Consider the following 576,716-nt stretch of genomic DNA (forward strand, 5'->3'; position numbering starts at 1 on the left):
CCGAGAAATACCTATGAGCTTACCCCTGTGTTTAGTGCATTTATTTTGGAGCGCTTGTAAGCCATTTATTGAATCGGTAAGTATTACAGTTTTGGGTTGTTTGCTTTTAGAGTATTGTACAGCGCGGTATAGATGGCCAACAACTCCGCAGTGAAGACTGATTGGCCATCGGGGAGTCTGTACTCCTTGTTTGTAGTTTTAGGGTTCAGGGAGTGGGTTCCTAAGTCTACTTGACCACTAGCTTGATTTTTGGACCCATCCGTGAAGATTTGGTGCCAGTCTCACCATGTTTGGTTTATGTATTGGAGGGAGATGGCCTGGTTTAAAGCTTGAAGTCCATCTTTGCTTGTGTAGTAGTTTAGCTTTGTACTTAGGGCTGGAGTTGGTAGTTTGGGTGTAAAGTGCTGCGACCGGGGATTTCCGTTTTGATGTGGCCAAGCCCTAGTTATTTTATAAAGAATGTCGCTAACACTTGGTTGTTGGCATTTGCTTACTGGGATTAGTTTTTTATATGTTGTTTTAGGTTTGAAGCATTATTCAGTAGTTGTCGCATTAGTTTTTTGAGGACGGCGCTGGACCAGTAATTTAGTGAGAGTTGGTCCCTTCGGAGCTCGAGGGGGAGCTCTCCCGTTGGTGGGAGGGACACAAGGGGAGTGCCCGTATACATATAGTAGTACCGAGTGCTATTTTGAGAGCTTGGTATTGTATTGAGTTTAGTGTTCGACTTGGCTTTTTAGAAAGATTGGTGAACACCTGCGCTCCTTAATCAAGTTTTGACCTTTTTAGTGTTTGGTAGATACCTTGGAGTTTTTTTATATGCTCCCCAAGTCGAGCACTGTGATCAGATACACGCTTCCTGACAACTAAAATCAGCCTTGTGAACACATTTTAGACAATTTATGTTTTGGCGTTTATGGAGGTATAATCCATTAACACAGTGCCATACCGCTTTTACGTTTATACCCCGTTAGACGTCGACAAATATTGAAGTCAATTCTTTATAGACATGTATATTGAATGATTATAAAGTTTTGCTATTTTCTTTAATTATTCATATCCCATGGACACTAAAAGCATATAATACTTTGTCCTAAATACTGAAAGGTAGGGAGCGGAATACAAAAGTACATTTGAAATATCAAGACTACCAGGAGATCATTGCCTTGCCGTATAAGGCGACTGCTTGTCGTATATAAGGCGACTGTGCTTGTCGTATATAAGGCGACTGTGCTTGCCGTATATAAGGCGACTGTGCTTGTCGTAAGAGGCGACTGTGCTTGTCGTATATAAGGCGACTGTGCTTGTCGTATATAAGGCGACTGTGCTTGTCGTATATAAGGCGACTGTGCTTGCCGTATATAAGGCGACTGTGCTTGTCGTAAGAGGCGACTGTGCTTGTCGTATATAAGGCGACTGTGCTTGTCGTATATAAGGCGACTGTGCTTGTCGTAAGAGGCGACTGTGCTTGTCGTATATAAGGCGACTGTGCTTGTCGTATATAAGGTGACTGTGCTTGTCGTAAGAGGCGACTGTGCTTGTCGTATATAAGGCGACTGTGCTTGTCGTAAGAGGCGACTGTGCTTGTCGTATATAAGGCGACTGTGCTTGCCGTATATAAGGCGACTGTGCTTGTCGTAAGAGGCGACTGTGCTTGTCGTATATAAGGCGACTGTGCTTGCCGTATATAAGGCGACTGTGCTTGTCGTATATAAGGCGACTGTGCTTGCCGTATATAAGGCGACTGTGCTTGTCGTATATAAGGCAACTGTGCTTGTCGTATATAAGGCGACTGTGCTTGTCGTATATAAGGCGACTGTGCTTGTCGTACATAAGGCGACTGTGCTTGTCGTATATAAGGCGACTGTGCTTGTCGTAAGAGGCGACTGTGCTTGTCGTATATAAGGCGACTATGCTTGTCGTATATAAGGCGACTGTGCTTGTCGTATATAAGGCGACTATGCTTGTCGTATATAAGGCGACTGTGCTTGTCGTATATAAGGCGACTGTGCTTGTCGTATATAAGGCGACTGTGCTTGTCGTAAGAGGCGACTGTGCTTGTCGTAAGAGGCGACTGTGCTTGTCGTATATAAGGCGACTGTGCTTGTCGTATATAAGGCGACTATGCTTGTCGTAAAAGGCGACTGTGCTTGTCGTATATAAGGCGACTGTGCTTGTCGTATATAAGGCGACTATGCTTGTCATAAAAGGCGACTGTGCTTGTCGTATATTAGGCGACTGTGCTTGCCGTATATAAGGCGACTGTGCTTGTCGTAAGAGGCGACTGTGCTTGTCGTATATAAGGCGACTGTGCTTGCCGTATATAAGGCGACTGTGCTTGTCGTAAGAGGCGACTGTGCTTGTCGTATATAAGGCGACTGTGCTTGTCGTAAGAGGCGACTGTGCTTGTCGTAAGAGGCGACAAACGGGATCGGGTGGTCAGGCTCGCTGACTTGGTTGAAGCATGTCATCGATCCCAATTGCGTGGATCGATGCTCATAATGTCAATCACTGGATTGTCTGGACCAGACTCGATTTTTTAAAGACCGCCGTCATATAGCTGGAATATTGCTGAGTGTGGCGTTAAACAACAAACAAACAAACAAACAAAACAAAACAAAAACAAAAAGGAGATGAATGCACACATTCTGGAAGAGAAATTGATAAAGTCGGAACATTTACGTTTGGCCAACTTAGATAAAGGCATATTTAGGATGTCATAAGATCATGTACGGAGGAAGGTTTAACGGACAACTTCTTTTTGTTTGTAACATCATTTCAAGGCCACTTCTTTCCCCCGAAACCTCGTGACGAACAATAAAGAATTTGTTTCCCATAAAACATTAATGCCTTCAGACCCTAATCACGCTCCTTGTGTATCGATCCGGGTCTTGCTTCTACTACCTGGACAACGCAGTGTCTGTCCAGGGTCTGCCTAGCTCACCTGGACTGACGTGTGTCACGATTCAAGTCAGATTAATGTTTCGAGTAAATCTAGGAGCCCAGCAATCAATGATCTGCCCTCATTAGCAGACAGACAGACATTTATTGAGAGTCTCACCTCAACATTGGATACACATCATTATACATATACATTCTTAAAACAGTTGAGCCATTCCATGCGGAATAACGAGAGATTTTTACGCACAAAAATTAAACAAACTATGAACTAAGGGCATTAGATAAAACTGTAAACAATTACAATAAAATATATATTACGTAGGAATATACAAATTGGAAGCACGTTTTTTTAAGATAATGTGGCAGTTTGGGCAGTTATATTGAACTTTTCAGGGTATGAGAGTATAAAACTAACATTATCCTTATCGTTAAACGACATAAAACTTTCTTCAAATTGGGTACACTTGTTAAAAAGGCCTGTTGATCTGTCAACATCATATCTCTGCTTAAGGGTTGTATTATAGCTGTACACCTCTACGAGCTGGTCACGATGAGTTTGAAAGGCGACTATGCTTGTCGTAAGAGGTGAGGTGAAATGGAGTTAAGATTATTGCACTTATATAGCGACGTGCATGTACGTGTATGTGTGTGTGTGGCTGCTTGTACTAGTCCGGACTGATGCCGATTTATAGTGCTAGCCCTCTGAGATACCATGCCGCAGTTTAACATGCATAGACCACTCAGACACAGTATACTGACCCCGAGCCGACCAGTCCTTGTTTTAGCCCCTTACTGCCGAGCGTCAGACAGGGTAACAACAAGTACCATCTTTTAACGTCTTTTGACGCGGCCGAGGATCGAACCCCGGACCTTCCGCTCTCCGGGCGGACTCTCTACCACTAGACCACGGAGGCGGTCGCTTGTCGTAATAGGCGACTAACGGGATCGGGTGGTCAGGCTCGCTGACTTGGTTGATGTATGTCATCGTATCCTAATTGCGTGGATCGATGCTCATGGTGTCAATCACTGGATTGTCTGGTCCAGACTCGATTATTCACAGGCCGCCGTCATATAGCTGGAATATTAGTGAGTGCGGCGTTAAACAACAAACAAACAAACGAACAATGAGTTTTATGCGACTTCGTGGACACCGCAAATCATTCTTATTATAAAGCAGTACATCTGAACGAGTTGTTTACCTGTATAAGCGGTATCTAAGCGGACTCTATCTTAAATAATTTGGTCAGTATTATACATTCGGAATGGATGATGAAACCATGCTTTTATCATGTTTATTGGGGGCACGGGTGGCCCAGTCGTCTAAGGCGCCGCGATTCGCTCTGCAGAGTTGCGTCCCCTGGACACGCCAGAAACCTATGATTGTGGGTTCGAATCCCGGTTCACACCGCTTATGTTTCTAGGTTTGTCAGCACCATACCCGTGCTCGTGGGTTTCACCGAAGTGGTAAACGCCTGAGACCTGCATCACTTCGGGCTTTCCTCCCACATTAAGCTGACACGCCGTGATATAACTGGAATACTGTTAAAAGCGGCGTTAAACCCAACTCACTCACTCACTATCATGTTTATTATGCTCTACTCCACTATTGACAAAGATATTCTTAAAGAGAACGACGTATCTCATAATCCCTATCAAAGGTTGAGTACTATATGGTTCATAGATTTGACAAGATTTTACTTTGAAGTGAATTTATTGAATGGTGACATTTACCGTGCTGTTTTACTGAGAATGTTTTGAATGTTTACTACTTTCTTGTCGTTATATTCACCCACCCACCCGTCCTATTCACTCACTCACTCACCCTGTGGTATAACTGACAGCAGTTTCAAGCTCCTCTCAGACGCTGACAACCACTTTGCATGTAGATGATGCTTTCCCAGTCTCTACCCAACAGCGCCGGTTGCAATCACTAAGTGAGAACATTTTGCACAGAAATCTTCAAAATAGGATAGTAAAATGGGTTTGTCAGGAAAAGACTAGATTATTTTCAGACTTCCAATATATAGCTTGAATATTGCTGACTGTGACGTCAAACAACAAACAACACTACCTTGCCAGCTGACATTGATATTTTATTATGAATTACTCCGTTTCTATGGAAACAGTGAGGTATATCTGAACACGCTTCTCGGCACTGTGAAAACCTTTATGGAGCATCACGTCTGTAGTGTTTTCATGAGTTCGCGCACACTCGAATGGGTAGGGGTGGGGGGTGTAGTAAGCGTTATAACGAGGTATTTGGGACATTCTGAGTAGACATATATGAACATGCCACTCGGTACTGTAAAACCCTTTATGGAACATCACGTCGGGATTGTTTTCTTGAGTTTGCTCACACTTGAGGGCGGGGCGGTAAGCGTTATAACGAGGTATTTGGAACAGTCTGCGAAGACATATCTGAATATGCTCCTCGGCACTGTAAAAACACTTTATGGAGCATCACGTCGGGAGTGTTTTCATGTTTTCAAGAGGACATTCTGTGGAGACCGGATGACATTAACTCTTACGCGGTGTGTGAAGTCGCAGCAGGGAGGACTCCACACGCTTCATCAGGGGGTGTGAACCTGCCCCTCTCACGGGCAGAAGATGACAGATAGCCAGACACACAGACGTACATTAAGATGACCGAACTGCCCCGTGTGCCGGCGGACACAATTGCCCGAAGTGCTCATAAAATCCCCACTCGTGCCCCGAATGTGTATAACGGAGTGATTGTACATGTATTTTACTTCACCATCGGTCAGTATTCCAACATCTCCCCGAGGCAAGAGAGTTAACTGACTATAAAAGTCCAGTTTCCACCCTTGCCGAACTAGGCTGGTATTAATGAGTTACATTTTTGCTGGGCTAACGAGTCTATGCATAGTCCAATGGAAATCGCGCAACGAAATCGAAATCCGGTTCGTAAACTGTCGTGCTGATTTCGGTCGCTTGCAGGATTTGCAAAGCATGTGCACCTTAAACTCGTTGTCAACAGATATTTTCCAAATATTTTCATGTTTTTAATCAAGGTGCTCACGTGATTTGATGCACTTCGCGATGTAAGACTCGTTTTATCACAATATAGATCTTGATTATCGACTTGATAATGCGATAGGGGCGGTCGGGTAGCCTAGTGGTTAAAGCGTTCGCTCGTCACGCCGAAGACCCGGGTTCGATCCCCGACATGGGTACAATGTGTGAAGCCCATTCTTGGTGTCCCCCGCCGTGATATTGCTGGAATATTGCCAAAAGCGGCGTAAAACCCCACTCACTCACTCACTCACTGATAATGCGATAATGACTGTGCGCCGCCATTTTATTTGAATCAAATGCAAGTGATACGCAAGGTAGAATCTGATTGGTCCATAGGAAAGGTTTAGAAGGGTCATAACTCGTAATAACAGCTGGTGGCGTAACGATCAAGCCCGGGAATTCCAGCCTAGTTCGGCAAGGGTGGAAACTGGACTTTTATAGTCAGTTAACTCTCTTGCCTCGGGAAGATGGTATTCCAACTATTCGAGTCTGGTTTTAGGCAGGCGAGTGGTTCATATATTGAACACCGTCAACGTCGTGGGGATACGATGACACAGAATAAACTTGGTCACACATTGTCACCCTACTACCGTGATAACCCGTGATCGTCCCTAAAACATCACTCACTCAAAATCGAGCACGACCCGTGAAAATCCGGGCTGGAATAGGTCTTCAGCAACCCATGCTTGCCCTAAAAGGTGACTTTGCTTGAGACGACTCAAGGGATCGGGTGGTCAGGCTCGCTGACTTGGTTGATGCATGTCATCGTATCCCAATTGTTAGGATCGATGCTCATGATGTCAATCACTTGATTGTCTGGTCCAGACTCGATTTATTTACAGATCGCCGTCACGTAGCTTGAAGAACGTTAAAGAACGACAAACAAACTAACAATCGAGCGCTCTCAGCACTTCCTTCATCCTGCTACAGGGGCAGTGTGAAAGAAATTTACTCCGCGTTACTCATGATTGAGTTGTATTTTTCGCCGCAATCAGCAATATTCCAGATAGATCACACAGGCGTGTATAAATCACGTGGAGACCAGGCAAACCAATGGTTAACAGCATGAGCATGATTGCGTAGTTGCGCCATGACTCCAAATCAGCTATACGTTGCCATCGCCTGATCCTCGTCAGTAAGTTTTCACGACACAGTCTGGAATCCCAAGACGGAGGCGAGTATCACATCTTCAACATTCAGGTCACACCTCTTGATCATACCAGGAAACACCCTCGTTGAATCAACCATTCAACGGGGCAGTGGATGATGTAGTGGTTAAAGCGTTCGCGCGTCACGCCGAAGGCCTGGGTTCGATTCCCACATGGGTACAATGTGTGAAGCCCATTCTGGTGTCCCCCGCCGTGATATTGCTGGAATATTGCTAAAAGCGGCGTAAAACCATACTCACTCAATCAACTAGTCAACGAACGACACGATTTTAAAAACAAACCAAAGAAAAGAGAGAGAATATCTGGTATTTTATTACTTTTGAAACTAATGTATAACACTGTATCTACTTGATATCTAATTCTAATCCCATACGCAGTGGAACCGCTTGACCCCGGAAACATCTACATCCGGCCAATAATATGATGACGTCTCTTTATGACTCAAGTGAATACCATGACTCGTTTATCCGGATATTGTTAGTCGGGGTTATTTCACTATCAACGAAACCGTCCGGGTAAAGGGGATTCGCCGTATTTAACATAATAATACCCTTCTTGAGTAATCATTTTTACAAATGTACACACGTTTAAAATATAACACCGAACTCTATGACACTACAATACCTGTAATCTAAGCTTGCCTGTATACCGATACCTGTAGCACCTGTCAAGTATCCTCGTGCAACAACGCTCCCGACAACAAACACTGGGTGTTTAATATAAACTCAGTATTTGTATTTGTACAGGATACATTTGAACACACAATCTACAAATATAAAGCATATATATGTCATCTATGCTACATGTAGTATTGGCAGCAGAAATAGTACTTGGTTTAATTTTATTAAACTTTCCTCAAAATTCAAATTTTAAAACAGTTTTTCCCTCTTCGCATGGGAAATTCGTTTTGAATGAGGTAAATAAACGTAATTATTTTACATGTCAGTACCACAATTAGTTTTGTTTTCCTATTTTCTTTGTCACACTTTAAAATATCGCTTGAAAAGTATGTTTGAAAAGCTATATATTTTTTGTTACTAATATTTGACTATATGGCTTCAAAAAAAAGAGAATTATTTTTTTGTGTCATCGCTGGACACCATGAAGTCGGCAGAGGGAATAATCGGCCATACCCCTAGACATTGTTATAAATGGTTTTGTTCGCATTATACTAAGAAGAAATGCTTCTCATCCAAAGTTGATTTTCAAAAATAACAATTTTCTTCTAATTAGGAAGAAAACTCATTAGCAAGCGCCAACGTCTCTGGTAAAATGCAGGCTCTCTTGATATTCATAGAATTAATATTTAAAGCGGACCATTTACCCTAGAAAATCCTTAAGATGACAGGAGTCGAAATGGGAAGACCAACAATCATTCTAAACTGTTCGTGGCCTTACTGTCCCTCTGTATTCTGACATATCTCTCAGTGATCCAAGCAAGTCACTAGGTTTACACGGTTTGCAATAGCCCGCTTAGAGCATGCATGCCACCATCCGAAAACATATCACGTGAAATCGGTATCCCACGTGCTTCTATACAAACAGTCTTATGATAACCGTTACTAATATCACGTGGGACCGAGGATCTCCGAATCATACCCGTTTCTCTCCGCCTCACCCAAATCCGTTACTTCGAAGCTTCAACAATATAATAAATACATCAATATAACATTCCACACATTTCACCGAATACCAACCTTTACTATGTAACAAATACACCTTATTTCAAACATCCAACCTGACATCATTCTAAAAATAGTCCATTATGCTGTTGGAGAACAGCTTTTATTTCTCTCACTCAAGAACAACTCCCGCCCATTTTGTTTCTACAGCATGTACCAACCCGTCAGCTTCCTCAAACGGTATCAACTCCGCCCCGAGCGGAACTAAGCGTTAGCTGGAAGCGCTCGTAAAAGCAATGGTTAATCGACCAACCAATCAAATAATTAACACGCCTACTTCCTCTCATGAATTTTCATGCCTCCACTCCCATCGCCCAACCACAATATCAGCTCCGAGTGGGAACTAAGCATTAGCTTGAAGCGGTCATAAAAGCCCAGTTAATCTGTCAGTCTGAACAATAACACACAATATATACGCCTTCTTCCTCTCACGAATGTTCGTACTTCCATCTTCATCTAATCTTCTCCCTATGTCATCACCCTCAAATAAATACAGTTCCCCCTCCCACAACCTCTTCCTCTCCTCTCCTAACTACCTAAATAAATACTGTCCCCCAGCCCTTCCTCTCCCCGTCTTCAGATTTCTGTTTCCTTCCTCTCTTCCTCCTGTTTAAGTTTCTCCAGTATCTGCAGACGTCGGAGGGCGTCGCTGACGATGCACAGATCTCCCTTCAGCTCGCTCACTACGGTTGCGATGCAGCGAGTACTGTTGAGGACGTCGACGCTGTGTGTGTATGGATTGTAACGCACGGCGAAGGGCCTTTTGATGGTGCTGGCGAACTGCCTGTAAACATTGATAATGGATGAAAATAATTTCCCATCTTCAGACGTGTTCAATGACAGGTAGACACGTCATTTGAAATAAAAAAATTAATAACGCGGTTTGTCATTTAAACACTTCAGAAATATTACAGTTCGATCTGACTTTGGCGTCTTTTCGTCAACGGATAATTGTGGGTTATGTCATTGTTGACATCGTATCTAAGTCACATTGTCGGATTAGGGGCGCAAATTTTATATTCAGTTGTCACAATAGTTTTTAATGTTCTGATGTTATAATTCTTTTTATGATTTGACCCTTCACTATTTTAGGCCTTGAACATTCTTTGCTGCGCTTAGTGTTGAGGGTTTTTTGTTTAGGAAGGTTTAGCCATCACCTTATGCATTGTGTCACGCAGGCGACGAAGGGTATGTATATTAAAGTGGTAAATTTCAACTCCCAATTTTTACAATGTTGGGTGTATCACCGCTTTGAACAATATTTAAATTATATCACGACGTAACAGCTTCACGTGCACTGATACAACAACCCGAGGATAATTATCAGTGAGAATCTGGGACTCAAATCGACAATCAGCGGATCCTATCACAGTTAAGGGACGCAACTTTGCACAGCGAATTGCGTCACATTAGACCACTCAGTCCCCGGAACCATGATAGTATCTACCACGGGTCTCATATATCTCGCTCTCGAATACACGCCCTATTAGTCCCCGTGAAGGATTCTAAAGAAATAAGGATTTGATTTTACTTTGAATTTTTACCGCAAAAACGAAAGTGATAGTGATGTACATGCGAGCTTGTGGGATAGAGGATAACATAGCGAATGACAGGCGAACTTGACGGACAGCAAGACGGATAGCAGAGTACAGGCGAAGACAGAGAAATCAAGATTGGCAGTTGCGTACAGTAGATACAGTACTGTAATAATGATAATGATAATCATAATAATTGTACACCTATTTGCATAGCCCTATAGCCACACCACAGGGGCGTGCTCACACCGCTACATTGTTATTACAATGGACCAACAATCATTCTCAGCTCCCTAGGGAGTATACAACTCAAGTTGGTTGTGAGGCGCTAGAAGATAACGACCACATTGCAATCTCTTCCTATCGGGTACCCATGCAGTGCTGGATGAACAGAGGAACATTCCATACGTCATAGTATTTGACAATAGGATGCAATGCGTTTCTATGGTAACTGGACGAACCTCATCCTCTCCTTGGCCTCCTCGAAGCTGTCGGTGTAGAAGTAGACATCTTGGAAGGTGGTGATGAGGCACTCCTGGGTGCTGGTCCGCACTGGCTCGAAGGCGATCTTCTCCGCCTTGTCCGTCAAAGCGTGCTGCAAAAGACAGACGTAGTTCACATCATTAATACCACGATATTCCGCCGTTGTTCCAGTGAACAGTATCTCAGAACAGTATTATTTCATGGCCTGACGTGTTGGTAAAATACAACCACACGTCCCGCAGGTCATAGATCTTGGCGGATTTAATGCATGCACACGCCTGATATTGTGCTGAAAGACCAAGACCATCAGACCAACCAACGTTCAGCAGATCCAGACATGGCTAAGGGAGGTAACTCTACAAAGCGACTTGCGGCGGTTTAGACCATAGCCCCTGTTTCATGTTAAACAAACCTAAAAGACTGATATCTGCCTTTTTATTACCCCGAGTTTCAAAATTTACAAAGGTTTGGAAAATATCACTGACGATAACTGACGTTGACATTATTTTTCAGCACTTGCTTCTGACAAAATTAATTATCCAAAATTGGAGAAAAGATTTTGTTTCGTAAAAATGACCAGGCCCCATATAGTTTCTACCTCTTCACTTTGGAACAGCATCACACGAGAGGCCTAGTCTAAGGAATCGTTGCCTTAAAATGTCAGAAACTGTGTAATATAGTGTGACACTTACCATTTTATTTCCCTATAAAAGGGGCGGTGGGGTAGCTTAGTGGTTCAAGCGTTCGCTCGCCACGCCGAAGGCCCGGGTTCGAATTCCCACGTGGGTACAATTTGTGAAGCCCCATTCTGGTGTTCCCCGCCGTGATATTGCTGGGATATTGCTAAAAGCGGCGTAAAACCAAACTGACTCACTCCCTATGAAAACTCACCCTCAGCTCGCCTATGGAGGACAACAGTCCAGCTCCGTACGCCCTCAGCTCGCCGTCCTGTTTGCATAGACCGAACTCGATAGTGAAGAAGTAGCACTGTAAAGAATAGAAGACAATGGTAGGCATACACAGTGCGTGAAACTCGGGCCATGGACACAACTGGAAACTCTTTCTTTGTTGAGTCTGACCTCTGAAATCACTACATGATCTGACATCTTAAATAGTTGGTGAGGCCTGAATACATTCTGGGATCCGACCCCTGAATTCGCTTTATGACCTGGGCCCACTTGCACAAAACGATCTTAGCGGTAGGTGGATCGTAACTCCCATACTTTAACACAGGCGCAAGTGTAGCGCTAAGATCGCTTTGCGCAAGAAGGCCCTGTACTAAATTCAGTTAGACTAACATCTAGTCTCTGAAATGAACATATCGTACAGAAAAAAACAGTTGTTCAGTTATCTTAATAAAAATATAATAAAAGGGAGCCCAGTGACTCTCTTCATTTTCAGATACTGCAGTAATCTAGACTTGCCAAACATTATAGACTTGCATGGGCTGTATTTGATACATATTTGTATCAGGGTCTGTAAGACAGACTATAAATTCAGTGTGCGATCTGACACCTTAAATCACTGTGCTGTTTTAACTCGCATAACATCTGATCTCATGGTCTGTTATAAACTGGTGAGTTTCCCGTTTTCCTGTTACTGAATTCAATGAACACTGTGATAAAATAGGCAAAAATGTCTCATTCGGCGTGTGACGGCAAAGTGGCTTCAAAGAGACATTTCATTTGTTTTCTAGCACACGTATTGTCACATCCACAAGAACATTCGTCCCCATTCGCGCCTGTCCGTAACCCGAATGAACATTCGTCACAACTCGCGCGTTTCCGTAATCTACAAGAAGACTCGCCCCTCTATCGATCAATGTAGGGTATGAAAACACGAAAAACCATTCAGAATGCGTGCGTTACCATGAGGACTTTGGTCAAAGAATCCGGGTTTCCCTCCACAATATATCGTGTCTAAAGGTGGGTTTACTTGTTGTTTAACGCCGCGCTCAGCAATATTCCAGCTATATGACGGCAGTCTGTAAATAATCGAGTCTGGAAAAGACAATCCAGTGATTCACACTATGAGCATCGATTAACCTAATTAGAATACGATGACATACATCAACCAAGTCAGCGAGCTTATCCGATCCCGTTAGTTGAATCTTACCACAAGCATGGGTTGCTGAAGACCTCTTCTAACCCGGATGTTCACGGGTCTTGTTGATAGGTATAATAGTTTGTACCAAAGTAACACTCGTTTCACCTGACTGCATAAAACGGGATTGTCAATGACAACCGTGTTCCATTTAGGAACTATCCATTTAACCTACAAGGCGTATGTGGTAAAAAATAACTATTGTTTTCGCTGTGTGTCCGCGAAGACGGAACCGAGAGGGGCACGAGTAGTCCTTCGGTTTGTTCCGGAAAGACACGAGTGGTCACGAATGTGACGTGATATACTCACTGTTGCTAGTTTGGACACCTCCTCATCTGATGCCCCGAGGGAGGCGAGTCCGATCTCCTGGGAGAACTGGGCGAAACTGGGGTCAGCCAGGAGGGGCATGTGGCCCATCAGCTCGTGGCAACAGTCCCTGTGGGGCAGGGAAATAGGTCAAAGGGCGCCATGTGACAGAAGTTGGCAAACAATTCTTAAAGTAACTTTTTAAAATCAATTAAAAGTGTGAAAAGCGGACATCAAATGTCTTGTGTGTTGTAGTGCGTGAGTGAGTGTGGTTTTATCCCGCTTTTAACAATATTCCAGCAATATCACGGCGGGGGACACAGAAATGGGCTTCACACATTGTACTCATGTGGGGAATCGAACCAGAGTCTTCGGCGTGACGAGCGAACGCTTTAACCACTAGGCTACCCATTGTCCCCTTGTGTGTTGTAAGTTACTCGACTCTTGCTTGTCTTAGTTAAATACAAGATTCGGTGTCATCGTCACCCATCATAGTATACGAGCTGCCAAACACGAGGAACTGATGCACAGACTTATTAAACTTACAACTTTGTCTGCGCTCAGTACTGGTATGTACACATATTGAACTTATCATTCGTAATATTTCGAATATTTAAGGGACCGGTCATTTATTATGTTGGATGGTGGTGGGGCGTTGAGATTTGGTCTTAAGACCTGTATCAAATTTTGCTCACAATCGCTAAACAAAGAGAGGACATCCCATTAGAGATCACGTCAGAACGACCTTTCACGAACTTTGACCGACCAATGGATTGATTAACAAGTAGTCGGCATAAGCCGTTAGAAAGCAGCGTCCTCGAGCTTCACGACATAAGTTTCAAACTGGCGACTTCCATTCCAGACTACCATTTAAAAAATATTTTGACAAAGTTCTTGATTCATAGTTTGAGAAAAGAAAATTCTGGAATGTCGGATAGATGATCGATGTTGTATGACAGTACTTTCCACGGGCTATGGAAAGTCTTTTCCTTTCGAAATATTTATTCCATGGAAACGAGCTATTGACAATGATTTTTTGACGGAATCAGTCGAACAGGCCGTAACTGTCATTCGGAATACCCCGAGTTAACCTTTTCAGGGTTGTATGATTAGAAAACACATTCATGAGCAGCGCCAACTCGTTGTCAACAGATATTTTCCAAATCTTTCCATGTTTTTAATCAAGGTGCGCACGTTATTTGATGCACTTCGCGATTTAAGACCCATTATATAACAATATAAATCTTGATTGTCGATCAGATCGTCTTGACGGGGCGCCGCCATTTTGTTTGAAGCAAATGCAATGGTACGAGAGGCGGAATCTGATTGGTCCAGAGAGGCATAGAAGGGACATAACTCGTAACAGCCACTGGTGGCGCTACGATCGAGCCCAGGACTTCCAGCCTAGTTGGGCAAGGGTGCAAACAGGACTTTTAATGTCAGTTAACGCTCTTGCCTCGTGAAGATGGCTTTACAGCTACCTAGTCAGAGTGTGAAGCATGGTCATATAGACGTACGGTTCTGGCGTGTAGAAGGGGTCGGAGCTATGGCGGATGTACTGGGTGCAGTGGAACATACGGAACGCCAGGCCAGCCAGGAAGTCACGTGACGAGAGATAGCCAGCCACTGGTCGAAGCTGGAAGCCTGTCCGTGCTGAAACAATACACAGATTGTCTAAAGAAGCGGTACACCACGAAATAAAACAAGCATGAAATACTCATATCCCCCGCCAATATGACATGTCTGGTTGTGTGCAATGCATTAGCTCCTGTGAACTATGTTCACTGGACCTTTTGTAAATGGCCTAATTGCAGCACTAAAAAAAGTTATTACTGGTGTTTTGCCATCTGCAGTTTATGATAGAATACGTAACTGTATTTGTAATGAGTAAGGATGAGACATATGGACGAACAACTTCTTTATTACAATTAGGATCGACGTTTCGGTGTTGGTTCTAACACCGTTATCAAGCAAGTACAGATTATGGTTGACAAGAATATATACAGGATAGGAGGCAGTGTTTATACAGTTGAGTAGGTTGAAGATCAGTTACACTGTTGTATTTTTAATGGGTCATGTTATTACTTTAACAATAACAAGTCCAACTTGTTGCAATGGAAACGTAAAAAATCAAAAAAATCTTAAATACCTAAATAGCAAAAGGCAGTTCAGTATGTGTCTGGTAAACATGCACAGTTTTGTTAGAAAGTATTGAATGGGTTTTGAGTTATGCCTCAGAAACAAACACTACCCAATAGAACCTAAGTCCAACTTGTTGCAATGGAAACGTAAAAAAATAAAAATTTATAAAATTCCCAAATAGCAATAGGCACCAGTTCGGTATGTGCCTAGTAGACATGCAAAGTTTTGTAAGAAAGTATTTAACAGTTTTTGAGTTATGCACCGGAAACGAACACCACCCTTATAGAACCTAAGTCCAAGTTGTTGCCATGGAAACGTAAAACATAAAAATTTATAAAATTCCTAAATAGCAAAAGGCACCAGTTCAGCATGAGTCTGATAGACATGCAAAATTTCGTAGAGAAATATTTGACGGTTTCTGAGTTATGCTCCGGAAACGATTTCGGGACGCACACACGCACACACGCACGCACACACGCACACACGGACGGAACCCATTTCAATATCCCCCGCCAACTTCGTTGGGGCGGGGGATAATAACATTCTGGTTTACACACTTTTAATCATATATATGGGTTATATGAACGGTAAAACGCGTATGTTGTGATTGACCACAATTGCATAAACATAAGAAGCTGATCATTTGAATTCTATAAACAAATGTTCAATGCTCCTCAATTCAATATATTCGAGTATGTTATGAAGTGAGGTCTGAAAACAAAATAACACAAAGTATTTATTGAAAGTTGGATATTTTCCCGAATACGAAAAACAGAGACCATATATATGATGATTAATGTGAGTATGTTTGATTTAACATCTCTTTTGAAATGGGGGGCACGGGTGGCCCAGGCGTCTGAGGCGCCGCGATTCGATGTGCAGAGTTGCGTCCCTTGGGCACGCCAGAAACCTATGATTGTGGGTTCGAATCAAGGTTCGCCCCGATTATGTTTCTAGGTTTGTCAGCACCATGCCCGAAGTGGCTTTCCTCCCACATTAAGCTGACACGCCGTGATATAACTTGAATACTGTTAAAAGCGGCGTTAAATCCAACTCACTCACTCACTTTTGAAAAATATTTTAGTTATATCACGAAGTGTCGCCTATTTCACTGTACAGAGTTGCGTTCCTGAGGCGTGTCACTAACCTATGCTATTGCGTGTGCCACCAACCTATGACCTTGGACGTACCACTAACCTATGACCTTGGGCGTACCACTTACCTATGATGATGGGCGTACCACTAACATATGATCATGGGTTCGAATCCCAGATCATTCGCCATCATACCCGAGCTCGTGTGTTTCACGAAAGTGTCAATTGTATAAAACTTGCATGTGCTTAATTATACCGCTCAAAGCAGCGCTAAACCCAACTCTCTTACTCTGAACGTTTCAACTTCAGACGTGCTTGTCAAGTTGCAGATCAATCGGGTGAACTATGCCATTGAATGTATGACATTAAGATGGGTAACCTGATGCGAAATTAGCCAATCTATTTCAGGGCAGTAATCACTAAAAAACTCGATCAAAAACTTGGCGACCCTTTTTCACAACAGCTGTCACAGCACAAACCCAAATCATCCATTGAAGTGAACTCCAGAACTAAATATACATCAGTTCCATAACAATGAATCCCATTTTCTGAGCAATAATATTTTCCAAATCACAAATGCAATTATTCTGCTGATGTAAGTGTATTTCTTCCTCACGACAACGAATCCGTTTCTGACACCATCTCTTCAAGATGGAGCCCGGAATATTCTGAGAGTTAAGCATTGTCTGCATGAATTTTCATGATTTGATGAAGTCTCCGATAAGACCAAAATCAATGCCCGAGATCCGAGTCTCCTCCGCGTCCCACGCACGTGAAGGAGACATTTGACTACCCCCCCCCCCCCCCCACAACGTGCGAGACACACTTCACTTGAACTTTAAGTTAAGTTCATATTAAATTCAAAACACCCCTCAAAACAAGACTTTCGAATAATTTGGTGGCCATGAAATAAAAATCAGACTTAACGATAAATGTGACCACGACTGACAAAATCCGACACTCATCCAACAGTGATGGAGTGCTAGAAGGGACATTATCGCTTTCATTAATTATGATACGTTTTGCTGGTTTTGGTCACCTTCTACAACTCCATACATAATACCAGTTAAACGCTGTAAATCTGTTTACCGGTACTTTCATATTGTTTAACAGCATGAATGAGTGAGTATGGTTTTACGCCGCTTTTAGCAATATTCCAGCAATATCACGGCTTCACGCATTGAACCCATGTGAGAATCGAAACCGGGTCTTTGGCGTGACGAGCGAACGCTTTAACCACTTGACTACCCCAGCGCCCCGTCACAGCATGATTGGGGTACATTTATAGAATGACTTAACAGTCTCCCCCTACCTTTGAGAAATCTGGACACGTCTGCGAGTTGTGGCACGTTGTCCTCTCGGTACCCACAATGCTCCACGAGAAGAGGGATGTTGCTGAGGTACTCCCGGCAGGCGTGGGTGGGGTACAACTTCATCAGCTCCGAGAACACAGTTCCCCTGGGATGGAGAAAAGATGGCGCCAGTCAGCTGTGTCATTCACCAAAGAAGAATTGCCAAACAGTACAATCCCTTTGGGAGAATCGTGAAAAACTAAACACATTGAGGAATGAGTGAGTGATTTTACGCCGCTTTTAGCAATATTCCAGCAATATCACGGCGGGGGACACCAGAAATGGGCTTCACACATTATACCCATGTCGGGGACCGAACCCGGGTCTTTGGCGTGACGAGCGAACGCTTTAACCACTAGGCTACTCCACAGCCCCGTTGAATGGTTGATTCAACGAGGTATATCCGACCGACCTTTAGGAACGATCTTTTGGGGATCTCTATTAAATGTCATAATTTTTGCTGGGCCATTAAATGACGTGTATTTTAAGAGGGGTGCTATCATAATCGTTATACATTTAGGGAATACAGCCAATAAATGTCATACACTCTGAGAGGGTGGCTATAAATTGCCTTAAAATTGGGTCGCCAAAAATACCATACATTTGGTGAAGCAGATTATACAATGCCATACATTGCGAAAGAATCGAATAAAAGACATACATAAATCCTTTATGGTGTTATGGTCGCACAAATGTTGTTTGGATTACGGGAGGGCTGTACTTTTTTGTACTTTTTATAGACGGGAGACGTCGGGGAAATGTAAGTAGAATATCACGCGCGTGTATCAGTTTACATTTATGTCTTTACAGGACAAGTTAAACGAGGGATATATGGCCGGCCCGAACATGAGCAGGGGGCGTTATATAAATGCGCCACCATGCTCAAAACATTAAGGCGGGGAAATCCTATCGGGTGCATTTAAGGCCGGGGATCGACACTGGGCGAATAGTGAGTGAGTGAGTGAGTGAGTGAGTATGGTTTTACGCCGCTTTTAACAATATTCCAGCAATATCACGGCGGGGGACACCAGAAATGGGCTTCACACATTGTACCCATGTCGGGAATCGAACCCGGGTCTTCGGTGTGACGAGCGAACGCTTTAACCACTAGGCTACCCGACCGCCCAACTAGGCGAATAAGGATGAAACCGACAATCTTATTGTATTCATTAGTTACACTGAGGGGTTTGAGATGGGTCAGCATGTAGGTCATATGCTTCATTATTCAGTGCTGATTAACTATGGGAAGACAAACATACATCCTTGATACAAAGAACCCCGTGTATCCGGACTTCTCAATAACCCACATAAGGATTTAAGGGGGCACGGATGGTCAAGTCGTCTCAGGCGCGGCAATTCGCTGTGCAGAGTTGCGTCCCTTAGGCACGACAGAAACCTATAACGTCCGAGACCTGCATCACTTCGGGCTTTCCTCCCACATTAAGCTGACACACCGTGATATAACTGGAATACTGTTAAAAGCGGCGTTACACCCAGCTCACTCACTCACTCCAATACGGATTAATTCATCATTGGGACACAGTTAGGACGGTTTAACGGGTTTGTACAGTAAGCCTTAAGAGGTGTTCGGATTAACGAGGTCTGGATTCACGGGGTTCCACTGTGGCAGGGACAACTTACCATGTCTGGATCTCCTCGTCTGTATAGTCCACTCTTGGGATGGGGTTGCCACTGGAGACAGGAAAAAAATGGTTATATTACATAATTATCCCTTTTGTTATTTTATACTTTTTCAAGAAATAGTGACTGACGCTAAAAAATCAGATTGTGAAACCCTGAGGCCTATATATGTATGTATTTTGTAGTTGATGCTTTTTGTCTGAAAGTTTGTGTTATATTTACTGGAATTGAAAAGCGCAAACTCATTAAAACTGTGTTTTACTCCACTACATATGACTCGCAGCACGTTACAACAACGTCATGGTATACATGCCTAATCATTAACGACGGGGCGGTTATCCTTTATTTCTTAACTAAAATAACGCCATGTATCAGTTTTATTAATAATGGAGATTATCATTGTTAGTGATTTCTGAATCAGGTCATAAAAAATATCCATCAAGAAGACGAAACAGGCAGCACATTCGGGGGATGGGGTAGGGGTCATTACTAACAATTTTTACTAACAATAACGAATATCATTTTGTGCTTATATGCAATGCTTATAGTGATTTAAGAGCTGAATATATTCCTCCTAAATATTTTACAACCCCTTCTAAAAATAAATTTAATGCTCTTATGTCATCCACTAACTTTAAAATCATACGAAATCTAGCAGTCTACGTTTACAAAGCTTTTCGACTTCGTTCATTGCATACAGTCTAAATATTTATTTGTATATATGCATGTGTATGTGTATGAATGCGTATGGATATGGATATATATGTAAAATAGTGGTAATTCTTTTTTCTCCCTCTCTCTGTAATAGTTCTGTGTAATAGGCCTACGGCCTAACACTTTTTGTGAATAAACAATACTGACTGACTACTAACAATTTTTACTCAATTCCCGTAAAAAAAAACTATTCTCAAAAAGTATCCATCAAACAGTTCATGACTACCCAGCAAACACACCGTGTTTCAGTTTCACACATTACGCTTCACAAGGACAAGACCTGGACTGAAAGCCAGATTTAGCTATGTTGAAGAAGGCAGCGCGACATGAACACGTTCTACCTTTGACGTAATTATAATTGACAGACTTGCAGCTGTCTATGGTTAGAGGTATGACACCAACAATGCTATTAACACTTTGCAGTGCTAATCAGCACCGCGACATTCCCATGGAGCAGTGTTTCACACTTTTTCGATCCAGCGCCACCTAGTGACGTGTAACTAATCTAACACGTGACCTTCCCCTTCAATGTCACGTCTGAAGCAAGGCCCAACCAGCGTTAATTACACATAAATAACATCGATAAATGTTACATAACACTTTCACCATTTCCTGCACAAACGGCCACCTAAGCCCCCCTTGATGTCTGCTATACATATTCATTGCTTTTAATGAGTCGTCTGTCCCGCCATTGATTTTGACGGGTACATCCAGGCGCCATGTGCGGTGTCGGAGTTTGACCTCATCACTATGGCGCCTGTGTGGAAACAGATCCATCTTTTCGACCTTCTCAACTTTGTTGGAGGAGAGAGTTTCCAATAGATGACAGGACGGATGAAAAGGGCAATTATGTTCCAAGTCGTGTTAGCATTTCCCTACAATCCACACTGTCATGGCCGACCATTTGAAACACCCCGCTGACTGTAGAACTGTAGGATGTTATTCATGATCTTTCAACATTCACGTCAAACATGGCCTCTGAACAGCGCTCTTGTCACTGCTGTGATGTCTAAATGCGAGATGACAGTCAACAGGGCGGACATAAAAACGATCCAAACACATGTTCTATAACCATTGTGGCGCGGGATCGTTTCGGCGTTAGATGAAACTCCTTTGTGACAAAAAGTTTCTTTGCATTGTTTTATCTTGCTGAAAGTAATGTGGAGATTTGAGACAAAGTATTGATTTCAACTTACTGGCTGTATTGCATCGCGAGTTCGGCGAAAAGGATTCTTCTCTTCCGATACACTTCATCTTTGAATCCCTGCGAAATGAGAGTATGATGTATGACGTCAGGATAACTTCAATTTCAGATAACGTACGCAGTGTCGGACGTCTTATCTCAGTAAATATTCATTGAAACGAAATTCAGATTCCTAGCTGAAGTGATAGAGTGAGTGAGTTGGGTTTAACGCGGCTTTTAACTGTATTCCAGTTATATCGCGCGCGTCAGCTCAATGTGGGAGGAAAGCCCGAAGTGATGCAAGTTTACCACTTAAGTGAAACCCACGAGCACAGGTATGATGCTGACAAACCTAGAAACATAATCGGGGCGAAACGGGATTCGAACCCACAATCATAGGTTTCTGGCTATCCGAGGGACGCAACTCTGCACAGCGAATCGCGGCGCCTAAGACGACTGGGCCACTTGTGCCCCCTGAAGTGAGATCAGATATCGTGGGATCTCGATAGTCCGACATGGGTACAGTGTGTGAAGTCCATTTCTGGTGTCCCCCGCCGTGATATTGCTGGAATATTGCTAAAAGCGGCGTAAAACCATACTCACTCACTCACTCACTCACTTACCGGATGGTCGGCATCAAGCTCCAGCCCGTACATCAGCACCCGGTGAGCGCACATGTCCAGGTCGCCGATTGCCCGGGGAAACCATGGCACCTGATCCATATCACCTGGAACAGTCAGACCAGAACATATATATTCAATACTTCACGCTGTGACGTCACAACGTGGGATACCTACACTTCACCGTTGATGATCCATCGTCATCTACATGTATTGTACGTGTTCCATCCTATTGTACCATGGCACCTGAACATGTATATTCATGTATATGGGGGTCACGTTTCGCAGCTCACTTCTATTTGTGTTGCACGATATGATTGAAATACTGTCGATTGACTTACATTTTAAATTCAAAACAGGTGTGTGTGTGCGTGCGTGCGTGTGTGGCCGCCGAGCGCCAGGGTAACAACAACTACCATCTTTTAACTTGTTTTGGAATGACGCGGCCAGAGATCGAATCACCGAATTTCCGCTCTTCTGGCAGACGCTGTGTCCATTTCACCACGGAGTCGGGCGAAGAAATACGAACAGCGCAAATGTACCGTGTACAGGAACAATTTCGTCTTGGTTGCGGGGAGGAAGATGCTGATGATGTTAAGGAACAGTTGTCCTATATGGTTCCATCTAGTGAAGTATTTTGTCCATTTCATATTTCGGGAACAGTATTCTAGTTATATCGCGGCGTGTCAGCTTAATGTGGGAGGAAAGCCCGGAGTGATGCAGGTCTCAGACGTTTGCCACTTCGGTGAAACCCACGAGCACGGGTATGGTGCTGACAAACCTAGAAACATAATTGAGGCGAACCGGGATTCGAACCCACAATCATAGGTTTCTGGCGTGCCCAAGTGACGCAACTCTGCACAGCGAATCGCGGCGCCTGAGACGACTGGGCCACCCGTGCCCCCTACAAATCTTTAGTGTCTGTATGGTGTTCTGGTGACAGGTCCTGTATTCAAGCAACAAATGTCACCATAAAGACTCAGCTAAGGACAAACACCCTCTTTATAATTACAGCCTGAAATGTCACGTCACTATATCATACTTCCAGTCGTTGACCCTACCAGATGGTTGTCATAAAGGCACTACGTGAAACCAAGCAGCGGTCAGCCAGAGACAAAGACTTAATTACCCAGCTACTGATAGTATGGTCTGATGAAAATCTCACAACAATCCTCCAGAATAATATCAAGTTAAGAAGACGACTAATGTCCCATGCTGTGTTTGCCGATCGATCTGACTGTGTTGAGATACGGGAGACTGGGTGATTCAAGTAAATCTAACTGTTTGCGCATATTCAAGAGCGTTTGTCAAGATCTTCGAGAGCACCATGAAAGGAAGGAGCTACACGTACAAATATAGCTGCTCCAGGAACATTCCAGACAAAGATTCCAATCTTGATTGGTCGTTTTGTATAAATGTTTGGTAAAATAGCACTTTGCTGTTTTGAAAATATGTACATATATTTTTTCAAAACAATTAGACTACAATTATTCTTTTTACGTGTTTAAGTACATTCCTATGCAATTTTCCAGCTGGTTACGTTAATGTTGTATTATAGTTACGTTTGTTATATCAAATTAAAATAACCCAGAAACTATTTGATAAAAAAATCAAATAATTAAAAAATAATATACTACATAAATATCATTCAAATACAGATCCCAGTTTTGTTTTGTTCATTGAAAGTCTTGAAAGTCATTCAAACATGAAAACAATCCAAGGTTGTTTTTTTAATTGTGTGTAAAGAAATATAGAAATATAAATGAAATAAGATAAAAAAAATAAACACAAATTGAAATGTTGATAAAGGATAGATGGTAAATAACGACTTAGAAACAACAAACTCCGACTTACACGGTGCCGTGGCGTTGGGTGGGGGCGACATGGGGATGTTGAGCTCGTTGAAGGTGATGTTGGCCACCTCCCTCTTGAGACGGTTTACCAGTTCCTCCAGTCGGATCGTGTCCGTCTCCAGGTCCACGTAGATGTCGTACTCTGCGTCTGCGCGCCGCGACTTCCGGGACTCGATGTGCACCACGTTGATATTGTTCTCCTGACGACAGTGAAGACGACAGTGAAGATGATGTAGATGACGGTCATCTTTGTTTATACTATTAATGGTGAGGTAAACAGGCAGTGGTGCACGAGGAGGTAGTTGGGACCCAAAATGACTTTCAAGTATTGGTATGACAATAATCGGATATGTTCAAATGGTTGATAACTACCGTTGTTTCCTTTGCACTTACAAGATATGGGCGCCTGACATGTTCAAGTACATAGGTATTGCTCACATAAATGAAAATCTAATAATCAGCAAATCCGTGACCAGGGTTTACTTTTTACCATATGTCTCTATTGTCTCTCCTAAAAGAATCAGTTTTGATGGAAGGCGTGCACATGTTCAGTCAGTAGAAAACCGCTTCTTGAAAACCTCCAAACTTAGTCTTGATACATCCCAGCTTGCCTTTACATTCAGTGTTGGCATACGTTCGAAACATGCACGCCTTAGCATGAGCAAAGTCTCGTTTGTATGAACACATCTGATAATTTTCATAACGATTTTCTCAAGGCTTATTCATTTCTTAAACTTAGAAAATCACGTTCACTACTGTTACATGCATGGACACGCGTGACTCAACCCGTGTGCACCTCGTTGGTCAATCGCGTGGAACCCGTCCGCCACGCGTGTGACACATAACACACATAACATGCAACAAATGAAATGTGATGTTAATGTGATGTAAATGCGATGCGATGCGATGCGATGCGGTGCGGTGCGGTGCGGTGCGGTGCGGTGCGGTGCGGTATAGTACAGTACAGTACAGTACAGTGCAGTACAGTACAGTATAGTATAGTATAGTGATTGAGTATTCTCTGACGTTGACGTTTTATATTTGATTTAAGCCACGGCATGTTATCACAATCAGACAATCTTCCAGACAAACAATCTCGTTCAGGGTTTATTATCATACAGTTTTTCAAATTGATCCACTGAAACTTTAAAATCAAGTTTTCTGTCTTCGGTGGTGATACAGTTGTTCAAATTCATGATGTTTTACTCCAACGAGGCCGTAACAATGACATCCTATAGTAGGGCTTCGTGTAAAATACTGTTGACACAAAAGCTAAAACACAATGGTCAAAGAAAATGTTAATGTACAGTGCCCGTCCTTAAGTAAAAAGCAAATAGTCTGCATGTGCTCAAAACATAAATTACCATTCTTTTTTTCAGGGATCCTAATTACACATTATGCACCAAGCACTTATGTAACAGGTTGATGTCGTCATTATCCCATTCACCTGTGTCACCCTTTCACCTGTGTAACCCATTCACCTGTGTAACCCTTTCACCTGTGTAACCCTTTCACCTGTGGGTGTCGTCATACTCCTGGGCCTACTTGCACATAGCGATCTTAGCGCTACAAATATTGTAAGCCTATGTTAAAGTATGGGAGTTACGATCATCTTAGCGCTAAGATCGCTTGGTGCAAGTAGGCCCTGGCCATCGGTGTATTGCTATTGCTAGGTGTAGGTAACTCGTGGTATCAGCCCTCAATCCTTGCCTAAAATGCATGTTTCCGGACGATAGATTCTGCTATATATAGGTTTCCGTGGTTCTCATTTGGCGTTTTCTCTTTTTGGGGGATAATTATCAAATCAACGATTGGGTTATTAAGTTAGATGTGATCATTGATCTCCTGAATAGCTTACTGCAGTGTGGTAAGATTAAACAGATTAGAATAGTTAGTTTAGTTTGTTTGTTGTTTAACGCTGTGCTCAGTAATATTCCAGCTATATGACGGCGGTCTGTAAATAATCTAGTCTGGACCAGACACTCATGTGATTGACATCATGAGCATCGATCCACGCAACTGGGATACGATGACATGCATCAACCAGGTCAGTCTGAGCGAGTCTGACCACTCGATCCATTTAGTCGCCTCCTATGATAAGCAAAGTCGCCTTTTACGGCAAGCATGGGTTGCTGAAGACCTATTCGACCCCAGAACCTGTGCATTAGGGTGTTAAGTCAACAGACCTACAGATTACGGGTTGAACATCATAAGTCTGTGTCAGGTTTCTTAATGCTTAATTATTTTTTCTGGATAATTTGTTTCTTCTACAAGCGCTAGGCAACATATCAATATCAACATATATCAATATTAACACATAAGGCGCTGAGTGTAAAGATAAATCTCTATACGTTTGACAAGGTAAAAAAAATCAACACGTTTTTACACGGTAACATTTAGATTAATTCAAACGATTGTAGCATATCACACCTGGAATTGAAAGCGATGCAAAAAGAGTATGTTTCGTATAATCGATGGTACAAAATGGCATTAAAAAAAATATTTGTCCTCTTTTGTTGTTAATATTCAAGACCTCAATTTCAGTTTCGTTTCACCTCTTAGTCTTTATATATCGCCATAAATAATTCTTATGACGTCACTCTATTGTTCCAACCGTTTAATATTTCCGACGAACAATTGTAGCCAAACACTCGTGGCTGAAACCCCATACCAACATGACGTAAACTCCGGTACGATCCCATGCAAAGACTTTATTATTTCATTATGTTGCTCCCTATTTGTTACTCCATGAAATGAACAAGCGAATCTTTTTTAATTCAATGCCTCCACGAGCATGATGCTGTCAAAACTAAAAACATTATTACTGCGGCCAGTCGACCGAGTCAAACGAACACAAGGTGCCTGTATACAGTGGAAATGTCATGGGTCGTATGACTATCACGCGCAGAACCTTGAACCTAGAACCTTGCGCATGACCATTGTCATGACATCGTCCAGTATATATGACATGATGGTTCTGTGGAAATGTAAAGTAATAAAACATAGAGTGAGTGAGTGAGGTTTTACGCCGCTTTTAGCAATATTCCAGCAATATCATGGCGGGGGACACCAGAAATGGGCTTCACACATTGTACCCATGTCGGGAATCGAACCCGGGTCTTCGGCGTGACGAGCTAACGCTTTCTGTCTCCCAATCAGCAGGAGAGAAGACCCCGATATAGAACTATGACCTGGTTGAGTGACTTCCTTCCAACAGTGTGAACGGATTTACCAACAGAACACGAAAGGACAAAGAATCCCAATTTCCTCTAATAAGACACTGTTACCGTTGGTATTCCCAAAGTAGCCATACTCAGTATGCGCATTGGGCAATTGCAAAAAACACAATCCTCAATCTGTCTACATGGTCACACCCTGTGATTGTTAAAATCACAAATTACAGTCAGACAACTTAGCAGTTTGTATTCAGTTCCAATATCCTTTTAAATTAATGGTAAATGTTAGATCCCCCTACAAAACGTCCTCTTATTAATTCTTATAGAAACAAAACAAAAAGTTGGGTGGGGGGAAATGGGGCATATAATCGCATGTACCAATAGGGCATCAGTACTGGTGAGTGCTCTATCATAGTGAGTATGGTTTTACGCCGCTTTTAGCAATATTCCAGCAATATCACGGCGGGGTACACCAGAAATTTTCTTCACACGTTGTACCCACGTGGAGAAATGAGCCCGGGTCTTCGGCGTGACGAGCGAACGCTTTAATCACTAGGCTACCCAACCACCCCTGCTCTATCATAATTATGACATCTAAAGCATACATTTGGCGAACGAACATCGTTATATTTGCGATCACTTGGAATGACTCATGTTGACAAAAAATTAAAACGAAAATATCCACAATCCACAAACACAATCACTTGATTATTTGCGAATATTTACCAACCCGCGACAATTGTTACAATGCGGGGGTTCCCGTAGAAATGAACACGTGTTCTAAATTCACTACTGTCGGCAAGTCACAATGGCTGGACTGAACCCTATTGGAATGGGTTCCCGCAGTCAAGTCGAGCAGCCGAACACTAATTAAGACGGCCGGCCATGTATTTATGGTCTGGTGAACACAGGTCAATGGCCACTCATTAACTCAAGATTCACATCTCATTGTTTTGTTTTATTTGACTATTCATTTGATTGATTTGCCATGTTCAACTGAAACCCGGTCCCGTGTTACACGCATGACGCACGCGTGGGTCACTCGTTGCACACCGGTTTTCAACGCGCTGCACATCCGTTGCACACGCGTTGACAACGTGTGCTCAACCCATGTGCAACCCGTTGAGCACCTGCGTCACATGCGTGTGTGTTAAAATTATACCAAATGATGTTGGACGAAGTGAAATATTTCATAAAATGTCCATATGCTCTACAAATTGGCTAGTCTCAACGGTCGAACAGGCACTTAAGGATCAGTTTATACAAAAGTGGAGGGAAAGTATATATATATATATTTGTTACTCAGTAACGGCAAGTACATGCCGATATCAAAATTTCGTAATTCAAATCACGACTTGCCCGTTGAGACTGGCCGATGACAGAATATACCAGGATAAGATAGACTTTGTCAACTTTGTGAATCACTTTCAGTAGGAGATGAGTTACACTATCTTTTCAGATGCGAAGCTCTTCTCCAACAAAGAATTCTGTATATTCCAACAAAATCCTACTTGTGGCCAAATATTTTTAAACTTTGTAGAACTGTATCACCCAAAATGCTAAAAGATACAAGAAATTAAGATAAATCAGTTTTGATAGTGAAGCATATTTAACGCGAATATAATACTAGTATGTAGACAAAGATGATGCAAGTATTGTATTGTATTTGAATACATTAGAGATAGAACAAAACAAAGGAAGTATTGAAAGAAAATTGATTTAAACACTAAAATAGCATTCATTGAAAGTATACCTGGAATATTCGGAGGGCGCTTGCTAGATGTCCGATTTGGTTGCGCAGAGAAAATACAACGGAAGTGGTCGTGCCGATACCTGAAGGGCTACTGATGCCATCAAGATTGCGGAGACTGTCCTGTGGGTAGAAAGAAAAAAAGAAAAAACACATTTAAAATGAATAAATTAATAAATATAGAATACGAAAATATTACTTAAGCATATCTGAATTATCTTTCATAAGACGGTGTCGTAGATCGTATGAAGTTCCGAAAACGTTTAAACTTTAAATTAGGGAATTTATTAAAACAATACATTATTATAAAAGACAAAATAACCCATTAACAGTTTGGTTTCGATGTCTTATTCCCCTTTTAAAAAATGTGTATCATAAGTAGTTTGTAATGTGGTCGCTACATATACTGTCGCTGTCACATGTACTGACTACGGACATATCACACGGGGGCATATCGAAGCCCCGCATAACCCTGTAGGATAAAATATTTATCAAACGGCTTCATTATCCCCAATGAAACAAAATTCAATTTTGTCTGTGCATCATTCTAGTTGAACGTTATTACATTGAAGCATGGTTCAGCAACACCTGTTAACTCGAACCCCATTAACCCGATCTATCGTTTAAGACGAAGAAACTGTAGGGCTCCAACACTTGTATATATCGACACATTCCTGCGTTCCCCTCGAACAACGCATAACTCACTATTTCCTGATGTTCGCTATCACCCAAGGGGTTCTCTTTGCAATATACTTAACAAAGAACCAAGTTCAATTCTGGCAAAACATTGATTTTTAACTTTGTACAGCACTGTCCCGACAAAGTTAAGGAAACACTTTCTTTCGATTGGGCTTTTGTTACTAAACGTGGTGACCACAGATATAGTTGCATCTCTATATTCAGGTTCAGAACAATTTGTCAAAAATTAAATATGTGAAATGCTGGGTTTCCTCTTTGATAACATCTATGCGAAATCTAGGAATAAGGCAATTAGGCAAGAAGCAGGCATCCCCATGGGCACCAATTGTGCTTCTCTTATAGCTGATCTGTTTCTTTATGCATATAAATAGGAATTTCTGCTCGGTTTGGCAAAATGAAAACAAGGCAATGTGGCCGAGAAGATTAACTTAAGTTTCAGGCATATCGGTGATCTGATTTCGTTCAATAACGGTCAACTAGCCAAGTCCCTCCCACTGATTCACCCACCAGAGCTAGACGTAAGAGAGACCATTAAAGCCGCCTCATCAGTTTCATATGTCGATTTATGCAATAAGATTGAGAGTGACAAAAATATGCCGAGGACTGTATGACAAGAGGGATGACTTCAACTTATCAATAATCAACTTTCCCTTCAAGTCCAGCTATATTCCAGCAGCTCCAACTTTGGTGTCTATATTTAAAAAAAAGCCGTTTGAGCAACAATCGAGCATGCCCTAACGACGAAGATTTCGAAGAGCGTTGTTTTTTTTATGAAGGGTTACTAAACAGCCAAGATCTCAGCAAAGGTTTCAGAACGTGCTATGGTAGACATATATATAGGATATTTGCAAATTTGTCGCATCAGTGACGTATTATGTCCAGTGCAATTCCCTATTTCGACTTCTTCCAGTGTTGTTTTTTCAGGTGATCAATTGATTTGCCTTTGCATGTGTTTGTGACGGATGCCACTGGTGGGTCAGACTACGCTCACCTTTTCGAACATATCATCACTATTTGAAAGTAATTCACACACACTTGTTCATTATATAGCCGGCATCGTACAATTGACTCTGATTTTAGCAGGGATTTCTTATGATTAAGGACATGGTTCTTGTCGCTTATAGTTGTAATATTGGACCAACATAGTATCCATTAACTAAATGTCAAACACTTCACCACAACCACTCATTACCGTTCATAGCTGTCAGGATAATACTTTCACATTTACTTCTTAATAAAAATTCAAGGAGGCAGATAGTGATTGGGCACTTTTAAATCACACAAGTTTGTTAATTGGGTAGGCGATTTGAATAATTATTTATATATAGTTATATATAAAGTGACTTTGGCGTGGAAATTAGATATTTTCTCAGCTACAACTGCAAAACCAAATCCTCAGGATATCAAATGATCGGCGAAGCATAGCTGCTCTGCTAAACTGCAGGGCAAACGAAAGCATTCAATTAAAAATCAAATAATTGCAAACGTTATCAAAACGTTACTAGGCCGAAAACAGTCGCCGAAACACTGCAATGCTAAGGTCCAAAACACAACTATGACACCTGTATCAATTACATCACCATCAAATAACTATTTCCTTTTTGTGTCATTTTTAGCCACCATCAAACATGGCTGTATACTTTCTTTAGAACTGAGGATCCGTCATTTATTGTGTCTGTTTCAAGAAGCAAACAGACGCAATAATTGTGCAGTTTTGATATTTTCTAGAAACAGTACTTACAACACGTATCACAAACCAATAAGTGCAAACTTTAACTTACCTCGAGAGCTCGTATCTGGCTGTCGGAGGGAGGGATTATATTTTGACATCGTCTTTTTCTATACAGTTCACTTTTGCATAAATCCCTTTTCTCAGGCGGAAAGTCCCTCTCCTCGTGGTAGTGGGTGAGGGGCGGCGGTTTTCGTATGTCCATTGGGCGCGGCCCTAACATAGGGGTCCTCTTCAGAGCCACTTTGCAGATTTCCACACAATTCCCCGTGGTTGCGGTTGGACTGAGAGCTCACAGGTAAAAAGAAGCAGGTAACCTTTGTTGGCTACCTGTAGCTTATAAACACCACCAAACTACCGCGAGAGTGCTAATATAATTAGCGACGCTGTGCTATGTATTTATACACCTTTCATGAAATTATAATTTCTGCAAGACTGTGAACACGCCAGGGGGTGGCGTGTGACGTCAATGCTATGAGCTGCTCGTCAGCGTTTTGTTCCCAACGTTACAACAAGGGGCTGCTCCCTCAGATTGCCATTCAATAGAATTTCATCAGTTTGCTTTGAATACAAATCACCGTTAAACAGAACACACTATCTCAATGACGCGCCGCGATTTCTCACGCTCCACTGATCACATGGTTGGGCCACGTGACACAATATTTGTCCAATGAGATTTGGCGTCTTCATATTGCATGATCCCGCCCTACCAGAAGCGTACGGGACGGGTTGCTACATTTACTGGAGTTATCGATGTATGGTAATAGGGGCTATTTCATCTGTCCCTCTGTTTTATCATTATGCTATCACCACCCACACCATGGATACTTCTGTGTGACCGATGTAATACGATTCAGTTATTTCATCTTCGTTTTAGCGTCGTAGGGCTGCAACGTGATCGCCTACGCATGATGTGGCAAATATATCTCAATGACGTCTGAAATGAAGAGAGGCGAAGACACAAAATCACATATCAAGTGGGACGAGAAGGTTTAAATAAAGGGGTGTTTCAACTGGAACTCTTTCTGGGGTTACGATGATAGAAGTGGAAGAGGAATTGAAAATAAGTCAGACGGGTCTGTTTTCTCTGTGAAATTCCTTTTAATAGAAATGATATGGTATGATAATTATGAAATTTCAGAGCAAATGAAAGATGTCATAGGCATTTGTTAAAGTAGAAGATAATGAAGAAAAAACACTGCGATTGTCTTAAATACTAGTTGTCAACAGGCACGTCATGTCACTGAGTCTATATTTGCTATATCTTATTTTATTTTCCCCTGGTTTGGTTTTCTTAAATACATCATTCCAAATAAAACCCCATTTTTTTATCCCTCCAACTCCCGTCATCATTAATGATCAAAATATGTGAAAATGTCGTTCTCCTCTCACTCTGAGCATGTAAGAATGAGAGAGAGTTCGGGCTAATACCGCTTAAACAGGGTTTCAGTTCGAATTGGTTTTTGGCAGCTAAATGTGGTTGTAAGGCCCATGTTGAAGCAGATCATGTAGGGTTGTTACCTCGGTGACGAGACCCACGACTAGGGACATGGTGCTAACAAGCCAAGGATGCTAATTGGAGTGAGCCTAGGTTCTGGATCCAGACACGGCTTAAGGACGCAACAGCCCAACCTTCATCATAGATGTTGAATAAGTTCTAAAAGTTCATAACTGCATTTTCAGTGTTACTGCACAACTATATTTTCAGTGTTACTGTACAGTTAAAAAGAGTTTAGAATGTAAACACATACAATACATGTTTCAATGAAAAGATGTTTAGGAATGTGTTTAAATCCAAAACGGAGTACACATTTGGTGTGTTTTTCTAAACACGCTTAGGATCTAAACCCTTGAAACGAATTTTTGTCTCACAGCATAAACACCACCTAAACTAAACATCATCATAATCTAAACATGCTTAGTATTTAAACACGTTTAAACATGTTTAATGGTTAAACATGTTCAGAATTTAAACATGTTTAGAATTTAAACACGTCCGGAATTTAAACACGTTCAGAATTTAATGGTTAAACATGTTTAGAATTTAAACACGTTTAAAAACGTTCTGAGTTTAAACACATTTAAATAAAGTGCATATCATTTTGCAATAAGTCAAATAAGGATAAGATGTTTATTATGTATTGAAATTAGATGTGTAGATCCTTTCCACAGGCACTAGCTTAACACATAAACCACCAGGATTCACAACGAATTTGGTATACTATTAACTTACGAATGTACAAATATACCAAGAGAGGTTGATGGTGACTAGGACAACAGACATCTGTGAGGACAGCAGTCTCAGCAGCACAGGTAGTAGAGCGAAGGGGGTAGAGGTTGCAGGTTTGTATCCCGCCGAGGTTTTAAACGCGTCGTGTTCATACATGTTGTTGAGATATCAATGGGTGTTTTCTGGTCTTTCCCACATTTAGATCCTAAACACGATTAGCTGTTAAACACAATTCAAAACAAGTTTAGGGGTAAAAATTTCAAAATTTGGACTAGAAACGTGGTTGAATTCTATAGGTTTTGGTTTAGTATCTGAACACATTTTTACAGTGTTGTGCTAGATTCAAACACAAGATGATAAAATCACGATAAAACGTTTTGAGAAAATTCGGGATTAAACATGATGCATTGCGACATTTTTCCGTAACGTAATTTACGTCCTTGGTATAATTAATTTCATTACCTACACCACCTGAAAATTATTCCCGATAATTGTCGAAAACCTATTCTATTTTAGGAAGATAAATACAACCGTACCCATTACCCCCAGGGCGACGTGTAGCTTACACGCTACATTTATGTTCTCTCAGGTAGCGTTTTACTGATCTATTACTGCATATAACGGACCCTCTTTAATCCAGACAGGTCAATCTAAAAAAATAATATTAATTCAATTAACCGTTTAAAACCGTCCTAAAACAGTTCAGGTTCGGTCGTAGTGATCAGTTGTACTTTCATTGTCAGCTTTCGTTTCCTGTATGAGAGAAATACTATTACTCATATTGACACAAAAAATTAATGAACAAAACACTTGTAAAATTTCGGCGGGATATGAACCTGCAACATCTTGATTTGGAGTCCTGCATGTTACCATCTTTGCTACGGAGACTGTTGTCGTCACAAATGTCAATTCCCTACTCACCATCGATTAAGCTTGGTTCATTTCTACGTATATATGTCAATATTGTACCAAGTCCTGGTGGTATATGCGTTATGCAAGTGCCCGTGAATCTGACTGCACATCTAATTTCAAGATATATTACACATCTTATCCATTTTGGACTTAATGTCCAATGGTATGCACTTTATTTAAACATGTTTAAACACGAAAAATGTGTACATTCTGAACAGGTTTAATAATGGTGATGTTGTGTTTAGTTAGTGTTTAGGCTGTGAGAGGACAGCAAATTTCATGTGTTTAGACCCTAAACGTGTTTAGATAGAAAACACCTTATGTGTATTCTGTTTAGGATTTAAACACATTCCTAAACGTGTTTAGATAGAAAACACCTAATATGTATTCTGTTTAGGATTTAAACACATTCCTAAACATGTTTAGATTTTGACATGTCTTGTATGAGTTGACATTCTAAACACAGTTTTCTACACAGGAGAGTTGTAAGAAGTGGTATTTACAGATTTTGCTATTGCCGTATTATTTTAAAGAATATAAGTGAACAAGATAAAAACAAAGTAGTGTTCTGACATTTGTTATCAACACGGTTAGTTGATAATTGGATTTGTTTTCCTGCAAACCGCTAACAAAACATCTAACACATGGACATATATTATCACCAATGTACGACCCCATGACGTATATTAAATAACTAACACATCGCTCTGAGCTGAGAGGTGGCTATTTGCACCTAGAGTAAACTAATTATAGCAGCCCAGCATATTGTGTAACATACTTGTAACCTGTGCCACACCTGTAAGACACCTGTGCTGATCCGGGGGTGATGTGGCACAACCAACAACATCTACACAACCAACAACATCTACACAACCAACACTACCAACACAACCAACAACATCATCACTACCAACACAACCAACAACACCTACACTACCAACACAACCAACAACACAAACACTTCCAACAATACCAACACAACCACCAACACCAACAATACGAACAACACCAACACCAACATCAACAATACCAACACAATCACTAACAGCAACAACACCAACACCAATACAACGCACGACGTGCAGACCTGTTACACCCCACCCCACGCCCCAACCCCCCTCCTTGCACACACACACACGCATACACACATACACACACAGACACACACACACACACATACACACACAGACAGACACATATACACACAGAGACACACACACAGACACAAACACACACACGCATACACACACACACACACACACAGACACACACATATACACACACAGACACACATACACACACACACACAGACAGACACATACACACACACATACATACACAGACACAAACACACACACGCACGCACGCACGCACGCACGCACGCACGCACACACATAAACACACACACATGCACACACACACACATACACAAACACACACACGCACGAACGCACACACACATACACACACACATAGACACACACACACAGACACGCACGCACGCACACACACATACACACACATGCACACACACATACATGCACACACACACGCACATGCACACACACATACACACACACATGCACACACATACACACACACATGCACCCACACATGCACACACACACACATGCACCCACATGCACACATGCACACACACACACACACACACACACACACACACACACACACACACACACACACACACACACACACACACACACACAAATGAACCTTTAAATCTCTCCCTTACCTAATGTTGAAAGGTTGACTCAACGCTGGAATAAGTATGTTCAGTATGCGGGGAAGGCCTACATGACACAGACTATTTGCTGTTGCCTTACATATTTAGGTACAAGACAAACAATCTAATCGCACGACAAAAATGAACATGTGTCAACACTCAACCTCTCGCATCCTGATTATCTGATTTCTACAAGGTTCGGGGAACTATTTAAATTCACGATGATCGATCAAACAAAAACTATCTGTGATAAAAGCGTCTTAGAAATGTGTTTCTATTTACCGATGAACGATATCCTTCGTCGGACCATGTTTTTCTCTGATTGTGTTTTTAGACGTATTTAGCATCTTTATTCTCGTTAATTCGATTTTGAAATCTCACACCATCCATTAACAAAGCTAAATCGAAATGTTTACAATCAATTAAACATGATCTTCTTTGATACTGGTTGTGAACATACCTGCATTTGATTTGTAAAAGTACACTTACTGCCGTGTGTTTACAGAACCCGTGGATTCCATGAAAACACCTTTCATATTCTCGGCCATGATGGTAGGTGGATCATGTACTTATATGTCCAACCTCTCCCTGACTGCAGACACATATACTGCAAAGCAGGGCTGGAGAGATGGTTTGTCTGCTTTCAGCAAGAAAACTTAGTCTGCTTATTCTGCGATTAATTTAACGAAATGTTTCAGATAGCATACATTATATTAGCTTCAAGAAATGGCACATGTAATAATACAAATAATAATAACAACCACAACCACAACCATCATCATCATCATCATAATAATAATAATAATACGCTTGCATCCCAAGTACCAAGTTTTCCGACTCCCTATTGTTCTTGGTGCCTTAGGTTTGGTACCTCCCAGTCTGTTGACTGACATTGGGAGAGTACCCAGGTTTGCTACCAGGAATACAGCCCTTCTGACAATCTGGGTAATGCAGAAGGCTGCAGTGTTGGGAAGTCTTCACATTCTCCGAAAAGTTCTTGGAGGGTTTGACTTGGCACCGCTTCCTGGGAGAAGTCCCATTCGCCGTCTGGGCTGCGTGTAGAGGGGGCAAGGGCCCTGAGCTGATAACCAAATAATATTCTACCATGAATTTGGAATTTGATCGATTCTGATTGGTCAATCAGAGGCTATTAAATCACAATACACCAACTCTGATTGAAACAGCTGGTTTGACGGCCGCATCACCGCGGAAGCTAATATTCATAGAATAATACTTTTTTTCTGTCATTGTCGGTAGGCATGTTTAAATAATTATATCCACAATTACAGGTTACAAAATGCACAGATGCGGTTACTATAATTTTCGAAGGATGTGCGGCAATACATTTCGTGCAGAAAACACGATAAAAATCTACAAAGGGAATGTATTTACGTTTTGGAGACAACAGGGAGCTTGAAAATTTGGCGCTTTTAATATATACGACTGTGACGTCATATCTTTTGCGTCACAATGACGTGCGATGTAGAGCGAAAGCCTTGCAAAGCTTGCTTTGTTTTCTTTAGGGATGCCCACCTCATGTTAGCTTACCAAGTTGCCGTGCTTATATGCTTTCAATGCCTGTCATATTTTCCAGTGAAGTATTACGGTGTAAACAAACTGCTTGAGTATATACAGCGCCATATTTTGTTCGGTGATTCCGTAATTCAGATCGATAACCCACTCAAAACACTGGACTCAACCCATGCCGCTTCACTCAGTATAATTGCTAACACCAAAGAGTTCGCGTTTTATTTAATCATGGTAGAATGGGAATAAACATACTGTGTTTTCAATGTAGAGCTTCCGGTTCCAAATTCAAATTATTATTATTATTTACAGATTAAAATAAATAATATAAGACACCGGAAATCCAACTTCTCAGGTGCGCTTAAACGTTCAGTGCATCCTGTGGATGTCATTTCACTGCGTCACCTGTACACAGGGTTTTCCTCCCACATCCAGCAGTCCTACTGAGATATCGCAGGAAACAGACAAAGTCCCAACGCCGCAGGTCCTGGATGTGTGTCCCCTTAATGAAAGCCACAAGCAGGGGCATGGTGCTGACAAACCAACATCTGTAGAAAGTTGCTTACACCAAACACCTTGTAGCATTGACCTGAATTATGATTGCTGCCTAACTGCTAATTTGAATGACTTACTAACACTAACACGCACACACGCACGCACGCTTGCACGCGCACGTAACTATACGCATATAAACAAAAGCGACAAATAACATATCCATGATCAGAAGAAATATCTGCTGAAAACAAAGACTATTGTACGATTGCGATTCTATAATACCGAATTCAACGTAATAAGCGCCCAGGGCGCTCTCAAAATTAGAAATAAGGGGCTCTTATAAGAATATAATTTTGGTGAAAGATCGTAAATTTCGTGATTTATGCTGACAGCCTGAAATGATACAAAAGCAAAGTCTGTACGTATTATACACGACATATATATTTTATCAGAATTTAATCGCCCGTAATTAAGGGTGCATATGACACACGAGTGCGTGTTATACCCGAATAATAAATCTTGTGTACATCGGAATCGGAAGGGTGCTAATTGGGATTGTTTACTAGCCAGTATAATATCGCCCTGGGCGCTTATTACGTCGAATAGGGTAAGTGTGTGTTTATGAATGACCATCAAATAGTGATGATACCAGGTGTTCGCGAAAACGTGAGCGTATTGTGTCCCATCGGTGACACCCATCACAAATACATGCAAAGGCAAGTGAAATGTTCACCCACATGGTTCAAATCAAAATAGGGAATTGCATCGGACGTCATTTTTGTCACATCCTCCACAAAACTATACATCTTTTTGAAATCCTTTCTAAGGCTATAGCTGAATATTGCTGAGTGAGTCGTTAAACAACAAACAACAAACAAACAAACAAATCTGAGTATTGTTGTCCTGATCAGACAACTATTGAGCAAGAGTCGTACGACGCTGTTTGAAATCTTCATAGAAAGAGCATTCTCAAATGCACCTTAAATGACACCAAAGGCTGGGGCTGCTGGAATATTTAAATAAACGCTATAATGTGGCAATTATTGCCAAAATAGGAAAAGACAATCCACAATAATTTATTAAACTTCAGAATTACTTGAACACTTGATTTTCTTAAAAGAATTCTTTTCAAAACCAATGTATATATTACAAGACCCCATAAGACTAAAAAAAAGAGAAAAAAAAGTACTCATGGAAATGAAAAAAAACCCTGTTTTGCTGGATATAATAATCGACACAAAGCATTACGTAGATGTAAATACGAAATAACAAAACAACTGGAAAAGTACTAGTCTGGATTTGCTAGTTTTATCTCAGTGCTCAATACAAAATGTACTTTACAGGAGGTAATTTGTAGGCACTTTCAATATTCAAAAATAAAACTAAGTCCAAATTGACATGGCAGAAACAGGCTATAGGCATTATGCAAATTAGCCTGGAAAAAAGTTATCAAAACAACAATAAAAATAACAGCTAAGACATATAAGTTGTTGTTTGAGAAGGAAATATGTTACTTTTATGTTCTGATATTTTGACGATGATTCACTATCCCACAATGCCACTGACAAATCACTAACCACTGACAAATCACATGCACATTGGTTTCAAGCACCTGTTTTCACCTGTCGTCAAGGTGTCATAGGTCACGGACATTCACCTTGATCTACTAACACCTGGTTATGCTCAGTTTCACAATAGTCTGTTTTGTTAATATTTTTACACACTTTTACGTGTAAAAAGACATAAAAACCTTTGATATGCTGTATTTGTGCCAAGGCCCAATTAGTATTAATTGAGTTGTTTGAATATTTATATATTTTGTATATTAACTGCATTTATTTAAAATCTGAGATCGAAAAAACAGGGGTTTTTTTCATTTCCGTGAGTACTTTTAATACAAGACATTCATGTACATGTGTGCGTCGGCTACTGAGTACTCAGCGTCATCGGAATGACGAAACAACTCCAATGTTCCCATTCATGCTGCCACTGTCGCACATCTCTTCTACAGCATCTGGAATCGTTGCAGAATCTCCGCCTGATCCTGAAAGTCTCTGGGATCCCTCTCCAAACTCCCCCATCTGCCGTCTGATTGCCCGCAAACCAAGTAATCTCGGGTTAATTACCCCCCGAGCCATAGGGGGATGTGGCTCTCCCGAACAATCATTTGTTTGAATGCTGATTGGGTGCTTGCGTCAGTCGCTCTTTGATTATTCCTGGAAGTGAATGCCAAACTAAGACCGTTATTTTTGTTCCAAGGTGAAGTAAGGGACACCCAGGTTTTGGGAATGTGCGCAATATCATAGCGGTTTGGTTTTTTAGGTTCCAAATGATTGATTTGAAGAATTCCAGATGATTCTCGTGTCGCGTAGGCGAGGAGAGGTTACTTTGTGTTGCAATGCAGCGTAAAGACTCCGTGGTCCTTCTGTGAAACTATCAGGATGTTGTCGATTTATGAAATGCACATGCCATGAGAACCACTGATCGCATGTCTATGCATAATATTATACGGCTCCGTAACCACGTGTAATTCTACCGCCGTGGCTCTGTCTTGTTATAATGAGATCGCATTGTTTGTGGCAACCCATGCTTGCCGTAAAAGGCGACTATGCTTGTCGTAAGAGGCAACTAAGGGGATAGGGTGGTCAGGCTCGCTGACTTGGTTGATGCATGTCATCGATCCCACTTGCGTGAATCGATGCTCATGATATCAATCACTGGATTGTCTGGTCCAGACTCTATTGTTTACAGAACACCGTCATATAGCTTGAATATTGCTGAGTGCGGCGTTAAACAACAAACCAACCAACCAACCGTAATGTTTATGAAAGGCAGCCGTGGTGCACTTTACGATACTTGTGCACAAGGGGGTTAAAGTGCAAAGACATACTCTAACTTGGTTGTTTGTTTGTTGTGTGACGACGTACTCAGCAATAGTCCAGCTCTATGACGGCGATCCGGTTAGTCGCCTCTTACGGCAAGCATGGGTTTCTGAAGATCAATTCTAACCCGGATCTTCACTCAGTCGTACAGTATATTCATAGAGTTTGCAAACATTTTGCAAACAATTTTGCATTTGTTTATCAATTGAACCAGTGGCATTGTATATGGACCGCGCGTTTTTAAACACAAGAATGTCTTGTCGGCATTGAGACGCCATTACCATGGCAACATGCGTGTTGATACGACTTACCATCAGTCGCATATTTAAATTGAAGAGATGTCACAAAAGACTCAAAATGCATGAAAGGTATGCGTGGACATTTCAGATATCTTTTATTTTCATAAAACACCTGTTGATCAAATCCTATATTTGTGGTTTCAATTGCAAACCAAACCAAACCTTGAAAGACCTTATCGTATATCACATCCATCCACACCACCTTGCCCACATTTGTAATGAAAACTGAGTGAGTCGCGAGCTACTAGTAGAGCAGAGCACCCTTTCCGCGAACACCTGGTGGTCATTTTCAGTGATCCCTTCGTATAATTGTCATCACTATTTTTCCCTTTACGCCCTCTGTTAACGACATTGGATTCAGAATATTTTGTGGTTTTGTGAGTGAGTTGGATTTGAAACCCGTTTCCAGTTCCAGTCATATTAATGTTGTAGAAAAGCCTCAAGTGAGGCAGGTCGTTGACGTTGTAGACGTTTTGATGAAGGTCATTAAGCATGGGGTGTGGTACTGACAGATATTTCATGATCAGGTCACAGGGACCAATCGTTTAAAGGTTTCCCGTACTAAATTAGCACGTTAACAGCCGCTCAAGGACCTTGTTCAATACAATTATCTTAGCGCTACGACTCTACTCCAGAGACTAAGATAGGTTCGTAAACGAGGTCCTGATATCTTTCCACATAAGCATAGCACGTCCACAGGACTACAATCATTATGTTATTCCGATCTCCCAAGGACCGCCTCCGTGGCCTAGTGGTAGAGCGTCCGCCCGGAGAGCGGAAGATTCGGGACTCGATCCATCATACCAAAAGACGGTAAAAGATGGTTCATCATGTTACCCTGCCTGGCGCTCGGCATTAAGGGAATAAAACAAGGACTGGTCGGCTCGGAGTCAGTATACTGTGTCTGAGTGGGGTATTCATGTTAAACTGCGGCATGGTATGTCAGTGTGCTAGCACTATAAAATCGGCATCAGCCCGGACTAGTACAAGCAGCCACACACACGTTGATGCACGTCGTGTTATAAGTGCAATAATGTTAGACGGTGAACCCGGTTTTACCTCACCTGACCGATCCCTAAAAAAACTATTTGTATTTCTAACAAATCCCCTCCGGGTTGCCCGGCTACCAGTGACAGAACACCAGTTTTACCTTCTATAACACCCTTACACAAACAATACAAATCAATAAAGAAATGATAAAAGAGGTCCAGAAACACCCATGTTGGTATAACATTGACTCATATGCAAAACAAACAAAACCGAAATAATTGACGGTATTGACTTTTGTTACTAAAAATAGAACAGGAATTCCCAAGTAGTGGTACCGGTATTCCCCAAACCTCAGCCAATCAGATGTCTCCGCTTGTTGGAACCCCTAACGTTATTGCACCTAATATAGTTTGATATGTTTAATCTATAGATTAAAATAATTATAGGCTTTACATTAGGTCAATTAACTGATTTTATGTATTTCGTCCGAGGTCAATATTGTTTTTTATCGGGTAATAAAACCAGGTATTGACCTTATTAAAGACTATAACTGTACACTGTCCACTCAGCGGTGCAGCGGTTGACACTACTTCCCCTTCATGGACGTAGAGTCATTTAAATCTGTAAATAATAATAATAATAATATCATCATCATCACCATCATCAAAGCCCACCATTATTACCCCCTACCCCGTAGTAGGCGTACTAGAAATGTCAAACTTCAAAAATGACCGTTTGACTTTGTTCTTTCTATATAAACATAAACCAGGCGAGGGTAAGCAGCATTGGTGGCGGAGAGTAGTTGGATGGGTGACCGTGTTCGGCAAGCTTGACCACCGAGAGCTTCTGGGGCCTCATTCCCGCCCCACACTGACATGTGCACATGTAACATTTGGTGTCTCCTTTTGCAAGCGTTTTTGTTCGCAATGCTGCCTCTGTTCATCAAGCACTGAATGGGTACCCGGTAGGATGAGATGGTAATATGACCGTTAACCTTCACAGGGACTAAGAATTCGAGTGCACACTGATCCACTGACCGGATGTATGATGGTGCGCTTTGATGATGATGATTGTTGTTATCCTGTCTGGCGCTCGGCATTAAGGGCTAAAACAAGGACTGGTCGGCTCGGAGTCAGTATACTGTGTCTGAGTGGCGGCATGGTATCTCAGTGTGCTAGCACTATAAATCGGCATCAGTCCGGACTAGTACAAGCAGACACACACACACACACACACACACACACACACACACACACACACACACACACACACGTGGTACTTGTTGTTACCCTGTCTGGCGCTCGGCATTAAGGGGCTAAAACAAGGACTGGTCGGCTCGGAGTCAGTATACTGTGTCTGAGTGGGGTATTCATGTTAAACTGTGGCATGGTATCTCAGTGAGCTAGCACTATAAATCGGCATCAGTCCTGACTAGTACAAGCAGCCATACAAACACACACACGGACATGCACGTCGCTATCACTGCAAACACGAAAACGTCGTTTTTTTCCGTATATGGTCATTGGACGGAAAAACGACTAAAAATTCATTAAAATTGATTAATTGGTCAGCGTCTAGAAAGTGTCCAGAAAAGGGTCGAGTTTTTCAAGCGTAAAATGGACGGAAAAACGATGCTTTTTGCTCCGCCTTGTACAACTGTTAACGGCCAATCAGATGGCGCTGGTCCCCCGACGCACGTGATGTCCAAGGCTTCCTTTCGGAAGCTTTAGGTTTCGTATTTCTGGCATGCCTTGCTCTAGTATCTGTCGCGCGCAGTGCAGCGAGATTTGCTGATAAGCTAGTTTTAGGATATGTTACATGTTAATGGAATTCAGACATGCGCCAAGAAGTCAAACCAAACAATGTTACTAAGTTTATTGTGGTAACGGCTATGTACAGTTACCCCTACCGCACAATGGGTTGTGTTTCATTTGGTTATAACAATAACTAAGTTTTTAATGTGAAGTTTACAAGATATACGACTTGGACGCGAGGTCGGTCACATGACGTTCTTCACGTGACTGTATTCTTGAAAAGGCGTAAACACTGACTACTTCCACATTCCTGGGGAAAACCCTTGGAATTCCCTGGTACGAATTCATACAGAAGCGTGGTTGCAAGCCCGTTTAAGTATACCCTCGCTACAACCCATCCCAGAGAGAAAAAAACACGAAAAAAAATCCAAACTGTCGCAGTGACAATTTACAGAAATCTATGAATTGACCTTAGTATCTATTTGACACATCTTCACAATCACCTTTCAATGATCGGCCAATTGATCAGTGATGCCAAAGGCTTGAAATAGCCACAGGTTAATTAACAACTTCGAAAATATCTCCCGTCACGTTTATCGTGTCGGCCATTTTGACGTATTGTACTTGATGTAAATGTATTACGACGCTGTCATTGTAATTGACTCACTGAGGTAATTCTGTAAAAGATCTTCTCATCTAATGAGGATATTGTTTGGAATATATTTCTTGTAAACATACTAAAACATATGTTCCTCGCTTTGGGGGGAACTATTTTATTCCGGGGTGGCCTATTTAATCTAGTAGTAAGTCAAGTCACCATGCGTGATCTGTTATTTTATGTGTTTAAATTACGATTTGGGGCGTTAATAAAATACACTGACGCAAGTATATTCTATTCAAATGAATTGGATAATTGAATATGCTTTCTTTTACATATTACATAACATCACTGCACAAAATATGAACAGTTGCAGTAACACACTACGGTAATCGCATTAAACATCATTTTCAACTGTACAGTATTTCAGTATTTCAGTTATATCATGGTGTATCAAACTGATGTGGGATAAAAATCCGAAGTGGTTCAGGTCATCCAATGGGTGTTCGGGAAAAGGTGAGCGTATCCTGCCACACAAGTGGCACCTGTCACAAACACATGCAAGGACAAGTCAATTGTTCACCTGAACAAAGCACGGAAACACACAATGATGCCCGTCCTCAGTTTTACCGAGCATGTAAATTATTTTGTCCGTCAAAAACATGGACGAGTATAAACAATATGTTCATTCACGTAATACATGTCATACATTTGACAAAATGTATTGACTCGGAGCATTATTGTTAATCACAGCGTATGCAGTTGAACTCATCACCCATCCCATTATTGATAACCCTTCTTGAAGATCTATGAAATCAGAAGCTGCAACACTCTATCTTTTAACTGGCATGTCAGACTTCTATTTCATTACTCAGTTTCATTTGCACGGATTACTATGGAAGGGACATTGTCTCGTTGTCGCATTGTCGCATTGACGCCTTTACAAAAACAAGCAAAACGTGTCAAAATTAACAAAAGCGCGACAATTGGCCATTTGTCGCATTGTCGCGTGTTCGCATTGTCGCTCTTTGATAATCCTTTTCTTTATTTTACAAAAGGGCGACGATGCCGTAACGCGACATTTTCAAGGTCAAAATATGTCTCGTTGTCGCATTGTCGCCCCATCACAAATGTGTATAAAAGGCGTAAAGTTCAGTTATTGTTACAGTTAGGAAGTTCAACCTGATAAATGTACGTCTTGAAATGAAAACACAAGTCCGTCCGCGAGTCCATAACCTTTTTATTGTGAGCTCTTCTCCAAAGGTGCTTAGTGTTCAACTCCCAGTTCCAAACACGTAGTACCTCCTCAATAATCCACATACCTCCAGTGCAGTGGTCTTCCGGAAGATCTTACTCTTGACCGTATTAGACAACTGACGAGTGCACGCCTGACCTATGACCTCGTTGCAACCCTCGTGATGTGTTTGCCGAAGGGAGAGGTGTAGGAAATGTGTGCTCCAGCCCAGCGCAGAGCTCGCGACACACTGTATACTGATGTATACAGTGTATTGCAGTTGATATACTGTATACTGCATGTGATATTTATTTGCGGAAATGTTACAACTTTCAAGATTCAAGATTCAATTTGCATATATTTCATATACAACAGACCGCCGTCATATATCACTGGAATACTGCTGAGAGCGGCGTTAAAACAAATTGTTTTCATAATGGAGCGCTGCAGTCATTTAAAATAGAACCATATACATATGTACAGAAAATATATTATTAACCAGGTCTTTGGGAAAAGATATCAGATTTTTATAAGCAGCCACATAGGGATGATAAAGGACCCCTCGCTGATTAGGTTCTTGTTTACTTAAGAGCAGAGTTGGCCATGTTAGATAATATAACCAAAATCCGGGAGCTCCGGCGGGGGGCAAGCTGGTCTTGTTAGTGTATGGTATGAGCTGTGACGTTGACCCAAGAGAATAATGTAAAACATGAGACCAACTCAAGTCTATAATGATTGGGAAAGTCTAGATTTCCACAGCTCTAGCCTGAAATTAAGAATTGTTCTATGCTCCATTTTAATTGTATTATTTTCATTTTGTAGACATGGATGGACCAACCAGGAAAGAAATTGATGGAATATTAATATCACATGTTACCACTGATCCAGTTAAATTCATCACACAATAATAAATTAGTATTTGACATTACGGCATTTCATTATTAGGGCATGATCATGTACATGTTCACTGTAGTAATGTACACACCAGTCAACTTGATTATAATTTTTATCAAAGTGTAGCGCGGCATCAACGATTACTTTATGATATCCTCACTTGTCATCGATGTATTGACATCGAACAATGGACGGCAATTCGAAATTCTTATGGATAGCTTCAATAGGGACAGCGCCGGTGTCAGTACAATTTTCCTAGTTAAAATAAGTATCTACAACATATAATCAGAAGCAGACAAGAACAATATTTTTTTATTAATGCTTACTTTCATGGATAGAATTAAGGCAATCTAGGCTTGCCAAGTCGTTCTAGACTTGAGCTGGATTCCTTTTAAATTTATTCTGTATGGTCTGGGAGACGAACGGGCGTCAGTATCGCATGGAGAACTGGGACAGCCTTAATCAGTGTAATCGGATATGTTGTGGAGTTTCGGTTTTGGGCTGTTTGCTGAATATATAGAATTGCGAGTTATGTATACTCTGTATTCTTTCGTCATGGTAGCATATATATTTTCTATGTTGCTTTTTGAATTATCCACAAATAATGAGAACTACAATGTAAACCTCTCTCTGGAGATATGCAATACTACTACTGAAGGGCATATCTGAAAAATGGGACTTCTCGACAAATATTTCTTTCTTAAATACTACCCGTTACAGGCATTCTGATCATTATATCATACTTTGTACAGTTTAAAAGTCAAATAATGGCAAATTGTGTATCTTTCTACATTTTGAATTAATTATATTTTCTGAAATAAAACCTTAGCATCAGATAGTGATATACACGAATATGATCTATACTATTATAAATGAATTATCAATTTCGTATTATGAATTAGATAAACAGAAATATGATAGTAAAACAAATTATTTTAATCTATTCTTATGAATAGGTAACGAGAGATCTAGGCAACGCACTAACGGAGCCATTTATGAAAAATGAAATATTAAAAGTTTAGGGGTTTGAACATGCACATTGAATGACAGGGAAGAAAGCAACGCAATAATTAAATTATGTAAATGGTATATGCATTAATTTAAATGCAAATGATTCAATGATGAGTTCTTTCACAAGTCCATATTTCAAGGCATGTATTTGATATTCATAATAACTCCACAAAAGCTACACAATGGCAACAAAACGGTACCAGCATCACAGATACCAATAATACATGAGATACATATAATTACTTTAAAGTTAAAACATGTATCTAAATAGAAAATTAGAAGGATACACTTCCGACATTTTTCGTATTTTGTTTTCGTTTGGAGAGAGAAGTTGTGATTGGTATCTGATGGGTGCAAACATGTGTTCCCTTCCGCCAAGGCCTTGCGGCAATGCTATAGCCCAAAATTAAACAAGCCTTGTTCAACAGGTTCAGACTCAAATTTCTATCCCACTTGGGCTCCTTTTAAATTTAAATATAATTTCTCGTGTCGATATGTGTCAGAAGAAATGAAATATTACAGCACTGGTGAATAGGTTATATGCGCATGTCAGCGTCGATCCTATAATATCCTTTTATGCAAAATACATATATACTGATGAATTAAGGTAGTAATACAACGCAAATATATGTCCAGATGCATACATCAGTATCATCTCGTGATCTTAATTCGTGCTTTGAGCCCATTTTCTACCGGAGATTCTGGGGTGTTACATCACACCAGAAAGCCAGGTCCAAATTCAAATCATAATTTCATGGTCCGTCTTGTATGTTGGAAATCAATATCGCAATATGGCTAAACATTGCTGAACGTGGTATTAACCCGATTACTCACATAATTATTCCATTTTCTACAGTCATCTACGAACACTGTACTATCTTTAAGGAGGTATATCTGTATCATCCAAATGTCCATACATATATGTCCACATTTATATGTATAAAGCAAGTCGTCCTGCACTCTTCCTTAAAAGATAAATGTTAAGCATTTCCTCTGTGTGGATTTATATAATGTAATATCGTTTTAATGTAATGCTGATGCAGTAAACGTACCACAGACCTGATGCTAGAATAACATCTAATTTCTGAAATGAACATATTTTACAGAAAAAACAGTTGTTTAAACAATACTTATAAAATATAAGAACAAGGAGCCAAGAGCCAAATATTGGGCTGTGTTGGACATATTTGTTTCGGGGTCTTATGACAGACAAACCTGATGCTTTTAAGTATAAAGATAAGTAAGTATAGATGTTGTACATATTCAAATATGTTCGTCATTAACCCAACCTTGAAAAATATTGAAAGATGAGTGGTAACTATTTATGCCATTATTTCAAATTAGAATGAGAGCACATCAGGAAAGCATGGTACTTTAATATACGTATCTTGTTAACCCAATATACTTTTTTAAGTAAGAGCAGCATGTATATCGAGAGTATAGGTTTGGTGCGTGACTTATCACACAGTACTTTCAGAAAGTGTGCATATTCTGTTTATCGACAATAAATAACATAAGACGATTCATACGGGTAAATACGATTTACTTCAGAACTAGTATAGATTATTTAAGGTTAGGGGGAAATGTATGTAATTAACAGAACTTTGGCCGGGTTTGAAGGATTTGGGTCCTGGCTTGGGCTTTGTGTTGGGCGTGTAGACGGCATTTCCAGGTTTGACGTGTCAGTGACAAAAATGATGTCAGATGCAATTCTCTGCCTTTTCGGGTGAACAATTGGCTTGCCTTTGGATGTGTTTGTAGCGGGTGCCACTAGTGGATCGGAATGAGCTCGCGTTTTTGCGAGCATCCAATGTCATCATTTATTATGATGAATCATGAAACATGCTCCTGATGTTGTCGCAATGGTGCAGTTGGCGCTACTTTTGGCAAGGGTTTCTCATGATAATGGAAATGCTTATGTCGCTTTTGTTTACCGATAAACATGAAAAGATATAATGTTAGTGTATATGGTCATATGGTTATTAAGAAACAAACGACGAGTGGGAGTTGTTTATTGTACGATAAACAACGACCGAGACTCGTTTATTTCTATATGAGATATCAACATTACGTACAGCCTCTTTTAAATTTCGGAAAAAATACACGCTTTACAATATTTACCCGTACTTAAATAATGATGATTCCTTGAATAGAATCCGACAGCGGCCATGCTAGATAAATCCATTTTAGGATTTGAGTTTGGTCCCGCATATTCTCACAATTTTCTCGTCAATCATCTGTACCTTTTCTCCCAATACCGATTGTCATATCACTCTCACTTTCGGATTCTCCAGCAACATTTATTGGGAACAACTCACTTGACACATACCTCTCAAAAATAAGGTCAAATTTACAAATTTTACTTTTCAAGTTGCGAGTGCATGTTCGAATCTCAATAAATGACGTCATGATAGAACAATTTTTATCGTGAAATAAATATCGCTTCCTTCTTTGTTCTTTGTTATTTATCGCGTAGCTATCTTATATCATCAAATGCCAATTTCTAATTGCTTTATCATGACGTATCGTGTCATGTAGCAATAACATACACAAATATCGTTGCCTTCGACGTTGAATAGTGTCATGAAATATGATTATCCTCTTGTGTGCAATATTTCTGGTTGATAAATCTAACATATTCTTACTTTAAGAATAGCGACTGTACATTATTATATATCCCTTATCAGGTCTCTGTAACATTTGCAAAATGATACAAATATAAAAATACAACTGAACCTAAAATGTAATGTTTTAATATCCTTACGTTGCTGAGTGCAGCATTTAACAACAAACAAACAAAACATAATATCTTTAAGAATTATGTTAACAATTCCGATGCTAAAAATAGTCTCACAATCTCCATACCTCTTTCTCTCTATGAAAACATAAAAACTTTTTTTTTTAATAATCTGAAGGAATAATAATGGCAATACTATCATAATTATCATCATTATTTATGTTACTTATCCTCAAGTGAAGTAGTCCTCCACATTATACATTCAGTGAAGAAGCCCATGAACATATGAACTATGTAACATACATTCATGGAAATTAGATGAACAGTTGAAGTTAGCAAATGATATTATTCGGTCGAACGTCTATCAGCCATCTATTCTATTCGTGAAGAACATTTCACGTGGGACCAACAGAGGGAATTATGACTATCGACTTGCTAATTATTTTTTATATTCATGCCAGCTCAAACGATCTATTGGCTTGATTTATTGTTATGGTATCCACAAAATAAGTAGGATCCGATTTTTTCCGTTTTTGTTGAAATAAAACTGAATAATATTTGCTGTTTAATATCAAAGTTTGCCAAATTGTTACAAAATGTTTGCCCACAGCAAGGCTACGTATTCCCAAAATATTGTGCTAGGAACAGTATCACTGGACTGAGGGAGGGCGGTATTCCTCCTTGTGGGTCACCTGCTTGGCAATATGGGACGGGAAAACTGCAGGGGGTGAGGGCAGTTAAGTTGATGGTACAGACAGATAAGAGAGATCATTTTACAAATGTGAAACCTCAGTCCACAAAGGAAGAGGCGAAAGCTGAAACTTGGTGAGGTTTACAGAACAAAGGCAGTTACTTCTAGTTTCTTACTGACTCTCGAAGATACTTTTAATAAAACAATTAATGCGTGTGTGTGTGTGTGTGTGTGTGTGTGTGTGTGTGTGTGTGTGTGTGTGTGTGTGTGTGTGTGTGTGTGTGTGTGTGTGTGTGTGTGTGAGAGGTAGAAGAAGAATTGTACACCATAAAAATGGCTACGTATGTAGTTGGGGTAGATATGTTGAATGCCCGGCCGGTATGAACTTTGAGTCAGTACAGTTTCAGTCATTAAAATGCGTAAAACAGTATTTGAGTGAAAGAAAACACTATAAGTGAGTGAAACAAAAGACCTCAGTACAGGCACACCCAGTCTCCCAACCCCAAGTCTGCATGTACCAATACTCATACCTGCCACATCCTCAACCACTTAAATTACTCACACATGTACAATCATCTGACAACATGTTCGCCAACCCTCGTATCACAACGCATGCGCGCATGCACGCACGCACGCACGCACGCACGCACGCACACACACACACACACACACACACACACACACACACACACACACACACATCACATTCTTCTTTCCCCACCATTATGTCTACGTCAGCCATCATGGATCCATGCGCATGCTTTCATACATAATCCATCCTCCCACCATTCCCCAACATCCATCGAACTATAACTATATCCGCCCTCATGTATCGGTATTCGTGCTTTCATACATACATACACCCCCCTACCATTCCCCTACATCCATCGCAGTATAACTATGACTATAACCGCCTTCGTGCATCCGCACTTATGTTCACATTGCATTGCATATGCATCGAATTACACGTTTAAAATATCGTAAATATTTTACAACATGTACATATTATATATCAGCAAACAGAGATTATTATAACGCAATAGATTTCATCCGTCAAAACATCACAGAAAGAGGGGCAGCCTGGAATTTTACAATGGCAGCTGAATGCACTAAGACGTTCAACTGGTCAGGAGGTGAGAGTTGCGGAAGATTACGGTAAACTTCAGTTACAGATCTCCATTACGAATATCTAAAGTATGAATAAAGATCACAGCTTGCTATGACGTGTACTTCATGCCTGCAGAATTAGCAATGTCCTTAGCTTTAAATTGTATGTCTAAATGCTTATGTAGACAAAGACCCAAATGTATATAGGCATGACCATATTATATTCTACGCAAATATCACCGCATTTAAAAACAAAGCTAGATTGAGTCTTTGAAGGGCATTAAGAACCGATACACACAAGGAAAAATATTTATGGATGTCAACGGAGGAACACTGCGTTTCGGAATATATACTTTCTCCTTCATCAGGTGCATATTATTAAATGCTATGAGGCAGAGAACATATATTTGTACCTGTAAGAACAACAAAAGTAAAAAGATAGCAAAGATGGGAACGCAACAAGGGAAGCCAACAGATAACTGGCATGGCGCTGATTACCCCGCCTCCCGTTTGCCCATTGTCCATTTCCCATTACCAATCATTCATAAGTTAAGTTTTGGCTTTAATTTGTCCATTGATAATCAACCATCAACGTCATTTATCTCCACCCTAAAAATATGTAGTTTACTCAGAAAGTGGTATCCAAATATAATGTGTGTTACTGTTGACCACTTTCTTAAAGGCATTGTTGGTTCAAAGCTTTCGGTCATAGAAACCGTGCCATTTTTCTCTTGTCAGAGGAGTACACAAAGTATACGTCATCTGGACTAACATTTTTGTTTCGGTGGCTGGGTTAGATCGCCAACATTGTGTTTTGGCGATTGGGTGCCTCACTCACAGTGTGGGTTCAAATCCCGGACGGGACTCAACCCAAGAAAGTACGAGAATCTGTACTTTACTCAGAAAGTGTTATCCCAATTATAACATTTGTTGTCAAGAAAACACAATAAATGTATATTCGGCTTTGGATGGGTAATGATATCACAGACATATACGGATATTGATGATGACTTGGAGGAGCTTCGTAACGCACGTCTTCTCATTTCAGGGATTGATAAATCCAAATATGTGTGTGCGCGTGCGTGCGTGCGTGAGTGCGTGCGTGCGTGCGTGCGTGCGTAAATGTGGGCCTGTTGGATGTTACATAAAATAATTCATCTTGAGCGGGATGGTAGTTCGAGTTGGATTAGCATGTTAACTATATGATCTTCTTTAGGCAGAGAATGCCGCGCATGAATGTATTGATGAAATTCCTAGGTACATGGGACCTTTTCGTCCCCAGGAATACCCACAGTGGAGACTTCAATAGGGATAGGGTGTACACAATGTGCTACCTGGTAGATTGTGTGTCATCAGACCGGACAACGTTGGTCTTTGACTGATTGTGGCGTAAAACACACTTATTCATTTACTCATATATTGGAAATTGAATGTTCATCTTAATTGTTATTGTTGAACATGTAATATATTTTTAAAGAAATAAAACAGTGACATAATAACTACAACTTTATGTGAGCGCGAGTAGCTTTTTTGGAATGAGATGAATAAGTCTTATAAAGTTGTAAGCTTCACAACCGTGTAAGTATGAATTGACTTTATTGGGTAATCAAAAAAGAGATAGGACCTAAAATAGCCAAATTTCATACGATTTCACTTGTCCATCATCGTGGATGCAAGGCGAAAACATTTCAGCGCGTTTGAAGCCACTGAGAATGCCCCCTGCAGAGTTGGACGGACATTCTGCGGTGGCGCGGCTGAGTTGACCAGAGGCTATCAGCAGTATTTCCTGTCCAGGTTATTTAGGTCAGTTGTTTGTGTGTGTGTGTGTGTGTGTGTGTGTGTGTGTGTGTGTGTGTGTGTGTGTGTGTGTGTGTGTGTGCGTGTGCGTGTGCGATTTAGCAACAAGTAAGTTCATCTTGAGTGGGAGGGTATTCGCCTATGGATTAGCATATGAACTATGATTCTCTTTAGGCAGAAAATGAGGATCCACGATGCTCGACCTGGTAGAAGTTTGTTATCAAACCTCACAGCATTGGCTTTTTTGACTGACTGTAGCGTCAAAACAAACTCATTCATTTACTTGAACTGAATGTTCATCTTAATTGTTATGGATAGTCACGGAGCCATGATCCAGAGTACAGGGTGTCATTAGATAGACATAAACTAAGTAATAATAGGATTACCAGAAAAACGGGGTTTTACACACAAGCCAATAAACATCGCTCATTAACACCAGAGTAAGTCAGTACAAGAATGAAAACTGCCCCATAATTATGTATGACATGCTTGTCGGGTATTGCTACATATATATGTGAAAACAAAGTTATTAAAATGAAGAGCAAAAGTGATGAAAGCTAACAATAAACGTGTATACGTGTTATATCGTCACTGCAAAAATAATGATTGTTTGTCTTTAGTGTTAACATTCAAATACGTTATATCTGTATTAGCGATATTGTCTTTGTTCCAACGGTGAGTCAGCGTTAGCCGTACTATCTCGTAGTATAATTGTATTTCTGAAGACATCAAGATACAGTTTTTTACGATGCATCACGTCTGCACTAGCGCTTGATAACAGCCTTGTGTTTGGGTGTTTCAGTGGTTTAAATCGCTGCTCTTGATATTGTTGATTAAACTTTGATACTATGAACAATATAATGTTATGTGAGAGGATGACTTTAGAACGGAAACATACTAATAGTATATAGGATGACATAAACAGAACAATGAGAAGTTCGTCCAGATTAGTGTATAGGCAACATTTAATAATTAAAATAATTACATTCAACAACTCCCCTTTTAAGTCCATTTTCCTGACTTATAAGTAAATGCAAGAACAATCGGCCGGAATACAATGTATAGTTCTTGTCCACTTCCATATGACTATATAGCATACAATAAGCTATCGGGTCCCGTTTAGATCAGTTTGGGTGGCAGCCTAGATAGCCATGGAATAGTTTCATCTTGGAATCTCCCATATCACTGGGGATACTCTTCAATTTAAATGGAGTTACTCATTACGATTCCGAACCTTCACGTGACTGTGTTTATGAACCATTGTCAAATAGTGGTGACATTAAATCTAGGAAACAATACGCGCATGCACAGAACGGAAAATTTGGTCAAGGCATTAAGTAATCCGCATGCGCAGAACGATTGATTTCAGTACTTCCGCTAAGCGCTTCGAGTGCAGCGTCAAACGCGGGCCTGTAATCTAACACGCGGGGACTGACCAATGAAAACTGAGAAGTAGAAATACCGGTAGACGCTGTTGCTTGATTGACAATGTCAATCAAGAAAGGGAGGAGCTTAACGCTATCGTTCTCTCCCAGTAAATTCCGATGTCAAATAACGACGTTATTTGGACGGAAAAACGATGGTTTGAAAACGTCCAAATAACGTCGTTTTTCCGTCCAATGACCATATACGGAAAAAAAACGACGTTTTCGTGTTTGCAGTGTATATAAGTGGAATAATCATGGACGTGACGTTAAACCCCATTTCACCTCACCTAGTAGTAGTAGTAGTAGTAGTAGTAGTAGTAGTAGTAGTAGTAGTAGTATAAATGAATGATGAAGTTCTTGGCAATGACACCAGGTGTTTACGAACTGGAGACATTTCCTGCTCGACCGATCTCCCCAGGCAAGTGTGAAGTTCCTGCCCCAAATTCACACGTTTATTTCGTGAACCTATAGGTCATTGACCATGGAAGCTGATTGCCTTGTCACAGATATGATGGAATGGACAAAACGTGAATGGGGTGAGGCGAGTCTTTCCTGAGGTCAGAATCATTCCGACTCACGCTGTTACATCTACGAGATGGAGCAACGTTCATGCACTCATAACATCCCAGTTCTCTTATTAAAATGGAACGATATTGTGAAACATTGCTGAATGCAGCACAACCCCATCCCATAGGTCATGATGATGAGATTCATGAAATGCACGTGGCGACTCGAGTTACCTACAGACGAGTACGCTTGGACATTATTCATGATGGCGTGGTGAGATCTGAACATAAACCACCCTCAAGACTGACCAGCGAGCTGCGTCCCGACCAGAGCGATGCATGAGCCCTCATCACCAACATGCTTTAGATGACACACGGAAATTGCTCTTCATTTACAGGATACCGTCATCTGGCCCTGCTATGAATATGCTAGTGAACGCTCCCATACAAAGGGACGCACTGTATTACAACTGGGGAATGCGTGGCCCGGTCGTATGAGGCGCTACAATTCGTTGTGCAGAGTTGCGTCCCTTTGGCGTGGCAGAAACCTGTGACCGTGAGTTTGAATCCCGGTTGGTTCTGATTGTTTTAAGTTATCATCATGATATCCGCGCTCGTCGGTTTCAATTAACAGTTAACGTCTAAGATTTTCTTGATTGATTATTCCTGAAAGCGGCTCTAAAATAAAAATTTAAAAAACCCTCACTCACTCATTATATTACTACAAACGCGGCGGTCAGTCGTCTCACTGTTCGTATTAATAACCTGTCCATGTTTGTGAAAATTACTCATGGTGAACTGTGTGTGAATCAATATAATGACATGTTATATAATATAAGTTCGACACAATAGACACGGAGATCGATGTTTATATGTGATATTTATTATCATCAGTATAACACGCACAAGTGATTTCACATGTATCAAGTTAATTACCCGCTAATTGTTAATTACTGAACGTCGAGGTTCATCTGTATTCAGTGTCAATCAATACATCAATAATACACCAGTAATCTCCAACTGGCAAAGTATGCATAATATATTGATCTAAAGACAACATGTAAAGTGCCTGCTAAGACTGGGGTGCGTGCTACCACCACCTTCTGGACCCGTCCGTGTATCACCGTGACGTATTGACGATTCAGTTAGAGCTGACAAGCAGCCGCCGTTCCACAAAGCCATCTTAGCGCTAAGGTGATCGTGACTACCATACTTTAACACTGGCTTACGAGAGTCGTTGCGCTAAGATTGATTTGTGGAACGGGGCCAAAGACTGGTACTTCTGGCAGCCATCGGTGGTAATCAACACTCCATCCACATTCGTCACCACTCGCCCCTTTCCGTAAACTGCAAGAAGACTCGTCCCCCTATCGATGAACGTTATGTGCGAAAATACGACAAACCAATCAGAATGCGCGTATGACTTCAAGTACTTCGGTCAAAGAATCCCTCAGGAATAATTTTTGATTTTACATATGTCTTGCATTTATAAACATACCCAAGATACAGTTAAATGTGTTTAATCATACTGTATAATACTGTAAGTTCCGATGTGTTTCAATAGCATCTGGAATATATACGACATATAGGGGAAATATACGTGAATCATTACGCAACGAGTTGTCAATTCTTTTTGCTATATATGCCCGTTTGCGGTTAGACGGAACCCAGTCGCAAAAAGCCCACGAGAGGGGTACGAGTCGCTTTTCGGCTTGTCCTGAAATAACACGAGTTAGTCACGAATGACTCCATCCAGTGAGTTTTGTTTAACGCCGCTTCCAGTCATGTCACGACAAGGGCATCAAGTATGTTTTCACACATTGTACCCTCATGGGATTCGAACCCATGTATTCGTCGTGACAAGCTACTGCCTCAGTACCACATTGTGTGACTACGCACTGAGACATAAACCACACAATGGTTATTGTACTGTTAAGTGTGTTTTTACAATTAGACTAGTCTCACTGGTACAAGATCGGGTACATATATCAATAGTATCTCCCTTCAAAAACAGAGACCTTTATTTACTGACTGATTCAACGCTTATCGGGGCGGGACTACTTTTTCTCCGCCCGGTTTTTGATGTGTCACTTTCCGGGTTTGATCCTACGACAGATGACCCCGTTGGCGGAGTGATAACCCTGTCTCCGGGTTGTCTTGTTTGGACTGCAGGCCTCGCTTTGAATGAAGATGGTCTGATGTCGGATATCGGCTCTACTTTGTTGTGCGTCTTCAACTGTCGTGACAGGTCCCAGGACGATTTGCGGCGTAGGAATACGTCTCTGACCTAAACATGTGGACACGAAGAGGATGATAAACACCCTTCCACCAACAGTGAAATTGACAACTGCATAACATGTTGTGTGAGTGAATATGGTTTTAAAATATCAGCGATATATCGCGGTGTGATGAGCTTAAAATACTTCAAACATTATTCAGGAGGAGGAATCGAACCCTGGTGTTTGTTCAGCGTGTGGTAGACCCAGGGTTTAAAGTGCCACAGTTCGTGCACGTCAGCTACAACGTTTGGTTTGGTTTGGTTTGTTGTGTAACGCCGCACTCAGCAATATTCAAGCTATATGGCGGCGGTCTGTAAATAATCGAGTCTGGACCAGACAATCCAGTGATTGACATCATAAGCATCGATCCACGCAATTGGGATCAATGACATGCATTAACTAAGTCAGCAAGCCTGACCACCCGATCCCGTTAGTCGCCTCTTACGACAAGCATGGGTTGCTGAAGACCTATTCTACCCCGTATCTTCATGGGATTATCTACAACGATCCGGTGGGTTCAAATCTCAAGTTCATCCTTCTTACGACCCTTATTTGTCTCGTAGTCTTGTTTTTAAAGCGGTGTCGCGTCACGTCGAGAACCTGTACTTGACACTCCACATGTGTGCAATATATGAAGCCCATTCTTGATGTCACGGGGGCGGTGGGGTAGCCTAGTGGTTAAAGCGTTCGCTCGTCACGCCGAAGACCCGGGTTCGATTCCCGACATGGGTACAATGTGTGAAGTCCATTTCTGGTGTCCCCCGCCGTGATATCGCTGGAATATTGCTAAAAGCGGCGTTAAAACATATTCACTCACTCACTCACTCTTGATGTCACTGCCGTGAAATAGCTGGAATCATTGCCCAAGTGATGGGCGCAGGTCATGGCGACATATTTCTGCCTCTAAATGACATTTTGGTGGTGATGCTGCCTGGTGGTTAAAGTGTCAGCTCATCACACCAAAGGGTTTGATTCCCAATATGGGTGCCAGAAGACCATTTATGGTGTCCCACGCCGTGATATGGCGGGACTATTTTTACTGCCCCAGTGATGTGCGCAGGTTATGGCGACACTTGTTGTCTCTATATGACCTGGGTGGTGAGCTAAAAGCGGCGTAAAAACTCACTCACTCACTATATGACCTTGACCTACCTCACTGTTGTAGATGCAGTGACAGATAAACAGCAGCAGACCCTGCAGGGAGTTTGTGGCCGCGAACAGATACTGGAACACCACCGTCTTCCCGGAGAAGGTAAACACCCCGAACAGCCACGTGCAGCCCAGCAGCGGCAGCAACAGCAACGACGCCTTCACCGCCGTCCTGGAATAGATGAGAAAACGCCACTGTTGGAGGATTGCACATTGAGAAATATGTCGTATGTGCTTATCATTCTGGCTTAACCAAAGAACACAGGTCAGTGCTATAACATCTAGATTCCTAATTGAGGCAAAAATGGATTCGGATCCTTGCACACAGCTAAGGGACTTAACTCTGCATCCTCTTAAAGCAAGGGCCACCGATGGTCATAAAGCATAGGAACACAGTCCTATACCTCGGGAAGCGTTATCACAAATCTGTGAGTATGTCAGCGCTTGTTGGCTCCCAACAAAACATTTATTTCAATAATGTTCTGTCAAACAGTAACAGCACCGGTGGAATGATCAATACAAAAAAAACGGCTGCCTAGTTATGGAATGGGGATTTATTATAATTACAAAACTTCTAAAAGCATCAGTTTCATGTATCACACAGGGCCATGAAAGATTCCGAGTCCACCTACTTGATGCTGCGGATCTTGTTCTCCTCCATGGCCACACTGAGGCTGAGGATGACCCGCATCACCAACATCAGGATGATCAGGTTGGTCTGCAACAGACAAACACAGGCATCGTGAGATCGTGAGTGAGTGAGTGAGTTGAGTTGAGTTTGACCCGGCTTTCAGTTATCTTTCAACGTGTGACTAAACCTAAAGCAAAGCAGACATTAGACCACGGGTATAGGTTGTTGCAATCTGTAAAATAATCAGGGCGAGTCTGGATTGGGACCTACGTTCATGGGATCCTTCCATTCCAACAGGACACACCTCATAGTGACTTGTGGCGCCTTAGACTACTGGGCCACCCTGACCATCATTATTTCCCGATAGGCCTGAAGCCATCGTGTGTGGGACAGATTCGGTGAGGTGAGGTGAAATGGAGTTTAACGTCGCGTCCAAGAGTATTGCACTTATATAGCGACGTGCATGTACGTGTGTGTGTTTGTATGGCTGCTTGTACTAGTCAGGACTGATGCCGATTTATAGTGCTAGCTCACTGAGATACCATGCCACAGTTTAACATGAAGACCCCACTCAGACACAGTATACTGACTCCGAGCCGACCAGTCCTTGTTTTAGCCCCTTAATGCCGAGCGCCAGACAGGGTAACAACAAGTACCATCTTTAAACGTCTTTAAGTATGACGCGGCCGGGGATCGAACCCCGGACCTTCCGCTCTCCGGGCGGACGCTCTACCACTAGACCACGGAGGCGGTCGGGACAGATTCGGAGCTTTGAGTAAGCGAACTTGGTTTAACGCCGCTTTAATGGCGAATCCTTCTGATACCAAAGTTCACTCCTTTGAAAACTTCGGAGTGACATTACTCAGTGTCTGTCAACGAGTATGTCTCTCAAGTGATATCCCAAATATTGTTAACTGTTGTGATTTCGAGGTCAACCCTTCACGGCAAGGAAAATCGACAGAAAAATTAAGTATGTTTTTATGTTTTTTGTTTTGGTGTCAATCTCACATTTCATTTTAGCTTTTAGTAACACCCATATTCATTTGAGCTTTTTGTGACACCCATAGTTACTTACACAGACAACAAGGACTGCAGGCACAGCGAATGCCCAGATCGAATTATCCAGGGGAGACAACCAACACCTGGCACACAGACGAACAGCCGTTACGTATAATAGAATAAGGGACACTCTGACAAGAAACCTTTCTGCTCGGGAAACAACAAACTGATTCAAACGTAAGGATACATGTTAGAATTTTAATGTGTTCGCATGGCACATTGTTACGAGGGAAATTGACAAGAACAAAAATGCTTATTTTTTGGTGTCATTAGTTAATCAAACATGGGAAGTATGTTCATTTGCTTTGTTGTCACATATAGTGTCAATGAAATAGTAAGTCGTACATGTACTTAACAAACTTCCGATTCACTTACACGCCCATCTGTCCGAGATTCTCGTGGAACACCGGGAGAAGCGCACCGGCGGCCAGGAACGGCAACCCTTAGAAGGAAATAATGAGTGTCATGTTCAACTCCCAAATTAATAATTTATAGACGTATTGGCGATTGAACATCTATTACAAAACCAGACTAGTTCTAAAAGTAGTCGAGTTTCTTTCTTCTATTCTCGAGTTCTCCTCAACTCGCATTCCGGCACTTTGGCATAGTGAGCTTGATTCCAAAAGTCGAGATCGCAAGAATGTCCCTTACAGTATTCCATACTAATGCCTCTCGGCCATTGTACCATTTTTAGCACTGTTAGTTGATGGTCGGATATGGAAGGTTCTCTCGACCGTCTGACGTCACTATGATGAGGTGACAATTTATTTTCAAAAGGATTTCGAGATGATCATCGTTTCGGTGTTTTGTCCAAAACATGAGTGAGTGAGTGAGTTGGGTTTAACGCCGCTTTTAACAGTATTCCAGTTACATCACGGGGTGTCAGTTTAATGTGGGAGGAAAGCCCGAAGTGATGCAGGTCTCAGACGTTTACCACTTCGGTGAAACCCACGAGCACGGGTATGGTGCTGAGAAACCTAGAAATATAATTGGGGTGAACCGGGATTCGAACCCACAATCATAGTTTATTGGCGTGCACAGCGAATCGTGGCGCCTTAGACGACTAAGCCACACGTGCCCCCTCCAAAACATGAATTGTGTTTTTGCCAATAAGCGTGACATAATATTTATTTGGATTTCATTAGACATGAACTGACTTCGGACAAAATTATTTATTTCATAAAACGAATTCAGCCAAATGTAAAATGGTCTGGACTCGTGGAATATCGTCTTTCGTCACCTATCGCCCTTTTCCGTAACTTCGACTTTTCTCGGAATGACACAAGTGGCTACACATTAGTGTGTGAGTAGGCATTAGAGTGAGTGTTTGTTGTTTTACGCCGCGTTATGCAATATTCCAGCAATATCACGGCGGGGCACACCCGAAATGTCCTTCACACATCGAACCCTTCGGCGAGAGGAGCGAAACCTTTAACCACCAGGCTACCCTACCGGTCCCTGTGTGGCAGCCAAAACACCCCCAACTACAGTGTATATATTTATGTTTATATTTATACTAAAAAAAAACATCAGAAGATTAAATTTGAGGTCCTTAAGAGGAATAGTTTTGCCCGTTTTGGTGACCTTGATAACTGGATTCGTGGCTACAGTGAGTAGGACAATGCGAACACACCCCATCCTATAGTGTAGAACACCTTCATCCGGCTCTCGGCGGTGAAGACGACGACAATCTGTATGAACAGCTGCACCCCCTCCACCAGCATCCAGCTGAACACCGCCATGTTGAAGTAGTAGAGTAGAACCGTCACCCCCACACACGCAGACTGGGGGCAGAAACATTTGGATCAGTGTCCACTCAAGCATCATTCTCAGCTCCCAGGGAAGTATACAACTCAAACTGCCTGTGAGGCGCTAGAAGGTTAACAAACATTGCCATCTCATCCTACCGGGTACCCATTTACTGCTGGGTGAACAGAGGCACATTTCGAACAAAGTCCCTTTCTCAAGGAGACACCACATGTGGTACATGTGCTTCAGTGTGGGGCAGGACCGAAGCCCTAGAAACTCTCAGGAGTCAAGCTGCCGAAACGGGGTCAACCATAAAAGGACTCTCCACGACCGACGTTGCTTAACTTCACCTGATTTGTGAGCTGTGCACAGGATCGCATGCCGCCACGTAGAACCGTCACCCTTACAGACCCAGAAACACCAATCATCAGTCTGCTTCAATGGTCGACTCGCAAAAATGCAAATGAGAGGATAAATGTTGTTTTAAGCCGCAGTCAACAATATTCCAGCTGCATCACGGCAATGACAAAGATTCCAGGCCAGTCAGACTACCTGATCCAGTATGTACTGGTACCCTGCAACCTATGCCAGTAAGAAATACTTTTTTATGGCTCGGGAACCCCGACGGCGTGGATCGTTGCCCATAATATCAATCACTGGACTGTCTGGCCCAGATTTGATTATTTCCAGGCCGCCCTCATTTAGCAGGAGAGCTATATTGCTGAGTGCGGCGTTAAACAAGAAAGAAACAAGCAAAAAATTGATTTTTTATGGATAAATAATTGAACATCATAAAAAATACATTGTTTTTTTATAATCTTTTTGAAGGGTGGTCAGTTTGAAGCTTTGGCTGTAAACAATGATTCCTGGCCAGACAGGCCACACAATCATTCAGGAATGATATTCAATATGCTGATACTTTGGCGATTATGCATTGGACGCTTTTGGCAAAATCCCCATTGTTCGCCCCCGCAGCTGTATTGGTTTCGTTAAAGGCGGGACAGCCTGGCTCACTGATGTAGTGCGCGGACTCACCGTTCCCCGGTCAATGGCCTCCTCCATCAGCAGCAGGATCTGGGCGCCGATGATGGACACTGCCAGATTGAGATGGATGAGAACCCGGTCTGTGTAGATCCTGCAATAAAGGGCACAGTGGGAGACTCTGAGACCCAATTGTGCTATGACGTCATACAGATGTATGACGTTAACTTAAAGATTGATATATGTGATGTCGTGTATCTCTATAGTAAATGGGGGCGGTCGGGTAGCCTAGTGGTTAAAGCATTCGCTCGTCACGCCGAAGACCCGGGTTCGATTCCCGACATGGGTACAATGTGTGAAGCCCATTTCATTTCTGGTGTCCCCCGCCGTGATATTGCTGGAATATTGCTAAAAGCGGCGTAAAACCATACTCACTCACTCACTCACTCACTCACTCACTCTATAATAAGTGTGAATTGAAGCTTGTGAATTGTATTCTTGTGTTCCGAAGATGCTGTTGTTTTTAAATATAATGAAAAGTCAAAATGTGATTTATAACCCATTTGGCCCCTTATCTCATGGTTGCTCACAAATGTTGTATGTTTTCTTATTCACTCACTAACTTCTAGAATGCCATTGAAACAAAGTAAATGTTATTCGTCGTAGTCTATTCCAAGGTCGACGGCTCGTATAAGCGAGTGGTCGGGTAGCCTAGTGGTTAAAGCATTTGCTCGCCACGCCGAAGACCCGGGTTCGATTCCCGACATGGGTACAATGTGTGAAGCCCATTTCTGGCGTTCCCCGCCGTGATATTGCTGGAATACTGCTAAAAGCGGCGTAAAACCAAACTCACTCACTCACTCAAACATATGAGTGGGATCGGCGTGTTTCATATATTGGTGTGTAATTGTTTCAACAATGTCAGCTCCGTTCGTTTAACGGATGTTTATTTGTACATGAAGTGTAGCTTTTGGTCTAATAAGTAAGTTACACTTCGTGAATACACTTTGAATTGACCTCTAATTATATCGAAATTACCGCTATTTATCAGTGAACGGACTTCTCGATGTTATTGCAATATATCTCGAGTTTTACTTGTTATTCGCCAGCCTGGTTCCCTGGGTATGCTGCGCTGCCGCTCCAGTGTAGCGCCAGCGCAGCACACGCAGAGAACCCGGCTGGATATGTCCAAGTAAGTGCGATACTTTCAAGTTGGCGCGATATCTTGGAATAGTGACGGGGCCTAGTGTCAGGAGGCAAGGATTGTCTCCACAGTCACATGGGGCGGCACATACTTGAGAAACAGGAATGTAAGGACGGTGAGTATCGCACCCAGCAGTGACAGCGTGCACCCCACAAACGTGATCACCTCCAGCGCCTGCTCGTCGACGGAGGAGAGCTGAAACAACAAGGTGGTTTATATACTCACCAACAAAAGAAACGATAATACCATATATGTTGGTTAATAGATGAAGAATTACTCGAAATATTAGATTGGTTAGATGCACAAACGAACATACTGGTATGTTGTGTGAATCGACGCTTATGAACGCATCACATGTGACGTCATAGACCGATGACTGGAGATGCACCATTTGTTTCGTGCAGGATTAGTGTGTAAAGTTTGGTAATCACATATTTGACAGCAAATCGTATTAAGAATAAAGACACTATGTGTTAACACTTAACTGATTGTTAGTTTTGTCATTGAGCGGTGCACATCGGAAACATAACTTACATACTTCTCTATATGTTTCTATGGTTCGCGTTACTTTTGGCAGTGAGTATACACAGTGATTGTCTTGGAAGGTATAGTGTTTGAGCCGCTCCCCTTTTCGCGACCCCATGGTATCATTAATTTTTGATAGTGATTCATAATCGCATGCTTATGATATAGTCGGAATCGTACACTGATTATAGAAATGATTTGTCGCTAATTTTTATAGGCAAACGTAATCAATCTGATATGACCATTAACAACCAAACAAAACAGAAACAAACAAATCATTGTTTATTTAAAATAAAATACTTTTTAGGGGTCCTTCATGGTTCCTGAAAACAACAATGACGAAAAACAATATACCTCAGTTTATTATATCATTATTTTTATTTATTCTAAAACATGTACTGCCTCCAGTATAAGTGTACATCAATTATATACTGCTCAAAATAAGGTAAGGAACACCTACTTTTTCCATGACAATTGTAAATCTGACAGATTAACTTGTCATATGAAAAATTCGCGTGTTCTTTAATCTATTTTGAGTAGTATACTTTACCAGTGTTCGTTATATTTGTACGTACAATCGCAATCTTTATCTCAATAATTTAGACCCGTGAAGATCCGGGTTAGTATAGATCTTCAGCAACCCATGCTTGCCGTAAAAGGTGACTGTGCTTGTAGAGGCGACTAATTGGATCGGGTGGTCAGAAAGTGGTAAACGACCGAGACGTGCATCACTTCGTCCTTTTCTCTCACATCAAGCTGATAATGAAACACTGTTCAAAGCGGGTTAAACCCAACTCACTCACTCACTCCCTCAGAGCGGCGTTAAACCCAACTCACTCACTCAGAGCGGCGTTAAACCCAACTCACTCACTCACTCAACGCCACGTACACCATGGTGTCCGACATACACACCTCGACAGCAACGACCTGCATCAATATGGCAAAGTTTGTCAGATGATTGCAGGAGCAGATAACTCCAGTATCCATGACAATTGTGCTGCATCCAATGTCTGACCATCTGGAATCGTCTTGGCCTCTGGAAATATGATTATCGAGATTATCACAGGAATTTCTGATTTTAGGAAACGTGTACATCCTGACACGGGTTCATAAGGTAAGTGGGATACCGATGTCCTGTGACGTCATTATTCTGACGTCATTACTCTGACGTCAAAAATCATAATAGCGACGATGCGCTTCAAGTCATTATCACACATGTGATTATTATAAACGTTAACGTCTTGAGTTTATACTATATGGATAACAAACAGATATAAGATCCATTTAACAAAATATATTGCACTTCTATCATTATATTATGAAACAAATTATCCAGTTGTTATAGTATAATCACCAATACTGTTTTATGTTTATTTGTAAACACGAAAACAGTAATGATATGCTGTTTTAAAGGAATACGAAATATATACAACCTGTCTCCAAAATCCAGGAAAACACATTTTGGGATGACAGTATAATTATGTGGTTGGGACAAGCTGAAGGTCAAGTTGATCTGTTTCTGGTCTGTCGTGTTGCTAGGATACAAGGACACGCCCACAATATGGTTGCTAATTTTTATTTCGGCACTGAAATCGGAAGAAAACATTGAATGATGGACACAGTCAAGTACGCAGCTATTGCTGTGCAACACGCATATACTTTAGATAAGTCCAGAGCTCCAGATAACATTTTGAGCAATTGAGTTTTTACTCGAAGGTTTCCATTTTAATTCGGTTATTACATTTTTCTCTAGGTAACCAATATTTTTTTCACTCATCTATTCATCACTCTATTGGGTTTTTGTTCCCGAAATGAGTAAGCATTTTGAGATTTAAAATAATGAAATAGTGTTTTAGATGTAATATAACGCTTCTTAATATAGGCTTGACTCGGAAAGCAAATTAGCTCGTAATTTTGTTTCGGAAATTAGCTCCTTTGTACGCATGCTGAAAAAAGGTTCACTGGGTGTTTACGCGCGCCGTTTTTAAACAATTGCGTTTTCCATTTAATGCATGCATTTCTGCACGCAAGTTAATTGAAAGGAATTGGGTTTTAAATAGTTTTGGGGGGGTATTTTATGCAAATACGCAGCTTATCTGTAGCTCTGATAAGTTTAAATATCGAAGCTAAGGTACGAAGTAGGTAAGGATAAGATATATGGATAAACAATTTCTATATAAAAATTGGGAGGGATGTTTCGGTGTAGGTTCTAACAACGTGAACAAGGTGTTAGAAGCTACACCGTCACGTCACATCAACTTCTAAATGCCTCTCGAAGAAGGTTTGTGGGAAGGATTTGAAAATACAGCTACCTGACGACATGTTAGCTTAAAGGCGTTAAGACTCCGTGGTCTGGTGCCTATCTGCAGTCTCACTAGTGACTTGTTGGACACTGACTTCTTGAGACATTGCCTTGACGTAACTGGAGTAATCGTTGACTGCTCGTCTGATAGCCATCATTAATGTCGAAATATTCTTTGTGTTGCCAGGTTTACGAAGTGTTGTAATGGCTTCCATCAACGAGTTAGAACCGCCAATTAGATCGAGTCTAGTGACCCTTTAAAGGGGAACTCTGCTCACACAAGTTGGCAGCCCCAGCTTACTTGATTCATGGTCTTCAAACACCATTTTGTTCATATTCGACCTCAAAGTGATATGTGTACATTGAATTTACAATCAATGGTTACCCCGATCACACAAAGACGATGTTTCACACATGGCGCTAATTACAACGTCACTGGTACTAGGCCGCTGGGAAAGTCACCCATTTAATATATGTTCTCTGCTAGTTTTACGACACTTATTAGTGAGTGAGTGAGTTGGGTTTAACGCCACCGCTATTCCAGTTCTTTTACGGTGTGTCAGCTTAATGTGGGAGGAAATCCCGAAGTGATGGAGGTCTCAGACATTAACCACTTTGGTGAAACCCACGAGCACGGGTATGGTGCTGACAAACCAAGAAACATAACGGGGCGAACTGGGATTCGAACCACAATTTCGTTTCTGTTGTGTCCAAGGGACACAACTCTGCACAGCGAATTGCGGCTCCTAAGACGACTGGGCCACCCGTGCCCCCTCGTCACATATTAATTAGTCACACAATCATGCCGTCGTTGAAGCAGCTTCGACCTACACATTTGAACTACCTATACACAAACGGGGTACAAAATGTGAGGGGAATTCGATATGCTCGACACTTGTTTTCACACCTGTACTTCCCGATATACTGCCAGGGGTACCACTATATACTGCCAGGGGTACCCCTATATACAGCCAATAACAATATCCCAAACCTCGGTAACATGTCTGAGAAATACATGTATCTACCCTGACGTATTTTCCGCCCAGGTAGCGTTGTAGTCGGTGGGGAAGATCTCGCCGATGCCCCTGAAGACGTTGCTGACGAGCGCGACGTTCCTGTCTGCCTGGGTGGACAGTACCATGGAACCCTCTGACATGAAGGTCAGGCGCTCGACCGGCTGCAGGGCGGACTTAACGGTCACTTCTGTAGGTGAGACAATAGAGATGATTTTACAGGCACTTCTATTAATAAGACACTTCTATAGATCAGACAGTAGAGTTGGTTTTACTGTCACTTCTGTAGATCAGACAAGGGAGTTGGTTTTACTGTCATTTCTATAGATAAGACATTAGAGTTGGTTTTACTGTCACTTCTATAGACAACACGATAGAGGTGATTTTATTGTAATTTCTACTGACACGATATAGTTCATAATACTGTCCCTTCTATAGATCAGACAATAGAGTTGGTTTTACTGTCACTTCTATAGATAAGACAATAGAGTTGATTTTACTGTCACTTCTATAGATCAGACAATTGAGTTGGTTTTACTGTCACTTCAATAGATCAGACAATAGAGTTGGTTTTACTGTCACTTCTATAGATAAGACAATAGAGTTGGTTTTACTGTCACTTCTATAGACAACACGATAGAGGTGATTTTATTGTAATTTCTACTGACACGATATAGTTCATAATACTGTCCCTTCTATAGATCAGACAATAGAGTTGGTTTTACTGTCACTTCCATAGATAAGACAATAGAGTTGGTTTTTCTGTCCCTTCTATAGATCAGACAATAGAGTTGGTTTTACTGTCACTTCTATAGATAAGTCAATAGAATTGGTTTTACTGTCACTTCTATAGATAAGACAATGGAGTTGGTTTTACTGTCACTTCTATAGATAACACGATAGAGGTGATTTTATTGTAATTTCTACTGACACGATATAGTTCATAATACTGTCCTTTCTATAGATCAGACAATAGAGTTGGTTTTACTGTCACTTCTATAGATCAGACAATAGAGTTGGTTTTACTGTCACTTCTATAGATCAGACAATAGAGTTGGTTTTACTGTCACTTCTATAGATAAGACAATAGAGTTGGTTTTACTGTCACTTCTATAGATGAGACAATGGAGTTGGTTTTACTGTCACTTCTATAGATAAGACAATAGAGTTGGTTTTACTGTCACTTCTATAGATCAGACAATAGAGTTGGTTTTACTGTCACTTCTATAGATAAGACAATAGAGTTGGTTTTACTGTCACTTCTATAGATCAGACAATAGAGTTGGTTTTACTGTCACTTCTATAGATACAGTTGATGTTATTTTCACTTTTATGTAGTGGTCGATAAATCTGTCACTTATATAGTGTGGTCGAAAGGCCATTTTACATAGGTGAAATATGGGACTAAGTTGACTGTCACTTCTATTGTAAGATCGATACGTCTGATTGAACTGTCACATCTGTACAGTGGTCGATAGGCCATATACATAAGGTAAGTTATAGCGCTCAGTTCACAGGCACGCCATCACCGGGGCTATATAACTGTTAACTCACTCACTCTACACGAGGAATCTTGTTATGGGCTGTTCGTCATTTTTTAGTTATCCGATACCTACGATTGTTGTAAATGTTTAAGTTATTTCTCAACCGTCAATCATACTTGTTGTATTGTCTAAAAGCAACATAACCTATTTGATTTACCTCGACTCGAATATATAGACAAGGTATATAATACAGTAAACTACGGTTATAACGAACACGCTTATAACGAACTGATGGATATAACGAATTTAATTTTTGGTCCCGGCCATTTGCTGTATATATGCTGTATATATGCTAATAACGAACTACGGTTATAACAAACTAAAATTACCGTCCCTTTGAGTTCGTTTTAACCGTAGTTTACTGTAATTATATAAAATGGCTAATATATAAAAGGAATGACGAGCTTTCCGAATATGAAATATGTTTTTAATAGGATTTCACATTTGTAGAATGTCAACTAAATACTCAGACTTTTAACAACCGTTTTTTTCCACTATGTTGCAGGTTGTCATAGCAACAAGCATGGGTGGCACTTATTATCACGTTGTTACATCTACCAGGATCAAACCAAGATTTGGGATGAGTACGTGAAGGGACATGTGAGCGAGTGATGTGGAGTTTGGATCAGTATCACAGTCACCTGACGGCGGGCAGTATTGATGGGGAAGTTTTATGAAAACATCAACGATTATCTGGCGAAACAGTTTCCATTAGGCGAAAAGGACAAACTAGTGATGAAAAGATAGTGGGGAGTGAGTGAGTAAGGTGTTACGCCACTTTTAGCAATATTCCAGCAATATCACGACCGGGGGTCATCAGAAATGGGCTTCACGCATTGTACCCATGTCGGGAATCGAACTCTGGTCTTCGGCGTGACGAGCGAACGCTTTAACCACTAGACTACCCGACCTCCCCGTGAAGGGATCACTTAACATCGATAATCGCGAAAAGGGAAACACGTCCAGGCATGCCGGTTGCAACCGTCGCTCACACAATTTGTAGAAACAAAGTAAGTGTTTGCTGCTTAACACAGCACAGCAGTACTCCAACAACAGCACAACAGTACTCCCACAACAGCACAGCAGTACTCCGACAACAGCACAGCAGTACTCCGACAACAGCACAGCAGTGCTCCTACAACAGCACAGCAGTACTCCGACAACAGCACAGCAGTACTCCCACAACAGCACAGCAGTGCTCCTACAACAGCACAGCAGTACTCCCACAACAGCACAGCAGTACTCCCACAACAGCATAGCAGTACTCCGACAACAGCACAGCAGTACTCCCAAAACAGCACAGCAGTACCCCTACAACAGCACAGCAGTACTCCTACAACAGCACAGCAGTACTCCTACAATAGCACAGCAGTACTCCTACAACAGCACAGCAGTACTCCCAAAACAGCACAGCAGTGCTCCTACAACAGCAAAGCAGTGCTCCTACAACAGCACAGCAGTACTCCCACAACAGCACAGCAGTACTCCTACAACAGCACAGCAGTACTCCTACAACAGCACAGCAGTGCTCCTACAATAGCACAACAGTGCTCCTACAACAGCACAGCAGTACTCCCACAACAGCACAACAGTGCTCCTACAACAGCACAGCAGTACTCCTACAACAGCACAGCAGTGCTCCTACAACAGCACAGCAGTGCTCCTACAACAGCACAACAGTGCTCCTACAACAGCACAACAGTGCTCCTACAACAGCACAGCAGTACTCCTACAACAGCACAACAGTACTCCTACAACAGCACAGCAGTACTCCTACAACAGCACAGCAGTGCTCCCAAAACAGCACAGCAGTACTCCTACAACAGCACAGCAGTACTCCTTCAACAGCACAGCAGTACTCCGACAACAGCGGCGACCCGTGAAGATCCGGGATAGAATTGGTCTTCGGCAACCCATGCTTGCCGTAAAGGACGACTATGCGGTCGGCGACTAACGGGATCGGGTGGTCAGGCTCGCTTGGTTGATGCATGTCAACGTATCCCAATTTCGTGGATCGATGCTCATGATGTCAATCACTGGGTGGTCTGGTCCAGACTCTATTAATCACATACCGCTGAGTGCGGCGCTAAACAACAAACAAATAAACAAAAAAAAAAGGCGGCTGCAAACAAACGAGTCTTGACCAGTCAATTCAGTGATGGACCAGACAATCCAATGACGCGATAGCGCATTAGCTGATTTTGCTGAAGCTAAAAACGGTATGCAATTGTTGAATTTCGTCTGTTGCGTACAGTATAGAAAAGGCGGTGTTAAACAGAACGTGAACAGATGTATATGCACGGTGTATATTTGTGTCTAGTGTCATGTGTGACCAGTGGGGACGACCAAGGGGGTGGGGCTGCACTCATGGTCATCATGGAAGCGAATCTAGGATTCTATCCCATGACCCGAGTTGTGTAAAATCAGATCTCAGTTCTCGCTATCGCTAAACAATCGAAACAAAGATCTGATTATGTGGACATCCCATTACGGGTCACGTCAGAACGACCTTTCATCCGACCAATCAAAGCGTCACTTACCAGATCATGAAAGTGACAATCGGAATGTGTTTTCTAATCATGCAACCTCGAAAACGTTAACACGGGGTATTCCGAACGACAGTTACGGCCCGTGCGAATGATTCCGCCAAAATTACAATCGCAACCATATATTAGACATTCCGGAATGTTCGTTTGTTCAGTTTTCACAATTTTAATCGAGAACTGCGTCAACATATTTTTCAAGCGTAGTCTGAAATGGAAGTTGCCAGGTTGAAACAAGTGCCGTAAAGCTCGAGAAAGCTGCTTTCTATAGGCTGTTGTCGACTTCTTGTTAGTCATTTCAGTGGCCGGTCAAAGTTCGCGAAACGTCGTTCTGACGTGACCCGTAATGGGCATTCGTGACCACTCGCCCCTTTCCGTAACCTGCAAGAAGACTCGTCCCCCTATCGATGAATGTTATGTGCGAAAATACGACAAACCAATCAGAATGCGCGTATGATTTCAAGTTCTTCGTCAAAGAATCCCTCAGAAATAATTTTTGATTTTACATATGTCTTGCATCTAAAAATATACCCCAGACACAGTTAAATGTGTTCAATCATATTGTATAATTCCGCATGTCCCGATATGTTTTAAATTGCATCTGAAATATATATAATATATGGGGAAATATATGTGAACCATTACACAACGATTTGACAATTGTTTTAGGTATGCCCGTTTGCGCTAAGACGGAACCCGGTCGCAGAAATGGCCATGAGAAGGGCACGAGTCGCTATTCGGCTTGTCCCGGAATAACACGAGTTAGTTACGAATGCCGTAATAGGATGTCCTCGGATCTTTGTTTAAGGGGCCATTACACCAAACGGCGATCGCTCTGCGCTCCTTCTGCGTCCTAAAATTTGACTAGAGCGCAGTGGGGTCGCTATACTCAAGAAAACTCTCTTTTGGTGTAATCGCTCCTACGACCGTTCTGCCTTCTTTCTGCGACTAAATATGTTACTTTTGTCAATGTCACTGCGTTCCCTGAACGACCTAAGCGTTCACTGTGCGATATCTCTGCGCTCCCTCTGCGTCTCCTCTGCGTTTCCTCTGCGTTCCCTCTGCCTCCCCTCTGCCTCCTTATTGCAACTAACTACCGCGCTGCCACCCCTCTACGACCAATGGCGATCGCCCAACGACCTTTCAGCGATGCCTCTGCCTCCTTTCTGCGTTCCCTCTGCCTCCGTTCTGCCTCCTTCGAGCGACTTACATCGACGGCGATCTCACTGCGACTGTTTTAAGCAGGTTCAAAACTTTTCAGCGACAGTGGCGCTCTTGGCGATGGCTGAGCGTTCCCTCTGCCTCCCTTGTGCGCTCTACGCGACCGTTCTGCGACCCCTCTGCCTTCAACGCCGACCTGGCAAAACTTAAGAACGCAGAACGGTCGCAGAAAGGTCGCCGTCCGGTGTAATGGGGGTATTAGCGGCAGCGAGAACTTGCATGTTACAGAGGATACTGTGGTATAGTGGACAAGTGGAAGCTTACCGAAGTTGTCTCTCCTGTGTTGGATGTTGATGTCGGTGTCCCCGTCGAGGAGGTGGTCGGTGATCTTCCCCAGGACATTGTCCACAGACTGCACCAGAGACGGTAGCACCCCGGGGTCCTTTTAGTAGAAACACAGTTAAACTTCCTTATTCCGGAAATTCAGTTTTCGAACATTTCTATGAGGAACATCTGTATATTTCATTGGCGTATAAACCTTCATAGAGTGAGGGCAAAACTGAATGAACGACTATTTCTAATGTATGGAAACGATTGAAGTACCACATTAATCAGAAACAAAGCTTCTGTATTTATTCGTGCTGATATTGGCGTATTTTCTAGACCAAAATAAAACATTTTAAACACATTTTTGATATGTTGATATTGTAATTAAAGTTTCATTAGAATATATCTACGGATGTAATTCTTCTTCAAATTCAACAATAACTGCTTTCACGAAAAGGGGGCAATGAAGAAACGTGTGTAGATGTTTGTGTTTATCTTCAAAAGATTAGCATTTCCTAATATTTTCAAAGGATCCGGATAAAAGACAGACGGAAGGAAATAAATAATACGCATTCAGTTGATAAAAATGAAAATACTTGAAAACATTGTTAACCACATAAGCACACATATTTAGATCATGTTTATTTAATATATATATATATATATATGTTGTCAAGGTACGTATTCACGGGTATATTAAGTGATCAATAATATTTTGAAGTATTCCTGAAACATTTTTCCTTTATTCCGTGCGGCGTTCGCTGAATAGCAGAGAATGTGTATTATTTTACACCGCTGTTATATTCCAACGCAATATATCAACAATATCACAGAAATGGTTTTCACACATTGTACCCATGTTGGGAATCAAATCCGGGTCTTCGGCTTTACGAGCGAACTCTTTAACCATTAGGCTACCCCACCGCCCCTTTGGAGAGGAATAAAGTGAGTGAGTGAGTGAGTATGGTTTTACGCCGCTTTTAGCAATATTCCAGCAATATCACGGCGGGGGACACCAGAAATGGGCTTCACACATTGTACCCATGTCGGGAATCGAACCCGGGTCTTCGGCGTGACGAGCGAACGCTTTAACCACTTGGCTACCCGACCGCCCCAGAGGAATAAAGGGTATAGGGGAATAAAGGGTATAGTAAGATTGCGTTAAGGACATACAGTTTCTGAGACATGTTCCCAGATGTCGTGGTTGTCGGGCCGCAGGAGGGTGTCGACAATGTCGCTGACGCTCTGCATTAGACAAATACATTTAAATAACAATACAGTGGAACCTCGTTTGATCGGACTCTGTTAATCCGGAAACCCCACATTCCGGACAATCTTGATAAAAAAAAGTGTTTATATCACCAATTAACATAATTCTGTTCACATGATTCATTTAGCGTCCGGATTCTCGAGGTTTCATTGTATATCATGCTGGGTGTTATTCTGCATAGCAGTCTGACCGGACCCTGTTAATCCGGAAACACCACATTCCGGAAATCTTGATTGAAAAATTTATATATCACCAATTAACATGATTCTGTTCACGTCATTTATTAAGCGTCCGGATTCACGAGGTTTCATTGTATGTCATGCTGAGAGTTATTCTACAAAGAAATCTCAGCCTAAGCCGACATTAAAATGGGAGAAAGAGGTATATTGGAACGAGACCCTCGTATTGAGGCACATTGTGTTGGGTGAGGATGGCGGATTGTCTGTATTGAAAGTATTCTGAGGCAGACATTTTGGAATTCATAATAGTCGAAATTAAATCTATTTAAAACAAGAAAACATGTAATTCATCATAAACCGTGTCATTCATCGGTCGGTGCCGCTTCAATAAAATCGTCCGGATTTATAAAGGTCTGTATTAAGGAATCAAGGGTACATCACAATATACCTTTAATTGTAGATAGCCGTTTCCATATAAATTGTTCGGTATATCATATGACAGAAGTTGTATTGTAACTTAATTTTTGATGATTTTTTAGTGGCAGCAGATTGAAGCGCTCGTAAATTTAAATGTTTGTTTGTTGTTTAACGCCGCACTCGGCTTGACACCTTCCGGGGCCTCGCCAGTTTGAAATCTAGTGCCGTGAAGCTGATTTCTGATTGGCTAATGTCGACTTCTTGTTAGTCATGTCTTTGGTCCAACAAAGTTTTCGAATTGTCGTTCTGACGTGACCTGTAATGGGATGTCCTCAGATCTTTGTTTAGTGAAACAAGATCTGATTTAAATGAGATATGGAATTTTAAGGTTAAAGTAGACCTAATACGACGGCACTACTGGTCCAAAGGAGAAGTTGAGGGCTGATCGCGTTTAACATTATGTCGGCGAAAGTCGAGGATTTCGGGGAGGTAAAGTTCATCATCATCATCTATCGTATTAATATAACAATAGTGGAGGGATGCTACACATTCCTGCAATAATCACTCCGAAAAAACGAGTTGAGTTGAACGTGTTTGATCAGTGTCCCTGTTACTTCACGGCGTGTCTGTTTAATGTGGGAGGAAAGCCCGAAGTGATGCAGATCTCAGACGTTTACCACTTTGGTGAAACCCGAGAGTACGGATATGGTGATGACAAACCTAGAAGCAAAATCAGCGAGAACTGGGATTCGAACCCACGATCACAGGTTTTCTCTGCACAGCAAAGTGCGACACCTTAGACCATTGGGCCACCAGTGTCCTCTAAATGTGTATAAAACTCAGCATGCATAGAAGAGTATTCAAAAGATGATTAGCTTAACATGTACATACATGAGGATTGTAGGAAAGTTCACATATAAACAAAGGACATTTACTCCGTAATAATGATTTCTGTAAATGCGGACAGGATTAAAATGTATGCTTAGTGTTACCGAGATCAGGTGTGCGGTGTCGTCGTTGGAGAGGGTTCCTATGAGCGATGTTGTGGACAGACTGTCGAGGATGTTGCTGACGTCCACCACGCTGCTACTGTTCAGCGTTTCCTTGACGCTGCTGCTGAACGCCAGGAACGCTGACAACGTGTCCGGGGTGTTCACGACGGCGGTGGTCACGTGATGCTACATATCGGGTCAGAAAGGGCACTATTAATGTTAAGTTTTAATGTAACGGAAAACTTTGGCTTTCTTAGCTTCATGAATATCTCTTAATAGGGGATATTTGACACATTTAGCCTTATCCTGTTCAATGTATAAACTTGTCGAAGCCGTTTACTAAAATATAAATATTTTACCTTCTTGTCTATATATCAATTTATTGCGTAAACGGGAGAGTAAATGATCCGTACGGTAGGGAATCTACAGGTAACATGTTCTACGTACACTGGCGGCCATTGTTGTAGGCTGCGGCGTACTTCCGGTACTCGTGTCCACATCTGAAACTAGAAATATTCACGCTGAGGATGACTCAGCCACATTAACAATTGTTTCCATTTATTTTTAAGAAAAAGAAATTTTAAGACCAAACTAAAATTTCACTTATTATCTTCAGCTCGTAATAAAGAGAACGCATGATATTAATCTACCGACCCATATATTATGTTAAATTTAAAAAGTCACCGCCAAATACTCTCGATGATTTAACGAAATAGATTCCACTGGATGTAAAAGGCAAAAAAGAGGTGACAATTATATGAATGGATCACTGAAAATAAGTGTACGACAAAAAGGGTAAGTGTGTCCTGCCCTGCCGGTATCACCCGTCACTCGCACAATTTGCATAATAAAGTAAACACATGCAACCTGAAGCACGATTATTCTTGTTTTGCCCTAATCGTTCATTGTTCCTAATTTACAAGTTACCTTGACAACCATGGTTCAATGCCTGGAATAAGCTAGGGGACATTCCTTATACGACAATGTTTATGTGTAAGTGTATGATGTCAAAGATGCCGTGTGACGGAGCTGACCCCTGACCCCTGACCCCTGTACCTGGGTGGCTGATCATGCGGACCTCCATCGCAGTCAGCTCCCGCCTCCACAACGCCAGCTCATCCACCTTGAGGTACTCGCCCCACTTGTCACTGGAAGACAAATCCCCACCAACCATCATTCCCTGTAGATCCACCCAACACGACGACCGACATGGGCCATGGTTTTACCTTCCCACCTTACTGCCCAATAGAACGAAATTACCATGCGATCTACCGATAGCGCGTATGATTTGTTTGTTTGTTGTTTAAAGCCACAGTCAGTATTATTCCAGCCAAATGACGGCGATCTGTAAATAATCGAGTCTGGACCAGACAACCCAGTGACTGATATCATGAGCATCGATCTACGCAATTCGGATACGATGACACGCATCAATAGCGCGTATGAGATGTGACAGTGCAAATAGGATTGCGCTCTTGGTGAGTCCTTGCAGTGTAGACCCCTTTTAAGACTAGCGCCTTCCTAATTTGAGGTATTAAGTGAATGGTGTTTTATGCCGCAATCGGCAATCAGATCTGGATCAGGCAAACCGATGGCTGAAAGCGTGAGCAAGCTAGATGACCTAGTGTACCCGGAATCCCATCTTCCCGAGGCAAGGGCGTTAATGACCAAAAAAATCCAGTTTCAACCCTTGCCGAACAAGGCTGGAATTCCGGAATTACAATTTGGCTGGACTAACGAGTCTATGCAAAGTCCAATCAAAATCGCGTAACGAACTAGACATCCGGTTCTTAAACAACATGCATTACAAAGTGCTTATTTCGGTCGACTGCAGGATTTGCAAAGCATGTGTACCGTCAACTGGGCGTCGACAGATATTTTCCAAATTTATTCATGTTTTGAGTCAAGGTGCTCAAGTGATTTAATGCATTTCGTGGGGTAAGACCGGTTTTAATAAAATACAGATCTTGATTATCGATCAGATCGTCTTGACTGGGCGCCGCAAAATTGTTTAAAGCAAATTCAAGTGATATGAGAGATGGAATCTGATTGGTCAGTAGGAAGGACATATAAGATACATAACTCGTAATAGCCACTGGTGGCGCTAAGATCGGCAAGGGTGGAAACTGGAGTTTTACAGTCAGTTAACGCCCCTGCCTCGGGAAGATGCCGGAATCCCGACCGGGGGTCAGGTATGTAAAAACCTGTCCAACTAGAGTCGACCTTTGGGACCTTATATTCGGGGACTTTACCCAGGGTACTTATCCTACTGGAATGGACGTAAAATGAAAATGGATAAACGAGGAATGATTGGGTGGTAATTGTCCGATATAAATCTACTACAAATAATCAAATGATGACATCGTATTGTACAAATTCCATTAGCTGTGCTTTGATTTGCTCAGATCCATACAGTATGTAGTCAGTCATGTTCCTAATCTGTAGGGGGCACGGGTGGCCAAGTCGTCTAGGGCGCCACGATTCGCTGTGCAGAGTTGCGACCCTTGGGCACGCCAGAAACCTATGATTGTGGGTTCGAATCCCAGATTATGTTTCTAGGTTTGTCAGTACCATGACCGTGCTCGTGGGTTTCACCGAAGTGATAAACCTCCGAGACCTGCATCACTTCGGGCTTTCCTCCCACATTAAGCTGACACGCCGTGATATAACTGGAATACTGTTAAAAGCGGCGTTAAACGCAATTCACTCACTCACTCACTCACTCCTAAGCTGTACCCTAACTCCTTGCAGCCAATCATGAGCTTGTTGTAGGAGTCGCTCATTGTCGGCTGGTTCACTGCCGTGGCGAACTTCACAGCATCTCCATCAACATACACCTTAACATCTGAAACAGAGTCAAATTACGCTATCTTAGGCAGAAGTGTTGGGAGTCTAGGAACAAAATGTTTATCACGTCCGGTAAACAGTAGAATGAATAGTTTGTTCATTTCTCGACAAATAGATATATTGCAATAATCAAATTCAACTGCAGGGACTTCCTCTGCTATTATTATTTCAACTACACGAGATGCACCCGTAGTGTCCAGGTGAAGGTCAGCGAATGTCCACCTATCTGCTGTGTCGAGGTAAGGGTCAGCGTATGTCCACCTATCTGCTGTGTCCAGGTAAGGGTCAGCGAATGTCCACCTATCTGCTGTGTCCAGGTAAGGGTCAGCGAATGTCCACCTATCTGCTGTGTCCAGGAAAGGGTCAGCGAATGTCCACCTATCTGCTGTGTCGAGGTAAGGGTCAGCGTATGTCCACCTATCTGCTGTGTCCAGGTAAGGGTCAGCGTATGTCCACCTATCTGCTGTGTCCAGGTAAGAGTCAGCGAATGTCCACCTATCTGCTGTGTCCAGGTAAGGGTAAGCGAATGTCCACCTATTTGCTGTGTCGAGGTAAGGGTCAGCGAATGTCCACCTACCTTAAGATGGACTCCAGGTAAGGGTCAGCGTATGTCCACCTATCTGCTGTGTCGAGGTAAGGGTCAGCGAATGTCCACCTATCTTCTGTGTCCAGGTAAGGGTCAGCGAATGTCCATCTATCTGCTGTGTCCAGGTGAGGGTCAGCGAATGTCCACCTATCTGCTGTGTCGAGGTAAGGGTCAGCGTATGTCCACCTATCTGCTGTGTCCAGGTAAGGGTCAGCGAATGTCCACCTACCTGAAGATGGACTCCAGGTTAGGGTCAGCGTATGTCCACCTATCTGCTGTGTCCAGGTAAGGGTCAGCGAATGTTCACCTATCTTCTGTGTCCAGGTAAGGGTCAGCGAATGTCCACCTATCTGCTGTGTCGAGGTAAGGGTCAGCGAATGTCCACCTACCTGAAGATGGACTCCAGGTAAGGGTCAGCGTATGTCCACCTATCTGCTGTGTCGAGGTAAGGGTCAGCGAATGTCCACCTATCTGCTGTGTCCAGGTGAGGGTCAGCGAATGTCCACCTATCTGCTGTGTCGAGGTAAGGGTCAGCGTATGTCCACCTATCTGCTGTGTCCAGGTAAGGGTCAGCGAATGTCCACCTATCTTCTGTGTCCAGGTAAGGGTAAGCGAATGTCCATCTATCTGCTGTGTCCAGGTAAGGGTAAGCGAATGTCCACCTATCTTCTGTGTCCAGGTAAGGGTCAGCGAATGTCCACCTACCTGAAGATGGGCTCCAGGTGAAAGCGAGGTGCACTAGCAGAGTCCGGGTAAGGTTTATGTTGTGTTCAGGAATCTGTACGCTGTATACGGCTGTGGAAGTCTTCAGCGTCATCTGGAACTCGCTGCTTGACGCGTTGTAGCCGAAGTACACCCCCCGAGACGGTCCGTGTGCCCCTTGGAATCGCATGAAGATAGAGTTCAACGTTAATTGGTAAAACTGACGCACCTACAAACGGATCTGCTGGTGTCAGCGAAACAGAAGAGCGACCTGCCCTACGAACAGCAACTTCCGGGCTTGGATGTCAAGGGCTTGGTATCATAAATATACCCACCGCCCAAGGAAAAGCGAACCATAGAAACATGTAGAGAAGTATGTAAGTTAAGAAGAGATGTTTCCACTGTTAATGACAAAACTAACAATCAGCCAAGTGTTATCAGCGCCTATCATCTGTTGGCTGCCTTTGTCAGCTTGTACCCTTTGTTATTTTCCACCTTTTGTTATCTTATTAATTTTGTTGTCCTTACATGTAAATATATATGCTCTCTGCCTCATGGCATTCATTCACCTGATGAAGGAGTAAGTATATACTTCGATACGTTGTGTTCCTCATATAAAGAAGTTGACATCCATATATTCTCTTCCTTACGTGTATCACTTCTAAATGCCTTTCAAAGACCTAACATGTATGGTATTCGCGTTTCTTTTGGCGGACAGTGGTCAGATGTAACAAATATTATGTTTGGGATAACACTTTCTTAGTAAAGTACAGATTCTAGTACTTTTGGGGTTGAGTCTCACCCGGGGATTCGAACCCACACTACCAGAGTGAGGCACCTAGTCGCCAGCACACAAAATCAGCCATCTAACCCACTCAGCCACCGAGGCTTCAGCAAAAATGAAAGTCCGACAACATGGACTTGGCAGTGTGACACTGTGAGAACTATGAAGGCAACCGGTTGATTGGTTTGTTGTTTAACGCCGTACTCAGCAGTATTCCAGCTATATGACAGCGGTCTGTAAATAATCGAGTCTGGACCAGACAATCCAGTGGTTGACATCCAAAACCCATTCTTTGTCCTATACCTACGACTGCTTCCGTGGTCAAGTGGTAGAGTGTCCGCCTGGAGAGCGGAAGGTCCAGGGTTAGATCACCGGCCGCGTCATACCAAAAGATGTTAAAAGATGGTACTTGTTGTTACCCTGTCTGGCGCTCGGCATTAACGGGCTTAAACAAGGACTGGTCGGCTCGGAGTCAGTATACTGGGGTATTCATGTTAACTGCGACATGGCATCTCGCTAGCACAATAAATCGGCTTCAGTCCGGACTAGTACAAGCAGCCACACACGAGCATGCACGTCTCTATATGAGTGCAATAATCGTGGACGCGAAGTTAAACCCCATTTCACCTCACCTCATATACCTACTGACACAATATCAATGCTTTAATTAACATATTTTACATTTACATTTTCTCAAGAACAAAAAAGTTACTCACCGGAAGTAAGGATGGTTATGTCAGAGTCCGGCGCGCGCAGCATGTTGAAGAAGAAGCCATATGTCACTCCTGATGAGCAGAGCCCTGGGTCGCTCACGCACGTCCCTTGTAGAACAATTATCGCATGAGGCACCCATTTGAGGGTGGATGTGGGGTGTATTTGTTTCTTAAGAGGAGTGGAGATTCTCTAACGACATCCAGTCTGCCCATCCTCTATACCCCAAGGGCTCGCATTTGTGTAAACCAACACAAGCCCACGTGGTTCTCAAATTACCCGCCCTTTTCATCTGCCAATGTCTAAAGAACCAATCAGAATGCGAGTTACAAACAAGCCTCAATGTTGGGTTGGTAATATCAACAAGATGGCGGCCAGTCCTATTGCTTAAGATACAGTTTGTGAGAAATTCAACATTGAAAAACTGACAGACACGCAAAAGAAAGCCCTCTTTAATCCGTTTGATTGAAAGGATGACTTCGTGAACATTAAAGCTGTCGGTGGCAATTCCTCCCGTTCCTTTACATGGTTCCCTATCTCGACGGTTGATTGGTCGGTAAAATGTCCATAAAAATCAAGTTCATGGGATGTAAGGGAATGGACCTGGGGGCTAGAGTAGGCTTACCGAAATGCGAGTCCCGGAGATATAGGGGATGCTAGCCTGTCCTGCCAACAATATATGTTTGTATATTGAGGGGTAACACTTGAGAACATTTTTTTTCTTTCCATTTTTTTCTGGAACAAATAAAGTTGTTCACAAAACCCGCATCTTAACAACACCCTACACCCCAGCCCTGACCTGCCAGAATATCAAACAGTCGGTCCCTACATAACATGTTTTTTTTAGATACATTTGATCTATTCCCAGGGAAAACATAGAGTTTGTATTTCCGCGAATACAAGATGTCTATTTTTCATGTATATGAGACATTAAAGTTTGAAGTACGTTTGCCATATACAGTGAAACCTCGATACTATGGACCCCATACGATGGAAAACCCCAGCTGCCCGGGCGAATATTGTTTGGAACGTTTGTCTAATCAAAGAGGGGCGGTCGGGTAGCCTAGTGGTTAAAGCGGTCGCTCGTCACGCCGAAGACCCGGGTTCGATTCCCGACATGGGTACAATGTGTGAAGCCCATTTCTGGTGTCCTCCGCCATGATATTACTGAAATATACTCACTCCTATCAGGAAAAAAACGGGTTCCCCTGTACCTTAAAACCCCGATAGTCCGGAACCTGCATTCTGGGTGATAATGTTGCAACACATTTATATACAAGATTTACAAAATACCCGTGGTTAGTTAATGTGTTATTCTGGACGACTTCAATGGGAGGGTTGACCGTCCAGATTAAAGAGGTTACACTGACACTTGACAAAAGTGACTCACAAAGGAGTGACTCACCAGCGAACGAGCCAATGTCCAGGCATTCAGAAGAATTGATGGACAGCATCCCGCCAGACCGCCCACTAGGGTCAACGGTCACGTGCTCACTGACCACTTCCGTTTGCCGGAGGCCCTTTGTTTGACTTTCTGAAAACTAAATTCATTCACACAATTACAAAGTCCCCGTTATCGGCTGCAGCAATACCCTTATACTTAAGAAATATCGCCTCAGCTGCTTAGGGGTGGTGGGGTAGCTCCGTGGTTAAAGCTTTCGCTCGTCTCGCCGAACGCCCAGGTTCGATTCCCCGTGTTTGTACAATAAGTGAAGTAATTGTCATCCCTGAGAGATATACAGCTGTTTGCAATGTAAATTGTGTCATGGTCAATGGGCATTACCAGTTTGTGAAGCCACCTGGGACTGCCGACTTGACGGGTGGTCAATCTGTCAGACCTTTTAGTCCATGGCTACCTTAGCACTACGACTGTCGTAGGCCTATGTTACAATCTCCTTAGCGCTGAGAGAGCTTTATGGAACAAGTACCCTACAATCATAATTATTATCAATGTTCGGTTATGCTACCGTGACTAAAATTCACTTCATGCTACCGTCACTAAAACATAGTGTATTCTACCGTGACTAAAACATGCTACCGTGACTAATTTTTACCGTATTCTACCGTGGCTAAAATATATTGTATGCTGATTGTGACACGGTAACTAACAGGTTTAGAGTTATCCGCCCTTGGTTGTATTTCAGCCCTGCATAAAGACCATTTTGCTCACTTCATCACAAAGGCCATCTCGTTCAGCTCCATGGGAGATTTGGAATCCTTAAGTTCACTCGTTCACGTGACTATTACATTACCCAATACATTCTGGTCGTTACATACATGTTGTCCGATTTGACTGTATGTATGGTATTATTACCCGCAAAAAGGGTTTCTAACAATCGGCCATCATGTTGCAGTAACTATTCGCGGAGGGATACGCCGGTGTGCGATCACTACTTCATTGCTGTCCTAGGAATGACGAAGATAACAGCCGAATTAGTGAATGAGTTGGGTTTAACGCCGCTTTGAACAGTATTCCAGTTATATCACGGCGTGTCAGCTTAATGTGGGAGGAAAGCCCGACGTCTCAGACGTTTACCACTTCGGTGAAAACCAAGAGCACGGGTATGGTGCTGAAAAACATAGAAACATAATCGGGGCGAACCGGGTTTTGAACCCACAATCATAGGTTTCTGGCGTGCCCACTCTGCACAGTGAATCGCGGCGCCTTAGACGACTGAGACAGTGCCTCTTACCACCGAATTAAATACAGACCTGACATGCAGGGCCGAACATGGAAACCAGAAACAGACTAATCACAGTAGGCATGACGGGATCTTAGTTACTTACAGCTCCAGCCTTGATCTCATCGAACGGGAAGTAGAGATTAGCTTCAGTGTACAGCTCGTGCTCTGGAAAAGGTAAAGTAGTTACATCCTCGCCACCCAGGGGAATTATGTTACCTGCCGTTCACATATAGCCTGGAGAACCGCACAGGATGTTTTTGTGCGTACATATATCGGAAGCGGGATTGGCAGGTAGCTTTTACGAAACTCATGAATATATATCAACATTTATCTTTATCTCGGTATTATATATAATTAAGGGGCTAAAACATGGACTGGTCGGCTTGGAGGCAGTATACTGTGTCTGAGTAGGGTATTCATGTTAAACTGCGACGTGGTATCTCAGTGGGCTAGAACTTTTAAATCGGCATTAGTTCAGACTAGTACAAGCAGCCACAAACACACACACACACACACACACAAACACAAACACACACACACACGCGTGCATGCATGCAAGTCGCTATATAAGTGCAATAATCTTGAACGTGCCGTAAAGCTCCATTTAAGCTCACATCACTTTTAACATATGTAGTGAGTTAGTAAATATTTTGTTCAGTAGCCACAAAATCCGATGTAAGCAAACCACTGCGATGTCACCATACACACTGATAATCAGAGAATAACAAAAATCATTAAAATACCCTTACAATCATTTATATCGGCCTTTTCATTCACCTCACACATTGCACACATGGCGCATGTGAGAATTTATTTAAAATGATTGTAGTTCTTCCGGCGCCTCATGATTTTTTTACTATTACATATCTGTTACCGGCCAATCATGTACGTCAAGGCAAAGACTCACTGCATAGGGCACACATGTAAGGACAACCGTTGATGACGAAGGAGTGGGTTCCGTCGCACCACTCCGCGTACCAGCCCTGGTCCCCCACGGCGGGGTAGCATCTGGCGTCTGTGTCACGGCATAGCCCTGCACAAACACAACATGTGTACTCTACTACTACTACTACTACTACTACTACTACTACTACTACAACTACCACTGTGTCACGGCATAATCCTGCACAAACACACCTGGCGATTACAACATCTGTACTCTACTACTACTACTACTGCTACTACAACTACCACTGTGTCACGGCATAACCCTGCACAAACACACATGGCGATTACAACATCTGTACTCTACTACTACTACTACTACTACCACTACCACTGCTACTACTATTACTACTGCTACTACTACTACTACTGCTACTACTACTACTACTACTACCACTGCTACTACTACTACTGCTACTACCACTGCTACTACTATTACTACTACTACTACTACTACTACCACTGCTACTACTATTACTACTACTACTGCTACTACTACTACTACTACTACTGCTACTATTACTACTACTACTACTGCTATTACTACTGCTACTACTACCACTACTACTGCTGCTACTACTACTACTAGTTGTACTACTACACCCACCTACCACCACTGCTACTATTGCTACTACTACTACTACTACTACTACTACTACTGCTACTACCACTGCACAAACACACATGGCTATTACAGCATCTGTACTAGCCTACTACTACTACTACTATTACTACCCTACTACCACCACTACTACTAATAATAATAATCATAATCATAATCATAATAATATAGCGCCTTTACATTACAATTATTCAGTGCTCACTCGATTTCTTTTCAATCTCAGCTCCCTGAGGGGAATACAATCCAAGCTTGGTCGGTAGGAAGATAACATTACCATGGTATCCTACTAGGTACCCATTCACTGCTGCGTGAAGAGAGGCAATCTGGACCAGACAATCCAGTGAATGACATCACGAGCATGGATCCACGCAATTGGGATACGTTGACATGCATCAACCAAGTCAGCGAGCCTGACCACCCGATCCCGTCAGTCGCCTATTCCTGCAAGCATGGGTTGCTGAAGACCTATTCTAACCCTGACTGTCACGGGTGACACCACAGGTACAACACGTGGTTCAGTGTGGGGCGGGGCTGAATCTAGACACTCCCAGGAGTCAAGCTGCCGTACGAGGTCACCCACCCACCTACTCTCCCCGACAAACGGGGCTTCACCTTACCGTGTGGGTGACGCGTACACGGGACCACGTGACGCCCTTTGTTTGGTTGAGTCAGTGAGTGACATGTAATATCATGGCCTTAGGGAGAACATCCGAAGTGATACAGATTTAGAAATTTACGACCAGGTAAATGCCAGGAGCAACAGAATGGTACTGAGAAACCATTCAGAGCTCCAGATAACTTTTTGAGCAATTGAGTTTTTACTCGAAGGTTTCTATTTAATTTGGTTATTACATTTTTCATTGGGTAACCAATATTTTGTCACTAATCTATTCATCACTCTATTGGGCACATCAAATCGTTGTTCCTTGACTCTATAGAATCTAACTCTTACCGTTTTTTCTATATCTGAACACTTATTTGAGAATCTGGTTCAAAGGATTTTACGCATAAAATGTAGTTTATATATGGCGTTTTGAGATGAGGGCAATTTTCTCATACTATGTGATCTTGTTAAGAAAACGACATATATATTTCTTGTTGTGTTTAAAATTGTTTTACTGAACTATTCTCACCTTGTGTTAATCCTCTATACTAGAAATATATAAATGTCTATGTGGTTAAGAAAACATTGCCCCGTGTTGTCAAACCATTAAAACCCCAAACATGCATGTATAGCCCAAGCCGTGCTTTACCAAACGGCTGGAAGACTTAAAGTAACACATGACCAATCAACGTCACATTGGAATTCCTTTCTGCACACGACGCCAGTTTTGTAACTGCCAGTCAGGATTGGTGTGCAGACAAACCAGAGACGCTAAAAATAGCACGGTAATGTAGGCCTCGTTCTGGGAAATTTAGAAATTAGGAAATACCACTGTAATAAATTAATTACCCCCCACCCCCCACCCCACCCCTCCCCACCCAAAAAAAAAACAACCAAAAAAAACCAAAACAAAACAACAACCCCCCAAAAAACCAAAAAACAAAACAAAACAAAACAACAACAAAAAACAATATATTTAAAGTATGTGCAAGAAATAAAGGGGAGACCCCGGGATATTGGCACTACAGCAGCTTTTGTTCAAGGTTATCATTTGAAGTGTTTATGTCGTTGATGTATATCAATAATACCCTTATTACACAAAGACAATTTAACTCAAAGAACTAATTAAATGTCTCGCCCTGGACTGGATATGGACGTCACACGTAAGTCTGGGACAGAATTCTTTTGGACTTTGATTATTCTGCATAAGTTTCCATGCACACAGAAACAATGGATAAGTAGCACCTTTTTTGATCGATCACAAAGAGCTGACATACCAAGGGTCTTCAAACTACTAAGAAAACATTTCAACTCATATCATATTTTCAATATCTATCTTCATAAATGAAGGCTATCAATCGACAATAAAAGGTTTAGTCTATGAATATAACAGTGTTGCAACACGTACCACAAACGGCGATCGGCGAGAAGAAAATCTGCAATAAAATCAGAAGAATTAAACATACAACTGTCATATATTACAGAAGCATATTCCTCAGTGAAACCTATACTCTGTTTACTTTAGTGCTTGGCCAGCGCCAACGTATTACTGGCAAGCAATGTAACTGATTAACCATACATATACTACTCAAAAGAAGTAAAAGAACACCCGATTTTTTTATACTACTACAGTTAATCTGTCGTGCCATGACAGATTGACTATGGAAAAGTAAAAGAATTGGTGTTCTTTAACTTCTTTTGAGTGGTATACGTAAGTATGTAGTGACTGAGTGAGTGAGTTTGGTTTTACGCAGCTTTTAGCAATATTCCAGCAATATCACGGCGGGGGACACCAGAAGTGGGCTTCACACATTGTACCCATGTGGGGAATCGAACCCGGTTCTTCGGCGTGACGAGCAAACGCTTTAACCACTAGGCTACCTGACCGCCCCCGTAGGTATGTAAGTATGAACACGCAGAGCTATTGCCGTATGTGTGTATACTACACAATGTATTGCCGTGTCGTGACATTTGTTTATAACCAAAATGTAGGTGAATACATAATTATGCGATTATGTTGTTGTTTGTTTGTTGTTTAACGCCGCACTCAGAAATATTCCAGCTATCTGACGGCGGTCTGTAAATAATCGAGTCTGGACCAGACAATCCAATGATTGACATCATGAGCATCGATCCACGCAATTGGGATACATGTATCAACCAAGTCAGCGAGCCTAGCCAGCCGATCCCGTTAGTCGCCTCTTACGACAAGCATAGACGCCTTTTACGGCAAGCATGGGTTGCTGAAGACCTATTCTAACCCGGATCTTCACGGGTCGCGATTATGTAACTAGTCTGTCAGTTTACTGGCCCAACTTGGAGATTCTTATGCCCATGGACTTTACTGTCTCAGGTTACATCCCTACACTTGCGGGGGCACGGGTGGACCAGTCGTCTAAGGCGCCGCGATTCGCTGTGCAGAGTTGCGTCCCTTGGACACACCAGAAACCTATGATTGTGGGTTCGAATCCCGCTTCGCCCCGATTATGCTTCAAGGTTTGTCAGCACCATACCCGTGCTCGTGGGTTTCACCGAAGTGGTAAACGTCTAAGACCTGCATCACTTCGGGCTTTCCTCCCACATTAAGCTGACACGCCGTGATATAACTGGAATACTGTAAAAAGCGGCGTGAAACCAAACCCACTCACTCACTCATTACACTTGCGATACTTTGTTTACCGTTTGTAGATTCATCACTGGAATGACCCGTACTGTGAAATGTACCCGACACCATTTTAAAGTGCATGGAATGACAATAGTAAATCCATATTAATTTCCTTGACTACCTTGAAACGACGTGGAGCCGATGTGAATATAATCTCACCTTTGGATACAAAGACAAGAAATCTATCGAGAATATAGAACATTTGATACAAACATGCATATAAAACAAACAGAAAAATAGACCTAACAAAGCTAGCGTTTCAATTTGGTATCTAACTAAACATGGATGGTTATGTGCAATACTGCCCGCGGCTGTGGAGGTATTCTGTTAAAATTAACTACGCTTTGGAATCGAGAAGGACTTCCAAATGTGTATATGAATTTTCGCCATTCTCGGCAAACAATAACGAAAAAAAATATTACCGATATTTATGACCAATGAAGCTTTAAACCCACTCGATGCTTGTGCTAGCGTTTTAAATATGCATGGATTAACTGGTCCGCATTTTTGTTTTTGCGTAGAAAATCTAGATTCCTTTTCGAAATTTTTGCGATCTGCATTCTTTGAACTTTATTTTAATGTTAAGTCCTTCAGAAATACTTGCCGATTAAATACGATCAGCTCAATTAAGCACTTGCATAATAATAGTCAAAATAAATAATCAATACAGGTAATCGTATTGGTATACTCACCAACAAAAACTTGAAACCATTCCTAAAGATATCATGATTTTCCATTAATATTTCAATATAATTCCACACATGGAAAGAACAATGCATGTTTCATGACTGCGGAGATGACCATATCGCCAGTGTTGTGTTTGCCGACGCTGTGGAGTAGCCGAGAAGACGTCAAGCACCAGCTGAGTGGATAGCGACATTGTGTGAACACCCTTGGTGCCAGGCGCCGGGCTTGTGTAGCGTGTTGACCGATAGATGGCGTGGGAAGAACGACATTGCCGAGACAACTTTATGGTAGCTCAATTCGATTGTGGTAAATCATTCTTCAACACACGTCCACCTTATAGGACCAGCGAAAAGTATTAGAACAAAGATGAGTGTCGACAACAAACATGCAAGAACGTTTATCTCTGTAATACATAACACCAAAACACATCCTATAGTTTGCACGTGCCGCACGCACTAGCGCAACACTCGTGTGTATTTCCTGTGTCATTCCAGATATGACACGTTCAAGGACGCTCGCGTTATCTCTGTGAACCATTGTTTCTGCCAATCTTATTGATTCTGTTTATCTTACAGTTGTAATTAACTTGATTGCATTCAATGTTTGTGTTTAAAACAAGCGATGCGGTGTCTGCAACGCGCGGTTGGTTGGTTGGTTGGTTGGTTGGTTAACGTCGCACTCAGCAATATTCCAGCTATATGACGGCGGTCTGTAAATAATCGAGTCTGGACAATCCAGTAAATACAGTGATTGATATCATGAGCATCGGTCCACGCAATTGGGATCGATGACATTCATCAACCAAGTCAGCGAGCCTGACCACCCGATCCCGTTAGTCGCCTCTTACGAGAAGCATAGTCGTCTTTTACGGCAAGCATGGGTTGCTGAAGACCTATTCTACCCTGGACCTTCACGTGTCGAGCGTCTGCGGAATGTTGGCATGCTGGAAACTGGCAGAAGTCAGCGTACAGTGGCCAACACGTTCAATGTTTGACAGTCTGTGATTAGCAGACTATGTAAAAGGTACCAGCAAACCAAAAATATTGACGATAGATCCTTTTCAGGGCGTCCCAGGCTAGGGCGTCCAGAGAACAGGATTGATTGCCCGAAACCAGGCTCTACGTAATTGAGCTGAAACATCAAATCAAACTGAGGCAAATTTTCATCAGAATACAGGAGTAGGAGTTACGGGTCAGGATAAGAAATCGTCTGCATGCAACTCACCTCCATACTCGACGGCCACGTGTTGTGCCGCCCCTTACAAATCGCTATTTTGCCAACAGACGTCAATGGTGTACACAACGTCGAGACTGGGGTCATCATATCGTCGCTGGTCACGTGTCATGTTGTCGGATGAGTCTCGACTTACTTCGCACTTCGTCGACAGGTGTGGTCGTGTCTCGCGACGTCGCAATGAGCGTCAAGCCAAAATCAAGCTAAGACATCACGACAGATTTGGCGGTGGTTCGGTTATGGTGTGGCATCACATGACTGGGAAAACCCCACTACATGTTGTCCAAGGAAGGCTCTGCAGTACGACACCAACATACTGAGACTCTTTGTTATCTCGTTTCTTAGGCGTGTGGGCCGACGTTTTGTCTTTCAGGACGACAACGCTCGTTCTCCCAATGCAAGAATCGTCAGTGTTCACCTCAAGCAGCACAACATCCATAGATTGCCATGGACAGCAATGAGCCCAGACCCTCCTTGATAGGGAGACGTATGCGTTAACGTCATAGGCCGCCGACCAGGTGAACTTGGCCAGGCGCTGTAAGAGGAATGGGCGAGACTCCTTGGACCCCGTTGGGAGACCCATACGCAGTATGCCTCGTCGAGTGAATGAACAATTGACAAATCGTGCTGCCATTACGCAATACTGATAAAAAATCGTTGAAATTTTTAAATTTCCCATCTTACCCCTAGCGTTAAGATCATAACATCTACTAGCATACTTCACTATCGGTTGAAATGTGTCCCCAATTCGTTCATTATTATCATACAACTATTACTAGAAACGAATATCTTTTACAATTTTAGGAAGTTTAAGTCATTTCTGAGTACCCCCTACTTTTTATTAAAAGTATATATGTAAAGTACATATCTTAGTAACGTTGATTTGTTTATCGGGAAATTCGTTAATCCGGTCGATTGTACTAAGGACGGCTTGATCCAGATTAACGAAGTTTCGTTGTGTACAATTTCTCCGCCTCGTTCAGGTGATATGCTGCTAAATGCAGGGCCCACGTTCCACAAAGTGATTTGAGTAACTCCTACTCTTTATCGCAGACAGACCCGTGAAGAATAGGTCTTCAACAGCCCATGCTTCTCGTAAGAGGCGAGTAACGGGATCGGGTGATCAGGCTCGCTGACTTGATTGATGCATGTCATCGTATCCCAACTGTGTGGATGGATGCTCATGATGTCAATCATTGCATTGTCTGGTCCAGATTCGATTATTTACAGACTGTCGTCATAAAGCTGGAATAGAGCTTTAAATAGTAAACAAGTAAATATGCAATTATCGCAGATAGTGTTACGCGTAAAATCGCTATTTGGAAAAGGCCTAATGCAAATATATTCAAGCATCGATTTGTTTCGAATTAATGATTAGATGTTCATCCCTGCCGGCCCCACTACCAATAAAACACACACCACTTCACATCATTCTGCCGCCCCAAGCACCTCGAGGCAGACATCTTCTCGTCGGGGGTTGCCTGATTTCATTACTTGCTATCGTTATATGGCAGACTGAGTGCATTTTATTGTTTAACAGTGATTTCAGCTGTGTTGCATTGTTTCTATTGAGATTCGGTAGACGCTCATTGCATTTGGACTGTGATCAGTCGCCAGGAAGTTACTATATTTCGATGCTAGATTGATGTGTAAACTTCCGGTCCGGTACACCGCGTGCGGATGTAGTCTTTATGGAAAGTTCTTTAAAATTCCTGGTGAGGGCACTGTGTGAAACTTTCTAGTGGTTGAGTACATTGTATATAAGAGGACAATAGCGTCTTTACGTATCCCTCACGCATGTTCATGACAACTGAACCAACTTTCATATGAGGATCGCTCATCATCCCTGATTCCTTACCTTGCCCATCTTGGAATCTTGACCACTGTCGCCGCTGGGTGAATGTACTATTATCACTGACTTTTGCTATCACTACAGTACTGCCTTTTGCTATCACTACAGTACTGACTTTTGCTATCACTACAGTACTGCCTTTTGCTATCACTACAGTACTGCCTTTTGCTATCACTACAGTACTGACTTTTGCTATCACTACAGTACTGACTTTTGCTATCACTACAGTACTGACTTTTGCTATCACTACAGTACTGACTTTTGCTTTCACTACAGTACTGACTTTTGCTATCACTACAGTACTGCCTTTTGCTATCACTACAGTACTGCCTTTTGCTATCACTACAGTACTGCCTTTTGCTATCACTACAGTACTGACTTTTGCTATCACTACAGTACTGACTTTTGCTATCACTACAGTACTGACTTTTGCTATCACTACAGTACTGACTTTTGCTATCACTACAGTACTGACTTTTGCTATCACTACAGTACTGCCTTTTGCTATCACTACAGTACTGACTTTTGCTATCACTACAGTACTGCCTTTTGCTATCACTACAGTACTGCCTTTTGCTATCACTACAGTACTGACTTTTGCTATCACTACAGTACTGACTTTTGCTATCACTACAGTACTGACTTTTGCTATCACTACAGTACTGACTTTTGCTATCACTACAGTACTGACCTTTGCTATCACTACAGTACTGCCTTTTGCTATCACTACAGTACTGACTTTTGCTATCACTACAGTACTGACTTTTGCTATCACTACAGTACTGACTTTTGCTATCACTACAGTACTGACTTTTGCTATCACTACAGTACTGACTTTTGCTATCACTACAGTACTGACTTTTGCTATCACTACAGTACTGACTTTTGCTATCACTACAGTACTGACTTTTGCTATCACTACAGTACTGACTTTTGCTATCACTACAGTACTGACTTTTGCTATCACTACAGTACTGACTTTTGCTATCACTACAGTACTGACTTTTGCTATCACTACAGTACTGACTTTTGCTATCACTACAGTACTGACTTTTGCTATCACTACAGTACTGCCTTTTGCTATCACTACAGTACTGACTTTTGCTATCACTACAGTACTGCCTTTTGCTATCACTACAGTACTGACTTTTGCTATCACTACAGTACTGACTTTTGCTATCACTACAGTACTGACTTTTGCTATCACTACAGTACTGACTTTTGCTATCACTACAGTACTGACATTTGCTATCACTACAGTACTGACTTTTGCTATCACTACAGTACTGCCTTTTGCTATCACTACAGTACTGCCTTTTGCTATCACTACAGTACTGCCTTTTGCTATCACTACAGTACTGCCTTTTGCTATCACTACAGTACTGCCTTTTGCTATCACTACAGTACTGCCTTTTGCTATCACTACAGTACTGCCTTTTGCTATCACTACAGTACTGCCTTTTGCTATCACTACAGTACTGACTTTTGCTATCACTACAGTACTGACTTTTGCTATCACTACAGTACTGCCTTTTGCTATCACTACAGTACTGCCTTTTGCTATCACTACAGTACTGCCTTTTGCTATCACTACAGTACTGCCTTTTGCTATCACTACAGTACTGCCTTTTGCTATCACTACAGTACTGCCTTTTGCTATCACTACAGTACTGACTTTTGCTATCACTACAGTACTGACTTTTGCTATCACTACAGTACTGACTTTTGCTATCACTACAGTACTGCCTTTTGCTATCACTACAGTACTGACTTTTGCTATCACTACAGTACTGCCTTTTGCTATCACTACAGTACTGCCTTTTGCTATCACTACAGTACTGCCTTTTGCTATCACTACAGTACTGACTTTTGCTATCACTACAGTACTGCCTTTTGCTATCACTACAGTACTGCCTTTTGCTATCACTACAGTACTGCCTTTTGCTATCACTACAGTACTGACTTTTGCTATCACTACAGTACTGCCTTTTGCTATCACTACAGTACTGCCTTTTGCTATCACTACAGTACTGCCTTTTGCTATCACTACAGTACTGACTTTTGCTATCACTACAGTACTGCCTTTTGCTATCACTACAGTACTGCCTTTTGCTATCACTACAGTACTGACTTTTGCTATCACTACAGTACTGACTTTTGCTATCACTACAGTACTGCCTTTTGCTATCACTACAGTACTGACTTTTGCTATCACTACAGTACTGACTTTTGCTATCACTACAGTACTGACTTTTGCTATCACTACAGTACTGACTTTTGCTATCACTACAGTACTGCCTTTTGCTATCACTACAGTACTGACTTTTGCTATCACTACAGTACTGACTTTTGCTATCACTACAGTACTGCCTTTTGCTATCACTACAGTACTGCCTTTTGCTATCACTACAGTACTGACTTTTGCTATCACTACAGTACTGCCTTTTGCTATCACTACAGTACTGACTTTTGCTATCACTACAGTACTGACTTTTGCTATCACTACAGTACTGCCTTTTGCTATCACTACAGTACTGCCTTTTGCTATCACTACAGTACTGACTTTTGCTATCACTACAGTACTGCCTTTTGCTATCACTACAGTACTGACTTTTGCTATCACTACAGTACTGACTTTTGCTATCACTACAGTACTGCCTTTTGCTATCACTACAGTACTGCCTTTTGCTATCACTACAGTACTGCCTTTTGCTATCACTACAGTACTGCCTTTTGCTATCACTACAGTACTGACTTTTGCTATCACTACAGTACTGACTTTTGCTATCACTACAGTACTGCCTTTTGCTATCACTACAGTACTGCCTTTTGCTATCACTACAGTACTGACTTTTGCTATCACTACAGTACTGACTTTTGCTATCACTACAGTACTGACTTTTGCTATCACTACAGTACTGACTTTTGCTATCACTACAGTACTGCCTTTTGCTATCACTACAGTACTGACTTTTGCTATCACTACAGTACTGACTTTTTCTATCACTACAGTACTGACTTTTGCTATCACTACAGTACTGACTTTTGCTATCACTACAGTACTGCCTTTTGCTATCACTACAGTACTGCCTTTTGCTATCACTACAGTACTGACTTTTGCTATCACTACAGTACTGCCTTTTGCTATCACTACAGTACTGCCTTTTGCTATCACTACAGTACTGACTTTTGCTATCACTACAGTACTGCCTTTTGCTATCACTACAGTACTGACTTTTGCTGTCACTACAGTACTGACTTTTGTGCATTTGATACTACCCACTGCCATTATATGTGATATTGTCACTGAATATCACTACCACTCTGTTACTGTGCAGACATTTGTAGTGATTTGTAAATTTAGTGAATTTTGTCATACATTTGTTGACAGAATAACATTTGTTGCTATGTTTTCTTGGTTTCACACTTGGTTCTTTTGCGTACAGATTTCTGGGTTAACTTATTGTATCAATTTGTGAATCGACGCGTAACACTGTACATTGTCCAACGAAACCAATGCTTCATGAGAATCACAAATGTCGACAGGGAATGGACACCGATGTCTTGAATAGTTTGTTTAGATAAAAACTAACAATTAGTTTGTATTGGCCTCATGTCGTGATAAATGAATACGACCAGTTGAACTCGGCATACACTATGTCCCTGCTAATTGTCCATACTTCTAGTGGTCACGTTCCCCCTCCTCCATAAAGGTTATGATTGATGTGTCGTATTAGCCATTATTGGCCGATGTGAGAAGATGTATGTTGGCCTTATCAAAGTCCCGTGTGAAGGAAGTACGACATATCACCATATCATCGATCCGCCATAGCGAGACCGCCGCCTTCCTCTCACACCACACAAGAGTAATTAGTCGTCAATAACTCCGGTCTGCAGTGTGGTCGCGACCTTTATCAACCTTCATGCCATTGTCCGAATACAAATGTTGGGGCACGGCATATTGAAGAAATGGTCAATCTGGTTATTTATTCATCAGCTGATACATAAACACTTCAATATATATAAATGGTCAGGCGTAAATATGTTGCCGCCATTACCACCCACAACGCGTGCACTTCCACAGCCTTGACCTTCAACTATCCGAAATACGATGATTATTGTTCGTAATTGCATTATAGTTACGTGACTTAAGCTTACAAACAATATTTTCGCTGTACATGTGTCGGGCCTTCTTTTCTCTGTTAATGTGTCGGGCCTCCTTTTCACTGTTTTTGTGTCGGACCTTCTTTTCTCTGTTGATGTGTCGGACCTTCTTTTCTCTGTTGATGTGTCGGACCTTCTTTTCTCTGTTCATGTGTCGGACCTTCTTTTCTCTGTTCATGTGTTAGGCCTTCTTTTCTATGTTCATGTGTCAGGCCTTCTTTCTCTGTTCATGTGTCAGGCCTTCTTTTCTTTGTTCATGTGTCGGACCTTCTTTTCTCTGTTCATGTGTTAGGCCTTCTTTTCTCTGTTCATGTGTCAGGTCTTCTTTTCTCTGTTCATGTGTCGGGCCTTCTTTTCTTTGTTCATGTGTCGGGCCTTCTTTTCTTTGTTCATGTGTCGGGCCTTTTTTTCTCTGTTCATGTGTTATGCCTTCTTTTCTCTGTTCATGTGTTAGGCCTTCTTTTCTCTGTTCATGTGTCGGACCTTCTTTTCTCTGTTCATGTGTTAGGCCTTCTTTTCTCTGTTCATGTGTTAGGCCTTCTTTTCTCTGTTCATGTGTTAGGCCTTCTTTTCTCTGTTCATGTGTTAGGCCTTCTTTTCTCTGTTCATGTGTTAGGCCTTCTTTTCTCTGTTCATGTGTTAGGCCTTCTTTTCTCTGTTCATGTGTCGGACCTTCTTTTCTCTGTTCATGTGTCAGGCCTTCCTTTCTCTGTTCATGTGTCGGGCCTTATTTTCTTCGGACTCACTCACTCACTCACTCACTCACTGTACATGTGTCGTGCCATTTCGAGAATCGTTCTTTGTAATCTTCATAATTTTTATGATCATATTTCTCCGTGTGTCATCATCCGGCATAAAGCTACACTAACGACCAAAAGAAAACAATGCCTCACCTCATATCAGGCTTGAGAAAAACAACCCAAGATGATATTCTAAATGTAGTGTTTGCAATCATAACATGTCCAATAGACAGCAATGATACACAGTTATAACGTACTGGCAGCGAAAACATATGGTCGAGATAAAGGCCTCTCTGATGGATGGAACTGAGATGACCGCATTCCCCCATTTGCTATTCGACACACCCGCAGAGCTCGTTGGAGGTCGGAATACTTTATTCGGTGCCATTCTTCACTGAGTGCCAGTATAATTAAAGAGACAAACCCTTTCCATATCCAATAGAAATCTGTGCATAAAGCAGAGTCGACTGTACGATCCGAGCATATCATGAGCATGTGTTTATGAATCACTATCAGATAGTGATGATACCAGATGTTCGCGAAAAGGAGAGCATATCCTGCCCACCGGTGGTACCCGTCATAAACACACGCAAAGGCAAGTCAACTGTTCACCTGAAAAAAACATGGAAACATATGAAACAAGTCAAAATAGGGAATGGCTTCGGACATCATTTCTGTCACGTCTGTTTAAAGGCGGGTTAGGTTGGGTTCTAATCTTACAATCAAGCTGGTCCCAGGGGTGTTCAACTGGCAACGTGTCCGGAGAGCAAGCGGGGCGAGGCAAACCGTTAATGTTATTGACCTGCAGAGAGTGGTGGACGATACGTGCTGTATGTGGTCTTGCGTTGTCGTGTTACCTCGTCAATGTAACGTTGTGCTGTGAGGGGGCGGTTGGGTAGCCTAGTGGTTAAAGCGTTCGCTCGTCACGCCGAAGACCTGGGTTCGATTCCCGACATGGGTACAATGCGTGAAGCCCATTTCTGGTGTCCCCCGCCGTGATATTGCTGGAATATTGCTAAACGCGGCGTAAAACCATACTCAGTCACTGTGCTGTGAGATTAGCCTCCAACACAAGTTCCCGGCCCTAATCATTACCTTGACATCTCCAGATGGCACAGTCTCCCGGGTACAGCAGAGAGCGGGGCGTTCTTCTCGACGACGGATACACGGGCACATCAAAGCCACAGCTAAAAGGTGTAGGCTTCCATTGTACGGAAACCTTCCGGATACCTTCCGGAAACCTTCCAAAAAAATGTCTGTTACCGGTGCGTTCATCTCGACGACGGTAGTCGTAACTATAAATATACCGTAGTATCTAATTATATCTGACGCGTCATTATCATCCTTCAATGATCACTAAAAGGTTCGTAAACAATTTCGAAAATCTCTCCTGTCGAAGTTTTTCGTGTTTTGTGTAATTACTTCATAAAGTAAAACATAAAAGAAAATCGTGGAGAAATACGTGGCACAAACACAACCAATTGTATTCGATGAAAGTGTGAGGAAGTTTAAAGTTGACTGAAAAACGTGCATTTTGCGAAAAGGTCGTCTGCTCGTAGAACGAAATGCACGTGCAAAACTCGTGTAAGAAGCTGCTGACACCACAGTAATCAAAGGTTTAACAGCAATCCAGAGTTTGTTTGTTTGTTGTTTAACGCCGCACTCAGCAATATTCCAGCTATATGACGGCGTTCTGTAAATAGGGACATAGTCGCCTTCTACGGCAAAATCGGTTTGCTGAAGACCTATTCTAACAGTGATCTTCACGGGTCTCATTTAAAAGAGTTGGTGGTCTACTATAACGGCCGTGTTCTACTGCAGAGGGGAGGGAACCACATCTAAACATGGCTACAGTCGGCGCTGGTCTCGAAACCGAACATTATCGAAAACAAATTTGACCCAGAAATGACTTGAAAAATGTAATTAGGCCTTATATTTTTTAAAAAGCCTAAAACATAACGGGTCCAATCCAGATTGAGTGATTGAGTGAGTGAATATGGTTTTACGCCGCTTTTAGCAATATTCCAGCATTATCACGGCGGGGGACACCAGAAATGGGCTTTACACATTGTACCCATGTCGGGAATCGAACCCGAGTCTTCAGCGTGACGAGCGAACGCTTTAACCACTAGGCTACCCGACCGCCCCTTAACGGGTTCAATCCAGAGAGGGAGAGCCGTTGGTATGGCAGAGGAGGGAGCCATGCAGCGTTCAGTTGCACCCGTGTAGCCTTGTTGATGCGACGAGGGTCAAGACAACAGACAGGCCAAGGAGAAACACCGCGTCACACATGCGTGAACGTCATCTCCGAAACCGCTTCATCCCCGCGACAGCAACGGCATCGACAACACAGGGATATCGTGTCAGTCGACAGACAGTGTCACGGCCATTATGGGAACATTCCGCCGTAGAATGACGTTGACGCTACATCACGTTCATAATAGGAACGGTCGGGTAGCCTAGTGGTTAAAGCGTTCGCTCGTCACGCCGAAGACCCGGGTTCGATTCCCGACATGGGTACAATGTGTGAAGCCCATTTCTGGTATCCCCCGCAGTGATATTGCTGGAATATTGCGAAAAGCGGCGTAAAACCATACTCACTCACTCACTCACTCATAACAGGTTGATTTGGGCCAGGCGGGTTCAACGTTGGCAGATTCAAGACTGGGTACGAATCCTTTCTGATGAGAGCAGGTATTGTCAGTTTCGAGCTGATGGTCGGTAGCGTGTGTTGTTATGTATCAGTGTAATTTATTGTGCAACAATGATTTATTTGTATTACATTGTTTCTGTTAAGTTTCAGTGGAAGTTCATAACATTGTATTTTAACGATTATAAGGTGTCAGGAATGTATCACTATCTAACAGAAGCAGTGGTGTGGAAGTTACTATATGTTGATGCGTTTGAGATCAAGTCTAATGTGAAATCTTCTAGAACGGCTGTAGATTAATCGAGCATGGTATGACACTTTCTTAAAGGTATTTAGACTATATCAGTGGGCAAAAACGTGCCTCTCTCATCTAACATTACATCAAGACCAGCGCTTGTGTGAAGATCGCCTTTTCAACATGAATATCTAGCCTAGGCCTATTTTGGTAGTTTGACCACTGATGCTGCTAGGTGACTATTAATGACTTATCACAGACTTTATTGCTATTACCATTGCCATTGTATTTTTTTCTACTCTATGGTGTTTTGGTTTCTTGTTTAACGCCGCACTTAGGCAATATTCCAGCTATATGACGGCGGTCTGTAAATAATCGAGTCTGGACCAGACAATCCAGTGATTAATATCATGAGCATCGATCCACGCAATTGGGATCGATGACATACATCATCCAAGACAGCGAGCCAGACCACCCGATCCCGTTAGTCGCCTTTTACGACAAGCATAGTCACCTTTTACGGCAAGCATGGGTTGCTGAAGACCTATTCTACCCCGGTAATCTTCACGGGTCTACTCTATTGTGTACTGCTATTGCTAGTTTGGACGTCGATAGGAAACAGTGTCAAGGTGAACACCTCTCACGGCAAGCATGGGTTGCTGAAGACCAATTCACTACCCGGTTACGTTGTCCTTCCATTTATCACGTGCCACATGGTATAGTCTTCCAGCGTGATAACGCTATACCCCATACAACAAGGCTGACATGGGACTTCCTCTACAACACGTTAACGTTTTGCCGTGGCCTGCATGTACAACTGACATGAACCCCTTCGGACATTTGTGGGACAGGCAAGTCAGGCAAGTCAGAAAGCCACCAGTTCCGCCAGTCAGTCAGCCCACAGGACCTGGAGCGATGTCTCATCGATACATGGCAACGGATTCCCGTCGACGTCATCGGGCGTTTGTCGGTTCGGCGACGTGTTGAGGCCTGCATTGATTCGTGAAGTTGACATACTCAATACTCAACACCCGGTGATTTATGACTTTGCAGTGACTTACAATCTGTTGCTACACATGTGTTTTAACAATGACAATGACCATATTTTAACTCCCAGTATCCTTGTGTCAATGTTACTCGTAACGATTCTGCTTTTATGGATTGACAATTTATTCACTTAAGGATTAACTGTGTATTTTTTTCGGTTCATTGAGGAATGAATCGAAAAACCGATGTGCAAACTGTATGAATCCGCACATCGGTTTTTCGATTCATACCTCATAGAACCGAAAAAAATATACAGTCAATGCTTATAATTAAATTCGACAACGTAAAACATGTTTTATCTACAATAGTTTAACCCAAAACAGTTGCATATATCAAAACAGACAAAAATGACGACATTGATAAACATTCCAGGTGTAGGAATACATACAGTGGCGTGACATGAATCAGGTGATCGTTTAATTTATACACATAACTTGACACGCCTACACAGTCAGTAGCCAATCAACGGAGAGTGGGATTAAAACACTGTTCATTGGACAAGGCAAGAGGCGAAAAGAACTGCAACAGTCAGACTGTAACGAACCGGAAGAAATATGTCCGAGAGAAGGCGGCTGTTTAAAAAAACATGGTCATTTACTAAGTGATTCAAACATTACTTCCCTGATTACGGTAAAACACAGTTGGAGAAATGCTAGTTAGAAATGAAACCCGAAGACATGAAAGTTGAACCGAGGCGAGCGCGAAAAAAACAGGCGAGCGAGCCTGCACGTTTGCTGTTTCATTCATTCTCGGACTTCGGTTTCAAAGGGTTGTATGGACAATGAATATGCATGAAAGTCGCTTAATGTCCTGTGCATGACGATACACGTGAGCAGAAAGGGAATTCCCTCGACTGTAATATTGGGATTCCCCGACATTCCGCAGTAATAAAAGTAGTGCGCCGCGGTGGGCGTGGCTTAATTCTTTACATTCATTGGGAAATAAATGCAATAACACGTGACCATTTCAGCTAATCAGAATGCAGGAATTTCCATGAACACAACGAAAATTTAATTATATGATGCTAAAACACCACTCTCATTAAATATATATATTTTTAACTCCCTACATGGTTTCGCTTTGCTTCAATCGTCTCTCAAAATCCTGGGTACCTTTTGGGACTCCAGTTTATAAGCACTGTTTGTACTATATCCTGTATAACAAGATATACACCATTGTTGTATAATTTCATAACTAGTACATTATACTATTTCTTACTGCATTATCCTTTATTCCTATGAGATTACGAGTATCCTAACTGAGTTCGAATCCGATTCGCCCTGATTAGGACCCTTGGTTATTCATTCACCCGTGATGAAAGCACACAAAAGAAATGCTACGACTGTCACAGGAGCAGAGAGAACTGTCACAGGAGCAGAGAGAGAGAGAGAAAGAGAGAGAGAGAGAGAGAGAGAGAGAGAGATGTCGGTATGGCCGAAATGAGGGCAACACAGGTCCAAATTGCCAGAAGGTTTGGTTGTACACCATTGACAGTAGTCAGTCTGATTCAACGGTACAGGCAGACAGGGAGGACACCGGACAGGCCTAGAACCGGACGACCCAGAGTGACAACAACACTGGAAGACGGTCAGACACGACTCATTCACCTGCGAAACATATTCGTGACGGCGACGGCGACGGCGACAGCAGCAACCGCGTTGGGACATCACATTAGCCAACGTACAGTACTACGACGACTTCGTGCTGCTGGAATCCGAGCGTATCGTCCTTTCCGAGGAATGGTACTGACTGCTTAACATCGACGCCTGAGACTGCGATTGGCGAGGCAGGTTCGACGCTGGCAAGTGAGAAATTTGCGTCGAGTGCTGTTTACTGATGAAAGTCGGTTTAACTTGTTTCGAAATGACGGCAGAGACGGCATGGTGGGGGCGGCATTTGCGGAGATCAGAAGACTGATTTGGTGATTATACAGGGAAACCTGAACGCTGTGCAGTACAGAGACCAAGTGTTGCAGCCAGTTGTGCTTCCGTTCTTACAAAACCAACAGGAGGGGACATTGTTTCAACACGACAATGCCAGGCCCCATACTGCAAGACTGACTCGGAACTTTCTAAACCAGCAGAACGTTGACGTTTTGCCCTGGCCTGCCCACTCACCCGATATGAATCCTATTGAACATCTGTGGGACCATCTTGACAGACAGATTAGAGCACGTCATCAACCTCCCGTCAACAGACAAGAATTGCAGCAGGCCCTGAGAGACGAGTGGCAACGGATTCCAGTCCACGTCATCAGAAGACTGACGTCATAGATAAGGCGGCGTATCACAGCATGCATTGAGGCAGCTGGACGTCATACACGCTATTGAAGGCAACGGTGTCGACAATGAACATGTAGTGTGTCTGACAATGTTTTGGTGACATTTCAGATAACTTTTGAAAATGAAATTTCTTACCCCACCATTGTTTACCTTGAGCTTACATTACCTGTGATTGCACAATTTCATTCAAACTGTGGTTGATCAATCAATCACTTGTTACCCCTCCCTAGATTATATTATAATTCACAACAAAACCTCTTCTTGTTATTTTTTTATTGATCATGGAACTCGACCTATACTTTCTTTTGCCGCCCAGTTTAGGTTTACAAATCAATTCAAATTACTGCACAGCAATTACAATGGCAGTACACAATAGGGCGGTAGTACATTATTCAATGGCAATAAATATGAAGGCAGTGGTCAGTATCAAATACCAAAATACAGTGGTGATAGCAAAAGTCAGTGATAATAATATATATTCAACCAGTGGCGACAGTGGTCAAGCTCCCAAGATGGGTTAGGCCGGGAATCAGGGATGCTTAGCGATCCTCATATGAAAGCTGGTTCCGAAGCGATGAAATGCTTGAGAGATTCGTAAACATGCTAGTGACGCCTCATACACAACCGACCCAGCCATTGGAAAGTTCCACACAGTGCCCTCACCAGTCCATCGGCAGTAGAACATTAAAGAAGTTTCCATAGTTTCCTATCACCGTCCGCAGTATACCAGACCGGAAGTTTACACACTACACTAGCATCTAAATATAGTAAATTCCTGACGACTCATCGCTGTCCGAACACAATGCAATGAGGGTCTACCGAATCTCAACAGAAATAACGCAACACAGTCACAATGATTGTTAAACAATGAAATACACTGCCATATGACAAGGTGTTGTGGAAACTGTAACGCATGACACTTACATCTGTCTCTCCCTCTCTCCATCCATCCATCCCCCCCAAACCTGCGTCAGGTCATTAACATCCACATGGCAAAGAAAGCACGAGACAAACAATAGCCATGATGTCACCAATATACCACTAAAGTTTATTCTTGAGGGGGCCACGGGTAGCCCAGTCGTCTAAGGCGCCGCGATTCGCTGTGTATTGTTGCGTCTCTTTTAGCAATATTCCAGCAATATCACGGCGGGGGACACCAGAAATGGGCTTCACACATTGTACCAATGTGGGGAATCGAACCCGGGTCTTCGGCGTGACGAGCCAACGCTTTAACCACTAGGGTACCCGACCGCCCCTTAATCGGGAGATTTTTTATTAAAGTTGAGGGCAGGGCGGTCCGGAATCTAAAGCGACTACCTTCGCTGTGCAGTTGAGTCGTACCAGAATCAAGTTATCGTTGGGTGACTCACTTACTTGGTTGATGCATGTCATTGCGTCCCAGTTGCGTAGATTGGTGCTCATGATCTCAGTCACTGGATTGTCTGGTCCAGACTCGATTATTTACAGACGGCTGTCATATAGTTGGAATATTGCTGAGTGCGGCGTTAAACAACAAACACACTGAGAACAACTTTTTTTGCTTTATGCTGATTGGCTTGTTCGTTCTTCCTTGATATTGATTCTGATTGGTTAAAAACAAGTTTCCTTTTCTACGGAAACACCTTTATATATACATAGTTCTTTTCACATAAGAAACGTGCGTATGAATACATCGATAGCCTACATATCGATTCATAAAAATGACTGCCGATCGATCACCCATACTGTTTAACGTATCGATATTTCCACTATTACACGCTGGGTTCTAATACAAGCCAGGTCTCCATTAAACGCCGAGTCAACGGCTCTCGCGAAATTAATAGATGGTCTGTCTTCTAATAGAGGAAGTACGGTAGTTTGATAAGGATGTTTGTGGCCACGACATGAAGTTCTAGGCCGTAACTCTGACTGCCTCGATGATGAGATTACACTACTGAACGAAGGCATATCTTTTGCATACAAATGATAATGTCTATGAAACTGTTTGGGACATGTTTGATGGCAACAGACTCGGAACAGGCAATTTCCTAATTGAAACAGCCGACAAGGAATGTTAAAAATAACATTATAAAACGTGTTTGAAAAAACTTTATTCATGACAACATGTTTACAAACCATTATCCATCAGAAAACAGTCCTCCCTTCGAAAGGCCACGAGAACAACGTCCCGACATCACTGAAGTTACAGCACAAGAACCTGATCATAACAACTTATCAAAGACATTCAGTTCAGAACACGCACAATTAAGCAAACGACTGTTTCTTGGCCACAGCTGTCACATCACTTTTACACACTGGCGTCTAATCCATGAAATCTGAAATTGACAGGTCAAATCAGGTTCTGGTGTGTCAAAATAGCCGGCACTTCAGCCTTAAAAAAGGAATTTGATTGGCTGATTGTGAACCCTGACCTTTACCAGACAAGATTCGCTACAGTCATTCGATCATATTTCGATCACATAGACAAGGTTTTATTTATCCTTGAATGGAACCAAGCAAAGGATGATAAAATAAAGTAAGTTTAATTTGCAATTTTATTACCAAATGATGAAGCACTTCAACAGAAAGAAAACAATATCTAATTTTAATTATTCATATGCAACCGATAGGCTATTCGGGGAGTGAACGTGTGTCAGTTCAAAGGGTGCAGGACGATTGACGAATTTGGGATGAGGCTACACAGTGGGAGTGTTTTCCTGCAACTAATATAAATTACCACAAATCACACATGACTGTTTTTGATACTATCGTATGGCGTTCGCTGCTGATTCCCGCACCCGCCGATCTCGTGTGCACGATTTTTAATGAATATTAATGAACACGGAATGTGAGACCCACGCTACCTTTACGATGTAAATTACATCGCATAATCCTTGATACATTGCTGTTTTCAGCTTCCAGACGGCAAGGTCGGCAGTGTCAGAAATTTTAAGCGTGATTTCAACTTGGCTAAATAAGACGAATAGACGAGCCTAGGTATCCGATGAAACATCCGCTAAACAGTTAGTGAAACATTCCCGATAGTGCAAATGTGAACAGACAGGTTTTTTATACTTGAAAAACTGTTTTTCATCAGACGTGACCTCTAAATGGAAGGTTAGAAGCCAAACTGGAACTCGCTGTCTGCTACATTTGCACAGTTGTCTGATCTACTACGTACTTGTACTTAGACAGTGTACCAGCTCATAGGGCGAAATTTACAACTAAGGGATTCCGATCAATTTACCTTTCTAAATGAGCTAAAGCCTTTATTTCGACTATGAAAAGACCTCACTATACTGATAAACCACGGATTTCAATTTGACCACATATCATTATGTCGTTTACTGTACTGGAGAAAACTGGAACTGAAATCTCCCGCTGTGGTTTGGTCATCAAAGGTGTAACCTTGACCTTTGTCTCAGTTGCCATATATACTGTACTGAAACTGTTTCCTCATCAAATTAATATGCGGTTAATATTAAAACAGGATTGAACTCACTTTAATACAATTTCAGACTGAAAATTTATTCACTCGGGATGAATATGAAGTGAGTGTGATATCTAATAGATATGTATCCTCGCACAGTGAGTAACAAACAAACAAAGCCATTATTTACTTATATACACGAAACGAAAATGGATCAAACATTGAAATTACAAAATTAGAATAACGTCTCTTTCTCAGATCCGTCGTAACGTTTCTAGGCGCATCGATACGACTCGTAATATGCTCACAGTTTATCGCAATACGACTTAACTGTCAACACCTTTACCTACAACTAGCATATAAAACCAATAGCATTGTGACCTATACTTTTTGTATATAATATCTGTTATAATGCCTTTTGTAGACACGAGCTTCCACATGTCAGTTTTAATTCATGCTTCCTCCTTCCAAAGATATTTAGTTTCCCGCAATATCTCGGCCAGCTGTTTGTTGAACTTAGAGTAGAACCGATCCAGTAGAACTCTGGTATCCGTTCTCATTGGTCCGGCTATTTTTTTCCTCTCGGTCACGTGCTTCCGCTCATGCTCGGCTATTTCCGTAATGGCATCGTCGGAGAGTGTGGCTATAACACAACATTGGGGATATCCTTCAGTGAAATCGTCTTTGGAAAAACACGCACAATTACTGTAAAACCTCGTTAAACCGGATATATCGAAGCAATACTGGGCCTCAAGGCCAGGACTTCGTGTTCACAGGTACCACTGTACTTCTATGTTGGATGATGATAGAGACGAATTGTAATTAATCCCATGATAAGAGATGTCTAAAAATACTATAATTGAAGAACTGTAAGCAAGTATAGCAATTGTTGAGTATACGTTGTCTAGCGCCAACTGATTTGTTTGTTGTTTAACGCTGCACTTAGCAATATTGTTGAAGCTGACCTTTGACTGATATGAAATAGCTGACCATGTTTATTGTTTGTTCAAACTCATGGTATGCTGGACAAAGACTTCTGGAAAATTTACTGATTAAATCATTCTTTGAGTTTATCGATACTATCTAAAGTGTAGCGTGAAATCGATGCTATCGAAAGTGTAGCGGGACATCGATACTACCGACATCCGGCCATACAATTGCAAGCCGACAGGTCCTTTTTTCACCTTCATGCCGAGCCGCAGGCAGGGTAACAACAAGTACCATGTCTTAAACGCATCTTTTCGTGTGACGTGGTCTAAGACCGAAACACCGACCTTCCGCTCTCCCGGCAGAAGCTCTGTCCACAAGCCCACGGAGGCGTTCAATTACGATGTTTCAATCGACGATCAATCGTTTCAGCCATACCAATACGAATTTAGGCTTGTTTGTAACCGGGACCACAGAGTCATCAGTGTCAGACCAGGGACCCGTTCCACAAAGCGATCTTAGCGCTACGACTGTCGTAAGTTAGTGTAAAAGAATGGGAGTTACGACCGACTTAGCGCTAAGATCGCTTTGTTGAACGGGGTCCTGGATGTACACTCAGCTGTTAAAGTGAAGCCCCGCTAATTCGGACGGCACTGTTCCCTTTGAAATCATCTTGATTTTATTATTTTCCGGATTAACGAATGTTACGTCCGGATAAATGCGGGCCCGATTTAACGAGGTTTTACTGTAGTGGCAAATTTATTAAGAGCGGCGTTGTCAAAGCTTCTCTCAATTTCTGACTCAATTCAAAAGAGGCTTCAGCCGAACACATACTTACTGACGTTGAGGAAGTTAAACACTTTGTATAAGTGCTCTTTGATGTTCATTTTGTAATCTTCCGTACGCAGGATGAGAAAGCTTTGTCTGTGAAAAACGGACAGCCATTCTTTCAAGAAAACAGCATAACACCCAACATGAAGCCGCGTCTAGAACAGAAATTGAAAAAAATACTTTCTTCACTATTGTAAGTCACTGCGGTAAAAGATATTTTTGAGGATAATGGCGTTTGATAAATACCATTGCATTTCATCGAGTGATAAAAACTGTCTGGAAAAAGAAATTATCCACCCACGTTTGATGGTGGCTAAACATGAAACAAACAAGAAATGGTAAATCTGGTGGTGATGTTATTGTACGGGTTTCGGCGACTGTTTTCAGCCAAGTAACGTTTCCCTAATTTTTTGCTCAGATACCATTTTAAAGTTAGCATAGACTTTCGGTTGCTTGGTTAGTTACTTAGATGTGATTACGGGGAGGTCGGGTAGCCAAGTGGTTATGGCGTTCGCTCGTCACGCCGAAGACGTTTGATTTCCCACATGGGTACAATGTGTGAAGCCCATTTCTGGTGTCCCCCGTCCTGATATTGCTGGAATATTGCTAAAAGCGGCGCAAAACCATACTCACTCACTCACTCACTCACTCACTCACTCACTCACTCACTCACTTACTAGAAGTGATTTCGCCCCCTTCCATGTTTTATGAAAAAAGAGTTATTATTCAGTGGGTGAATCCCGCTTCACGCCGCAATATTCCAGCAGTATCACGACCGAGGCCGCGAGAAATGACGAGAGAAAGAGGCTAATTCACGTCTGTTTTGTTTGTTCAATAGATGGCCGGAAAAAAGTGATGCAGTTCTTATAGAGAGCTGACGTCATCAGCTGATTCAGTCAATCAGATGCTTGACATCATGGTTCAATGTTAATGTGCTTAACCAGAAGGGTTGTGCGTGTTTCATCTAAACACATTTAAAATCTAAACACACGAAATGAGCTACGATATCACCACATACATAACATATAAGCATGTCACAAATCTAAATATGGACCTACTGGTAGCGCCAGGTTTAACTGCCGGTCAAACAGACACCATCGGACTGTTCTGTTCCTAAAGCACGTCTCGAGCAGTTCCAGCGCTTCAGTGCTGTGCTTGTGGAATGTGTCTGGCGTCAGACCGTCGCCCATGAAGATGTAATCAGAATATAACCTGAAACAAAGCCCCATAGATAGTATCAGTTCAATAAGTCACAACGTGGATGCTGGGGTACTGGTTGCAGGTTATAACAGACGCCGGTATAGAAGACCCAACTCAATACCCGGCCCAAGTCACTCTAGCATGACTTGGGACTAGGCTGAGATCACTCTGGAGTGATTTGGGACTAGGCTGAGATCACCCTAGAATGATTTGGGACTAGGCTGAGATCACGCTGGTGTGATGTGGGCCTTGGCTGAGATCACGCTGGTGTGATGTGGGTCTGGGATGAGATCACTCTGGAGTGATGTGGGCCTTGGATGAGATCACTCTGGAGTGAGGTGGGCCTTGGATGAGATCACTCTGGAGTGATGTGGGCCTTGGCTGAGATCATTCTGGAGTGATGTTGGCCTTGGCTGAGATCACTCTGGAGTGATTTGGGTCTGGGATGAGATCAGTCTGGAGTGATGTGGGCCTTGGATGAGATCACTCTGGAGTGATGTGGGCCTTGGATGAGATCACCCTAGAATGATGTGGGCCTTGGATGAGATCAGTCTGGGGTGATTTGGGCCTAGGCTGAGATCACGCTGGTGTGATTTGGGTCTGGGATGAGATCAGTCTGGAGTGATGTGGGCCTTGGCTGGGATCACGCTGGTGTGATGTGGGCCTTGGCTGAGGTCAGTCTGGAGTGATGTGGGCCTTGGATGAGATCAGTCTGGAGTGATGTGGGCCTTGGCTGAGATCACTCTGGAGTGATGTGGGCCTTGGCTGAGATCACTCTGGGGTGATGTGGGCCTTGGAAGAGATCGCTCTGGAGTGATGTGGGCCTTGGCTGAGATCAGTCTGGAGTGATGTGGGCCTTGGCTGAGATCACGCTGGTGTGATGTGGGCCTTGGCTGAGATCACGCTGGTGTGATGTGGGCCTTGGCTGAGATCAGTCTGGAGTGATGTGGGCCTTGGATGAGATCACTCTGGAGTGATGTGGGCCTTGGATGAGATCACTCTGGAGTGATGTGGGCCTTGGATGAGATCACTCTGGAGTGATGTGGGCCTTGGATGAGATCACTCTGGAGTGATGTGGGCCTTGGATGAGATCACTCTGGAGTGATGTGGGCCTTGGCTGAGATCACTCTGGAGTGATGTGGGCCTTGGCTGAGATCACGCTGGTGTGATGTTGGCCTTGGCTGAGATCACTCTGGAGTGATTTGGGTCTGGGATGAGATCACTCTGGAGTGATGTGAGCCTAGGCTGAGATCACCTTAGAATGATTTGGGCCTAGGCTGAGATCACGCTAGAGTGTTTTGGGCCTTGGCTGAGATCAGTCTGGAGTGATTTGGGCCTAGGCTCAGAGCACTCCGCCCTCGTAGGCCCAAACGACTCCCCGGGTACTATTTCAAATGTCCATGTTTTATTGTATTTTCTCGTATGTTAGTGTTGCTGGATGTGCGTGTTGAATGACAAATGTGCCCCCTCGTCGCTATCGCAGACTTATGCGTCCTGAAACGCCCTGTAAACGTGGTAATAAATTCGAGAATCTGTATCAATACATACTTTTTTTTGTCTACTATTACAAATTTACGCAAAAAATAGTTTTACACTAGAACTATCTCAAATCGGACTAATGAAACCTATTTGAAAGTGATTCATAGACACATGCTTTTGATATAGTCGCACCTGGACAATAGATTCTACATTTCGCAGAGATTTCTTATGTTTATGGAAAAAGTATCTGTCGTTTATATTTCAGAAATTGTGAAAAACCTATTGAACCATTTTTGTTTTTGTGTGTTTCGTCAATGATTATAGATTATTTTATTTATATTTACTTCTACATGGATATGATGTATGGTATCTTGCCGCGTGTGTATATTTTGGGTTCATAGTAGTCCGTAAAGGTGCATGTACCCTTCAAAAAAACACAGGTACGATTTAAAAAATAAATAATCTTACATGTAATGAGTATAATTTGAATCCCAAATGTCTACACCGTGCGCGGACACCGTTCCAGACAGCAATAGTCTCTGTTAATGCGTGCTCCATGTATATTCATGTTACACAGAGGATATTGACCACAAGGCACCAGCTTGCAGAAAAGCATTCTAGGAGCTCGCGCTTTCGGCATAATTTTGAAACCACATCAGAGACAAAGACTTCCTCTTTTTGCGAAAACACCTGGTGTGATCCATTCAAATAATTCTTTACCGCTATTTTGCTTTTTACCAAATGAATCTGTTTTCGTTCTCTAGCATTGACGTTCCTGGTGTGATCCATTCAAATAATTCTTTACCGCTATTTTGCATTTTACCGCCAAATGAATCTGTTTTCGTTTTCTAGCATTGACGGGTTTTTTTACTTCTATAATAATTGTTATTTACAACATGAGTATTGGTTGATAACAACACCTGGTGTTAAACAATACCAAATATTGTTTTGATATGACTGTAACGCCTGGGTTTTGTTTTATAGGCTTTGATATTGATATTGACACTAATGGCTACATCTGAAAATTTTATATTTCATATTATTTTTTAATCTTGTAAACAGACACATATCGACAATCAATCAACAGAACATATGTGACAAGGGGGTCAGTAAAACTGAAACTGCAATTCGGTAAACACCCTCTCGTTCCTGGTATTATGAAGTCCTAACCAGACATAACAAGGAGCAGGTAGAAGAAACCAAACTAATATATATATTTTATAATTCTATATTCATTTAGATAGCTTGGCTACTGAGACTTGGTGTAGTTGTCTGTTTGTTGTTTAACGTCCTCTCAGCAATATTCCAGCTATATGACCGCTGTACGTAAATAATTGAGACACAATAAAGAATTATTATTGTTAATGTTTGTTGTTTAAACTCAGTCATATTCCAGGTGTAAGACGACGGCCTGTTAATAATCGAGTATGGACTAGACAATCCATTGATTGATATCACGAACATCGGTCCACGCAATTGGGATACGATGACATGCATCAACCAAGTCACCGAGCCTGACCACCCGATCCCTTTAGTCGCCTTTTACGACAAGCATAGTCACCTTTTACGGCAAGCATGGGTTGCTGAAGATCTATTCTACCCCGGAATCTTCACGGGTCTGCGATCGTTAAAAGCTCTGTAGTTGTAAGCAGTGAAGATAGTCTCAGTCACAACCTATATTGTTGTTTTGTTAGTTTTATTTTTTTTATTACTTTTTTTTTTCATTATTTTTTATTTCATGTTTATACGATTAGGCGCCATTTGACACACCTAAATATAGGCAACACAACACTTTCCGTGTCCATAAGAAATCTCTGCTAAAAGCAGAGTATTATTGCATTTAAAACATGCTCACAATTTGTGTATATACAATACATGTACATTATAGGATCACGTATGATGAACGCTGGCGAATGGAGCATACGTGATCAGGTATTTATTAGTTTTGAAATACAATATTTCAGCGTATATTTCTTTTGCTCAGTTGCGTCTGTGTGTCACGGAAGTAACAGTACGGGATCATTGAGCGTACAACTGAACTTTCTGTACCGGGAGACTAAAGATCGATAAACTGACGTGACAAACAACAGGCAGCTCAGTATAATCATACATTTATATTTGTGCTGATGCAAAGTACAGTCCTCGTGTTTGTGTTCCGTTATCTTCCGCAGTACGTTTTACATAGTATTAAACCATGGCTACTTTGTCTTTGATCGTGGTCTAACTAACTAACACCACTTGGCAATGATGGAACTTCTTTTTTCCCCTGTCATCTATCTTGATGATAGAACAATTTCATGAAACATGTTGTCGCCAGCGGGATTCGAACCCGCGAATTCCGCACTGAAGGCTAACGAATTGTGTCTTCTGCCACGTCGACAAAGGAGAAATGGTATGAAATTAACAACTAAATATTTACTTACATCAGGAATAATTGCTTTTCCGTTCATGAACCTGTACTTCAATTTCAGAGACTGACCTGTATTGTACACCAATGTAGATTTATAAAGCTATCTACAAGAATTGCACATTGCCGGTCAAAAATGGTCTGAGTAATGATAGACAAAAATGCATAGAAATAGCCTCGTGTTTTTATTCTAATATAAGTTGTATGAATGAAGGGTGGGTGATCGAAGCGTTAGTAAAGTGTCGAGGGCTGGCGTTGCCAGATTTTACCGTCAGCAGATGGCAGCGAGCGATTTATAATAATCCTGCTTTGTTTAAACGTTATACATGGCAGGCTTGATCTTTCGGGAAGTTTCGGGAAGTTTCTAGAAGGATGGTGGTACCTATAAAAGATCGAGAAGAAGGCAATTCGATTCCTTTATCGACCTGACTTGTGTTTTATCTGCTTGCCAAGGGCCGATTGGATTCCTATCGGAAAATTCCTACCAGCTTGCAACTCTTTTCCTGATTCAAGACCAGAGACAGTAACACTAACTTTAAATCCTGTACATTCGTGAGCGCAATAGCACATAACATAGGGCCAGTTACCCTTTACCGCTGCCACTTATGTCAGCCCTAAAACTGTGTGTTTCAAAATAATCTATGGATTATACATTGATCTTGCGTGGTCGTTTCCTGTTTTCTTCATTTCAATTTAGATCAGTACATGTCGTTTTCCGGGATACTTTAATCATATCCTCCGACTGACAATTACTAAATATGTATTAAACTAAAACTACTTAACAAACCATATATAGTACTTAAAAATATGACACTATCGTCAGCAAAGAGTAACATGATCATATAAATATCTGAACAGTTTAGACATCACAGTTACGTTTAGTAGCAGTGATACGGTAATTTCTGTGATGTGCCAAATATTTCTAAAACGTAAAAAATTACTCTAAAACACCTCGACGATTGGTTTTGCTTGGCGCGGATTTTGGTCCCCAGCGAGTAGGACACAATGCACTAGAACATAGTGCAGGAAACGACACTGGTGGGACTTTATTTCCTAGCTTAGTGTTCCCTTAGGGAGTAGTGATCCGGGGGCATTGTTACCTTCAACTGTGTGTCCCGGGACATTGGAAACAGCTTATCATTGTCTGGGGCGACTCATCTCCCCGAGGCAAGAGAGTTAACTGACTTTAAAAGTCCAGTTTCCACCCTTGCCGAACTAGGCTGGAATTCCTGGGCTCGATCGTAGCGCCACCAGTGGCTGTTACGAGTTATGTCCTTTCTATGCCTCTCCTATTGACCAATCAGATTCAACATCTCGTATCACTTGCATTTGCTTCAAGCAAAACGGTGGCGCCGAGTCAAGACGATCTGATCGATAATCAAGATCTATATTGTGATCAAACGAGTCTTACATGGCGAAGTGCATCAAATCACGTTAGCACCTTGATTAAAAACATGAAAAGATTTAGAAAATATCTGTTGATAACGAGTTAGCGGTGCACATGCTTGAAATCCTGCAGTCCACCGAAATCTGCATGACACTTTACGAACCGGATTTCGATTTCGGTGCGCGATTTTGATTGGACTATGCATAGACTCGTTAGTCCAGCCAAAATGTAACTCCATAATACCAGCCTAGTTCGGCAAGGGTGGAAACTGGACTTTTATAGTCAGTTAACTCAGTTGCCTCTGGAAAATGGGGGCGACTGTTCACATGATACACTTACTGGGGGACAATTCACTCGCCGAAAGAAGAGTGAGTGAGTATGGTTTTACGCCACTTTTAGCAATATTCCACCAGTATCACGTTGGGGGCACACCAGTATGGGCTTCACACATTGTACCCATGTCGGGAATCGAACCCGTGTAATCAGTGTGACAGGCGAACGCTTTAACCACTAGCCTACTTGACCGCCCCTTGCTGAAAGAAGAAAGGCGTCGATAGTACTTAGTCCTACCATTTATCCTACACTTTAAGACACAAGCGTCCTCGTGCTTAATCTATTTTAACTATACTTTATTACACCACACATGGGATAGAGCAAAGTTTATTTCTTAAATAGAGGCCCGGGTCATTTGGTTTATGATATACAGTTATATTGGTCGTGTAGATGGCATTCACAAGCCGTGGTACTGACTCTGTGTATATGAACCACATCAGATATTCTTAATCTGCTGTGTATCAAGTGGAGTGCTTTATATAAGCCAATTAAATAAATATTCTTACATACATGCCGAATTGCAGTGATATAGAACAACCTATCAGAAAACAACACCTGAAATAAACTAGCCAGATACAAGTAGTTACCTTTCGGTTGGGTTCCTCAACAAAATAATAAACTTTGGGTCCCTGTAGAGGTGACGCATCAAGTGGGGGGTTAGCACTTCCGGTTCTTCCAAACCTTCATTCTGGGGAATATTTGTCCAGCCCCGAAAATCCCAGAAATCAAGAGGCGTTCCATCTCCTGGAGTGAAAGTTATTCAGACGTCAGTAAATTAGTATGTTGGTACTTGCTACGATATGTGCTACAATGATTTGTATGTATGACTATTGCCTCTTCAAGTAGATCGGAGTTATCTGCCCTTTAGTTATTCCCCTTGAGTCACGGCAAATCTGGAGTGTACAGTTGTGAGTTTTATAATGGGGGTCTCGTTTCTCCAGTGATTGGACCTAGATCTAGCTTAAAGTGTTAATTACCAAAATAGACAGAATTTGTCCTTGTCCTGAATTATACTTCCGATGTACCACGCTAGAGTACTGAAAATTTCTGACAAACGAAAAGCAATGGAGATGTAAACATACTCGCTGCCTTAAATCTATATTTTCACAATTCGTTTTTTATCAAATAATGTTTTTATGGTGTTTGTTTGCACGAAGTACGACATTCCCACTGAGCGAGCGTCAAGTGACTGACGGTCAAGTGACGACATATTTTGATGTTCAAACTTTATTTAGGTGTCTGGGCACGGTTCCACAAAGCGATCGTAGCGCTATGACTGTCGTAAGTCCATAATAAAGTATGGGAGCTACGATCACCCAAGCGCTACGCTGACTTTGTTGAACGCGGCCCTGTATATCGTAGAAATGACACACCGACAGACTACTTCTACATTTCTGGGGAAACTCAAGGGAATTCCCAAGCATGAATAAATACAGAAGCATTCTTTCTGATCGTTTGGTCTTGTAGTCAGGACTTTTTAGTACACTGACAAAGTCGCTACGAACCATCTTATGACACATAACGAATGCTCACCAAAACTATCGGCACCTAGCCTGACAGTTAGCAGTATTCTGCAATATAGGAATTTACTTCTTACCTATTCGACACATCTAAAAACTCGCCTTTAAATAATCGGCCAACTCAGCATTGGTGACTAACATCTGATCGCGACACGTTTAATACGTTCGCACGTTCGAAATACAGATGGTGTTACTGTGTAGCATTTCAAACAAACACACGCTCATGAATATCTCGTTTAGACCTATACGACGAGTATAATCGCGCGCTAAAATCGATACATGCATATTGCGATTGACCGTGAGTGTATAGTGCATGTATCATATACACAGCGAAAAAGTCCATCTAAATTGGAATGTTGCACAAATTGCAGCGCCGTCAGGCGTTCTTTGTTGTGAATGTTGTTCTTTTGCGTTCTTTGTGCCCTGTGCGTACTGGCGTTTCTCTGTTTCATACGGCGTCTTTCCCTTGCTACCGATGGGATAAATCAAGGCTGTTCATTGATATTTATTGTGTTATTTTGCTTTATTATTTTTCATATTCATACGCCGAACATAACCTCTATCAGTTACATTTAGGACTTCACTTTTCGTAACTTTTGAATATTATTTCGCACTGTTGACCTGTTTTTCAATTGATGTTTATTTGGACAGAATGGCCACCCAAAGTAATAATAAACTTTAAAAGCTAAGTAAGCCGACAATCAAGAGGATTGACAATGACTGAAACCATATTAGCTAGAAAAGCCTTGATGTGAAAGTAGAGAGTTTACCAAATATATGATCGTGATATCCATTTGTTGTTGTCTTTCTTATAACTTCTTTGGCTTTCTTCATCCGGTAGATATAACTTTCCACTGTTTCTTTAGAATCCACGTTCCAGGCTCTAATACCACAACCTGCAAAATATTCATGCATGTGTGTAACCTGCAATATATACATCCATGTGTGTAACCTGCAAAATATTCATACATGTGTGCAAACTGCAATATATACATCCATGTGTGTAAACTGCAATATATACATCCATGTGTGTAACCTGCAAATATATACATCCGTGTGTGTAACCTGCAATATATACATCCATGTGTGTAACCTGCAATATATACATCCATGTGTGTAACCTGCAAAATATACATCCATGTGTGTAACCTGCAATATATACATCGGTTTGTGTAAACTGCAATATATACATCCGTTTGTGTAACCTGCAATATATACATCCATGTGTGTAACCTGCAATATATACATCCACGTGTGTAACCTGCAATATATACATCCACGTGTGTAACCTGCAATATATACATCCATGTGTGTAACCTGCAATATATACATCCATGTGTGTAACCTGTACTATATACATCCACGTGTGTAACCTGCAATATATACATCCATGTGTGTAACCTGCAATATATACATCCATGTGTGTAACCTGTACTATATACATCCATGTGTGTAACCTGCAATATATACATCCATGTGTGTAACCTGCAATATATACATCCACGTGTGTAACCTGCAATATATACATCCATGTGTGTAACCTGCAATATATACATCCATGTGTGTAACCTGTACTATATACATCCATGTGTGTAACCTGCAATATATACATCCATGTGTGTAACCTGCAATATATACATCCATGTGTGTAACCTGCAATATATACATCCATGTGTGTAACCTGTACTATATACATCCATGTGTGTAACCTGCAATATATACATCCATGTGTGTAACCTGTACTATATACATCCATGTGTGTAACCTGCAATATATACATCCATGTGTGTAACCTGCAATATATACATCCATGTGTGTAACCTGTACTATATACATCCATGTGTGTAACCTGCAATATATACATCCATGTGTGTAACCTGCAATATATACATCCATGTGTGTAACCTGCAATATATACATCCATGTGTGTAACCTGTACTATATACATCCATGTGTGTAACCTGCAATATATACATCCATGTGTGTAACCTGCAATATATACATCCATGTGTGTAACCTGCAATATATACATCCATGTGTGTAACCTGCAATATATACATCCATGTGTGTAACCTGTAATATATACATCCCTTCTTGGATGAAGATTAAGCACACAACAATAACAGTGAGTGAGTGAGTGAATTGGGTTTAACGCCGTCATGAACAGTATACCAGTTACACGGTTATGTCATGAGGAAACTCCAAACTAATGCAGGTCCCACACGCGAAACCCAAGAGCACGGGTGTGGTCTTGACGAACCCCCAAACCATTCGAACCCTACATCATAAGTTTGTAGCGTGCCCAAGGGATGCAACTCAGCATAGTGAGTTGTGGCGCCTCAGACGACTGGGCCACCCTTGCCCGTCATAACAATGAGTATACTGGCGTCATGTCTAACAAGGATTGCGTCACATTAGATCAATATACAAGTAGGTACAGACATAAACAAAATGAAACAAACCCAAATAACAAGACACAACAAATATCTGAACTGGAAGCGTAGGGGTACCCAGACAGCCTACCATATCTATGCATGCTCCAGTAGAACATCTCCTTTCCGCTCACGCCATCGTGAGCTGCTACTTCCGGGTGGGCCAAGATCCGGTCGAAGAGATCCGTGGTGCCACACTTGTCTACTCCAAGCAAGTGGAAGTAGGGTAAGCAGAGGACGTTCATGCGGCCATTCCTCGTTCTTTGGTGAAAACAGGGGTTCTTGTACTCTTTTAGGAAAGAGAGTCTCCTCTGTTAAAAGAGAGAAATTGTGTTTGAAATATGTAGGACTGCATTAGAGTGGTACGGGCGACCCTTAAGTCTGACAATTCTTACGATCGTCTATAAAAAATATTATTGTAAATGTTTGTTGTATAAACTCCGCACTCAGCCATATTCCAGGTGTAAGACGACGGCCTGTTAATAATCGAAGCTGGACCAGATAATCCAGTGATTGACATCATGAACATCGATCTACGCATTTGGGATACGATGACATGCATTAACCAAGTCAGCGAGCCTGACCACCCGATCCCGCAAGTCGCCTTTTACGACAAGCATAGTCACCTTTTACGGCAAGCATGGATCGTATGATTGGTCATGTTTCTGGCACGCCCACGGGACGCAACTCTGCACAGCGACTGAGCCATCCGTAACTTTCAAATATAACTATGCGCCTTGTGACTAACGTTGACCTCTGACCTAAATAATTAGTGAGTGAGTGAGTTGTGATTAACCTTGCTTTTAACAGTATTCCAGTTATATCACGGCGTGTCAGCTTAATGTGGGAGGAAAGCCCAAAGTGATGCAGGTCTCAGACGTTTACCACTTCGGTAAAACCCACGAGCACGGGTATTGCGCTGAGAAACCTAGAAACACAATCGGGGCGACCCAGGATTTGAACTCACAATCATAGGTTTCTGACGTGCCCAAGGGACGCAACTCTGCAAAGCGAATCGCGAAACCTTAGACGACTGGGCCACCTGTGACCCCCATAGATATTGAGCACGATGGAATATTCCTATCATTATAGTAGAGATACTCTGAATGAAGTGTCGACAACGACGATGAAATCCAAGCCATGAGCGTATCAGCTGTTGATGCAGTCAGCGACCAGGCAGCAATAAAAACCGAAAACGGGTTTCTCCTAACTCCAGATGTAACAGTTAGGACTGCACATAAAGATGGTTATAACAATGGAAGTCGATACACCTGACATGTAAATGAAGACAGATCTGACATGATGTAAACATCCAGCCCAACGGGACATCCATGACAACAGTTTAGGAGTCTACGGAAAGAGTGTGTTTTGTGGACAAGCAATCAAAGGATATGTAGCTCACCTTCTTGGAAGCTGTGTTGTGGAAAATATAATTGTAGAGACCCTGCAGAGATATGACCATAGCGGTCGATAGTTGGTCATGGTGTTGATATAAGACTACATCGTCGATATCAGACCAAAGCGCCGATATTAGACCAAGGGGTATTTATACTTGACCTTGGCAATGAGTGGATAATAAAACATCTTGGTTAATATCAAACCCAATGTCGATATCAGACCATAGTGCCTATATTAGATGAAAATGCCACAGGGCCCATATTACACTGTTTTAAAGCACATTTTGACTCTGGTTTGAGAAGGACGCATATGTCATCGACGAAGACATTAGAGGGGAAAATGTTAAGAAAATCCCGAATACTTTTTGAAAGCTCAAGGTCAAAATACAATGTTCAATTCAAAGTCAATGCTAACATCAATATACATAATGAGCCAAAATCCAAACATTGCATATAGCGCACTTCATATCGTTATTATCCAATTAGGCCCGTGTAATGTCATAAATGTTTGGTCTCAATACTGATGTTGTCTTGCGTACAATTGTAGGAAAAACAAAGAGGCGGCTTCGCCACCGCCGGCGATGGCAAAGACGTCGATGGAAAGAGGACGGCGGACAACCAGCTCATAACATAATCTCACTTGAACTTGCCTAGGCTGGGAACATCAGTTTGCGGATACACATGTCAGGCTATAGCGTTTGTCATTCTTAATGATTATTGTATGTTGCATACTTTCGTGCATCTTCCCGAGGCAAGAGAGTTAACTGACTATAAAAGTCCAGTTTCCATCCACCCTTGCCGACCTAGGCTGGTATTATGCAGTTACATTTTGGCTGGACTAACGAGTCTATGCATAGTCCAATCATAATCGCGCACCGAAATCGAAATCCGGTTCGTAAAGTGTCATGCAGATTTCGGTCGACTGCAGGATTTGCAAAGCATGTGTACTGCTAACTCGTTGTCAACAGATATTTTCCATATCTTTTCATGTTTTTAATCAAGGTGCTCACGTGATTTGATGCACTTCGCGATGTAAGACTCGTTTGATCACAATATAGATCTTGATTATCGATCAGATCGTCTTGACTGGGCGCCACCGTTTTGTTTGAAGCAAATGCAAGTGATACGAGAGGTTGAATCTGATTGGTCAATAGGAGAGGCATAGAAAGGACATTACTCGTAATAGCCGCTGGTGGCTCTACGATCGAGCCCAGGAATTCCAGCCTAATTCGGCAAGGGTGGAAACTGGACTTTTAAAGTCAGTTAACTCCCTTGCCTCAGGAAGATGACTTTCGTGATCAGTGCAGGAAACGTACACGGTTATTTGTGGTTTTCAACGTGTGTATCCTAAAGCGGCTTTAGGTGAAAGATGACGCCTACAAACTACTTTGTTTATACATTTCCGTACTTCGAACCTACTAGGGAAGTGTTACGACGTGGTGCAGTCGGACATAAATTTCAGTACGTGTGCACACCGACCGGGTCGACTTCTCTTTAGAGGCATGATGTGTACAGCTCGGAGCCCTGAACTTGAATGAAGACTGACTACAACGCGCTCGGTATCCATAGGAGTCGGGCCAGGACGCGAATACACACGCTCTTGGGACGAGATGAGGACGTACTGCGAACGAGTTGATCGGGTTAAGAATTAGTTAGAACTGGCTTGGACGTATTGTGAACGGGGTAGAATGAGGTTGAACGGGTTCAGAACGGGTTCAGAACGGCTACGGACGTGCTCGAACTGCTTCGAAACGTTGTCGGGATGATCTGAACGGGCTTTCTTACACGATCTGAACTGGATACAATCGGACTGCAGACTGGCTAAGAACGCGATAGACGTATTGAGGACTGCTTATGAACCAACTAGCATCGTATTTGATGCCAAACTACGCGTTCTACCGCGATCACAGCCCTTTCTAGTATTTTGTTTAGAACGGGGTAGAACGGGATAGAACTACTTTGGCGTGATGGTAGCATAACGTACATCATTTGCCCGATGTTTATGTATGTGTACCACTTTGAGGATGAGGAAGGTGATCATGATGTTTGCCAGTTGTGTTATGCGGTAGTCAGCAAGCGATATTCCACTATATCGGCAGCTATATTACGTCGGCCTTTAAATAATAGAGTTTGGGCAATAATAATAATGATAGAAAAAATCACAGAGGTCCATCCGTGGTACGACCCGGAATATGTAGAGGGCGTCATGGAAAATGATAAATACAAAATTCTTTGGAATAGGCTCGTATACACCCTCAGACCTATCAAGGCCAAAAAAAACCCTGATCTTGTCCATTTTGATAAATCCAATGAAATAATTTATATTATTGAATTTTCTGTCCCTTTTGACACTAATGTGATTGACAAGATTCAGGAAAAACATGGCAAATATGCGGACCTCGTTTTCGAAATGTCACGCTTGCATCCCAAGTACCATGTTGTCCGACTCCCCATTGTTCTCGGTGTCTTAGGTTTGAAACCTCCCAATCTATTGACTGACATTGGGAGAGTACCCGGGCTTGCTACCAGGAATACAGCCCTTCTGACAATCTGGGTAATGCAGAAGGCTGCAGTGTTGGGGAGTCTTCACATTCTCCGAAAAGTTCTGGGTGGGTTTGACTAGACAGCGCTTCCTGGGAGAAGTCCCATTCGCTGTCTGGGCATGCGTGTAGAGGGGGCAAGGGCCCAGATCTGATGATGAACCTAACAAGCCTGACTTTGTCAGGATCACGAAAACCCTCTTTGCTGCATTGTTAATTTTAATCTGTAAACAAGAACAAGAAGAAGAGGAAGCCAAATCTTACCCATAAAACATCTTTACAGATAAAAAAATATATATATTCACCAAACAGAAGATATCCTCCGCTTGCCACAAGTGTCTCCTTCCCCGACATCTAAAGGAAGTATTTCCTGGACTTGTCCCATATCCTTCACCACCACTTGACAATGTGGAATGTTGGGAATCAAAGACCAGGGGATGCCGAACGCCCTGTCGTAGAAGTTCTCCCTGGATTCTACTGGTCTGAAATGACCTCTCGTGGACACTGAGCCAGATGCCCATCACCACCAGACCCTGACACAGACAGAGTAGCCCAAGCGTGACCCTGGACAGAACAACCTTCCTCATGTCCATCCTGGCCGCTGGTTATGTAACAGAGATGTACCTGGTGGGTGATAGATGAGTAAAATTACTTGTCAATAAAACGTGTGATGTTTTACTTGAACTTAAGTAGCGTTAATGATCAGTATGTCCTAACATTATTCATTGTCAGCATTGATAATCAGGCACATATATGTCAGGTAAGTGACAAATGTTCACGAGTTTACATACTAGAAATGAGTTATGGTAAGGCATGTCCCAGTTGTGGATATGCAGTATGAAATGGTTCTTCGTCCGGTTAAACTGTTTTTGTTGAGCTTGGTTGAGCACGTGGTTCTCATTGGGACAGAAAAGCATGGTGTGACTGGAGATATTCATTCTGTTGATTGCATCGCGGACAGAGGTCTATTTTGCACGAGCCATACTTACAGCAACAGATGTTGTTGTTTTTTCCACTAGCCATGCTAACAGCAACTGACGTCTATTTTCCACAAGACATGTTTACAGCAACTGAGATCTATTTTACACCAGACATGTTTACAGCAACTGAGGTCAATTTTACACAGGACATGTTTACAGAAACTGAGGTCTATTTCACACAGGAGTTGTTTACAGCAACTGAGGTCAATTTTACACATGAAATGTTTACAGCAACTGACGTCTATTTTACACCAGACATGTTTACAGAAACTGAGGTCTATTTTACACCAGAGTTGTTTACAGAAACTGAGGTCAATTTTACACATGAAATGTTTACAGCAACTGAGGTCTATTTTACACAAGCCATACTTACAGCAACTGAGGTCTATTTTACACCAGACATGTTTACAGCAACTGAGGTGTATTTTACACAAGAGTTGTTTACAGCAACTGAGGTCTATTTTACACAAGAGTTGTTTACAGCAACTGAGGTCTATTTTACACTAGAGTTGTTTACAGCAACTGAGGTCTATTTTACACAAGAGTTGTTTACAGCAACTGAGGTCTATTTTACACTAGAGTTGTTTACAGAAACTGAGGTCTATTTTACACAAGCCATACTTACAGCAACTGAGGTCTATTTTACACTAGAGTTGTTTACAGAAACTGAGGTCTATTTTACACTAGAGTTGTTTACAGAAACTGAGGTCTATTTTACACTAGAGTTGTTTACAGAAACTGAGGTCTATTTTACACTAGAGTTGTTTACAGAAACTGAGGTCTATTTTACACCAGAGTTGTTTACAGCAACTGAGGTCTATTTTACACAAGACATGTTTACAGCAACTGAGGTCTATTTTACACAAGACATGTTTACAGCAACTGAGGTCTATTTTACACTAGAGTTGTTTACAGCAACTGAGGTCTATTTTACACAAGAGTTGTTTACAGCAACTGAGGTCTATTTTACACTAGAGTTGTTTACAGAAACTGAGGTCTATTTTACACTAGAGTTGTTTACAGAAACTGAGGTCTATTTTACACAAGCCATACTTACAGCAACTGAGGTCTATTTTACACTAGAGTTGTTTACAGAAACTGAGGTCTATTTTACACTAGAGTTGTTTACAGAAACTGAGGTCTATTTTACACTAGAGTTGTTTACAGAAACTGAGGTCTATTTTACACTAGAGTTGTTTACAGAAACTGAGGTCTATTTTACACAAGCCATACTTACAGCAACTGAGGTCTATTTTACACTAGAGTTGTTTACAGAAACTGAGGTCTATTTTACACTAGAGTTGTTTACAGAAACTGAGGTCTATTTTACACTAGAGTTGTTTACAGAAACTGAGGTCTATTTTACACTAGAGTTGTTTACAGAAACTGAGGTCTATTTTACACTAGAGTTGTTTACAGAAACTGAGGTCTATTTTACACAAGCCATACTTACAGCAACTGAGGTCTATTTTACACTAGAGTTGTTTACAGAAACTGAGGTCTATTTTACACTAGAGTTGTTTACAGAAACTGAGGTCTATTTTACACAAGAGTTGTTTACAGGAACTGAGGTCTATTTTACACTAGAGTTGTTTACAGAAACTGAGGTCTATTTTACACAAGCCATACTTACAGCAACTGAGGTCTATTTTACACTAGAGTTGTTTACAGAAACTGAGGTCTATTTTACACTAGAGTTGTTTACAGAAACTGAGGTCTATTTTACACTAGAGTTGTTTACAGAAACTGAGGTCTATTTTACACTAGAGTTGTTTACAGAAACTGAGGTCTATTTTACACCAGAGTTGTTTACAGCAACTGAGGTCTATTTTACACAAGACATGTTTACAGCAACTGAGGTCTATTTTACACAAGACATGTTTACAGCAACTGAGGTCTATTTTACACTAGAGTTGTTTACAGAAACTGAGGTCTGTTTTACACCAGACATGTTTACAGAAACTGAGGTCAATTTTACACATGAAATGTTTACAGCAACTGAGGTCTATTTTACACAAGAAATGTTTACAGCAACTGAGGTCTATTTTACACAAGAGTTGTTTACAGCAACTGGGGTCTATTTCACACGAGCCATGCTTAGAGCAAGTGAGGGCTATTTTACATTGTGGCCCGTTATTTAACGATGTTACGCTCAGTCATTAAGTCTCAAGCATAGGTTGCTGGGGACCAGTTCGAACCCGGAATCACCATGGATGGTAAATTTGGAAAAGGTACTTTGCACACATGTGGACTTATTTGACATTGAGTTATCAGTATTAGAGTTTTATTGTTGAAGGTGGCAGTACTCACAGTGTCAAACAATTAACGAGGCCATGTCGCCGTGCGATCCTCCTTCCGCTACAGATAGACGCCTGCCAGTGTGTAGCAGCTGTGAAGATAAAGCTTACCCTGTTAGATCCGTATCTGTCGTAATTCTCCTCAAGCCAGAGGATGCAATACCGAAGGCCAAACTAACTCTGCATCTGCTAGATGGTCAGCTACTCGAACGTATACAAACAGATCACCCAAAGAAATTCTATTAATTTCAAAAAATCAAAAACGAAATCATATAAAAACAAAACAAAAATCGTATCAATACAAAAACAGAAACTTGATCAATACTGAAACTCACAATAGACTTGTGTACTCTACTCACACATGAGTCCCAAAGAGGAACAGGTCAGACGAAAATGCTAAGGCAAAGACGACCTCTTAAACACTAAAAGCGACAGCAACATATTCCCCGTGATGTCGGTGTCTGTCAAGCCTTGACGATGCCCCACAACGCTGGTATGAAAAGGTTAGTGAAACAGAAGACATTGTACACTTGTACTGATACCCATGTAATTAGTGAGTGAGTGAGTATGGTTTTTACGCCGCTTTTGGCAATATTCCAGCAATATCACGGCGGGGGACACAAGAAATGGGCTTCACACATTGTACCCATGTCGGGAATCGAACCCGGGTCTTCGGCGTGACGAGCGAACGCTTTAACCACTACGCTACCCGACCGCCCCCCATGTAATTAAGTGACATTACCCAATACGACACCATTCGGAAACCTTGTTCACTCACCAATTCTTTATGTCCCATCCTAAATTCATTCCTTAACATCTACGTCTTTTTCGATAAAAATTCGAATTTATAAAACATTTACATTTATCATGTTACATTCGACCCTTGTTGTATGATAATAAATCTTAATGGTCGAATCTTCGAGAACTGAGTCTATCCAATCTCAGATATTTCCGGAATTTAAGCCTACAAATCCAACAATAGAGAACACAATATAAATAATATATATAGATACACGTTTCGGTGAAGGTTCTAACACTGTTACCAATTACGCCAACACCTGCTTGGTGACGGTGTTAGAACCTGCGTTGACGGTGTGAGGCGTCTAAGGCGCCGCGATTCGCTGTGCAGAGTTGCCTCCCTTGGGCACGCCAGAATCCTATGATTGTGGGTTCGAATCTCTGTTCGCTCCAATTATGTTTCTAGGATTGTCAGCACCATACCCGTGCTCGTGGGTTTCACCGACACGGCTGACACGCCGTGATACAACTAGAATACTGTTAAAAGCGGCTTTAAACATAACTCACTCTCTCACGCCTAAGGTGCTGTCGGATCAAGGATTAGGATCATTGTGAACACAACTAAGGAGCGCAACTCTGCACAGCGAATTGGACTGCCTTCGACATGTCGCAGTGCCCCTTAGTAATGTGTATTAACTTTACTAGCAACAGCTTCATCCAGCTGATACAGTTATTAGAAATAGATCATCAAGTAGCAATGATCCACATCGACGTATCGATTACATTACAGTGAACAAAGGGCTGAAGGCTATAGTGTCTGAAGCCGTTTCCTTTTGTCCGGGGATAATAAGACTTGCTGAGTTTTGCATTATGGGAGTGGGTGGTTTCCGGAACATCTGTCGCCTTGCCCGATTAAAACACGGCGTTTTATTTGTCACCTCCCGTGACACTCTCGTTGTTGATTGGATAGAGTCGCGTCTGTCTAACTACTGGTAGGCTGCAACAATTACAAGACTTGGGCTATGGTGCTTCAGCACAAGGTTAGACACAAGATAGATTCACTACCTCTAACATCCATTCCAAGACATAGTCAGTAAACCTACATAGCACTGATGTATATTTCCTAGCTAGCTGTAGTTTTTTACTTACAGCGAAGAAAAGTATATCTTGTTATAATTACACTGTGAAAGCCACAAATAGACATTATTATATAAGTACATCTGCATATAATTAACGTTTATACGTATATGCTGCATAGTGTGTGTCTCGTAGGCCGTAATATCAGATATAACCTATTTTTATTAATTATTTACAATATGATATTTGAATTATATACAACATGCGACGCAATAATTATATATGTTTCTTCTTCGTATTCCTGTTTTCAAGCAACACCTCGTGCTTGGATGCACGTTCAGCGTACGGTAAGCGAGTGACTGGGGTCCGTTTGATCGTAAATAATTAATGGCGATGCTAATCGTTCAGCATTCTTTTCGTTCTTTTACATACATAATCTGCGGGACAAGAGACAATATACGCCCGTGTTTGATGGTGGCTAAAAATTAAAAACAAACAAGTACAAATGGTATATCGATGTTGAAGTATTTGAAACGGGTATCATAGGCGATATTACATGCATCATGTCAATGAGTATCTTACTCCAGGTCAATCCAGAAGCATTCTGATAGCGTCCGTAACCTTGGGTCAAATCCAATTTTCAAGTGTATAATTTCTTTCCCCCGGCAGTTTATAATTTATAAGCTGCTTATTGACAGGGAGGACGTGTTTTTAGGGCGTGAGTACAGATTTTTTGTGATCAATTCATGTGTTTTTCATCACTCTGTAGTCTAAGGCAGAGTTAGTCAGTGTTGTGCAGAGTTGCGTCCCTTGGGCACGCCAGAAACCTATGATTGTGAGTTCGAATCCTGGTTCGCCCCGATTATGTTTCTTGGTTTGTCAGCACCATACCCGTGCTTGTGGGTTTCCCCAAAGTGGTATTAAATGTCTTAGACCTGCATCACCTCGGGCTTTCCTCCAACATTAAGCTGACACGCCGCGATATAACTGGAATTATGTTAAAAGCGACGTTAAACCCAACTCACTCACTCACTCACTTTGTAAGTATAGTATTATTTCCGTATCAGTGTAGAGTTAACTCTTTGTAAGTATAGTATTATTTCTCGAACCTGTTTTAAATATACTTCTGTGTTTTGTTTCTGGCTATTTTACTGTCCTTTGTGGATATCATTGTATTTTAATAACTAAAGTTTGTAAGCGCTCATAATATGGCTGAAATACTGCCTATGTCAGTAAACATGTAATCTCACTCACTCACTCACACACTCAATCATACAATTAGCCCTTTATCAATCAGTGCTATTACATATATGTTGTAATCACCTCATAAGTATAGAGTTAACCCTTTATTAGTCAACAGTGTTTACTTTGATACTTGTTTGAACACGTAAACAAAACCTAATTCCTGTTAACAGCGTGTCGCATACGTAACTACCGCTGTTTGTTGTTTAACGACGCACTCAGAAATACTCCTTCTGTACGATAGACAATCGAGTCTGGACTATACAATCCATTGATTAATAATATGACCAAAGATCCACACTACCATGTCACGCAATCAACCCAGTCAGTGAGCCTAACCACCCGATCCACTAAGTCACCTCTTCCGGTCAGAGGACCAAGTCTAACCCGACGTCTCCACGGGGTAACTTTCGGTCTATATTAAATTTCCGGTAATTTAATTCCTCTACATACGTATTTTGACTGAGGCTATGTAAGGTACGACGATTTTGAAACATTCTACAACTAAAACGTGACGCACTACATTACTGCGTATATTTATTTCTCCACGTTTCTCCTTGGTTCTCAAAACGTCAAAGCCTGAGAACAACTGCTGAAATAGATTTCATAGGGAGCAAAACGTAAACTAGTGATGACAAGTATATGAATGGACCCCAGTGATGAAATCAGGTGTTCGCGAAAGGTGTAAGCATGCCCTGCTCTAATGGTATATAGCACCCGAAGCTCCCATAATTTTCATTACAGAGACCGCCTCCGTGGTCTTGTGGTAGAGCGTCCGCCCGGAGAGCGGAAGGTCCAGGGTTCGATCCCGGGCCGCGTCATACAAAAAGACGTTAAAAGATTGTACTTGTTGTTACCCTGTCTGGCGCTCGGCATTAAGGGGCTAAAACAAGGACTGGTCGGCTCGGAGTCAGTATACTGTGTCTGAGTGAGGTATTCATGTTAAACTGCGGCATGGTATCTCAGTGAGCTAGCACTATAAATCGGCATCAGTCCGGACTAGTACAAGCAGCCACACACACACATACACGTGCATGCACGTCGCTATATAAGTGCAATAATCTTGGACGCGACGTTAAACCCAATTTCACCTCACCTCACCTTCATTACAGAAGTAAGTGCCAGGGAGCACAGAGCGTAAAAACTGACAACATTATGCTGGCAAGTAGCACGTCATACTTAGTTATGAAATGAAAACAAATGAAATAGGAAATTCATTAACAAACAGAAGGTGACTTCTGAGTACTTACAAAGTCTGGTCTGTCAGCTGGCATTGACGGAAATAAACATCTGTACATTCTTCACGCAGCATGTCCCGGCCTTTCTCCACAGCTGTTTGGAATCGATAATAGCATATTTAAATCGCCCTTGATCGATTCATACGTGCCTTCGGGGCGATCGATTATGTCACATGATGTACAAAATGTTGATGGGCATGGAATGATAATACTTTGTAAATGTTTATATGAGGTGAGGTGAAATTGGGTTTAACGTCGCGTCCAAGATTATTGCACTTATATAGCGACGTGCATGTACGTGTGTGTGTTTGTGTGGCTGCTTGTACTAGTCCGGACTGATGCCGGGACCGGGGCCATTTGGTTTCTTGTCTTCCCATGTTAGTGTTTCGATAATATAGCTTTATGCTTTAGACACATTAATTAGTTTCCGTATTGTTGATCAGCCGGAGAAGAATAAAAGAATAGATCACCGCTGCTTTATGCATGTCGTTTAAGGGATCGGTCATTTATTACAAGGAGGTGGGGGTGGGTCATTTTATATAATGCCCCTCCCCTTGTACAATGTACAATGCCATTTGGAAAGTGGTCAATTACAACAAGTGTTTTATTTGGGAAAACACTTTCTTCGTAAAGTCCTAGTTCTTATGGGGGTTGAGTGAGTGAGTGAGTTGGGTTTTACGCCGCTTTTAACATTATTCCAGTTATATCACGGCGTGCCAGCTTAATGTGGGAGGAAAGCCCGAAGTGATGCAGGTCTCAGACGTTTACCACTTCGGTGAAACCCAGGAGCACGGGTATGGTGCTGACAAACCTAGAAACATAATCGGGGCGAACCGGGATTCGAACCCACAATCATAGGTTTCTGGCGTGCCCAAGGGACGCAACTGTGCAGTGAGAATCGCGGCGCCTTAGACGACTGGGCCACCCGTGCAGAGTCTGTAGACACATTAAGAGAAACATTGGTCGTGAAATGGTTAACTTCCTTTGAGAAAATATTCGAAAACGTGGAACTTGGTTTCTTTTACGTTTGTTTATAAAGCCTTCCATAAGCCGGCCCTGCTCAGATTTCAGAATAGCCGCGTGTGTTTACAACAGAGAAAAAGTCCGGACTGATAATGTTTCTATTCTACAATGTCAAAATACATTTTGTTTTAAGATTTCTGGGCATCAAGTACTTAAAAACGCATAATGTTCACCTTCTACGTATTCCCCTATTGTAGCTACGTGATCAGGATTTGCGTCCCAAGACATACCCTTTGTGTGAGTTAAACAGCCCTCTTGGTACCTTGGATGTCAAACACCAAGTGTACAGAGCATTATGATCTTCATCCCAGTCTCTGATGTCGTACGGGGCGGTGGGGTAGCCTAGTGGTTAAACACCCCGGGTTCAATTCCCCACATGGGTACAATGTGTGAAGCCCATGCCTGGTGTCCCCCGCCGTGATATTGCTGGAATGTCGCTGAAAGCGGCTTAAAACCATACTTACTCGCTCTAGTGTCGTGCTGCATACTTGTATAGACTGTGTGTCATGGCAATTTGACATTGCAGATTGTCATTTTGTATATGATGCTGGGCCTAGATTTTCGAAACGATCTTAACACCTTACGATCAAAGATAAGATATCTTCGATACTATCTGAACCTGTCTTATATCGTACAAAGATACGATACTTATCGTAACTCTGAGAGAGAACTCATTTATGTTGGGGACTGAAAAAGCGTGGTGTTTACCAATGACAGCACGGGGATTTCCCAGCCACAAACAATAGCACGGAGAAATAACTCGGAATAAATTTGTTGTCAAATTGTTCTACACGCATCAATTTCCGTTCTTCCCGGTGACATAAAATGTTGTGTGGCTCCCACAATACCACTCAATATGTCAGTTTGCAACGTTTACCGATTATGTAGGTTTTGCTTTATTGTATACAACAATTAGTTTGCGAATATTCGGGTTAGACAAGGCCAAAGAATAGATCAGAAACGCGGAAATACACGAGCAGCTCTGTGCATTTATGAGACGTGTCGTCAATAAGTAGTTGCCTATAACACTATTGCGGCAAATACAATATGACAATAACAACTGTATGTAATTCGTTTGTAGTGAACTCGTTCACATGGACAGCCGTACACACCAACCTCTCCACAAAAGATATATTTATTAAGCATCCACTGTAAAACAGATGTGCATTTATGCATGTTAGCTACATTTATCACACCTTTCTGAATGTTTGCATGCTACAGTCACATTCATAAGTCAACGTATCAGGAATGCAGGTGAGAATAAATGCACATCTAGCTAGATTCTACTCGTTGATGGGGTGGTGGGGTAGCTAGTGGATAAAGCGTTCGCCCGTCACGACGAAGACCCGTGTTTGAATCTCCACATGAGTACAATGTGTGAAGCCCATTCCGGCTGTCCCCCGCCCTGATATTGCTGGAATATTGCTATAAGCGGCGTAAAACCATACTCACTCACTCTCGCCGTTGATGCTTTTCTTTGTAGCATATGTGTGTCATGTAAAGACATTTTGCGAAAAGAAAAAATGTAAAATATAGTGTTACTACACTATAGCTATTAAAATTAAAATGATGTGAGAAAAGATACTTTACTATTCTTGCTTGAAACGGTCTTCTCGCGAATGCGTCGTTGCGTAAAAACATGGCGTAAAAAGTCAAGGAGGAAAGTAAGGGCAGTTATTCTACCTGACAATGATGAAACCTTTGATCGAACAGCAGACATTCAGCATTATTCAAGTATGATGTATACTGGGTCAGTTTGACAATGCTGCATATGCTTTTGTTCATGACCAAAGTCACGTTACTGGCGAAAACCCCAACATTACACCTTGAAACACACAGAAAACAGCGCACACTTGCACTTATCATAATGTCAAGCGGGTTAATTTTGTTTGGTTTATGTCTCCAATGTATTTCATGAATAATCAACGGAGACAATTTTCACATCAAGCTGTTTGTGTGAACTCGAAACCTAATTGGCCAGGTCCGTGCTGAAGAAATATTGTTCTATAGGGTATATCTGTAACCTGTTACTTTCAGCAGGAAAGGATCGCCACAGATATAAGTAGCTAAAAGCAGTAGTGTACAGGGTAAGAGTAGGTTATTAAAGATCGTGTAAATGGAGAATGAATTCACAGGCCTTCAAGTGTTGCTCTTGTATTGTGAGTATTTCACTTCGGTGGACACCAATAATGGGATTCACACGTTGAACCTACATGGTACTTCCAGTCAGCCAGGAATGATTAAATCACACCATGTATCATTATGAATCTGAATGATGTATGGTCAGCAGCTACACAGATTTCGTGGCGAAATGGCCAAAGGTGCCACAATTTACAACGTAAATGTCAGATCCTTTCTTTTGCTGCTGGGTTTCAGCAAAGAATTAAAACACTAGACATCTACCTCCTGCGTTTCATGTACAGTGTTGAACCCAACTCACCAACTGTATCTGTGAAAAAAGACACTGTGATACAAACACACAAAAATTTCAACCAATACATTGTTACATAATATTTGAGCCACAAGAACTTTCATCAACATATTGTTACAGACTATGCTATTCAAATTGAGTTCAACTGATATTGTGAAAGTATATTTGATACAAACGAATCGAACCTTCACACCGTCCGGGATTCCAGACGGACCCAAAGTTTCGAGGTAAGATTCAGGATCACCATGGTGGAAAAGGTCAACAATGTCTGGCATCTTTGCTGACAGGTCGTGTGCTCAGTGGGATCTTCTGTATTTAGGAGACCGCCTCCGTTGTCTAGTGGAAGAGCGTGCTCCAGGAGATTGGAAGGTTCGGGTTTCGATACCCGGCTGCGTCATAAAGAAAGATGGTACCTGTTGTTACCCTGCCTGGTGCTCTGCATTAAAGGGCTAAAACAAGGAGTGGTCGGCTCGGAGTCAGTAAAATGTGTCTTAATTTGGTATTCTTGTTGAACTGCGGTATGGTATCTCAGCGGGCTAGCACAATAAAGTCGCATTTAGTCCGGACTAGTACAAGCAGTCACACACATTGTCATTGTATGACTGTCATTTTAATGGTTGATTTCGTTGAGATTTTGATCTTTTCAATACATTATACTTCATGCATCTATCTTTTGTGGATTTATAAACAAGAGTGATTTAAAACTATGGTAGGGTTTCTTTTGGCCGTCTGTTTATGTAATAGACGTGCAAAACTCCACTTCTCGTGTAATTAGCTTATTATGTAAGTCACATATACGGGGTGAAACTTTATAGACAAAGTCAATCTTACAATCTGTTCCATGAAGCACGCTATATATAATACCTTTCTGGAGACTCATCGCCGATATCTTTTATATGAAAATTGTCATACTGAAGACGAAAGCACAGTCCATTTTCGGAAGAAGCGGTCGTAAAATCGCGTAAACATGGTGCTGAAAGCACGATCAGAATTTCACACGCTTTGGACCTCGTTCTTGAGAGTGAGTGAGTGAGTGAGTATGGTTTTAGCAATATTCCAGCAATATCACGGCGGGGGACACCAGAAATGGGCTTCACACATTGTACCTATGTCGGGATTCGAACCCGGGTCTTCGGTGTGACGAGCGAACGCTTTAACCACTAGGCTACCCGACCGCCCCTGCAAAGCAAAGCACATGGGGTCAACTGAAACTGGCTTTTACATATCTGTACGGTGAATAGGGCCCCCCCCCAAATTTGCAAGTTTTAACAAATACCATAAACAACAACCTGGAGATCATACATATCAAGGATTTAACAAATGTCAATCTTGGAAAATGGTAATTTGAGGTTGAAGCGTGTCACAGCTGGCTTCGTTTAAAATCCGGAAAAAGTGTGATTAATGGATAATCTGGTCCAGACATTATATAGCTGGAATGCTGATGTGCGGCGTTGTAGAACAACCAAAACACAAAATGTGTAGTGGCTAATTGTATTCAGATATATAGGGTGAGTTAATGGATTGTCGATTTTGTGTTTGGTGTTGAAATCCGCACTCCGCACTCAGCAATATCCCAGCCAGTCTGGACTAGACAATGCAGTGATTGACATCATGAGCATCGATCTAGTCAGTTACGATGACATGAGTCAAACCCACTCAGCGAGCCTGACTTCCCGATCCCGTTCGTCGCCTCTTTCGACAAGCTGAAGCTGAAGACGGGATTTTCACGTGTCTCGATATGCAAGTGCCTGTGTGATGTGCGTATGTGCGTATGTGCTGGTGCAACACATTTGTCTATTCAGTATTTTAATCAACAGTAAAACACACACTTCTGGTGAAGATCCAGGTTAGATTACGTCTTCAGCAGCCCATGCTTACCGTAATAGGAGACTATGCTTGTCGTAAGAGGCAACTAACGGGATCGGGTGGTCAGGCTCGCTGACTTGGTTGATGCATGTCATCGTATCCCAATTGCGAGGATCGATGCTCATGACGTCAAACACTGGATTGTCTGGCCCAGACTCGATTATTTACAGACCACTGGAATATTGGCGAGTGCGGCGTTAAATAACAAACAAAGTAAAACACACACCAGATCATGCAGATTTTATTGGCAATGTGGACGTACGCTGATGCAATCTAAGTTAGAGACAGCTTTTCACCCATTCCTCTTCACACCAGGCCTTGGGTGTCTCCCTGTAATGATTCACGCCAAAGTTGTGCGCAGCCTTATAGTACAGGACTGCTGTCTCCTCGCAGGTATCGGCGAACAACAACCCGGGACAAGTCTTCATCATGTTTTTCTTAAAGACATCGTCGCACCAAAGTCTGGATTTACCGAACTTCGCACCCTGAAACAAATACGCCTGATTGTTTACCGCTAATTATATATAGCAAATATATATAATAAATCGCAAAAGGAACGTCACTTCACCATTGCCGATACCCTACTGGAATTAATAACCCCCCAGAGAAGGCCTTAGTCCTGTTTGTCTTGAAGATAACACACCATAGTCTGGATTTACCAAACTTTACAACCTGAAGCAAATACAACAGATTGTTTACCCTTAACAAAATCATTCAATATAACAATGATTGTTGCACATTTATGAAATGCTACTTCATTTTTTGAAAGGTTATTAGTTTGTGTGTTTGTTGTTTAATTCCGCATTCAGCAATATTGCAGCTATATGACGGCGGTCTGTAAATAATCGATTCTGGACCAGACAATCCAGTGATTGTGCATCGATCCACACATTTAGATACGATGACAAGTATCAAGTCAGGGATCCTGTAAGTGTCCTCTTACAAGTATAGTCGCCTTTTAAGGCAAGCATGGGTTGATGAAGACCTATTGAAGATCCGGGGTAGAATAGGTCTTCAGCAACCCACGCTTGCCGCAAAGGGCAACTACGCTTGTCGTAAGAGGATTGTCTGGTCTAGATTCGATTATTTACAGACCGCCGTCACATTGCTGCAATATTGCTGAGTGCGGCGTTAAACAACAAATAAACCTATTCTAAAATGTTATTAATTTATATTTCTTCAGATATAAGGGTATTCATATACGTTTCAATCATCCGTCAAAAGCGGTCACAGATTCACTCCGGAAACATATCTCCAGCCGTCCATATGTACAGTGAGTGAGTGAGTGAGTTTGTTTTACAACGTTTTGAACAGTATTTCAGTTATATAGTTATTCAGCATTATGATGGATAACAGCCCAAACTCTTGAAATTTACCTCTTTGGTGAGACTCAAGTGCATGGGTAGGGCGCTGACAAACAGATATTATATTCAGGTCGACTGATGGATTCCAACCGACGATAAGAGAAACCTATGCATTTGTTTATATAAATAGATAGGTGTGTTTCTCATTGGCTTTGAATGAAAATCACTCACACATCCGTAGCAAATGTCGTGCCTGTTGCAGGAAGGTGTGAATCTATCCTTGAATGGAACCCATTCTACAACTGTAGTACAGCCGTCCACGTGTTCTCCAGTACAGTCGTTAGCGACGACCTCGCCTACCACCAACGTCAATGCCAAGGTCAACGCATACAACAGCATTGTCATCTGAATTAATGAAGAATTAGTGCTATATAAAGGTATTGTAAATCCAAACATCAATTTGGTTTATACCACTCTTGTTAAATGTATTATACTGCCATTTAAACTGAAACAGTAGTTGCTTCAATTGCAAATATTGCCTAGATCCCTATGTTATGGTGCACGAATAAATGATGAAAACATGAATGTAACTACTGACAGACCCGTGAAGATCCGGGGTAGAATGGGTCTTCAGCAACCCATGTTTGCCGTGAAAGGCGACTATGCTTGTCGTAAGAGGCGACTAACATGATCGGGTGATCAGACTCGCTGACTTTGTTGATGCATGTCATCGATCCCAATTACGTGGATCGATGCTCATGATGTCAATCACTTGATTGTCTGGCGTAGACTTGATTATTTACAGAACGCCGTCATATAACTGGACTATTGCTGAATGCGGCGTTTAACAAATAAAAACAAAAAAAACAACATAACTACTGACATTAAACCTGATATGCCAGATGAGCTTGAGGATTTCTTTCCCACTAACGCTGCTTGAAATTTGGACATAATAATATTAAGCTATTCCTTCTTCGAATAACAAGAGAGCTTAAAATGAACACATACCTGTATCGACGAAACAATGTGTGCACATGAGAGACATCCACGTCAGCTTTTATATCCAGATACTAAACACACGCCCGACTTGATTATTACCCACATCGTGCCAGGTGTTCAGATGGTATTGTAAGTACTTTCAAAGGTGGGGCTGTCTAGTTTAAACATGCAGAGATTCGTCATGATTATGGAGAGGATTGTGTCTCTTATTATTTTTATTTTTATTTTGTTGTACAGATTAAAACATATAATGCAGCAAAGAGGATCTGGGTGGTCCTGGCACAGTCAGGCTGGTTAGGTTCATCATCAGCTCAGGGCCCTTGCAATCCAGTGATTGACATCATGAGCATCGATCCACCCAATTGGGATACGATGACATGCATCAACCAAATAAATTCTGCATGGTCTGGTGTGTGTTTTACTGTGTTGTTTAACGCCGCACTCACCAATATTCCAGCTGTATGTCGGCGGTCTGGACCAGACAATACAGTGATTGACGTCATGAGCATCGATCCTCGCAACGTGGATACGATGACATACATCAACCAAATCAGCAAACCTGACCACCCGATCCCGTTAATCGCCTCTTACGACAAGCATAGTCGCCTTTTACGGCAAGCATGGGTTGCTGAAGACCTATTATACCCCGGTTCTTGAAGGATCTTATAGATATGGAAAGGGTTTTGTGACTTTGGTCGTATATAAGTCAATAAAGCCAAATCCGCTGGTGGTAAATGATTTATTCAAAAAGGACAATACCCTCCTAATTGACTGTGCTGTTGCTATAAATGATTTCTTACTTCTAAGACCGTGACCGGATGCATCGTTCAGAGGTAGAGAAATAATGATAGCTTTGGTGTCATCCTCATGACATTGTATTTCGTGATATAATTCGTGAATAATACAAAACACACATTCTACGATGAAACCTGGAAAATCCTCGAGTTCGATTGGTCAATCACAGGTTTCAAATCTTGATAGCCACTTTGACTGCTAATTTGACTGCTGCAGCGTATCTAGAACCCTGCATTAATGATCAAATGGCAGTCAGTTCATCATTTAGACATTGAGGTCAAACATATGATCTCACTTAAGTATATTAATACAAATGTGTGTCTTCTGAACCAAACGTATAAAGTGACACACGCATGTAGTGCTCAATATGTATCTAAACTTTACTCCTCTATGACTTGAATACTACAAAATCAGACAAAATCAGATTTCTCTAATCACTAATTATACCTTACAGTCACAATGTTCAAGAGTGAACAATAACATAAATTTGGTTATAGTGAGTGAGTGAGTTGGGTTTAACGCCGTTTTTAACATTATTCCAGTTATATCACGGCGTGTCAGCTTAATGTGGGAGGAAAGCCCGAAGTGATGCAGGTCCCAGACGTTTACCACTTCGGTGAAACCCACGAGCACGGGTAAGGTGTTGACAAACCTAGAAACGTAATCGGGGCGAACCGGGATTCCAACCCACAATGATAGGTTTCTGGCGTGCCGAAGGGACGCAACTCTGTACAGCGAATCGCGGCGCCTTAGACCACTGGGCCCCCGGTGCCCCCCGTGCCCCCTAAATTTGGTTATAAATGACACTGAATCCAATAATGTCACACACTCAGTTTGATTATAATCTTTAGTATGCGTTGTTATAGCGCAGTGGGTTAATAACTTTTGACAGATCGATATTTTGAATATTTAGTACGTGTTGCGAAGATTTAATGGAGGATTTAGGTGAGCATAATATACACCTGTTGACGTGACGGTGCGTATTCTGACTGACAAGGTAAGAACTGTTTCTGTGCTATGTCGAAGAATAAGGATGTGGGTTAGGTCTAACGCCGCTTAAGAGAATTTATATGTTATAGCTGGGAGTGGTGGGGTGGGGTGGGGGTGGGGGGTGGGGGTGGGGCGGGATGGGGGGGGGGGGGGTAGGGAGGGGGAGTACAAAAGCCATGCAGGTGTTATACACGAGCACGGGCGATGTGCTGACAACCCATGGTGAATCTAGGATACGTTTCCAATGGCCGCAACTCTGGGGTGACTAGGGCACCCGTGAACCTCTCTTTGGTTCAAACAGTGTTTTCACGTGTTGGTCTGAATTCAGTTTTCATTTGGATCAATATCGATAACTCAACCCGATATTTCCAGGGTAAGGGTTAAATATATACGATGGCTCATACTAAATTGGACAACCTCAACTGATCGAACAAGAGGCCAACGTTAAGCTTATTGTATGTCACATTTCTCTTAATGGTCAGGGAGCGGTCAGGTAGCCTAGTGGTTAAGGCGTTCGCTCGTCACGCCGAAGACCCGGGTTCGAATCCCGACATGGGTACAATGTGTGAAGCCCATTTCTGGTGTCCCCCGCCGTGATATTGCTGGAATATTGCTAAAAGCGGCGTAAAACCAAACTCACTCACTCACTTAATGGTCAGAGCTGATTTCAATGTTGGCACGACAAGAACACAACAATTTTATAAACATTCAGGAATTAAGAAGTAACTAATTGGTGTTGTTCACGTTTTGTCAATCCTACATGTAATTACACTGTAATACTTTGTTAAAATTGTTATCGTTCATTCTTTGTGAAATAGGGGGCGGTTGGGTGGCCTAGTGGTTAAAGCGTTCGCTCGGCACGCCGAAGACCAGGGTTCGATTCCCGACATGTGTGAAGCCCATTTCTCTGGTGTCCCCCGCCGTGATATTGCTGGAATACTGCTAAAGGCGGTGCAAAACCATACTCATTCACTCTTTGTGAAATACATCAATTTTTCAATGTGTCATCGCATCCACGTGTTGTGTTCTTAATTTCTCGTATTTGCAATCGTATTACTATGGATATATAATATTGTTACGTCATCTTTCGTCCAGGGTAGAACAGGTCTTCAGCAACCTGGGGCGGTCGGGTAGCCTAGTAGTTAAGCGTTCGCTCGTCACGCCGAAGACCCGGGTTCGATTCCCGATTCTCTGTTTACAATGTGTGAAGCCCATTTCTGGTGCCCCCCCCCCCCCCCCCCCCGTGATATTGCTGGAATATTGCTAAAAGCGGCGTAAAACCATACTCACTCACTCTTCAGCAACCCATACTTGCCGTAAAAAGGCGAATACGCATGTAAGTGGTGACTAACGCGATCGGGTGGTCAGGCTCGCTACAGACTAATTACAATATTGCTGAGTGTTGATTTTATTGATAACGTACATGTACATAGTTGCCTTCTAGGTTAGAGGCAGCCTTTGACCCATGGCTCTCCACACCAATAATGTGGCTTCGTGCGGTAACGGTCTTTGCCAGCGAGGCGGACAGCCGTGTAGTAGACGTTAGCCGATACCCTGCAGGGAGCGATGTGCCACCATCCACAAGATCTTATCATGTTTGTCCTGAACACATTGTCGCACCAGAGTCTGGATTTACCGAACTGAACGCCCTGAAACAAATATACCAGATTGTCTAGATAACCAAGATGGTTTATTAATCAATATTTTCTGTACATATTCGTATTCCATGTCCACTCGTGAACAGCCGCCCGCGAGTGAAGAGCCGCAAGGTTACAGATTACATACATTGTCACACCATCGTGCAAATACTGATTTATTTAGACTAAAAGCTATATGTCTATATCAAGTACGGATCCAGCATTTTTAACATGGAGGGGTAAAAAATACCACACACACACACACACACACTCGCATACACACACACACTCACTACACACACACACTCGCATACACACACAAACTCACTACACACACTCGCATACACACACACTCAAAAACTCAAATACACATACACTCACATACATACATACACACACACACACACTCACACACACTCGCATACACACACACACTCACATACACACTCACTACACACACACTTGCATACACACACTCACATACACACACACACACTCAAATACTCACATACACACACACTCACATACACACTCACTACACACACACACACACTCGCATACAATACTCACATACACACACACACACTCAAATACTCACATACACACACACTCACATACACAAACACACTCGCATAGACACACTCACATACACACACTCACTCACATACACACACACACACACACACACAATCACATACACACACATTCGCATACACACACACACTCACATACACACACACTCGCATACACACACACACACACACACACAATCACATACACACTCACATACACACATACTCACAACCACATACACACACACACACACACAATCAATCACATACACACACACACTCACACACACACATTCGCATACACTCACACACACTCACATACACACACACACAATCACATACACACTCGCATACATACACACTCACATACACACACACTCACAATCACATACTCACAACCACATACACACACTCGCACACACACAATCACATACACACATTCGCATACACTCACACACACACTGACATACACTCACATACACACACACACTCACATACACACACACTCACATACACTAACACACACACACACACACACACACACACACACACACACACACACACACACACACAAACCTCACTCTGGATGCGCCTCTGTATTGAGCTTATGGTGAAACTCGGGGATTTGATTCCACCAGCAGAAACATGGATCCTGTTCAAGTAAATATAAAACGTCATCGCCTGACAATAACCAGCCTCGATTATACGACGAAAGTGATTGTATTGGGCGTAAAAGGCATAATAAAATGAAAGGACCAGTGAAAATCAGTGAGGACACCAGGACTTCGTAAGCATGTTGTAAGAAACGACTACGTTTGAACCTCTCATGGGTAGAACTGGCCCAAAGCGGTCTATGCTGGTGGTAACAGGCGACTTAATGCCTGGGGGGGGGGGGGGGGGGGGGGGGGGGGGTCAGGCTCGCTGACGTGGTTGATGTGGCTGACGTGGTTGATGTGGCTGACGTGGTTGATGGCCTGTCAACGTAACCAGACGGCGTCATCGTTCGTTGCTCATAATATCAATCACAGGAATATCTGCAGTGTGTCTCCCAGACCCATGAGATTATATTAAAAAAGGAGTCCAACTCAAGTCTAGAATGATTTCGCAAGACAAGGTTGCCTCAGCCCGAAATTTATCATTTTCTATTTTGTAGATATATACTCTTCAAAAAAAGGAACTTGACACTGACTTTCAAAATGTGATATAATGCGATTGTTTCAAAATAGGACACAGAAACCATAATTGAAACACTGTTTGAAGATCAATGTATACAATGTTCAAAACATTAATCGTGTCACCTAGACAGACAAACGTACACGATACACGACATGTCACAGGGGTACAGAAAATGTCAGTATCGGTTGTGCCCACCACGTGCATCAATCACCGCTTGATACCGACGACCCATAGATGCAATCAAGTTGTCAATAACACGCTGTTGGATGTGCTGCCATTCATGCTGAAGTGCATCAAGAAGCGCCGGAAGTGTTTGGGGCGGGGGATTCCTTCTGCGAGCGCGTCGATCCAACTCGTCCCACAGATGCTCAATCGGGGACAAATCTGGTGACCGGACTGGCCAAGGTAATGCCCGGATGTTGCTGTGCTGTAAGAAGTTCTGACAAACACATGCAATATGCGGTCCTGTGTTGTCCTGCTGGAACTGTCCGCCATGAACGTTGACGTGAGGAAGAACGTAAGGCTGTAGGATCAAGTCTCTGTAACGCACACCTGTCAGTGCACCTGCCACATGCACGAGAGGCGTTCTACCACCGTGATGAATTCCGGCCCATACCATGACACTCCCGCCGCCAAATGGAACAACCTGCTGCACACAGTTGGGGGCGTAACGTTCACCCCGACGTCTGTAGATACGTGCGCGCCCATTAGCACGTGTGAGTAGGAAACGGGACTCGTCAGTAAACAGTACATTTCTCCACCTTGCACGTGCCCATCTAACCCTCTGTTGGCCCGAAAGGAGACGGTCCGCTAGATGACGTGGGGTCAATACATGACGTCGAACAGGTCTTCGTGCAAAAAGTCCAGCCTCCCTCAGTCTGTTGCGTACCGTTTGATCTGATATTCTGCGTACCCCAGGAATCTGTGTGGTTGTAGACGTGGCTGTGGTAGTGCCGTCTCGGCGGTGTCGCAGCCGGATGTATCGATCTTGTGCTTGGGTTGTCACCTTTGGTCTTCCTGACCTTGGTCTGTCGTCAACTCTGTTGGTGTTGTTGTATCGGGTCCACAGTGCGGATATTGTCTGTCTGGATACGCCAAAGTGCCTGGCCACTTCTTGCTGAGTTGCTCCAGCTTGTAATCTCCCAATGGCGTTGTTCCGTTGAGCTGCATTCAGTCTTGGCATTCTGTCACCGCCTCTACTGCCATTTTTAGGACTGAATGAACAGCCGTTGATGTGGATTTGTATACCCATTCAGCAGGGGGGCATGCATGCCTAAATGCAGGATCCTGTGCTGCACGTTTTTTACAGGCGGTTGCGTTTGGATGAAGCTGTAAAATTGATCCCCAAACGCTACGTTTATGTGCTTTGCATGTGTTTTCGCAAATTATAGACACATAATCTTTCTGTTTGACTTATTTGGTTCTCATTTAATGTAATTATTTTAGATATTTGGCAAAAAGTGGTTTTACTTCTATGTCAAGTTTCATTTTTTGAAGAGTATATATAACGTCCATGTCTACCGCAGTCGGCTAAAGCTGCACTACTCGATACATGTTTACCAACACCCAATACATATTTACAAAAAATATATGAAATCTATTAATAACAGCTCTTTCTTGGAAGCCCCACACCTCCACCCCATATAACAAAATGGTCTTATTTTACATGCAAAAAGGGGCGGTCGGGTAGCCTAGTGGTTAAAGCGTTCGCTCGTCACGCCGAAGGCTCGGGTTCGAATCCCGACATGGGTACAATGTGTGAAGCCCATTTCTGGTGTCCCCCGCCGTGATATTGCTGGAATATTGTTAAAAGCGGCGTAAAACCAAACTCACTCACTCACTACATGCAAACAACTTTAATAACATATTCATAACAAACAGAGCTTTACTGGCTTTTGTAACAAGGGTATTTGTACACACTCTCCATTACAACCTAGGAGTAAACAAAATACCTAAATAAATATAAATAAATGTTTGTTAGTTGTTTAACGCCGCACTCAGAAATATTCCCGCTATATGACAGCGGTCTGTAAATAATCGAGTCTGGACCAGACAATTCAGTGATTGACATCATAAACATTGATCAACGCAATTGGGATGCGATAACATGCATCAACCAAGTCAGCGAGCCTGACCACCCGATCCCGTTAGTCGCCTTTTACGACAAGCATGGGTTGCTGAAGACCTATTCTACCCCGGACCTTCACGGGTCTTCCGTGTTAGAATATGTCCCCAGTTACCTATGGTGGTCGACAAGCATAAGAACCATTATGTACGGCATTGGTCAAAGCTTCAACAGCTAAATCAACATTCAAAGACAATAAATGAATAAACCCATCCATGTGAAGTGCAGGCAATGACAAACATTATTTCGTAAGGCATCACATTTTTAATTTCTCCATGTATATCTAGGAAATATAATAACAGAATTTCTACATTAACATTATCTACCTGTCTGTCTGTCACATCCATGGAGGGTAAGTGTCATAGGAAAGTGATTTGATTCACAGCGAGTACATCTGCTAAAGTCGGAAATGTTATCAATTAAACTAGTAGAGCATCGTACATAGTCAACCAAACTAGCGCCACCCTCCTTAAAACAACTAAGTGATCCGTCCTTATCCCCAGCAAATCCTCCCTTTTATAATATGGACAGAAAACGTACAACACAAATTCGACCAGATCCCTCCCGTATTCATCACACACATCATCTCTGGTACTGCGGGGCACGTGAAATACATCCGATACATCCTCAATGTCGTCTAAACATGGTATAAATCTGTTTTCGTCGATAATAAAATCTTTCATATCACCACACCGTATATAATAGTCGCCAGGAAGAATAACTCCGCAGTCTGGGTATTCGTGTCACACAGCAGACAAACCTTTATCTAAGTACTCTATACCCTTGTGGATTCTATGATGCTATTGTATATTGTCTTAGAAATCACTCACACATCCGTAGCAAACGTCGTGCCTGTTACAGGAAGGTGTGAATCTTTTCTTGAATGGAACCCATGGTAAAACTGTGCTGCAGCCGTTCACGGTTCCTCCAGTACAACTGGTAGCGACGACCTCGCCTACCACCAACGTCAACGTCAACACCAACGTATACACCAGCATCGTCATCCTGAATGAAGAAACAGTGCCATGTCAAGGACATGTTTTATGTGTTTGTTGTTTAACTCCGCTTTCGGTAATATTTCAGCCATATGACGGCGGTCAGTAATAAATCGAGTCTGGACTAGACAATACGGTGATATCATGAGCATAGCTCCACGCAATTTGGATACGATGACATGCATGAATAAAGTCAGGGAGCCTGACCACCCGATCCTGTTAGTCGCCTGTTACAAGAAGTATAGTCGCCTTTTACGGCAAGCATGGGTTACTGAAGACCTATTCTTCTCCGAATCTTCTCGAGTGACATGCACATCTACATCTAAACATCAGTAGGGTGCCTTCATCCTTTGTAATGTTAAGATATAATGTTGGCATTATATACTTGAAAAATTACTTGCTTCAACAAATAGCTTGATGACAAGCTCAAAGAAATGTAAGATTACATCAATGTAACATCGGTCTTAAACCTGTAAGATGGAAGATCAGCGTGTACAGTCCTTGCAGAAAATATGACGTTAATCTGTCTATGAATACAACAGAGCATAAACTGAACACATACCTGTAGCGAACGCAAGACCTTCATACACGGGAGCCAGGCAACTCACCTTTTAATAGTTTCATAGTTTTTGTTTTATAGTTTTATGGTTTTATGGTGTTATATTTTGAACATGAACACCACCAGATGTTTAGATTGTAAGTACAGTGGGGGGCATTGACAAACAAAAACTTTCACGCTGATTTGACGAACTCTCGCGAACAGTACGAATGTTTGAAATTTAAGAAATGATTGAAATTTATCTACGAACACGAAAATTTTCCTATTCGGGGTGATTCGGGATATTCGTGGTCGTAGTGAAATGGGGGCGTAAGAGGATGGTGGCACCTCTATTACCTCTTTTATTCCCCGATTGCTGAACACCAATTCTAGCCCGGATCTTCACGTGACAGATGTGGTATCAAGGAAGACTGGGTTGGCTTATGGCTTATGGATATGGAGTTTAATGCCATAAGTTTTCGGTGCCACTTGCGAAACGTCGCATGGAGAGAAATAGTAGGTGAAATACCTATTTTCCCATTCATCGACAAGCATGGCTTGCTGAAGACCAATTCAGACCTGATCTTCGCGGGGGTCAACTTCTGTCGCAGTGCTGCTTCGAAAACAATCAATATTTGACGAATTAAACATTTCTTACCATATGTCATTGTGAGAAGACAACTGGACAGGACTCAAGTCGTGTAACTGCAAGAGCCTGGTCATAGGTTGGTCTACTATATAGGGTTCAACGTCGCAGTTGCGGTAGTTCATCAAGTCACACAACCGGCAACAGTTTTTCAACTGACTTTCTTGGTAAGTCACTCCTTGAAGGAAAAATAAGTGACGCTATAGAGTCTCCCTACTGTCTTCAATCACTGAGTCAACTCTGGACTTGGAGACGAGGTGAAATGGGGGTTAACGTCGTCTCCAAGATTATTGCATTTACATACCGGCGTGTGTGTGTGTGTGTGTGTGTGTGTGTGTGTGTGTGTGCAGAGTTGCGTCCCTTGGGCAAGCCAGAAACCTATGATTGTAGGTTCAAATCCCGGTTCGACCGATTATGTTTCTAGGTTTGTCAGCACCATACCCGGGTTTCACCGAAGCGGTAAACGTCTGAGACCTGCATCACTTCGGGCTTTCCTCCCACATTAAGCTGACATTTCCGCGATATAACTGGAATACTGTTAAAAGCTCACACACTCACAAATGTATTCACCTATGTTGGATGGTAGCAAATGAAACTTACAAGAAAAGGTTGTGCATTGGTGATGTATTTGATACGAGTATCATAGTTGTGTTTTGTTTGGGGACTGTTTCAGCCTAGTAACGTTTTGATAACGTTTGTAAATTTGGTCTTATCCAATTTTCAAGTGTTTGCTTTTCTTTTTTACGGCAGATTGATATAAAACAGCCAGTGAAGTGTCGGTGTTTAAGGTTACATGTAGTAATATCTCAACGATAACGCAGTAGTCAGCACATAATCTGAGAAATTTGCCTTTAATGACTTATAGCATTGCGTAGAGTCCGCAACAGTCACGGAATTCATCACATGAAAACCTGATTACTTTTTATATCCTGCACACAAAATGAATGGTCGGTGCCAACTTGAAATAGAAGAATAGTGTTACACGTTCACAAGCCGAATGGGATGGACTCCATTTCCTGTAGGTATAAAGTTATGTCTTAAAAGGTAGACCGCCTCCGTGGTCTTGTGGTAGAGCGTCTGCCCGGGGCGTCATACCAAAAGACGTTCAAATATGGTACTTGTTGTTACCCTGTCTGGCGCTCGACATTAAGGGGCTGAGTGGGGTATTCATGTTAAACTGCGGCATGGTATCTCAGTGAGCTAGCACTATAAATCGGCATCAGTACAAGCAGCCACAAACACACACACACACACACGTGCATGCACGTCGCTATATAAGTGCAATAATCTTTGACGCGATGTTAAACCCAATTTCACCTCACCTCACCTTAAAAGGTAGGTCTCCTATCTCAAGTCAAACCCATAATGGCGGCAGGGCCTCTTTGATTCGGTGGTTTAACACCGCACTCAGCAATATTCCAGCTATGTGACGGTTGTCTGTAAATAGTAAAATCTGGACTAGACAATCCAGTGATTGATGTCATGAGCATCGATCTAGGCAATTGGGATACGATGACATGCATTTACCAAGTCTGCGAGCTTGACCACTCGATCCCGTTCGGCGCCTTTTACGGCATACAAGGTGTCCGATTATGAAGCCTCGCACAAATGTTTCTTTCGTAACACACTGACACTGTGATACTTTAACATAAAATATTCATAAAATATAATTGTAAACCACTGAGAACATGTACATATAAAACGATACCCCCATGTAATCACTGAACTATGCGACCCCTGCAGGCATATTTTGTCACCTCACAGATAATACCCAGTAAGTCAGGTGAGCTACACTGTCATTGGGCTACATGAATGGGTTTTTTTATATTTACAATAGGAAATGACAGTGTCGACTGCATGGATAGGTCGATTTACGGTTGCATTATGAGGCCCTACTGATGAGCCTGTAAACGTTTTATAGCCTCCACAATACTTCCTACTCCACAAGGATATATCACGTTCAGGTAGAATAAAACCGTCGGGGCTGATGTGTAACGTTACTGGGAATTACTGACACGTTGTATAACGTGCACACTTGAGAGGGGCAACATATAACAAAACGTAACATCTGGCTGTAAGAAAACAGATGGAGTGAAAAGGGTGGCCATGACTCGTCCTGCAACGTCCATGAAGACAACAGCATCCCTTAACACAAGTCCATCAAATACCCTCAATTGGGGGATGTTTGTTTTTGTTTGTTGTTTAACGCCGCACTCAGAAATATTCCAGATATATGACGGCGGTCTGTCAATAATCGAGTCTGGACCTGACAATCCAGTGATTGACATCATGAGCATCGATCTACGCAATTGGGATACGATGACACCTATCAACCAAGTCAGCGAGCCTGACCACCAGATCCCGTTAGTCGCCTTTTACAAGCATGGGTTGCTGAAGACTAGTTCTAACCCGGATCGTCACGTTTACCTGTTCTATATTTGTGTGAGTGCCTGGTTCTGTCCGAATCAATTCTACCCCGGATCTTCACGGGTCTGAATTGGGAGAGTGTACACATGGATGTGTAATGGCAGGCAAGAAACAACGAAGCTATTATACCAGGGAGTGCATTTGGCGACCACAGGTGTGAGGGCGGACGCTCTACCACTATACCACGTTTTTCGACAAGTGGGGCAAGACGAAATGGGGTTTAACATTGCGCTGTGCGTGCGTGCGTGTGTGAGTGCGTGAGTGCGTGAGTGCGTGCGTGTCTCTCCCCGGACTGATGCCGGTTTTATAGTGCTAGCTCACTGAGATACCATGCCGCAGTTTAACATGAGTACCCCACTCAGACACAGTATACTGACTCCGAGCCGACCAGTCTTTGCTTTACCCTCCTGTTGCCGAGCGCCGGGCAGGGTAACAACATCTTTTTATGTCTTTTAGTTTGACGCGGCCGGGGATCGAACCACCGATCTTTCGCGATCCGGTCAGACGCTCTGTCCACTGGACCACGGCGGCGGTCTCGATGTAACAGTGGGTGAGTGAAAGAGTGAGTTGTTTTTTACCAGCGTGTGACGGTTTTCCAGGTACACAACGGCCGCTGTGGGTTTAAAGCCTGAAGTGATGCAGGTCTCAGACGTTTACCACTTTGGTGAAACCAATGATAATGGGTATGGTGAAATCGAGAGTTGGTTGGTTGGTGTGTTGTTTAACGCCGCACTCAGCAATATTCTAGCTATATGACGGCGGTCTATAAAATAATCGAGTCTGGACCAGACAATCCAGTGATTGATATAATGAGCATCGATCCACACAATTGGGATACGATGATATGCACCAACCAAGTCAGCGAACCTGACCACCCGATCCCGTTAGTCGCCTCTTACGACAAGCATGGGTTGCTGAAGACCAACAAACCTAGGGACATAATCGGGATGAACCGAGATTCGAACCCCACGATCATAGGTTTCTGGCGTGCCAAAGAGACGCAACTCTGCACAGCGAATTGTGGCGCCTCAGACCTCTGAGCCACACGTGGCCCCTGCTGGTGAAATACGATACAACTGGCCAAACACAGTGTTGGTCGACAGGACACGATGCAAACAAGAGAGAAAGGTAAAGGCGAGGTCAGGCACAGGCCAGTGTAAGAGACAGGCCAGCGGGATATGACACAGATCTTAGTTCTCGCTACCGCTAAACAAAGATCTGAGGACATCCCACATTAACCTTTCGGTAACCTTGACCTACCAATGAAATGAATAACGAGAAGTCTACATTAGCCCATCATTTCTTGAGCAATACGGCACTAGTTTCAAACTGGCGACTTCCATTTCAACTCTTTGAAAATATTTTGACAAAGATTACGATTCAAAAGTTTGAAAACTGAAGACAAGAACATTCCGGAATGTCTAATAGATGGCCGATGTTGTATGACAGTACTTCTCAAGGGCTATGCTAAATACCTTACGTAAAAATGTTTATCCCATTGAAGAGAGAGATTTTGACGAAATCAGTCAATACCTTGTGGTAACATATTCGGAAATATGATTAACATGATCAGAAAAAGCATTCCGACTGAGGCATTTTTTTTATCTGGTAAACGACCTTAAACGACCGGTAAACGTCGTTCTGGCGGGACCCGACATGGGATGTCCTAAGATCTTCGTTTGGCGGAGTCAGAGAACATAGGGGTGGACAGGACAGCGGGATGTGACAGGAGACAAAGGGGAGGACCGACGACAGGACAGCGGGATATGACGGGAGACATAGGAGAGAACTGACGATAGGGCAGCGGGATATGACGTGAGACATAGGAGAGAACTGACGATAGGACGGCGGGATATGACGGGAGACATAGGAGAGAACTGACGATAGGGCAGCGGGATATGACGTGAGACATAGGAGAGAACTGACGATAGGACGGCGGGATATGATGGGAGACATAGGAGAGAACTGACGATAGGGCAGCGGGATATGACGTGAGACATAGGGGAGAACTGACGATAGGACGGCGGGATATGACGTGAGACAAAGGAGAGGACCGACGATAGGACAGCGGGATATGACGTGAGACATAGGAGAGGACCGACGATAGGGCAGCGGGATATGACGTGAGACATAGGAGAGGACCGACGATAGGACAGCGGGAGACAAAGGGGAGGACCGACGATAGGGCAGCGGGATATGACGGGAGACAAAGGAGAGGACCGACGATAGGACAGCGGGATATGACGGGAGACATACGGGAGGACTGACGATAGGACAGCGGGATATGACGGGAGAAATAGGGGAGAACTGACGATATGACAGCGAGACAAGAGACTGAGGACATAAGTGAGGACTGAAGACAAGATAATATGATGTCAGAGGACAACGAGACGTGAAAAAGAGGACAGAGTAGGGTGATAAAAATGTGTTTTCCAAAACCGATTACCCTCAATTTTGCATGCCGCCGACGTGACATTGGTATTGACTTTGACAGAGCTCGGCTACCTCACTGACCGTCAACACTGTGATAACAAGTAACACTGAGGCACTACAGCAGCACATGGAACTGTCCACACGTACACCGAGAAAAACACCATGACTGGGACATGACACGCATAAGAATTATTTATTGTGCATTCATATACAAGGCTCGATCCAGGAATCGTCACACCATTTTACTGGACTGTCATTGTAAAATAAGGCACCGAACACCAGAACCGCCATAAAGTAGCAGTGCGCATGTCCATGACACATGACGTCCCAAGTGCTGCACGTGCTCAACATGTTTTCCAGGAACTTCCAGTCGCACCATGATCGGGATTTGCCGAACTTTGAACCCTATTGCAAAAAAAGAACTGGTTAGAAATTTGATACAAAACAATGTTTTACATGACCACCCCACCCGTGAATATCCGGGGTAGAAGGCATGCTTGATGTAAAAGGCGATTTTTTTATGCTTGTCGCAAAAGGCGACTAACGGGATCGGGTAGTCAAGGTCACTGACTTGGGTGATGCATGTCATTGTATCCCAATTGCGTGGATCGATGCTCATGATGTAAATCACTGGATTGTCTGGTTCAGACTCGATTATTTAGACCGCCGTCATAAAGCTGGAATATTGGTGAGTGCGGCGTTTAACAACAAACAAACAAAACAAAAACAAACATCCGGCATTTTAGTATTGCTGGTCATATGGTTAACTACATTACCGACCGAACGGCGCTTTCAACTAATCGTTTAGTTCACTATAGTTCATCAAACTTCAGATATTGTTTGATGACACTCAATTTTGTGTATTGGTGTATTTGTGGTGTGTAATTTTGAGCATACCATCGAGTGTATTGGTACATGCTTGACATTGCACGGTCGTAAAACATCAAATGACGAGCGCGTTTCCTTGACAAGGGCATCCATACCTACCGAGGCGGCGTTAACGCTGTCCAGTTTTCGGGTCTCAGGTATAACTGAGACTTTGTAGGGTTTTTTAGACCCTCGTAATTTCAAATGTAAGGACACACAATGCAAATGGGTAAAAAAAAAGCTAACCCGAGTAAGTGAGTGTATTTGGTGTGGGAAGGGTGTCTGATGGGAAGCTGATCTTTACCACTTTGGTGAAATATTAAGAACATATTAATTGCGGATGGGCCTATATTTCATGAGAAAGAAGGGGCGGTCGGGTAGCCTTGTGGTTAAAGCGTTCGCTCGTCACGCCGAAGGCTCGGTTTCGATTCCCGACATGGGTACAATGTGTGAAGCCCATTTCTGGTGTACCCCGCCGTGATATTGCTGAAATATTGCCAAAAGCGGCGTAAAACCAACCTCGCTCACACTCACTCATGAGACAAAAGCAATTTAGTTAAATAAACAAAGACCACAACACCCATTCTCTGAGGGTATTTGTAAAAGCCGGTTTTCGATTTGAACCCATCCTCGATTATCCAGTGTATAATATCTCCAGTTATATAAGAATGCATGGGATAACCAAGGATGGCCCGATGACAAACGTGAACGTTTACAGAAACAATTTTAACCGAAACGTGTATTTTCAGCCTAATAGACCTTTGATAAGATTCCTGTATAAATAGAGCGCGTTCACTGCCATCACCCTGAGATAACATCAATCTATAAAATATAAAGAATAAAATCCAAATGGAGCCCAGGACAATCCTTAATTTCAGAGTTAATGCAATCTAGACTTGGGATGGACTCCTTTTTAATTATTTTCTCTCGGGTCTGGGAGATGAATTGATTCGTTGGCAGCACCTTATATCTTTGTCACTCGTCCCGTAACTGGTACATAGATACTGATGTATCACGCAGGTGGCACACCCATTCGTATCATTATTTTATAGATTGATGTTTTTAAATAAGATAAGTTTATTTCTTGGACTAAATGTCAGTCTACAATCGAATCCAACACAAGACGTAACAGTCCTTTGGTGCCGATGATATAGTGGTTTCCAGTTCTGTACTAATGAACAACAAGTATCAGATCAATTCCATTAAACGAACAGGGCCTAGTTTCAAAAAATGATCTTGGACAAAACTGTCGCGAGTATCTGTAAAAGTATAGTGTTACGATCGACGATGCGTTACGATCGCTTTGTGAAACAGTGTTTGTTGTTTACATACTCAGCCAAATTCCAGCTACACGACGGCGACCTTGAAATAATCGAGTCTGGACCAGAGAAACCAACAACTGAGGTTAAGATCAACGTACAACGCCGTCGGTTACCATGACACACAATCAACCAAGTCCTCTAGCCTGACCCCCCAAACCACATTCCATGTGCGATAGGTTGCTGGGGACTTATTCTAACCAGGAAGACCTATGAGTACAACATACATATCCATGTAGGACGTCCTCCCGGAGAGCGGAAGGTCCGGGGTTCGATCCCCAGCAGTCATACAAAAAGACGCTAAAAGATGGTATTTGTTGTTACCCTGTCTGGCGCTCGGCGTTAAGGGGCTAAAACAAGGACTGGTCGGCTCGGAGTCAGTATACTGTGTCTGAGTGGGGTATTCATGTTAAACTGCGGCATGGTATCTCAGTGTGCTAGCACTTTAACTCGGCATCAATCCGGACTAGTAAAAGCAGCCACACACACACGTGCATTCACGTCGCTCTATGAGTGCAATAATCTTGGACGGGACGTTAAACCCAATTTCACCTCACCTCGTATACCTCACTCTTCTGATCTATGATTGCTCAAGGGAGTTCTGCTCTGATTTATTTACGAGGAAATGGTGTATAATCTTTCAACTTCAACTTTGACTGATCAAAACGTTTATTCATTAACATTTATAAGTATAAAACATTTGATTCTATTCATCCAGTTTGTTTGTTTAACGCCGCACCTAGCAATATTCTTACTATATGACGGCGGTCAGTAATTAATCAAGTCTGGACCAGACAATCCAGTGATTGATATCATGAGCATCGATTCACGCAATTTGGGCTACGATGGCATGCATCAGTTAAGTCAGCGAGCCTGGCCACCCGATCACGTCAGTCGCCCTCTACGACAAGCATAGTCGTCTTTTAAGGTAAGCATGTTGCTGAAGATCTATTCTACCCGGGTAAAATACTTCGTTGGAATCATCAATTTGACAATTCCTACTTGCACCGTCAGGAAAGGCTGGTATTGTTTATTTCATAACAAAACATACTCTGGGTCGGACATTTTTGGCCTACAGAGTTAAAAACATTTTAAAAATCCACAACACATTGTCATTATAATATAGCTAGTTACATTAATATCAGCGTTAACCTTTCAATTAATATACCTTACATAACATTTTATCAAAACCGATTCTGGTAGTTAATTCAATGAATCTTATCCTAAAACTATGTAATTTACGAATGCAAAAGGTTTTTTCACCTCTGTCGTACTGTTCATAATAATTGAAGCGCATGATTGATAAAATCTCACTCGATGAAACGGGGTTACCTCCCTTGGCTTCACGCACCAATGGCTTTACGGGTCAATCACACGAACAGTCTCTTACCCGGAAAGTAATCAAAAATGGGAGAAATAAGTTGCGAGGGATACTAACGATCGATAACTGGACTTAGGATTAAACACTGAACAACCAACACCACTTTGACCAATCACCAGCGCCGCGCCACCTAGGGGGCAAATTCGAAACAACTAACGATCCCGTTTCAAGCTATTGACTATTTCAGCTTGAAAAGATCAATGGTCGAAGCCACGTGCACTAGAATCCTACATATACACGCTATGTTCACACATAACACGCACACACGCAAAGAAAGAGTGTATAAATAAGTACTTGTACCTGCACACACACACATACACACGGAGCGTATATAAAAGTACCTACACACATATAGCAAACATCGTGTTTGTTGCAGGACGGGGTAAAACTCTTCTTGTACAGTCCAAGGGGGAGATTTACAGTACAGCCGTTCACGTCGCCACCGGTACAGACGTTGCTGACAACGTCTTCAACAACGTGCAGCACCAACAACGCCGGAATGCAGACCCCTGCCACACGCGGCATCTTCCTGTCTCATCTACACAACAACAACTCTACGCGCGTGCCTCCTCGGCTCTCGGCTCCCGGAGAACAATAACTTGCAGTTCGACCCAGTTCACGGCTGGCACAGGGGTCACCTCGCGGGGCTCGGGCTTTGGCCGATCTCGCCAGGTCAGGCTCAGCGGCCGGGCACTTGCTGAGAGCTTTATCACTACGTGAAGTGGGTGTGGTGTCAAATGATCTTTGAAGGTCGTGCATTGTGCAGCAGGGAAGGACATAATCGATGATTTGTTTTTGCGATCTTTTCGCGATGTTTGAGACGAAAAACTAGTTTTGTTGTCGGTTATGTAGTTACGTTTTCCCTTGATCGAAGGTATAAGCTCATAAACGTAAATGGACCACCATAGACTAACACTTAGTCTGTGAAAATATTTCTTTAAAATAATTGTATTTTTCTTTTTTTAAAAGAACCTTCCCTCTTCTGCTGTTTCAAGGAAACTGGACTTGGTTTAGCATGCATGCACACACACACACACACACACACACACACACACACACACATATTCAACAGTCATGGCAGGACTAAGACTACCAATAATAGTATTGATTTTACATTTCGGTTCATATTATTTATGGGCCTCAGCAGGAAGTTAATATAACCTTACATTTCAAAAGCATAACCCCAACCCCAACCCCCAAAGATAATATAAATACACATACATATTGTTGGGAAGGAATGTGGTTAAACGTCGCGTTTGATATGATTAAATATTGCACTTATATAGCGACATGCATGCACACGTGTTTGTCGTAGTCTGTCTTACAGACCCTGATACAAATATATAACAAATACAGCCCATGCAAGTCTATAATGTTTGGCAAGTCTAGATTACTGCAGTATCAGACTGCAAATGAAGAGTGTCACTGGGCTCCCTTTTATTATATTTTTATTAAGATAACTGAACAACTGTTTTTTTCTGTACGATATGTTCATTTCAGAGAGTAGATGTTGGTCTCGTGTTTGTCGCTGCTTGTATTAGTCCGGACTAACGACGGTTTTTAGCGCTAGCCCACTGAGTAACAACAAATACCATGTTTTGACGTCTTCTGGTATGACGCGGCCGGGTATCGAACACCTGACCTTCCGCTCTTCGGGTTGACACTGTATCCACTAGACCATAGTCTGTCTTACAGACCCTGATACAAATATATATCAAATACAGCCCATGCAAGTCTATAATGTTCGTCAAGTCTAGATTACTGCAGTATCTGAAAATGAAGAGAGTTACTGGGCTCCCTTTTATTATATTTTTATTAAGATAACTGAACAACTGGTTTTTTTCTGTACGATATGTTCATTTCAGAGACTAGATGTAAGTCTAACTAGACCACGGAGGCGGTCGCTGTGGGGGGAAGGTGATATCGGTCACTAAACTTGGTTTGCATTAGCACGAGCTTGTTTCATAACAATAACATACCGTTATATCATGTATATGAACATAATCGGATCACAAATATTAATCAAGTCAGAAAATGATCTGCCTCGAGCTTATTTCGAGCACTTTGATCCCTCCTTGAGCCAAGTATACGTAAAGGTCAAGGTTGGTTTGGTTGGTTGGTTGGTTTGTTGTTTTACGCCGCACTCAGCAATATTCCAGCTATAGGACGGCGGTCTGTAAATAATCGAGTCTGGACCAGACGATCCAGTGATTTATATCATGAGCATCGATCCACGCAATTGGGATCGATGACATGTATCAACCAAGTCAGCGAGCCTGACCACCCGATCCCGTTAATCGGCTTTTACGACAAGCATAGTCGCCTTTTACGGCAAGCATGGGTTGCTGAAGACCTATTCTACCCCGGATCTTCACAGGTTCATGTTTTGTAAAACTGTAAGTCCTACAACTGCGTTCCACAAACTAATCGTACAGTGAGAGGTGTTGGATGAAAAATATTGACATTAACTGGAGAGAGGGAGTTGTTTAACGCGACTGTGAACAGTATTCCAGTATTAATACGCCGTGTCAATTTGAAGTGTTGAATAAAAAATATTGACATAAACTGGAGAGAGTGAGTTGTTTACGCGACTGTGAACAGTATTCCAGTATTAATACGCCGTGTCAATTTGAAGTGGGAGGAAAGCCCAGCAAGCCGGCAAGCCTGTCGGACGCAACTCTGCATCGTCAGTTGTTGCACATGAGACGACCGTGCTCCCTTTCCCCATATATATATGATCATACGTTGAGAGTATTCATACGGCCAAGCACTTAATATGTACTTTTATATTATAAAGCGTCGAAGCGCTAAATTGCCCGTGACTAGATTCACCGAGTTCTAGGTGCCGACAGCTGGTTGACTTATCAATGGTCGATCAGGTCATCGATGGGTCAGCTGTGGTCACGCATGCCAAACACTTAGATATACGTGTTTACACGTGGCGTTACAAACTGTACGGCCACGTGCTTTCGGTGTACACACGACGTTCGTGAACAGCGTCCTGGGAGTGTGGGTTCGAATCCCGAAAGGGTCTCAACCCCAAAAGGTTATAGAATATGTACTTAACTGAGAAAGTGTTATCCCAAATATAACATTTGTTACACATGACCACTTTCTCAAAGGCTTTGTGTATTCATATCGTACAGCGTATTGTTGAAGGGGGCACGGGTGGCCCAGTCGTCTAAGGCGCCGCGATTCGCAATGCATAGTTGCGTCCCTTGGTCACGCCAAAAACCTAAGATTGTGGGTTCGAATCCCGGTTCGCCCCGATTATGTTTCTAGGTTTGTCAGCACCATACCCATGCTCATGGGTTTCACCAAAGTGGTAAACGTCTGAGACCTGCATCACTTCGGGCTTTCCTCCCACATTAAGCTGACACGCTGTGATATAACTGGAATACTGTTAAAAGCGGCGTTAAACCCAACTCACTCACTCACGTATTGTTGAAGAGAGGTACAACATGGCGTCTTGTCCAGTCGAGACAGGAACGACGGTTTATTCCAAAGTGTGTCCCTTCCCAGTGTGACCACCGTGTTTAAATTGTTACGGCGAAAATTCCCACTCTCCATTTATCTATTCCCACTGTGACCACACATCGTTAATTGGGATCTTTACCTTTAAAAAATGAAACAAAACAAAGTATTCACATTATGCATTTATTTACCGTTAGCGCTGAACGGGTTTTCTACAGCTCCACGGCACTGCGCTGTTCTTGTTGTCCTTCCGTTTCCATCAAGCAGGATGTCTCTCTCACCCGTGATGTTTACCGGCTACAATGTCACCTCGAGCATCCAAAGTGAACTGTAAACCAGTGGTGATGAGGATGAGGAAGAGTTGGGGATTTTACGTGCGCTTTCCGACTTAATGCGTTAACATGTCGCACATGGGAGACCATGCAGTGGACATGCATGGTGCATTTATTACAGACTAATTTCCTGCTCAAAAAAAAAAAAAAAAAAAAATCTTAATCTTAATTTCTTTAATTTACTGCTCACATGTGCAGAGTAGATTCTACAAACCGCAATACTTTAAAATGTTTTAAAAACATCTCTGATCAGGACAGAATTTGTCTTTATCAGTACAGTGTTAGTTGCTAATCCCCCCTTACTCAATTACTTAATTAATTGCGATCAGTGTGGCCACTGTGACTTCCTCCCATTGCTAGTGTGAACACTGTGCTCAGTGAGGCTCAGGCAGATCGGTGGCCACACTGGGAGGTTACCGAAACGACGGATTGAGTGAGTGAGTTGGGTTGAATGCCTCCTTGAGAACAGCGGAAGATGGTCACCCATTATCTCCCCATCCCCTTGTGGTGGCGTAGGCGACGGTTGCAAACTTGAGGTTGTAGCATGAGTGTAAAATGAGTTCTAAAATGGCGGGCAAAAGAAAGTATACACTTGAAAACTGGATGTCTTTCTCTGCCTGGCAGTTAAGTTGTAGTAGTATAGTGGTAGTTTGTTTGTTTGTTTGTTGTTTAACGCCGAAATCAGAAATATTCCATCTATATGACGGCGGTCTGTAAATAATCGAGTCTGGACCAGACAATCCAGTGATTGACACCATGAGCATCGATCTACGGAATTGGGATACGATGACACGCATCAACCAAGTCAGCGAGCCTGACCACCCGATCCCGTAGTAGTAGTAGTAGTAGTAGTAGTAGTAGTAGTAGTAGTAGTAGTGGTGTAGCACTAATAGTGGCAGTAGTAGTAGTAGCAGTTGTTGTTAACACGCTTTAATTCACACAATGCAAGGTCGAGTTCGTTCGTTATAACACACAACAAAAAACATGTCTTGGACTCGCATCAAAGTTACATGAAAACACACAGAAGTGGGAATATTTTAATCATGCACATGAACAAGCAATTCATTATATTATAGTTGTAACGTGCACTTTGTCTACTGCGGACACTACAGTGTGCGCTGCACGTGCAGACAGTGCAAAACATGACATTTATCTGTGATTCAGGCAGGTCGTGACAGGACATCCTCGTACACCCCGAAATTTAACCCACCATCTTCAGCTATATTTAAGATAGCTTCGCGATAAATCGAAAAAAACAATGAAGAACGAAGCGTGGTTTATTTCACGGTAAAACATTGTTCTATCATGACGTCATTTCTAGAGATTCGAACATGCGCTCGCAAGTTGATGAGGTCGTATATATGATGACCTTATTTTTTAGAGGGAAGCGTCTATTGAGTTGTTCCCTGTAGATGTTGTTGGATAGCGCTGATGAACGCAATGGCCGAACGATTACACCCAAACGTGGGAGAGATACGACAATCAGTATTGAGTGAGTGAGAGAGTTGGGTTTAACGCCGCTTTTAACAGTATTCCAGTTATATCGCGGCGTGTCAGCTGAATGTGGGAGGAAAGCCCGAAGTGATGCAGGTCTCAGACGTTTACCACTTCGGTGAAACCCACGAGCACGGGTAAGGTGCTGACAAACCTAGAAACATAATCGGGGCGAACCGGGATTCGAACCCACAATCATAGGTTTCTGGCGTGCCCAAGGGACGCAACTCTGCACAGCGAATCGCGGCGCCTTAGACGACTGGGCCACCCGTGCCCCCTCACAATCAGTATTGGGAGAAATGGTGCAGATAATCCAGATAATCCTGGTTCCGGCGAGTGGGAAGGCTGCCAGTGTTCAGACTATGAACGCTCAGTTTACATCGTATTAACGACAGGATTTCGTGATATCGTGCAGAATAGCCTTTTTGTATCGGCTCTAAACTGTTTTAATGTCACGCCATGTGAGGGTTGGCACAGAGTTCGTGCAGGGAGTAAGATTAATTTGACATCCGTGAGAAAAACAGGCCTCATTTCATTAGGTGACAAAAGACCCGTGAAGAACCGGGTTAGGATAGGTCTTTAAAAACCCATGCTTGCCGTAAAAGGCGACTACGCTTGTCGTAAGAGGCGACTAAAGGGATCGGATGGTCAGGCTCGCTGACTTGGTTAATGCATATCATCGTATCCCAATTGCTTTAGATCGATGCTCATGATGTCAATCATTGGATTGTCCTGCTCCAGACTAGATTATTTTTACGACCAGCGTTACAACTAGGATATTTCTGAGTGCGGCGTTAAACAACAAACAAACAAAAACAAAAGGCTGACATAAAATACACACTAGAAAAAAAAAGTACTCACGGATATGAAAAAAAAACTGTTTTTTCGACCTCAGATTTTATATAAATGCAGTTAATATACAAAATATATAAATATTCAAACAACTCAATTAGTACTAATGAGGCCTTGGCACAAATACAGCGTATCAAAGGTTTTTATGTCTTTTTACACGTAAAAGTGTGTAAAAATATGAACAAAACAGACTATTGTGAAACTGAGCATAACCAGGTGTTAGTAGATCAAGGTGAAAGTCCATGACCTATGACACTTTGACGACAGGTGAAAACAGGTTCTTGAAACCCACGTGCATGTCATTTGTCAGTGGTTAGTGATTTGTGAGTGGCATTGTGGGATAGTGAATCATCGTCAAAATATCAGAACGTAAAAGTAACATATTCCCTTCTCAAACAACAACTTACATGTCATTATTATTATGTACATAAACATAGCTGTTATTTTTATTGTTGTTTTGATGACTTTTTTCCAGGCTAATTTGCATAATGCCTATAGCCTGTTTCTGCCATGTCAATTTGGACTTAGTTTTATTTTTGAATATTGAAAGTGCCTACAAATTACCTCCTGTAAAGTACATTTTGTATTGAGCACTGAGATAAAACTAGCAAATCCAGACTGGTACTTTTCCAGTTGTTTTGTTATTTCGTATTTACATCTACGTAATGCTTTGTGTCGATTATTAAATCCAGCAAAACAGTGTTTTTTTTCATTTCCATGAGTACTTTAGTCACGGCTACACGGCACAAGGGCCGTGTTTACAAACCTGTCATGTACTGACGAAGTTAGCCTCTGGGCTGCATTTAACTTATACCTTCTTTGCGAATTGTACACTAATCTCAGATCTCCTGCCCAGGAATGTTTCAAAACCGCTTGTTCTTTAAGGGAGGTGGGCTCGGTACAATTGTCCTAACAAGTTTGACTCTTGTCACCTAAACCCCACTTAGAGAAACTATCAGGGCGAATTTGAACCCACAATCACGGGCTTCTGGACCACCTAAGGGACGCAACTCTGCGCAGCAACTCCGGCGCCTTTGACGACTTTGCCTCTGAAACTTGAGGACCGCATGAAGACTTTACCGACTTGGCCGGAAGAGAGATCTGCATGTTACTTGACAGTGTACACTAAGCTGATCTCATTCCTGTACAGCACAATTGTGTAGGACTGCCTGGAGCGGTTTCCCTACGTCCATCATCACAAGATGGAGCTCTACTCAGAAGATCAACTCCCTGATTTAGACTCTCACGTTTCTCCGAACAGATGGCATGAATGGATCATTTCCCGGCCGTATAGATTTAACGCGGACCGCGATACCTCTGTTATACTGATGAGTTTGGATTACTAGTGTAAATGAATTCACTTGCTGTCAAGGTTGGTTGTTTGCTCTCCCAGTGGTTAAGTCAGAACGTAATGAGAGTTTTATGAAATAATTCTGGCATTCACGCCATACGCTGGACTGAATGTCTGCCGAATGTTTGGCCGTCGTTTTTCGAAAGCCAAAGTAAGAATGTTCATGACTCGTCTTCAGAATAACAGGTTCCTGTCTCTTAGCATGGTGACCGCCCCCTTGCCGATGTAGATGCCCTCGTGTGTTTTGTCCATGGAAAACTTCCTTAGTCTGAAATACGTGTAATCACAGTCGTCACAATATTTAACAAATTTCTATTTGAGATTTCATTGTGTTGATCTTAAGGACCAGTCATTTATGATAGTGGTGTGTGGTCAGAGAGAAATAATGTGAGGTGAGGTGAAATGGGGTTTATTGCACTTATACAGCGACGTGCATGCGCGCGTGCGTGCGTGCGTGTGTGCGTGCGTGCGTGCGTGCGTGCGTGTGTTTTTGGCTGCTTGTACTAGTCCGGACTGATGCCGATTTATAGTGCTAGCACTCACTCTATGCCGCAGTTCAACATGAATACCCCACTCAGACACAGTATACTGACTCCGAGCCGACCAGTCCTTGTTTTAGTTCCTTAATACCGAGCGCCAGACAGGGTAACAACAAGTACCATCTTTTAAGTCTTTTGGTATGACGCGGCCGGGGATCGAATCCCGGACCTTCTGCTCTCCGGGCGGACGCTCTACCACCAGACCACGGTGGCGGTCCCAGAGAGAAATAAATTAAAATAATACACATATTAGTGGAGGATCCTGTAGAAATGGACATTTTGAAACTAAACTATAAAGTACTTTAGCATTTTGTCTTTTCAGACAGGGTCATTAAAAAAATGTTCAAGGAATAGGGAAGGGTCATTATTATTTTTTACATTAGTGCATGAAACGTCTGACACCCTTTCTCATACAATACCACCCCCACCCCTATGATATTGTACGGCAGCTGCACTCAATATGGCATTGTTTATTTATAATATCTGTAATAAATGTATATAAATGTATCTCTCTCGCTCTCTCACCTACTCACGTTTGGCGTCTGCTCATCTCAACTCCGACTTGGCGCTTCCGGGTGAGCATGCGCATGACATACATCCGGAACTCTGAGTTGAAGACCGAGTAGATGATGGGGTTGAGCATACACGAGGACTTGCAGAACATCGTGGGGAGCGTGGTGTACGCCGTTGGGATCTTCACCCCGTAGATGATGAGGAGAGACAGCAAAGCATATGGGAACCAAATGATTGCGAATGATACAACCATTGCCATGGATATCTGAAGCAGATCACGCATCACCTCAGAACTGTATTTGTTTGTTTGTTGTTTAACGCCGCGCTCAGCAATGTGTCAGCTATATGACGGCGGTCTGTGAATTATCAAGTCTGGATCAGACAGTTCAGTGATTGATATCATGAGAATCGATTTACTCAATTTGGATACGGTGCATGACATGCATCAAATCAGCGAGCCTGACCATCCGATCCCGTTAGTCGCCTCTTACAATGGGTTGCTAAAAACCACAACTTTAAGAGAGTACAAATGCCGTTTCAAATCGACTTTTGATTTCCATCATATCAACGTACGTATGTGATTAAACTAACGAACTGTCAGTATTTACTTTGCATACCTTCCGGAGCAGACGAAGATGACGTTTTAGACATAATCTTTTAAGTATAAAATATCAAGTTTACCCATATATTAAATCGTAAACCTCTTATATTAAGTCATGGGCTCCAGATATAAAGTCATGGCTTCGAGATATTAAGTCGCGTCCTTTAGATATTAAGTCAAGCCCTCCAGATATTAAACCATGGCCTCCAGATTAAGTCGTAACCAACAGATACATAGTCATAACCCCACATACTAAGTCGCTTCTTCCAAATGTTAAGTCATGACCACTAGATACGAAGTCGTGTCCTCCAGATATTAAGTCATGGCCTCTAGATATTAAATCATGGCCTCCGGATATAAGTCATGGCCTCCAGATATTGAATAATGGCCTCCAGATATTATGTCATTGCCACCATTTATTAAGTCTTTACCCACAGGTATTAATTTGTTACCGACATATATTAAGTTAAGGCCTCCAGATATCGTGACAGCGTTATGGCCTCCAGATATTCGGTCATGGCCACGAGCATCGTCCCAAGCTCGGTTCGACAAGGGTGGAAACTGACTTCTACAGCCTCGGGAAGATGGGCCAAGAGTTAAAACCCCTAAATTTTCTTTTCACCGCGTCCCTTTCACGTTGCTTTAAACACGTGAAGATGGTTATATGTTGGTAGTCAGTTATAATTTCTCAGCCTTACCAGTGTGACCTTGGCCTCCTTTGACATCCACCTGACCTCAAGCGCCTCGTTGATGTTCAAGGGATGACCCCGACTGGCGTTTATCTTGCGAGTCAGCTCGCTCGTCTTCGCCACGACCCTTTGGTAGCAGAATCCGATGATGGAGATGTTGGTGATGTAGCAGAAGAGGATGAGGCAGTGAGTGTAGAAGATGCCAGGGCAGGATCTAAGGGTCCAGTTGACACTACATGAGGTACCGAAGGGTTCAAATACATATGAGCTGAAGCCAACCAGAGGGGGAGATGTCCAAAACAGCGAATATGCCCACAGAAAGATGATGACCTTCTTTGTCAGCTCGATGTTCAAGCGCCATTCTGGTGAATTAGAAAATTGGTTGAGAACATTTTCCAGTGTTCTATGTTACTGTTGTTATAACGTGTCTCGATCCTGCTGAACACAAGTTGCAGTATGCTTGTTTGTTTGTTTGTTTGTTGTTTAACGCCGTACTCTGAAATATTCCAGCTATATGACGGCGGTCTGTAAATAATCGTGTTTGGACCAGACAATCCAGTGATTGACACCATGAGCATCGATCCACGCAATTGGGATACGATGGCATGCATCAAACAAGTCAGCGAGCCTGACCACCCGATCCCGTTAGTCGCGTTTCACGATAAGCATAGTCGCCTTTTACGGCAAGCATGGGTTGCTGAAGACCTATTCTACCCCGGGTCTTGAACGTTTTGACAAGTTCTCGATTAAAAATGTGAAATGTCTAAATTATAGTCCAGATTGGATGGTAGTACTTGTTAACGGCTGTGCAACGTCTTTTCCGTTCAAATGTTTATCCCATGGAAGTGAGAGAAAAACGATGATTTTGACGGAATCAGTCGTACAGGTCGTAACTGTCGTTCGGAATACCCCGTGTTAACCTTTTCGGGGTTGCATGATTAGAAAACACATTCCGACTGTTACTTTCCTGATTGATAAGCGACACTCTGATTGGTTGGATGAAAGGTCCTTCTGGATGAGTGAGTGAGTATGGTTTTACGCCGCTTTCCGCAATATTCCGGCAATATCACGGCGGGGAACACCAGAAATGGGCAAGGCTACCCGACCGTCCCTCACCCGTAATGGAATGTCCTTAGATCTTTGTTCAGCGGGAGCGAGAACTAAGATCTGATTTTAATGAGATTGGAAAGTTGAATAGTGAAACCTCAGCATTGGAGCAGAAATGATACTTATTTGCTGGTAAACGCCTAATGTTATAAGCATCTGAAGATATACGTTATGCTGTGTCTTAGATTCAGTCTTAGATTCAGCTGCAAGGAGGAAGGTCCCTGATCTCCAGAGTATATCATTTCTGGTAACAAAATACTTCCTGTTATACTGACAACTGTTTTTCAATTGTAATTGTAGGGAAGCCCTTAAGGGACATATGGGTTTTTTGTTTATTGAAATTTCAAGATACTAACTTGAAATTTCAAGATACATAAGTTGAAAATTTAAGATACATACTTAGTTGAAATTTCAAGATAATGGTCTTGAAATTTCAAGATAATAAGTTTGAAATTTCAACTTATGTATCTTAGAATTTCAACATATCATCTTGAAATTTCAACTTAGGATCTTAAAATTTCAACACATTCAACTTGGTTACTTGAAATTTCAAGTTATTATCTTGACATTTCAAGTTAAAATCTTAAAATTTCGACTTATTATCTTGAAGTTTCAAGTTAAAATCTTATAATTTCGACTCATTATCTTGAAATTTCAAGAAGAAAATCAATGGCCCTAAAAGGCTTCCGTAGAATTTCTCTACTATAACATAAAAATACACAAGGGGGCGGTCGGGTAGTCCAGTGGATAAACCGTTCATTCCTCACGCCGAAGGCCTGGGGGTCGATTTCCGACATAGGTTGAATGTGTGAGGCACATTTATGGTGTCCCCCGCCATGATATTGCTGGAATATTGTTAAAAGCGGCGTAAAACCAAACTCACTCACTCACTCACTCCTAAAACCGACATGCAACCAACTCCGGTCAAGTAAAAATTCTATGCACTACAAGTACTAATAATAGTGAAAATCAGAATAATACTCAAGATTTCCACATCTAACTCATTTCATTGGACATGTTCAGTGGTGTGTTTACGACGAAGACTGGAAAGAACAGACAGGGTACATTAAATTAACTCACTGAGATGTGGCCGGCATATGGTGATATACCTGTAGACACTCAGGCAGGTCATGGTTTTCATGGCGCACAGAGCCAAGGTGAAGGTCAAGAAGCCCTGGAGGACACATCCGACCTCTCCAAACAGGAAGCGGTTGGCGAAGCAAGACGCTGTCGTGAGGGGGTAACCGACGACGGAGATCCCCAGGTCGGACATCGACAGGTTCAAGATGAGGAGGTTCTGGGGGTTGGTCCGCATCTTCTTGAACTTGTACATTACGTGAATGACCATGGAGTTGCCCACTGTAGCTATTATACCTGGAACATGAACCTCAACCCTGTACGTACCGCATTTCTTCAACATGGAATCGACGCCTCCGTTGTCTAGTGGTAGAGCGTCCGCCCGGAGAGCGGAAAGTCGGCGTTTGAGAGCACTTTAGCATCGGTATTTGTCCGGACTAATACAAGCACACACGCGCACGCACGCACGCACGCGTCGCTATATGAGTGCAACAATCTAGAACGCAACGTTAAACCCCTTTCACCTAAACATGGTATCGTCAGCGGGTTTGTTGAAAACACAACGCGTCCCATCACACTTGAATACATACCGACGCCTTGCCGCTTTTAAGCATGTCACACCTTGGTTAGACTAACATTTCGTCACAGAAATACAGTTATCACATATAAACATATTTATTATATACTTCAGTGTGAAAGACTGAGTTTTATGAAGTTGAGAGAAGTGATTCCATTCCAGTGAACATAACATTTGATATTTCACTGGAGTGAACATGACACTGTGACGGAATTATTGTCATACAAGAGTTACCTCCCCTCAAATTGTCTCCCTTTATCGAAAGTTTCTTGCCCGTATATGAACTGTTGACGTCCCTTGTACGCTAGGTCCACAATGACAAGGCAAAATAATGACATATGGTCATTTATGGAGTTTAGCTTCTTGCCATTTGTCATTCTCTCGAAAATGTTTTGTAATAAACTGTAAATTTCTCATTTAACTCGTCAATTAAGACTTCAAAGAGCAGTCTCGTAGTTTTCAAGAATATTTTTTGTCAACGTTGATTTTGTATATAATCATATCTAAGTGTATGATAAAGACTTTTCGTGACCCTTAATATTTTTTGTTCCTTATGTTTATATTTTTTATGATTTTTCAAACACGAAATTTCTCCTTTAGTCGCAAATACAAGGGGTGGTGATCCGTCACTGTGTGTTAGTTGGGCAGAATTTACGTTTCGAGGTTTTACAATTGTAATTAAATAATTCAATCTTTCGGTAGACAACTACACAAAATGAATATATTGAATAGGGTACTCCATGCGTCTCGTGTAATATAATGTTTCTCTCATCTCGTGAAGGAGGAAAAGGAGATATTTTTACAATGATTAATTTCAAGCCGAGGCTATCTAGACTTGCCAAATCATTCTAGACTTGAGTTGCACTCCTTTTTAATATATTCTCTTGGGTCTGGGATCAGCGACTGAAGAACCGTTGATTGCTCTGACCAATGGACGTTCGTGTTACATTGCACAAGAAGCAATATTTCTACTGTCAATATTGTGTCAGTAGCCACATTGCCCACTTGCATATATTGATCTTAGCTCTACGACTATGGTACGAGTAAGACCACGTCAAACAATGGGAGTTACAACAGTCGTATAGCATTAACACTGCTTGGTCCAGGTGGGAATAAGAAAAGAGCAAGAGCTCTGACCTATCACAGCTATGGCATTATTTCAACCATATAGCCATGAGACCAAGTTGACACTTGTAAGTCATGAATGAAAAATTATATTTGATTTTTTTTTTATATCAAACATATTTGGGCATAACATTATAATTTATACAGTCTAAAACACGGGCTATTGTCCGTCAGTAACTAAGCACTGGTTGATGACACACACACACAGACAGACACAGACAGACACACAGACAGACACAGAGACAGACACACAGACACACACACACACACACACACACACACACACACACACACCGAATTTATAGCGCTAGCCCACTGAGATACCATGCCCACTATGGACACAAAGCATAATCATGCCTCTTACCAACAATGAGTAGATACATTCCACATGCGAAAGAACCCGTCTCGGAGAGTGGTTGTATGTTGTACTTCTTAATTAGTCTCTGCCACTCATCATCGGCAATGGAGGTGTTGTTGCTGTCGACGTCGGTGACGTTTGCCGCTGTATCATTGTCCGACGTCAACGCGAAACAAGTTAATCCAGTCATTGCAGCAGTTCAGCTCCTGTCCTGTATCGAGGGAACAAGACTCTGTACGTCCGATACCGGAACCAGTTCATCCATGCCCATTTATCGATGACGTCTCATTTGCAGGAATCTGGAAATTACAAAATATGTATAGAAAGGCTTCATATCTCTTCTGGAGTTTATCAGGACAATGGCTTCGCGAATAAGATTTTACGTCATTTAAAAAAAAATAATCAGACTGTAACGTCCCCACACCAGAGAATTGGCTTTCACGTTTTACTGATGTGGGAGCGAACATGGGTGTTCTGCGTGACGAGCCGACGCTTTAAGTAGCATCCCCCATCCCCCATCCCCCATCGCACGGGTATATATAAGAACGCGTCCAGGTACTGTGACTATTCCCATGTGACGTCACCGCGTGGTGAAGCCCGAGCAAAACAGGTCTCGAGTAACCCGTGTTTGTCTCGTGCCGACGAGAATGAGGAACGGGATCTGTCAGTGCGTGACCTTGGGTAATTCCGTGTTAGCCATACCTTATATAAATAACAGCGACAAAACCACATCCACAACCATTAGAAATATCTGCTCAAAACAATCCATTGTACGATTCCGACTCATAAGCATGTGTTTATGAATCACTATCAAATAGTGATGACACCAGGTGTTCGCGAAAAGATGAGGGTGTCCTGCCCACCAGTGGCACATCACAAACACATGCAAAGGCAAGTCAATGTCAAAGGCGTAAACGTTGTTCGTGCTATTTGATAAAGGGATGCCAGGACAAGATTCGATTATTTAAACGACGCCGTGATCTGGCTAGTATTTACTGAACGCAGCACAAAACAACATCCCTCCCCTTCACATTTTGAGAAAGGTACATACTTCCTATATCAAAACGTTCAGGTTTCCTGATCAACATACCTTCTCAATCAGCATCAGCTGATTAAAAACACAACGTGAACTACACACCCTTATGTCAAAAGCATGCATACGTTGTAGGCTCTGAAGGTTCAACACAGTACTTAATGCATGGCAAGCAAATGTCAGTCACACCATCACTGGCGCTCACTGTGTAGCAATGTCCATACTTCCTCGAGAAACGTATGATCGTGAATGATCCAAGATGCAACCGTTACTTCATCCCACGTTCAGAGACAGGCGTGTGATGACTTCAGACTTCTCCGCATCCTAATTGGCAAATGTAACCAGACACGTGGATCTGCTGCAAACGAGATCACATCGTGGCTTAAAAGCATATTAAATATGACATTTTAGGCAGAAAAGGACCCGCGGAGAGATCAGAGAATCAGATGAGATTAGTCATCCTGGGTTTAAACCTTCCTAATGTCAATGGTTCAAATTAGAGCTTAATTATTTCTATCCAGTTGTAATTCTTCATATATTGATTGAAGGAGGTATGCGATCAAATAGAACGCTCTTAATGAAACATTTTTATATTATCTTTCATGTGTCATTTTGCGTAACATGTCGTGATGTTCAGATAAACATGTAAAGGTTGGTGGGGTTTCGTACAAATTTTCCAGATAAATGTTTCTTTGCTTCCTTTGATGAATACAACACTTAATTGTCTTTCTACCTTTCAATTTTACTGAGCTAATTTATCATTCAAATCACCATGACACAGTTGCAATAAACGCACGACGCTAAATATGTCCTTTCGCTCACTCAATGCGTTCTACGTTTGTTCAAATGTGTTTCCAAACTTATTTCCATATTTCCATTTATAAAATAATGTATCAACATACTGACCCAAGCACATGTGACAGTTAATACTGTCATTATCTAATCACATCAACTTTGACACTTTATTGACCTGTGATGCTTTGGGCATCGCCAACCCAGGTCTCCGACAACCTTTAATCAAGCACACAACAGACTAAGCCTAAATCGTTACCAAGGGCCTATAAGTAGCTCAACACTGAAGTCATGTAGGTACCGAGTACTACATGCGCTATTCGTCTCGTGTTGATAGGCGGACTTACATCATCAATAGCTCACGCGTTTATATAAACTACGGGTGAATACGTCATCAATAACTCACGCGTTTATATACGCTACCCGTGAATACATCCTCAATAACTCACGAGTTTATATACGCTACCCGTGAATACATCCTCAATAACTCACGCGTTTATATACGCTACCCGTGAATACGTCATCAATAAATCACGCGTTTATATAAACTACGGGTGAATACGTCATCAATAACTCACGCGTTTATATGCACTACCTGTGAATGCATTATCAATAACTCACGCGTTTATATACACTACCTGTGAATACATTATCAATAACTCACGCGTTTATATACACTACCTGTGAATACATTATCAATAACTCACGCGTTTATATACACTACCCGTGAATGCATTATCAATAACTCACGCGTTTATATAAACTACCTGTGAATAAACCATCCAATTCAGTTCCAATTCTTTATTCTAATGGAACCATACGCGGTGGTACAAAAGCGTATTTTTCAAACAAATATTGTTCAACAAAAGTGATCATTCAGACAGGAAGAGTACATTATAGTATTATTTCTAAAGTATTCGTAGACATTGGAAATAAACTTTGACAAATTCTTCATTTCTGCATGTCTCGTTGTACAAAGTAGCTGTTTGAGTTTATAAAGATTACGCCATAAATAACATTTTTCTGGTATATATCGAATTGTGTCGAAAGCTTGACATTTAATCAAATGGTTTGAACTTGTCTGCAATAGCTGCCGAGTAACAGAGTACAGTCTCTACAGGCAGATTTTGGTTACAGGTTCTAAACGTTAGAAGCGGGAAAGAAATTGTTCTTGGAGGGATAAGATATTTTTTTCAAAGGATGGTACAGATTTAAGCAACTTATAGTAAGTTCCTTTAGAACTATTGCTCCCATAGTACTCCACCATGAATGTGTAAATTGATCTTTTAACGTTAACTCTACCTTAGAGACTAGCCACTTGCTTTTGTACATATGTGTTATTGAACACATGTCATATGAAACATTATCAAGAACCTTCTTGACATTTTTCAACCAGATATTATCTCTTGGATTTACAGAGTTATTTATTTTGATAAAACTAAGAACATATTGGGATAATTTTGTAGAGTTCACGAATTTCCAGTTTGTGCCCAAATTTCATTACTATTTTAGATATGGTTATTTGAAGAGGAAAACGACCCAGTTTTCCATATACCATGTAGTTTACGGTTGATGCCCGGAGACCTGATGCCCCTTTAAAACATTATAGATGTACCTTTTGATTTAAACAATATTTATTTCCACAATATAAAGGAATGCAATTGGTGTGCAGGCAAAGCCAATTTAAACATCTGTGTGTGTGTCTCTCTCCCTCTCTCTCGTTGAGATACAGTAACGGCTCTCGTCTGAGAAGAGGACTCTTCTCCACTGCTGGTGGCGCCAATGCTGGTGCTGTGTTGCCCACTGAAGACGGCCCCGGCGATGACGTGGTGTCAGAATGGGTCCTCGATGTGGCCTAGCTGTGACAGTGGAGGTGTCTGCTCGTCAACCGTCAATGCACGGTGTCCGCACTAATGTGTCGCTGGTGTGTCCCCATGGTCTGTCGAGCAGTTCCCGCAGCAGTAACAAAGCCATCTTGAAGATGCTGTCGCACAATCTGACGATCCTGACGTCGGGTGGTGACCCTTGGTCTTCCACTACGTGGTCGGTCATCTGTAGTTGATGCTGGTCTGGTAAAGTTGCTGGATCCTGTATATGGCTTGATTTGAAATGTATTGGCTACTTACCGGGCGATTTGTCCAACTTGCAATCGTCCAAGGACTTGGTGTCGCTGATTTCTTGTCAATCTTGGCATGTGGTAGAAATTCAATAACGAATGATTGTTATCCGATCTGGGTGGATTTTTATAGGGCAAGAAATGGGGGAACGCATGTGCATTTCAATTTGCACGGAACTCGTGCATCGGGTTACCATGGCCGTTGCCGTGATGCGTTTGGGCGATCGGTTTTATTGTCACCTGCCTTGTTTTTTTATCATCAAATTTCATTTTTCCGGACAAGGTAATGTTAAAGTTTAGAAACTTTGACAAAAAATACCCAGATATTTAAATGACAACTTTTCATGCAATGTTACTTGGGGTGACGTTTCTTTTGCTGTTCAGTATATTTGTCAGCGACGACCTAACCAAACCAAGAGCAAAGATCGCACAAGGAGATGATGTTGGGCACGTGGGTAGACGATGGCGTTATCTTCATCAAGGAACAAGATGGAAAAGTTCTAAGGATCACAAAAGAACGTCAGCTCGAGTAGTATGAGGAGAAACGTAGGCTAACAATGAAAACCAGGCTGTCTCAGAAAGGAAATGCGTTCACGTTGGCTATGGGTGAGGATGTTTCAAGGGACTAACTTGTAGTTATTTACTGATGTTCTGAATTGAAACAACTCAGGATATATGTATCTGTGTCCCTATACGTGAACCAGAAAAGTACGAACTGATTATACCAAAACTGTACGACAAAGCTTCTTTGTGTATTTCAGGAACCTGTGATGGTAGTCGTGTATTTCAAGGATTATCACCGGGGTTATTGATTTTCTGTCTTAATGATAATAACAATTTGCTCTGCAGCTAGTGTGTGCCTCGTGGGGACACTAAAGGAGTAGACTGCTGTCTATCCCATGGCTGAATGATATCTCTTTTGTTTATCATTCATATATGTGTAATTGTATTAACAAGTGGGGTCACCCTGCTGTAGTACATTGTGCAGTCATTGGAATATAATACAGAACGCTGAAGTAACCACGAAGTAACACATTAATGCCATCCCGCGTGGGACTATACTCATATAACGTATTGTTTAATATTTGCCTACCTTGATATGCATTCATAGAAATGTTGTATATTATACTTCTGTTCTATTTATGGGTTGCTTCAGGTGTAAATATTTATGTTTAAAGTATATTCAGTTATGAAAGTTAGTCCACTACCATCAAGAAGGTTTTACTTGAGTAACTATCATCATGAGTGAGTGAGTATGGTTTTACGCCGCTCTTAGCAATATCCCAGCAATAGTGAGTGAGGGAGTATGGTTTTACGCCGCTTTTAGCAATATCCCAGCAATATCACGGCGGGGACACCAGACATTGTACCCGTGACGGGACTCGAACCCGGGTCTTCGGTGTGACGAGCGAACGCTTTAACCACTAGACTACCCGATAAACTATGTTTATAACAAACACGCTTATAACGAACACGCTTATATAATTAAATTTCCGTTGTGATCATTGAAATCCCTGCTTTCTGATTAGCTGAATTGGTCACGTGTTATTGCATTTATTTCCCAATGAATGTAAAAAATGAAGCCACGCCCACCGAGGCGGACTACTTTTATTACTACGGAATGTCGGCGAATCCCAATATTACAGTCGAGGGAATCCCCTTTCTGTTCACGTGTATCGTCATACACAGGACATTTAGCGACTTTCATGCATATTCATTGTCCAAATAGCTCAAACAGTGCGTGCGTGCGTGCGTGCGTGCGCGCGCGCGCGCGCGTGTGTGTGTGTGTGTGTGTGTGTGTGCATAAATACCATTTACATATGTTTTTAACCGTCTACCTGCTAAAAGAGTTGATGGTCTAGTACAGTTTGGATACAAGTTAAAATGAAAAATGAAAACGTCCTCATAGGTACCATGTACAGTGAAGAGAGAAGCATACATTGTTGCAATATGATAGAAGAATCTGTTGGTAGATGCTGTCGATGTTAATATAATCACGATAATTACAGGTGATTTTTATATTGATTATCTTGGAAATCAGAAGGCAGCTGTCTAAATTTGGAGGACAACATGGTCTAAAGCATTTAATTACGAGCCAACAAGAATCACGTCTCGTTCCAGCACATTAATTCATTTAGTTTTCACCACACACGGAAATAAATTGTGGTATTCACGATTTGGACTAATTGTTGTGTTTCACTCATGGACTTTGGGATTCATTTCTAAAGGTTAGTCTTTTGTTGATATTTTATCGTTTGTACGTATTTCTAGGATTTGTAGGTATAATGTGTATATGCTGTTAATAATTTGGCTGTTTTGTCATGTTGTAAATATTAGACAGATCATAGTAACTAGTTGTGTTTCCGTATGCATTACAAGTGTTATTATTTACGGAAGGTAAATAATTCGGTAAGCAATTAGTTCAGGGCCCACTTGCACAAAGCGATCTTAGCGCTAAGATGATCGTAACTCCCATACTTTAACATAGGCTTACAATAGTCTTAGCGCTAAGATCGCTTTGTGCAAGTGGGCCCAGGTCTAAATTACTATTATTAACCCTCTGGATGCCGAGTTTTTTTCTGACGCACATTTTCCTAAGATCGGAAAAGGGAAGGTTGTGCGAGAATTGCGCTCACGCGGCACTGGATCTACCTCTGGCTATAAAATAACGCAGAGGTGGAGAATATTAAATTTCCTATTTGATGGTGTAATGTTAACTGCAAATATTAAACCGGTTTAAAAAAAAACACTTCAAAGTGTTGTCCGCGAATTTATTCTGCGTTGAAAAACAGTAAATTTCTCCGCTATTTATCATACACCGTTAAAAGTACTGTGCGACGATTTTTTTTATTTAGAAGTTTCAGGAAAAGTCTGAGCGAACAAAATACTGCCTAATATCTGAACGACATAACTGTATATCAAATGGAGTTAGATGCGTATGTATAACGACATACATTCAATGCCAAAAATAGCATGCCGTAAATGACGAAAACTGATTTTTCTCTATGACGTCAAAAGGTGACAGAGAGGTTACACACGTACAAAGAAAAGGGGGCATAACTCCGCTATGCTTAGCTCTAGTTTGTTGTAACTCAGGTCACTTGGTGAGAATTAGCTGTGGGTAAGGACAATATATTTTCGTGGTGTTTTGTTCAGGAGGAACCAAACTATTCCAACACAAATATCGATATTTAAACTGTACACGTTTAGTTATAAAATATACCCAGAAAAAATGAAGAAATCGTACTTCATAAAAAGGAGGTAATAGAGAAATGGATGGCCCTATCTAACCTGTAACTTTGTCCTTAGATTCCAACATTCTCCTGAACGTGTAAGTGTAATTTGACTAATGTTGCACCATTATTAATGGAGCACTAGCCTTATCATTAAATGTAATGAAATACAAAAAAAATTACACCATTCTATTTGACGTAATGGCTGGTTTTATTTCTTTGATAATGTCGGAGAAAGACGATACTGGTATTTTGATTAATACAATCATATCTCCCCTAAGTTTCGTTTATGGAATAGAAAATCTAGATGTGTAAAACGGAATAAAACGCTTTTTCGACACAACATAAAATGACTGCTTTCGACAAGTAAATAATGTCTTGAACATGTAAACAATTAGATATTTATCGTGTATCTTAATTGGACAAGACACGCACCTGTTTGGCATCAACGTTCGTAATGAAACCCAAAAGAATATTTCAAAACAACCAAAATTATATTCAATATTGGACATATATTTGTTCATTATCATGTTATTATTTCTCTTCATCTCGTCTCAGAATTACACAATAAAAGATGCGATGAAAGCTCTATTGGTATAGAATTATCAGGATAGTCGTATAAGGTTGAACCAACGGGGTACATGGCATGGGTTTTATTTTTTATACATTTCACAATTCCTGGAGAAATAAAGTAAACAGTTTAATATCCTGTGATCACAATAATGAAAAAAGAATGAACCCATTGATTATATAATGCAAAACGAGAGGAATAATTTGTAAATTGTTTGTGACTAACGCTCCTGGCGAATCGTTAGATATCACTTTGTATCAAACGACAAAATTCTTTCAGAAATGTGTGCACATATTTTAACGAAAAATATTATCCATTTCTTTAAAGTAATAAATTCAGTTTGAATACGGCTACTCATGGGCATTGGCTATATGAACTTTTTTTAATATTGACTAGTACACATCCCAAGAAATACTAGTACGTACATGCTGCATTTACACTTCAAATTGTAACACTTGTTCAAAGGAAAGAAATATCGTATTCGACACTAAAAACCTATCAATTGTTGTGTAAACAATGTTCAAACAAACAGGAGATTATCAAAGTTTCGTTCATACATGTTGTGGCCTATATTTACGTATGATATCATTTTGAACATTGACAAATATCCAAAGTGCAATTAATTGTGTGAAAAAATGAATAAAAGATATGCAAAATCTACATCCCAACTGAAACTGTAAACAGCATGATACAATAATCGTGTGCACTCTCATTCAAGGATTTCCCACCTTGTGCAGTTTTTCGTTTTTGCTTGATTTCATCCAGCCACTTTGTATTGGTCATTTGATTCTAAAATGTATGAGGAATTCAAGGATGTGTGTATCGCAGCTAAGTTTGAAATATACGTGATGTTACAGGCGCCTCATAACCGGTGTACCTGAAACGTGATTTTGTAAACACTATCCAATATGGCGGAACGTTCACGTCGGCGTTCGTGTTTGCGCATTTTCCAAAACATTCTAAACGATTCTAGGGTTATCGGAGGCGATTTGGAATGATCATTGGTGATTTCATAAAAGACTGATAACCGTGATCACTAATATGCTATTTTTGAAATTCATTTATCCGAGTAAATACCTGAAATCTAGATTTCAAAACATGCTGTAAATAACGCCGTGAGTGGTGATTTAGTAATGTGTAAAAAATGGCGACATTTACGAGGTACTTAATTTTCAGAGGTCATTTTCAGTACCTTTGCTTGGCTAAAATACCAGTGGATGATATCGCTGGACAGGGAATTTCCCACCTTATTCAAAACTGCGAAGTGTATCTGTGTGGGTGATGTATTTTGAATTTTGTTCGACTTTAAAGTGAGGGTTGTAGAGGAGGTACATATCTGTTCCGTCAGCTCGCAAGGTGAAGATTTCGGTTTTCTGGGGTTCCAAAGGAAACCTACCGGTGGAGTACCCCATGAAAGGCTACAGCATTAATGACAAATATGGGATGGGGATGTTAGGTGCTTTAACATCCAAGCATATAATGATTATCATGGTAGGCAATGTGCATACACAATAATCCCCTAATAATGGGGAATAGAGGGTCTGTTCAGAGAACGTAAGATCGGTGGTTTCCGTTCCAAAGATTCCATTGCATAGGGAGCTTAAGGTGGTACTTGTTGTTACCCTCGGCATTAATGGGATAAAACGACTGGTCTGCTACATCTGCAACATGATATTTATCATCCAAAACCGGCTCCCACAGGAGATATCGCTTGGATGAGAACAAGTGATATCGACGCTGCAATGAAATTACATCACAATGAATTGAAGACCATTGTGACATCACTGGTTACCATGACGTCACAATCAAATGACATCACTAATGGCTCTGCTACTGAAGCTGTTAGCAGTACTTTTTACACTGAAGACACTGCTAATTACTGTTAACAAATTGAAAAAGCTGGAGGAATGATGTTGGATGATAAATAAAATCTCACCCTTGTGTCTTTTGATATCAAATATATCAACACTCGTTGATAAAAGTGGCAAAAATCCTCGGCAAGCCTCGGAATTTTTCCACTTTTATCAACTCATGTTGATATATTTGATATCAAAAGACACTCGGGTGAGATTCTCTTTATCTCATTGGTCTGGCACCATAAACTGTTAAACGTCCGACTAGTCAAGCAGCCACACACATTCGTGCATGATCGTCGCAAAATCAGTGAAAAGTACGTCTTATACGCGGCGTCAAATCCCGTTTCACCACACCTCAATTTGGCTTCGTGCACTTCTGGTGCATTGCGGGATTCCGAGCACAGACAACTGAACAACACGACAGCGCGTGACCGTGAAATACGACACTGCCGACATTGATCACGCAAGGTAAAAAAAAGATAGGTAGCTAGTTCGGCAACATTGCAACTGAGGTTACACAACAGATCGCTTTGAAACAACAATATGCATGAAACTGTGCAGTCACATCACATTCGGACCTGTGAAGATCCTGGGTAGAACAGGTCTTCAGCTACCCATGCTTGCCAAAAAGGGCGACAATGCTTGTCGTAAGAGGCGACGAACGGGAACGGGTGGTCAGGCTCGCTGACTTGGTTGATGCATGTCGTCGTATCCCAATTGCGTGGATCGATGCTCATGATGTCAATAACTGGATTGTCTGGTCCAGACTCGGTTATTTACAGACCGCCCTCATATAGCGGGAATTATTGCTGAGTGCGGCGTTAAAGAAGAAACAAACAAAGTCACATCACATTCGGAAACAATCAACTGGCCCGACATACGGGATCCCTAGACTTGGTATACAGTACGACGCCAGACAAGGTCAATACAATCCAGTTTGTTGACGATACGGACATGTGTAAAGCATTATGCCTGGAGGCCGTCCTCGCGGATCAGTTCTTAACAAGGCATACTATATATGTGTGAGTGTGTTAAACTTCGGCGTATCTACTATAGTCTTTACACTACCTTGGGAGTTACACACTCATTGGTGATTATATAACCCCCAGAACACCCCACCCATGAAGATCCGGGGTAGAATAGGTCTTCAGCAACCCATGCTTGCCGTAAAAGGCGACTTTGCTTGTCGTAAAAGGCGACTAACAGGATCGAGTACTCAGGCTTGGCTGATACATGTCATCGATCCCAATTGCGTTGGTCGATGCTCATGATGTCACTCACTGGATTGTCTGGTCCATGGGCGGATACAGCTTTTTTTAAAAGGGGGGGGGGGGGGGGGGGGGGTGCACAATTAAGATCTATTTATTGTCTTTGGTGGTAATTTATACAGAAATAAAGCTTTTTTTCGAAATAAAAAAGGGGGGGGGGGGGGGGGGGGGGGGGGTTGCTGGAAGATTGCTGAGTGCGGCATTAAACAACAAACAACCAACAACCGGATTCCCGGTTAGAACTGCTCCCATCAACCTTTGCTAATCTTAAGAGGTGACGGAGTGGATCGGGTGGTCACGGTCGGTGACGTGGTTGATGGCGTGGATCATTGCTCGGAATTTTGTGTGGTCCAGATTCGATTATATACATGCCGACAAATTGCTTGAAACATGTTCAAAGAGCACTGCCTACCCTACTGTAAACGATTCGGTAATTGACAACATCGTGTATACTCTGCTGCTGATGAGTGAGTGAGTGAGTTGGGGTACGCCGCTTTTGACAGTATTCCAGTTATGTCGCAGCGTGTCAGCTTAATGTGGGAGGAAAGCCCGAAGTGATGCAGGTCTCAGACGTTTACCACTTCGGTGAAACCCACGACAAAACGACAAACCTAGAAACATAATCGGGGCGAACCGGGATTCGAACCCACAATCATAGGTTTCTGGTGTGCCCAAGGGACGCAACTCTGCCTAGACGACTGGGCCACCCGTGCCCCCCTGCTGCAGATGAACCCTTACAGTGCTGATATCTTCAAGCAAAGTGGCTTGTTTCTATTTAAAGACATTCTTTATGACAATAATGTGGTGGTCTTACTTGTTTTTAAAAAAAGTGTACATTCATATTTATAGGTCCTTGAGAATAGCGTGGAATATTGGGTTCGCAGTCTCCATTTGATTGTTATAAAAGGTCAAAATATGTTTAATACTTTTTCACATTACCTTAAACTAGAAAATAAACACAATGCAGCAAATAAACAAAAAAGTTATGGAATAAATATGTATATTATGTCCTCGGATCACACCATGACGAAAAAAAGAATATTTCTGGGATATTTATAACTTTACTGACGTAATGGACACGGGGACTGTTTCCTGTCTGCCTCCATGCATCTCGTAGTATCTCGCAGTATCTCGCAGTATCCCAATAAGCTTGTCATATATGTTATGAGAACCTGAACATTTCAGTGCTCTGTAAACAGCAATGCCGGGGACCGCTGCCTGTCGCGTGACGTCGGGCCTCCTGTCTACCCTCTATGTGCTTGCTGGAACCATGAAGATGTACCCTTTCATAGGGAGCGTCCATCAAGAACTGGTGAGATGATCTACACGTGTAGGATTCCCCTACAAAATATGTCCTCATTGCCTATCTTACAATGCGAATAATGTGGGAATGAATGGCCCCAATAACTGGAGACCCGTTCCACAGAGGATCTTAGCTAGTAAAAGTGAGAGGGACGATCGCCTTAGCATTTCAGTCAGTGACTGAGTGAGTTTGATTTTACGCCGCTTTTAGCAATATTCCAGCAATATCACGACGTGGGACACCAGAAATGGGCTTCACACATTGTATCTATGTCGGGATTCGAACCAGGGACTTTAGCATGACGAGCGGACGCTTTAACGACTAGGCTACCCGACCGCCCCCTCAGCATTTAAGATGGTAAATGATTTGTAATACATGTTGTGAAAGTGCATACACACGTACTCAAGATATTGTTAGTTTAATTTACTAAGATGAACAAGGTAGGTCTTCATTGAGCATCTGGACAATCCTGTGTGGAGACCCGTGAAGATTCCGGGGTAGAATATCACGCAAGGTAAAAAAAAAGATAGGTAGCTAGTTCGGCAACATTGCAACTGAGGTTACACAACAGATCGTTTTGAAACAACAATATGCATGACACTGTGCAGTCACATCACATTCGTAACTGTGAAGATCCGGGGTAGAATAGGTCTTCAGCAACCCATGCTTGCCGTCAAAGGTGACTATGCTTGTCGTAAAAGGCGACTAACGGGATCGAGTGGTCAGGCTCGCTGACTTGGTTGATGCATGTCATCGATCTCTATTGCGTGGATCGATGCTCATGATGTCAATCACTGGATTGTCTGGCCCAGACTCGATTATTTACAGACCACCGTCATATAGCAGGAAGATTGCGGAGTGCGGTGTTAAACAACAAACAAACAAACAAAACATATAATATGTGTACGTAATCTTGTTACCCATATATAAATATTGATGATACTTCAGACTGCTGAATCCTTTGGGGGAGGGGATGGGACTCCCGGGTGCAATTGGTCCCCAGTACAACTACGTGCCTTACCAGGGGCGGTCGGGTAGCCAAGTGGTTAAAGCGTTCGCTCATCACGCCGAAGACCTGGGTTCAATGTGTGAAGCCCATTTCTGGTGTTCCCCGCCGTGATATTGCTGGAATATTGCTAAAAGCGGCGTAAATTCAATCTCACTCACTCACTCACTCACTTGCCTTACCATTATTAACATACAAGGTTATGGTTGGAAGATTCCTGCGGCGCTAGGCAACATTCACCAACTTACTCATTTTTGTCTGCAGTGAAAATGAACAAGCGCAGTGATAGTGTCACAAATGAAATTCATCTGTATTTTCCAGAGACGAGGGTTCGCCAAGTTTGCCACAGTGTTTCCTGGCAATATGATTGGACTGCGTGTTGACCCCGTGACCTACATGTACGGTGTCGGTGTTATGGAAGTCGGCCTCGGTCTGGGTATGATGTTAGGGCCACGGAAGGTCAAGGTCATAAGCATTGGAAGCTTGATGGTGATCATGGTGGGAGCGGCGTTTTCAGAGTTCAGTATTGGGATGTATACTAAAAGCCTGTTCCCGACAGGTTTGTGTTTCGCTCTCGGCTATGTCCTCAACAGCTGCTGGATAGATGAACAGAAGAAGAAGCGGTGAAACTAACGACATTTTCAAACTTTACATCATGTTAATATTATGATCGTTTAGAAAGTATAAAACGGAAATGCTGTACTATGAGCTGTGTTTCACACGTGAAAGGTTGGGCGGGGGGGGGGGGGGGGGGGGGGGGGGGATGATGTATGGCTGCTTGTATTTGTCCGGACTGGTGCCGATTTTTTTTTGTGCTGGCTAACTGACATACCATGCCGCAGTTTAACATAAATACCTGACCACCCGATCCCGTTATACGCCGCTTACCTCAAGTATGGTCGCCTTTAACGGCAAGCATGGGTTGCTGAAGACCTATTCTACCTCGGATCTTCACGGGTCTCCAGGGTATTTAATCCTTTTGAGAGTCATTTCCTCCCTTACATTCACCTCATTTACTCAGGGACCAAAAGTTGATATTATCTTCAGATTCGGGCCATTTTGCCATTTTTGAATATTGACATTGTTTGGCGCTGACCATTTTCACAATAAAAAAATACTGTTACAACTGCGTTGTGTTTGTGAAATTCACTTTATTTCAATTTGTCACCAGTCAATGAGTGCATGCATCTGGAGAGTCGGGAACGGACATGCTTAAACTGCTTGTGCCATGGGCATCCCGGTTCACAATCATCATCAGTTTATTGTATTCACATACATATAGGTTACATTCTGTTAAGGCTCAGGTGAGTTCTGGATGTACATGTACAGTGTATACTAAGTTAACAAGATTTGTTTTCGGATCAAAATAGCTCTTTGGCTAAAATTATTAAAAAATATTAACAACTATATTATAAGTGTCAATCATAAGAAACATTTGTTCAAAATTTCAAAGTTCTCCATATTTGATGGTATACATAGATTTCTTGTATTTTCATACAATGGAAGGGGCGGTCGGGTAGCCTAGTGGTTAAAGCGTTCGCTCGTCACGCCGAAGACCCGGGTTCGATTTCCGACATGGGTACAATGTGTGTAGCCTATTTCTGGTGTCCCCCGCTGTGATATTGCTGGAATATTGCTAAAAGCGACGTAAAACCATACTCACTCACTCACTCATACAATGGACGATTTAGGATAGCGTGAAACTCATATTCATTCACATAGGAATTGATCCCCAACGGCAGACTAAACTGGGAACCGCCTCCGTGGTCTAGTGGTAGAGCGTCCGCCCGGAGAGCGGAAGGTCCGCGGTTCGATCGCCGGCCGCGTCATACCAAAAGACGTTAAAAGATGGTACTTGTTACCCTGTCTGGCGCTCGGCATTAAGGGGGTAAAACAAGGACTGGTCGGCTCGGAGTCAGTATACTGTGTCTGAGTGGGGTATTCATGTTACACTGCGGCATGGTATCTCAGTGAGCTAGCACTATAAACCAGTCCGGACTAGTACAAGCAGCCACAGCACGTCGCTGTGTATAATTGCAATAATCTTGGACGTGACGTTAAACGCAATTTCACCTCGCCTTACTAAACTCGGAATCGCGTTTATTTTTCCCGGCAGCTTGGTGCCAGCATCATGCGATGGTTTGGCAACACTCGATATTAATAGGTCGTGATATAGCTGGCGTGCTGTTTCCTGCGGCACAAAATAGCATCTATTTATTCTTAGCTTTACTTTTGAGAAAATAATATTCACAATTATTATCTTTATTTCGTAAATTCATTAACTACATTTCAGATAGCCTAATTCATTTCTTCATCTTTTAGCATATGCCTCTCAATGGGTCCGGTACTAGTATATGCCCACTACATAAAAAAGTTGTAGATTCCGTTTGAAAATAGCCTTTCTGCCAGAACCACACATTTGAGAGCTTACCGACCGACCAGATTTCGACTCAGATCCTAGGTAGAGGAGTTCCAGCTGGCATACCTTTAACGGAACAACGTTGGTTGGTTGGTTGTTTAACGCCGCACTCGGCAATATTCCAGCTACATGACGGCGGTCTGTAAATAATCGAGTCTGGACCAGAAAATCCAGTGATTGATATCATGAGCATCGATCCACGCAACTAGGATCGATGACATACATCAACAAAGTCAGCGAGCCTGACTACCCGATCCCGTTAGTCGACTCTTACGACAAGCGTAGTCGCCCTTTACAGCAAACATGGGTTGCTGAAGACCTATTCTACCCCGGATCTTCACGGGTCGAACGGAATAACGACACATATTCCTACCCGTATAACGCGACTTGCCGATTGCATTGCCGCATGTCTCATTGTCAGAACCGCATTTTCGAGGGTTTTCTAACGGACTATAGATATAGGTGCAATATACAGCTTGTCAGACAGTATCTGTGATATGCCATGTGATATGAACGACCCGCTACAATATAGGATTTAATCTACCAACTTCGACAAAATGGTAAGTGTGCAGTGTACAGGGCAGGTCTTCAAATCTGAAGCATAGTGCCATAATAATAGTTTACTTTTCCTGTTTGACTCTGTTCTCGCATTCTTTACGATACACTTCAACCCTGTCCAGATGTGTGCAATTTCATGTGATTAATCAAACTGCTGGGTCGTCTGTTATTTGAATGCACTTCATATGATACAACACAAAGCAAATACGTAAATTCTTGAAAGGTTTATATGAATATCATCACACAGGCAGCTAAATCATTTATTATAAAATTGTGTGTCGACACACGGGACCTAACAGACAGTGAGTGAGTGAGGTTTGTTTAACGCCGCTTTTAACAGTATTTCAGTTATAGCACGGCGTGTCAGCTTAATGTGGGAGGAAAGCCCGAAGTGATGCAGGTCTTGGACGTTTACCACTTCGATGAAACCCACGAGCACGGGTATGGTGCTGACAAACCTAGGAACATAATCGGGGCGAACCGGGATTCGAACCCACAATCATAGGTTTCTGGCGTGCCCAAGGGACGCAACTCTGCACAGCGAATCGCGGCGCCTTAGACGACTGGGCCACCCATGCCCCCTAACAGATAGTGAAAAGGGTATGTCAATGTTTAGGAAACTACTTGGAATCACTGAGGACAATTCATGTGGTGGTCAGACTCGCTCAGACTCGCTGACCTGGTTGAAGCATGTCATCGTATCCCACTTGCGTATATCGATGCTCATGATACCAATCACTGGATTGTGTAGTCCAGATTCGATTATTTACAGACCGCCGTCATATAGCTGGAATATTGCCGAGTGCGGCGTTTAAAAGTAAACAAACAAAATCTTCTCCGGTATTCTGAAGGACATATAGTCGCCCAGGCTCTATTGGGGATATGCGTTGTTCAGAATGCATGAATTGGGGCGTCTCGTTGCACAAACACTGCGAGTCCCAGCAAATAGTCGTCCTCACACTGCGGTCACGTGATGCAGTCTGGAGGCCTAGATCCACCCCAACACTGAACGACCTCCCCGCGTCAACAGCTGGGGGCTGAAGCGAGTCGAGGCGTAACAGAGGAAGCTAGTCGTGAAAGAACTTGGCGTTATTGTAAAACCAATCCAGGTATGTGGAATTAACTTCCATCACTTGAGTTCCGAATACCCGACATGTTCATAGAAATGTACATCACGTAGGCTGTCGCACAGTCCATGAACGCTTATTACCTTATGACAGCACTCGACGAATTAAGTCTAGATTTCCCACAGGTACTATGAAACTACCTCTTTTCTGGGCCAACTTTTCAGTTGAAATGTAGTTGCTTGTCTCTATCAAAATTATATATTTTCAGAGACTAAAAGTTAGTCAACGCACCAATGCTGACAACAGAATGGGAACATCAGCCAATACGACTCGACGTTGTATGGTGCGCATCGTGCTGTAACACGGTTCACGTCCAAATGCGCTCATGGTTATTGTAAATTTGTCAAAACGGCCTTTTAGTGACTGAAACTCAAATTGCGGCCATGTTTTATTTCTTTAGCTGCTTGTATGATACAACCCCATGGAGAAAATAGGCCAGAACATGGCCCGCAGTAAAACTACTTGCCTTGTATGTTTGTTTATTTTATTGCTTGTTAACGCCGCACTCAGCAATATTCCAGCTATATGACGGCGGTCTGTAAATAATCGAGTCTGGACCAGACAATCCAGTGATTAATATCATGAGCATCGATCCACGCAATTGGGATGACGATGACATGCATTAACCAAGCATGCGAGTCTGACCACCCAATCCTGTTAGTCGACTCGAACAACAAGCATAGTCGCCTTTTACGACAAGCATGGGTTGCTGAAGATCAATTCTAAACCAGACCAAAAACACTTAAAGGGGCATTCACACGGTACAACAGGTTGCACCTTGTGAATGCCCCTTTACATGTGCAACGTTACTCCATACGCATCAGTACTACAGTGTGTGTCGGAGTGATGTTGATGTCAGTGTACACAGACGGCGTGAGTCGTTTACTCATGCAGGCGACGAGAGCCTATAAGCTCCAGCTCGGTGTTGATTATTAACAGACTGTACCGATACTGCTAGAATACTGCGGACTGCGATAAACAACAACATTCATTCACTCGCTGTCTTAATATCGCCAGTACTTTGTGTTTCCTGTAGCGAATAGTTTCATGTAGGATTTTCGTAAGTAGCCTACAAAAAATAAACTTTAAATTTAAGTTACGAATAGTGTAATAATGAATTGGAGATTATTATGATGCCTTTGCAGTGTCCTGTCTGTGTTATCAAGGATGAGTGGAAGCAGTGGCTATACCGTTCTGTCGGGGATATTGTCCGCCACGTTTGTGGCGGCAGGAGCTATTAAACTCTCCCCTGTCCCTGCGAGTCTACACAACGGAATGGTAAATAGAAAGCTGATTACATTGGTCTGCGTTGGTTGCCACTTAGTGATCATATCATAAAAGGACATGACCCAATTAGGCCGGGCTCCGCTATCATGCATGATAGCGGAGCTTCAAATTAAGACAAGAGATATTATTGGATGAAATGGTCGCGGATGTGGAGGTACTGGTGGACTACAGCAATGAGCTTAACCCCTGTTAAGCAACCCAAACTGCAGCAACCGCTGCCCTACAACAACCGTTGCCAAGCAACCCATGTTGCTTACCAATGCAGCATCCGAAGCCCTGCAACTACCATTGCCAAGCAACCCATGTTACTGGCCAGGCAAGTACCATTGCCAAATAATGAGCGAGAGCAACAATTGTTGCCAAGCTGACCATCCGCTGTAAAGAGGATACTAAGCCATCTGCTGTCAGGCAGAATGGATAAATTGATACCTGCTGTAAAGCGGGCAACCCTATCCTATATAGTTTATAATTTGGGATGTATCCCAAGACGCCAAATGAAACTTGTAATGCAGTCCACCAGCACCCCGCCGCAAGCACCAAGGTGCTTGTAATTGCGAAATTGCCAAGCCTGACATAAAGACATTTATCTCTGATCACTAAATGCTTTTATCATACCCCGCTCGAAGTGAAAGGGGGATATAAGAATGGGTACTGTTCCTCCTTCCGTCCGTCCGTCCGTCCGTCACGTTTCGTTTCCGGAGCTGAACTATATAAACTATGAGAGATATCGTTACCAAACTTGGCACATAGATAGGTCCAGGTGTGAACTGGTGCCTTTTGAGAGTTTGGGTTTTTTTAACATTTATTTTTCGATTTTCCATGTCAACGACTTTGACTTAGACTGAAATATGGCGGTATTGGCGTGGGATATGAGTATTTCGTGCTTGCTTATCTTCAAAGATGCAGTTCATAAGTCGAAAGAGAACTGATGAAACGATGGAATATGGATACAGAAATTGTGGCTGGTGAGTCTACATTCGACCGATGCAGTCGGGAGTAGATACCTGTAGCGTGTAGATTCAATTCCGTCACTAAATCAGGATTGAGATCATTCGTGACCACTGGCTTTGTAATGTAGTGGGTAGAGTCTTCGACCAGCCTGGAGAGCGGAGGGTCGGTGGTTTGAACTCCTGGCCGCGTCATACCAAAAGAAGTTTAAAGGTGATACTTGTTGTTACCCTGCCTGGCGCTCTTAATTAAGAGAATAAAACAAGGACTGGTCGGCTCGGAGTGAAATGTGTCTGAGTGGGGTATCCATGTTAAACTGCGGCATGGTATTTCAGTGGACTAGGACAGGTACAAGCACCCGCACACCCATACACACACACACACACACACACACACACACACACACACACACACACACATACGTGCGCGCATGCTCGTCACTATATAAGTGAAACAATCTCGGACGCGACGTCAAACCCCATTTCACCACCCAATAGAGGCCGATCGTGTCATTCCGGGACAAGCCTCCATGCTGCTGAGGAAAAGTGGCGAATGGTTAAGAAAGGGTTGAACTCAATAAAATATTCATTGTTAAGGAAGTTTATCTGATTGTGTTCCAATAATTTCTCAAACCTTTCGACTCTTGAAGCTGTCTGTAACGAAACCACCAGGATCTCCCCTGTCCCCTAAGTATGAAATGGTCGGTCCCTTGGTAGATCGACCCACAAATCGTTGATCTGCAACCTTACAGAATTGTGACCTAGAAAAAGAATAATACCATATTAGCATAGCATTAGTATGTACTTAAGGCATGGATATGGGTGGGAATATTCCATCGTCGCCCTACTCTAAAACATCTGATATTCATTCTGTCAGTCACAAGATTGTCTGGTCTAAACACAATTATTTACAGACCGCCGTCATGACGCTGGAATCTAAAATTATATTGCTGAGTGCGGCGTTAATCAATAAACAAACAAACTTAAAACTCTGGGGTTTTCATTTTGATTGAAGTGAGCTACATACTGTAGCGATGGAGAGTATGGCACTGTATATAACATAGACCAGGATGTTAGGGAGTAATCGCCCTGCCTATATACCCATTTATGAATCACAAAACACACAAGAAACGGGGATTTGATGGGCCCGAGTAATTACCGTCTCTGATTTGTACAGCCTCATAAACTGCTGAACAGGTCCGTCGTTACAGATCCCGAAGATGCGTACGTAGATGAGAGGTGAGGTGAGGTGAAATTGGGTTTAACGTCGCGTCCAAGATTATTGCATTTATATAGCGACGTGCATGTACGTGTATGTGTTTGTGTGGCTGCTTGTTCTAGTCCGGACTGATGCCGATATATAGTGCTAGCTCACTGAGATACCATGCCGCAGTTTAACATGAATACACGCCCAGACACAGTATACTGACTCCGAGCCGACCATGCAGTCCTTGTTTTAGCCCCTTAATGCCGAGCGCCAGACAGGGTAGCAACAAGTACCATCTTTTAACGTCTTTTGGTATGACGCGGCTGGGGGTCGAAACCCGGACCTTCCGCTCTCCGGGCGGACGCTCTACCACTAGACCACGGAGGCGGTCACGTAAATGATAGTTACTGGCTCTAAACGCCTGAGTCAGTTGTCCGGCTAGGCGACGCCGGACTGTAGCAGAAATGGGTCGTCCTCCGACAGTTCTGAGAATCGGTTTGGGTAGGCAGTTTGTACTTCCCCGGATGTTCTTCAAGGCAGTCCAGAGATAGGTCCTTTGGTTCATGAACCTTGAAATGAGCTCCTTTAGACACTGGCCTTGGTCATTTGCGGGATTTTCTATTTTGCAGGACATCCATAAGTTATGATAGCTTGTGGTATAAACTATATCTTATGGATAAGTGACTTCTTGACAACAATTGGTGCGATGTTTGTACAGTTATCTTGTTTGACAACGGTATAAGAAACAACATTGTTATCAGAAGTCGTTTACTCAGTCCGCGTGGGAGGTTCGCGTAAATAAACCCTGCTTTGTAGGTGGATAATTTCATTTTAAGATATGTGAGCGGTTTTTCTGTTTCAATTGTAATTTTAACTGTTATTGTAATTACTTTTTCTTTTAAGATTGCCGAATTCAGAGAATACGCTACAAAGTTCCCGGGAAATGTCATTGGCTGCCCGATCAACCCACTGACGTACATGTATGCTGCTGGGTTGCTGGATTTCAGCCTCGGTATGGGCTTGCTGTTGGGATCACGAAAGGTCAAGGTCGTCTGTTCAATTGGCGTAATGGCGGACATGGCATTGTTCATACCGACAGAAATAAGCCTTGGAATGTACGGGAAAAGTCTGGTTCCCATAGCAACACTGATCATGTCCTTTTGCCTCTATAGACATTTGACAGACAAAATAAAAATAACATAAAAATATTTTGCGTCCTATATTTTCCCCTCTCTCCATGTTTATCCACTCTCTCCAAGGGGTTATCCCATGAAAGGCGATATGAAATGAGGGTAAACATTGCGTTCAAGATTGCATCACTTATATAGCTACGCGCGCGCGCGCGAAGCGTGTTTGTGTGTGTGTGTGTGTGTGTGTGTGTGTGTGTAGTCCGGACTAATTCCGGTTTTATAGTCTTAGCCCACTTCGAGTCAAAAAGTCCTTGCTTTAGCCGAGCTCCAGGCAGGGTAACATCAAGTACCACAACGTATTTTTGCAAGACCCGGCCGGGGATCGAACACTCGACCTCCGGCTCTCTATCCAATTCAGAGAACTGCTCCATAGAGTTGTAATATCAGAACACGGGAACACGCGTAACTAGTAAAAGTCTGCTATACTGAGATCGGGTTGACGTTGGGCTTACGTGTTGCATGTGCTATGATTGGACTGTTATGGGGGCGGTGGGGTCGCCTAGCCTTCACTCGCCACGCTTCCCCACATGGGTACAATGTGTAGAGCCCATTTCTGGTATCCCCGCCGTCATATTGCTGGAACATTGCTAGAAGCTTCGTAAATAGAGATTACTACACGAGTGTCTGTCAGATACCATTGATCTTACAACGAGTTGTTTCAAAACGTATCTAACGAGCGAAAATCGAGTTAGATACGCTTTGTAACAACGAGTTGTAAGATTAATGGTATCTGACAGGCACGAGTGCAGTAATCTGTTTCTTACACACCCTAAAATCGCACCTTTTTAGCATCGAACCGATGAATTTTGTCTATTCTCATGATTGCAGTAGCACATTAATGCATAACACCACTGTCATAAGTGACGTCATCCTATGTGCTGCTTACTGCTCATAAATAATGTGACCCTACACAAAAAGGTTTCCGTCCTATCTGTGGATTATCAAGGCGATGATGAAAATGCAAACTAGACAAAAACCAAGAACACGCTGGGTGCCAAGTTGAAAGTTTACACCTCAAAGAAATTACCAAATATGTACAACAATGTTTACTTCCGTATGACATCACTACCGATGACCGACTTTTACAAAATGGCGTGTTCACTGACAACAGTACGCGGGATTTCCAGAGGAGGTTTTTGTTGATTGAGGGATCGTTTTCACATAAATGTTTCACGTAAGTAATCAGAAACACTCTGACAATCTGCGTACTTTTATTTGTTTACCGTGTTTTCCAATGTAACAAAGAGAATTAGTCAGAAATGCAGATAACTACCGTCATCGTTGTGCGTGATTTAGCGTCAGTCATGGCGTCATACAGGACGGAATCTTTTACGGCTTCTGTTGAATTTACCACATCATTGTAATGTATATATGTGTAATTCCATAATAAGTGCAACGATACTCTTCCCATGAATATTCTCAAACGCGTGATCGAGCCAATGTATGCAACAATTAGACGAAAGTACCTCTTTTAATACTACACAGTGTAAAATCTGAATTTTACTTTGTTTACATTTCAGCAAGTACAATTTTCCGAGCACAGTTTTCTTTTCCATACCTAATTTATTTCGCATGATTTCATCTAGATAATTTGCATTGGTGACAAAGACCATTTATCCATTATTTCGAAAATGTATGAGGAATTCAGGGATGCATGAATAGCAGCTGAGTTTGAAATATACCTGATCGAATATAGGCGTCTCATAACCGGCATTTTGTAAACACAATCCAATATGGCGGAACGTACACTTCGGCGTTCGTGTATGCATATTTTCAAAAACATTCTAAACGATTCTAGGCTTATCAGCGACGTTTCAGAATTACCATTAGTGATTTGATACCCGTGATCGCTAATATGCTTTTTTTCTACTTTAATTAATAATTATTCGAGTAAATATCCGATATTTAGATTTCTAAACACAAAGTAAATATTTATATAACGCAGTGAATTGTGATTTGGCGAGATTTACAATGTACCTAACTTTCAGTCACTTTCAGTAATTTTGAATTGCCTAAAATGACAATAAATGATAAACAGAAGGGGGAATTCAAAACTGTGAAGTGTCTGCGTGATGTGGATTCTATTTTGAATTTCATTCGATTTCGAAGTGAGGGTTGAAGAGAAGGGGGTTTACACTCTGAAAAAACCGATAATGTTGACATAACAACAGATAATGTAACTGATAATAATAACAAACAAACTCGCCGACGAGGACGAGTTTGTTTATTTTTATTATTAATTACACGGTCCTGTTGTTCAATACAGACGTAGGTGAACATTCGACTGAAGCACGAGCAACTTATGAATGACTTACACTCAGGAAAGTAGTCCGTCATCATCACACTCCGTCGCAGTGCACTCTCCTACCCAGAGTTCCATGCGGCCGGTAGCCAGCTAGCATAGTACCTCTGCCACAGGCCAGCGCCATGTGACGATTCGTCACATCTTTCACAGCCCATTCAAGATATTGCATATGCTTTTCATCCGTTTCATGTTTGACAAGTCTACACATTTTCATAAACAAATGTCAAAGAATGGTTAACTTTCATTGAGAAAGTATGCAAATACTTAAAAATCTACTTGTTTTTGCGTAGTTATCCTATGTTTGCATTGGTTGTACGGCTCCACGTGCTGTCATCGAAGCCCAACGGAGAGCTAGCGACACGGTCACTTTGATGCATAAATATATATTGTCATACAACTCACTGTCGCAGTTGTAGTAGCATATCTATATAGTTATGCAAAACAATATGTAAAGCGCCCCCAAATACTTGCATTAGTCGGTTCTATAATTATTTCTGAAAAAGCGCGTTTGTTTACAAACAAGAGAAATGTCCGGTCACGTGATATGCAAATTAGCCTGTGGCAGTGGTGTTATGCTGAGTCACCACTGCGACGGAGTGTGGTCGCAGTGGTGACTCAGCATCACACTCCGTCGCAGTGGTGACTCAGCATAACACCACTGCCACAGGCTAATTTGCATATCACGTGACCGGACATTTCTCTTGTTTGTAAACAAACGCGCTTTTTCAGAAATCAGTATAGAACGGACTAATGCAAGTATTTGGGGGCGCTTTACATATTGTTTTGCATAACTATATAGATATGCTACTACAACTGCGACAGTGAGTTGCATGACAATATACATTTATGCATCAAAGTGACCGTGTCGCTAGCTCTCCGTTGGGCTTCGATGACAGCACGTGGAGCCGTACAACCAATGTAAACATAGGATAACTACGCAAAAACAAGTAGATTTTTACGTATTTGCATACTTTCTCAATGAAAGTTAACCATTCTTTGATATTTGTTTATGAAAATGTGTAGACTTGTCAAACATGAAACGGATGAAAAGCATAAAAATTATGCAATATCTTGAATGGACTGTGAAAGATGTGACGAATCGTCACATGGCGCTGGCCTGTGGCAGAGGTACTATGCTAGCTGGCTGCCGGCCGCATGGAACTCTGGGTAGGAGTGTGCGTCATCATCTGACCCCAGGTCATCACCATGGAGTAGCAAATGACGGGCCTGGAATTCGATCTCACACATATGTTTGATACCAGTTAGCTCAAATGGGTTTCTCACCCACGGGTGTGTAAGAAAAACAAACTCACTCATCCGACTGTTATCAGTGAGTAAATACTGTTCAACCAGTGACTGGTAGCAAGAGCAGCCATCAACGCTGTGGATGCGGAAGAGATACAATCAACCAAGTCACAATCTGTTTGTCGCCTCTAGTAGCAAGCATGGGGTAGCGGTTACCTTATTCCCTCTCTCATTCATCGTCTTGTGTCAGAAATTGGTATGTGGCTTTAAAATTGTTTTTGATGTGTCGCCAATCAGTTTGGCCCTCCTTTCCCACGCCTTAGAGTTCGTTCGTTCGTTCGTTTGTTGTTTTACGCCGCACTCAGCATTATTCCAGATATATCATGGCGGTCTGTAAATAATCGAGTCTGGACCAGACAATCCAGTGATTGACATCATGAGCATCGATCCACGCTATTGGGATAAGATGACATACATCAACCAAGTCAGCGAGCCTGACCACCCGATCCCGTTAGTCGCCTCTTACGACCAGCATAGTCGCCTTTTACGGCAAACATGGGTTGCTGAAGACCTATTCTACCCCGGATCGTTAGAGCGAGCGAGTGAGTGAGTGAGTATGGTTTTACGCCGCTTTTATCAATATTCAAGCAATATAACGGCGGGGGTCACCGGAAAATGGGCTTCACACATCGTTTACAAGTAGAGAATCGAACCTGGGTCTTCGGCGTAACGAGCCAACGCTTTAACCACTAGGCTACCCCACCGCCCCTCCTACCGTTAGAAAAGTGGGCCAGGGTGATGTCGGATCTTTAGCCGCTTGTAGTGAGAGCAGACACCTTAGGGATTCCAGGTTTGTTCGTTTGTTGTTTAACGCACTCAGCCATATTCCAGCTTTATGACGGCGATCTGGATATAATCGGGTGCTAACGGTGAGACAGGACACGCTCACCTATTCGCGAACACCTGGTGTCATCACTATTTGATTTCTCATCAATATGGAAAGGGTTTTGACGCTTTTATTCACAGTGACAAACAACCCTGGTTCGTCTTGTCAAGACTCCATTATATACTCTTCAAAAAAGGTAGAGGATCATGAAATATCTGAAATAACTCCAGCAGCACAACTTCCTTAGCAAGCCATGGCCAGCGATGAGCCAAGACCTTTCCCCACTGAACAAGTCTGGGACAGGGAGACGTGAGCGTCAACGTCATAAGCCGCCGACCACGTTGGCTGAACTTGGCCAGGAACTTTGACTTCCTCAATTCGCCATTGGGAGACTCATACCCAGTCAAAGCCCTTCACCCTCAACCCCCACCCTCACCCGTTGATATGAATAAACAAGGAAGTCTGGTTTCAGATCTCTGTGTTTTATTCTCCTTGATCTGATCAACAATTGTGGTTTGATAAAGCCTACAAAATACTCATTCCAGAGTACCACATGCTGGGCACAGGTTATGCAGGTCGGGCAGCAGTCGGTCCTGTCGCTCAACCTCCCGGGCTCATGTACCAGGATGTTTCATTCGGCACATGACAAATGTTGAAGCTGTTGAACTGTACAGCAGAATCTGTCTAAACCGGACTCGGACTGATCTAGATCTCCGAATTTACAACGTTCTTTCACCAAATAAAACTGCCTAATCCAAACTTCCTTCACAACGGATTCCGAACTGGAATGGCATCATGTAATTAACGCTCTTCGGTCCCGATTAACTTTACTTACAACCAGACTTAAATCCTGGCCCCACGCAAGTCCAGTATAAACTGATTCCACTGTACATACTGACGGGGCTAACTAAGGGAACATATAGGAGGTGTTTATGTCAGGTTCCTTGAACAAACTCCTCGGTAATCCAGGGTATTAGATCTTCATTTTATTTTGATAAATACCCTGGACCCATTCCTATCATAGCTCCATTTCGGAAGTGTGGTCACCATCTTAATCGCTTAATCGGTAAGTTCGCTCAGAATTTCTGTTGCGCATGGGAGTAATTTGATTGGACGGCTATTAATAGCTGTCGTGGAGAATGGGTCGAGAGAATTTATCATAATGAACTGGATTATTGGGGATACCGGCAGATTATCACAAGTAGTTCGTTAATCTAGTGGCACACAAGATTCTATCACTCGCTTAGAGCCTGACTTTACGTACGAGACATTTTCATTGATTGTAATTCAACTGTCCCCTGCGATATTTCTATATGTTCCCTTATATTGTTCAGTATATTCTCGATTCCAGACTGAATGTCTGCCACAACCTGGATAAACCGTACCCTGTGAAATCTGGACAGTAAAACGCAAGTGGAGAACAGCATGAATAATGATGTACTGATGTCGATGATTTCATGTTTCTTGCATGGGGTGTAGAAACAGGTGATGACGTCATCCCGTCGTGTCGTGGTGATGACATCATCACTGAGAGACAATATGAGGATGCAGTTAGTTATGTAGAAGTCACTTGTCCCGAGACAACTTACATTGGTGGTAGGAAACCAGTCCGTGCTTTACTCCTGACTCAATTCCTAGGCCAGCTTAATAAGGCTGACCAGTGTTTGACTTCCATAACAAATTCCCATAATTTCAATGAAAATGTGAAGAGTGTACAGAAGAAAATTGCATTCTTATTTTTGTTAAATATGGTACATGAAAGTGAAACAATAAAATCGTCTAACCTACAGTTTTGATTACCAAAAAGTGAATGAATAAGATGTTTTAATTAGCATGGACAATTATTGGCAACAGACGTGCATCATTGAAGATATCAACGGTTTCCTGCAACCTAAGGGGATACAACTCAAGACAGAAGAGGTAGAACCTGGGCCTCCAAGTCAGGAGAGTTATCACATGATATGTGGACAGTGCATGGCGCGATCACAGATGCTAGCTACCATACAACTAATTCAAACATTACAGAACGATAATAGTGGTTTCAGAAAAGTGAAAACAGTTTGCATGAAAGTATTATTTGTTTGTTGACCAGGGTAGTCATGACATCCATAGCATTTTAGAATAGTGTTACTGTTAGGATTAAATTGCATGAAATACATTAAATAACACACACAAAACACATGAATTTTAAATTTTTAAATGCAGATTCAATGTAAAATTTACATAATGGTCGACATTTCATGACTCCAACAGAAATAAAAATTGTCAATAGAAGAATACATCACTGGTGTAAACTTGAAATGCTAAAACATTAACACCAGCGGCAGCTTCGAATAAAGCTCAAAACAGAGCTACATTTGTATCAAGATCTGGCAGCAGTCGTAATAAGGAGAGAATTTAAAGAATAATTCTTAGATCAATAACTCCATACAATAATGTGCCAAGCTGGTAAAACTCCACTATCTATTTCAGGCATGCTAACCCAGGATGCAGAATTTTGCTGATCTAATTTGAATGTTCAGACAGGCAGGGCAGACAACTCTGACAAGTCTAGCCTATTTCAGTATAGTTTTTTCTCTCCTGTGTAATTGCGCCAGTTGTAAGCAGTCACATCAGAGGACACCCGAAATGGGCTTCACACATTGTGTCCTTGTGGACAATCAAACCCAGGCAGTGACCAGAAAAACGTTTAACCACTAGGTGATCCCACCCACCCTTATCAATGAAGAACTGATGACACAATGTCAGGGTAGTTTAACATTGTTAGAGATTGAAGAAAGAAATCCTGATGTGTAACGTGAAAATTACAAACCAGGTAACAATCTCATGACTGCTTTAGCATTTAATACAAAACATACAGAGTTTCATTCATGACATCTTCCTGAGGAAAGTAAGTAAACTGACTTTAAAAGTCTAGTTTCCACCCTTGCCGAACTAGGCTGGTATTATGGAGTTAGATTTTGGCTGGACTAACGAGTCTATGCATAGTCCAATCAATATCGCGTTATCAAATCGAAATCCGGTTTGTAAACTGTCGTGCATATTTCGGTCAATTGCAGGATTTGCAAGGGATGTGTGCACCGCCAACTCGGCGTCAGCAGATATTTTCCAAATCTTTTCATATTTTTAATCAAGGTGCTCACGTGATTTGGTGCACTTTTCGATGACAGATCCGTTTTATCACAAGATAGATCTTTATTATTGATCAGATCGTATTGACTGAACGCCGCCATTTTGTTTGAAGCAAATGCAAGTGATACAATAGGTGGAATCTGATTGGTCAATAGGAGAGGCATAGAAGGGACACAACTCGTAACAGCCACTGGTGGAGCTACGATTGAGCCCAGAAGTTCCAGTCTAGTTCGGCAAGGGTGGAAACTGGACTTTTAAAGTTAGTTACTCCCTTACCTCGAGAAGATGCATTCATGACTGTTTGGAGAATACCCTTATGACAGTAGCTTTTCCAATCCAAAATAATCTTATAAAGCCAAACCAATTTTAGTCCCATTTTGGGTTTTATACATAATGAAGCAGAAGGCATAAAAGGGTTGTTTAACACCACAGTCAGAAATGTCCCATGGATATGATGGTGGCCAGAGAAATACCGACTGAAGTCAGTTGCAAACAATGAAAGGCAAAAGTAATGACATCAGATTCATGACGTTATCTTCACAATAACCGTTGACAATATGAAATTTTTTAAGTCAAATTAAAACTACAACATAGGGATATTGATCCACATGCTTTCTGTCGAACAGCTGATCTATAAATTATCATCAGGATCAATTTACTGAACATATTGGTCTGAATTTGTTATTTTCATAATGCTTAAGGATGTAAATAAACATGTACAATTTTCCAGTGTTAATGCCTAATGCTTTTTGTTCGTTCTTCGTCACATAACTTAAAGCATTGAAAATAATCTTGTCAAAATATGCCCCACATAAATTAGCATTATACATAAAATAGCAGAGCAACCTGAATTTTAGAGGGTTTTGTCAGATGTGACCTTGACATTGTCATCACCTCGGATGTTCTGCATGGAAACCAGCTGCCAGCTTTCTCCACCTTCATGATTGCTTTGATGAGAATAGAAATATTGAATCCTAGACCACGTGAAAGGTGATGGGTATGCAACAGGTGTAGATACGGATGAAGTATGACAATGATAAACTCTTAATTGATAAACAAGTGTGATTTGATCTCCATTGTCTGAAATCATATCTCATACAACATCTATCAAACTACAACATAATTAGTGTCAAATGCAGAAGTTCAATAATCATAAACATGGTGGACAGAAAGGACATGGAAGTAGGTTAAATCTAGTATCATAATAACAAATCTCATTTCACAAACATGACTATCTGGTTTAAGCCAATGAAAGCTACTCTAACATCAGCTCTGGCTTAACCATCCAATCAGTGGCTGTGTTACAGAATGTACATATGGTTATGTTACAGTGAATATATACATGCTTGCGATTGGTTGATATATTTGGCCCCTTGAACTATTCTCAACTACAAGTTACAATAAATAAAACATATGACTGAGAACATATTGCACACCCCTTGGCCTTCTAGTCCAACAACACTACATAAAACATGCTGAGGTCAGCAGTCTGTTCTCATACAGAAGATAAAACTAATGGCTTGACTAGATGAAGTGCTCACAGTGCTGTATCTGGTGAAATACTTGTACAGGCAATTACGACTGTTCTCAATAGCACTACATTAAATCTCTTAAAACTTCAGAATTTAAAAAACTGCAAAGTCTTCATACCGAAAAGATGCAGGAGTACATCGCTGCATCCCAATGCATGAACATAAATGACATCAACAAACTTCTTGCAATATGGATTTCTTAACTAGACATCTTATTTAACAGTAAAACAAGTTGTCCTTTTTCCAAAATGATTTTGATAATGCCAAAAAATAGGATCTAATTAAATGTTTGCATCTCAATATGACAAAGAAACTTCATATTTTCGACCAATAACTTTTAATATTTAAACTATGTATATTGATATCTTCTCTCCTCTTTTGATACTTTAAAAAGTTTAATATATGTTTAAAATGAGTCATTTGTAAGTTCAACGAATGTAATGAACATAACACTTTCACAAACAAATTTCTTGCTGCAGCATATTTCACATTATTCAACAGAACTATTCTCTCATTACAATTACTTCACAAAAACACAATGGCAATGAGTGATCAGTTAAAATCTAATGTAAACTATCAGCATCAAAATAATCAGCAGGTTATCCTGATGTGTATGTCAACAATGTACGTAGAAACGATTGTACCTGCGACAACCATTGTCTATGACAGGTGTAACGGACACAGATCAAGGGAGAGCGCCATCTGGTGGTAAGTGTACATAGCTACCTGATACACCTACTATAAAGCATGCACAGTGATCAAGTCACATGATCTAGTCACATGATGTGGTCACATGATCTAGTCACATGATGAGGTCACATGATCTAGACACATGATGTGGTCACATGATGAAAGTCCTGACATGGTAACAAAATGTAATTATCAAGAAGCATGCACCCAAGTCTAGAGACCAGATAGAAATCTAAGAAAATCTAGATTCTAACCAAAACTTGAGAAACTCATTTTCACTTGAGATATGTGAAAGGTAGTAATCTTGTGGAGGGTATATGTGGTTATTTTACGATGCGGTGCCTGTGTGCTAATACATTCACTGTACAGGGTGTACAGATTTAACTGTACAGCAATTCGGAGAGGTACACTGTACACTTGGAACAGCAATAGAGAACAGTTGTGATATATTACAATCTGTATATATTTCTGTACAGTCAGACATCGATAGAACATTCATTATCCGTTACAAACTGTCACTATCTGGCCAGCAGAGTGGAATAACAGGGATAATGACACATCTGGGATGATAACCTAATAAATGCATTGTCCATCTTAGCACTGACTGATGGAGATAACATTTTTTAATCATGTTTATAGTCACATCTCCATCAGTCTTACTCCTAGCCATGGGTACACCCTCTGAGCATCAAGCATTTACCATGCATCCCAAAAGGACACATTGTTTCTCAAATCTCAAATGCTTCGAATCATCCTCCAAGGCACACACTGCCCGAACATCACCATTTTTCCCTCTCATCACCTCTAGAAGCTGTCCCCTGGAGCCATCCTCCCACATCCTGGGAGTGCCCGCCTCACAACCATATACCACATGCTTTGCAAACCAAGCCCCACAACCATCAGAGATATGTTATTATCTCACCCGGCGGGCTAGAGCCTGTCGCCCCCTGTTCAGAAGAGGGGGCGAGCTCTGCCTCGCTTATCTGCTCACATCTCTCATCTGAAACGGTAAGCAAATCGTCAGCAATTCGTCCACCAGCAGGCTGTCTGCCACCAGTGGCGGCCATTTTACCTTTGTATTCCTACCTACATCTAGAACTAACATTCTGTATCTTTATATGGCTGGACTCCATACGGTGCTGCAAACACCACAGTCTTTTGATCTCTACGCTTAGGCGAATCACTGCTTGTGTTATTACGCTTGGGTGAGTTGCTAGCATCACTGATGGCACTATTTCTTGAAGTATTGTCATCTTGAGATATGCCTGGGCGTTTGGGGCTCTGATTTTGAGGACTCTGTGTGCCCTGCCTACTTTCAGACCGAGGCTTCCACACCGGTGACCCAATAGAATTAACAGAGCCTGAGGAATAGTTCAGGGGATTCGCGCTGGCATACAGCAACTTAGCCGACCCACTCTGACTAGAACTACTTAGATTAGAGTTGGAAGAAGTTGGACTCTTATTTTGAGCTATCTGCGGCTCAGATACAGTAGTGTAAGCAGCGTTGTCGTCCATACTCGCTTGATTTATATCGCCTATAGTTTTGCTGCGTATTCTGAAAGCTGCTTCATATTCTAGTGCACTAATTTTTTCGTCAAAATCCATGGAGTGTCTTTCAGGATCCTGACCTCTTTTTTTGTTCAACAACGGAAGCGGGTCGAGTTTTTCGGCAGAACACGGGCTCAAACTGCGTGGTTTGAGCTGGATTGGCTTAGTGGGCACGGTCATGCTCCGGACACTTTCTCGTATTGTCTGCCGGATCACCTTCATGAAGTCAGACTTGGCCTCAGACGTACTGAAAACAGTCAATGTTTGTCCAAATTAAAACTATGTATTAATGCATATCTGATGAATCTTTCAAGTATTTTGAAGATGTTATTGGGTGAGTATGGTTTAACCAGCTCTTTGCAATATTTCAGCAATATCATAGTGGAGAGGCACCAGAAATAGGCTTCACACATTGTGGAGAACCGAACCCGGGTCTTCAGTGTGAAGGTCCAATGCTTCAACCACTACCCTACCCAATGTCCCTTATGGTACACAGTTATGTTGCCAGAAGGTTTCCAGACTCACAGGGTCGGGATAACTGGGTCGGGATGACAGGGTCGGGTTAACAAGGTTGGGATAACAAGGTCAGGATAACAAGGTCAGGATAACAAGGTCGGGATAACAGGGTCGGGATAACAAGGTCGGGATGACAGGGTCGGGATGACAGGGTCGGGATAACAAGGTCGGGATAACAGGGTCAGGATAACAAGGTCGGGATAACAGGGTCAGGATAACAGGGTCGGGGTAACAAGGTCGGGATGACAGGGTCGGGATGACAGGGTCAGGATAACAAGGTCGGGATAACAGGGTCGGGATGACAAGGTCGGGATAACAAGGTCTGGATGACGGGGTCTGGATAACAGGGTCAGGATGACAAGGTCGGGATGACAGGGTCGGGATAACAGGGTCAGGATAACAGGGTCGGGGTAACAAGGTCGGGATGACAGGGTCGGGATGACAGGGTCGGGATAACAAGGTCATGATAACAAGGTCGGGATAACAAGGTTGGGATAACAGGGCGGGGATAACAGGGTCGGGATGACAGGGTCGGGATAACAAGGTCGGGATAACAAGGTCGGGATGACAGGGTCGGGATAACAAGGTCGGGATAACAAGGTCGGGATGACAGGGTCGGGATAACAAGGTTGGGATAACAGGGTCAGGATGACAGGGTCGGGATGACAGGGTCGGGATAACAAGGTCGGGATAACAGGGGTGGGATAACAAGGTTTAACTGTTTATACCTCACTATTCATTCAGTAATACAAGCTGTGGGTCTATTCTATGTGAAGGGGCACAGTTGGCCCAGTCGTCTAAGGTGCCTCAATTCGCTGTGCAGAGTTGCATCCCTTGGGCATGCTAGAAACCAATAATTGTGGGTTTGAATCCTGGTTCGCCCCGATCATGTTCCCAGGTTTGTCGGCACCACACCTATATTCATGGGTTTCAACCACCCTAGACCTGCATCACTTTTGGCTTTCCACCGACATTAAGCTGACACGCCGTACGACTGGAAGTGACGTAAAATCCAACTCCCTCTATTCTCTGTGACCTTGACATTATTACCACTGCACAGCAACCAATAACAAAATATTTTCTACACAAGGTAAAACTGAGAAAAAACCTAAGAGATCACACAGGTCACAGATATTTTAGTGGCATACTTAAGAATCTAATATGATTTCATAGGTAGATCCAGAGGAAGGGTCCAGGGTCCAATCCCACCCCCCTACCCCCCACCCCCCCAGGGTCCAATCCCATCCCCCCACCCCCCTTGAAAACCAAATGAGTATGTTGTAGGCAGTAAAATTGACTGCAAGAGGATTTTGATATATGGACCTCTCCCTTTTAAAAATACTGGATCTGCCCTTGGATTTTTTCAAGCGTCATGACAACACACCTGTTGCAGAACTGGTACAGCCTCTCTGGTCGTCCCTCGGAGTCGGACCTGGAGTGGATGAGGTCCCACCAGTAGTGGCGGTCGATGTCGCTGACCTTCCCAACACGCACCTGCACTTCCTGTGTGGGGATGAGTGTGCGGAAGCGCTCCAGCATGTCCATCTGATGATGATGCTCCAGAAGTGACATCTTGGGAGGGAGGGACTGAAGAAGTCGGTTAACATTTTGTAAGTTTTTATTTTACCACTGGTCATTTTGTCAAAACAAATATCAGTAAAAAAAGACATGAATCTGGTCTGCAACATTTAACAGAAGCACACAAGAACAGAGTTATCACTATCCCCCACCATGGGGTACACTAGAAGTTTGTTTGTTCATATAGTAGTAAGTATAAACAATAAAAAAAAAGAGTCCTATAAAGCCTTAAAGAAGAGATAGGGCTGCTTTATGTCATCAGAAAAAATGATTAAATGTGAAATTAATACACACAAAAGGCTGGATAAAATAACTTTTTTAACTGGATAAGTATCTTTTAGAAAAGCTGCTAACTTCAGTAGTTTCTGTGAAAACTTGTCCCCATTGCTGACAATATGCACCAAGTAAAATAACATGGTTCAAGGGACGTACCACTGTAAAACTAATAATTTACAGGACCAATTTTCAAACTCAGTCTTGACAAGCATGCAAACTTTCATTCATGCAACGTCAGTAGTTTCTAAAGAAATCTTGTCCCCATTGCACCCACTATGCACAATGTAACATAGCATAGATAAAGGGCCATAACTCTGTAAACACTTTTTTACAGGACCAAGTTTTGACAAGCAGTCGCATATACACATGCAAACTTTCATTCATATAATTTTAGTAGTTTCTGTCCCTATTTCATGCAGGATGCACCAGGTTGAAAAGCACAGAGCAAGGGCCATAACTCTCTAAAAAAACAGCAATTTTCCAAATCTTTTCAGATCATAACCAGTAACATCGGTGTGTAAAATTTCATTTCTCTGACTTAAGTAGTTTACAAGAAAATTTGTCCCTTTTGAGTATTGAACGGACAGACATCGTTACTATCCCCTGGAGCATGGGCATGGAGTCACGACTGTCACAATCTATCTCCACAATGCACGAAACGGGTTTCAGTTTGGCTGACACGTCAGCTTAGTTGCATGTGCAATATGCAGTCAATCCGCTGTTTACCGTAATCGCCTACCAGAAAGAGTAACAAGAGTAACAAGTATTTTTAGTAATCAGATGTATTGTCATCATGACTTGACACTGAAGTATGTAACAAATGTTATATTTGGGATAACACTTTCTTAGTAAAGTACAGATTCTCATACGTTCTGTCTGGAATTCGAACCCACACAGCCAGAGTGAGGCACCTAATCGCCAGCACACAAAGTCAGTGAGCTAACCCACTCAGCCACTGAGACTTCCACAAAAATTGAAAGTCAGACAACTGGTAGTCCAGATCACATACTTTGTGTACCCCTCTGACAAGTGTAAATTGGCATGGCTCCCATGGCCGAAAGCTATGAATACACAATGCCAATTAGAAAGTGGTCAAATGTAACAAATGTTATGTTTGGGATAACACTGTCTTAGTAAAGTATGTAAGTTCTGAAGTGCCGCCATGATTCAAGGTTTTCATAATACCACACTTCAAGACTACGCACTTCTGCAAAGGAACTGAAAATAGATTTGCCTAGGAAACGTATCAGAACAGCAAAAATGTTTGTGTGGAAACAATAATATGTGACATCATTCATCATTATTGTCTTCAATGCTGCCGAGCTGTTGTTGTTCTACCCTGCGACCTTGGTGCAGGAAGTTGACATGGCTTTGCTCTACATAGTTCTACATGACATTTGGGTCATTTTCTAGAGCACGGCTCTGAGCTTGTTCTGCATAGGCATTGATTTATAGATACAAATTTTATATAGTTCATTCAAGACAGATTTATTTTTGTCATGGGAGACAACTCTTACCCTTGTCTTCCTTCTCTTGAGTCTCTCCCGGCACAGGAACACAACGCCAGTCCGGAAGACAAAGACGGTGTTCTCGAAGTCTGATGCCTTCTTTGTCTTGCCAAGATAGTCGGTCATGTTGCACCACTCCACCATCCCATACATCTGCAGCTCGCCAACACTCAGGTCCACCACCTGGGGCACAAACAGCTCATATAGTAGGGCACAAACAGCTCATATAGTGGGGCACAAACAGCTCGATATAGTAGGGCACAAACAGCTCATATAGTAGGGCAAAAACAGCTCATATAGTAGGGCACAAACAGCTCATATAGTAGGGCACAAACAGCTCGATATAGTAGGGCACAAACAGCTCATATAGTAGGGCAAAAACAGCTCGATATAGTAGGGCACAAACAGCTCATATAGTAGGGCACAAACAGCTCATATAGTAGGCTACAAACAGCTTGATATAGTAGGGCACAAACAGCTCATATAGTAGGGCACAAACAGCTCATATAGTAGGGCACAAACAGCTCGATATAGTAGGGCACAAACAGCTCATATAGTAGGGCACAAACAGCTCATATAGTAGGGCACAAACAGCTCGATATAGTAGGGCACAAACAGCTCATATAGTAGGCCACAAACAGCTCATATAGTAGGGCACAAACAGCTCATATAGTAGGGCAAAAACAGCTCGATATAGTAGGGCACAAACAGCTCATATAGTAGGGCAAAAACAGCTCGATATAGTAGGGCAAAAACAGCTCGATATAGTAGGGCACAAACAGCTCATATAGTAGGGCACAAACAGCTTGATATAGTAGGGCACAAACAGCTCATATAGTAGGGCAAAAACAGCTCGATATAGTAGGGCACAAACAGCTCATATAGTAGGGCAAAAACAGCTCGATATAGTAGGGCACAAACAGCTCATATAGTAGGGCACAAACAGCTTGATATAGTAGGGCACAAACAGCTCATATAGTAGGGCAAAAACAGCTCATATAGTAGGGCAAAAACAGCTCGATATAGTAGGGCACAAACAGCTCATATAGTAGGGCAAAAACAGCTCGATATAGTAGGGCAAAAACAGCTCGATATAGTAGGGCACAAACAGCTCATATAGTAGGGCACAAACAGCTCGATATAGTAGGGCACAAACAGCTCATATAGTAGGGCACAAACAGCTCATATAGTGGGGCACAAACAGCTCATATAGTGGGGCACAAACAGCTCATATAGTAGGGCACAAACAGCTCATATAGTAGGGCACAAACAGCTCATATAGTGGGGCACAAACAGCTCATATAGTGGGGCACAAACAGCTCGATATAGTAGGGCAAAAACAGCTCGATATAGTAGGGCACAAACAGCTCATATAGTAGGGCAAAAACAGCTCGATATAGTAGGGCACAAACAGCTCATATATTAGGGCACAAACAGCTTGATATAGTAGGGCACAAACAGCTCATATAGTAGGGCAAAAACAGCTCATATAGTAGGGCAAAAACAGCTCGATATAGTAGGGCACAAACAGCTCATATAGTAGGGCAAAAACAGCTCGATATAGTAGGGCAAAAACAGCTCGATATAGTAGGGCACAAACAGCTCATATAGTAGGGCACAAACAGCTCGATATAGTAGGGCACAAACAGCTCATATAGTAGGGCACAAACAGCTCATATAGTGGGGCACAAACAGCTCATATAGTGGGGCACAAATAGCTCATATAGTAGGGCACAAACAGCTCATATAGTAGGGCACAAACAGCTCATATAGTGGGGCACAAACAGCTCATATAGTGGGGCACAAACAGCTCGATATAGTAGGGCAAAAACAGCTCGATATAGTAGGGCACAAACAGCTCGATATAGTAGGGCACAAACAGCTTGATATAGTAGGGCACAAACAGCTCGATATAGTAGGGCACAAACAGCTCGATATAGTAGGGCACAAACAGCTCATATAGTAGGGCACAAACAGCTTGATATAGTAGGGCACAAACAGCTCGATATAGTAGGGCACAAACAGCTCGATATAGTAGGGCACAAACAGCTCGATATAGTAGGGCACAAACAGCTCATATAGTAGGGCACAAACAGCTCATATAGTAGGGCACAAACAGCTCATATAGTGGGGCACAAACAGCTCATATAGTGGGGCACAAACAGCTCATATAGTAGGGCACAAACAGCTCATATAGTAGGGCACAAACAGCTTGATATAGTAGGGCAAAAACAGCTCATATAGTGGGGCACAAACAGCTCGATATAGTAGGGCACAAACAGCTTGATATAGTAGGGCACAAACAGCTCGATATAGTAGGGCACAAACAGCTCGATATAGTAGGGCACAAACAGCTCGATATAGTGGGGCACAAACAGCTCATATAGTAGGGCACAAACAGCTCATATTGTAGGGCACAAACAGCTCGATATAGTAGGGCACAAACAGCTCGATATAGTAGGGCACAAACAGCTTGATATAGTAGGGCACAAACAGCTCATATAGTAGGGCACAAACAGCTCATATAGTAGGGCACAAACAGCTCATATAGTGGGGCACAAACAGCTCATATAGTGGGGCACAAACAGCTCATATAGTAGGGCACAAACAGCTCATATAGTAGGGCACAAACAGCTCGATATAGTAGGGCACAAACAGCTTGATATAGTAGGGCAAAAACAGCTCATATAGTGGGGCACAAACAGCTCGATATAGTAGGGCACAAACAGCTTGATATAGTAGGGCACAAACAGCTCGATATAGTAGGGCACAAACAGCTCGATATAGTAGGGCACAAACAGCTCGATATAGTGGGGCACAAACAGCTCATATAGTAGGGCACAAACAGCTCATATTGTAGGGCACAAACAGCTCATATAGTAGGGCACAAACAGCTCGATATAGTAGGGCACAAACAGCTCGATATAGTAGGGCAAAAACAGCTCATATAGTAGGGCACAAACAGCTCATATAGTAGGACATGATTCATAATAACAAGTCTGTTTTAGTAACTTTAAACATTATTTCATCACAATTGATTTCATCTCGCTAATAACTAATATTTTTTCCCATCAACGATAATTCCAATTATTGATCTTTTTAGCCAGCCCTACCAGATGCAGCGGGGTTACTTGAGTATGATGGAAAATTTGAATAGCAAACATTCTTCACACATCGAAAGTATACACTGGCATGTATTGGTATAGTTAGGCTCCATGCTATCGCAACAGGCAATAAAACTTGTGTATGGGTAAATCAGTTCCGGATACAGAGGGGTTACACTAGTACTACTTCAATCTCATTAAAGCAGATCTTTTCCTCCGATACAATCAAAGACATGATAACCCCACCATAGAAGGTCGGCCAGATGACCCCTGAACGAACACTGACCACCCAATCTACATGATGGAAGCATGGTTCTTCAGCCAATCAGTTGTCAGCTTTAAATAACAATTCGGCTTCTACCTTACCACTTCAATTTAAAGATTACTATTTCCAAAAAGAACTCATATACAGGCCACAAATATTCCTTTGATTGTACTCAATGTTGGGTGCAGATGCCATGGTGCACAGAAAAGACAATGCATGATTAACTACCATTAGAAAGGCACAGCCTTTATTATTTACATTCAGAACTGTCTGTATAAGTTTCTTCCCCGAGATACAGAAATTAGAAAGGATGCTTAGGATGCTTTCCTCACACAATGCATAAAATAACTACCATTAGAAAGGCACAGCCAATATTATTTACATTCAGAACTGTCTGTATAAGTTTCTTCCCGAGATACAGAAATTAGAAAGAATGCTTAGGATGCTTTCCTCATACAATGCATAAAATAACTACCATTAGAAAGGCACAGCCAATATCATTTACATTCAGAACTGTCTGTATAAGTTTCTTCCTGAGATACAGAAATCAGATAGGCTGCTCTGAACACTTTCCTCACGCATACTCAGAATCTAAAGCCTCAACACTGATCAGCTGATTAGAAAGTCCAACTGATACAACCTCCTATGGAGTGCTTGTCCGATCCTCACACAGAGAGCGATTGTATTTGAGTAAAAGATCTGCCTTTAATGAGATGGTGTACTACTAGCACATCACAATAGGCCACAACAAAACAACTTTCAGAGCAATACAGGAATGACATAATTCTCTCAAAGTAAGAACACCATTCTTTGTCAACATTGATCAACTATGTACAATGATTCCCTATCTCTGATGTTTCAGTGATGTTTGTTCAATGATACATTGAACCCTATTTCAGTTCTACAGGGTGCCAACTGTGAGAGGAAAGCTGAAAGTGTTTACCCCCCCCCCCCCCCCCCCCCCCCCCTCCAAGTTGATTCTTCACGCGCAGTATCACAATCAGGGCAAACATGGGAATCATCCATCTTCCTGAGGCAAGGGAGTTAACTGACTATGAAAGTTCCGAGGCTGCCTGAACTAGGCTGCAATTATTGAGTTATATTTTGTTTGGACTAACAGGTCTATGCACAGTCCAATCAAACTCGCCTTACGAAATCAACATTCTGTTCGTAAACTGTTGTGAAGATTTCTGTCGACTGCAGGATTTGCAAAGCATGTGTACCGTCAACTTAGCGTCAACAGATGTTTTCCAAATCTTTTCATGCTTTTAATCAAGGTGCTTACGTGATTTGATGCACTTCGCGAAGTAAAGCTCGTTTAATAATGATATATATCTTGATTATCGAGGGACCGTCTTCACTGGGGGAATCTGATTGGTCAATAGGAGGGACATAGGAGGGGCATAACTCATTATACTACTGGTGGCGCTACAAGCGAACCCAGAAATTCCGGCTTAGTTCAGCAAGGGTGGAAACTGGACTTTCAGAGTCAGTTAACTCCATCGCCTCAGGAAGATGGGACCCATCTTGTGTGGATCTTGTTTGTTTGTTGTTTAACTTCGCACTCAGCATATTCCAGCTTTATGACAGTAGTCTGTTAATAATCGAGTCAGGACCAGACACTCAAGTGATTCACATCATGACCATCGATCTACGCAAGTGGGATGACATGCATCAACCAAGTCAGTGAGTCTGACCACCCGATCCATTAGGCACCTTTTACAGCAAGCATGAGTTGCTGAAGACATATTAGCAAAGGTTGATAGGAGCAGTTCTAACTGGAAATCCGGTTGTTGGTTGTTTGTTGTTTAACGCCGCACTCAGCAATATTCCAGCTATATGACGGCAGTCTGTTAATAATCGAGTCAGGACCAGACACTCAAGTGATTGACATCATGAGCATCAATCTACACAAGTGGGATGAGAAGACATGCATCAACCAAGTCAGCGAGTCTGACCCCCCGATCCGTAAGTCGACTCTTAGACAAGCATAGTTGCCTTTAATGACAAGCATGTGTTGCTGAAGACCAATTCTGACCCAGATCTTCACAGGGGACAAGCATGGGTTGCTGAAGACCAATTCTGACCCAGATCTTCACAGGGGACAAGCATTGGTTGCTGAAGATAAATTCTAACCCGGATCTCACAGGGGACAAGCATTGGTTGCTGAAGATCAATTCTGACCCAGATCTTCACAGGGGACAAGCATTGGTTGCTGAAGACCAATTCTAACCTGGATCTTCACAGGGGACAAGCATTGGTTGCTGAAGATCAATTCTAACCCAGATCTTCACAGGGGACAAGCATTGGTTGCTGAAGATCAATTCTAACCCGGATCTTCACAGGGGACAAGAATTGGTTGCTGAAGATCAATTCTAACCCAGATCTTCACAGGGGACAAGCATTGGTTGCTGAAGATCAATTCTAACCTGGATCTTCACAGGGGACAAGCATTGGTTGCTGAAGACCAATTCTAACCCGGATCTTCACAGGGGACAAGCATTGGTTGCTGAAGATCAACTCGACCCAGATCTTCACAGGGGACAAGCATTGGTTGCTGAAGACCAATTCTGACCCAGATCTTCACAGGGGACAAGCATTGGTTGCTGACGACCAATTCTAACCCGGATCTTCACAGGGAACAAGCATTGGTTGCGGAAGATCAATTCTGACCCAGATCTTCACAGGGGACAAGCATTGGTTGCTGAAGATCAATTCTAACCCGGATCTTCACAGGGGACAAGCATTGGTTGCTGAAGATCAATTCTAACCCAGATCTTCACAGGGAACAAGCATTGGTTGCTGAAGATCAATTCTGACCCAGATCTTCACAGGGGACAAGCATTGGTTGCTGAAGATCAATTCTAACCCGGATCTTCACAGGGGACAAGCATTGGTTGCTGAAGATCAATTCTAACCCGGATCTTCACGGGTGGTGATTCTGGTATGGTTATGGGATACAACAGTGAATTGTGGCACCTTTGATCAAACAGCCTGGCACTTATTTATTTTAAATGATGTCTAGAGACTGTGCAGCACTTCTTAGATCTTAGTACCTCCTGAACACTGCTGCCTCGTCACTGCCAGACACGTCCATTGTGGGGTGGAGGGGATGGTGAGATCATCTAGTGAGCGAGTGAAAGGGTATGGTTTTACGCCGCTTTTAGCAATATTCCAGCAATATCACGGCGGGGGACACCAGAAACGGGCTTCACACATCGTACCCATGTCGGGAATTGAACCCAGGTCTTCGGCGTGACACGCGAACGCTTTAACCACTAGGCTACCCGACTGCCCGAGGTCATCTAGAGAGATATCTCTACTTAAGTTCAACATCTCACGACAATACACATAAATATCAATGATAACAGCAGGACTGACTATACACAGTGACTGATGACAACACCAAACACGTATGTGTCAGTTACCCCGCCAACGACCTTCACCTTCTTCGACGGGTGAACTTCCTTGAAGGTCTTAGACAAGTCGTCAAAAACAGATCCGTATTCCTCATAGATCTTCTGCATTTCATTGATGTGTTCTGCTACTGCTTCCATCCCTCGCAGCGCCTCTGTCAAGGTCAAGGTCACATTGTTAGCATCAACTTCATTACAAAATCTATCTATACATAATGTAAATAACAAGAGGACAAAGTGTCAGGTGTTGGGTAGTTACCTGAGAGATGGTGATGTTCGTCAGTGTCAGGTGTTGGGTAGTTACCTGAGAGATGGTGATGTTCGTCAGTGTCAGGTGTTGGGTAGTTACCTGAGAGATGGTGATGTTCGTCAGTGTCAGGTGTTGGGTAGTTACCTGAGAGATGGTGATGTTCGTCAGTGTCAGGTGGTTACCTGAGAGATGGTGATGTTCGTCAGTGTCAGGTGTTGGGTAGTTACCTGAGAGATGGTGATGTTCGTCCGTGTCAGGTGTGGGGTAGTTACCTGAGAGATGGTGATGTTCGTCAGTGTCAGGTGTTGGGTGGTTACCTGAGAGATGGTGATGTTCGTCAGTGTCAGGTGTTGGGTAGTTACCTGAGAGATGGTGATGTTCGTCAGTGTCAGGTGTTGGGTGGTTACCTGAGAGATGGTGATGTTCGTCAGTGTCAGGTGTTGGGTAGTTACCTGAGAGATGGTGATGTTCGTCAGTGTCAGGTGTTGGGTAGTTACCTGAGAGATGGTGATGTTCGTCAGTGTCAGGTGTGGGGTAGTTACCTGAGAGATGGAGATGTTCGTCAGTGTCAGGTTATGGGTAGTTACCTGAGAGATGGTGATGTTCGTCAGTGTCCGGCAAGGTGAGGTGGCAGAGTTGCTGCAGCAGCAGAGGGTATTTGAGGATGCGCTGGATGGGCTTGATCAGGTAGGACTCCAGGGTGGCTGAATGTTGCTGCTTGGGGTTGCGTGCGCGCAGGAAGTTCTTCAGAGCTTCATTGGCATCTGTGCACAAGACATGGGTTTGTACTGAGTGAGTGAATGATTATGATATTGTTCTGCTTAGCAACAATCCAGCAATATCAAGACAGCAGATACCTGAAATACTGGGGATGATTTAACCACTTGGCTACCCTAAAGCCCAATGGATTTGTAACAGCTCAGAGGGACAAAAGATAGTCACCAAACAGCCCATTGAGTTGACAAGTAGCCTTAAACATGAGACTTTCCTTATGTACAGGGTTAGACGAGACTCTCCTTATGTGCACTGTTTATAGGGTTAGACAAGACTCTCCTTACGTGCTCTGTTTATAGGGTTAGAGTGAGTGAGTGAGTTTGGTTTTACGCCACTTTTAGCAATATTCCAGCAATATCAGGGCGGGGGACACCAGAAATGGGCTTCACACATTGTACCTATATCAGGAATCGAACCCGGGTCTTCGGCGTGACGAGCGAACGCTTTAACCAAAGCTACCCGACCACCCCTTATAGGGTTAGACGAGACTCTCCTTATGTGCAGTGTTTATAGGGTTAGACGAGACTCTCCTTACGTGCACTGTTTATAGGGTTAGACGAGACTCTCCTTATGTGCACTGTTTATAGGGTTAGACGAGACTCTCCTTATGTGCACTGTTTATAGGGTTATACGAGACTCTCCTTACGTGCACTGTTTATAGGGTTATACGAGACTCTTCTTATGTGCAGTGTTTATAGGGTTAGACGAGACTCTTCTTACGTGCACTGTTTATAGGGTTAGACGAGACTCTCCTTACATGCAGTGTTTATAGGGTTAGACGAGACTTTCCTTACGTGCAGTGTTTATAGGGTTAGACGAGACTCTCCTTATGTGCAGTGTTTATAGGGTTAGAGTGCTGGGTATTTGTAAACAAGGAACTGAGGCATCCACTTCATGTTTTATCGCTGAGGTATAATCTGTGTAAATAAGTTATGTTCATACAGTTCCGTTTTGAAATGTTCAATCAGGCAAATTATTGTAGGGGAGGGAAGTGAGGGAGGAGGGAAGAGGGGAGGGAGGGTGGGGGGATTAAGGGAGGGTCTTGAAAAAATTACACAGTGAAAGTGGGGGGTTCGCCAAATTTTTTACAACTATATAGGGTTGGTGGTGGTGTGAAAAAATGACAGTTCTATATTTTCAAATAGAAAAATTATAAATTTGAATATTTATTATTAAGAGATTGGTCATTTATTATCGGGAGGGGGCCATAAAAATATAACACAAAACATGGGGAGCAGCAAAATATGATACAGTTGTAAGACACATCTCATTTGTTCTGTGTACCCTTACAACTATCAAATACTACTTGTAGAAATATTTTACAGAACTTTTCTGTATAATGCAACTTACCCAAGTTGAATATTTTCTGAGATCGCGAGTGACTGGCACAAAATGAGCTATACACCTTGAAGTGATTGGCATAGTACAGGAACGACCCACCGAGGGAAAATAACACACGCTGAAAATAAACCAAGTCTTGTTAATACACAACTTACTTCTGCAGAGGAACACTGAGTACTTCCTGGGTTTGTATACACTCCGCTCACCCATCACCCAGGTGAAGTCGCTATTTTTAACCAACGAATCAAACCAGAGCCTGGTTCCAGTCAGAGGGAAACCAGACGGTTCTCTGACCAATCAGTGCTCAGATTACATCACACTTATGGCCATGTACTCCACACATTACTCAAAATCAGATGATGGCAGGTTCACACAAAATCCATGCTCGAGCTCCATTAGTAAGTTATACATGGCCCCATTTTATAATTTTTATCAAGAAGACACATCCTTCCCACAATGCCAAGCGGCCATATGTATTCACGATGATAGAAGAACGCTGTGTTCACAAACCCGTGAAGTATTGACGATGTATTCACGGTTGATGGAGGAACGTCGTGTATACAATGACATAATGACAATGACATAATGACATAGGAAATAAAAAAAGATAATTTTCTTCTACTGGACATATTCAATGGCAGTTTTTTTAATAGAAAGGTGAAGGATTATTCAGTTAATGTTTAAACAGTGTATCTGACCATCACTATAAAACCCTACAGTTTACCTCCTAGGTGATGTTTAATTTGTTATTCATGCTAAACCCAACACATTTTACCCAAAATTAATATAGCCAACAAAATAATTATTTTGGTAATCAAAAACTACATACTGGTCCAGGAACATGACATGATTGGACAATAAGATTAACAGGTACCAGCGGAAGCTGTGCATGTCTCCGTGATCACTGTTAGCAGGCACCTGCCACACCGGTGCGCACACCATGCATCAACACATGCAACATCAGTCCTGATACTCATCTCATGCAATTGAGCGTGTCATGAAATTAATGAAATTGATACGAAATTCCGAAAACGTGATGTGATATGATGCCTTCGTGATGACGTCATCTACATCTGCGACTTTCTGAACACAATCATGTTCGTGACCTTTTGAAATTTATATCAATTTTGTGCCTGTCAGTGCATTTCAGGGCTATCATGCTAGCTGAATTTTTTTTGCCTTGTGTTAAATGGTTCTTTGAACCACTTTGGAAAGGATAAAAGCATTCAGTGATATATCAATCAGGTGACATTTTCAATCAAATTTCATGACCGTGTACTAGATACTGTATGTTATCACAACAAGATCTAGATAACATTACGGTGAGAAGAAATTCAACATCAAAGCATAGAATATTGAAGAATTTGTATTGCCTAGTTGCTGAGAGTCTAAGATTACAACAGAATATTATACCCACAGCCAAACAGGTATCCTGTGCAAATCAAACAAATATATTCCACTTTACTTCAATAAATTGTATAGCTAACAGTTTCATGATACTCATGTGATCAGACAAAGAAGAAAGAAGATACTATTAGCTACACAACTAATTCCTACACTTTTTCATGCTACTTTATTTCAAATTAAAGATTCTATTACAAAAATTCATATATATCATCATAATTACTGCATTCATATGTAAGCAAAGAATAAACATGCATTGAAATTGATTTATGTTGAAATTAAAAAACATCCATAAATATTTCTAATGTTCCAAAAGAACCCAAAGAAGTACTACCATAGCAGTAATAGGGAAGCAGAATTCACACGATATTCCTGACCACCTACAGGTACCTAGTATCTGTTATCTCTACTCACTATATAGGTGAGGTGAAATGGAGTTTAATGTTGCGTCCAAGATTATTGCACTTATATAGCGACGTATGTCAATGTGTATGGCTGCCTGTATTAGTCCGGACAAAAGCCGATTTTATAGCACTAGCCCAGAGATACCATGCTGCATGATACCATAACATGAATACCGAGCCAACCAGTCCTTGTTTTAGACAATTAATGCAGAGCGCCGGGCAGGGCAACAACAAGTACCATATTTTAGCGTCTTTTGATATGACGCGGTCGGGAACCAAACCCCTGACCTTCTGCCCTCTGGGCGGACGCTCTACCACTAGACCACGGAGGCGGTCTGTCACTTTATAAACATGAGCAGTTTTGGATGTAGGAAACTGGTGTAATATGATGAAACTGCTCTAGAATATCTATCACTGTACTCTCTAATATCTCCACTGTCTACACACATCTCGACATATTGTCTTACAGACTTTGGTAATGAGGGTTGAATGTATTTGGAAGCATTCTAGAATGAAATATATGTAAGACATGGATAATGAATAAACAAAAATGTGTCAAAACATGCAAAGGTTCCCGACTGACCTTGAACTGTGCCGAGTCGCTGGTGTTGAAGAAGTCCTTCTCCTGGTCGATGGCCTCCTCCAGGCTGTGGAGGAACTGACCCTGGAACAGGACGATCTCCTGGATGTTCCCGAACAACTGGTCGATCTCGTCAGAGGTCAGGAACGTCTCTTCCTTCAGTGGTTCGAGGTAGCGCTCTGTGAGGCAGTTTAAGTCCTGGAATACACAATTTAGTCATGGATATATTGTAACTGGCTTGGGGTAAAAATTTTGCATTGGTATCTAGGCTGTTTGTATGGTTCGAGTTTGATTCCCAAAATTGGTGTCATGTGTGAAGAACAATTCGGGTGCTCCCTGCCGTGATATTGCTGGAATATTGCTAAAAGTAGTGTAAAACCCAACTCACTCACTCAAACATCAGTAAATGAGTGAGTTGGATTACATACTGCTTTTGACAGTATTTGAGGTGGGACGATAAACTGATGCATCGGTGGATTGCGATATTTTATTTCCTGACTGAGTATCAATCACGAGTCGCACACAAAGTAAAAGATATCAATTCATACCTTAAGTGTCTGCTTTAATAACTAACATCAAACACTAATTAGTATAAAAAATTAGAAGTGAAAAAATAAATATTTTCATCCATTGCACCATATTTGACACTGCCAACTGTAAATCATTTGTGTCAGGTATTTGGCCATCGTGTCTTTGCACCACAGAAAAGAGCACATACGAGTATTGCGATACGTATCGTGAAGTAGGCATCATGATACGAATTAGATCGCACAGTTGGCGTATCGTTCCAGCCCTAATTTCAGGCATACATGATGTGTCAGGATATTGTGCTAGGAAACCCAATAGTGATGCATGCTTGGGCATGGTGCTAAAACATCAAGGATCCTAATCAGGGAAAATCAAACACAAGGTTATAGGTTCCTGGAAAGCCTAAGGGAAGCAACTCACACTTATGAAGCCCTGAGGGGCTATTCATATTAAAACATAGAAGAAGCAGCAATTCAAGAACCTAGGCAGGAATTTTGGAGTTATATTTTGACTAACGGGTGTGTATAGTCCAGTCAAAATCATGTAATGAAATCGACATCCGTTTCATAAACAACATGGCGACTGCCATGAAGATAGCATTCGACTGCATGATTTGCTGAGTGTGTGTACCGTCAGCTCGGTGTCGACAGATATTTTCCAAGTATTTTCATGTTTTTAATAAAGGTGCTCAAGTGATTTGATGCACTTAAGGAGGTAAGACCTGTTAGATTACAATAAAGGTGTTGATTATCGATCAGATCATCTTGACTGGGCGCTTAGTTTTGACTTTTACAGTCAGTTAACTCCCTTGCCTCAAGAAGATGTCATCCCTCAAACCAACATTACATAGGAGACACCATCATCCTCACCTTGACATACGCCCGCTCTGTCTCGATCAGCTCCATGATGACCTTCCTCATCCGCTGAGCATCGCTCATAGGTCGAGCTGACCCAGTGCTGTCGGGTGAGTGTGACCTCAGAGACGGTTCGGAGTTGCGGCAGATGGCGGTCACTTGTTCCGCTCCCTGGACAAACAACCGCATCAGTAACGAGACTAGTAGGACAACCCACGAGGCATTGAAAATATAATAATTCGATGCTGGTCAAATAAAATATTCAGTATAAATAATAATAAATAGTCTTCGACTAGGTCAAGTGTGTAACAACTTAAAGAAAGGTCATAAACAAATTTTTAAAGGAGGACTGTGGTGATGGTCCAGTGCCCAATTCCCACTGTAGGTCTCGACGTAGAAAATAATGCCATATGTAGAACTTACACATCCTGTTTATTACAGTAATCAATAGATAAAAGATTGATATTTTTCACAAATGTGAGTTATGACTTGAACAAACCTACTGGGACTGCCTACTAACCTGAGCTGAGTACCCCTTTAACTGTAACAAGTGCAGTCTCTACATTTTACAACAATTGTAAAATAACCTACCCTTAACAGAGCATCAATCTGGTCGGTGCCTTCGTGGGCCTTACCACTCCGCAGCTTTCCATTGGCTGAAACAGTCACATGATACATGTCAGTCACATGCCAGATTGACATCGGTCCATGCTAACAGACATCACATGAAGGCACCCAACTTCAACATGGACGTTTTGCTAACATTGAAAAAAATAGAGTTTTAGCTTTGACAACCTGGAAGGACACTTGAATTGTGTGTGAAGTTGTAGACAACATAATATTGAGATACATTATGTCAACACAGCAATAATTTAATTAGGCTTCAAGTGAGTGAGTGAGTGAGTGAGTGAGTGAGTGAGTGAGTGAGTGAGTGAGTGAGTGAGTGAGTGAGTGAGTGAGTGAGTGAGTGAGTGAGTTTGTTTTGATGTTTCTATTACAGTCTTATTCTGGCACATGAGGTGAGGTGAGGTGAAAATGGAGTTTAACGTCGCGACTGAGATAATTGCACTTATAGCGTTGTGCATGCACATGTATGTGTGTGTGGCTGCTTGGAATAGTCGAACTGATGCTGACTTAATAGTGCTAGTCCACTGAGATACCATGCCAGAATACCCCACTTATAAACAGTATACTGACTATTTACTCCATCCCAGCCTCTGTCAAACATGTTACAAGGAGAGGTGAAATGGGGTTTAACGTCGCGTCCAAGATTATTGCACTTATATAGCGACGTGCATGTACGTGTGTGTGTGGCTGTTTGTACTAGTCCGGACTGATGCCGATTTATAGTGCTAACTCACTGAGATACCATGCCGCAGTTTAACATGAATACCCCACTCAGACACAGTATACTAACTCCGAGCCGACCAGTCCTTGTTTTAGCCCCTAATGCCAAGCACCAGACAGGGCAACAACAAGTGCCATCTTTTAATGTCTTCTGGTATGGCGCAGCCAGGGATCGAACCCCGGACCTTCCGCTCTCCGGGTGGAGGCTGTACCACTAGACCACGGAGGCGGTTCTGGCACATGAGGAAATTACAGAATGATGCCAGGCATTAAAGACTTGGGGGAACCAACTGAGGGTAAAACATTCTGTGAAAGGATTCTGGCACCAGAAACAAGAAATTGGCTGCCATTTCAGTGTTTCTTCAATATTAACAAAATAGCAAAGCTTTGCTCCGTGACCTTAGCCACTAAGCTAAGAGTGAAGTAACTTCCGTCAAATATTAATCCATATATTAATACTAAGAGAAATGCTAAGACTGTTGTAGGTCTGTGTTAAAGTATGGAGTTACGATTGACTTTGTGCTACGACTGTTGTAGGTCTATGTTAAAGTATGAGAGTTAGGATTGATCTAGTGCTACGATTGTTGTAGGTCTGTGTTAAAGTATGGAGTTACGATTGACTTAGTGCTACGACTGTTGTAGGTCTATGTTAAAGTATGGGAGTTACGATTGTCTTAGCGCTACAACTGTTGAAGGTCTATGTATGGGAGATTGTCCTAGTGCTACTTGCAGGCTGAGGTTTAGTCATCTCACCATTCTGTGATCTTGCAGGTGCTGGCACAATAAGATTCCCAATAACTTTGTCTGTGATCCTTGGCTGGCTGGGTGGCGGTGGAATCACCATGTTGTCTATGTATGTGTTTGCATGCTCCGTTATAAAGTCACTGTGTGGTGGCTTCGTCCGCAGAGAGCGCACCGTCAGAAACAGAGTCCTTGATTCATGAAGCAACATTTCTATATACACCATATCAAGCTCAGACACAATCTTGCCATTAATCACAAGCAGCTCATCTCCAATTATAAGCCCTGAAACAGACACGACGGAGGTGAAGGTCATGGGATGTAACTAATCATAACTTTGCATCATCTCGAGAGAAAACAGGCAAAAAGGTTCCTTATCACAAAAATATACAATGGCCCATAATTGGTTCCCCAAAACAAAGCTATGAAATAAAAGAAAATCATAATATAGTTATTAGTTTAAAAGGGAGGTAAAAGTGTCTTCCAGATCAAGTCAGTTATATTTTTCTAAAAAATAAACATACAAATTATTTGTATATATAATATGAAAGATGTGTTTGATTCTTTCTTATTACAACGCATATATTTAGTTCCATCCTAAAAGCATTCACCTCAAACGCAGCTCAAAATGAATTAAGATTGAACTCTGAATATGTACTGGTAGTGAACATATATAGTAATATATCAATGCTAAATCCTTACCCCTCTTCTCTGCCACACAGCCCCCCGTGACATCACACACATACACTCGCAGTTCATCATCACGATCAAAGTCTTCGGCAAGTTCCGCCTCCACTGCAAAGCCAAACACTCCATCCTTGGAGGGCTTCGTCAACTCAAGTTGGAATATACACTTCTGGCAAACCTCTATAGCATCATACCGCTGTAACATCAACCAACAATGTATCATCTTTCTGTAACAACCAACAATGTATCATCTTTCTGTAACATCAACCAACAATGGATAATCTTTCTGTAACATCAAACAACAATGTATCACTTCTGTAACATCAACCAACAATGTATCATCCTTCTGTAACATCAACCATAAATGTATCATATTTCTGAAAGGTCAAGTAACATAGTATCATATCTATGTACCATCAAATAACACTTTATCATATCTGTACCATCAAATAACACTATATAACATCTGTACCTTCAAATAACACTATATCTGCACCATCAAATAACACTATATAACAGCTGTACCATCAATAAATAACATTGTATCGAACAAATGTATGTGGACAAGGCTCTACGATGCCCTCACCAATGACTTGATACAAGCATGCCTGTCAGGAATGAGGAACTTGTTGTCGGGAGCGCCGAGCGGCTTGATGCGGACGTAGTGGTCGCGCGGGTTCAGCTGTCGCTTGTTGCAGGTGGACTCCAGCAGATCCCTGACCGTCGTCCTCTTGTCGATGCCGACCAGCATTGTCTGAAAGTCATAGGACTGCAATGCCAAGTTAAACTATTTCTACGTTCTATCTACCAAACAACCATTCTACATTCAACTAGGGCATACTATCTTCCTCATTACTAATTTGGAAAAACTGTTTATAAGCCAAAGGATCGAGGAAGATTTCTATGGAAAAGTATATTTGTTAATATCATTATCTATATTGTCATAATATTGTCTCAGTCTTCACAAAGTGACGCTCTTTAGCATAATAGATAAGCTATCTTTCTCTAGATATCTACATATCAAAGGTTGTGTTACTCCTGATTGTGAAACAAAGAATTAGTTTCAAGAGTAAGTATACAAACGATGAAAACTATCTACATGTAAAATTATTAATAGAAATCTAAGTTAAAAAGTATTAAACACCAGGATCCAGATGTTTTAGTGTTAAACACTACAGGATAGAATATGAGAAATTCTAACCTACAGGTACAGAAAAATTCCAGTAGATCCATATACATGTATTTCCACATGATTACTAATATCCTCTGGAAGAAAATAGTTGCTGCAGAATCATGAAAATCAAAACAGTTTATTTTTATTGATGCTGTTTTAAAAATTAACACATACTTCTGTGCATAGTGAGCAGACTCATGCTAACTTGTCAGGAAATAATATTTACATCAAGCATTAACATAAACAACTAATCTTATTCAGGTCTGATTTAAAACATACACTCAAAGCTTCATGTTAGACTGACTAAAAACGTCAAGCACTAAATATGACAAACTAGTATTTCACACAGAGTATAAATAAAGGTAACCTTGTGCCCCAGGTGAGAAGATTACAGGTAAGAGATAAGGCAGGTGAGAAGAGTGTATTACCTGATTGTTGGGCAGCATGACCCTGGACAGACTCTCTGTACCCTGGCTGCTGTCACAGAGTGACTTCTCTGTCAAGTTGTCCATAGAGTCTGACAGGAGACGCTCGCTGTTACCCGTTTTAAACACAGCTCTGTAAACCAGACACATTCACCTTACATTTGCGTCAGGCAATCTTTCTCCGAGTTTCATGGATATATTTTTTCAAAACCATTGGGTCGGTGATTGGAATACAAAATAAAAATGCAACATAGTTTTTAGAGCAATCTCTAAAAAGTATGGTCACAGGTCAGGCTACAAAACTAACATGAAAGAAATGTGTTGTTTGAAGTGTTATTTTGAATGACAAGTCAAAGAGTTATCTCCCTTTCTGTATCGATCGACTTGGAGTTTTTTATAATTGCTGAAATGTTAACTGACTCAACAGGAAGAAAAGACGACTGTTGAAATATTCTAAAGATAATTATTTCATACTTGTAAAATTTTGGGAAGAGGGATCAGTGACCTAGATAACATAGAAATGTCTACATGAATAATGAGAGTGTTAAGACCAAATTAGCTATAGGAACTCCATTCCGCTAAGAGCCATGGGGATCTGGGCCTTGATCCACAAAGTCATCTAAGGCCATGACTTTTTCCTAGACATGCCACAGTCTTAGTGCTAAGATCACTTTGTGGAATAGAGCCAAGGGCACTGATCCACAAAACAATCTTAGCGCTAATACCATCGTAAACTTATGTTAAAGTATGTGAGTTACGATCAAATTAGCGCTAAGATCACTTTGTGGAATAGAGCACAGGGCCCTGATCTACAAAACAATCTTAGCGCTAATACCATTGTAAACTTATGTTAAAGTGTGGGAGTTACGATAACCTTAGTGCTAAGTCCACTTTGGGGTATAGAGCCCAGGGTCGTGATCCACAAAACAATCTTAGCACTAATACCATCGTAAACTTATGTTAAAATATGGGAGTTACGATCAACTTAGTGCTAAGATCACTTTGGGGAATAGAGCCCAGGGTCCTGATCCACAAAGAGATCTTAGTGATAATACCATTGTAAGCCTATGTATATATATGGGAGTAACGATCACCTTAGCGCTAAGATCGTTGACCTTATAGTAGCCATGGCAACTGTAATCTTGAGGCATCAACACGCTCTGAGACCTACTTAATTAGCCATAGTTCTTCCCCAACAAGTCATCTACATACATGTATGTGTTTACTGCATCTATGTACAGGCTCTCATGTAATGTTTTTGGAGATACTTATGTTTTCAACACTGTGAAACTACAAAAATATATTCAGTTCATTAGGAGATAAACATACTGTATTTTCAATGGAGAGCTAGGTTACCTGTAGATTTAACCACACTAAATTCAATCTGGAATGAAACGTGCAGAGTGAGGTTTCAAATGTTAAATTTAGCAAGGTTAAATATACAGGTAACCTAGCTCTACAGTATGTTCATCTCCATTCTACCATGACCTAATAACGGGAACTCTTTGGTGTTGGGAAATATATTGAGTGAGGGCAGCATGGGTTGAGTCTAGTGTTTTTAGTGGGTTGTCGATATGAATTCTGGATTCACTGACAGCAGCCTTCAAACAAAATATGATGCTCAAGCAGTTTGTTTACACTGTAATACTTCACACAAGCAGGCTCTGAAAGCATGTAGCACGGCTACTTGGTGAGCACCAGGTGCGCACCCATAAAGAAAACTAAGCAAGCTTTGGAAAGATTTCGTTCTACACAGCACGCAACTATTATCATGTTATATCGCTCATTGTGACACAAAAGACAGTTACACATAAAAAAGTACCAAATAGCAATAAAGAAGTTGTTCATCCATAGAACTCGTCTTACTTAATCACACCAACTTCTAAATGCCATTGAAAGAAGCAAGCTCTCTGTTGTTCTCAAGACATACATGCTCTTTGTCGATTTCATTCAAGTTTTCTGCACAAAATGTGTTGTCACACATCCTTTGTATATTGCAGTAACCGTAACTATGCATTTTGTATACTATTATTGTACACATTAGTATATAAACATGCCTGCATTGATTGTGAAAGAAGTATTATTCTAAAAGTATTAGCTTCCATGTTGAAATTGGCTTTTTTTATTTGAGGGGGTGTATTGTGATTTGATACCTCTGACTGACCAATCAAAATTGAGTATTTCCAAATTCATGGTAGAATTGTGCTTCCATCTTTAATGTTCTGTACTGACTTGTATTTGTAGGCTGATAAACAATAGGTAATTGCAATCACATATACTCCAGGTTTTGTTTGTTCGTTGTTTAACTCTGTACCCAATTTAACCCAATATTCATGAGTATCGACCCACGCAAATGGGATACGATGACATGCCTCAACCAAGTCAGCGAGGCTGACCACCTGATCTCATTAGTCGCATGTCATCGTATCCCATTTGCGTACATTGATGCTGATGATGTCAATCACTGGATTGTCTGGTCAGACTTAATTATTAACACACCGCCGTCATATAGCTGGAATATTGCTGAGTGCAGCGTTAGACAACAAACAAACAAAAGTTGGTGTATAGTCCTGACACACAGCTGACTGTTGTCCAGTTCACAAACAAATCTTTCTCTCTCTTTCTCATATAAAATAATTGTTAAATATGGGAATATATCTCACTCTGTGCTGACGCCAGCGCCCATCAGAGCTGTGGGTGTCCTTGACCTTGGTTTCTGAAGAGTGTCAGTTTTGGGGGACAACATGCCTCCCTTCTGAGCCCCCTTCCCGTAGATGTTTGGCAGTATCAGAGGTTTCCTGGCACAGACCAGGGCATGGAACGACGTCACCGTGAAGATCCCCAGACGGCCAAGAGTGGTCTTTGTGGCCTTCGAAGCATTGGCAAGGAGCACCTGCAAAAACAGAGTTATTGCTGTCATTATCAAAAAAAAGAAAATCATAAATACTGTACTATCAGCATGAAGTGCCTTGCCTATGTCTCATTGACAGTTTCAGGAAATTCTATTCAGGCTCTGTCTGTAAGTGCCAGATCCAATCTTGTGGTTTTCACAGAATCAATACAGTGCATTGTCTGCTTGTACTTTCAGCTCACACAAATTCAAACCGGTATAGATAAATGTTTGTGTGTCATTCCTATTCCCTCAATTCAACAGAGAGCTGTCTCCTACAAGGACATGGTCATTCAGAGAAACCAAACAAGCACAGGTATCAACGTCACTGAAAAACTATAAGGCTAAAACAAATTATAGTCATGGTTCTCAGGTACTGCCTTCATCATCATAAAGTCTGCAGCACATTTTGCTTTTATTTCCATTTTCCAAAAAATAAAAATAATCCTAATACTTAAAAACAATCCGATCCCATATAACACACAGTTACTTCCCTTTACATGCGCACTGCTTTACTGCGCATCTTTTGTTATGATCATGGCGGCAATAGGAGTTTGTAGGGAGGCCCGTTCCCAGGTTGATGGTACACAACTGTTTATCTAGTTACCTAATAGTAGGAACAAGCCAAAAAAACAAAAAACAATAACCACCCGCCTATATTTTCAATAGTCATTGCCTGAGAACCAGTTCTTTTATTTTTTAGCCTAAGATATCATTATAATCTTAAATGTAAAAAATGTGAGAAATTTTAATATGCCCAATGCCAAGAGCTAGTCTGGTGTGGCCCCAAATATGAGTCATATTTTTGTTAGTATGCTTAGCCTATGATTAAGGCAGCAAGCCCTAACTTGTACATATATCCCTGCAATTTTCCCTGTTCTGAGCAAATGAACAAAGATACAACTAGATTCAATACATCATTGTGAACTATTGCAAACCATTGTTGTAAGCAATAGTGAACCCAAGGGTGAAATGATACAGAAGGGCGCGATACAATCCGTATCACGATACATAGGTCACGATACGATAGATACGTATCACAATACGCATACTTACGTCTAATCACACGTAAACTTTTTTTCTATAAATATTTCAGAGCAGGATCCAAAGGATCGTCGCGCTAATTTTAGTAGTGAACTTGAAACGCTAATTAGAGTACATTTTGCGATATTTGATTGATAAAAATGTGTTGGTGGGTGACCGTAGTAAGTAGTCCATTTATGCAAGTGTATTGTCTTGTTTTGATACAGAAAAAAAACGCATCGTGTATCGTATCATTGCATGAAAGCTCACGATGCACTTGTGTATCGCTTCAGCCTCTTGTAAACTCTTGATTGAAATTAATCTACATTGTTTCGAAGAGTTCCTTCCAACTGACCTTGGGATTGGGGAGTTCTGTCCCCTGCAGGGAGGCCACGTAGCAGCGGAAGCGGTACTGCTCGATGTACAGCTTCTCCAGGTTCTCCTCCCACTGGGCGATCTGCTTCACAATCGCAACCCGGCTCCGCGGGTCAGACACAACCGTCATCTGAAGCTCCGCCATTTTCTTCATTTTCACATCCTGTTGAAATATGTTAACACATTAACACGCCTTTCCACTCACACAATTGTAATTATGACTTCATTTTAATATCTTCTGTGTGGTGGGTGAGTTTGGGGTGGGGTTGGGGTTGGGGTTGGGGTTGGGGTTGGGGTTGGGGGGTTGGGGGGTTGGGGGGTTGGGGTGGCATGGGGGTGGCGTCTCAGCCAAGTAAATTCTCCAGGAATATAAACAATTTTTTGAAGAATCTAACCTCTTACATGCTTTCTTTCTATTTCTGCCATGTTACTTCTCGTGATTATTGTAGAGGATATCATACACATGTTAATCATTCACAATTCTCAACGACAGTAAAATCCCATTAATCTGGAAGGTACTCCTGGTCTGCAAACAAGCATGAAATACTCATATCCACCGCCAATGTCCAGACTAAGTCAAAGTTGTTGCCATGGAAACTCGAAAAATACATTTAAAAAAAATCCCAAACTATCATAAGGCACCAGTTCACTACTAGACTATCTATGTGCCAAGTTAAAGTTACCATACACATGGACGAGACATTGGTCTAGTTACAGCACTGTTTGGCTTGGTCCTTGATTGATGTGCGAAAGGTCCGAGAGGCGGAGCCTTGAGGTGACAATGTTGTATCTTAGTATACATTTCACTAGGCGGGGCTTGCTGCTGTAATGGCAGCCAGTGGGGAGCCGGCCTTGCTGAACATGGCACAGACGTGCTTTAACTTGTAGGATACAGCACGGCTTAGATCAAAGGAACCGCTCGCTATCAGTGCTACAAGTTTAGTTACGATATCTCTCATAGTTTTTAAGTTCTGCTCGAGAAACGAAACATGATGAACAGACGGACAGAAAGAGGGAAGGACGAACAGACAGCACACATTCCTATATCCCCTTTCCACTTCATGGCGGGGGATCATAATGGGTGTATGTCTGTTTGTGTCTCTGTAGACAGATATCATAAGTTCTAAAGGCCTGATTCCAGACTAAATGGTTCTAGACAAACAGGATTTCACTCCAAATTGTCACGACAATATTACTTACAGTATCTACATTTGAGTCGAGCTTCAGGAGTTCACTCTTGAGGAGCTTGAGTGTATTGTCCTTCCCATGTTGTCGAGCGTAAGATGAAGCACATGCTGAATGGATCGCTCGAATCCAGTTCTCAAGGTCATTTTGGGAAGAAGCCTGAAATGGACAGAAATCTCTTGTTGGAAGAACAGAATTCCAACTAGATTAACGGGATCGGGTGGTCAGGCTCTCTGACCTGGTCGATGCATGTCATCATATCCCAATTGCGTGGATCGATGCTCATGATGTCAATCACTGGATTGTCTGGTCCAGACTCGATTATTTACAGACCGCCGTCATATAGCTGGAATATTGCTGAGTGCGGCGTTAAACAACAAACAAACTTGCTACATCAACATGCAGACTGATTAGTGATTAGACACTGCTTGTAAACTTACATAACCCTTAAAAGTAAAATTATTGATTTATGAATTTTGAATCGTATCATTATATCCTGAATAAATTGTATAATGAATAATAGAAAATCAAGTAAATCTCCATGGCATAAAAATGTGAATCAGATCTTAATTGAGGAAATATGCAGCATCAAATGTCAATCTTCCACTCCTTGAAGCCAGTGATCAGAGATGTAGCACCAGCTACAGGACCTCACATGACTGAAGAAGTTCTTCATCAACACTGATCCAAATGCTGAATTGTAAAAAAAAGTCAGGCCGAGAAAAATTGTCAAAAGACTTTTCATCACTAATTGCAGATTTAATAATGTGGTTAGATTTCAAGGGGGCACAGGTGGCCCAGTTGTCTAAGGGGCTGCAATTCACTGTGCAGAGTTGCATCCCTTGGGCATGCCAGAAACCTATGATTGTGGGTTTGAATCCAGGTTTGCCTCAATTATGTTTCTAGGTTTGTCAGCACCAAAGTGGTAAAGAGCTGCATCACTTCGGGCTTTCCTCCCACACGCCGTGATATAACTGGATACTGCCGCATTAAACCACTCAGTCACTCGTTAGATTTCAAACCCAACTAATTAGAAATACGAGGCCTAACATTGTTGTGACTATGTCCTGAAGCTCACCTGCAGCAAGTAAGCATCTCCACATGCCGTGCTGAGCGAGAAGATGAAGTCTCGTTTCGGGTGTTCGGGCACGGCCTGGGCAATCCCTCCTTCTATAACTGAAACCAGACAAGCATGAAAGGGCATGACTCATCATATCATGATATATTAACAATTCTCCATCACACATCACAACTACAGACAAGAAAGTAAATGTTTAGTTCTTTCTTTACTTGATGAAATAGACCATATGTCATGTCCTACCCAACACTCATACATCACAGATGCAACAAAAAGTTTCTTCTAAAATAAATCTAAAATAAACCATACAACAATAAACTGCCTCCTACCCCACATTTTTGAAAACTGGAAAATCTAATAAGTAATTTAATGCATCCTTAAGCATGTTAGGAACAATATTAATAATGTTCTCACAGCTCGTGCTCATACACTAAGGGAAAGTTCCATGATTGTAAGTTTTTTGTGATATGATTCTCATAGTGCAAGCTTCATCCAATGTTCATCCAAAGTTGTCCGTGACTGTGCAGACGGGCAGTCGGGTAGCCTAGTGGTTATAGCGTTTGCTTGTCACGCTGAAGAGCCGGGTTCGATTCCCAACATGGGTACAATGTATGAAGCCCATTTTTGGTGTCCCCCGCCGTGATATTGCTGGAGAATTGCTAAAAGCGGTGTAAAACCACTCACTCACTCATGGTGTAGACCTTTTGAGAGGACTATGCCATTCCCTGCCAAATCATTCCTCCTTGTCTTGTCCAGTTCATACAAGTAAAGACTAAGATTGTTGATGTAGCAGACAAATTGCTGTCTGTGACCAAAATACGACAAAACACTCAACTGAATTGGTTGGGCTTTCTGAATGGTAAGGCAATTTGTCTCTCATATTCAGAATCAGGAAGTCTAATTTTTAGATTAACAGCTAATGTTTTCTTTCCAGTTCTAATCGGAAATCAAAGCTTCAGAACTAATAATTCCGAACAGTGAAATCTCCCAACTGACCACCAAGGTCACTGTGACCCTGGCACTACCAGGAGTGTCACCAGAAGGTTCTCTCAGATGGGTTGGGACTGACCACCAAGGTCACTGTGACCCTGGCACTACCAGGAGTGTCACCAGAAGGTTCTCTCAGATGGGTTGGGCTCTGAAAGTGGCATATCCACTAATCTGGGTCAAGAGCCAGGTCCGGGTGCAAACACCCAATCAGAACTATACACCATCTGCTCTGCTCTCTAGGAATGGTCACTCCCATTTTGTTATGTTTCTTTTTCATGTGATGGAGAGACACAAGTATTCATACTCCAAAGACATGATGAAGACACAAGTATTAATATGCCCAAAACTTTGTTTCTCTCAGATTGCATATTTTCCAGTAATCTCTTCAGGGATTGTTCCATAGAGTCCAAGACAAACAAATGTGCCTTCTTTTGAATCTGTTTCATTCAACGAGTAGTTGACATATTTTGTTAAATGGCACACTCAGCAATATTCCATCTATATGATGTCGGTTGGTCAATAAGTGAGTCTGAACCAGACAATCCAGTGATTGACATCATGAGCATTGATCCACGCAATCGGGATACGATGACATGCATGACCACCAGATCCCCTTAGCCGCCTCTTACAACTAGCATAGTCGCCTTTTACGGCAAGCATGGGTTACTGAAGAATACTTATAGTGGCTGACCTAGTATATGTCTTGGAACGCTGTTCTGGTTGACGGTGCTGCCCTCATCACAGTCAAAGAACAACAAGGTGGTTCCCTTCAGGCACATCCAGTACCTCCTCCAGTTCCGGCGTGCCGCCAGTTCTATCTTCTTCTTTTTGTGGACAAGCCAGTTCTTCACTACGAGCCATCTACAACAACACAGAAAAAATGTAATATTTGGGATAACACTTTCTTAGTTAAGTACAGATTCTAGTACTTTTTGGGGTTGAGTCCCACCCAAGATTCAAACCGACACACGAAAGCACACAAAGTCAATGACCTAACCCCCCTCAGCCATCGAGGCTTCCACAAAAAATGAAAGTCTGACAACTGGTAGTCTAGATCACTTACATTTCATAACTTACATATACATATCATATTTACTTACATGATAACGGTACCCTTAATACATGGCAACAGGATTAAAGAATTTTCTTAATCATTAACAAATGTGTCAAATATTTAGAATAGTTAAAATTAAGATGAATACATTCTTAGCGATGTTTCAGATATAACTTTTGGCTTGTGTATCTTTTGTATGTACTTTTGGAGGTAGGCAATAGCCACTGTAAAATCCAATTCAGGAATCGGGACTAAGAAAATGAAATGGAACTGTTTTTTTAGGTTCTACATATATTCTTTTTTCTCTATCAAACATGCAAATATCCGCTTCCCTTGCTGGCAAACAATGACATGCTACAACAGTGTGCACTGGGCTATTTACCCCATCCCAGCCTCTGTCACGCATGTTACAAGGTGAGGTGAAATGGGGTTTAACGTCGCGTCCAAGATTATTGCACTTATATAACGACTTGCATGTACATGTGTGTGTTTGTGTGGCTGCTTGTACTAGTCAGACTGATGCTGATTTCTAGTGCTAGCTCACTGACATACCATGCCACAGTTAACATGAATACCCCACTCAGACACAGTTTACCAACTCCGAGCCAACCAGTCCTTGTTTGAGCGCCTTAATGCCGAGCGCCAGACAGGGTAACAACAAGTACCATCTTTTATGTCTTTCGGTATGACGCTACTGGGGATCGAAACCCCGACCTTCCGCTCTCCGGGCGGGCGCTCTACCACTAGACCACGGAGGCAGTCTCACACATCTCTTATACGTTTATATATAGAGTTGGCCAGAAAGTTGTCATTCATCAGTGTCCAGAGGTCATGACCCTCCCAACAGGCCCAAGTGTATGACAGTGTCTGGAGATTCTCCCACTTTCCGCTAATACCATGTATAATGTGACAAGGAGTCTCACTACTACCAGCATATGTGTGTAACATCACAGCTTTGTGTGTTTGGTCACTGACAATGAGGGTTGTGTACCGCCATCTTGCCTAGCAAGTAAAGGATGTCCACCAAACACAAGCTGTTTGTGGTGTCTTATGGAACCTCCCTGTGTCTCAGACAGACAGACTTAAACATGGAACACCAACATTGCTTGTTGTGATGAATAGCACATTCTTTTTAAATATTTTAAAACTAAGCAACCTTTCCAAATTTGTATTTCTTTGAGACGGCCCCTGAACCTGTCAATCAAACATCCACCACCAATGACATGTGATGAATACCAAATGCCTTTCAGAAAGTGGTCAAATGTAACAAATGTTGTATTGGGGACTAGCACAGATTCTCATACTTTTGGGGGTAGCATCCCTTCCAGGATTCGAACCCTCTCTATGAGAGTGAGGCACCACATCGCCATCACATGTCATGCAAAGGACAATGTGTCATGACATGACAATGTACGTTCCAGGGTTCTAATTCACGTTCAAGTAAACATATTCTTTCTTCTTTAGTGGATGATGCCTTACATCTTTTTTCCCAGAGGGGGAATATGGCATCATGACACAGATACAGCAGACCGAAACACTCACCCTGCCTTCCTGATGGCGCCGACCTGTCTGCCATAAGACAGCTGAGACTCCGACTCTGTCATGGTGTTTATACTGCCAGTGTCACTCTCGCCGCCGTCATCTTCAGATATCTGTAGCAGAAACCACAATGCAGATTCCCTTACGAAACACTCACCCACTAAAAACCAAGAATAACATTTGATCATAAATCCTTATAATGCTAATGATAAGGACCATGTCGAAATGTCAAAAAAAACATTGAACTGTAGTAAACTAATAATCCGGCATCTTCATGCCAGTCCTCTGTATCATGTAAATGTCAATCTTCAGATCGGAGAAGAATGTCATCACATGTTTGTATTGTCCTTTGCTACACAGTCCATGTCCTCAGAAACACTCTGGCAAAAAACATCGCATGAGCCTATAATTAAAACATCAGTTCTTTTACCTCTATATTTTACAGCAGTCAGGTTTTTAAAAGGGCATCTGCTTTTCTTTGTATGAATACATCTGAAACCAATTGAACATGTTTTGCTCATATCTTGCAGAAGACATATCTGGTGATCCTATGAGGTTCTCCGTCATCCAATGAGCCTGCCTTATCCTTAGAAGTAGGAATCATGGCCAGTGTTCAATATACAAATATGTTTAATTATGACATCTTACAGATTGAACCATCGGTCTTTGATGTGTATGAGAGAGCGGCTCAGAGCATATTATGCGGTTACTTTTGTCTTTAGCTTAAAGTAACGCTGTCAGACGTGAAGCCCGGCTTCCCCGTGGAGGTAATACCAGTTGCGTGGGGTAGCAGCAATCAGGGACACTTGGAGACACTGGGTGATTGATCAAAGCATTCACATTGTCAGACAGTCTAACAGGACAATCAAGCTATTTCTACTGTTACGCTGACGACCCCAGACTTTACCAGGAACAGACACATCACAGTTGTTCCACTGAAACCAAAGGGAGGTAACTCAGTAAATCTATTTTCATTTGCAACTGAATCTTGGGATTTTGACTGAGTAATTAAATAAAAGGTTGTCGAACTTGAATTGTGGGAAGCCATATGTATCTCATTTGCATCCCATCTGCAATATAGATGCTCTTGTTAAACCTTTCTATCTCACTACCTGGCCACCAGAAGGCATAATACTTTGTAGTTCACTGCAGTAGTTCTTAAAGACAATATCACATAATCGAATCTGCAAAGATCCTTTCTACATTGCATGTTACAGAATATTACCAGGACATTGGGTACAAGCATTGATCCCCCCCCCCCCCCCTCCTCCCTCCCCTTCCCTCTCCATGTCAGTCCCCCCTAGGTTGTTGTGACCTGCCCTTCTGCCAGATCAATACACTTCACACCACTGCACATACAGACCACTCATTACCACGTAGATCTAATCCTCAACACTTTGCACGGCATTCAAATCTGTTATTGAAGGGTTTCTTTCAATTTGGTTTCTACTGTCCTTAAGTTACTTTCTGTGTCCAAGAAGTAATTTCTTTCTATTTCCATCAAGCATTTCCTTTCTATGGTCAAAAAGGATTTTCTTTGTGTGATCATCAATTAGTTTCTTTCTATGGTCATCAATTAGTTTTTTTCTCTGGTCAAAGAGGATCTGTGGGGATTCCTCATAATAAAGATCCCCAGCAACCTTTGCTGCTTGTTAAAGGCAACTAAATGGATCACGTGGTCGGCCACATGACATTGTTGATTGCATACATTATATCCCAATTGCCTGGATCAATGCTCATGATGTCAATCACTGGATTGTCTGATTATTTACAGACCCATCACATAGCTGGAAAATGCTGAGTTTGGCATTGAACAACAGACAAAATAAACAGGATTTTCTCTCCATGGTCAAGAATCATTTTCTTTGGTCATAAAGGAATTTCTATCAGGTATATTGATGATATCATATTGCTTAATAACAATCAGATAGCCAGTTCCCTTCCACTGATTTACCCACCTGAACTGCAAATAACGGAGACCAGTGAGAAAACCTCATCTGCTTCATATTAAGATCAACGCATAAAGATTCAGAGTGCCAAAACACTCTCCACAAGACTGTATGGACAAGAGGATGACTTCAACTTTCCACTAGTCAACTTTCCCCTCATGTCAAGCAATAATCCAGAGGCTCCAGCCTTAGGTGTTTACATTTCACAACTTTTGAGATACAATCGAGCACGCTCTTTCTACCAAGATTTCAAAGAGTGTCATAAAATTTGATCAAGTTTACAACATCCAAGGCCTCAGTAAAGCTCTCAAAAGGTTTTATGGTAGACATGTGGAGGACATTTCCAAATTTGATGCATCAGTGACAAAAATGTCTGATGCAATTCCCTATTTTGATTTGTACCATGTTTCCACGTTTTTTCAGGTGAATAATTGACTTGCCTGTGCATGTGTTGCCACCAGTGGGGCAGGATATGCTCACCTTTTTGCGAACACCAGGTATCATCACTATTTGATAGTGATACATAAACACTTGCTCATGATACAGTCGGAATCGTACTATCGAGAATTCTATTGGATATGCAAAGGGTTTTTTCGCTTTATTTCTAAGAAAGAAATCTCTACTAAAATCTGGGTCTGTTGTACGATTGCGATTGTGTCTTAAGCGGTGTTACTATCAGGTGTTTGCAAAGAGGTGTTCGTATTACAATGTCAGTAATAGCATTTTCTATGTCACTAATTATGTTCCTTTTAATATAAAAAATAAATTGTCCTTAACTGAGGGGTTGTATGATGTCCATTAATATAGTTGCATTTTATGCTTTATCAGTAATAAAACTAAATGAGTGTGTCTCTAGATGGGTACTTATTTGCTTTATACAGGACACATGCAAGTTTGTTTCTACCCCTTTCCACGATTAGGAATGATTGTATTTTTATGATGAAAATTGAACATACATGAATAAATATTATTCAAACAGTCCATATACAAATCTGTCTTCTGTGACCACATACAAATTGCTTTCAACAAGCAGTAACACATGTAGATGTAGTACAAGACCAAACCTTCCATTAACATTTATAAAGATTGTACACTAATACTCACAAAAACATATCAACACTGCAGCTAAGTGGACAACATAAAAAATACAATGACTATGACAAACAATTTGTTTTGGGCAATAATATATACAACTAGTTAAGAACACTTGTTTCTTTCATATTACTACAGTTTATTTGTTGTGGGATGTTCTTTAACTTCTTTTTAGTATACATATCTAAACAAGGCATTCAGTCACCATTAAAACTTGGCAAGTCGGGGACCGGTTCTCTACCATTACCTCGACAAGCCTGACTACCTGTAAATCCCTCTTATCAGCGTCAGCCTGAATGAGTTAATCCTTGCTACACTCCCCCCCCCCCCCACCACGCTGGACGACCTACTGAAACACTGACACAGAGCAGGACGTCTACTTCCTGCTGCAGACACAGAGGGCATCGGTGGGCACCTACACATAAAGAACTGGGTGCACTTTGGACTATATTAGTGTTATTATCAGGGTATGAAACTCCCAAAAAATTCAGCCAGACCACAGGACTGGCTAGCTGAAATACTTGCCAGCCCTGACCAAAACCTGCCTGCCCACTATAATCATATGTTGCTCAGGATAAGCTAACAGGGTTTCTTTTTGGTTTCACCATGTGGTCATGGTTTCATAAGGCAGTCATGGTTTCACTAGGCAGTCATGGTTTCACAAGGCACTCATGGTTTCACTAGGCGGTCATGGTTTCACAAGGCAGTCATGGTTTCACAAGGCAGTCATGGTTTCATAAGGCACTCATGGTTTCACTAGGTGGTCATGGTTTCACAAGGCAGTCATGGTTTCACTAGGCAGTCATGGTTTCACAAGGCAGTCATGGTTTCACTAGGCAGTCATGATTGCACAAGGCAGTCATGGTTTCACTATGTGGTCATGGTTTCACAAGGCAGTCATGGTTTCACTAGGCAGTCATGGTTTCACAAGGCAGTCATGGTTTCACTAGGTGGTCATGGTTTCACAAGGCACTCATGGTTTCACTATGTGGTCATGGTTTCACAAGGCAGTCATGGTTTCACTAGGCGGTCATGGTTTCACTATGTGGTCATGGTTTCACAAGGCAGTCATGGTTTCACAAGGCAGTCATGGTTTCACTGGGCGGTCATGGTTTCACAAGGCAGTCATGGTTTCACAAGGCAGTCATGGTTTCACTATGTGGTCATGGTTTCACAAGGCAGTCATGGTTTCACTAGGCGGTCATGGTTTCACTAGGCGGTCATGGTTTCACAAGGCGGTCATGTATTCACAAGGCAGTCATGGTTTCACTAGGCGGTTTCGGTTTCACTAGGCAGTCATGGTTTCACTAGGTGGTCATGGTTTCACTAGAGGGTCATGGTTTCACTATGTGGTCATGGTTTCACAAGGCACTCATGGTTTCACTAGAGGGTCATGGTTTCACAAGGCAGTCATGGTTTCACTAGAGGGTCCTGGTTTCACTAGGTGGTCATGGTTTCACAAGGAAGTCATGGTTTCACAAGGCAGTCATGGTTTCACTAGAGGGTCATCATTTCACTAGGCGGTCATGGTTTCACTATGTGGTCATGGTTTCACAAGGCATTCATGGTTTCACTAGATGGTCAAGGTTTCACTAGGCGGTCATGGTTTCACTATGTGGTCATGGTTTCACAAGGCAGTCATGGTTTCACAAGGCAGTCATGGTTTCACTAGGCGGTCATGGTTTCACAAGGCAGTAAAGTTTGTTTGGTGGAAATTAACCTTAGGTAAACACTGAGAAGGTATCTGATTTCATTATGTTTCCTGCCGGCCGGCATATAACTTATCCTGACTAAGAAACCTTGTAAGAAATAAGTGTCTGGATTACTAGTCCCTTACTTTCTCTCAGGTCAGTGGTTATTATATTGTTTGTTGTTTCTAAAACAACAAATAAGCATACAAAATGACTGTGAACATACATTTTTGTTCCCTCCCCCAAGAAGTTTCCTAAAGTGACACATCATCACACTGTCCTCGTGATAAAGATGACACAACAGGATTTCAGCAGCCACACAGTATGACATTACGATGCTATATATATCCCTTGGTAATTTACAGTTTCCGCAGATCACAAGATATCTGCTTCCCTGTCAAATATGATGAGTTAAGCCATGCTTCAAAACTAAAATAGCTCACTTTTCATTTCATTCAGACATTTTATTCTTACTTACATAAATCTACGAATGTAAAACAGATGAATTTTTTATGTCTTAAATCATCCTCTGTAAGAATTACAAGCCAGCATAAACGATAACATTTAGCAAGCGTTGGTGCCAATTTGTGGGTGAGTGAATGTTGTTTTATGCTGGTCAGACTGATTCCAGCCTGTATACTGTAAGTCCAGGGCATAACAAACCAATGGTTGAAAGCAGGAGTTCAGATCTATGTTGTCAGGCAGACAGACAGACAGACAAATTTATTCGGTACTTCAGGCCACCGGCCCATAATGGCATGGAAATATACTGTATATATATTCGCATGCAGAGTAGATTTAATAATGATTTACCGAACACTGTGTTTCCGTTCGAATGTTCATGACTTGGAAGAGAAACTTACCTAAGCTTTTTATAATTTATTCGTTTTCAGCTGACATAAGTCTTATAAAATTCTCAATAGAGGGAGGGGTAACGAGACGCTTGGGGAAAGGGTTTCTTCTTGCTCTAGAATACTGGTCACAAATCATAAGAACATGGAATTCATCTACAACATGGTTATGTCCCTTCATGATCTATGTTGTTGTGTACACGGACTTGGCCAGGATCTCATCTCACAAATCTATGACTGACACTACTCCCATCATGCAATATTTTCCTTGCACCAAGACATTTAGAACTGTTGTGACAGGACCTGGAGTCAATCAGTGATCGTTTCATATAATTTTGATCATTGTTTTGCTATTATGCCCTATGGAATCTGTTTCTGCCGATATTAGAGACTGATCATTGGTGTTAATGTTTGTTTGTTGCTTAACACTGCAGAGCAATATTCCGTTTAGATGACGGCGGTCTGTAAAAAATTGAGTCTGCACTCCAGTGATTGACATCATGAGCATCGATCCACACAATTTGGATCTGATGACATGCATCAACCAAGTTAGCAAGCCTGACCACCTGATCCCGTTAGTCGCCTCTTAGACAAGCATAGCCACCTTTCATGACAAGCATGGGTTGCTAAAGACCTATTCTACCCCCGATTTATGTCTTGAATTATATGATGCCTACAACTTACATCAACTGTGAGATACTGTCGTACATCGCCCGCCTCTCCGAGCTGGTTGATGATGTCGCTATGTGTGCTGCTGCGACTGCCGCCACTGCTGCCGCCAGACGACCTTGTATGAAGGTCATGGTTATGCCCTGGACCTGAAAGAAAACAAAAACATTTAACATTTATAACTCGGACAAACTTCTAACATTCAACAATATACTCAGCAGGCCTTGCCATATTATTAAACTCTGCCCAGGAACTGAACAATAACATGGACATTAAAAACACACCTTTCTATGGTAGGACATGTGTTAATAATTTAATTACATATACTGTATTTGATGTAATAAGTACCCTGGGCACTTAGAAATAGGGTGCCCTTATTAGAATATAATTTTGGTAAGGTAAAAAAACCAGAGTTGAAAGATCGTAAATTTCGTGGTTTATGCTGACAGCCTGAAATGATACAAAAGAAAAGTATGTGTGTATCATACACGACAGATTTATTTTCCAGAATTTAATTGCCCATAATTAAGGGTGCATATAACACGAGTGCGTATTATACACAAATAAATAAGTCTTGTGAACATTGATCAAGCAGAAGGGGTGCTAATTGGGATTGTTCTCAAGCCAATATATGTATCAGCAAATATTGCCGTGGGCGCTTATTACGTTGAATGCGGAAACATAAATAGGTCCTACCTTTATGATATTTCATACAAATACTGAAAATGTGGTGTTAGTTTCCTCACACAAGAGTGTAGGTATTACTGTATTAAGCTTATGATAATGGAAAGAGTATTGTGGCTTTTATTTATAACTGATTTATTCATTTTTCAGTGTATAAAAGTAGAATTTAGCTCATCTGTTAAAAAAGAGTATTGTTCAATCTGGTCATTCCATCAAAAAAACTAGGATTATTTTTTTAGTTGGTCAGTGACTTTGCTAACACAAAATAATGAAAAAGAAGGGGAAATTATAATATGAAGGTCGAACTAGTCCCTACTACCCCATGTTTGCTATTGGACTGAAAGAAATGGCGGCGGGTGTGTGTGTGTGTGTGTGTGTGTGTGTGTGTGTGTGTGTGTGTGTGTGTGTGTGTGTGTGTTCGACTTAGGGTGATCATGTGTAATCTTATCCTCATGATGTGAATGGTTGTTTGCATTTTCCGTCGTTGGTTTGTCTGGTCCAAACTTGATTATTTAGAGTGAGCAAGTATATTATGTTTTTCGTCGCTTTTAGCAATATTCTAGCAATATCACGGCGGGGTACACCAGAAATGGAACCCATGTTGGGAATCAAACCCGGGCCTTCGGCGTGACGAGCAAACGCTTTAACCACTAGGCTACCTGACTGCCCATGATTATTTAGAGGAAGACATGATACAGCTGGAATAGTGCTGGAACTGCAGCCTCACTCACTCACTCACCCACTCACCCATTAGAAAATCAGCAAAGAAAATATGCAATGTTCCTAATCAAACCTACATGGTATATCACAGAAAATGTGATAACTCCAAAACACCAGTACATACGACCCACTGCATCACGCATGACAACCAGCATTCTGATCATACCAGCATCACTCTTAGATACATCACATTTACTTTCATCTCTCATCATATTTGTCTGAACGAAACAAATTTACGTCTCTTTATCTTTCAGAAAAACATAAATAATATTAGGCAAAAATATTGCCCACTTGTGAAAACATTTAAACGTGCAGTAACTAAATGTTGTATTAACATTAACCAGACATCCAAATACAGGGCTGCTAGATCCACAGGTTAGGCTTATGTTGTCAACAACCCAGTGTTGTATGAATCAACAACGACCAAGGAAATACATTCTCAAAACACGATCTGCACTTGAAGGAATTTCACCAAGGTGTTATATCAAAGCTTCCTCACAGATACAAATTCTTCCTTAAAATATTGGTGAAAAACTTTTGATGATTAACAGAACCAAACAGGGAGATCCTTGGCTTTCACATATATTTATCTTGGTTTTCACATATATTTATCTTGGTTTTCACATATATTTATCTTGGTTTTCACATATATATTTATCTTGGTTTTCACATATATTTATCTTGGTTTTCACATATATTTATCTTGGTTTTCACATATATATTTATCTTGGTTTTCACATATATTTATCTTGGTTTTCACATATATTTATCTTGGTTTTCACATATATATTTATCTTGGTTTTCACATATATTTATCTTGGTTTTCACATATATTTATCTTGGTTTTCACATATATTTATCAAATACCTTAAGTACAAACATGGAGAAGTGCCCAATTAGACAAGAGAAACATTTTGAGTAAAGGATTGTTCTTGTTTAAATTACCCTCGGAGACATACATTTTGAAACATACTTTTGAGCATTTTCACTCAAGGATAAATTTTTAAAATATTAATTAAAATATTAATTAAAAGACATAATCTACTTTAAAATGATAATACCAATTAAACTGTACATAACTAGTTTTCTCACAGAAAAGATCACATTTAACATATAAACCACATGCCTTTCATTGTGTAAAATACTTGTACACCCAAATCTTCAAGTCATTTCTGAATCCTTGCTCTCAAACACTATATAAGACTGTGGTTTGCAGTCATCTACACATAAGATTCAGGTAACACTTTGATTGACAGCCATGTAACGGCCTTTATCTCCAGGTGAGAATTGAGGAAGTGGTTAAAGCTGCCAGGTGATTGTGGTATTTGTCCCGCCTTTGTCTTGATTGTTCGAGAAACAATGGGCCCAGCTGAAGCTCCCAGCTGGGGGCAGGTGAATTACATGGGATTACACAGAGGACTATACAACTCCTGCATTCCTCCATGGGTGTCAGTGGAGCCCCACTCAAATCAATGTTCTTGATTGATGGTACAGATTCATTGTGAAATACGCAATGTTTACCATGTTTAGCGTTCTGCATGGTCTTATCTACTTGGAGGCCAAGCCAAGTTGTTTATTGTTTTGTAGAATATGATGGTTATGTAAACATGGAGCAGGTTACCATGGTTACTTGGAGGAATGGGAGATAAAGAAGAAAGATAAGGGGCATGTATGTTTGTTTGTTGTTTCACACCACACTCAGCAATAGTCCAGCTATATGACGGCGGTCTGTAAATAATCGAGCCTGCAACTGGGATTGATGACATGCATCAAACCAAGTCAGCGAGCCTGACCACCTGATCCCGTTAGTCGCCTATTACGACAAGCATAGCCGTCTGTTACGACAAGGATGGTCGCCTTTTACATCATGCATGGGTTGCTGAAGACCTATTCTACCCTGGCCCTTCTCGGGTCTGTCACATGTGGTCCAAGTGGACACCCCACCCCCTTTTTTTTGGACACCCCCCTTTTTTAAATCCTGGTCCTGACCATTTCTAATGTGCATCAGCCAAAAAAGAAAAAAAGAAGCAATTTGTTGCATTCACTTGATGAAGATACAGATTTTTGTGTGTTCTATTTATGTATAAACTGAAATAGGAATAACATACCTTTCAAAGTAGCATACAGTTTAAAAAACATAATCACATATTTGAGTATGGATGATATGAAGTTGGGGCATAAAAGCGTTCCTGAGAAAAAACAACTTTCAAGGTTGCAAAATGGACAACTCTATGGCCATTATGAGGGACATCTTTTTGCTACTCCCTGATAAAATGATTAACATGCACTCTAATATACATCTCACCAACAACTGATTACCTTTGACGTACCACATGTGACTTAATATCAAGTTTATACTACTGTATAGCATAAATATTACTGCTGCTTGTTCAAACTTTGTCGTGGAGAGATATTTATATTGGCTCTGCCTGTTTATCAATCCATTTTCACTGTACCAAGTGGAAATAAATACTGTTTGAAAAAGATGATTAAAACATCTGTAATAACATTATTAGTTTTACCTTAGACAATATCAAATCTCTATCAGAGTGAACTCACAAGATGTAATAGCACAGAGCAACAAAAGCATAACATCGTTCACTATCCCTGAAATACTTCAAAATAACTACAGGTTCATGTTCTGAATTCAAAGTCACAGAAGGTCAAACGAAATGACAGTGACATATCAGTCCTGGGCTAAAATATGCCCCTCTGCACAGATTTACATTTTGATGTAATGTGATGAAATCACATATTCACACCTTTTGCTCTCAGAGACAGGAACTTGTCAATCAAACAATTACATACTATTTTCCTAACAGAGATTACATGTGACAGATAATGCCATCAGAGCTTCTGTTACAAGTCAGAATAGATAGTAGTGTCCTCTTAACATAACTATCTCTTTGTTTCAGAAACATGTATTTGCCTATTTGCCATGGAGTTTTGCATAAAGCATAAATCAGTCTGTCTATAGTCCAGATTATTGTTGTCAACCATTTTGCATAATAGAAACTGTAATATCAATGACAACAGTGTTGACCTTTGAACTTTAATCTTTCAATCTGATGTTTTGGTAGCATCTGAACTAAAACATCACATTGAAAAAATAAAAAAGTTTAAATCCATGTCAACTGTCTTCATAACCAAATATACCAAGCACAAAAAGAAACTGTGCATATGATCTCCATTTTGTGCATTGTATATATACATCGCCAGGCAACATGTAAGATAAAATCATATGCACAGTATATTTTTGTGGCTAGGCTAGTTGCAAAATTATTATCACATATCTAGAGAAATAGTGTAAACATGGAATGTATAATGTCATAATAAACAGTAGCAAATAATAATTCATATTCACCAAACCTGTTGTTCAGCACACATCACCTAAGCCAAATCAAGCATCAATGTCTAGAGAGTTGTTTTGTTAAATACACTTGAAATTTAAAGCACTCCTTCAAACTGTGACGTTGCAAACTGACTTGGCACCTACCAGCAACACTCCTCATTTCCCCTGTGTCAGCCTGACCGTGTGCCAATCTCGGAGAATTACAGTCTATAGTTTATAGTATAGAGTAATTTACAAAGGTCATATGTCGACTACAATAGCTGCATATTGATACACGCCCAGCTTGTCACATGCACCTGTGTAACGTTACCATGTTCTGCCTCAGTGTAGCTCGCTTGTCCTAAACAGCAACACTGTGCCCTGTACAAAGTGTTTTGTTTGTCTCAAGGAAGCATTGCCACTTATCTGACCACTAGATATCCATGATAACACTTTAACACTCAATGGTTTTCAGTTAGGTGTTTATGGGAAGTAATGCACACTGTTCCAGCATAATATGTGTGTACTTCCTTCACTAATAAATTAAAGGGATACATGTTTAATGTGGACACGTAATGTGGGGCCATATTGCACATGTGCAAGGCTTGTATATGGTGAATAAATAAACTGCATGCCGAGGGAAAAATGTACAATATTATTCCTTCACTAAATTCTGGTTTGCAATGTATGTCGTTGATAAGGGAGAGAATTTATGGATGACAACTTCTTTATTATGAGGAACAGAGTGTTTTGGAGTACATGCTTACTCCTTCACCAGGTGTATCACGTCTAAATGCCTTTCAAAGACTTGATATGTCATTGATGTTCAAACAAGACAAAAAGTGAGCTGGGCTCACTAATTCCCCCGATTTCGACTCCCAACATATTTCTAAGTTCTAAACATGGAAAAAGCAATATTTTCTCAGAAAATTCTTTTTGCACTGCATCTCTCCTATAGGTAAAGAAACTGTTGGAAAAGAATCCATGAAGTAGTTTTCGAACTATAGGTCGCACAAATGTGTAAAAAAGGAAAAAAGCACAACATCAAAAACATCATATTTTTTCTGAAAAAAACACATATCAAAATCAAACTTTGCACTGCACCTCTCCTATTAGTATGGAAACTGGTCCCTAACTTTGAAAATAATCCATGCAGCGGTTTTCTAGTTATAGGTCACACAAATGTATAAGTAAAAAAATTTGAAAAAAAGCTTGGTTTCTTTTGGAAAATCCAAATAATGAAATAAAACTTTGCTCTGCACCTCTCTTATTGGCAGAGAAACTGTAACCCAAATTGGTAAAGAATCTTTGAAGTAGTCTTCAAGTTATAGGTCACCGAAAAAAGTCTTTGGTAGGAGGGACAGACAGAAGGACTGATAGAAGGGCAGGCGGACAGATGGACGGAATTCCTTGGTATAACTATATACGTCCGCCCTCTAAGGTATTATCATGAATACTGCGATAATTTTTCGAACAAAAGAAACTTCCAATCATGTCCTGTCTGGAACATTTATCTATAGAATATTAAAAATTGTAAATATTGGAGCAATGATACAGTGATTGCCTCTCTTGTTCTGAGTCCCGGACAGTGGGTGCTGACACACAGGGACTCATACAACAAGGATGCTGGTGTGGATGTAACCTGCTTCAGGAGACCCATTGATCAACTAAGCAAATTTGTTCCTCAGGGTGATGTATCCATTCGTTTTTCTGCCATGTGTTATTTCCTGATTCCAGTTTTTGAGAAAGACAAATATTTTTATAGTTAATTAATCGGATATTTTCTTATGTCTGGGCAAACATTTATAGCCAAGGATAAAAAAAACGCAAATAAATTCTTTTCCATTCTGACCCCCTTCTTCTGTGGTTGCTATGCAACATGAAGATAGAAATGGCATTACAAATTGAACTACATATTTTTAACACTACCTACATTTATTTCTAAATTAGTTAATATATTTATTAATATTCAGACATATATCCTATATTTACTTTTCAATTAATTAATATATTTATTAATATTCTTATTCAGCTCCCTGTCGTGTTTGTATTGATATTTTAATATTACACTTTATTTTTTGGTCAGTGGGTGGTCAATACGTTTTCGTTCAAGGTCCCAGTGTTCATAATGGCCGGTGGGACTTCACAGGGCCATGTTAAGTGTATGTCCAACAGTGAAGGGTAAAGGTCAGTAGCAGGCAAATAGCCCTGTTTTCAGGAAGTGGACGCAGGCTGGAGCCTCCATCTACAGCGCCTGGGGTCAAGGCAAGATCACCATTATGGAGTTGGTAGTGACCACTTAAAATTGTTTATTATAGTCTCGCCATTTGTACAGTACACATAGCATTAGAAAAATGTATACATAACATTTGGTTATAAATATTGATATATATTCGTGGTTAGATATGGGAAGATATAAATGTTATCAATCATTTTCCTAAGTATTTTGTTGTACTTGCGAGATGAGATGAGGAGAAAAAAATCACTGGACTCGTCATGTTTACTGGCGCTTACCAGAAGTGTATCAGTGGAACAAGCATCAAATATAGGAATGTCCTTCAAGTGTCTACCATAAAAGCATAAATGACCTCACATGTTGAAACCCTGATCAAACTTTTGAGCAAGAGTCAAATTACGCTTTTTGAAATCTTGGGAAGAGCAGGCTGGAGTTGATGGAATATTGCTCAACACATATACAGAAAGTTGACTATTGGAAAGTAGAAGTCATCACTCTTGTCATACAGAATTGTGGACATGGTGGAGAGGTGTTTTTCTATTTTTATGCATAGATCTTAAATATGGCACAGATGAGGAAGTTTGACACGGCCTGTGTGACAGTTGCTGTGATGGACCATCCCCTGTCACGCACAGCGGACAACACAGCGGACAACACAACAGGGACAAGCCAACCCAGATGACACACCTAACCATCATTCTACTGATGTAGATGATCTATACTTCCATAACAGATAATTTAAAAGGAAATACTCACTTGATGAAATGTCTATGTTGAGAATTAGAAACATTATACAACATCCAGTTTAAGTGAACTAAATGCTTTCAAAGACATCCTAATGGCAGAATATTTACATAAACATAAACCAATAGGGTGTAGAACAGCACCCTGCTGTATCCCATACATACAAATATTAAACATACTTGACATTCTAGAAGTTGGTGAGTAAATAAGAAAATCTACATCGAAACATCACTAAATGCAATAAACCAGAAGAGTGAGTGAGTGAGTAGGGTTTTACGCCGCTTTTAGCAATATTCCAGCAATATCACGGCGGGGGACACCAGAAATGGGCTTCACACATTGTACCCATGTCGGGAATCGAACCCGGGTCTTCGGCGTGACGAGCGAACGCTTTTAACCACTAGGCTACTCGACCGCCCCTTAAACCAGAAGAAGTTATCCAATAAGTTTTATGTTTTCTTATTATAAGACCAAGATGTTGAGTTTCACCTAAAGATCATATGTATACATAAATAAACATGGTTGAGAACAGCACCCTGACTTATACAACAAAAACAATACCTCACCCACAGCCTTCTTTCATGCCACGGTCACATGCTCACAATTACAAGAACAATGGGTCACTGTGCCTACCTCTTCTGAAACAGATGTACACCATGTGCCCCAGTCCACCGTAAAACCAGGTAATTAAATCTGCAAGATAGCTGTCAACACCTCCAATATATTCGGTGTGTATTGCCAAGTGAATATGCACTGGTCTCAGAAGAGTCCAGACATGCTCAGCAGATTGTGTGTATTGTTAAGTAAACTCGTTATCCCTCCTCAGGTGGCTGTTTAAGAGGCACACACAATACCTGTCGTGGCATTTGTTTAGATTAACCACTCTTGTCATCAGCACATGTTTGTTTACCTCCCTTAGCCGTGGAGGAAGAGGAGGACATGATGGTCTCAAAACATAACAAACATTACTGGCCTGAAAGCAGACTGATAGAGACGACAGGGCAAGTCTCTCCTGGTCATTCTACTGGTCATTCTACTGGTTATTCTACTTGTTATTCTACTGGTCATTCTACTGTACAAGGGTAGAGTTTACTCTTGGTGCTCACTCCAGAACACAGCTAAAAACTACTTGGTATTTTGACATGACACTTAAACTGTATCAGCATTTGACTTAACTCATACTGAAGACCTATTCTACCCCAGAATTTCATGGGTCTTACTCCTGGTAATTATTCTGGAAAACAGCTGAATAACTACCTGGTAGTATACAGAGCCCGAGAAGTTTTAGAGCAATTGAGTTTTTACTCGAAAGTTTCTATTTTAATTGGGTTATTACATTTTTTATTGGGTAACCAATATTTTTTCACTCATATATTCATCACTCTATTGGTTTTTCCCCCAAAATGAGTTAAGATTTTAAGATTTAAAAAAAATATGAAATAATGTTTCAGATGTATATAACTGTTCTAAATATAGACCTGACTCGGAAGGTAAATTAGCTTGTAAATGAGTTCCGGAAATTAGCTCTGTTGTACACATGCTCAAAACGCATTTACATGTGCTGTTTTTATACATTTGATTTTTTCATTTAATGCATGCATTTCTGTACACAAGTTTATTGAAAGTAATTGGGTTTTAGCATTTCTTATTTTTTTAATTTATTTATTTATTATTTTTTTTTTGGGGGGGGGGGGGGGGTATTTTACTCAAAAACGCTGCTTTATATCTGTAGCTCTGATTATATCATAACACTAAACTGTACAAACTCCTAACTTAACTCATAAAGAAATAGAATAATCCAAATACACTTACCAGTTTGTATTCTCATGAATATTTCTGTTTGGCCCTGTTTTGAGCACACTGTTTAAAATAATGTTTAGATACACTTTATAGATAATAGTGACATATCTTTCTTGGGAGTTTTACAGTCCTTTTGATGTAAAGGTGAACAAACGACTCTGGTTCTCGGAATCTGCAGATATTATCAAGTCCCAGTGTAGTAAAGGTGTATCCGTTGACTGATTCCTCCCATTCAACACCTCTGATGTGAGAACCACTGCTTCACATCCACTCCAATTATCCAATAAACATGTCAGCCAACATCTCAGAGCTGCCAGTACCTCACCAGATTCTGCAAAAATCATCTACGTCTAGACATGTGATGAGGATTGTTTCATCCAGGCTATCCAACAAACATGTTAATTACATGAGCCTGGTCTGAAATAACACCACGATTGATCAGTCTGTGACCAGGAAGCAGAGGGGTACATCCAATAGGCCAAGTATCTAATTACACCAGCATCTTCAAATTATCACCTCTGTCTTGGTAACCAATCCATGCTGTACCAATCACAGCTTCCACTTCTAAAGTTCCACACCACTGAACGTCAATTTCTTCCGTCTAACACCATTCTCTGGTCAGTTAGCTAATGTGTTGACCATTTACACAGCAGCTTTCAAAGTTATCCCAGCTTATAGATCCACATGTGATGTGGATGGAGGGAGTCTGATACACTGCAGAGTATCCATTCCTTCGGAGGCAAGCACAATGATCTCAGTATTCCCTTGGGTCAGTCGTCCAATCTGTTGACCATTGCCCGGCTTCTTAAAGGGTATCCTAGATTCCTGACATCCTTGTGTTGAGGTGTAGATACTGTTACATTACAGGGTTCAGTTAATGAGAGCCACACAACGTCCTGAGCCCACAGGTCAGAGCCTCCACACTGGACACTGAGTGACCAACAAAGCAGTTGTGCCCTTACTGAATCTACATCCCCATAACAAATAAACACCAGAGCCCTGCCTGTCTGATCAGGGCCAGCTACACTAACAAAGAACTCTGTGTCCAGTGGTCAAACATGCTGTGTGATAATGACCACTATCAACAGGGTGGCGTAAAGTGACCCTTCGCCTCCACAGAGGGGTTCTATAGGGCTGTAATTACTGGCTGTGGAGAAGTATTACAGCACTGCGGTGTCAGGGAGGTGGAGAGCTTGCTAAGTATTACCTGGGGTGTTGGTGTTTAGTCATAGGATAGGATAACATTGTGCATGATATATTGCCCAATTCACACCCCAGTGTTTAATATCGTAATCACATGTTGAACTGACTGTCAAGCTGCCTGACATGCTGGCACTGACAAATGATGTAATCAAACAGTGAACTCAGCAGCCAAGCATCTTGCTCTTGTATGAAAACAACTGTATTTCTGATAGATAGTTGCAAGGAACATATGTTCTTGAATAATAGATGAACATGATGTGAATGTGGCAAAAGGGGAGGAAATTAAAATTTTAAAATTAACACAAAAAATCACAACTTTGGGATGGTTTGTTATCCGGTCAACAAGTAATTGAAAACACTGTCTTCATATTCTGATTAGCCTTGCTCCAGGGCTCTATAGTAATTTTATTCTCCTGATAGCCAAGTCTAGATATGAGGACAGATTATTATTATTAGTGAGTGAGTGAGTGAGTATGGTTTTACGCCGCTTTTAGCAATATTCCAGCAATATCACGGCGGGGGACACCAGAAATGGGCTTCACACATTGTACCCATGTCGGGAATCGAACCCGGGTCTTCGGCGTGACGAGCTAACGCTTTAACCACTAGGCTACCCGACCGCCCCTATTATTATTATTAGTAGTAGTAGTAGTATCTTATTATTATTATCATATTATTATTATTATTATTATTATTAAAAGTAATAACTATTGCCTTAGAGACTTGTGAAAGTCTATATTCAGATTTGTATGTATACTTTGATTTGTATTTAAATTAGGAACAATTGCACTGATAGAAGTCAGAACAAGTTAACTTTTCCAACATGGTGATTGTAAGCAAAAACAATTTTAATAAAAAAAAAAGTTAAAACAGAATGACCTTTCTGGGTACAACAAATGCAGACACTACACCAAGATTTACTCAAGCGAGGACATGTTCAAAGGAATGTGTTTAATTTCACAGTTATCCAACCTGGTTTCACCCAGCCAACACATCAAAGACTCCATTGTTTCTAAGTTAAACATCACCCAGCTCTCAATACCTGCCTGACAGAGGACAATGAACAGACAACAGCACTCACCTGACAGGTAAACCTAATTACAGGTGTGTAAAGGTAAGTCACATGTACAAAAAGGCATTACTATACTCAGTGTTTGAACAGGCTGAAGTCCCTAGGGGGGTTTACACCTGTGATGTTGATCAAGCATGACCCCCTGAATAGACCAACAGGTAGACACTGGAATATACTGTTTGCCAACCACACATTGCAAGTCCTTGTAAAAGGGTTTGAGTTAAACAGGTCATTTGCTAATAAAACATAACATTACCCTTATGGATAAAAGTTATATGTGAAAGCTGAATGGTCAAAATAGAAAAAAAAAAATGGAATATTTTTAAGCTGAATAAAATCCTATGAACTTATTTTTTAAAAATCATTTGAGTTTTCTTGTTAAGTTAAATTACATTCATTGTTTGTCTTGTGTAGAACTCAATTATTTATCTCATACTTTCTAAAACATCAAATAGGGACAAGTTATGAGTGAGTGAGTATGGTTTTATGCCACTTTTAGCAATTTTTCAGCAATATCATGGTGGGGGGACACCAGAAATTGACTTCACACACCGTACCCATGTTGGGAATCGAACCCGGGTCTTCGGCGTGACGAGCGAATGCTTTAACCACTAAGCTACCCGACTGCCCCGACAAGTTATGACATCTTACATTTGCTTGTTTGTTTGTTTAACACCATATGCAGCAATAGTTCAGCATTATAACGGCGGTCTGTAAATAATCCAATCTGGACTAGACAATCCAGTGATCGGTATCATGAGGATCAATCCACGCAATAGGGATACAATGACTGTGTCTGTTCAGGTGAACAATTGACTTGCCTTTGCATGTGTTTGTGATGGGTGCTACAGTTGGGACAGGGTATGCGCTCCATTTCACGAACACCTGGTATAATCACCAACTGATAGTGATTCACACATACTCTGATGCTCATGACTTGGATGGAATCATACAAGGGACTCTCCTTTTAGCAGAGATTTCCTATGACTATAACAATGGTTTTGCCACTTTTATCTACACAAGGCACTTATCACAGGACCTTTACTTGGTTTTTACCAACAAATTAGTTTTAGTAAGTTGAAATAAAGTTAAATTTGTATATGTTGACAATAAAATTATAGTATTTTTGTCATCTATTTTGGGCGGCTTATGCACAACATAAAACTTTTTTTCTATTTGTGTTTTTTTGTTACAAGGATAAACAGAGAACACGAAGGGACACTTGAACCTTGCCTTTGTGAATTGAAAACCATGGGGTCGTTAATCCCCTCTAGACATACATTTGAGGTGATAAATGTATGCCACAATGAGCATAGTCTTCTGTTAGCCATACCAGCTAAATTGGAAAACAATTTGCCCAAGTATCCAGAGCGTAGGATCTCACATAAAAGACGGGGTGAGAAAAACACGATGCCCAAATTGTTGGTAATACCCGCCCCCAGAAGGTACATTTCCTTCCGATGGCTACATCAAACAAGATGGCAACTGATACAAATGTCTGGAGGCCGAATAAATAACCCAGACAATGATTGGACAGACCAAAGCTCTGTGGTCAGGATCAGTAGGGAAGCCATGCTATATAGTCCTTGACATCAAATCTCAAAAAGGAATCATAGGCAGATCCAGAGGGGGGTCTAGGGGGTGAGGATCCCCCCACCCACCCATTCAAAATGAAAACTAAACTGTAGCATGTTGTAGACAACCTCCAACCCTCCAATGAGAGACGATTTTGCTTTACGACCCCTCATTTTTAAAAATGCTGGATCTGCCCTTGCATATTTTCTCATATTTTTTACTCCTATATATAATAACGTCATATTTCAGCAGAATCAATTTTAGTCAAAAATTGTAAGACGTCCGAAGGACAGTTTTACATGAATACACAGTGCCATTTAGAAAGTGGTCAAATTTAACAAATGTTATAATTGGGATAACACTTTCTTAGTAAAGTACAGATTCTTGTACTTTTTGGGGTTGAGTCCCATCTGGGAATCGAACCCACTATGCCAGAGTGAGGCACCTAATCGCCAGCACACAAAGTCAGCGATCTAGCCCACTCAGCCATCGGACGGGACTCAACCCCAAAAAGTACTAGAATCTGTACTTTACTAAGAAAGTGTTATCCCAAATATTTCACGTTTAACAGTTTTACAGTGTGGACCAGGGGTGCTGATATATACCGGTACTACTCCACTTATAGTAGTGTCCATATAGGAACTGACAATGGCAGATCGTTTGGAGAAGTTGCCATACAAACAGTATCGATATTACCATGACACTTTCATCTTCTTTTAAAATGAAAATAAATTGCTTGTCGTAAAAGGCGACTAACAGGATGGTCAGGCTCGCCGACTTTGATGCATATCATCATATCCCAATTGCAAAAGTATCCACAAATTGTCATCTTCTAAACGTCTTTGCAATATGAAATATCTAAATATTGATCAAAATATAAGTAATGAACAAAGAATCGTCAGGGTTACTAAACTTGGTGATGAAGAACCAGAAATATTCAAACCAACTTTTGACTCACACAAATTATTTATAAAGTCAGATGGAGACAAGATATTTTGCTCTACCCTTACACTAGAATAGGCTTCATGTCCACTGACCATTCGAGCTTACAATATTCCTAATTCTGTGATTTTCTCTAGGAATGAGTCTTGTTACTTAAACCTACTAAATTAGACTAATGATGTTCTCAACAGTGTAAGTGGGTCCTTCAGCCATAACACACAGCAATTTATTACTCAATCAGAACATCCAGGGGATGTATTACCCTCCAACCAGGGGCAGGAAGCGGTCAGCTGCGAGAGAGTGGACGCAGGGTAGTGCCTACTGGGCATCCAAGTGTTATTATTACTGTGAATATGACAATATAGTCATTAGGACACTAGCAATGACCATGCTTGCTGCTAGCTCACCGACCTGATTGGTCAGCTAATGAATACTACTGTCTTGACAACTAGTCCGAAGGGTTTAAAGTAAGGGCATCGTTCCACCAACTAAATGACTGCCGGACTTGGTGGTAATGATGGATATCTGTGTTAATCAAGTATATATGAAACCTAAAAGATATTATTTTATTTATTTATCACTAATCTGATGGTATGATCATGTGATAATTTATTTACAAAAGAATAAGCATTCAGGATGCTAGAATATTCAAGTGATGTTTCATGAAGGCTAACAGCAGCACATGATATGGAATCTATTTTGGTGGGCACTGAACAAGTCCTGTTGACATGATAAAAACACCACTCAATCTTCATCAATTTCAAACAAAAATAAGAAATAACAGATCAAAAGAAAATTTGCCCACTGATGAAATCACACTCCACAGACCAAGTTTCTCAGCGAATCAATATGGAATAATTCAATCCCATAATGCACGGTCCAGGAACTAAATGCAATATACTAATAGGGAAGAACCAATAAAAACTATCTTAATGTCCGGCACTACTGTCATGAAGTCCACGCACATCATTCCACCGACAATTGCCGGACTTCATAACAAGCCTTCATCTGCAATATACTTGTGACATTTACCAGTGCTCAGCGCCAGGTCCTTATTTTATTGGCACATAAGCAATTTGGTTGTGTGTCTGTGCTGGGGTCGTGGTATATATGACAGGATCCTACAGTGAGAGCCAATTGAATTAGCTGTTAGACCCTACCTCCCTCTAGGAAGGGTATACGGACGTTATATCACCTTGGATATGACAGTTATATCATGGGGGAGGAATCAGATCGTTTACACCAGCAGATGAAGCTGAGAAGTACGGCCACACTGATGTCATGTCATGTTTATGGATGTTTTACTCATAAACTAGCTTGGGTTGGAAAAACTAAAATAATAAAGAAATATATCTGAATATGTCCTGGTTTAGGAGGAACAACATCTGTAAAGTTCTATCAGAGAAGATAGAGCCCTCTGGGTCCATGTACTAGGTGTTTGTAGTGGTCATGATAGTTAATACCTTGCAGTTAAATAACGACTTTGTTGTATTTTGTAGTTGTACATATACTCAATGCCAAAAGAAACGCAAATACCATACATGTTGGTTAATATATGAAGAATTACTTTTATTCAAGAGATATTAGATTGTAACAAATGTTATATTTGGGATAACACTTTCATAGTAAAGTACAGATTCTTGTACTTTTTTGGGGGTTGAGTCCCGTCCGGGATTCACACACACACACACACACACACACACACACACACACACACACACACACACACACACACACACACACACACACACACACACACACACACACACACACACACACACACACACACACACACACACACACACACACACACACGTAGTCGTTACATAAGTGCTATAATCTTGGATGCGACGTTAAACCCCATTTCACCTCAGCGTCTAACATAGCACAAATGACAACAGCAAGACATCGTCTGAACATAGGCCCAAGACCTCCTTAAAGCTCTTGTTTGGTCAAATGAGTGAGTGAGTATGGTTTTACACCGCTTCCAGCAGAAAACACCCAAAATGGGCTTCACACAATGTACCCATGGGAAATTGAACCTAGGTCTTCGGTGTGATGAGCAAACGCTTTAACCACCTGGCTACCCACTCTGTTTGGTTAAATATGGACATGTTACAAGCCTCCGTCATGACTCCTGTTTAAAAGTAACGTTGTGACATTATACATTATATCAAAATCATAAGGGCAGTGTTACCTATTGATAATATAACATTCAGTATAGCTATTAAGAAACTTATGGACAGATGTTGAAATGGTGTAAGACAATCTGACAACTGAGCTGCTATAAACAAGCCTTACAAGGCCTTTATTCTCCTGCTACGGAGCTCAGACATGTGAATATTACATTTGAAAAAAAATACATCAAATAGTGTTCCTTAGAAGTCAAAATATTGATTTTCAATTTGCTATTTCCAGACGCTTAATTTAACACTAGAAGTGAAATTGGTAAATAAACATTCCTTTTTGTGAAGCAGCAAAGAAACCTATGGTCACTCAGTGTCAATATCGGTCCGCAGCACAGCCTCCAAACTAAACACAGCGCCATCTTGGGGCATAAACCAATCTCCCAGAGTAATACCAGGGGTTAGGCAACATCACTGCGGCTTCTTCACCATTATTTATCACCCCCGGTCATCAAGGCCACAAATTGGCCACACTCAATCCCGCAGTAACGTCCAGTCAAATGGTCTGACAGGATAATAGTGACCCAATAGGAGCACTGACCGTGAAGAATTAAAAACCTTCATGGTCAACGATTCTGACAGAATAATATTTGTGAAGACTTAGGAGTTGCGAGCAGTAAAGTAAGATTGGGATTATAGGCTGGTCGATAGAATCTTGTATCAACATGCAGGCTAGTTGGTTTTATAATGGATTGTGTGTGTTGAATGGAGTTGATGTGGTAACTGTGGGCGGCAACGGTGATTAGGGGCTTTCATCAGTTGGGGACAGGGTATCAGAGACTAAGTCTTGTCAACAGGGGACGATTGAAAGCGGTTCTGCACAGAAGGTTAAATACTTGCATACTAGATGTGGGTTTTACTTTTTCACCTGAACCACTGCAGGAATGATTATGATATATGTTCTTGGTTTCTTGTTCTTGGTTAAATGTGTTCTTGGTTGAATGTGTTCTTGGATTATAAATGTTCTACGTTTATGTGTTCTTGGTTTATATGTGTTCTTGGATTATAAATGTTCTACGTTTATATGTGTTCTTGGTTTATATGTGTTCTTGGTTTATATGTGTTCTTGGATTATAAATGTTCTTGGTTTTACATGTTCTTGGTTTTAATATGTTCTTGGTATATATATATACCAAGAACATATTAAAACCAAGAACATGTAAAACTATGGTTTACATACATTCTAACCCTCGTCATGTCATTGCAATGATTTAAATGTGATTATTGCTATCATTCGGATATATAGATGACAGAATAAAACCTCTCACTCATTTAAGTTAATTAGTCTTAATGATGTTGTCAGATCTCTTAAACTGGTAATGCAGTTGCAGCTTTAAGTGATTCAAACATTTTGAAGCCTTAAAAAAGCCCCTGTTGACTTTGTTTGTTTTGAACAGCCACTCTCAATCCCAAGTTTCCATGGAAACAAGAATGATGTAAATGTTATGCACTGAACAGTCAACTACCTGTTACTTTCTGTCCCTATCTCAGTTTGCACCTGTGGGTGTGACACTGTGTCACATGACACAACGACGCACCGCTGACGAACTTCACACAGGGGATGACGTGACTAGTGGGCTCTCTCACATCACATGTCAACATAAATAACATTGGGGGTGTTTACTGTTTACTTGACAAACCAAAGTCTTTCATTGAAATATCAATAACGAAATAATACCCTGAATATCACATGAATTAGCATTCCCATGGCCACATTTATTTTTGAGTTTCACACTGCCTGACCAAACATATCTGAACTCCAAAATCAAAATCAAAGTGAGGTGAAGTGAGGCGAAATGGGGTTTAACGTCACGACCAAGATTATTGCACTTATACGTGCATGTACGCTTTGTGTGTGTGTGTGTGTGTGTGTGTGTGTGTGTGTGTGTGTGTGTGTGTGTGTGTGTGTGTGTGTGTGTGTGTGTGTGTGGCTGCTTGTACTCAGACACAGTATACTCCGAGCCAACCATTGCTTGTTTTAGCCCCTTAATGCCGAGTGCCAGACAGGGTAACAACAAGTACCATCTTTTAAGTCTTTTGGTATGATGTGGCCGGGGATCGAATCCCAGACCTTCTGCTCTCTGGGCGGACGCTCTACAACTAGACCACAGAGGCGGCCAAAAAATCAAAGTAAATATCAATACATCATGCACACACACAAGTTAGCATACCATCGGCCATATTGATTTTTGTGTTTCACATTGTTTGATATTAGATAGAATGGACATAAAAACATAATTTATAAATCCTGCAAGCTCAAATACACAAATCTTTGTGACAGATATTGAAAATAAACAAAATGAGAGGTACAACCATTCATAATTACATTCATAACAAGGAATGCCGTTGGTACCATGTTGACGTGATCGAGTCAGTCGCGTGGGCTGGAGAGGGGTGGTCTCTCCATTAATCAACATGAACACCAAACCATCTGAGGATCTGTATACTTAAGGGGACTTTTCCTTTCTCTTTTTGTTACATATGTGGTTAAATTTAGGTCCAATAAAGTTTTTTATCTTTCTCTGATGGTTTACCTGACCAACCAGATTCTAAAACACAAACATCAAAGCGAAACCAGATTAAAAAATATTGCCATGACGCTTTTCACCCTCCATGTCTAAATGAAGGCAAACAAACACCAGTGTAAATATTTCACACCATGTCACAATGACACTTTCTGAGACTCCATCCACCTACTCGCAGCAATCACAGCCAGCAGATGAGAGCAGAGCTCCTAACATGATGGCTCAAGATGAAACTGAAGAAATGGCTTACAACAAAATGATTGTCACTGCAATATAAATGGAATTGACAGCAATTCTGAAAAGAGTCTACCAGAAATCCTCCCATCCCGACCACAAACTATGAACATTTATTGCAGTAAAGACTACACAAAACCAATAGTCACTTGAGAGCAAACTTATCAGGTTTCCATAACCCATATAACGTTTTTTCAGCGAATCAGATAACGACACACACTCCCATTTATTTTACAAATGTCTACAAATTAAATTTGGTCTAAGTCCATCAATTATTTTCGAAGTCATCATCCAGTATCAGTCTCATACAGTTTGATCCTTGTAAATATTGACCGCGGTAGCAGGCTATCACACTTGATCTTTTTTTATGATGAAACATGTTCACGAACCAAATTTAGCTGAATTACATTTTTACTTTTTCATGTTGATCCGGAAACTCATCTCAAGACATATCATAGTTTGGGTTCAAATCCCGGTTCGCCTCGATTATGTTTCTAGGTTTGTCAGCACCATACCCGTGCTTGTGGGTTTCACCAAAGTGGTAAACATCTGAGACCTGCATCACTTCGGGCTTTCCTCCCACATTAAGCTGACACGCGGTGATATAACTGGAATAATGTTAAAAGCGGCGTTAAACCCAACTCACTCACTCACTCACTCATTGTTTGGGCATAATCCTTTGCTTCACCTCAGTCCATCATTGCCGAAGCAGCATTCAGAAAACAGTATCTATACTTTAAATACTCTCATGTGACCTTTGCTGGATTGTCCTCTTAGGGATGTGGGTTTGCAATGACTTATCTACAATTCGCATATGGTCTGAATCAATGGATATTTGTTGAAGTTAACTGGAAACCAGTCTGCAACCAGTGAGGTGAACTGTTACGTACATGGACTGATTTGTCTGGTTTTAACACTCTTCATCTCTCTATCATGATGGACATCCTCCAAAAAAACATAGATAAACTCCATCAATATTTGTCTGGTTTTAACACTCTTCATCTGTCCATCATGAAGGATGTCCTCCAACAAAACATAGATAAACTCCATCAATATTTGTCTGGTTTTAACACTCGTCATCTGTCCATCATGAAGGACGTCTGCCAACAAAACATGGCTAAACTCCATCCATATTTGTTCGAGTACTCATCAGGAAACCAAACAAGGACAGCAGACGGATGATGAGTGCTCAACCATCATCATTAGTTAGCTCACCTGGACGTCTTTTGAGGCCATGTTCTCCATGAAATGGTTCCTATTGGGTCAAGATCACTTGTGATGAATAGAAAACCCAGGACCAATCATTTACTTGGGTAAACGTCACTGCTGAAGCCGATATGATGAAACGTGTGTTGAAAAGTAGAGCAAACAAACTAAAGATGAATGACACACAAACCCAGTTGAGCACACTCCTGTCAGGTACCCTTTATCACAGTTGTTTCAGCCAACCAATCCCCTTTTAAGTCTTCTTACAACAACATATCTAATATATCTAGAAATTGAATCTGCAACTTCACTGGTCTGAGGAAGGTGAGTGAGTGTGTGAGCTACTATTTAACATCACATCAGCATTACTTCAACCTTAGTGTGAAGCCCATATCTGGTGTCCCCCGCCGTGATATTGCTGGAATATTGCTAAAAGCAGCGTAAAACCAAACTTACTCACTCATTATTTCAACCTTATTGAGCAAACATGGCTGTTTAATTAATCAAATGGCAGCTCTTACTTTTTAATGATTGAGACAACATTTCCAGCAATTACAGAGTCTGTTTCAATTACGTCAGTAAATTGTACAAGGGCTCACATGCTGGTGAGGAAGGGCAGGCATTTGCTTCCACGATCCAAAATGTCCACAACCGTCTGGCCATGCATGGACATAATTTCACTTTCAATGGAACAAAAGCTGCCATTAACAAAGTAATTAAGGACAGCGAAGTGGCATTTGTTTAATGTAGCCCACCTCCAAAAGATGCCACTTGCATAGGGATGTGAGGAGATAAAAATGCTTCCCATGTTTACTGTCGACATCCCAGACTTGGAGTAGATATTTGACAGTTGGACATTAAATGTTCCCTGCCTTTCTATCATGCATGCTTTACCTCGTGAGGCCAATGTGAACGTCACAGTATGCTTTACCTTGTGAGGCCATTGTGAGCATCATTGCTTGCTCTACCTCGTGAGACCAATGTGAGCATCACGGTATGCTCTACCTCGTGAGGCCAATGTGAACGTCACAGTATGCTTTACCTTGTGAGGCCATTGTGAGCATCATGGCTTGCTCTACCTCGTGAGGCCAATGTGAGCATCACGGTATGCTCTACCTCGTGAGGCCAATGTGAACGTCACAGTATGCTTTACCTTGTGAGGCCATTGTGAGCATCATGGCTTGCTCTACCTCGTGAGGCCAATGTGAGCGTCATGGTATGCTTTACCTTGTGAGGCCAATGTGAACGTCATGGTATGCTCTACCTTGTGAGGCCAATGTGAACGTCATGGTATGCTCTACCTCGTGAGGCCAATGTGAGAGTCATGGTATGCACTACCTCGTGAGGCCAAGGTGAACGTCATCTCACTGACTCAACCCATGTATGGTAGAGTTGGTTATTGTCTGGATAATCAAGTTTCTGGATTAACAATTCATGGAAACGCTTCAAAGGGCTTCATGGGAGGGACCCTTGTTCAAACGTTGTTTGATCAGGGTAACAACATTTAAAGCCTACGAAAGGCTTTTAAAAAGTTGTTGGACAAGTGAATGACATTTCCAAATTTGATAAAAAATTATGTCCAATGAAATTTCCTATTTTCACTGGTGTTTTTTTCAGGTGAACGCTTGACATGACTTTGCTTGTGTTTGTGATGTGTGCCACCAATGGGGCAGGATATGCTCACCTTTTCGTGAACACCTGTATCATGAGACAATATTTAATAGTGATTCATAAACACATGTTTATAGTATGGTCTGAATCCTGGAAAGGGCTCTGTTGTTTTTATTTCATCACAGTGTTGTGCAGAAAGAATACAGAAGTTGAAAATCATATCTTTTATCTCTATACATTTTTTATGATGCAGATAACTAAATATAAATATAATGCCATGTCATTATTCAAATTTGTTCATCCCCCTACACAGACTGCACCAAATGTCAGCAACAAAGGCCTGTTTTTTATTGTTTTTCTTACTCCAGAATCAGCAATACTAAAGCTATAAAATGATGACCTGTATATAAACATATCTGGACCAGACAAACCAGTGATTGACATCATAAGTAACATTCAACACTCAACACCCTGGACACCCCCCCCCCCCCCCCCCCCCCCCCACACACACTCTCCAGGGTCCAGGGTATCCCCGCCTCTCCTCTCCTCCCCTCCTACACACCTACGTCAGTCTGGGGTTGTGTGGTCGCTGATCGGCAAGTGACAAGACTGGCAGATGGAACTGAAACCCATAATTACTGCAAACACTTGGTCTGAACCAACCAATCAACAGCCCCACTCTAATCACTGACCAGCACCAATCAGACGGACATGACCTGTTATCAGCTGTCATGTGACCATTGATCATTCACCTGACTGGTCAGTCAGATTGGGAATGACCAATGTGGCTTGTTGACCGTTCAGTAAATTGAAAGGAAGGGGGCACTTATACACAGCAGCCATTCAAGGACAAATCTGATTGCAAACAGACCTTTAATTAACCTGACCTTTCCAGATGTTTACAAAAGAAACTTAGATTAACCTTCACTGGTCAAACAAACATGTCTTCTATGGCTTCCAAAGTTGCAAATTTTCCACCATGGAAAGAAAGAGTGAAGTGTCTAGTGACATATTCTGTGTCAGGGTTGACAGAAATTTGTCCGATGTTTTACCAACACATAATCTAGAGTTACGCTACATCTCTGGAACTAGATATGTTGTAAAATAGTTTCTTAGTTTTGGTTGGTTTAACAGAAAACCATACCTGCTAAAAATTAGGATGGCTAAAAATTAAATATTCACATATAAAGATGTGAGCTCTTCCCTCATGTGTTTGCAGTGACTGGAGATCACACTTTGGGGTGATCAAATATATGAATAAGTTTAAAATTAAGATTTAAACTTTAAGATGACACACATTGTTTATTAAAAGACTTATTAAAATAATATATGTAAAACAAACACAATTGGTCTGCCCTCATCATGAATGACCTTTGTTTAAAGTGAGTGATTGAGTATGGTTTTACACTGCTTTTAGCAATATTCCAGCAATATCATGGCGGGGGACACCAGAAATGGGCTTCACACATTGTACTCATGTATGGGAATCGAACCCGGGTCTTCTGTGTGATGAGCGTATGCTTTAACCACTAGGCCACCCAACCGCCTCTCTTTGCTTAAACAAATATATTATATTAATAACTGTGTTGTGATCTTTGGTTATTAATTCTGACACTGTTCTAATCTTTGGACAGATGGACCGAAATGGATCTTAAATGTTATCAGCAACCCATGCTTGCTGTAAGAGGCGACTAACGGGATCAGGTGGTCAGGCTGAAGCATGTCATCAATCACGATTGCATGGATCGATGCTCATGATATCAATCACTGGATTGTCTAGTCCAGACTCGATTATTAACAGACCACCGTCATATGGCTGGAATATTGCTGAGTGAGGCGTTAAACAACAAACCAACCAATTCTTCCAAACCTATTTGTTCCTATTCTGTTCTGAGAAAACATCCTCATCCATACTGATTCGCAACAAATGAGATGTCATGATACGAACAGCTTTCATGCAGATGACACATAATGCCTCTGAATGAAGACAGGTGATGCAGGACAAATCCCTACAAGTCATACTTTGGCTTTTAATGAAAAGTGCCACCAGAACGAATCTACAGAGACATGCATCAGAACTCCACAGCCAATGTTCCAGAACAGCTTCTGGGCAAGTATTGTCTCTGTTGGCTTCAGAATGTATCAATATCTTGGCATTAATGTCAGCTCAGACATTCATGGCCAGATGTTCTTCCGAAAGATGGGAATAGTTTAATTGTGGTATCCCATTTCCCTTTGTGACATCACCCACGGCGCTAGAGACGTGGGTGGGGTGTCATTAGGCCGATTGCTGCCATCCACAAGACATTTATGGAAATGACAGTGCAGGTCTGGCAGTAATGGCCACACATGACACCCGGTACGGCTTGTGACGGGGAGATCATGGAGGCTGTGGATACACGTGATTGATGGCTTTGTCTGCCTAACCGGTGGTATCATTGCATCACAAGACAGGTTGATGAGGCAGAGTTTTGGAGACAAACATCTTTCCAGATTTGAAGGATATGAAATGTTCATATTACACATTGATGATGATGATTAAAACAGAATGTGCCATGTTATAAATGTGATATACCGCGGAGACAGGGATCATTGTCAGCAATGTCTAAATTCAGCACCTTGGTGACATTCCTGCAAGCAACAGAATCGGTAAGCGAGGACATCTGGCTTTGTTTGTCCCCTGGATGGGATGAGATCGGTGAAACTTTGTTAGGTTGTACCCTGTTTATTGTGCTGGGAAGTTTAAAAAATAAATAATTTGTTCCCAAAAATGTTTGAAAAAAATAATTTGTCCTCAGGTTTTAGGAAAAAAGGATTCCCTCTGCATGCCGGATGTCCTGACAAATAATGAGTTGTGGCTCATCCTGTCAACGAAACAAGAGTGTGTCTTCAAGTGCTTAATGAAAAAATATTCTGTCTCAAAAAAATATGTTTAAAAAAGCCCCAGCATCTCCTCTTCCCCCTCATCCTGAGAATATTACCTGGGCAGTCCATTGGTGCCCAGGCCCAACTATAGACTAACATCTAGTCTCTCAAATGATAATAGTTTGAGACTTTTTGTAAATTATTTATTCATTACATGTTCGAATGTCCAGAGAATATCTTCCATTTTCAGACATGAAGAATTCTTGACTTGCCAAAGAATTGAATACTTGCTTGGGATATTCTTTTGAGTATGTTTGTTTCCCTATCTATATGAAGATCCAGACCACCGGCACCGCTATAAAGAGTGACTAAGCCATATCTTTCTTCTCCCACCACCATTGGTGCTTGACCCTGATCACAAGTCTGTGAACTTTGAATATCACCTGATATTTTTTTCTTAGCACTGCACAATGTCATCTGTAATAAGCAAGTGATAACGCCATCTGAATAGAAAGATGCTCATTTGTCAACTTCTTGCATTCTTGCCATATCTACACAGACAGCTGGGTGCCGGCCTGCATGGTCTTCAGTTCTGGACGTATTTCCTACGGAAATCTTGTCTTCACTTGTGTCACAATAACATACTTTTTGTAGCAGATTATACAGCAACGCTGGAATAAATCCATTAGTGGCCAAGAAAAATTATTTCTGATTTTGTATGATAAAAGTTTAATGCATAATAAAAAAGGAAAGCTGCTCACAAAAGACATGAAATATTATTCAATATGACTGAGAACATATTTCTTGTAACTAACTTGTCGACTTAAAATTCATAATGTTACAAAATAAACAGAAACAAAATTTATGATCTGCATTTCTATAATTCCACTTTTCTTCGTGCATGGTGAAATGGGAAAGTCCTTTCAGCGAGAGAAGACATTTTATTAAACATTTATAAACAATGATAAAAAGAACTCTCTCACACCTCTACAGAAGATTATTTTCAAATTGACAGATCCACATTTTCCATTTCTTGAAGATTCAAGATACATTCCTCCTTTCCATGTTCATAAGTGATAAGTTGATATATACTACTCAAAAAAGATGAGGATCACCTGATTCTTTCATATTTCTATAGTTATCTGTTAAGGCATGATAGATTAACTATAGTAATATAAAACAATGGGTATCATTAATTTATTTTGTGTAGTATATGTCTATAAGTGATAGTTGATAAATATCTATTAGTAATAGTTGACATATGTCTTTAAGTGATAGTTGATATATGTCTGTAAGTAATAGTTGACATATGTCTGTAAGTAATAGTTGACATATGTCTGTAAGTGATAGTTGAAAAATATCTACTAGTAATAGTTGACATATGTCTGTAAGTAATAGTTGACATATGTCTGTAAGTAATAGTTGACATATGTCTGTAAGTGATAGTTGAAAAATATCTACTAGTAATAGTTGATATATGTCTGTAAGTAATAGTTGACATATGTCTGTAAGTGATAGTTGATATATGTCTATAAGTAATAGTTGATATATGTCTGTAAGTAATAGTTGACATATGTCTGAAAGTAATAGTTGATATATGTCTCTAAGTGATAGTTGATCTATGAAAAGTGAGTTAAAGTGTAACGTTGCATCAGCATGGTGTCCAGTCATAAAGAGGCATGCATCGTACAGCTGTTAAAGGAAACTGGTCCTGAAACCATCTGCCATATTCCTGATGTAGTGGACAAAAACACATAAAGACACAAACTTGGAAACAAGCCAAACTACTGCTGGGTTATACCACTAAGGTCGAACCTGTCCTTGAAAAGTTCATTTGACAAATCCCACATGATCATGGTCCATCTTGAACTGAGTATTAATTTGGTCCGAGTCCTCTGCATTGATTGGTCTCTATCCGTATCCCTGGATCCCATCAACACGACACAGCAAGGGCCAAGCATACTGATAGCCCCCAAAGGGACGTTAACAGTCGGCCACACAGTTCAAAGCCCGAACAAATGATGGCATCGGGTTATGATTAGGCATTAGTCTTTGACAGTTTCTTTAATTTTTTGACAGGCTTCATATTCACTTACAAAAAGGTCATTTATCCCAAGGATTACAGAAGATTAGTAGCAATAGCCTCTCTCACGCTGGTAATCTGAACTCAATAGCGGTTGGTGTCAGTCAGTGGTTAGCAGGATACGATGCTTCGGTTCTCTCTAATGGAAAATGGATATTCTGGTTTTCATCCAAAATCTGTAGGGGTTTGTCACTGATAGCTTTTCCATCCAAGCTCTTGAAAACGCCAACAATGTTAATTAATCATTGTGGACATACCTAAATGTAGAAATCAAATATCTGTCTCTCTGTCCTACCTTACAATGATGGGTTTATAGTTTGACTAGTTCTCAAATCTCTGGTGACATTAATGTCAAGAGTTGAAAGGTGCAACATCAATTTTGTAATTTTTCCAGATTTATTTAGACCAAAGTGTATTATTACCCTAAAAAGTGCATCAGTAGTCAGCGTTATATAAAAGGGCACTGGAAATATTGCATGAAGAATCACAATTTGACAAAGGGTTGCAGCATAAATACAGCCAAGAACCAGTCTCTTTGAGAAGCCTTCATTGCAGTGATCCTCCATTATGGCTGTGTATGGTTTATACGGAATGTTTTGTCCTAATAATTATCATATCCATCGGCCATGATAATATGATTTAAAATTTAGGGAATGTGTTTAAAAAAGGAAAAGAAATATATATAATTCCCTGTGTAATTTTAAGAAACAAACCTTGAAGGAATACCTGGTGGCGATACTGATCCTGCAATGATTCCTGATGATGTCTATATTTCCCCATTTCGAAGACTGTCTCATTTAACATGTCACAGGACCCTCTTTCCCTGGCACGGACATTTTTAACCATATACCTGAATCAACAGCTTCTCTTTTTCTGCCCCAATTTTCTTGCAATCCTGCAGTTTGTGAGAAGATTTAAATATTTAAGCCATAAATGTCATTTTAAAACTGTAAATCAGCTGAGAAATCCATTGCAAAACATTTCCTGCGATAGGTTCACGAATGTAGTTTTATGGCCACCTACGAATTACATGTTACCCCTGCTGAAGTACTGCCGATCATTTGACACGCTACATCATCAGAATCGGCCATTATATGCAACAACAATTTCCTGATTAATCTCAATTTCCTTGTCAGGCATATTTTTATATTGATTTAGGGCAAAACCTTTTTTTCAGCCACACAAAAAAGTTAAACGTGTTCACAATGTTCGATATGTTGCAATGAGCACAAACAACATTGGCTTGAAATCAATGTGTGCACAGGGGTACTTCGGAATAACCAGCGGAAGCCTGATACAATGTCCTCCCTTCCCGGCAGCCACTGCAGCAGATGTTCTGTTTAATTACTTCATTACAAGGGCCAACGCTCTTGATAATTCTTCAAATTTTCCGCCTTTTAAGATTTGTTTTATTGATTGTTTGAACTTCACACATTCAAGGGCATCCCAAGGTCAAATGCCCAAGAAGACACTTTGTTTTCATCACTCTTCCTGTTACAATTTTACGATGTTTCATGGCAAGAATTGTTTATCCCATGTAAACTCTGTATTTTGTGCTGTGGATTGTTGTGGACTTCACTGTTAAATAAGCACAATTATTTACATACTTTCTTGCTTTTGACAAGGATGGTTCAAACCACTTAAGGATTATCAAGTCAAGGTTTACCCAAAAACTCAAGTAGTTGGTAGACACGGGGGCATGGGTGGCCCAGTCATCTCAGGTGCCGCAATTCGCTGTGCAGAGTTGCGTCCCTTGGACACACCATAAATTGGGGGTTTCGAATCCTGGTTCGCTCTGATTGTTAAGGTTTGCAAGCATGCTTGTGAGTTTCATCAAAGTGATAAATGTCCGAGACTGCATCGTTTCGAGCTTTCTTCCTACATTAAGCTGACATGCCATGATATAACTAGAATACTGTTCAAAGCAGCAATTTAACTCACTCACTCCTTTGGTGACAATTGGCTGCACCAGGGGACAATTGTGATGCTTCAATTGGTTTGGGGTGGAAATTGTGAAATAAATGTGAGTGTGTGCTGAAATCTGATTGGTTGAGTAGCGTTGTTAAATGGGATTGGATCAGAAAAAATGTGTCATTCAACTTGCTGAAATGGATACCACATTCATTAATATATTAAATTTTATGTATATTCATCAGTTTTATTCCACATTCTGCTAACAAGACGGGCTCAGTTATCACAGAAGTATCATGACATCATGGCATGCTAGCATGACATCATGTCTCACAACTGTGAGAATTCACAAACGTAGACAGTGGTAATTTACCGAATATCTAGGTACGACTCCCCATATTGATACAATGTTTGAAGCCAGTTCTTGATGTCCCCAGTGTTCGTTTTGAAACATTGCTAAAAATGGCATAAAACCATTCCCAGTACCTCTACATCTCATTACCTCCATGAAGACTTTTAACAGAGTATTGTGCTACTGATGTCAACTATTGATATTTAAAATTATCACTGATATACTGTCAATCACTGTGCAACGCTAGTTCTATCAATCGCTATGTTTCTAACTTTAGCCATTCTAGTTAGTTCTATGACACAAGCACTGATGCACATAGTAAAGATCATTTTAAATTCTCCTTGATTCTCAACATTCTCCTTGACTCAATACTTTGTCTGGTTGGACTTTCTGGTGAAGCTAAAGGTAGTCATGCGTGCTGATCCAGAATCACGGCTCCGCCAGAGAGTGATGTGCTGTCTCTAGGGATGGCAATTATAGGGGACCCTCCATCTCCCTAGGACATAGGAAGGGGGACAGCCCCAGAACATGATAAACATCAGCAGCAAATCATGCTGCAGTGGCAACGGCAACGGCATCAGCATCATATCAACAGCAGACATCGGTGCCAACAACCACAGTTAAGTCTGAAGGTCACACAAACCCAGGATTCCAGTAAAACGGTGCAGCATCTTGGTATGATAATACAATATAGTAATTCATAAACAGCTGCCCTTTCTTGAAGGAATACTTCTTCAAGTATACTTTCAAAAAGTATGATCTTCAGAGTAGCTGTTGGAGAGAACGTCTTCTGCATTTTCCGACCATGATGCAGTAAATTGCCCATACATATTTCATCTGCTAATGTGTCTGACACGGTGGTACCATTATCAATATAACAGCCCATCAACTTTGATTATTCTCCTTTCAGAGAATACTCCATCCATATGTCCGATATGACGAACAAACAGGAAGAAAATGATTGGAACTGCCTGCAGATGCCACCTACTCTTATTTTCACCCAAAATATGCAGCCAAATAAAACATATTCAAGTTTCATTTCATCATTCATATATGTAGACATAACAGGCCATTCATTCTTGAGTCTGTTTGCTGAGAGCAGACGTCTGTGTGCAGCAGACATGTTCCAGCACAGCAGACGTCATCCCAGATCAAAGTGTGCACACATGGACGTGGCCAGTGCCACATGGGAAGGGGTTGCTTCTATACAGACAATTCACCTCCGATCAGCATAAGTCGTTATTACTTCCAGCCCAACATGGACGCCATTGTTGGTGAAAAAAGTGTATTGAATCTAATGGCTGTGCAGGTTCAATCTTGAATCTTGAACTGAATTGGAGGAGAGCATGTGGTGGAAGCCGCTTGTTATCTCCTGCCCCGACAAAACAGCCAATCACACAGGAACTAAAGGGGATGCTAACAACACCGGTTCTCTATTTGTAGTTCTCAGACAAGGTTCTTGTTTCATCACTTTGTTTTCAGGTGAAGAAAATGCATTTGAATCTTAGTGTCAAAGAATCTTAATGGCTGCTGATTTGTTGTAACACAGCAGCCAGGCTTACCTAGCAAGCGCCATTGTACCACCAGAGATGGCCTGTTCCACTAGTTGCTTTACAGAGTGAGTGTTTGTTTGTTTGTTGTTTGACGCAACACTCAGCAATTTTCCAGCTATATGACGGCAATTTGTAAATAAACCAGGACAATCCAGTGATTGACATCATGAGCATCAGTCCACACAATTGGGATCGATGACATGCATCAACCAAGTCAGCGATCGTGACCACCCGATCCCGTTAGTCGCCTCTTACAACAAGCAGAGTCGCCTGCATGGGCTGCTGAAGACCAATTCTACCCCGGGTCTTCACGGGTACTTTACAGATTGAGTGAGGGAGTTTGGTGAGTATTTCAGTTACATCATAGTGTTCCAGCTTCATGTGGGAAGAAATATCAAAGTGATGCAGGTCTTAGGCATAAAGGATTCAAACCAGTGATCACAGGTTCCTGGCATGCACAAGGGAAGCAACTCTGCACAGGATTGTGGCACCATAGACAACTGGTTCATCCGTATCCCCTTCGTGAGCTGAGTTGCATAACACACAAATACATACCCCGTAAAACTCCATCTCAGTTAAACCGCTGATCATCTATAACACTCATCAATTATTTGGACCACAAAGGTAGCGTTGTAGCGAGGGATCACTGTATCTTGTGTTTGTGGGTTTGAATCCCAGATGTGGCGTGGTTGCGAGGTTTCACTAAAATGGTGACTATCACCCCTGTCCACCTTGATATGTCTGGGGGCGGTCGGGTAGCCTAGTGGTTAAAGCGTTCGCTCGTTACGCCGAAGACCTGGGTTCGATTCCCGACATGGGTACAATATGTGAAGCCCATTTCTTGTGTCCCCCACCGTGATATTGCTGGAATATTGCTAAAAGGGGTATAAAACCATACTCACTCACTCACTCACTCACTCACTTATATGTCAGGCAGTGAATTAACTGAAATATTGACCAAAGTGGGATCGGACCCAACTCGCTCACAGATGCATGTCATTGTGACAGAACTCAATAATCAACACAAGGGAAGAGTTCTTGTGGACAAATCATCCATTCCATGAGATTCAGCAGCTGAAGTTGGTCCCCTCCAGTCCATCTGGCACGACCCTCATCTGCTGAAATGAAGGTCAAATCTAGTGTCCCCTGGCAGAGCCAATAAGCAGTCAATTGAGCTTGTATGACCAGCTTACATCTCAATAGTACAAGATTACTCGGCAGGATTGCTGGATAATCACCCCGAAATTGGTTCTTCGGGAGAATATTGTGATGTGTTTGACACTTCATCGGCAAATTTACACCAAAGCAATCTATTTCCATGAGTTGCTCACTGTATTCAATTCAGAACGCAGGCAGAATAAAACATAAAAGAGGGAGTACCATTTAAAAGCTATGTTCAAAAGAATGCTCAGTTGCAGGGTTCATAACGGTTATTAATGCCGCTGGCTCCAAGCACATCAACTCAACCCAAGAATGTAACTGAATTTGATGGATGTAAACACTGTGTCTCAAGAATACCCAAGTTAATTTCCTGGACTCTTCTGAAATCAGGAATATTCTCAAAATCAAAAGCAATGGTTTTATTTAAAAATTCATGAGATAATTATCTTGTGTGTTGTTTTCCAATGTTCCATGAGCACAAATGAAGGAAACATGCGCCATGTCTAATGATAGCCCTGTTTTTACCAAACCCATATTCTTCCCCGATATCATTGGCCGTTCCCCATATCAAAGGCTAATGCATCTCTGTTGAAAACCATTAAAGGGCATTATAGAATGTTATATAGAGTAGTGCTGGCGTGCAAAACAAACTCACATGTGAACTGGATCTTCATCCCTAAACTAGTTTGGTAATATTGCAAATTCATTTCAAAAGTGTTGGAAAAAAGGTTTCTGTATCATCTGACTTCAAACGGTCAATATTCTCCTGCCAAGGGTACATGATTCGGGCAATGATTCTATTTGTTGTATTGATACTTCTAAATGAAGCTGGATTCATTCCCTTAAAGAGATTGTATTGACATTTTGTCCTTGCATCTGGTGATTGATTGAGTGGGTGGGTGGGTGGGTGGGTGGGTGGGTGAGTAAGTGAGTGAGTGAGTGAGTGAGAGAGTGTGAGAGTGAGTGAGTGAGTGTGAGAGTGAGTGAGTGAGTGAGTGAGTGAGTGAGTGAGTGTGAGAGTGAGTTAGTGAGTGAGTGTTTGGGTGAGTGAGTGAGTGTGTGTGTGAGTGAGTGAGTGAGTGTACTTTGCAATGCCCCAGCACTATGATGACAGAGATCTCAAGAATGGGCTTCACATACTGGGAATCAAACCCAGTACTTTGGCCTGACATGCTGTAACCACTGGGCTACATAGCCTGCCACTTAAGGACATAGTTGATAGTTTTTCACAAAGAAACAGCAAATGATGATGATACTAAAAAGTTCAACCATTAAAACAATATCAACAATCAACTACAAAATAACTCTGCACTTGAAGCAATATTTCAACTTTTTAACCTCCTATAAAAAATAACATTCCTTTTGCAACAACACCACATCTATAAAATAAGAAAAAACACATCAAATGCGAAAACATGGCACTTTTGTAATTCAGGAAACAAAATAAAAAAGAGAAACAAATGAAGGAAAGTTTTTCTGGTAACAAGACTCCGTGGAACGTGTCTCTCCATCCCGGCCTTCCATGCATCGCCTCTCGGATGTAGGAGCCTGTATCATTCATATCTCAAGATAACCAGTTCCTGATCGATACTACTACAGGGGCGTGGATCACATCTCACTGTTAAATGTAAGCTTTATACAGAATTGTATTGTAAGTCTCTGTCAAACTGAGACAAACTTTACCAAAACAGCCAGCAAACAAGCTGCAAGCTTCATTGATCCAATACAGTCTACTGAATGCAACAAGCACATTGCATAAGGATGCAAATTGAAAAATCATTACTGTCTATTCAAATCCCCTCGATATTAATTGATGGAAATTGAGACATTCAAGAGTGTAGGAAATCGACCAGGGACGTAATGGAGAAAAAGACAGCCATTATGGAACCGAGGAGAGGCGCATGGAGAACCAGTTAAAGTTTGATCTCAGAGTTTTGAAACCCCTTGACATGTTTATCAGGGTTTGATTGATGGTAGAATCGGGGCACCTGTCTTGTTGGGTGATGATGGCCAAGAAGATGCTGGGCAAACAATGAAACATAGGGAATCAATGCCAATCAAACTAAAACCTGAAAAATTTAATTTAAATGGAGATGAAGACGACTAATGTTTTTGTATCATTTCATTTTACTTCATTTCAGTTTGATTTTCACTTCTTATAATCATGTTCAGAATGCTGTTTTTGTCTCAGCTGTGTGTGTTTAGTGGGCATTTTCACTGTAGAAAAAGGGTCTGTTTAATCTGGGATTTTCATTCAATTCCACATGTAGAGTCAAGGAATTGGGATCAATTTTGAAGTGGCGTTTGCAATCTTTGGTATGTTTGAAGTGTAGCCATTCTTTGATATGAAACATCCATTAGTAATTGTGAACATGTGAGCAAAGCTGAGTCAATACATGAAATATGGACAAAATGGAACATTATTAAAAATATTAGAATGTTTTTTTGTTTTAAAATTGAGCTGGATCATTTCTTGATTAATAAATATTCACTTTCACAATTCTAGTCCTTCGTATCACCATATAGAAATGTATTTGAGTTTTAAAAAATATTTGGATAATATCAAAGAAATATTTATGGGGAAGTTTTTCTCTTTCACTAGCATGATGATGAAGCACCATCGCTCATCACTGTCCAACAGAACCAAGTCTCATCTTAGGTGGAATACTCAAAAACGTTATCATCAAAGAAAACCTGCCCACATCAATACCATTACAGTAACAAAAAATGTCCAATTTTAAAAATTATATCATTATTTCTTTCTATTCTGCAATTACATTCCTTTTGTTCACCCAAAATGACTTAATACCATCATTTCATATGACTAAAAGTTTTCAACATAACAAATCCCATGGATTACCACTTCCTACCAAAACATGCATGAAGCAGAAAATAAACTTACAGGGACGACACTTCACTTTTATTGGGGTCAGTAAATAAACTCTTCCTCTTCATTATACAGTGACATTTGAAGAACCATGGCACACAAAGCTTGTATGGCTGACAGCAGGGCGACTGGGAGTGTTGGTGCTGTGGTGATAAGCATGTGACAAGCATCCACTCCCTATATCACCCCCTAGGGTTCCTGTCTCTAAATAAATGCTCCGCTTGAGGGAGCTCCTGTGCGATATTTCAACACATTCCTCGGTACATGGTGATGTTAAACCTCCTTCCCCTATGAAACCGCTGAGACATGAAATCAGATTGTTATCCGTCGAGGTAGCTAAACACATTGTACTGGGAGCGGTAACAATTTCCTGAGACGAAAACATAATATTAGTCTTATACTTCTAAAGCTTGAAAAGAATTTCCAATATACTACTAAACTTGTTGATAATCAGAAATGTCATCTCATTTAAATGTACACTTGACATATATTATATATATATTTTTTAAAGCAATGTTGGTTGTGCAATATGATGCTGTGATGTTGTTGTGCTGGATGTAAATAATACATAAATAGCTGTAGTTACGAAAGATAATTGAGTCACAAAACACTTACAGAACAATAATTATCAAATTACTTTAATGTCAGTTATATAATGTATGCCATTTCTTATGTTACTTTCAATACATTGTAATTTTTATGTGGATCATGTTTGGGAGAGGCATTCAGTTCAGCAATTTGTTTGTTTGCCAATCCCTCCACTTTATGGAAATAAATATGTTTATATCATATCATGAGAATTAGTCTTGTAATTTTATCATGGAGACATAAAAGTATCCTTAGGATTATATTAAGCATGACTACAATTTTCCGATATTTCTTCCAATGTATGTATGAACAACATACAAACAGACTGTTAGTATATTCAGTGGCAGATTTCTATAGATATACTATATACTCGATGTAGACTTTAATGGTTTAGGGTATTGTCGACCTCCTTCTCTCTCTCTTAGATCTTGGTCTAAAACCTCCGCTTACAGCCCACTCGCTCGTCACGCGGAGGACCCGGGTTCAATTCCGACATGGGTACAATGTGTGAAGCCCATTTCTGGTATCCCCTGCCGTGATATTGCTGGAATATTGCTAAAAGCGGCGTAAAACCAAACTCACTCACTCACTCTGCTTGCACTGAGTAACATACAGTATGTGAAAGTAAGATAATATTTTGAAAAACTACAATTCTCAGACACATTTTTAATTCTGTCCAACAGTAAAATCATCCATTTTTCTATGACTCATAACGGTACAACACCGTGAAAGCTTTCATGATTGTTCTATACCTGAAAAACTTATCTATACAAACAAACCAGCAGAAAACAAACAAGGCCAAGATCACCCTAAAAATCCCCAAACAGAGGCTGCTGGGAATACGATCTACCATGACACTCAAGCAGGTAACCTTCGACAAGTCATTTATAATCAGCAACAGCATTCAGAGAAACAAAGCAGAGAGACCAGTCTCAAAAGCTTACTTAGGCATGAGACTGATAACATATTTGTGTGAACACAGATTGTTAGCCTGTCTGTAAGAAGCACGCTAAGGTCCTTGTTGTACTGACCTGCACGTTTGTTGGTACAATCTGATAAGGCCAACGCTGCTGATAAGGACTGCCTTCCCTTTGTTTTGTCTGTAGATGATTATCAGAACTTGTGAGTATTTGCGGTTCTACAGTTAGACATTCATTCAGTTGTCTTTGAAAATCTTTGATTAGAATAAATCTTTATGTGTTTTGGCGAAGGAATGTTCAATTCAAGGACTTATCATTTTTTATGATTCGCTATTCAAGCAAACGTCAATATCATTCACAACCAGACCCATGAAGATCCGGGGTAGAATAGGTCTTCAGCAACCCATGCTTGCCGTAAAATGGACTATGCTTGTCATAAGAGGCGACTAACGGGATCGGGTGGTCAGGCTAGCTGACTTGGTTGAAATATGTCATCGATCCCAATCGATCGATGCTCATGATGTCAATCACTGGATTGTCTGGTCCATACTCGATTATTTACAGACCGCCATCATATAGCTGGAATATTGCTGAGTGCGGTGTGAAACAAGAAACAAACACTCACAACCAAATATGACACAAGGCAGTATCATGTAACCACAAACAAACAATTCCCGGTGCCTAGCCAGTCGAACAGGAACCATGTTTGTATCACAAACCATTGTATTTCCCTGACAAATCTACAATCTGATCAAAATGAACCTGTTTCCTAATGGACTGTGACAGGCACTGGCTGTGTGCAGGACAGAGCTATGCAGTGGAGGAGCAAAGGAGGGGCTATTACATTACTTGGTACTGTCTGTGATTTAAAATTTAAAGTGAGTCCCAAATTTAAAGGGGTTTCCCATTTTACCCATGTCACGAAGTGAATAACACCACAACACAAGTTGGTATATTTGGTGTTTGAAAAAAGGGGCGCACAGATTCTGGATCTACCAGTAGTACCGTAATCGACGTAATAAGCGCCCTGCTCTGATAAGATATTTGCTAATATATTGGCTAGTGAACAATCCCAATTAGCTCCCCTTCTGATTGATCAATGTACACAAGACTTATTTATTCGCGTATAATACGCACTTGAGTGTTATAACACCCTTCATTATGGGCAATTAAATTCTGGTAAAAAAATATATCTGTTGTATATAAACATTTAAGGCTGTCAGCATAAACCAGCATAAATCTTTCAACTCTGTTTTTTTCACCAAAATATTATTCTAATAAGAACCCCCTATTTCTAATTTTGAGAGCGCCCTGGGCAGTTATTACGTCGAATACGATATTAACAAACACATAGGTACGAAAGCAAAGGTTTTCTGTCAATGCTGCATCACATATTGCTCCAGCTGATGTCACCAACTACTACAGATCCAAGGTGAGGGAGGATGATCAGATGAACAAGCTTCATCGGAAATGAATGTCCCCCAAAAGTTCTTGTTAGCAAAGTCAGTATCCACACTTACAGCATCAAAATACAGCGCAAACACACAATACCGGGATCATATTTCACATCTAACTTTGCCAGATTACCTTTATACAAAGACATTGTAAATCAAAACTTCCTATTCAACAACAATATGAGCAATGGTGATTTACACCAGTAGACTAAACACTTCCTACCTGCCTGGAATCACAGGGGAACCTCCCTTCAGTCAGCCTCTTCTTGCACTATATATTGTTTTACTGTATATTTGTACACTGAAGACACAGGGACACAGACACAGACACAGACACAGACACAGACACAGACATCCTCCTCAGCAGGCATGTTCCTGCACCCTGTGTGTATTCATGAAGGAAGGTCAAGGGCACTGACCCATAGTCAGCCAGACATTGAACATTGCATGTCGGCTGGATGACAGTCAGGCAGATAGGTTCACAGTCCTTGGCTTTTGAATAACGATATCTTAAAAACATTTTTAAAACTGGTAAACACAAACAATACGTATTGCTATGCTATTTCGGTGAGTAAGCTTTTCTCCTGTGACAACATTTCTGTGCAATGAAGTGAGTGAGTGAGTGAGTGAGTGAGTGAGTGAGTGAGTGAGTGAGTGAGTGAGTTGGGTTCAATGCCGCTTTGAACAATTCTGTCAGCTTAATGTGGGAAGAAAACCCTAAGTGATGCAGGTCTCAGACATTTACCACTTCGCTGAAACCCATGAGCACGTGTATGGTGCTGACAAACTGAGAAACATAATCAGGGTGAACCGGGATTCAAACCCAGTTCCTGGCACACCTAAGGGATGCAACTCTGCATAGCAAATTCCAGCACCTTAGCAGACTGGAAACCCTTCTCCCTGACAAGGCAACATAGTCTTTACCAGCACATAAAGCTGCACTCAGTATATAGTACATGATTAGTGGACTCCATGTTTAAAATGTGTTTGATTGTTATTGAACAGTAAGTGATGTTGTACTCCCTCAAACCAAATGTAATTGAATTTGTACTAAATATAGACCCTGAAAGCAGTCATTGAGAGATTGGTCAGACATTGATCCAATTTAGATGATTTGATTAACTGCATCTTTAGGTTCAAGGTCATAGATAACATTGTGTCGGTTTACCCATTTTCTATGGCTTCTAATTACAGGCAGCAAGGTAGCATTGTCGCATCGGACCGTACATTTTTTTACATAAAAAAGGATATTATACGAGCGTTCCTAAAAGAGGGAATACTGGAATTTAGGCATTTTGAGGACCATGAAAATATGTTTCATAAATTGAGGAGTCAGCAAAATATGATACAGTCATAAAACCAATCCCTCCCACCTCCCAATAATAAATGACAGTCCCTTACTCACATTGCTAACTTGTGTCATCAGTACACCATAGGAAACAGACATTTATCAGATATGATTAAAGACAAGATTCAAGATTGGGAGTACTTGGCTACAACCCTGTGATATAACCTTGCAGTAGATCCTAGGGATTTGTGTCACAAACATCTTTAAATCTTAAGTTCATTACATCACAAATGAGAAAGAATCTAATGTGCTTTGTATTTTCTTACCCCTGTGCCATCACAACACACTGCCTCGCCCCCTCCGAGATGCCTTTGTGCAAGATGGCTGCAGAGGTTGAAAGAGCATGAAGAAAGACACTAATGCTATCAACTGCAGGATCAGATGAGAATCAGAGAATCACTTGAGAATAAAATCCCTCCCTTTCTTTTCCCCAAGAATAGATTTAGCTCCAGTGACACGGGAATCATGTGACGGACTTGCTTCTGACAGAAGCCTTGCAGAAAATGTCCTTCACAGCCTGGACAAGGCATTAGCAAACAGTCACGCAATTTGTAGCCAGCAGCATATTCCTGTCATGCACATGACAAGTTATGACACAATATCATGTAATCATATCAAACATGCAATACAACTTTCTATTAAACAAAAAGTTAATATCATCTTCAAAATCAAACAGCAAACATTCAAGTATGTAATACTATATCAAGTCTCAGTTTCATATCTAATATCCTAAATAATCTTTATATTTCTTGTCAATACAGATTAGGCAATGGTAAACAAATATTTATTTCGTTCAGACTATAATATTTCACAGAGCTTGGTGACAAGCAAAGTTCAAATTTAACTGCTATTCTAACTGGGCCACACCGGTGAGTTTCCAGGGCTTGTAACCGGTGTTGATATCAGCTGTTTATGTGCTCTAGAGCGGAATGGCTGAACATAAACGTTATTACCTTCTAACTGTTCCCTTTGCTAAGAGATGTATGAAGACTGTTCTATCAGATTCTCAAAACAAACACTCAATGTCTGCCAGCTCTCCCAAGATGGAGGCAGGTTTGTTGTATTAACTGTAAACTGTCACCCGATACGATATGCCTGTATTGAACAGGTATCTGGACTTTAAGGTTCATTTCACAGAATATTTGTAAATATCATGTCGAGTTTCCCACACATTTCCTTCAAACTCTATCTCGTATAACAATCTTTGGATAGTTACTTAGTAAGTCTTAAAACAACACCTGCCAACATTTTTCTACATTGACGACACAGACAGTCACAGACACAATCACAGACAAAACACAGACACAAACATTTGACTTGCAGGGTATTTAGAAAAGCATGTTTTCAAAAAGTTTGTGTGAACAAAATGCACAAAATCACAGTCACTGACAGACATTTGACTACCAGGGTATGTATAGAAGTGTTTTTCAGAAATATTTTCTACAAAAGATATGTTTGGACACAGAAATCAAATCTATATAATTTTCAAACTATTAAATGTTAATTACAGAAAGATTTTATACTTTTTAGTCTGAACACTAAAATCTGACATCAAAATAGACGAGTGAATCATTGAAAGTTCACAATCAGATTCACTTCTTAAAAAGTTTCAACTGCTGTGACAGATCTTCTTACTGAAAGTAGGTGACAAAGGACTGCTATTATTGCCGGTTTGATATGAATGTAAAAATCTTTGAGCAACACTCTTTCAATTTGCCAAGTGGTTTATGACAAAGTCACACACTGACTTACCTCATAGCTAGGTAATATCCTGGAGATAGCTCGATCAGTACATCCAATCTGGTAGACAGACAAGCTAATAGCACAAACCAAACTTAAATCTAGCTTCAACTCAACGAGACTGAAATACAAACATCCCCGCGTTGAGCTCCCGTGTCCGAGACGCCGCGCAGGATTCACATACCTCGTAATGAACTGGACCGGTGCAGCCCCATCATAACCACGAAATCCATTTCCCCTTCGCTGAACAATAACTGAGCCCGTTACTCTATAGGCTTGCCGCTGATCAATAGAATCCCTCGGCCATTTTCTCTGTCATGGACAGCACAGGCCCCTTAGAATAATCCATACTCGCCGCACTCACTGGACAAATCCCTATCTCAGGGCTTTCAAGATGCCCGGTCCTTAAGGACTTGGGGGTGTCGCTTTTGTCCACCCGCCTGACCCTTAAGGGTTGCCTAGTTCACTGGGGATGTGACTTTGTGGAACTGAGAGAAATATTTCAGATGGTTTCTGATGATCAATCAGTCTCTACTGAGACAGCTAATAGTTTTTATAGAAATAATGGCAGTTTTACCCTAAAAGTTGGTCCTCGGTGGTAACCAAGCTTGGCTACCAGTTTAGTTACCCAGCATCAAGATATGGAAGATTGTGGTTACTGGACAGTAACGACATCAACAGGGGCCCTTAACACAAAGGGACACTCAATCCTGGTGATGTGCCTTTAAGTGAATGGCCAAACCTCCAGGCATATTACCGCACTGTCGAGTTTGTCAGGAATAATTTCAGGATAAAAGACAATCCAATAAATGTCTGAAAGCTCCTTACACGTCTCCTTCAGGCGCCAATCTCACTACATCAACTAATCTGTACACACACTTCCAGGGGCCTCTGTTACTCCGTCTTCATAAGCAGGAACCATAAGGAATTATCTGTAGTTTGTAAATAACAGGTTTCCACATTAATCAAGCAGGCAAAACATAGACTCTCCAGGCTTGACATGAAACTAGTCACTAGTGAACTAGTCAAGGGCAGTGAAAAGTTTGAAGGACTAGTATATGTCCCCAAATATTACTCACAGGGTGTGACACAGTACTAACTCTCTAGTCCATGAAAATGTTCTCTGAACTTTTCACACCAAATGAAGTACTGTTACATCCCAGACTGGGCCTGACTAGTGGACTAGTCATGAGCGGTGCTAGTGGACTAGTCAGCAGTGCCATGGACTTGTATTTAGCTCATGTGATCCACTGATTTTCTTTGTTTCCTCAAAAACAATCAGAATAATTGTCTCAAAGAATTGTCGACAGCAGATGTCAGCGCTACGTGCACGACTGTCTGTCAAGCAATGGAGACATGGTAACATCGACAGTTGATAACAGATGGAGACGTGCTGATTGGAAGATCGTCACTTTGTTACTGATAAACCCGCCACACTGAATGAACGAAACCTATTTAGTGTATTTGCAGGCTGTGATAACACGATATGGGTGAAGCGATGCATTTAAGCAACTAATAACTGACATATCATCTCAAATTTCATTGGTTCAAATATACATAGAGATTAATAACTGGCAAGGTGTAATTTGATCCACACGGTTTAAAGGTATCGATTAAATGTTGGAAGTATTCTAAACTAGATATTTTGAATGAGTAAATGTTTAATTATTGTGTCTGCATACTATGCAGAAACATAAATTCAGAAATTACTTTTTATAAAAAAAATTGTTTTTAGATCAGGCACAAAAAAACACAAAATATTTTTGTAAATAAAACAGAATCATATTTGAATGCGCAGGTGTATTCTCATTTCCGCTACCCAGGTTTGATGATCAGTATGTAACAAACTTCTACACCACATAATGGTGGTTTGTTGTAGAATTTCCACTGTACATTACATGCCAACATCGTACAAGTATACACACACATATATGATTGACACAGAGCACTAAAATGGCGGCTTTAATATGTACAATAATAGACAGTATTTCTTCTTAGGAGAATGAAGGACACCTTAATAAAACTATCATGTTTCTTAAGTGCTAAAAAACATAACTATCTAAACTGTTAAGTAAGATGGTTTTGAGCTGGAGAATGGTATTTCAAGTTTAAGCTTAAGATATTGCTTAAACTAGTCTCACTCACTCCTGTATACATAGTAAGGCAGTTAACAACAGGATACAATGAGTGAGTGAGTGAGTATGGTTCTACACCACTTTTATTAATATTCCAGCAATATCACGGCGGGGACATCAGTAATGGGCTTCACACATTGTACCCATGTCGGAAATCAAACCCGGGTCTTCGGCGTGATGAGTGAACGCTTTAACCACTAGGCTACCCGACCGCCCAACAGGATACAAAGACACTTCATTCTATATTAGTTCATTCTTTCCATGATCACACAGTACTCATCTGCATATTCTTAACTCCTTACTTTCAAATATTTGTGTATTTAATTGCTTATTACAAAACACCCAAAAGTGATAAAAAAATATTTAATTCAGACTAATCTTTCCCAATACAACCCGCAGTAAGAATACTGATCATCACCAATGTCCACATGACCTTAAGTCGCAAGCATACCTTTGTTCTCCCCGCCACTGACCTTAATGTTACAACTTTCAAAGCCGGCCACATGTCTCAAGTCGCAAGTTTCACACAACTCGTATTCAAAGTATTTGGCACCGTCGTCACATTTCTACAAAATGCCAAAGGTTACAATGGGAAAATGGTGTAAATGCACGTCTTATTTCTGCAAACTGTCCCTTCTTCTTCCAGAATCAATAGGGGATTCCAATACTTACATGTTGCATGGCCGTCAGTGTCGGTGTTCTATACACCTGCTCTAGGAGCATTACACTACAGAGAGTGAGGACCGCTGATTCAGCGAATCATTAACCCCCCTGTCATGCACAAAGCATGGAATATTTGACATTCAGAGACCAGAGCAGACTAGTAATGTTCTGCATGACATTTATGATGTCAAAGCCAGACTTCTGCCTGTGATTATCTAAAAAAACAAAATATTTCTTTACATAAAATATATATACTTCCGTGACATATTTTAACCACAAAATATATTTTGACACAAAGACTTTTGTTTAAAATAAAACAAGATGTACAGTGCATGAGCACGGTTCATGTTTCATACTGAAAATAGTATTATATGTCTGAGCATGATGCTCAACAGTCTTCGTTGTGCTCTGAAATGAAAACTAATGCATCAGCCTTCCCTTAATCCCAGAAAAAAAATAATGTCACCAATCCCTGTTGTTAATATAGAATCTACACTCTTCATCTCTAGGGAACACATCTCTGTAATCACAGCTATCCGTAAAGAGTTCGAAGCGTTAAAGAATGGGAGTTAGCAATATTCCAGCAATCTAGGGGTGGTCTGGTAGCCTAGTGGTTAAAGCGTTCGCTCGTCATGCCGAAGACCCGGGTTCAATTGCCTACATGGGTACAATGTGTGAAGCCAGTTTCTGGTGTCCCCCGCCGTGATATTGCTGGAATATTTTGCTAAAAGCAGCATAAAACCATACTCACCCACAGCAATCTGTAACTAATCAAGTCTGGACCAGACAAACCATTGACTGAAAGCAAATCAACAATCCACACCATCTCAGAGTGATCACCCAATCCCACTATAGTCAAGGGTTTACAATATGAGGTCGTCTGGGGCCTCTCTGAAACAGTATCCCCTCTGGGTATATAATCTAGGTGCAAGTTAAGATATGCCGAAAAGCTCATGCATGACAAGACAACGTCAACATTAAAGCTATAAGCAACAATGTGCCTAATTCATCTTTGTTGTTATTCCGACACAAAGGTCCTACAAATTCCCACTAAACCTCTGACTAGAACAGCAGGTTCACCCATTTATATCACATGTAGCAGTTGAAGATATTCATCACAGCACATCAACCCAGGTTTGGGAAGAACATAAACGCCCTGACTCCAGGGCCATCAAAGCAAGGCGTGCAGAGAAATCCTCTGGGGTCAAACTTCAATCCAACGATGAAATTCAGGTCTCAATAAACACGAGGCAAAAAAAATCTCAAAAGCCAATATGCAATAAATGGGCTTTAATGAATACATTGGCTTTTTTCAATTTGAAACTCATGAGGACGTTTTGTGTTTTATTGGAAGTGTTTTCAGCCATGGAAATGATGTTGGAACCCTTACGCTGATTTTCACAATCATGTGTGTGAGCGAAACAAATAAAACATACATCACCTAGCAATGAACGTGTGGAGGTTGTGCAGGCGCCATGCTAACACTGGACCACATTCCGAGCCCTCTGCCTCCTTAGTTCTCATTGACAAAGACGGTCATCGTGACCATGACCTTCATTCAAATAGTAACAGTAACTAAAAAAACATCCTCCTTTATCCAGGGTATATATCTCAATATTGTTATGACAAATACCCTGGGCCCCGTTTCACAAAGTGTTCTTAGCGCTAAGATGATCGTAACTCACACACTTTAACAGACCTACGACAGTCCTAGCTCTATGATCGCTTTGTGGAACGGGGCCTAGGGCTCAATCGCTAAGATAGCTTATTTGGAAGTGATGTCATAGCTCCATCTCATATTGCCGCCTAATTGTTTAAATCAGGAAAGAAAAAAAATAATTTCATAGAACATCTATTTTTGTCCTTATAGCTGGGCTAAAACAAATCCATAGCAGAGAATGGTCCAGGGTGTTAATCAAAATAGAATGGAGAAATATTACCCATGATAAACGAGGATGAGGCAGAACATGCACACTCATTCACAAGAACCACTGGTGTTAGTATTGTAAGTATACAATTTATGATTTTTATCTAATTACATTTTCCTTCCATTTAGTCTAGATTGTTTTTTTCCTTGTGTGTGTTGACCCAAACGAACTAAGAACATGCATTAGCCATCAATATTCACATTGATCAGCATTTCAATATATCAACATTTTAAAAATATTTCTTGCCTACAAAAAAATGTACTACTTATTTGCACTTCATTAGATTTAATGCAAATAAAATTGATTTTCTGAATATTGAAGCATATTAAACATGTAACATAACAAAATTATACGACTTGAAACATTCTTAACATATATACAGTGACATATTGCAGAGGGGCCATATCAAAATCTTTTATATCATTTCTGTAAAAGTTAGAATAAACTTCATTCCAAATACAGGTATATAAAACAACATATATCTATTGACTTAAGGATTGATCAGTGATGTGAAATAATATTTATTCTCATCTTTAAAAACAAAAATATTTTGACACAGTCCCAAATGTTAATGAAATTGGCAGCAGGTGGTGACATACATTCTTCACCTGACACAGGTAGAAATACCTACACAGTATACACTATGTATAGATTAAACATCACACGATTTACAGGTAAACACAGGCACACCTGTACTGCAGAGACTGTTATAATGATATCAAGAAATTGTGTGTGTACCGACCGACCAGGTCGTAAGACGATCGATGGTCCAGTAGGAAATGGATATACAATAAATTACAGTATCTTACAGTACATATGTGTCTTCAGACATTGATCAAACATTACATCAAACAATGTATCCTCCACATGAATATTTTGCAACGTTACCAAAATGCATCAATCTACACGTTGAGTTTCCGTTATGAGTGTTTAAAAGTCTATCATATCAGCACAATTTCAGTCTCGTTTTCAGTGCAGATACAATTTGACCTGTGCAGTCAGTAGCTAGAACATGCCTGGTCTGCATCAACAATGGCAGCAATATATTTTGTATCCATATTATTAAAATTATTCGCGCATTTGACAAAGCCATATTTGAACCATGTGTCACAATATACACTAGGTCCTCACAAATGGGACAATATCAAAAGCCGACACCCGCAAATCAATGTTAAGTATTATAGTGATGACACCAGGTGTTCATGAAACAGGTCAGCATTTCCTGCTCTATTGATGACACCTCAAGGGTCAGGTGAAACAGGGCTTAGCCTCGCATTCATGATTTTTGCATATATATAGCGATGTGCATGTACGTCTGTGAGGGTGCTTGTACCAATCTTGATAACTGTCAGTTTTATAATGCTAGCCTACTGAGATAGCCCACTCAGACACACTATACTGACGCCGAGCCGACCAGTCTTTGCTGTATCCTCTTCATGCCAAGTGCATGGAAACAACAAGTACCATCTTTTAACATCTATAGATAAGATGTGACTTGGGATTGAACAACTGATCTGTCACTCTCTGGGTGAAATCACGTGCATCATATCGTGATAAGAATAATGACACTCTGTGGAAACACTTGACAAATTGTTAGTTTTGTCGGGGCGGTCGGGTAGCCTAGTGGTTAAAGTGTTCGCTCGTCACGCCGAAGACCCGGGTTCGATTCCCGACATGGGTACAATGTGTGAAGCCCATTTCTGGTGTCCCCCGCCGTGATATTGCTGGAATATTGCTAAAAGCGGCGTAAAACCATACTCGATGCAGTCAGTTAGTTTTGTCATCAAGTGGTACACATTGGAAACATCTCTTCTTAACGTACATACTTCTGTATTTGTTTCTATGGTTCGTGTTTCTTTTGGCCGTGAGAATACATGAACATGGACGTTAGCCAGATGGCAACTCAAGCTTTACCGTGTCAGCGTAATTATCATACACTGCTTCAGGATGATGTACGATTATGCCTGCCCCTTTCATTCTAATACTTAACCTGACACAGAGTCACACACACCTGTGTCTTGTCACCATCATCAACCATCCCGACCAGGGAAGATGTGTCAGGTGGTTTAACATGCTGCGTCTATCACCCAACGCACAAGACACACCACAGAACAGCATATACATTATTTGGGACAGAGCACTTAGTACTCTTGGAAAAGCCTGGTGGTGTTTTGGGGTCACTGCTTCTCTAAAATAGCTCATGTTATTTTGAAATCTAAGGCAAAAGTATGATTTTTCTAGTATTTTCTCATGTATGCAATTGTTGTTACTGTTAATCCTCCACCATCTTCCCAAGGCAGGAGAGTTAACTGACATTAAAAGTCCAGTTTCCACCCTTGCCGAACTAGGCTGGAATTACTGGGCTCGATCGTAGCGCCACCAGTGGCTATTACCAGTTATGTCCCTTCTAAGCCTCTCCTATGGACCAATCAGATTCCACCTCTCGTATCACTTGCGTTTGCTTTACACAACATGGTGGCGCCCAGTCAGGACGATCTGATCGATAATCAAGATTGATATTGTGATGAAACGGGTCTTACATCATGGAATGCATCAAATCACGTGAGCACCTTAATTAAAAACATGATAAGATTTTGAAAATATCTGCTGACAACGAGTTGGCGGTGCACATGCTTTGCAAATCCTGCAATCCACCGAAACCTGCACAATAGTTTACGAACCGGATTTCGATTTTGGTGCGCGATTTTGATTGGACTATGCATAGACTCGTTAGTCCATCCAAAATGTAACTCCATAATACCAGCCTAGTTCGGCAAGGGTGGAAACTGGACCTAGTCAGTTAACTCTCTTGCCTTGGGAAGATGATCCTCCACCTACAGTGATCGCTCGCTATTGCGCTACCAATGGGGTCCAAATAATTGGTGGGCGTTATAGACAATGAGCCGTTTAACCGAGGCCGAGGCGGGGGAGCGCGCTCGGCAAATCTCAAATCATCAATAGGCCTATGTGTTTATCTCACGTCACGTCAAAATAGTATATATTTTTATGGACCTAGATCTACCTGTAATATCATTCATTTATTAAATCTGTCATATTTCACAATGTCTGAAATACGTATTCCATTCTAGTTTATCATTTTTTATCAATAAATTAAAAAATTATTCACTATTTCCCGCGATGTTATTGAAAATAAAATTCTCAGACAAACATTTCGACAACGGGTCCGCATCGAACATGTCAAAGAGCAAAATAAAGACTATTTTAAGCAAATCTTTAAATATATTATACAAAGTGATAAATAAAATCAACAAAAATATATCTAAAAGTAATCAAACTTACATCTAAGTTATTATTTGCATCGTTTCGTGCGATCGCGTGTAATGTAAGCCAATGACATCTCGGCTTTCGTCGCCTTGAATTCTCGGCTCGGACACAACGTTTAATGCAAAAATATATGCATGAAAAATCTTTGTCACAGCTCGTAACTTAGCACGATACATTCGCTAAGTTCCATATTTTTAATATATATCGTGATTTCCTGCTTAAAACGTTCAGAATAACACGATTTAACAAAAAATCTTTCGCTAACTTCTGAAATTTATCAAACAAGAGCTTTGTATCACAGCTTGATTGGCTGCCTGAGGTCACGTGCTCAAAATTGACCAATCACGAAACTTGTAGCAGATTTCGGCAAGAAAGCGTCATTAGAAACAAATTTTAATCCAATGAAATCGCTTGTTATAACTACGGGGAAAAAACAGGCGATGTTACGAAAGCGCGATTACGAAATGAATGACCGCCGTGTTGTGACAGCAACTACATGTGTGTGACAGTTTAGCCTTAAATTGGATTGCCCACTAATTAAGAATATAAACTTCACTTGTGGTTCTCTTTTATTGCATGCATGCGCTTCTACGATCAAAGGATGTATAGTGTGAAAAGTTAACTAGTAGAACAATCGTATTTCCGGGACCTGCCGCGGATGTTTTCAAACAGATTATTAGAACTCCATTCAGCGATAAACCGTTGATTATGCAATGAGAAGCGTTATGTGCAAATAAACAACGAACAACAATGCAATCATGTCTGTGTAAAACTCTCAGTATTAAAAATGTACATAAATTTTGGGAGCCATGCGTTACCGCGCGTAATAACCGAAGTAGCGCTTTATCGAAGAGCGCAATAGCGAGCGATCACTGTACTATATATATTCTGTACCATGTTCATTAGTCTGCCTTGCTTGACAACGGTGTAAGGGCCTATACAGAAACGTCAACTTTACAGTAAATAAAAAAGTTGTTATCCATAAATTGTGTCCACTTTATCATTTTCAGGAACATTATATTTTTTCAAACAATGTCATGGAAGATTCTGATATGTTAGGGTTAAGAAAATATTGTTCATGAAAAATTGTACATAAACAGTTTCCATATTTTGGGATAAATTATAGGTAAGCTAGTTCAAAATGCTTCCTCTGTTTGTCTGCCAACTCAAACTTTATGAGGCATTTCAATCTGGCAGGAAAAGCTTACACAGAGCTACAGATGAGCTGCCTAGTTGCTAAAAATACCAAAAATATTATTCGAAACCTAATTACTTTCAATTAACTTCCATACAGAACCTTATGCATCAAATGAAAAACTCAAATGTATAAAAACAGCTCGCCTAAGTACCCAATAAAGCTTTTTCAGCATGCGTACAATGGAGCTAATTTCCAAATGACAATTACGAGCTCATTTACTTTCAAGCCTATATTTAGAACCGTTACACACATCTAAAACATTTCATTTTTTTAAGTCTCAAAATGTTTAATCATTTTGGGAAAAACCCACTAGAGTGATGACTAGATAAATTCATAAAAATATTTGTTACCCGATGAAAATGTTATAACCTCATTTAACTGGAAACCTTCAATTGCTCAAAAAGGTATCTGGAGCTCTGCTTATATCTACTTCTTAACTTTGTATTCATTTTTGCCCCCTTCCTCTTGGCATTCTGACCAGGAAAATACCTAAAGCAGGACATTTAATAGGTGTGTCTTTATCATGGCTAAGTGTACAACTGTATGCCCAGCACATGTAGGATCATGCAAGGCAGGTCATCTGTTAAACTGTCTCAATATGAGTACAAAGATCAACATCTGCTAGCGGTGCCAAAGTCTCGACCAAAACATGTGGCGATAGGTCATTTCAACATGCCGGCCCATTGCTATCTGCCACAAGAAATCCAAGAAACAGAAAATCTGACAAACTTTAATAAGACACTCAAACCTGTCTCTTCAAGATCGCCTTTAGGAGATCAATCAGGGTCTAAACACATTTGAGGAGTTGGAATTGGAAAATGCACTATACAAATTCTTACTTTAATTTAAGGTAATTATCTAGGATTCTAACTAACTGTCACTCCTGTACAAACCTACCCTGACCAAAGTTTAGGTAGCATGTGTTCTGTAATACCTTATGGTTAAAGGGCACTATATGTTATGAAAGCTCGGTAACCTGTAGATTTATCACCACAAAATTTAATTTGGAACTGGCTGAATCTACAGGTAACCTAGCTCCACATGGAGAAGGGGCGGTCGGGTAGCCTAGTGGTTAAAGCGTTCGCTCGTCACGCCGAAGACCGGGGTTCGATTCCCGACATGGGTACATTGTGTGAAGCCCATTTCTGGTGTCCCCCGCCGTGATATTGCTGGAATATTGCTAAAAGCGGCGTAAAACCATACTCACTCACTCACTCACTCACTCCACATGGACAAGCAAACATACTGCGTGAAGGGGCATGGGTTGAGTCCATTATGTTTGGGGTAGGTTGTCGATCTGAATTACAGACACACAAACAACCTTTCAACAAAGTATGGCACTGTATGCTCAAACCTAGTTTTGTTTCCATCACAATGCTTCACATATCTGTCTGGAAGTGAAGGTGTGGGGCATGGCTACTTCTGAAGCTATGAGGTGGGCACTAAAGAACTGTAAGCAAGCCTTGCAAGGTGTTGCTCTTCACTGCCCTTCCTTATGCTGACATAACACCGATCATTGTGGTTGGTTGGTTTGTTGTTTTACGCCGCACTCAGCAATATTCCAGCTGTATGGCGGCGGTCTGTAAATAATCGAGTCTGGACCAGATAATCCAGTGATTGATATCATGAGCATCAATCCACGCAATTGAGATACGATGACGTACTTCAACCAAGCCAGCGAGTCTGACCACCCGATCCCGTTAGCAGCCTCTTCCCACAAGCATAGTCGCCTTTTACGGCAAGCATGGGTTGCTGAAGACCTATTCTACCCCGGATCTTCACGGGGCCCACTCATTGTGATGCAAAAGAAATAATGTCATAATCAGGTTTAGAAAAGTACCAAATTTCAAGATAAACTTGAAATCCACTCTTTCAGTCGATTTCTAACATCCAAAATATTTTGCCACACATATTTTGAATATTGTAGAAACACAGCTTTGCATTTTGTAACCAAAAATTGTATAATCATTATTTCAAAACGCCTACCTACAATGACTGAGCAAGAAGTACTTTTCTATAAATATTATGTTCCACAGTGATACAGCTGTCTTATCAGCTGTTTTAATTAAATCTGGTGTTTTTGATTGGCAGTTATGGCAGAACTAGCAGCAGGATAAAGCCAGGCTAGCACTCAGTGCCCCCATGTTTGACACAAACCCTTCATGGAGGTCTAGCATCTGAACAACATTAAACACTGCGTAACAAGATACCAAACAAATAGCTGTAACAGTCACAACAAACGTCAGTATTGACTGATATCACACATCACTTGACACAATACACTGAATAATACAAAACAGTAACACAAATAAATACAAAGTGTAATATAACACAGGTCATAACTTGACAGTGCTTGTGATCGCTAAAAAAGAACAATAGTTCTGTATGTAACATGCCAATACTGGTTCACAATATGAGTTTTAACACATATAAAATATATAATTGTATAAAAGTACTTTTAGTCATCCATCCTTCATGTGTTGGACATCATTAAACGTGCCTTAGTCTGACTGCTTGAAGCACAGGACTGTGTAACTTTTGGTTTGATTGTTGTTTAACGCCGCACTCAGCAATATTCCAGCTATATGACGGTGGTCTGTAAGTAATCGATTCTGGACCAGGCAATCCAGGGATTGATATCATGAGCATGGATCCATGCAATTAGGATCGATGACATGCATCAACCAAGTCAGCGAACCTGACCACCCGATCCCGTTAGTCGCCTTTCATGACCAGCATAGTCGCCTTTTATGGCAAGCATGGATATTCAAAAAACTCAAAGACGAGGCCTCATCTAAGGTTTTTTTGCGAGTTTGTTTATTATTATTATTAGCTACATGGTCCCCTGCTTGAAGCTTGAAAGGTATTTGACGTCCAGAACATTTCTCATTTTAACACTACATATGAATACTTTTGTATCAATATCAACTGGCAGCCCATTATAAGAGGCTGCAATTTGCAATGATTATAAGTTTAAATCCCTGATCAACCCTGACTATGTGTGTAGGTTTGTCAGCACCGAACCTGTTCTCATCGGTTTCACAGACGCCGACAGTATCTACAACATTGATAAATACTACACACTTTCAGATCGTAATGACATTGCATGAGCAGTGGTGGGACACTTTACCACTTGCAGCCAGCGGTGTTGCTTGTCTCCTTATTCATTCAGTTGAACTCCCAAACTTGTCTGTCAATATTATTAAGGATGGTAGAACAATATCTGCAGAAATTCAGCCAGTTAAGGTCTGAGGAAATAATCCCTAACCAAAATGTGTTATATACTAACTGTGCATTGGATTCTACACCTGGTTAACTAACATGTTGAAACTCTCATCAATAGCAAGAAATTGGTGGCTAGATCATTCAATCAGTCTTGAAAGTACGGCAATAGATTCCAACAAAATAACCCCTCCAACAGATCAATGTTCTAATTCTTCCTACTCCCAACTCAATCAAACATTTCATTCAGTTCAAAGTCCTCTCCCCAGATTCATGGGATGTGTCTACAACATGAATATTCTGCCCAGTTCGGTTCCCTCCATTCAGAACAGGGCAGCCCAATATCGCTGCACACCCTCGAGGGCAAAACAAATATTTAAATTTAAATTTCACTCTGTCAGTAGAACTTTACCAGCATCAAGCTTCAAAGCTTTCCACACTGAACCTCACCCCAGCGACAACACCAGCTTATTAACACATTGGATGTTTGATTAAAAGTTTGTTTGTTTGTTGTTTAACGCTGCAAACACCAATATTCCAACTATATTATGTCGGTCTGTAAATAATGAAGTCTGGACCAGAAAATATAGTAATTGACATCATGAGCATCGATCCACGCATTTGGGATCGATGACATGCATCAACCAAGTCAAAAAGACTGACCCCCCGATCCCGTTAGTCGCCTCTTACAGCATGGGTTTATGAAGACCAATTCTATACCTGATCTTCACAAGGGACTAAAAAATTCAAACAGGCATCTAATATAATGGCTTTTGTAAGAAAATGGCTTAACACCTTTAAAAGTATACAGTTTTTGTTCGTTCCTGTGTTATTGTGAAACCCTGTCTTCCTGACAATTATGATTTTAATTGTGTATGTTAATAGATGCAACATTACATTTTAACCATGATTTGTCTATACAGAAACATTTCATCTGGAAGATTGTCTGGTAACAGTTCCACCTAGATGAAGGAGGTCTCAGTGGAAACAATTCACACATAGACACAGACACTTACACAGACACTGATACAGACACAGGCACTGACACACACACACACACGAACACAGACACTGACACTGACACAGACACAGACACTCACACACACACACACACACACACACTGACACACACACATACACACACTGACACACACACAGACACAGACACAGACACAGACACTGACACAGATAGACACACAGGCACACAGACATATCTATATGAAGCAGATAGTATGGATAACATTCAGATCAACATTGAACTTTCCCTATATATTTATTATATTTTTTTATTACTTCATTTGCAAAGATTCAGAGCCAGATTGCATGCCTGAATCTCATAACAGGCTGTTACAAAAGCCCCCGAGAGAGCTACCTATATTCAAGGTAAATCTCTGTAGAAATGTCTACTCTGTCAGCACGTATATATGGTGGCAATGTTACCTAACACTACTACTACGTATAGATACTATCTGTGGTTCTATAGGTTTGATTGTCAATTATCCCGGACTAACTACAGCCTTGTGTCGGAGTAGGGTAATGAGACTATACATACAGCCATGTACAAGGTAAAGTTGCCCCTTCATAGATGTACAGGTCTTGGGGGGGGGGGGGGGGGATACTGGATACTGACAACATTATTTTATCATTCAAACTGGCTAGTTCACATCAATTGTTTGGTCCATAGCAACGCGACATCATATCAACACATGTGGCATCTCCTTGGGCAAGTCACCATTATTATTATTATTATTATTATTGTTGTTGTTGTTGTTGTTGCAGCAAATAATTAAAGGTGATGTCCTCCGTGTTTATGTGATGATGTGATTCCAACAGACAGCCTGAGCTGATGTCTCCACACGTAATAAAAACTTTTTTTTCCGAAAAAGACAATGTGCGATATATCAGAATAACCCACTCACATCTCAGAGTTAGGACTTCTCTGTCCCTCAACCAAGGGTCGGGACTTAAAATAATCAGTAATTCCTCGGAGTTTGTAATTAATATAGAGACATTCGTTCGGATAATCAGTACTTGTACAGATCTATGTGACATAATGAGTCCCTTCTGATTTTGTATAGAGGATGATATTGTCAGATAGAATACAACTTCCAGGCAGGACATGTGGAAGATAGTTGAACATTACTGTAAACAGGGGGGAAGTGCAAAACATGCTGACACTGTGTCTGTACCAAGCACAGAGCATCACCTGACACACCTGGGCAGGTGTGGACCAACACCGGCCACGTTTACCAACACTGTCTGTTCATACAAGAAGCAGTTTTCCCATTTACCGGTAATTACCAGTTTTTACCATTAAAATGAGGTTTGGACAGGTAATTCATGTGACTGCTAATCCCTGGTGACCGACAAAAAAAGTACCTTATAAATCTTTGTTGTTGAACAAAACATTGGTGTTATATGCATTGTAAGTATATAATTCGAGCAAAGAAATCTTGTCTGTTACCATTTTGGTTTCCCCTTGTCTATTTTTAGTGCAAAGACATAACATTTTGCTTCGAGGTTAAAGATATATTTGTAGCGACTTAGTCTGGAAATATTCCAAGAAGGAGAAACTTGTGACTGAACTTTGTGTGAGTGAGGCGTATATCTAACATAGTTACTTCAGGGATGACATCTCTGCATTGAACATGATGACGAAGAATTAAAACCATGTAGTTTTCAAACGTTTTTTTATTTGTTGAAAGAAGGGACTGACATAAATTAGGGGGAACGGGTAATTTTTAGAGTTTCAAAAGCCAGCGGGAACTCTGTAGAAGGGTTTACTCGTAGCTGTCTCTGCTAATTACAGATAGAAATATTTTACAGCAATATTAAAAAATGACTAAAAAAACATGAAAAACAATGCATATGATCTGAAAGGTCGAAATCTAAAATGCAACTCAAATGATTTTTGCTCTCATATTCCAAAAGTTTACAATGATGAGAGCAGAGATTTCTCACTATAACGGAAAGTATTTTGTTCCTATATAATAAAAATGCATTTTAAAGAATAAAATTATTTAAGATGTACTTAAAAAAGTTCAGCCATGGAAGTCAGCACCCGTTCTCTAACATTTCCCAAAATGTCAGTTCCAAACAGCGATGCTACACCTTCCTTCTAACAACAAATACACAAACTACAGAAATGAATCCTCAATACTATCTTGAATATACAATGTATATACATGTTGTATCGCTCATGCTGCAATGCCATCGTCTGTTGGAAGACATAAAGAGTTTCACAAACACACAACAGCCATAATTCCCCCCAGCACAGGAATAATAGGGCACAATATATCATATTGTCATATACAACATCACCTAACACTCACCTTTAGATTTCATCATGACTGATGATAGTAGCATCGTTGAACAACTCCAATTTTCATATCTTGAGAAACACACGTTACATATCGCTGGCACAAGTTACCTATCCTTGCTGAAACTAGGTATCTGAGAAAGTCTTATCCAGGAGTGTGACAGACAGCGGACACGGTCAGGCGACTACCATCAGATAGCGGCTATGGTCGCCCAGCTGTGACAACTGAGGTAACAGGGCACTGTTTGATTACAACTTGAGTTGACATTGTTACGTCATAAGCTTTCAGTAAACATGATTATCAGGGAATTTATTGCTGGAGCAATGTTTGTGTGTAAGAACTAGATAACACTTTGTACCACTGCTATTGGCTCTTCTTACAACATAAACACTGAAGATCATTTTCTTGGCTTAGTACTGTCAACATTTAGAGAAATGGTGCAGTTTATAGATATGGCTGTGTAAAATAAACGGCAGCAAGCATCAGTGAGGCCCACAAAACATACTCCAGAGATACCCACTGACAGCTCCTGGGAGACTGCCATCATTTTTCAAAAATCTTCTTCTGAAGAATATGGATACTCAGTGTTAAATTATCTCACAGGGATCACGCTTCCTGATGAAGTTCATACAAAATCTGATCAACCCAGATCCAGACAAAACCTTGAACTCTTTGAAGAAAATGTTTTCTAATTAAGATATCTTGTGATAACAAACAAGATCTAGTCCCTGGGTACAGGGTGTAATGAAGTAGAGTTAAATATGGCACACAACGCTAAGTCTTCTTTATGATAAAGAGGAAAACATGGAGACAGAGGCTGACACATCGGGTTATATATGTTTAAGTGATTACTCCTTGTGATTGGAAAAGCAAAATCCACCATTTGAAAATAAATCCAGACAATATTGCCACTGGCTGTGTGATATACTGAGTGGCAGGACCTAGCACAAATTATTTCTGTCACCTTGAAACCCTCATTAAATTTGAGCTAACGGACAGTTTCAATGTAAATAATAAGAGATAATAATAAATAAATTATTAATGAAATAAATAATAAATTAGAACAATTATTTGTCAATAAATGGAATACAACTGTATTAATACATCACAGATGGGATTAAGAAGGATACACATATGGAGTGAACACATTTGTAAACAGAGAAACCTCATTTTAACCAATGTCTGCTGGTGTGACAGATTTCAACCAATGTCTGCCGTTGTGACAGATTTCAACCAATGTCTGTCATTGTGACAGATTTCAACCAATACCTGCCCATCAAAAGTGACCTATCATGACCTCGGCTGACACGAAAACAATGTTTTGATTCACAGACGATCCATCAGAATTATGACAACCACGGTAAGGTCACCGGTCCACAGCCTCCAGGAGAGCTGGACATACAGTGTGTTTCAAACCCTTCCTGGTGCATATGCCTTGTAGACACCATGGGATAACTTGAGATACCACATACACCAACCAGGAATATCTGAATTGTTTCCTTCTTTAGAAAAACACTTTTACAATTAGTAATTGGACATAAGAGAAAATAATTACACCTTAAAGAAATGGGTGCCGTTGTACAAATCAACCTTAGCAATACGACTGTCATAAGTCTATGTTAAGGTATGGAAGTTATGATCACCTTAGCGCTGAGTCTATGTTAAGGTATGGAAGTTATGATCACCTTAGCACTGAGTCTGTGTTAAGGTATGGAAGTTATGATCACCTTAGCGCTGAGTCTATGTTAAGGTATGGAAGTTATGATCACCTTAGCGCTGAGTCTATGTTAAGGTATGGAAGTTAGGATCACCTTAGCGCTGAGTCTATGTTAAGGTATGGAAGTTATGATCACCTTAGCGCTGAGTCTATGTTAAGGTATGGAAGTTAGGATCACCTTAGCGCTGAGTCTATGTTAAGGTATGGAAGTTATGATCACCTTAGCGCTGAGATCGCTTGGTACACCGGCACCATGGATAATACATTTCTGGCACGTCAATGAGACCCACCAAGCAGCCTGAGTTTCAAAATATCCCTTACAAAAAGGGGCACAGGTGGCACAGTCGTCTAAGGCACTGTGATTCGCTGTGCAGAGTTGTGTCCCTTGGGAATGCCAGCAACCTATGATTGTTGGTTCGAATCCTGGTTCGCCCCATTTATGTTTCTAGGTTTGTCAGCACCATACCCGAGCTTGTGGGTTACAACGAAGTGGTTAACGTCTGCGACCTCAATAAGTTCGGGCTTTCCTCCCACATTAAGCTGACACGCCTTGATATAACTGGAATAATGATAAAAGCGGCGTTAAACCCAACTCACTCACAGACTCACTCACCTTACCAAAAATGCCTCACATCAGAAGCAGGGACTTTAAAAAACGTGCTGGGAACGTCGGCTTTCTCTACTCCAAGAACAAATGGCATCCACAAATCAGCCCTTACTCAAGTCAGAAATCATAAAAGAAACACGTCTGGAGATTCATTGATGGACTAACCCTATCAGGAAAGTTTATCACTCCCATACATCAAACTGTTGAGCCTGTCCTTTGATTCAAACTTCAAAATAGACCATTCCTCAAACTAGAACTGAAGTGCGGGTTTAAACTCTGAGAACACAATGCCACAGAGGTTCAAGAGAAGCCTCATCCATTATTGGAGGCTTCGTCTGCTGTTAATATCACCTGACTCCAGGAACAAAACATGATCAAGTTTCTTATAACATGGTTTGACAATAAAAAAATCTGTATCAACATGGAAAATATATCTCAAATATTGGCTGACGCGTTTCTGTTGTCTTCTTATCTCACACATTTCAAGCGGAGAAAAATTGTAATAATCATGATTAGTATTCATCTTAAATATGTCAATTTCCCTTAGATTTAGATGCAAAACAAATATAATATATGCTGTAACAGAAATAGATATTATAATGGCAGGGTATGAAACTCCCAAAACTTTCAGCCAGACCACAGGACTGGCTAGCTGAAATACTTGCCAGCCCTGACCAAAACCTGCCTGCCCACTATAATCATATGTTTCTCAGGATAATTTAATTAAAACTTTAAACCGAATTCATTGAACATGAAGTAATGCAAGAAAAGAAATAGCAAACACTTTTTAGGTCAGATTTGTATTTAATATCCTAGAATACATCATGTAACTATCCTTATTCCTAAATAGGGCCTAAATTTTAGGTTGTCTAAAAGCTAACAGGGTTTCTTTTTGGTTACATTTTATCATTCATCTTTACATGTGAATTAATGCTTATCATCGGGAAATATCTAGAATATTTTCACATATGAAATATAACCCAACCGTGGGCAGGGGGATTTGAAAATCTGGCAGCCCGAAGTCAACCCGTCTCGGACGGTCGGGCAGGCAGGTATTTCGAACGCTGATAATGGTCCAAGAATATACTAAGGTGAAATCAACAGTCACAATCAACAGTGTGTGCATTCAAAGGTGACTTTGACATTTTCTCTCCAATTAAAATCCCTTTCTGGACATGTTGTAGACTATGTTCCATTGTCTGTGGCTAATTATTCTGAAGATGACAAGTGAAGGTCTCCATGTTGCTATAGATAGATATTTTCTATTAAATTCACCAATCTGACAAATCTGAATAATAAATCATATTACAATATCACAAAAATAGCCAGAGCTCATATTTGACATTCTAGTGGATACAATATAACTACAGGACGCCAGTCATGCACAAATAAAATAATTCATACTGGGATGCTTTCAATATAAATATATATAAATATACCGTATTCGACGTTATAAGCTCCCCGCTCTAATAAGTGCCCACAGTGATATTTGCTAATATATTAGCTAGTGAACGATCCCAATTAGCACCCCTTCCAATTGATCAATGTACACAAGACTTATTTATTTGTGTTTATTACGTACTCGTGTGTTATATGCATCCTTAATTATGTGCAATTAAATTCCTGAAAAATATATTTGTCGTGTATAATACGCACAGACTTTTCTTTTGTATCATTTCAGGCTGTAAGCATAAACCACAAAATTTACGATCTTTGCACTCTGTTTTTCTCTCACCAAAATTATATTCTACTAAGGGCCCCCTATTTCTAATTTTGAGAGCGCCCTGGGCTCTTATTACATGAAATATAAATAAGTTTGTGTATGGACTTTAAAGATTGTGCTTAAGCAGTCCCTGTCGGGAATAATTTCTCGAGAGTTCCAAATATACATCCACTGATATAAAGGGATATTGATGTCCAAATGTCCTTCATTACATTGAGTAGCAATTTATGAAGATTAATGCAAGTTTTTATAACTCATCTGTGAAATATATATGTTTTTACTACAGACTTGAGAATTCATCAGACACAGAACTCAATCATACATGGGAGCATGCTCACCAGTGAAGTCTGGTATATACTGTTCGCTAAAGTGTACATTTTGACTCTTGCAGGTCATCTCTAGGAACCACAATATCAGTGAAGTTACCCTCAACAACCTGACATCATGGACCAGCAACAGAGCATGTGACCAGACAACCTTTGGATAGGGGCAGACAACTCTGTGACCATTGGATAGGGGCAGACAACTCTTCATCTGACATCAACAACATACAGAGACAATGTGTTTGTATGGATGTTGTAGTTTTGTATGCACCACCTTTTGGATGCCAACTGTTTGGAACTTCGGAACATGATCAAAACGAAGTTTTTACATATTCATTCCTTGCCAAATCTTTGATAGGCATTCCAGAAGTTAGTGAGTAAGGAAATAAGCTTTTTGGATAACAACTTTTGGCTTATTGCATACAGTGATGTTTTGATGTCGATTCTTACACCGTTTTTCTAACATTCCTTGCCTATATGGACATTTGTTTCTCTGGGCATTGTCACTGAGAAACGTACTGTCTTGATTTCTCTGTATAAAACTAAAAGCAGTAGACGTGAGAATATCTCTATGTTATTGGTTTGTGTGGACTTCATGTGATGGCCATGACACCCCTACCATGCTGTTAAATAATGTCGGTGCTATGCGCATGTACATACTCTTTAATGTTAATTAATAAAAAAAAAAAAAAAGAACAAAACAAACAAAATCAATATTGAAGCAACATATATAAAAAAAGCTTACCTTTGATAACATTTCGTTTAGCCTACTGGCTATTTAATTCAATTTGTTTATTATTGCTAATGCAATATAGCAAGAAGCTGAAACCAGTGATGAGGTAGTTCTAGTTTGTATAATCATATTTATCCTGATATGAGATCATTTGTTGTCAACTCAGCGCTCAGCAATATTCCTGCTGTATAATGGCTGCCTTTAAATAATCAAGGCCGGACCAGACACAGCAGCAATTGATAGAATGAGAAACCGTCCACGCCGCCAGTGTACGATTACAAGCAACCAACCGAGTCATGGAACCTGACCACCCGATCCATTTAGTAGCCTCTTACAACCAGCATAGGTTGTTGGGGACCAATTCTAACTTAGAACCCTGTGAGTGAGTGGAGTGGAGTGGAGTGGAGTGGAGTGGAGTGGAGTGGAGTGGAGTGGAGTGGAGTGGAGTGGAGTGGAGTGGAGTGGAGTGGAGTGAGGGAGGTTTTACGCCGCTTTTAGCAATATTCAAGCAATATCACCATAGGGGACACCAGAAATGGGCTTCACACATTGTACCCATGTGGGGAATCGAACCCGGGTCTTCGGCGTGACAAGCGAACGCCTTAACCACTAGGCTACCCGACTGCCCCAGAACCCCACGAAGAAGGCTTCATGTAGAAGATAAATGAAAAAAGCATAAAGAGTACAAGTCTTGGTCTGTCTGTTGATCATGTTTCACCTCACGGACACCATCAGGCACATATGGCTGCACAATTATGTGTTGACTCATGGACTGAAAGATTCCCCATCAAACTGGTAAAATCACACATTTAAAAAAGGTTAAAAAATAACTGCATCACAAAATCCCAAATGTATGAAAAGAAACAGGTGATCCATCTAATCAATACCATGAAGTTGGACCAACTGAAGAACTGTAAGAATGATTCAAAGACATAAAACCGGAGGCGAGAGGTATAAAACCAAACGAGGGATGCATAAAACCCCATGTACCTCCAGTGATCCTGCTACAACAAATTTATCTTACCGACATGTCATAATGTGACACTGTAAAAGAAGTAAAACAATTTTAAAATTGATATAAAACAGTTGTTCGATTGACCTGAGGTCAACTTGTGCCAGTCATGTGACTTTCATCTCATTTAAAAAAAGCGTGCAGCTAATATGGGGTATAATGGATTTATTTACATGCTCAGAAATTTATTTCCCTCCAAGGAGGGATACATAGCAGTTTGTCAAGATCATGTGGAACATTTATCTTAATATACTATTCAAGTTAAAGAACTCCCAATTCTTTTATATTACTATAGTTAATCTGTCACGTCATGACAGATTAACTATAGTAATAGGAGAGAATCAGGTATTCTTTGTCTTCTTTTGAGTGGTGTATATGTGACCGACTTCCATTAATTGCTAAAAACTTAACGAAGCATAAACACAATCCATCAAAAGCTGCATCCCCAAACAAGCTAACAACATACATTCAATTAATGTTTGTACAGAAACATAATCGTTCCAACAATATAACTCTAATGTATGAGTGATTACACTCACAGATCAATTCCACAGATGCCCCATAAATAATCCCCACTGCTAAACCATCACAGCTGATTACTGCCAACAATCACAGGACAACAGAGGCCTTCTCAGATAGCAGTTGTTGCATGAGGTCTACACTTGCACAAGTCTCTGATACAATTATTATTAGTTAAATCAAAATTTCTAGATGATGTAAATAATAAGAACAAGTTTTCCTTATAAGAGACTGGAGTCCTTTCTGTCCACATATCTAGACTTGCCTATTAGGAGGATAGAATTACTACATATCCATGGACATTTCTTTCAGTACAGCCTTGGAGCAAGGCTACATGAGGACAGTCCCTGAGCTGGGCCCTAGAACACCAGACTTCAAGCTGTGATCGCTGTGTCAGGTTACATACCGATATGCATCATAATACTGTCTACCCATTAACCTCCACGCAGAGGTGTGGTCTAGACTTACAACCTTGTTACAGTCTAATAACCAAGAGCTGAACAAGGACCGACTATATTACCATGGTAACGATGTCATGTATTTCCATGGTGCCTGATCACAGTTGCTTGTAACTGATATCTTATTGTATTGACTGTTCATATTGTACACTGATACCGAGTGAGTTGGTGGGTGAGTGAGTGAGTGAGTGAGTGAGTGAGTGAGTGAGAGTGAGTGCTGCTGTCAGCCCTGTTCCAGTCTGCATCATGGCAGCCTGTTAATAAACAAGTGATCAGGAGCATGAGCACCAACTTACAACATCAGGTCAAGTTGACACCTGCAGCCATGTCACAGAGCCTGACCATCCAGTTGCTGTTGGAGTCGGCTCTTGACCTGTGTGAGGTACTTGGGACCTGTCCTGACATAAACGAGGTACTGGGGACCTGTCCTGACATAAACGAGGTACTGGGGACCTGTCCTGACATAAACGAGGTACTGGGGACCTCTTCTGACATAAACGAGGTACTGGGGACCTGTCCTGACATAAACAAGGTACTGGGGACCTGTCCTGACATAAACGAGGTACTGGGGACCTGTCCTGACATAAACGAGGTACTGGGGACCTGTCCTGACATTAACAAGGTACTGGGGACCTGTCCTGACATAAACAAGGTACTGGGGACCTGTCCTGACATAAATGAGGTACTGGGGTCCTGTCCTGACATAAACAAGGTACTGGGGACCTGTCCTGACATAAACAAGGTACTGGGGACCTGTCCTGACATTAACAAGGTACTGGGGACCTCTTCTGACTGCAAATCCTCATATATCTTGTCTACATACATATTTTTTAAGATTTTGGTAAGCTTAAGTTTGTGTCAAATATGACTCCATTTCATAAATGCACACATCTGATTCTGACAGTTTTATGTGTACAATGTAACCCACAAGCTCCACACAGTGATCAGCTGATTTCCTGAAGACCTTCTCACAGGACACAGGTTAATCATAAACAGAGACAAAGATTTCTTTAAGAACACCTGCAAATCTATTTTAGCTTTAACAATATGTCTGTGTTAGGAATGCTCCCAATAATGTGTAGAAGAACATCTCCGTTTTGGGAATTTTTTTTCCATATGAAGTCAAATTAAATAAAATTCCTAATACTGCCCATGCACTTTCAGAAATCCCAGCTTTAGTTCAGTATTCTGTGTTCTGCCAATGCTGAACTGTAATCCAATTATGTACTTGTGGTGTAAGTGAATACAGCCTAGATAATTGCCCATAAACCATAACTTCAGCATTTCATATCTCCAATTACACTGATTTACTGATTATCAATCCAAAATAATATCATTTCTGTTGCCTGTGCAGTTTCTAGATGTATAAATCACATTTTCTCGCCAATTATCTCCCAGCTACACATGTGTACTAACCCAGCATCTCCATTTCATTCCTAGTATGTGTCAGATCAGATGCAATGCCACAATCTAATCAGCTTACATCCAAACAGAAATAAGATCTGAACAGGACTGCAGATCAGTCATTAAGACAATGGCGAACCTTTCCACCTCGTAATTCCCTTCACCTCAAACTTCCCCAATAAGCGGGGCAATATGGGAATACTGCCTCCCAGCTAATGTCTGGCAATATACACCGAAAGTGCATATTCTGCAGAATCTGCACAACTGCAGCAATCTCCTCTATTGGCAAATCAATGTGGCTTCCATTATGGCACTCTCTAAAGACCTGTTTTACAAAAAAATAAAATCAATTTTTTCTCTCTCAAGGACGAAGCACAGAGATTAGGCTGTGGTGGGGGATGTGACGATTGTGCGATAATCACATCAACCGCTCCCCAAACACAATGTTATGCTCAGACTGATAGATTGTGAAAATGTTTTCCATGTTGGGGACAACAGTTCACACTGACATGATGTCACTGCTGATGTCTCACTGGTTCTGTTTGTGTTCTGATTGGTTCTGATTGGTTGTGATTGGTTGTGATACTGGGGAGTGACAGTGACAGCCTATCTGTAACATCACATACAATACATAAAAAATATTACTTTGTTTACAGACCCACAAATCCAACATTTCTTAAATGTGGCATCATTTTTTTTTAGAATGTTTTTTTCTTATTCCAGTTGAGTTTCTTTAAAACATTTAGTACCGTATTCGACGTAATAAGCGCTCAGGGCGCTCTCAAAATTAGAAATAGGGGGCTCTTATTAGAATAAAATTTTGGTGAAAAAAAAACAGAGTTGAAAGATCGTAAATTTCGTGGTTTATGCTGACAGCCTGAAATGTTTATATAAGACAGATATATTTTTCCAGGATTAAATTGCCCATAATTAAGGATGCATATAACACATGAGTGCGTATCATACATGAATAAATAAGTCTTACATTGATCAATCGGAAGGGGTGCTAATTGAGATTGTTCACTACCCAAATATAATTAGCAAATATCGCGGGTGCTTATTAGAGCGGGGCGCTTATTACGTCTAATATAAAAAACAAAGTTGGTCGATATTGGAAGGGAGGTAACTCTTACATTACACAAAGCACTTTCTGTTTGTACCTGTTTGATCTAATCTTAATGCTACCATGTTGAGCATACCTTAAGAGACCACTCGAAAAATGATGAAAGTTTATTGTTGTAATGATTTTTATCATCAACACTTTTTTATTAAAATAAATCTGCATATAGATAAAAATAATCAACTGATGTCATAATGGAACAAATAAATACTGAAATCATAAGCACTGTTTGGATTTTTATATCAACCATTTCCACTTTGTGATGCCATGACAACATGGTGTCTTTTGACATATGGCTGTTGCCATGGTAACCAAGACAGTCTGTGAAACAAGACCTTGTTCTTGCCTGATCTAAAAAAATACCATGGCTTGCTCTTTTATCATTTAGATATTGCTTAGGACAGATTATTTTTCAAATACAAGACCAGCAGGGATTCCACCCCATGCTGCAAAGGTGGGGATAGTGGTATTTGAGAAGAGGGCACATTTTTAGGATGTATACGGTACTGGAGCATGGTGTAGGTGAGTTGTGCTTACTGAAATGATTACTGTATATCATCTAAAAATTACATGCATAAAGAAACTATTTCTTTCAAAATGATTGAAATAACACATTATTTGTAATATTAATGTTTTCTGCCAATATCTGTTAAGTTGAGTGACTTAATGAAGTCTGCAAACTTTATTCTCTGAAGAAAGAAACAGACAAGCAATTCCAAGACAGAGATCAGACTTCGTGAAAAAACAATATCTTCCTTACAACAATGTATTAGTGTCTTGAAGAATTATGACAGTTACATAAACAGCAGTTATACAAGGCATTGGGCAGACAGCCAAATATTCCATCTCACACGCAGGAATTGCTGCTGTCATATTTTCCATACAACTATTATGATTCACGTTGGTGATCAGATCGGAATAACGAACAGCGAGGCTTATGGGTAGACATGTTACGGCCACTCATGATTGGACAGAGGCAGGGGCACAGAAAGCAGCCACTGTGCAGTGGGGAGACTTGTTGCAAAACAGAGAAATGCTTTTAAGATTCTCAATGACTAAATCAATATTAACAAAATAAAAAATGGATGAAAAACAAGTAAATCTTGTCAACTCATAGCCCAGCAGCCTGGGGGCAAGGCATAAAAATGTTATCCACTATTCCTTCATCTTCGTCTATAGAAATCCCCATCAAGTGTATAATTGACAGCGATTGATCTGCACATTTTTTGGCCATGCAATACCATTCATCCTTATTGGGTAAACACTTCTTAGAAGTTTTCAAAACAAATCAACTTTTATTGGTACTTTGAGTTTGTGAAATGAAAGGTTTAATTCACCCTCAACCACTGTAACCGTGCCAGGAGTGATTTAGTTGGAATTAATGGCCTGTTTCCGAAACATAAAACACCAGGGTGACACTGTATATCGTGATGTTTGCAGATACAGGGCCAGAGCTATAATTCCCTGGATACATGTTAAGGTTGAATTCATATTTATGCACAAATTATGGACATTTAACAAATCAAAGCAGTCTGCGAATAAATCCAATGGTCAGAAGCCTGTGTCAAGTACAATGTCTCATGACCTGGTGATATCAAACAAAGTCTGGCTAGTAGACTGTCAGATATCTTTCTGTATTAAGGTGCAAATCAGCATGTGCCATTTTTGACAGTCCATTGGCGCCATTGTATAGCTGAAGGAGAAAGAGTGGATTCTGATCCTTTCTGGAAGTTAGTGTGGTTTAATGCAGCTTTGAAAGCCGACCATTTCAACTTGAGGAAAGCTCCTCCTGTGATTTGTGAAACTCAGAGGAACATGTATGGTGCTGACATAACTGGGATTCAAACTCATGATAAGGGGGATTATGACATTTGAACTCTGCACAGCTAGTTACAGCAGCAACCAAAACATTACTTGAACAATGTCCAAACATAGTGTCTCACCCAGGCTGCGACTTTAACACAAAATTTGAAAAGAAAAATGTCATCCTACCTTTAAACTGTGCCAAGCGCCCACTGTCTTCGGACATAAGCGACCCTGATGTCTCTCCGGCCATGCCGCCAATGCCGCTGTCTGGGTAGGTGCTGGCAGCACACTGGTTCCGCAGGAGGAGCTCTTGCTCTATCAGGATCTTGGCCAGCTGTTTGGACTTTGGTACTTCCGGGAGTTTGGTAACCGGGATGTGTATTGGCTCTTCTGGCATTGGCTTGGTGCGCATTGAAAGACGGGAATTGCGATCATGCACATTGAGACTTTTCGTCCTGGTGAGTCCGCTCATTCTTCTGGAGCCCTGGTGGTCAGGACCGTCGTGGAAGTTGGGGTCATCGTGGAACCCCTGGTCATCCTTCTCGACGGGAGAAGCAGGAAGCGAGCGAAGCATGCGTTGAATGGTGTCGCTGTCGAACTCCATGTTGTATAAAGGAGTCAACGGAGTCTGGGGGGTTAGGGGTTCTGGAGGTGAAGGCCATTCGGGAGATTCAGAGGAAGACGTGTTCCGTGACGCACCTGGTGCGGATGTATCCACCGTCAAGCGTGCTCCTTGCGACATGCTACTAGTAGGACGACTACTTCCACTGCCTACATCACCTACAAAAGCTGTTTCTATATGCACATTGTCTCGTTTTGGCGAGTCTATACTAACATGGTCTACAATTACAACACCATTTCCAAACATTTCCACATTATGTTGACCTTTGGAATGGCACGGACTCCCCGATGTGTCCAGAGTGATTGAAGAAATAGCGGAAGCTGGACGCCCTTCGTCCAAACTCCGAACTGGAGAGGACGTGGCGGATGAGCATGTTGGCAGAGACTTCCTGTGTAATATTCTATTGTCTTGAGCTGCGGAAGACCTCTGCAGACTAGAACCCGTAACATTGTCATACATAGAATTCTCTGATGGCGGTTTGATCATGGCGGAGTATCGATAACCGCTGCGGTCCATGACGTCATCTGGGGGCTTGAAGGACGTCATATGATGGACCTCGCGCTCGGGGGTGGGGCATGTGTGGGGGATGGGGTGACGCCCAGGGCTACATCGCGACACGGGCCCGTCAGGGTAGTCACATGATGGCGAGGCGCCGTCGGGGGGGTTTTGGCGCTGGTGGACTGGGGAGCTTGGAGATGAAGCTGAAGCCCCTTTACTGCGAATCCTCTGAAATACATAGAACACAATCACTTTATCAACTGTGTTTCATCATGATGGTCCAGCGCTGTTCCCCAAAGAAATCTTAGCTTTAACACCTAGACATAGTGCTAAGATTGCTTTGAGCAATGGAGCGACAATCATGTTTGAAAATAAGACTATAAGGAATTATTAAAGACTTCAGAAAAAGGATAACTGCTCTATGTAAAAACGAGAATATTTGCTAAACTTCCAAAAAGGATTACATAATTGTTACCCATTAATTTACAATTTTAAATGTATAGTTCCTAAAAGGTTCTGCATGTGATATTATTCCAAATAATTTTCTCCAATCAATCTAACTTTAAAGACTTGAAGAGTTATCTCCCTTTGATCAACTTGTATTTTGAAATCAATAAAGAAAAGGAGACAAAAAAAGGGTACTTTAACCATTCCGGAACATAAGTTTTCTGATCATATCTTTGATAGCCATTAGAAGTTGGTGATTCATAGAGTCACAAGATCTATTGATTTAACTTCAATATATTGATTTCCACTTCTGTTTTACTGGTACACAGACTGATATGGTATGAATATTGCATTAATATTGCAACAACATATTCTGTGTGAAGACATTCCATGAGCAACCATAACAATCTGTCTAACTGAAATAAACACAGAAACCATGTCACAACGGACGTCTTCGAATCTATACCAAGAACAATCATCCAACTTCCATCTATATCAAAAAGAAAATACTGAGAAAGGCATGCGAATATACACAATGTACTGAAGACATGAAGAAACACAGAACCTGCAGGTTACCTTCACCACTGGAAGAGAAACAAAAGCAATCACTTGTCTATTAACAACACTACTGCTGTAATTCCACAAGTATTTCCACATTCCACAAGCACTTTCATAAATATTTCCATATTCTACTGTTACCGTATTCGCCATATTAAGTGTTCGGCTCCTGACCAAGTCAAAACCAATCAGTAATCTGTATGTTATTAACATGCCAATCTGTATATTCTTGTGCATAATGCAGATTATTTACAGACAACTGCAGCGTTGAAAAGCAATATATCTTGCTCGATATCTGACAACAAATTTAACTCTCTGTTTTAATAAGCACCCCCTTTCCCAGTTTTCTAAGTCCCTGGCACATATTACGGCGAATACGGTAAGTACTTTCATAAGTATTTCCATAAGTACATTCATAGGTAATTGCACATGCCACAATTAAGAACTTTCATTGGTATTTCCAACTATTCAAGCTTTTTAAGTTCTATTTTTATGTGATGTTTAATAAATCTAGACAAAGAAAACAATTCATGATGTTGTTCTCACAAACACATGCCCCTGATGACTTTGTTTTCAACCCAATTCTGATCAAATCTTATAAACAGATATGTGAGGTACAATTATTTTAGATGTGAAGTATAATTATTTTATCATTTTGAAATGAAAACCAGTAGTGGCTTGAAGTGCTGAGTGGAAATATGTTTGGTCAAAGAGAGTTAGGGACAAGAATGTTAGAGCTTCTTTATTTAACGTTGTCAGCACGACGCTAACATTTCAACACTAATTCCCTCAGCTGCTCGTACACCTACTACAACAGGACAAGTCTTTCATTAAAAACTACTCCGTCATGTCTGGTACAAAATACACTTGAATATTGCATAAATACTGCAGACCAAGAGATTGGGTAGAAAACCAACAAAAACTGATCGAAGCAGCAGTAAAATACAGTGCTGACATCAGCAAGACTGAACTGACGTGAGGAGGAGCAAGAGCACGTCCACAAGTCCTGCAGCATCCTTCCACGTTATATCACTCCTGCTTGGGTCATCTTGTGGATTCTCAGCATAGGAAGAAGCTAAGTTACATTCACCATCACACAGATGCTGGCTTGGTTTGATGTCAAATGTCAAATTTGATTTGTTACGAATAAAGAAAGAAATCCCTCCTAGCAGGTATTTGACCATTATTATTTTAGACGTATCTCATGCTCTTATTAGGCTACTTTTTACATATAGTGATCAAATAGCAATTAGGGACGTCAATGAAGTTTTATGTTTTCTTTGTTGTTTAATGACACTCTCGTGACAGCAATATTCCAGTTTTAGGACCGCGGCCTAAAAAAAAAGGTCTGATTTAGACAATCCAGTGATTGGTATTATGAGTAGCAATCCACGCTATCGGGGTACGATGACACTCAATGAACCAAGTCACAGAGTCTGACCACAAGATCCATCCGGTCGCCTCTTACAACAAGCATGGGTTACTGGGGAGCTGTTCCTTCTCAGAGTAGGCATAGTTTGAAGGTAGGAATGGTATGAAATTTTGTTTGTACGTAAAACCCAAGATTAATCAAGGTTTTCAATACATCAAATGCTAGCATTGCACCCAATAGTTTAAACAGAGGAAACTTATTTTATTGACACAGTAGTGACCACACCTCTTTAATACCAATATGTTTCAGAGTTCCTGTTTACAAGTAATTACCATTTTTTTTCTGGCAAAATTAGGCTTTGACCGGTAAATCATGTGACTGCCAGTCCCTGTGGACCAGGAAATAAAGTACTTTATAAATCTTTGTTGTTGAACAAAACATCAGTGATATTCATATAAGTATATTTTTTAATAAAGTCACCTTGTCTGTCCATTAGGGTTCCCCTTGTATATTTTTAGTGCAAGGAAATAACATTTCGTTTTGCTTTGATGTTAAATATTTATTTGCAGCGACTTAGTCTCGAAATATTAAAAAAAAAGAGAGAAAAGTGTGATTGAACTTTGAGTGAATGACGTGTCGATCTAACTAAGTTATTTCAGAGATGACGTCATTGCCTTGAACCAGATGTTGAAAGAATTCAATCCAGGTAATTTTCATGTTTTTTTATTTGTTGAAAGTCAGGATTGAAAAAAATTAGGGGGACTGGTAATTTTCAGTGTAGCAGGTCCACAAGGACTGGCAGTTTCCAAAGCCAGCGGGAACACTGATGTGTCCTGCACTGCAAAGGGCTTAGGTAGTTGTGGAAATACAAGTCGGAAAACACAAGTTTACAGTCCTCGCAAGAATAAGTTTTTGGACTACTGTCACTTTCATACTCACTTGGTCAAACACTATACCATAATAACCCGTTTCATTAACATTTGCATGTTTTGTTTGTTTGTTGTTTTAAGCCGCACTCAGCAATATTCAAGCTATATGATGGCGGTCTGTAAATATTGACTCTGGACCAGACAATCCAGTGATTGATCGATCCATGCAATTGGGATATGATGACATGCATCAACCAAGTCAGCGTGCCTGACCACCAAATCCCGTTAGTCGCCTCTTACGACAAGCATGGGTTGCTGAAGACCTGTTCTACCGTGGATCTTCATGGGTCCATTTGCCTGATTCAATGTTATTTCAAGAAATTGACTTTTTGCACATAACATCTTGAAAGAGATTTGCACTACAATAGTGAAACAAAGCAAAGTGCAGCAGATGAGTTGACAGGGTGAGTGAGTGAGTGAGTAAGTCTGCAAGTGAGTGAGTGAATATGAAGGATTACAGTACACAGTAAAATGGGAAGTCACACAGACTGAAAGCTTGTCCCATATTTACTGTCTTCCTGATGCCACAAACACCTGAAAGGACAAGATGGGACATGGAGAGCTCTACATGCAGGGTCACAGGTGGAGAAGGCCATCAGGGGAGGCCACTCTCAGACTTCAACAATAAGGGAACAATACAGTCAAAACAGATCTTACACTTATCGTCATGAATAATATCCAAATTAATGAATGTTTTTTAAGAACATTATTTTGATACCAATTTCAGATATCTGTACCTCTGATATTGATGTTTCCTCTATGCATTCGGAAGAAATATCTTAGTGCTACAACAATCATCAGGTTATGTTAAAGTGTTGTAGTTCTGAGATTTTCCTTGTAGAACACGACCTAGTAAAATAATAAATTCTTTACATCACTTAAATATATCAAAAGTGGATATTTGCACTGTAAAACATTCAATTTTGGGGGGTTGTAATATCTAAATCATTGAACCAGTTTACCAGACAAGAATGATCATAGAATATGTATCACTGCAAACGCTATCTTATATATAGATAGGACAGTAGGTTGTGGTGAGGTCTGGACCAGGCAAACCAGAGCAATAGTGATACAACTATTGAAATAGAATAAATATACCAATACGGTAGTTCCCACTAGATAATCGGGAGGCACGGGTGGCCCACTCATCAAAGGTGCCGCGACTCTATAACTGGAATACTGTTACAAGCAGCGTTAAACCCAACTCACTCACTCACTAGATAATCATGACGGGCTCCTGCAGGTTTAACTGGCCATTATGCATGTAGAACAATAAGAGAATCTAGTACCAATTCAGTACAACACAAGGTGTTAACATAGGACGCCAAACTCAGCTGACATCTTGCAACATTAAAAAATTTAGCAATTATTATACATTCATCATAAATAAGAAGCTGAAACGAAGGCTTTCACTATTTATTACTCCATATCAATAAGACATGGAATGTTTTGTCGCATCAATACAAATCACACAAATATTTTTTAAATCAGTTTAACATCAAAGGCATGCATCAAAGATGTGAAATATAAAAAGGTAGGAAATGTAGGCACTACCTGTGAGGTATGCGGAATATGAGATACTACCCCAGACACTACGGATGATCAAAAAGCATTAGCTACCACATATCACACAGGGGATCAAAGCTCAAATTCTCTCACTTCAATTACAACAGAATAAAAAAAGGAGATAAAAATCATGCAAAAGAGAATCATGCCCCATAATGCATTTCACCATCTCAAGGTCATTCTGACCTTTGGCGGACTAAGTCGCAGAGAGCTGGCAGAGGAGGCTTTCCGTGCAAATCTCTGAGTGGGAAACTGTCAAATGATAGACAAAAGAAATACACAAAACTTTGTTCGTCCGTTTTACAACGATAAAAGATTTTTTATGTCGTTCTTGAAAGCTTCAGTAAAAGAATTTTGCTCACAGAGTATATTTTGTGTGCATCCCCAAATTATTACAATGGACATTCTCAAGTAAAAGATCAAACACAATATTGAAAAAAACTCATGAAAACATCCATTGGCCAAATTATGTTTTGAAAAGCCAGAAATCAAAATTGTTGCTGGACATAAATAGCATTGAGTCAACACCTGAAAAAGAAAATACAACATTTTGCTGAAAAACAATGTGAGACCTGAAAACACATTGTGGTTCCAAGTCCATGGAGGCCAATATCAGAGTTGGAAGGCAATGGCTTAAGTCTGGCATCTCCTGTTTCCTTGAACAATAACTTAGCTGGGAATACCAGATGATAAACCTCTCCCCAGTGAATCAATGTCATGTGAACTGAGCCTGGAGGGAGGGACATACTACACCTATTCAAGGGAGATAAAAAAGCATTCTGATCAAGTGTCAGCTGTTTAAGGAAGAAAACTAATTGAAATTAGCCATGACATTACGGAGGTCAAAATCCAGTATGTCCTTGACATTGGGTAACCAGTCATGGTATATCAGCTCTTTGATGCCCTAATGATGAGAATTCAGAATCCAGAGTCTCGAATTTCTTTTGAAAAGGCTATTCAACCAATTGGTGTCTACAACAACCAGTCAAATACAGGACATACATGTAGCAGTAATACCAGTGACTGTTTACCGTATTCAATGTAATAAGCGCCCCTCTCTAATAAGCGCCCACGGCAATGTTTGCTAATATATTTGCTAGTGAACAATTCCAATTAACACCCCTTCCAATTGATCAATGTACACAAGACTTATTTATTTGTGTATAATACATACTCGTGTGATCCATATGCATCCTTATTATGAGCAATTAAATTCTGGAAAATTGTTGTGTATGATACGCACAGACTTTTCTTATGTATCATTTCAGGCTGTCAGCATAAAGCACGAAATTTATGATCTTTCAACTCTGTGTTTTTTTCACAAAAATTATATTCTAAAAAGTGCGCCTATTTCTAATTTTGACAGCGCCCTGGGCGCCTATTACATCGAATTCGGTAAGTCATTTCCTCAATCTTTGTTCTAACATGGGAGATAAATTAAATCTTCTGGAAATATAGGATTGGGTAAGGAAGGAAATTGGAAGAATGGAACTATTTGTAAAGCATGGTCTTAGTGTATATGTTCCCACCAGTCAGAACACTATCATGTATTGATTAGATTTCATGTAAGCTCACATGTGTATATACAAACAAGATGTTAATTACATGTTATTACCGTCATAACAAACAAAAATACACTTGGGTTAAACAAGGTTTCTTCTTAGAATTTTCTTTCTTTAAATCAAATACTCATCTCTATTACCAAATAACCAGCTGTTTCAATCACAGGTGGTTACTGTGATTTGAAACCTCGGATTGAACAATCAGAATCAGGCATTTTCCAAATTTGTGTAGAATAATAAATAATTGTTCACATGGGGAAACAAAATTATTCAAAAATGCAAGGAATGTCAGAAAGTTTTTACAAAAAGAGTTCTGGCAGGAATTTAGAGCCAACATTCTTTTTTAACAACAAAAGCATTGTTTAAATGATGTAGCTCATGCGGCCTGTCACAACTAGGAGAAAATACACATTTTGCTGGTGAAATGATGCGTTGTTGAGGAACGCAGATGCTGACATTAACAGACGCTGCTGAATGCACTCACACGTTATCAACATAAAGGATATATAAAGGGTTTTTTGTACGCAAAGGAGAACTTTTGGCAAAGGGCATGTTGCACGTAAAAACAAAGAATGCACCTAAGTAGTGACAGGACAACATAAGACAATTTTTGTGTTTAGCTTAAAAACGTCAGTCAAATGTTCAGGTTAATTTTTTAAATTTCTTGCAGACTTTCCTGGTCCGCAGGATGCAGGAGGCAAATATGACAAAATCAAAATGTAATTTGAAAGAGAATCATATATGTTTTGTCAAAAACAGAAAGTGTCAAATGAAAAAAAAATAAACAAAACTATCATGATGACAACAAGGGTATTTTCAATAAAATATTATTTTTTAAATTTTCTTAATACTTTCAAAGAACTTAGTGCAGACTCATCCATAAAACAAGGACAGAAATTGGTCTGGATGAGGCATGGCGCCAACAGCTATACTAGTCTGCATACAATCTTGAGATTCCTGCAAGTCTTTGACTGTAATGAAACCCCAGAGAGAACCTACCAGAATCACAACCAGTTGGTGAAGGTCCCTTTCCATCAGATACTAGTACCAGCAACAAATTACAAGGTTGCAGAGATGAAAAACCCATTCAGTGTTCATATGCACTGATATAATTGCCGTCTTTTTATGGAGGCTATGAACAAATGAGCAGTTTAATGTGCTTAATTCTGAGGCAGGACAGTCCTGCTCTCTTGTGAAGAAACCTAAAGATAAAATGGAAACATTTTCAATAAGGTCTTTGAAAGGCATTTAGAAGTGATACACATAAGGAAGAGAATATATGGATGTTAACTTCATCAGGTGTAGGAGTAAGAATATACTCCGAAACGTTGTGTTCCTCATAATAAAGAAGTTGACATCCATATATTCTCTTCCTTATTTTCAATAAGATTCGACATCTACATTAAAACACCAACTGTGCTGCTGCCTCCCTAAGTAACAGAAGAATATTGTCCCATTAAATATATTTTAGCTGATTGTAAAATGAAATAGTTTTAATCATTTTTTTATAAATTGTATGTTAATGTTTGTCATCGAGTACCCTGTTTTCAAACAAAACCTGTGATTGAACAGCCTTATTGACAGTCATTTGTCTTGCTATAATGAGAGGTGTGAGGTCACCAAAGCTGCTGACCTGACAGTGCACACTTCCAGCCTATCAACATTAGGTGTATGTGAAGTACCCTACACCTATCAGAACAGTTGTCATTCAGAACTTTGGTGCCTGTGTCATGATGAAAAGGAAGAGTAAAAAAGTGCGAACACTAGAATTTGACAAACTTTCATATTCTGTAAATAGGTTTCAAACTTTAAGTAATGTTTTGAGTATTAGTGCAGACCCACAAGAATTATGATTCGAAAGGTGCGCCCAAACACTGCTCTTCATGGATACCCAGATAAAGTACCATGCCAATCAGGTGTTCAGATACAGATGACGTCACTCGAGTGTAGTGGAAGTTTCCAGGCAAGGCAATGAAGATCAAGCCTTATACAGAGGATGTTTTTACTCATATTGAAATATAGCTGAATTCCATTGTGGAATATATTACCTACCAGCATGAACACAGATGTATGCTTTCGTTCACTCATCCCTCGAAATATCACCAATGTCGTTTTAACTGTTCGAAAATAGGGCACACGAAGAAAATCATATTATTAAATTATTAACTGACAGGTGACACTTTTCAGTATTGACCAATGGGAGCCAAAACCCACAAAGAGAAGATGAATACAAAATATGTAAATTTATACGTTTATTAGCTCACCAGCATCCTTGTCCCAGGGCCAAGAATGACCTCGACAATACTTTAGTATGACCTTGACATTACAATAACTCATAACCTGATAGTTTTACTTACAAGCTTGATAGGAACAACCTAAAATCAATCGGACCAATCAGTGTACACTTTCTCTGCTTCCTTCCTCATACAGACTCCTGGACCAAGATGTATGGCAGTTTCTACAGCCTTCCAGAACATATATTGGCTACTGGATCTAGTCATACAACACTTATCCTACAGCTTTCCAGAACATACATTGGCTACTGGACCTAGTCATACAACACTTATCCTACAGCTTTCCAGAACATATATTGGCTACTGGACCTAGTCATACAACACTTATCCTACAGCTTTCCACAACATATATTGGCTACCGGATCTAGTCATACAACAGTCCTCCGACAGCTTTCCAGAACATATATTGGCTACTGGACCTAGTCATACAACAGTCCTCCGACAGCTGTCCAGAACATATATTGGCTACTGGATCTAGTCATACAACACTTATCCTACAGCTTTCCACAACATATATTGGCTACTGGATCTAGTCATACAACACTTATCCTACAGCTTTCCAGAACATATATTGGCTACTGGACCTAGTCATACAACACTTATCCTACAGCTTTCCAGAACATATATTGGCTACTGGACCTAGTCATACAACACTTACCCTACAGCTTTCCAGAACATACATTGGATACTGGACCTAGTCATACAACACTTATCCTACAGCTTTCCAGAACATATATTGGCTACTGGACCTAGTCATACAACACTTATCCTACAGCTTTCCACAACATATATTGGCTACTGGACCTTGTCATACAACAGTCCTCCTACAGCCTTCCAGAACATATATTGGCTACTGGACCTAGTCATACAACACTTACCCTACAGCTTTCCACAACATATATTGGCTACTGGACCTTGTCATACAACAGTCCTCCTACAGCCTTCCAGAACATATATTGGCTACTGGACCTAGTCACCACACTTATCCTACAGCTTTCCACAACATATATTGGCTACTGGACCTTGTCATACAACAGTCCTCCTACAGCCTTCCAGAACATATATTGGCTACTGGACCTAGTCATACAACACTTATCCTACAGCTTTCCAGAACATACATTGGATACTGGACCTAGTCATACAACACTTACCCTACAGCTTTCCAGAACATATATTGGCTACTGGACCTAGTCACATGACACGTCTTCATTAACCCATGCTTGCCGTAAGAGGCGACTATGCTTGTCTCAAGAGGTGACTAACATGACTTGGTTGATGCATGTCATCGTATCCCAATTGCGTAGATCGATGCTAATGATATCAATCACTGGATTGTGTTCCCTCTCATCTACCTGTTTTCCATCTCATCTATCTGTACTCCCCCTCTCATCTACCTGTATTACCCCCTCATCTATCTGTATTCCCCCTCTCATCTACCTGTATTACCCCCTCATCTACCTGTATTCTTCCTCTACCAGTATTCCCCCTCATCAACCTGTATTTTCCCCTTTCATCTACCTGTATTACCCCTCTCATCTATCTGTATTCCCTCTCATCTATCTGTATTACCCCTTCATCTACCTGTATTACCCCCTCATCTACCTGTATTTTCTCCTTTCATCTACCTGTATTCCCCCTCATCTATCTGTATTCCCCCTCTCATCTACCTGTATTACCCCCTCATCTACCTGTATTACTCCCTCATCTACCTGTATTTTCCCCTTTCATCTACCTGTATTTTCCCCTTTCATCTACCTGTATTCCCCCTCTCATCTATCTGTATTACCCCTTCATCTACCTGTATTACTCCCTCATCTACCTGTATTACTCCCTCATCTACCTGTATTCCCCCTCATCTATCTGTATTCCCCCTCTCATCTACCTGTATTACCCCCTCATCTACCTGTATTACTCCCTCATCTACCTGTATTTTCCCCTTTCATCTACCTGTATTTTCCCCTTTCATCTACCTGTATTCCCCCTCTCATCTATCTGTATTACCCCTTCATCTACCTGTATTTTCCCCCTTCATCTACCTGTATTTTCCCCTTTCATCTACCTGTATTCCCCCTCTCATCTATCTGTATTCCCCCTCTCATCTACCTGTATTACTCCCTCATCTACTTGTATTACTCCCTCATCTACCTGTATTTTCCCCCTTCATCTACCTGTATTCCCCCTCTAATCTACCTGTATTACCCCTTCATCTACCTGTATTACTCCCTCATCTACCTGTATTACTCCCTCATCTACCTGTATTACTCCCTTTCATCTACCTGTATTTTCCCCTTTCATCTACTTGTCTTCCCCCTCTCATCTATCTGTATTCCCCCTCTCATCTACCTGTATTACTCCCTCTCATCTACCTGTATTACTCCCTCCTCTACCTGTATTTTCCCCTTTCATCTACCTGTATTTTCCCTCTCTCATCTACCTGTATTCCCCCTCTCATCTATCTGTATTACTCCCTCATCTACCTGTATTTTCCCCCTTCATCTACTTGTCTTCCCCCTCTCATCTACCTGTATTCCCCCTCTCATCTACTTGTCTTCCCCCTCTCATCTATCTGTATTCCCCCTCTCATCTATCTGTATTACTCCCTCATCTACCTGTATTACTCCCTCATCTACCTGTATTTTCCCCCTTCATCTACTTGTCTTCCCCCTCTCATCTATCTGTATTCCCCCTCTCATCTATCTGTATTCCCCCTCTCATCTACCTGTATTCCCCCTCTCATCTACCTGTATTACTCCCTCATCTACCTGTATTACTCCCTCATCTACCTGTATTCCCCCTCTCATCTACCTGTATTCCCCCTCTCATCTATCTGTATTCCCCCTCTCATCTACCTGTATTACTCCCTCATCTACCTGTATTACCCCCTCATCTACCTGTATTTTCCCCTTTCATCTACCTGTATTCCCCCTCTCATCTATCTGTATTCCCCCTCTCATCTACCTGTATTACCCCCTCATCTACCGGTATTCCCCCTCCACCTGTATTCCCCTGCCTATCTACCTGTATCTCACCCTGATCTACCTGTATTCCCCCTTTCATCTACCTGTTTTCCCCTCTCAATTACCTGTAATCCCCTTCTCACCTGTTTTCACCTGTTTCATGGACCTCGTTAAACATAACCTGTATGAAAACTTTCTGCAGATTATGTATAACAAATCATTACATTTTATGATTATTAAACAGGAGAAAGTTACGAGGGAAAGTAATTGTTACAATCCTTTGAACTTAATAAATACATGATCATTTTAAAACACATTGTATCTAAATCAAATTTATTGATGATTAAATTGTCTACTAATACCTCATATACATCATTTAAACAATATTTGATCATGGTCAAACAAGCCCAGTTATTGAGGCCAGTTTCTCTGATTTCATGCATGTATGAAATTTTCATTTTTGCTTAATTCACAGTAAGCACAATATCAAATTGCATAGGGTTTTCCTCAAAACAAATAATAGGGCATCTAGGTGGTTTAAACAGTTGCAAATAAACCAATTTGAAAGCTAAACCAACTGAGACCAATACCAAACTTTCACAGTATCCAACAACAGTACCGACAGAACTAGTTTAAATGACAACATTTATTCATCCAAATGAAATACAAAGCATATTTCAGTTAGTTTTATCATGGGAACCAAGGTAGAGATGTTCAATGTACATTTACGCCAAATCGTCACATCAAGCAGTTTTGTCAGTTCAACGAAACACCATGCATATTTCAAAATATTTACTCAAACAAATTTTTTGAACAGATTGCGTGAAGCATTTCCAGAATACAAATCTAGAATAGACTTACTTACATGGATGAAGATACCAACATATTAAATCCGTCATGGTTGTTTCAAAAATTCAGACCGGGTCCTAGACGGAAGTAAGATCTATAGTCCCTGTAAGAAATGGCTTGCATCAATTGCCTATACCTTGTTGGCCCAGTGAAAGTGCCCCGAGCGCTTCACCGATGTTCCAAATATCTGACATACAGTTGCTTTCTTGGTCCGAATCAATACCGTACAAGTAAAATCTATCAGTGGAATGTCAACAGTGACGCCCTGACCCACAATAAGTCAGATGAAATTAATTAGAGAGAGCGCAAAGGTGATGCAATTACCACTGGAACTAAACTTGGATATTTTCCTGCAATTTATGTGACTTTCAAACAATAAATTGTCCTTGAAATTCTCCTCCTTTGCAAGAAGCAATCTTCCCAGTTTAAATATCAAAGGTGAAGTTGACAGTAAAGTTCACCCCTTATATCTCCGTTTTATGTTGTCAGTGCTCCATATTGAAAACACGTCCAACGATAATTGACTTGATGTATCCCGAAACCAATAGGGAGGCCTGAAAACCTTTCTCTGCCTTTTTACATTTTCATAAATATCTTTCAATGAAACTGTAAAAGAAGTCATCTTATATAGACACTAAATATCTGTGTGTCAGATGACATGCAAGTCATATCTGTGTATCACATGACACACACAAGTTAAATCTGTGTATCACATGACACACACAAGTCAAATCTGTGTATCACATGACACACACATGTCAAATCTGTGTATCACATGATACACACAAGTCATATGTGTGTATCACATGACACACACAAGTCAAATCAGTGTATCACACACAAGAAATATATCAACACTTGTTGATGAAGTTCAAAACTTTTATCGATTCCTGTCGATATATTTGAAATTCAATGATATTCAGGTGAGATGCTCTATATAATATGCACATACAAACTCCAGTGAATGTCGACATTCTATCAGCAGTAACACTGTCTACACTTCGTAATAAGGTATGCATCTTTTTAGTTTTTAATATGAAATGTAGTCATGTAAGAATTTCAAAAGTTTCAGAAATTGTTTCACAAAATGTATACAAATATTTTCAATGGAAAGACATTCCTATGTTGTTAGAACAATATACTTAACTTGCAGGAAGATTATCTGTCAGTATACAAAATATTAAAAAAAATAAGTGAATAAAATCCCCTACAATATTCCATACAGTCACCTATTCATCTTTCTCGGAACCCTGGAAGCCTAGCACAGACAGACATAATATCAACACAATAATGGGGTGTATTACTATCAATAAATCAATGTTAATTTGTCACAAACCTGTGCTATTTTTTTTAAAAGTTTTGTCTGACCGTTACTGGTGTAGTACAGATTGCCATGTCACTAAAACTTAGGCATCTCAATTAATGCATTTTCTTATATACTCATTCACACATCTGCATCATAGGTACATACACATCAAGAACAGCTTATTTCTGAAACTATTGAATAATAATATACTACTCAAAAGAATTTAAGAACCATCCATATTTTCATATTCCGATAGTTAATCTGTCATGCCATGACCGATTAACCATGGTGATATGAAAGAATTGGTGGGTACTCACTGCCATGGAAGATTAACTGTAGTAATTTGAAAGAATCAGGTGTTCCTTAACATCTTTTGAGTAGTATATGATTTGACAGGACACGGTCCTTGTGCAGTAGGGACGGATCCCTGGACCCAGCGCGGGGCAAACAGTATAGATTGTTGTAACGTGATGCTTTCAACTCTGACCCATGTCATGATAATAATACAACCTTGAAACACCAAGTGTATTTTGTTTGTCGTATTCCTGCAGAGCAGATATTGTCAACAATGATCAGTTCCACATGGAATTAATTCCATCCTCCACTAGAGAACATAGTACTAAGGAACAAGTTCACTACAGGAACAGATACTCGTTGACAAGAACAGTAGCACACAGCAGCAAGAGTAGTAGTGGTAGTCACAGTGGTAGTAGTAGTGACAGTGGTAGTAGTTGTAGTAGTAGTAGTAGTAAGTAGTCACAGTGGTTGTAGTGGTTGTGAGTGAGTGAGTTGGTTTTATCGCTGCTTTGAACAGTGTTCCAGTTATATCACGGCGTGCCAGCTTAATGTGGGAGGAAAGCCTGAGGTGATGCAGGTCTCAGACGTTTACCACTTGGGTGAAACCCACGAGCACGGGTATGGTGCTGACAAACCTAGAAACATAATGGAGGAGAACCAGGATTTGAACCCACAATCATAGGTTTCTGGCGTGCCAAAGGGACACAACTCTTCACATCGAATCACGGCACCTTAGACGACTGGGCCACCTGTGCCCCCTGTAGTAGTTGTGGTAGTAGTAGTAGTAGCAGTAGTAGTAGTAGAAGTAGTAGTGGTGGTTAATCCAGTGATTGACCTCATGAGTATTGATCCACGCAATTGGGATACGATGACATGCATCAACCAAGTCAGCGAGTCTGACCACCCGATCCTGTTAGTCGCCTCTTACGACAAGCATAGTCGCCTTTCACGGCAAACATGGGTTGCTGAAGACCTATTCTACCCCGGATCTTCACAGTAGCAGTAGCAGTTGTGGTAGTAGCAGTAGTAGCAGTACTAGTAGTAGTGGCAGTGGAAGTGGTAGTGGTGGTGGTGGTGGTAGTACTAGTAGTAGTAGTAGTAGTAGTAGCAGTGGTAGTAGTAGTAGTAGTAGTGGTAGAAGTGGTAGTAGTAGTAGTAGTAGTAGTAGTAGTAGTAGTAGTAGTAGTAGTGGTAGTAGTGGTAGTAGTATTAGTGGTAGTAGTAGTAGTAGTAGTAGTAGTAGTAGTAGTGGCAGTGGCAGTGGTGGTGGTGGTAGTAGTAGTAGTAGTAGTAGTAGTAGTGGCAGTGGAAGTGGTGGTGGTGGTAGTAGTAGTGGTAGTAGTAGTAGTAGTAGTAGTGGTAGTGGTAGTGGTAGTGGTAGTAGTAGTAGTAGTAGTAATAGTAGTAGTTGTAAATGTGGTTGTAGTTGTACATGGACGTGATGGAGTTACCTCCCCTTGTCTGATCTCCTGCATGGAATATAACACACGTCCAGTGCCTCAGGTAAATAACATCAAATATCAACATGATTATGAGGAATAACGTATAATATAGTATACTTACAGAGCAGCAATCCTTGAATCTACAAGCATCGGTAGGTGTTTGAAAGTTAAGGCCCCATTCGCACTGGCTCGTAGTATCCTTCCAGTGAACAAAACACTCGGTGGCTGGGCAGATGATAGTTCCTGAAAAACGATCGTAGCAAATTAGGTCTTCACATCACTCTCTTGCACATTGACAAATATTTGTTTTGCACACTGCAACACAACTTGGGAAAAGATCGTTGAATCTGGCGGGAAATCCTCACTATATTTGGTTCTTGGAGAATAATTAATCATGTTGATGGACTTACCTCTCCCATCTCACATGACCAATATGTGTCTCTCGTCATTCGGCTTTTCAACATATTGGACTATGAAATGGCAAAGTTTACTGAATCAATGATCCGAAAATTTACTCAAGAAAAATGTGAGCGATCGCCTTGTCTTGGCAGTTGGGACAGTCCCAACAGCGATGTCTTCAGCATTGATGAGGAGGGGTTGGCAGCAAATCAAATTGTTACCAGCATTGCAGTAAAAAGCCATGCACAGTGACAGCTGAATATGGTGATCTATGCATTGTCGTCACGTTCACTCTACAAATCCTGTTTCAGCGACAGAGTATTAAATTAAGGATCCAAGTTCTCTGTTCTTGGGATAATCACATTGGTTTCTTCTGCACATAGTCAAATAATTACATTGGAAACTTTTTACATGTGAGATGGAAGGACAGCGCACATCAACCAGAGATGCACCAAGGGTGGAGGACATTAGCCACTGACCACAACACATGGAGGGGATGTTGTACAAGCCTTCTCATAGCGGTGGGATCACACAGCACCAAGGGTGGAGGAGGTTAGCCACTGACCACAACACATGGAGGGGATGTTGTACAAGCCTTCTCATAGCGGTGGGATCACACAGCACCAAGGGTGGAGGACATTAGCCACTGACCACAACACATGGAGGGGATGTTGTACAAGCCTTCTCGTAGCGGTGGGATCACACAGCACCAAGGGTGGAGGGGGTTAGCCACTGACCACAACACATGGAGGGGATGTTGTACAAGCCTTCTCGTAGCGGTGGGATCACACAGCACCAAGGGTGGAGGACATTAGCCATTGACCACAACACATGGAGGGGATGTTGTACAAGCCTTCTCGTAGCGGTGGGATCACACAGCACCAAGGGTGGAGGACATTAGCCACTGACCACAACACATGGAGGGGATGTTGTACAAGCCTTCTCGTAGCGGTGGGATCACACAGCACCAAGGGTGGAGGACATTAGCCACTGACCACAACACATGGAGGGGATGTTGTACAAGCCTTCTTGTAGCGGTGGGATCACACAGCACCAAGGGTGGAGGACATTAGCCACTGACCACAACACATGGAGGGGATGTTGTACAAGCCTTCTCGTAGCGGTGGGATCACACAGCACCAAGGGTGGAGGACATTAGCCACTGACCACAACACATGGAGGGGATGTTGTACAAGCCTTCTCGTAGTGATGGGATCACACAGCACCAAGGGTGGAGGACATTAGCCACTGACCACAACACATGGAGGGGATGTTGTACAAGCCTTCTCGTAGCGGTGGGATCACACAGCACCAAGGGTGGAGGTGATTAGCCACTGACCACAACACATGGAGGGGATGTTGTACAAGCCTTCTCGTAGCGGTGGGATCACACAGCACCAAGGGTGGGGGAGGTTAGCCACTGACCACAACACATGGAGGGGATGTTGTACAAGCCTTCTCGTAGCGGTGGGATCACACAGCACCAAGGGTGGAGGAGATTAGCCACTGACCACAACACATGGAGGGGATGTTGTACAAGCCTTCTCGTAGCGGTGGGATCACACAGCTCCAAGGGTGGAGGGGTTAGCCACTGACCACAACACATGGAGGGGATGTTGTACAAGCCTTCTCGTAGCGGTGGGATCACACAGCACCAAGGGTGGAGGACATTAGCCACTGACCACAACACATGGAGGGGATGTTGTACAAGCCTTCTCGTAGCGGTGGGATCACACAGCGCCAGGGGTGGAGGAGGTTAGCCACTGACCACAACACATGGAGGGGATGTTGTACAAGCCTTCTTGTAGCGGTGGGATCACACAGCACCAAGGGTGGAGGACATTAGCCACTGACCACAACACATGGAGGGGATGTTGTACAAGCCTTCTTGTAGCAGTAGGATCACACAGCACCAAGGGTGGGTGAGGTTAGCCACTGACCACAACACATGGAGGGGATGTTGTACAAGCCTTCTCGTAGCGGTGGGATCACACAGGGCCAAGGGTGGAGGACATTAGCCACTGACCACAACACATGGAGGGGATGTTGTACAAGCCTTCTCGTAGCGGTGGGATCACACAGCACCAAGGGTGGAGGACATTAGCCACTGACCACAACACATGGAGGGGATGTTGTACAAGCCTTCTCGTAGCGGTGGGATCACACAGCACCAAGGGTGGAGGAGGTTAGCCACTGACCACAACACATGGAGGGGATGTTGTACAAGCCTTCTCGTAGCGGTGGGATCACACAGCACCAAGGGTGGAGGACATTAGCCACTGACCACAACACATGGAGGGGATGTTGTACAAGCCTTCTCGTAGCGGTGGGATCACACAGCACCAAGGGTGGAGGACATTAGCCACTGACCACAACACATGGAGGGGATGTTGTACAAGCCTTCTCGTAGCGGTGGCATCACACAGCGCCAAGGGTGGAGGAGATTAGCCACTGACCACAACACATGGAGGGGATGTTGTACAAGCCTTCTCGTAGCGGTGGGATCACACAGCACCAAGGGTGGAGGAGGTTAGCCACTGACCACAACACATGGAGGGGATGTTGTACAAGCCTTCTCGTAGCGGTGGGATCACACAGCACCAAGGGTGGAGGACATTAGCCACTGACCACAACACATGGAGGGGATGTTGTACAAGCCTTCTCGAAGCGATGGGATCACACAGCACCAAGGGTGGAGGAGATTAGCCACTGACCACAACACATGGAGGGGATGTTGTACAAGCCTTCTCGTAGCGGTGGGATCACACAGCACCAAGGGTGGAGGACATTAGCCATTGACCACAACACATGGAGGGGATGTTGTACAAGCCTTCTCGTAGCGGTGGGATCACACAGCACCAAGGGTGGAGGACATTAGCCACTGACCACAACACATGGAGGGGATGTTGTACAAGCCTTCTCGTAGCCCTGGGATCACACAGCACCAAGGGTGGAGGACATTAGCCACTGACCACAACACATGGAGGGGATGTTGTACAAGCCTTCTCGTAGCCCTGGGATCACACAGCACCAAGGGTGGAGGACATTAGCCACTGACCACAACACATGGAGGGGATGTTGTACAAGCCTTCTCGTAGCGGTGGGATCACACAGCACCAAGGGTGGAGGAGGTTAGCCACTGACCACAACACATGGAGGGGATGTTGTACAAGCCTTCTCGTAGCGGTGGGATCACACAGCACCAAGGGTGGAGGACATTAGCCACTGACCACAACACATGGAGGGGATGTTGTACAAGCCTTCTCGTAGCGGTGGGATCACACAGCACCAAGGGTGGAGGACATTAGCCACTGACCACAACACATGGAGGGGATGTTGTACAAGCCTTCTCGTAGCGGTGGGAACACACAGCACCAAGGGTGGGGGAGGTTAGCCACTGACCACAACACATGGAGGGGATGTTGTACAAGCCTTCTCGTAGCGGTGGGATCACACAGCACCAAGGGTGGAGGACATTAGCCACTGACCACAACACATGGAGGGGATGTTGTACAAGCCTTCTCGTAGCGGTGGGATCACACAGCACCAAGGGTGGGGGAGGTTAGCCACTGACCACAACACATGGAGGGGATGTTGTACAAGCCTTCTCGTAGCGGTGGGATCACACAGCACCAAGGGTGGAGGACATTAGCCACTGACCACAACACATGGAGGGGATGTTGTACAAGCCTTCTTGTAGCGGTGGGATCACACAGCACCAAGGGTGGAGGACATTAGCCACTGACCACAACACATGGAGGGGATGTTGTACAAGCCTTCTTGTAGCGGTGGGATCACACAGCACCAAGGGTGGAGGACATTAGCCACTGACCACAACACATGGAGGGGATGTTGTACAAGCCTTCTCGTAGCGGTGGGATCACACAGCACCAAGGGTGGAGGACATTAGCCACTGACCACAACACATGGAGGGGATGCTGTACAAGCCTTCTCGTAGTGATGGGATCACACAGCACCAAGGGTGGAGGACATTAGCCACTGACCACAACACATGGAGGGGATGTTGTACAAGCCTTCTCGTAGCGGTGGGATCACACATCTCAAAAATCGATATCATAAGAACCGTCTCTCTATAACAGCTTGCATTACCACTAAAATGTACAACGATGTCTCAATAATTGTCAGAATAATACTTTGAGTTCAGTGTTGAGATTTAGAAATGAATGTTTGCTGTTGCAAAGTCTGCAATATTCCACCTTTATGATGGTGGCCTGTACTAATCCAGTCTGAACCAGGAATCCAGTGATTGATATCATGAGCAATGATCCATGCTGTTGGGGTCAATGATAAGCAACCAACCAAGTCATGGAGTCTGGCCTCCTAATGCCAGCAGAGGTTGACCAACTTTAATAATTCCTCAATCTATTATAGTACACAGTATATGTGTTTTCTAGGCATGTCATCTAGGAGAATTTCTCCCCAACCCCTCCACCGCATACACACACACAGCAAGGGCAGATCCAGCATTTATAAAGGGAGGGGTCCAAAATCAGTGTGTGTGTGTGTGTGTGTGTGTGTGTGTGTGTGTGTGTGTGTGTGTGTGTGTGTGTGTGTGTGTGTGTGTGTGTGTGTGTGTGTGTGTGTGTGTGTGTGTGTGTGCGTGCGTGCGGTGGAGGGGGGTGGGGACAAATTGTCTACAACATAATATATTTGGTTTTCAAAAGGGGATGTCCAGACCCCCTGTTCTACCTCCCTCTGGATCCTCCTGTCCCTAGCAAACCTTCACTCTGTCTTGTAAGCTGACAACAGCTAGTTATCTTACCTCCATGTCAGAATGTTAAGATCTGGTTGGTTCACGTGATCTTGAAACAATACTCTCTATCCCATCTGTGATGAAAATAAATTTCTGAGCAGGGGATAATTCCATTTTACCCTGCCATAACACATACAGCTGTTGTTTACAAGTCAACCTCGATTCAACAGATATTTTCTATCAATTTTCAATTTGTTCTAATTTTTTTACAATGGCAGATTGAAACATGTCAGCAAGATATATTTGTTTTAGCAGTATCACTCAGGGTATATGTGGTTTTATGCGTCCCCAATCCATGAGCCTCCATAAAACTACATACACCCCTCGTAATCATGATTATTAAGGTTATCCACATATTAAGGATATCCTGGGCTCCACATATTAAGGATATCCTGGGCACCATATATTAAGGATATCCAGGGCTCCACATATTAAGGATATCCTGGGCTCCACATATTCAGGATAGGATATACTGGGCACCACATATTAAGGATATCCTGGGCTCCACATATTAAGGATATCCTGGGCTCCACATATTCAGGATATCCTGGGCTCCACATATTCAGGATATCCTGGGCACCATATATTAAGGATATCTTGGGCTCCACATATTAAGGATATCCTGGGCTCCACATATTAAGGATATCTTGGGCTCCACATATTAAGGATATCCTGGGCTCAACATATTAAGGATATCTTGGGCTCCACATATTAAGGATATCCTGGGCTCCACATATTAAGGATATCCTGGGCTCCACATATTAAGGATATCCTGGGCTCAACATATTAAGGATATCCTGGGCTCCACATATTAAGTGAGTGAGTGAGTTGGGGTTAACGCCGCTTTTAACAGTATTCCAGTAATATAACGGCTTGTCAGCTTAATATGGGAGGAAAAGTGATGCAGGTCTCAGACGTTTACCACTTCAGTGAAACCCATGAGCACGGGTATGGTGCTGACAAACCTAGAAACATAATCGGGGTGAACCGGGATTCGAACCCACAATCATAGGTTTCTGGCGTGCCCAAGGGACGCAACTCTGCACAGGGAATTGCGGTGCCTTAGACGACTGGGCAACCCAGGATATCCTGGGCTCCACATATTAAGTGAGTGAGTGAGTTGGGGTTAACGCCGCTTTTAACAGTATTCCACTTATATAACGGCTTGTCAGCTTAATGTGGGAGGAAAAGTGATGCAGGTCTCAGACGTTTACCACTTCAGTGAAACCCACGAGCACGGGTATGGTGCTGACAAACCTAGAAACATAATCGGGGTGAACCGGGATTCGAACCCACAATCATAGGTTTCTGGCGTGCCCAAGGGACGCAACTCTGCACAGGGAATTGCGGTGCCTTAGACGACTGGGCAACCCGTGCCCCCCGACATATTAAGGATATCCCGGGGTATATATATTAAGGATATCCTGGGCTCCACATATTCAGGATATCCTGGGCTCCACATATTCAGGATATCCTGGGCTCCACGTATTCAGGATATCCTGGGCTCCACGTATTCAGGATATCCTGGGCTCCACATATTATAGATGTCCTGGGCTCCACATATTCAGGATATCCAGGGCTCCACATATTCAGGATATCCTGGGCTCCACATATTCAGGATATCCATGGCTCCACATATTCAGGATATCCTGGGCTCCACATATTCAGGATATCCTGGGCTTCACATATTCAGGATATCCAGGGCTCCACATATTCAGGATATCCTGGGCTCCACATATTCAGGATATCCAGGGCTCCACATATTAAGGATATCCTGGGCTCCACATATTCAGGATATCCAGGGCTCCACATATTCAGGATATCCAGGGCTCCACATATTCAGGATATCCTGGGCTCCACGTATTCAGGATATCCTGGGCTCCACGTATTCAGGATATCCTGAGCTCCACATATTAAGGATATCCTGGGCTCCACATATTCAGGATATCCAGGGCTCCACATATTCAGGATATCCTTGGCTCCACATATTCAGGATATCCTGGGCTCCACGTATTCAGGATGTCCTGAGCTCCACATATTAAGGATATCCTAGGCTCAACATATTCAGGATATCCTGGGCTCCACATATTAAGGATATCCTGGGCTCCACATATTAAGGATATCCTGAGCTCCACATATTAAGGATATCCTGGGCTCCACATATTCAGGATATCCTGGGCTCCACATATTAAGGATATCCTGGGCTCTACATATTCAGGATATCCTGGGCTCCACATATTAAGGATATCCTGAGCTCCACATATTAAGGATATCCTGAGCTCCACATATTAAGGATATCCTGGGCTCCACATATTCAGGATATCCTGCACTCCACATATTCAGGATATCCTGGGCTCCACATATTCGGGATATGTTGACTTTTTTTCTTTAAAGGGAGGCTACACTCTCACAAATTGTCAGTCCCAGCAAATAATATGTACATTGTTCAAAAAGCCCTTTGTTTATTGCTAATAATGCATATCAATTTAGCAGTGAATGATTGCCCCAATTATACAGAGACAGTGTCATAATTTCACACATACCATAAATTACAACCTTTAGACCCAAGCTGGAAATGAGCTCCAGACTTGGAGCACAGTCCCCCTTTAAATGGCAGAAGGGCATGTATTGATACATCACAGAGTTGTGAATTAAAAGCATAAGCCACAGCCTCCAGCAAGGATTTTCGTCATTCAACCATGATCGTAATCAGACAATCCATTCTTGTTTTTTTGTTACTTGATATTACCCATTTTCATTTAAAAAAACAAAAGAACCATGTAAAATTAAGAAGAATGTAAAAATGTCAGCCCTGGAAAGAAACTTCACTTTTTAGCTTTGTTCTGATGATCTAACGTTATCAACTGATCCTGAACAGAGAATGGAGTCATATCAACAACGACGCAGTGTACGATACCAGACCAATCATCTTAGAGAATTGTTAAATGCACATCTTTAATATCGGAAGTTATTATGTTCGATCTTATGGACGAGCCTACATAACTGGGAATTACAGATCTCCCCCTGCTCGTTACTGTAAACTGTAAGTCTCTCACCAAAAGCTCGGGATGGCCAACATTATTTAACTTTGGACAGGGAATCCATAATTCTCATAGCTCATTGTTTATTGTCTAGTTTCTGACACTCTCCTCCCATAGTGCTCACTTGGGTGCCCAATACTCATCTCCTCACTGCTTGTTCTACAAGGCAATTACCAGTCGCGATAAAAAGAGTCCCACTTCTTATAAACGTATTGCTATACTAAACAGTCTTTGCCAAATTGCTTTTGTATATAGCTTTGATGAATTGCAGAATTGATGACATGGTTTTTAAACCTAAAACTTGTCTGAAATAATGCTGACGCAGGGTTTTACATGACACAGATATGTGCATCCAGTACCCACAAATGTGTACAGTGGATGCAGAAAAATTATATACTGTCTCCCGAGGGACGCACGATAATATTTTATATACGACATTCTTAACAAGAAATATAAAGTTTGTTGGTTTGTTGGTTTGTTTGTTGTTTAATGCCGCACTCAGCAATATTCCAGCTATATGACGGCGGTCTGTAAATAACTGAGTCAACCAGACAATCCAGTGATTGATATTATGAGCATCGATCTACGCAATTGGAATCAATGACATGCATCAACCAAGTCAGCGAGCCTGACCACCCGATCCCGTTAGTCGCCTGCTACGACAAGCATAGTCGCCTTTCACGGCACGCATGGGTTGCTGAAGACCTATTCTACCCTTCATTATCACGGAAAGCATAGGTTGCTGAAGAGGACCTATTCTATCCCGGATCTTCACGGCAAACATGGGTTGCTGCAGAGGACCTATTCTATCCCGGATCTTCACGGCAAACATGGGTTGCTGCAGACCTATTCAAACCCGGATCTTCAGGGGTTGTAATTCAAGTAATGATCAAATCTCACAGTACAGTACAACATTTCTTTACTAACAGGACCCTCTTATTTGCTGTAAGGGCCCTTGAAATGAGTAAATTGGGGTACTGAAATGATGAAATGGCTCAACTTCCGCATAGGTCAGGATGTTGGGTAGAAAAATTGTTGTTAGTTTTTAAGGGCCACATCGACAGGTTGGTCGATATGCATGCAGTGATAATCAAATGACCTGACCTCCCACTTGAGATTCGTTGTAAAGACCATATGTCTATTTGGGATCTGTTACAACCAAAGTATGGCTTCCCTGTCATGTGATATATACAGCATCTGCCCTTTGCAGTGTCGGGCGGGGGATGGCCACATACATATTCAGAGAATAACTTATGTGCTTCATTAAATTAGGGATTATCTGTTGCGAGTGAATTAGCCTTGTAAGTTCCTAACATTGGGATGAACTTTCAAAATTAATTTATTAGGGAAAGATCACCCATCATTTTGAGTTGCGTGTGGCTTGTTCTTTACAATACCCCCTAGTCTTGTTGTCTGGGAAACGGAAAAAATATGTGTTTCTTGATCTCAAGTTGGGACATCAGCACAGTAAGTCAATGCTGGAACGACACCACTTAGATTGATGTCAGGCCTGTGACATCTCCCTATTTTATGTAACATTTTTTCACACAGCCCTCCCTATAATACATGACCAGTCCTTAAATCATTTGAAAAAAAATAGAACTGTGTAATTTTTTCATGCCCCTCCATATAGTTGTGATAAATTTTGGTGCCTACATCCCCCCCCCCCCCCTCCTCTTTCATGGCCATTTCCTTGTGATCCCCCTTCATCTTACTGGCACCCCTACCCTCTGTGACCTGTAAAGATCGATTACAATCAGGTGAAATAGTTCTTCAGCAGACCATGCTCGCCGTAAAATGTGACTGTGTTTGTTGTAAGACTTACGGGATCAGGTGGTCAGGTTCGCTGACTTGGTGGATTCATGTCACCATATTCCAATTGCGATTATTTACAGACCGCTGTCATATAGCTGGAATATTGCTGAGTGCAGAGATAAACAACAAACAAACAAAAAACCTACCCTCTGACAATTGACCTGATCTAGATCAAGAGGTAGCTGTACAACATTCCAAACTTGGCCCCTTGTCACAGTGAGTGAGATCAAGAGGTAGCTGTGCAACATTCCAAACTTGGTCCCTTGTCACAGTGAGTGAGATCAAGAGTTAACTGTACAACATTCCAAACTTGGCCCCTTGTCACAGTGAGTGAGATCAAGAGTTACCTGTACAACATTCCAAACTTGGCCCCTTGTTACAGTGAGCGAGATCAAGAGTTATCTGTACAACATTCCAAACTTGGCCCCTTGTTACAGTGAGTCAGATCAAGAGATAGCTGTGCAACATTCCAAACTTGGTCCCTTGTTACAGTGAGTGAGATCAAGAGATAGCTGTGCAACATTCCAAACTTGGTCCCTTGTTACAGTGAGCGAGATCAAGAGGTAGTTGTGCAACATTCCAAACTTGGCCCCTTGTTACAGTGAGCGAGATCAAGAGGTAGCTGTGCAACATTCCAAACTTGGCCCCTTGTTACAGTGAGCGAGATCAAGAGGTTGCTGTGAAACATTCCAAACTTGGCCCCTTGTTACAGTGAGCGAGATCAAGAGGTAGCTGTGCAACATTCCAAACTTGGTCCCTTGTTACAGTGAGTGAGATCAAGAGGTAGCTGTGCAACATTCCAAACTTGGCCCCTTGTCACAGTGAGCAAGATCAAGAGGTAGCGGTACAACATTCCAAACTTGGCCCCTTGTCACAGTGAGTGAGATCAAGAGGTAGTTGTGCAACATTCCAAACATGGCCCCTTGTCACAGTGAGTGAGATCAAGAGGTAGTTGTGCAACATTCCAAACTTGGTCCCTTGTTACAGTGAGCGAGATCAAGAGGTAGCTGTACAACATTCCAAACTTGGCCCCTTGTTACAGTGAGTGAGATCAAGAGGTAGCGGTACAACATTCCAAACTTGGCCCCTTGTCACAGTGAGCGAGATCAAGAGGTAGCTGTGCAACATTCCAAACTTGGCCCCTTGTTACAGTGAGTGAGATCAAGAGTTACCTGTACAACATTCCAAACTTGGCCCCTTGTTACAGTGAGCGAGATCAAGAGGTAACTGTACAACATTCCAAACTTGGCCCCTTGTTACAGTGAGCGAGATCAAGAGGTAGTTGTGAAACATTCCAAACTTGGCCCCTTGTTACAGTGAGCGAGATCAAGAGGTACCTGTACAACATTCCAAACTTGGCCCCTTGTTACAGTGAGCAAGATCAAGAGGTAGCTGTACAACATTCCAAACTTGGCCCCTTGTTACAGTTAGCGAGATCAAGAGGTAGTTGTGAAACATTCCAAACTTGGCCCCTTGTTACAGTGAGTGAGATCAAGAGGTACCTGTACAACATTCCAAACTTGGCCCCTTGTTACAGTTAGCGAGATCAAGAGGTAGTTGTGAAACATTCCAAACTTGGTTCCTTGTTACAGTGAGTGAGATCAAGAGGTAGCTGTACAACATTCCAAACTTGGCCCCTTGTTACAGTGAGCGAGATCAAGAGGTAGTTGTGCAACATTCCAAACTTGGCCCCTTGTTACAGTGAGCGAGATCAAGAGTTACCTGTACAACATTCCAAACTTGGCCCCTTGTTACAGTGAGTGAGATCAAGAGTTACCTGTACAACATTCCAAACTTGGTCCCTTGTTACAGTGAGTGAGATCAAGAGGTAGCTGTACAACATTCCAAACTTGGTTCCTTGTTACAGTGAGCGAGATCAAGAGGTAGCTGTACAACATTCCAAACTTGGCCCCTTGTTACAGTGAGTGAGATCAAGAGGTAGCTGTACAACATTCCAAACTTGGCCCCTTGTTACAGTGAGCAAGATCAAGAGGTACCTGTACAACATTCCAAACTTGGCCCCTTGTTACAGTGAGTGAGATCAAGAGGTAGCTGTACAACATTCCAAACTTGGCCCCTTGTTACAGTGAGTGAGATCAAGAGTTACCTGTACAACATTCCAAACTTGGCCCCTTGTTACAGTGAGTGAGATCAAGAGTTACCTGTGCAACATTCCAAACTTGGCCCCTTGATACAGTGAGTGAGATCAAGAGTTACCTGTGCAACATTCCAAACTTGGCCCCTTGATACAGTGAGTGAGATCAAGAGGTAGCTGTGCAACATTCCAAACTTGGCCCCTTGTTACAGTGAGTGAGATCAAGAGTTACCTGTACAACATTCCAAACTTGGCCCCTTGTTACAGTGAGTGAGATCAAGAGTTACCTGTACAACATTCCAAACTTGGCCCCTTGTTACAGTGAGTGAGATCAAGAGGTAGCTGTACAACATTCCAAACTTGGCCCCTTGTTACAGTGAGTGAGATCAAGAGTTACCTGTACAACATTCCAAACTTGGCCCCTTGTTACAGTGAGTGAGATCAAGAGGTAGCTGTACAACATTCCAAACTTGGCCCCTTGCTACAGTGAGCGAGATCAAGAGTTACCTGTACAACATTCCAAACTTGGCCCCTTGTTACAGTGAGTGAGATCAAGAGTTACCTGTACAACATTCCAAACTTGGCCCCTTGTTACAGTGAGTGAGATCAAGAGGTAGCTGTACAACATTCCAAACTTGGCCCCTTGTTACAGTGAGTGAGATCAAGAGTTACCTGTACAACATTCCAAACTTGGCCCCTTGTTACAGTGAGTGAGATCAAGAGGTAGCTGTACAACATTCCAAACTTGGCCCCTTGTTACAGTGAGCGAGATCAAGAGGTAGCTGTACAACATTCCAAACTTGGCCCCTTGTTACAGTGAGTGAGATCAAGAGTTACCTGTACAACATTCCAAACTTGGCCCCTTGTTACAGTGAGTGAGATCAAGAGGTAGCTGTGCAACATTCCAAACTTGGCCCCTTGTTACAGTGAGTGAGATCAAGAGGTAGCTGTACAACATTCCAAACTTGGCCCCTTGTTGCAGTGAGCGAGATCAAGAGGTAGCTGTACAACATTCCAAACTTGGCCCCTTGTTACAGTGAGCGAGATCAAGAGGTACCTGTACAACATTCCAAACTTGGCCCCTTGTTACAGTGAGCAAGATCAAGAGGTAGCTGTACAACATTCCAAACTTGGCCCTTTGTTACAGTTAGCGAGATCAAGAGGTAGTTGTGAAACATTCCAAACTTGGCCCCTTGTTACAGTGAGTGAGATCAAGAGGTACCTGTACAACATTCCAAACTTGGCCCCTTGTTACAGTTAGCGAGATCAAGAGGTAGTTGTGAAACATTCCAAACTTGGTTCCTTGTTACAGTTAGCGAGATCAAGAGGTAGCTGTACAACATTCCAAACTTGGCCCCTTGTTACAGTGAGCAAGATCAAGAGGTAGCTGTACAACATTCCAAACTTGGCCCCTTGTTACAGTTAGCGAGATCAAGAGATAGCTGTACAACATTCCAAACTTGGCCCCTTGTTACAGTGAGTGAGATCAAGAGGTACCTGTACAACATTCCAAACATGGCCCCTTGTTACAGTGAGTGAGATCAAGAGGTAGCTGTACAACATTCCAAACTTGGCCCCTTGCTACAGTGAGTGAGATCAAGAGGTAACTGTACAACATTCCAAACTTGGCCCCTTGTTACAGTGAGTGAGATCAAGAGGTACCTGTACAACATTCCAAACTTGGCCCCTTGTTACAGTGAGTGAGATCAAGAGGTACCTGTACAACATTCCAAACTTGGCCCCTTGTTACAGTGAGCAAGATCAAGAGGTAGCTGTACAACATTCCAAACTTGGCCCCTTGTTACAGTGAGCGAGATCAAGAGGTAGCTGTGCAACATTCCAAACTTGGCCCCTTGTTACAGTGAGCGAGATCAAGAGGTAGCTGTACAACATTCCAAACTTGGCCCCTTGTTACAGTGAGCGAGATCAAGAGGTACCTGTACAACATTCCAAACTTGGCCCCTTGTTACAGTGAGCGAGATCAAGAGATAGCTGTGCAACATTCCAAACTTGGTCCCTTGTTACAGTGAGTGAGATCAAGAGGTAGTTGTGCAACATTCCAAACTTGGCCCCTTGTTACAGTGAGTGAGATCAAGAGATAGCTGTGCAACATTCCAAACTTGGTCCCTTGTTACAGTGGGCGAGATCAAGAGTTAGCTGTGCAACATTCCAAACTTGGTTCCTTGTTACAGTGAGCGAGATCAAGAGGTAGTTGTGCAACATTCCAAACTTGGCCCCTTGTTACAGTGAGCGAGATCAAGAGGTAGTTGTACAACATTCCAAACTTGGCCCCTTGTTACAGTGAGCGAGATCAAGAGATAGCTGTGCAACATTCCAAACTTGGTTCCTTGTTACAGTGAGCGAGATCAAGAGGTAGTTGTGCAACATTCCAAACTTGGCCCCTTGTTACAGTGAGCGAGATCAAGAGGTAGTTGTACAACATTCCAAACTTGGCCCCTTGTTACAGTGAGCGAGATCAAGAGATAGCTGTGCAACATTCCAAACTTGGTTCCTTGTTACAGTGAGCGAGATCAAGAGGTAGTTGTGCAACATTCCAAACTTGGCCCCTTGTTACAGTGAGCGAGATCAAGAGGTAGTTGTGCAACATTCCAAACTTGGCCCCTTGTTACAGTGAGTGAGATCAAGAGGTAGTTGTGCAACATTCCAAACTTGGTCCCGTGTTACAGTGAGCGAGATCAAGAGGTAGTTGTGCAACATTCCAAACTTGGCCCCTTGTTACAGTGAGCGAGATCAAGAGATAGCTGTGCAACATTCCAAACTTGGTTCCTTGTTACAGTTAGTGAGATCAAGAGGTAGTTGTGCAACATTCCAAACTTGGCCCCTTGTTACAGTGAGCGAGATCAAGAGATAGCTGTGCAACATTCCAAACTTGGCCCCTTGTTACAGTGAGTGAGATCAAGAGGTAGCTGTACAACATTCCAAACTTGGCCCCTTGTTACAGTGAGCGAGATCAAGAGGTAGCTGTACAACATTCCAAACTTGGCCCCTTGTTACAGTGAGCGAGATCAAGAGGTACCTGTACAACATTCCAAACTTGGCCCCTTGTTACAGTGAGCAAGATCAAGAGGTAGCTGTACAACATTCCAAACTTGGCCCCTTGTTACAGTTAGCGAGATCAAGAGGTAGTTGTGAAACATTCCAAACTTGGCCCCTTGTTACAGTGAGTGAGATCAAGAGGTAGCTGTACAACATTCCAAACTTGGCCCCTTGTTACAGTTAGCGAGATCAAGAGGTAGTTGTGAAACATTCCAAACTTGGTTCCTTGTTACAGTGAGCGAGATCAAGAGGTAGCTGTACAACATTCCAAACTTGGCCCCTTGTTACAGTGAGCGAGATCAAGAGGTACCTGTACAACATTCCAAACTTGGCCCCTTGTTACAGTGAGCAAGATCAAGAGGTAGCTGTACAACATTCCAAACTTGGCCCCTTGTTACAGTTAGCGAGATCAAGAGGTAGTTGTGAAACATTCCAAACTTGGCCCCTTGTTACAGTGAGTGAGATCAAGAGGTAGCTGTACAACATTCCAAACTTGGCCCCTTGTTACAGTTAGCGAGATCAAGAGGTAGTTGTGAAACATTCCAAACTTGGTTCCTTGTTACAGTGAGCGAGATCAAGAGGTAGCTGTACAACATTCCAAACTTGGCCCCTTGTTACAGTGAGCAAGATCAAGAGGTAGCTGTACAACATTCCAAACTTGGCCCCTTGTTACAGTTAGCGAGATCAAGAGATAGCTGTACAACATTCCAAACTTGGCCCCTTGTTACAGTGAGTGAGATCAAGAGGTACCTGTACAACATTCCAAACATGGCCCCTTGTTACAGTGAGTGAGATCAAGAGGTAGCTGTACAACATTCCAAACTTGGCCCCTTGCTACAGTGAGTGAGATCAAGAGGTAACTGTACAACATTCCAAACTTGGCCCCTTGTTACAGTGAGTGAGATCAAGAGGTACCTGTACAACATTCCAAACTTGGCCCCTTGTTACAGTGAGTGAGATCAAGAGGTACCTGTACAACATTCCAAACTTGGCCCCTTGTTACAGTGAGCAAGATCAAGAGGTAGCTGTACAACATTCCAAACTTGGCCCCTTGTTACAGTGAGCGAGATCAAGAGGTAGCTGTGCAACATTCCAAACTTGGCCCCTTGTTACAGTGAGCGAGATCAAGAGTTATCTGTACAACATTCCAAACTTGGCCCCTTGTTACAGTGAGCGAGATCAAGAGGTACCTGTACAACATTCCAAACTTGGCCCCTTGTTACAGTGAGCGAGATCAAGAGATAGCTGTGCAACATTCCAAACTTGGTCCCTTGTTACAGTGAGTGAGATCAAGAGGTAGTTGTGCAACATTCCAAACTTGGCCCCTTGTTACAGTGAGTGAGATCAAGAGATAGCTGTGCAACATTCCAAACTTGGTCCCTTGTTACAGTGGGCGAGATCAAGAGTTAGCTGTGCAACATTCCAAACTTGGTTCCTTGTTACAGTGAGCGAGATCAAGAGGTAGTTGTGCAACATTCCAAACTTGGCCCCTTGTTACAGTGAGCGAGATCAAGAGGTAGTTGTACAACATTCCAAACTTGGCCCCTTGTTACAGTGAGCGAGATCAAGAGATAGCTGTGCAACATTCCAAACTTGGTTCCTTGTTACAGTGAGCGAGATCAAGAGGTAGTTGTGCAACATTCCAAACTTGGCCCCTTGTTACAGTGAGCGAGATCAAGAGGTAGTTGTACAACATTCCAAACTTGGCCCCGTGTTACAGTGAGCGAGATCAAGAGGTAGTTGTGCAACATTCCAAACTTGGCCCCTTGTTACAGTGAGCGAGATCAAGAGATAGCTGTGCAACATTCCAAACTTGGTTCCTTGTTACAGTTAGTGAGATCAAGAGGTAGTTGTGAAACATTCCAAACTTGGCCCCTTGTTACAGTGAGCGAGATCAAGAGATAGCTGTGCAACATTCCAAACTTGGCCCCTTGTTACAGTGAGTGAGATCAAGAGGTAGCTGTACAACATTCCAAACTTGGCCCCTTGTTACAGTGAGCGAGATCAAGAGGTAGCTGTACAACATTCCAAACTTGGCCCCTTGTTACAGTGAGCGAGATCAAGAGGTACCTGTACAACATTCCAAACTTGGCCCCTTGTTACAGTGAGCAAGATCAAGAGGTAGCTGTACAACATTCCAAACTTGGCCCCTTGTTACAGTTAGCGAGATCAAGAGGTAGTTGTGAAACATTCCAAACTTGGCCCCTTGTTACAGTGAGTGAGATCAAGAGGTAGCTGTACAACATTCCAAACTTGGCCCCTTGTTACAGTTAGCGAGATCAAGAGGTAGTTGTGAAACATTCCAAACTTGGTTCCTTGTTACAGTGAGCGAGATCAAGAGGTAGCTGTACAACATTCCAAACTTGGCCCCTTGTTACAGTGAGCGAGATCAAGAGGTACCTGTACAACATTCCAAACTTGGCCCCTTGTTACAGTGAGCAAGATCAAGAGGTAGCTGTACAACATTCCAAACTTGGCCCCTTGTTACAGTTAGCGAGATCAAGAGGTAGTTGTGAAACATTCCAAACTTGGCCCCTTGTTACAGTGAGTGAGATCAAGAGGTAGCTGTACAACATTCCAAACTTGGCCCCTTGTTACAGTTAGCGAGATCAAGAGGTAGTTGTGAAACATTCCAAACTTGGTTCCTTGTTACAGTGAGCGAGATCAAGAGGTAGCTGTACAACATTCCAAACTTGGCCCCTTGTTACAGTGAGCAAGATCAAGAGGTAGCTGTACAACATTCCAAACTTGGCCCCTTGTTACAGTTAGCGAGATCAAGAGATAGCTGTACAACATTCCAAACTTGGCCCCTTGTTACAGTGAGTGAGATCAAGAGGTACCTGTACAACATTCCAAACATGGCCCCTTGTTACAGTGAGTGAGATCAAGAGGTAGCTGTACAACATTCCAAACTTGGCCCCTTGCTACAGTGAGTGAGATCAAGAGGTAACTGTACAACATTCCAAACTTGGCCCCTTGTTACAGTGAGTGAGATCAAGAGGTACCTGTACAACATTCCAAACTTGGCCCCTTGTTACAGTGAGTGAGATCAAGAGGTACCTGTACAACATTCCAAACTTGGCCCCTTGTTACAGTGAGCAAGATCAAGAGGTAGCTGTACAACATTCCAAACTTGGCCCCTTGTTACAGTGAGCGAGATCAAGAGGTAGCTGTGCAACATTCCAAACTTGGCCCCTTGTTACAGTGAGCGAGATCAAGAGTTATCTGTACAACATTCCAAACTTGGCCCCTTGTTACAGTGAGCGAGATCAAGAGGTACCTGTACAACATTCCAAACTTGGCCCCTTGTTACAGTGAGCGAGATCAAGAGATAGCTGTGCAACATTCCAAACTTGGTCCCTTGTTACAGTGAGTGAGATCAAGAGGTAGTTGTGCAACATTCCAAACTTGGCCCCTTGTTACAGTGAGTGAGATCAAGAGATAGCTGTGCAACATTCCAAACTTGGTCCCTTGTTACAGTGGGCGAGATCAAGAGTTAGCTGTGCAACATTCCAAACTTGGTTCCTTGTTACAGTGAGCGAGATCAAGAGGTAGTTGTGCAACATTCCAAACTTGGCCCCTTGTTACAGTGAGCGAGATCAAGAGGTAGTTGTACAACATTCCAAACTTGGCCCCTTGTTACAGTGAGCGAGATCAAGAGATAGCTGTGCAACATTCCAAACTTGGTTCCTTGTTACAGTGAGCGAGATCAAGAGGTAGTTGTGCAACATTCCAAACTTGGCCCCTTGTTACAGTGAGCGAGATCAAGAGGTAGTTGTACAACATTCCAAACTTGGCCCCTTGTTACAGTGAGCGAGATCAAGAGATAGCTGTGCAACATTCCAAACTTGGTTCCTTGTTACAGTGAGCGAGATCAAGAGGTAGTTGTGCAACATTCCAAACTTGGCCCCTTGTTACAGTGAGCGAGATCAAGAGGTAGTTGTGCAACATTCCAAACTTGGCCCCTTGTTACAGTGAGCGAGATCAAGAGGTAGTTGTGCAACATTCCAAACTTGGTCCCTTGTTACAGTGAGCGAGATCAAGAGGTAGTTGTGCAACATTCCAAACTTGGCCCCTTGTTACAGTGAGCGAGATCAAGAGATAGCTGTGCAACATTCCAAACTTGGTTCCTTGTTACAGTTAGTGAGATCAAGAGGTAGTTGTGCAACATTCCAAACTTGGCCCCTTGTTACAGTGAGCGAGATCAAGAGATAGCTGTGCAACATTCCAAACTTGGCCCCTTGTTACAGTGAGCGAGATCAAGAGGTAGTTGTGCAACATTCCAAACTTGGCCCCTTGTTACAGTGAGCGAGATCAAGAGGTAGCTGTACAACATTCCAAACTTGGCCCCTTGTTACAGTGAGTGAGATCAAGAGGTACCTGTGCAACATTCCAAACTTGGCCCCTTGTTACAGTGAGCGAGATCAAGAGGTAGCTGTACAACATTCCAATCTTGGCCCCTTGTTACAGTGAGCAAGATCAAGAGGTTGCTGTGCAACATTCCAAACTTGGCCCCTTGTTACAGCGAGCGAGATCAAGAGGTAGTTGTGCAACATTCCAAACTTGGCCCCTTGTTACAGTGAGCGAGATCAAGAGTTACCGGTGCAACTTTCCAAATGTTACACCTTGTTACAGTGAAGCACCCCGACTTACCTGGTTGTATGATTTTGACATCGAAGATCTTCTCCACCTGCCGATTGTAGGCAGTTATCTGAAAGATAGTATTCGGGTTGTCTTCGATGCAGGTGATGTTGATGGGGACGACGTCATCAGACACACGCTGCCATCGCATGTACTCGCCGTCTCCATGGACACGGAAGACATCAGCCCACAGTCTGTAACATTGAAATAACATGCAATCAGGGGAGACAACAAGTCATCAGGGGAGATAACAAGTCATCAGGGGAGATAAGTCACCAGGGGAGATAACAAGCTCCTCACAGCGATAGTACGTTCCCGGAGCTCTCTATACTATCGCTGCCACCAGTCAAAACTCCCCACTGTGAATAGGTGGCCACAACCATGCTTGGAGTTGAACTCGCAACCCAATGACCATTATGTTTACAAACAAGTGACGACTGTCGTGACGCCGAATACACTTATAACTGCTAAATTTCTTTCTTCGTTTGTCAATTTGAATTTCTGTTTCATTAAAACTATCGTGTTATTGATATAGTAAGAATGTAAGGGAGAAGTTGGTTGGTTTTCCGTTAGTCTGCAATCTCGAACCAATCTGATTATCAAAACAACAAAGTAAATTCATCTGGAAAACATGGTCAGTCGTAAACCTTTTCAAATTGAAATATGATGGCATTCCCAAAGACATAAACAAAAGTATAAACGTTACTACATTTGGGGTTAGAGGGCATATTTCAAGATTCTTGTAATGGCCGCGCCCACACTGGTGGCAGCGATGTTACCGAGAGTGTAACGAAGGTGTCACGCGCTGGGAAGGAGCTTGGGGGAGATAATTCATCAGGGGAGATAAGTCATCAGGGGAGATAACAAGTCATCAGGGGAGATAACAAGCAGGGTCCTCACAGTGAAAGCCCGTTCGTGGAGCTCTCTATGCTATCTCTGCCACTGTGCTAGGTGGCCACAACCTTACTTGGAGTTGAACTCACAAAGTACTGACTGTTATGTTTACAAACAAGTGATGTTTATTGTGACATTTTGGGTCAGAGGCACATTTCAAGATTCATGTAAATGGAAGATAACAAGTCATAAGTGAGATATGTCATAAGGGGAGATAACACCACCACCATTCAGTAATACAGCAAGTTATCTGTCATTCTAGGACTTTACAGGAAGGCGGAGTAGTTAGTGGTCAAAGCACACTGATTCCCGTCATGGGTTCATTGTCTGAAATACTGCCGATGTGACGTTAAATCTTAACTCACTTAACTCACTCATTGTCTGAAGCCAAGAAATCTTAATAACAGTGACCCTACTACATGTACCCTTAATAACAATCACCCTACAGTATGTAGCCTAAATAACAATTACCTCACACCATGTACCCTAAATAACAATTACCCCACACCATGTACCCTTAATAACAGTGACCCCACACCATGTACCCTCAATAACAATGACCCCACACCATGTACCCTTAATAATAGTGACTCTACACCATGTACCCTTAATAACAATGACCCCACACCATGTACCCTTAATAACAGTGATCCCACACCATGTACCCTAAATAACAGTGACCCCACACCATGTACCCTTAATAACAGTGACTCTACACCATGTACCCTTAATAACAATGACCCCACACCATGTACCCTAAATAACAATTACCCCACACCATGTACCCTAAATAACAGTGACCCTACACCATGTACCCTTAATAACAGTGACCCTACACCATGTACCCTAAATAACAGTGACCCCACACCATGTACCCTTAATAACAATGACCCCACACCATGTACCCTTAATAACAGTGACCCCACACCATGTACCCTTAATAACTGAGTGACACTTGTCTAAACATAAAAGCAACCATCTATATCTGCATTTGTTGTCCCCAGGGCTAGTCAAGCATACATTCTCAGTGAACTTCCAGTCAGCTGATCAATGGCCATGACATGGTCTTCCCCTCAACAGAGATGCTAAGACAGTATACACAGACCAGTCAACTCCATATCTCCATTCCTTTGTTTGCAAAACATATCACACAATTTCTCAAAACATGAAACTGTACATGCATTAAGCAAGCACACTGGCACTTTCCATCAATCATAAAAGTCTAATAATTTAAGATTTCACTGATGAAACAAAATATCCATGGCTAAATATTCCTCTCTTTCTTCCATGTTATTATAAACTGGGAATGCCTTCAACACAAGAGCACACTTTCTTACATCAGTACATGATAGGAAAAAAAACAACATATCTTTTATCATCTTCAGTGATTGAGAGCACTAAGGCGCCACAACACTAACAAGTGTGGTCGAGGTGTTCGACAATGTATGTCTTAGCACAACACAAACAGCCCTTGGACAAGACAACAGGTTTGTCCACTGTTATATTATGTTGTGTTATGGCTGCAAAAAATGCACGACAACCCATCATAAAGAAGAAAACTCATGAGTTGTATTTTGAATATGTGTATGACTAAATCATCACTGGCACATAACAAAGAAGGCCTGTGCTATAACTGGATTACCGGGATGGTATATTTCTGTCTGGAGTGTTTATACTATAAACAAATTCCACGAGCATTTCATCATTTTTGAAAAACAGAGGAAAAGCTGCTTGGTAGTAGTTGTTGGGGAAACAGTATTACCTGTGAAATGTGATATGTAATGCTAAGCAATCCTTCTCAATATACACAAAATAGCACTCCTGACAGGTTAAACACATCGCAAATTGTTGCGCTTTTTAACCTCATTAAAAAGCTAACGACTTTTGAGCACTTCTCAACACAGTAAGCTAAATATTTATGGTAGAGGAAGAAGAGAGTATTTGATTCAATGCCAAGCCCCTGGGAAAATAACAATTGATGCTAAATGTCGGATCTACCATGCAGGGCTTGTAGGAGTGCTTCAACAAACTGCCTTCATCTCTTATACAGACATTGAAACATCTCCGAAACTACCAAGCAAATCTATAGTTCTTTACCATGTCTATATTTCTTTAGTTTGAAGAGATTCTCTAGGCTCTTATATATTATTTATTAAAAGGCAGTCTAAATGAAAATATCTTAAAATAGTTTCATTTCCAAGATGACATGATAGTGTACTTTCTCCCTCATAAAATGTGTAGGACACAATCAATTTATCGGAATGTTTGACACGTTCAAAGTTCTTTAATGTGATTGTAAAATGTTCAATGTTCAATGGTGATGTGACATGTTCAATGGTGATGTGACATGTTCAATGGTGATGTGACATGTTCAATGGTGATGTGACATGTTCAATGTGGTGTGACATGTTCAATGGTGATGTGACATGTTCAATGTGGTGTGACATGTTCAATGGTGATGTGACATGTTAAGTGGTGGTGTGACATGTTCAATGGTGATGTGACATATTCAATGTGGTGTGACATGTTCAATGGTGATGTGACATGTTCAATGTGGTGTGACATGTTCAATATGGTGTGACATGTTCAATGGTGGTGTGTTCAATGGTGGTGTGACATGTTCAATGGTGATGTGACATGTTCAATGGTGGTGTGACATGTTCAATAGTGGTGTGACATGTTCAATGTGGTGTGACATGTTCAATGGTGATGTGTTCAATGGTAGTGTGACATGTTCAATGTGGTGTGACATGTTCAATGGTGGTGCGACATGTTCAATGGTGGTGTGACATGTTCAATGGCAGTGTGACATGTTCAATGTGGTGTGACATGTTCAATGGTGGTGCGACATGTTCAATGGTGGTGTGACATGTTCAGTGGTGGTGTGACATGTTCAATGGTGATGTGACATGTTCAATGGTGATGTGACATGTTCAATGGCGGTGTGACATGTTCAATGGTGATGTGACATGTTCAATGGTGATGTGTTCAATGTGGTGTGACATGTTCAATGGTGATGTGACATGTTCAATGTGGTGTGACATGTTCATTGGTGATGTGACATGTTCAATGTGGTGTGACATGTTCAATGTGGTGTGACATGTTCAATGGTGGTGTGTTCAATGTGGTGTGACATGTTCAATGGTGATGTGACATATTCAATGGTGGTGTGACATGTTCAATGGTGATGTGACATGTTCAATGTGGTGTGACATGTTCAATGTGGTGTGACATGTTCAATGGTGGTGTGTTCAATTGTGGTGTGACATGTTCAATGGTGATGTGACATGTTCAATGGTGGTGTGACATGTTCAATGGTGATGTGACATGTTCAATGTGGTGTGACATGTTCAATGGTTGTGTGACATGTTCAGTGGTGGTGTGACATGTTCAGTGGTGGTGTGACATGTTCAATGGTAGTGTGACATGTTCAATGGTGGTGTGTTCAATGGTGGTGTATTCTTTTAAATGGTTGTGTAGGGAATCAACAAATATCTTCAGTTCAACAAATTTGTACTTCTTTTTTTGTCTTAAAACATTCTATACTTCTTTCTGTGGACATTGTACAGTTAATTCAACACATACTACGGTAACAGAAGACGTTGCAGCAAGTTTGTAATTGCATTTACAAAATATAGTCCAGGCAACTGAAGATTTGATTGTTTGACCCAAGTTTAAGAGTATTTTAAGGGCTGAAAGGACAAACAACACCCTTTTTTCCAGGTCCTCAAGCATGGCCATTGAACAATTATTTTTCTTGTGAAACTTGGCACAAAATTATTTTCTAAAATTATTTTTTGGAACGATTTTATTCTTTAAACAAATCCAAGTGCAATGAAACACAATCTGCCAGTTCACACACTGTGATCAGACAAACAATACCAGTCGACTTTAACAACAGACGTGGGTGCTGGGGACGTAATTCTGACCCCGAATCCCATGGTTGGGAAAAAGTATCAAGAAGTCATCAATCACTGCACAACATCTACAAAAGAGCAATATCCACAGGCACATCTTTCATAAACAGCACTCACATAATTAAATTCTCCCCAAAAAATCAAAACCCGCATTGGAAATTCAATCCGGAATATTCATGTCCCGAAGAAAAACTCCATGGTAATAAAATAGCTATATGTTCCTCATAAGAATCAATTTAATCAACTTACAATAATAAAACATTTTTTTTTATTTTGATGAAGATACAAAGCAACCATCTTCCAATAACACGGCTTTTCCATGTCGATGAGTGTCTTGCACAAAACAACATGTCCATCTTGCCACAATGACCTGGTTCAAAGATGTCGGTTAAATACTGTTTTCTTGAAGGAAATAATTCTGTCTACCTAAATACAAAAACTATTCCGTATGCAAAGACAAGAACAACAGTCCCACAGGGTGTTTGGATATGCCATGCTTCTATATCCTTGGGCTCCCTGTGGCCCAGCTCCCCGCCGCCATCTTATAGTCTTGATGCCAGTCTCTCTGCTGTTCAATCAGACAATTGCCAACAACAACGTTAACGTCACGCATAACCAAAATTGCCAAAAACATCTCGTGGCAAACACAAGCCCTTTATCAACATGTCTTAAAAGGAGGAATTTATTTTAGTCTTCACATAAACAACGCCATGAAGTTTGGATTTCTAGACCAAGACTGGCGATGAATATGCTGTGTTTTCTGCATCGACAAGCATGGCAGCTCGCCATCAGTCCTGCGTTGCTGACACTCTACACATATCTACACACTGACATCCACACATCGTAACAAGTTCAAACATTATTAACAATGGTTGGTGTTCAGAATAATAAATATAACTATAATAATAGTAACTATATTATTGTAAATAAATATGATGATGATGGTGGTGGTGGTGGTGATGATAAAGTGATGATGATGTTGTTGATGATGATGATGATGATGATGATGATGGTGGTGGTGGTGGTGATGATAAAGTGATGATGATGATGATGATGATGATGAAGTGATGATGATGATGAAGTGATGATGATGTTGTTGATGATGATGATGATGATGATGATGATGATGATGATGAGAAAGTGATGATGATGTTGTTGATGATGATGATGATGATGGTGGTGGTGGTGGTGGTGGTGGTGATGATGATCCTCAGATCTTTGTTTATTGAGGACTAAGATCTGATTTGAATGAGATTGCCAACAGAGGTAACGTCATAAACAAGAGTTTACTATAATATTTTCAACCTACTTTCTACATGTAATTATCTTTTTGAAAATCCCAGTAAGCTGGGAGAACAAGGAAGCCCAGTTGTTGTTTATCGTATATTTATTATCATGACCTTAGCGTGTAAACCATGGCGTCATTGAGGCCGACTGGGAGCTTTAAGTGTTATTTCACTTAAGTGATAAAATGTTGCCAGAAGTCCGTCAGTACATATTATATAACCCGTGAAGATCAGGGTTGTGAATAGGTCTTCAGCAACCCCTGCTTGATGATGATGATGATGATGAGAGGGAGTTATTGTGATATCAGCATAGGTCTGGCAGCATGTACAAGTACCACCCAACCATATCTCCCTAACAGGGATGTGTTCATTATCAACACTAAGTAATTGGGCACTTCAGCTGATGGTACTCCTGCCGGGACACAAATGAAGATGAACAGGGATGTGTGGTGGATAAGGCATGTACCACCAGCTCTGATCATACACTACACAAGTCTGCTGTATTGCTGGCAAGACTGGAGATTACACACAGACACACGTACACACACATATACCAGAATACTTGAAAAACACCTGAATACACACACACACACACACACACACATACCAGAATACTTGACAAACACGTGAATACATGACACACACACACACACATACCAGAATACTTGACAAATACATGAATACTTGACACACACACACACACATACCAGAATACTTGAAAAACACATGAATACTTGACACACACACACGCACATCTGTATACTTGAAACACAAACTTAGGAATTCTTCACATCCAAAAACAGTGAAATACTTCACACATCAGTATGTAAACTCTTCCGTAGTGTTTCAGCTTAATAGATTAGTTCTGAGACAATGTTTCAGTTTAATAGATCAGCTCTGCTACAATGTTTCAGTTTTACAGACCAGTTCTGCCACAATGTTTAAATTTTACATATTAGCTCTGCCACAATGTTCAGTGTCATAGATTAGCTCTGAGACAATGTTTCAGTGTCATAGATTAGCTCTGAGACAATGATTCAGTGTCATAGATTTGCTCTGCCACAATGTTTCAGTGTCATAGATTAGCTCTGCCACAATGTTTCAGTTTTGCAGATCAATTCTGCCACAAGGTTTCAGTTTTATAAATTAGCTCTGCCAAAATGTTTCAGTTTCATAAATCACTTGTCACAATGTTCCAGTTTTACAGATCAACTCTGCCACAATGTTTCAGTTTCATAGATTAGCTCTGCCACAATGTTTCAGTTTTACAGATCAATTCTGCCACAATGTTCAGTGTTATAGATTAGCTCTGCCACAATATTTCAGTTTAACATATCAGTTCAGTCACAATGTTTCAGTTTAACAGATCAGTTCAGCCACAATATTTAGGTTTAACAGATCAGTTCAGCCACAATGTTTCAGTTAACATATCAGTTCAGCCACAATGTTTCAGTTAACATATCAGTTCAGCCACAATGTTTCAGTTAACATATCATTTCAGCCACAATGTTTCAGTTTACATATCAGTTCAGCCACAATGTTTCAGTTTAACAGATCAGTTCAGCCACAATGTTTCAGTTAACATATCAGTTCAGCCACAATGAATGAGTCCCACAAAAGGCTTCAGCCCATGTATAACAGACTGCAGATTGGTATGCCACACTGAAACAATGTTACAAATATCTCCTGCCACAACGTTTCAGCTCCAGATGTGTTCAAGTGAAGTGAATCACAGTGACAGGCAACTTTAACCATAGTATCAGTTTCCAAACCATTGTCCAACAAGCATAACTTTTCAGTTTCACGTTTTATGTCAATTCAACATGGTAGAGTCTTACCCATCCAACCCATGTCAAAAACAATCAATGCAAAGTAATCGGATTGAATAGATCAGTCCAACAGAATGAGGGAAATAATCACTGCAATTTGAGCTTGGACATATAACCATACAATTATTTTGATGAGAAACATCACAAACAGCTTAAGTCAATAGTCAAGTCACACTGCCTGAACCTACACCGCCATGTTTCGAAAGTATTAACATAACTGTACTGCAAGGATGTTATTATAGCTGCTGAAGGCGCATCTGTATCTTCCTCTAATTATCTATGTACTGCTTATGTAAGTTTGTTTACATGTCTGATGCACTTCATTACGAAGGCGGGGCGGTCGGGTAGCCTAGTGGTTAAAGCGTTCGCTCGTCACGCCGAAGACCCGTATTCAATTCCCCATATTGGTACAATGTGTGAAGCCCATTTCTGGTGTCCCCCGCTGTGATATTGCTGGAATATTGTTAAAAGCGGCGTAAAACCATATTCACTCACTCATTACAAAGGAGAGCGGTTTGTTAGGTGTGTTCTACTTTTAAATGCAAACCCTTTTCCTCTCTTCTACAGACGGAACCTCTATCACAGAGCCTCGAAACCATATTTCCTTCATGTTGGCATTTTTTCCTTTCAAAGCCGCTCCATCTACATTGATTATTCGTAATGGTGTCCTAAAGCTCACTTTCTTTCCATTATTCTTCCCAAATTTCAATAATGTATGTCCCAGGGAACCGGCATACAGGGAAGAAATAGACTTTACTGAGCTTCAAGTACGCTACGGAGAGATTGAGTTAGGGAATATTCTTTATAGAGATCGTTTCAGGAAATTGGTACCTTGAATGGATGATTTAGAATGTCTGCATGCAAGACATGCCTAAATAACATTTCAGTTCCCTATTGATTGTGGTCGAATTCAACTATTTGGTTACACATGCAAACATTATTGTAGGCAAGCAGTTATCATATTTCAGAATTTTCCCACTGCAAAGACAGCCAGGACCCAGACTTGATTATACTCTCAGTAGGAGTCAGGATTTAATATCAAATCACAGCCATCACCAGAGAGAGGGAGTAGATGCATGATATTATAGCAATAAATGCCAAGGTAAAATATACAATCCTCAATGCAGCTTTGATTGTGCTAATTTCATCGTGCAACTCCAATGTTTATCTCTGGTGCTGCAACTTTGCGAACGCAACTCATGGTATAATGTTGATGGTGCAGCTCTGATGGTGCAACACTAATGATACAACGCTTCTGGTGCAACTCTGAAGATGAAACGCCTATGGTCCAACTCTAGCAGTGCAGCTCTGATGGTGCAACACTAATGATACAACTCTAGCAGTGCAGCTCTGATGGTGCAACACTAATGATACAACGCTGCTGGTGCAACTCTGAAGATGAAACGCCTATGGTCCAACTCTAACGGTGCAGCTCTGATGGTGCAACACTAATGATAGAACTCTAGCGGTGCAGCTCTGATGCTGTAACACTAATGATAGAACGCTGCTGGTGCAACTCTGAAGATGAAACGCCTATGGTCCAACTCTAACGGTGCAGCTCTGATGGTGCAACACTAATGATAGAACTCTAGCGGTGCAGCTCTGATGCTGTAACACTAATGATAGAACGCTGCTGGTGCAACTCTGAAGATGAAACGCCTATGGTCCAACTCTAACGGTGCAGCTCTGATGGTGCAACACTAATGATAGAACTCTAGCGGTGCAGCTCTGATGGTGCAACACTAATGATACAACGCTGCTGGTGCAGCTCTGATGGTGCAACACTAATGATACAACGCTGCTGGTGCATCTCTGAAGATGAAACGCCTATGGTCCAACTCAAGCGGTGCAGCTCTGATGGTGAAACACTAATGATACAACTCTAGCGGTGCAGCTCTGATGGTGCAACACTAATGATACAACGCTGCTGGTGCAACTCTGAAGATGAAACGCCTATGGTCCAACTCTAGCGGTGCAGCTCTGCTGGTGCACCTTAAGCTATGTCCAAGAACTCTGAACACCACCAATACATGAAGACTGCTGCAGCTTCCAGTAAAGCAGAACACAGGAAAACTCATACAATTTCAGTGAATGCTTAAGCAGTATCAAAGTCCTATCACCAACTGGAGATAAGTGATCTAAATGTATACACTTGATCTCCATACTCTTTTAATGACTTGATATGACAGATCTTGTGTGATAAATGATTGTTTACCAAGCTAAGCATTATCTATCATGATGGGGAATGGACTCCACACAATGTTCTATCATAATGATCAACAGGTTTCAACCACTAGGCTACCTCAATGCCTCTTCGTCGTGAATTAACAAACCACATTTAGAATGTTTTTTTCCCTGTAGTGATCCCATTTTGTGTGTCGTGAATTTCAAACCTGTCTGAAGAGGAAAGATACTGCCCACTCAGCAAACCGATATCACTTGGTTTGTAAAAAACACTGAGGAACCCACCAATTGTTTTTTGTGAATCTGAATTCTACCAGAACTTTGGAAAATACTTGATTCTGATTGGTCAATCAGGGGTTTCAAATCACAATAAGCACCTCTGATCTCAACAGCTTATTTGATGGATGCATCACTATTGCTAATATTAAGTAGGCATTTTGTAATAATGATCTGTACAATCGTAGGTTACAAAATGCAGAGTTGTCAATGAATTCCTGCAATAAGTATTCTCTGTAGGAGTTCATGTTTATTTTCATCAAGGTAGATTTGATGGTGGTAAATTCACATTTGAAACCCACATTCTGTGCTTACCTGAGGAGATGGGAATCCTTCCTGAGGTTCCAAGGGTAGTTGTCATTCCGATAGCTCCGTTTCAGTAAGGGCGCGCAAAGCTTATTTCCCATGATTCAACTCATCTCGCAGGATGTGCATGTCTCATCCTGCCCGATCTGAAACAAAGGGAGACAACTGTTATGCAGTTAAAAATACACACATTTTTCATGCTGTCTCTTCAAAGTGCAAATTAAGACACTGGCTTAACTTCCTCTTTAAAAAATCCATGTAAGTAACACAACTTCAGATCACCATAGACAATCAATGATTACTTTGCCCACACAGGAACACATCTAGCCACCAGTACCAGCATTGGGAAAAGAAGATAAAATTAAATCTTTCACATCATAAAAACGAGGATGGGTTCATGAGATTTAGCCATTTACAGACCCATATTAAGTTCCTTACACCATGGAGCGAAAGTTCAAAGCAACTGTCAGCAAAGTCCTTTCTACTTTACTAAAACTCTTCCCAGGGGTCAAGGTGACAAATCAGGGATTCTAAAGGAAAGTAGCACCCAACAATGATATGCAGTCACTTTCAGAGTTCGAGAGATCAGTTCACCGGAGACACTGACGCCACTTCACCGATATGGCAACCATTCCCTGAATTAACTTAATGCAGATGGATTGATTTCAAAGTTGACACAATTTTGTTCAGTGAAAATCTGAACGTCAGAGGCTCATGGGTATCGCTGGCAGGTGATGCAAGAGCCTCTGGAGGCTCATAGGCCTCACAAATGTGTTACACAAGGATAAAAAACAGTCACCATAGTGGATACTATTATGTATCTGTGCATGAACACACAAACTGAAATGTCAGTGCCTAGGGGATATAAATATCCTTCAAACCGAAAATCTCAGAGAAAAATGTCTCAAAAAAATGGAAGCTTAAAAAAAATATTTTGTTGGTTTGATCATTACAATTAATTAAATTAAAGCTTGGTGTTAGCTATTACAATATCTATAGATTTCTAAAAGTATTAGGTGCTACCAGCTTTTATATTATGAAATTACATATGTGCATAACTGACTGAGATAACATATGCTTGGAGATATACTGGTTCTACACTTGTAGAAGACCATACAGGGATAATGTCAACTCATATCAAATGACATTTCATAAAGAACATAGAAGCACAGATTGAAACTTATTCCCATGATGTATTGGAAATAAATTCATAAAATAAATAACTTCAGCTATAAAAATCTTTTCCATCTATTCAAATTATTATATCTGCTTGTGAGACTTCCATCTGCTTAAACTGAAGCCTAAAGACACTACAGATTTGCTTTAGTAATCAATAACCTTTTTCTTTAAATATAAATCAAATATCCAACATGAAATAAGAATTTCAGACATGAAGTGATACATACCGACCACAAGGAACAATTTGAAGCATGAGAAACAAGCCAGCAATTAGAGGTATTGACTCACAAGATTTCCGCCACTGACACGCTATAGTATGTACTTACAGGAAACATATCCTGCCCCATATCGTGCTCCACGATCAGGGCATAACAATTATTAGGAAGCAGAATAAAAAACAACAGATTTTATTTCCTTATGCCTGTGTGATCTGCTGTCTGGCACGAATGTCAGAGAAACAATATGTTGGTAATTCACTTTTTTCAAAAGGAATATTTCAAATTTCACAGAGAAGTACAGATATGTGAGTGAGTGAGTGGGTGGGTGGGTGGGTGAGTGTGTGGGTGGGTGGGTGGTTTTTGGGGTGCGTGAGCAAGTGAGTGAGTGAGTGAGCAAGGCCGTAGTTTATTTTTTGGACAGGGGGGGCAAATATTTGTACAAGTATCAGTTGTCCCCAACTTGATTCAAACAAAACTGTTTTATATAAAAAATCTAGGGAGGGCAGATGCCCTCCCTGCTCCCCCGGCTGGCTATGGCACTGGTGAGTGAGTGAATGAATGAGTGAGTGAGTGAGGTTTTACGCTGCTTTTAGCAATATTCCAGCAATATCACAGTGGGGAACACAAGAAACGGGCTTCACACATTGTACCCATGTGTGGATGGGTGGGTGAGTGGGTGAGTGGGTGAGTGGGTGAGTGGGTGAGTGGGTGGTTTTGATAGTGAGTGAGAGAGTGAGTGAGTGAGGTTTTATGCCCTTTTTAGCAATATTCCAGCAATATCATGGCAGTGGACACCAGAAACGGGCTTCACACATAGTACCCATGTGTGGGTGGGTGGGTGAGTGGGTGAGTGGGTGAGTGGGTGAGTGGGTGAGTGGGTGGTTTTGATAGTGAGAGAGTGAGTGAGTGAGGTTTTACGCCCTTTTAAGCAATATTCCATCAATATCATGGCAGGGGACACTAGAAACAGGCTTCACACATAGTACCCATGTGGGAAATCGAACCTGCGTATTCAGCTACCCCACCACCTCTTATGTGATGTAACAACGGGGAAATCTTGTTACGAGCATCATATAACTTCATAGGGGAGATGGCCTGGCCTTGTGGTTGAAGTGTTGACCTGTCGCTGGTTAGGCCCAGGTTTGATTCTACACTTGGTCACAATGTGTAAAACCAAGTTCTGTGGATGGGAATCTGTGCCTCTATTGCTATTGAGTGAGTGAGTTTTGTTTAATGCCACTTTGAACAGTATTCCAGTTATATCACGTTGTATCAGCTTGGTGTGGGAGGAAAGCTCAAAGTGATTCAGATGTTTACCACTTTGGTGATACCCACAAGCACGGGTACGGAGGTGACAAAACACAATCAGGCCAAACTTGAATTGGATCCCATGCTAGGTTCCTGGCACAGCTAAGGGACGCAACTCTGCACAGCTAATTGAAGCCCCACCCATGTCCCACATTGCTATGAAAAGGAATTTGCTACGTCAACAATTCCAGATTTTGCTTTAAGGAAAATGATGTTTTCATTAAGCAGACAAATCTTAAGACCTGGATTAAGTAATTGAAAACCCAGTATGTATGTCCCCTTCTCAGATTGTCAAATATGCTCATGATTATGCTCAGAAAATCTACAAAATATTGGCCCGTTGAATTACTAGCAGCCTGTTGACGTGACCCTGGTATCCAGTGTGAATATGTCACACCCTGGGTCAGGAGGCGCTAACCACTCCACCACGACATCATGGCATACGCCATTGTCGACGACAGGAAATGTGGTGTTAGTACACATACACACTAATGATCAAACACAACAGACTAAATTATGTCTTGTTTGTCAAGGTTACATATTAATAGAGCTTTGTCATCGTCATCATCATATTCACCATCAACATCATCATCATCATCATCACCATCGTTATCACCATCATCATCATCATCTTCATAATCATCATCACCACCATCATCATCATCATCATCACCATCATAATTATCATCATCACCATCACCATCACCATCATCATAATTATCATTATCATCATCATCATCACCATCATCATCATCATCATAATCATCATCATCACCATCATAATCATCATCACCATCGTTGTCATCATCACCATCATCATCATAATCATAATCATCATCATCACCATCATCACCATCAACATCATAAACATCATCATAATCAACATCACCACTCCCACCATAACCACCATCATCATCGTCGTCATCATCATGCAGTATATTTAAGATTATGATGAATATAATAATGGCAGTGGTGGAGATGATAATAATGTACAGCAATGATAATACAACCAATTGAAGTATATATAATGCATGAAATAGATGCGGAGTTTGTGAATGGCCTGGACACCTGCAACTCTGGTCAGTAATTGTTTCCACTGACGTGATAGATGAAACTCTGTATTGGAAGTGACAGGTGTTAAAGGGAAGCCAGAGCCAGCAACTCTTTCACATGAATCAAAGCTTTTTCCTTACAGTGTGGCAGACTGCATAAAAAACATATCAGTTGATCACTTTCTGCAGTTGCATTATGGGTGGATAGACCGACGCTCCAAAACAAGCATCCGGTGTGTATTGATTGCCCAATCACAGCATGCCAGGTTCACGACTCGTCACTGAATCAATCCCACAATATGGTCATGCTGCACGGAAAACAAAAGTTAATGTAGATGGCAGATTGTGCGTGATTGAGGACATACAATGTGACTCCCACACATCACCATGGAGTTCAGTGAGCATGTCTCCGTGATGGACTTCACCTAGACACGAGTAGCTTGTTGAAGACTTCAAAAATTGGGAGAAAGTTTATCATGATCACAACTCTTGTCACATAAATATTCTCATTCCTGGCTTTACGTGTCCAACAGCTCACACATTTTGAAAAATAGAAAAAGTTCTTCTATTGAATGAAAACAATATAACAACTCAAGCCATTAATGGAAGTATCAAATTTGACATCCATGATATATGAGTCAGTGGCTATGAACCTCAAACCCGACAATGTGGAATATCTGGTCTTGTCATCGACAACCTAGTCTGTCATACAGATCCTGAAATAAATATATCCAATACAGTCCATGCAAGTCTATAATGTTTGGCAAGTCTAGATTACTGCAGTATCAGGAAAATGAAGAAAGTCTGGTCTCCTTTTTATTATATTTTGTAACTATATATAATTTAACGACTGTTTTTTTCTGTAAAATATGTTCATTTCAGAGACTAGATGTTAGTCTATTGACAACCTACCTATCCATTTTACCAAAACCTTAACCCCAATCAAAACGTCACTTGAGCATATTTTGTATTTTGTTCTGCAAGTGGTTCATACAGAATACAGATTACTAAATACCATGAAATCGGACAATGCTGGAACTGATTGCGTGAATTGCCTCGTCATCTAATTAGTGAGGCTCATGAATGGATTAATGAGATTCCCACTGTCCCTATCTACTATCTACCCAATCACAGCAAAGGCCTTTGCTTAATCAACGGTGAATATTGCATATATTACCATATATGTATGGCCATATTGTTGTTCCACTGGCTTGGGAATCATTTTGTTTTTGTTTGTTTGTTGTTTAACGCCGCACTCAGCAATATTCCAGCTATATGACGGCAGTCTGTATCTATAATCGAGTCTGGACCAGACAATCCAGTGATTGACATCATGAGCATCGATCCAGCATCGCAATTGATACGATGACATGCGTCAACCAAGTTGGCGAGCCTGAAAACCCAATCCAATTAGATGTTTCTTACGAGCATAGTCACCTCCTACGGCACGCATGAGTTGCTGAAGACCTATTCTACCCGGGTCCTTGGGAATCATCATCATCATCATCATCATCATTATTTATATTCTAATACCAAAAACCAAAAACCAAAAACTGACATGATTGATAAGACAAAACCAACTTATTCCCTCTATTCTTTACTGATTTCTCTACCTTCCAATGACACAGGAATTAGTAATGGTTCTTTTCAATGAAGTGAAATCTTCATTTGGCTGTTCTGGAAACAAAACATTATTGACAGTTGGAGTTGCAATATCCCCACAAAATTTTGTCCAAGAGAAGGACAACTCAGACAAAATAGATTCAAAGGAATTTGTCACACAACATAAACGTTCTGCAACATTCATCCAGCAAAAACAAAGTCTGTTTAACAGGAGATAACACTGCGCCAGGCTGAAGGCCTCTGAAACATATGGCTCCATTAAGCTATATACAGGATAACTATGGACATTGAGTAGATGCTAACACAGGCAACTTGAAAACTCTTATCTCAAACGACAGATACCAAATCTAAATCTGTATACTTCAAAGTCAGTGATGATCAATCTTATCTCTCAATCTACATAACCAAGTGAAGTCAAGTCGAACACTGGCAGAGCCCTATCTCAGATCATTGTCGGTCCGGAGACAGGTATTATGTGGAGAACATTTCTCCTTGCTCTTCTAACAGGCTGGTACCCATCCAGACTCATATGTACTCGTAGAGCCGGGGGCTACATACCAAAGGCCAGATCTGTGTTAGAGTTTGCCCAATATTGCATAACTACAATCCGCCTTAATTAACTTAACAATTGATTTTCACTATGCGTGAGTTCATTGTAGTATGATCCTTCTTAGAATGAGAGTCAAACCAAATTAACGCAGGAGCTAGTGATGATGTTCATACAATGTTTGGGCCTAACTGTTCATACTCCTTTGAACTCAAACAAAGTGAAGGTCAATTCTTATAATTTATTATATCACTATTTTTACCTAGTAGTGTGTAGATCTATAAATATTTTATTTAGTATGTGTGACTCTTTTTCACACTGACAGCCATACAACAACCACATGTATCGCGGAAGAAAGTAGTCCTCAAAAAGAGAGGTGACGTGAACGTATGTATGCTAGCATTGTTCTACAGTTAGATCTTTGTAGTTTGCTTACAGCAATATATTCAAATGCTATAATCACTTATAGAGAAAGGTCTGTTAAGAATGACCTCCGTAAGTCAGTCACAATGACAGCGCGTCGGAATACATTTACATCAGGGACAAGACGTCAAAATGGCTGACATGATAAATGTAATGAGATTTTCGCAATTGTAAATGAACGTGTGGCGATTACAAGTGTCAGTCATCATTGTTTAATTGGCCGATTATTGAAAGCTGATTGTAAAGATGTGTCAAATAGATACCAGGTTAAACTCTCAGTAGCTGAAGACTGTCACTGTCAGTCTAGACACGGATCGAGTAGACACGATAGTTTGGGTGTGCATTTCTTTGTTTTGTTCACTAATGATTGGTCGAAGCGAAGATATTCGAGCACGATCATGCAGTCAAACTCTACTTTTCCCAATGTATGCTAAAACGCGGTGTTCAAGATCAAAGGTCTAAATGACCAGAAACAATGAGTCTGTATGTATGCATGCTAGGAAATTCCCAGGTGTTTCCCCAGGAATATGGAAGTAGTCTGTCAGTGTTTTCTTCATTTCTAGAATAGTCTTGTGAAAAAACGTATGATCGTCAAAATGTGTCAGTCATGCACTTATGAAAGTCAGTTTCGTGGTCATGTGACCAACCTCTTGTCCAATGGAAAAGCGGTATATCTTAAAAATTTCAAGTTGAGAATGAGAAATTATGAAATGTATAATACATAAACCAAGAATTCAGGAAAATGCTTTTATAAAATAATTTTGATAATAAATCTTCATTTCAGTTTTGATACTTAAGTTCAAAAACCCAAAACACTTTGAACAAGGACATCGAAATAGATTGTCTGGCATGAGAGTCAAACAATATATATCCACTTCTCAAAGATAACTTATCCATCATGGCTGCCTCAAGGTGATCTTCGTTTGCAGAAAACAGTTTTCTCAACATGCCGAGCTTATATAGGTCAGAATATAGACGGATGTAGGCAGGGGTCCGGAAAATTTAAAATCCCAATCGGACATTTGCATTTAGGCCACGCCCCCTGCAAATAGCGTATTTTAGTACGACTTTTTACACACACATTACAAGTTGTTACGTATTCATAATATGATGAATTATGAATTGTTTCAATTTAAATTGTTTAATTCACCGGACAATTAATAACAAATAATATCATTTTAGATATAAATGGAAAACATACGTTTGTTTCTGTTATAATAACGATCTGTTAACGTAGTGAACGGTCTAATTAATATTCATGAGTCTGCTCAAGTGTACGCGTTGTAACATTTGGATCGAGACTATTATCCAATATTTGGTTATCACGTGACCTCACGGGAAAAGGTTTTTTTTAAACTAAAGATTATTTAAAAACAAGACAGATAATATAATCATAAATACTAAAATATCGTTGATAGCAATAGTTATTTGAATACTTTTTTCATCTGTTCTTAATTATTGACCATAAAAAAATTTGATATCGATCGTCACAGAAAGCAAAATGGCGGTCAATCAAGATTCAATATACGACTAGCTACTGAAAACAATAAAATCTGCAAATCCTAATTGTATGTCAACCAAGTGAAAGTCGTTAGCCACGACTTACAAAATAATCATTCAGACTTTGAGGGTTTGGCAGATCCGCTCGACTGATTTGCATCGGTCGACTGGCTGTCGTCACGCTTTCGCTTCTTGTCTGAGGTTACGTATCGTAGCATTGTGAGGATAATGAGGTACATCGATGATGCAAGGTATTTATGTACAGTTGTAAACACCTTTCACTCAAATTAACAAGATGTTCTAAGTAATTAATCCTCGATTAATCAGTGTCAACTCAGTTTATTGCCTATTACAGTGATTGACCGATTGGACTATCATGTAGGTACAATGTATTTACAGCAATCAAAACAAACAAAGCTTGTCAGTGTAGATAATCTTCATTGTGTTACAACTGCAGACAAAATTTAAGAATGTCCGGACAATACTTTTTAAAATGTCCGGACAGAAAAATTTTAATGTCCGGTAAGCAATATTTTAAACCGGACATTTGAGATTCCCAATCGGACATGTCCGGCGCATATGACGGTTTCCGGACCCCTGGATGTAGGTATATAAAAACATTGTCATTCCATTCATAGGAGACAACACTTGTTCAGAAGCCGGCCGGAGTCAAGCACTACTAATTATTTTAAAGATCACTGAATGAGAGCACCTATAGCCTGAGACCTTCCATAATATCCGTGCTTGAGAAGTGTCACAATGAAGCCTGTCTGGGAGATCAACTAGATTGAAAAAGTATATGAAAAACATGCATGGATTAACAGAAATCTCAAAAATGTTCCTGGAAGGAGAAGTAATATTACAGAAATTTGTATTTGTTGTCATGATGCAATAAGCTTAATATAACACACAGACCTTATCCAACTGTAAGATAGTTTTATAGTACATTGTATTAGGTAGAGTGACATGTGAATTATCAACTGTATATGTCTTTTACACGGCAGCTCACAAGAAAGTGAGTGAGTGAGTTGGGTTTAACGCCACTTTTAACAGTATTCCAGTTACAGTGCGGCGTGTCAGCTTAATGTGGGAGGAAAGCCCGAAGTGATGCAGGTCTCAGACGTTTACCACTTCGGTGAAACCTATGAGCATGGGTATGGTGCTGACAAACCTAGAAACATAATCGGGGTGAACCGGGATTCAAACCCACAATTATAGGTTTCTGGCATGCCAAAGAGACGCAACTCTGCACAGCGAATCGCGGGGCCTTAGATGACTGGGCCACGCGTGCCCCCCACAAGAAAGTACCGTAAAAGGCACAATGCAGTAATGAATAGAATATCATTATTTTTCCATTTAAAGAGAACAGTTATAATTTCCCTCCTGGCTTTCTGTGACAGAAAATAAAAATGAAGTAAATAAAAAGTAGAAAAGTAAATAAATAATTGGGCCGAATAAAATATTTATGAATATCATCGCTGTACAAAGTATCATTTAGCATTGATGAAGTACCGTATTCAACGTAATAAGTGCCCAGGGTGCCCTCAAAATTAGAAATAGTGGGCTCTTATTAGAATATAAATTTAGTGAGAAAAAAAGGGTTAAAACATCGTTAATCTCGTGGTTTATGCTGACAGCCTAAAATGATACAAAAGAAAAGTCTGTGCGCATAATACACGACAGATATATTTTCCAGAATTTAATTGCCCATAATTAAGGGTGCATATAACACACGAGTGCGTATTATACACGAATAAATAAGTCTTGGTACATTGATCAAGCGGAAGGGGTGCTAATTGGGACTGTTCACTTGCCAATATATAAACAAATATCGCCGTGGGCACTTATTAGAGCGTGGCGCTTAATATGTCGAATACGGTATATCGATATGTCAGTGAACTGCTCCACCTCTTGAATGAATGTTGTTTAATTCCAAACTCAGAAATATTCCAGCTACATCACCAATAATAAAGTCAGGGCCATAGAAACCAGGGAGTGAAAGTAAGAGAAACGATCAACACGGGGGCACTGAGCTTCACCATCCTTCCTCCTTAGGCAAACAGTTTATCGGTTTACAAATCCTTAAAATAATGAAAAGTGGAAAATATAAAATCTGAAAAGATTTATTCTATTCCACTGAATGCAAATTTACTTTTTCACCACAATTGAAGCAATAGGTATTCTTGTTTTGATACAAACAAGCCACTACATTTTAATTGAAAAGAAGCCCAAGTGAAATCTAGACTTGCTTCATTCAGGGCTAGAGCATTACAGTAAGGGCTGAACTGAAAGGAAAATAATATGGTTAAGAGACTGAGACGGTCTAGACAAAAGGCAGCAGTAGTTTAACAAGACAAGCCTTACTAAGGCTGCATACAAATAATTTAATTTAGATTTCAGTTAAAAGTTTGTATAGCATATATTTAGGAGATAAACGTACTGCGCGTTCGGTTCCAAATTCAATTTAGCGCGGTTGAATCTACAGGTAACCTAGCTCTACATTGAAAACACAGTATGTTTATCTCCATTCTACCATGACAAAATAAAACGCGAACTCTTTGGTGTTAGCAAATATTCTGAGTGAAGCGGCATGGGTTGAGTCCAGTGTTTTGAGTGGGTTATCGATCTGAATTACGGAATCACCAAACAAAATATGGCGCTGTATATACTCAAGCAGTTTGTTTACACCGTAATACTTCATTCGAACATATGACAAGCATTGAAAGCATAGAAGCACGGCAACTTGGTAAGCTAACATGAGGTGGGCATCCCTAAAGAAAACAAAGCAAGCTTTGCAAGGCTTTCGCTCTACATCGCACGACACCATTATGACGTCATATCGCTCATTGTGAGCAAAAGATATGACGTCACAGTCGTATATAGAAAAAAGCCAAAATTCCAAGCTCTCTGTTGTCTCCAAAACGTAAATACATTCCCTTTGTAAATTTCTGCACGAAATGTATTGCCACACATCCTTTGAATATTGTAGTAACCGCATCTGTGCATTTTGTAACCTGTAATTGTAGGTATAATTATTTAAAAATGCCTACCAACAATGACTGAAAAAAGTGCTATTCTATGAATATTAGCCTCCGCGGTGATGTGGCCTTCAAACCAGCTGTTTCAATCAGAGGGGGTTCATTGTGATTTAATAGCCTCTGATTGACCAATCAGAATCAAGTTGTTTAAAAGGTCGGGGGTATAAAAAGGTCCACTGCCAGGTCCATAACAATGTCAGGTCCGTTGTCGGGTCCGTTGTCAGGACCTGTTGTTCCATGAATCCTGCCAGTACAGTGGTTCCCTGTGTTTGTAATGGAGAATACTCACAGCAGGTGTCTTAGGGTGATTACCAATTCCAACATGGTCAGTCTGTTTTGTTTTTAAGGCCCAGTTAGGCCAGGTCAGTTGCATGTCTTGCACTAAATTCTTTCTTATGTACAAGTCCTGGGGACCAGCCCTTTACTGTTACCCGGGGGTCATCAGGGCAGAATAGTCTCAGACAAGCCGGAAATTATCTGGGAAGAAAAAACATTACCAGGCCCACTCTAGTCTGTTTTACAGACCCTGATATAAATATCCCCCATACAGCCCATGCAAGTCTATAATGTCTGGCAAGTCTAGACTACTGCAGTATCTGAAACTGAAGAGAGTCTCTGGGCTCCCTTTTATTATATTTTTATTAAGATATTGTATCCAATACAGCCCATGCAAGTCTATAATGTCTGGCAAGTCTAGATTACTGCAGTATCTGAAATTGAAGAGAGTCTCTGGGCTCCCTTTTATTATATTTTTATTAAGATATTGTATCCAATACAGCCCATGCAAGTCTATAATGTCTGGCAAGTCTAGATTACTGCAGTATCTGAAAATGAGAGAGTCTCTGGGCTCCTTTTTATTATATTTTTATTAAAATATTATATCCCATACAGCCGATGCAAGTTTATAATGTTTGGCAAGTCTAGATTACTGCAGTATCTGAAAATGAAGAGAGTCTCTGGGCTCCTTTTTATTATATTTTTATTAAGATATTATATCCAATACAGCCCATGCAAGTCTTTAATGTCTGGCAAGTCTAGATTACTGCAGTATCTGAAAATGAAGAGAGTCTCTGGGCTCCTTTTTATTATATTTTTATTAAGATAATTTAACAACTGGTTTTTTTGGTAAGATATGTTCATTTCAGAGACTAGATGTTAGTCTAGGCCGACTCCTATAGTGGCAAGTTGCATGTTAAACAAGTAGAGGCAACACAACGACCTTGTCATGTATTTGAAGTTACCAGTACATCATCACGACAACTTCATAACAAATATGTAAAGATAACAGAGGCACATTATACAGTTTTGTAAGGGTTGGTTCACTTTGTTAAAACAGGCTCTTGAAATAAAAGTATAACTTTAACAATGGCTAAAATTCGTTAAAATAAGCTCTTGAAATAAAAGTTCATCCTTAACAATGGCTAAAATTTGTTAAAATAAGCTCTTGAAATAAAAGTACATCTTTAACAATGGCTAAAATTTGTTAAAATAAGCTCTTGAAATAAAAGTACATCTTTAACAATGGCTAAAATTCGTTAAAATAAGCTCTTGAAAGGAGAAGTACAACTGTCCTGCCTTACGTTAAATATAGCATGCTGCTCATATGTGTGATACACACTGCAACACCAATCTGATGCACTTCACTTTTGATGAAAATTCTGAGACAGTAACTAAATAATCACTATTAGAATGTGATAATTCTTACTGCATAGATTGGCTGGATGAATTTAAAATGTCAAATCCATGTTGAGACTGACCGTGTTATTCAGTGTGGATGTTGGCCGCTGTTCAAGCTGGGAACATCAAGGCATCACATGATGCAGACACTAATCTCGTTGGCAACCATGCTTGTTTCATCCCCTCCACATGAAAGCCTCCCTGCCACGGCCATCAGATCCCCTGACAAGGGCAGATACAATTAGGTGGTAAACCAATGAATTCACAGGGTGGCCGAGGACACACTGATGACAGACTGTCACAATCGATGTGCTGGTGTGTGACAGGTCACAATCGATATGCTGGTGTGACAGGTCGATATGCTGGTGTGTGACAGGTCACAATCGATATGCTGGTGTGTGACAGGTCACAATCGATATTGAGGTGTGTGACAGGTCACAATGGATATGCTGGTGTGTGACAGGTCACAATCGATATGCTGGTGTGTGACAGGTCACAATCGATATGCTGGTGTGTGACAGATCACAATCGATATGGAGGTGTGTGACAGGTCACAATCGATATGCTGGTGTGACAGGTCACAATCGATGTGCTGGTGTGTGACAGGTAACAATCGATGTGCTGGTGTGTGACAGGTCACAATCGATGTGCTGGTGTGTGACAGGTCACAATTGATATGCTGGTGTGTGACAGGTCACAATTGATATGCTGGTGTGTGACACCACACAATCGATATTGTGGTGTGTGACAGGTCACAATGGATATGCTGGTGTGTGACAGGTCACGATCGATATGCTGGTGTATGACAGATCACAATGGATATGCTGGTGTGTGACAGGTCACAATGGATATGCTGGTGTGTGACAGGTCACAATCGATAGGCTGGTGTGTGACAGGTCACAATCGATAGGCTGGTGTGTGACAGGTCACAATCGATATGCTGGTGTGTGACAGGTCACAATCGATAGGCTGGTGTGTGACAGGTCACAATCGATATGCTGGTGTGTGACAGGTCACAATCGATTTGCTGGTGTGTGACAGGTCACAATCGATATGCTGGTGTGTGACAGGTCACAATCGATATGCTGGCGTGTGACAGGTCACAATGGATATGCTGGTGTGTGACAGGTCACAATGGATATGCTGGTGTGTGACAGGTCACAATCGATATGCTGGTGTGTGACAGGTCACAATCGATATGCTGGTGTGTGACAGGTCACAATTGATGTGGTGGTGTGTGACAGATCACAATGGATATGCTGGTGTGTGACAGGTCACAATGGATATGCTGGTGTGTGACAGGTCACAATGGATATGCTGGTGTGTGACAGATCACAATCGATATGCTGGTGTGTGACAGGTCACAATCGATTTGCTGGTGTGTGACAGGTCACAATCGATATGCTGGTGTGTGACAGGTCACAATCGACGTGGTGGTGTGTGACAGGTCACAATTGATATGCTGGTGTGTGACAGGTCACAATCGATATGGAGGTGTGTGACAGGTCACAATTGATGTGGTGGTGTGTGACAGGTCACAATCGATATGCTGGTGTGTGACAGGTCACAATCGATATGCTGGTGTGTGACAGGTCACAATCGATTTGCTGGTGTGTGACAGGTCACAATCGATATGCTGGTGTGTGACAGGTCACAATCGATATGCTGGTGTGTGACAGGTCACAATCGATATGCTGGTGTGTGACAGGTCACAATCGATATGCTGGTGTGTGACAGGTCACAATCGATGTGGTGGTGTGTGACAGGTAACAATCGATGTGCTGGTGTGTGACAGGTCACAATCGATGTGCTGGTGTGTGACAGGTCACAATTGATATGCTGGTGTGTGACAGGTCACAATTGATATGCTGGTGTGTGACACCACACAATCGATATTGTGGTGTGTGACAGGTCACAATGGATATGCTGGTGTGTGACAGGTCACAATGGATATGCTGGTGTATGACAGATCACAATGGATATGCTGGTGTGTGACAGGTCACAATGGATATGCTGGTGTGTGACAGGTCACAATGGATATGCTGGTGTATGACAGATCACAATGGATATGCTGGTGTGTGACAGGTCACAATTGATATGCTGGTGTGTGACAGGTCACAATCGATTTGCTGGTGTGTGACAGATCACAATCGATATGCTGGTGTGTGACAGGTCACAATCGATAGGCTGGTGTGTGACAGGTCACAATCGATATGCTGGTGTGTGACAGGTCACAATCGATTTGCTGGTGTGTGACAGGTCACAATCGATATGCTGGTGTGTGACAGGTCACAATCGATATGCTGGCGTGTGACAGGTCACAATGGATATGCTGGTGTGTGACAGGTCACAATCGATATGCTGGTGTGTGACAGGTCACAATCGATATGCTGGTGTGTGACAGGTCACAATCGATATGCTGGTGTGTGACAGGTCACAATTGATGTGGTGGTGTGTGACAGATCACAATGGATATGCTGGTGTGTGACAGGTCACAATGGATATGCTGGTGTGTGACAGGTCACAATGGATATGCTGGTGTGTGACAGATCACAATCGATATGCTGGTGTGTGACAGGTCACAATCGATTTGCTGGTGTGTGACAGGTCACAATCGATATGCTGGTGTGTGACAGGTCACAATCGACGTGGTGGTGTGTGACAGGTCACAATCGATATGCTGGTGTGTGACAGGTCACAATCGATATGGAGGTGTGTGACAGGTCACAATTGATGTGGTGGTGTGTGACAGGTCACAATCGATATGCTGGTGTGTGACAGGTCACAATCGATATGCTGGTGTGTGACAGGTCACAATCGATTTGCTGGTGTGTGACAGGTCACAATCGATATGCTGGTGTGTGACAGGTCACAATCGATATGCTGGCGTGTGACAGGTCACAATCGATATGCTGGTGTGTGACAGGTCACAATCGATATGCTGGTGTGTGACAGGTCACAATCGATATGCTGGTGTGTGACAGGTCACAATCGATATGCTGGTGTGTGACAGGTCACAATTGATGTGGTGGTGTGTGACAGATCACAATGGATATGCTGGTGTGTGACAGGTCACAATGGATATGCTGGTGTGTGACAGGTCACAATGGATATGCTGGTGTGTGACAGATCACAATCGATATGCTGGTGTGTGACAGGTCACAATCGATATGCTGGTGTGTGACAGGTCACAATCGATATGCTGGTGTGTGACAGGTCACAATCGACGTGGTGGTGTGTGACAGGTCACAATCGATATGCTGGTGTGTGACAGGTCACAAGTGATATGGAGGTGTGTGACTGGTCACAATTGATGTGGTGGTGTGTGACAGGTCACAATCGATATGCTGGTGTGTGACAGGGTATTGCATCGAGTGACCAACTATAGAGGTGCTCTTCCCAATAAGCCTTATCTACTGAAGCATCACAGCACTGGCTAGAGATCCACCCTAACACAACAGCATCACAGCACTGGCTAGAGACCCACACTAACACAACAGCACCACAGCACTGACTAGAGACCCACACTAACACAACAGCATCACAGCACTGGCTAGAGATCCACCCAAATACAACAGCATAAGAGCAGTGACTAGAGACCCACCCAAATACAATAGCATCACAGCACTGGCTAGAGATCCACCCAAACACAACAGCATCACAGCACTGGCAAGAGACCCACACTAACACAACAGCATCACAACACTGGCTAGAGATCAACCCAAGCACAACAGCATCACAGCACTGACTAGACACCCACCCTAACACAACAGCATCACAGCACTGGCTAGAGACCCACCCAAATACGACAGCATCACAGCACTGGCTAGAGATCCACCCAAATACAACAGCACCACAGCACTGACTAGAGACCCATCCTAACAACAGCATCACAGCACTGACTAGAGACCCATCCTAACAACAGCATCACAACACTGACTACAGATCCAACCTAACAACAGCATCACAGCACTGACTAGAGATCAACCCAAGCACAGCAGCATCACAGCACTGACTAGACACCCACCCTAACACAACAGCATCACAGCACTGGCTTGATACCCACACTAACACAACAGCATCACAGCACTGGCTAGAGATCCACCCAAACACAACAGCACCACAGCACTGACTAGAGACCCATCCTAACAACAGCATCACAGCACTGGCTAGAGATCCACCCAAATACAACAGCATAAGAGCAGTGACTAGAGACCCATCCTAACAACAGCATCACAGCACTGACTAGAGATCCAACCTAACACAACAGCATCACAGCACTGGCTAGAGATCCAACCTAACAACAGCATCACAGCACTGACTGGAGATCCACCCTAACACAACAGCATCACAGCACTGGCTAGAGATCCACCCTAACACAACAGCATCACAGCACTGACTAGAGATCCAACCTAACACAACAGCATCACAGCACTGACTAGAGATCCACCCTAACACAACAGCATCACAGCACTGACTAGAGATCCACCCTAACACAACAGCAGCACAGCACTGGCTAGAGATCCACCCTAACACAACAGCAGCACAGCACTGGCTAGAGATCCAACCAAACACAACAGCATCACAGCACTGACTAAAGATTCACATAAACACAACAGCATCACAGCACTGACTAGAGATCCACCCTAACACAACAGCATCACAGCACTGACTAGAGATCCACCCTAACACAACAGCAGCACTGGAAAGAGGTCTTCATCTTGATGTATGATCTGAGCCATCAAGTCTTCCATTGATGTTTATGAAGAAGGCACTTGTGATGACAGAGTAATTAGCTGGGTAGCGGAGTGCCGGCTTCTCTTGTCACTGCACCAGGCTGAGGCTCAAGGTCAAGTGATTAATGCTGTCAAGTTCCCACTTATCCTTCACAGCTACAATATCCTGCTGATGATAACATCGATAACATTGATCAGCTTCAACCGATTACGGAGTGATTTCTCAGGAAGGACGACAGCAGCTCAGTATTAATCTTAGGTCCGATTAATCAAATCTGCTTCTTAAAAATATTTATATTCTTTCTAATGCATAGTTTATAAAAAACTTGGGCCAAATTTATTATCAGAAAAACTATGATATGCTACATTAATTAGCCAGAAATAATACTGGGAATGATGTTGGTATTCATTTTTCAAACTTACCATGCGCACACAACAAAACTATGATCATGGGATAAAATCCTGGTTCATCCGACTATGTTTCTAGGTTTTGTCAGCACCATACTCATGCTCATGGGTTTAACCTGTCGGTCGGGTAGCCTAGTGGTTAAAGCGTTTGCTCGTCACGCCGAAGACCCGGGTTCGATTCCCGACATGGGTACAATGTGTGAAGCCCATTTCTGGTGTCCCCCGCCGTGATATTGCTGGAATATTGCTAAAAGCGGCGTAAAACCATACACACTCACTCACGCACTCACTCACGCACTCACTCATGGGTTTAACCAAAATGGTAAACGTCTGAGACCTGCATCACTGCAGGCTTTCCTCCCACATTGAGCTGACATGTCGTGATATAACTGGAATACTGTTCCAAGAGTCATTAAACCGCTCACTCCTTTCGAAAATAGAATACTTTTAAAGTTTTGTTTGTCATCAGTAATCTCAACGGAACCTGTTATCAGAAACCTTACAATCATTCTAAAATACTCTCAGAAAGATATTTCCAACTGACGTTATGGGTTTCAATCATGAATGTGTTTGGTGTGTTTCCATTTAGAATGGCACCTCAGAGCTTCGTTTAGTCCCTTATATTACTTTCAAACATGAAGATACAATGGTTTTTACAATGCTCAAATTCACCCTAAGTATGACAATCCTACATCAATGCAATAAATGGAATGCAGGAATGTAATAAATGTAATCCGAACACTTGTCTTAATGTCTTGGATTGAGCTGGAGTTTTATGGCATCCAGTGTACTTAGTTCCTTTAGAGGAAATCAGTTTCCCATCGCCACCGGGATCCAGCTTGGCAGTGTTCTGTTTGTTTGTTTGTTTGTTTGTTTGTTTAATGCTGCACTCACAATATTCCATATATGACGGCAGTTTGTAAATAATCACATCTGGACCAGACAATCCAGTGATTGACACCATGAGCATCGATCTCTGCATTTGGGATACGGACGAAGTCAGTGAGGCCTGACCACCCGATCCCATTTGTTGCCTCTTATGACAAGCATGGGTTGCTGAAGACTAGGGCTGGGACAAGTCCAAATTTACTCCCCGGGTACCCCCACTCCCCTATTAGCCTACCCTAGCTGGGTACCCGCTGTAGGTCTCAGGAGATGTCTTAAAATGTCTGATTGGTAACTGTTTTAGCATAGCCCTGGCAAAACGTATTTAGATACATGTATTAAACAATCTGGTCATGCATACACTGATGTTGACTGAAGTTATATCTTTATTCAACCATATGACAAATCAGAAGGAATGGACGCATAGTCAGAAAGAAAAGCGAACATTAGTGACTTGTAGTGTAACCATAGAGTTCCAGATAATTTTAGTCATTAGACAATATATCATGTGACTACTTCTAACTCGGATCTTCACTGGGTGCAGTGTGTTGTGGAATGTGGGATCTTCACTGGGTGCAGTGTGTTGTGGAATGTGGGATCTTCACTGGGTGCAGTGTGTTGTGGAATGTGGGATCTTCACTGGGTGCAGTGTGTTGTGGAATGTGGGATCTTCACTGGGTGCAGTGTGTTGTGGAATGCGGCACTCGTACATCAAGCACTCCTCACATACACAGGCAGTCAGTTATATTCATTACTGGGCACTCCATCACAACGCAAAGATTAATGTCCAGACAAAGAAGGTCTGGTTTACAAGGGATGGACATACTGTAAATCTGGAAATTAATGCATCTCCAAATTAATACGACTGTTGACCCCTAGCCAAAAATGCGACTCAATATCAATGTGACTCCCCCCCACCCGATCCCCAGTGGAATGATACATATCCTACCTTAATCCAATCAAACAGCAAATGGCACCACTTATAAGCACTGAGTAGGGCACTTCCGTAAAAACAATAAACAGTGTTTTCCTAAAAGCAACACACTGTTTATATGTTTACTCTGTTGAGTTAAGGAAGTTCAAAGGCAATAAAATAATTAAACTAATAAAGGTTCACTAAATTGTTTGATAGGCATTACTTAGAAGTTGACGGTTGACAAAGTAGACACAATTTATGGATAATAAGTTCTTTAATACTGTAAAGGCGACGTTTCGGTATAGATCCTTATATCTTGCTTGACAACTGTATAAGGATCCATACCGAAATGTCGTCTTTACAGTATTAAAGAAGTAGTCATTTTTTTGGCATAAATGTGAAGTTAATTGATGCCACCAAAGACCACTCGCATTTTTCATATTTAATTCACGCTCGTGTTAGTTTCAAGATTTACAGTATTCACATTTAAGATGGAGCTTACTAACATATCACCTTCTTTAGGTCACCATGCTGATAAACCAAGTGTGATAATGATCTGAAACCATGTTGTCAGATCCTGGTTGCAAAGGGACACAACTCTGTCCAGCTTGTCACTATTCCTTCTAGAAGAGACCTCTATACAATGACATGCACCTGAATAATGGCGGTCATTTTCATGTGGTTACTCTCCCCTAGAGATAAGAGATTTGAATTTATTGAAACATGACCAATTATATTCTTGTATAACAGATTGGTCCATTAATGCATCAACATCTGTTGAATATTTATCTTTATCAATCGCTGGATGTGGCAGTTATAAGTTCTGAACTCTATGCGGAATACAGATATTCTGTGATTTACATATCAATGAGCTGATTTCCCACAGGGAAGTTTTAAATCACTTGCCAACATTCTAAAAGTGACATGACTTCATTGAAGCCTGTTTACACTTGTGCTGCTGGAGTGAAGATCTACTGGTCTTAATTCATATTTACACGCCACATGGTACATCTACCACACATATTACCGGTACAACAGTACGGGCTAGTAACGTACCATCAGTCTCAGTCAGATCTGTATTCGATACCTGGCTCTATCCAGTCCTGACGTACTCTGGATTACACATATGTACTGACACTGGCAGAGGGGTAGCCATGCATGGATACAGTTCTTTGAAAATAGGGTGCACAGATGTATGCATGGTTATAGGGTGCACAGATTTCAAAAGCGAAGGGGTGCACTGATTTTTAGAAAGGGGGTGCACTGATTTTTAGAAAGGGGATGCACTGATTTTGGGAAAGGGGGTGCACAGATTTGCAAGATAAAGGGGTGCATCGAATTTTGGAAAGGCGCGTGCATCCCCCTCTGGATGCACAGGTGTAAAACCCTTGTTTTTATATGTGCATAAACCAACGTCACTGACAATCACAAGATTAGCGTTTTGTCACTTTTGTCACTTTTGTCACTTTCAGTAAAACATCATGGCTCCAACTCTGACTTGTAATCCAGGTGTGATTTCTTCCTTGTTGGTCAAGCCCCCACTACTGTAATGGTCAAACAAGGGGGGTTTGTTGAGTGTGGGGTCAGAAACCAGGACAATTACACAGCTCCTTGTACAAATATACCAGTCAGACATCAGACTACATGGAGAAAAGGGGGGACAGAGAGGCTCAGTTGTAAGTCGGCAGGGTATCATTATATTACCTTACAACACGATGCCCCATGCTCAAAATGATGCTCCAAGCTCTATGCCCCATGCTCTATGCCCAATGTTCAATGCCCAATGCCCCATGCTCTATGCCCTATGCTCTATGCCCCATGCTCTATGCCCTATGCTCTATGTCCCATGCTCTATGCCCTATGCTCTATGTCCCATGCTCTATGCTCTATGTCCCATGCTCTGTGTCCTATGCTCTATGTCCAATGCTCTATGCCCCATGCTCTATGCTGTTTGTCCCATGCTCTATGCTCTATGCCCTATGCTCTATGTCCCATGCTCTTTGCCCTATGCTCTATGTACCATGCTCTATGCCCTATGTCCCATGCCCTATGCCCCATGCTCTATGTCCCATGATGACAGTGCTGTGTTTGACAATGATGACACAGTGCTGTGTCTGACCAATGATGACAGTGCTGTGTCTGACCAATGATGACACAGTGCTGTGTCTGAACTACAGTGCCATTCAGAGGAGCTGTCCATGATTCATCCCACACCAACCTGACGTATAACCAAGAAAGACCAGGGAGATTGTAATCCTCTCACACCAATCTTGACACATATCATCCCGAGATTGGGTAGTCAGGCTCGCTGACTTAAATCATCGATCCCAATTGCGTGGATCGATGCTCATGATATCAATCACTGGATTGTCTGGTCCAGACTCGATTATTTACAGACCGCCGTCATATAGCTGGAATATTGCTGAGTGTGGCGTTTAACAACCAACATATCATCCTCGCACGCCAATCTTGACACATATCATTCTCTCACACCAATCTTGACACAAATTGTCCTCTCACACCAACCTTGTGTCCCATCACCAAAAAACCTCCTCAAATTTGATATTCCATCACAATATCCCCTCCCTAAGATTGCTATTCCATCACAATATCCCCTCCCTAACATTGCTATTCCATCACAATAACCCCTCCCTAACATTGCTATTCCATCACAATATCCCCTCCCTAACATTGCTATTCCATCACAATAACTCCTCCCCAGCCTGTTTCATGCTCACATCAACCACTACAGGATCTGGACAGCCTTTGGCAAATGTTTAACATTCATAGGGAACATATCAGATAAGATTATCCATGTTAGCTGGTGATATTTGAAGCCAGTCTGCTCCTCATCCTCTTTGCTGCATATAGAAGTCCCTCCAGCCAGGATAACAAGCAGCAGAGCGCTTCAGCTTCAAACACCATGATCAGCTTCTTCCCAATCAAAGATTCTATTTGAGCTGACTCGGCAGAAGACCCCTGTGGTATACACCTCAACTGTCCAAGCATGAATCTACAGATAGTGATCTCTATGCTGTGGGCTGAGACCTATAATCAGCCTGCTGACTTGGGAAACAAAACTGGAAGATGTGATACACCATGCAAGTATCTGGGATTTGGAGAATTGGAGGAGAATAGTCTTGTGTCGGAATTGTACAGGAATAGTCAAGGATTTAATGCCATCATTCAAGTTTGAATACACTTTTTCTGTTTTGTGTATAATGAAGCAAACCTAATTTTCAATACAATATACATACACTGGTCTCAATTTTCACGAAAATACACACACGTCTGTCTTTCAGAACAGTAAAACAACAAACTAATACAGCATAAGCCAAACAAATATATACAGTATTTGAGCCAAATGAATGCTCTCTAGGTGCTGATTCAGCAATTCCAGACAGATACTGATGAGGTATTCCCCTCGGACGGAACCGCAGACTGGAGCCTGCGTCCTGGATGCTCTACAGGGAGACCACGGTGACGGGAGAGCAGAAAATGTCATTCAGCAGCTTGCTACTTGGACATGCACAAGTCTCTAAGGCAATAATAATTAGTTCAAATTATAATTTCTTGATTATATAAATAATAAGAACAAGTTGCCCCTATAAGAGACTGGTGTTTACCTATCTAGACTTGCCTATTATAAGGATGGAATTCCTACACACCGATGGACTTATCATTGTGTACAGACTTGGAGCAAGGCTACTCACTTCTCCTCAGTCTCTTAAAGTTATCCCCTAGCAACTGTACCACCTTTAGAGAACAAATTAAGAGTGAGTGAGTGAGTGAGTGAGTGAGTGAGTGAGTGAGTGAGTGAGTGAGTGAGTATGGTTTTACGCCGCTTTTAGCACTATTCCAGCAATATCACAGCGGGGGACACCAGAAATGGGCTTCACACATTGTGTCCATGTCAGGAATCGAACCCGGATCTTCGGCGTGACGAGCGAATGCTTTAACCACTAGGCTACCCGAGCATCTGAATGTCAGCTAGCCCTATGAATACTGGTAACATCTGAATGTCAACTAGGCCTGTGAATACTGGTAATATCTGAATGTCAACTAGCCCTATGAATACTGCTAACATCTGAATGTCAACTAGCTCTATGAATACTGGTAACATCTGACTGTCAACTAGGCCTATGAATACTGGTAATATATGAATGTCAACTTGCCCTGTGAATACTGGTAACATCTGAATGTCAACTAGCCCTATGAATACTGGTAACATCTAAATGTCAACTAGCCCTATGAATACTGGTAATATCTGAATGTCAGCTAGCCCTATGAATACTGGTAACATCTGAATGTCAACTAGGCCTATGAATACTGGTAATATCTGAATGTCAATTAGCCCTATGAATACTGGTAATATCTGAATGTCAATTAGCCCTATGAATACTGGTAACATCTGAATGTCAACTAGCCCTATGAATACTGGTAACATCTAAATGTCACCTTGCCCTATGAATACTGGTAATATCTGAATGTCAACTAGCCTTATGAATACTGGTAATATCCAAATTTCAACTAACCCTATGAATACTGGTAACATCTGAATGTCAACTAGCCCTATGAATACTGCTAACATCTGAATGTCAACTAGCCTTATGAATACTGGTAACATCTGAATATCAACTAGCCCTATGAATACTGGTAACATCTGAATGTCAACTAGCCCTATGAATACTGGTAACATCTGAATGTCAACTAGCCCTATGAATACTGGTAATATCTGAATGTCAACTAGCCCTATGAATACTGGTAACATCTGAATGTCAACTAGCCCTATGAATACTGGTAACATCTGAATGTCAACTAGCCCTATGAATACTGCTGACATCATCTCTCTCCTCTTGAGTTAGCTGCACCAAGTTTGCACACATGGCTTCCAAAACACAAACCTGACCTCCACACAAGGAAGGTAACAATGAGATGTTCCTCAACACTTGGCTATGTATAACGCTGAATGGTACCACTTCCAATGTGTTTCGGGTAAATCACCATTACCCACCTGGCCCCCTGTCAAACACAACACGCCGGTAAAGCACCCTGCTGACAGATATTGCCGTAAACAGCAGAACTAAATACATTTCTACCTTTGTCTCTAAAAGAAGTCGGAGAACAGCCACGAGAGTGAAATGCAGGATTAGCTGGCTCTGAGTAAACAGCCATGTTGCCAGGCACAGTTAGTCTGTCATCCACCGTACCATGTAACTAATAATTATAACAAACAAACTCGCATGTGAGGCAGCCTTTAGACTCGTCTACGAGCTTTTACGAGTTTGTTTTTTATTATTATTAGATACATAGTCCTGTGGTCACAGGGGCGGTTGGGTAGCCTAGTGGTTAAAGCGTTCGCTCATCACGCCAAAGACCTGGGTTTGATTCCTGACATGGGTACAATGTGTGAAGCCCATTTCTGGTGTCCCCTGCCGTGATATTGCTGGAATATTGCTACAAGCAGCGTAAAACCTCACTCACTCACTCACTCCTGTGGTCATACAGACCCTGAAACAAATATATCCAATACAGCCCATGCAAGTCTATAATGTAAGATTACAGCAGTATCTAAAAATGAATAGTCTCTGGGATATTTTTATAACTATAATCTAATTACTGTGTTTATCTGTAAAATATGTTCATTTCAGAGACTAGATGTTCGTCTAAGACTCAGTCACCCTTTTGTCTACTCTCCGTGACACTGCTTCGCCTGATATGGATATGTAACCTGTGCACTGTATACAGGACCATGTGCCACCTCACTTTAAACACATTCTTATTCAGTCAGAGACATGGCTTCCTATCATTCTGTTTGACCACTTGCAGGCAAACTTGTCAGACATAAACCCCAATTCTTCCTTCAGTTTCTTCCCCTCCACACCTTCCCCTCCCCGACACCTTCCCTTCCCCGACACCTTCCCCTCCCTGACACCTTCCCCTCCATGACACCTTCCCCTCCCCGACACCTTCCCCTCCCCGACACCTTCCCCTCCCTGAACCTAACCTTCCCCGACACCTTCCCCTCCCCGACACCTTTCCCTCCCCGACACCTTCCCTTCCCCGACACCTTCCCCTCCCCGACATCTTCCCTTCCCCGACACCTTCCCTTCCCCGACACCTCCCCGACACCGACACCTTCCCCTCCCTGACACCTTCCCTCCCCCGACACCTTCCCCTCCCCGACACCTTCTTCTCCCTGACACATTCCCCTCCCTGACACCTTCCCCTCCATGACACCTTCCCCTCCCTGACACATTCCCCTCCCTGACACCTTCCCCTCCCTGACACCTTCCCATGAGAATCATTGTGGGGGGATTGACACATTCGATCTTATCTAAAACAGGCCTTTTCAAATGATAATGATAGATCTACACATCTCTTCCCTTGGTAGCCTTGCTGCAAGGCTGCACGGAAGAAAAGAGTCATGTAATTTTGATTAGTGTATTTTGATATTTAGAAAGTATAGTCAGATAGAAAGACCAAATTATAGGACCAAAATAAGTTGAATATTTTTTTTTTAAATGTACCTTTTTTTATCTTAATTGTTCATTTCTGTTCCAGAGACTTGAGGAATTGTATTACTCTGGCTGACTGCCAGCATGAACTGAAGGGGTTCATTGACCTGAAATTCAATTGGTGGTAAATATTTTTTATCTTTCACAGGAAATCTCTCTTAAAACACATTTACAATTTTTGAAACTCATCTATGACAGTGAAGGAATATCATTTTGAATATTGTACAAGCAATTTTGCCCAGAATGATAAAGGTGTTTACATGGTATGTCTTCAGGTTTATTTGTTTGGGTAGGTGTGACCGAGGACCTATATCTGTTTCCATGAGTGTGTCATGCTTGAAAAAACAAAACCAGAAATATATCTGCCGTAATCTCAACTCAATAATTCACATACTGTATTTGATGTTATAAGCACCCAAGGCGCTCTCATAATTAGAAATAGGGGGCTCTTATTAGAATATTATTTTGGTGGAAAAAAACAGAGTTAAAAAATCGTAAATTTTGAGGTTTATGCTGACAGCCTGAAATGATACAAAAGAAAAGTCTTTGTGATTATACACAACAGATATATTTTTCCAGAATTTAATTGCCCATAATTTAGGGTGCATATAACACATGAGTGCGCATTATACACAAATAAATAAGTCTTGTGTACATTGATCAATTGGAAGGGGTGCTATTTCGGATTGTTCACTAGCCAATATATTATTGAATCTCGCTGTGGGCGCTTATTAGAGCATGATGCTTTTTACGTCGAATACGGTATTCCTATTCCTAAAAATCAAATATCTATACAGAATTTTGATGGAAAATTGTTTAAAATGATTATCTCAAAACACGAAAATCGACTCCAGAGACAGACATGGCCTCCAGTCTGTGAGCTTGAGGCTAGTGAAAACCTGGAGGGCTATTTGTTTTGTCTCCCAAAGAGTTACTTTACATAAACCACTAGTCCGAAATGAGCTGTGGCCTTGTTGAATATAACCAATGGCATCTACCCCTGAAACTCCCATGGCTAATTGACCTATAATTCATCAAAAACATTTTTTAAGCTTTTCATAAGAAACCTAAGACAAGCATAATACACTTTTGAACCTTAATTGTGAAGTAAATCTTGAATCTATATAACCGGTTAAATTCATACTTTTTTTTCTTGAGTATAGTGCACACCCAAGTATAATGTGTACTCCCCTCTAGTGGATTCAGTATTTTGGAAAACAAAATATTCTAATATTATGCGCAGAAAAAAATTACACTGTACTCCTTCAGCAAATTCCAGTAAACCAACAGGTGCTGAAAAACACAGCTCTGTTTTGGGGAAAAAAAGTGCGAACTATACTCAGGAAAATATGGTAGGTTCTTTTGGTGAATATTTTGGTTAAGTTGTATAACACATAAAAAATATAAACAGAATATGTTTTATCAATATATCTATTTGTATCCTAAGACGCCATACCAGTTAATCTTCAAATTTGTCTTCAAAAACATTCCATATTCTCAAGTTATCTTGTGTCAATGAAAAGTGAAAGGATCCCATAAAAATATAGGATGTTAATCTGTTTGACTTACCCTCCTTACAAAACAAATCCTCTATGACAAGGAAACAAATTAAGCTTATGGAAGAACTGAAGAGACAGACTCTATTCCACTAATTCCAGGCCAGCAGAGTATTTCTGGAGGGGGCGCTGCTAATAGGACACCTCAATACTCACTTTATCAGGAAATCTCGCCCAGCTTAGCCATAATGTTGGTGTTAGGGTGAGCGCTCTGCCCATAAGGCATGTGTGGTCTCACTCAAAGATGGTGGTGATTGCCGAGGAATTCACAGACAAAACTATTTCAAATATTAAATCATTAATATATTTTGTTATTGAAAATATACCAAAGTAAAAGAATTATTCATTGGATTAGAAAATTAAGATAAATGGCGCATATTTTTATGCGCTAATAGAATGCTTGGTCTATCATTTTCATGTAAACTAGGGACTCGCTGTACAGAGTTGTGTCCCTTAGGCATGCCAGGAACCTATAATCAAGCTGTCACAACATGATAAAACTGAAATACTGTTCCAAGTGCTGTTAAACCTAACTCAATCACTCCATATTTGTTCTACAATGAAATTATCCTAACAATGTTTAGCTTGTGTTGAATTTATCCTGGTGGCTTCAGATTTCCAATATTCCTGCTTCCTTAGCCTGATAACATTAACACCATCAAGCCCACAATTATAGGCCATTTCTGTAAACAGCCACTGAAAGCTGAGGATAATTGTCGACCAATGATCTCCTGCTATGTTCCGCGTTCTTGGCGTTCCTAGCGTTCCGGTCTGATCTAGTACGCAGGAGTCAGGGACATTCTACATGTACATATTTTGATGAAGACTTACATAATAACAGAGAGAGAATTACAGCATTACGTCACCAAGTACAGGAAAGGTCATGGTAAACTGATTATTAGATTTCCATTAAAAATGTGAGGTAGGAGGCATGTAAATCAACTTTTATTGTTTTAAACTAACTATTCAAGGCATGTGTGTGCATTAACTCTCAATGGATGGATTCACATAAAGCCTCAATGTTTGGTAGGCCTCCGTTTGGGTATATCTCATCACTTAATTTAATGAAATTTCACAATGTTCTAGACCATAACAATAGTACCCTGTTAACTGCATCCTTTTAGCAGATTATTGTCTCTGCAACATATGCACTAAAGTGCAGAATCAACTGCATTCACTGTCAAGTTTAACATAAATTGTGATATTTTTCAAAACATGAATAAGAACATAACTACAAATTATAGGTCTTTGAAAGGCATTTAGAAGTGATACACATAAGGAAGAGAATTTATGGATGTCAACTTCTTTATTATGAGGAACACAACGTTTCACCTATCAGCGCCAATCATCTGTTGGCTACCCTTGTTAGTTTCCACCTCTTGTTAGTTTCCACCTCTTGTTATCTTATTAATATTGTTGTCCTGACATATATATATATGCTCTCTGCCTCATGGCTCCATCACCTGATGAAGGAGTAAGCATGTACTCCGAAATGTTGTGTTCCTCATGATAAAGAAGTTGACATCCATAAATTCTCTTCCTTACAAAATTTAACCAAGGTTTATGTTTTCAGTAACCTTAGTCTATAAAATAATAAGACTATTCAAACGTCAGTAATATGTTCTTATGAATGGGGTTGTGTTTATGATTTAGTGTCAGGGGCATGACTGTATATCAATTTTATGTTAATGTTCGACATAGCAAAAATTCAGGGCAGTCATTGTGTTGGAAATCATTCGATGGTGCCTCGGGGTATTTCTGAATGTTCCTTCATATTCAGCTGTCTGGAAGTAAATACACCCACCAATGTATCTTAACATCATTATACAGTTACTTATGTTCATGTTTGTCTCTTAATTATAATATCATCTGTATTTCAGTTGCTGAGGAGGACCATGTACACAATGGATAAATGGGACCACATCAGCAGTCCCCTGAGCAAGACCTGTATGGATAACTGAGGTTAACTAGGAAGTCCAAGTGAGAAGACATGTGAGTGAGTATTTTTTACACCGCTTTAGCAATATTCCAGTTATATCACAGCGGGGGACACCAGAAATGAACTTCACACATTGTACCCATGTGGGGAATCAAACTCAGGTCTTTGGCGTAAGGAGTGAATGCTTTAACCATGAGGCTACCCCTTTCCCGAGAAGACATATATGGATAACTGGGGTCAAATTATCAGAAAAATGGCAATCCCTACCTATTTGTCTGAAGAGGAGTGTACCTTTAAACACTGCCATTTAAAAAGTAAACACTTTTTTTATCAATGTTTGGGTATAAGATGTAAAGTATATTTTCCTTATTTTCAAAAGGAAATACTTTTCTATTCAGACTCGTTTTCTACAGATAATCCCATGAAATACACATGTAAGCTGGATAAAATTCTACATCTGTTAAAATTGTATCAAAATCAATATTCATCAGTTTCTGGCAGTTTCATCACCTGACTCAACACATGACGTAGACAGATGTTCAACAAATAGCTTTTCTCTATTTCTCCTATCTATGTATTAGCAATTCCGATCTCTTTTAAAAAATCAGATCTATTTTCTGACAATTACAGGAAAAGTCTCCAGCAGACTTCAAGGAAGTTTCAAGGAATCTGAACTTTGTTTTTTGTCACCAAGTCCAATTTACACTCATTTTATCATCCAATTACATGTCAAACATTTTTGTGAACCGAAAATTCAAAGATTCTCTCAACTGAGGATTAAGTGATTTTCTTGTATGATTGTAATTATCTTTCACTGCACTTTAAACACGCAGTAATCTATATAAGATGCAAGTGAAGTGCTTTCACACACAAAAAATATAAATCTGGACTGAAGGCCGCTACTTTTCAAAGGGAAACTAGAGGACAACCACATCAAACACACATACAACATCGGCGGAGTAATGAAAATGTAATTGACACAAATCAAAACCTGATGTCTTACATGTAAGTGAAATCTAATCCTTCAAGTTGTGTTGTTTGTGGACATGCATCAGCAGCCTACAGATGAAATTGAAATAAAACTGAGAGCTGATCAATATTTGTAAAACTTAAATAAAATTTAAAGAACAGAAAATATCGCTAATTTGTAGTAATTTTGAATTCATTCAACCATCCTCACGTCAGTGCTAGCACAAACCACTGTCAGGAGCCCCAAGGCAGATAGTCACTGAATCTGATCCACACACTTTTTATCAACCAAATCATACATTAAAAGCTACCTTAATAGACCAATGTTTAAAGAAAATAGCCTACGTCCTGCACCCTACTCCCAGAACTGCAGACATAAACAAACAGAATTGAGCTTACTGTGAATACATACCTTGCTTACTTGAACAGAGCAACATAACAAACAAGAACAGTACTTCTTCACGCCTAACATTCCATGGATCTGACCAGAACTAGTTGGGAGATCCTAGCCACATGATTGGGAGTTATCTCATAGAAAATCTCATAACTCAATCAGCCAACCAAAACTTCTATTCAATATTCATAACTGGGTTTTTGCGATCAAAACTAGGTCACTATAACCTGTAAACCTGGGTCAAGAATAGTTTTTGTCCTTTGGAGAATTGGCCCTGGTAATGTTCAGGGTTTAGGTGTTAATTATCTAACATCAGCTCCTTCCCCTCCCCCACACTTGAAAGGAGTCGGGGTTAATATTCCCCTCCCTCCCATGGGCCATTGGGGGTAGGGTCTGTCGTGATTGACAGCCATCAACAACACATTATATCATAAAGAGTCACTTTGATCATCAAGCTCAGCATTTAACAAGCTGTGAATGTTAGTTCAGTGGGGTTCACCATCAAGGAAATTGATAAGGTCTGTACAGAATTAAGGGTTAAGACTAACAATAACAGCTTGATTGAGTCCCCATCTCAACATTCCCATGGGAGAGAGACTGGCCAATGATTTAAGCAAACATAACATTTGTCTAAACAAATATGGCAGGCATGAGGTTGACTTGTGTCATTCATGCTGGCTGATTAGGGCTAATATAACCGTTCATGATCATGAAATACTCTGAGGGTATGTGCATGTACATGGTAACCAACATATGGTGTCCCATACTTCATTTGACATACTGAAATCTAAGACTATAATATGTCATTTTACTTAGGGACTGGTCATTTAGGAGATGAGTGGTGGGTGTAACATGTTCCCATGACAACCCACCCTCCCGATAATAAATGAGCAGACTCTAAACAAAATTCAAATTAAGAAGATATTTATTTATTTTTTAAAAGAACTGTGCCCACTTTTCAAACCCCCTCTCTCCTCCCCCCTCCCAATAGTTGTGATAAATTTGATGTGTCAGTGTTTCAGGACCCTCTCCACCTCCCCACCAAAAAACCCCACAGCCCTTACCCCCTATAATAACTTACCAGTCCCCTATGTATGTCATCAATGCTTAATGAACACGAAGACAGATCACAGTTCTCATTAACACATTTTTTTCAATACATGTTCAGCTCTATTTCATATTTTTCATACTGGACAATAATTAATAATCTTTTCAATTAAATGACCTCAAAAAGCAAGATCAAGGACAGTTTTGTTCCTCTGATCCTATAGTTGTACCACAAGGTTCATTTTCAAAGTTAGTCTGTTGTAAAGAAGTATTTTGTACATTAATATTCAATTTGATTTATAAAAAGAACTCTTCAAAATATTTTTCATTTTTCTAAAAGCTTTCATAGTTAATAAATATCTAATCAACCCTGACATCACATAACTATTGTTTGTTTTGCCTCTTACATCGTGCAAAGATGTCTATAGTTGTATATACATCTTTTCACCGTGGCATAACGACTGTTAAACTCCATTAAAGAAACGAAAATGGCCTGGCCTAAGCAGATAACAAGTCTTACATGTTCTCTACAGTTCCCTACAGCATGTTGTTACCCAGGGGTCATGTGTGGCAGTTCAGATGGGGGAGCAAACACAACACTATGTTGTTTCCATTCTAAACAAGGTACACAAGTAATGAATGGAGCTGATGAGAATTTATACTGTTATCTTCACTTGAGTTAATGAGCTCTTGGTGATGAACGTGTACGATATCCACAGCTGTTAACTTCTGATAATATAAACATTATCAGTGAACAGATATCAGCTTGGGGATATCCTGGGCCATGCATTCACTATACCTATCATGATACGTTCGTTTTTTATACGAAAAGCAATTATCTTGAGACATAAATACCAATATCTTTGACAAACAAAGTTCTGGAACCCTGCCCCAATGCTTGATGTCTATTGGTAAGGCTGCATTCATGATTTAACCCTCAGAAACAAAAATATTATAAGTTTCAAATATTGAAGTTTTGAAATATGAGCTTATCAATTCAGACATGACCAGGGCAATGGTCGCCCGGCTGTCTAAGGCGCTACAATTCGCTCACTCACTGACATATCATTTAGGTAACTTCCCTCCCACATTGGCCAACTTTGAAGCCTTTTTTCATAACTGAAATTGGCTGCAGGATAAACAAACATAAATTTTTAGATAGACTTTATTCAACATTTGCGTAACTTTGCATCTGCAGATCCCTAAAGCAGGTGATTAAAAAAAATGTGTTTGTGTGATAAGAAGTCAGAACTCAATATGTAGCCTCTGGAATTAATTTTACTGTTTACCAAAAATATATTTTCTTTTTATCCTTCTTTAATCAAACTCTTGACAAGAGGCTTGTCCAAGTAAAATATTGAAATAGTGTAAAATTGCCACCCAAACTGTCCAGCACACAGACGAAATAATTCCATGCATGAAAGATGAGTCTATTGAGGATTATGACCAGATTTTCAGCAGCTATAACAATATTCTCAGGTAAATATCTTCAGGCACAGACCACCAATAGCCGGCATATCAGACAAGGAAGGTAACCCTGCAACATTCCCAACAGAGCATATGGCTCCTTGGTCGTCTCGAGAGCTCCATGCGATGAGCTAGAAGGTGGGAAAAAACTTAATTTGAATCGATGGAACGCTCATGGTTGGAAAGAGCCTCTGAGAAGTATCAAGTTTAGGCGTATAGATGTGTTGAAGAGAAAGTGGTCTTTTTAAGCGCCATCACAAGTGGTACTGAATCCCTCACCCTCAGGCCACTTGATTACATTCTCCAGGAACACTGACAAGCACCACTCATCCAGCTTGGTAAACACCCCAAGGGAAGGATTGCTATCATACACCATGAACACGAGGGACAGTTTTGGTGACAAAATGAAGAAATAATGTGATTTTGATCCAAAAAAAACATGAATGTGTACAGTTCCGAGATGAAAGGGAATTAGATGAAATAAAAACTTGGAGTAGTTCAGGCTGGAAACTTACCTGTGGTAAATTGGCCACTAATCTCCATTATGAATTGTCCTGCTCATTGTGCCACGAAGGATTTCTTGACATAAAAATCTTCAAACGTACTAGCCAATATATAATAGTATTGGCATCCAGATCACTTTGGCATCCAACAAGGCACTGAAAGTGTGTGGCTAAGTGTCTGGTTTCAGTGTCACATTAATGACCTACATCAGGCGAGGACCTTGCTTCTCCCCTGGCCATCTCACAACGTGATACAGTGTATCCTTCACCATTATTGATGGGCTTCCATGTAATGCTGCCCCATCCGGCAGCTGTCAGCCGAGACAAGCCAAGTGTCCATGTGCCTCCACAGCACATTCCCGACCATGATCGCCGCCAGGGAAATGTGCTTCTTCCATGTCGGATCAGATACTCCTATGTTAACAACATTGTCACCAATCGTGACATCTGCAAAAACGTCAAAATCATCAACATACTCTTACATCATCAACCTCAACATCTTAAACATCTGCGTCGATAATATCTCCAGAAAACCAGAACATATTCCTTCATATCCTATACCTTCTTATATCCCCACCACCGGCATCACCTCCATCACCAACATCATCAGCGTCTTCAACACCCCCTTCAGCAGCTACATCAACTGACGACGACAAGTCAATGACCAAGGGGTCCCCAGGCACTGCTGGTGGAATCGGGACCCTCGGAGACCTAAATGTGCAACTGTACGGATCAAACTGCACTTATTACACTGCTCTGTGCCAGATTGTAGACAGCCTCTCAAGGAGTCCGTTATAAAGTGGAACACAAGCAATCACAATGAAAGGCCTGTTCATCATAGCCACCATCAATCATCTCCGAGGGTGCATTACACAGGGATTGGCTGGAAACAAATTGTCTAACAACATGCCCATTTCTTACTAATATCTTAAGAATATAATTCTTTTATACATCATTTCAAATTGTACAGTGAACACTGCTTTTTGCAGAGATTCATTGTGATTATAGAAATTCATCATCATTGTTATTTTTATTATCATCATCATCATCATCATCATCATTATCATCATCATCAACATCATCATTATTATTACCATCATTATCATCATCATCATCATCATCATCATTATCATCATCATCAACATCATCATTATTATTACCATCATTATCATCATCATCATCATCATCATCATTATCATCATCATCAACATCATCATTATTATTACCATCATTATCATCATCATCATCATTATCATCATCAACATCATCATTATTATTACCATCATCATCATCATCATCATCATCATCACCATCATCATCATCATTATTATTATTATTATTATTATTATTATTATTATCCCTATTATGACATTTTGTCCACCACCATCATTAATATGGTTATCATTATTATCATCATCAACCTCCCTAATCACCGTCATTATTATTTTTATCATTATTATGACATTTTGTAAAAGAATATTTATTTGAACCCTGCCAATCAGTGAGGTAATTCAACTATCTAAGGAAATCCAATCTCTCTCTACCTTAACAATTTTCAAATATGTTGAGGACAAGCAAAGGATTTGCTAATATCAAATGTCTTGAAGCCTAACACTGAAGTCTTCTTGCAGGACATATTTTCATTTGGTAAGCTGCCAACGAGGGTAATTAATCCACCCTTTGCTGCCTCCTGCTGGCTAAACCCCCTTTCATCCATCTTACCCTTCTTAGAAGAATAAGCTAAAAGCCTTGCAGTCCATCTCAGGTTGATGAATCAATTCACCAAATATATATGAAATGCTTTGTTTCAGAGAGTTAGTGAGAAATCTAATCACATGCATTGAAATCTGTTCCTAAGCCGTGGGATCCTTTCTCCACAAAAGAACTGGCATTGGCAGAATAATCATTGAATTTTTTTTTCTTGTTTTCGCCTTTCATGTTACTGGCTACAAGATCACATGGGTGATTTCTCTGCCTGAGAAGGTCCTGGATCAATGGCATCAAATGGTGAATCATTCCACTTCCCTCACTTCTCACCACCTGTGACCCACAGAGGGCCTGGCATGTAATACAGGGGGACCTCCCCGAGTGCTCGTCCACTTTATAGCACCCTCCCAAGGGTGCAAAAACTATTTTTTAGGGGGTCTGTCATGTGTCACAAGGGGGAGCCCTCCCCAAACGCTCATCCTCTTTATTGCACCCTCCCAAGGGATGCAAAAACATATTATTTAAGGGTCTGTCATGTGTCATGGAAGGAAACCCTCCCCAAATGCCCATCCATTTTTTAATGACCCTCTCCAAGGATGCAAAAAATAATTTTTGGGGACCTGTCATAGAAGGGTCCCTCCCCCATTTCTTCTCCATTGGCTTTTCCACTCTCCTCCAAAATTGAATTAAAAAATTATGGTGGTTAATTTGTCTCGACACACCGGAGCCTGGATTCAATTTCCCAGATGCATAAAATTCATACAGCCATGTTTGGTGTTCCAGATAGTGACATTGCTGGAATATTGTGGAAACTGTTTTGAAACTCACTCACTCACTCACTCACTCACTCTCAAAGGACCATCAAGTGTTGTCACAAGTCTAATACAAATAATATTAATTGACCAATTTTCAATAAAATAATCATTTTTGTCCTGACCATCCTTCTGCCCCAAGAGAGTGGGCACCATATATAGAACAACACTACCCCCATCCTCACATGGTCAAAGACAAATAATCCATTCCACATTTACAACAGGACCAACAGATGAAGCAGAGCCACAGTCTTCTTGAAGTCCTTCAACTGTGCCCAGGGGAGATAACCCTGGCTAGCTGTCTGATCTATCGGAGAGTGATATATTAGTCCATCCCAAGTGACGATCCAGCACTTGGTGGTCTGTTAGGAACACACCCCTGGCTGTGCTAACTAAATACATGGGCATAAATGCAAGGACGCTGGTCAACAACTGTAGTTTAATCCCATTATTTATTGGTTTCAAACGGCAGGAACATTAACTGGGCATCTTGGGAGCATAGTTTCATCTGTTTCCAATTAAGGCTGAAACTGTTCAGTCACCAATCAGCTCCTGTTTGCCTTGTTATGGACACATTAGAATAAATTCCTGTTACAAAATTCCTAAATTGAAACCAAAAGCATTGTACTGTGAGCAAACTATCCTGTTACAGATGATGATATCAGGTGGGTTTAGAGCTTCAAACATATTAGACACAGTAAATGAATTTATATGTGATGTAGAAACATGCAGATGACAACTTAACGAGCACACAGACACTTCATCAAAAAGCCTAAGTTCAGACAATCTTTGCTCAGTACGGAGCCAACAAACAATAGCCTTGGAGTGAGTGAGTGAGTTTGATATTATGCCGCCTTTAGCAATATTCCAGCAGTATCACAGTGGGGGACACCAGAAATGGGCTTCACACATTGCACCCATGTCGGGAATCGAACCCAGGTTTTCGGCGTGACGAGCGAACGCTTTAACCACTAGGCTACCCGACCGCCCCCAATAGCCTTGGAAGCTGACAGACCTGGTTATTGGTATATATTGTTATGTATGTATACAGCGAGCTGACAGCAACATTCACGCAGCCCCCAGTCAGTAGTGCCACCTGCTGGCCGGATGGTTAAGCTTGACAGCAACAGATGGTACATGGAGTTGAAGCATGTCTGACCTTATCATGTTCCTCATCAGTGAGTGTGAGCTGAATAGGACAGCCATTCTATACATGATAGGGGGTGGAGGCGGGGAATCCAGTATCAGAAACACATCTGGCGGTTCCTATGTTAGTAAATATACCTGGGACATTCGTCATACTGTAAATAACTGGTTTGTCTGGTCCACACTCTTTATTTTTCTGGTCACTAGGATACAGCTGGGATATTGATGTCTATGACATTAAACAACAAGCATGAAATACCCATATCCCCGGTCAATATGACATGTACGGTTGTGTACAAGGCAAAATATTATTGTACGGTTTTCAAGATCAGCTCCAGAAAAGAGCACAACCTCCATTTTCAGTCTTAGTCATTGTTGTGGCTGTTGAAACTCAAAAAATAAATTTTTCAAAAATCCCAAGAGGCATCAGTTCACCACTAGACCTATCTATGTGCCAAGTTTGGTTAAGATATCTCTCATGCTTTTTGAGGTCTGCTCTGGAAATGAAACGTGACGGATGGACAGAAGGACGGACGGACATCACCCATTCCTATAAAAAGAGACAAAAAGACAAACTGGCCTATTGAACCTTGCTGGCCCAAGTAGAACGCCATGGAGCTTGGTCAGGAGTAATTTGGGGCACAGGGGGCTTCTCCTGGAGGCTATATCTGCTGATTCCTAAGTGGTAGTAGGATCAGGATATTGGAAGTATCGAGGCTCAATATTATCATAAAGGGCTATAGATTACAGCTGAAAGCTTTTGTTAAAAGAACCCTAAGGGCTGTTTTCAGTGCCCACAAAAACGTCTTCAAGCATGAGAGAATAGAATTGACTTCCTCGTCATCGTCAGTTGGAAACTACCTGGAGAGCCTGTGAGCGAGGTGAAGCCAATGTTCTCCCACCTACAAAAGGCTTCCATAGCTGGCTTCCCCACCCACAAAGGCTTCCTCAGCTGGCTTCCCCACCTACACATGGCTTCCTCAGCTGGCTTCCCCACCTACACCTGGCTTCCCCACCTACACATGGCTTCCCCACCTACACATGGCTTCCTCAGCTGGCTTCCCTACCTACACATGGCTTCCTCAGCTGGCTTCCCCACCTACACCTGGCTTCCCCACCTACACATGGCTTCCCCACCTACACATGGCTTCCTCAGCTGGCTTCCCTACCTACACATGGCTTCCCCACCTACACATGGCTTCCTCAGCTGGCTTCCCTACCTACACATGGCTTCGTCAGCTGGCTTCCCCACCTACACATGGCTTCCCCACCTACACATGGCTTCCCCACCTACACATGGCTTCCTCAGCTGGCTTCCCTACCTACACATGGCTTCCCCACCTACACATGGCTTCCTCAGCTGGCTTCCCCACCTACACATGGCTTCCCCACCTACACATGGCTTCCCCACCTACACATGGCTTCCTCAGCTGGCTTCCCTACCTACACATGGCTTCCTCAGCTGGCTTCCCCACCTACACCTGGCTTCCCCACCTACACATGGCTTCCCCACCTACACATGGCTTCCTCAGCTGGCTTCCCTACCTACACATGGCTTCCCCACCTACACATGGCTTCCCCACCTACACATGGCTTCCTCAGCTGGCTTCCCTACCTACACATGGCTTCCCCACCTACACATGGCTTCCTCAGCTGGCTTCCCTACCTACACATGGCTTCCCCACCTACACATGGCTTCCTCAGCTGGCTTCCCCACCTACACATGGCTTCCCCACCTACACATGGCTTCCTCAGCTGGCTTCCCTACCTACACATGGCTTCCCCACCTACACATGGCTTCCTCAGCTGGCTTCCCCACCTACACCTGGCTTCCCCACCTACACCTGGCTTCCCCACCTACACATGGCTTCCTCAGCTGGCTTCCCTACCTACACATGGCTTCCCCACCTACACATGGCTTCCCCACCTACACATGGCTTCCTCAGCTGGCTTCCCTACCTACACATGGCTTCCCCACCTACACATGGCTTCCTCAGCTGGCTTCCCTACCTACACATGGCTTCCCCACCTACACATGGCTTCCTCAGCTGGCTTCCCCACCTACACATGGCTTCCCCACCTACACATGGCTTCCTCAGCTGGCTTCCCTACCTACACATGGCTTCCCCACCTACACATGGCTTCCTCAGCTGGCTTCCCCACCTACACCTGGCTTCCCCACCTACACCTGGCTTCCCCACCTACACCTGGCTTCCCCACCTACTAATGGCTTCCTCAGCTGGCTTCCCTACCTACACATGGCTTCCCCACCTACACATGGCTTCCTCAACTAGAGGACCACGAGACAACCACCAGACGACCACTAAACCACCACCAGACAACCACTAGACGACAACCACTGGACGACCACCAGACAACCACTAAACCACCACCAGACAACCACTAGACGACAACCATTGGACTACCACCAGACAACCACTAGACGACCACAAGATGCTCACCAGATGACTACGAGCCGACCACACCTTGTAAATATTAATCAGGCCCTCTAGTGTTGGAAATATAGTGGTCTGATGGAAAATATGAATGCCTCCTTATTTTGTCTTGTGTTTTTGTCCATGAACAATTCCTTTCATGATTTCCTTGCATGACACTTGGTGTGCACTCACTCACTCACTCACTCAGCCAAAATGACACAGTCAGACAGAGAGTCTATATCCTTAGAGCTCCTAAGGTTCTACATTGGAAGGGACAGATCATATCCAAATGTACAGTTATAAGGGGTTTAAAATGTTGGTATCTTTTTTCAAGAGGACCACCAGAACGGGATGAAATGGATCAAATTATCTACCTTTTCAAGAGTTTATATTTCCACTACTGTCTTCTATGTTTACCGATTTCTTGACTTATCAAGCAAGTTCATATTTATTCATAAAATCGTTTTTGATGTGATCATATTGATATTATCAAAATCTTAGTGCGGCACTTTTGGAGCAAAACAGGGTCTGGGTTTAGAGGGCTGTGTGATACTGTGCTGGTCCATCTTTTGGAAAAATGCCAGTGTTTCAAGGCCAGCAAATATTGATTCGTATAGTGCTGGTTTGGCCATGGCAAGAATATACATATCAACATTGTTAATGAGGCACAACCATCTTTTGGGTTCTTCTCATTTCTACTGTCAGTTTGGAATAAATACATGTATCCATGAAACACCTTTCATTCTCCATAGGAATAAAAATCTAGCTGCTCAGACACATTGTGCCATGCATCTAGTAACAAGGTGAGGTTTTGGTTTATTTCTCATGTACATAATAAACTGTTCCCCCATAAACTTATTCCGATATTTGTATGAACATGATAAAAAGAAGTATTAAGACAATGTCATTTCTTAGCCCCCTGGTGATTAAACTGTCATGAATTTTCACAATGACTGACAATAGTATCAATTCCGACTGCTGCCTTTTCAGAATCACACAGCTTTTAATGTGTTTTGTTGTCTGTTAAAAATGTATTTTTATGAAGACAGCTCTCTGACGATATGCTGTAATATGATCATGTACAATGTCATCATGTGGTTCAATTGTTGTAGGAAATTGGATGTTTTTCTAAAAAGAACATAACTGAAATGAGAAATGAAGCTAAATGTTGTATGACATCTTAAAATAATGTTTAACATTATCTTGTCGCATGTTAGTGGATGAACAACTAACCGGATGTAATCTACATATGAAGGTCAAAACAAACATGTCCTTGTGATACACATTCAGACAGGGCTTTCTTTTCTGATGATGTGTATAAAAACATAAAAGCATTTTTGCTATCAGTGTATTATATCTGTCATTTGAAAGGAAACAAATTCCCATAAACTTTCACTCACAAACCCTTGTGAGAAGCACCTGTTTTGGGGAATACCTGTTTTGTCTGAAGGTCAAGGTCACTTGGGAGTTGGCCCAATAAGAATGGTTGACCATCTAAGTTTAGGTGAGGTGAGATAAAATGGGGTCTAACTTCACATCCAAGATTATTGCACTTATTAGCGACGTGCATGCACGTGTGTGCGTGGCTTCTTGTACTAGTTCGGACTGATGGAGATTTATAGTGCTAGCCCACTGAGATACCATGCCGCAGTTTAATATGAATAACCCAGTCAGACACAGTATACTGACTCCAAGCCAACCAGTCCTTGTTTTAGCCCCTTAATGCCGAGCGCCAGACAAGGTATCAACAAGTACCATCTTTTAACATCTTTTGGTATGGCGCAGCCGGGGATCAAATCCCGGACCTTTCACTCTCCGGGCGGACGCTCTACCACGGAGGCGGTCTCTAAGTTAAGGAAAGAATCCTTTCCTTTCTATGTAATTTCAGGAAGAGTGCATACATAAGTCACGCCCACTCATGAACATTGTAGACTTAAGATCATTGTAGGTTTAAGGGTGAAACACACATTCCTTCTGACTTTTATATGTTTGAAAAAAGTGAAACATTCAGTCAACGTCAGTGTATGCATGGCCATATCGTTTTATACGTGTATCTAAATACATTTTGCCAGGGCTACTGTCAAACTATTCCCAATCGGACATTTTGTACCTATCTCTTGACACCAACAGTGGGTAGCCGGGTAGGGTCGGGTAATAGGGGTGTGGGTACCCGGGTAGTAAATTTGGACTCTTCACAGCCCAACCAGAAACCTATGATTGTGGGTTCAAATCCTGGTTCGCCCCGATTATGTTTCTAGGTTTGTCAGCACCATACCCATGCTCGTGGGTTTCACCGAAGAGGTAAATGTCTGACACCTGCCCCACTTCGGGCTTTCCTCCCACATTAAGCTGACACGCTGTGATATAACTGGAATGATGTTAAAAGCGGCATTAAACCCAACTCACTCACTCACTCACTCACTCACTCACATTATCGTGTGTCGGCCACATGTGGAGATAAGTCCAATTTGATGCAGGTCGTACATATTTACCACTTTTGTGAAACCAAGGAGTATGTCATGAAACGGATAAAGCAAAATTCATAATCAGATAAAATCTTAGATTGGAACCCTTGCCTCAGTGACAGAATTCAACAGTTAATGCCTCTCTACCACCTCTACCTGTGGCCAAACGTAATATTCAGAATTCAACACCATTATAGAATTTAGTTTTCCACAGAATACCACCATTGACCAACTAGATTATACGCTACGACCATCATGTGCTGGGCTCTCGTGTATGTGAATAACTTGTGTTTAACATGTTTTGTCGTGTATTCTGTTATATCATCGCATGTCAGGTTAATTGGTAATTTGGGTGAACCAGATATTGGGCTGACTACCCAAGATCATCACTGACTCAATCTTGGATTTGAACCTCTGGTCACAGGATCCATGCAACCAAAGGGAGGTAACTCTGCATAGTGTGATGTAGCACTTTAAACCAAGAGGCCATCTTGATTTTTTAACATGGACTTTTTCTGTTTGTTCAAGAATTATTTAAAAATAAGAATAACAATCACTATAAAAAGGGATGACACTTTAAGTCCAAATGTTTATTTCAATGACCTCTGGCCGCTGTAGTGACTTCATTGAATTAGTGAATTAATTTATATGTGTATTTATGATACGCACAGTTAATCTTATCAGAAGAGTGTACTTTCCATACAACTTGGAATATATGGCAATACGAAATACATGGTGTTGTCTTCAAACTGGGTCTTGAGAGAGAGCCAGAGATAGTTTTCCCTGATAGTCTGTTTGTGGTTGCCATCAAAATGCTACAAATTCTTTCAGCAATGGCAGTCAGAGACAACTTTGAACACGCTTCAGAGGAAGCAAGTGTACGTGACGACAGAGAGTGGAATAGTTGTGTGGAAATCAGTACATCTCATCTCAAGCAAACAGGTAACAAGAAACCTAACTCATTTCAAGTATTTAACTCAATACTAGTAGGTATATGGTTTCCATGGCAACTGCAACAACAAATGCCTCTACCTCTCTCCTTCTTGTACACCTGATAAAGTTGTCTTTATGAGCTTAAGTTTCTGTTCATCCATAATTATCACATCATGAATGAAGCTGTTTTCTTCACCAAATTTCTCTCAATGTCTTTGTTTCCATTCATTTTAATTCTAATGTCTTCAAAAGCTAATCTTTTAGAGACCCGTGAAGATCCAGGGTGGAATAGGTCTTAAGCAATCCATGCTTGCCGTAAAGGGTGACTATGCTTGTCGTAAAAGGCAACTGACGGGATCGGGCGGTCAGGCTCCCCGATTTGGTTGATGCATGTCATTGAATCCCAATTGCGTGGATCAATGCTCATGATGTCCATTACTGGATTGTCTGGTCCAGACTCGATTATTTACAGATCGCCGTCATATAGCTGGAATATTGCTGAGTGCGGCGTTAAACAAGAAACAAGCAAGGTATTGTTTTAGATCTTTGAACATGTTTGCAACCTGTGCCACTTTGGACTTCCTTCCACATAAATCTGACATGCCACGATATTTCTGTGCAACCTCACAGAGGAACAGATAATCTGCAACTTTTGTAGTTTTTCGGTTATTCTCTAAATACTCGCTCAACCCAAACCTCCTTCCCAGTCCCCCCCCCCCCCCCCCCCCCTCCTCCTCTCTCGCCAAGACTTCTACAACAACAATTATTATGGCCCTGTGCCTATTTGGGGAATGGAACATACCAAAAGACATACCAATAAGAATGTATAAACTATGTATAAAATTCATTTATACAGCCTTTTGCTACATGTAATACATTTATGTATACAAATGCATTTATTCATAGCACATTCAACAGATATAGCACATTAACATGCAAACATTGTTTTGCTCAATAGTCATAGCACAATAAAATGCCACACATATCTACAGATGTGCTAACCTCTAACAACAGACACGTTTATCTACAGGTGTGCTAACCTCTAACAACAGACACGTTTATCTACAGGTGTGCTAACCTCTAACAACAGACACGTTTATCTACAGGTAAGCTAGCCTCTAACAACAGACACATTTATCTACAGGTGTGCTAACCTCTAACAACAGACACGTTTATCTACAGGTGTGCTAGCCTCTAACAGCAGACACGTTTATCTACAGGTGTGCTAACCTCTAACAACAGACACGTTTATCTACAGATGTGCTAGCCTCTAACAACAGACACGTTTATCTACAGGTGTGCTAGCCTCTAACAACAGACACGTTTATCTACAGATGTGCTAGCCTCTAACAACAGACATGACTGTCTACAGGCGGGGTGGTCGGTTAGCCTAGTGGTTAAAGCATTCGCTCGTCACGCTGAAGACACGGGTTCGATTCCTGACATGGGTGCAATGTGTGAAGTCCACTTCTGGTGTCCCCCGCCGTGATATTGATGGATTATTGCAGCATAAAATCAAACTCACTCACTCAATTATCTACAGGTATGCCAGCCTCTAACAACAGAAACATTTATCTACAGGTGTGCCAGCCTCTAACAACAGACACGTTTATCTACAGGTGTGCCAGCCTCTAACAACAGACACGTTTATCTACAGGTGTGCTAGTCTCTTACAATAGACACATTTGTCTACAGGTGTGCTAGCTACTGATGACAGACACACCTCCATTGTTCCCCAGGTGTGAAGACACTCGCTGGCATGTGCTGACAGACACACACTGCTTGAAGACAGGTGTGCCTCCAGATGTAGGGAGAGTTCAGGCGGCAGGGAACACCTTGCTCCCACACACTGTATATGTTAAACAAGACATCCCACGCACACCACTAAGGCATGGTTTAACGCTGCGTCCAAGATTATTGCAACGTGCATGCATGTGTGTGTGTGTGTGTGTGTGTGTGTGTGTGTGTTGCTGCTTGTACTAGTCGGGACTGTTGCTGATTTATAGTGCTAGCTCACTAAGATACCATGCCGCAGTTTAACATGAATACCCCACTCAGACACAGTTTACTGACTCCGAGCTGACCAGTCCTTGTTTTAGCCCCTTAATGCCAAGCATGAGACAGGGTACCATCTTTTAACGTCTTTTGGTATGACGCAGCTGGGGATCGAACCCCGGACCTTCTGCTCTCTGGGGGGACGTCTACCACAAGACCACGGATACTTTTGCAACAGAGGTCAGGTTTTGATACAAGTATACAAAAGGGTGATAACTAAAACTTAAAGAAAATGAATTCCTTAATGCATTATTTATCTACTTGAATGAAATGTACAAAGTATAGTTTGGTTGAGCCTTTTATTATTCAATCAGTTGAGGATAGACTACAGTTCTCTAAAATGTTTAGTTTGTAGCATTGTAGTGGTATCCAATCACTATCAGGGGCGGTGGTGTAGCCTAGTGGTTAAAACGTTAGCTCGTCACTCCGCAAACCCAAGTCAGATTCCTGACATGAGTACAATGTGTGAAGCCCATTTCTGGTGTCCCCCGCCGTGATATTGCCGGAATATTGCTAAAAGCGGCATAAAACCATACTCACTCACTCACACACTCACCTTCAAGTTATGGAGCACAGTCGTCTAAAGCATTGACTTTTCCCAGTCAGAGTTATTCCCCTTAGGTATAAATAAACTTATGATTGTGGGTTTGAATCCCAGATTCACCTAATTATGATCCTAACATTGTTAGCACCACACCCATGTATGTAGATTTCCCTATATAAATGTCTAAGACCTGCATCACTCTGGTCCTTCCTCCGACTTGCCGTGATACAACTGAAATACTGTTCAAAACTAACCTCACTCACTTGTGTCAAAGTACAAAGTGAATCGGTGTAGCCCGAGGAATATTATCCGTCAATGTGCTCATCGGGAGTCCCATGCATACTGATTACATTTATTATTCAGTATCAAATTCAAAGTTGAAAGTTTTCCAATCAATTTTAAACCAAATGAGGTGAAGTACGTAACTGGTAATCTATCGAGTTAAAATAACTCTGGCACATGAAAAGACTTAAATCAATTAAACTTCAAAGACATTTATCAACATGATCGCATAGCCATATCCTGTAACCATAGCAACTCTCACCTGGACAGTGCATGCTGGGAAATTGCACTTCCTGTTTTCATCAACTATTAAATTCAAGATGAAGCTAGCAGACAGCCTTTTTTTCTTGAGATGGATCAGACTTGATCCCATTCATTGACACATGGCTGCCGTATATAAGGACAGTCATCAAGCATTGCTTCAGAATGCCAGTTGTTTCTCCCACGATTGCCAAGAGGTAAATCGTAGCTCGAGAGACATTCAGATTAGAGACATCCCACAAAAGAAACCAGCATGATTTTCCCAGGATTCAATGGGCTGAAATCAATGCCACTTGTATAATTGTATCCAAGATTCAGCTGTAATCATATAAACTCTTTGATCAGATATGGCCCTTTAGGAATGGTCCACCGTGATTCACCCAACGATTGTAAGGCTCTGTGAAGCTGATTCCACTAAGTCAGAAGACTTGTGAATGAAAGCATGTGGTAAACTTGCCGTCCATGTTGATATCAAGCGGGATATGTGAGTTTCATATACAAAGGGTCTGATCAACATCAGAACAAGCTGAAGTGATGTGGAATGGAGTTTAATGTTGGGTTCAAGATTATTGCACTATCATAGTTTAGCGGCCATAAAATTTCCGAGTCCCATGATGGGATTCGAACCACGGACCTTCTGATCAGAGGTCGGACACCTTGTCCACATGACTAAAGAGGTTAACCTGTCACCTGTGGGATGACTCTACGCCCTGCTACAATAGCGACATGCATGCACGCGTGTGTTTGTGTGTGCATGTTCAATTGCATGAGTGGGAGCATGTGTGTCTGCTTGTACCCGTCCAACTTATGCCGGTTTATTGTGCTATCCTACTGAGATACCATATGCCACAGTTTAACATGGATACCCCACTCAGACACAGTATACTGACTCTGAGCCGACCAGTCCTTGTTTTAGCTCCATAATGACAGGGTAACAATGGGTACTATCTTTAAACATCTTTCGGTATGACGCTGCCGGGGATCGAACCCCCGACCTTCCGCTCCCCGGGCAGATGCTCTGTCTACAACATTACAGAGGCCATTGTAAAGTGGAAGAAACAAGAAAAGCAAGAACTACTGTCATACTGTAGTAAACAGCTTGTTCCTTTTTACCCTGTTATCAGTGAAATACAGGTTATTTCTACAAAACTATACAATTAGATATTAGTTATTAACAAATTGGGAAATTCCATTTTGGGAATTGTTAATGACATTTACTGCAGACTAGGGGCCGAATATCGGCCTCTGAGCAGGTCTAGATATATCCCTCCGCAACAGCAAAAGGCATCACATCAGACCAGGAACAATACTCATACCAGGTTTGGATGAAACATCTTTGATGTTTTCAACAGCTGAAACATTTCAACTCAGCAGGGAGCTCTACTAGAGACCTGCAATACCAACCAGACCATACAACAGCTAGAACATTTCAACTCAGCAGGGGGCTCTACTAGAGACCTGCAATACCAACCAGACCATACAACAGCTAGAACATTTCAACTCAGCAGGGGGCTCTACTAGAGACCTGCAATACCAACCAGACCATACAACAGCTAGAACATTTGAACTCAGCAGGGAGCTCTACTAGAGACCTGCAATACCAACCAGACCATACAACAGCTGAAACATTTCAACTGAGCAGGGGGCTCTACTAGAGACCTGCAATACCAACCAGGCCATACAACAGCTAGAACATTTCAACTGAGCAGGGGTCTCTACTAGAGACCTGCAATACCAACCAGACCATACAACAGCTGAAACATTTCAACTCAGCAGGGCATTCTACTAGAGACCTGCAATACCAACCAGACCATACAACAGCTAGAACATTTCAACTCAGCAGGGGGCTCTACTAGAGACCTGCAATACCAACCAGGCCATACAACAGCTGAAACAGACCCTGATAAAATATCCACCCGCAAGGCTTGAATGACAAGATGTAGTCCTGGACCTCCCCAATTCCTCTCATTGTCCACATCTGCTAACCAAAGCAGTTGAATTGTCATGGCCACGTGTGACGTCATCCATATCCCACAGCTGTTGAATGCAGACAGAAAGTGCTTGGACAATAACACCGTATTTACAATGTCACTAATCGTTAGTGATTTATGCTTTTAATTTTGTGTTATTGAGTAGCTGTAAATGTTAGGAAAGGTGCATAAGATTTCATGGTTTCAAATCCCATCTAATGATATTTTCAGCCAATCAGAATGTGGCTCCCACTCCGTGTGTACAGTGCCCATGAGTTGAGCTACCCTATCAGTTGAGCACATAAACTGTTGGATCACTGTTGGTTCACACAGCAAGCTTATCACTTTCCACCTACAGCTGGCAGCCACACAATGGTTATAGGTGTGCAAACGCAGCCATCTTGATTACGAATGTAAATATAGATGGCGACATGTCTACACATCAAGAGTTTGTTTAGTGCATAACAAATTTCTCCACTGATGTTCATATTTCAAGAGCAATTTTACTCTCACAAGCAAACTTCACGCTCCGCCATTTTTTTATATTTGATTCATAGACCAGTGGAGGATATGTTCACTGTCATCCAAACACAACCTGCAAAGAACACGGCCATCGCCTGTCGACTCACAGACAGCCAGTCAACAGAGCACATGTAATAGTTCACCACCTACTTGAAGTCAAGGTGATCTTCGGACACCCATAAAACTAGCTGCAACAAGGGGACATAGACCAGTCCATCAGTCTTGCTGATTGGCTGTCAATTTTTCACGCTGGGCAAATAATTCTCCTTCATCAATAAACACCAATCAGGCCGATATTGACCATTCATGTCTGAAACATGGTAGTCGAAATTAGGTATAGGCTTCTGGTCTATAACTGTATGTTGTATATTGTGTAAATACAGGTGTTACTTAATGAAGGTGTTGGTGTCAGGGAAATACAGGTCTTTGTGATTGTTACGAGTACTGTTGTGTTAGCATTTACTTTCAGATTTTCAAAATAAGGAGCTGGTGCTATTTATAAAACTGAAAATAAGAGTTTGGCACTCTCAAGTTGTAAGTAACTTAGAAAACATCAACTTAAATAATGGTGTAAAAATCTACATCGAAATGTCACTCATGCAAAAAGCCAGAAGTTATAATCCATAGAGTTGTATGTTTTCCCAAAACTGAAAATACTTAACTGTTGCCAGATACAATGACATTCTAAAGTATGAACTACAAATCGACATCCCCATCTTAGTTCAGAACTGTGTCTTCATGCATATCACTCCAGTCTTAAAACGACTTATTACAGAAGAAAAACAGAAGAATTCTGACACTATAACAGGTTCATTACAAAACCACTTTGAAGACTTAACCTTAAAAGCTATTGACATACATTCTCACTTGACCTTATCACAAAGCTGGCACAAATGTTTTTGACAGATTGGCCTCAGTCCTGCCTAATGGGTTGATGGTGGTGTTTGCACATGGTGATTTGGTGTCTCCAGTCTTTGTCAATGAGGGAGAACAGAGGCTGTTCTGGCCATCTTCTCCAGCCTTTCATCTTCTCCCTCCAGCACCAGTGGCACTGTGGGCCTCCTTATTGATCTCCACTAACGATTTCTGGGGGAGAGATTCTCATGGCACAGAGACACGGTCACGTCTTGATCCCTCGTGATTAGGTTACAATGGGTCAACACTTAAGCTGGCCAAGGTGACCATTGATGGGTTCGGAGATCACCTGCGTCACCTCAGCTAGTAGGTCACCATGTCTACTTTCACTTAAGTTGGCTGGAACTATCATTGATGGAGAGTGGACGTCCGGATCACGTGCTCCATACAAATGTCCACTGTTACCCTGACTGGCCAGAAGAACCATTGCTGGAAACTGAACGCAATGATGTCTTATTCTCTACCACTGAGAGGTCACATTATGTCCCATATAACACAAACTGGCCAGAAGAACCATTGATGGAAACCGGACTCAATGATGTCTTATTCTCTACCACTGAGAGGTCACATTATGTCCCGTACAACACAAACTGGCCAAAAGAACCATTGCTGGAAACTGGACTCAATGATCTCTTATTCTTTACAACTTGGAGGTCACTATGTTCTCTGTAATGCAGACTGGCCGGAAGAACCATTGCTGGAAACTGGACTCATTGATGTCATATTCTCTATCACTGAGAGGTCACAAAGTCCCTTATAACACAGACTGGCCAGAAGAACCATTGATGGAGACAAGTCTCAATGATCTCTTATTCTATAACAACTTAGAGGTCACCAGGTCCCACTGCAACACAGACTGGTCAAAGGAACCATTGATGGAGACAACATTCAAGGATCTGTTATCCTCTACAACAGACAGGTAACAACATCTCCTGAAACACAGACTGGTGGGTAGAACATTGATTGAGACAACATTCCAGGATCTGTTATTCTCTACAACAGACAGGTCACAATGCCCCTTATAACACAGACTGGGCCAGGGTGGCCATTGATAGAGCTCTGGTCAGCGAGCCATTGTCATATATCTGATGTAGGAAAATCACCTGTTGTCATTACCATGCATCAACTAACGTATAGAATACTCACTACATAAACTCTCGACACTGATGTCAGACTTAAGAGACATGCAAACAGTAGCCAGCAAGCCATGCACAGACTGTATATATTCCTTCGGTGGACCACCAACAAAAGTATACATGACATCAAAGTTATTCAAAACGCTTATCTTTTCCTTCATTTTGATCATACTGATCATGCTATATATTGTGGACTCATATGGGTAACAGATCGAATATTATAACATGTTACAAATGGATATACGCAGTTTAATGATTCACAAAGCTGTTGAATCAATACTATGTCATTTTGGTGCATTGTTGAGAACAATATGCGTTCTTACCCAGTGGTCATGACAACAGAAATTGAAAACAAAATGTCATTAGAACAACGTCCGTTGACTTCCGTGAAGTTTCTTTATTGGGTTGCTATTTTCTCTCCTGCTCAGGGGAATGTACAGTCAAATCATCTAAGCATCCAAAATATGCTGTGCAGAGTTGTGTCCCTTAACTTGTCAGGAGCCTATTATTGTGAGTTTGAATCCTGGTCCATCCTAATTATATCATGTCTCAGTCACTTTTACTGCCTACAATATACTACATTTGGTTTTCCAAGGGGTCCAGACCCCTATGGATCCGCCTTTCGGCTGATTAAAACCCATCTTCCACCCATCACTTACTCAGGATAGGTTATCCAGATTACCCCGACATTCGTTGGTCTCACTCTTTAAACTTCACATACATCTAGATGAAACGCATGTAAATATATTTTACCAAAACAAATCTCCTACTGACATATCCCATCTACTCCAGAACAATTGAACACTGATTCTGCAATCGTAACTATATATTACAAGGAGGAAATAAGAAGTTACTGTTGAAATCAATACTTCTCCCCGATTGAAGCAACAAAGTCTTCACAAAGAGCAAGGCAACACTGCAGACCCTTTGTGTTCAAGTGAGCAGAATAATCCATACAATGGCCGGGACAAGAATGGCGGACTTTGTCTGGTACACTCCTGTGCCATCTATGTAGTATTGTCTTAATAAACATCAAACTGTTGCATCACAGAGATGAATGATCCTGACTACAAATGAAGGCCCCAAAAAGTCAGAACACCCTGACACAATGACACTGTTCCCAGGAAACAAAGCGACAACATCACACAGAGAATTTTCGTGAAAGTTTAGCATGGAAACCAATCTTTTCAGTAGCGCCTACATCTGTCATGTGTGAAGCAATAAGCCCAGCACACTTGTATTGATCGGCGGCCAGCAGATGCATCATGTCAGGGGGAGGAATGAGGAATATTCTAGGAGTAAAACCTTGCTGCATAATATAGTGTCGGTATGTGTGGGTGTTCTTGTGTCACATGTGACAGCTAGTTTCTTAACCATGGTTTATCAGCGTATATCTTAAAGGGGAGGTAAGCCACAGAGAGACACAGAGAGTGAGTGAGTAAGTAAGGTTATATGCTGCTTTTTGAAATATTCCACTAGAAATGGGCTTCAGACATTGTACCCATGTCGGGAATCGAACCTTTGTCTTCGGTGTGATGAGCAAACGCTTTGACAACTTGGCTACCCGACTGCCCCTTGAGAGAGAGAGAGAGAGAGAGAGAGAGAGAGAGAGATAGAGAGAGAGAGAGAGAGAGAGAGAGAGAGAGAGACACATTACATCTGCTTCTTAAATTAGGGACTTCATGTCAAGTGAGAATGCTATGGAAAGTTCGGGGTAACTTTGTCTTTCACAATGTCAATAAACAATGTCAGTTCCCAATTACATTTCCAGGTATAAAGAATTGACTACTCAAAAACACTCACAAATCTGTAAACATATACTGTTAGTCTCCTAACTAACCAACGCTCATGTTATCATACGAACCATCAAGACACAACATATTGGCATCTAATTAGATCAGAGATATTCTGCAGCAGTATGGTTACTAGTAATTTGTGTTCCATGACCATTGCCATGGCAACACAATTAAAAACTGATCATAAATTCTGAAATCAACCAAAAAAGTGTCAAAATGTGGTTGATCTGTACACCATTACTGATGGGGAAATCTTCCACCAAGAACTGAGCTGGATTCCTGAAATGGGTACAGTGGATGGAGCTGAGTGATAGTGCCCTAGCACGTCAGTGGAGCCTGGTTCAATAGGCTCCCAGCACGTCAGTGGAGCCTGGTTCAATAGGCTCCCAGCATGTCAGGGGAGCCTGGTTCAATTGGCTCCCAGCACGTCAGGAGCCTGGTTCAATAGGCTCCCAGCACGTCAGTGGAGCCTGGTTCAATAGGCTCCCAGCACGTCAGTGGAGCCTGGTTCAATAGGCTCCCAGCACATCAGGGGAGCCTGGTTCAATTGGCTCCCAGCACGTGAGGAGCCTGGTTCAATAGGCTCCCAGCACATCAGGGGAGCCTGGTTCAATAGGCTCCCAGCACGTCAGTGGAGCCTGGTTCAATAGGCTCCCAGCACGTCAGTGGAGCCTGGTTCAATAGGCTGCCAGCACATAAGGAACCCAGTTCAATAGGCTCCCAGCACATCAGGGGAGCCTGGTTCAATAGGCTCCCAGCACGTCAGGGGAGCCTGGTTCAATGGGCTCCCAGCACATAAGGAACCCAGTTCAATAGGCTCCCAGCACATCAGGGGAGCCTGGTTCAATAGGCTCCCAGCACGTCAGGGGAGCCTGGTTCAATGGGCTCCCAGCACATAAGGAACCCAGTTCAATAGGCTCCCAGCACGTCAGGGGAGCCTGGTTCAATAGGCTCCCAGCATGTCAGGAGAGCCTGGTTCAATTGGCTCCCAGCACGTCAGGGGAGCCTGGTTCAATTGGCTCCCAGCACGTCAGTGGAGCCTGGTTCAACAGGCTCCCAGCACATCAGGGGAGCCTGGTTCAATAGGCTGCCAGCACATAAGGAACCCAGTTCACTAGGCTCCCAGCACATCAGGGGAGCCTGGTTCAATAGGCTCCCAGCACGTCAGGGGAGCCTGGTTCAATAGGCTCCCAGCATGTCAGGGGAGCCTGGTTCAATTGGCTCCCGGCACGTCAGGGGAGCCTGGTTCAATGGGCTCCCAGCACATAAGGAACCCAGTTCAATAGGCTCCCAGCACATCAGGGGAGCCTGGTTCAATAGGCTCCCAGCACGTCAGGGGAGCCTGGTTCAATAGGCTCCCAGCATGTCAGGGGAGCCTGGTTCAATTGGCTCCCAGCACGTCAGTGGAGCCTGGTTCAATTGGCTCCCAGCACATCAGGGGAGCCTGGTTCAATAGGCTCCACATCAGGGTAGTCTGGTTCAATAGGCTACTCGTCAGGGTAGTCTGGTTCAATAGGCTCCATGTCAGGGTAGTCTGGTTCAATCGGCTCCACTTCAGGGTAGTCTGGTTCAATAGGCTCCACGTCAGGGTATTCTGGTTCAATAGGCTCCACGTCAGGGTAGTCTGGTTCAATAGGCTCCAAGCACGTCAGGGGAGCCTGGTTCAATAGGCTCCCAGCATGTCAGGGGAGCCTGGTTCAATAGGCTGCCAGCACATAAGGAACCCAGTTCACTAGGCTCCCAGCACATCAGGGTAGTCTGGTTCAATAGGCTCCACGTCAGGGTATTCTGGTTCAATAGGCTCCACGTCAGGGTAGTCTGGTTCAAAAGGCTCCAAGTCAGGGTAGTCTGGTTCAATAGGCCCAACGTCAGGGTATTCTGGTTCAATTGGCTCCACGTCAGGGTAGTCTGGTTCAATAGGCTCCAAGTCAGGGTAGTCTGGTTCAATAGGCTACTCGTCAGGGTAGTCTGGTTCAATAGGCCCAACGTCAGGGTATTCTGGTTCAATTGGCTCCACGTCAGGGTAGTCTGGTTCAATAGGCTCCAAGTCAGGGTAGTCTGGTTCAATAGGCCCAACGTCAGGGTATTCTGGTTCAATTGGCTCCACGTCAGGGTAGTCTGGTTCAATAGGCTCCAAGTCAGGGTAGTCTGGTTCAATAGGCTACTCGTCAGGGTAGTCTGGTTCAATAGGCTCCACGTCAGGGTAGTCTGGTTCAATAGGCTACTCGTCAGGGTAGTCTGGTTCAATAGGCTCCACGTCAGGGTAGTCTGGTTCAATAGGCTCCCAGCACATCAGGGGAGCTTGGTTCAATAGGTTCCAAGCACATCAGGCCAGGAGTCTGTTCCACACAGCCATCGTAGTGCTCAGGTTATCGTAACTCCAATACTTTCACATAGACTTACGACTGTCATTGCGCTAGATCGCCTTGTGGAACGTGGCCCAGGATATCAGTGAAATGGTCAAATCACTCACTCACTCCAACTTGATCAATCAGCAAGCTAAACATAATTGACACATGTCCTGGTTTGATTTAGCCTCTGAGCAATTCGAGCCAAAAATAATTTGAAGGAGAGTGCGGAAATATCTCATCCACTTGATCCATGGGTCCAGCTGCTAGTTCCAACAACTCAACTTAATCCAGCAGGTTGCCCCTGGCAACCAAAGCAAGATGGCCACTGATTGGAGTCAAGATGGTCACTTGACTGCTATGATATTCAATAAAATTAGCTGTGTGGTCTTTCGCCCCAGATTTCCACTGGTCAGTCGGGATTACCTCCTCCTTGTTTTGCCAGGGCAGGATAAAGTCTTCCCATACAATTACTGCTGCCTTGACATTTTAAACTCCCCGAGAAACATAAGCTGCTGGCATTTTACAGAGAAAGACAAGTTTGTAAATGTCATGCAGGCTTACAGCTTTCACAATGTGAGCGTCTGTGTGTAGTCAAGTTTGCCAGTAACCATATATTGATGAGAGGCGGATTGACTGACCAGATGTGCCAAGTCAATTATGAACCATTATTCAGAGCACTGTAGTGAAACCCTTGCACAAACATATCCATACTGATAATATGTTTTTCTCCATTATGTTTACATGTGGCATGTGTTTGTTAGTCAATACAAAGGCCGCAAGATTTTATCTGTTTTTTAATCGATATCTAGCAAACGTTGAAACTGAAATTAGGAGTATTTGAAACAAAGCTTGAGGTGTTCTTGCATAAATGTAAATTTCAAGACTTAGGTGCCCCTATATTCAAATATTACAGAAGAAAATTAGGATTTTAAATGATGCAGAAATGTAGGTCCAATACACACAAATGTAGAGAATTGGTGGAGAAAATAAATATATTGTGTCACAAGGGACGGACAATATTATTTATTGTTCCAATTTTTACAAGAAATAAAAATGTCCTGTTATCAAAATAATTCTCAAATCTTGCAGTACATTACACTACACCATTTCATTACTTTACAGGACCCTCAAATTTCCTGCAAGGACCCTTGACATTAAGTGTTAGGGGTCCCCTGTACTCCCATTAGGGATCCCCCTGTTTTGTAAGACAAGGTAAAACCCTGAGAAAATCCCTGGGCCCCTTTAGGTTTGAACACTGAATCAGCATCCCGAGATTTTGGTGAATAATTTGTTTGATGCATGAAACATGTCACCGATATATGAGACACAATTTACTCATGCATACACCTGAAGGCATTTCGCTCATGTGACTTCAAAAACACAAACTTCAGATGACAGACTTTCACCACTGTTGTATCTTTAGTTTGACATGGAGAATATGTCTTGTCGTCGCTTAGTGATGATCTTGGGTCTGCTTCACAAAGTAGCCTCAGCATGATGGCTGTCATAACTCGCATACCGTTTTTCCTGAATATAAGCACTCCAATATCTTATCAACTTCTCGTCCAATCTGTAAGTATAAATCCTTATCAGCACCCCCTAGGGACTGACTTTTAGTCCCAGAAATAAAGTTATCTTATTTAAACATATATATTTACAAAATAAACAAAAACATTTTAAAAACCAAATGGAAAGCACAACAATCCTTACCGGGAGCTGAGGTAATCTAGACTTGCCAAATCATTCTAGACTTGAGTTGGACTCCTTTTCTATTCTTTCTCTATGGTCTTGGAGACAGACGACATCCCCAACGAAGACTGAACATTGACATGACAGTCTACACTATCCTGTGTACATATGTTAGGGAACATATTTTCCTTGTAATTATCAAAAATGTTTTAGTTTCATCGACATTGGAACGAAGTTTGTAAACTTCAGATAATCTTAACCCTTGTATGTTTTTAACAATCATTTGCCAATTCTGAATTTTCTAAGTGCATGGTGCGCTTATTACAGTAACTAAGGTATTTCTACACAGATATGGTATGGGTGTGACACTGAGATCATTGTATCGAACAATGCCCTGTTCATAATTGACAGAATCCAGCACTGCTTTTTCATAGTTAATTAGAAATTACTTTTTGTTATATACAATGTAAAATAATATTTCATACAAAAAATCCAGACAATATGAAGAAGCATGATATCAATATTTCACAATATATCCACAAACTGAGCAATCCGCCACTATTAGCATCACAGTACAGAAAATATCACAAAACAGGATCAATAATTCATCCTTGTTCATTGTAAAACATTGTCAAGATGATGGTGACAGCGGCTAGATGTATGAGCAAGCGCTTGAACATACCGCATACAATATATGCACTCAACATCACACAAGCTGTTACTCTACAGTTTTTTTAAAAGAAATTCCAGCATACGGAAATTAACCAAATAATATAAAGTGTTAACTGTTATAAGTACGAGAAGTGTTCAGATAAACAAAACAAAGAAATAATTCCCCCACATGAAGGATGCATGACTCTTTGTATTTATAAATCATTTCTACACAGTACCTGCACACTCGTATCCCATCCACACTGGCAGGCGCCTCTTAGACTCTCAACATGGCTGTTTACATGATCAACACACAACATCAACAAGCCGATGGCCCTCCTTGTCAAAAAGGCTACCTCCTATGTAAAGTAGCCCTCTCCAAATATCAAGGGTCTTGCTTGGATGTGCAGACTTGTACATGGAGGGTTTACACTTGCGTCAAGTCCAGTTTGTCTGAGTAAACTTGGTTCAACATTTCGTATATCCATGTGTCCATTTGTACAAGGATTTTACAGATAAATGTGTTTGTATATTGTCTCTAATATCTGCTTGATACCAGGGAAAGTTTACAGTTTTCAAATTTCACCTACTCCTCTTATGACAGCAAACAATGTTTACATTTGACCGAACAAATATATTGTGTATAGATGAGTTATTGATATTAGGTTAATAAGCTGAATTATTTATGCAAATAGACACTGTTGTGGTATATATGTCATATTTCATCTGTTCCACTAATGCTGAAGACGTCATCGCAATGGGCAAGTCCAAAATATCGAAATCCTCTCTCAGACAATTTTACTGCCTACAACATACTACATTTGGTTTTCGAAAAAACGGGAGGGTCCAGACCTCCTGGACCCGTCTGGATCCACCTAGGATGGGTACTACAGACCAGTACCCCTGAAATGTTTTCGGTAAACAGAAATGTACCCTTTAATAAGAATACAGAACAGTACCCGGTATCACATACGAATGCGAAACCAATTCATGTTATATTTTTCAAAATCTCTGCAAGATGAGTAGGCTTCAAAAAGAGGGAGTGAGTTAGGTTCGACTCTGCTTTGGACATTATTTTAGCTACACCACAGCATGACAGGTTACTGAGTGATGAAACCCAAAGTCATATAGGTAACAGACCTTTACGACTTTGGTGGAAACTCATGGGTATGATGCCCACCAAGGATCATAATCGGAGTTTATTGAAGTAAGAAGTTGAAAAATCGGCTGTCATTTTTTCCAGATCCTCTAATACCAATCAAATTCCCCGAACAGCTGAAAATATTCCATTTCTCATATACGACGAAGCAGAGAGGAGCTGTTGTGACTCACTGCCCCCAAAGTTAATCATTTTCTGGCGGTACATTGTGTGTAACAGTCTCACACCATTGTTCTAATGTTATTGTCGTATCTCCATTGCAGGGATCCAGCAGCTTCAAGGCCATGTCGCGTCAGTTACCAGTATAACAGAAGAAACATCACCAGTTGGGTGCATGGATTTCAATACAAAAGAAATCAGATATTGTCAACATAAAAGCACTTAAAACATTCGACAGCACGCTCCATTGGTAGGCATGTGCACATCAGAGACGTACAGAGAGCAGACGGCACATGATGAGGAAGGGTTCAGCCAATGACGTATTGCTGTGAGGAACTTGTTACAACCTTTAAAACAGGTGTGGTGATGGTATTGTCATGTGACACAGGCAGTTCATTTGCTAATTAGTGAGGTTAGTAAGTGAGTGAGTGAGTGAGTGAGTTGGGTTGGACGCCGCTTTTAACAGTATTCCAGTTATATCACAGCGTGTCAGCTTAATGTGGGAGGAAAGCCCGAAGTGATGCAGGTCTCAGACATTTACCACTTTGGTGAAACCCAAGAGCACGGGTATGGTGCTGACAAACCTAGAAACATAATCAGGGTGAACCAGGGTTTGAACCCACAATCATAGGTTTCTGGCGTGCCCAAGGGATGCAACTCTGAACAGCAAATCACGGTGCCTTGGACAACTGGGCCACCCGTGCCCCCTTAGTGAGGTTAGATTATTTTGGATACAAACAGATGCATAAAAAGAGTTCATTATTTATTATATTTTTTAGGCCCCTTTTTCCCAAGGAATGCCCTCTCCACTCACTTTGTCCATGGTAAGCATCGGTGATGACTACTGTATAGTTAGAATGACATTTCTTTTCACGACATCGGACAACCATCAATGAGTGAATAACTGTACTGCACATGGCCATCTTAGTGATTCTCAGTGCTGATTGGTCAGTTGAAGTCATATGACATCACATTGCTTCAGTGTTGAGAATAATATGATACAACGTCATCGATTGTTCATGATGTCACAGATCGTCACAGTTTGTCACATTACGTCATCTCAATAATAGGCTGACTTCAGTGAAGTTTCTCTGTAGGGCTGACAATTAAAATGACAAGGAGTAATATATGAAGAAAACCCTGCCTCAGGAATGAATGTCGTAAATCCCTTGCAAAAGGCTCAGGGCTTAAGGGCTAACACCATACAGATAACCTGTGGTCTTCCATGAAGAGTTTCTAGGGTAGCTGGGTGATATATAGTGTTATCTCCTGGTCATCATATACAAGTAGGTAATAATATGTCATAACGGCCATCAGAATCACCACTAGAGAACACTATTTATTATGTCCTTTGAATCATATTCCATGTCTATGTCAGAAGCATATCAAATCTAGAAAGTGTTTGCTCAATATGGTGGAGACCTGGGTTTGATTCCGAACAGGGTTGAATGTTGCTCATAGTTAAACTTAACTCACTCACTCACTCACTCACTCACTCAACCACTCTCAGTTCCTCATGCACTCTCACTGACCAACCCACTCTCACCCAACCACACACATAACCAAACACTCACTCACATACACTTACTCACACACCCCTCACCGATTGCCAGACAACATGTTAAGGAGTTGAGAACGCAGCTGTAGCCTGATATCAGCTACAGGAACATGTTCTGAGCTGCGACCTACAGTGTGAACTTTGAATATATTCAATGAATGATGTTCATTGAAGCTGTCTTCGTTGTCGGCAGTATTGATGATACTTTATACTCCATCATCCCCAGGACTTTAATAGAACAATATTTCACTGTCAAAGTGAACAGCTTAGGGGTTTAATTTAACCTATAAATGCGTCAAATCAACGCTTACATATGCAGGACAGGACTGGCACCAGACAAGTCAGTCATGGATCATCACTTTCCCATATATCTCGCAAGTCTCATGATGTCTCACGAGACATGTCTCCCCGGACGCGACACCGTCTTCTCCCAGACAAACTCCAACCTGACAGTTACTTCCCGATTAAACATTTCGTCTAGACGTCCTGCCTCACTTTCACGCCACCACTCCGACTAACCAGTCAAAACTAGTTAGGTATCAATACCTTGTGACAGAATGTCCCCTCCTGTTCTCCATTGCATCATTTGTTTAGAGCGCCCCTTGGAGCTGTAGGCACTCATAGCTTCATTATTCAATCTGCGAGAGGTAGATAGACACGTCCTCATTACGGAGGTTCAGGGCATCTGCGGTCTGTGGACACCAGGATGAACTGGGATACCATTTATCAAATAAACATTTCATCGTCTACATCATATTGAATTGTGGGCCCTTGATTTGTTTAGCCATCAGTGTCTGGCTTTGCCTGTTATGGATTCACTATGGAACAGGGCTTATTTTCAACAACCGGTCTCAACACTTTGCCCCTAGAATAGCTGCAATAAAATGGACACCAGTTCTATACCTCAGGCTCTTAAAGAAATGGTTTAAAAGTTCTAATCACAAGCATTGCCAAGATGGCCAGGTGTATTTTTAATCTGAGTTTTTTCATCTGATCCCAATGCCATCTACATGGCAGCATCTGAAAGGTCCAGTTGCCAGCAACTTTTAGCACAAATCAATAACTGCAGACAGGATTTCAACACATGTACAAATTGAATTTCCTCCATCACAACAGGTCTTGGTGCCCCAACACTGTCATACTTTGATGTGGCAAGAGGCTTCTGGACCACTCGCACTGTATAAGCAACACAGAATGTCCCCGTGTTAAGGAGTTGGAGATGGTAGGAAGGGAGACTGGTCTATGAATGGGTCTGTATGTCCCCTTGTTAAGGAGTTGGAGATGGAAGGAAGGGAGACTAGTCTATGAATGGGTCTGTATGTCCCCTTGTTAAGGAGTTGGAGATGGTAGGAAGGGACACGTCTATGAATGGGTCTGTATGTCCCCTTGTTAAGGAGTTGGAGATGGTAGGAAGGGAGACAGGTCTATGAATGGGCCTGTATGTCCCCTTGTTAAGGAGTTGGAGATGGTAGGAAGGGAGACTGGTCTATGAATGGGTCTGTATGTCCCCTTGTTAAGGAGTTGGAGATGGAAGGAAGGGAGACTGGTCTATGAATGGGTCTGTATGTCCCCTTGTTAAGGAGTTGGAGATGGTAGGAAGGGAGACTGGTCTATGAATGGGTCTGTATGTCCCCTTGTTAAGGAGTTGGAGATGGTAGAAAGGGAGACAGGTCTATGAATGGGTCTGTATGTCCCCTTGTTAAGGAGTTGGAGATGGTAGGAAGGGAGACAGGTCTATGAATGGGTCTGTATGTCCCCTTGTTAAGGAGTTGGAGATGGTAGGAAGGGAGACAGGTCTATGAATGGGTCTGTATGTCCCCTTGTTAAGGAGTTGGAGATGGTAGGAAGGGAGACAGGTCTATGAATGGGTCTGTATGTCCCCTTGTTAAGGAGTTGGAGATGGTAGGAAGGGAGACCGGTCTATGAATGGGTCTGTATGTCCCCTAGTTAAGGAGTTGGAGATGGTAGGAAGGGAGACTGGTCTATGAATGGGTCTGTATGTCCCCTTGTTAAGGAGTTGGAGATGGTAGGAAGGGAGACAGGTCTATGAATGAGTCTGTATGTCCCCTTGTTAAGGAGTTGGAGATGGTAGGAAGGGAGACTGGTCTATGAATGGGTCTGTATGTCCCCTAGTTAAGGAGTTGGAGATGGTAGGAAGGGAGACAGGTCTGTGAATGGGTCTGTATGTCCCCTTGTTAAGGAGTTGGAGATGGTAGGAAGGGAGACTGGTCTATGAATGGGTCTGTATGTCCCCTTGGTAAGGAGTTGGAGACGTAGGAAGGGAGACTGGTCTATGAATGGGTCTGTATGTCCCCTTGTTAAGGAGTTGGAGACGTAGGAAGGAAGACTGGTCTATGAATGGGTCTGTATGTCCCCTTGTTAAGGAGTTGGAGATGGTAGGAAGGGAGACAGGTCTATGAATGGGTCTGTATGTCCCCTTGTTAAGGAGTTGGAGACGGTAGGAAGGGAGACTGGTCTATGAATGGGTCTGTATGTCCCCTTGTTAAGGAGTTGGAGACGTAGGAAGGAAGACTGGTCTATGAATGGGTCTGTATGTCCCCTTGTTAAGGAGTTGGAGATGGTAGGAAGGGACACGTCTATGAATGGGCCTGTATGTCCCCTTGTTAAGGAGTTGGAGACGTAGGAAGGGAGACAGGTCTATGAATGGGTCTGTATGTCCCCGTGTTAAGGAGTTGGAGATGGTAGGAAGGGAGAATGGTCCATGAATGGGTCTGTATGTCCCCTAGTTAAGGAGTTGGAGATGGTAGGAAGGGAGACAGGTCTATGAATGGGTCTGTATGTCCCCTTGTTAAGGAGTTGGAGATGGTAGGAAGGGACACGTCTATGAATGGGTCTGTATGTCCCCTTGTTAAGGAGTTGGAGATGGTAGGAAGGGACACGTCTATGAATGGGTCTGTATGTCCCCTTGTTAAGGAGTTGGAGATGGTAGGAAGGGAGACTGGTCTATGAATGGGTCTGTATGTCCCCTTGTTAAGGAGTTGGAGATGGTAGGAAGGGAGACCGGTCTATGAATGGGTCTGTATGTCCCCTTGGAAAGAAGTTGGAGATGGTAGGAAGGGAGACAGGTCTATGAATGGGTCTGTATGTCCCCTTGTTAAGGAGTTGGAGATGGTAGGAAGGGAGACAGGTCTATGAATGGGTCTGTATGTCCCCTAGTTAAGGAGTTGGAGATGGTAGGAAGGGAGACTGGTCTGTGAATGGGTCTGTATGTCCCCTTGTTAAGGAGTTGGAGACGTAGGAAGGGAGACTGGTCTATGAATGGGTCTGTATGTCCCCTTGTTAAGGAGTTGGAGATGGTAGGAAGGGAGACTGGTCTATGAATGGGTCTGTATGTCCCCTTGTTAAGGAGTTGGAGATGGTAGGAAGGGAGACCGGTCTATGAATGGGTCTGTATGTCCCCTTGGAAAGAAGTTGGAGATGGTAGGAAGGGAGACAGGTCTATGAATGGGTCTGTATGTCCCCTTGTTAAGGAGTTGGAGATGGTAGGAAGGGAGACAGGTCTATGAATGGGTCTGTATGTCCCCTAGTTAAGGAGTTGGAGACGTAGGAAGGGAGACTGGTCCATGAATGGTTTGAGTGCTGTAATGGCTCTTGTTAGTTTAGTATGGGCCAACTAAACATGGATTAGCCACATAGTATGTCCCCTTGTTAAACAGCAGGAGTCAGTAGGTAGTGAGTGAGTGAGTGAGTGAGTGAGTGAGTGAGTGAGTGAGTGAGTGAGTGAGTGAGTGAGTGAGTGAGTGAGTGAGTGAGTGAGTGAGTGAGTGGACACCAGAAATGGGCCTCTCACATTGTACCCATGTGATGAATCAAACCTACCTATTTGATGTGACACAGAATGCTTTGAACTCTAGTCTACCCATCAACCCCAGATTTCCAGGCAAGGGGCCACAAACAAACACGTAATGTTTCACCAGATCTCCAGAGAAGTGAAAACTTTACTTTTTGTGTCGTGGTTTGCACTTTCAATAAGTCAATACAACATAGTGGCACGCCACTGAGATTGTGGCTTCTCAGAGATTCTTCAATATTTATTTTATTTATTTATTTTTATTTATTTTTAAACAGTGAAACAACCATAAACCATGAAAAAATCTAAATCATATCCATATTATAATATGGGAGTATTAATAATTGTCCTCTTAATAACGCAAAGATCACATCGGGCTAAACTAACATCTAGTCTCAGAAATGAACATATTTTACAGAAAAAAAACAGTTGTTAAATTATAGTTATAAAACATAATAAAAAGGAGCCGAGAGACTAAATGTAGACTTGCTAAACATTATAGACTTGCATGGGCTGTATCGGATATATTTGTTTCAGGGTCAGCATGACAGACATACACCGGCCGTAGGCGGATGTTACTGGCCCAAGGCAGCAGTCTGGTTAATATGACAAACCAAGGGGGATGGATCAATGAAGGCCAACCTGAAAACACCCACATAATGACATTTTTTATGAATGATTGGTTGGTTGGTTGGTTTGTTGTTTAATGCCGCACTCAGCAATATTCCAGCTATATGACGGCGGTCTGCAAATAATCGAGTCTGGACAAGACAATCCAGTGATTAATATCATGAGCGTCGATCCACACAATTGGGATACGATGACATGCATCAACCAAGTCAGCGAGCCTGACCACCCGATCCCGTTAGTTGCCTTTTATGACAAGCATAGTCGCCTTTTATGGCAAGCATGCAAGCCTATTCTACCCCAGAATCTTCACGGGTCCTTTTTATGAATGAACTACCCAAACAATAAATTCAAGTGCAATGTTTTATTAATTCACCAAACATATGCCAGAGCTCTTATATGCTGACCAGGAATGTAAATACAGTAAAATATGTTTATAATGAACACGCTTATAACGAACTGACGGATATTACGAACTTAATTTTTGGTCCCGCCATTTGCTGTATAGATGTTGTTTGTATGCTTATAATGAACTATGGATATAACAAACTTAGATCAGTAGTCCATTTGAGTTCATTATAACCGTAGTTTACTGTATGCAAAAGCCATGTTAACCATCTGATCCCCTTTCGGCTTTTTAGTCCCATGTTCGTGGGCCGGTTTGATTACAAATATCATCCTAATTAAGTCAGCACTCCAGCTAGCTAGGCTTTGTTGGTTCTGAGAAAACCATTTTTCATTATAAAACTTTGTCTTCTTGATATGAGTCTAAAACATATTATATTAATGTTCATGTTATTAATAAATCATATCTTGATGACATTCAAGGTCATCATTTCATCCAATTTGTCAGATTATTCGAAAGTCAACAGACAACAGGTGAACAGAAGTTAGAAAACAAGCCAAGACAAAACTCTCTGATCTTTCAGGCGGTGAGCTAAAAACGGCAATAATGTTCCCGAACACCAAAATGAAACCCTTAACATAAGCATGCAATTAGACGAGTGTAGACGAACCATTTCCGATTCCTCCATTTCAACCTGTTCCATTTTATCTTCAAGAGAACCTTGAAACAATCAAACTTAATTAGCCAACGATTCTTAAAAGAAGATACCAATTTGGCATCTAAACTCTCCACGCATTGTGTGTCGTCCTCATCATCACCACAGCAATAGTCTAATGCTTTCAGTCTATAGCATGGCATTATCGCCATAGCAGCAAAACATGGTAATTTGAGCGTCTAAGTCCAGAATCACCTCTCTGGTGCCAGAACAACCATGGTAAATATTGCTCAGATTGTATTGGATGAACTTGTCCAAGTCCCGTAGAAAGGGACAGATTAAGCTTTCTTCCCAGACAAAGACGAGATAATAATTACACCGATCAGCTCTACCCTGTGGTAACATCGGAGCTAAGCCAGGCCTTCAACAGAATTAAGGAAATTGGCTTTGGAAAGTTTTGTGGAAGCGGTTATTCTGTGGGCATACTATGTAGGTGAGTAAAACTGCCTGCAGCGAGAACAGCCTTAATTATAGGAATATCCTTGCACAATGTCCTCTAACCATGCTGGAGGACAAAGAGGATGCTGAGGACAATCTGGTGGATTCATGGATAAACTCAAAGAATAATTAGCAAGCTGTTAGGAATTACTGAAAATCTTATTCACGGGGGATCGACAAATCTGTTTGTCACCCATGTTTAGGATGTGAATAAGGGAGTGAGTGAAAATATCACCTTGTGATACATCAGAAATCTTGCAGCCATTGCTGGGGCCGTCTTCAAGATAAATATCAACCAAGCCATGACTTATGGACTGATTCTAGTGGTGAAATATTTAGAAATGTCCTGAATTATGTACATGGAAATACTCCTTGCATAGTTAGTGAGTGAATAAGTATGATTTTATGCCACTTTTAGCAATATTCAAGCAAAACTACGGTGAAATAGGCTTGACACTTTGTACCCATGGGGAATCGAACCTGGGTCTTCGGCATGACTAGCGAACACTTTAACCACTAGGCTACCCCACTGTTTCATTGTTAATAAACAGGCCAATAACCTTCAGATGTTTCATTGAAAACAGATAATTATTGTCAGTTTTATCACTGACAGATATGGTTATTTGCTGGCCGATTAATTTCTGTAACTGTTTCATTCTATTTCCTTTATCAATAAAATAGATTTTTCCTCGACTGCTAATTGTTATTAAATACAAGCTGCCTACAGACATTTACTTCCAATCTGTCCGGAATTGTCCAGGTATTTACCTTGGCACCCGCAGGAATCTGTTTCCTGCAACCTGTAACCACCCTCTGCCATGTTGGAACTGCTTTCATCTTGGAGTGATTGGCATGTACGATGCCTAATGAGGCAATTTGTCTGTTTTCATACAGCCCATGTAAAACGGCCATATTTAAAGCAATCAGTAGCAGATCTACTTCAAGCCCCAAGTGGGCGGCCATGAGTTTCGCCTCTTTGTCGTAAATTTTATGTGGTTCAAGATGGAGGCAGATATATTGCATTATCATGGCGGTAGCATATGGACATAATTACTACATAATCTGTCTACCTACTGCAACTAGGTAGCAACTGCCACAACAGCAACTATAGCAACTACAGCAACTACAACTACAACTATGGCAACAGTAGCAACTGCAACTACAGCAAATGTAACTAGCACGAAAACAACTGGGGCGGTCAGTAGCCTAGTGGTTAAAGCGTTCGCTCATCACGACGAAGACCCGGGTTCGATTCCTGATATGGGTACAATGTGTGAAGCCCATTTCTGGTGTCCCCCGCCGTGATATTGCCGGAATATTGCTAAAGGCGACATTAAACCATACTCACTCACTGCTAAAACAACTACAACAGCTACAGCTGCAGCTACTACAGCTGCTGCAACAGAAACTATGCATGTAACAAGACTCCTACCATTTCTTGTGTAGTTTATTACTGACAGCATAGCAAAGAAAACACAAACGCATTAGTCACGTATGATGTTAATGGATTAACAGGCTCTATTACAGGCAAGCAAATATTTGAAGTGTTTCTTAAATACCCCTCACGTGAAACATTCTGTGGAGGATGTAATACAGCTGAAACCCTCTCCCCCTGGACACATACACATCTTTTGTACCTGCTTCATCCTTGACTCACCAGGATGGGGTGAAGGCGGGCAAGTTATTTTAGATACACCATCAGATTTTATTACATGGCTTTCATGGTTTTTGCATGTCTGAGAGAGGAATATGTCCTCTACACACTCAACTTGAGGGAGTCTTTACAACCTTACAGCAATTTCTCATTCCCATGGTGGAGATGGTGATAGTTGCATGCACACTGGAGGAAAGATTTTCTAGACTGGTTCCTGGTTGTATGTGCAATGCATCACCTTTATGATGTGAAAATATATTTTTGTTTCAAATGAATTCATTTTTTCTGATGTCTATGTTGGAATAAATGCCAAACACGTGGGGAAAAGTCAGACAAACCACTGTATTTCACTGTTCTCCAAAACCAATGTTTTTAAAAGATACAATTAAAATATATATCAGTGTTTCAACTTCAACTCCAAAATATATGTTTCTTGTAAAAAATCCTAAGATTAAAAATGTAACATATATCTTGTCCCTTGATTCAGATACAATATCAGCAAACATCTATATCTACAAACTATACGTAGGCATCACTAGGACCCTGGACCCTTAGTCTATGACACTGAGTACTGCACCATATTAAATAGAACCTTTGTTTCACTGCTATAATATACAATATAAGTGTTTTTTCATTATACTCCAAAAATATTATGAATTCAAACGATGTATGTCAGCTGTATTATTTTCATATTATTATATGCGACCATAGCCATTACTCTGGTATTCGCTATTGCATAACAGGCCCTTGAAGATCCGGGGTAGAATAGGTCTTCAGCAACCCATGCTTGCCATAAAAGGCAACTATGCTTGTCGTAAGAGGCGACTAACGGGATCGGGTGGTCAGGCTCGCTGACTTGGTTGACGCATGTCATCGGTCCCAATTGCGTGGATTGATGCTCATGTTGTTAATCACTGGATTGTCTGGTCCAGACTCGATTATTTACAGACTGCCGTCATATACCTGAAATATTGCTGAGTGGGGTGTTAAACAACAAACCAAACCAAACCATTGCATAACACTGTCTCTACACTGTTAGTGCTGACAGAGTGAGGTGAACTGGTTCATGTTCACAACTGACACAGTGTTCAACATAGCAGCATGGTGGAGCAGGCTTTCCGGGTCTCAAATACAGGGCCACACTGGGGTGGTAGAGCATCGATATGGAAGCTGGGACATGGCAGTGTGGGGATGTATGGTTGGGGTTGGGGTTGGGGTTGGGGTTGAGGCTGGGGTTGTGGTTGTGGATGTGGTTGTTGTGGATGTGGATGTGGTTGTTGTGGATGTGGATGTGGTTGCGGTTGTGGTTATGGTTGGGTTGTGGTTGTGGATGTGGATGTGGTTGTGGATGTGGATGTGGTTGTTGTGGATGTGGTTGTGGTTGCGGTTGTGGATGTGGATGTGGTTGTTGTGGATGTGGATGTGGATGTGGTTGTGGATGTGGTTGCGGTTGTGCTTATGGTTGGGTTGTGGTTGTGGATGTGGATGTGGTTGTGGATGTGGATGTGGTTGTGGATGTGAATGTGGTTGCGGATGTGGTTATGGTTGTGGTTGCGGTTGCGGTTGCGGTTGCGGTTGGGGTAGCAGTTATGGTTGGGATGTTGTTGTGGTTGTGGATGTGGATGTGGATGTGGTTGGGTTGTGGTTGTGGTTGTGTTTGTGTTCGTGGTTGCGGTTGCGGTTGCGGTTGCGGTTGCGGTTGCGGTTGCGGTTGTGGTTGTGATATGGTTGTGGTTGTGGTTGTGGTTGTGGTTGTGGTTGTGGTTTGGGTTAATTGGGATTAGAAGAAGATTGGAGATTGAGATTACGATTGGGGAAGAGGGGGGAGGTTTTGGGTTAGGGTTACAAATGGGATTCTTCTAAAGTTCTAATATCACAACTACATCATAGTATCCTTATCTGAGCAGGTATAGTTTGAGCCCTGAGGGACTGCATTGGTATTTATGGGTGATATTGAGGCATGTGGGGAATACAAACATGTGAAGCATTGACGAGTCGTGATTATCTGCCCTTGCATGTGACCCTGGTGACCCTTGACCTGACCTTCACTGATTGGGTTAATCACCTTCCATGTCTTTCCCACTAATAGGGGAACGCTGACAGGTTGGGTCTAACGAATGAACCGTTTCATTAACTAATCTAGTCTGCAGGGGTTCTGGCACCAATATTTCAATTAAGTGGTGACAGAACCACTGCCAGTAATTAAGTTAATGGTGTACCAACTTCAAAGCTCAGATAAATTATCATATAGCCAATAACCCTGAATATGGTGTTGCATTATGCCAATCTTTTATTATAAGCAACAGTTTAAGTAATTTAGCTGTTCTGTGTATGTGGGGCTACATTTATTCCTACTGAGTGGCTGTGACAATACTCTCACACAACAATAACACCAGATTTCACATGGCTATTGTCCAGGGAAAGGGTGAAGGTCATACATTGAGACAGATGCCAGAAAGTTGAACCGATCACGTATTGGTTTTTAAAAACTGTTTCAACATCAAATGTGAATGAATTGTTGATTGGTTGGGATGTTATTTTACGCCACACTCAACAATATTCCAGCTATGTGACGACAGTCTGTAAATAATCGAGTCTGGACCAGATGATCCAGTGATTGACATCATGAGCATCGATTCATGCAATTGGGATCGATGACATGCTTCAACTAAGTCAGCGAGCCTGATCACCCGATCCCATTAGTCACCTCTAATGACAAGCATAGTCACCTTTTAAGGCAAGCATGGGTTGCTGAAGACCTATTCTACTCCGGCTCTTCACAGGTAGAATGAATTGTATTCAGACCTACTGAGAAGAAACAGAGTCGCCAGGATCTGTGAGGAGGGACAGAGGGCAGACAACGCCAGAGTGAGTGAGTTCGGTAGATGCCGATGATAACGGGAGAGAAAGAGGAAAGGGGTGGAATGTTGTGTGTGGAGAAGGGGGGAGGGGCGATTGTGTGTGGAGGAGTGGCGAGGGGAGATTGTGTGTGGAGGAGGGAAGGATATCACTAGGGACTAATCAGATCAGGATAGAGGGAAGAATGCTGGAGATGAAAGAAGATGAGATATGTTCATTGCAAGTCTTCTGTACAGATTAGTCACAATCTCAAGCAGATGTAAACACAACACTGTTAAATCAGCACACAACAGTTTTAACACTACTAATGACATCCTCCTCCTGCAGACACTGACTGATCCTCATTCTGTTTCTACACACAAAATTTGGACATTACAAACTGATTAATTATCCTGGTTCATTCTGATCCATCAGCAGTGTTAGGTTACTGATCACAACATGGTTTGTCTCCCAGACCCTACAGAAAAAAATAAGAAATGAAGCCAACTCAAGTCTAGAAAGGTTTGGCAAGTCTAGATTGCCTCAGCTCTATGATTACTCTTGTTCTGGGTTCCATTCCAATTTTATGTTTTATTCTGTAGATACATATTTTCAAATAAGAAAACTTTATTTTGGGGACGAAATGTTTGTCTAATAGCAACACCCACAAGCTAAAAACAGTGTTGTAGCTTGGTTAGACTTGCACAAGTCAATAATTGTTAGTTTAAATAATAATAAGTTGTCCCTATTTATAAGAGACTGGAGTCTTGCTCTGTCCACATATCTGGACTTGCCTATTAGGAAGATAGAATTACTACATATCTATGGACTTTTCTTTCAGTACAGCCTTGGAGCAAGGCTAGTTCTTGGTGTCCTAGCAATGATATTGCTGGAAGATTGCACTTAAGAATTGGCTTTCACTTTGTCTGAGTTCATTGGAGTATGAACCTTCATAGAGTGAGGGACAAACTGTATGAACGTCGGTGCTTGAGGATCGAGTCGGTACTAAGGCAGCTTGAATGTGCTTTTCTACGTTTTGTTCTCTAAGATGGGTAGTAGCAAGGATATCCTTGAACGGACATGCAATACAACTCTCCGACTTATCCCAATGTATGCGGAAACGCTAAGTTCAAGATTAAAGGGTCTAAATGATGTGAAACGCTTCTGTGTTTATTCGTGCTAGAGAATTCCCAGGGGTCCCCCAGGAATGTGGAAGTAGTCTGTCAGTGTTTACGTCATTTCAAGAACAGGGTCTCGTGAAAAACGTATGAACGTGAAAAACGTATGAACGTCAAATTGTGTTGGTCATACACTTATGAACGTCAATCTCGCAGTAGCCGTATATCATGTAAACTTCAAATTAAAAAAATGATAAGAATTATACTTTTCTTTCAGAACAGCCTTGGAGCAAGGCTAGTTCTTGTTGTCCCGGCAATGATATTGCTAGAAGATTGCACAAAATGATACTCCCCAGGGGACAGAAGAAACATATGCGATGTATGTCTCGATCATTGATAGACTACGCCTCATTGATTACTAACCCTCCATACGTGTTCTCACCTTGAGGGACATTTTACAGCTGCACTCTCTCAGGATCACATGACGTGATGCCATAGAGGAGAGGAGGGTCTCACAAACACACAGCGAAAAAACAAACATTTATCTTGTAAGCCACACAGCCCCCCCCAGACTTGAGCTGCAGGTGTTAATGGGGATGTCATATCATGTTTAAAAAGTCGTCATCAGCCGAACCGCCGCCCTTGGAATTCTGCCCATCCCATGATGTTAGCACTGTTGGTGTGGTGTGGACTTGTTAAATGAATACCAAATTTACCATCACAACCTGACATTTCTGACACAACTGTCACAAGATATCAAATGTTTATTGATATGGAACCATACATCCGTGATATCTGTAACGTACCTTTTTGAAGGCTACAACTGAATGTCTATATTTTTTAGTATCCTATCTGTTGTATATATGTACATATGCTGTGTTTACGCATTGAGCATGTCACTCAGTGATGTGGAATTTTGCACTATAGATATAGCATTATTACATTATTGTTGTTGTTGTTATTATTATTTACAGATTAAAATGAAAAATGCAGTTATAATTATTATTATTATTATTATTATTATTATTACCGTATTCAACGTAATAAGCGCCCCGCTCTAATAAGCGCCCACGGCGATATTTGCTTACATATTGGCTAGTGAACAATCCCAATTAGCACCCCTTCCGATTGATCAATGTACACAAAACTTATTTATTCGCGTATAATACGCACTCGTGTGTTATATGCACCCTTAATAATGGGCAATTAAATTATGGAAAAATATATCTGTCGTATATAAACATTTCAGGCTGTCAGCATAAACCACAAAATTTATCCTTTAACTCTGTTTTTTTCACCAAAATAATATTCTAATAAGAGCCCCCTATTTCTAATTTTGAGAGCGCCCTGGGCGCTTATTACGTCGAATACGGTATTATTATTAAATGTTTACTAATATGGAACCATACATGTGTCGGATACAAGAACACACACATACTGTTTTTGGGGACCATACATCAGGTTTCATCTCTCCCCAGTTTTCAAGGACATGACTGACTTGAGGGATTTACTGCTTTAAGTTCCTTTACTTGCCATTGCATGTGTTTGTGATGGGTGGGTCAGGATATGCTCACCTTCTCGTGAACACCTGGTATCATCACTATTTAACCGTGATTCATAAACATGACTTAGTCTGTATCATGCCACTGACTCTGCTTTTAGCCGATATTTCTTCTGAATACCGTATTGATTTTATTGTTCTAGTAGTCAATGGGTGAACAAGTGCAAATTTGACAGATTCAGTAACTGTACACAGGAAACTGTATGGTGATAATTAAATATTTCCATTTAAGAATTTAATTTTCAACTGCAGGTCCCATGGTGCGCATGCCTCAACGGACAGATGGTCAATTTACCTCAACACACTGCGCACAATAAATGAAGGTATATTGATATTTAACCAACGTAAAGAACATTTTTGTAAGTAAATATTGAATAGTCGGACAACTGCTTGCAACATGTGTGCACTAATCACATGAGTCATTGCCTCGAGAAAACATACCTTATTCGACGTATTAAGCGCCCCCTCTAATAAGCGCCCACGGCGATATTTATTAATATATTGGCTAGTGAACAATCCCAATTAGCACCCCTTCCGAATGATCAATGTACATAAGACTTATTTATTCGTGTAAAATACGCACTTGTGTGTCATATGCACCCTTAATTATGGGCAATTAAATTCTGGAAAAATATATCTGTCGTATATAAACATTTCAGGCTGTCAGCATAAACCGCGAAAGTTATCTTTCAACTCTGTTTTTTTTCACCAAAATACTGTTCTAATAAGAGCCCCCAATTTCTAATTTTGAGAGCGTCCTGGGTGCTTATTACGTCGAATAAGGTACTAGTGAAATCAATATCACTCTGAAGTCACACGCCCATATCTGGATCAACGCGGAGTAAACTATGAAATAAACTGTTTCAAAACAGCTATTTTTTGAAATTCTTATTTAAAGTTTAAAGAACAAACAACAAAAATGCATATATGCATCTATATCCATTATATGGAAACATGAAAGAAAATGTTTTCATGAAAGAAAAACACAAATATGATATGATATCGGATATATGATATGCTAAAAATGACAAAATTTCAACCTGCATATTTTTACCAAAACAGTATGGCATGAAAGGACACTGTGTGATTCTGTTTGTGTAAATAATCATCATGTGTAGAACATGTCGGGATCCATATTATCTTGTATCTATGGCTAATCACACCTAACAGCACTGCTGAAATAGACAGCATGCAATCCTGAAACTGAGACTGCATACTACTTCAACACAACATATCAGATTAGCACCGGTCATTTCTGCCAACCAAATCGCAGTACTGTCCACGGTACTCACCTGACAACGAAGCACTGTTAACACCTTCAGCGAGAACACAGGTAATCCACGAAGTATGCATCCACACCTTAACTGATTATAATCCGTACAACACTGCCACCAAGGCCGCTTCTAGAAGCAAGCAGAAGCCTTGTAGAATCACTCAGCTCAAACAGTACTCCTCTCGTCTGTTCCACTCAAGGTCCTGCGGCAATGGTGTTAGCTGAAAATACAAAATTCACCATTACCCATTTGAAGATCCATCGTAGCTGACACACCGAGTCCAGGTGAGGTGCTCTCACTCTTGTTGAACAGCCACTTCACGCTGTACTCTTGCACTAGCACATATCACAGCCTCCCATACCGTTACCACGGTAATTGACAGAAATTTGCGCATATAATTATACAGGCAATGTCTGCATTGCTGCTGGTTGCATGGTTGTAGATTGGACACAAGGTCCAGCTTGCCTCAGTGTAGGGCTGATTGTCTCCGGTAACCTTCCTCTCGTCAACTGCTGTTACTGACGATGCAGGGAACACTGTGCCAGGTCTGGATGTAGGATGAGACTGGGTTAGAGCAGGGATGAGGTATCTCCTGCTCTGCCTGCTGATGTGAGGCTCACTGTGCTCTCTACCAAGTGAAGGAACTACACCACAGAACCTGATCAATGTCGACTTGGCCTATCTGAAGCCTGCTCTCTCAAATACTCATTTATATGAGTTTCAAATCAGGTATTAAACTACTGCAGTATTGTGTTTTGTGTTTCATTACTGTTGTCACGGTGATGGATATTTTCCTGTTTGTTAATTGTACAATGTACAGTCTTATATTGATTTGTAAATATTTCATAAATTATGACTTGAAAACACAAAATTAACATTTAAGATATGTGCTTTCATATATTCAAACAGCATAAATGTCATTTCAAAATGACTAGGGAATTTCATGATCCAAGAATCTGAGCAAATCAGTCAAAGTGTTTGAGTTATGACATTTCATAAGCCAGTGAAACATTGAAGCCATTTTAATCCAGCAGGAGCAATATATATACTTATAGTGGAGGCTTCATCACGTGAAATATACAGCCTCTGCTACTACTGAACAAGAAAATCAATACATGCAGGGAGACTTACCCACACACCAGGCTCGGGACGATGTTCTACAACTCGGACACCAGGTGGTGAGTGGGGGAGGTTGTTGTACAATCAAGACACCAGGTGGTGAGTGGGGGAGGTTGTTGTACAATCAAGACACCAGGTGGTGAGTGGGGGAGGTTGTTGTACAATCAAGACACCAGGTGGTGAGTGGGGAAGGTTGTTGTACAATCAAAACACCGGGTGGTGAGTGGAGGTTGTTGTACAATCAAGACACCAGGTGGTGAGTGGGGGAGGTTGTTGTACAATCAAAACACCAGGTGGTGAGTGGGGAGGTTGTTGTACAACTAAGACACCAGGTGGTGAGTGGGAAGGTTGTTGTACAATCAAGACACCAGGTGGTGAGTGGGGGAGGTTGTTGTACAATCAAGACACCAGGTGGTGAGTGGGGGAGGTTGTTGTACAATCAAAACACCGGGTGGTGAGTGGAGGTTGTTGTACAATCAAGACACCAGGTGGTGAGTGGGGAGGTTGTTGTACAATCAAGACACCAGGTGGTGAGTGGGGAGGTTGTTGTACAATCAAAACACCAGGTGGTGAGTGGGGAGGTTGTTGTACAATCAAGACACCAGGTGGTGAGTGGGGGAGGTTGTTGTACAATCAAAACACCGGGTGGTGAGTGGAGGTTGTTGTACAATCAAGACACCAGGTGGTGAGTGGGGAGGTTGTTGTACAATCAAGACACCAGGTGGTGAGTGGGGAGGTTGTTGTACAATCAAAACACCAGGTGGTGAGTGGGAAGGTTGTTGTACAATCAAGACACCAGGTGGTGAGTGGGGGAGGTTGTTGTACAATCAAGACACCAGGTGGTGAGTGGGGGAGGTTGTTGTACAATCAAGACACCAGGTGGTGAGTGGGGGAGGTTGTTGTACAATCAAGACACCAAGTGGTGAGTGGGGAGGTTGTTGTACAATCAAGACACCAGGTGGTGAGTGGGGGAGGTTGTTGTACAATCAAAACACCGGGTGGTGAGTGGAGGTTGTTGTACAATCAAGACACCAGGTGGTGAGTGGGGGAGGTTGTTGTACAATCAAGACACCAGGTGGTGAGTGGGGGAGGTTGTTGTACAATCAAGGCACCAGGTGGTGAGTGGGGGAAGTTGTTGTACAATCAAAACACCGGGTGGTGAGTGGGGAGGTTGTTGTACAATCAAAACACCGGATGGTGAGTGGGGAGGTTGTTGTACAATCAAGACACCAGGTGGTGAGTGGGGGAGGTTGTTGTACAATCAAGACATCAGGTGGTGAGTGGGGGAGGTTGTTGTACAATCAAGACACCAGGTGGTGAGTGGGGAGGTTGTTGTACAATCAAAACACCAGGTGGTGAGTGGGGAGGTTGTTGTACAATCAAGACACCAGGTGGTGAGTGGGGGAGGTTGTTGTACAATCAAAACACCGGGTGGTGAGTGGAGGTTGTTGTACAATCAAGACACCAGGTGGTGAGTGGGGAGGTTGTTGTACAATCAAGACACCAGGTGGTGAGTGGGGAGGTTGTTGTACAATCAAAACACCAGGTGGTGAGTGGGGAGGTTGTTGTACAATCAAAACACCGGATGGTGAGTGGGGAGGTTGTTGTACAATCAAGACACCAGGTGGTGAGTGGGGGAGGTTGTTGTACAATCAAGACATCAGGTGGTGAGTGGGGGAGGTTGTTGTACAATCAAGACACCAGGTGGTGAGTGGGGGAGGTTGTTGTACAATCAAGGCACCAGGTGGTGAGTGGGGGAGGTTGTTGTACAATCAAGACACCAGGTGGTGAGTGGGGGAGGTTGTTGTACAATCAAAACACCAGGTGGTGAGTGGGGGAGGTTGTTGTACAATCAAGGCACCAGGTGGTGAGTGGGGAGGTTGTTGTACAATCAAGGCACCAGGTGGTGAGTGGGGGAGGTTGTTGTACAATCAAAACACCAGGTGGTGAGTGGGGGAGGTTGTTGTACAATCAAGACACCAGGTGGTGAGTGGGGAGGTTGTTGTACAATCAAAACACCAGGTGGTGAGTGGGGAGGTTGTTGTACAATCAAAACACCGGATGGTGAGTGGGAAGGTTGTTGTACAATCAAGACACCAGGTGGTGAGTGGGGGAGGTTGTTGTACAATCAAGACACCAGGTGGTGAGTGGGGAGGTTGTTGTACAATCAAGACACCAAGTGGTGAGTGGGGAGGTTGTTGTACAATCAAGACACCAGGTGGTGAGTGGGGAGGTTGTTGTATAAGACACCAGGTGGTGAGTGGGGGAGGTTGTTGTATAAGACACCAGGTGGTGAGTGGGGAGGTTGTTGTATAAGACACCAGGTGGTGAGTGGGGGAGGTTGTTGTTATAGACACCAGGTGGTGAGTGGGGAGGTTGTTGTACAACCAAGACACCAGGTGGTGAGTGGGGAGGTTGTTGTATAAGACACCAGGTGGCGAGTGGGGAGGTTGTTGTATAAGACACCAGGTGGTGAGTGGGGGAGGTTGTTGTATAAGACACCAGGTGGCGAGTGGGGAGGTTGTTGTATAAGACACCAGGTGGTGAGTGGGGGAGGTTGTTGTAATAGACACCAGGTGGTGAGTGGGGAGGTTGTTGTATAAGACACCAGGTGGCGAGTGGGGAGGTTGTTGTATAAGACACCAGGTGGTGAGTGGGGGAGGTTGTTGTAATAGACACCAGGTGGTGAGTGGGGAGGTTGTTGTATAAGACACCAGGTGGTGAGTGGGGAGGTTGTTGTACAACCAAGACACCAGGTGGTGAGTGGGGGGGGGGGGGGGGTTGTTTAAGACACCAGGTGGTGAGTGGGGGGGTTTGTTTAAGACACCAGGTGGTGAGTGGGGGAGGGGTTGTTTAAGACACCAGGTGGTGAGTGGGGGGGGGGGGGTTGTTTAAGACACCAGGTGGTGAGTGGGGGGGTTTGTTTAAGACACCAGGTGGTGAGTGGGGGGGGGGGGGGTTGTTTAAGACACCAGGTGGTGAGTGGGGGGGTTTGTTTAAGACACCAGGTGGTGAGTGGGGGAGGGGTTGTTTAAGACACCAGGTGGTGAGTGGGGGAGGGGTTGTTTAAGACACCAGGTGGTGAGTGGGGGGGGGGGTTGTTTAAGACACCAGGTGGTGAGTGGGTTTTTTTTTGTTTAAGACACCAGGTGGTGAGTGGGGGGGGGGGGGTTTGTTTAAGACACCAGGTGGTGAGTGGGGTTTTTTTTGTTTAAGACACCAGGTGGTGAGTGGGGGGGGTTGTTTAAGACACCAGGTGGTGAGTGGGGGGGGTGTTTGTTTAAGACACCAGGTGGTGAGTGACGGGGTTGTTGTACAATCAAGACACCAGGTGGTGAGTGGGGAGGTTGTTGTATAACCAAGACACCAGGCTGGGAGAGGAGGGTGTTGAACCTGAACACCAGGTGGTAGGAGAGGAGGGTGTTGTACAACCAGACAGCAGATGGAGGGTGTCCATTGTACAACTGGAACACTAGGCACGGAAAAGAAGGGTGGGGGGGGGGGGGTGTACAAGCAAAACTGTTCAAGAGTTATAAACTGAATAACACAGTAAAACAGTAAGATATAGGCCTATAGAACACCAAGACTGTAACAATGTGATATTTCTACTAAACCCCCAAATTCCTCTCCTTAACATTGTGAACACATGATTCATGCAAGAAAACTCAAAGCCTACCCCCTCACCCCCATATCCCCTCCCCTTCTCGGTCATTGTTACAACATTCCACAGTAAAACATCACCAGGTTAGATCAGTCATTCAGAAATCCACCTTCCCAAGCCCGGACAGTTTTACCCTGTAATTACAGAGACACACATGACCTTCCACATGCATGCAGTTCTAACAGCAACTTGGGGGCCGTATCAAAGGTCAAATGATTATTTTAGTTTGGCTATGGACAAAGTCACTTCCCTGTTTATAGAACTTAGACAAACGCCCAGCTATGAATCACAACATGTCACCGGTATCTGATTACTGCAGAAGAGACTGATGTATTGCAATACAGGCCCTTGTATGTTTTAGTGGTAATCAACCCTTCCCAATCATGGGGTGAGTGAGTGAAGTGGGTTATACCTTGTTCGCACTATCACTGTAACAAAAAAGGACATCTCTTATAAGTTAGTGTGTCACTATCAAAAAGTATATTTACTACCGTCCGTAAGTAGTGGAGCGGTCGGGTAGCCTGATGTGATTAAAGCAATCGCTATTTACGCCAAAGACCCGGGTTCGATTCCCCACATGGGTACAATGTGTGAAGCCCATTTCTGGTGTTCCCCACTGTGATATTGCTGGAATATTGCTAAAAGCGGTGTCAAACCATATTCACTCACTCACTCACTCAATGATATTCAATGTATCTTTTAATAGCTCCAGGGTATGTATTTGACAACTCATACCTGGTGTCACAGGACATTCTCAAGGTCATTACCTCAAAACACTCACTCACTCACTCACTCACCCTGTAGACAGGCTATATCACACTCCCTGAGTCCACACATCCATTTAGCACTTCCATGTTGGTGGCCATTAAGGGCCCGGTGCCACAAGTGTATGTATTAGCAATCAGCCACAGTTTCCAAAAGACTCCAAACCAATAACCCTCCTGCATTAGGGTCACCGAGGGAAAGCAGTCATTTGCTGGGCCAAGATACAGGGTGTTATCTGGCAATTCCAGTCATATCGGATTCCACTGAGAATCTTACTCTATCACCATGGTAATTTAAAACTGGTCACAAACACTCACTCACTCACTCACTTACTCACTCACCACAAGTAGGATGATATAGACATGTATTCTGAACGGACATTTGATATCAAACAATCAGGAGAGTAGCTCTACATACACTAGGCAAAAGTAGTTGAAGAACCGTTTTTCAGTCGTACATACACCTATCGATAAGCAGAATTACGTGCACATTGTTCAAGAAAAATTGAATTATTTTTTTTTATCAGGTTTCTTTTTAATAAGAAGAAATTGCAGGATGTCCTGAAATAAGTTTTGAAATGTGCTCAGCTCCTCTTCTCAAAAAAAGTTTTGTCTTTAAGCACTGATGGATACAAAATATTCTGTCATCAACAAAATTCATGGACACCCCACGCCCCAACCAGATTATTAAATGGTCAGACCCATACATAGACTAACATTTAGTCCCACAAATATTAAAAATTCACTCCTGACTTACTTGAATATATAAATCTACAAAATGAAAAATATTATCAGACTGGGGCACAAAGCAATGCTTAATTTCAGGCTGAGGCAGTCTAGACTTGCCAAATCAAATCATTCTAGACTTGAGTTGGATTCCTTTTTCAATTTATTCTCTAGAGTCTTGGCCCTTGAGTGAGTAAGTGAGTGAGTGAGTGAGTGAGTGAGTGAGTGAGTGAGTGAGTGAGTGAATCTTTGTGTGATCGAGTGTCTGTATGGGTGAGTGTTTGAGTTGGTGTTTGAGTGAGAATTTGAGTGAGTGAGTGTTTGAGTGAGTGTTTGAGTGAGTGAGTGAGTGTTTGAGGGGGTGAGTGAGTGAGTGGTATTCTCTTTTAAAACAAAGTTAAATTATGCAAATTCATAAATGTTGTTTGTAAATTTTTAGCAGATTCTTGACTAAAGTATTGAACACTGTCCTATGGTGGGACATCCTCTATTATCCAGTGTATTGCATCTATTATGATATACAACCTTGACCCATAGGCCACCATAGCTTCATATCGGAAGTCACGTCCCGAGCTCAATCTCTCATCACTAACGAGCACAGAATTTCTCTCACTTTTAATCAACAACCAATCAAAACGGCCTTTTAGTGTAATTTGATTGGACGTCTATATTCAGCATGGTGAAATTCGAACCAGACTTAAAACAAAACTTTGCTGATGCACAAGACCAGGTTATTTATCACAATAGAAGGAGATTAAACACACTGGAGAAGAAAGGAAGGTGGGGCTCAGCGGTGTGGGAGTTTAGGAGTGGTCAATGAATACAGGTGCTGTCAGCACGATCACATCAGTGCAAAATAAATACCTAACTCGAACACTGATACCGACTTTGAAATGTCAACCTGGAATATGCCAGGGAATGTGTAGGTGGTGCTCATGAAATGATTGGCCGACTTCAAGACACAAACAATATCAGTTTCAGGAAAACAGTATCAGAGTGGGAGAAAATTAGAGTGGGCTTGGCAGCCTGTTAAATGCTTGCCACTATCAGCTTCACCAACATTTTATAAACTGTTTATCACAAATGGGAATCAGGTGGCAGAAGTAATAGAATTTTGTCCACAGGAATCATTTGCGATAGAGGCCTTTAGACCATTTATCATGGACCTGTAAGACCTTGGCGAATTGATCGTTCATCTGAATCACTCTCATTTCTTCTAATTTTCTATTAGGCACAGAATATATGTATATCTTGTTTCCATGTTAATTCCAATGTATTACCTCTCACTACCAAGGTATACAATGTAGCAAAAACTAAACCTCATGGTCGATTTTTTGTCTACCACCAGCAGCTCCATGAATTGGCTAATTTTGAAAATGAAGTCATGTGAGGTGCCCATCTAAAACAGACTTATTCAAAATCTCCTCAAAAAGTTATCCTCATGAATCCTTGTTCAAATACATTCTGGGACAATAAGAAATATTTTGATATTTTATCATGGAAATAACTAATCTTAATGAGTGTCAAACACATTTTAACACACATTTATGTACATTGACAGAGGGGAGGTTTGAATCAACTATGGCAGGTACGGAGAAAATGGAATTGGGCAAAATGATTGGATCGTACCCGTCCACAGGACCAACATTCTTTGGTGGCCATTATACCCGACTTTCATTTTCAGCTGGCATTTTTGGGTTTGTTAAACATATACTTTTTTCTGTAAAAATGGCCCAGGCTCATGCAGAGATGGCCAGTCCTTTAAACCAATGTCAAATCGATCACCATCCACACTACAAATGTACACTTATAAAGAAGAGCTCTTGGGGTGGGTTGGGAGGGGGGATTTGTCAACAGTGGCTTTTGCTACAAACAGAATATTGTATTTGTTACAACTTCAAGACAATGGTTTTTTTCAGGAAAAGGGGTACATTTATTTTTCGCCCTGTAATTTATTCAGTATATCTGCATGTCCATCAAACAGTTTCATTTTTCAGTAAAAAATGATGCATCTTCCCCCCTAGTATTTCCAAGACAATCCTAGCATGTCCCCGACCTCCCAAACGCCAGTTTCCTCCCACTTCAAATTGATACACCACATGACAGCAGTGTAAATCCAAAATCATTTTCACTCACAAAAATTTGAGTTGCTGAAAAAATCTCCTCCCAGTGATTGGCTACAACACACCCACATCTTCCTATCATGGAGGATATATGTCACCATGCAGGCCCATAACTCTTGCATTTAATAAAACCTTCCACTAGATTTCAGGACGCAACACAAACACTACATGAAAAATAAAACCAAATCTCCGAACTGATTTGGCGAGAACTTCGGCTACAACATGATCAATGCAAAACATAGCCATAAATCCACGTAACATTTGGCCAAGCTTAACACATTATTACCCTTACTCTATAAATATTTGCAGAAACAGAAACATTCCTGCAAATGTAACTTAATACTCTGCCAACACTGTTTATTATCCAGCAATCATCACCAGTCAATGTTATTTGTTCAATCTTTACCAAGGCACTCCGACAACATGAACAGTTTCGTTTAATTCCCTTGCATGGTTGCATAATGGACCCAGAACAGCTGTCTGCTTGACCTTTGACATCGCCCGTCTGCTCTCTCTAACAAGTTGATTCAAAATCAGAGACTTGCACACATCAACGTTTATTCTACTTCCTCTAAAAGCCTGCTCAGCTAATGCTCCGACAATGGGCAAACTTTCAGTCCTTCCAATCTTTGTATTCTCCAGCCTCACCTTGTATCGAATGACCGGTCAGTATTGATTCATGGCAGCTGTCTGTGTCCAGAAAGAAGGAGAATGACATGTACGCACGGCGGAATTCACAAAATATGTTCTGGACTCGTTGCATCACTCATTGTTGAGCGGGATCACAGGATCAATAAATCCATTCGTTTGTGATAATTGCAGTAATAATGTTGGATTTGGAAAATCATTGCACTAGAAAGTGCCGAAACGGAATGCATATTTTATTGAATTCCTGCAGTGAGGAAGCAGGCATGCCACAATTACTCTTGGAGAGCATGTAAGTGCTAACAAATCTGAATAAATGCCATTAACTCTGTACGACTTTTTATCAGTCCAACAAAACAAATAGACCCACAAGAGCACTGTAGCTCACCTGGCTTGTTCATTTGATCATTATAGAACAAATACAAGATCAAAATGGTTACGACTGAAATTTGAGAGCACTGTATCAAATTGTTATGATAATACTAGCAAATCTTCCATGTCAACCAGTTCATATTAGTCTGGTTCAGTCCTATAATCAAGTCCAGTCCTATAGTCAGGTTCAGTCCTATAATCAAGTCCAGTCCTATAGTCAGGTTCAGTCCTATAATCATGTTCAGTCCTATAGTCAGGTTCAGTCCTATAATCATGTTCAGTCCTATAGTCAGGTTCAGTACTATAATCAGGTTCAGTCCTATAATCAGGTTCAGTACTATAGTCTGGTTCAGTCATATAATCAGGTTCAGTCCTATAGTCTGGTTCAGTCCTATAATCAGGTTCAGTCCTATAGTCTGGTTCAGTCCTATAATCAGGTTCAGTCCTATAGTCTGGTTCAGTCCTATAATCAGGTTCAGTCCTATAGTCTGGTTCAGTCCTATAATCAGGTTCAGTCCTATAGTCTGGTTCAGTCCTATAATCAGGTTCAGTCCTATAGTCTGGTTCAGTCCTATAATCATGTTCAGTCATACAGTTTTGTTCAGTCCTATAATCAGGTTCAGTCCTATAGTCTGGTTCAGTCCTATAATCAGGTTCAGTCCTATAGTCTGGTTCAGTCCTATAATCAGGTTCAGTCCTATAATCAAGTTCAGTCATATAATCGGGTTCTGTCAGATAATCTGATCCAGTCATAAAGTCAGGTTCTGTCAGATAATCTGGTTCAGTCATACAGTCAGGTTCATAGAGAGAATCTGGTTCAGTCACAGAATCAGGTTCTCAACTGCGATCATACAGAAGGTAGGGTTTCTCAGGGTGTCTCTACCCTGGAGGTTGCATATGGAAGGCATGAGGTCTACTGTCAACATACACAAATACACCAAGATGTATGTGGCTCATATACTCAGCACCAAAAGAAACGCAAGCCATCGTCTTCATCAGGTGAACATATCTGATATTTGTGTTTCTTCAGCCGGTGAGTATATTTCATACGCAACTCATTCTGACTAATTTATCACCAACAGACATCTACTATAGCTGCCAACACTGTCATGTTACCAGATCCACATTGTGCAAGCAATATATGGCACTATTGCTCACAAAAGAGATGTGATGCATTAAACTATATAACAACATACTAACAGTACAATTTGATTAATGTGAATGAAACTAAAACATAAAAAAAACTAAAAAAACACCGAAAACTTAAAAGGCACCACTAAAACATTGAGTCAATGTGTGTACACATTTTCTAACATTGCTATCTTTACTAGTTAAGGCAGGATCAATGAAATATAAAAAACAATGAAATGAAAAAAATAAAAATTAAAACGGTAAAGGCACCACACATTATCATGCAGCAGACTTCAACAGGGGTAACAAAAGAACTGGAAGGGATCCACGGCGCCGGTCTGTGCAGTCCTACCGTCTTGAATATGCTGAATATACTGAAGATATGAGTATTTTTGTGTAGCAATATGAATAATTTTCATTTATGTAATAAAACTTGTAAATTCTGTTTCTCATCTGTGAGAACACTAAGGTGAACACCTGTTTCTGATAAATGTCAATATATCGACATGCAAAGAAATCTATAAGCATTATAAACCAAACCTGCAGCATATATGATTCAATAAACGGTCCACACAACAAGGACCTAAATATAATAAGAAAACAGAAGCACGCATGCATGCACGCACACACACACACCATTGACTGCATACAGACACACCAGTGACTGCACATGCACAATAACAAGTGAGTGAGTGAGTATTTGAGTGAGTAAGTGAGTGTTTGAGTGAGTGTTTGAGTGAGTGAATGAGTGAGTGAGTATTTGAGTGAGTAAGTGAGTGTTTGGGTGAGTGTTTGAGTGAGTGAGCGTTTGGGTGAGTCTTTGAGTGAGTGAGTGTTTAAGTGAATGAGAGTTTGAGTGAGTGAGCATTTGAGTGTTTGAGTGTTTGAGTGAGTTAGTGTTTGAGTGTTTGAGTTAGTGAACGTTTGAGTGAGTTAGTGTTTGAGAGTTTGAGTGAGTGAGCATTTGAGTGTTTGAGTGAGTGAATGTTTGAGTGAGTGTTTGAGTGAGTGTTTGAGTGGATGAGAGTTTGAGTGAGTGAGCATTTGAGCGTTTGAGTGTTTGAGTGAGTTAGTGTTTGAGTGGATGAGAGTTTGTGTTAGTGTTCAAGTGAGTGGTTTGTAGGTTCTATAGGATGAAAATAGTGTCAGGACTTCTCAACAGTCAGAAGACTGTATCTGTTACCAGTTGTAACACTATTTCCTGTATAACCATGTTCATAGATACCTACATAGAGAACTCACTGGTCATGCTGGTGAAGAGCACAGGACTGTGTCTGCAGGAGGTGTTGCTACCAGATCTGTCCAACATGCCCAAGACAAGTAAACAACTATTCATGACTTACAATGTTTCCCAGATCAAGTTTCTGAAAGCTCCAAAATGTGCACCACAACACTGCGGATATCTGCAAACACGATTCACTGGGCTCACAAAATCAATTTTCTTCTGGTCCACAAAACAGCTTTTAATGAAATTCAATATGGTTAACATGAGTAAACAGCAGTAAACGCAGAAAAAACATTCCTCCCTTGTTGCCTGTGGTTCAGTACTACATATGCCAATAAACAGCCCGGAGGAATGTACACGCCACAATTAGTCTGCAAATTGCATTTTAGAATCTGCTTGGGTTTTAAGTGTTCGATATGACTGATGGTAATCATATTCTCCAGTTTTAAATAAAGGCAGATGTTTCTTGAAAAATATACTTGAGAGCCCAATATTTCTGTCTTATCACACAGAGAAGACTGCATCGGCATGGGAACCAAACTCCACTCCACTGTGTGATGAGTGTGTGCTGTACACTATAGCCCACTCTCCCTACCCCTTGGTAACAGACAACCACACACATGACATCCACTGCTGTTGCTGGCTTATGTGACAGGTGCAAAGTCTGACTTCAAAGTGTTTTATCAACCAGAACAGCTTGTGTTCTGATTTACTGACTTTCTTGATTAAAGTGACATTTAAACTTTTTTCTTTACAAATTAGACCAAAGGAAGGTAAAATCACAATATGAGACCACAAATAAGAATAGTTTTAACTGTTTATTTGATTTTATCAACCTTTATCAAGGGCACCAATGCAATGGATATAACACTGTTATAGATTTCTAGAAAGCAATACAATGGATATAACACAGTTATAGATCTCTATCAAGGACTTCAATACCGTGAGATGTAACACTGTTATAGATCTCTATCAAGGACAGCAATACATTGGTGGTAACACTGTTATAGATCTCTATCAAGGACAGCAATACAGTGAGATGTAACACTGTGATAGATCTCTATCAAGGATAGCAATACAGTGAGATGTAACACTGTGATAGATCTCTATCAAGGACAGCAATACCGTGAGATGTAACACTGTGATAGATCTCTATCAAGGACAGCAATATAGTGAGATGTAACACTGTGATAGATCTCTATCAAGGACAGCAATACAGTGAGATGTAACACTGTTATAGATCTCTATCAAGGACAGCAATACAGTGAGATGTAACACTGTTATAGATCTCTATCAAGGACAGCAATACAGTGAGATGTAACACTGTTATAGATCTCTATCAAGGACAGCAATACAGTGAGATGTAACACTGTGATAGATCTCTATCAAGGACAGCAATATAGTGAGATGTAACACTGTGATAGATCTCTATCAAGGACACCAATACATTGGTGGTAACACTGTTGTAGATCTCTATCAAGGACACCAATATAGTGAGATGTAACACTGTTATAGATCTCTATCAAGGACAGCAATACATTGGTGGTAACACTGTTGTAGATCTCTATCAAGGACACCAATATAGTGAGATGTAACACTGTTATAGATCTCTATCAAGGACACCAATATAGTGAGATGTAACACTGTTATAGATCTCTATCAAGGACAGCAATACAGTGAGATGTAACACTGTTATAGATCTCTATCAAGGACAGCAATACAGTCAGATGTAACACTGTGATAGATCTCTATCAAGGACACCAATATAGTGAGATGTAACACTGTTATAGATCTCTATCAAGGACAGCAATACAGTCAGATGTAACACTGTGATAGATCTCTATCAAGGACACCAATATAGTGAGATGTAACACTGTGATAGATCTCTATCAAGGACACCAATACATTGGTGGTAACACTGTTATAGATCTCTATCAAGGACGCCAATACAGTGAGATGTAACACTGTTATAGATCTCTATCAAGGACAGCAATATAGTGAGATGTAACACTGTGATAGATCTCTATCAATGACACCAATATAGTGAGATGTAACACTGTTATAGATCTCTATCAAGGACAGCAATACAGTGAGATGTAACACTGTTATAGATCTCTATCAAGGACACCAATACATTGGTGGTTACACTGTTGTAGATCTCTATCAAGGACACCAATATAGTGAGATGTAACACTGTTATAGATCTCTATCAAGGACACCATTACAGTGAGATATAACACTGTTATAGATCTCTATCAAGGATAGCAATACAGTGAGATGTAACAGTAGAATACAACACTTATATCAATGTCAGGAACATATATACATACTCACAGGATAATCAAAAGTAAAAATTTGGAAGATAAGCAGCTACAATGGTGGTCACACACAGACCTCATCAACAACATTCAGACCACCCAGGCAAACATGCTTCTTGTCTACCTCCCTTAATGAACAAACGAAGACCAGTACCTGCACACACAAGTACCTGCACACACAAGTACCTGCACACACAAGTATCTGCACACACAAGTACCTGCACACACAAGTACCTGCACACACAAGTACCTGCACACACAAGTACCTGCAAACACAAGTACCTGCACACACAAGTACCTGCACACACAAGTACCTGCACACACAAGTACCTGCACACACAAGTAACTGCACACACAAGTACCTGCAAACACAAGTACCTGCACACACAAGTACCTGCACACACAAGTAACTGCACACACAAGTAACTGCACACACAAGTACCTGCACACACAAGTACCTGCACACACAAGTAACTGCACACACAAGTACCTGCACACACAAGTAACTGCACACACAAGTACCTGCACACACAAGTACCTGCAAACACAAGTACCTGCACACACAAGTACCTGCACACACAAGTACCTGCACACACAAGTATCTGCACACACAAGTACCTGCACACACAAGTACCTGCAAACACAAGTACCTGCACACACAAGTACCTGCAAACACAAGTTATTGTAAACACACGCACGCACATCCCTTGAAGATGGAGCCAGATTTTTGCACCTACAACCTTATTCTCTCCATGACTTCTTGTGAACGATATAATTACTTTTTCCTTTTTTAAATCCTGCGATAAAATGATTAATTTCTCCAAAACGTCCCAGCCAAATACCAATGCATCTCTCCAGGCTTTCATCCCACATCACGTTCACATTCAGCGATACACTGTTCAACACTTTTCAAGTCAACTCATTCTTCAGACGAACAATAAATAAATTTCATGGAGCACAGCCTGGTCCCCCCTTGCACTGTGAACCAGTGACCAACCACCATCAGCCATCTCCAACCACATAGCTTGTATCATCGTCTCAGGCCTGTCAGTATCAATTAACTACAAGAAGACGTTTTTCATCCAAGATCATGTCATCACACGAGTATCCTCCTCGATAATTAATTCTTAACAAATTTCCTGGAATAGAGATTATTTCATTGTGTCCACAAAAGCCATGTTGACACAGGCTGCCCATAGAGAACAGAGCAATTGATTTTCTACATAAGACTCAATACGCAACTGCTTCCTACAGAGAAGTAGAGACCTGTCTTTGTTCCTAATGCAAGATGTAATGACATTTTGAACTGTACGATTACCAAAGCCTACCACACAAAGCAGCTAAGCCTCACTGAGGTCATGTTGGCAACAATAAGCCTGCTTTTTCAAACCTTAATTTTTTCAACTACATGTAACAATCTTTCCAGCCTTTGAAGGTGTAAGATGGGATTAGCATTTATTTTTACAGCCTCAATAGTTTTTTGCATATATAAATATAGATATATATTGTCAACACACAATTTTTTCAAGATTCCTGTACAACTTCAAAGTAAATCTGACATGATGCTGAACAAAACAACTTTCATTCACTGAAGGGCACGCCAGAAACCTATGATTGTGGGTTCGAATCCCGGTTCACCCCGATTATGTTGCTAGGTTTGTCAGCACCATACCCGTGCTCGTTGGTTTCCCAGAAGTGGTAAACATGTACATTCCAGCAGTGATCATCCAGTGTGTGCTTTCCAGATAAACAGGGTCCATGCAAACATGTTTTCATTGTATTTATTTCAAACAAAGGGATCTAAAAATTGCCTTCCTTCTGAAATGACCGTTTGCAATCTAGAAAGAACTTTAACCATGTTTCGACTGGAGAGGTTTCACTGCAGCCATCGTTGCACTCAACTTGTGTGTGAAATCGAGTAAAGTTTAAACTTAATTTCAGTTATATCGCAGTGGGTCAGCTATATCACAGGGAGACAAGCATGGGCCACTTAAATAAAGGACCCCTTCTGTAGACTCCCAACAGGGAGACAAGCATGGGCCACTTCAATAAAGGACCCCTTCTGTAGACTCCCCACTGGGAGACAAGCATGGGGTACTTAAATAAAGGACCCCTTCTGTAGACTCCCAACAGGGAGACAAGCATGGGCCACTTAAATAAAGGACCCCTTCTGTAGACTCCCAACAGGGATACAAGCATAGGCCACTTAAATAAAGGACCCCTTCTGTAGACTCCCAACAGGGAGACAAGCATGGGCCACTTAAATAAAGGACCCCTTCTGTAGACTCCCAACAGGGAGACAAGCATGGGCCACTTAAATAAAGGACCCCTTCTGTAGACTCCCAACAGGGATACAAGCATAGGCCACTTCAATAAAGGACCCCTTCTGTAGACTCCCGACAGGGAGACAAGCATAGGCCACTTCAATAAAGGACCCCTTCTGTAGACTCCCGACAGGGATACAAGCATGGGCCACTTAAATAAAGGACCCCTTCTGTAGACTCCCGACAGGGATACAAGCATGGGCCACTTCAATAAAGGACCCCTTCTGTAGACTCCCAACAGGGAGACAAGCATGGGCCACTTCAATAAAGGACCCCTTCTGTAGACTCCCAACAGGGAGACAAGCATGGGCCACTTAAATAAAGGACCTCTTCTGTAGACTCCCAACAGGGAGACAAGCATGGGCCACTTAAATAAAGGACCCCTTCTGTAGACTCCCAACAGGGAGACAAGCATGGGCCACTTCAATAAAGGACCCCTTCTGTAGACTCCCAACAGGGAGACAAGCATGCGCCACTTCAATAAAGGACCCCTTCTGTAGACTCCCAACAGGGATACAAGCATAGGCCACTTAAATAAAGGACCCCTTCTGTAGACTCCCAACAGGGAGACAAGCATGGGCCACTTAAATAAAGGACCCCTTCTGTAGACTCCCAACAGGGAGACAAGCATGGGCCACTTAAATAAAGGACCCCTTCTGTAGACTCCCAACAGGGAGACAAGCATGGGCCACATAAATAAAGGACCTCTTCTGTAGACTCCCAACAGGGAGACAAGCATGGGCCACTTAAATAAAGAACCCCTTCTGTAGACTCCCAACAGGGAGACAAGCATGGGCCACTTCAATAAAGGACCCCTTCTGTAGACTCCCCACACTGAGGGATCTTCAATACACATGCCAGTCATCCATGAATGTCAGTTGTAAAAATTGATTATCATTTCATAATGCCTCAGTTATGAAAATAGTGGATCTCTCAAACTGCTTTGTACACAAATTTGATTTGATTCCTGAAACGTCAATCACATAATATGAATTCTTTGACACCTACACTTTCCTTGAAGAGTGCAACAGTAGGCCTAACTACTGCCTAGTTGTGCTGGAACTGAGATGGGCAAGATGAAATGGCTACCTAACACAAGCGTGGGTTAACATATTCAATAAGGGGGCAAGTGACTCCATGAATAATTCAGAATAAGAGCTTATTTCTCAAGTTGAAAATGTCAAGGGGGCTGCTAGCTGTCACAAATGGTTATCTGTGATAAACATGTCATATACTTAAAAATATCTCACAAAAGGTATCTAAAATTGAAACTTCCTTACTTTCAAAACATGGAGATTAATGGATTCATCCGTGAAACAGTACTGATTCACATTACAGTTCTTCGGGGCAGACGTCATTTTGGCATGTGGAATAGACAAGGCAATTGTCCATTACTGATCTCATATACAAGGGTGCCGGTTGACTGGGTTCTGACATCTGCTGTTGTGGACATTACATAATGTCATAGAGGAATATTAACAAAAACTTGAGTCAGTTGTGCAAATTGTTTCACTGTTAAGCTAGTAAAATGATTTTTGTTGTTTGTTGTTTAACGCTGTACTCAGCAATATTCCAGCTATATGACGGCGGTCTGTAAATAATCAAGTCTGGACCAGACAATCCAGTGATTGCCATCATGAGCATTGATCCATGTGAGCCTGACCACCTGATCCCGTTAGTCGCCTTTTACGACAAGCATAGTCACCTTTTACAGCAAGCATGGGTTGCTGAAGACCTATTCTACCCCGGATCTTCACAGGTCCAGTAAAATAAGAAGGGGTTTGTGCCTTTCGTAAAATAGGCAAACTTGAGTAATGTGCAGTGATCAAGTACTTGCAAACAAACAGCTTAACACCAAAAGCCATCCATGAACATTTGAGTACAATGCTAGGGAAGGATGCCACTTCCTAAGCCAATGTAAAATTATTGGCAGCAGAGTTTAAACCTGTCAGGGAAAGCCTCGGAGATGACCCACTTCATGGAAGGCCTGTCACATCAGTAACACCAGAAACCATCCAGAGATTTCATAATTTGGTGATGGCCAACCCGTGAATGACTGAGCATCAGGTGAGAGTACATTCCATTATCACAGAACTTTGGCAGTGAGAAAGTATCAGCTTGTTGTGTTCCAGAACTTCTGACATCTGATCAAAAATGTACACGGCACAACATGTCTCATGACAATCTAGCTCTGTCTGAAGGTACAGAAAGGTTCTTGCATAGTTTGTGACTCCGTGGAGGAAAGTAGTTTTTACCACATCCAAACAAGGAAGGGAAGCTGAGAAAAGGTGTGCTCCATCAGGACAAGGCACCAGTGCCTCCTTATTCCCCTGATCTGGCTCCCCAAGACTTACATCTGACAGTCGCATGTGAAGGGCAGTGACTGTTGTAACTGAGTCTAGTTGTAACGGTAGTTGTAGCATGTGAAGGGCAGTGAATGTTGTAACTAAGTCTTGTTGTAACAGTAGTTGTAGGTACAGTAGTATGTGAAGGTCAGTGAATGTTGTAACTAAGTCTAGTTGTAACAGTACTTGTAGGGACAGTAGTATGTGAAGGTCAGTGAATGTTGTAACTAAGCCTTGTTGTAACAGTACTTGTAGGGACAGTAGTATGTGAGGGTCAGTGAAGGTTGTAAGTAAGTCTTGTTGTAACAGTACTTGTAGGGACAGTAGTATGTGAGGGTCAGTGAATGTTGTAACTAAGCCTTGTTGTAACAGTACTTGTAGGGACAGTAGTATGTGAGGGTCAGTGAAGGTTGTAAGTAAGTCTTGTTGTAACAGTACTTATAGGGACAGTAGTTTGTGAGGGTCAGTGAATGTTGTAACTAAGCCTTGTTGTAACAGTACTTGTAGGTACAGTAGTATGTGAAGGTCAGTGAATGTTGTAACTAAGCCTTGTTGTAACAGTACTTGTAGGGACAGTAGTATGTGAGGGTCAGTGAAGGTTGTAAGTAAGTCTTGTTGTAACAGTACTTGTCAGGACTGTGGCATGTGAAGGTCAGTGACTGTTGTAACTAAGTCTTGTAACTGTAGTTGTAGGGACAGTAGTATGTGAAGATCAGTGAATTTTGTAACTAAGTCTTGTAACGGTAGTTGTAGCATGTGAAGGGCAGTGAATTTTGTAACTAAGTCTTGTAACGGTAGTTGTAGCATGTGAAGGGCAGTGAATTTTGTAACTAAGTCTTGTAACGGTAGTTGTCAGGAGAGTAGCATGTGAAGGTCAGTGAATTTTGTAACTAAGTCCAGTTGTAACAGTAGTTGTAGGGACAGCAGCATGTGAAGGTCAGTGAATTTTGTAACTAAGTCTAGTTGTAACAGTAGTTGTAGGGACAGTAGGATGTGAAGGTAAGTTAATGTTGTAAATAAGTCTTGTTGTAACAGTACTTGTAGGGACAGTAGTATGTGAGTGAGTATGGTTTTACGCCGCTTTTAGCAATATTCCAGAAACATCACGGCGGGGGACACCAGAAATGGGCTTCACACATTGTACCCATGTCGGGAATCGAACCCGGGTCTTCGGCATGACGAGCGAACGCTTTAACCACTAGGCTACCCGACCGCCCCCAGTAGTATGTGAAGGTCAGTGAATGTTGTAACTAAGCCTTGTTGTAACAGTACTTGTAGGGACAGTAGTATGTGAGGGTCAGTGAAGGTTGTAAGTAAGTCTTGTTGTAACAGTACTTGTCAGGACTGTGGCATGTGAAGGTCAGTGAAGGTTGTAACTAAGTCTTGTAACTGTAGTTGTAGGGACAGTAGTATGTGAAGGTCAGTGAATTTTGTAACTAAGTCTTGTAACGGTAGTTGTAGCATGTGAAGGGCAGTGAATGTTGTAACTAAGTCTTGTAACTGTAGTTGTAGGGACAGTAGTATGTGAAGGTCAGTGAATTTTGTAACTAAGTCCAGTTGTAACAGTAGTTGTAGGGACAGTAGGATGTGAAGGTAAGTTAATGTTGTAAATAAGTCTTGTTGTAACAGTACTTGTAGGGACAGTAGTATGTGAAGGTCAGTGAATGTTGTAACTAAGTCTTGTTGTAACAGTACTTGTAGGGACAGTAGTTTGTGAGGGTCAGTGAAGGTTGTAAGTAAGTCTTGTTGTAACAGTACTTGTAGGGACAGTAGTTTGTGAGGGTCAGTTAATGTTGTAACTAAGCCTTGTTGTAACCGTACTTGTAGGGACAGTAGTTTGTGAGGGTCAGTGAAGGTTGTAAGTAAGTCTTGTTGTAACAGTACTTGTAGGGACAGTAGTTTGTGAGGGTCAGTGAAGGTTGTAAGTAAGTCTTGTTGTAACAGTAGTTGTAGGTACAGTAGTATGTGAAGGTCAGTGAATGTTGTAACTAAGCCTTGTTGTAACAGTACTTGTAGGGACAGTAGTATGTGAGGGTCAGTGAAGGTTGTAAGTAAGTCTTGTTGTAACAGTACTTGTAGGGACAGTAGAATGTGAGGGTCAGTGAAGGTTGTAAGTAAGTCTTGTTGTAACAGTACTTGTCAGGACTGTGGCATGTGAAGGTCAGTGACTGTTGTAACTAAGTCTTGTAACTGTAGTTGTAGGGACAGTAGTATGTGAAGGTCAGTGAATTTTGTAACTAAGTCTTGTAACGGTAGTTGTAGCATGTGAAGGGCAGTGAATGTTGTAACTAAGTCTTGTAACTGTAGTTGTAGGGACAGTAGTATGTGAAGGTCAGTGAATTTTGTAACTAAGTCCAGTTGTAACAGTAGTTGTAGGGACAGTAGGATGTGAAGGTAAGTTAATGTTGTAAATAAGTCTTGTTGTAACAGTACTTGTAGGGACAGTAGTATGTGAAGGTCAGTGAATGTTGTAACTAAGTCTTGTTGTAACAGTACTTGTAGGGACAGTAGTTTGTGAGGGTCAGTGAAGGTTGTAAGTAAGTCTTGTTGTAACAGTACTTGTAGGGACAGTAGTTTGTGAGGGTCAGTTAATGTTGTAACTAAGCCTTGTTGTAACCGTACTTGTAGGGACAGTAGTTTGTGAGGGTCAGTGAAGGTTGTAAGTAAGTCTTGTTGTAACAGTACTTGTAGGGACAGTAGTTTGTGAGGGTCAGTGAATGTTGTAACTAAGCCTTGTTGTAACAGTACTTGTAGGGACAGTAGTATGTGAGGGTCAGTTAATGTTGTAACTGAGTCTTGTTGTAACAGTACTTGTAGGGACAGTAGTTTGTGATGGTCAGTGAATGTTGTAACTAAGCCTTGTTGTAACAGTACTTGTAGGGACAGTAGTATGTGAAGGTCAGTGAATGTTGTAACTAAGCCTTGTTGTAACAGTACTTGTAGGGACAGTAGTATGTGAGGGTCAGTGAAGGTTGTAAGTAAGTCTTGTTGTAACAGTACTTGTAGGGACAATAGTATGTGAGGGTCAGTGAATGTTGTAACTAAGCCTTGTTGTAACAGTACTTGTAGGGACAGTAGTATGTGAGGGTCAGTGAAGGTTGTAAGTAAGTCTTGTTGTAACAGTACTTGTCAGGACTGTGGCATGTGAAGGTCAGTGACTGTTGTAACTAAGTCTTGTAACTGTAGTTGTAGGGACAGTAGTATGTGAAGGTCAGTGAATTTTGTAACTAAGTCTTGTAACGGTAGTTGTAGCATGTGAAGGGCAGTGAATGTTGTAACTAAGTCTTGTAACGGTAGTTGTCAGGAGAGTAGCATGTGAAGGTCAGTACCTGTTCCCCTGTGCCAGCATGTTTTGTAGATAGAAAGACACTCACAACACAGAAAGTGTTTTATTTTATTGAGTTACAGGACCTCTGCAACAAGACTCAACACAACGACCAGCCTCCAACTACCACAGACAATCAACAGCAGCAAGATGGACGAGCATGTTTTATTTCATGGCCAGATAAAGCCCATCAGATTACCAGGCAGCAATCCATACATGATGGCTGCAAGTTCTGTAAGCTGTTATAGCATACTCCACTTCTTCCAGGGCAGACACATTAATCTAAAATATTAGGCGTGCAATATTAGCTTGCATGTATTTATCATCTTGCTTATGTAAGGTCAAACTCAAAGTTGTAATTAGTTGATGCGTTGTGATATCTGACGCCATGATATGCAATGATATCACAAGGTCACATATAGCGAAAATGATATGTTTCAGAAAGCTGTAATGACATATGGTATGAAAACAAATCACTGACACTTTGGACAAGTTCAAATCAATTATTTTTTATCGAAATTGACAAAACCTGGGTCGAATATTACATTACTTCCTCAGGTGTTGGAGTGAGTGAGTATGGTTTTACGCTGCTTTTTAGCAATATTCCAGCAATATCACGGCGGGGGACACCAGAAATGGGCTTCACACATTGTACCCATGTCGGGAATCGAACCCGGGCCTTCGGCGTGACGAGCGAACACTTTAACCACTAGGCTAACCGACTGCCCTCCCAGTTGTTGGAAGACATGCACAGATACACAGTACCAAAATCAGAATACACAAATGAACTTGTAACACGGTATCGATTCATCTCACAGATGGCATCCTTACCTCTTTGGCCATGGGGACAAGGCATCTGACCTTGGACTAGGTCCGTGGCTTGTATAGAATGATGGGACTCGGAAATGCAAAAGCCGCTACAATGGTGCCCAATCTGACTGAGCACGATCATATTATATCTTTGCAAAATAATTCTCGGGACCCTGCTATGCGGTCCAGGACGAGCCTTCTGTTGACGGGGAGTATGTGACAGGAGGTGCAGGCATCCCACAGATGACATCCTTACCTTGTCAGCTGGCTGACGGGGTTAACATCTTTGGTCACGTGGACAAGGCGTCCGACGGTCCGTCAGAAGGTCCATGGTTTGAATCCCATCATGGGACTGAGAAATGTTATGGCCGCTACTATACAGACACTAGTTTATACTCCATGCTTCGCTGGCATGAACCAGTTTGAAAAGGAAGACCACACAACTCTGCAAAGGGATTGGTTTCATGTATAGACTTGTCTTGGTTCTTGTGGCATCATTGACAAGCTTGGGCATAATTGTGTATTACAATTTGGATTTGGGTACAAATCAGTACACAGAAAGGTAGTAGATCCTTTATGACATCAACCCCTTCAGCTTGAATTTATAAGAATTCTCATTTTCAGTTATTTCATTTACAGTTCTGTTGACTTTTCTTACAGCGTGTGTTAAATATGTCAGAGATGACAAAACTCTAAAATAACAGAGAAAACCTCAGACCGATCATAAAAAATAATAATATTTCTTTCCTTTCTCTTTGCTTTACAACAACACTTTTAAGAACCATAGAGGTACCGCAGTCATATAGGAGCCCAGGATTGTGTTAGATATATTAAAAACTGAATATACTGCTACATACTCCCCCGTCAACAGAAGGCACGTCCCGGGCCACATAGTAAGGTACTGAGGCTTATTTTGCTCAAATTTAATATGAACATGCTCAGCCCCACGTTGGGCGCCAATGCAGCAGCCATAAAATTTCCGAGTCCCGTGATGGGATTCGAACCACGGACCTTCTGATCCGATGTCGGACGCCTTGTCCACATGACCAAAGAGGTTAACCCCGTCAGCAAGCTGACAAGGTAAGGATGTCATCTGTAGGATGACTCCACGCCCTGCTACAATAGCATCAAACAATCAGTTTTGAGGGCAACAGTTTCTGAATTTCTCCACATCTCTGTAACAAGGCTTTTCTGTGACACAGACAGGGAGCCCCACTGACAGCATTGTGTCAAGGATTTCCTGTATGTGGAAGTCGACAGAAATATATTGCCAGACAGACTGGATAGGAGACTTGAATATTTACCAGTTAGCCGAGAGTAAGGCCCTAGACTAATGGACAGTCAACTACTTCTACACTAGTTGAATAGGTACCGTAATGATTTTTGTCTCTTCTTGCATAATATGACAAATGGTGTACACAGTACTGAGTTATTAATGTCATGTTTTGTAATATCATTTCCGACATCAAATAGAACTTAAACCCTGCATCTCTCATTAATGCTGTCTGGGGGTCTGTGAATGTCATTTTTTTCACCTTAAACCTTAAGCATCCTTCTTCCTCAACAGCCGTCTTGCGAAAGGCCCGGGTTCAATTCCCAACATGGGTACAATGTGTGAAGCCCATTTCTGGTGTCCCCAGCCATGATATTGCTGGAATATTGCTAAAAGCTGTTGTTTTACATGGCAGCCAGCAATTGTCCAGCATCAGGCTGTTGTTTTACATGTTAATTCCCATATTGAAACGTGAAGGTTAACCCAGAAATTGGTATGAGTAGAATTAAAATGTGAGATCAGTAAATAACCATACACGATCCATGAAAATCAACAAATCATATTGAAATAAGCATGATAAGGTTTACTACCATACCAGGCAATACAATGGGAGAAATATGTGGCAGCAGCATTATAGTTATCAGGCCTAATACAAAAGTCCATCTTCCTGAGGCAAGGGAGTTAACTAACTGTAAAAGTCCAGTTTCCACCCTTGCTAGGCTGCAATTATGGAGCTATATTTTGGCTGGACTGATGAGTCTATGCACAGTCCTACCAAATCCTGTAACGAAAGCGACATCCGATTTGCAGAGCATGTGTACCGTTAACTGTTACCATGTATTTTCCAAATCTTTTTATGTTGTTAATCAAGGGGTTCACGTGATTTGATGCACTTTGCAAGGTAAGACCTGTTTTATTACAATATAGATCTTCATCATCGATCAGATAGTCTTGACTGTGCACCCTCATTTTGTTTGAAGCAAATGCAAGTGATATGAAGGTGGAATTGGTCAGTAGGAGGGACATTGAAAGGACATAACTCGTATTGCCACCTGTGGCCCTACAAGCGAACCCAGAAATTCCAGCCTAGTTTGGCAAGTGTGGAAACTGGACTTTTACAGTCAGTTATCTCCCTTGCCTCCGGCAGAAGTGAATGTCTTACCATCACCAGAAATAAAGTTACAATATACACTGCCACATAACACGATAAATATCAAATCTGGGTCAGGCAAACCTGAGGTCGATAGCATGACCACCCCCCTGTATTCAGGGTATAATGACAATCAATCATTCAAGTCCGACCACCCAATCCCCAAATAGGCTGCTCTTGAGACAACATGACACATCCGGTGGACATCAAACTACAATTTTACATTTATTTGTTCCACTTTAGATCGGTCTCTTTTTAGGGCTGGTTGACCTATAAACCAATCAAGATTCTGATTCATTGAGAGCATCTGATAATAGGCTAACATCTGTAAAAACTAACCAATCTTAGTCCCAATTCAGTTAAGAAACATCAGTTTTAAAACAAAAGCAATTTTCAGATACAACAAACGGATTAAAAGAATCAAGGTGAGGTGAAATGGAGTTTAACGTTGCGTCCAAGAGTCCAAGATTATTGCACTTATAGCGACATGCTTGCATGTGTGTGTGCGTGCTTGCATGTGTGTGTGTGGTTGCTTGTACTAGTTCGGACTGATACCGATTTATAGTGCTAGTCCACTGAGATACCCCACTCAGACACAGTATACTGACTCCGAGCCAACCAGTCCTTGTTTTATCCCCTAAATGCCGAGCGCCAGGCAGTGTAACAACAAGTACCATCTTTTAACGTCTTTTGGTATGACACGGCCGGGGATGGAACCCCGGACCTTCCGCTCGCCGGACGGGCACTCTACCACTGGACCATGGAGGTGATCACCAGAATCAGGACATATCTGGAATTTAATTCTTTAAATTTTAAATTTTAATTTGAGTTAATTTAACTCACTTGTTCGAATGACTACTTCAATAATGCACCCAAGGACCTTTTGCAAGGCCAGAGTTTGGTTGCATCAAGGTTTGGCAGACGCTCCACTATACCAGAGTGAGTGAGTGAGTGAGTTTGGTTTTACGCCGCTTTTAGCAATATTCCAGCAATATCATGGCAGGGACACCAGAAATGGGCTTCACACATTGTACCCATGTCAGGAATCGAACCCGGGTCTTCGGCGTGACAAGCGAACGCTTTAACCACTACACTACCCGACCGCCCCCACTTTACCAGAGACTACCAACCCACCTCAACAGAGAGCCATCCTTGATAATGTCAGCTGTACACCAGCGTGACCATCACACCTCAAAACAAAACCTTGTCAGTCTGAAACCATTTACAGCCAGAAGAAAGTATGACCGCTTGTCTGTCATACATACCCTGATATAGACTAACACTTTGTCAATAAAAACATGTCATTAAAACAATAAAAAAAATGTTTTCAAAAGAACCTTTCACCTTCTGCTGTTAATCAAGCAAACTAGACTTGGTTAGTTTGATCTAGACTTGACCAGGCTCTATGTAAAAAAAGAAATACCTAAAAAATATATATACCACAGTCATGGTGGAGGGCTAACCCTGATACAAATATATCCAATACAGCCCATGCAAGCCTATAATGTGTGGCAAGTTTAGGTTACCGCTGTATCTGAAAATGAAGAGAGTCTCTGGGTTCTTTCATCATATTTTTATCAAGATAATTAAACAAGTGTTTTTTTCTGTGAGATATGTTCATTTTAGAGACTAGATGTAAGTCTATCCTACCACCAGTGAATACTAAACAGATTTGTCAAAAACAAATAAAGCTTGAAAATATCAGTAAGTCCAGATGCCCATGAATCTGACCCTGGTGACTTTGAACTTTATAAACTGATAACTTATCTCACTTTGGGTAGAGCTGTGAAAGCCATTACTCCTTACAAAACCATATCTCGGCAATATGACAATAGCATCAATGTACGTCAGAGTGACAAACACAGGAGGATATGAAACATGGCAGTTCGGGGGAAATCATTGGTAATTTCATGCCAGGCTACACAGTCAATTGGAGGAAGTTACAGTCTAGACTTGTGAAATGTGCCTTATTGAACAGTAATGGTGTATATGGTCACAATAGCCAAAGGGGTACGGGCTACAGGGGTTGAGTGTAACTAACTAACTGAGTGAGTGAGTGAGTGAGTGAGTGAGTGAGTGAGTGAGTGAGTGAGAGTTTGAGTGAGTGAGTGAGTGAGTGAGTAAGTGAGAGTTTGAGTGAGTGAGTGAGTGAGTGAGTAAGTGAGTGAGTGTTTGAGTGAGTGAGTGTTTGAGTGAGTGAGTGTTTGAGTGAGTGTTTGAGTGAGTGAGTGAGTGAGTGGTTGAGTGAGTGAGTTTTTGAGTGAGTGAGTGAGTGGGTGAGTGAGTGTTTGAGTGAGTGAGTGAGTGTTTGAGTGAGTGAGTGTTTGAGTGAGTGAGTGAGTGAGTGAGTGTTTGAGTGAGTGAGTGAGTGAGTGAGTGAGTGAGTGAGTGTTTGAGTGAGTGAGTGTTTGAGTGAGTGAGTGAGTGAGTGAGTGAGTGAGTGAGTGAGTGAGTGAGTGAGTGAGAAGTTAAATTGTTGAATGGTTAGCAGTGAGTATTGTGGATTGCATGGCAGGATTGCATGGCAGAGTTGCATGCTGAATGGGTGAATGAGTTGTTAAGTTGGTGAATGAATTGTTGAGTGGTAACACCGATGTCAGCAGCCAACGTTTCAGATGATTCTTGTGTAATTATTTCTATTCACATACAGAAACTAAACTTGATATCCGTCTGGTGATGCATGAAATCAAATACAAAAACTCCATACTTAATAGATATATTCAAGAAATGGCAACGACACCCTTAACCTCTACTGAGGGGGAATTGATCCTGTTAGATGCTGAAGAGAACACTGATTACAAGACTCCGATCCCAAGCTGAGACCACAGCCAAGAGGGAGTTGCTGCCTCAACTGTGTCTATTCCCCACCCCCATATTGGCCTCCAAGAGGGGGGGCACGGGTGGCCCCGTCGTCTAAGGCGCCGCGATTGGCTGTGCAGAGTTGCGTCCCTTGGGCATGCCAGAAACCTATGATTGTGGGTTCGAATCCCGGTACGCCCCGATTATGTTTCTAGGTTATGTCAGCACCATACCCGTGCTCGTGGGTTTCACCGAAGTGGTAAACGTCTGAGACCTGCATCAATTCGGGCTTTCCTCCCACATTAAGCTGACACGCCGCGATATAACTGGAATACTGTTAAAAGCAGCGTTAAACCCAACTCACTCACTCACTCACTCTATTCCCCACCCATGGAATGAGGGAGTGAGTGAGTGAGTGAAGCTTTTATTTGTGTTTGTTTGTTCTTAAATGCTGAAGCAGCAATATCCCAGCCATATGACGACCAGACAATCCAGTGATTGACATTATGAGCACTGATCCACGTAATTGGGATACGATGACATGCATCAACCAAGTCAGCGAGCCTGACCACCTGATCCTGTTAGTCGCCTCTTACGACAAGCATAGCCACTTTTTACAGCAAGCATGGGTTGCTGGAGACCTATTCTACCCCGGATCTTCATGGGTCGAGTGAGTGAGTGAGTGAGTGAGTGAGTGAGTGAGTGAGTGAGTGAGTGAGTGAGTGAGTTTTTGAATTTGATATACAATAATGTAAGTTTGGTACCTAATTTTGAACAAATAAGAATCACATGTCCTTAGAATATGTCTCAGAAACAAATATATAAGTAGGATTAATAATCAATTTTCCTTTTACACTAAAATCAACCTTAAGCAGAAGAAAACAGTATCAAGGGGTATTTTGTCATCTAATGTAAACAACGATTACCTCACATGAGAGCAGTCTGTTGGAAAACAGCCTCCTTGTTCTCTTAATGATCATGGACCTACAAGGACAAGATGGCAACAGTCTCAGCCTTGTATATAAATGCCAGTAAATGAGATGCATGATCAACTCTGGCCTTTTGACTGATCGTTAGTTGATACCGTATATCGCTGTGTATAAGGCGAGTTTTTCGTACCTAAAATGAGGGGGCTAAGAAGGGGGGTCGTCTTATACACGGAGTCGAAGATCTCACATTTTTTTCCACTGGCGATGTCAACCGGCGTCCGATGGCCAGCCCAGCATTTGACAATAAAACTTCGCATTTCGTCCTAAATAACTGTTCCAATAACTATTTCCATACATAAACATGATTTGTATCTGTTTTCCTTGAATAAAGTTTAATAATTTCTGCAAATAAAGTTGAAATGACCCTCTCCTCGATGCAGATTGTCAAACCAGCTGACACGGTAAAACAATCAACATCCGTGAGTAGAGAGCCGGAAGTACCGGTAATCATTTGCATATTGCACATGTGATCTAACATGTGATAACCGGTGAAGCTGAAATCAATTCCCGCTGTTTTTACAGTTGTATTAACAAGTGTTGGAGACAGTGTGTACAAGTGATTGTGGAATAAACACGCTGAATGTGAAGCAAACATAAGCCTAGTTAGTTACAACATAGTTAGTTGGCGATTAAATTACTCACCATTGTCTCTTATATGTTATTACTTCATAAATGAATTTTATTTTACGGACACCAATTTGGTGTAGTACCGTGTAAACACAAAATGGCGACGTGTGCCGGAGTTACACACGCGAGATATCATTGTAGATAAAAAACAACGCAAGATAAACATATATAAGGTTTGTGTGCGCACTTGTGATGTGTGCGAAATACGCATCAGTCGGAAAGCGCACATTAAATCTCCAAAGTAACTAACTAACTAATTTGTGATGTCCGTGTGCGAAATACGCTACAGTCGGCAAGAGCACGTTAAATCTTCTACCGGTATATCAGTCAGACTTGTGATGTGTTTCATTCCAGGTCGCCTTATACACGGAGTATAGGATTTTGGGTTGATTTTTAAGGCGTGTACAGGGGGGTCGTCTTATACGTGGGGTCGCCTTATACACAGCGATATACGGTACCAAAGTAGTATCTTCCCTCCATTCTGGCATGGAACATATTGGAGAATTCACACTGGGGGATCTCAAGAGATGGATCTTTTTATATTCTGGACTCACATTTCATAGTTCCAAAGTAATATACTATTTCTGTAAACTGTAACTTGAGCCAGATTTTCAATATGAAATGAAATTCTCAACAAATTTGCATCAAACAATTTAAATTCTGTGACAGAAATTTTTAGATCCCAGTGGTTAAATTGAGGAAATCTAATCATTATGCTGAAAAAATACAATCCCATTTCAAAATGTTTTACCATATATTTGTAGTGTTTCTATATTCATCTCCAGTGGGTTTTTGAGTGAAATACAGGAAATATAGTGGAGGGGTTGATAAGGAAGTTACTGAATGAGTGGGAGGTAAATATGGTGAAGAGAGTCGATTAGGGAGTTATTGAATGAGTGGGAGGTAAATATGGTGTAAGGAATGATAAGGAAGTTATTGACTGAGTGGGAGGTAAATATGGTGTAGGGAATGATAAGGAAGTTATTGAATGAGTGGGAGGTAAATATGGTGTAGAGGTTGATAAGGAAGTTATTGAATGAGTGGGTGCTAAATATGGTGTAGGGAATGATAAGGAAGTTATTGAATGAGTGGGAGGTAAATATGGCGTAGGGAATGATAAGGAAGTTATTGAATGAGTGGGAGGTAAATATGGTGTAGAGGTTGATAAGGAAGTTATTGACTGAGTGGGAGGTAAATATGGTGTAGGGAATGATAAGGAAGTTATTGACTGAGTGGGAGGTAAATATGGTGTAGGGAATGATAAGGAAGTTATTGACTGAGTGGGAGGTAAATATGGTGTAGGGAATGATAAGGAAGTTATTGACTGAGTGGGAGGTAAATATGGTGTAGGGAATGATAAGGAAGTTATTGACTGAGTGGGAGGTAAATATGGTGTAGGGAATGATAAGGAAGTTATTGACTGAGTGGGAGGTAAATATGGTGTAGGGAATGATAAGGAAGTTATTGAATGAGTGGGAGGTAAATATGGTGTAGGGAATGATAAGGAAGTTATTGACTGAGTGGGAGGTAAATATGGTGTAGAGGTTGATAAGGAAGTTATTGAATGAGTGGGAGGTAAATATGGTGTAGGGAATGATAAGGAAGTTATTGACTGAGTGGGAGGTAAATATGGTGTAGAGGTTGATAAGGAAGTTATTGAATGAGTGGGAGGTAAATATGGTGTAGAGGTTGATAAGGAAGTTATTGAATGAGTGGGAGGTAAATATGGTGTAGAGGTTGATAAGGATGTTATTGACTGAGTGGGAGGTAAATATGGTGTTGAGGTTGATAAGGAAGTTATTGACTGAGTGGGAGGTTAATATGGTGTAGAGGTTGATAAGGAAGTTATTGAATGAGTGGGAGGTAAATATGGTGTAGGAAATGATAAGGAAGTTATTGAATGAGTGGGAGGTAAATATGGTGTAGGGAATGATAAGGAAGTTATTGAATGAGTGGGAGGTAAATATGGTGTAGAGGTTGATAAGGAAGTTATTGAATGAGTGGGAGGTAAATATGGTATAGAGGTTGATAAGGAAGTTATTGAATGAGTGGGAGGTAAATATGGTGTAGGGAATGTTAAAGAAGTTATTGAATGAGTGGGAGGCATTTGATGCTTTTTTTTTATAGTTTTCAATATTACATTATACATTCAATATTACAGCAATAGCACAGGTTTCGTTGACCCAACTTATCTTTCATCCCTTGTCTGGTCATATCACCTAAGCAAGTTAGCTGATTCCAATTTTTTTCCGGCACAGCAATTGCCCTTTTCTGACTAAATTGAACATTGATATAAATTATTCACACAGAAGAATGCTCTTTGGTCCATCATTTGCAGTAAGACTGGGAATCAGTCTGTCTTTACACACGGAACATGCCATTTGTTTCTCTACGCATTCAGATAAATGAATCGGACTTCCTGATCTGCCCACATGCGCCCTGGGAAACACGGTCAGTGTCACGATGCCTGTTTGGCTTAAATGAAATGAAAGTTTTTCAGTGCTGTGATAAATGTTTGAGCTGACAGTCGACATTGAAGTGTTCATCATCTAATGCTTTAATCTTTTACATTTCTTATTTCTTCCTGGGAGTAACGCGGAAGTTGACATGTAAATGTAATTGATGTGGGTCAATATTTAAGGTCAACACTTGTCTCCCAATTCACAGAAAATTTACATTTGTCAACATTGATATATCAAAACTGAAGAATGAATTAAATTCATTTATGTGTCAGTTCTTTGTCTTGAAATAATTCAGCAGAGCTGTAATTCATTCACATCCACCAATGTAGACTAACATTTAGTCTCTGAATTGAACATATCGTACATAAAAAAACAGTTGTTCAGTTATCTTAATAAAAATATAATAAAAAGAGCCCAGTGACTCTCTTCGATACTGCAGTGATCTAGACTTGCCAAACATTATAGACTTGCATGGGCTATTTTTGATATATATTTGTATCAGAGTCTGTAAGACAGACTACCACCAATGTATTATTTTGGGGATGTGATATTCAATGTATCTTTTAATAGCTCCGGGGTATGTATTTGACAACTCATACCTGGTGTCACAGGACATTCTCAAGGTCATTACCTCAAAACACTCACACACACAAACACTCTCACTCACTCGCTCACTCACTCACTCGCTCGCTCATTCACTCACTCACTCACTCACCCTGTAGACATGGTATATCACACTCCCTGAGTCCACACATCCATTTAGCACTTCCATGTTGGTGGCCATTAAGGGCCCGGTGCCACAAGTGTATGTATTAGCAATCAGCCACAGTTTCCAAAAGACTCCAAACCAATAACCCTCCTGCATTAGGGTCACCGAGGGATAGCAGTCATTTGCTGGGTCAAGATACAGGGTGTTATCTGGCAATTCCAGTCATATCGGATTCCACAGAGAATCTTACTCTATCGCCATGGTAATTTAAAACTGGACACATAGTCATGTGGAGCTTTCTCTGCTGCTTCACAACCAGCCAGTGGAGCTGGTAGTCTCAGGCATAGACTTGCAAAGGCTCTAAAGAAATAATTATTAGTTTAAATCATAAGTTCTAGATTATGTAAATAATAAGAACAAGTTGTCCCAATAAGAGACTGGAATCCTTACTGTCCACATATCTAGACTTGCCTATTAGGAGAATAGAACTACTTCACATCCATGGACTTTTCTTTCAGTACAGCCTTGGAGCAAGGCTATCTCAGGCATAGCACATGGAGGTGGTAGTGAGATGAGGCTTATGTAATGATTAGGGCTGGGATGAGTCCAAATTGACTACCTGGGTACCCAACCCCCTATTACCCGACCCTACCTGGGTACCCAACCCCCTATTACCCGACCCTACCTGGGTACCCAACCCCCTATTACCCGACCCTACCTGGGTACCCAACCCCCTATTACCCGACCCTACCTGGGTACCCAACCCCCTATTACCCGACCCTAACCAGGTACCCAACCCCCTATTACCCGACCCTAGCTGGGTACCCAACCCCCTATTACCCGACCCTAGCTGGGTACCCAACCCCCTATTACCCGACCCTACCTGGGTACCCAACCCCCTATTACCCGACCCTACCTGGGTACCCAACCCCCTATTACCCGACCCTACCCGGGTACCCAACCCCCTATTACCTGACCCTACCCGGATACCCAACCCCCTATTACCCGACCCTACCTGGGTACCCAACCCCCTATTACCCGACCCTACCCGGATACCCACCGTAGGTCTCAAGAGTTGGGAACACAATAATTTAACTGTAGTCCTGGAAAAAACTGTTTACATACATGTATGAAACCAGAGACCATAGAGATATATGGTGTCTTATGAAACAATCAAATCATGCGTACACTGAAGTTGACTGAAGCTTTATCTTTACTCCAACATATACAAGTCAAAAGGAATCATCATAAAGAAATGGGAACATTAGCGACTTGTAATGTAATTACTGAGCTCAAGTGAGTTTTTGTCATTAAACAAAATGTCAGTGACTAACCATGGATCCGGGTAGTACTGTGGGTACCCGGGTCCTACTCAGTACCCACCCGACCCAAGTACCGGAGTTACCCGTCCCAGCCCTAGTAGTGATGCGTGCATACGTGCATCTGGATGCGTGTGACTGTGCATGCGTGTGTGCAGGCGTGCATGCGTGCGTGCCTATGAGCAGAGACCATATAATAGATTATCTATTATATGGTCTCTGCTGTGAGCTTAGGATCTAAAGACAAGCATGAGATACTAAGGAACTATTCTGTCGTGATTCAGACCTAAGACACCATCTTTATGCCGGCTCCATTGAAAAGTGCTGTGGCTGTCATGTCAGGGTTGATGCCACAAATACATGAATGCAAATGAATTTGTTTAGCAAAGGAAAAATTAATAATTTCCATTTTTTCATATTGAGATTTTAGACATTTTTTAATCAGAATATTGACAGAAAACATTAACAAAATCATATTCCAGATGTTGCATCTTTAAATAAGGAGCCAGACAATATCTCTGACGAACGTCTAGTTGAGAATCAACGACTGACCAACTCGGGGGAATTAATGTCTGGTAGCACATCACACATGAAACTACTTTACTGAACTTCATTAGGCGAGGTGTTATGACGAGGAGCCACGTTCACACCGACCAACACTACAAGTCTTTCATTTACTTGGTAGCCACAAGCCTCAGATTCACCATCACCTGAAGGTTCAGAGTGTGAATACACAAAGCAGAGAAATCATCAACCAAACTTGTGTTGAGTGATGATACATGACGATTCGGTGGACACAATGGCGAGTTAATATAGAAGGCAGTGCTGGGATTGATGACCAGGAAACAAGAAAACACCCTACCATAGAGAAGTTTGTAGGGAATGAAGAACACCACAGATGGGGAACACCACACATGGGGAACACCTCACATGGGGAACACCATGCATGGGGAACTACTCACATGAGGAACACCACAGATGGGGAACACCTCACATGGGGAACACCTCACATGGGGAACATCACACATGGGGAACACCTCACATGGGGAACACCTCACTTGGGGAACACCACACATGGGGAACACCACACATGGGGAACACCACACATGGGGAACACCACACATGGGGAACACCTCACATGGGGAACACCACACATGGGGAACACCACACATGGGGAACACCTCACATGGGGAACACCTCACATGGGGAACACCACACATGGGGAACACCACACATGGGGAACACCTCACATGAGGAACACCTCACATGGGGAACACCTCACATGGGGAACACCACACATGGGGAACACCACACATGGGGAACACCTCACATGGGGAACACCTCACATGGGAAACACCTCACATGGGGAACACCACACATGGGGAACACCTCCCATGGGGAACACCACACATGGGGAACACCACACATGGGGAACCCCTCACATGGGGAACACCACACATGGGGAACACCACACATGGGGAACACCACACATGGGGAACACCTCACATGGGGAACACCTCACATTGGGAACACCACGCATGGGGAACACCTCACATGAGGAACACCACAGATGGGGAACACCTCACATGGGGAACACCTCACATGGGGAACACCTCACATGGGGAACACCACACATGGGGAACACCTCACATGGGGAACACCACACATGGGGAACACCTCACATGGGGAACACCTCACATGGGGAACACCACACATGGGGAACACCTCACATGGTGAACACCTCACATGGGGAACACCACACATGGGGATCCTCTCACATGGGGAACACCGCACACACCACACATGGGGAACCTCTCACATGGGGAACACCACACATTGGGAACACCACACATGGGGAACACCACACATGAGGAACACCTCACATGGGGAACACCACACATGGGGAACACCACACATGGGGAACACCTCACATGAGGAACACCTCACATGGGGAACACCACACATGGGGAACACCTCACATGAGGAACACCTCACATGGGGAACACCTCACATGGGGAACACCTCACATGGGGAACACCATGCATGGGGAACTACTCACATGAGGAACACCACAGATGGGGAACACCTCACATGGGGAACACCTCACATGGGGAACATCACACATGGGGAACACCTCACATGGGGAACACCTCACTTGGGGAACACCACACATGGGGAACACCACACATGGGGAACACCACACATGGGGAACACCACACATGGGGAACACCTCACATGGGGAACACCACACATGGGGAACACCACACATGGGGAACACCTCACATGGGGAACACCTCACATGGGGAACACCACACATGGGGAACACCACACATGGGGAACACCTCACATGAGGAACACCTCACATGGGGAACACCTCACATTGGGAACACCACGCATGGGGAACACCTCACATGAGGAACACCACAGATGGGGAACACCTCACATGGGGAACACCTCACATGGGGAACACCTCACATGGGGAACACCACACATGGGGAACACCACACATGGGGAACACCTCACATGGGGAACACCACACATGGGGAACACCTCACATGGGGAACACCTCACATGGGGAACACCACACATGGGGAACACCTCACATGGTGAACACCTCACATGGGGAACACCACACATGGGGATCCTCTCACATGGGGAACACCGCACACACCACACATGGGGAACCTCTCACATGGGGAACACCACACATTGGGAACACCACACATGGGGAACACCACACATGAGGAACACCTCACATGGGGAACACCACACATGGGGAACACCACACATGGGGAACACCTCACATGAGGAACACCTCACATGGGGAACACCACACATGGGGAACACCTCACATGAGGAACACCTCACATGGGGAACACCTCACATGGGGAACACCACACATGGGGAACACCACACATGGGGAACACCACACATGGGGAACACCTCACATGGGGAACACCACACATTGGGAACACCTCACATGGGGAACACCACACATGGGGAACACCACACATGGGGAACACCTCACATGGGAAACACCACACATGGGGAACACCACACATGGGGAACACCACACATGGGAAACACCTCACATGGGGAACACCACAATGGGGAACACCACACATGGGGAACACCACACATGGGGAACACCTCACATGGGGAACACCTCACATGGGGAACACCACACATGGGGAACACCACACATGGGGATCCTCTCACATGGGGAACACCACACATTTGGAACACCTCACATGGGGAACACCACACATGGGGAACACCTCACATGAGGAACACCTCACATGGGGAACACCACACATGGGGAACACCTCACATGGGGAACACCTCACATGGGGAACACCTCACATGGGGAACACCACACATGGGGAACACCTCACAGGGGGAACACCACACATGGGGAACACCTCACATGGGGAACCCAACAGATGGCTTCCCTTGTTAAGTTTGGGGAACACCTCACATGGGGAACACCACACATGGGGAACACCTCACATGGGGAACCCAACAGATGGCTTCCCTTGTTAAGTTTCCAACTTTGAAACCTTATTACTTTTGTTGTCCTCACAGGTACATACATATGCTCTTTGCTTCCTAGCATCGATTCACCTGATGAAGGAGTAAGCATATACTCTGAAATGTTGTGTTCCTCATAATAAGGAAGTTGACATCCATAAACTCTCTTCCTTATGTGTATCACTTCTAAAAGCCTTTCAAAGACCAGAAGATATTCATACCAACATATACCAGATCATCTTCAATTATCCAGGGTATACCTGCCCATTCTCTAATGATTAATACCCTAGGACCATTCAAAGACCAAAGGATATTCATTCCAACAAATACCAGAGCATCATCCAGGGTATACCTGTCCATTCTCTAATGATCAATACCCTAGGCCAAAGGTGTTCGACATAAAGGAATGGAGATACAATACCCTGCATACATGAGGATGACCCCTGCCAATAATAACAGCTCACTCCCTTAACTCTCTAACAAATTCCCCAACAATAAAAATCATTTATTATAGGGGGTTGGGTGGTTAGTTGGGGAACAATGTTTGAAATAAAATATATTGCCAGTCTGGCATCAGGACCCACAGACTTGAGAAGCTGCAGGCCCTGACTCAACTCTTCAGGCCCTCATTTAAAAAACTGCAGCTTATTGTGAGAAATAAATCGACCTGTAAATTTAATGCAGGTTATAAGGACCCATAAGATTTTAAACTATGCGCCCGACACAAGATCTACCTGCCACGGTCCCACGGGCAGTCATTTATTTCACACACTGATGGCAAACTGTGTCATATTTTGCCAATAACCCCCTTCCCCATTTTGTTTATGCAACCCACAAATATGTAACATTATTTCAAGACAGCCCCCTCCCTATAATACATGACCTGTCCAAACATAATCTTCAAATTAAAAATTTATTTATTTGAAAAATTATACCTGTCATTTTTTCTTTCCCCCACCCTGATAGTGTTGATAAATCTTGGAAACCCCCCTTCTTTTTGGCATCTCATTTTTTTCATGACCTCACTTAATCTCATTGCCCCCCCCCCCCCCCCCCCCTCCTATAATAAACGACCAGGGCCCGTTCCACAAAGCCATCTTAGCTAAGGTGATCGTAACTCCCATACTTTAACACTGGCTTACGATAGTCGTAGTGCTAAGATCGCTTTGTGGAACGGTGCCCTGATCACAACCCTGTGACATAAATATCCACAGTGCACCCTACCACTCGCCTCTAGTACAAGCTAATCACATTAATACAATATTCCTGTACACATGCACAATCACTGAGGCAGGAAATACTTGATTTGTCGTTAGTTACACAACCATCGGTTCTTTGAACCCTAATCAATACATATATTTGGTTTTTAGAATAATACACAAAACTTCCCAACAAAAATAAGAACTTTCTAAAAGACAAACATGAGTGTATTAAAAAAATCATTTTGAAAGGTTAACCAGTTAACAGAAAGAAAGGTTATTCAGTTTGAGCATATTTGCTCTGTTCCCAACTGTTCGTTTATTGTTCAATGTTTTATCCCTCATTGTAAATGTATCGCAGCTGCTTTAAATGTCAAGGCCATTGAACCTGAACTATACTTTTCAGGTTTCGATTAATCAGCTAGAAATAAGTGTAGTTAAAGTGATCAAGTTCATTTGAGATAGTACCTAGGGTAGAACAGTCAAGTGTAAAACATTTCTGATATTTTCTAAACGTAAAAACTGGTGTTCACACTTCTGTATGGACAGAAATATAAGAAAAATAGAGCAGTATGGGTGAACATTGTTTACTGGTGTGTTTCATATAAATGACTTCAGATCACAAAAACAGTAATTCAATGTATTGCAATGTGGTGTGTGTTCTCGCCACTGCCAAACAAACTCAGCATCTTCAGTGAGTGTGTAACGTTGTATACTGCTTCTATCAATATCACAGCCATATACTGTAAATCTTGAAATTAACGCGAGTGTGAATTAAATGCGAAAAATGCGAGTGGTCTTTGCTCGCATTTTTAAATAACGCATTTATATCAACAATAAGACATTTTGGATAGCAAAATTACCAACTTAGACATACGCTGATGTATTCCACACCACTGTTTATTGAGCAGCAATTAAAGTATATAAACAATGTCATTCAAACACTAATTACATCCTGTGAATTGTCACTGCTGGGGTCAAGACAAGAGTTCTACTCACTTATGTCATCACCGATCACACCTGCAAGTCCAGACAGACGCCACCCTTTGTTCTTAGCGACTGCGTCAAAGGCCGACACGAACCAGTGCGCATGTATTGTTTTTGCGGAAGTACTTTACTCAGAGCTAATAAGCGGTGCTATTTGGTGTTTGATTGGATTAATGTAAGGTTGGATTAAGGTGGGGATTCTAAACCTGACTGAGGACATCTTTAGATAGAAATCCACTGATGCTTGAGAGGAGGGGGTGTCGCATTCAAATTTTGTCGCATTTTTGGCTAGGGTCCAGTGGTCGCATTCTTTTGGAGACGCATTAATTTCACGATTGACAGTATTCCAGTTGGGATACTGCCTGCAGGAATGGGCTTCTCACACGGGGAATCAAACCAGGGTTTTCGGTGTGACAAGGGAAGGCTTAACCCACTCAGCTACCAAGCCTCGCCTCCTGTGTTCAGATTAGATCTGGCACTGATGCCTAGCATCCTTTTTAGCCACTCCCTCGTCCTGATGTCATCTACCCATCTTATTACTGGGGGCAGCGTGGCCCACTCATCGAAGGAATCACTTTGGGCTTTCCTCCCAAACCAAGCTGACATATAACTGGAATATTGTTCAAAGCGGCGTTAAACCCAACTCACTCACTCATCTTATTACTCAACAGCATTGATGTGCTTGGCAGTTGTCTTGTACCATACAGAAAAGTTTGATTCCCGGCTGCGTTATACCAAAAGACGCTAAAAGATGGTACTTGTTGACACCCTGCCTGGTGCTCGGCATTAAGGGGCTAAAACAAGGACTGGTAGGCTTTGAGTCAGTATTCTGTGTCTGAGTGGGGTATACATGAGTCAGTATACTGTGTCTGAGTGGGGTATACATGTTATACTGTGTCTGAGTGGGGTATACATGAGTCAGTATACTGTGTCTGAGTGGGGTATACATGTTAAACTGTGTCTGAGTGGGGTATACATGTTATACTGTGGCATGCCATCTCAGTTGGCAAACTAGAACAAGCAGTAACACACACACATGCAAGCACGTCACAATATATGTGTAATAAATAATCTTGGACGCTACATTAAACTCAAATTTCACCTCGCAAATGAGCACATGTTACCCTTAGTTTTGTATAAACACATAGGTTACCCTTAGTTTCTGAAACAGGTGTAACCTTTAGTTTCTGAGACACATACATTACCCTTAGTTTCTGAGACACATGTTACCCTCCTTAGTTTCTGAGACACATGTTACCCTCAGTTTCTGAGACATGTTACCCTTAGTTTCTGATATATGTTACCCTCAGTTTCTGAGACACAAAATACCCTTAGTTTCTTAGACACATGTTACCCTCAGTTTCTGAAACATGTTACCCTTAGTTTCTTTGATATATTACCCTTAGTTTCTCAGATATGTTACCCTTAGTTTCTGAGACATGTTACCCTTAGTTTCTGAGACATGTTACCCTTAGTTTCTGAGATATGTTACCTTTAGTTTCTGAGACATGTTACCCTTAGTTTCTGAGATATGTTACCCTTAGTTGCTGAGACATGTTACACTTAGTTGCTGAGACATGTTACACTTAGCTTCTTTCTGAGACATGTTACCCTTAGTTTCTGAGGCACTTACCCTCAGTTTCTGAGACATGTTACCCTTAGTTTCTGATATATGCACATTGCCCCAGGTTTCAGAGATAATAACAAAGATGTTCACGTCACGGACAGTCACAATTTAGATCTTGCCTTAATTTTCCCTCACAGAATGAGCAGATAAACAGCAATACAGTCTGCACAAAACCTGCATTTATGACACCGATATGACCATAAATCTCTCCTCATCCCATTCAATCTGGCAAGACAATCACCAAAGAAGCAATTCCCATGCATCACGGCACGGTTGGCAAGCTAGCCACTCTCTGATTGGCTGAAGGGATTTATAGCCTGCCTGCTCGATCATGTGACCATTTCCTGGCTCTTCATCAGCCAAAAGAAGACCCCCTTGAAATTAGTCCCGCGAGATTAGTGGGCCGCAACACAGTACATGCACCGATATCTCACTGTCGCAAGACCGCAGACACTGTTGTCGATTTGACCAAATCTCTCGAATACAAAGACCATTAGTGGAAGGATGTCCATATCATCATTGCACAGTGTATCTTGGAGCCACATTCTCATGGCGCCACTCCTTGGAGAATTCTCCAAGACTTACAGGAACGGGGAACTATTAGTTGGTGCTGTGGTGGGTCTCCATGGCGGAGGTTCTGATCACGTGATGTAGACTGGTGTAGCAGATACACGGACTCTTCAGGAACTAGGGGTCGATGCCTACCAGTCAATTTATAATTGAATAAATCTACATGTATATATACACTCACCGACAAAAGAAATGTGAATACCATTCATGTTGATTAATATATGAAGACTTACTCATATTCAAGAGATATTAGATTGGTTAGATGCACAAACCAAACATAATGGTATGTTGTGTGAATCGACGCTCATGAACGCATCACATGTCTCGTACAGGATTAGCGTGTGAAGTTTGGAAATCATGTGCAGCATATCATGATAAGAATAAACACACTATGTTGTAACCCTTGACTGATTGTTAGTTTTGCCATTAATTGGTACACATTGGAAACATCTCTTCTTAACTTACATATTTCTTCACATGTTTCTATAGTTTGCACCTCTTTGGCGGTGAGTATTTATACCGTATTCGATGTAATAAGCGCCCACAGCGCTCTCAAAATTAGAAATAGGGGGCTCTTATTAGAATATTATTTTGGTGGAAAAAACAGAGTTGAAAGATAAATTTCATGGTTTATGCTGACGGTCTGAACTGTTTATATACAACAGATATATTTTTCCAGAATTTAATTGCCCATAATTAAGGGTGTATATAACACATGCGTGCGTATTATACACGAATATATAAGTCTTGTGTACATTGATCAATCGGAAGAGGTGCTAATTAACATTGTTCACTTGCTAATATATTAGCAAATGTCGCCGTGGGCGCTTATTACGTCGAATACAGTATATATGCTTGGCAGTTAAGTTTTAAATCAAAATTTCAAAATTTAATTTGCAGGACCCCTTTTGAAAATCAATATGCACCTCAATGAATTAAGATCTCAAAATCATAGACATTGAAATAGTGTGAATCATATTTACTTGTAGATATAATGTAGATATTACACACTACAAGGAAGTCCACAACAAGCAAACATGTGGTTGATAGGGTGAGCATATATCCACGGTATCCACTGTGCTTTCTAGAATTAACATTAGGGCAACTAAGGGTAACATGTCTCAGAAACTAAGGGTAACATATTAACATTAACATTAAAAAACCCACTTACCGTATTCAACGTAATAAGTGCCCTGCTCTAATAAGCGCCCATGGCGATATTTGCTAATATATTAGTTAGTGAACAATACCAATTAGCACCCCTTCCGATTGATCAATGTACACAAGACTTATATATTCGTGTATAATACGCACTCGTGTGTTATATGCACCCTTAATTATGGGCATTTAAATTCTGGAAAATGTATCTCTCGTATATAAACATTTCAGGCTGTCAGTATAAACCCTGAAATTTATCTTTCAACAGAGTCTTTTTCACCAAAATAATATTCTAATAAGACCCCCCTATTTCTAATTTTGAGAGTGCCCTGGGCGCTTATTACGTCGAATACGGTATACATTACTTCATAAAACGTATTGTCATCAGTCAGTTTTGTTCAGGAGTTGACTTAAAAAAGCAGTAGAATAATACACATTAGCTTCATGTACCACACAAGGGTTGACCACAACATTCTTCAAACATCAGATTAAAATTGTCACCAGAGTTCTGACTCGGTTGGAATCTGGGACCGACACAGATTCTAATTAGTGTCTTCAGAGATTGGATTTTCTTGTGTGGAAACAATTGGATACAGGAATGAGGGCCAGGGATCATGTGAGACTCAAGTTTCAGGAATGACAGTAGGAAATCCTGACAAGGGACTTCACAGCCGGGGTGGAACAGAGCTGACTTCAACATAAATTCTTACCATTCTTCTCATCGTATACCATATTTTGAGTATAGTGTGCACTTTTTTTTCCAAAAAACCCAGCTCTGTAGAAAGGGGTGCACATTATACATAATTAGGAGATAAATTAACACACTGTGTTTTCAATGTAGAGCTAGGTTACCTGTAGATTTAACCCTGCTAAATTGGATTTGGAACCGAACGCACAGCGTGAGGTTTCAAATGTTAAATTTAGCGCAGTTAAATCTACATGTAACCTAGCTCTACAATGAAAACACAGTATGTTTATCTCCATTCTACCATGACTAAATAAAACGCGAACTCTTTGGTGTTAGAAAATATACTGAGTGAAGCGGCATGGGTTGAGTTCAATGTTTTGAGTGGGTTATCGATCTGAATTACGGAATCACCGAACAAAATATGGTGCTGTATATACTCAAGCCTGTTTACTCCGTAATACTTCACTCGAACATATGACAGGCATATAAGCACGGCAACTTGGTAAGCTCACATGAGGTGGCCATCCCTTAGAAAACAAAGCAAGCTTTGCAAGGCTTTCGCTCTACATCTCACGTCACCATGATGACGTCATATCGCTCATTGTGACGCAAAATATATGACGTCACAGTCGTATATAGAAAAGCGCCAAAATTTTAAGCTCTCTGTTGTCTCCAAAACGTAAATACATTCCCTTTGTTGATTTCTGTCGTGTTTTTCTGCACGAAATGTATTGCCACACATCCTTTGAATATTGTAGTAACCGCATCTGTGCATTTTGTAACCTGTAATTGTAGGTATAGTTATTTAAATATGCCTACAGACAATGACTGAAAATAGTACTATTCTATGAATATTAGTTTCCGTGGTGAAACCAGCTGTTTCAATCAGAGGGGGTTTATTGTGATTTAATAGCCTCTGATTGACCAATCAGAATCGAGTTAATTCCAAATTCATGGCAGAAATGTATTTTGATGTTTTTCCCCCCCAACGCAAAGACATTACTGTGAGCACGTAACACCGGAAATACCATGTCAACAAATCCATACTGAAGTACGCAAATTAATCATGTAATTACACTGTCTGTCTATAAAAAGTGTTCATTGTATATCTGGACTTGTGTTTGTAACTTATTTCATTAATTTTATTCAAAATTCCTTTTAATATTGTTTTACTTAAATTTTGGTGAAATCGTTTGTGAATCGATCGGAAGATTGCACAACTCACCGTTATTAACAGCAACCACAGTGAGATTACCGCTATTGACGCCTTGAAACGAACTTTAGTTGACAAAGAATGGATACATATATCATAAATGCCATACTTTGACTCGTTAAAAGTCACATTTGTTGTATGTTGAAGATTCTATGTCAACACACTAGGGGAGGGTGCACATTATACTTGGGTGCACACAATACTCAAGAAAATACGGTACTCCATCACACTAATGAACATTGATCACCATGGAAACTCCAACACTTTTAAAAGAATTGAATTGGTTCAAATCCCAGATACACCCTGCATCATGATTATTCTATGTGTTTCAAATATCCGAGAATGTCAAGAATTTTTTCACATTTATCAAAACGTCTTGATATATTTGAGCTTAAAGACATGAGGGTGAGATTCTATTTATCATCAAAAATCATTCTTCCAATTTTTTCAGTTTGTGTTTGTTTGTTTGTTTGTTTGTTGTTTAACACCGCAATCAGCAATATTCTAGCTATATGACGGTGGTCTGTAAATCATCAAGTCTGGACCAGCCAATCCAGTGATTGACATCATGAACATCGATCCACGCAATTGGGATATGATGACATGCATCAACCAAGTCAGCGAGCCTGACCACCTGAGCCCGTCAGTCGCCTCTTACGACAAGCACAGTCGCCTCTTACGACAAGCATGGGTTGCTGAAGACCTATTCTATCCCGGATCTTCATAGGTCTTTTCAGTTTTTCAGTGAATCAGCTATTTCAGTGGCTAAGAGATTTGTGATGTCACTTGACTGTGATGTCATGGTTACCAATGATGTCACAATGGTCTGCAAAGCTTTGTGTCTCAATTTCATTGCACCAAAATGTCCTGGGAGATATGCTTCATCAGTTTCATATGATAAACTAAAACATTGTTCAACATTGGTTGAAGCCTAACTCATTCAAAGTCACTCCAAGAGAGGCCGCCTCCGTGTTTCTTGTGGTAGAGCGTCCGCCCGGAGAGCGGAAGGTCCGGGGTTCGATCCCCGGCCGCGTCATACCAAAAGACGTTAAAAGATGGTACTTGTTGTTAGCCTGTCTGGCGCTCGACATTAAGGGGCTAAAACAAGGACTGGTCGGCTCGGAGTCAGTATACTGTGTCTGAGTGGGGTATTCATGTTAAACTGCGGCATGGTATCTCAGTGAGCTAGCACTATAAATCAGCAACAGTCCGGACTAGTACAAGCAGCCACACATACACGTGCATGCACGTCGCTATATAAGTGCAATAATCTTGGACGCGACGTAAAACCCAATTTCACCTCACCTCACTCCAAGAGATACTTCCAATCCATCGACACACCGAATGATGCAAGTATAGCTTCCATCGATAACATCATTCAAATTCTAATACAATTTCCATGAAAATACATGAAATCGACTGCATGAATTATGCACCTAATTAAACACTAAATTCACTTATGGCCAATTTTATAACCATTTCTTCTCCACTTATGCAAACAAAAAGTCTCAAACCGAGATTTACCCGAGACATCATCGACAAAATCAATATCTATAATTAGCGATTGCTGCTGACTCTCCATGGCTTGATTGGAATGTTAATCCTTGCTGATCAGATCTAACAAGATTTACATTCAAATACCTGCCTTAAAATACACTGCCAGGGCCAGCAAATGTGATTTTGTTTTTCTCGGCGCTCACATTGAAATTCTCAAATTGCATTTCAGAGGAATATATAGCTGTGGGTTTGAAAGGGTTCAATTTATCTTTTGTATTATAAATATTGACTTTTTTCAATTATGCAATCCCTTTTTTTGGAATATTGCACTGTTGCAGTAGGTGTCAAGGTTGGAAGAAACAACTTCTCAACTTGGGACTTATTTTCCTTCAATGAAAAAGAAAAAACATCCTTCTTTGTAAATATGCATCTGTGAGCAGCTTCCAGCCATTTCAGATCACATATACAATTACATTACATGTGAATATCTTATTAGCTGCCGAGCGGTCGGGTTGCCTAGTGGTTAAAGCGTTCGCTCATCACGCCAAAGACCCGGGTTCGATTGTCGATATGGGTACATTGTGTGAAGCCCATTTCTGGTGTCCCCCGTGGTGATATTGCTGGAATATTGCTAAAAGCTGCATAAAACCACACTCACTCACTCACTCTCTCACTCATTCTTATTAGCTGCACACATCCCAAATACCTCATTTTACCTTATTGCTTCATAATAAATGGTTACACCTGTAAATAATCAAGTTTGGGCCAGACAACCCAGTGATCGATATCATGAGCACTGATCCACACATTTGGGATATGATGATATGCAGCTCATAAGTCAGCAAGCCTCACCACCTGATCCCGTTAGTTCCCTTTTATGACAAGCATTGTCGCCTCTTATGACAAGCATAGTCACCTCTTATGACATGCATAGTCACCTCTAATGACAAGCATAGTCGCCTCTTATGACAAGCATAGTCACCTCTTATGACAAGCATAGTCACCTCTTTTGACATGCATAGTCGCCTCTTATGACATGCATAGTCACCTCTTATGACATGCATAGTCACCTCTTATGACAAGCATAGTCACCTCTTATGACAAGCATAGTCACCTCTTATGACAAGCATAGTCACCTCTAATGACAAGCATAGTCACCTCTTATGACATGCATAGTCACCTCTTATGACAAGCATAGTCACCTCTTATGACAAGCATAGTCACCTCTTATGACATGCATAGTCACCTCTTATGACAAGCATAGTCACCTTCTATGACAAGCATAGTCACCTCCTATGACAAGCATAGTCACCTCTTATGTCAAGCATAGTCACCTCTTATGACAAGCATAGTCACCTCTTATGACAAGCATAGTCACCTCTTATGACAAGCATAGTCACTCTTATGACATGCATAGTCACCTCTTATGACATGCATAGTCACCTCTTATGACAAGCATAGTCACCTCTTATGACAAGCATAAACAACTCTTGGAATATTTACTTATGTTTCTTCCAACTTGAGACAAAGCAGGACATGAGCCAGTGACAATATATTATCAGGAATGTATGACAACATCTCCAAGCAATTCAGTCCCCACCATGACATGCAGAATATCCCTAACAAAAGTAGAGTGGTATATTCTGTCATCTCAGACAACAGCATAGCTGGAGATCTGGTTAGACATTGAGTGAGTGAGTGAGTGAGTGAGTGAGTGAGTGGGTGAGTGGGTTGTTTGGGCAGGTGAGTGTGTGAGTGAGTGAGTGAGTGAGTGAGTGAGTGAGTGGGTGGGTGGGTGGGTGGGTGGGTGAGTGAGTGAGTGAGTGAGTGGGTGGGTGGGCAGGCAGGTGAGTGAGTGAGTGAGTGAGTGAAAGAGTCAGTGAGTCAGTTTAACACCTCTTCAACAGCATTCTAGTTATATCACAGTGTGTCAGGGAAATAACCATTTAACCCCATTACACCTCAACTCACAAGGAGTGAGTGAGTGAGTGAGTTTGCCACCTTGATGAAAACAACTAGGACGAGAATGGCGCTGACAAACCTAGAAACATAATCAGGGAAAAACCCATGATAATATACATGCTTCTGTCACACCAGGATCACCCAAACCCTCTTTGCTGCATTTATATTTTAATTTGTATCATAATAATAACTGGATCAGTGTGTACTCAAGAATCATTCTCAGCTCCCTGGGGAGTATAAAACCCAAGCTGCCAGTTAGGCACTAGAAGGTGAACAACCACTTTGCCATCTCATTCTACCGGGTACCCACTCACTGCTGGATGAACAGAGGCACATTTCGAACAAACTCACTTGCCCAAGAAGATGCCCCATGTCTTACATGTGCTTCAGTGTGGGGCAGGACCGAAGCCCTAGAAACTCTCAGGAGTCAAGCTGCTGAACGTGGTCACCCATCCAACTACTCTCCGAGACCGACGTTGCTGAACTTCACCTGATTTGTGACCCGTGCATGTTGTGCACAGAACCACAGGACCGGATTCCCCTGATTATATTCGTATTCCGGAACATGACCCCCAAACAAAACACATGATCAGTATCAGTGCCTTCAGTGCCAGATCCCTCGATTGGTGGAATGAAATTAATGGCACCAATCACGATGACAAACAGGCCCAACATTGACTGTCTGTTCCACTGTCATCAGCGCTGATCCAAGATCCCCCTGTAATTCAATAAAACTCTGTAATCCATTCACTCAATCAAATTATTGACCAAATGTTAAAGGAAATTTCTCTTTCAGGAAGCTGGTCCTTGTCAAAGGTAGAATGAGACAAGGAAATCATAGAAGGCCTTTGAAGCAGAAATTCATTCCAGCTGTTACGGAGATGCAGTTGCAGATAACGCTGGATTTGGGGCCAGATTTGAGTGTGATGTATAACACTGTAGGGTGAGCGGATCACTCGAGGACACATCTAAACATGCTCACTCTGGGATATAGCTTCGGAAAATAAACATATTGGGTTTGGTCGATATTCATACCACTTCTATACAATAACACCTACAATATTTCATTTGGGCTGAAACTGTATGATAAATCAAGTTTATGAAGATAGTTTATTCAATAAATTGTATTACTAAATTGTTCGCTTTTCTGAAATGACTTGATGTTGTTAATAGTGGTGGGATGATAACCGATGCATCGGTGGATCGTGATTTTGTACTTCTTGATACAAGTATCAATCACAGTTGCACACGAAGTAAAAAATATTGATTCTGACCTTAAATGTTTGCTTTAATAACTGTTCAAATAAACACTTATCAGTAGTGCAATTTAATAGTGAAAACTTAAATATTTTCATCCATTGCGCCATACTTGACACTGCCAACTTTAAATCATCAGTGTACCAGGTATTTGGCCATCCTGTCTGTGAAAAAGATGGCTTACGCACCACAGATAAGTGCACATGCAAGTATCGTGATACATATCGGATCGTGAGTAAGGTATTTTGATGCGTATCAGATCGCACAGTTGGTGTATATCCCAGCCCTAGTTGTTAACATGGTTAATGTACTATTTGATAACCATCATCTCAAATATAATTCAGAGATAGGATTCATAATCAACTAACTTTATGGAGAGAATTAGTTTGAGTACGATAAGCAAGATATGAGTTAGCAATATTTAACAATATCACATCTCTTGCACAGTGCAATTGTGTTTTTAGCATAGTCAGCAATATTTAACAAGATCACATCTCTTGCACAGTGCAATTGCGTTTTTAGCATTGTCAGCAATATTTAACAATATGACATCTCTTGAACAGTGCAATTGCGTTTTTAGCATTGTCAGCAATCTTTACAATATCACATCTCTTGGACAGTGCAATTGCATTTTTAGCATAGTCAGCAATATTTAACAATATGACATCTCTTGCACAGTGCAATTGCGTTTTTAGCATTGTCAGCAATCTTTAACAATATCACATCTCTTGGACAGTGCAATTGCATTTTTAGCATAGTCAGCAATATTTAACAAGATCACATCTCTTGCACAGTGCAATTGTGTTTTTAGCATTGTCAGCAATCTTTAACAATATCACATCTCTTGCACAGTGCAATTGTGTTTTTAGCATAGTCAGCAATATTTAACAATATCCCATCTCTTGCACAGTGCAGTTGCGTTTTTAGCATTGTCAGCAATCTTTAACAATATCACATCTTGGACAGTGCAATTGCATTTTTAGCATAGTCAGCAATCTTTAACAATATCACATCTCTTGGACAGTGCAATTGCATTTTTAGCATAGTCAGCAATATTTAACAATATCCCATCTCTTGCACAGTGCAATTGCATTTTTAGCATAGTCAGCAATATTTAACAATATCACATCTCTTGGACAGTGCAATTGCGTTTTAGGCATAGTCAGCAATATTTAACAATACAGTCGTGCCTCGTTTATACGGACACTTGCGTCATTTCACAATTCGTCCGCATAAACAAATTTCCGTATAACTGAAACCAGCTTCTTACTGGAAGAGTTACTTCCCTTCAATTATGCAACTCATGACAGATGACAGAACAAACAGATATGTACATCCACTCAATCTTTTTTCATACACGTTTCAAAAAGTCTGTCATGGAAGTTTGAAATTTACCATATTTATGGAAGGGGATTACATGTACAATAAACAAGCTCGTCTCAAACGTAACTCAGTGTCACTTGGTTAATTGACTTCTCACGAATCAAAGGATTACCACCAGCGGAAGTGTATTGTCCGGATAAGTGAGACAATTTTGTGTGCATTTCAGTGTTTTGTGTATGAAAATGACCGTCTGATTCCGGAAACTGAATTTCCGGATATACGGGTAAATTTATATAGTAATTATTTCGTTTTGAATAAAAATCGTCTGGGAACCGAGGTTTCCAGATATCTGAAGTCCGTATAAGCGGGGCACAATTGTATCACATCTCTTGCACAGTGCAATTGTGTCTTTAGCATAGTCAGCAATATTTAACAAGATCACATCTCTTGCACAGTGCAATTGTGTTTTCAGCATAGGCAGCAATATTTAACAAGATCACATCTCTTGCACAGTGCAATTGTGTCTTTAGCATAGTCAGCAATATTTAACAAGATCACATCTCTTGCACAGTGCAATTGTGTTTTCAGCATAGTCAGCAATATTTAACAAGATCACATCTCTTGCACAGTGCAACTGTGCTTTTAGCAGAGTCAGCAATATTTAACAATATCACATCTCTTGCACAGTGCAATTGTGTTTTCAGCATAGTAAGCAATATTTAACAATAGGACATTTCTTGCACAGTGCAATTGCATTTTTAGCTTAGTCAGCAATATTTAACAATATGACATTTCTTGCACAGTGCAATTGTGTTTTTAGCAGAGTCAGCAATATTTAACAAGATCACATCTCTTGCCCAGTGCAATTGTGTTTTCAGCATGGTAAGCAATATTTAACAATATCCCATCTCTTGCACAGTGCAATTGCATTTTTAGCATAGTCAGCAATATTTAACAATATCACATCTCTTGCACAGTGCAATTGCGTTTATAGCATAGTCAGCGATTTTTTAACAATATCACATCTCTTGCACAGTACAATAGTGTTTTTAGCATAGTCAGCAATATTTAACAATATCATATCTCTTGCACAGTGCAATTGCGTTTTTAGCATAGTCAGCAATATCTAACAACATCACATCTCTTGCACAGTACAATTGCGTTTATAGCATAGTCAGCAATACATGTATTTAACAATATCACATCTCTTGCACAGTACAATTGTGTTTTTAGCATAGTCAGCGATATTTAACAATATCACATCTCTTGCACAGTGCAACTGCATATTGGTATTTAGGTCCATGGTCTCACACAGGTTAACTATCGATGATACTGAAAGCATCTATTACCAGTATGGCTATGACATACAAGGGCTGCCAGTTTGTTCCCCAAAGGATTCAGGTCTGAGTTTACAGATATTCTGAAATTTCTGTAAAATATTGCCTAGTAAGGCCGAAAATATGTTTTTTGTTTTACAGATATCTTGTTCATCACGTTAAGTTGCAGGAGGCAAAAAAATTAAAAAAAGATCATGAAGGTTGGTTCACGATTAATTTCTTGAGTCAAATATATTATATGTTGTCCTCCGGTCTCTATATGTCGTATATATTCATGCCTTGGTCTCAGTCGGTAAGAAAACCACAGTTTTCACAGGCATTTAGATCAGATGACAGAAAAAAAGTTAGAGTTATTCCCCCTAGATCTATTTCATTTGGAAAATATTGCAAATATCTGGTTGGTTGGTTTGTTGTTTAACGCCACACTCAGCATATTCCAGCTATATGACGACTGTCTGTAAATAATCGAGTCTGGACCAGACAATTCAGTGATTGATATCATGAGCATCGATCCACACAATTGGGATCGATGACATCCATCAACCAAGTCAGCGAGCCTGACATCCCGATCCCGTTAGTCGCCTCTTAAAACAAGCATAGTCACCTTTTACGGCAAGCATGGGTTGCTGAAGGCCTATTCTACCTCGGATCTTCACGGGTCTGCAAATATCTGGTGTCTTACATAATTAATTTGAGATACAAAATGGAGGTTGGTATGTTGCAAATGTAATACTAACAGTTTGGCAATTCGAGCAGGGGCCATAAGATATTAGCCTTACATATCAGCAGGACACGTCGGCAATAACAGAATGGGTCTCAGCCAATCAGAATCTGACATTCATGTGTGAGGTAAGATAAATATAAATATATGTATGTAAATGCCTCCTGCCTTGCTTTTGTAAAACATTGTGATGAAAATATGATAATTACTATATTTGGCTTAAAACCTTTGCATTGTCATTAAATACCCCAGTATTAAAAAAGTTCACTTTCCTTTTTTCCAGTTTGTTAGTAGGCTCTCAAGACAAGATGGTTCAGGGAGTCTGTTCCACCTATTGCCCTGGGGTAAACCCAGAGAAGAAACTTCCTCAACAGCATCCCAAATAGATAAAAAACATAAAGGGAAAAGGGAATAAAACACTTTGTAAAGTTGACAATCAGCAGGTGAGATGCATGTTTCCACACCACCGATCACCAACTTCAAGATACAGTTTTGTATGTAAAATAATGCTGATACTACTGTACTGGTTTATTCTGCAACAAATTGTTATTTTGACTCAGGCGATGCATTCTGTGTTGTACAGACATCTTCTGTGGAGATGGTAAAGTAACGCCATGGTTACCGCCGTTAAAGACATTTACAACTTCAAATTACTTTTCCCATCAGCGATCACAATACATGAGTAAGTTCACCACAGGTCAGCTACGGATCAAATTCGTTTAGACGAAAAAGGATATATTTTTTACAAAATGTCCCTTGTGACGTCATCACTTTCATATTTCATAAAGTAATAACACCTTAACATGGCCTATGAATATCAGAATCGAAGAATTGTTGTGCCAAGTGATTAATTTTGTTCCAAACATCAAAGAGGTTGTTTTTTACATTAAAATTGCCTCTAAGAATATCCTAATAAATGAAAAGGATGAAAAGCAATTATTTACACACACTTATTACTGAACTATAATTTACAGTTTAATCAATAGAAAGCCCTAGCACTTTGCATGCTGATCTTGAAGTCAATGACATGACAATAATATATAGTAAAACCAGTTATAGTTTCTGATTCACCTGAGCACCTCTGTGGTCTTATGGATAGAGTGTCTGCCCAGGGAGGACTGTCTGTGGTTTGATCTTGACCTTGTCATACCTGATGACATTAAAAGATGGTACTTGTTGTTTCCCTGACTGGTGCTTGTCAATAAGGGAATATACAGGGAGTGGGTGTCCATGTTAAACTGCAACATGGTATCTTGGTGTGCTAGCACTGGCATTAGTCAGGACTAGAACAAGCAGCCACATACACACGTTCATTGTGAGTTGGGGGTGGTAGGGTAGCCTAGTTATTAAAGCGTCTGTTGTCACGCCGAAGATCTCGGTTCGAATCCAAGCATGGGTACAATGTATGAAGCCCATTTCTCTTGTTCCCCGCCATGATATTCCTGGAATATTGGTAAAAGGGGCAAAAAAACACATATTCACTCATTGTACGTTGTAATATATAAGTCACGCCAAAGACTCAGGTTCGATTCCCAACATGGGTACAATGTGTGAAGCCCATTTCTGGTGTCCCCTGCCGTGATATTGCAGGAATATTGATAAAAGCGGCTAAAATCAAACTCACTCACTCACTCACTTTAATATATAAGTGCAACAATCCCAATCTAATCCTTCTCTGATTAACCGTGCAGTCGTATCAGACATGACTACACAGATACACACTGAAACCAGCATGTCTCCTCGGGACCAACCATCTCCTACACTTACAGACAAACTGTCAAGACACTTTGTGAAAGGAAGAGACTAAAAATTTGTTTTTTTTCACCACAACCCATTTTATCAATTTTATCAAGACAACAGCATGTTCAGTGAACAATTATATTTGGAGGACAAAAAACAGGAGGCCAAATTATTATTTTCCTGAAATGTCTGGAACAAATTATACCCCCAAAAATCTTACCCCCTAATCTTAGCCCCTAAAGAATATCAGATGCTTGGTGTCTTATATCGTTTCAGTTTTATATTGGCCAATGGGCATGACAATCAACAAGACAATCAGCATGACTGTTAGTATGACGATCAGCATGACTGTTAGCATGACAATCAGCATTACAATCAACATGAAATCTCATCAAGACAATAAACATAAAGTCAATAAAACTAGATCAAATCAGAACACCAAATTTTCCACATCGTTGTTCCAAATCTTTCAAATAAAAGAATGCAAAAGAGCGGAATGCCATCAATATCATGGAACATTGTCTTCACCAGGGCAAGAACAGTCAATATAGAGCCCATCTAGTTGACACCAGACTACTAGCTGATAAGTAAAGCCATATTTCATATAATCAAAAACTCCATCTGCACCATTTTCCTCACAACCGCTTCTGACCTTGTTCTGATGTCAAGTCTTCCACCGATCCAGTTCAAGAGTTCATTTTAAATGTATTTCCCTGGAAACTGCTTCCAGAGTGTTGAGCTTTATTCCAAGCAACACAATGGAGCCATGATCTCAAAAAGCCATTTTCCAAAGCATTACAGGGGAAGAAAGAAGTAAGCCATCAGTGCTGCCTGTAATAACATGAGGGCTATGTCCGACCGACCCCTAATATTTCCAGTCTCATTAGATCTGAAAAACAGGCCTTAATGATCTGAGTCATCAAGGATGGCCAATATTTGTCACAATCATCACATCACTAATGAAATTGAATGCCTCTTAAAGACAGTTATTAGAGCAAACCCACACCGAGATGGCGGCCATTTGGTGTTTTAGTTGGTGGCTCCAATTATGATCAAACATTGACATTCTCCAGGAGTAAATTTCCTTAAAATTAATCAGGACATAATTATTTTATATATATGTTTATATATATATTAACTGCAAAAATCATTGCATGAAATCTCCATAGAAGAAAAATACTTCATACTTACAGTTTATATTATGTTACAGCAGTGAATAGACTTTATTAATTAATCATTGTGTTGATGGGGCCATAGTCAGTTGGCCACCAGCGGAAAAGAGGCTTAGTTTAGATTTTCGTTCCCACATTTTCCTGTATACCTTAAACCTTTTCTATTGCATAAAGGAGGTATCTGTACACAATTTTCATTGGGTAGTAAGCTTGCAAGTGTGTGAAGGAAATTTCAGGGGGTCAAAATTGCATAAATTGAAGGAAAAATGCATAATTTGACAAAATTGGCTGTAACATTTTTATTAAGTCATTAAACTATCCAAATTATGTCTTTGATTACAGGTAATATGTTCGGTTATCTGAATTTGGCAAACATTTTGTTTCATTTAACTGTTATTCTAATTCTCAGTGGAAACATTGGTAAAAATCATGTTTTTTTACTTCATTTTCAAATCTTGTGAGTAGGTAAAACACTAATTCCGTTGAATTGTGACAATAAAACCACTATAACTGGGTATTAAAATCTGCCTTAACCATTGTACTATCCTATACAAAAAACAAAATGAAAATATATTACATAGGGGTTGAGATATTGTATACAATGTTACCCCACCCCCCAAAAACCAATTTTGACGAAAATTGCTTACTGAGATATGGTGGTAGATGATGTTGCTGTAGTGGATGAGTGGGATAATTGCATCAATGCTTAAAAACACCAAAATAGTAAACTCATAAAGAAAAATGATGTTTTAAGTTTTTCTGGAGCATTTATGGTGGCCATCTTGAATTTCAAGATGGCCGCAATTTTGACCTGTTTTCAAACTCAAGATCTTATATAGTTCTTCAACATGGTCATGTAATATATCACATGAAAGCTTTTTAAATCGCCTTTTCAACGATGTACATTATTCACTGACTCCTGTGGTAAACTGACCCCCAACAATGAAAAAAGGAAATATTGAAATTTAATTTCTCTCGGGACTTCAACTCATAAATTAAAATGGACATATTTTCACTCAAAATTGTAGATATACTGCACTTTAGTTCTTCAAAATGGTCACGTAATATATCATATGAAAGCTTTTTTACATTATCTTTTCAATGATGTACCTTATTCACTGGCTTCTGTGGTAATCTTATCCCCCAATAATACAACAAATGGTATATCGAAAGCTTATTTCTCTAGCAACACCAACCAACCTCCAAAGTCGTATTTTAATAAAATGGACATCGTTTCACTCAAAATTGTAGATATACTGCACTTTTGTCTGAGCATTTCACTAGTTTATCGTTTGAGTGAAAAAAACATAAGAATACTTGTAGTATTATGAAGTATTAAAAATTACATCACAGAGTCAAGGGCTGTGAAATAATGTCACTCAGCAACCTTCTGAAAAGTTTTCTTCCTTGCTTAAAGGTATTGGTTTGAGTTGACTTTTTTTATACCTGCATGGTGTACAGTGCGGAACATGTACTGTGGGACATATTTTCTGATATTTTGTCATGAATACTCTTAGAATTATCCGCCAATCGATTGTCAGTGAACTCTGACAAAAGCTTGTCATCTCGATTCATACCATGATCATGTAATATCTTCCTTAGATCAATCTGCAGCAATACCAAATCTACTATGAACACATGAAGAGGCAGATACACGAATGATGATGCATGTCATGGATGCCTCCTGCAATGTATACGACCACATTGTCATTTACAACCGAGACACTGATGTGTTAGTACCGTTGATACATCATAAACATCGGTTTTCTGCTCAGATATAGATGGGTGCAGGTACTGCAAAGGACCCTCTATTCATACAAGTTGATGATGTACATCAATCTCTCACTCCAGATGTTGTAGCAACTCTACCAGCATTCCATGCGGTCATGGTTGTGACACAACAAGTCAGTTCAGTGGTTATGGCAAGAAGTCGACCTGGAACATATTTATCGCACAACCATATTTGTTGCAACCAACAGAAGAAACTGGTGCCTTCAACATGGTAGAGACAGACTCACTTGTCATCAAAGTGTACAATCCAGCATCGACTGTAACTAGCATTAATACACTTACAGCTGACATGTTCCACAGTTGGAGACCTAGAGGAACTCCCACCACACAACCTCTACTCAGATGTCAACACATTTGCATCACGTGGCGTTCTGCACACAAAGGAAAGGCTGACATTCCACCACCAGAAGGGTATAGGTGGACGTCTACAGACGATGTCATAGAACCAATCCCAATGACACAGGATTGAATGCCAGCACTTTGTCTAGAATTGCTCACCTGTAAATGCACAACAGGTAGAAGCTCCTCATTCAGGTGTGCCTGCGCCAAGAACATCATGGGATGTTCCCTTGGATGCAGTTGTGTTATGTCATGCTTAAACAGAAACAACTTACCTACCTCTCCAGAAGAGACAGACTCTGACGGTGACTATTGATGACATTATTTCACATTTTATTTTTGATACTTCATAATACTACAAGTATTCTCATGTTTGTTTCTTCACTCAAATTACAACTAGTGAAATGCTCAGACAAAAGTGTAGTATATCTACAATTTTGAGTGAAAATATGTACATTTTAATTTAAATCTAAATTTGGGTATGGGCTGAAGTCGCGAGAGATATTAAATTTCAATATTTCCTTTTTTTCATTGTTGGGGGTCAATTTACCACAGGAGTCAGTGAATAATGTACATCATTGAAAAGATAATGTAAAAAAGCTTTCATATGATATATTACATGACCATGTTGAAGAACTATATAAGATCTTGAGTTTGAAAACAGGTCAAAATTGCGGCCATCTTGAAATTCAAGATGGCCACCATAAATGCTCCAGAAAAACTTAAAACATCAATTTTCTTTATGAGTTTACTATTTTGGTGTTTTTAAGCATTGTTGCAATTATCCCACTCATCCACTACAGCAACATCATCTACCACCATATCTCAGTAAGCAATTTTCGTCAAAATTGGTTTTTGGGGGGTGGGGTAACATTGTATACAATATCTCAACCCCTATGTAATATATTTTCATTTTGTTTTTTGTATAGGATAGTACAATGGTTAAGGCAGATTTTAATACCCATACCCATAATACCCAGTTATAGTGGTTTTATTGTCACAATTCAACGGAATTAGTGTTTTACCTACTCACAAGATTTGAAAATGAAGTAAAAAAACATGATTTTTACCAATGTTTCCACTGAGAATTAGAATAACAGTTAAATGAAACAAAATGTTTGCCAAATTCAGATAACCGAACATATTACCTGTAATCAAAGACATAATTTGGATAGTTTAATGACTTAATAAAAATGTTACAGCCAATTGGGGACACCAGTGTTGATGGGGACACGGGGCCAGCAATAAGGCACCAGTGTTGATGGGGCCAGCAGCAAGGCACCAGTTCTGATGGGGGCACGGGGCCAGCAGTAAGGCACCAGTGTTGATGGGGCCAGCAGTAAGGCACCAGTGTTGATGGGGCCAGCAATAAGGCACCAGTGTTGATGGGGGCACGGGGCCAGCAGTAAGGCACCAGTGTTGATGGGGGCAAGGGGCCAGCAGTAAGGCACCAGTGTTGATGGGGGCACGGGGCCAGCAGTATGGCACCAGTGTTGATGGGGACACGGGGCCAGCAGTAAGGCACCAGTGTTGATGGGGGCACGGGGCCAGCAGTAAGGCACCAGTGTTGATGGGGACACGGGGCCAGCAATAAGGCACCAGTGTTGATGGGGACACGGGGCCAGCAGTAAGGCACCAGTGTTGTATGGGCCAGCAGTATGGCACCAGTGTTGATGGGGCCAGCAGTAAGGCACCAGTGTTGATGGGGACACGGGGCCAGCAATAAGGCACCAGTGTTGATGGGGGCACGGGGCCAGCAGTAAGGCACCAGTGTTGATGGGGCCAGCAATAAGGCACCAGTGTTGATGGGGGCACGGGGCCAGCAGTAAGGCACCAGTGTTGATGGGGCCAGCAATAAGGCACCAGTGTTGATGGGGGCACGGGGCCAGCAGTAAGGCACCAGTGTTGATGGGGACAGCAGTATGGCACCAGTGTTGATAGGGCCAGCAGTAAGGCACCAGTGTTGATGGGGGCAGCAGTAAGGCACCAGTGTTGATGGGGCCAGCAGTAAGGCACCAGTGTTGATAGGGACAGCAGTATGGCACCAGTGTTGATGGGGACAGCAGTAAGGCACCAGTGTTGATAGGGCCAGCAGTAAGGCACCAGTGTTGATGGGGACACGGGGCCAGCAGTAAGGCACCAGTGTTGATGGGGGCAGCAGTAAGGCACCAGTGTTGATGGGGGCACGGGGCCAGCAGTATGGCACCAGTGTTGATGGGGACAGCAGTAAGGCACCAGTGTTGATAGGGCCAGCAGTAAGGCACCAGTGTTGATGGGGACACGGGGCCAGCAATAAGGCACCAGTGTTGATGGGGGCACGGGGCCAGCAATAAGGCACCAGTGTTGATGGGGCCAGCAGTAAGGCACCAGTGTTGATGGGGCCAGCAGTAAGTCACCAGTGTTGATGGGGGCAGCAGTAAGGCACCAGTGTTGATGGGGGCACGGGGCCAGCAGTAAGGCACCAGTGTTGATGGGGGCAGCAGTAAGGCACCAGTGTTGATGGGGACACGGGGCCAGCAGTAAGGCACCAGTGTTGATGGGGCCAGCAGTTAGGCACCAGTGTTGATGGGGGCAGCAGTTAGGCACCAGTGTTGATGGGGACACGGGGCCAGCAGTAAGGCACCAGTGTTGATGGGGCCAGCAGTAAGGCACCAGTGTTGATGGGGACACGGGGCCAGCACTAAGGCACCAGTGTTGATGGGGCCAGCAGTTAGGCACCAGTGTTGATGGGGGCAGCAGTTAGGCACCAGTGTTGATGGGGCCAGCAGTTAGGCACCAGTGTTGATGGGGCCAGCAGTAAGGCACCAGTGTTGATGGGGGCAGCAGTTAGGCACCAGTGTTGATGGGGCCAGCAGTAAGGCACCAGTGTTGATGGGGACATGGGGCCAGCAATAAGGCACCAGTGTTGATGGGGGCACGGGGCCAGCAATAAGGCACCAGTGTTGATGGGGACACGGGGCCAGCAGTAAGGCACCAGTGTTGTATGGGCCAGCAGTAAGGCACCAGTGTTGATGGGGACACGGAGCCAGCAATAAGGCACCAGTGTTGATGGGGACACGGGACCAGCAATAAGGCACCAGTGTTGATGGGGACACGGGGCCAGCAATAAGGCACCAGTGTTGATGGGGACACGGAGCCAGCAATAAGGCACCAGTGTTGATGGGGACACGGGGCCAGCAATAAGGCACCAGTATGATGGGGACACGGAGCCAGCAATAAGGCACCAGTGTTGATGGGGACACGGGGCCAGCAATAAGGCACCAGTGTTGATGGGGACACGGGGCCAGCAGTAAGGCACCAGTGTTGATGGGGACACGGGGCCAGCAATAAGGCACCAGTGTTGATGGGGACACGGGGCCAGCAATAAGGCACCAGTGTTGATGGGGGCACGGGGCCAGCAGTATGGCACCAGTGTTGATGGGGGCAGCAGTAAGGCACCAGTGTTGATGGGGCCAGCAGTAAGGCACCAGTGTTGATGGGGACACGGGGCCAGCAGTAAGGCACCAGTGTTGATGGGGACACAGGGCCAGCAGTAAGGCACCAGTGTTGATGGGGCCAGCAGTAAGTCACCAGTGTTGATGGGGGCACGGGGCCAGCACTAAGGCACCAGTGTTGATGGGGTCAGCAGTAAGGCACCAGTGTTGATAGGGACAGCAGTATGGCACCAGTGTTGATGGGGACAGCAGTAAGGCACCAGTGTTGATAGGGCCAGCAGTAAGGCACCAGTGTTGATGGGGACACGGGGCCAGCAGTAAGGCACCAGTGTTGATGGGGGCAGCAGTAAGGCACCAGTGTTGATGGGGGCACGGGGCCAGCAGTATGGCACCAGTGTTGATGGGGACAGCAGTAAGGCACCAGTGTTGATAGGGCCAGCAGTAAGGCACCAGTGTTGATGGGGACACGGGGCCAGCAATAAGGCACCAGTGTTGATGGGGGCACGGGGCCAGCAATAAGGCACCAGTGTTGATGGGGCCAGCAGTAAGGCACCAGTGTTGATGGGGCCAGCAGTAAGTCACCAGTGTTGATGGGGGCAGCAGTAAGGCACCAGTGTTGATGGGGGCACGGGGCCAGCAGTAAGGCACCAGTGTTGATGGGGGCAGCAGTAAGGCACCAGTGTTGATGGGGACACGGGGCCAGCAGTAAGGCACCAGTGTTGATGGGGCCAGCAGTTAGGCACCAGTGTTGATGGGGGCAGCAGTTAGGCACCAGTGTTGATGGGGACACGGGGCCAGCAGTAAGGCACCAGTGTTGATGGGGCCAGCAGTAAGGCACCAGTGTTGATGGGGACACGGGGCCAGCACTAAGGCACCAGTGTTGATGGGGCCAGCAGTTAGGCACCAGTGTTGATGGGGGCAGCAGTTAGGCACCAGTGTTGATGGGGCCAGCAGTTAGGCACCAGTGTTGATGGGGCCAGCAGTAAGGCACCAGTGTTGATGGGGGCAGCAGTTAGGCACCAGTGTTGATGGGGCCAGCAGTAAGGCACCAGTGTTGATGGGGACATGGGGCCAGCAATAAGGCACCAGTGTTGATGGGGGCACGGGGCCAGCAATAAGGCACCAGTGTTGATGGGGACACGGGGCCAGCAGTAAGGCACCAGTGTTGATGGGGACACGGGACCAGCAATAAGGCACCAGTGTTGATGGGGACACGGGGCCAGCAATAAGGCACCAGTGTTGATGGGGACACGGGGCCAGCAGTAAGGCACCAGTGTTGATGGGGACACGGGGCCAGCAATAAGGCACCAGTGTTGATGGGGACACGGGGCCAGCAATAAGGCACCAGTGTTGATGGGGGCACGGGGCCAGCAGTATGGCACCAGTGTTGATGGGGACACGGAGCCAGCAATAAGGCACCAGTGTTGATGGGGACACGGGACCAGCAATAAGGCACCAGTGTTGATGGGGACACGGGGCCAGCAATAAGGCACCAGTGTTGATGGGGACACGGAGCCAGCAATAAGGCACCAGTGTTGATGGGGACACGGGGCCAGCAATAAGGCACCAGTATGATGGGGACACGGAGCCAGCAATAAGGCACCAGTGTTGATGGGGACACGGGGCCAGCAATAAGGCACCAGTGTTGATGGGGACACGGGGCCAGCAGTAAGGCACCAGTGTTGATGGGGACACGGGGCCAGCAATAAGGCACCAGTGTTGATGGGGACACGGGGCCAGCAATAAGGCACCAGTGTTGATGGGGGCACGGGGCCAGCAGTATGGCACCAGTGTTGATGGGGGCAGCAGTAAGGCACCAGTGTTGATGGGGCCAGCAGTAAGGCACCAGTGTTGATGGGGACACAGGGCCAGCAGTAAGGCACCAGTGTTGATGGGGACACAGGGCCAGCAGTAAGGCACCAGTGTTGATGGGGCCAGCAGTAAGTCACCAGTGTTGATGGGGGCACGGGGCCAGCACTAAGGCACCAGTGTTGATGGGGTCAGCAGTAAGGCACCAGTGTTGATAGGGACAGCAGTATGGCACCAGTGTTGATGGGGACAGCAGTAAGGCACCAGTGTTGATAGGGCCAGCAGTAAGGCACCAGTGTTGATGGGGACACGGGGCCAGCAGTAAGGCACCAGTGTTGATGGGGGCAGCAGTAAGGCACCAGTGTTGATGGGGGCACGGGGCCAGCAGTATGGCACCAGTGTTGATGGGGACAGCAGTAAGGCACCAGTGTTGATAGGGCCAGCAGTAAGGCACCAGTGTTGATGGGGACACGGGGCCAGCAATAAGGCACCAGTGTTGATGGGGGCACGGGGCCAGCAATAAGGCACCAGTGTTGATGGGGCCAGCAGTAAGGCACCAGTGTTGATGGGGCCAGCAGTAAGTCACCAGTGTTGATGGGGGCAGCAGTAAGGCACCAGTGTTGATGGGGGCACGGGGCCAGCAGTAAGGCACCAGTGTTGATGGGGGCAGCAGTAAGGCACCAGTGTTGATGGGGACACGGGGCCAGCACTAAGGCACCAGTGTTGATGGGGCCAGCAGTTAGGCACCAGTGTTGATGGGGGCAGCAGTTAGGCACCAGTGTTGATGGGGACACGGGGCCAGCAGTAAGGCACCAGTGTTGATGGGGCCAGCAGTAAGGCACCAGTGTTGATGGGGACACGGGGCCAGCACTAAGGCACCAGTGTTGATGGGGCCAGCAGTTAGGCACCAGTGTTGATGGGGGCAGCAGTTAGGCACCAGTGTTGATGGGGCCAGCAGTTAGGCACCAGTGTTGATGGGGCCAGCAGTAAGGCACCAGTGTTGATGGGGGCAGCAGTTAGGCACCAGTGTTGATGGGGCCAGCAGTAAGGCACCAGTGTTGATAGGGAAAACGGGGCCAGCAATAAGGCACCAGTGTTGATGGGGGCACGGGGCCAGCAATAAGGCACCAGTGTTGATGGGGACACGGGGCCAGCAATAAGGCACCAGTGTTGTATGGGCCAGCAGTAAGGCACCAGTGTTGATGGGGACACGGAGCCAGCAATAAGGCACCAGTGTTGATGGGGACACGGGGCCAGCAATAAGGCACCAGTGTTGATGGGGACACGGGGCCAGCAATAAGGCACCAGTGTTGATGGGGACACGGAGCCAGCAATAAGGCACCAGTGTTGATGGGGACACGGGGCCAGCAATAAGGCACCAGTGTTGATGGGGACACGGGGCCAGCAGTAAGGCACCAGTGTTGATGGGGACACGGGGCCAGCAGTAAGGCACCAGTGTTGATGGGGACACGGGGCCAGCAATAAGGCACCAGTGTTGATGGGGACACGGGGCCAGCAATAAGGCACCAGTGTTGATGGGGACACGGGGCCAGCAATAAGGCACCAGTGTTGATGGGGACACGGGGCCAGCAATAAGGCACCAGTGTTGATGGGGACACGGGGCCAGCAGTAAGGCACCAGTGTTGATGGGGACACGGGGCCAGCAATAAGGCACCAGTGTTGATGGGGACACGGGGCCAGCAATAAGGCACCAGTGTTGATGGGGGCAGCAGTAAGGCACCAGTGTTGATGGGGGCAGCAGTAAGGCACCAGTGTTGATGGGGCCAGCAGTAAGGCACCAGTGTTGATGGGGACACGGGGCCAGCAGTAAGGCACCAGTGTTGATGGGGACACGGAGCCAGCAGTAAGGCACCAGTGTTGATGGGGCCAGCAGTAAGTCACCAGTGTTGATGGGGGCACGGGGCCAGCACTAAGGCACCAGTGTTGTATGGGCCAGCAGTATGGCACCAGTGTTGATGGGGGCAGCAGTAAGGCACCAGTGTTGATTGGGACACGGGGCCAGCAGTAAGGCACCAGTGTTGATGGGGGCACGGGGCCAGCAGTAAGTCACCAGTGTTGATGGGGGCAGCAGTAAGGCACCAGTGTTGATGGGGACACGGGGCCAGCAGTAAGGCACCAGTGTTGTATGGGCCAGCAGTATGGCACCAGTGTTGATGGGGGCAGCAGTAAGGCACCAGTGTTGATGGGGACACGGGGCCAGCAGTAAGGCACCAGTGTTGATGGGGACACGGGGCCAGCAGTAAGGCACCAGTGTTGATGGGGGCAGCAGTAAGGCACCAGTGTTGATGGGGACACGGGGCCAGCAGTAAGGCACCAGTGTTGATGGGGGCAGCAGTAAGGCACCAGTGTTGATGGGGGCACGGGGCCAGCAGTATGGCACCAGTGTTGATGGGGACAGCAGTAAGGCACCAGTGTTGATAGGGCCAGCAGTAAGGCACCAGTGTTGATGGGGACACGGGGCCAGCAATAAGGCACCAGTGTTGATGGGGGCACGGGGCCAGCAATAAGGCACCAGTGTTGATGGGGCCAGCAGTAAGGCACCAGTGTTGATGGGGCCAGCAGTAAGGCACCAGTGTTGTATGGGCCAGCAGTATGGCACCAGTGTTGATGGGGGCAGCAGTAAGGCACCAGTGTTGATGGGGACACGGGGCCAGCAGTAAGGCACCAGTGTTGATGGGGGCAGCAGTATGGCACCAGTGTTGATGGGGGCAGCAGTAAGGCACCAGTGTTGATGGGGACACGGGGCCAGCAGTAAGGCACCAGTGTTGATGGGGGCAGCAGTAAGGCACCAGTGTTGATGGGGGCACGGGGCCAGCAGTAAGTCACCAGTGTTGATGGGGGCAGCAGTAAGGCACCAGTGTTGATGGGGGCAGCAGTAAGGCACCAGTGTTGATGGGGACACGGGGCCAGCAATAAGGCACCAGTGTTGTATGGGCCAGCAGTATGGCACCAGTGTTGATGGGGGCAGCAGTAAGGCACCAGTGTTGATGGGGGCAGCAGTAAGGCACCAGTGTTGATGGGGACACGGGGCCAGCAATAAGGCACCAGTGTTGTATGGGCCAGCAGTATGGCACCAGTGTTGATGGGGGCAGCAGTAAGGCACCAGTGTTGATGGGGACACGGGGTCAGCAGTAAGGCACCAGTGTTGATGGGGGCAGCAGTAAGGCACCAGTGTTGATGGGGGCACGGGGCCAGCAGTAAGTCACCAGTGTTGATGGGGGCAGCAGTAAGGCACCAGTGTTGATGGGGGCAGCAGTAAGGCACCAGTGTTGATGGGGACACGGGGCCAGCAATAAGGCACCAGTGTTGTATGGGCCAGCAGTATGGCACCAGTGTGGATGGGGGCAGCAGTAAGGCACCAGTGTTGATGGGGACACGGGACCAGCAGTAAGGCACCAGTGTTGTAAGATACAAATAAATAATTTATATCAACCAGAATCCCTGGTTTGTAAAACCAGGCCTATGAATGTTTCATTTCACACAGTGGCACACATCCATAACCTACATCATCTGAGGCTTTCCTCCCACATCTTGGGCATTGAACCTGAAGCAGCATGGTATGGGACCTAAATACATGTCAATGGTATTAACATGAAACCAGTGTCATTACTACCAGTTGCAACATAACTTACTTGTAGAAACCTGGTTGATGCTGAAACATATCACAATAACGCAAGCCAAGATGTGTGATGTACAGCACCAATGGAGCACTCAATGCTATCTTTATGCTGATTTGAGTTAACAGAGCCGCTGTAAACAAACTTACTCAACCCTTCAGTTAGTAGTGAATGAATTCACATCAACGAAGCATTCTCATTCTTTAAATATATGAATAGAGTTTTATCTGAATGAAAGCAATATGTACGTGATTCCATCCCAGATATTAATATCACTGCAGTTTTATCACAGGGGCCAGCAATGTGGTAGAAGGTCTGAAGCAGGTCAACCAGTGGTCGACAGTATGAGGTCAGTGAGGTCCTCTCAATCCGTCCGAGGTCTACTTTGCTTTGTCCAACTATGTCTAATCTCATTGTACAACAAGCTTATTGTTGTTTGTTTGTTTGTTTGTTTTAGTTTACGCCGCACTCAGCAATATTCCAGCTATATGACGGCGGTCTGTAAATAATCGAGTCGGGACCAGACAATCCAGTGATTGCCATCAGCATTGATCCACGCAATTGGGATACAATGACATGCATCAACCAAGTCACCGAGCCAATCCCGTTAGCCGCCTCTCACAACAAGCATAGTCGCCTTTGCTGAAGGTTGCTGAAGACCTATTCTACCCCAGATCTTCATGGGTCACAAGCTTATTGTACACTTGTGGCATACATGCCCCCGAATTCCCTCAAGAATCACGAAGACAACTAGCAAGTAACACAGTCTAACTGAAGATTAGTGTTCCAGGTCAGCATGACATGGAGTCTTGCAAACCCAACCAGAGTCGTAACAAAGTGTACTCTGGCAAAAAACTCCTTTTATCTCACAACGCAGAGTTTTTCTCCCATTGTCCAACATGATGTAGCCAATCTGAGCATCTAAACCCACTCTTTCTGGTGCACTTGTTGATACCACCCTGGTCGTGGCAACTTCTTCAGGTGACTAAACTATGTCCATCTATTGTTAATCGGATGTGACGGTGTGCCAATTACAGAATGGCCAAAAGTGAAAAGAAGCGATTAAATATTAACATAGTGTGATTACGAATCTCGACTTGGAATCCCCTCTCTGATCTGTCAATATTCCCTCATGCCTCCGCCCTGGTCCTTCAATTAAATGTCCTCAATAATTCATGATCCTGCAAGAAAAGTTGCCGTCAATTTTTTGCAATTTCATTTCTGCAACTCATTTTCTCTATAGATTCCAGTTGTTTAAGATATTGGCGGAATTATTCATGAGGAGGTCCCTTGGCCATACTAGGCATCTGAACCAATACATCAAAAGAGAGAGAGGTGTCCCACGGAAATACAGGCATCTCAACCAATACAACAGGCATCTCAACCAATACATCAGGCATCTCAACCAATACATCAGGCATCTCAACCAATACATCAGGCATCTTAACCAATACATCAGGCATCTTAACCAATACATCAGGCATCTCAACCAATACATCAGGCATCTCAACCAATACATCAGGCATCTTAACCAATACATCAGGCATCTTAACCAATACATCAGGCATCTCAAATATATCAGGCATCTTAACCAATACATCAGGCATCTCAACCAATACATCAGACATCTCAACCAATACATAATACATCAGGCATCTCAACCAATACATCAGGCATCTTAACCAATAAAATCAGGCATCTTAACCAATAAAATCAGGCATCTCAACCAATACATCAGACATCTCAACCAATACATCAGGCATCTCAATCAATACATCAGGCATCTCAACCAATACATCAGGCTTCTCAATCAATACATCACAACACAGGGGAGATCAACCCAATGGCAATACAGCATCTCAACAAATACATCAGAGTATATCCTACCACTGGCTATATGAATATCACAACCAATACATCAGAGTATATCCACCCACTGGCTATTATGAGCATCACAACCAATACATCAGAGTATATCCATCCACTGTCTATATGAGCATCACAACCAATACATCAGAGTATATCAACCAACAGGCTATACCAGCATCACAACCAATACATCAGAGTATATCCACCCACTGGCTATATGAGCATCACAACCAATACATCAGAGTATATCCACCCACTGGCTATATGAGCATCACAACCAATACATCAGAGTATATCAACCCACTGGCTATTACGAGCATCACAACCAATACATCAGAGTATATCAACCAACTGGCTATATGAGCATCACAACCAATACATCAGAGTATATCAACCCTCTGGCTATACGAGCATCACAACCAATACATCAGAGCATCACAACCAATACATCAGAGTATATCAACCAACAGGCTATACGAGCATCACAACCAATACCTCGGAGTATATCGACCAACTGGCTATACGAGCATCACAACCAATACATCAGAGTATATCAACCCACTGGCTATACGAGCATCCCAGCCAATACATCAGAGTATATCAACCAACAGGCTATATGAGCATCACAACCAATACATCAGAGTATATCAACCCACTGGCTATACGAGCATCACAACCAATACATCAGAGCATCACAACCAATACATCAGAGTATATCAACCAACAGGCTATACGAGCATCACAACCAATACCTCGGAGTATATCGACCAACTGGCTATACGAGCATCACAACCAATACATCAGAGTATATCAACCCACTGGCTATACGAGCATCACAACCAATACATCAGAGTATATCAACCCACTGGCTATACGAGCATCACAAACAATACATCAGAGTTTATCAACCCACTGGCTATACGAGCATCACAAACAATACATCAGAGTATATCAACCAACTGGCTATATGAGCATCACAACCAGGGGTCCGGAAAATTTAAAATCCCAATCGGACATTTGCATTTAGGCCACGCCCCCTTCAAATAGCGTATTTTAGTACAACTTTTCACACACATTACAAGTTTACGTATTCATAATATGATGAATTATGAATTGTTTCAATTTAAATTGTTTAATTCACCGGACAATTAATAACAAATAATATCATTTTAGATTTACATGGAAAACATACGTTTGTTTCTGTTATAATAACGATCTGTTAACGTAGTGAACGGTCTAAGTAATATTCATGAGTTATATTCATGAGTCTGCTCAAGTGTACGTGTTGCAACATTTGGATCGAGACTATTATCCCATATTTGGTTATCACGTGACCTCACGGGAAAAGTTTTTTTTTAAAACTAAAGATTTTTTTAAAAACAAGACAGATAATTTAATCACAAATACTAAAATATCGTTGATAGCAATGGTTATTTGAATACTTTTTCATCTGTACTTAATTATTGACCATAAAAAAATTGGATATCGATCGTCCGAGAAAGCAAAATGGCGGTCAATCAAGATTTAATATACGACTAGCTACTGAAAACAATAAAATCTGCAAATCCTCATTGTATGTCAACCAAGTGAAAGTCATTAGCCACGACTTACAAAATGATCGTCCAGACTTTGAGGGTTTAGCAGATCCGGTCGACTGGCTGTCGTCACGCTTTCGCTTCTTGTCTGAGGTTTTGTAACGTAGCATTGTGAGGATAATGAGGTACATCGATGATGCAAGGTATTAATGTACAGTTGTAAACACCTTTCACTCAAATTAACAAGATGTTCTCAGTAATTAATCCTCGATTAATCAGTGTCAACTCAGTTTATTGCCTATTACAGTGATTGACCGATTGGACTATCATGTAGGTACGATGTATTTTCAGCAATCAAAACAAACAAAGCTTGTCAGTGTAGTTAATCTTCATTGTGTTGCAACTGCAGACAGAAACTGCTCAGTCCTAACTGTTGATCATGTCCGGTCAAAATTTAAGAATGTCCGGACAATACTTTTTAAAATGTCCGGTAAGCAATATTTTAAAACGGACATTTGAGATTCCCAATTGGACATGTCCGGCGCATATGACGGTTTACGGACCCCTGATCACAACCAATACATCGGAGTATAGACGAGGATACAAGAAGCTACCACTAAAATGCTCACCCAACACTATCTCATGTCATCCTAACATTTTTCACATGAACATATACAACAGAATCGATCTAAGCTAGAGACTGATAATTGTCCTATCCTTAACATCTTGCCATGGCTATCAGAGCCTGCTGCTTCCTTCAGGGCCTCCGACAAGGGGATTGGTGGACTCGCTATGACAGATCACCTTTCTTAATAGGCCATAGGGAAGGTTCCAATGACCGTTTCAGCAATTCACAAAAATCAATTGTGGTGACTTCAGATGCGTTCTTCAGCCAACATGTAGAGTTGATACAGAAATAGTGAAGAACATAGACATGCAACCATAATGCTGACAGGCTCCATGCTGTCACCAAAATACATTGACCCCTGTTAGTACCCAACTTATCAAGGGATCAAACAGGGAAAGCTCCCTTTCCCCAACAGACACTTTTACTCAAGTTACCCCATGTAATGTTTTTCGGTGATATGTAACACAGAGATTAACAGTGGCTATTGTTTTTGTATCAGTCAGCATTATTCCTCATATATCCAAGCAGTGTCAATAATTGAGTCTGATTTAGGCAAACCAGTGATGGACAACATGAGCAATAATCCACTTTTATCAGTTAATGAGTGAGTGAGTGAGTGAGTGAATGAGTGAGTGGTTTTACGCCACTTTTAGCAATATTCCAGCAATATCACAGCAGGGGGACTCCAGAAATGGGCTGCACACATTGCACACATGTCGGGAATCGAACCCAGGCCTTTGGTGTGACAAGCGAAAGTATTAACCACTAGGCTACCAGACCACCCCCTTATCAGTTAATGAAATGTATGAATGTCTTACAAGGACAACAGGAAGTTGTGAATGACATACTACTCCCTGTCGCCACCAAACTGAGATAACACGTGGACACGCCCACAACAACGCACAGATGTTTATTCATGACATTATCAAATTACTTCCATCTTATTAAGCACAATTTTCATTTAGAACTGTTAAGATTAAATGAGCATGATTAACATGAGCATACTTACCACTCAAACACCAATTATGTAAAAGCCTGTCTGTCCGGCAGCAATGTCCAAGCAGTCCTCCTCGCCATGTTGAACTGTAGACAGCAGGTAAAGGTATTTAACAAATTATCCAGAATTTCAAATATCGCTTGTGGAACTGGCGTCGGCCTTGTTCGCCACATGGTGCTCCCACAGGAGTGAGAAGCAAGCAGCGATATTATTTCAGTCACGGGCTCGGGAAAATCAATGAATTTTGGCAGAAAGCGAGGACTTATAGTGTGCGCACTAGAATTCTCAATTGTGCAACTCCATGATCACTTCAGCGTTGTGAGAGATGGCAAAACACAACAATTAGGAGTGTGTATCAAGCACATCTCTGTAATTCATCACAACTGGGACTTCTTTATCTCTCCAGGCAGAAGAGTGTCACGCGCACAGACATATCATCAATGAGACTTAAGCAAGGCAAGGATCTCTGCTCTTGGCATACACTGAATGTATTGCATCCTGGTCCTCTGATCTCGGCATTCAAACTGTTATGCTGATGGACCAAATACATAGTACGAGGAATAATATACTTCAAATGCAATCTCGTCACTTTACACCATAAATGTTCTACACGCTATCTGGCAGTCTACTGGTGCTGCCCTTTCCAGTGATGAGGAGTTGAAATTGGCTTCAGCCCTGCATTCAAGATTTTTTCACTCTCACAACGACGTCAATGCACGAACATGGCTTCTTGTACTAGTCCGGACTAATGCTGGTTTTATAGTTCTAGCCCTTTGATAGACCATGCTGCAGTTTAACATGGATACCTCACTGAGACACAGTATACTGACTCCGAGCCGACCAGTCCTTATTGTTTTAGCCCCTGAAAGTCTTTTGGAATGACATGGCCAGGGGATCAAACCACATACCTTGTTCTACCCAGGCAAACACTCAATCCACTACACCACAGAGGCCATGTTTCCACAGCGGGACAAATGAGAGTTGTTTAGCCAAGTGGTGCTGCCGTTCCTTATCCTTTTCACTAGCAACTAATTTGTAAACACTCTTTTTACATTGATCCTCTCCAGGTAGAAAGTAGGCCATACATGTTGCTGACACACCACTGGAGGAACTCTTCACTGTGCGAAGTCAATCAGTTATCGGGGAAACAAACATTGTTTTATGCATCAATAAAGCACCATGATAAAACTACCAGAACAGAAGTCATAAAAACGTCTTAAAGAATTGATCAGAAAAGCATAAATGCAACTGTGGTAACTTGATAACAGTTTACGGTGTCATCGATAAACTGAACTTATTTTTGTCTGAATTCATTTTGTCTTCAGGTGATTTGCATTTGCATACATTCCCTAACATATCAAAACAGTATCCTAACATTGTCCTAACAGCATCCCATCTGTATCAAATAGTACTTTGAGAGTATCCCATAGTGCCTAGACAGTATCCAAACAGTATGCCATAGTGCCTAGACAGTATCCAATAGTCCTTAGACAGTATCCCATAGTGCCTAGACAGTATCCCATAGTGTCTAGACAGTATCCAATAGTGCTTAGACAGTATCCCCTAGTGCCTAGACAGCATCCCATAGTGTCTAGACAGCATCCCATAGTGTCTAGACAGCATCCCATAGTGTCTAGACAGCATCCCATTGTGTCTAGACAGTATCCCATAGTGTCTAGACAGTATCCCATAGTGCCTAGAGAGTATCCCATTGTGTCAAGACAGTATCCCATAGCGTCTTGACAGTATCACATAGTTCCTAGACAGTATCCTATTGTGTCTAGACAGTATCCCATAGTGTCTAGACAGTGTATCAACAGTATGCCATAGTGTCTAGATAGTATCCCATAGTTTCTAGACAGTATCCTATAGTGCCTAGACATTATCCCATAGTGTCTAGAAAGTATCCAATAGTGCCTGGGCAGTATCCAATAGTGTCTAGACAGTAACCCATGTATCTAGACAGTATCTCATAGTGTCTAGACAGTATCCCATAGTGCCTTGAGAGTATCCCATAGTGCCTAGACTGTATCCCATCGTGCCTAGACAGTATCCCATAGTCCCTAGACAGCATCCCGTTGTGTCAAGACAGTATCCCATAGCGTCTAGACAGTATCCCATATATCCTAGACAGTATCCTATTGTGTCTAAACGGTATCCCATAGTGTCTAGACAGTGTATCAACAGTATGCCAGTGTCTAGAATGCATCCCATAGTGCCTAGACAGTATCCCATAGTGCCTAGACAGTATCCCATAGTGTCTAGACAGTATCCCATAGTGTCTAGACAGTATCCCATAGTGCCTAGACAGTATCCCATAGTGCCAAGACAGTATCCCATAGTGCCTAGACAGTATCCCATAGTGCCTAGACAGTATCCCATAGTGTCTAGACAGTATCCCATAGTGCCTAGACAGTATCCCATAGTGCCTAGACAGTATCCCATAGTGCCAAGACAGTATCCCATAGTGCCTAGACAGTATCCCATAGTGTCTAGACAGTATCCCATAGTGCTTAGACAGTATCCCATAGTGCCAAGACAGTATCCCATAGTGCCTAGACAGTATCCCATAGTGCCAAGACAGTATCCCATAGTGCCTAGGCAGCATTCCATATTGTATATGTAGCGGCCATAAAATTTCCGAGTCCTGTGATTGGATTCGAACCACAGACCTTCTGATCCGAGGTCGGATGCCTTGTCCACATGACCAAAGAGGTTAACCCCGTCAGCAAGATGACAAGGTAAGGATGTCATCTGTGGGATGACTCCATGCCCTGCTACATATAGACAGTATCCCATAGTGCCTAGACAGTATCCCATAGTGTCTAGACAGTACCCCATAGTGCCTAGAATGCATCCCAGTGTCTAGACAGTATCCCACATGTGGCCCATGTGCCCCATGCCACCGCTGGACTATGTAACACGATGGCCGACCCTTGTCTTACATCCTGGATCAGAGTGAGTGAGTGAGTCTGGTTTTACGCCGCTTTAAGCAATATTTCAGCAATATCACGGCGGGGGACACCAGAAATGGGCTTCACACATTGTACCCATGTCGGGAATCGAACCCGGGTCTTCGGCGTGACGAGCGAACGCTTTAACCACTAGGCTACCCGACCGCCCCTCCTGGATCAGAACACATATCATCAGGTCACCTTGAGAACATAATATGTGGCCCATGTGCCCCATGCCACCGCTGTAACACGATGGCTGAACCTGGTCTTACATCCTGGATCAGAACACATATCATTAGGTCACCTTGAGAACATAATATGTGGCCCATGTGCCCCATGCCACCGCTGTAACACGATGGCTGACCCTGGTCTTTCATCAAGGGTTTGGTTTGGTTTGTTTGTTGTTTAACGCCACACACAGCAATATTCCAGCTATATGACGGCAGTGTGTAAATAATCAAGTCTGGACCAGACAATCCAGTGATTGACCTCATGAGCATCGATCCATGCAATTTGGATCGATGACATGTTTCAACCAAGTCAGCGAGTCTGACTACCCGATCCTGTTAGTCGCCTCTTACGACAAGCATAGTCGCCTTTTAAGGCAAGCATGGGTTGCTGAAGACCTATTCTACCCCAGATCTTCACGGGTCATTTCATCAAGGGAAGCAGGAAAAAAATGAGCAGGCATTTTAAGTATACTTGACTCGGAATACCGGCCTTGAGGAATCAATGAATGCTTTCATGGCCAGCATGTGGTTTTCTTTAAGCCACATAAATCTAATTGTCGTTTGGGAGACTTACATCCCTTGACAGGTAATCAATTTCACAAGACCCCTAAAGTCTTCAAACAGTTACGTTTTTGTGTTGACAATTTCTTATTTAAAATCAAGCAGCCATGATAGTATGAATGTCACTGCACTGATTAGTTACCATGACAACCACTCATCCAGAAATACAATTCCCAGCCCACGTAGATTTTTTCACCATAATATCCAGATTCAGCGTGCGCGTGTTGAATTCTTGAAATATTATCATGGAATTTTCCAGTAATGGTAGATCGATCGTCCTAATGATGTACGAAATCACAGGCAGCAATATTTCCGTTGTAGGACTCAAATTACACTCGAGGGATATGAAAGGTAGTACAAATAGATTGAATAGGACACTGATGAAAACAAGCTCTCACCTGGTAGGTATTGTGACGTGGGTACAACAGACTACGGACATACAAACGTTGACAGGGTAAATGAAAAACCTAATATTGCCTCTGGGTGTAATGGCCACGTCAAATCTGATACAATGAATATACAAGAAATAATAATTTCATGAGCAATTTGAAAATAAACCACCTGTATGTTTCTCGTTAACATGACAGAATTACCTGCAATATTCGAAATTTACTTCTATTTTGATAATTAAAAACAAGATTATGAATCACATATGTATTATACAGTTTGTACAGACCAACATATTGTCCTGCTATTGTCAAGCCTATTATATTTGTAAAGCGATATCCTATTTATTAAATTGTGTGTTTGAATGACATTATTCTTTATCAGACATTTTTCTGTTTCATTTTAAATTATATCTGACGACCTGTTTTTTGCTTTTTTGCTTCCTTCCTCTTGGCAAACTGACAAAGAATATGATTAAATCCAGAAACTAAACTGATCTGGCCTTGAATGCATGACACTTTTTGTTATCCAGAAAAAAAATAATGTATTTTATCTTCTGACTTCTAAGTGGCCCTTCAGACGAAACAAACGAGCAAGGGTATGGTGCTGACAAACCTAGAAACATAATTGGGGCGAACTGGGATTCGGACCCACAATCATAGGTTTCTGGCGTGTCCAAGGGACACAACCCTGCACAGCGAGTCGCGGCGCCTTAGACGACTGGGCCACCCCTTCTAGCAGTAGATAGGTCTCAATGCTGAATATACAAATGTACTCATGTACTATGACAGAAAACTGTCACTTGGTCAAGGCTACCAGATACAGATGACATATAGACATGTTTGACATCCCAATGTAACACTTACAACGTAATGACAACCTAATACTTAGGAGTGAGTGAGTGAGTGAGTGAGTGAGTGAGTGAGCGAGCGAGCGAGCGAGCGAGCGAGCGAGTTGGGTTCAACACTTTGAACAGTATTTCAGTCATACCATGGTGTGTCAGCTCAAAGTGCGAGGAAAGCCCAGAGTGATGCAGGTTTCAGACGTTTAATACTTTGGAAGCCTAATTCCACAGGATTTGTGCTATTACTCTTCATCTAAACCACTCGTCCTACCCAAACAGTGAAATAACTGGGTATTCAGAAATCTGTCTTGTTGTTTCCTAGCTACCGTTTCTATCCTCTCTTGGACCTGTAGTGGTCACATGTTTTGCTGCAACCCTTTTGCTAGACTATCTATAACAACATACATACTGCTGCTAGATGTCATGAAGGTGAGGTCATGACTAAGGGAAAAAAAAACATCCATTTCCTCCACAAGTAGTCAACACAATGAATAACAGACAGCCACATGGAGCCAACATTATGGACAACAGACACAGACAGGGTCAGAACAAAGGATAACAGACAGACACGGTCAAAACAAAGGACAACAGACAGACACGATCAACACAAAGGACAACAGACAGACACAGGGTCAAAACAAAGGACAACAGACACAGGGTCAACACAAAGGACAACAGACAGACACAGGGTCAAAACAAAGGACAATAGACAGACACAGGGTCAAAACAAAGGACAACAGACAGACACAGGGTCAAAACAAAGGACAACAGACAGACACAGGGTCAAAACAAAGGACAACAGACAGACACAGGGTCAAAACATAGGACAACAGACAGACACGGTCAAAACAAAGGACAACAGACAGACACGGTCAAAACAAAGGACAACACACAGACATGGTCAACACAAAGGACAACACACAGACATGGTCAACACAAAGGACAACAGACACAGGGTTCGGGTAATGGACAAAGGGAAGACAAACACTATCTGTCCAATTGAGTCCAGTCAAGGTGGAGCCCAGATGGTCTTTGTTGAATGAATTATTAATCAGTGACCTTGAGAAGGTCATGGTTCAGTGAATGGTATATCTCTGATTGATTGGCTGAATTAATACGTTTACACTATAACCAGTCAAGGGGTAATTAATTACTGGCATGACACCTGACAAACATTTTCCACTCACACACCAATGAGATCTTGATTGAAAAACCAGACACATCTACCAGAAACAATATTTCACAGTTTAACACTTACCTTTCACTGTAAAAGATTCTTGAAGGTGTATTGACGATGAAAGCCATAACTATGATACCAAATAAAAATATTGCAATATATTGCTGAACTTATATATTCATTTGTTGAATTCTAATCTATGGGGGTCGACAGTTTGTGTCAGGTTGGCTAAATCACTGAAGGCATCATTGACATAATAATGTCACCTTCATGTGATGTCAATGGGGTACCAGGTGTTATTTTATGTAAATGTAGCAGGTGTTGAGTTCAAGTGATGTAAATGTACCAGGTGTTGAGTTCAAGTGATGTAAATGTAGCAGGTGTTGAGTTCAAGTGATGTAAATGTAGCAGGTGTTGAGTTCAAGTGATGTAAATGTAGCAGGTGTTGAGTTCAAGTGATGTAAATGTAGCAGGTGTTGAGTTCAAGTGATGTAAATGTACCAGGTGTTGAGTTCAAGTGATGTAAATGTAGCAGGTGTTGAGTTCCATGGTGATAGAACTGGGATCCATAGGGGCAGAACCGGGATCCATGGTGGCAGAACTGGGATCCATGGTGGCAGAACTGGGATCCATGGTGGCAGAACTCAGATCTATGGTTGTAGAACTCAGATCCATGGTGGCAGAACTGGGATCCATGCTGGTAGAACTCAGATCTATGGTTGTAGAACTCAGATCCATGGTGGCAGAACTGGGATCCATGCTGGTAGAACTGGGATCCATGGTGGCAAAACTCAGATCTATGGTTGTAGAACTCAGATCCATGGTGGCAGAACTGGGATCCATGCTGGTAGAACTCAGATCTATGGTTGTAGAACTCAGATCCATGGTGGCAGAACTCAGATCTATGGTTGTAGAACTCAGATCCATGGTGGCAGAACTCGGATCTATGGTTGTAGAACTCAGATCCATGGTGGCAGAACTGGGATCCATGGTTGCAGAACTCAGATCCATGGTGGCAGAACTCAGATCCATGGTTGTAGAACTCAGATCCATGGTGGCAGAACTGGGATCCATGCTGGTAGAACTCAGATCTATGGTGGCAGAACTGGGATCCATGGTGGCAGAACTCAGATCCATGGTGGCAGAACTGGGATCCATGGTTGTAGAACTCAGATCCATGGTGGCAGAACTGGGATCCATGCTGGTAGAACTCAGATCTCTGGTTGTAGAACTGGGATCCATGCTGGTAGAACTCAGATCTATGGTGGCAGAACTGGGATCCATGCTGGTAGAACTCAGATCTATGGTGGCAGAACTGGGATCCATGCTGGTAGAACTCAGATCTATGGTTGTAGAACTCAGATCCATGGTGGCAGAACTCAGATCTATGGTTGTAGAACTCAGATCCATGGTGGCAGAACTGGGATCCATGGTGGCAGAACTCAGATCTATGGTTGTAGAACTCAGATCCATGGTGGCAGAACTAGGATCGATGCTGGTAGAACTCAGATCTATGGTTGTAGAACTCAGATCCATGGTGGTAGAACGTTTACTAAATAGTTCATGACAATGTACCTGTGATCATTTTTATTGCAATACATATTGTGACACATTATAAGTCACTTCATATTGCAATACACTGACACTACAATGATTTGCTAACTTCTTCATCACATAAGACTTCTTGAAATAGAGACCAAAGGTCAAGGAAACATGTCTATGTTGAAATAAGCCTAGAACACATGAATCGCTTTGTTCAAATTTACGATCATGCCGTAAAAAAAAAAATGCAATTTAAATTCTGCCGCCTAAAAAGTGCCTGAGTTCAATTTACATGGCTTTCAAAATTAGAGTGTTCAGGTGGGCCACAAGAGTTTTCAACAACTTTTTTACAAAAAAATCCATTAAAACAGAATAAAGATGAACGTTTTTATGAAATTGATGAGAAGTCAATAAAATTCCTAAGGCAGGTTTCATGTGATTAGAACCAGATGGTTAATCCAATTTCTTTCTTTTTCACTCAACTTCTCTCTACAATTACCAGAGACGTCCATTAACTGTGATTTTATTTTGTCTTAGTAGAGTGGTCCAACCATCGTGAGGTCTGCTACTACAGCAGGACTACAACCATGCAGTCATGGTTAGTTGCAGTCTACTCTCTGCCAGGAGCTGGTACATAACTCGTTAAGTATAGCGACCAGATTGCCAAGTACTGAAAGCAGCTTGGTAAGCTCATAGTCACACTGGGGGATCAGGCAGTTCACCAATGCTTTCAAACAGAATCAATAAAACAGAGTGAGTTTAAGTTCGAGGGTGCTTTTTGTAGAACTGCATCATTATTGGAGGAGACACAAAAAACGGACTTGACATGTTGGTCTACCTTTATAATTCAGAACCATATAGTTTACAAACATGTCACAATAACCTTTGATGTAATTTGCCCTGTGATGTCAAATGGTTCCATGCCTCGCTGACTCGTGACCTCTGGCAGAGATTGTCTTCATGAGACATGTGACCTCTGGCAGAGATTGTCTTCATGAGACTTGTGACCTCCAGCAGAGATTGTCTTCATGAGACTTGTGACCTCTGACAGAGATTGTCTCCATGACACTTGTGACCTCTGGCAGAGATTGTCTTCATGAGACTTGTGACCTCCAGCAGAGATTGTCTTCATGAGACTTGTGACCTCCAGCAGAGATTGTCTTCATGAGACTTGTGACCTCTGACAGAGATTGTCTCCATGACACTTGTGACCTCTGGCAGAGATTGTCTTCATGAGACTTGTGACCTCCAGCAGAGATTGTCTTCATGAGACTTGTGACCTCCAGCAGAGATTGTCTTCATAAGACTTGTGACCTCTGGCACAGATTGTCTTCATGAGACTTATGACCTCTGGCAGAGATTGTCTTCATGAGACTTGTGACCTCTGGCAGAGATTGTCTTCCCGAGACTTGTGAACTCCAACAAAGAATATCTTCACGAGACTCGAGACCTCCAACAGACATTGTCTTCATGATATTTGTGACGTCCAGCAGAGGTCATCTTCATGAGACTCGTGACCCTGCCAAAGACTTCACGAGAAGTTGTGGTGCTGAAATCTGAAGGGGCTCCCAAGACCAAACAATATTCATGATGCAGATGATAATATTCTGAAACTATCACTGAAATATACAAAATATACTCAGTAAGTCAGAAACTACCTTCTTTTAAAGATACAATATTGTTGTGGACAATACTGTTTGTAGAAATGATTCAGCTTTCTGAACTAACACCACTACCTTCTGACCCACATCTGATAGCTCATCACTGGAAAGGAGTGAGTGAGTGAGTATGGTTTTACACCACTTACAAATGCTTACTTCCACAACAATATCATGTATTATATAGTGACTTATGTGGATCGACATGCCTACTTCTCTAGATGAAGGTACATAGTACAAGAAATGCTTACTTCCACAACAGTATCATGTATTATATAGTGACTTATGTGGATCTAACATCAACAGTATCATGTATTATATATGTGGATCTAACCTGGAGGTGTGTGTGATCAACTGCTGGCATTTATTATTGCCAGCAGTGGTCAGCCATTGATTGGGTTATATGTGTCCTTCCCGTGTACGTCGACTGCAGCCAACTCAATATAGCCCGGTCTCCTCGCCAGTTTGGACAAGAGCATTGATTACGGTGAGGAGAGATGGATGGGGAGTATGGACGTGACTCTGCAGATTCAGGCTTTTGGTATACACGAGTTGGAATGGCAATAAAAAAGGTGTTTTTCACCAGAACAACCCTAGAATAGATTGATGAAAGATATTTCTGGATTAAAAACACTTGGTAGAGTGAGTGAGTGAGTATTTCAGTCAATCATAGCATGTCAGAGAATTATCGGAACAAAGACACAAGTGATACTGGTCATATATATATGTTCACCATATTGCTAAATCCCTCAAGGATTCTTATCAGGGCCAATCAAGGATTCCAACACACTCTCAGTGGATCCTGGTGTGGCTAAGGGAAGCAAGTCTGGTTACAGCAAATTTGAGTTGACTTAGAGGAGTAGGCTATTTATGTTTCTTGAATATCAAAGTATGAAAACAATGGAACAGTTCATGCATGTACCATTATCTCCCCTTCATTGATATGTCTTGCATATAATGATCTGCTGGCTGTGAGTGAACTAGACTGATCTTCACAAGGAGCCATACAGTATTTTGCGTATTGATACATGTAAGAGATCTTTGTTTTTTGGGCCACTGCTTCAAGACATCAGGGTTTTTTTCTCTGGAAGGAAAACAAGTTTATTTGGGGGGATAACTATTTTCAGGGCATTCTGCATGTCCAGCGAACATTAATGTGGATGGTTACAGTTCCTTAAACTTGATGGTTACAGTTCTATAAAGTGGATGGTTACAGTTCCTTAAACTTGATGGTTACAGTTCTATAAAGTGGATGGTTACAGTTCCTTAAACTTGATGGTTACAGTTCCTTAAACTTGATGGTTACAGTTCCTTAAATTTGATGGTTACAGTTCTTTAAACTTGATGGTTACAGTTCCTTAAACTTGATGGTTACAGTTCCTTAAACTATATGGTTACAGTTCTATACAATAGATGGTTACAGTTCTATAAAGTGGATGGTTACAGTTCCTTAAACTTGATGGTTACAGTTCTAAACAGTGGAAGTTACAGTTCTAATCAGTGAATGATTACAGTTCTAATCAGTGGATGGTTACAGTTCTATAAAGTGTATGGTTACAGTTCCTAAAACTTGATGGTTACAGTTCTAAACAGTGGAAGTTACAGCTGTAATCAGTGGAGGTTACAGTTCCATAAAGTGGATGGTTACAGTTCCTAAAACTTGATGGTTACAGTTCTAAACAGTGGAAGTTACAGCTCTAATCAGTGGAGGTTACAGTTCCATAAAGCTGATGGTTACAGTTCCTAAAACTTGATGGTTACAGTTCTAAACAGTGGAAGTTACAGCTCTAATCAGTGGAGGTTACAGTTCCATAAAGCTGATGGTTACAGTTCCTAAAACTTGATGGTTACAGTTCTAAACAGTGGAAGTTACAGCTCTAATCAGTGGAGGTTTCAGTTCCATAAAGCTGATGGTTACAGTTCTAAACAGTGGAGGTTACAGTTCTAAACAGTGGAAGTTACAGCTCTAATCAGTGGAGGTTACAGCTCTAATCAGTGGAGTTACAGTTCTAATCAGTGGAGGTTACAGTTCTAATCAGTGGAGGTTACAGTTCCATAAAGTGGATGGTTACAGTTCCTAAAACTTGATGGTTACAGTTCTAAACAGTGGAAGTTACAGCTCTAATCAGTGGAGGTTACAGCTCTAATCAGTGGAGGTTACAGTTCTAATCAGTGGAGGTTACAGTTCTAATCAGTGGAGGTTACAGCTCTAATCAGTGGAGGTTACAGTTCCATAAAGTGGATGGTTACAGTTCCTAAAACTTGATTGTTACAGTTCCAAACATTTGAAGTTACAGCTCTAATCAGTGGAGGATACAGTTCCATAAAGCTGATGGTTACAGTTCCTAAAACTTGATGGTTACAGTTCTAAACAGTGGAAGTTACAGCTCTAATCAGTGGAGGTTACAGTTCCATAAAGCTGATGGTTACAGTTCCTAAAACTTGATGGTTACAGTTCTAAACAGTGGAAGTTACAGCTCTAATCAGTGGAGGTTACAGTTCCATAAAGCTGATGGTTACAGTTCCTAAAACTTGATGGTTACAGTTCTAAACAGTGGAAGTTACAGCTCTAATCAGTGGAAGTTACAGTTCCATAAAGCTGATGGTTACAGTTCTAAACAGTGGAGGTTACAGTTCTAAACAGTGGAAGTTACAGCTCTAATCAGTGGAGGTTACAGCTCTAATCAGTGGAGGTTACAGTTCTATGTTAGGCTCAGACAATCACTGCAACACCCACCTTCCTGTCTGGCTACGCTGGCTTGTGTTCATCAACTCCTCCACAGTGCCGACCACAATCCTCCCACAGGCACCAATAACGATCAGCTCCCGACACTGTCATTTTGTAATTAGCGTTCTATAGTTGGCGTAACACACAATCTCAATGACCGATGTCCAGTCTCACCACCAGGCAATTTTGTATTTATATCAGCACCAGCAAATTTGTGTGTACATCACGCGGGCTTCAGTGTGGGAGAAATTGATTTTTGCAAGAACTATCAAACTATCAAAGTTCACGCTGGGGAACTGTTCTCTTCATATGGCCTTTTATTGGGGGTTTTATGAGTACTTCCAGCAATTCAAATCTTTAACACGATGTTCCTATCATCTATACATATAGCCCGTTGTCATATTTCAGCGTGTTGCCGCTGGCGATGGAGAAATCCAATTTCCATGGACAGGACGAGATTATGGTCGCAGATAACAGACAGAACTCGATATAGCGCTGATATTATTGGCCCCCACAGCATTATAAGGAACTGTTCGTTATTTCACTTACTAAACATGAATGTTTCATGTCCGTGTACAAACTGTCACGCGGGTCCTCTTCCAATGTGATACTTGGAGAAGACACCATTCTCCAGATATTTGCAGACCAGTGAATATCCGGGGTAGACTAGGTCTTCTGCAGCCCATGCTTGCCGTAAAGGCGACTACGCTTTTCGCGAGAGGCGACTAACGTTTTAACGGGATCGGGTGGTCAAGCTCGCTGACTTCGTTGATGCATGACATCGTGTCCGAGTTGCGCAGATCGATGCGCATGAATCCAATCACTGGATTGTCTGGTCCCGACTCGATTATTTACAGACCGCCGTCATACAGCTTGAATATTGTTAAGTGCGGGCGTTAAACAACAAACAACAAACAATACTTGGTTTGTCGACCATGCCTGTGTTCGTGATCTTCGCCAAAGTTGGTGCACTCCAAACATGACTAAAGCTGAAAGTTCAAAGCCGCTTTTAATCCAAAATGACTCACTCATGTTGTTAATCGACCTAAAAGTGGTGTGGAAATGCTGGGAAAATGGGTTTTTTTCGATAAAAACTAAAATATCAAACTATTTGGAATCTATACCTAGTTAGACCCTTAAGATATTGAAATTGCTACAATTCCAAAAACATATGTTTACCGGTAAAATAACGTTTATTGTAATGAATGCAGACTTTAATTAAACATGATAAATAGAGGGTATTTCAAGTGTATATCACGTTTCTCTCATCGAGTGAAGGGGGGAATGGAGATATTTTCACGAGTGGCGAATATTTGAAAGGTTTTAAAGGTGGTTGTTTGTCTGATTTCATTTGCAGAGACATGAGACTGACTAAGATGTTTTATGACGATTTAACCGAAGGAATAATTTCATTTCGCGCTTCTCACACGCGTGCTGTTGGCGTGGTTCTTGTGGGCTACGAAAGTAAATACTTACTTAATCACCATCTAATCATCAGAATTATCAGGCCCCTGCTCTTCAGCGGGAATCTGTTCAGTCCCTCTGCTTCTCAGCGGATGGGAACCTTTGGGCTTAACTTAATTAATGTCTGCTCTCCAGCAAAAACTTAGTATTTTGCTTCTGGCAAAGATGATGCCCATTGCTGTTCTGCTGCTGCTGGGCGGTCGGGTAGCCTAGTGGTTAAAGCGTTCGCTCGCCACGCCGAAGATCCGGGTTCGATTCCCGTTGTAACCCTGGGGCTAAAACAAGGACTGGTCAGCTTGGTGTCCCCCGCCGTGATATTGCTGGAATATTGCTAAACGCGGCGTAAAACAATACTCACTCACTCTGCTGCTGCTGCTGCTACTGCTGCCAAATAGAGCCCATTCTAATCATAGCTTAGGGCAGCACACACGTCCAGCCACACCTATGACCTTGAACCCAATACGCATTTTCTGATTGTCAACTTTACAAGGCATATAACTTACCATGGGGTGTTTCAATAAAATAACATTACTTTTAATACAAAAATATTTATCAGCAAACTTGGAGTGAAAGTTTCACCATGTTCCCACAATTCCTAAAAGTCTCTGTTTAAGCAACGTATTGTTTGAGTAAAATAACGCGAATATTTTGATGTAAAGACATAACGATCATTAATTTAATGATGGTTTATTTGTGAGAATGAGACCCGTGAAGATCTGGGGTAGAATAGGTCTTCAGCAACCCATGCTTGCCGTAAAAGGTGACTATGCTTGTGGTAAGAGGCGACTAAGGGGATCGGATGGTCAGGCTCGCTGACTTGGTTGATGAATGGGCGTGAAGTACCCTGAAATATCCGATGGATGGGCGTGAAGTAACATTGAAATATCCGATGGAGGGACGTGAAGTAACATTGAAGTATCCGATGGAGGGGCGTGAAGTAACATTGAAATATCCGATGGATGGGCGTAAAGTAACATTGAAGTATCCGATGGAGGGGCGTGAAGTAACATTGAAATATCCGATGGAGGGGCGTGAAGTACGATGAATGGGCGTGAAGTAAAATTGAACTATCCGATGGAGGGGCGTGAAGTAATATTGAAATATCCGATGGAGGGGCGTGAAGTAACATTGAAATATCCGATGGAGGGACGTGAAGTAACATTGAAATATCCAGTGAATGGGCTTGAAGTACCCTGAAACATCCGATGGAGGGACGTGAAGTACGATGAATGGGCGTGAAGTACCCTGAAACATCCGATGGTGGGACGTGAAGTACGATGAATGGGCGTGAAGTACCCTGAAACATTCGATGGTGGGACGTGAAGTACGATGAATGGGCGTGAAGTACCCTGAAAGATCCGATGGTGGGACGTGGAGTACGATGAATGGGCGTGAAGTACCCTTAAACATTCGATGGTGGGACGTGAAGTACGATGAATGGGCGTGAGGTACCCTGAAAGATCCGATGGTGGGACGTGGAGTATAACATTGAGATATATGATGGAGGGACGTGAAGTACGATGGACAATGCAGAAATTATACAGAAACTATACAGAATCTGTACAGAAGTTATACAGAAACTATACATAAGTAATACAGAAACTACACGGAAACTTAACAGAAATTATACAGAAACTACACAGAAACTATACAGTGAGTGAGTGAGTGAATTGGGTTTAACGCCGCTTTTAACATTATTCCAGTTATATCACGGCGTGTCAGCTTAATGTGGGAGGAAAGCCCGAAGTGATGCAGAAACTATACAGACGCTACACAGAAACCATACAGACACTACACAGAAACTATGCAGAAACTATGCAGAAACCATACAGAAACTACACAGAAACTATACAGACACTACACAGAAAGTATACAGACACTACACAGAAACTATGCAGAAACTATACAGACACTACACAGAAACTATACAGACACTACACAGAAACTATACCGAAACTATACAGAAACTACACAGATATTATACAGAAACTATACAGAAACTATTCAGAAACCATACAGATATTATACAGAAACTACACAGAAAGGATGTTATACCAACTCCTACATGTGGTAAATATAAGACAAGTTCACCTTTTCAAACATACAATTCCAATATTATATGAGACATGTATTGGATCTCTCTCTCTCTCTCTCTCCGGACTGCTGCATCAAGATATATCCCAATAGAAACACCCCCAGATTACCACTCTAATGCTTCCTTTCTACCATCGAGCTTTAGTGAGTGAAATAAAAATACAATAACTATCAAAATCATGTTTTGTCTAAGTGACCTCTTAAAGTTACTGTCGGTCGGGTGAAATAAAACATGCAATAAAAGAGAAAGTGTTTGGGTTTTAATGGAACAGTATCAGTTCCCTTCCTGTATTTACAAACATTGAAATGTCTTTCATCATTTATATCAGTTACCATTCTCCGAGAGGAAAAATAATTTTCATCATTAGTTGGGTGGAAAATAACACTAGAAACTGCTTGATGATGAAAATACAGGTACAAGAATTTCACATGAGGATTTATCGTGCATTAAGTTTGATTAGTGTTTACAGAGCATGATTTACTTGGCATTGGCACTGACACTGAGCGTGCGCACCCAACCAAGGGCCAATATGAAAACATTACTGCGCAACTTAGCTTCCCTATTCCAAGTAAAATCTTGAACAAAAATCCGACATCCCAATAAGTTTAACGGATGACCTGAGGTCTTTTCTTAGGATTTTCTCCGAATATCAAGATACTGCACTGGACTGATACGAAAAAACGGATTTTCGACGTGATTTGTTTGCAATGTGTATGGTAATTTAATTTTATTCCGGCCAAAAAACATGAAATTGCCAGGGTTTTGCCAGATCTGAAGTAAGGAAATTGGAAGAGTTACCGACATGGACGGGACCAGAGCATTGCAAATGTATTGACAACCACATCAATCATCGCGGTAGTTCGGTCTATACAGGGCCTGTAGAGGACTAGGTGACCTTCCCTCAGTACCGCAAAGCGATCTTAGCGCTATTTACGACTATCGTAACTCCCACTTGCTAACGTTGACTGACTATATTCGTAGTGCCAAATGGTTTTCCGGAATCGCGGCCCGATCAACAAAGCGTTCGTAGCGCAATGAACATCGTAAAATCACCATCATACCTTTGTGACAAAAATCTCAAGCGGTCCACACAGCTATCGTATAAAAAATACCTCGTCAAGTTAAGATAATAATTACGCTTGGTCTGTATCTATCGAAAACCAAATATTCATGTTACTAGTTTTAAGATGGCGGTTTATTTTTGCCCGTTCGTTGACGTCTGTGTCGCGTCTGTGTTAGTGCAGTCTGACGTGGCGCTTTGGAGTGTGACTGCAGGATGCTAGTTATCAAGGCGTGTCAGCTTGATGTGGGAGGAAAGCCTGGAGTGATGCGGGTCATTTGATACTATGATGAAACTCAGAAGCCTGGAACCCACGATCATAGGATTCTGGCACACCTAATGGAGGCAACTCAGGGATGCACTGCGACTTAGACGCCATCATGGGCCACTCGTGCAGGTTAATTTTCTTAAATTGTATGAACATTTGATTGTCAGATGTCAGAGGGGCGCCATCTGTTTTAGATTGATACACAGGTTCGGAGGTCCATGGCTTCTTCCCCACTGGGGGCGCGCGCGGTAGCTTAGGGTTAAAGCGTTCGCTCGTCACGCCAAAGACCCGGGTTCGATTCCCCACATGAGTACAATGTGTGAAGCCCATTTCTGGTGACCCCCGCCCTGATATTGCTGGAATACTGCTAAAAGCGGCGTAAAACCATACTCACTCTCTCTAGTGGATAAATCATCTGCCTGAAGAGAGGAAGGTCAGTATGGTGATCCCCGGCTGCATAATACCAAAGGTCATTAAAACATGTAAACGATTGTACATGTTGTTACCCTGTCTAGCACTCGTCATTAAGGAGCTAAAACAAGGTGTCCCCCCGCCGTGATAGTGCTGGAATATTGATAAAAGTGGCCTAAAACCATACTCACTCACCCACTCTTCCAAACTGTGGCCAATGGAACAGTGTAACTTAATGAATAGAAAATTCGTATCGAGGGACACCAATAATTGATTCACTTATTATCATAGTGGATATAAAGCCCTGTCCCTGAGTAACGAGCGAACGCTGAGTGCTCCAGGTCAAACATCATGTTAGATACATTGTAGATACTGTCGCGCGGTGAGAGGTCCGGGTTAGAATAGGCCCCTCGAAACGTCAGTGAGTGAGTGAGTTGGGTTTAATGCCGCTTTTAACAGTATTCCAGTTATATCGCGGCGTGTCAGCTTAATGTGGGAGGAAAGCCCGAAGTGATGCAGGTCTCAGACGTTTACCACTTCGGTGAAACCCACGAGCACGGGTATGGTGCTGACAAACCTAGAAACATAATCGGGGCGAAGCGGGATTCGAACCCACAGTCATAGGTTTCTTGCGTGGCCAAGGGACGCAACTCTGCACAGCGAATCGCGGCGCCTTAGTCGACTGGGCCACCCGTGCCCCCCTCGAAACGTAGCTGGGCTTGTCATGAGAGGCGACCGCATGGATCGAGGGGTCACGCTATGACTCGGTTGAGTCTCACGCGTTGCTCATAATATCTATCACTGTTTCGTGTCATATAGCTGGACTATTGCTGACAAAACAAAGAAAGAACTGTCATACATCTACCTTCATGGCATTTGGACAAGATGGCATTCTGTATGTACATTATTGGTTTAAACAGGACAGCAATGTTCCAGTGTGAGTGAGTGAGTTGTGTTTAACGCCGCTTTTAACAGTATTCCAGTTATATCGCGGCGTGTCTGCTTAATGTGGGAGGAAAGCCCGAAGTGATGCAGGTCGTTTATCACTTCAGGGAAACCCACGAGCACGGGTATGGTGCTGACAAACCTAGAAACATAACTGGGGCGAACCGGGATTCGAACCCACAATCATAGGTTTCTGGCGTGTCCAAGGGACGCAACACTGCACAGCGAACCGCGGGGCCTCAGACGACTGGACCACCCTTGCCCCCGCAATGTTCCAGAGACAGTTTGGTGAAACAAACACACGCTTGGTACTGTATCCGGAGATGCGGTTGCGCGCCAGACATCTGAACAAGGAAAGTACATACAGTTCAAATTTGTTTGATGGGTTTTTTTCCATTTTCACAGTTCGGTGACCATAGTTTTTCTCCCCATCAAAGTATATTGAACAAAAGAAGTTAGTGATCATGAATATTTTGGGGATATTTTTATGTAATTGTGTGCTCAGCCTGCACTTCAATAAAAATTTACCCAAAAAATATTCATGATCCCTTACGTTTTGGTTAGGTATAGTTATACTCCCTTGTCCACCTTTTTATTTTGGCGGTGAAGCGTAAAATGTAAACTTGGTTCCGTCTCTTCATATCTCAATTGGGTGATGACGCGCAGCGAGTGCCGGGAACCACATGAATGGTCTCTGTGGCGATGGGTCTGTTAAATCAATAACTCCTCCTCGAACTAATTACTTTTACCGAACTCTGTGCATGTTCTGGTTGTGTGAGGCAGACTGTCACACCTTTTATGGACGCTTCAATGTCGCGGACTGCCGATGTCACTGCAATATTGTCCGTCATGGTGCATTTGGAGGACGATGCTTCTTCATCCGAGGCCTCCGTTTGGTTATGTTCTATGCAGTGAAATAAGTGCCATGTGTGATACTGAGCCATTATCACGCACACGCACACGCACACGCACACGCACACGCGGACATATGCGTGATAAAACTTGAGTGAGCTTTGATTTTGAATTCCCCAAACTTGCTCGGATTGCCTGTAGTCCCCAATTAAGCTCGACTTGGGATCGGATTATTATTTCATGAAGTGAGAATGAGTGTTGTTTTATGCCGCTTTTAGCAATATTCCCTCAATATCACGGCGGGCACACCTGGAATGTGCTTAATGACGAGCGGACGTTTTAACCATTGGGATACCCTACACTGTTTCAGAAGACATGCTAAGAACAAGCTTGTACAAAATGACATGGTTTTGTTTTTCAGAGTCACCTGATGAACATTTTACTGTAGTACTAATGATACAATATGTTGAAGCAGCATGCAACACCTGAAAGAAGATGTACGCAATTATCCAGTGCGCCGGAAATAAAAAATGAATACATCATAGTTCTCTATGAATGGATACAATGAAATCCCAAGAATCCTATCATTCTTATCTACACCTTATTTATTTACACTTGTCAATATTTACAGTTGTATCCTGTACTTTTTATATAACGTTCAGGCACTTAATTCAATTCGAGCTATGATCATGTGCCAGCATCTTATCTGTACGAGTATGCAACACCATCTGAACAAGGGAAACTGCCTGTTTGACTGTCATTTAACAATAACTGTTTCAAGTGAGCTACAGTGAAAATAAGTGAGTGAGTGAGTTGGGTTTAACGCCTCTTTTAACAGTATTCCAGTTATATCGCGGCGTCACAGCTTAACGTGGGAGGAAAGCCCGAAGTGATGCAGGTCTCAGACGCTTACCACTTCGGTGAAACCCACGAGCACGGGTATGGTGCTGACAAACCTAGAAACAAAATCAGAGCGAACCGGGATTCGAACCCACAATCATAGGTTTCTGGCGTGCAACTATGCACAGCGATTCGCGGCGCCTTAGACGCGTGGGCCACCCGTGCCCCCCACAATGAAAATAAACCGTTTGAAGAGAGACTTTGAAAACCTTACAGATGTAGTGACTGGGGTGACTGAAGTTTTAGAATAGGTAAGTTGAAACTATTGACAAGGCAATATATACAAGCTGTTGTGTATCCTATTACTATATCGGTACCAGGCAAACCATTGCCCGACGACGTGAACACAGATCCAAACCGCCAGGATATATGATGACACCGTCACACACCAATACACCAGGCCATCCTTGCGTTCAGTGTTGTCAGGTTTGTCCATTTCTGTGAATATTAAAATCCATAGACATTTAAAGAACGGAAGGTTGGTGGTTCGATCCCCGGCCGCATCATACCCAAAGACGTTAAATGGTGGTACTTGTTGTTACCATGCCCGGCCCTTGGCTTTAACCACCCAGTAAAACAAGGACTGGTCGGCTCGGAATCGGTATACTCATACTGTGTCTGAGTAGGGTATACATGTTGAACGGCTAGCACTATCACCTACATATGCACACGCACACAAGCACACACGCATGCACGTCACTATATAAGTTCAATAACCTTGAACGCGACGTAAACCCCATTTCACCTCAACCCATCTCTCGTGAGACCGTGAAGATCCGGGATAGAATAGGTCTTCAGCAACCCATGCTTGCGGTAAAAGGCGACTATGCTTGTCGTAAAAGGCGACTAACGGGATCGGGTGGTCAGGCTCGCTGACTTTGTTGATGCATGTCGTCGATCTGAATTACGTGGACCTATGTTCATGATGTCAATCACTTGATTGTCTTTTCCAGACTCTATTATTTACAGACCGCCGTCATATAGCTGGGATTTTGCTGAGTGCGGCGTAAAATCAAACCAAAGCCAAATCAGGCACAACATGGTTTACCAGAAAGGAGGAGTAATTTTCCAGAATTGCGCTGCCTTGACTATTGGAGCTCCAAGCAGCGCTTTGGCGGCGGAAGTGGGCGGCAACAATGTATGGAGTTTGATTTTGGCTGTGAAGTATGGACTTCCACATAATAACACAGGTCCTTCGAGACCAGCTAGGCCATTTGTTGATGACAGTGGTAGAACAGAAGGATCTGGTAATAGACGGCGAACTAACGAAGCCCTTTGACCGGTTTGCCGGCATTTCTTTTCTGAAGCAACATGGTGTCGAGAAGATTTTCAAACTTGACCCTTCTCAGAAAGTCATTCACGGAAGTGAGAGACGAATTTACATCGTTCGTGCCAAAATGGTTACTATGAAGGCGATAGCAGATCAGATTAACGCGGAGAGGAATCGGGGAGATAAGCGGCTGTACACAATCGTGTTAGTTCCAAGAAAATTGGAACTCTGTGAAATGATTTTGGAAACTGAAGGTGTTTCGGGATACGTGACTATTGAAGAATTGCATCTGGACCTTATTCCATTGGATACAGACTTGATGTCACTGGAATTACCTGATTTCTTCTCTTCATTTTACATCGATAAAGACTACACATGGATACACACTGTGGCATCCTCTTTGGTCAATCTTGAAAATTTCTTTGGTGTCATCCCTGATGTGTTCTGTGTTGGTAAAGGGTCCAAGATGGTGTATGAACTTATGGACTCAATGAGAGGACTTTCAGGAACTCCACACCCAGCAGACAGCAGAAGTCAGATTGGACAGCTGATTCTGGTTGATAGGAGTGTTGATTATGTTACCCCACTCTGCACGCCAATGACATATGAGGCCCTTCTGGATGAAAGATTTAAGATTGAGTGCGGTATTATCAATTTTGGCCATGAGGTCACAGGTAAAACACAAGATGTGAAACAACTGCTGACTTCTCAGGATGAAGTCTACAGGGTCATTCGAGATCGTCATTTTTCAAATGTTTTCACCTACTTGAGTTCCAAAACCAAAGAATTACAAACTGGTTACGACAAAAAGAAGGATTTGAAAACTGTTGGGGATATGAAGGACTTTGTTTCAAATGACCTCAAAGATTTGAAGGCACAGCACCGAACTTTAACCTACCACATTGGTGCTTGTGAAGCAATAATGAAGAAGAAGAAAAGTGAAGACTTTGAAGATTACATTAAGGCAGAGCATAGTGTCCTGGAGGGAATTGAAACCAAAGAAAATTTAACATACATAGAAGACAGTCTATGTAAACAGGTTTCCAGTTTGGCGCCATTGAAACTGTTGTGCTTGCTTTCCTTAACCCAAGGTGGGTTGGTGTCAAGCACTTACAAGAGCATAACCAATCAGTTCCTGCAAAGTAAGGGCTTCGAACACATGGTTGACCTGTACCAGCTCAAGAGAATCGGTCTCCTGGAAGAGCAGACGGCCACCCTGACTCCAGCCAAGCCATTACCTAAGTCACTCCCAGGCATTGCCAAGTCTTCACAGTTCAGAACACTGGCCAAAAAACTTAATCTGATTCCAAAGTCTCCGGATGACATCAACTTACGGAGTCCTAATGACATGTCGTATGTTTTCAGTGGAGCCTACACGCCTCTGCTGTGTAAGATTGTTGAACAGATTCTTGAGCGGGGAGGACTTACTGGCATGGACGAGGTTATTAAACTTATACCAGGTGGTATCGTCCGTCATGATAAGACACCACCCAATGGAAGCAAGAGCAAGTCTGACACAGTACTCGTGTATTTTCTGGGAGGATGCACCTTCAGTGAAATCGCTGCTCTCCGATATTTAGTGCGACAGTTCAGTCGGAAAGTCGTCATAGCAACAACTGCCATCGTGACTGGAGATACTTTCCTGAAAGCTGTTCTTGAATAAAATTTGAAAAGAAACTGTTTGACAGTGCATTGTCTGTGGAAAAGTATGTTACCATGGTTACAGAACTCTGTGTGTAGTGTGAGAATAAGTGTTCATAATAATTATTGTTTAGTACTGGTATGACAGAGTATGGAGAGTATGAAAGACTACAAGATTTGACTTTCCATTTTGTCATGAAAGCATGAAATATCAAATTGAACATTGTCATCTGCTTATGTGATAAGTCTTTTATCAGTTTATAGTTTTAAGACACAAACATGACTGAACGTTTGTGATCTGAACTTCAAGAAAAACATAACCTTTAGACGTTATTCTTGTACAACATGGACAACTGTTAACATGTGACTGGTAAGTCATATTACACACATATCAAGAGTCATCATAAATTGTTAATCTGATTATGATCTCATTTCATCTATTCAATTTCACTCTTTGAGGACAACTGACAACGTAACAATGCCAGACACTTTTTGATTTGGTTTACAAATTTCTTGCCCCCCAAATCCGGTGAGTATTTCAAAATGTTATATATTTTTTAAAAGTCCAAGTTCAAACATTTTGTTTTTATTTCCTCAAAATATTGAGTAGGTAGATGAAAAAAAGTAGGGCAAGGGGGAATAGGGAAAGAAACAAGTGTATAGTTACCTCCCTTCCCTTGTACACACGTGTCCTGATTCGTCATAATTTTTTTATTGTTTTTATGATAAATTTTCAACAGGTTTTAATTATATAGTATTTGAAATAATATGTTTATATTGAAAGCGGCAGTAAATGATTTGTTTATATTAAACATATCACTTATTTGTGGTCATTGGAATGAAAAACATGCTGCTTTTCAATTATTCTTTTTTTTCACATGTCACTTTTTGGGAGTCAACAAATTTGTAAACCAAGTTTAAAAAAGCCTGTCGAAGACCTGATAATCTCAAAAAAGCAAGTCACAAAGTGAAGGGCACTTATTTAGGAAACCAAAGGTGATAAGGGGGGTTTGGTATGTATGAAACAGCTTTGTTTTGGATGGTAACGGGTGGGCTGGCTCTGTGTTAAACAGAATGTCTTATGCCATGCATAGTTTTACACAGTTACCTTGGTTACTAACCCAAAACTAGACACAATTTGTAAGGTCTGGTATTTGGCTCAAAATATAGTATTGTCACAAAAACAACAATTCCGACATTTCTACGATTTATGATATGATTGGACAAGTTTGATTGCGTGATGTACCTCCAACAACTGGCCTGAATTCTGATTACAAACTTGGGTATAGACAGCTTCTCAGATGAACAAAGGGGCGGTCGGGTAGCCTAGTGGTTAAAGCGTTTTCTCGTCACGCCGAAGACCCGGGTTCGATTTCCGGCATGGGTACAATGTGTGAAGCCAATTTCTGGTTTCCCCCGCCATGATATTGCTGGAATATTGTTAAAAGTGGCGTAAAACCATACTCATTCACTACCAGAAGAACAAAGCAACCAGTATTCTGAATACTAAACCAGCATCATCAGCAGGAAGCTATTGTGATATTATAGAATGACTGACAGATTGCTCAGTTGACAAAACTGTGTACATTTGGAGGATGTTTTGTACTTTTATAGAGTCGGTGTTCTGATCAGCCTGATGTACTCTAGCGAGCTACCCACCCTTGTCATGCTTGTCCTCATGTCTGCCTAGACAAATATGTCATCCTGCAAGTGCTACAAGTTATATCCTATAGTTAGATAATACGAGAATCTGCTACATTCCGCCTTTCTGTTGTAAACAAATGTTAACTGTTATTCATTAAGTGAAATAAAATATCTCCTCCAAAAATAAACTTTGTGTCTGGATGGGTTTGATATCTTTGAGTTTGAGAACTTATAGATATGCGTACTCAAACTTCTATCATATACCAGTCAGGGTGACCTCTTGTTTATGTGGCTTTTCAATTTCCATAACCATGATAACTCTGTGCAGGGATTCAATTCGACTGTTTTTGCATGTTTTATCCCTTATTGCTACCAAATAGTATAAACTCACACAAAGAAAGGGATAAATAGTAACATACGTTCATTATGTTGGCATGAATGTAATTTTTTAAAATAAATAAAAGTAATGTTGGCTTTGAAAGGGAAAAATGTTCATAAAATATACTGAACAAGAAAAGTTAGGGATCATGACTATTTTGGGGATATATTTTGTAATGAAGACTGAGCACACCATTTCATGAAAATATTCATGATCCCAAACATTGTTTGTTCAGTATAGATTGCCCAATGATCAAAGGTGCTGCAATGGCCTGGTCATCGTGTTCATCAGTGGCAAAGATTGCCTACAAAGGTCACCCCGGCTTTCCTATCAGATTAAGCTGACACTCCATCATATAACTGAAATACCGATATGACGTAAAGCATTAACTCACTCACTCACTATAACTGAAATAAGTAGACAGTCATCTCACTCCATGTTAGATTGTCTAGGAGAGAATGAATGTCGGCAATAGCCCAGCTGTATGCCTGTGGGGGTGAGGATAGGTCTGCCTGTGGGGTGGAGATAGGTCTGCCTTTGGGATAGGGATATATCTGCCTGTAGGGTCGGGGTAGGTCTGCTTGTGGGGAGAAGATAGGTCTGCCTGTGGGGATGAGGAAAGGTCGGCCTGTGGGTGGGGAGGGGTCTGCCTGTTTGGAGGGGATAGGTCTGCCTGTGGGATGGGGATAGATCTGCCTGTGGGATAGGGATATATCTGCCTGTAGGGTCGGGGTAGGTCTGCTTGTGGGGAGAAGATAGGTCTGCCTGTGGGGGTGAGGATAGGTCTGCCTGCGGGGTGGGGATAGGTCTGCCTGTTGTTGGGGATGTGTCTGCCTGTTCGGAGGGGATAGGTCTGCCTGTGGGCTGGAGATAGGTCTGCCTGTGGGATAGGGATATATCTGCCTGTAGGGTCGGGGTAGGTCTGCTTGTGGGGAGAAGATAGGTCTGCCTGTGGGGGTGAGGATAGGTCTGCCTGCGGGGTGGGGATAGGTCTGCCTGTTGTTGGGGATGTGTCTGCCTGTTCGGAGGGGATAGGTCTGCCTGTGGGCTGGAGATAGGTCTGCCTGTGGGATAGGGATATATCTGCCTGTAGGGTCGGGGTAGGTCTGCTGGCGGGGTGGAGATAGTTCTGCCTGTGGGTTGGGGATAGGTTTGCCTGCAGGGTGGAGATAGTTCTGCTTGAGGTTTGGGGATAAGTCTGCAGTTATCATGCTCATGCAAGGTTTTGGTTCCTGCTCGGCAATAGGTTTGTACCCTGAGCTACGCGCCAGACTCCATTACTAAATCAACATGCAGGCCACTGTCATACAGCTATTATTGCCCTGGTTGGCACTGAACACCATTCACTCTCTCACTTTGGGGGTCAATGTAAATTCCATCGTTTATGTAAGTAAAAACCTTTTGAAAGCAGTTTCAGCATGGACCAAACAGTTAAAATGAAGATGGACAACATTAGATTTACCCCTGCCATGCGTACATCGTATCTCCACCCATTACCCATTACCCCAGGGTGCAGGGTCATCATGTACGAAATCCTGCATTTGCTGTGAAGAGTTGCGTCCCTTAGGCATTCCCAAACCTGTGATCCTTGGTTCGAATCCCAGATTTGGCGTTACAAAAGAAACACCAAGTAACATCTGTGTACTCATTTTTCAATGCCACAACAAAACTGCTTGATGACTGGTCTCATACCAAAAGACGTTAAAAAAGCATGCTTGTTGCTACCATGCCTGGCACAGATCATTAAGGGTGGATAAAAAAAGGACTGGTGGGTATGTTGTGTCCGAGTTGGGTATCAATGTTAAATTGTGGTATGGTATCTCATCGCTATATTCCTGAGCCTGAAGTTACACCTCATTCCACCTCACTTGATGACTGGGGCTGTTTGGAACTATACAATGAGGGAACTGTTCGACTATTGTGATCAAAGAACTCGATAGAAGCCGCATAAAGGGCCAGTATGTTACTGAGGAGGATATCTGCCCAAACCACGCATCAGTACGATCACCTCTAAAAGCTGAAAACATGTCCATTCCTCTTTTGTACTGGATTCCAAAGCTGCATAACAGTCAGTACAAAGAGAGAAATATTGCCGGTCCAGCAAATGTACCACCAAATCCCAGTCTCAAAGATTAACCATATCCTTACTACAATCAAGGAAGGACTTCCTTTTTATTCATATAAAGTATTTGAGACCAAGTAGAATTACGTCAATTTATTCTCAAAAAACAAAAGGATTTGTTTTTTGCCAAAACATTTGATTCTTTAACATTGTACACTATATTCCACGTGTTAAACTTTAGGAAAACATAATTACTTGATCCATGTTGCATTTGTCACTAAACCTGGTGACCCGTGAAGATCCGGGGTAGAATAGGTCTTTAGCAGCCCATACTTGTCGTAACAGGTGACAACGCTTGTCGTAAGAGGCGGGTGGTCATCGGGTGGTTGATGCATGTCATCGTATCCCAATTGCGTGAATCGATGCTCATAATGTCAATCACTGGATTGTCTGGTCCAGACTCGATTATTTACAGACCGCCGTCATAAAGCTGGAATATTGCTGAGTGCGGCGTTAAACAACAAACAAACAAACAGCGAGCCTGGCCACCCGATCCCGTTAGTCGCTTCTTACGACAAGCATAGTCACCTTTTACGGCAAGCATGGGTTACTGAAGACCTATTCTACCCCGGATCTTCACGGGTCGAAGGCGATATGTAAATAATCGAGTTAGGAGCAGGCAAAGTGCGGATTGATATTATGAACAAAGCCCCATGTCACTGGGATACAATGACACGCAATCAACAAAATAACCAAGTCTGACCAGTCGCTTGATGTTGTCACATCGCACAAGCATATGGCTTGACTGACTGAGTATGGTTTTACGCCGTTTTTAGCAATATTCCAGAAATATCACGGCGGGGGACACCAGAAATGGGCTTCACACATTGTACCCATGTCGGGAATCGAACCCGGGTCTTCGGCGTGACGAGCGAACGCTTTAACCACTAGGCTACCCGACCGCCCCTGCATATGGCTTGAAAACCAAAGAGCGTGGTGCAGACAGAGACCTACCCTAACGCTTGGTCTGGTAAAACATTTCTCTGAAATAATTGGAAGGTTTTTTTTATCAAAACAACCTTTCCCCTTCTGCTGTGAAATCAAGGAAACTAGACTTGGTTTAGTTTAATCTAGACTTGCCTAGGCTTTTAGTAAAAAATAAATTATATATGTTTATGTATATAAATTCCACTGTCATGGCGCATGATTAACAGAGACCGGGAACGTTGTATAAATATAAATAAGTGAAATCAAAGTCAGAATCAATGGGCGCGGACTTGTGACATAATCGGCAAGTTCCAAGACTATCATTATGGTAACTGGGACCATGGCACCGTTCCAAAAACGATCTTGGAGCTAAGGTGATCGTCCATAGATTTTAACAACGGCGTCGTTAAGGAACAGGCCCCACTTGAAGAGCACATATCATAACAGGAGTAAGGAATGATTTCATTGTATCAGAGGACAAGTTGAAGGCACACTCACACACCCTCTCTTCAGTCATCGGTCACACTGGCTTTACACACCTTCATTTGGTTGATGCATGTCATATCGTATCCCATTTGCGGGGAATCGATGCTCATGTTATCTATCACTTGATTATCTTGTCCAGACTCGTTTATATACCGACCGCCGACATCTAGCTGGAATATTGCTGGGTGTGGTGTTAAACAACAAACAAACAAACAAAACCCAAACACTCAGAACTACCTATGACAACTGATACTAATATACAAGATCTGATTAAAGTACAACAGTTAAATTTAAATGTTGTTTGTATATCTGCAGACAGCGAAATCAATGAATTTCAGGTTCATGTTAAACACATTTAGTGACAGTCAACACACAGTTGGTCCCGTGAAGATTCCGGGTTAGAATTGGTCTTCAGCAACCCATGCTTGTCGTAAGAGGCGACTAACGGGATCGGGTGATCAGGTTCGCTGACTCGGTTGATGCATGTCATCGTATCCCAATTGCGTGGATCGATGCTCATGGTGTCAATCACTGGATTTTCTGGTGCAGATTCGATTTTTTACAGACCGCCGTCATATAGCTGGAATATTGCTGAGTGCGGATTCGATTATTTACAGACCGCCGTCATATAGCTGGAATATTGCTGAGTGCGGCGTAAACAACAAACAAACAAACAACACACAGTTGTATCTCGAAAACAGGTCATAGAATGATGATTGTGTTTATACATTAATGGATTCTGATCTTGAAATATCTAAGGATTATGTCCAGTGGATTATGATGGATACACTTTACATCAAACTGGATTAAAATATAAACACACTGTAAGTAACACTTTGATGGAAATGCGTAATCGTAAAATGACTGAATTCCCATTTGGGACCTGTGCTGTTTTCGATGTGGGCGGAGTGCACGTTCAAGCGTTCCAACGCCACGAAATGAAGATGGCTGCCCCCAGTAGATATTCTGTGACATCACCCTGTGCAATGATTGTCAGCGTTTCACTTGTCTCTTCAACTTCCAACCAGAACACTTCCTTCGTCGACTAACTTTCGTAAGTACACGTGCATATGAATGATAAGGATTCATGCATAAAATAGGTGCCGAAATCAGTAATGTCAATTTTGACATTTGCCACAAGATTTGCTAGTTCAGCAAGTTGGGGCAGTTTAGTTAGGTTATGTCAGTTCTGAATTATGTGACTAGCATTGAAAACTTGTTCAGAATATCTTACCCCTAATGCTACTAGTCAATGAGGACGCAAGGGTGGCCAGTCGTAAAAGGTGACGTGGAGAGTTGCATCCCTTGGGCACACCAGAAACCTATGATTGAGGTTTGAATCCCGGGATGCGTTACAAAGCGACAGTCACTTGCAAGCGATGTATAGCAATTCGCATCACAACGATTTGCTAACTTTCAGCCTCTTGCAAGCGCAACAATCGCTGACTGAGGTCGCTTCGTTCTCGAACCAAAATGGCGGCTGAGTTTGACAGCGGAACAAGAAATTCTTGACTGGATCAACTGGGAAATTGGCAAAGGCAGCTAACATCGCATCATCCTCAGTCTGCTCCACATCTACAAAGTAGTCATATGCATCGGCTAGTGGCCATTGTGGAAGAGTGCGCAAGCACTTTGAGCTGTTGCATACCCCAGGGAGACTAACTATTTAATTTGCTTACTCAAAGCGATTCGTGGCTTGCACCGCGCCCCAGGTTCGCCCCGATTATGTTTCTAGGTTTGTCAGCACCATACCTGCGCTCAGGTTTCACCAAAGTGGTCAAGGCATAAGCCTTGCATAACTTCGGAATACAGTTAAAAGTGGCTTTAAGTTTAAACCCAACTGACACATTCTAAAAGTCAATGTAGACTACCATCATTGGATTTTTACTGGTCTTCAGAACTATTTAGTTGTCTTTGGCAAGTGGACAATCGTGAATTTTATATGGTATTATCATTACCGTATTCGACGTAATCAGCGCCCCGCTCTAATAAGCGCCCACGGCGATATTTGCTAATATATTGGCGAGTGAACAATCCCAATCAGCACCCCTTCCGATTGATCAATGTACACAAGACTTATTTATTCGTGAATAATACGCACTCTTGTGTTATATCACCCTTAATTATGGGCAATTAAATTCTTGAAAAATATATCTGTCGTATGTATAAATTTCAGGCTGTTAGCATAAACCACGAAATTTACGATCTTTCAACTCAAGATAATATTCTAATAAGCGCCCCCTATTCCTAATTTTGAGAGCACCCTGGGCGCTTATTACGTCAAATACGGTAAATGTGGCAGCTATGAGTATTAAGTCATCAGATGCACACATTAGATAATCTCAGGTGACTTTTGATATGAAATATATTGACAAGTGTGGATGCAATTGATGTCAAATGACACAAGGTTAAGATTCTAGGTGTCATCCAAATTTATTCTTCCAACTTTTTCAGTTTGTGATCAGTAATAAGCATTGTTATGTGTGTAAACAGTATCGCTAATCAGCTACAGTGGCAGCGAGATTAGAGATGTCATTTGATTGTGATGTCATGGTAACCGATGATGTCACAATGGTCCACAAAGCATTGTGATGCAATTTCTTTGCAGTATGTCTTGGACATATTGCTTGATCTCACCCAAGCCATAGAACCTTTGGGAGCAAGTTTTGGATAATATATATTTTATATCGTTTGAGAAATGGTTGAGAAATAAATAAATACATTTTAAACAAATGCTTCAGATACAATAATTTTAACGAAAGTATCTTAGTTTGGCAGTTGATATGTGAGGAGGATGAATAAACCACAATAGTGGTTGGTCTGTACATAAATCATTTTGACCATTATGTATATGTATATGTACAACAGAAAGGAGGAGTATTTTATTATGTTTAGGCATGTAGGGCTTGGTAGTCACACATTTGCCCATCTTACATTTTGAAAGGAAAACCTATGCAGAGCTCCAGATAAACTATTGGTGTTGTGGGTATTTTACCCATGCATTTTAAAATCATTGGGTATCAGTAATTCTATCTGGGTATTCAAATTTCTGTTACCCACTAGTTTTTACACATGTGGGTACTTAGGTTAAATATTTAAAAACACTATTCATCTAGTCCCTGCAAACTGGTGTCATGTGGGGGTTCGAGAGGTTTATAGGACTAAAAAATACCACAATACTTCCACAAGAAAGTGTGATGGCAAATGATCATGATGTAACTGTTATCGTGGAGTTTGGCAAGGTTGACGGAATGCCCGTTTATAATTTCAAAATAAGTTGCTGATTTGCTAATCAAATACGCAGGGTTACTTCACAATATTTTGATGATACACACAAGTTTTATTTTTGTAGCGTATCTGTAATGTTCGTTGCGTATTTGATATGCTTGGATTTTATATTACTGCATATTTCTGCATATCTGATGCCTATTTTACGCAGATACGCAGCTTATCTGGAGCTCTGCTATGCAAGGAGGAATTCCTTTGAAATTGTAAGACAAATTAATAACTTATCTAGGATTCCTAACAAAGTGGGCTGGCAAATTAGAAAAACATTATTTTTTTCAAAATTGTTATTTTTTGTTGAAAAAATTCTTATTTTCCTAAAATCAGATGAATTGAATATTAACCTGATTAACATTGCATTCAATGCAATAATGATAAACCAAGCATTAATGGGCCTGGTTTCAGTGAAGTACAAGTCACCTTACAAAGCCATGATATTTTCTATAACATTATGAACTGGGAAATGTTTAATTCCGACTTAGGGAATCTTTACTGACATTTGGTGCAGATTTGGGTCGAATATCGACCTCTAGGCAGGTCTAGTTAAATGCCTGAACTTATGCAGTTATGTTGCTTTTTTAATACTTACTGGCTTGTTGCCTGAACACGCCTAATTATCTCAGCATGTGATTAAGCATTAAGCATGTAGATGCAGTACAACAAATGTAGAATCCATTGCTGTCATTTTCACTTCCACAGAAACCAGTGAGATTGCACAAGAAGTGTGGTAATAATGCAACACTGATAACAGAGCATAGTTTCCATCCTTTGAGAGCAAATGAAAGGGTAAACTTATTCTGTTGCAGCCATATTAAGTTTTGTTTTGTTTGTTTGTTGTTAAAAGCTGCACCCAGCAATATTCTAGCTATATGACGGTGGTCTGTAAGTAATCGAGTCTGGGCCAGACAATCCAGTGATTGACATCATGAGCATCGGTCCACGTTATTGGGATACGATGACATACATCAACCAAGTCAGCGATCCTGATCCCCCGATCCCGTTAGTCGCCTCTTACGACAAGAATAGTCGGCTTTCACGGCAAGCATGGGTTGCTGAAGACCTATTCCACCTGGATCTTCACGGGTCCCAAATTAAGTAATTGTTGAACTTATCCTTGAAGTTCACATTTAGAAGTTAATTCTTAGAGCTGTAAATTATTAAAGTCTATATGATGTATGCATGATAAATTAGGGATTGAAATTAACATGTCTGCTAGTCTGAGTCTTGTAGGGGGCACGGGTGGCCCAGTTGCGATTCTCTGTGCAGAGTTGCGTCCCTTGGGCATGCCAGAAACCTATGATTGTGGGTTCGAATCCCGGTTCGCCCCGATTATGTTTCTAGGTTTGTCAGCACCATACCCGTGCTCGTGGGTTTCACCGAAGTGGTAAACGTCTGAGACCTGCATCACTTCGGGCTTTCCTCCCACATTAGGAAGGACATTTCCTTGTGGACTGCCACTACTTCTATTAGCATAATTTGGGTGTATGCAGGTCAGCATGGTCAGTTTTGCAGCCTAGTGAAAATAAAAATTAGTTTCTAACCCTGGTATACAATGTTAAAACTGTTATATGTCTTTTTACAAGGCTTGCCAAATAGGTTGGTCCACCAGAGAAATGATAGTATCAGTCAGGAACTGTCATGTTATTTATTTTTAATATGGAGGTTGTCTGAAGATACTTTAAGTTGATGTTTTGCAATAGACATCTTTCAAATCTGTCTTTTAGCCCTATGAAGATCTGGGTTAGGATAGGTCTTCAGCAACCCATACTTGTCGTAAGAGGCGACTAACGGGATCGGGTTGTCAGGTTCGCTGACTTGGTTGACGCATGTCACTGTATCTCATTTGCGTGGACCGATACTCATGATGTAAATCACTGGGTTGTCTGGTCTAGACTCGATTACTTACAGACCACTGTCATATAGCTGGAATGTTGTTGAGTGCGTCATTAAACAAACAAACATTGTACCTTTTTCTTTCTTTCAGTGGTACTTTTACAATTATGGCTTGTTGAACATCTGGAGATGTCTGCCCTGTGAGGGCGTGGCCAGGAGGGCGTGGCGAAGTGGGGTGCCAGGGACGCAAGAAGCCGGCTGTGACAGAGGTTTATCGATCTGGAGAGCGTGACCATCGTCAGGAGAAGATTTGTTTGTTACTGTAAAAGGACACTTTGCTTCCAGCATTTCATCAAAAAATAACTTGTGATTTAGTTAAGGCTCAGTTTTGACAGTAAATTAACGAGTGTAACATTTGTCGAATTTTGTGTCCTCGAAAAATTATTACGCAATGTCTTGGTTGTTTGAGCCTGAGTGTCGACCAAAATGTCGGTCCAAAAGACACGCTCTGGAGTTTCATTCATCGATCTCAAAAGGAACCCTCAAAGAAGTGAAGGCATATTCACGTCTCTGTCACAATGTGACCAAGGTCAAGGACACTGTGGGAAGGTCAGCTCTGCACATGGCGGCTGCATGCGGAAAGGCGGACATTGTAGAATGGCTGTTGACTGACAAACATGGAGACATGACCGACAAGGACTCGGAGTCGGGCTGGACGGCGTTACATCGGGCACTGTTCTATGGCCAGTTACCTGTAGCCAGACAACTCATACAGGTATGGAGGCAGGGAATGTTATGGCAATGATGCCTGTAGGGAGCATCCAATAAAGTTGACTACAGACTACAGAACCTTTTCAGGGCCCCGTTCCACAAAACAATCTCATCGCTAAGATGATCGTAACTCCCATACTTTAACATAGGCTTACAACACTTGCTGGGCTAAGATGATCGTAACTCCCATACTTTAACATAGACTTACAGCACTTGCTGTGTTAGGGTGATCGTAACTCCCATACTTTATTCATAGGCTTACAACACTTGCTGGGCTAAGATGATCGTAACTCCCATACTTTATTCATAGGCTTACAACACTTGCTGGGCTAAGATGATCGTAACTCCCATACTTTAACAAAGACTTATGACAGTTGTAGCGCTGAGATGATCAAAGCTCCCCTACTTTAACATAGACTTACAACACTTGCTGTGCTAGGGTGATCGTAACTCCCCTACTTTAACATAGACTTACAACACTTGCTGTGCTAGGGTGATCGTAACTCCCCTACTTTAACATAGACTTACAACACTTGCTGTGCTAGGGTGATCGTAACTCCCCTACTTTAACATAGACTTACAACACTTGCTGTGCTAGGGTGATCGTAACTCCCCTACTTTAACATAGACTTACAACACTTGCTGTGCTAGGGTGATCGTAACTCCCCTACTTTAACATAGACTTACAACACTTGCTGTGCTAGGGTGATCGTAACTCCCCTACTTTAACATAGACTTACAACACTTGCTGTGCTAGGGTGATCGTAACTCCCATACTTTAACATAGACTTACAACACTTGCTGTGCTAGGGTGATCGTAACTCCCATACTTTAACATAGACTTAGGATAGTTGTAGCGCTGAGATGATCATAGCTCCCATACTATGACAGACTTACGATAGTCGTAGAGTGGGACCCTGGAAACACTAATACTGTAATAGATCACAGGGAGGAAATTTGAACAGTGTTGTGACGTTCGCCATTGTGGTATATTGCAGGTTAAAGTACTCTCTGCACATTTGATCTTTCAGCGAAGCATGTTAGAGTTCCCTGTATTGGAACTATTTGTGAAGCCGCTCCCTGGTGTCATCCGCTCATATGGCTCCACTATTGCTAACAGTGCATAAAATTGTGCTAACTCTAAGGTGGAAAAGAGCTCGGACAAAATATTATTTTAAGTTTGGGCATATATGGTTAAGTCAACAGTGAGGAACTGCAGTGATGACATATCAAATCCGTTTCACTATTCGGCATAAACTTTGCATACACTGCCAAGTTTGAAATAGGTTGTACCTAATGTTATTCAACTTCATCTGGTGGCATCTTCCAAAAACAGGAATCTGTCCAAACCAGACTTGTGTGAGCCAGGATTAGACAGCAGTCTGGATTAAACAGAAATCTGAGTCCAGTAAAGAGTTACGTCCCTTGGTATCTCACGTGTAACAGTAACTCAAAGACTTGTGTACATGGATTTCAACATATTTATTGATGAGTAAAACTTACCAGACGTGTGAGCAAGATGTGTTCAGAGCTACAGACAAGCTGCGTATTTGCGTAAAATACCCCCCAAAAAACTATTCAAAACCCAATTACTTTCAATTACCTTGCGTACAGAAACGCATGCATTAAATGGAAAACGCATTTATTTGAAAACAGCACACGTAATTACCCAATGAAGTTTTTTTCAGCATGCGTACAACAAAGCTAATTTCCGAAACATAATTACGAGCTAATTTACTTTCCGAGTCAAGCCTATATTTAGAACCATTATATCCATCTAAAACATTATTTCATTTTTTTAACTTTTTTTAAATCTCAAAATGCTTACTCATTTTGGGAAAAGCCCAATTGAGTGATGAATAGATGAGTGAAAAAATATTGGTTACCCAATGAAAAATGTAAAAACCCAATTAAAATAGAAACCTTTGAGACAAAACTCAATTGCTCCAAAAGTTATCTGGAGCTCTGTGTGTGAAAATTAAACAGGAGTAGAGAGTTCCAGCTACATGATAATGTGGTCCTTTGTCCCACAATTTTAGCTAGGAATCCAGAGTAAAGAAAGACATTATTGGACAGATTTTACGTAATGCTAAATGATTGTAGAGAACTTAGGACTGTAAATTTGGTCTGTATTGACAGATATCCAAATAAGCCAGAGTCTGGTTTAGACAGATGCCACTGTATTATTTTGATTGTCTCTCTAAGTATGTTATTCCTGTTGAGACAAGTTCTGAGAGATCAGTTGTTTTCCCAGTGATGTGTTAAGTACATTGCTGGACACTGTCTTGTGACAATAATATATTTATTTTCATGAAAAACAAACTGCTTGTGTTTCAGCATGGCACTGATCTGTACACTCGTGACCACGAGGGGTTGTCTGCCCTTGATATTGTCATGAAGGACAAGCCCAGGGAAATCACATTCAATTTGAAAGGTAGAGTTGTCTTCAAACGACCATAGCGTACCTGTACTGGAAAAAAGCATGAGATATTGCATTTTGATTTTCAATCAGAAAATAAAGTTTGTACCAACAAGTAGTACTGGCAGCAGACACATCTTCCTGGAGCAAGGAGGTTAACTGACTGTGGAAGTCCAGTTTCCACCCTTGTCAAAATAGGCTGGAATTCCGGGTTTACATTTTGGCTCGACTAACGAGTCTATGCATAGTCCAATAATATCTTGTAAGGAACTAGACATCTGATTCGGAAAAAACATGAATTTCAATGTGCAGATTTCCGCTGACTTCAGGATTTGCAAAGCATGTGTACCATCAACTGGGTGTTGACAGATATTTTTCAAATCTTGTAATGTTTTTGAGATCAAGGTTCTCAAGTGATTTGATGCACTTCGGGGGTAGACCCAGTTTTATTACAATATTGATTTTGATTATCGATCAGATCATCTTGACAGGGCGCTGCCATTTTGTTAAAAGCAAATGGAAGTGATATAAAAGATGGAAATTGATTGGTCAATTGGAGGGACATAGAAGGGACATAACTCATAATAGCCTCTGGTGGAACTATGATTGATCCTGGAAATCCAGCCCAGTTCAGCAAAGGTGGAAACTGGACTTTTATAGTCAGTTATCTCCCTTGCCTCGGGAAGATAGATGGTGCTTGTCACTTGTCACCCATGGACATTTCAGGGCAGAGATCAGAACACAATTTGGTATGTAAACAGATTAGATGATCGTCCGCAAATCAAGAAAATATTTTATCGTGCAGTGTACAGAATTATCTGCATGTGAGATTATTCGTGTTTCAGAGCCGAATGAGGTGTATGCATGGGGGGACAACCCAAACTTTAACCTGGGGCATGCCAGTGGTCAGTCCAGAGCCTCGCCCGAAGTCATTGACGAGTTCAAGCGAACTGGAATATCACTAAAGGATGTAAGATCTGCTATCATTAAATTATGCCAATTATGCCTGTGACTAGGTAGTGGAAAATGAATCCCAATATAACAGACTTTTTAACTTATCCTACGTTACTACCTTCATGCATTTTTAGACGTAGTAATGCCGGATAAGTATCCAAAGGTTAAAAATCTTTACATTTTATTAATTTTTTTAACTTATCCTGCATTACTACGTCTAAAAATGTATTATCACAGCAATGCAGGATAAGTATCCAAATGTAAAATATTTTAGATTTTACTAAAATTATTGAAAAAAATTGAAGTTATTAACTATGTTGAACCCTTTTTAGAGGAGGTAAGGTAACAAGGCATTTTGCACATTCTTCCGACTGTGACAATTGTCAGTCTGTGTTAAGGAGTGGAAAAGGCACAGCTGAAGGGTATAGCCTTCTGGAATCTTCACTTTTATAACCTGGCTTGGTTAGTGTGCTATTGAACCTGAAGACATGGGTAAAATCTCACTCTTTAAGGCACTGGTTAAACTGTGTTATATAGGACTGAAACAGTTTACTCTGTTGCGATAGGTTACATATCTTGGAGACCGATTCTATCATCACAGGAAATGAGTAGACAGGAACGAGAAGAGTCTTGAGGTCATTTATGGAAAAGTGTGCAACCCGGCAGAAAATAGCATTTGCAGTTATGTTCCTACAGTTATCACTGCCCCCATCATAGTGTACATGTATGATCTGGTACTGATACAGGACCTCCATGTGGTACGCGTGACGTAGATTGCGAGGCACTGAATGTTCGGTGAAGCTTTGCATCCCTAGGTATGGATGTTTACACTCTGCACACAGCCGTGATATATACTACTCAAACGAAGTTGAAGAACACCCAATTCTTTCAAATGGTATGACATATTAACTGTAGTCATATGAAAGAATCAGGTGTCCAATATGCAAGAGTGGGTGTTCTTGAACTTCTTTTGAGTAGTATAGCTGAGTGACTGTGGGCACTCACTCACTCACTGTCCGTGTTTTGTGTTCCAGATGGTTCTGTGCAAGTATCACACCGTGTTCCTGTCCCAGGCAGGGCAAGTGTACACCTGCGGCCACGGCCATGGAGGCCGGCTCGGACACGAGAACGAACTGCCATGCGTGGTAGGAGGCTTCTCTCTATCAGTCTTACTTGATTCCGTTTTTTCTTTGTATTTCAACACATTTAATCCCAGAGACCTAATTCTCATGTAAGTTTTACTGAGAGAAGAAAGAAGGTTTGTTTCTCTTCACCATATTCAGTATTTGACAGCTTGTTTCGCTTGCTGATTATTAGGTTCAACATGTTGTACATTATTAGGAATGGGTGCCGTTTCTGGAGCAGAACTCAAAAACCACGAGAGATATCTTAACTAAACTTGGCACATAGGTAGGTCTTGTGGTGAACTGCTGCCTTTTGATAGTTTGTGAATTTTGAAAAAAATATTTCGAGTTTCCACAGCAACAACTTTGACTTAGACAGAAAATGGAGGTAGTGCTCGTTTCCGGAGCAGATCTTGAAAACTGTACAATATTTCTTGCCTTGCACACAACCAGACATGTCATATTGGCGGGGGATATGAGTATTTCATGCTTGTTGGTTGTGTCCCACCTTTGCTACTTGCCCCATGTTGACCCTAAAAAAATGTGCCCTCAGCCAACCCATTTCTAGTTGTAAGAGATGATCGAACTCGGGACCCATGGGATACTGGGTGAGCAGTGGCTCCTAGTAACCTATGCTGGTCATAGGAGGTGACTTAATGCAACGAATGGTCAGACTCGGCAACGCGGTTGATGGCGTGTCGACGTATCCCGATGGCATGCATTGTTGTTAATAGTTTCAAACTCTGTATTATCTGGTCCAGTCTCGATTATTTACAGGCCGACATTATGGCGTTAAACAACAAATAATTAATCCTTTGTTTCTCAGGTGCCGATGTTGGTGAAGACCGTGAGGCATGAGACGTGTTTGCAGATCGTCGCCGCCAGGGACCACACGGTCATGCTGATGGAGAGGTGAGATGTCGCAGTTGATGTGCTGCCGACATAGACTTGTTATCCACTGGAACGCCTATTGACTAGTATGGCTCACATGTCATTGAAGTTTGCTGACTGCTTCACAATGGACCAGCCCGTGAAGATCTGGGGTAGAATAGGTCTTCAGCAACCCATGCTTGTCTCCCCCGTGAAGATCCGGGGTAGAATAGGTCTTCAGCAACCCATGCTTGCCGTAAAAGGCGACTATGCTTGTTGTAAGAGGCGAATAACGGGATCGGGTGGTCAGGCTCGTTGACTTGGTTCATGCATGTCATCAATCCCAATTGCGTGGATCAATGCTCATGATATTAATCACTGGATTGTCTGGTCCAGACTCGATTATATACAGACCGCCGTCATATAGCTGGAATATTGCTGAGTGGCGTAAAACAACCAACCAACCAACCACAATGGACCATTTGTCCTCTTTCCAGTTAATACTATGTGAAACACATCAAAATGTTGACCTATTATTGATGATTGGTCACTCTCGATTGGTTTACCATCAAAATGTACCCTGGATACAAAATGATAAATTGAGTTGTACCCAGATTTTCATTGCCGTATTGTTTTGTGACTGGACAAATCTTAGTGTACCCCATTTTTGGAAATCTTGTGATACTCTGTGTTGTTAATGTATCCATGATATTGATTCAACAATATGGCTGCTTCTTTGGCATCAGTATGACAATCAGTATGACAATTGGTATGTCAATCGGTATGACAATCAGTATGACCATCAATAAGACCATCAGTATGACAATCAGTATGACAATATGACAATTGGAATGACCATCAGTATCACCATCAGGAGGACCTTCAGTATGAATATCGGTATGACAATATGACAATCAGTATGATCATCAGTATGACAATCGGTTTAACAATTGTTATGACAATCAGTATGACAATCAGTATGACAATCAGTATGACAATATGACAATCAGTATGACCATCAGTATCACCATCAGGAGGACCTTCAGTATGACAATCGGTATGACAATCAGTAGGACCTTCAGTATGACAATCGGTATGACAATCAGTAGGACCTTCAGTATGACAATCGGTATGAGAATCAGTATGACAATATGACAATCGGTATGACCATCAGTAGGACCTTCAGTATGACAATCAGTAGGACCTTCAGTATGACAATCAGTATGACAATCAGTAGGACCTTCAGTATGACAATCAGTAGGACCTTCAGTATGACAATCGGTATGACAATCAGTAGGACCTTCAGTATGACAATCAGTAGGACCTTCAGTATGACAATCAGTATGACAATCAGTAGGACCTTCAGTATGACAATCAGTAGGACCTTCAGTATGACAATCGGTATGACAATCAGTAGGACCTTCAGTATGACAATCGGTATGACAATCAGTAGGACCTTCAGTATGACAATCAGTAGGACCTTCAGTATGACAATCGGTATGACAATCAGTAGGACCTTCAGTATGACAATCAGTAGGACCTTCAGTATGACAATCGGTATGACAATCAGTAGGAACTTCAGTATGACAATCAGTAGGACCTTCAGTATGGCAATCAGTATTACAGTCAACATACAAATCAGTATTACAGTCTGCATACAAATCAGCACAACAGTCAGCAGGACAATAAGTACTGCAATTAGTTTAATCCATGAGGTCTTTCCTCACATGTAGATCAATCAGTTGACCTTCCAGTTAACGGCTGTGAACATCAGCCTATGCAGATCGTTATCTCCCCTAATGCTGTAAAACGGGTTGATGTCGTACCGTTTTGTTCCCAGGCCCTATTTCGATGGTAAGCCGATGGAGTGTGACCCTATCAGCATAAGTAGAGGACTTGTTATGTATTGTTAATGCATTTCCATACTGAATGGACCATTTTTTTCCCTTAATATTTCAGTGGAGCAATCTTCACTTGTGGACTAAATGCCTTCCACCAACTGGGTCTGTTCCCCCCACCCGATAAATCTGTCAAACCCAGACAGGTGAGTTACACCTGAATTGTAGAGAATGGACACAGAAAAAAAATATACTGCATCCACAAGGATGCACGATAATATTCATTGTACTAACAGCCCATCAAGAGCAGTGATGTGTGTCTGTTACTGGACAGAAGGACTGCGTGCCAAAACGCAACAGTAAAACAGTGCGCCAAAACTCACCCAAACGAGCATTAAATGGACATGAAAATGTTGTGTTTCATGCACAACATGAACTTAACATGTTACGAGACTGGTTTTTAGATATAGTTGTGCAAAGGTTGTCAGGTGGCAACATGTGCTGATCATTTTGTCCCAATACAGGAATTTAGAATAGAAACGGTGTTATAAAACAACATAGTAACAATGTTCACATATAAAAGTGAACTTATCCATACTAAGTGGATAGAAACTGTTAATAATAGAAAATAGTGTAATTGATTGGATACATTAAAAGTTTGAACTTTTTTCAAAAAGTTTATTGTTTTGAATTTTAGGGGTTACTTCATCGATCAATCATGACCACTGTCCACACGATCACTGATTCATTCCAGGCTCCAAGTAATTATCAAGACAGTACACAACACCATTTCATTACTATACAGGACCCTCATACTGCCTGCAAGGGCCCTTAAAAGTAATTATTAGGTTCCCCCCGAATCCCAGTTTTGTAGACCACCTCCGTGGTCTAGTGGTAGTGCGTCCGCCCGGAGAGCGGAAGGTCTGGGGTTCCATCCCCAACCGCGTCATACCTAAAGACGTTAAAAGATGGTACTTGTTGTTACCCTGTCTGGCGCTCGGCATTAATGGGCTAAAACAAGGACTGGTCGGCTCGGAGTCAGTGTACTGTGTCTGAGTGGGATATTCATGTTAATCTGCGGCATGGTATCTCAGTGAGCTAGCACTATAAATCGGCATCAGTCCGGACTAGTACAAGCAGCCACACCCACCCACGTGCATGCACGTCGCTATATAAGTGCAATAATCTTGGACGCGACGTTAAACCCATTTCACCTCACCCCACCTGCAAGGGCCCTTAAGAGTAATTATTGGGTTCCCCCGACCCCCAGTTTTGTAAGTCTACGTTTAACTCTGATTGTAAGCACCTCTCTTCCCCCTGGTGGGGTTACTACCCCATGTGTCATCACTGCCACAGGGCTCCTGTCGGGAATCCGGGTTAGAATAGGTCCACAGCAACCTATGCTGGGCGTCAGAGGCGACCAAATGGATCGGGGGGTCAGACTTTGTAACTTTGTTGATAACATCTTGTTACCTCATGACGTGGATCGTTGCTGACAATATCAATCACCAAACAAACAACTGCTGCAGGGTTGAACAAGCTTTCTCAAGGAAGACATGAGAAAGATGTTGTTGTTTTTTGCTTCCTTGCTACATTTCTAAAATTATTTTCAAATACTTCTGTATAGGTACCACATTGTCCTCATTACATTGTTCGAGTGATAGTTCAAAGAAATAGGATCTCCTGTTGAAAACCATCACATCAAGACCAATTATTTAAAACATTTTGCCTTATCCTGACTCAGAGGGGTGCGTTTAGGTGAGATATTTTCTGTTCACTGGGAACACAGCACAAGATGTTTCCACTACCTTTCGAGAATAGGAAAAAAATAAGCAAATAAGTATGAGTCAGGATAAGTATAAATGACATTTTTATCATAAAAAATTCATATTGGAGTCGTATGTCACAGACCACATTAAAGTTTTCATTGTGACAGGGGGGCACGGGTGGCCCAGTCGTCTAAGGCGCCGCGATTCACTGTGCAGAGTGGCGTCGCTTGGGCACGCCAGAAACCTATGATTGTGGGTTCGAATCCCGGTTCGCCGGGATTATGTTTCTAGGTTTGTCAGCACCATACTCGTGCTCGTGGGTTTCACCGAAGTGGTAAACGTCTGAGACCTGCATCATGTCGGGCTTTCCTCCCACATTAAGCTGACACGCCGCTATATAACTGGAATATTGTTGAAAGCGGCGTTAAACCCAACTCACTCACTCACTCATTGTGATAGTACTGTAGGTGTTTATCCAGATTTGCCTCAGCTTTATGGAATCCTTGGTGATGTTTTCAGATCTATGCCAAGCTGTGGAAGGGGAGGAATGTCCTGGGAGTGTGTGTGGGCAGCTTCCACACTGTTGTGTACACTGCCGATGCCGTCTTCACGTTTGGGCTCAATGCTGGCCAGCTAGGTCAGTCTGTAAGGCAATACACTAGATCACGTACATACAAACTAGTAACCTATACATGGGTGCATATCAAATAATTATTGAGTATTGCTCCTTGAACCATGGCAATGTTAGCATTGTTTCTGTAGTGTTGGTGTTGTTTCTGCAGCGTTAGCATTGTTTCTGTAGTGTTCGTGTTGTTTCTGTAGTGTTTGTGTTGTTTCTGCTGTGTTAGTGTTGTTTCTCCAGGAATAGATTTGTTTTTGCAGTGTCAGGTTTGTTTCTGCAGTATTAAATTTGTTTCTGCAGTGTTCTATTTGTTTCTGCAGTGGTAGTGTTGTTTCTGCAGTGGTAGTGTTGTTTCTGCAGTGGTAGAGATTTGTTTCTGCAGTGTTAGCATTGTTTTTCCAGTGTTAGTGTTATTTCTGCAGCGTTAGCCTTTTTCTGCAGTGTGTTAGCCTTGTTTCTGTAGTGGTAGCATTGTTTTGGCATTGGCAGTGTTGTTCCTGCAGTGGTAGAATTGATTCTGCAGTGGTAGTGTTGTTTCTGCAGTGTTCGATTTGTTTCTGCAGTGTTAGTTTTGTTTTTACAGTGTTAGTGTTGTTTCTGCAGTGTTAGTGTTGGTTCTGCAGTGTTAGTGTTGGTTCTGCAGTGTTAGGGTTGTTTCTGCAGTGATAGTGTTGGTTCTGCAGTGGTAGTGTTGTTTCTGCAGTGGTAGAGTTGTTTCTGCAGTGGTAGTGTTGTTTCTGCAGTGTTAGATTTGTTTCTGCAGTGTTAGATTTGTTTCAGCAGTGTAAGTGTTGTTTTTACAGTGTTAGATTTGTTTCTGCAGTGGTAGTGATGTTTCTGCAGTGTTAGATTTGTTTCAGCAGTGTTAGTGTTGTTTTTACAGTGTTAGATTTGTTTCTGCAGTGGTAGTGTTGTTTATGCAGTGTTAGTGTTGGTTCTGCAGTGTTAGTGTTGGTTCTGCAGTGTTAGTGTTGTTTCTGCATTGGTTGTATTGTTTCTGCAGTGGTAGTGTTGTTTCTGCAGTGTTAGGGTTGTTTTTACAGTGTTAGATTTGTTTCTGCAGTTGTAGCGTTGTTTCTGCAGTAGTTGTGTTTTTTCTGCAGTGGTAGTGTTCTTTCTGCATTGGTTGTGTTGGTTCTGCAGTGGTTGTGTTGTTTTGGCAGGTCACCAGAAGGGAGAGAAGCTCCAGAGTCAGCCCCGCTTGGTCTCCGCTCTCAGTCAGAAGGACATCGCCCTCAAGTCTGTCACCTGCTCCGATGCTGCTACAGTCTGTCTCACCAAGAAAGGGGACATCTTTGTTCTTCATGAATATCAGTGTCGGAGGATAATGTCAAAGTAAGAAATACTGTTTTCTATGAATTACACACACGGTGCTTATAAACATATATTGGAGTTTGTAGCACTTTATGAGTGACACTGTATTTATTTGATGTTGTACCGACTTCTGTCACTTATGTTGAGGGGGTACAGGTGCCCAAGTGGTCTCAGGGACCTGTGGAGATCCAGGTAGAATAGTGGACTGTGTGATCACAACTTGATTATTTGCAGGCCTAAATTGTTTGACAGGCTTGACAAGGACTTCTTTATTTTACTGTAATGGCAGGTCGTTTATTTCTTATGTGCGATATCAACATTATGTACAGCCTGTATAAGGATGATGATAAAATTTACAAGTTTTAAAAATACTTACCCGTATTTTAATAATGATGGCTCACTCACAAGAATCTGACCTGGGTGATGTCGGACAAGTCCATTTTATGCACAGGTGGGTATTTCCCGCATATTCTCATTATCCACATGACGATTACCTATACCTTTTCTCCCAATGACGATTGGCATATCTCTCCCCTTTTTGGATGTGATCTGAGTTGTCCATCAACATCTTTGAGCAACAACTCACTAGACACTCCCCTCGCGAACATAACGTTGTCCAATATACAAAATCATCAAGTTGCGAGCGCATGTTTGAAACTCCAGAAATGACGTCAAGATAGAACAGTGTTTTATTGTGAAATAAACCACACTTCAGCCATTGTTCTTTGTGATTTATCACATAGCTATCTTATATTGTAAGTTCTTATACATAAACATTGTGTCTGTTTATATGCAGGCCGTAGTGATTATTGTGAGATATTGCTGAATGAAACAAGCCATGTTGTGACTGTACAGGTGGCTGGAGGTGGGCAAGGTGCTGGTCTGTGGAGGGAAGCTGGACTACCACGCTGAGGCCGACCGGCTCAGGGAGAAAGGCGGCTCAGACCTCAGCATTGCACTGCTTTCTGTGTCCAGCCAGGTATGCTATGAACCTCTTTCTGTGTCCAGCCAGGTAGGCAATGAACCTCTTTCTGTGTCCAGCCAGGTAGGCAATGAACCTCTTTCTGTGTCCAGCCAGGTATGCAATGAACCTCTTTCTGTGTCCAGCCAGGTATTCAATGAACCTCTTTCTGTGTCCAGCCAGGTAGGCAATGAACCTCTTTCTGTGTCCAGCCAGGTAGGCAATGAACCTCTTTCTGTGTCCAGCTCGGTAGGCAATGAACCTCTTTCTGTGTCCAGCTAGGTAGGCAATGAACCTCTTTCTGTGTCCAGCCAGGTAGGCAATGAACCTCTTGCTGTGTCCAGCCAGGTAGACAATGAACCTCTTTCTGTGTCGAGCCAGGTAGGCAATGAACCTTTTTCTGTGTCCAGCCAGGTAGGCAATGAACCTCTTTCTGTGACCAGCCAGGTAGGCAATGAACCTCTTTCTGTGTCCAGCCAGGTAGGCAATGAACCTCTTTCTGTGTCCAGCCAGGTAGGCAATAAACCTCTTTCTGTGTCCAGCCAGGTTGGCAATGAACCTCTTTCTGTGTCCAGCCAGGTAGGCAATGAACCTCTTGCTGTGTCCAGCTAGGTAGGCAATGAACCTCTTTCTGTGTCCAGCCAGGTAGGCAATGAACCTCTTTCTGTGTCCAGCCAGGTAGGCAATGAACCTCTTTCTGTGTCAAGCCAGGTAGGCAATGAACCTCTTTCTGTGTCCAGCCAGGTAGGCAATGAACCTCTTTCTGTGTCCAGCCAGGTAGGCTATGAACCTCTTTCTGTATCCAGCCAGGTAGGCAATGAACCTCTTGCTGTGTCCAGCTAGGTAGGCAATGAACCTCTTGCTGTGTCCAGCTAGGTAGGCAATGAACCTCTTGCTGTGTCCAGCTAGGTAGACAATGAACCTCTTTCTGTGTCCAGCCAGGTAGGCTATGAACCTCTTTCTGTGTCCAGCCAGGTTGGCAATGAAACACCATGAGCCAGATGTCTTTGTATTAACAAAGTGTCTAATGTAGTTTGTCATTATCAGCTGAAGCATTGTTCAAACAATTATCAATTCAAAATTTCAGAAATTGGGGCTTAGGTTGTTACTGTTTTCTCAGGTGCAGCTGAGTAGCTGGCATTTGGCATGCAAGAAACCTGTGATTGTAGGTTTGAATGCCAGATGCTTCTAGGTTGTCAGCACTGTATCGAGTGGTTTCACAATAGAGATAACTGCCTAGGGCCTGCATCCGTTCATACTTCCCTCCCACGTCAAGGTAAAAACAGCATAAAACTCACTCACTCACTCACTCAGCAATAGAGAAAATGTGTCTTTCTCCTCAGGAAAGAAGAACATGCATGTATAACAATGGATTTATTGAAAGGTGAAATACTCTAAATGAGTTCATGAGCAAATGAGAAAGAAGACAATAAAATTATTTTACTTTTTTTAAGTTTTTGTCTATGATATCCTTGATTGTTGTAAGGAAAATGTACTTTTTTCTCAAGGTAGATCATTTTGAAATTCTTGTTACCACATGACAAATATAACAAATACCCCTCCAACACAAGAACAGCTTATCTATGTACCTTGTATCGGTATTGTCATTGGAATACTGTGTAGATGTAACACTCTGTTGACAGGTGTTTATCTGGCGGGAGTCCAGCCCCACACTTCGCCGCTGTCAGTGGTCCATCAAGCGACAGCTGTTTGTTGTTGATGTTGTGTGCAGTGACGCGACCGTAGCCTTCATCACCGAGGCCGGGGAGGGGTTCATGGGCTACTGGCCGGAAAGGAAACACCTGCCACAGAAGGAGGTGGTCCCACACAAGAGTAAGTCATTGTTGTAGGTGTTGGTGCTTTGCTGGAATGGCGAGGTAGCCCAATGGTTAAAAGATCAAATATTGCTATATGCACTGAGGATGTATGGCTGCAGTAATACCCTCACATGGAAGCTCTGCAACCTTCACAATTGCCACTTAAGTGAAAATGTGGAATAATTAAGTCTGCACTCCTGGTACTTCACTTCTTATTTTCTAGAATTCCAATTTTAGACTAGTCCAGAGGACTAGCGTAAAAAGTTCTCAGAGGTTGTGGCCTGATTGCTTGAACAAGTCAAATTTTTTACAATGTTTCTGTTTTTCTGTCGGTTTTCCTCAGTTCCAAATTGTAGCAAAATTGAAGCATTGAGCATTGGTTCAGGCCTGAAGCCCTCAAATGCAACTACAAGGCAATGAGGTCATCATTGGATTGTTACTTGTCCTCCACACAATTTAGTAGTCTCGGGCTCGTGCACTAGCGTGAATTTCGAAGGCTGCAGACTATCACTCTGCATTCATTTCAATCTGTCATGGCGAGCTGGAGGAGCCTAATGTTTAAAGAGTTTCCTCATCCAAGAGGCCAGCAACCAAGTCCCCTCGGGGCTAGAGTGTGCCAAGCTCATTTCTGGTGTCACCTGCTATAATATTGCTGGAATATTGCTGAAATCAACTCCTAACTAAATGTTTTCAGAAATGACTGATGACTTTGAGAAGCCGACTCTGATCGACCTGATGCTGAAGGATGAGGTGGAGATAGTGCCGGTCAAGAGGATCCCCAACATGCACCGAGCCACCAAGATCTCCGCCGACCGCCGCAACAACAACCTGATGGTGCTGCAAGCTCTGCCACACGGCTGGTAGGTCAACAGGGGATAGGGCACGGTTGGTAGGTCAACAGGGAGGGTAGGACATGGGTGGTAGGTCAACAGGGGATAGTGCACGGCTGGTAGGTCAACAGGGGATAGGGCATGGGTGGTAGGTCAACGGGATAGGTCAACGGGATAGGGCATTGCTGGTAGGTCAACAGGGGGTAGGGCACGGCTGGTAGGTCAACAGGGGCTAGGGCACGGGTGGTAGGTCAACAGGGGATAGGGCACAGGTGGTAGGTCAACAGGGGATAGGGCATGGCTGGTAGGTCAACGGGATAGGGCACGGCTGGTAGGTCAACGGGATAGGGCACAGGTGGTAGGTCAACGGGATAGGGCATGGGTGGTAGGTCAACAGGGGATAGGGCATGGCTGGTAGGTCAACGGGATAGGGCACGGCTGGTAGGTCAACGGGATAGGGCACAGGTTGTAGGTCAACAGGGGATAGGGCATGGCTGGTAGGTCAACAGGGGATAGGGCATGGCTGGTAGGTCAACTGAGGGGGTGGGGCATGGCTGACAGGCCAACAGGTGGGGTGGGGCATGGCTGACAGGCCAACAGGTGGGGTGGGGCATGGCTGGCTGGTGCAATAGGATCCGAGGCTATTCATAGGTGATGGGTGATGGAGGGATGAAGTGTACACAAACCTGTGAAGCGTTGATGGTCAGAGGGCCATGATCTTGTCTGTTGCAGTCTGTCCGACATTCCGTCCATCAGTGACTCAGAGATGTCTTCGGACTTCCAGCGACTGAGGGAGGAAGCTGACGAATATGATGCTATACATGACGTCACTGTGCAGGTACTGTGACCACCACGATGATGCTGTCCTTGATGTCGACCTTTAAAGGTCAAGGTCAGAATAGGTCTTCAGCAACCCATGCTTGCCGTAAGAGGCGACTATGCTTTTCGTAAAAAGTGACTTAAGGGATCGGGTGGTCAAACTCGCTGACTTGGTTTATGCAATTGCATCAATTGCATAGATCAATGGTCATGATGTTAATCACTGGATTGTCTGGTCCAGACTCGATTATTTAGATGGAATGTTTCTGAGTGTGCCATTAAACAAACAAACAAAGTATACATGAAGTCACTCACTCACTTCCTGTTTGCAGGCAGGGAATCACAGGTGGCCATGTCACAAGTACATCCTCGTCTCAAAGTGTGACTTTCTTCGCAACAAAGTAGCTAGTCTGACAAAAACCGATGAAGAATTCCCTGATGAGGAGCCTGTCATTCACATTCCGTCTGTTCCCCCGGAGATCATGGAACAAGTCCTTCAATACATCTACAATGACACCTGTGACCTACTTAAAGTTGGAACTAAGTTCAGCCCAGTTATTGTCAAAGGTGAAGGTCAAGAAAAAGGTCAAGGTGATGCTGACCTACAGAAAGATAACTCAGATCTACTTATTTCTGAAAATCTGTCCAAAATGTCTGCCTATGAAGTTCATCAAAAGAAGAAGAAATCGGTCCAGAAGGAGAATGCCGACCCTCACAATACTGCGAAGAACCCTGTCCGATATTTACAAGATGTTGCCAAGGAACTGGGTGTCAAAGGGCTTTCCAAGAGGTGAGTTCAATAATGAATTAACATTCCTTCAGATATTTATGAAATCCTGAGTTACAGATACCTTCTTGGAACCTTCCATGTCAGAGAATACTAACAAACACACAAATGAACTGTGACCCATGGAGATCCGGGTTAGAATACGTCTTCAGCAACCCATGTTTGCCGTAAAAGGCTGCTATGCTTGTCGTAAGAGGCGACTAACGGGATCAGGTGGTCAGGCGGTCAGGCTAACTGCTTTTGTTTGATGCATGTCACTGTATCCCAATTGTGTGGATCGATTCTCATGATGTCAATCACTGGATTGTCTGGTCTAGACTTGATTATTTACAGACCGCTGTCATAAAGCTGGAATACAAACAAACAAACAAACAACAAATGACCTGTTGTGAAGGCAGCTTGTTGTTTCAGGCTAGATGCGGTCAAGTACCTCAATGGCTGTGTGCAGTCTGCCGGGAAGTTATGAGAAATAAACGAACAATCTGTCAAATTGAAACCGGTGACTGGTGACAGATGCATGTCATTGTATCCCAATTGTGTGGATCGATTCTCATGATGTCAATCACTGGATTGTCTGGTCTAGACTTGATTATTTACAGACCGCTGTCATAAAGCTGGAATACAAACAAACAAACAAACAACAAATGACCTGTTGTGAAGGCAGCTTGTTGTTTCAGGCTAGATGCGGTCAAGTACCTCAATGGCTGTGTGCAGTCTGCCGGGAAGTTCCTCTCGCCACCAAAGGTCAAGTTTGACCGCAGGAAACTGTGAGTTAGCAATTCAGTGGTGAATGAATTTGAAGACCCAGTGATTTTGACACAATAGGTTGTGTGTAGGTCAATGACTTGGACCCAGGATATGTAATAAGTCCATGGACATGACTGTAAACCAAAAAATATTAAATTGCTGGAAAATGTATTTGTTCAAACAGCATGTTTACAAATTAAGGCAGCCTCTGTGCATCTGTCAGTGTGGGTTACTGCAGTAAACTTTCAAAGTTAAGTCAGTACTTTTAAAAAATCGGGCATAGCTTTCTCACACCCTTGGTTTGGAAGCAAAACTGCCATAAACCTCACCCCTCCATCCCCCAGACAACTGTCACAAGCGTGCAATGTCTGACCCATATCCCATGTTGAAGCATGTTGAAAAAAACTTACCTTGTACTTACTTACCTTTTGTTGAAAAAACAAGACAACATTTCAAACATAAGACAATAGTGCTACATTTATCCTTGTTTTAGGGGTTTATGGAAGCTTAAGAAACATTCGTAGTTTTCTCGCTAATCACTTGAACAACTGTGAGTGAGTGAGTGAGTTTGGTTTTACGCCGCTTTTAGCAATATTCCAGCGGGGGACACCAGAAATGGGCTTCACACATTGTACCCATGTCGGGAATCGAACCCGGGTCTTCGGCGTGACGAGCGAACGCTTTAACCACTAGGCTACCCGACCGCCCCTCTTGAACAACTGTAAACCTTCTCACTCACTTATAAAATACTTCTTAAAAACAAGCGATCATCTGAGTACTTACAATTTCTCCACACAACTTGTTGTGCCATGAGCAATAACGATAGAAAACATGCTGTCCGAAAACCTGTGATCAAAGGATAATATCATTGTGTCATGAAAGGCATCACGATGAAAACTCTGATCGATAACAGGACAATATTTGTACCGTACATTCTCAGAATGACACAAAACTTAATGAGAGCATGTCATTAGTGATTAAAAATGGTACTGTCAATCCTTACTACGAGGGGTGTTCATTAAAGATTTCCCCTGACCCACTTGGCATAGGTATTAGTCTTTCTCCACACAGGAACCACTACTTCTATCATCGTTTTATGCAACTATGGAGACCTCGCTTGTAAAAGCCCTCATTTTGCGTCTCAAACCAGGAATTGTCTTCAGAAATCAGTGTTTTATCTTCTGTGAAATGTTTTCCCTTCAAAAATGACTTCATGGTTGGAAAGAGGTGGAAGTCAGATGGTGCAAGGTCAGGTGAGTAAGGAGGATGTGGAAGGATTTCATAGCCACAGGACCGCGCTTCTGTCTGGGCAACATGAGAGTTGTGTACTGGAGCATTGTCGTGCAGGAGACGGACACCCTTGGTCAGCATGCCATGCCTCTTAAGCTTGATAGCGTCCCGCAATTTCCGCAGCAGTGAAGCATAATAAGCTCCTGTAATTGTGGTACCCTTTGCCAAGAAATCCATCATCACTACTCCGTGCTGGTCCCAAAACACCGTGAGCATGACCTTGCCTGCAGAGGGTTTGACACGTGCCTTCTTTAGGGGTGGTGACTCCACATGCTTCCATTGCATCGACTGAACTTTAGTCTCAGGATCATAGTGATGGATCCATGTTTCATCCTGTGTGATAAGTCTGTCAAAAAAAGTTTGCCTGTTTTTTTTGGCACACGTCCAAAAGATCCTTTGAGCAATTGACTCGTTCCTGCTTTTGGAAAGGTGTGAGCAACCTAGGAATCCATCGTACAGACACCTTATGCATGTTCAAATTGTCATGGATGATTCCACAGACCCTACACTGATCTTGACATCTTGTGCTAACTGGCGAACAGTTATATGTCGGTCTGCCAAAATGGCGGTCTCCACTTGATGGATAGTGTCCTCATCAATGGCTGAATGGGGGTGACCAGGAATGGCAGCTGTTTCCACAGATGTCCGACCGCACTTGAACTGGCGATGCCAGTGTTTAACAACGTCATATGATGGGGCATCTTCCCCATAAGTTGCTTTCATTTCATCGAAAGTTTCTTTTGGTGTGCGACCTTTCAAATATAAAAACCTAATCACTGCTCAGTATTCTACTGGCTCCATTGTCACACCCTACTCGATCATAACACCTGTAAAAGTGGTAAGATTAATAGTTCGGTGCTGCAAATTCAGACATAACCGATAGATACATGTATCATTACACATGTGAAATTTCAACCAAATATGATAACCCTAAGTGGTTTAGGGGAAATCTTTAATGAACACTCCTTGTACTTACTTTTTTATCATGATATGATGAAATGTGTGACACCTGGCTTAGCCTTTCTATCGGTCAAAAGTCCTTCAGCTTAAATGAACCATCTGTCAAATTGAAATTTTATTGGTCTGTGACCGGTGGCCGGTGGCCGATGGCTATCTGGAACCCTGAAACCTCGATGTAAGGATACAGAGAAGTAATGTCTCCATGCAGGGGGACTCTTTGGTCGAACATGCAGAAGGTTGACTCAGTGTGGGGGGCACAGGAACTGGCAGTATCATCTATAAGGAGTGTGACATTGTTCATATTCTGCTTCAGTTATACATAAGGTGTTTCATTGTTGTGTGATGTTTCAGCCCTGAGCTGTGTGATGTGAGTATCGAGGCAGAGGACGGCACGATGATACAGTGTCACAAGTGTGTGCTGGTGGCCAGACTGGAGTACTTCCACAGCATGCTGGGCTGTGGCTGGATGGAGGTGAGGGGATGGGGGTGGGGGAGGGGCCAGATGGAGGTGAGGGGAAGGGGGAGGGTCGGGTACAGGTGAGGGGAGGGTCGGGTACAGGTGAGGGAAGGAAGGGGGAGGGTCGGGTACAGGTGAAGGGAAGGAAGGGGGAGGGTCGGGTACAGGTGAAGGGAGGAAGGGAGAGGGTCGGGTACAGGTGAGGGGAGGAAGGGGGCGGGTAGGGTACAGGTGAGTGGAGGGTCTGGTACAGGTGAGGGGAGGAAGGGGGAGGGGCGGGTACAGGTGAGGTGAGGGTCGGGTACAGGTGAGGGGAGGAAGGGGGAGGGGCGGGTACAGGTGAGGGTCGGGTCGGGTACAGGTGAGGGGAGGGGCCGGGTACAGATGAGGGGAGGAAGGGGGAGGGGTGGGAACAGGTGAGGGGAGGAAGGGGGCGGGTTGGGTACAGGTGAGGGGAGGGGCGGGTTCAACCTGCTTCAACTTACTAAATTTTAGTTTTGACTTTCAAATAAAAATAATGTTGGCTTGTGTATTTTTCAGACATCAGACACGACCTCCCTGACACTGCCGGTGCCTGGAGATGTGCTGTCCATCCTCCTGGACTACCTGTACAGTGACGAGTCTCAGGTCGTTACAGGTGTGTATTGTCTTAAGTACTGTCAGTGTTCCACAAGCGAAATGAAGGTTAAATATATTTTTGATTCCCTAATGATGAGATAAAATAAGGTCGATATGAAGCATGTGTATAAATATTCTCCATGTTGACATAATGTAATGAAGTCACAGTCTTTATTGTTGACATCTTATGGGCGTCATTAACTGTGGCTAGTATACAGATTTGTTGTTGTGCATGTGCCAGTCTGTGTGCATGAGGGGGCCACGGGTGTAAATGTCATGGTATCACTATACAGTAGATTGAGTAGTGGGAGCACGGGTGGCCAAGTCGTCTAAGGCGCCACGATTCTCTGTGCAGAGTTGTGTCCCTTGGGCATGCCGAAACCTATGATTGTGGATTTGAATCCTGGTTCGCCCCGATTATGTTTCAAGGTTTGTCAGCACCATACCCGTGCTCGTGGGTTTCACCGAAGTGGTAAACGTCTGAGACCTGCATCATCTCAGGCTTTCCTCCCACATTAAGCTGACACGCCGCGTTATAACTGGAAAAAGTGGCGTTAAATCACTGTCACTCACTCACTCACTCACTCACTCACTCACTCACTCACTCACTCACTCACTCACTCACTCACCCACCCACCCACCCACCCACTCACTCACTCACTCACTCACTCACTCTGTCCATGAAGCAAGTGTGACAATCTGTGTATTTCCCGAGCAACACCTCATGAAGTAGTCTTGATGTCCCATTACTGATCACTGTTACAGACTGCCAGAAGGTGGAGCTGTTGTGCAATGTGCTGGTGGTGGCGGACCAGCTCCTGGCCGTGCGACTCAAGGAAATGTGTGAGGTGTCCCTGGCCAATCTCAGTAAGTGCATCACTGTGGAAGTGCATCACTGTTACTGGCAAGGCTGCTGGCTGCCGTTGTACAAAATGATCTTTGCGCTGAGGTGATCCAACTCTCATACCTTAACTTAGACCAATCTCATTACAATCAGATCTTAGTTCTCGCTACTGCTAAACAAAGATCTGAGGACATCCCATTATGGGTCACGTCAGACTGACATTGCACAAACTTTGACCGACCAATTAAATGACTGACAAGAAGTTGACATTAGCCAATCAGAAGGCAGCTTTCTCGTGCTTTACGGCACTAATTTCAAATTGGCAACTAAGCTTCGAAACATATTTTGACAAATTCTTGATAAAAAATTTGAAACATGAACAAAAGAACATTCTGGAATGGCTAATAGATGGTCTAGATTGTATGGATTCAGTCATTAAGCCTGTATCTATAGTCGGAATACCCCGTGTTAAAGTTTTCGAGGTTGCATTATGACAATCATAGCGTTATGATGATTGTAACGCCTACTCTTTATCATAGACTTATGACAATCATAACACTATAATGATTGTAACTCCTATACTTTAATATAGACTTTTTGAAATCGTAGCACTATGATGATCGGTACTGCCATACTTTAATACAGACTTTTTACATTCGTAGCACTATAATGATTGTATACTTTAATATAGACTTACGGGGTGCATGGGTGGCCCAGTCGTCTAAGGCGCCGCGATTCGCTGTGCAGAGTTGCGTCCCTTGGACACGCCAGAAACCTATGATTGTGGGTTCGAATCCTGGTTCGCCCCGATTATGTTTCTAGGTTTGTCAGCACCATACCCGTGCTCGTGGGTTTCACCGAAATGGTTAACGTCTGAGACCTGCATCACTTTGGGCTATCCTCCCACATTAAACTTACACGCCGCGATATAACTGGAATACTGTTAAAAGCGGCGTTAAACTCACTCACTCACTAATATAGACTTACAACCATCGTAGCACTATGATGTAAGAGGTGACAAATGGGTCGATTGCTCAGGCTTTGTGACTGGGTTTATTGTGTGTCATCGTACCTCAACAGCATGGGTTGTTGCTCACCATATTGATCACTGGTTTGTCTGGTCCAGGCTTAATTATTTACAGGCCCCCATCATATTGCTGGGATGTTGTTGAGTGCAGCGTTAAACAAAAGAAAACAAATGAAGCCATGTGGCTGTGTGTTGTTGCAGTAACATTCCGCAACGTTGGTGAGATCCTGGAGTTTGCATCCATGTACAACGCCACGCAGCTGAGGGCGACATGTCAGCAGTTTATCTCTCTTAACTTGGCAGCTCTCCTGGAAGGAAGGTTAGTTGTTCACACTTCTTTCTCCTCTGTCATGTATGATTTATTAACCATCACACTACATCGTTAGAACATTGATAACTACAATTAAATTTTGACATGGTTGATGTGTTTGTGGAAAAAAACAAGAAAAATGTTAAACTATAACCCTATTAACTATAAAATATTGAATTAAAGAAAAGACTTCGATATTTTTTTCGTTTATGGAGGTATAAACATTAAAAACAGTATGTATACTGTGTAACTGTGTAACTAATTTACAAGAAGTGTGCACACCAGATTTTACGTTTAAAAATCCATAAACAGTTAGGAAAGGATTATTATTTAAGAATTGATAATTAGTATGTAAAAATGATTGGTAGTCTAGTAGTGAATGGAAATAGAAAAATCTTACACCAGTAGCTTTCATTCTGTGTGTCATTCACAGTATAAAATTCAAAATCTGTTTCACTCTACTCAGCAACCTGTCTTGTCAAATTGCCTCAAGACCTTGGTATTCATTCTTTGCTTCTTCTTACTGCTGCTGCACCTTCTGTTGCTGTTGTTGCTGCACCTGCTGCTGCTGTTGTTGCTGCTCCTGCTGCTCCTGCTGCTGCTGCTGCTGCTGTGGCTGCTGTGCAGGTATCTGGATGTGCTGAGTGGGGACACGATGGTGGAGCTGAAGGAGTACTACCGAGACAAGGTGAGACCAGAAACATCTCCCATGGTCACTGTGGTCCCATGTGTTGTACGAGGCGGTGACCGAGTAGTTCGGGTCATCAGGCTGGATGACTTGTACCAACGGCATAGGACATTCATCATTATATGAATCACTGGTTTGTGTGTCCAGACTTGACTTTTTACTGGCTGCCATATAGAGCTGAAATATCACTGAGTGATGCAAGGAAAGCTGCAGAAACCTATGATCGTTGTTTCGGGTGGCATATCTTCCAACTCGTTTCCAACTTTTTTCTAACATATTTCCAACTTATTTCCAATTCATTTCCAACTTATTTCCAACTTTTTTCCTAGTCATTCCAACCTATTAGCAGCTCATTTCCAATATTTCCAACCTATTGCCAACATATTTCCAACTTTTTTCCTTGTCATTTCCAACCTATTTGCAACTCATTTCCAACATTTCCAACTTATTTCCAACATATTACCAACTTATTGCCAACGTATTTCCAACACATTTCCAACTTATTTCCAACCTTCTCCACAGCTGTCATGTATGTGTAGAAGACTGATAACTCCGTACAGCGGTGCTCCAGAGAGAGACTACCTGGAGTCCCTGGCAGCCAAGTACCAGGATGAGGAGGACAAGCCCAGCCACGATGTTTCGTCAAAGAAACACAAGCCCAAGAAAAGACGCAGTCGAACCAAGAGCACGAGTGATGAGACAGACAAGGGCAGACCAGGTGAAGTTCCCTCTCGCGGAGACCGACACGTCTCCATCAGCTCAGATATAAGTGTGGAGGAAGAACGGGATGAGGAAGAACAGGAACATCCCGAGGAGAAAACACCAGAAGCTACACCAGTAAGTAAAGCATAGTAGAGACGTAAAGATTTTTTAGTTGCATGTAATTCTGTGCACCTGACAGAAAGTCAAATGAACTTATGTCACTGACTGCATGTACATCTTCTGTCATCACTGACATCCAATGACATGCCCAACAGTTTGAGAATCAAAAATAGATTTTGATGTCCGCATGCCCCCCCGCAATCATATCAAAACATATTACACCTAAAGGTAAAGACATGAACAGTTGTCTGCCTCTGTGGCCTTGTGCATAGATCAGGTGCTCGGAGATCGCCTCTGTGGCCTAGTATATAGAGCATCCGCCTGGAGACCACCTCCATGTCCTAGTGAATAGAGCATCTCCCCGGAGACCACCTCCATGTCCTAGTGTATAGAGCATCTGTCTGGAGACCACCTCCATGTCCTAGTGTATAGAGCATCTGCCCGGAGACCACCTCCCTGTCCTAGTGTATAGAGCATCTGTCTGGAGACCACCTCCCTGTCCTAGTGTATAGAGCATCTGTCTGGAGACCACCTCCATGTCCTAGTGTATAGAGCATCTCCTCAGAGACCACCTCGCTGTCCTAGTGTATAGAGCATCTCCTCGGAGACCACCTCCATGTCCTAGTGTATAGAGCATCTCCCCAGAGACCACCTCCATGTCCTAGTGTATAGAGCATCTGCCCGGAGACCACCTCCATGTCTTAGTGTATAGAGCATGTGACTGGAGACCACCTCCATGTCCTAGTGTATAGAGCATCTCCCCGGAGACCACCTCCATGTCCTATTGTATAGAGCATCTCCCCAGAGACCACCTCCATGTCCTAGTGTATAGAGCATCTGCCTGGAGACCACATCCATGCCCTAGTGTATAGAGCATCTGCCTGGAGACCACCTCCATGTCCTAGTGTATAGAGCATCTGCCTGGAGACCACTTCCATGTCCTAGTGTATAGAGCATCTGCCTGGAGACCACCTCCATGTCCTAGTGTATAGAGCATCTGCCTGGAGACCACCTCCATCTCCTATTGTATAGAGCATCTCCCCGGAGTCCGCCTCTGTGGCCAAGTGCATAGAGCATCTGCCTGGAGACAACATCCATGTCCTAGTGTATTGAGCATCTGCCTGGAGACCACCTCCATGTCGTAGTGTATAGGGCATCTCCCCGGAGACCACCTCCATGCCCTAGTGTATCGAGCATCTCCCCGGAGACCACCTCCATGCCCTAGTGTATAGAGCATCTGCCTGGAGACCACATCCATGCCCTAGTGTATAGAGCATCTGCCTGGAGACCACCTCCATCTCCTATTGTATAGAGCATCTCCCCGGAGTCCGCCTCTGTGGCCAAGTGTATAGAGCATCTGTCTGGAGATCACCTCCATGGCCTTATGTATAGACCACCTCACCTCACCTCACCAATCCTCACCTCACCAATCCTCACCTCACCTCACCACCTCACCTCACCTCACCTCACCTCACCAATCCTCACCTCACCTCACCTCACCAAGCCAAGCCAAGCCAAGCCAACACCACTGGGGATCATATGGGGGACCCGTTGTTTCAGGAATCAGGATCTTTTCTGTACAGAGTTGCCTCCCTTAGGCATGCCAGAATCCTATGGTTCATCCTGTTGATTCTTAGTTTGTCAGCAGCTGCCCATATTCATGGGATTCGTTGAAGTGGTAAAGTCAGTTGTAGTAATGAAAAGTGGAATGTCTGTATCGAGACTAAAGTGAGACTAAAGTGTCAATAAAAATTACATAATGTTACAGGTAGAACTAGTGTTTGAATAATCAAGGTCTCACTGTAGAAGCATTTTTTTAAAGAATATGTTCTTTGTCTTCAGGTGAAACCAACAGATCAGCATTGCCCCACTCCTAGTGCTACTATCCCAGTGCCAGGGAGGGGGAAAGAAAACCCCTGGGGGTACAGCAGCCCCTCTTCTCCAAGGGGAATCTGGGGAGCAGGTTCCCCCCCACCCCCAGAGTCACTGCCCTCACCCCAGAGCCCCCCGGGTGGGGTCAGTCTCCGGGACATCATGAGTCAGCAGAAAGCGAGGATCAGCCACAGTACAGAGAAGAGGTGAGTGTCATCGCCTCATGAGTCCACACCGCCTCCGTGATCTTGTGGTAGAGCGTCTGCCCTGAGAGCGGCCGCATCATACCAAAAGACGTTAAAAGATGGTCCTTGTTGTTACCCTGTCTGCGCTTTGCATTAAGGGGCTAAAACAAGGACTGTTCAGCTCAGAGTCAGTACACTATGTCTGAGTGGGTATTATCTGCGGCATTGTATGTCAGTGGGCTAGCACTATAAATTGGCATCAGTCCGGAATAGAAGCAGCTACACACACACACACTCATGTGCATGCACGTCGACATTTAAGTGCAATAATCTTGGACGCGATGTTAACCCCATTTCACCACACCTCACCATCACTGAGTCCAGCCTGTGTCTGGCAACAAGCCCTCAACAGAGATAGAATGTATTCACAAAGAAGGATGCTCAGTCTCTGGACCTCTCCACGACTTTGACAGCCACCTATTGCACTCATCAGATCCGGGGTAGAATAGGTCTTCAGCAACCCGTGCTTGCTGTAAAAGGTGACTATGCTTGTCATAAGAGGCAATTTACGGGATCAGGTGGTCAGGCTTGCTGACTTGGTTGATGCATGTCATCGATCCCAATTGCGTAGCTCGATGTTCATGATGTCAATCACTGGATTGTCTGGTTCAGACTTGATTATTTTCAGACCACCATCATTTAGCTGGAATATTGCCATGTGCAGTGTCAAACAACAAACGAACAAACAAAAAACTCATCATTGCAGCTGTGACATGTTGCTTCAAGTTAACAATCTGCTTTGACAATTGTTCAAATGTTTACTATCTTTCAAATCATCCCAGTCAGGATGCACAACCTTTGTTAAGCAGTAGGATGGTCACTGCTGTCTGGGGGATAAAGCGTCTGCCAGGAGAGCGATAGGTTGGTGGTTCCATCCCTGACCACGTCATAGCAACAGACGTTAAGTTGTGGTAATTGTCTCCCTGCCTGGCGCTCTTCATTGTAGGGTGTAAAGCAAGGACCGATTGGCTTGGATTCAGTGTACTACGTCTGAGTATTGTATCCATGCTAGTCTGTGGCATGGTATCTCAGGAGGCTATCACTGTGGTCCATGCAAGTCTCTATTTTAGTGTGTGGCGGTCCAGTACCTAAGTGGTGAAAGCGTTCGCTTGTCATGCCAAAGACCCGGATTTGATTCCCGACATAGGTATAATGTGTGAGGCTGATTACTGGTGTCCCCAGACATAATAATGCTGAAATATTGCTAAAAGCGGCATAAAACTATGCACTCACTCACTCACTCACTCACTCACTCACTCACTCACTCACTCACTCACTCACTCACTCACTCACTCACTCACTCTACATAAGTGCAATAATCTTGAACATGACATGAAACCCCATTTAAGCTCACCAGGAGCATGATCACATGACCGTAATAATCTGTTTTGATGAGCTGGAAGGAAGTAATTATTTCTATATTGAAAACCATATACAGAGGCTGACAGTATTGATGTCAGTATTGTTCTTATGTCTTTAAATATTGCTTCAACTAGGGGTGGAACGACACAGCTAGGTCATGATACAATAAGTATCACAATATATTTGTGACGATATGATATGTATTGTGATACGCATATTAGATACTTGTTGCCTAGAAATATTTCAGAGCACGTTCAAAACGTAAAGCTTCATATTGATACATGGTCGTAGTGGCTGTTATTAGCAGTGAACTTGAAACCCTAATTACAACACATTTCGTGATATTTGACTGACAAAAATGCAGGGTGTCATTTTACGAGTAGTAGTTAATTTCTTTTAGCAAATGTATTTTATTTGTAGCGTATCGATACAGAAGAAAATGTATTGTGTATTGTATCGTCGCATGAAAACTCTCGATGTATTGTTTCGCACCTAGCTACAAGCATGTGTGTAATGAGAATGTGTGTGATGAGAATGGTGTTCTGCTTCAGGGCCCCTGGGGGGAAGGTGTCGTGGAAGGAGGTCAAGAAGCAGCAGAACAAAGCTGCGCAGGACGCTGCAGCGCAGAAACAGGCAGCATCTGTAACATCACCAACATCACCAGCACCAGCCAAACAATCTACATGTCCATGGTAAGATGCCAGATTGTTTTTTGTGAAAAGGGCATATATTGTTTGTGAAAGAAATATGTGATGCACAGGCTTCTTTTGGTAGATCCGATATGTTATTGTGGTTATGAGGGAATTTCATCGAAATCATCCCTTATCCGGGATCTGCTTGGTTTGGGTCCTGTAGGGGTCGGTGATGTGTGTTTCCTGAATGTCTTGTGTTGTCCTGTAGGGGTCAGTGATGTGTGTTTCCTGACTGTCTTGTGTTGTCATGTAGGGGTCGGTGATGTGTGTTTCCTGACTGTCTTGTGTTGTCCTGTAGGGGTCGGTGATGTGTGTTTCCTGACTGTCTTGTGTTGTCCTGTAGGGGTCGGTGATGTGTGTTTCCTGGATGTTTTGTGTTGTCCTGTAGGGGTCAGTGATGTGTGTTTCCTGAATATCTTGTGTTGTCCTGTAGGGGTCGGTGATGTGTATTTCCTGAATGTCCTGTGTTGTCCTGTAGGGGTCAGTGATGTGTGTTTCCTGAATATCTTGTGTTGTCCTGTAGGGGTCGGTGATGTGTGTTTCCTGAATGTCTTGTGTTGTCCTGTTGGGGTCAGTGATGTGTGTTTCCTGAATGTCTTGTGTTTTCCCGTAGGGGTCAGTGATGTGTGTTTCCTGAATGTCTTGTGTTTTCCTGTAGGGGTCAGTGATGTGTGTTTCCTGAATGTGTTAAGTTGTCCTGTAGGGGTCAGTGATGTGTGTTTCCTGAATGTCTTGTGTTTTCACGTAGGGGTCAGTGATGTGTGTTTCCTGAATGTCTTGTGTTTTCCCGTAGGGGTCAGTGATGTGTGTTTCCTGAATGTCTTGTGTTGTCCTGTAGGGGTCGGTGATGTGTGTTTCCTGACTGTCTTGTGTTGTCCTGTAGGGGTCAGTGATGTGTGTTTCCTGAATGTCTTGTGTTTTCCCGTAGGGGTCAGTGATGTGTGTTTCCTGAATGTCTTGTGTTGTCCTGTAGGGGTCAGTGATGTGTGTTTCCTGACTGTCTTGTGTTGTCCTGTCGGGGTCAGTGATGTGTGTTTCCTGAATGTCTTGTGTTTTCCCGTAGGGGTCAGTGATGTGTGTTTCCTGAATGTCTTGTGTTTTCCTGTAGGGGTCAGTGATGTGTGTTTCCTGAATGTCTTGTGTTTTCCCGTAGGGGTCAGTGATGTGTGTTTCCTGAATGTGTTATGTTGTCCTGTAGGGGTCAGTGATGTGTGTTTCCTGAATGTGTTATAGGGGGTCTGTGAGCAAAGTGGTGAAGTCGTTTCGAGACCTGCTGTTGGAAGACAAGGTGCCGCAGGGTGACAGTAACAACACAATCACCATCAAGACAACTACCAAACCTGCATCTGCGCCAAGCAAACCTGCTTCGTCAAGAGAACACATGAGGTGAGTTACTGTTGATGTTGAACTTGTTTACTAACATCACTGATTTCTGTTTTACACTAAATGTCAATTGTTCATGTTCATGTTCTCTGCTCGTTAATTTGTTCAAACTTAAAGGAGCAAGTATTTTATTTTATTAACAAGTTGTGTTTTTCACTGTTGTATAAAAACACACTTTGCAGCTGGGGACTGCCGACCCGAAATGCACCTCGATCGCGCCCCTCAAGCCAGTCCGAACCAGTAGCCATGCCGGCCACGCCCACCAACCCCTGGGTGACGACCGTGGCCAACAGTCCCCCTGCATCCAGCTTCTCGGACATCTTACGGGATGAGCAGGCGAGGAAGAAGACCTTGGACTATGCCAGCAAGAAGCCACTTAATCTAATACAGGTAGTTATAATGTTTGCACATCACCCCTGTTACTTGAGCAGTGGAAATTGTTGGTTTATCGTGAGGGAAATAGGGTTTGATGTACCTTCTGTTGGTTGGTTGGTTGGTTTGTTGTTTAACGCCCAGTCAGAAATATTCCAGCTATATGACGGCGGTCTGTAAATAATCGAGTCTGGACCAGACAATCCAGTGATTGATATCATGCGGATCGATCCATGCAATTGGGATCGATGACATGTATCAACCAAGTCAGCGAGCCTAACCACCCAATCCCGTTAGTCGCCTTTTACGACAAGCATAGTCGCCTTTTACGTCAAGCATGGGTTGCTGAAAACCTATTCAACCCCGGATCTTCACGGGTCTGATGTACATTCTGTGCTGCCCTGTATTGCAAGCCACAGCAAGCCGTAGTCTCAGAGGAAAAAGCCTACACCAAATGTATCTTACAGCCATGTTTATCATTTACAACTTGAAAACAAATCGAAGTGTTGTTTTTTTGTATGGCTTTGTGCATCACGTACCCCCGAATAGCTGGAATATTGCTGATGCGGCTTAAAGCAACACTTACTTATGCATCATGTACATCTAGAGTTAGTGTTATATACATTACGAGTACATGGAAATGAATATTGAAATTTTTGTTTATATATATGTATATATTGACATTCCTCACTGTAAGGGGCTTAAAGTGTAGGCAATGTATTTTCACGTTGTACACCATTGTTGCAGATCGAGGAGCAGGCCATTCAGCAGCTGCTGGGGCACTACCAATCAGGGGGAGACAACCAGGACGAGCACGTCACCGTGGAGCGCGTTCCCCAGGTCACTGCCGCTCCCCTCTGGTCTGTCAGTAAACAGAGAGCCAATCAGGCCAAGTTCTGAGTCCACGATGTGTCATCATGAACAATAGGACAGCCACGCCAATTTCTGACTGCATAACGTAACTTCAACAAGTCAACATCGGTAATCAACTCGGGACTACGTCTAAAAACAGCATGAGATACCAGGCCAATTTCTGACTGCATAACGTAACTTCGACAAGGCAACAGTGTCAAGATCAGTCATCAACTCGGGACAACGTCTAAAACCAGCATGAGATACCAAACCAATTGTGACACTATCAATGAAAACACAGGAAAACCAGTTCCTGCTGACACCACTCTTGCCTCTATAAGCATCAGTACAGGAACAGGAGGTTTAGCCAAGTATTGGACAAGACATCATTATGAGAAGGGCAGTGCATGGACGAGATACAAGCACCCAATACACATAGTTCACAGTACAGATCAGAGAAAGTCACCATCAAATGGTCTGGTACAAACCATATTGGACAATATATGCAGAGAGATGGACATAGATAACATATGTGTCCAAAATAACTGCCTGCCCACCTGCCCGTGGCTGCTAACTTTCCTGTTGGGCTGCATGAAATTTTCCTCCACCTGACAAATGTCTGACAGATAATTTTAAGACTACTTACATATTCAGTTATATCATAACTCCTCGTAAATTCTAAAGTGCATTTTTCAACTGAATCAAGACATGATTTGTTTTCTATTTTTCTTGATTTTTCAATACTTATAATGTGTGAATGTGGGCAGGTTACTTTGAAGATGGGCAGGCAACATCTGTGGGTCACCTGCCCGGACTGTCTTGAATTGATTTTAGTGGTGGTATTGACATGCTCATTTCATCATCAAGCCTCCATCTCTGGTTGATCACACTCTGGTGAAGGAAGATGAAAGGGGCACCTGCTCATAGTTGTATGAACATTCCTAATGGGGAATTGTAGGCGAGATCATCAGCTATATGCTTCCACCTCTCACTGATCACACACTGGTTGAAGGAAGATGAAAGGGGCACCTGCTGATAGTTGTATGAACATTCCTAATGGGAAATTTGGACAAGATCATCAGCTATATGCTTCCACCTCTGGCCAGGGAACATCCAAATCTTGCAAGTGAAAGGGGCATCTGCTGTTCATTCCTAATGGTGCATCATACACACAGCTATAGGCTTCCACCTCTCTTCAACGCCAAACTCTGACATAAGAAAGGGGCACCTACTGATAGATTCAATACAATCCTTTGGTGGATTGTATGTGCAACATATTAGCTTCATCTGTGGGAGTGTTGCCTGCTGGCACTGGTCCTGCAGCCAAACATCGAGCGCTGAAGTGTTTTTAGGTAGAAATGACAAAATTGTGGACTATTTTCCTGTGTACGTCATCATAAGGACTAGCTCATCAGTAACCTTGTACCTTTGTCAGGTCAATCGCCACGGAAAGGGGCACCTGCTGAACATGGAGAAAAGTGTCAATTTGGATTCTCAAGCAATTGACCTTAAAACAGTGTTGATGAAGGTGTGTTTCATGAAACATGATAACATATAGAAACATTCTCCAACAAGTTTGTAATTCTACCAGCCCTTTTGATACCTTTTACTTACAAAACTGGCTCAGGCTAGTGGGCTAGTGCTAATGTGTTGTTGTCATTGTAGCACACTGTACAGCAATTATACACCGGGCAGTCTTGTTTAATGTTGGTTAGGGCAGTGGGAAGACACTGACAGAGGATGACAATGACATTTACTGACGTGGTCTTCTATTCCTTGGACATTTATCTCTTCTATTGAAAAGGATGTTTACCTCAGTGTGAATATATCAGATGGTGCTGGTTTCATGAGATTTTGAATTTTTCATTGTAAATGTCATGGTATCACTATACGGTAGATTTCATGTCAAAAGTGGGGGCCAGTTGTCTAAAGCGCCGCGATTCGATGTGCAGAGTTGCGACCCTTGCACCTATGATTGTGGGTTCGAATCCTGGTTCGTCCCGATTATGTTTCAAGGTTTGTCAGCACCATACCCGTGCTCGTGGGTTTCACCGAAGTGGTAAACGTCCGAGACCTGCATAACTTCGGGCTTTCCTCCCACATTAAGCTGACACGCCGTGATATAACTGGAATAATGTTAAAAGCGGCGTTAAATAGAGAATCTCACCTGAGTGTCTTTGATATCAAATGTATCAACACGAGTTGATAAAAGAGGCTAGACGAGGATTTTTGCCACTTTTATCAACGAGTGTTGATATATTTGATATCAAAAGACACGAGGGTGAGATTTTATTTATAATCCAACATCATTGTTTCAACTTTTTCAATTTGTAGACAGTAATTAGCAGTGTTTTCAGTGTAAAAATCAGTAGCAGAGCCATTAGTGATGTCATTTGATTGTGATGTCATGGTAACCGGTGACATCACAATGGTCTGCTAAGCATTGGTGATGTAATTTCATTGCAGCGATATCTACAGTGTAGATATCGCTTGATCTAATCCAAGCGATATCTCCTGTGGGAGCCAGTTTGGGATGATAAACCCAACTCACTCACTCACAAGAGTTCTTAAAGTGGATGCCAAGACAAATTACGTGGTATGGGGGATGCCTGGAGAAGAGGGAATGCTCATATGCTGTGATGTCATTCCTATTGTGAGGTCATATATCAAGGCTGTCAGTGTTAGAGTGACAATGGTGTTTGTATTCCATCAACAATGCTGTATGTACGGTGCGTGAAATAATTATTACCCATGTGCTTGATATGGAATTTTACTTATGTTGAACCATATAGAAATTAAATGTAATATTGTTATTGTAGTGTTGTAATCAACTTGAACTCATTGATAATAGCGTCACTTCTCGTCATGGGTAGACAGGAGGTGGTAGCTTCCTTGAAGGTGGAGGTCCGTGTGTACATACTGTACAATGTGAAAAGACTGTGTTATTTGTGTACGTACTGTACAGTGTGAATAGACTGTGTTATTTATGACTGGGTGCATGGGATGTGGCAGTGGGATGCACTAGCTAATAGGTAGCAACTGCCAACATGTTGAGGAATAGCATTTAGTTTGAACATCTTGAAGAATTAAATGGGAACTACCTATTGAGGCCTTTTTGGGCCACTTGGTTTTTTCTATTTTTCTTGAAATTTCAAGATTCTATGTTAAAAGAAACATGTGTTGAAAGTTCTTATTATAATCTTAAAATTTGAAGATCATTATCTTGAAATTTCAACTTAATATGTATCTTGAAATTTCATCCATGTGTCTTGAAATTTAAACTTCAAGGGAAAAGAAATGGCCCTAAAAGGCTTCTGTACAGGACAGTTTGACTGTTTTAAGCCATGTTAGGTCATTCAGCACCCACTTGGTTTATCTGCAAACTCAAATTTAATGATTGATGTCAATCTGGTAATTACTTTAATTAAACAGACACAATGTCTCAGATTCTCACAGGACCCAAATTTCGGCCCCCCCCCCCCCCCCCCCGCCAAAAAAAAATAGGCTTTCTCTGTGGAGCATAGACAATTACTTCTAAGTTCTATTACTCCTTGTATGTAAATAAATGTAAATTGTCTAACCGCAAAGCTATAGCAGAAATAGAGGTTGGCTGGAGTGGCAAGATGGGCCTCTAAGAACCACAGAAAGGTCCATCCTCTAGAGTCAAGTGTATCATGTCTCTATTCTGTTGTCATGGACACCTGGACCCATTCTCCACCGTACCTTTGTTCTGAACCTGATTTCAAATGGCACGATGCTAAGATTAACATCCAATCAAATTACTCACATGAGCGATAGAAATTCTGTGCTGAGACAGAGATAAGAGAGGGTTAGATTGTGATGTGATGGCGATGATTCTGAAACTGTTGTGAGGAATGGCGATTCAATACACTGAGGGGGCACAGGTGGCCCAGTCGACTAAGGAGCCGCGATTCGCTGTATAGAGTTGCATCCCTTGGGCACGCCAGAAACCTATGATTGTGGGTTCGAATCCTGGTTCGCCCCAATTATGTTTCTAGGTTTGTCAGCCATACCTGTACTTGTGGGTTTCATCAAAGTGTTAGAAGCCTGAGACCTGCATCACTTCGGGCTTTCCTCCCACATTAAGCTGACACGCCGTGATATAACTGGAATACTGTTAAAAGCGGCGTTTAACCCAACTCACTCACTCAATACACTAGACAGATGAGAATGCAGACAAAATTAATTGTTATTTATGTTATGTTTTTGTATGCAATTTTTATGACTCGACAGTTTGAAGTCATCCATTTATTGAATGAACACTGAAAGGGTTTGTCCTGTTGAACATGTAGATATGTAAATATATAATTGAACACTGAACAGCAACATTGATTGTACATACACTCTTGCCATGTCCATCGAGGTTGTGGTGGCAGCATTCTCCATCAGGGTATGTGATAGCTCATAGGCGTCTGATTTGTGTGTATTGGCATTTGTTTATGGCAGTGCTTCCTGTACTTCATGTTGATGTCAGTCCTCGACAGATAAATAGAAGTTGTAGCAGTGTCATGAGGAGCATATGTGGTTTTATGCATCCCATGTTACATTTTATGCTACTTGCCTCTGGTTGAAAACCTTACAAGGGACGCATAACACCACATATACCTCGAGCATGTCATTGATCCCAATTGCGTGGATCGTACTCATGATATTAATTACCGTATTGTCTGGTCCAGACTCAATTATTTACAGACCGCCGTCATATAGCTGGAATATTGCTGAGTGAGGTGTTAAACAACAAACCAACCAACATATACCTCGAGTAATGCTGCTACAACAAATTTATATTGCCGACATGTTTCAATTTGCCATTGTAGAGAAATTAAAGCAAATTGAATATTGATAGAAAACAGCCAAGGTTGTGCTGTGTCATGTGACTTGCATTGACTCAGAAACACTGTAGCTTTTTGCTTTGAAGCGGGGTATAAGGGATTTATTCTCCTGCTCAGAAATTTATTTCCCTCCCAGGCGGGATCATAGTATTTTATCAAGATCACGAACCAATCAGATCTGAACATTCTGACATTGAGATGAGATGAATATATTTATGATTAATTGCTCTACTGACTGAATAATGTGCCAACAAGTTGTTTATTTTTGTAACAGGTAGGCCTGTGTTGAATATTCTGTGTATGACAACAATTTGAGGAGTATTATTGACTGTATTTGATGCTATATTTCCGACCACAACAAATCGATAAGTTGTTTATGAGGAATTGTTTCTCCAAATGTGTAGCCATTGATACGTTGTGTGCCATTTACGAAGCAGCAACATTGCTTCTGGGTCCATTTTGTCGGTGAATCCATTTGTAACAAAAAAAATATATTTTCAGCATTATCAATGAATTTTGTTATTTAGAGCCCCAAACTAAATTTAAAAGCCAATGAAAATCTCAAAATTAAAACTGTATTCTAGTGATAACTACTGGTACTTGTGAACGTTTTAACTTAAAATGGCATGGTAACAGGTTCGTGGTTACAAGGATTGTTTTTGACAAACTTTAGGAAACATATTTGTGTGGAATCAGTTTCCTTGAAGTGAGTGAGTGAGTGAGTATGGTTTTACGCCGCTTTTAGCAATATTCCAGCAATATCACGGTGGGGGACACCAGAAATGGACTTAGCACATTGTACCCATGTGGGGAATCAAACAGGGGTCTTCGACATGACGAGCGAACGCTTTAACCACTAGGCTACCCGAGCGCCCTTCATTTCCTTAAACCAAAGGGGCGGTCGGGTAGCCTAGTGGTTAAAGCGTTCGCTCGTCACGCCGAAGACCCGGGTTTGATTCCCGACGTGGGTACAATGTGTGAAGCTCATTTCTGGTGTCCCCTGCTGTGATATTGCTGGAATATTGCTAAAAGCGGCGTAAAACCATACTCACTCACTCACTCACTCCTTAAACCAGATTAAGTTTTAATTGTGAGCTTGGACAAATGTAGGACAATGCTCTCACTCCCTACCTTTGACGAACCCAAGCCATTGAA

The 576,716-nt window shown here is 41.9% G+C and overlaps 13 protein-coding genes and 1 long non-coding RNA gene across 27 annotated transcripts; 5 read left to right on the plus strand and 9 right to left on the minus strand.

The window, feature by feature from the left end:
- Positions 1–7,399: 7,399 nt before the first annotated feature.
- LOC124111829 (tryptophan 5-hydroxylase 1-like) lies at positions 7,400–31,710 on the minus strand. Its single transcript, XM_046471671.2, has 12 exons — positions 31,218–31,710; positions 28,741–28,860; positions 23,813–24,011; positions 21,962–22,065; positions 21,352–21,419; positions 19,442–19,492; positions 17,761–17,906; positions 14,730–14,865; positions 13,216–13,342; positions 11,695–11,790; positions 10,782–10,915; positions 7,400–9,569 (listed from the first exon to the last, which is right to left on the minus strand). The coding sequence occupies exons 1-12, from the start codon at positions 31,386–31,388 to the stop codon at positions 9,362–9,364; spliced, it is 1,560 nt and encodes a 519-aa protein (XP_046327627.1). The 5' UTR covers positions 31,389–31,710; the 3' UTR covers positions 7,400–9,361.
- Positions 31,711–57,505: 25,795 nt separating this feature from the next.
- On the minus strand, positions 57,506–91,330 carry LOC124111824 (adhesion G-protein coupled receptor D1-like). The gene is made up of 24 exons (XM_046471649.2): positions 91,168–91,330; positions 89,219–89,246; positions 86,547–86,672; positions 85,743–85,804; positions 84,361–84,496; positions 82,961–83,065; positions 81,464–81,637; positions 80,062–80,170; positions 78,382–78,473; positions 77,773–77,831; positions 77,326–77,511; positions 75,641–75,712; positions 74,465–74,582; positions 68,905–69,082; positions 67,011–67,163; positions 66,490–66,613; positions 65,144–65,247; positions 63,903–64,002; positions 62,752–62,902; positions 61,494–61,560; positions 61,135–61,201; positions 60,061–60,146; positions 59,432–59,600; positions 57,506–58,287 (listed from the first exon to the last, which is right to left on the minus strand). The coding sequence occupies exons 1-24, from the start codon at positions 91,252–91,254 to the stop codon at positions 58,021–58,023; spliced, it is 2,820 nt and encodes a 939-aa protein (XP_046327605.2). The 5' UTR covers positions 91,255–91,330; the 3' UTR covers positions 57,506–58,020.
- Positions 91,331–107,446: 16,116 nt separating this feature from the next.
- Positions 107,447–128,923, minus strand: LOC124111819 (carbohydrate sulfotransferase 15-like). The gene is made up of 8 exons (XM_046471646.2): positions 128,517–128,923; positions 125,532–125,850; positions 121,381–121,600; positions 119,628–119,753; positions 117,925–118,081; positions 111,590–111,743; positions 110,539–110,686; positions 107,447–109,416 (listed from the first exon to the last, which is right to left on the minus strand). Exons 2-8 carry the CDS (start codon positions 125,817–125,819, stop codon positions 109,226–109,228), a joined length of 1,284 nt encoding a protein of 427 aa, XP_046327602.2. The 5' UTR covers positions 125,820–125,850; positions 128,517–128,923; the 3' UTR covers positions 107,447–109,225.
- Positions 128,924–138,343: 9,420 nt separating this feature from the next.
- On the minus strand, positions 138,344–149,202 carry LOC124111818 (conodipine-P1-like). The gene is made up of 4 exons (XM_048384156.1): positions 149,182–149,202; positions 148,547–148,721; positions 139,654–139,827; positions 138,344–138,603 (listed from the first exon to the last, which is right to left on the minus strand). The coding sequence occupies exons 2-4, from the start codon at positions 148,718–148,720 to the stop codon at positions 138,397–138,399; spliced, it is 555 nt and encodes a 184-aa protein (XP_048240113.1). The 5' UTR covers position 148,721; positions 149,182–149,202; the 3' UTR covers positions 138,344–138,396.
- Positions 149,203–154,937: 5,735 nt separating this feature from the next.
- LOC124111816 lies at positions 154,938–158,986 on the minus strand. The gene is made up of 2 exons (XM_046471645.2): positions 158,668–158,986; positions 154,938–155,160 (listed from the first exon to the last, which is right to left on the minus strand). The coding sequence occupies exons 1-2, from the start codon at positions 158,845–158,847 to the stop codon at positions 154,960–154,962; spliced, it is 381 nt and encodes a 126-aa protein (XP_046327601.1). The 5' UTR covers positions 158,848–158,986; the 3' UTR covers positions 154,938–154,959.
- Positions 158,987–165,087: 6,101 nt separating this feature from the next.
- On the minus strand, positions 165,088–173,724 carry LOC124111815 (rhodopsin, G0-coupled-like). 2 transcript variants are annotated; one of them, XM_046471642.2, is made up of 6 exons: positions 173,502–173,724; positions 172,418–172,710; positions 170,355–170,648; positions 168,177–168,529; positions 166,898–167,142; positions 165,088–166,093 (listed from the first exon to the last, which is right to left on the minus strand). In XM_046471642.2, the coding sequence occupies exons 2-6, from the start codon at positions 172,599–172,601 to the stop codon at positions 166,000–166,002; spliced, it is 1,170 nt and encodes a 389-aa protein (XP_046327598.2). In that variant the 5' UTR covers positions 172,602–172,710; positions 173,502–173,724; the 3' UTR covers positions 165,088–165,999. The 2 variants fall into 2 exon arrangements, with proteins under 2 accessions (XP_046327598.2, XP_046327600.2); XM_046471644.2 differs by lacking the exon at positions 173,502–173,724 and having other exon boundaries at positions 172,418–172,838.
- An 8,694-nt stretch (positions 173,725–182,418) lies between these two features.
- LOC124111814 (transmembrane protein 35B-like) lies at positions 182,419–186,320 on the plus strand. 2 transcript variants are annotated; one of them, XM_046471640.2, is made up of 3 exons: positions 182,419–182,480; positions 184,466–184,592; positions 185,911–186,320. In XM_046471640.2, the coding sequence occupies exons 2-3, from the start codon at positions 184,482–184,484 to the stop codon at positions 186,214–186,216; spliced, it is 417 nt and encodes a 138-aa protein (XP_046327596.2). In that variant the 5' UTR covers positions 182,419–182,480; positions 184,466–184,481; the 3' UTR covers positions 186,217–186,320. The 2 variants fall into 2 exon arrangements, with proteins under 2 accessions (XP_046327596.2, XP_046327597.2); XM_046471641.2 differs by having other exon boundaries at positions 182,426–182,480; positions 184,480–184,592.
- Positions 186,321–189,522: 3,202 nt separating this feature from the next.
- LOC124111813 lies at positions 189,523–194,342 on the plus strand. Of its 2 annotated transcripts, none has more exons than XR_006857539.2 (3): positions 189,523–189,675; positions 190,839–190,971; positions 194,038–194,342. It is a non-coding gene; the product is annotated as an uncharacterized LOC124111813 (long non-coding RNA). The 2 variants fall into 2 exon arrangements; XR_007218391.1 differs by having other exon boundaries at positions 189,530–189,675; positions 190,860–190,971.
- Positions 194,343–204,685: 10,343 nt separating this feature from the next.
- On the minus strand, positions 204,686–433,998 carry LOC124111827. 11 transcript variants are annotated; one of them, XM_048384512.1, is made up of 28 exons: positions 433,390–433,998; positions 358,547–358,683; positions 347,858–348,039; positions 328,145–328,266; positions 317,503–317,568; positions 311,511–312,672; positions 243,236–243,369; positions 236,972–237,081; positions 235,067–235,236; positions 233,386–233,483; positions 232,323–232,466; positions 231,103–231,285; positions 229,498–229,727; positions 226,838–226,967; positions 225,822–226,004; positions 225,251–225,431; positions 224,561–224,833; positions 223,052–223,116; positions 222,476–222,631; positions 221,082–221,276; positions 220,108–220,122; positions 218,700–218,808; positions 217,163–217,339; positions 216,338–216,480; positions 209,550–209,723; positions 207,563–207,765; positions 205,743–205,909; positions 204,686–205,114 (listed from the first exon to the last, which is right to left on the minus strand). In XM_048384512.1, the coding sequence occupies exons 2-28, from the start codon at positions 358,636–358,638 to the stop codon at positions 205,014–205,016; spliced, it is 4,965 nt and encodes a 1,654-aa protein (XP_048240469.1). In that variant the 5' UTR covers positions 358,639–358,683; positions 433,390–433,998; the 3' UTR covers positions 204,686–205,013. The 11 variants fall into 11 exon arrangements, with proteins under 11 accessions (XP_048240469.1, XP_048240465.1, XP_048240466.1 ...); XM_048384508.1 differs by having other exon boundaries at positions 204,686–205,909; positions 225,822–225,989; positions 433,390–433,997; XM_048384509.1 differs by having other exon boundaries at positions 204,686–205,909; positions 216,356–216,480; positions 433,390–433,997.
- Positions 383,911–384,306, minus strand: LOC124115327 (spidroin-1-like). Its single transcript, XM_046476258.2, has one exon. The coding sequence runs from the start codon at positions 384,304–384,306 to the stop codon at positions 383,911–383,913; it is 396 nt and encodes a 131-aa protein (XP_046332214.2).
- LOC125372987 (proline-rich extensin-like protein EPR1) lies at positions 397,077–398,399 on the plus strand. The gene has a single exon (XM_048383765.1). The coding sequence runs from the start codon at positions 397,077–397,079 to the stop codon at positions 398,397–398,399; it is 1,323 nt and encodes a 440-aa protein (XP_048239722.1).
- A 78,277-nt stretch (positions 433,999–512,275) lies between the features above and the next one.
- LOC125372988 (pheromone-regulated protein PRM7-like) lies at positions 512,276–513,298 on the minus strand. The gene has a single exon (XM_048383766.1). It carries the CDS (start codon positions 513,296–513,298, stop codon positions 512,276–512,278), a length of 1,023 nt encoding a protein of 340 aa, XP_048239723.1.
- Positions 513,299–526,817: 13,519 nt separating this feature from the next.
- On the plus strand, positions 526,818–530,428 carry LOC124115317 (vacuolar protein sorting-associated protein 33B-like). Its single transcript, XM_046476249.2, has one exon. It carries the CDS (start codon positions 526,852–526,854, stop codon positions 528,616–528,618), a length of 1,767 nt encoding a protein of 588 aa, XP_046332205.2. The 5' UTR covers positions 526,818–526,851; the 3' UTR covers positions 528,619–530,428.
- A 4,659-nt stretch (positions 530,429–535,087) lies between these two features.
- LOC124115316 (inhibitor of Bruton tyrosine kinase-like) lies at positions 535,088–571,634 on the plus strand. Its single transcript, XM_048383961.1, has 26 exons — positions 535,088–535,208; positions 539,424–540,047; positions 542,381–542,477; positions 543,308–543,432; positions 544,451–544,561; positions 545,367–545,452; positions 547,370–547,454; positions 549,537–549,654; positions 550,803–550,974; positions 551,809–551,932; positions 553,558–553,747; positions 554,426–554,591; positions 555,294–555,399; positions 555,713–556,170; positions 556,845–556,934; positions 559,516–559,636; positions 560,162–560,258; positions 561,005–561,106; positions 562,312–562,429; positions 563,048–563,108; positions 563,631–563,945; positions 565,773–566,008; positions 567,961–568,101; positions 569,335–569,487; positions 569,667–569,874; positions 570,604–571,634. Exons 2-26 carry the CDS (start codon positions 539,724–539,726, stop codon positions 570,754–570,756), a joined length of 3,957 nt encoding a protein of 1,318 aa, XP_048239918.1. The 5' UTR covers positions 535,088–535,208; positions 539,424–539,723; the 3' UTR covers positions 570,757–571,634.
- Positions 571,635–576,716: the final 5,082 nt, after the last annotated feature.

This window comes from Haliotis rufescens, unplaced genomic scaffold (genome assembly GCF_023055435.1).
Source record: "Haliotis rufescens isolate VD_foot unplaced genomic scaffold, xgHalRufe1.0.p SCAF_5, whole genome shotgun sequence".
In the NCBI taxonomy this organism is placed as follows: Eukaryota; Metazoa; Mollusca; class Gastropoda; order Lepetellida; family Haliotidae; genus Haliotis; species Haliotis rufescens.

Excerpts from the sequence above, each read along its gene's own strand:
- LOC124111829 (XM_046471671.2), bottom strand. The coding sequence starts at position 31,388 with ATGTTAGGGCCGCGCCCAATGGACATACGAAAACCGCCGCCCCTCACC. Across the intron at positions 24,012-28,740 it reads GCGCCCTCCGAATATTCCAG|GAGAACAATATCAACGTGGT; the intron begins GTATACTTTCAA and ends CACTGTCGTCAG. Across the intron at positions 10,916-11,694 it reads CCTCCATAGGCGAGCTGAGG|CACGCTTTGACGGACAAGGC; the intron begins GTGAGTTTTCAT and ends TGTCTTTTGCAG.
- LOC124111824 (XM_046471649.2), bottom strand. The coding sequence starts at position 91,254 with ATGCATTGTTCTTTCCATGTGTGGAATTATATTGAAATATTAATGGAA. Across the intron at positions 77,512-77,772 it reads CTACAACAATGGCCGCCAGT|CATCACGTGACCACCGCCGT; the intron begins GTACGTAGAACA and ends CCCGATATGTAG. Across the intron at positions 59,601-60,060 it reads AACAAGATCCGCAGCATCAA|GACGGCGGTGAAGGCGTCGT; the intron begins GTAGGTGGACTC and ends CATCTATTCCAG.
- LOC124111819 (XM_046471646.2), bottom strand. The coding sequence starts at position 125,819 with ATGGACATGAGGAAGGTTGTTCTGTCCAGGGTCACGCTTGGGCTACTC. Across the intron at positions 118,082-119,627 it reads ATATCACGATCATATATTTG|GAGATGGAACGCCTCTTGAT; the intron begins GTAAACTCTCTA and ends CTTTCACTCCAG. Across the intron at positions 109,417-110,538 it reads GTTTAACTTCCTCAACGTCA|CCACACTCTCCGACGATGCC; the intron begins GTAAGTATGTGT and ends GTTGTGTTATAG.
- LOC124111818 (XM_048384156.1), bottom strand. The coding sequence starts at position 148,720 with ATGACGATGCTGGTGTATACGTTGGTGTTGACGTTGACGTTGGTGGTA. Across the intron at positions 139,828-148,546 it reads ACGACGTTTGCTACGGATGT|ATGACAATGCTGTTGTATGC; the intron begins GTGAGTGATTTC and ends TCATTAATTCAG. Across the intron at positions 138,604-139,653 it reads ACGACATTTGCTACGGATGT|GGTGCGAAGTTCGGTAAATC; the intron begins GTGAGTGATTTT and ends TATTTGTTTCAG.
- LOC124111816 (XM_046471645.2), bottom strand. The coding sequence starts at position 158,847 with ATGCCGCGTGTGGCAGGGGTCTGCATTCCGGCGTTGTTGGTGCTGCAC. Across the intron at positions 155,161-158,667 it reads ACGATGTTTGCTATATGTGT|GGTTCAAAGTTCGGCAAATC; the intron begins GTAGGTACTTTT and ends TTTTTGCAATAG.
- LOC124111815 (XM_046471642.2), bottom strand. The coding sequence starts at position 172,601 with ATGACTGGATTAACTTGTTTCGCGTTGACGTCGGACAATGATACAGCG. Across the intron at positions 168,530-170,354 it reads CATATGCCGGCCACATCTCA|AATGGCGCTTGAACATCGAG; the intron begins GTGAGTTAATTT and ends CTAATTCACCAG. Across the intron at positions 167,143-168,176 it reads AGGAGGCCAAGGTCACACTG|ATATCCATGGCAATGGTTGT; the intron begins GTAAGGCTGAGA and ends GATCTGCTTCAG.
- LOC124111814 (XM_046471640.2), top strand. The coding sequence starts at position 184,482 with ATGCCGGGGACCGCTGCCTGTCGCGTGACGTCGGGCCTCCTGTCTACC. Across the intron at positions 184,593-185,910 it reads GGAGCGTCCATCAAGAACTG|AGACGAGGGTTCGCCAAGTT; the intron begins GTGAGATGATCT and ends TGTATTTTCCAG.
- LOC124111827 (XM_048384506.1), bottom strand. The coding sequence starts at position 358,638 with ATGGGAAATAAGCTTTGCGCGCCCTTACTGAAACGGAGCTATCGGAAT. Across the intron at positions 231,286-232,322 it reads TCGACTCAAATGTAGATACT|GATGTGAAAATGAAGAAAAT; the intron begins GTAAGTAATATT and ends ATATTTCAACAG. Across the intron at positions 226,005-226,837 it reads TCATGCTGCCCAACAATCAG|TCCTATGACTTTCAGACAAT; the intron begins GTAATACACTCT and ends TTGGCATTGCAG.
- LOC124115327 (XM_046476258.2), bottom strand. The coding sequence starts at position 384,306 with ATGTGTCAGGGAGGGGAAGGTGTCATGGAGGGGAAGGTGTCAGGGAGG.
- LOC125372987 (XM_048383765.1), top strand. The coding sequence starts at position 397,077 with ATGGCTTCCTCAGCTGGCTTCCCCACCTACACCTGGCTTCCCCACCTA.
- LOC125372988 (XM_048383766.1), bottom strand. The coding sequence starts at position 513,298 with ATGGATCTGAGTTCTACAACCATAGATCTGAGTTCTACCAGCATCGAT.
- LOC124115317 (XM_046476249.2), top strand. The coding sequence starts at position 526,852 with ATGGACTTCCACATAATAACACAGGTCCTTCGAGACCAGCTAGGCCAT.
- LOC124115316 (XM_048383961.1), top strand. The coding sequence starts at position 539,724 with ATGTCTTGGTTGTTTGAGCCTGAGTGTCGACCAAAATGTCGGTCCAAA. Across the intron at positions 545,453-547,369 it reads ACGGTCATGCTGATGGAGAG|TGGAGCAATCTTCACTTGTG; the intron begins GTGAGATGTCGC and ends TTAATATTTCAG. Across the intron at positions 566,009-567,960 it reads AGCCACAGTACAGAGAAGAG|GGCCCCTGGGGGGAAGGTGT; the intron begins GTGAGTGTCATC and ends GTTCTGCTTCAG.